At 45.0% G+C, this 555,000-nt stretch overlaps 9 protein-coding genes across 29 annotated transcripts in view; 5 read left to right on the forward strand and 4 right to left on the reverse strand.

Annotated features, from left to right (window-relative positions):
* Positions 1-6,485: 6,485 nt before the first annotated feature.
* On the reverse strand, positions 6,486-155,644 carry LOC137434479 (histone-lysine N-methyltransferase ASH1L). 5 transcript variants are annotated; one of them, XM_068127522.2, is made up of 28 exons: positions 155,585-155,644; positions 121,569-122,145; positions 97,571-100,589; positions 96,623-96,895; positions 96,216-96,501; positions 89,611-89,796; positions 85,779-85,873; positions 74,366-74,439; positions 62,962-63,007; positions 62,704-62,812; positions 61,012-61,218; positions 56,476-56,622; positions 54,679-54,787; positions 47,517-47,663; positions 47,265-47,359; positions 46,956-47,122; positions 39,553-39,705; positions 36,438-36,492; positions 34,838-34,970; positions 34,459-34,713; positions 33,340-33,426; positions 22,122-22,212; positions 20,320-20,464; positions 18,009-18,181; positions 14,849-15,015; positions 9,110-9,150; positions 8,492-8,796; positions 6,486-8,242 (listed from the first exon to the last, which is right to left on the reverse strand). In XM_068127522.2, exons 2-28 carry the CDS (start codon positions 121,923-121,925, stop codon positions 8,151-8,153), a joined length of 7,014 nt encoding a protein of 2,337 aa, XP_067983623.2. In that variant the 5' UTR covers positions 121,926-122,145; positions 155,585-155,644; the 3' UTR covers positions 6,486-8,150. The 5 variants fall into 5 exon arrangements, with proteins under 5 accessions (XP_067983623.2, XP_067983626.2, XP_067983624.2 ...); XM_068127525.2 differs by having other exon boundaries at positions 96,623-96,871; positions 155,400-155,644; XM_068127523.2 differs by having other exon boundaries at positions 47,265-47,356; positions 155,400-155,644.
* A 1,594-nt stretch (positions 155,645-157,238) lies between these two features.
* On the forward strand, positions 157,239-186,629 carry DAP3 (death associated protein 3). Of its 5 annotated transcripts, none has more exons than XR_010985865.2 (13): positions 157,239-157,484; positions 162,215-162,261; positions 165,753-165,866; positions 166,047-166,148; positions 166,389-166,497; positions 166,999-167,091; positions 167,396-167,526; positions 175,759-175,863; positions 176,259-176,417; positions 176,804-176,863; positions 183,041-183,125; positions 183,257-183,374; positions 186,379-186,629. XR_010985865.2 is itself a non-coding variant. In XM_068127527.2 (13 exons), the coding sequence occupies exons 1-13, from the start codon at positions 157,373-157,375 to the stop codon at positions 186,462-186,464; spliced, it is 1,326 nt and encodes a 441-aa protein (XP_067983628.2). In that variant the 5' UTR covers positions 157,239-157,372; the 3' UTR covers positions 186,465-186,629. The 5 variants fall into 5 exon arrangements, 3 of the variants coding, with proteins under 3 accessions (XP_067983628.2, XP_067983629.2, XP_067983630.2); XR_013624717.1 differs by having other exon boundaries at positions 175,759-175,839; XM_068127527.2 differs by having other exon boundaries at positions 183,041-183,130.
* A 6,742-nt stretch (positions 186,630-193,371) lies between these two features.
* LOC137434488 (metaxin-1) lies at positions 193,372-207,504 on the forward strand. The gene is made up of 8 exons (XM_068127542.2): positions 193,372-193,502; positions 194,662-194,731; positions 199,867-199,943; positions 200,427-200,519; positions 201,003-201,185; positions 201,299-201,375; positions 201,597-201,754; positions 206,272-207,504. Exons 1-8 carry the CDS (start codon positions 193,422-193,424, stop codon positions 206,520-206,522), a joined length of 990 nt encoding a protein of 329 aa, XP_067983643.2. The 5' UTR covers positions 193,372-193,421; the 3' UTR covers positions 206,523-207,504.
* A 1,757-nt stretch (positions 207,505-209,261) lies between these two features.
* On the reverse strand, positions 209,262-287,368 carry LOC137434487 (ceramide transfer protein). 2 transcript variants are annotated; one of them, XM_068127540.2, is made up of 13 exons: positions 287,008-287,367; positions 264,321-264,437; positions 263,976-264,077; positions 261,538-261,649; positions 255,617-255,762; positions 241,352-241,429; positions 238,587-238,679; positions 232,613-232,708; positions 232,327-232,459; positions 228,354-228,424; positions 213,836-213,955; positions 212,041-212,167; positions 209,262-211,544 (listed from the first exon to the last, which is right to left on the reverse strand). In XM_068127540.2, exons 1-13 carry the CDS (start codon positions 287,230-287,232, stop codon positions 211,417-211,419), a joined length of 1,548 nt encoding a protein of 515 aa, XP_067983641.1. In that variant the 5' UTR covers positions 287,233-287,367; the 3' UTR covers positions 209,262-211,416. The 2 variants fall into 2 exon arrangements, with proteins under 2 accessions (XP_067983641.1, XP_067983642.1); XM_068127541.2 differs by having other exon boundaries at positions 209,554-211,544; positions 213,836-213,934; positions 287,008-287,368.
* Positions 287,369-287,477: 109 nt separating this feature from the next.
* On the reverse strand, positions 287,478-360,955 carry LOC137434485 (uncharacterized). 3 transcript variants are annotated; one of them, XM_068127538.2, is made up of 19 exons: positions 360,728-360,955; positions 347,486-347,659; positions 347,154-347,316; positions 341,452-342,616; positions 334,413-334,525; positions 333,711-333,773; positions 331,319-331,438; positions 330,154-330,284; positions 318,346-318,440; positions 318,126-318,180; positions 317,748-317,894; positions 317,211-317,366; positions 315,142-315,250; positions 295,808-295,964; positions 293,502-293,702; positions 293,207-293,290; positions 292,231-292,267; positions 291,532-291,784; positions 287,478-289,575 (listed from the first exon to the last, which is right to left on the reverse strand). In XM_068127538.2, exons 2-19 carry the CDS (start codon positions 347,646-347,648, stop codon positions 288,582-288,584), a joined length of 4,206 nt encoding a protein of 1,401 aa, XP_067983639.2. In that variant the 5' UTR covers positions 347,649-347,659; positions 360,728-360,955; the 3' UTR covers positions 287,478-288,581. The 3 variants fall into 3 exon arrangements, with proteins under 3 accessions (XP_067983639.2, XP_067983637.2, XP_078641712.1); XM_068127536.2 differs by having other exon boundaries at positions 315,142-315,253; XM_078785586.1 differs by lacking the exons at positions 287,478-289,575; positions 291,532-291,784 and adding an exon at positions 291,809-291,866 and having other exon boundaries at positions 315,142-315,253.
* A 2,000-nt stretch (positions 360,956-362,955) lies between these two features.
* LOC137434481 (protein unc-45 homolog B) lies at positions 362,956-435,580 on the forward strand. Of its 5 annotated transcripts, none has more exons than XM_068127531.2 (20): positions 362,956-363,046; positions 381,849-382,016; positions 385,673-385,709; positions 394,823-394,998; positions 395,111-395,203; positions 395,450-395,617; positions 400,952-401,117; positions 401,251-401,421; positions 411,852-412,023; positions 412,168-412,471; positions 418,368-418,462; positions 418,776-418,917; positions 421,914-422,054; positions 422,754-422,881; positions 423,904-423,970; positions 430,411-430,524; positions 431,985-432,100; positions 432,414-432,531; positions 434,859-435,014; positions 435,197-435,580. In XM_068127531.2, the coding sequence occupies exons 2-20, from the start codon at positions 381,852-381,854 to the stop codon at positions 435,485-435,487; spliced, it is 2,820 nt and encodes a 939-aa protein (XP_067983632.2). In that variant the 5' UTR covers positions 362,956-363,046; positions 381,849-381,851; the 3' UTR covers positions 435,488-435,580. The 5 variants fall into 5 exon arrangements, with proteins under 5 accessions (XP_067983632.2, XP_067983631.2, XP_067983634.2 ...); XM_068127530.2 differs by lacking the exon at positions 362,956-363,046 and adding an exon at positions 363,166-363,219; XM_068127533.2 differs by lacking the exon at positions 362,956-363,046 and adding an exon at positions 363,238-363,332.
* A 2,421-nt stretch (positions 435,581-438,001) lies between these two features.
* H1-0 (H1.0 linker histone) lies at positions 438,002-441,130 on the reverse strand. The gene is made up of 3 exons (XM_068127535.2): positions 440,968-441,130; positions 438,942-439,064; positions 438,002-438,790 (listed from the first exon to the last, which is right to left on the reverse strand). Exons 1-3 carry the CDS (start codon positions 441,013-441,015, stop codon positions 438,335-438,337), a joined length of 627 nt encoding a protein of 208 aa, XP_067983636.2. The 5' UTR covers positions 441,016-441,130; the 3' UTR covers positions 438,002-438,334.
* Positions 441,131-441,144: 14 nt separating this feature from the next.
* On the forward strand, positions 441,145-464,106 carry HPDL (4-hydroxyphenylpyruvate dioxygenase like). 4 transcript variants are annotated; one of them, XM_068127534.2, is made up of 9 exons: positions 441,307-441,432; positions 444,233-444,284; positions 444,378-444,439; positions 445,987-446,091; positions 447,156-447,706; positions 453,294-453,409; positions 454,749-454,900; positions 461,007-461,092; positions 463,503-464,106. In XM_068127534.2, exons 3-9 carry the CDS (start codon positions 444,401-444,403, stop codon positions 463,645-463,647), a joined length of 1,194 nt encoding a protein of 397 aa, XP_067983635.2. In that variant the 5' UTR covers positions 441,307-441,432; positions 444,233-444,284; positions 444,378-444,400; the 3' UTR covers positions 463,648-464,106. The 4 variants fall into 4 exon arrangements, with proteins under 4 accessions (XP_078641713.1, XP_078641715.1, XP_078641716.1 ...); XM_078785587.1 differs by lacking the exon at positions 444,233-444,284 and having other exon boundaries at positions 441,145-441,432; XM_078785589.1 differs by lacking the exon at positions 444,233-444,284 and having other exon boundaries at positions 441,156-441,666.
* Positions 464,107-480,963: 16,857 nt separating this feature from the next.
* Positions 480,964-555,000, forward strand: part of TTF2 (transcription termination factor 2) — a 107,162-nt gene continuing 33,125 nt past the window's right edge. Inside the window, exons 1-16 of one of the 3 annotated variants that reach the window (XM_078785591.1) lie at positions 480,986-481,055; positions 498,392-498,457; positions 513,698-513,806; positions 523,985-524,071; positions 524,189-524,255; positions 524,569-525,042; positions 525,135-525,276; positions 525,373-525,534; positions 525,854-525,960; positions 526,297-526,378; positions 540,872-540,967; positions 548,601-548,748; positions 548,840-548,912; positions 549,207-549,397; positions 549,504-549,636; positions 549,961-550,052. In XM_078785591.1, the coding sequence (XP_078641717.1) occupies positions 481,001-481,055; positions 498,392-498,457; positions 513,698-513,806; positions 523,985-524,071; positions 524,189-524,255; positions 524,569-525,042; positions 525,135-525,276; positions 525,373-525,534; positions 525,854-525,960; positions 526,297-526,378; positions 540,872-540,967; positions 548,601-548,748; positions 548,840-548,912; positions 549,207-549,397; positions 549,504-549,636; positions 549,961-550,052 (2,084 nt within the window). In that variant the 5' untranslated portion in view covers positions 480,986-481,000. Of the gene's footprint in view, positions 481,056-498,391; positions 498,458-502,390; positions 502,461-513,697; positions 513,807-523,984; positions 524,072-524,188; positions 524,256-524,568; positions 525,043-525,134; positions 525,277-525,372; positions 525,535-525,853; positions 525,961-526,296; positions 526,379-540,871; positions 540,968-548,600; positions 548,749-548,839; positions 548,913-549,206; positions 549,398-549,503; positions 549,637-549,960; positions 550,053-555,000 lie in introns of those variants that run through there. The other 2 variants (XM_078785592.1, XM_068127539.2) reach the window with 2 other exon arrangements.

Below are 555,000 nucleotides of genomic sequence, written 5' to 3' on the forward strand. Positions count from 1 at the left end.
GAGAGAGAGGAGAGAGAGAGAGGAGAGAGAGAGAGGAGAGAGAAGTGAGAGAGAGGAGAGAGAGAGAGAGGAGAGAGAGAGAGGAGAGAGAGAGAGGAGAGAGAGAGAGGAGAGAGAGAGAGGAGAGAGAGAGAGGAGAGAGAGGAGAGAGAGGAGAGAGAGAGAGGGGAGAGAGAGAGAGGAGAGAGAGAGAGGAGAGAGAGAGAGGAGAGAGAGAGAGGAGAGAGAGAGAGAGAGAGGAGAGAGAGAGAGAGAGAGGAGAGAGAGAGAGAGGAGAGAGAGAGAGGAGAGAGAGAGAGGAGAGAGAGATCTTTACGAGATGGTTCAATTATATTACCTCGCTTAGTATATGTAACCTATTTGCGATAATATACTCTTGCTGTATTTGCATGTGTTTTATAGATCATGCTTGATTCAAGTTTAATAAAGCCTGATATTGACCAAAGGCTTCTCCCTCATCTATCTATAATTCCAGTAATCTCTGTGTGTTTGTTTGTACGTTTGTATGTTTGTTTGTCTGTGACCGCTGTTTCTCGACAACCACGGGTCCGATATACTTTTAACTTGCCAGGTATATTGCTGGGGACCCGAGGATGTGCCTTTTCAAGGTTTCATATTAATCGGACAATTACTTACCGAGCTATGTCCAAAAAACGATTCAACCAATCAGAGAGCAGCGAACTATCGCGTGTGCCGAACGTGGCGGACACACTCTGCCTCGGATGGCACATTTGAGAGCGTATTCATTTATTTCACGTTTGCAAACTATGTTGGCGCTATGTTGGCGTTAAACTATGTTTTAAAACTAATAAAAACCATTTCATGTAAATAGAGGGGGGGGGGGGGGATTGTCACTGTACTCGCACGAGCAGATGGCGGAAGTGCCTGACCGCCAAGTGAAGTCCGAGCAACTCGCGGTCGAAGGTACTGTAACGGCGTTCGGGCGGGCGAAGCTGCCGGCTAAAGAACGCCAGCGGTTGCCAAGCTCCGTTTTAAAACTAATTAAAACCCCGGGGGGATTGTCACTGTACTCGCAAGCCGTTCGCCGTTCGCTTTGGCGTTGCGAATGGACCAAAACATTTCATGGACGAAACCATTTCATGTAAAGCGTTCGCCGTTCGCTTTGGCGTTGCGAATGGACCAAAACATTTCATGAACCAAACCATTTCATGTAAATAGAGGGGGGGATATAATTTTAGATATAGATATAGTACGGGCATGCCCTAGTTCATTACAATTTATTAAACTTGGATTCTGATCACCATGGACAAGATGCTGAAACTGAAGGAGTTCGACGTGGACCCGAACACTGCTAATGGCGGCGAGGAGACGGCTCGCTGGATTCGCGTCTTCAGATGATATCTTTGGGCTTACGAGTCCGATGAGGTTACTGAGCCGGATAAGCTTGATGTGCTTATTAGTCATGTGTCTACTTCCATCTATCGATATTTCGCCCAATGCGCAACCTACACCGACGTTTGCGAGACTCTCGAGACTTTGTACGTGAAGCCTCGTAGAACGATCTATGCTCGACATCGACAAGCTACCCGCTGACAAGAACCAGAGGGTGAGACTCTGGAGCAATTCGTGCAAGCACTGAGGTATTTGAGTGGAGACTGCAACTTTCAAATTGGTACGTTGCAGGAGCTTCCAGATGATTTCATGTGCGATGCTTTTATAACTGGTCTGCAATCGCCTCATATACGACAACGTCTATTGAAAAATGATGGTGAATCTTCATGATGTTTATGAACAGGCTCGTACCTTGCAACTTGCTCAGATGCATTCGGACTCTGACGGGCGATCTTATCTACCCGTGAATGCTTCGACATCAGAGGGACGACGAGGGGAGATGCAGACACTCACTCAATCTCAGGACACTCCTATCAACGTCTCCGCAACACGACCCCCACTCCAGGAATCTGAAGGAATGGTCGATTGTGAGCCATCATCGACGGAGGAGTCAACTCCCAAGTTAATGACGACCACATCAGCTACTACCAAATGTTATTTCTGCGGATATCGAAGACATCCACGCATCCAATGTCCAGCTCGCAATGCCACATGTAACAAGCATTCTGAGTATTGCGCTGCAAAACATGTCCCCTACCGGCACTCTGTCGTCCGGAAAACTGTTGGGGAAATTACCAAGGGTTATTTACCCACAGGTTCTGAATCATTCTACCTCAGGACGGGCTCACCTGTGATTCGCACTCGGGACTTCGATTTATACACCTTGCAGACAGGTCAGCAGAAGCACGAGAAAATAAGTTGTTGATAAAGAACCTTTCGAGTCGCTAAATATCAGTAATTTATTTTATTTTCCGGTTCACGATCAATGATCGATGTGTATATATATATATATATATATGTTGCTCGGCATGGCTCCGCCCCTCCCGAAAGCGCGCGCTGTGTCGCGCTTTTGACGTTCGCGAGACGAGGCTGAGGGCGCGCGGTGCGGCTTGAGGAGAACTCTAGAATAAACAACGTGCCATAACTTTGTCAAAAATGATCGAAACGTTGTGAAGTTCGAACTTGATCTGTAACTTATGAGGAAACCATGTACCAAGTTTGAAATCATTAGCATTAAGAGTTTAGAAAAAAAAGTCCGGAAAACTGTTCTTTGCGTGACGGACTGACAGACTGACGGACTGACGGACGGAGGGACGGCGTGCAAACCTATACACCGGTAGGGGACTAATAACTGTGGGAAGAAAGGACATTATGCCAAGGTGTGCCGAGCTGTAAAAACTGTAGGACTCACTTCTGCTGATATGCAGTTGAAAGCTACTATGCTCTCCGCTATTTCGCCCTACAGTCTAGCTAAAGCTGTGGTCAAGATTACGGTGAATGGTGAGATCGCCGATGCTCTCTCTCTGATCGATATGGGGAGTTCGGACAGCTACGTGAGAGCTACTTTGGTGAAGTGCCATACCTGGCCGATCCTCCCCATGGGGAAAAGAGTGTTTATGGCATCATCATCCTTACATCAGGAAATAAGGCGATACTGTGTTGTGGAACTAGGAACTAATCAGACTAAGTACAAGAACGTGAAACTGATGGTACTGAGAGACTTATGCGCTGATCTACTCTTGGGTCATGATTTTTTGCGACGGCATGCTGATTTGAATATGCATTTTGGTGGTACTAACCCTACCTTCTCAGTCTGTAGTCTGGCAGAGGTAGTTGTCAATCTTCCGTCGTTGTTTGCCAATTTAACTGCAGATTGTAACCCGATCGCTCTAAAGCCGAGGCGATTTACTCGAGGATGTGAAGTTTGTTGCCATGGAAACCAGGAAACTTCTCAACAAAGGGATTATCGAGTCGAGCGAGTTGCCGTGGCCGGCTCAAATGTTGGTGACAACCAGTCCAAATCACCGAAAACGCATGGTCGTCGATTACTCTCAATCAATCGCTTTACCCAACTAGACGCCTACCCGCTACCTTGCATGGAGGACATGGTCAGAGCTGTATCTAACTACCGAGTTTTCAGTACGATGGACCTTTGTAGCACCTATCATCAAATTCCAATACGAGAAGCCGACCGCCCCTACACGGCCTTCGAGTCTGGCCAGCAGCTGTACCAATTTCGTATTATCCCATTCGGCGTTACGAACAGGGTTACATGCTTTCAACGGGCGATAGACGATATCCTCACAAAGGAGCAATTGAAAGATGTATTTGTCTACATGGATAATGTCACGGTGTGCGGTTGGAATCAGAAAGATCACGATGCGAATTTGCGCCGGTTCTTGGAAGTGGCCCATAAGTACCACCTGCTCGCCGTGATGATTTCAACGAAGCCAAATGTAGTTACTCCGTGAGATATATAGACCTCTTGGGCTACATGGTTTCCGGAGGGGAGATACGGCCGGATTGGCATGTCTGCAGCCCTTACTCGATCTAGCCCCTCCCGTCGACCGGGGAACATCAAAGAGAGCGATGGGATTATTCGTGCACTACACTCAGTGGGTCCCACGGTTCTCAGAGAAAATACGTCCTCTGGTTGAGTGAAAAACATTTCCGCTGACCTTGACAGCCCAGAAAGCCTTTCAACAACTGAAGGATGACATAGTTGGCGCCGTCGTGACCTCCATCAACGAGTCGGTCCCCTTTGTAGTGGAAACAGATGCGTCTGACTGCGCAATCGCAGCGACATTGAACCAGGGGGGGGGGGGGGGGGGGGCGACCGGTGGCGTTTTTCTCTCGCACATTATCAGACAGCGAGAGACGACACTCTTCAGTGAGAGGAGGAGGCTCCACAGAGAGAGACTCCTCAATTGAAAAAGAGGCCTAACACTATAGAGGAATCGGTCTGCAGGTGGCACCATTTCCTCTTAGGTAAACATTTTCACCTCATTACGAACCAACAATCTGTAGCCTTTATGTACAACGGAAAGCATTCTCAAAAGATTAAGAACGAAAAGATTGCACACTGGCGCATATAATTATCTGACTACAGCTTCGATATTGTGTACTGGCCCGGAAAGGATAACCAAGCGGCCAATGCTCTGCCTCGGCCTGTCTGCTCCAGCATGATGGTCGATGAGCTACGCACTATACATGAATGTCTTTGTCATCCGGGCATCGCTCGGAAGGCTCATTTTGTTCGGAGCCGGAACTTGACTTTTTCCAAAGATGAGATTCGCCATTTATACAAATCGTGCCCAGTTTGCGCTGAACTCAAGCCGAGTTTCTATAAGCCTCCCATGGGAACGTTCATTCATGCTGAATGGCCGTGGGAGCAGATGAATCTTGACTTCAAAGGGCCCCTTCCTGGTGGAGGCACGCATCACTACCTACTCGCGATCGTGGACGAGTATTCACGATTTCCTTTTGCATTTCCGTACGCTGACATGTCATCCACTACGGTAATTAGATGTCTCCAGCAGTTGTTCCTTATGTTTGGATATCCCACGTTCGCCCACAGTGACTGCGGGATGGCCTTCCTATCCCGGGAAAGCAAGCAATTTCTCCTGGAGCGGGGAATTGCTTCGAGCCACACTTCTGCTTATAATCCCCAAGGCAACGGATCGAACGTTACAACGGGATTATATGGGGGGCGGTTACCATGGCTTTACGGACACGTGGGATGACCTCAAATATGTGGGAGCGAGTATTGCCGGAAGCGCTGCATGCAATTTGATCCCTGTTATGTACTTCAACTAATGCCACTCCTCATGTAAGAATGTTCCGGTACCAGCGTCGTAGTTCTAGCGGGCAGCCGCTACCCTCATGGTTGGCCGAGTCGGGCCCTGCGTTACTGAAACGCGCTGTCCGACAGAGCAAATACGAGCCACTGGTTGACCGCGTGGACATTTTAGAAGTGAATCCCGAATATGCGCATATTCGGGTGCCCGATGGTAGAGAGACCACCGTGTCGGTCCGTCATCTCGTTCCCTGTGGAGAACAGGTCGATGACGCCACAATTTCCCCCACCAAGTTAGATTTGCGACCGGCCGAAGCTGCTATTAGCGATACTGCTTCGGATCCAGTGTGTTTGTCAGCTGTGCCGGGGAACCCTCAGAGTCCTCAGTGTAAGCCGTCCGATGAGGGGAGTTCGCCTTTGCTGGGCATGGGGGCTGGCGGAGTTTATCGCACTCGTGTTGGCCGACCTTGTCAGCAACCTACTCGCTTTGGCTGGTAGATTTTACGTTACTAATGTTCCAGCCTGATTGCAATTCTAAGGGAGGGAGAATGTAGTGAAACTGAAGAAGAAGAAGAATAAGAAGAAGAAGAAGAGGGGTATTCTGGGGTGTGGTGATCTTATGCGTGCTGGATATAGTCGAACACTCTATGTGTGAAGAAAGAATTACGCGTTCTGAACGCACCATGTTCTGGTTTGCACTGCATTCATCTTGGTAAGACCAGATCGGTGGCTTGATCTTTATACTATGCTTGAGTAAACTTTATACTTGTTCTTTATACAATTCAATAACTAATCCGTTAATTGCTTGTGTGCCTAGGACCTGTGTGAATCGATTTCAATAAAGCCTCACTTCTGTGAACGAGGTCTTGGATTAATTCCATTACATGGACTTCCTTAAAAAGCCATCTGGATCATTTAGTCAGGGGGTCAAATGCATATTTTGGCCTGACCTGGAAAGTGGGTCCAAAGTTTTTTTCTCAGTGTTTTCATGTTATATAGGTATTGTACTCTATGAAACTGCATGATGGCATTCTCCCATCATTGAGCATTTTCATATAACAGGCTTTATACAATTGCAGCTATCGGGATGCAAAACACTGGTTTTAGGGGGGTATGATATGATAAGCCAAGGATATGATAAGCCACCAATAACGGTCGCCAGTTGACGAAGTGGAGAAAGATTGTAAAACAGTGTCGGAGATTGGATTGTGCACATTTCACATGACAACCTGCAGAGTGGAAGTGGGACAATTCCTGAAACAACATTTGTTTTCACTCGTCTCATCAGAACCCGAATTACCTCACACACAATAAATAAATTGTCATTGTATGCAGCTGAGGTTGGTCACTCGTTTAATGAAAGACCACTTGGACGTGACAGAAGCATGATAACCGCAATACAGCCCATGCCACAAACAAGCAGCTGGAAACTACACTGGATGACAAGAGCCATGGCATGCAGTGAAGAACGTATCAAAATAAAAGCACATCAAGAAATGAAGATTGGACAAAATTATATGGGAAAACCATGGCCTGGACTTCGGATGCTAATAACTGCCATTTGGGTGGGTGGGTAGTGGGGGGGAGGGGAGAGGGCCTTCAAAGGTTCCCACACTTTGTCTTCCTCCTCAGCATATCTTACAGGACATCAGCACAACGTGTTTCATAAGATGTTCCTCGAAACAAATCCGCAGGCATAACTATACAATGGCACGTTATTATTTTAACTTCATCTTCAAAGATGAATTATGCTTCGTGATTACAAAGCTTATAAACTTTAAAATACATAATTTACAAAGATAAAAGACAAGTTTTATCCCTCTAATAGATATGCCTTAACTGTGATGGAAATATATTAGCAGCATTTTCTTAACGAACCTGATGAACACCAACGATGCTCATGCAAACGAAAATGAACAGCAGTGTTTGCAGAGATGCAGTGCCGTTTGGTTTAAAATACAATTTTACAATGTCGCCAGAATGGAAGTTAGGGGACAACGACTTGCAATGCACAGACCTTATGATTGTCCTTCTGGAAAAACAAAAAACAAAACACGTTTTCACAGCTTGCTCAAGATCACCAAAAATCAACATTTCCCAGCCAATTGTGGCACCTCACACTTTTGGGAACGCAGTATACAAGCGCGTCGATGCCTCAGATTTAAAGCAAGCTGCGTTCTCAACTCCATTATAAGCAGTTACTGAACTCGAGGATGGTTTGAATAGCTATGTAAAAAAAATACCTTTATCAGTTTCGTGAAGCATGACATCAACCGCAAAAAGGTATGCTTGGCTGCTTACAAGCAGGTTGGTCCAAGTTGACCTATAATTGTCATCAGAAACACGATTTATTTCGATATATACAATAACGTGTGTGTGTGTGTGTGTGTGTGTCTCTCCAAAGGATAAGTCACAAGCGCAAGCTTTATGTCAGTATGTAAAAAAAAATAACAAAATAAAAAGAAGAAAGAAAAACATGAGCAACCCCCCCCCCCCCCCCCCCCAAAAGCCAACAACAACAACAACAACAACAACAAAGGAAGCTGCAAAAAAAACATTTCTTGTAAAATTGCAATAATGACTAGTGTTGATGTTACGTGACAGTTTTGAATATTTTTTATACAGTATCTAAACAAAGGCATTAACGTAAAGCTTCAGGATACAGTATCATATTCTCTCTTTACATGGCAAGTTTGAAAAGTTCAGTTTGTAACTCGTCGTTTTACCAACTCATGACTAAGTGCTGAAGAGCTTCAAGTTGCTAACCCGGAGAGATGGAGTTCAAAATGCAGGTATACACACTCTTTCATAAACCCTCACTCGCCGGGGTCATGACGGTGCAAACGCTCGACATGAAGACTCGCCACAGCCATCCTTTGTCCAGAGAACGCCGCTGTGTGGTCGATGCTGGGGGTTCCAGATGCGACGCGCTCTGGTCCCGCACAGTTCGTCATGCCCGACGTCCTGCGCCGACGATGCTCCCAATGGACAGTCGAGCCAATTATTTCAGTGCAAATGCGTCGCACGTCGGGTGGCAGTGTTTGCGGAGCTTTCGCCCGGGGCCCTCGTCCAACATGTAGGTTACATCAATGGCTAAAGGGTGGAATGGTGTTGAGAGAAAAAGAAAATTTACCATGGGGTTGGAAAGAAAACGTCAGCTGTGAACAGTCATTTCACCGCTTAGTTTTATCCTTCATTTTACGATACAATCTGCATTTGTCCACCTTTACTTTCCTTCAGCATGAAATGTCTTTGGTCGATGCTACACATCAAGCAGGCACTATAATATGGCGTAACTCTCGACGCCGACTGAGCAAGCGCGGCACGGCACCCTTTCCTCACCGTTACGGCTGGGGCACTTTGCTAGAAGGGCGAGCATGATGTCGTTGAGGCGTTCTTTCTGTCGAGCTCGGCGATCCTCTGCAGAGATTGCAGTCACAACCTTCTGGCTTGGCTCTGGCTCTGGAGATTCCGTGCGAGTCGGAGTATTATCAATGGGCGAAGTCGGAACCAGCGCTCGTTCGTCGCTCTCACGTTCATGCAGGACCTCTCCAGATGTTGGTGCATCTTCATGCTGAATGTGTCCCCCTTCTTCCTCGGTTTCCTTCCCCTTCGGGAGTCGTGAACGGTTCCGTTTCCACTTAGATCTGCAATTGTAGAAAAAGTGAGTGCATGACTGGCACCCACGGCCATGTGCTGACATACAACATGTGGGACTTAAAAGCCTTTCCTCGATTCGTCTTTGAGACAATATGACATCTTTGGTTGTTTGTTTTTTCACTACATTCGATTATAACTTTGACTCATATATAACACTCACATTTTCAAATGTAAAATTAATAACCGATTGATAAATACTTCACAACAACCTCCCTCCAAGAACTGTAAAGAGTATTCTTGCTCCAAAGTGTCACGTATGATAAAAAGGGTGCCGATAACATGTCACATGACGTTTCTTACCTCCCGCTATTCCTTTTATAATTCTCAGGAACATGGTGAGGCTGAAAAGGCATGAGTGTTATAATCAGCACACAATTATTTTAATTAACATGCAAGAAACAAATAGGGTCAAGATGAATGTGCCAGGTGTGTTCAAAGGGCATGAAGCATTTCCAATGATCTAGCATCTGCTGAAATAACCACAAAGCTTCCAATGTCACTTGAGCATCTCGAGTTATTTAACCTTTCGTTTTAAACAGTGGAGCGAAAAAATATTGCTATTAATGGCATTTGTGTTTAATTTCCACGTCCATGATGCACTTGAGCGATGTCACCCTATCAAGGTTGTAACTGAGATGAACATTTGGTGTCATACAGTACCTGGCCCCTTTGCTCGGCAGACAGCAGCCACTTCCTCTACCCCTCTCTCTCTCCATCTCATGATCCAGAAATGATTAAACTGGTCTTTCTCACTATGGTTATAAAATGTCTTCTTTACATATATATATATATATATATATATATATATATATATATATATACATATATATATATATACATATATATATATATACATATATATATATATATATATATGTAAAGCTCGCTACGGCTCGCCTCACCAAGTGTCGTTACTGAGGAACGGGCTTATTTTAGCTGAGAATAATGACTGTACCTGAGTTGCTGTGTTGTCATGATTTACACCAATCATAATCCAAACAATTATTTTGCACAAATGTATTTGTTGTGCTTGTGCTTGTGATATTACATTTTTATAGGCAATTTAGGTTGAAGATTCAGGTTGAATGTTTTTTGTTTTTTTCAAGAAAGAACCCCTCAGCACATACAATGGGGAGGGGTAGGTGCAGACTGGAAGTTTGGGACGATTACACCTCACCACCAAGTAATTCAAAACACCTCACCACCAAGTAATTTAAAACACCTCACCACCAAGTAATTTAAAACAGCTCACCACCAAGTAATTTAAAACACCACACAGCCATGAAACACGTAATAAAAACACCTCACAGCCATAAAACACGTAATAAAAACACCTCACAGCCATAAAACACGTAATAAAAACACCTCACAGCCATTAAACACGAAATAAAAACACCTCACAGCCATAAAACATGAAATAAAAACACCTCACAGCCATAAAATACGTAATAAAAACACCTCACCACCACAAATTTAAAAACACCTCACAGCCATAAAACACGTAATAAAAACACCTCACAGCCATAAAACACGAAATAAAAACACCTCACAGCCATAAAACACGTAATAAAAACACCTCACAGCCATAAAACACGTAATAAAAACACCTCACAGCCACGAAAGTAAAAACACCTCACCACCACGTAATTCAAAACACCTCAGCACCACATAATTCAAAATACCTCACCACCACGTGATTCAAAACCACCACAACGTTATTAAAAACACTTCACAACCACGGAAACAAAGGTTTGAGGGAGTCGTTAAGTGACAACACAGACACTGCCCAGATGTGTAGATATACAGGGTGTTTCAAAAAGATGGACCCAATTTCAAAGCAGTATATTTCACGATGGCAACATGTTACAATTACACAAAAAGTTACAAACGGTTTAATGAGTTATCAAGTTTTACTAGCCATTTTATAAATGCTCTATGTGCACTCCACCTGCTCCAAGGACAACATCGAGACGATAGTTGAATTCGTCCCAAACGTCTCTCAGAGTGTCTTCTTTCACTGAAGTCACCGCTGCCGTGATTCTGTTTTTGAGGTCATCCAGATTAGTCGCTAATGGTGGCACAAAAACACGGTCTTTGACGTATCCCCAAAAGAAAAAGTCGCAGGGTGTAATGTCTGGGGATCTTGGGGGCCACGAGTGTAGCGTCAAGTCTTGGGGTCTTGGGGTCCCGTGCGACCTATCCAACGTTGAGGCAGTGTGTCATTTAGAAAACGTCGAACCTGCAGGTGCCAATGTGGCGGTGCTCCGTCTTGCTGAAAAATGAAGTCATCGGAATCTTCATTAAGTTGTGGAAAGAGCCAGTTCTGCAGCATTTCGAGATAGGTTTGCCCCGTAACTGTTTTTCCCTCGAAAAAGAAAGGGCCATAAACCTTTATTTGAGAAACGGCACAAAACATGTTCACTTTCGGGGAATCACGCTCATGCTCTGCAGTTTCGTGTGGATTCTCTAGTCCCCATATGCGCACATTGTGATGGTTAACTTTACCGCTTCGATGAAACGTTGCTTCATCACTAAAAATCAAACGTGGTAAGAAGCTGTCGTCTTCCATGTTCTGTAACATCGCATCACTAAATTCTACACGCTTTCCTTTGTCATCTGTACGAAGAGCCTGTACCAGTTGCAACCGGTATGGCCTCAGGATTAAACGTCGCCTTAACACACGCCAAACAGTCGTATGAGGGATCGCAAGTTCTCGGCTGGCACGAAGAGTGGACATGCGCGGGCTATGCAGAAAACTCTCTTGAATTCTTCTCACGTTTTCCTCTGAAGCACGTGGTCGCCCTGGGCTCTTCCCCTTAAATAAACAGCCTGTTTCCTCAAATTGTCAGTACCAACGACGAATGCTCTTTGGCATTGGCGGATCAATGCCAAAACACCGTTGAAACGCACGCTGCACCGCAATTACGAATTCAGTCTTGCTGAAATGCAGAACGCAAAACGTCTTGTGTTGCGGGGTCGCCATCTTGCGAACGACTGAGGCTAGAGGCCGTTGGTGCGCTGGGAAAGCCATCTAGCGGTGGTCATTTGAAACTCTATGCCCCGCCCTTTCAAGTGGTAAGAGGTTCATTTATGGGTGGTTCGTGGTTGCAGAGATATAGCGATTTCAAATCGGGTCCATCTTTTTGAAACACCCTGTATAGATAAATGACTGCACCTGAGTTGCTGTTTTGTCATGGTTTAAACCAATCATAATTCAAACAATAATTCAAAATATTCAATATTCAAATGTATTTGTAATATACATGATATCACATTTTATAAACAATTGAAGTTGAAAACTTAAGTTGAAAAAAAATTTTTCCCCCAAAAAATTCCACCCCCCCCAAAAAATATATATATTAGAATATTTTTCAAAAAAAATACCCTTAGGACATACCGACGGGAGAGATATGTGCATACCAGAAGTTTGGTACGATTTCACAAAAGTTTGAGAAAGTAGTGCAATGACAAGACAGGACAACACAACACAGACACTGCACAGATCGGCTTGAGAGAGCGGAGAGAGAACGATCGGGCAGTTTCGCGAACGTTCCAGGGTGTGGCGCTATAAAACCCGTCGCCCGGAGCCTCCCACGGCAGTCCACCGAGAGTTGAGTTGAGTTCAGTGGAGGAGGAGCTGTGAGAGTGAAGTTGAGTTCAGTGGAGGAGGAGCTGTGAGTTGAGTCCAAGGAGAGAGATGAGTTCACCAAAAGGGGTCCACCGCAGCTGAACAAACCGCAGCTTTGAGACCTCCGTAGTCCAGCCCCCCTGTGACACGCAGCTTCGACCCGCAGCTACGCGGGAACCCGATTGCTGTGGGATCGGTGGCATCGGTGGCCGTCGAGGTCGAGCCCGACGTCCCGTGCGGGAGCAAGCTCCAACTGAACCTTCCTCCCCTTCCAGCCATTCATTCCTATCATCATTCCCCGTGTAAGTCTGATTATCGTCCGTCCTTTATGTTGTCCTGGGGTTTAAGTTAAGCCTGTTTAGATAAGTTAGTATTGCACTGTGTCTTCTGGTCCTTCCATCCTTCTGTCTTTATTTTCGTATCTTTCCTTCTCCTTGGTTCCTTTGATTGTGTAAATATTAGTAATAAATTATATTTGTTCTTCCTACCTTGCCCTCTTTCCTTTACATCCGTTTCGTTCTAGTGATTTCCCCATTGGATACCTGTGGCACGATTTGGCCAACGTTTAAGAATCGGGTCTAGTTACTTGCTAATGGTTTGTGCCGTGGCTGCTAATCCGCTCGGCAATTAACATCTTGTCCGCGGTCGCGAACGGGGTTGCTCACCTGCCTCTCCGGAGGGAGCTGGGCAACTTCAGGACTCACGTCGGTCAGTCATAGACAAGGGGATTAATTCCCCCTTGGTAAGGAGAAAAGGGCCGATGTTGAGATCCGTAACAATATATATACATATATATATATATATATACATATATATTTTATATATATATATATATATATATACACACACACACACACACACACACACACACACACACACACACACACACACACACACACACACACACACACACACACACACACACACACACACACACACACACATACACACACACACACACACACACACACATACATACACACACACACACACACACTATATATATATATATATATATATATATAAAACAGACATTGCTGTCCATTCGTCCGTTTGCGGTTACGCTGATTGGCTGGTGTGAGGCTAGGTGCAATGTGATTGGCTCCTGGCTAGATTGAATAATGTGTCGTATAGGCTTATTAAAAGCTGATATTCGAAATTCATGATTCCATAATTCATGATCGGAACGCATGGCCTAAATAATTATGACGAAATCTAGAGTGAAATCGGACCAAAATTAGGAGAAAGCGATTTTTAAAATAAATAATAGTCTACAGGAGACATGAGGTAAATAGCTCCAAAGTTCATTTTTTTTCAATCTTTTAAAGGTAATTATTGTACGTCTGATTATATTTTACACCATCCAGGGTCATCGATTGCGATGTTTTTGGATTTGGATTCTACTTTTATTTTGTATTTTTAGCGTATAGTAATACATACCGGTACAACATGGATTCACAGTTTATTTATCAACAATGTGTTAAGATATCACCTCAGCAGACAGGATGACCTCCAAGGTACACACACTCGCCTCTAAGCTGCCTAGCCTGGGATTGAATCCCGACCCAGCTATAAACTATCATCCTGGTGGTTCACAAACTGGATGATTCATCAATGTGTGCCGTCCCTCCGATGAACGTTAAACCGGGCGTCCCGTCTTCCGACATTAGCTGGTGGACTTTAAAGATTCCCAATAAAATTACAAATTCCTGCCCGAACAACTGCTGGGAAAGCAATAGCAAAGCACGCAGTATAACCATTGCTCAGGAAGCTTTTTTGGCAGCACAGACCCCCAGTAACGAATATGCTACATCAAATATCAAATATAAGTAACAACTGAATAGGAAAAGCAAAAAAAAAAAAAAGGGGGAATTAAAACCGTTTAAAAAGGATAGAGCATGGACATGTAGAGAGGAGAGGAGAGTGGAGAATAGGGGAGTAGGTGAGAGGGGAGTGGTGGTGGGAGCGGGATATGAGGGGACGGAAAGACAGGGGAGTGGGGGAGGGAGAGAGGGGTGGAGGAGAGAGGGGTGGAGGAGACAGGGGAGTGGGGGAGACATGGGAGTGGGGGAGACATGGGAGTGGGGGAGACATGGGAGTGGGGGAGACAGGGGAACAGCGGAGAAAGGAGTGTGGCGAGATAAGAGAGTGGGGAGAGAGAGTAGGGGGATGCTTTTGCTACCTTTTCCTGTCCTGGCTACTCTTCCTAGTGTTTTATAAATAGTAAATGTCCTTCAATTCTGGAAAACCTCACAATCTCACCCGGGTCAGTCAGAAGGATTGTCAAACAAACGCACCTATTTCTATGGTCATTCACTGGAAGAGGTTCAGTCTTTTTAACTTGTCACCTTCAGCCATGACCTTTCCTGGGCATCATTACAAATATCAGAGAAAAATGGGAAAGTACTCACCAGGAAATTTCTCTTCGGTGCGAGGCGTTTCTCAAAGTGGTCAAATGCATACGGCTTGGTGCAGATTGGGTAATGGTTCTTGTGGATCTTGTAGAACAGATGAGCAGACCTATCCAAGCGATAGTCACAAATGTACACATCTTGCTCCTTGACTCCCTTCGGCCGACCTGTATACAGGGAAGCTAGTGATGACCCCGACACCATCAACGAGTTAGTGATGACAACCCCTCAACATGAGGCTTTTTGAGGGTTCATTGGCATAAAGGTAATAAAAGTTGTTCTAGAAAAAAAAAAAAACGTCATAAAATACAGAAGTAACTCGAGAGTTTATCGAACACCTTACCCTGTGAAATGTTCATGTATATAATTCAATTGAAATAGAATAATGACTATAACGGTCTATAGAAAAAAATTAATTATGGAAGTTTACCACCCTTGATGTAGTCTTATACACCACCTTATTTACCATGTTCAAGTACTGCAAAACTCAAGGTTTTGGAAGCGGTAAGAAGGCAATTTGTGCTCAATAAGAAGTGAATGGAATGAATGAATGAATGATCGTTTTAAGGCCATTTTCCCCCAATAGAGTGGGGGACAGCTTGCGGTCCCCATGACAATCATGGTTCCCTGTTTGAAGCAACGTTTTTATGGCCGGATGCCCTTCCTGACGCCAACCCTTAGTCACCTCTTACAATGCGCAGGGATACGTTGTACCTATTCTCTAAATCAGGGTACACACCAGGATCATTTGTCCCAGCAAGCTGGTACTCAATTTGCTGACCTCGGAAGGATGACAGGCTGAGTCAACCCCCTGGCGTTAATTCAGCGATCGACCGGGATTCCAACTCAGGATCCTAGGATCCCAAGCCTGCACCCTAACCGCGAAGCCAACACCAGGCTCGCTCAATAAGAAGTGTTCAATTATATAGTTAAATTGAAATTAAAAAGATTTTAAAGGTTGGGAAAAAGAGGTAATTTCAAAAGTTTACTGCCGTTGATGCAGCGTCTCTTGCACCACCTTATTTAACACGTTATATTAGTTATTCGTGCCTGTTATTTGTTTCCTTTATGGCATCCTTAAAACAGTAAAGTTCCTGTTTAGAATGTTTTTTCAATTTTGTTTGACTTCCAGACACACAGAGTAAAAACATTTATCTTACTCCTCTCTGCACATATGGGGTCGGGACGAATTCAGAGCCAATGTACTACTAAACTACAGGTTCGTTTTCCGATTCATGTTCAAAATATAACATTCATTTTAAATGACGTTGTTCCTCGATCATAAAATGATGTTGTCGATGGATGGACAGACAGAGTTAACCAATTGCTTAACCCTAATTCTCACTTTGCGTGAGCACGGTAAAAAAAAAACAGCCACCGCCTGACGGTGTAGTGCAGTCTTCTCTCCAGTTTGTGTCTTCTTCCCTTGTCTGAGTTCCTATGCTGTCTCTGAAAGCATATCTTGAGCAGTGACTCGTTTTCAAGGAGCGCGATCGTGCTCATGCCATTTTTTTTGTCAAGGAGCATTATTGATCGCACGTCTGGGAACGTATATGTGTGTTCCTGTGTTTAGAAAAACCTGTAAAAATTGTGCATCTTGGTCATGATTACCACTGAAAGCTAGCGAAAATTAGTGCAGAAAACCCCTCTTTACACTTTCTCGAAGCATGAGCAGTCAGTTATTTATATTGTGCGTACTTCTTTATATTTGCAAACGAATTTTCCTCTGGAGGTAGATAACACGCATGTTTATGCATGCTGAAGTACAATGGCAAAGCTGTGACATGGGCTAAGCAAGCACCATACAAAGTTTACGCATCGTGAAGTACAATGGCAAAGCTGTGACGTAGGATAAGTAAGCACCATAAACAGTTTACGCATACTGAAGTACAATGGCGAAGCTGTGACGTGGGCTAAGTAAGCACCATCCAAAGTTTATGCCTGGTGAAGTACAATGGTGAAGCTGTGACATGGGTTAAGTAAGCACCATACACACTTTACGCATAGTAAAGTACAATGGCGAGGCTGTGACGTGGGCGAAGTAAGCACCATACACAGTTTACGCATACTCAAATACAATGGCAAATATGTGACCTGGGTTAAGTAAGCACCATACGCAGTTAAAGCATACTGAAATACAATGGTGAAGCTGTGACGTGGGCTAAGTAAGCACCATACACACTTTACGCATAGTAAAGTACAATGGCGAAGCTGTGAGGTGGGCTAAGTAAACACCATACACAGTTCACGCATAGTGAAGTGCAATGGCGAAGCTGTGACATGGGCTAAGTAAGCACCATACACACTTTACGCATAGAAAAGTACAATGGCGAAGCTGTGAGGTGGGCTAAGTAAGCACCATACACAGTTTATGCATAGTGAAGTACAATAGCCAAGCCGTGACGTGGACTAGGTAAGCACCATACACTGAAGTTCAATCAGTAGCTAGAGAAAATGCAATCACTCTCGCAAAAAAATATTCAGGACAGTGATTTGCAGCTCTTGTAGAACTTACAAACACGAGTCTCCTCAAGAGCTGTAATTATTTGAAACTTGGGAAAGGAGGTAAAATTGAATTTCACGGCTAGCGATTGCACTTTGTAGAAGCTTTAGAAAGTTTATCAAAGCAGTGTACAACATTCAACTTAACACTTTCCCCCTACGTGAAGCACAACAGCAAAGCCAACCATTTTACAACTTGTGGTAACACCATGTTATACCCCAGAACATCAAAATTTCTCAAATTGGTCCAAAAAATAAATGCACACTCAGGGTGTACACTTGTGTTTACATGTACATGGGTGTACACAGATGAGTTTCAAGCAGCAAATCAGATGAACAAGACTGTAAACGACAAACACACATGACTATTTCATAAGCAGCACTTCACAAACACAGCCGTGCATGCCGGTGTGGTGCTACATCATACGTGGTGTATGACGTTCTAAATATCAAGAGGATTTGTTAGGCCATAAAGGCAGCCAGCATAAGTACGCCATATCCATAATGTGGTGGGTGCAGGAGCCTTTTTACTTCGTAGAAAACGATCACACAAGTGATGAAATAATTCTTAATGGGCACAATCAGGAAAGATCTTACAACCCTTAGGCCTCACGACTGACTTTCCATAATAACGCTCATGACGGACTGGCAGCCGCACCTTTGCAGAAAGTGTACAGGTCCATCACGCAGCATGTCCCCACGATGGCTTCCAGGGCAATTATCTCGTAGAGCGGCACGCGGAAGAGCTCATTGTGGTAGAATCGGCGTGAAGGAGCGTGGTGCGTCTCATGGGGTCGCAAATAATGGTGGCCAAAAGCGAACCGGTCACCTCTGCCAAGTTAAATCGAACACATTTTAAGGTTCACGACATGCATGAAACATACATTTATTGCTGCAAACCCATGTGGATGAACTTGAATAATAAAAAAAAGGGTAAAAGACACGAGTAAAGAATGAATAAATAATGTTCATAGAAGAGGAAATTAATTTCGTAAATCAATAAATTTTGGATGGCCAGGATTAGAGTAAAGGTAGGACAACGATTTATATTTTGAATATGCATGAAATATTTCTCAAACAAAGGCATGTCGGGAGCATTTCCAAACAATGTTTTCATTGAGCAAATATTTTAGTTGACAGTAGGCCTCAAAATGATTACTGCATTGAATGTGGACAGAATCGTAACCCATATTATCCATAAATCAATCATTAGAATAAGCATAAAGATAAACCGGGCGAGACAGGTACAGACATTACTGTGGCTTGGCTAGTAAAACCCGTCTATGAGAACACCTTCATCCAACCCAAACCCAAACCCTCCGCCCCATCATGGTGAAGATATCCCAAATAGCATATTGACATGCAAGTCTGACGTCCCTGCAAATTCGTGACTGTCTTTTTATAATATGAAGCGTAGAGCTTTCTGGAATTTTGTGCAACACTTCGTTAAAAATTTACCGACATCCCTTTAGGCAACTTCTGCCAATTTGAGAACACCATCAACTTGGCAGTGGTACCGTGGGGGTTTTGTTTTGCCAATGGTCCGGTTATGGTTTTCCCTGCACCATCAGAAAAAAGCTAAAACCAAATGCTGTTATTCTGGACGCGATTTGATGTTGACAAATGGTTCACATTTTATTGCCCCAATGTACCTGTGGAGTCGCAAGGGTTGTAGTAATTTCTCTCTCGCACCCTGGAGCACAGGAAGGTCTGATGAGCTGTTACCTTGGCTATGAGTACATAGAAGCTGGCTCGTGGTCTGCCTGGTTACAAGCTTGGCTTCCCATATCAAAATCCTCGCGTTTACTTACAGACCAAATGAACTTTGGCCAAGGAGCCAATAACATGTCGTCTTGTTGAAAAAAAACCCCCATCATTCTGTCCTCATTCGTGAAGATTTTAATGGTCCAAATATGCTAAGCTATCACGACTACTTGGTTAATAGCCGCAGTTGATCCCACCCCGTGGGGTTGGCTGGGGGAATGCTTTTTGGGCAAGTCTTTCACAAACCATAGTCAGATCTGACCTTCGAATGGAGGTGTCAGGAATTCGGAATTTGTTCAGGATGCCGGCAAAACTTCTCATACACCGTGTGCTATTTAACGTCCATCAACGATTAGTGTCGGTAGATGGGTCCTCCTGGTAAACGTTCTTCCGTTGGACGGCACACACATGACATTGATGCATCGATTTGAAAGCGAAACCTGAGGGTGACTGGTTAGAGCTGGGTCGAGATTCAAACCCAGGTTAGACAGCTCGAAGGTGAACACACGTACCTATCGTCGACAAACCTGCTAGCCCAATGTGGAGTTATCACTACTGTGGATATCATTTGAACTTCCCTTGTATTCTCTTATGTTATTCCTGCTACTCATTCCTATTTAAATGCTAATGGATTGTTTGCTTTTACTATTCCTCATTCTTGCGGATTGAGATGGCTGCGACTCGCTTTAGGCCTCCATTGATCGCTAAGGTTTAAACAGGCTGATCTGGTTGGCTTAGATGTGATGTCCGCCATTCACTCGCATGGATCCATATCATGGCGGCATGGGCAACTAACACGGAGCTTGCAAAACACTATTCCTCATTCTGATTTTGCTTATACAGTATATAATGGGGGTAATAATTCCAGGAGCTATTCAAATGCATGCCTTTTCATGACTCCACCGTATTTCGTCATAATTCTTGTCTTTTTATTCCAAAAGTATATATTCTTTCAAGAGCAACTTTCTTCTGTAAATAAAATGCACACATCACATCCAACTGTAGATTATCTGGGCTGCACTCTATGCAGTCCATCCCATAGATGAGGGAATGCTCTGAAGCAAACAAAACAAAACGATGTTGCAACTTGAAAGGTTTTTGAAAAACATACAATACAAAGGTAGGTGTATTTGGCCACAACTTGCACGAATAGCTAAAACTTAGCGAAGTGCATGTTGTGAGCATGATTATGTGAGCCGACATACTTATCATTCTTCCACAGCTTCTCAATTCGGAAGATGTCCAACTTGTCTGGGCTGACGTGGGACAAAAGGCGGTAAGACTGCCTCACAAGTTGTCCATCGGATGCACGGCGTTGCGAATCGTCTCTCACGAGATACGCACAGTCACCTGAAGGGCAGGCATGCACGGGAGCAAAGACATTGGATGAGCTATTCCAGAGTTGGGTGTTAAAAAGGGGGTGCAGTTGGGCGTGGGCCCTTCACGTTACTCATGTAGCATCATTACCGAATGCCTTTTCTTCCCCCAAATCCAGCTTGGAACATTATTCATCAGTGAAATAATTACCTAGATCTGTCGAAATATTCTCCAGGTAGAACAGTATTTACAGGTTAGAAACAGGCCAGCTCAATTTGGTCTCAATTTGGTCCAATTCGGACCAGCTCAATGAGCAGTGGTCAATTTGTAGAAGTGAATGCAAGACTCCACGGTCTTCAGAATTCAATGTTGATCGTGGTAGTTATTTCAAAGTTGTGAATACATAATGATGAGTTCAGGTAGGTGGGAAGGAGAGGACAATACATTTGTGATTCTGGCATACACTCTTGCAAGTGAAAGACACTTAAAGTGAAAAACTCACCTTTCATCAAGCAATCATTTTTAGATCTGTTCATTATTTTTCAATTTACATCGTTTGGCGAAAAAACCGGCTAAAAAGGCAAAATAAATAAATAAATAAAACTGACAGTGGAGTCACAGTTGGTCCCAACAAGCAAAATAATGAATGAATAGGACAAGTGCAGAGATAGGAGTGGAGGGAATGGTAACCTGCAGGTAAGAAGGTTGGGTTAGGAGGGTAATGGAGGTAGAAAAGATGAATGACGATATAACTTCAGTTTATTTCCAAACCAATTTCTGTGGAGACAGCCATGTCAGACATTTATCCAGCCAAGATATTCTATTTTTGTATTTTAGTTAATTTTCTGATATTTGTAGAATTTGTGGGTTACGATCTGCAGATAAAGGTGAAAAAGTCTGATTTAATGCAATTTCATTCCAGGCTATAAGGCAACAAATGGTGAAAATTTTGAAAGAGGGTGTAAACTTTCTACAGGCACTGTACATGTTCCAACTCCTGAAACCTGCAAATGGAGATAACAACCAAACACTCAAACAAAAAAAACAAACACTCAAACACAAACAAACAAACAAACACACACACACACACACACACACGCACGCACGCACACACACACACACACACACACACACACACACACACACACACACACACACACACACACACACACACACACACACACACACACACACACACACACACACAACCTCACTTGCGTGTTTAATGGTCAGCAATGATGTCAGCACATACGATCAATGTGAACAGGTACATTTCTCATCAAAAGGGGCTCCGATTTGCTTTTGGTCACCCGAGAATTAATGTTTTCACCTGTAAGAAAAGTAGTGAGCAATTCCTCTTTTAAATGCAGTGGTATGAAAATGAGGTTTGTTTTTTTTTGTATACAAGATCGAGGCTCCTGAAAGAGCTAACATTAATCACCAAAAAAAAAAAACGGACACATAAAACACATATAAAGCATTTGAAGCATTATTAAAGTGACCCGAGAGTTCACTCGAAACATAAGAGTGCTGCAGCAGACACCTAGAAAACTCGATGACAGCCAAATGTCCTCAGCAAGCAGTGTACTGTATGAAACCCATGAAATGGTAAAATCACTTTTGAGGGATGACTGGGAGCAACAGAGGACTCAACGTAAGCCGATGTAAGGTGCCAACCGTTGGGGCTCACCTTGCTTCAGCAGGAGATCGTCTCGTATGAGACACAAGTAGTATATGCAGTTTGGCTGTGCATATGTTGGCTGTGGCACCATGGGAACCTCCTGCACATAACAAAAACGTGAAGGATCATACTCCACCATACACCCTCCCCAAACCAGAATATGGCCAAGCACAGTTTAGACACACAAATGTCAAATTTCAGAAGGAATGCTTTGTTACAAAAGTGACACCAAACAAGTGTGAAACTTTTTTGTTTTTCCTATTAAAAGTAAACAAATAAACCAATAAAAATAAGACCGAAAGTCTAACAGCGGCGTATCCGGGCTTGTAAAATATTATAAACCACAAACACATATGATTAGCTTTTTAAACAGTCGCCAATGCTGTTTATACCATTAAACAAAGAAATTTGGAGGAATCAAGACATCCGTGAGGTAAGTTTTACTTACAGTACGAAAGGAAGATCTACTGTAACCTATATACCTCACAAGGGTTGGGTTAATAACATGCTATCAGAAAACCGAGGCGAATTTCTTACTTCCACGGTTGTTAGTACCATACATCGCTTATCACTGATTCATGAACCATACACCGCTTCAATCCATTAACTTTGTATTCACGACATTGGGATTAAACTTAAAGTGTTATGGTCATATTTACTATATTATTGTTATGAATTTTGGGGTAGTGATATATAGATCAGGAAGATCTGTGTAGGTATCATGCTCCGGTTGTCATGATAGGGAACCCACATGTAATAAGTCTGTTTAGGCGGTTTGTTTGAATTACGTGTATATTCGTCCCCGTCACAAGGGGGCGGGGCTTGTTAACTAGATTAGGGCATAAGGGTAAAATTCCCTTGTTCGTCGCTCCTTCTGTGATCATCCCTGTGTCCCGTATGGCAACGCACTGTGGACATTAGTTCGGAATCCATCCCCATTAGCGCACACACTAATTAAATCCCCCCCCCTCCCCCCCAACAATAAAACTAACCAGAACCCAGATGACGCACTTGGGCTGACAACCCCGACTTGGCAGACACACATTGCTCAGGCGAGCTGAGGCCACGCCCACCTCACGAAGGATTGGACCGAAGGGTTTGATGGGGAGATAACACCATTGGACAAGACAGCACCAATAGGGAGACGAGGCAGGATGAGGCTCATGATTGGTCAAGGTAGGGGCAAGAAGCTGGCCAGTGATTGGTGGAAGGAAGACACGAGGCAGGACGAAGGCCGCCGATTGGTAAAGTAAGGAAGGACTGGTGATTGGCCAGGGGCGGGGCAAGAAGCTTCCCTCGGATTGGACGACGTGAGGGGCGAGCAAGAAGTGATGCGCTGATTGGAGGAAAAGCGCCGGTGACGTCAGGAGCTGACGATAAAGGTTTGAGGAGACTGACATTTTCTCTCTTCTTCCTCTCTCTTTTGCCCTTCTTGCGTTGGAACCCTTCTTGCGTTGGAGCCCTTCTTGCGTTGGAGCCCTTCTTGCGTTGGAGCCCTTCTTGCGTTGGAGCCCTTCTTGCGTTGGAGCCCTTCTTGCGTTGGAGCCCTTCTTGCGTTGGAGCCCTTCTTGCGTTGGAGCCCTTCTTGCGTTGGAGCCCTTCTTGCGTTGGAGCCCTTCTTGCGTTGGAGCCCTTCTTGCGTTGGAGCCCTTCTTGCGTTGGAGCCCTTCTTGCGTTGGAGCCCTTCTTGCGTTGGATCGCTTCTTGCGTTGGAGCCCTTCTTGCGTTGGAGCCCTTCTTGCGTTGGAGCCCTTCTTGCTTTGGAGCCCTTCTTGCTTTGGAGCCCTTCTCGTTCTGGTTCCCTCTCGTTTTGGACTGCTCTCTTGCGCTTGGACCTTCAGCCTGCCCTGGACTTCCCTTACATTCCGCTAAATTGACTTGCCATCGGACTTTGGTGGAGAGACGGTTGAGCAAGCACGAAGAGTTGGGTTCTCAGTACGAGCGATGGGCGTACCAGCGCGGCTTGCCACTGCAGCGGGGAGAAGCAGGGGCGAGGCTTGCTGCTCTGCAGCGTATGATGGCCTAGCAGCGCACGAACAAGGGTGCGCCGAGGCCTTCTTCTCGCCAACCGGAGCCGTGTTCGGATGACGTGCTCGAGCCTGACGATCCCTGACACACCTCAGCCAGACAGAGATAAGCCCGCACAACACAAGCACGATGACCCCTTTATTTTATTATATCCTCCTTTGTTTGTTGCATGCGTCTGGTGTAGGAGCGCTCATTAGGGCGTTTTAGTTTTATCGTCGCGTTTCCTTGTCCCGGCATTCCGTTTAATAAATATTATTGTTGTACATTCTAATTCCGTTTTTGGTTTGAGTTATTTATTTCCTGCAGGTTTGAAGACTGCTCGGGACCGCCAGGTATAAGCTCCCGCTTCTTCTTCTCCTCTTTTTCCTCCCGCGCTTGTATAGTGAGTCTGTATTTGATCGTCGCCTCAAATTAACGCTAGAATTGCCATCCGTGATTTCCCGTCTTCACCGAGGGGAATCACACAACATTATTATTATTACTATTATGAAAACGATACTACTGAAATGATACACTACTGTATTAAGAAACCTGGGCTTAATTTGTCCGAAGCGGTCCGAAGGTGAGGCATGAAGCCTAAGGCCTATACGTACCGTATTGTTGGAAGAGACGTAACGCCGATGTTTTCGATATTTCATGGTCATTTTAACAATCGGTTTGTTTGTGTTTCACACTGAATGAAAAACGTAAAGGTAGAGCATGGCGATTGTGATATATGACAGGCTCGATGATATGTTCGGCATGAACAATTTGGACTCAAAATGGCGGTGTGTGCAGATTCAGCTGCCGTACCGCCGTAATGACATCAAACGGAATCACATCACCCTGTCATGTGACCAGATCCTTAGCTCTCATTGGTATACGTTTGAGGGGACATACATACATACATACATCCGGACAGACAAACTGTTCAAGACGACTTTGCCCTATGGGCTACGCCGTAAAAAGTGTCTATCCCAGTGCCACCTTTAACACAAAACAAAATGTCGGCACAATCTTTTCATTGTTAATGATAGAACGAACTTATGAGTGATTTCATCACATTATATATTGTTACATTTCCAAATCGATATATGTGGGAATTTATGCGCCCAGACCAGGAATGGAACCCAGGTCCTTATACAATTGTTACATTTCTTGGGAGAGGGCAGAGGGAGTTAGCTGCTCGATTAAGGCCTTAACTCCGTTTGGATGTTCATGCTGTTTTATTACATTTTGCTTGTTTTAAGGACACTGTGTTAGGGTAATTTATCCTGTCTGTGTGTCATTGGGAGGCTGTGTTGTAACCTTTAGGGGCTAGAGAAGTTAGGTTGTACGTAGTCATGTTCTCTGATGTCCAGAACCGGGCATGGCCAGGTGAGTGAGGATGGGTATGGATTGTGCTTTGTACATGGGAGGCTGGAAATGGCCATTGTGGAACTCAGGACTTCTTGGGGGAAGAAGGGTGAGGTCATTTGGGCTGGAAGAGGCAGGATTAGTCAACGATCCTACACTGACTGCCATGATAGGATTGGGTGGTGAAGTACTGTGAAGTTGGTGGAGGGCGAGGTAACTTTAGGAAACTGCGTCCACAAAGTGCCATCTGACCCTGATGTGTTCGGGTCAATGGAACTCACTCTGGCCGCTTTGCTCGCCCGCTGGCTCGTGCTGCTGAATGGGTTCATCCCGTCACCGGACGGTTACCCAGCCTGCTGTGATCTACAGTATCCCCATCTCACTTACCCACTTCTATGTAAGTGTGGACGGTGATTTGCCTGTGGTGCCCAAGAAAATAACAACTATAATTGCTTATCCTTTGTGTGATTGTCTTGCGTGCGAGGATTCATTCCAATTTTGTTCATTCCTTCCTGGTCTCTCACTTGCTTAATAAATGTATTTATCAAGGTAAGCAGACAACGTCGATGCATCATCTTTCTGGCCTGGTCACATTGCAATTGGATTGGTTTGAGCATTCCTGGAGAATTAAAGTGTTTTTTTTTTGTGTTTTTTTTGTTTTTGTATACAAGATCGAGGCTCGTGAAAGAGCTAACATTAATCACACAAAAAGACAAACCGACACACAAAACACAAAAAACAAGGGGAGCGGCAGACAAGATGGGGAGAGAGGGGGAAGGACACAAAAGAGAGGGGGAAGAGGGGGAAGGACACAAACACAACATTTGAGAGCAGGGACATCGGGAGGACTTGGGGGGAGGTGGGAGAGGAATAAAACATATGAACACTGCAAGGACTCTGGGGAGAATTACCGGGGGTAGAAAAGATCAAGGTTTTCGATGGGGGAAGATAAGAGATGGTGGTGAACAGCTGTTTTAAAGACCTGGAGGGAGGAGTGGGATTGAAGGGAGTGGGGGAGTTTGTTCCAGAGGCGGGAGAAAAGGGGAATGAAAGAGTGAAGGTGAGCAGAGAGCCTAGACTTTGGCAGTTTAACCATAAGAGGGTTGCAGGCAGATCTTGTGCGACCTGAAGGAATATTGGGGGGACAGGGCACAGAGAGAGCTGGGGGAGCAAGGCCGGAGAGGAGTCGGTAGAAGACAGAAAGACCACCAACCTGCCTGCGGTGAGTGAGTGAAAGGCCCTCGGTGTTGACTACATCGCAGGAGATTCCAATGATTCTGAAAGCTTTGGCCTCAACAGCGTGAAGCCGAGCAAGGTGGTCTCGCGCATGCGCATGCGCAAGATTGGAGGTCTCGTCTTTTCAAAGCTGTCCATGCACGTTCGCTTTCGAAGTTAAGTAACTTTTCACAATTGTGTTTTTGTCGAAACTGGTCTTGTATGTACCTATTGGGGTGTCTTTAATAGTATTCTTGGCGTTGGTTTTTTGTACCTGTGTACAGAATCGTCGGTCTTTCTCATCGTGTATTCTGAGGCCTAAGTGTAGTACTAGGCTACTGTGTCCAACCTTGGCTTTAGGCTTTGTTTTTGTCTCAGCAGTTCTCCGATCACGCTAAAAAAATTTTCCGGTCTCTGTTTTCACGGTCTTTTCATCCCATACTTCCTTGTTTTAAAATCTCAAAAAAAACAAAAAAAAAAACCCAAAAACATTTCCTTCCGTTTTTATTCGTTTATTCGTTCTTAGTTGTTCGTTCGTTCATTCTTCGACCACGCTGTTTGTGATCACGTTGTTAAAAAATGTCTCATCTGAACCCTGAAGACCTATATTCTGTCATATTCTATAACACCTTTTTCTTCTTCTTCTATAAAAGGATGCTTTCGACTTGCTCACCAAATCCATTCATTCCAAAAAAAAATTCCATCTCTTATAGTGCATCTTTCATTCATTCCCTAAACTCTCCAGCACTCCATCCTCCCTCCAGCGTCCTCAAACGTATTTTTGACTCGAATGTCTCAAGAAACTCATTTTGCAATAAATGTTCGTTTCCCATTAATCGTACATTTTTCAAAATCCCATCACCCCAAAATCCCATTTCCCATCACCCCTCCCCTCTAAATCTACCCCCTTGCCCCTCCCCTCCAAATCTTCCCAATCACCCATTCCTTTCAAATCTCCCCCCACACCCCTCCCCTCCGAGACTCTCCCTCACTCCTCCCCTCCTAGACTCCCCTCTCACCCCTCCCCCTCAAAGCGTCCTCCCCGCTTCTTCCCCCTTCCAGCTTTCACCTTCATCTCCCTCAACCTTCTGCCTCGCTCTTCCCCCTCGTCAAATAACACCTCACTGCGCCTCTCCCAATCACCATCAAACCTTTTGTCTGCCCCATCCTTCCCTTTCTCCGAGCTATTCTGTAATCTCTGACACACCTTCAACAGCTCTCCCTACCTCTTCCTCCTCTTCCACATCTTACCCTACCGCTCCCCCCCCCTGTTCTGTATCCGATGCTCCCCCTTCCTCTTCCTTAACAGTATGGACCTCAAACATCCGGGGCCTTCGCTCAAACATGTCTGATCTCTCCATACAGGTTGCTTCTGACAAACCAGACGTGATCTGCTTAACATAAACTTTCCTCCTTCACGATGTCTCTGATTCCTTGGTATCTCTCCCAGGTTACTCCCTACTCCGGTATGATAGACCTGAGCCTCGTCCTGGAGGTGGGGTTGCTATCTTTATAAAAAAACTCTCTTCCTCACTCGCCCTGCACTGCCCTCTCTCCACCTCACCCCCAGGAATACCTTTGGCTACGGCTTCCCCTTCGCTCCCACCTTTTGTTCATATGTGTGTTGTACTGTCCACCAAACAGTGATGACTCCATCTACATCTCGCTGTCTGAGAATATGGACCAACTTCTATCTACCCATCCCAACTCTCTCTTCCTCATATGTGGTGATTTCAACTGTCACCATGCCAGTTGGCTGGGTGTGGGTACCTCTCTCACCAGCCATGGCTCTTCAGCAAAGGACTTCTGTGACTCACTGGGACTGACACAAACTGTCAATTTCCCGACCCGGATTTCAGTCAACGGAGCATCTTCTCTTCTGGACTTGGTTATGACTAACTTCCCTGAAAATGTCTGCTGCTCTTCTTCTGCTCCAATCGGTTCTTCTGATCATGTGCTTGTTAAAGTGGACATCTCTCTGACCATTCTCAGAGAGCCTCCTCAGCGTCGACGAGTCTGGCATTTCACTCAGGCCAACTGGCACGGTCTTCAAGCAGCCATCAATCATCTGGACTGGTCTCCCATCTCTACTGCCTCTGACATAAATTCTTCCTGGGAATTCTTCCAAAGCAAACTGCTCTCTCTCATGCACAGATTTATCCCATCTCGTCTTCTGTTGTCATACCCTTCCTCCCGTCCATGGTACACGGAATCTTGTGGTGAGGCTATTGCCCAGAAACAACTTGCTTTCGTCTCCTGGAAAGCAAATCCAACGGAAGGAAATTTCATTTCCTTTCACAAAGCCCGAAACAAGTGTGTGTCCACGCTCAGGAGAGCCAGGAAACAATATCTCTCCGTTCTCAGGACCGAACTCTCTTATCTGTCTCCCTCTTCCAAATCCTGGTGGCGTCTGGTCAAATCTGTTTCTGGTGTTTGTTCCCCCTCCATCCCCTCCCTCACCTCAAATGGCCACACGGCTGACTCCGCACGCGAAAAAGCTGAATGCCTCAACTCTGTGTTTGCCTCTAAATCTTGTGTCCCAAACCCATCCCTCTCTGTACCCACCGTACCCAGTCGTACCCAGCTGCTCCTGGACTCTGTGTCCTTTCCTCCTGACAAGGTGGAAAAGTTTCTGTCAACCCTCGACTCGGATTCTGCAACTGGACCTGACGGCATCAGCCCACGGGTCCTAAAATCCTGTTCTTCCGCTCTTTCACTCCCTCTCTCTGTTCTCTTCACCCTCTCTTTTGCTCAAGGTCATCTTCCATCTGCTTGGAAATCTGCCAACATCACCGCTTTGCACAAAAAAGGTGCAAAAACAGATCCCAGCAACTACAGACCAATCAGCCTTCTCCCAATTATCAGCAAAGTCATGGAATCCATCATTGCTTCAGATATGAAATCTTTCCTCTTCTCCAATGGCTTGATCTCTGATCATCAATTTGGTTTCAGACCTGGACACTCTACTCTGGACATGCTGCTTCTGCTTTCTCAACAATGGATGGAGGTCCTCAATGCCAAACAGGAAATTAGAGCAGTCTCCCTTGACATATCACGTGCCTTCGATACGGTCTGGCACCCCGCTCTGCTCACCAAACTCTCCTCTTTTGGTATCCATGGAAATCTCCACGCATGGCTGGCGGACTTCCTCTCTAGTCGTAGTCAACGTGTGGCCCTGAATGGGTTTCTCTCATCTCCTCTTCCTGTTCAGGCTGGAGTTCCACAAGGCAGTGTTCTAGGCCCTGTCCTTTTTCTGGTCTTCATCAATGATCTCTCTGACTCTCTTGAAAATCCTCTGTATCTCTTTGCTGATGACTCTACTCTCTGTCGCTCCATTCTTCATCCCTCAGATCGGCAGTCTGCTGCCTCCTCACTCTCTGCAGACCTGGACAAAATCACAGACTGGGCAAACAAGTGGAACATGTCTTTCAATCCTGACAAATTTCACACTCTTACGATGTCTCTCCGAAAAGACCGACTGGACAACCCTCCCATCCACTTTCTGAATAATCCTCTCCAAGAAGTTCTGTCACTCAAGCTTTTGGGTCTCACTATCTGCCATGATCTTTCCTGGGAAAACCACATTTCAAATCTGGCCTCCAAAGCCAGTCGCCGACTGGGCATCCTCCGTCGTGCGAAGTCCTTCCTTGGCACACCTGAGCTCCTCACCACATACAAGGCTTTCATCCGCAGCTCAATGGAATACTGCTCTCCCCTCTGGGCTGGTGCTCCTGCCTCACACCTAGCTCGTCTTCACGCTGTTGAAACCAAAGCATTCAGAATCATTGGAATCTCCCGCGATGAAGCTAACTCCAAGGGCCTCTCACTCACTCACCGCAGGCAGGTTTGGTGGTCTTTCCATCTTCTACCGACTCCTCTCTGGCCTTGCCCCCCCAGCTCTCTCTGGGCTCTGTCCCGCAAATATTCCTACAGGTCGCACAAGATCTGCCTGCAACCCTCTTATGGTCAAACTGCCAAAATCAAGACTCTCTGCTCACCTTCACTCCTTCATTCCTCTTTTCTCCCGCCTCTGGAACAAACTCCCTCACTCTCTTCAATCCCACTCCACCCTCCAGGTCTTTAAAACAGCTGTTCACCACCATCTCTTATCTTCCCCCATCCAAAACCTTGATCTTTTCTACCCCCGCTAATTTCACCCCAATTCCACTTTTTTGAAATACCAACTTCTGTCCTGGAAGTCATTGGTGTCCTTGTGTTTTATACTTCTCCCTCCACCCCCCCCCCCCCCTTCCCATGCCTCCTCCCCCCAAGCCCTCTCCCTTCCACACATCTCCCTGCTCTCAAATGTTGTGTTTGTGTGCTTCACCTTCTCTCCCCATCTTGTTTTCCGCTCCCGCTTTTTATATATTTTGTTTGTCTGGTTGATTTGTTTGTGAAGTAAATGTTAGCTCTTTCACGAGCCTCGATTCAGTATACAAAAAAAAAAAAAAAAAAAAAAAAAAAAAAAGGTGTGAGGCAGGAGCACCAGCCCAGAGGGGGGAACAGTATTCCATTGAGCTGCGGATGAAAGCCTTGTATGTGGTGAGGAGCTCAGGTGTGCCAAGGAAGGACTTCGCACGACGGAGGATGCCCAGTCGGCGACTGGCTTTGGAGGCCAGCTTGGAAATGTGGTTTTCCCAAGAAAGATCATGGCAGATAGTGAGACCCAAAAGCTTGAGCGACAGAACTTCTTGGAGAGGATTGTTGAGAAAGTAGATGGGAGGGTTGTCCAGTCGGTCCTTTCGGAGAGACATTGTAAGAGTGTGAGATTTGTCAGGATTGAAAGACATGTTCCACTTGTTTGACCAGTCTGTGATTTTGTCCAGGTCTGCAGAGAGTGAGGAGGCTGCAGACTGCCGATCTGAGGGATGAGGAATGGAGCGACAGAGAGTAGAGTCGTCAGCAAAGAGATAGAGAGGATTTTCCAGAGAGTCGAAGAGATTATTGATGAAGACTAGAAAAAGCACAGGGCCCAGAACACTGCCTTGGGGAACTCCAGCCAGAACAGGAAGAGGAGATGAGAGAAATCCATTCAGGGCCACACGTTGACTACGACCAGAGAGGAAGTCCGCCAGCCATGCGTGGAGATTTCCATGGATACCAAAGGAGGAGAGTTTGGTGAGCAGAGCAGGGTGCCAGACCGTATCGAAGGCACGTGAAATGTCAAGGGAGACAGCTCTAATTTCCTGTTTGGCGTTGAGGACCTCCATCCATTGTTGAGAAAGCAGAAGCAGCATGTCCAGAGTAGAGTGACCAGGTCTGAAACCGAATTGATGATCAGAGATCAAGCCATTGGAGAAGAGGAAAGATTTAATATCTGAAGCAATGATGGATTCCATGACTTTGCTGATAATTGGGAGAAGGCTGATTGGTCTGTAGTTGCTGGGATCTGTTTTTGCACCTTTTTTGTGCAAAGCGGTGATGTTGGCTGATTTCCAAGCAGATGGCAGATGACCTTGAGCAAAAGAGAGGGTGAAGAGAACAGAAAGAGGGAGTGAAAGAGCAGAAGAACATGATTTTAGGACCCGTGGGCTGATGCCGTCAGGACCAGTTGCAGAATCAGAGTCGAGGGTTGACAGAAACTTTTCCACCTTGTCAGGAGGAAAGGACACAGAGTCCAGGAGCAGCTGGGTACGACTGGGTACAGAGAGGGATGGGTTTGGGATACAAGATTTAGAGGCAAACACAGAGTTGAGGCATTCAGCTTTTTCATGTGCGGAGTCAGCCGTTAAGCCGTTTGAGGTGAGGGAGGGGATGGAGGGGGAACAAACACCAGAAACAGATTTGACCAGACGCCACCAGGATTTGGAAGAGGGAGACAGATAAGAGAGTTCGGTCTTGAGAATGGTGAGATATTGTTTCCTGGCTCTCCTGAGGGTGGACACACACTTGTTTCGGGCTTTGTGAAAGGAAATGAGATTTCCTTCCGTTGGATTTGCTTTCCAGGAGACGAAAGCAAGTTGTTTCAGGGCAATAGCCTCACCACAAGATTCCGTGTACCATGGACGGGAGGAAGGGTATGACAACTGAAGACGAGATGGTATAAATCTGTGCATGAGAGAGTTTTGGCACTAGCGTGATATTAACATCACGACAAAGCGCAGACCGACGTTCTGCTTGCCTTTGGCTCGAGATTTATACCGCTTAGGTAGAGTGGAGTTTTTGCTCCAGTGTGTCGGCGACCTGCCTCAATTGTGGTTTTGTGGTTGCGGACATGACAATTTATTTTTCCTTTCCTAGATCAAGGCTCATGGGAAAGCAAGATTATTAAAATAGATGTCAAAATTAAAAACTATATCACTGATGCAAAAATGTTAAAAAAGGATGAAAAAAAATTATGGAAAATATTTGGGAAAAACAGGCACAAATGCACAGCTCTATAACAAAAATAGCAAAATCGAACCGTTTATGGACAATTCCGTGGACAGTGTGGGCATGGAAATTTATTAGGAGCAGCCACTGGAATGAAGCCCACACCAATGAGGGCGATTCAACGAGGTTTTAGACACTCCACCACTCCCAGAGACTTGCGATGCTTAGATGTTACATGCACAAAGTTGCAGTTTTTAACATGCCCTCCCCCCCCCCCCCCCCGACCCCCGTCCCCATCCACCGCCAATATTCCCTCTGTAGCCATCATTACACTCACCCTCTCCACTGGCCTGGGCTCGCATTCCTCACACAGGTAGTGTTCCACATCACATGTGAGGCCCATACAGTCACAGTGCTGCCACACCTGTCCACACACAATAATATGAACGTGTATTCAGGGTCTGTATATTTGGCCTTTACATCTCGCAAAAGAGATTTACTCTACTAAGTCTCATATTTGATTTGAGTAAAACCACCGTTTAGAGGCCATTTTTCCCCGCAAAGCGGGGGTTGGCCTTTTCGGGGACCGTGGTAGTTGTTGTTTTTTTGGTCCCCTTTTTGAAGCAATGTTTTACGGCCGGATGCCCTTCCTGACGACAACCCTTTTTGCCACCTTCAACGACAAGCAGGGAATTACCAGTGAACTGGTACTCAATTAGCCGACCTCGGAAGGATGACAGGCTGAGTCAACCCCCCTGGCATTAATCCGGCGATCGACCAAGATTCGAACCCAGGATCCTAGGATCCTAAGCCGGCGCCCTAGCCGCTAGCCCAACACCAGGGTTTGAGTTGAGAATGACCAGGGTTGAGAATGTTTGAGTTTGAGTGGAATGCCAGAAAAGCTGCACGTGTTAATCAGCAAAATATCATGCTTTCCAGAAATAATCTAACGGATTCTATCAAATCCATGCAGCCAGGTGTTGGCTTAGCGGTTAGGGCGCAGGCTTGGGATCCTAGGATCCTGAGTTCGAATCCCGGTCGATCACTGAAATAATGCCAGGGGGGTTGACTCAGCCTGTCATCCTTCCGAGGTCGGCAAATTGAGTACCAGCTTGCTGGGATGAATAATCCCAGTGTGTACACCGATTTAGAATAGGTACACGGTATCCCTGCACATCGTAAGAGGCGACTAAGGGTTGGTGTCAGGAAGGGCATCCGGCCATTAAAACATTGCCTCAAACAGGGAACCATGATTGTCATGGGGCCCGCAAGGCTAACACCCGCTCTAGCGGGGAAAATGGCCTTAAAACGATCATTCATTCATATATTCTATCAAATCCATCAGGCTCCGGGTTTCAAACCATAAATTACAGTGACGTCTTGGCAACAAGGAAGGTGTTCCTTAGTGATTGATAGAAACATGGCAAGGATGATACGACCCTATCAACATACATACCAAGCATTTTTCACACTGGATCATGAGCCCCTCATCCTTGTAAAGGCCACAGATGCATCGTATGATGTCGTCTCCAGAATCACCAGGATCGCTACGCTCTACGCCACCTGCGGATTCCTCGCTGCCATCGGCTTCACTCCCAGTCTCTCCAACAATCTCCTCGAGGTGTGCCTGTGCCTCGTGGCGTGCACCGTAGTACACCTTGCGCAGCCGGCACACAGCGCGGCCCACTGTAGACTTGCGCCCATGGAATTTCTGCAGAACCAGACAACACAACTTCATCCAAAAAACGATTTGTGTATCTCTGATTGTGCACAATTTATTTTTTGGGCTTCGCGATATCCAAATAAGAATCTCCATTTACTGGTTTTAAACTCACGTCAGCATTTCTGAAAACCTTCAGCACATCAGCATCAAATGACTCCACAGTGCGATAAAAGCCCATTAGCATCTGCTTCTCGACTGTGATGAGGTCAAGCGGGTCTGTGATTTTCTCGTAGTATTCAGGACACCTGGGTGAGTAAGAGCAGAAAGAAGCTGGAGTGGCACTCTTCGACATTGTGACGTTGAACAATATATGCCTCTGGCCATATTATTACATCATTATAAATACTTGCACTAAGTTTGATTTAAATCCCTTCAGCTGTTCTCAAGTATCACATTTTTGCCCTACATGACCTTTGACCTTTGATGCTGAAATCTAATCAGCTCATCTTTACATCATAATATATACTTGTACCAAGTTTGTTCAAAATCCCATCACTGGTTCACAAGTTAGTGCAGTGACAGAATTTTTATCGAATGGGACCTCTGACCTTTGACCTCGACCCTATATTCTAATCCGTTTATCTTTACATCATTATACATACTTGTACCAAGTTTGATTTAAATCCCTTCAGCCGTTCTAAAGTTATCGCGGTAACAAAAACCTATCACGGACGGACAACCTGAAAACATAATGCCTCCGGTGACGTCGTCAGCAGAGGTATAAAAAAGCTCGAATAAACCTCAATTAAAGGAGAAGTTAGGGATGCAGTTAACATCATCTGAATATGTATTTGACACACCTTTGTAACATTTATTGTGTACAATTTATTCATCAGGCCATTGTACATACACTGAGGGGATAAAATGAAAACCTTCCACGCGATGGCATTACCTTGTTTACGTGACTACATTTTATGTTCTCTTGATACGACAAGCAAAGAATGTCACGAGAATGCGAAATCACGAGCAGACTAGCAGCAGACGAGCACTAGCAGAATCACGAGCAGTGTGATATGGGAATATGGGAGCTAGAAACTAGAAAATTTCGTAGAAAAAGTTCTCCCAGCTTCACAGAAAACTGTCTTTCCCAAAACTAAAAACTTTTCGTTTCCACTTTTACAACTGCAAGTTCCAGGTGTTGCCACCAGAGTACTAAAGGCAATCTCACAAACCAACTAAAACGTAGAATCTGAATCACATGGCTTTATGGTCGATGGACTGCCATGTCACCTACCTTTTAGGCTCATCAGCTTGAAATGGCAACAGTGAGAGTGAGTGATGCAAGGTGAGAAAACTCGTTTGAATGAATGAATGAATCTTTAATCACCTATACACACACTGCTTTGATGTGTTCATTTTAAACATCGCAGAGGCACTTCAATCTGCATCACCGATTTGTCAATACGAAGGTTGAAATGGGTACCTATTGATGGCAAATCATGCGAACAACATTTTAGCTATAGGTGAACCACAATGGCTAATGGGAGATGTGAATGATGCGATAGTATGGTGGTAGCAGCAGTTGAGGTTTGTCCAATAGAAACTGGAGAAACTTTTACCTTTGAGAAAGGCATTTAAACGTCCATTAATTTTGCATTTAATCTCGATAATCACCGAGGTATCCACCAAACAAATAATTGTTCATATCGCCACTGTGTAGTGCAAAGCAAACTGCATGCGAAAAACGTTTCAATTTACATCAAAACACTTACTTTTTCCTTGAAGGCAAGTTCAGCAGTGGGGAGGAAAGCAGGTGACCCGTCCCGTCTGTAGGTTAACAAGATCAAGTACAAGTAATAATACAACTACAAATACTCACAAAATTAACCAGGATTAAAACAACAGATAAATAAGCTTTTCAAACAATAAAACACAATGGTCATTTCCAATTGCAAACTAGAACGGGCACTCGGTAGAGCGCATACCTTCGCCGCAGCTACTGTTCTGTACTTGGTAAAAATACGATTTTGACCTTTTCGTGACCTTGACCTTGACCTTTGACCCGATCGCTCCCAAAATCTAATCAAATGTGTCCCGTATAATAACCAATCATCCCACCAAATTTCATGCAATTCGGTTGAATACTTTTTGAGTTATGCGAATAACATACACACACACACACAGACATACAAATAAATACACAGCGATCAAAACATAACCTTCCGCTTTTGCGAAGGTAATGAGCCGTAAACTTGAGGAAACTCCAACGCCAGCCATCGACTGCACATCCTTTGTGGTGCAAATTATTTCCTTGACAAACCCGAACTTCTGAGAACAAACAAGGCCTTCATCTGCAGCTGGATGGTATGCTTCCCCTGAGAATGGCACCCCCATCTCAAAACTTTCAAATGTTTATGCTGTGGAGACCAAGGCCTCAAAATCATTGGAATCTCCCATGATGAAGCCAAAACTCTAGGCCTGATACTCCCACAACTCTGACAGGCAGGCCAGTGGTCTCAATATATTGTTATGTTTGTGAGGGTAGGGAGACCTTAGTTCAGGTAGAATGTATAGATTAGTGTGCTCCGATTGTCATGAAGAAGCAGAACCACCCCATGTAATAAGTAGGGACTTTGTATTAGACCGGACTGTCGGGTTAAGTTTGTATATTCGTCCCCATCAGAGGAGTGGGGCTTGTTAATTAGCTCAGGGGTTATGGGTAAATTAATTCCGTTTATAAATACCTCTGCAATCTATACCTTTGTTCTTAATGACACCGCACTAGACACTTGTCAAAATCGCCCAATAACTACACCACTAATTAATAAAACCACCGAAAACCATGCATGAAGCACAAGCGCTGATTATCCGGACGTGGTGAATCGCACAGGACGGGCAGGCCGAGAGCCGTACCCAGAGGGGCAGTGATTGGTCCGGGGTTTGATTGACAGAAAGGACGAGTAAGAAGGGACTCGCTGATTGGAGAGGCAGGCACGGATGCCGTCAGAGCGGCGTGGACAGAGTGGTTGGAGCAGCGGACAGTGCTCCTTCTCGGTTTGGGTCTGGCAGTGAATGGTTGTGTACCGGCATCTTCTCCTCGTTCCCCTCTTACTTCTGGCATCTGGGCATTGAGAGTGAACGTTCCCTTTTGCGCTTTCTCGTTCCAAAAGCGATAGTGGATGGTTGTGCTTTGCTCTCTGCATGGGGAAGCTTGATCGTGAGCAGCCGCATTGGGACATCTTGCTGGTGGTTGTGCTAAGGAAGAGCCACGGCCCAGGAACTGCGGTTTTCCGTGCAGAGGATGGGTGGACAAGCACGGCGTGGAAGAGCGGGCTGCATGCCTGCCGTTCGCTTCGCGCGTAAGGCCCGTTTCACGCCAACGAGCGCTGCCTAGTGCACGAGGGTGAGGAAGGCCTTTTTCCCACCAACACCAGAGCCGCGTCCGGATTGCGCGTTCCGAGGAGGGCCTGAACGATTCTTGACGAGATACCCGGGCCAAGTTGAGATAAATGCCCACTAAATAACCAAGCACATTTATTTTCCAGTTCTTTTTCCCTTCGTCTGTTTTTCGAGTCTGTCTGTGGGGACGTCCCATTTAGGAATTTAGTTTTATCGTGTTGTTTCCTTGTTACCTGCTTTTTATTTTTGTACATTTTAATTCTGTTTTGTTTTAGTTATTTATGACAGGTTGAAGACTGCCGTTGGGATCCGAAAAGGTAAGCTCTTCAGTTCTCTCCCATCCCCCCACCCCCCCACTTGCCCCCAAGCATATCTTCCGGTATAATTTTGACTGAACGCCTCGGAGTTAAAGCTGGTTCGGCAATCCGTTGTCTTAGACCAGGGGTGGCTAACCAGTCCAACATAAAGAGCCAAAAAAAACCCTCACACCATTGCAAAGAGCCGTACAACACCTGCATGCTCACACTACAACAGCAACTTATAGGCCTAATGACATAATTAATAATTATATGCATTATGGTTATGTCATAATTATCATAATACATAGCTTATCAGTTTTAATAGGTCGTTTATTACCGTCTCCGAGTGCTTTGTTCATTTCCGAAAAAACTGAGTCTGCTTCTCTGACTGACGTTTCAATGCATTTACCTTGTGCTTGCGGAGTTCACTGCCTTTGGGAAAATCCCGGGCCACGTTATCATAGAGTGAGGTGAAATGGCGCTCCAGGTTTGAAGCTTTAAAATGCGACAGTGCAGTCTGGCAAATCAGGCACAAGGGTTTCCCATTTCGCTCCGTAAAAAAATACAATTGCTCCCATTCAGGCAAAAATGCCCTGTGCTCCTCTTCATATTTGCGCTTAGCTTTACGTTTTCCTGACTCTGCCATGGCGATTCGGTCACTGCCGCTGGGCTAGTGCTAGCCGAGCTAACAAACTTCCGGGTCTGCGCGCGAAAGTGTTTCATGTTTGGGCTCATGCATGAGTGGGAGATTTCTGTCAAACACATTACCACAAAATTACCTTTTATTTTAAAAAATATTGGCAAATTTATTGGCAGTATAGTCAAATATTCAAATGCATTTTGATTTGGTAATAGAAATACATTTTAAAACGTAAAAACATGCACCGATAGAGCAGCCTCTCGCGAGCCGCACAAGAGCTGGCTAAGAGCCGCATGCGGCTCGCGAGCCGCGGGTTCGCCACCCCTGTCTTAGACTATTTTAATCGCGAGGAACACGGCAATATTCTACCACCTCCATTTCGGTCTTGCACTCTCTGTCCTTTTTGTTCTCTGTCACCCCACCCTCCCCGTGTTTGAGCTTGTATCCAGCTTGTTTACTTTGTGTCCCCCTCCCATTCGCACATTCTTCCTCCACATATCCCTCTGTTGTGTCCCTCCACCATTGTTTAATCAGCATCTATCAACACACCTTTCTGCGTTGTGATCATTTTGTAGATGTCCATGAACACCTGTGCAAGACGTGCAGTACGTGTCACCTCCGTGTTCCCTTCTGCAGCAGCCAAGCGCCTCGTGCGGACCGAGCGCGCAGTCTGCAAAGCTGCAAATTGTGTCATAAACACGTCTGCGGAAAAAAGCAGAGCACCTATTGGAGCCATATATGATTTAGTCACACATTGCTGCAAAATTGGTGAAAGCCAAATGCGGAAGCTGGTCGTCACAGGTATGAGACATTAAGATCATGTGATCTATTTCAGCTTTTCCATTTTTGGTTTTTCTGTGCATATATTTGAATAAAACATTATAGGCAATGAGGGAAAAAAACATTACACATTTCAGAATTATACCTGTCCATCATTTGAACATGTACAGATTTAATCATAAGACTTGATCTCCAACAACATTTTATCACAACTCCTGATGTGACCTTTGACCTTATCATAACTCCTGATAAACAGTCTGAACTCAAACCATGAGTATGGATTTTGTCCGGGTCATTGAACTATGGCCATGGTGCTTATTTCCCATCAACAATGGTTAGAGGCCCTCAATCTCAAAGAAGAAACCAGGACCATCTCCCCTCGACATATCTCAAGCATTCAACACAGTTTGGAATCCTGCTTTGCTTGCAAAACTCGCTGCCTGAAGCATACAAGACTACCTCCCTATCTGCCTTTCTGACTTCCACCACTGATGCAGTCAACGCGTTGCTGTCAATGAATGTCATCAATCAACCCACTTCTCTCCCAGTGGAGACTAGATTGCCATAAGGCACTGTCTGTAACCTAGTCTAGTTCATCATCTACAGCACCTTCACAAAGTATTCACACCACTTGACTTTTTTCACATTTTGTTGTTACAGCCTGAATTTAAAATTGAATAAATTGAGATTTCTTTTGTCACTGATTGACACATAATACCCCATAATGTCAAAGTGGAATTTTTGCTTTTGAAATTTTAACAAAATAATTAAAATTAAATGCCGAAATATATAATTTACATACGTATGCAACCACGAGTCATTTCTTCATAGAAGCGCCTTTGGCAGCAATTACAGATTTGAATCTTCTTGGGAATGTCTGGAGCAGCTTTCCACATCTGGATTTGGAATTTCTCCCATTCTTCCTTGCAGATTTGCTCAAGGTCTTTCAGGTTGGATGGGGAGTGTGGGTGAACAGCAATCTTCACGACTTTCCACAGATTCTCAATGGGATTCAAGCCTGGGCTTTTGCTGGACCACACAAGGACTTTCACGTTCTTGTTCTGAAGCCATTCAGTGTTGCTTTGCCTGTATGTTTGGGGTCATTGTCCTGTTGGAACATAAATGTTCACCGCAGTCTTAGGTCCTTTGTAGTCTGAAGAAGGTTCTCAAGGATTTACCTGCATTTGACTCCAATCATTGTTCCCTCTATCCTTACAAGTCTCCCAGTTTCTGCCACTGAAAATCATCCCCATAGCATAATGCTGCCACCACCATGCTTCACGGTAGGGATGGTGCGAGATGGGTGATGAGCTGTACTCGGTTTTCGCCAGACGTAGTGTTTTGCATTTAGGCCAAAGAGTTCAATTTTCATCTCATCAGACAGAATATTTTGCCTCATGCTCTCAGAATCTTGCACGTGCCTTTTTGCAAACTCTAGGTGTGCTGCCATGTGCCATTTTCGCAGGAGTGGCTTCCGTCTGTGCACTCTCCCATGAAGCCAATATTTGTGAAGTACTGGGGTCATTGTCCCTTCTGGCAGGTTCTCCCATCTCAGCCAATGACCTTTGGAGTCCTGTCAGAGTGATAATTGGGTTCTTGGTCATCACCCTGACCCAAGGTCCTTCTTGCCCGGTTGCTCAGTTTGATCGGATGGCCAGCTCTAGGAAGAGTCTGGGTAGTTCCATATTCCTTCCATTTCCTAATGAAGGAGCTCACTGTGTTATTGGAAATTGTCAACACTAGAAATTGTTTTATACCCTTCCCCAGATCTATGCCTCCTCACAATTCTATCTCGGAGTTCTACGAACAGTCCCCTGGACTTCATGGTTGTTTCTGCTCTGACATGCATTATCAACTGTGGAACCTTATATAGAAAGGTGTGTTTCTTTCCAATAATGTCCAATCAAATGAATTGGCCACAGGTGGACTCCAATCAAGTTGTAGACACTCGAGGATGATTAAAGGAAATGGGATGCACCTGAGCTCAATTTGGAGCAAAGGGGTTGAATACTTCTTGACTCGAGACATTTCAGATTTTCATTTGAAATTATTTTGTAAAAAAAAAAAAAATCAAAAAAAAATTCCACTTTGACAATATGTGGTATTATGTGTAGATCAGTGACAAAAAATCTCAATTTAACCCATTTAACCCAATCAGGCTGTAACGCAACAAAATGTGAAAAAAAGTTGAGGGGTGTGAATACATCCTGAAGGCACTGCACATAAACAACCACTCCGATTGCTCTGGAAAACCCTATCTTGCTTTTTGCAGGTTACTCCACTAGATCTCTCTGATGCATCGTAGTAGAATTGGGGAGGGTATGCGGGTTCAGATAAATTTCAGTAATCTCCCCTCCTGGTTAATGAAACCTCCAGGCTACTCTTTTGCTTCTTTTATATGAATTGCCTTGCAGAGGCAATTTTTAGAGGGATATATATATATATATATATATATATATATATATATATATATATATATATATATATATATATTGTTGTCGATATGAGGATTGTGTTTTTTTATTGTTGTGTAAATTGTTGTAAAAATATCACCCTCCTTCCTCCAGTTGTGTATAAAGGTCAAAAGGGCGTCCCGTAATTAGGTCATCAACAATCACGTTAGCCAATCATAGATTTCCTCCTTGTTGGTAGTTTATTTCCTTATTCTGTGTATTAGGCTAAGGCTGTCTTCCATTAATTAATACTCCATTGCACCGAATCAATTAAGAATAGCTCCCCTTCAATAATTCCATTTCCCAGCCAAACTCTCCATCTCTGGGTGAAGCAGTTCACAAGCGTGGGGTGCGCGCCCTCTCATTTCGCTGCTATAGTGAATATGTGCTCCGTGCTCTGTTTGAACAGGAGGGGCGGGGTTGCCAGGGAGAGGCAAGCCCAAGGCGCGCCACGAAGGGCGGGGCTGTTCAGCCCCATGCCCAAATAAGGAAACAAGCCTGTGGCTCGCCACGAGGGGCGTGCCGTCGGCGCCATGCCCAAATAAGGAGACAAGCCCGGGGGATTGCCATACAAGGTCACGAAACAGAGCACGGGGGGAGGGCGGTACCGAAACCGACGAGGGCGTGTCACACCCGTGCTGAAGGTATGAGAGAAGGGTGCGACGATCGCTAAAGGAAGATACATGAGAGATACGGCAGATGAGTCCAGGTGCGTCAGAGAGTTGGCAGTCCACCGGGAGAGAGTTGAGAGTTGCACCGGAGTTGCGTGAGAGATACGGAAAGCCTTTGGGTGGTTGTTGCGTGAGAGATACGGAAAGCCTTTGACAAAGAGCCGCTTCAACCAGCCCCGTCTCAACCAGCCGCGTGAAGCCCTGACAGGGCAGCGAGTGACCCTGCCGGTGTGCGGTGTAAAGCCGAATACAAGGAGCTGCCGGCTCCTCGCTTCCCGCCCGGAGTGGACCTGCTCGCTGTGCCCTGTGATCCCACCTGCTCATCCCTCCAAACGATTCCTGTCCTTCCATCCTTTTGTATACGTGAGTTTGTTTTGTGTGTTCTGTCCTGGGTAATAAGTTAAGCCTGTTTAGTTAAGCTAGAGTTTCACTGTGTCCTTCTGGTCCGTCCCTCTTTCTACATTATTTTATTATCCTTCCTTCTTCATTGGTTTCTTTCATTGTGTAAATAGTAATAATAAATAATAGTAGTATTTCCAACCTTTTGCCTTCGTCTTCGTCTTCTTCACATCCGTGTCGTCTTTGTCTTTTCCCCATTGAAAACCTGTGGCACGATTTGGTCAACGTTCAAGAATCGGGTCTAGTCTTTGTTAACGGTTCGGGCCGCGGCTGCCATCCGCTCGGCAATCCATTAACATCTTATCCGCGGTCGCGAACGAAGCTGCTCACCGGCCTTTCCGGAGGCCGCAGTGCAGCTTCAGGGACCACGTCGGTCAGAAATAATCGAGGGGACTAATCCCCCCTCAAAGGGGAACCATAGGCGGACGTTGGGTTCCGTAACAAATATATATATATATATATATATATATATATATATATATATATATATATATATATATACAGTGAAACCTTGACTTACGAGTTTAATTCGTTCTGTGACCGAGCTCGTAACTCAATTTGCTCGTTTCTCAAATTAAATTTCCCCATTAAAATGCATTGAAATGCTATTAATCCATTCCAGCCCGCCAAAAACCACACCAATTTTTTTTTTAAATATACAGTATATATAAAAATATCTCGCGCTTTATATTTCACCTGTATGCAGCATACAAGTTGGCAGGATGGCCTGGACTGGAGGTACGCACACTTGACTCTAAACTGTCCAGCCTGGGTTTGAATCCCGACCCAGCTATAACCTGTCATGGGTGAATCACAGGCAGGGTGATTCATCAATGTGTGTACCGCTAAACTGGGCGCCCCGTTTGCGTCCCATTAGTTGTTGGATGTTAAGGATCTCACCATGTTTTCCACAAAGAGAAGGCGAGCTATCGCCGGCACTCTGAACAAGTTGTGGCCTGGCATGCTCTTCTCCTCTGCCGTTATATACGTCCTCCTCGGCATCTTTTTCCAGAAGAGCCCTGTCTCGTCACAGTTGAAGATTTGCTGGGGGATGTATCGTTCGGCTTCTATCAGTTCGGCAAAAGTTATAATAAAATCTTCAGCTGCCTTCACATCCGCCTCACCAAGTCGACAACACGCACACCTCGCTCATGTTTTTCAACGATTGCGTGTTTTATATCCAAGCACATCATCCTCTTCTTCTTCTCAGTACTGCCCTTGGCACTCAATTTCTTAGGACCCATGGTTAAAACTAAGAAATTTTCCAAAATAACCAAAATGCGAAAACAAAGCAGCAGCGATATACAGCAGAGATGCTTGCACGGCAAGATAACCACGTGACCGGAACCCACCTGGTGGCGGGTGGCGTAAGCTCCAAAATAACCAAAATGCGAAAACAAAGCAGCAGCGATATACGGCAGAGATGCTTGCACGGCAAGATAACCACGTGACCGGAACCCACCTGGTGGCGGGTGGCGTAAGCTCCAAAATAACCAAAATGCGAAAACAAAGCAGCAGCGATATACGGCAGAGATGCTTGCACGGCAAGATAACCACGTGACCGGAACCCACTTGGTGGCGGGTGGCGTAAGCTTGTAACTCAGATCTCAGCTCGCAGCTCAAAGCAATAAACCGCCCGAGCGACGGCTCGTATCTCGGAAAACTCGTAAGTTGGTGCACTCGTAAGTCAGGGTTTCACTGTATATATATAATATATATATATATATATATACTATATATACAGTATATATATATAGTATATATACAGTATATATATATATATATATATATATATATATATATATATATATGTATATATATATATATATATATATATATATATATATATATATATATATATAATATATATATATATATATATATATATATATATATGTATATATATATGTATATATATATATATATATATATATGTATATATATATATATATATGTGTATATATATATATACATATATATATATATATATATATATATATATATATATATATATATATATATATAATATATATATATACATATATATATACATATATATATATATATATATATATATATATATATATATATATATATATATATATATATATATATATATATATATATATATATATATATATATATATATATATATATATATATATACATATATATATATATATATATATATATATATATATATATATATATATATATAAATTTAATAAGAATTGCCTTGCAGAGGCGATTCAATCACACTCTTCACTCCAGAACTTTAAGCAGGCAGTGTACCTCTGTATCATGTCATTCTCATATATACCTCCCATTTTTTCTACCCCCAAAAACTCTACCTAACTTAACGCTCCTACTTGTGGTGGTTGTTCATGTGCAGCCACCCGGCTGCTGGTTGAATCATTTTCAGTGGGTGCGTCTGCCGCTAATGCAATGCCGCTCTATAAACAGTTATCTGGTACTCATTTTGCTGACCTCGGAAGGATGACAGGCTGAGTCAACCCCACCTGGCATTAACTCAACAAGATTCGAACTCAGGACCTTAGGGATCCCAAGCCCGCTGCCCTAACCATGAGGCCAACAGCAGGTATCTCCTACTTGTAGGTTACTGTTATTGTGTTTCCTCCCCTCCTCTCTCTCTCACTTTCTCTCTCCTCTTTTCTTATTCATTCATTCCCTCATCTCTCCTCTTTTCTTATTCACTCATTCCCTTACTTGTTTTGTCCAACTCTGACCCCGATACCACCACTGTTAATACATTATCAAGTTGGCCTGCTACTCTGCTCTTCCATGAACTTTAACGGAAACACATCATCAAATTAAAAGCCAATTGTTGGTTCTAAAGTTATGATCACCATTTGAGTATAAATTTTCAAGACTTCAAAAGAGCTTTATATAACATAGACGCATAACATAGACGCTTTATATAACACGCAGAGAGAAACAGACAAGGAAAGAAAAATGCTCACAGACGTTTTCAGAAGTAGATGGGAGAAGAAAAAAAGGAAAGTGAAAATATAACAAAAACAAGATAAAAATGTATTCTGAATGAAATAAATATGCCATCTACCCCACCTCCTGATGAGGCAAGGGTGTGATGCAACTTTAAATTTGCACAGGAACACATGGAATAGTGAAATTGGTTTAACCACTGAGCACTGCTGGAGAGAGAGGGGGGGTGTTGGCACCATATTTCGCTCCCTGATGGAGCAGGTATTACCACACATATTGGCCCGAATACAAGACAGTCTCGATTATAAGATGACCTCACTTTATATTATAAGATTATAAGACGATTATAAGACGAGCTGGGTGCAAAAATAATTATTGTGTGGCTTCGCATAAAAGACAAGACATCTGCCCAAGGGTTTCCATGGCCGAGCAGCCACAGACAAACCTAAGATCACCATGCACAATGCCAAAAGACAAGCATCTACTACTATAAGCAATCAATCATCTATATAATTTGAGGGTTTTTTAATTATTACAATTTGTAGATGAAAAAACTAGGGTGAATAAAAATTTGCCAGTAGAAGTAGCCCCACCTTCCGAACATCTGTTCATACAAACATCATACCATTTTTAACAGTTATCCTGTCCACTTTGGTCACAAAAGTGCCATGGACGGCTTATGCACCTGATTTAATGTGTCCATCATCACGTGTGATGCCATTCCATCTGCTATAAGGAGACAAGGTGTGCCCCTGAACGCCATCTTTTCTTTGGCCAGCAACCTCTTCACGCCGCTGGTAGATGCATGCCCAGTTTCGGACAAGAAACACGTGATGTTTCAGGACGAAATTCCTTTGCAGGGAGGTGATGGGGGTAAAAGGAGAGCTTCATGGAAACATTAATCAAGGATTGTATACTTATTCTATAATGACATTACAAAATTGGAGGGCTCACTTCAAACACACTTTGAGAACACCCAGGTGATGGCATTTACCTCTCTCTATTGGACATGTGCTTCATCTGGATGGGCTGTGGAGGCTTATGTGGACTTCCGCCTTGTGAACCAGTCTCACTTACATTGTGACCCTTCTGAAAGAAAGGGTATCTTTCATAAGCCGTGCACAGGGTTATGAGCCATGATATTAAAATTAAGAAAAAATTTATAAACAAACAAACAAAGGATACTGGTATTATATTTTGACAAGAAAGTGCAATGTTGGCAAAGAGACCAACGATGCACCCATACCTGCTTCTGCAGCCGGTGTTTTGACTTGCGCTTATGTTTGGGACAACCTTGCTTCTTCAGACCCTGGTTGAGGGTTGCTACATTTAGACGTTGACTGCGGCCACCAATGATCCGCCGACAGTTTTCAGACCCGCAGAGACAAGTTTGCTGCCAGAAAAACAAATGGCAGTGAGAAAGACTATACATCGTCACAAAAGCCTTACATCAATTGAAGATACTTACTGGAGCACAAATACACTTCTTATTAAATGCCCATATAACTTTCTTTTGTATTCAACACATTGATCCAAGGAGAGGAGCTTATACAAACAGGGAAGTAGCCTCTTCCTTCTCCTCAGACCATGACAAAATCACAATCTGGTCAAACAGTTGGAATATGTCTTTCAATCCTGAGAAATCCCACAAACTCGCTCTTCCTCTCCAACAGGACCATACCACAAACCCTCCCATATACTTTCTCACCAACGCTCTCGAAGAGGTTCAGTCACTCAAACTCTTAGGTCTCACTCTTAGCCATGATCTCTCTTGGGCAAGCCACATTTCAAAGTTGGCCTCCAAAGCCAGATGCCTACTGGGCATCCTCCATCATACAAAGTCCTTCCTTGACACACGTTGTTTTTTTGTTTTTTGTTTTTTTGTATACAAGATCGAGGTTCGTGAAAGAGCCTCGTGAAAGACAAACCGACACATAAAACAAATAACATCGGGAGCGGTAGACAAGATGGGGAGAGAGGGGGAAGGACACAAACACAACATTTGAGAGCAGGAACCGAGAGACATGGAGACATCGAGAGATCTGTGGGAGGGAGAGGGCTTTGGGGGGGAGGCATGGGAAAGGGGGTGGGAGAGGCATAAAACATATGGACACTGCCAGGACTACCAGGAAAGAAGTTGGAATTACAAACAAGGTGGATCCGGGGTGAATTAGTGGGGGTAGAAAAGATCAAGGTTTTGGATGGGGGAAGATAAGAGATGGTGGTGAACAGCTGTTTTAAAGACCTGGAGGGAGGAGTGGGATTGAAGGGAGTGTGGGAGTTTGTTCCAGAGGCGGGAGAAAAGAGGAATGAAGGAGTGAAGGTGAGCAGAGAGCCGAGATTTCGGCAGTTTAACCATCAGAGGCTTGCTGGCAGATCTTGTGCGACCTGTAGGAATATTTGGGGGACAGAGCACAGAGAGAGCACAGAGAGAGCAAGGCCAGAGAGGAGTCGGTAGAAGACAGAAAGACCACCTACCTGCCTGCGGTGAGTGAGTGAAAGGCCCTCAGAGATAGCTTCATCGCGGGAGATTCCAATGATTCTGAAAGCTTTGGTTTCAACAGCGTGAAGCCGAGCTAGGTGTGAGGCAGGAGCACCAGCCCATAGGGGAGAACAGTATTCCATTGAGCTGCAGATGAAAGCCTTGTATGTGGTGAGGAGCTCAGGTATGCCTAGGAAGGACTTCGCACGACGGAGGATGCCCAGTCGGCGACTGGCTTTGCAGGCCAGCTTGGAAATGTGGTTTTCCCAAGAAAGATCATGGCAGATAGTGAGACCCAAAAGCTTGAGCGACAGAACTTCTTGGCGAGGATGGTTGAGAAAGTAGATGGGAGGGTTGTCCAGTCGATCTTTTCGGAGAGACACAGTAAGAGTGTGAGGATTGAAAGACATGTTCCACTTGTTTGACCAGTCTGTGATTTTGTCCAGGTCTTCAGAGAGTGAGGAGGCTGCAGACTGCCAATCTGAGGGAAGAGAAATGGAGCGGCAGAGAGTGGAGTCATCAGCAAAGAGATAGAGAGGATTTTCCAGAGAGTCGGAGAGATCATTGATAAAGACCAGAAAAAGCACAGGGCCCAGCACACTGCCTTGGGGAACTCCAGCCTGAACAGGAAGGGGAGATGAGAGAAATCCATTCAGGGCCACACGTTGACTACGACCAGAGAGGTAGTCCGCAAGCCATGCATGGAGATTTCCATGGATACCATAGGAGTAGAGTTTGGTGAGCAGAGCTGGGTGCCAGACCGTATCGAAGGCACGTGATATGTCAAGGGAGACAGCTCTGATTTCCTGTTTGGCATTGAGGACCTCCATCCATTGTTGAGACAGGAGAAGCAGCATGTCCAGAGTAGAGTGACCTGGTCTGAATCCAAATTGATGATCAGAGATCAAGCCATTGGAGAAGAGGAAAGATTTCATATCTGAAGCAATGATGGATTCCATGACTTTGCTGATAATTGGGAGCAGGCTGATTGGTCTATAGTTAAAAGGATCTGTTTTTGCACCTTTTTTGTATAAAGCGGTAATGTTTGCTGATTTCCAGGATGCTGGCAGATGACCTTGAGCAAAAGATAGGGTGAAAAGCACAGAGAGAGGGTGAGATAGAGCGGCAGAGCAGGATTTTAGGACCGGTGGGCTGATGCCGTCTGGTCCAGTTGCAGAATCAGAGTCGAGGTTAGACAAAAACTCCTCCACCTTGTCAGGAGAGAAGGACACAGAGTCCAGGAGCAGTTGGGTTCGACTGGGAAAGGTGGGAACAGAGAGAGATGGGTTTGGGACTAAGGATTTTGAGGCAAACACAGAGTTGAGGCATTCAGCTTTGTCACGTGCGATGTCAACTGTGTGGCCATTTGAGGTAAGGGAGGGGATGGAGGGGGAACAAACACCAGAAACGGATTTGACCAGACGCCACCAGGATTTGGAGGAAGGAGACAGGTTTGAGAGTTCGTTCTTGAGTGAGGAGAGATAGTGCTTCCTGGCACTCCTGAGGGTAGACACACACTTGTTCCGAGCTTGGTGGAAGGAACTGAGATTGCCTTCAGTTGGATTAGCCTTCCAAGAGGCAAAGGCAAGTTGTTTCAGGGCAACTGCCTCACCACAAGATTCGGTGTACCATGGACGGGAGGAAGGGTAAGACAACTGAAGACGAGATGGGATAAATCTGTGCATGAGAGAGATGAGTTTGCTTTGGAAGAATTCCCAGGAAGAATGATGTCAGAGGCAGTGGAGATGGGAGACCAATCCAGACGATTGATGGCTGCTTGAAGCCCGTCCCAGTCGGACTGAGTGAAATGCCAGACTCTTCGACGCTGAGGAGGCTCTCTGAGAATGGCCAGAGAGATGTCCACTTTGACAAGCACATGATCAGAAGAACCGATTGGAGCAGAAGAAGAGCAGCAGACATTAGCAGGGAAGTTTGTCCTAACCAAGTCTAGAAGAGAAGAAACTCCATTGGCTGAGATCCGGGTCGGGAAATTGACAGATTGTGTCAATCCCAGTGAGTCACAGAAGTCCTTTGCTGAGGTGCCATGACTGGTGAGAGAGGAACCCACACCCAACCAGGTGGCATGATGACAGTTGAAGTCACCACATATGAGGAAGAGAGAGTTGGGATGAGTGGATAGAAGTTGGTCCATGTTGTCAGAGAGTGAAATGTAAATTGAGTCATCACTGTTTGGGGGACGGTACAGAACACATATGAACAAAAGGTGGGAGCGGAGAGGAAGCCGTAGCCAGAGGTACTCCTGGGGGTGAGGAGGAGAGAGGGCAGTGCAAGGAGAGTGAGGAGGAGAGTTTTTGATAAAGATAGCCACCCCACCACCAGGACGAGGCTCAGGTCTATCATACCGGAAGAGGGAGTAACCAGGAAGAGATATTGAGGAATCAGAGACATCTTGAAGGAGGAAAGTCTCTGTTAAGCAGATCAAGTCTGGATTGTCAGAAGCAACCTGTATGGAGAGATCAGTCAGGTTTGAGCGAAGGCCCCGGATGTTTGAGGTCCATACCGTTAAAGAAGAGAGAGGGGGAGCATCGGGTACAGGACAGGGGAGGGGAGGAGTAGGGTAAGATGAAGGATGAGAGGGGGAGGTAGGGAGAGCAGTTGATAGTGTGTCAGAGATTACAGAAGAGTTCCAAGAAAGGGAAGGATGAGGAGGATGAAAGGTTTGGTGGTGAAGGGATGAGGCAGAGTGAGGAGTTGTTTGAGGGGGGGCATGGGACAGTAGAAGGTTGGGGGGGGTGGAGGCATGAGATAGAAGGGAGACGAGGTGGGGAGGAGGCAACTTTGAGGAGGGGGGAGGAGGGAGAATTTGAGAGGAATGGGATGGGGGGAGATTTGAATGGGAGGAGTTGGGGGGGAGTTTTGAAGGGGAGGAGTGAGGCGGGAGTTTAGGAGGGGAGGGGCAAGGGGGGAGTTTAGGAGGGGAGGGGCAAGGGGGGAGTTTAGGAGGGGAGGGGCAAGGGGGGAGTCTAGTAGTGGAGGGGCAAGGGGGAGGTTTAGGAGTGTAGGGGCAAGGGGGGGGATTTGGAGGGGAGGGGCAAGGGAGGAGTTTATGAGGGGAAGGGCAAGGGGGGAGTTCAGGAGTGGAGGGGCAAGGGGGGGGATTTGGAGGGGAGGGGCAAGGGGGGACTTTAGGAGGGGAAGGGCAGGGGGGGAGTTCAGGAGTGGAGGGGCAAGGGGGGAGTTTAAGAGTGGAGGGGAAAGGGGGGAGTTTAGGAGTGTAGGTGCAAGGGGGGGGATTTGGAGGGGAGGGGCAAGAGGGGAGTTTAGAAAGTGGATGATTAATGAAAGACGAACATTGATAACAAATTGGGTTTGTTGTGATTTTCAAGTTAGCAATCCGATTCAGAACGATGGAGGAGGGATGGAATGAATGTGAATTTAGACCATGTAGTGAGGGAGACGTATAAGATATTGAATTTCTTTTTTTTTGACGTGGAATGAGTTGGAGAGGAAATTGAGAAAAGCCTTTTAAATAGGAAGAAAAACAGCGTGTTGTAATATTCCACTGAATAAACCACTGAAGGGGAAAGGTTAAACATATTTAAAATAATATTTAAACAGAACCGTGAACAATCTTATATGCACAAAATACCAACGGGGGGAGGGCCGAGAGGGACCACCACGAGTCACGTGAACAGGGCAAAAGGTGGATGGCAAGGAGATAATGGGGGCGGGGCGAAAAGCACCGCGATACACCTGGACAGAAAGTACAGGATGAGACAACGGCACACGTGGAGAAAGGAAAAATAAATGTTATTATTATTTATTTATTTTGTTGTTGTTTTTTGGGGGGGGTGGGGTGGGGTGGGGATTTAAAACGTTAGACAGAGAGTATTACGTTCGGTGTCGAAGGGAAAAACTGAGAGCCAAGCAAAACACGATGTAGGGGACTTAAGTTAACAAACACCGACAGGGGTACAAGGCCGCACACGAGGCGCAGAACAGGATTAATTAATTACGAGTTACAGGAAATTCAAACCAAAACTAACTATAAACAAACAATAAAGCATGGACGATAAAGTAACGAGTTGAAATTTGACAAACACACGAATGAAAAAATAACCACTTTGGATGCCCGGAGAGAAACCAAGCCTCCAGGTCGGAAGCTTCAACAACTAGGCCGCGTGGCCACGCGCGGCACGAGATACTCGACTATTTTTTACAGGTATGAAAGATTAACCCCGATAAAACTTCCGAGGGACACTTAAACGGTACACACACGTAAGATAAACAGTTTAAACAAGAATACAAATGTGACAATGACTTAGCTTCGAGCGTGCGTGAAGATCGTGGAACAGCTTCGAAAATCCGTGACCGCCCCGATCCACTTGAGCTCCTACCCACCCACAAGGCTTTCATCCACAACTTGATGGAGTACTGCTCTCCCCTCTGGGTTGGCTCCCCTAGCTCACATCTTGATCAACCCGACGCCATGGAAACCAAGGCTTTCAAGATCATCGGAATCTCTTGCGATGAAGTCGAGTCAATGGGCCTATCACTTCACCATCGCAAACAGGTCAGTGGTCACTCTGTCTTCCTCCGCTTCATTTCTGGTTTTGCACCCTCTGCCCTCTCTTTTGTGCTCTGACCTTTCTCTTCGCCCCCCCCCCCCCCCCCCCCCCAGTAGAGTACAGTCGGACCCTGACATTCGCAGGGGACAAATCGCTGAAAAATGCTGTGAATGTCGAATCCACAAATGTTGAGGCATTGTTTCAATGGGAAAAGGGGGGGGGGGGGGGGGGGGGGGAAGATAGTTTCCAGGCGGTTCGTAATTCATAAGGGAAAATCAAAAATTCCACGAAAAACTGTGAAGCCACGAATGTCGAAGCAGGTCACATGTTATGAACCACAAACACACGGGGTACGCGAATAAGTGGTGTATGCGAATGTTGGAACCACGAATATTGGGGTCCGGCTGTATCTACAGGACGCACGCGGTCCATAATCAACACCTTCCTCGTGAAACTGCTTAAATTCAGAACCACCGCTCACCTCCACTCATTTATTCCTCTTTTTTTTCCTGCTTTTGGAACGGAACCACTTTCCACACTCTCTTCAATTTCATTCTTCCCTCCAGGTCTTCAAGACAACTGTTCACCATCACCCCAAGTTATCCTCCATCAAAACCTATGATATTTTCTACACCCATTAAACCACCCCACCCTCCCAAACTTTTGCTTATGCATCCATCTTGTCCACCCCTTGCTTTCTCCTCTACCCCTCATTGTTACCCGCATCCCTTGTTTGTCCGTCTCCGTCTACCTTATATCCCTACTCCATACTGTTGGTGTTTCCCCTTTGCTATGTTGTGTCATGATATTTTCTCTGTCATAGCTCTTCCACGAGCCTGGACCATGTATATCAAAAAAGACATGCGGGACAAAGACGTGAAGAGATATTATTCATTAATTACAACATTAGTAGACAATGGACAATATTACACAGAAGCTTGTGCTTTCTGTGTCTTTGCTAGGATAGGGAGCTCACCACAAGGCTTGGCTGTACCAGTAGAGCAAGTCGCAGCCATAAGTAATCAGCAGCAAATGACACAAAAGATTGTAATTTTTCTCATGTATTGGAAAGTTACTGAACCTCCAAGCAAAATTACTCCCTCCTGCATTTAAGCTAAACCATCAGGTCACAAAAATACCTCTACGTTTGCCAAATAAGGGTAAAACCCCTGATCTCTGACATGTTTGGCCTAACCTCGCTTCTTAAGTTCATAGCCAAGCGATTATACGACTTAAAGCATAAAAGAATATCAACATTATCCTGCAAATAACACAAGGTACAAATCTAATTATTAGAAATAATGGTTAATTTTCCGAGTTTCATCAGACAGCTTGTGGTACTTTTAGACCTCAGCAGGAATGTGTGAGAAATAATTAAAGGAAAATAGCACACGTACCTGTTGCTCTACATTGAAGGCATGGAAGTTATAGTCGTAAGTGAGCTCCACACCAGCCGGGATCTCCTTCAAGGCAAACAGCCCAATCCTGTACACGCCATTAACTGACCTGCCAACCGAGAGAGGCCTGATCACAAACACGTTTTTTGGGGGGGGATTGAAAATATAGGCTCACGGAAGAGTGATGTGACACAAAGTAAAAGGGCGTTGTAGTAACAGGGTAGACACACAGGGTAGACAGGTAGACACAACAAGCAGGAAAGGGAAAAGGATAAGAGGGGGAGAGAAATGAGAGGAGGAAACTTACCTGTAAGCAAGAGGAAGGAGTTAGGTCGAGGGTAATAGGGGTAGAAAAGATCAAGGGTAGGAACGGTAGTTAACATGATACAGTGGTGCACCATTTGTTTGAAGCCCTGCAGGAAAGCATGTGATTCAAAAGTCTCCGGGAGTTCCACAAACAGGAGAAAAGAGGAACAAGCATTCTGAGTATTGCGCTGCAATACATGTCCCCTACCGGCAGTCTGTCATCTGGAAAACTGTTGGGGAAATTACCAAAGATCAAAGTGCCATAACTTTGTCAAAAATGATCGAAACGTCGTGAAGTTCGAACTTGATCTGTAACTTATCATGAGGAAACCATGGACCAAGTTTGAAATCATTAGCATTAAGAGTTTAGAAAACAAAGTCCGGAAAACTGTTCTTTGCGTGACGGACTGACAGACTGACAGACGGAGGGACGGAGGGACGGAGTGCAAACCTATAGTCCCCTCCGGTGTACACCGGTAGGGGACTAATAAAAGAGTGGAGGTGGGTGATAAGACTTCATCTAGGGAGGATAACCAGTCGGGGGTTACTGGAAGAAATTTGCATCCTAGACGAGCTGGGAAGTGATGGAAGTCTGAGAAATCAAGGGAGAGGAAAATAAATAAATAAATAAATAAAACAGGCCACTGGTCTGTGGTGTGACTTTTCAAACAAACTTTTGATTAATAATGGGGAAATCAGGAGACCTTTAGATTCCACAAAATCCAGGAAAGACAATGTGATGCTGTTGTGCCAGCACAAAGGGGAGACAAGTACTCCAATGAGCTACGAGCAAAGGCCTTGTAGACTGAGAGTAGTTCTGATTTTTCAAGGAATTACTTGGATTGATGGAGGATTTGGAGGCCAGCTATGCCATATAGTCAGTCCAGGAGAGGTCATGGCCAATGGTGAAACCTAAGAGTTCAATAATCTAAACATCTTCCAGTGGCTGACCATGGAAATAAATTGGTAAGCTTGACGGTGTCCAGAGTGACTCTTCCATGAGCCTTGACTAGTTATAAAAAAAAATAAAGAAAGAGCAACAGGTGAGACAGTGAGACTTGCCAGGATTGAAAGACACATTTCATGTCAGATCAGCATCTGGATCAATTCCAACTTAGCAGAGTGATAGAGCTGCTGCATGCCTGTCATTGAGATTAGGTACTGAACGACACAATGTGGAGTCATCTGCACAAAGGAAGAGGGGTTTTTCCAAAGCAGAGAGGAACAAGATCCGGCTCAAGACACTTCATTGGGGAAGTCCAGCTTCCTGCTAAATCACAAGACCCTAAACACGGTGGCGTTCTCGCACCTGGTACAGAAATGGGTGCCTGCAATTTGACACATTGGGTTGAAGCAGTTTACTTATTGCTCATTTGTAAAATCAATCAAGGCTTTTTGATGAAAAATATATTTATTGAATAAAAATAAATATTTCCATTTCGTTGCAAACAAAATTCCATTCGAATGTACCTGGCTCGTTGAGAGACCCACCATTTTTGCATCTCGCAGTTCGGCTGGCAGCTGTGGTTCACAAACCGTGCCTCATTGCCCATGCGGTAGCTGTCAATGACCATGCCACTGTCCAAGTTTAGGCAGTAGTGGTCGTTGTGATTCTGATATTGCTCGATCATACGGTTCCTACATAGAAAAAACACACACTTCAGTTGCCATCTTACAACAAAATTACCAACACATTGCCTTTATATACCTAAACTACCCTTAAAATAATTAAAAGGATAACATTCAACCTGCATGCAATTTCCTCCACTGTCATCCAGGTTAAACCCATTCTGAATCAAGTTAGTTTAAAAAAAGTGAAAAACATGGTTCTTCAATCTCTCATCCTACTATTTAAAACAAGAGCAAGAATTGCTTTGCAATTCATGTCTCCTAATAATGCCAATGAATGCTTTTTTTTATTTTTGAACAAATTTTACGACTTGATAAAACGCCTTGAAAGTCGAACTTGTTCTGTAACTTATCATAATAAAGCCATGTACCAAGTTTCAGTTCAATATGTTAAAAAAGGGGAAAAAGTAAAGAAAACCACCCCAAGTTTAATATATGATACTTTCACATATTCCAAAAAGGGCATAAATCCATGGAAAATTGACAAAACGCCCCAAAACTCAAACTTATTCTATAAGTTATCATAATAAAGCCATGTACCAAGTTTCAGTTGAGTATGTTAAAGGGTATGGGAAGAAGGTCTGGAAAACCACAAGTGGAACGGACAGACGGTTGGCAGACGGAGAGCAAACCTATAGTCCCCTGCGGGTAGGGGACTAATCAGGCCATTATCTGTATGCATGCATGTGTGTACTTATGTATGTACTATGTATATACACTACATAGCCAAAAATATGTGGACAGTGGACACCCCTTCTAATTAGTGCATTTGGCTGTTTCAGACACACCCATTGCTGACAGGTATATATAAAATCAAGCACACAGCCAGGCAATCTCCACAGACAAACATTGACAGTAGAATGGGCCGTACTGAAGAGCTCAGTGACTTTCAACGTGGCACCGTCATAGGATGCCACCTTTCCAACAAGTCAGTTCGTCAAATTTCTGGCCTGCTAGAGCTTCCCCGGTCAACTGCAAGTGCTGTTATTGTGAAGTGGAAACGTCCAGGAGCAACAACAGCTCAGCCGCAAAGTGGTAGGCCGACACAAGCTCACAGAACGGGACCGCCGAGTGCTGGAGCGCGTAAAAATTATCTGTCCTCGGTTGCAACACTCACTACCGAGTTCCAAACTGCCTCTGGAAGAAACGTCAGCACAACAACTGTTCGTCGGACGCTTCCTGACATGGGTTTCCATGGCCGAGCAGCCACAGACAAACCTAAGATCATCATGCACAATGCCAAACGTCGGCTGGAGTGGTGTAAATCTCGCCGCCATTGGACTCTGAAGCAGTGGAAACGCGTTATCTGGAGTGATGAATCACGCTTCACCATCTGGCAGTCCGATGGACGAATCTGGGTTTGGCGGATGCCAGGAGAATGCTACCTGCCCGAATGCATAGTGCAACTGTAAAGTTTGGTGGAGGAGGAATAATGGTCTGAGGCTGTTTTTTATGGTTCGGGCTAGGCCCCTTAGTTCCAGTGAAGGGAAATCTTAACGCTACAGCATACAATGACATCCTAGACAATTGTGTGCTTCCAACTTTGTGGCAACAGTTTGGGGAAGGCCCTTTCCTATTTCAGCATGACAATGCCCCCGTGCACAAAGCAAAATCCATACAGAAATGGTTTGTAGAGATCGGTGTGGAAGAACTTGACTGGCCTGCACAGCCCTGACCCTAACCCTAACCCCATCAAGCACCTTTGGGATGAATTGGAATACCAACTGCGAGCCAGGCCTAATCTCCCATCAGTACCCGACCTCACTAATGCTCTTGTGGCCGAATGGAAGCAAATCCCCGCAGCAATGTTCCAACATCTAGTGGAACGCTTTCCCAGAAGAGTGGAGGCTGTTATAGCAGCAAAGGGGGGACCAACTCCATATTAATAATAATAATAATACATTTATTTTATATAGCGCTTTTCAAGAAGCCCAAAGACGCTTAATGCCCATGATTTTGGAATGAGATGTTTGACGAGCCCATACGGGTGTAATGTTCGGGTGTCCACGTACTTCTGGGCGTGTAGTGTATGTCTGTGTATGTATGTACAAAAACAAGGCTGGCCCAATTTCCACCAAATTTTGCCTATGTGTTGGTAGTACCCAGGGTGAACCCCCTTCTCCAACCCCTCTACAAGGGTCAGGGGGGTTGGGGAGGGACACGGCGACTTGTTAAATACTCCCCAAAGGTAGCAGGTATTTCTAGTACCCTTGAACCTAAAAGATCTCCAAAATGACAAGTAAAGTCAAAAGTTAGGCTTAAGATTTACATAGTTTAAGGTCATGGAAAATGACATTTTTGCTTTTTTGGGGTTATTTTTGGTCATACTTTTATTATATTTCTTAGTTCATTGAGCCCAATCGCTTTGAAGAAAATGAAAAAACAACTACAAAACAATTAAGATAAATTTGAGACTCTACTCACATTTTCCAGCTTCTCTGCCTGACTCCAATGTTTAATAACTGGTGGATATACCTGGTAAGGATGTGCGATGGTAAGGAATGGCATTTGATAGGCCTGGAGGGCCATAGAACAACAATCCAAATAACAAAAGGAATAAATGAAGAGAACTAGAACCGCACTTAATAGAGCACATACCTCCACAAGGCTGAACAGTTTACGTTTTGTATTCCACCGATAGGCCAGATCTGTATCCAGACCATAACCACAATGAAATTTTGTTCTTGTAAACTAACCAACTCATCCACCTAGTTTTGTCATAATCCGTCCACCACTTTTTGAGATATTCTGCTATAAAATCGACCTTGGCCTGATCTCAATGCTGAAGAACCACTTTAAAAAATTCTTGCATCCGGATCGGGATCTTCACCAAAATCGAATCATTTCTGCCTCGCCACACACCCAACCTATCCACCAAGTTTTGTCCGAATCTGTCCATGACTTTTTGAGATATCCTGCTCACAGACAAACAAACATGAGTGAAAACAACCTCCGTCCACCTCCAGTAAAAGGTTAAAACTAGAATGACACTTGGTGGATTGCATACCTCCGCCAGGCTGAACAGCTTATGTTTTGTATCCCACTGATATGCTGGATCAATCTGCATCCAGACCTGAACCAAAATCTAATCGGCTTGTTCTTGTTGCCTAACCAACTCACCCACCAAGTTTTGCCGTAACTAGTCCACAACATTTTGAAGTATCAAAACTAAAAAAATTCTCGTATCCAGAACCGGATTTTCACCAAAATAATAATAATAATAATAATAATACATTTATTTTATATAGCGCTTTTCAAGAAGCCCAAAGGCGCTTTGACAGAGTACAAAAAACAAGTGCAAAAATACAAAAATCAATAGGTAAATAATCAAAGTAATAATCAAAAATCTATACAAATTCTTCTTTGCCACACACCCACAACAGGTTCACAAAGTTTCATCCAAATCTGTTCATAACTATTTGAGATATCATGCTCCATATAGTTTTTGACCCCATATATCGTGAAGAATCACTTTAATGAAACAGAAAACCAAATACTGCATTGGAGTCATCAGAAGGAACCCCCCCCCCCCCCCCCCCAAAAAGGTAAAGAGCAAAGATGGAGTCATCAGGATGAACCTGGATAGGATTCGGGTTTCAGCTGCTACTCCTCTACCCTCAAACTCATCCAGCCGCAGCCAAGTGAGCCTTCCCGAAAAAAAAATTCTGCAACAATTCACTTCTCCCTGAAGACAGATAGATAGAGAAAGAGAGAATGATTCGTGATGAATGAAAGAGAGAAAAGAAGAAGCAAGAATTATAATGAATAAAGAGAAATATGAAAAAGTAGAAAGAAATGTGAAAGGAACAAAGAAAAAAAATTATCGGATCCGGATACCACCTTCGATGGCGGAGGTAACAATAATCCCGTGACAGCTGGGTTTGAATCACAGCCAGTCGGAATGCCGTGACATCACCCAGCATAGCGAACTTTGAACAGCCTACTTTTGACTGGGCCAATTTATATAAAGGGTGGAAGTAAATGTCGATGCAGTAAGCATGCAGAAATGTAAGCCATTACTACTTATGCCTATAAAGGTTCGTGACGATGACAAATATGGGATGGATTGGCTGATTGGCAGATATTGATTGGTTGGTCCGACATTGATTGGCTGATATATATATATATATATATATATATATATATACACGTACGTACATACATAAACACACACACACACACACACACACACACACACACACACACACACACACACACACACACACACACACACACACACACACACACACACACACACACACACACACACACACACACACACACGTTTTACTCTCCTTTGTTCACTCTACAATAGCCTTTGATGAAAAACTTAGTCATTTTGAGTTTGACATCCGTTTGCCTAAGACTGCACAAAAAAATTCCCAAACCGAGGCCCACCTGAACTCATTCTCACTGACCACCTCTCCCAGGTACTCGATGATGAACTGCCCCTCACGCAACGCCTCTTTGGTGCGGATTCCCCAGCCTTTGCCCAGTGTTCGGAATCTTTCAAGACACTGCACCCACTCATGCCGCTGGATGCGCTGATTGCTGCAGCAGTCGGCACACGGGCATGTACTTGCCAAGCACTCGGCAAAGATCATCCTGCACATGACACAACACTCTTCAACAATTCATCTCCAAAAAATAAACATGGAGTCTACATTCTGAAGTGAACAAATGAATTATTGTTATGGTAGAGAGGCCCACAGAGCATTACAATGCAGAATGACTGAAAATGGACAGAGTGCAATGGTCATGTCAGTTTGCAAACTTCATGTCAACAGCTGTCTTGAACATCAGTTTCACACAATGTCCTCATCAGCCACATGGAACCAGTAAACCAAAGCATACACCACAAAGTCCTTTTTCAACCTTTATAAATTGAAGGACACAATGAATGCAAGAAAGTGCAAATAGCAAAAAAATAAAAAATAAAACACTGACTTGCAGATGAAGAAATAAACAAAGGATGAAAGAAAAGCAGATAAAATAGATATATGCAGAAACATATAGCAACACACACTTTCGGTTATTAGGATTCTTACCTGCATTTTGGGCAAAAGTAGCTCTATGTTTGATTAATTTGTATCAAAAAGAAGATATACAATATTATATATATATATATATATATATATATATATGTATATATATATATATATATATATATATATATATATATATATATATATATATATATATATATATATATATATATATATATATATATATATATGCAGAAGTTGAAGGAATGGGAATGGGAAATTAAAGATCATCTAAAGACCAGTCCCTGGTGTTGAATCCCTGGTGTTGGGCTAGCGGCTAGGGTGCCAGCTTAGGATCCTGGGTTCGAATCCCGGTCGATCGCTGAATTAACGCCAGGGGGGTTGACTCAGCCTGTCATCCTTCCGAGGTCGGCTAATTGAGTACCAGTTCACTGGTAATTCCCTGGTTGTCGTAAAAGGTGACAAAAAGGGTTGGCGGCAGGAAGGGCATCCGGCCGTAAAACATTGCTTCAAAAAGGGGACCGAAAAACAACAACCATGGTCCCCGAAAAAGGCCAACCCCCGCCTGCGGGGAAAAAAAATGGCCTCTAAAGGTGGTTTTTAAAGACCAGGAACATGCAACAGCTCTCATTTTCAGTGTCTCTACTTGTATATAACTTATAATAAAACAGTCAAAGGTCAGTGTCCGCCTCAAGGTTTAAAGACAAGAGTGCCACCCTGCGGCAAATATGTGCACTGAGATGACACCACTAATGTGGGCTATTCTCCATTCTAATCTCCCAAAAGGTGTAATTGCTATTACATTTCAGAGTACTTCTATTAATTTGGGTAACCAAGCTCGTCATACAAATAGCATGAACACGGTTTTTAAGAGGCAAGAGTAAACGGCATTAAAAAAAATACCGGTTTATAATGCGTAATAAATTCATAACATCATCGTGGAAAAAGGTGGAGTCAGGCAAAGGAAACTAGTAATTTCAAAGGAAGGAATCAGAAAAATGGATAAAGACAAAGGAAAAAAATGGATCAGAAAAAAGAAAAACTGGTGGACATTTGCAAGATGTGAATGATGGTGTCAGCAGACCTGTTGAGGCACTCCTCAGAACAACCCTTTTCATCTGGTCCAATGGGAATCTTGCAGTTGCACATGGTCGGTTCACATCCGGACAGAGGCTTCACATCCACCAGTACACCTGCGCAGCGTGAGGAAAGATGGTGTGGGTGGTGGGTGGTGGGCAATAGTTTACCATGAGGATAATTACTATGAGATCACAACAACATAGCCTCCTCAGCCATTTCAAACATCGTTAGATTGGTGGAAAGGATTGCCATGGCAACTCACATGATCTTAACTTCTTGTACAGTGGGACATCAGGCTTTTTGTAGAGCTAGGGACGACATGCAGCGATGTTATTAAAATCTCGATTTGGGGAAGATTTTAAGGATGGCATAGCACATGCTTCATTCACACGGCACAACATTAAACAACAAGCAAACTGTTCATAATCACTGATGATTATTATCAGAGTAGTTCACAGGATTTTCTGGGTTGTGGGGAAGGTACATGGCAAGTGTGCACAGATTCAAACAACTTCCTGCCAAAATAGGAGAATGTAATCACTAATTCTTATAATCGCTAATTGTAATTATGATCTTTATATCATAATTATATAATAATAATAATTAATAATTTATAGCATTTATATAATACTTTAATACATTTTATATAATAATAATAATTAATAATTTATAGCATTTATATAATACTTTAATACATTTTATATAATAATAATAATTAATAATTTATAGCATTTATATAATACTTTAATACATTTTATATAATAATAATAATTTATATAATAATAATATAATTATGATAATTATGCTATTTGTAAAGATTGTAATCGCTAATTAATCTTGTGTCCAAAACCCATCTCTGTGCCCACCGTACCCAGTCGAACCCAGCTGCTCCTGGACTCTGTGTCCTTCTCTCCTGACAAGGTGGAGAAGTTTCTGTCAATCCTCGACTCCGATTCTGCACCTGGACCAGACGGCATCAGCCCACATGTCCTAAAATCCTGCTCTGCCACTCTATCTCACCCTCTCTCTGTTCTCTTCACCCTCTCTTTTGCTCAAGGTCATCTGCCATCAGCTTGGAAATCAGACATCACCGCTTTACACAAAAAATGTGCAAAAACAGATCCTCGCAACGACAGACCAATCAGCCTGCTCCCAATAATCAGCAAGGTCATGGAATCCATCATCGCCTCTGACATTAAATCCTTCCTCTCTCTCCAATGGCTTGAACTCAGATCATCAATTTGGATTCAGACCAGGCCATTCCACTCTGGACATGCTGCTTCTGCTGTCTCCACAATGGATGGAGGTCCTCAATGCCAAACAGGAAATCAGAGCCGTCTCCTTTGACATATCTCGTGCCTTCAATATGGTCTGGCACCCCGCTCTGATCACCAAACTCTCCTCGTATAGTAACCATGGAATCCTCCATGCATGGCTTGCAGACTTCCTTTCTGGTCACAGTCAACGTGTGGCCCTGAATAGAATTATCTCTTCTCCCCTTCCTGTTCAGGCTGGAGTTCTCCAAAGCAGTGTTCTGGGCCCTGTGCTTTTTCTGGTCTTCATTAATAATCTCTCTGACTCTCTGCAAAAACCTCTCTATCTCTTTGCTGATGACCACTCTCTGCCACTCCATACCCCATCCCTCAGATCGGCAGGCAGCAGCCTCTTCACTCTCTGCAGACCTGGACAATATCACAAACTGGTCAAACAAGTGGAACATGTGTTTTCAAACCTGACAAATCTCACACTCTCACTTTGTCTCTTCGAAAAGACCGTCTGGACAGCACGCCCATCTACTTTCTGAACAATCCTCTTGAAGAAGTTCTGTCAGTCAAGCTTTTGGGTCTCACTATCTGTCATGATCTTTCCTGGGAAAACCACATTTCCAAGCTGGCCTCCAAAGCCAGTCGCCGACTGGGCATCCTCCGTCATGCTAAGTCCTTTCTGGGCACTTCTGAGCTCCTCACCACATACAAAGCTTTCATCCGCAGCTCAATGGAATACTGCTCTCCCCTCTGGGCTGGTGCACCTGCCTCACACCTAGCACAGCTTCACGCGGTTGAAACCAAAGCATTCAGCATCATTGTAATCTTCTGCGATGAAGCTGATTCTGAGAGCCTTTCTCTCTCTCACCACAGGCAGGTAAGGTGGTCTTTCTGTCTGCTACCGGCTCCTCTCCAACCTTGCTCCCCCTGTTCTGTCTGTGCTCTGTCCCCCAAATATTCCTGCAGGACGCACAAGATCTGCCAGCAACCCTCTTCTGGTGAAACTGCCAAAATCAAGACTCTCTGCTCACCTTCAGTCATTCATTCCTCTTTTCTCTCGCCTCTGGAACAAACTCCCTCACTCTCTTCAATCCCACTCCTCCCTCCAAGTCTTTAAAACAGCTGTTCACCACCACCTCTTATCTTCCCCCATCCAAAACCTTGATCTTTTCTACCCCTGATAAAACATTCCAAATCCGCCTCTTTAAATCCCCATCTTCTTTCCTGAAATTCCTAGAAGTGTTCATTTTCTTTATACCATGTACCCCTCCCTCCTCCCCCAGATCTACCGACGTCCCTGTTCTCTACTGTTGTTGTGCTTGTGTGCTTCCCTCTCTCCCCCTCTTGTCTCCCGCTCCCTTCATTGCATGTTTTATGTGTCTGTGCATGTTTTCATGTTCAATGTGTTAGCCCTTAAACGAGCCTCGATTCTGTATCCAAAAAACGAGCACAAAATTAGTGATCTGTGTGGGCGGCAAAATAAGTCAAAACAAATAGGAAATAAAATACCTTAAATGGTGATTGATCCGCCATGGAGAAGAGAAGCTGATGTTCTGGGGCTTACCCTTCATCAGAGCAAGAGAGGTCTCTGATGAAGAGTAAGGATCTCTTACGCCGATAAAGGGTACGGCCCAGAACGTAAGCTTCTCTTTTCTCTATGGCGGATCAATCACCATTCAAGGTATTTTATTTCCGAACAAAATGATTGGCAAATTGCCTCAGCTTCGTCAAGTGCTTTTTCAAAGAGAAGGCCGTAGCAACTCACACTTTCAGTTGTTGGGATTATTAACAGAATTTTGGGCAAAAGTCGATATATGTTTGATTCATTTGTTTTGTGCTTCTATACCATTTGAAAAGCAGCTGTGTGGAACAATTGGAACATTTTTATTTGGCCTGCTTCCCCTTCATGGAGATAGAATGGCCATTAAACAAATTATTTTAAAATATTTGTGTACTTTTTCCTAATTGGCATCAAAGTCAAACACTGTTAGATAATTTCTGAGATGAAATGGTCCACAATCACAGACATGGGCAAAAGCAGCACGTGTTCAAACTCAATAGGTAGTGCCTGGACAGACTGACAGATACAAGCAAGTGCAAAGCCCCATCTGCTGTGTGGGCAGCCCGGTTAACGAGGGAGGGTGGGAGGAGAAATACAAGGTGAAAGGTCGGCAAAAATGTCTGCATGTCTGGAAAAGATAAGGCCATGGATGACAGGAGGAGATTGCATTACAATCTGTGCACATTTGAAAGCAGTGATGAAGTACATGTGTAACATTTTAAAATGCTATTCAAATTATCATTACGTACTGCAAATACAGGCAGGAATTATACAAAAGGAAAAATATAAAACTAGATAGAATGCAGCACATCGATTTGCATTGTGCATTTCAAACAATGCTACAAAAACAGGCAGGAATTATACAAAAGGAAAAATATAAAACTAGATAGAATGCAGCACATCGATTTGCATTGTGCATTTCAAACAATGCTACAAAAACAGGCAGGAATTATACAAAAGGAAAAATATAAAACAAGATAGAATGCAGCACATCGATTTGCATTGTGCATTTCAAACAATGCTACAAAAACAGGCAGGAATTATACAAAAGGAAAAATATAAAACTAGATAGAATGCAGCACATCGATTTGCATTGTGCATTTCAATCAATGCTACAAAAACAGGCAGGAATTATACAAAAGGAAAAATATAAAACTAAACAGAATGCAGCACATCGATTTGCCTTGTGCATTTCAAACAATGCCACAAAAACAGGCAGGAATTATACAAAAGGAAAAATATAAAACTAGATAGAATGCAGCACATCGATTTGCATTGTGCATTTCAATCAATGCTACAAAAACAGGCAGGAACTATACAAAAGGAAAAATATAAAACTAGATAGAATGCAACACATCGATTTGCATTGTGCATTTCAATCAATGCTACAAAAACAGGCAGGAATTATACAAAAGGAAAAATATAAAACTAGATAGAATGCAGCACATCGATTTGCATTGTGCATTTCAAACAATGCTACAAAACAGGCAGGAATTATACAAAAGGAAACTAGTTTTTTTTTTTTGTTTTTTTTTTTCAAAATGCGACAAAAACAGGCAGGAATTATACAAAAGGAAAAATATAAAACCAGATAGAATGCAGCACATCGATTTGCATTGTGCATTTCAATCAATGCTGCAAAAACAGGCAGGAATTATACAAAAGGAAAAATATAAAACTAGATAGAATGCAGCACATCGATTTGCATTGTGCATTTCAATCAATGCTGCAAAAACAGGCAGGAATTATACAAAAGGAAAAATATAAAACTAGATAGAATGCAGCACATCGATTTGCATTGTGCATTTCAATCAATGCTGCAAAAACAGGCAGGAATTATACAAAAGGAAAAATATAAAACTAGATAGAATGCAGCACATCGATTTGCATTGTGCATTTCAAACAATGCGACAAAAACAGGCAGGAATTATACAAAAGGAAAAATATAAAACTAGATAGAATGCAGCACATCGATTTGCATTGTGCATTTCAATCAATGCTGCAAAAACAGGCAGGAATTATACAAAAGGAAAAATATAAAACTAGATAGAATGCAGCACATCGATTTGCATTGTGCATTTCAAAGCATTTCAAATTGAGTACCAGTTCACTGGCAATTCCCTGTTTGTCGTTAAAGGCGGCAAAAAGTGTTGGCGTCAGGAAGGGCATCCGGCCGTAAAACATTGCTTCAAAAAGGGGACCGAAAAACAACAACAACCACGGTGCCCGAAAAAGGCCAACCCCCGCTTTGCGGGGAAAAATGGCCTCTAAAGGTGGTTATATATATATTTTATTTCAAACAATGCTACAAAAACAGGCAGGAATTATACAAAAGGAAAAATATAAAATTAGATAGAATGCAGCACATCGATTTGCATTGTGCATTTCAAACAATGCTACAAAAACAGGCAGGAATTATACAAAAGGAAAAATATAAAACTGGATAGAATGCAGCACATCGATTTGCATTGTGCATTTCAATCAATGCTACAAAACAGGCAGGAATTATACAAAAGGAAAAATATAAAATTAGATAGAATGCAGCACATCGATTTGCATTGTGCATTTCAAACAATGCTACAAAAACAGGCAGGAATTATACAAAAGGAAAAATATAAAACTAGATAGAATGCAGCACATCGATTTGCATTGTGCATTTCAAACAATGCTACAAAAACAGGCAGGAATTATACAAAAGGAAAAATATATAACTAGATAGAATGCAGCACATTGATTTGCATTGTGCATTTCAAACAATGCTACAAAAACAGGCAGGAATTATACAAAAGGAAAAATATAAAACTAGATAGAATGCAGCACATCGATTTGCATTGTGCATTTCAAACAATGCTACAAAAACAGGCAGGAATTATACAAAAGGAAAAATATAAAACTAGATAGAATGCAGCACATCGATTTGCATTGTGCATTTCAAACAATGCTACAAAAACAGGCAGGAATTATACAAAAGGAAAAATATAAAACGAAATAGCATGCAGCACATCGATTTGCATTGTGCATTTCAAACAATGCTGCAAAAACAGGCAGGAATTACACAAAAGGAAAAATATATAACTAGATAGAATGCAGCACATCGATTTGCATTGTGCATTTCAAACAATGCTACAAAAACAGGCAGGAATTATACAAAAGGAAAAATATAAAACTAGATAGAATGCAGCACATCGATTTGCATTGTGCATTTCAAACAATGCTGCAAAAACAGGCAGGAATTACACAAAAGGAAAAATATATAACTAGATAGAATGCAGCACATCGATTTGCATTGTGCATTTCAATCAATGCTGCAAAAACAGGCAGGAATTATACAAAAGGAAAAATATAAAACGAAATAGCATGCAGCACATCGATTTGCATTGTGCATTTCAAACAATGCTGCAAAAACAGGCAGGAATTACACAAAAGGAAAAATATATAACTAGATAGAATGCAGCACATCGATTTGCATTGTGCATTTCAATCAATGCTGCAAAAACAGGCAGGAATTATACAAAAGGAAAAATATAAAACGAAATAGCATGCAGCACATCGATTTGCATTGTGCATTTCAAACAATGCTGCAAAAACAGGCAGGAATTACACAAAAGGAAAAATATATAACTAGATAGAATGCAGCACATCGATTTGCATTGTGCATTTCAAACAATGCTACAAAAACAGGCAGGAATTATACAAAAGGAAAAATATAAAACTAGATAGAATGCAGCACATCGATTTGCATTGTGCATTTCAAACAATGCTGCAAAAACAGGCAGGAATTATACAAAAGGAAAAATATAAAACGAAAAGGAAAAATATAAAACTAGATAGAATGCAGCACATCGATTTGCATTGTGCATTTCAAACAATGCTACAAAAACAGGCAGGAATTATACAAAAGGAAAAATATAAAACGAAATAGCATGCAGCACATCGATTTGCATTGTGCATTTCAAACAATGCTGCAAAAACAGGCAGGAATTACACAAAAGGAAAAATATATAACTAGATAGAATGCAGCACATCGATTTGCATTGTGCATTTCAATCAATGCTGCAAAAACAGGCAGGAATTATACAAAAGGAAAAATATAAAACTAAACAGAATGCAGCACATCGATTTGCATTGTGCATTTCAAACAATGCCACAAAAACAGGCAGGAATTATGCAAAAGGAAAAATATAAAACTAGATAGAATGCAGCACATCGATTTGCATTGTGCATTTCAAACAATGCTACAAAAACAGGCAGGAATTATACAAAAGGAAAAATATAAAACGAAATAGCATGCAGCACATCGATTTGCATTGTGCATTTCAAACAATGCCACAAAAACAGGCAGGAATTATACAAAAGGAAAAATATATAACTAGATAGAATGCAGCACATCGATTTGCATTGTGCATTTCAATCAATGCTGCAAAAACAGGCAGGAATTATACAAAAGGAAAAATATAAAACTAAACAGAATGCAGCACATCGATTTGCATTGTGCATTTCAAACAATGCCACAAAAACAGGCAGGAATTATACAAAAGGAAAAATATAAAACCAGATAGAATGCAGCACATCGATTTGCATTGTGCATTTCAATCAATGCTGCAAAAACAGGCAGGAATTATACAAAAGGAAAAATATAAAACTAGATAGAATGCAGCACATCGATTTGCATTGTGCATTTCAATCAATGCTGCAAAAACAGGCAGGAATTATACAAAAGGAAAAATATAAAACTAGATAGAATGCAGCACATCGATTTGCATTGTGCATTTCAATCAATGCTGCAAAAACAGGCAGGAATTATACAAAAGGAAAAATATAAAACTAGATAGAATGCAGCACATCGATTTGCATTGTGCATTTCAAACAATGCGACAAAAACAGGCAGGAATTATACAAAAGGAAAAATATAAAACTAGATAGAATGCAGCACATCGATTTGCATTGTGCATTTCAATCAATGCTGCAAAAACAGGCAGGAATTATACAAAAGGAAAAATATAAAACTAGATAGAATGCAGCACATCGATTTGCATTGTGCATTTCAAAGCATTTCAAATTGAGTACCAGTTCACTGGCAATTCCCTGTTTGTCGTTAAAGGCGGCAAAAAGTGTTGGCGTCAGGAAGGGCATCCGGCCGTAAAACATTGCTTCAAAAAGGGGACCGAAAAACAACAACAACCACGGTGCCCGAAAAAGGCCAACCCCCGCTTTGCGGGGAAAAATGGCCTCTAAAGGTGGTTATATATATATTTTATTTCAAACAATGCTACAAAAACAGGCAGGAATTATACAAAAGGAAAAATATAAAATTAGATAGAATGCAGCACATCGATTTGCATTGTGCATTTCAAACAATGCTACAAAAACAGGCAGGAATTATACAAAAGGAAAAATATAAAACTGGATAGAATGCAGCACATCGATTTGCATTGTGCATTTCAATCAATGCTACAAAACAGGCAGGAATTATACAAAAGGAAAAATATAAAATTAGATAGAATGCAGCACATCGATTTGCATTGTGCATTTCAAACAATGCTACAAAAACAGGCAGGAATTATACAAAAGGAAAAATATAAAACTAGATAGAATGCAGCACATCGATTTGCATTGTGCATTTCAAACAATGCTACAAAAACAGGCAGGAATTATACAAAAGGAAAAATATATAACTAGATAGAATGCAGCACATTGATTTGCATTGTGCATTTCAAACAATGCTACAAAAACAGGCAGGAATTATACAAAAGGAAAAATATAAAACTAGATAGAATGCAGCACATCGATTTGCATTGTGCATTTCAAACAATGCTACAAAAACAGGCAGGAATTATACAAAAGGAAAAATATAAAACTAGATAGAATGCAGCACATCGATTTGCATTGTGCATTTCAAACAATGCTACAAAAACAGGCAGGAATTATACAAAAGGAAAAATATAAAACGAAATAGCATGCAGCACATCGATTTGCATTGTGCATTTCAAACAATGCTGCAAAAACAGGCAGGAATTACACAAAAGGAAAAATATATAACTAGATAGAATGCAGCACATCGATTTGCATTGTGCATTTCAAACAATGCTACAAAAACAGGCAGGAATTATACAAAAGGAAAAATATAAAACTAGATAGAATGCAGCACATCGATTTGCATTGTGCATTTCAAACAATGCTGCAAAAACAGGCAGGAATTACACAAAAGGAAAAATATATAACTAGATAGAATGCAGCACATCGATTTGCATTGTGCATTTCAATCAATGCTGCAAAAACAGGCAGGAATTATACAAAAGGAAAAATATAAAACGAAATAGCATGCAGCACATCGATTTGCATTGTGCATTTCAAACAATGCTGCAAAAACAGGCAGGAATTACACAAAAGGAAAAATATATAACTAGATAGAATGCAGCACATCGATTTGCATTGTGCATTTCAATCAATGCTGCAAAAACAGGCAGGAATTATACAAAAGGAAAAATATAAAACGAAATAGCATGCAGCACATCGATTTGCATTGTGCATTTCAAACAATGCTGCAAAAACAGGCAGGAATTACACAAAAGGAAAAATATATAACTAGATAGAATGCAGCACATCGATTTGCATTGTGCATTTCAAACAATGCTACAAAAACAGGCAGGAATTATACAAAAGGAAAAATATAAAACTAGATAGAATGCAGCACATCGATTTGCATTGTGCATTTCAAACAATGCTGCAAAAACAGGCAGGAATTATACAAAAGGAAAAATATAAAACGAAAAGGAAAAATATAAAACTAGATAGAATGCAGCACATCGATTTGCATTGTGCATTTCAAACAATGCTACAAAAACAGGCAGGAATTATACAAAAGGAAAAATATAAAACGAAATAGCATGCAGCACATCGATTTGCATTGTGCATTTCAAACAATGCTGCAAAAACAGGCAGGAATTACACAAAAGGAAAAATATATAACTAGATAGAATGCAGCACATCGATTTGCATTGTGCATTTCAATCAATGCTGCAAAAACAGGCAGGAATTATACAAAAGGAAAAATATAAAACTAAACAGAATGCAGCACATCGATTTGCATTGTGCATTTCAAACAATGCCACAAAAACAGGCAGGAATTATGCAAAAGGAAAAATATAAAACTAGATAGAATGCAGCACATCGATTTGCATTGTGCATTTCAAACAATGCTACAAAAACAGGCAGGAATTATACAAAAGGAAAAATATAAAACGAAATAGCATGCAGCACATCGATTTGCATTGTGCATTTCAAACAATGCCACAAAAACAGGCAGGAATTATACAAAAGGAAAAATATATAACTAGATAGAATGCAGCACATCGATTTGCATTGTGCATTTCAATCAATGCTGCAAAAACAGGCAGGAATTATACAAAAGGAAAAATATAAAACTAAACAGAATGCAGCACATCGATTTGCATTGTGCATTTCAAACAATGCCACAAAAACAGGCAGGAATTATGCAAAAGGAAAAATATAAAACTAGATAGAATGCAGCACATCGATTTGCATTGTGCATTTCAAACAATGCTACAAAAACAGGCAGGAATTATACAAAAGGAAAAATATAAAACTAGATAGAATGCAGCACATCGATTTGCATTGTGCATTTCAAACAATGCCACAAAAACAGGCAGGAATTATGCAAAAGGAAAAATATAAAACTAGATAGAATGCAGCACATCGATTTGCATTGTGCATTTCAAACAATGCTACAAAAACAGGCAGGAATTATACAAAAGGAAAAATATAAAACTAAACAGAATGCAGCACATCGATTTGCATTGTGCATTTCAAACAATGCCACAAAAACAGGCAGGAATTATGCAAAAGGAAAAATATAAAACTAGATAGAATGCAGCACATCGATTTGCATTGTGCATTTCAAACAATGCCACAAAAACAGGCAGGAATTATGCAAAAGGAAAAATATAAAACTAGATAGAATGCAGCACATCGATTTGCATTGTGCATTTCAAACAATGCTGCAAAAACAGGCAGGAATTACACAAAAGGAAAAATATAAAACTAGATAGAATGCAGCACATCGATTTGCATTGTGCATTTCAAACAATGTCAAACTTGTTCTCCTGGTGTCTAGAAAATGGAGTGTTACAAAATAGAGTGTCCCATATTTTTTGGGAGAGATGCCAAGATGGTTGTTCCATATGTTAACTCTCACTTGAAGGTGGGCAGGGTGATTCAATGTGTGCGCCGTCCCTCGGATGGGCATTAAATGGGCATCCTGTCTGCTGGCATTACTTGGTGGATGTTAAAGATTCCACGGACTCCTTCGTGAAGAGCATGTGAGCTATCACCAGCACCCTGGACAATACCAAATTCCTGCCATAACTTTAGTTGAACGTCAGGGTCTGGCCAGCCGGTTCGTGAAAGACTTGGACGGAATTTCCCCCCGCCAACCCCACAATAACATAAGAATAACTGTGGCCGTTAAAGAAGAAGAAGAACATATTTCCTTTATAATTTCAACTCCCTAGACCCAACCCCCTCGAGTCTAGAATATATTGCCCACACCCCAAAAATCAACTCCAACCAAAATGAACTCCCAGCTCAGGGGTAGAAATGTTAGTTCTTGTGGATAATACGCACCCCAAACTTTGTCGAGATATTTCTGAGGGAAAAAGTGAGGGTTCATACACAAGTGATTACGGTACTTAATTTGTTTTTACTGAACAGAAAGTACCAATATCAATGCTTTCGAGCGACTCTCCTTTCTACTTGGCTCTTAGCGATTTTAACAAAGTGTATCGGAATCCATCTTACAACTGTCCGACAGATTAACTTACCCGGTTGTGTTTCCATTGCCAAAGAATGTCGTATGGAAGCTGGAAGTCACTTCTTTTCTGACGAAGATACTTTCCTGTACAGGAGATTAAAGGGAATCGAAAACACATACAAACAAAAGCACTTTGGTGAGTTAGGTGCTGAATATGTGGCACAATATTCTTACAATGCCAAACATCCACCCTCTCCATTTACATTCCTTCTTATTACAAAACATCCTGTTTTTCTTTGCACATACTTGACTCGTCACAATACCAGGAAGTTAGCAAATAAAAAATAAAAAACCCACGCACATGCCCTGCAGTGAATGAGTACCATGCCCTCCAGGAACCATGCTGCGAGAGCCCCAAGATTGGCCGACATTGACCATTGTCCACACTTTCAAAAGAAGACTTGCACAATTAAAACGTCAGCATTTTCATTTATCTGTAATAACATTTGTTGACACCTTTGGTTTCTAAACTTACAGTGCAGGTGACGTGAATTCTGGTCTTTTTCTTCTAGTCTTTTTTGTATAGAGTCGAGGCTCATGGAAGAGCTAGTGCACTGAACGGGTCAGAATATAACAAGACAAAGGAACAGTGGAAGGAGAGGGGGAAGTACACTAACAGCAGGGTTGAAGGCCAAGATAGAGGAAGACTTGAACAAACAATCGGTGTGGGGAGGAATGGGGGGCAGGGGAGGACAAATGGGATGGACACATGGGATGGACACGATCGATACGCAGGAAACTCCCAGGAGTAAAAACTGGAAATTTTGGAAGGAGGGATTGGGATGGGGCTAACGAGGGTATGAAAGATCATGTCGAGATTGATATGGAAACTAAAAGCATAGAAAAGCATTTCTGTGGTCTACAAATGCTCCGTATTGTCGTGAACAAAGGACGGTGGGAGGGATTTTCGAAGCTCCACACGGTCTCCACGTTTTTCGAAGTTAAGTCTGTTCACAATTGTATTTTGTCGAGACTGTATTTATCTTTCGGTGTGTGAAGTTATTGTGTGCAACTTTGGTTGTTTCTCGGTGTTTATCTTTCATAAATTGATCGTCTGTTTGCCGTGTCGCGAATGATTTGAAATCGAAGTTAAGTGATTGTTCCCATTTGTATTTTCGTTAAAACTGTATTTATTTATGGTGTTGTACGTATATTGTGTCCCGACGAAGATTTTTCGGTGCAAATCTTTCATACCTGTATTGAAAATCGTGTTAATTCGTGTCGTGTCTTGAGGCCTTGTACAGTGTGCACTGTACAACCTTGAGGCTTTGTTTTTCTCTCAGCGGTCCGTCGTTTGTGATCCAATAACTTTCGTTCTCTGTATTCCCAGTCTTTTCACCCATAGCCTACTTCCTTGTGTAAATCTCAACTCAAAAAAAAAAAAAAAAAAAAAAAAAAAAAAACATTTCCTTCTCTGTTCTCATTCGTTTATTCATTCTTATTCGTTCGTTCGTTCTTTGACCACGTGTTTCTCCCCCATTTCCCCAGATAGTTTTCACTCATTAACCTTCAATGTTTACACTTTCCCCTCAAGTTATGTATTCCGTCATATTTTATAACACCTTTTTCTTCTTCTTCTTTAAAAGGCTGCTTTCGACTTGCTCACCAAATCAATTCATCCCAAAAAAAATATCCATCTCCTATAGTGCCTTTTTTCTACATTCCCTAAACTCTCCTGCACTCCATCCTCCATCCAGCGTCCTTAAACGTATTTTTAACTCGAAGGTCACAAGATACTCATTTTGCAATAAATGTTCGTTTCCCATAAATCGTACACTTTCAAAAATCCAATCTCACCCCTCCCCTCCAAATCTTCCCCATAACCCCTCCCCTCCAAATCTTCCCCATCACCCCTCCCCTCCAAATCTTCCCCATCACCCATCCCTTTCAAATCTCCCCCCTTGGCCCCCTCCCTCCTAAACTACCCCCTCACCCCTCCCCGCCAAGACGCCCCCTCGCCCCTCCCCTCCTAGACTCCTGCCTCACCCCTCCCCTCCAAATCTCCCCCATATCCCATCCCTTTCAAATCCCTCCCCTTGTCCCTTCCCTCCCAAACTCCCCCCTCACCCCTCCCCTTCAAATCTCCCCACCCTCATTGCTTCTCAATTTCCCCCCTCACTCCCCCTCCTCAAAGCGTCCTCCCCGCTTCTTCCCCCTTCAAACTCTCACCTCCATCTCCCCCAACCTTCTGTCTCGCTCTTCCCCCTCCTCAAATAACACCTCATTGTGGCTCACCCAATCACCATCAAACCTTTTCTCCGCCCCATCCTTCCCTTTCTCCGAGCTATTCTGAAATCTCTGACACACCTTCAACAGCTCTCCCTACCTCTTCCACCTCTTCCACATCTTACCCTACCCCTCCTCCCCCCTGTTCTGTATCCGATGCTCCCCCTTCCTCTTCATTAACGGTATGGACCTCAAACATCCGGGGCCTTCGTTCAAACTTAACTGATCTCTCCATACAGGTTGCTTCTGTCAAACCAGACGTGATCTGCTTAACAGAAACTTTCCTCCTTTATGATGTCTCTGATTCCATAGTATCTCTCCCGGGCTACTCACTCCTCCGGTATGATAGACCTGAGCCTCGTCCTGGAGGCGGGGTTGCTATCTTTATCAAAAACTCTCTTCCTCACTCGCCCTGCACTGCACTCTCTCCACCTCACCCCCAGGAATACCTCTGGCTACGGCTTCCCCTTCGCTCCCACCTCTTGTTCATATGTGTGTTGTACCGTCCACCAAACAGTGATGACTCCATCTACATCTCGCTGTCTGATGATATGGACCAACTTCTATCTACTCATCCCAACTCTCTCTTCCTCATATGTGGTGATTTCAACTGTCATCATGCCAGTTGGCTGGGTGTGGGTACCTCTCTCACCAGCCATGGCTCCTCAGCAAAGGACTTCTGCGACTCACTGGGACTGACACAATCTGTCAATTTCCCGACCCGGATCTCAGTCAACGGAACATCTTCTCTTCTGGACTTGGTTATGACTAACTTCCCTGAAAATGTCTGCTGCTCTTCTTCTGCTCCGATCGGATCATCTGATCATGTCCTTGTTAAAGTGGACATCTCTCTGACCATCCTCAGGGAGCCTGCTCAGCGTCGACGAGTCTGGCATTTCACTCAGGCCAACTGGCACGGTCTTCAAGCAGCCATCAATCATCTGGACTGGTCTCCCATCTCTACCACCTCTGACATCAACTCATCCTGGGAATTCTTCCAAAGTAAATTGCTCTCTCTCATGCACAGATTTATCCCATCTCGTCTTCAGTTGTCATACCCTTCCTCCCGTCCATGGTACACGGAATCTTGTGGTGAGGCTGTTGCCCAGAAACAACTTGCCTTCGTCTCCTGGAAAGCAAATCCAACGGAAGGAAATCTCATTTCCTTTCACAAAGCCCGAAACAAGTGTGTGTCCACCCTCAGGAGAGCCAGGAAACAATATCTCTCCGTTCTCAAGACCGAACTCTCTTATCTGTCTCCCTCTTCCAAATCCTGGTGGCGTCTGGTCAAATCCGTTTCTGGTGTTTGTTCCCCCTCCATCCCCTCCCTTACCTCAAACGGCTACACAGCTGACTCCGCACGTGAAAAAGCTGAATGCCTCAACTCTGTGTTTGCCTCTAAATCTTGTGTCCCAAACCCATCCCTCTCTGTACCCACCATACCCAGTCGTACCCTGCTGCTCCTGGACTCCGTGTCCTTTCCTCCTGACAAGGTGGAAAAGTTTCTGTCAACCCTCGACTCTGATTCTGCAACTGGACCCGACGGCATCAGCCCACGGGTCCTAAAATCCTGCTCTGCTGCTCTATCTCACCCTCTCTCTGTTCTCTTCACCCTCTCTTTTGCTCAAGGTCAACTGCCATCTGCTTGGAAATCAGCCAACATCACCACTTTGCACAAAAAAGGTGCAAAAACAGATCCTAGCAACTACAGACCAATCAGCCTTCTCCCAATTATCAGCAAAGTCATGGAATCCATCATTGCTTCGGATATGAAATCTTTCCTCTTCTCCAATGGCTTGATCTCTGATCATCAATTTGGTTTCAGACCAGGTCACTCTATTCTGGACATGCTGCTTCTGCTGTCTCAACAATCTTGTATACAAAAAAAAAAGAAAAAAAAAAAAAAAAGAGCAATTCCTCATTAAAGTGAATTTAAAAGTGAAGAATTATTTTTGCCCAATTCCACCAAAAGCGACAAATCGAAGGAAGGAGGGGGTGGAGGAGGGGCAGTGGGATATTCCCTCGTACCTATTTCAGGAAGCAATGCAAATGGGGAGTTATTTGAGGAGATTGTGAAACTATCAAGTGGAATTATAAATCATTAAACCAGGCCACAAGGATGTTTGGTACCATGGCACCAAATAAAATAAAAATTAAACTAACAGAGCAAATGTTGAATATTGTGTCCATATGGATTGTATACGACTATGACACAATAAATTAATTGTTTGACTGTGGAGCTCTTCTCTGCTGTTATGTACACCAAAGTAAGATGAAAATGAAACAAACATGAAAGGAGCACTTTACTAATAAACATAATCCAGAACAAGATGAGGCCAAATAAAACATTCCTTGTATCTATTTTAAAGGCCTTTTCTAATACAAGCAGCAGGATCAAAGCAGAGCCATCCAACAAAGCATTTAAGGAGATCTTTTATTTTGCTGCACAAATCTGGAGTGACACCAGGAAGCAAAATACTGAAAGCAATTTTTGTCAACAATACAACATAAGCACATCAATGATGGGTAAAACTGCCAACATTGAAAAGGTGATCCAGAAAAAGTGAGGTCACCTTTTTCAAGTTAATATAGCACACCCATGCTAGCTTGCTAGGGCATGGGATGCCCAACATCATGTGGGTGGACGCTAGGGCTGAGCGATATTGATATTTTTGCTAGTCGATTATCGTCTCTCCAAATATCGATGATATAGCGATATACCGACAGTGTAATCACTTATGCCAAAGTAGTGCAGCCACCCGGCAGCGATAGCTGGTGCTTGGGGGAACACACCATCGATGTTTATAAGAACCCAAATGATGACCCACTCATTGCTCAATAGCTTCAAGATATGGCTGTTTATCGACATGTAATCTGTCCTGAAATTGATGTAAACACTTCCGTGCACTCTCATTGAAAGCAGCGTTTGTGTCATTCTCAAACACGTCATCATTATAAATGGGTATTTTGAACATTAATTGCAGCTTTGCACAGTGGCAAAGAAGCTGCTGTGGCCCAACATCGGACATCATCTACAGTCATGGCCAAAAATATTGGCACACTTGCACTTTTTTCAAATAACTCACAATTTTCTTTAAAAATAAGTTGAAATTGACAAAAGTATTTGGTCTCCACAATTCTTTATTTCACTGTTAATATTACAGAACCTTTGTTTTTGATTCAGAACTTAATAAATCCTTTTAAATCAGAAAATAAAAAGAAATGGCATTGACAAAATTATTGATACCCGAGACTTAATAAAGTATTTGGTAGCACAGACTTTGGACAAAATAACTGCAGTCAAGCGCTTCCTGTAGCCATGAATGAGCTTCCTCCACCTCTCTACTGGCAGTTGGGCCCACTCTTCTTGTACAAACTGCTCCAGTTCTCCCAGATTTGAAGGGTGCCTTCTCCCAACTGCTGTTTTCAGATCTCCACACAGGTGTTCAATGGGATTTAGATCTGGACTCATTTCTGGCCACTTCAGAACAGTTCAGCGTTTTGTCTTGAACCATTCCTGGGTGCTTTTTAAAGTGTGTTTGGGGTCATTGTCCTGCTGCAAGACCCATGACCTTTGACGGAGACCCAGCTTTGTGACACTGGGTTGAACATTGCGCTCCAAAATGCCTTGGTAATCTCCTGATTTCATGATGCCATGCACACATTCAAGGTACCCAGTGCGAGAGGCAGCACAGGAACCCCAAAACATCACTGAACCTCCTCCATGTTTGACTGTAGGGAAGGTGTTCTTTTCTTTGAAGGCTTCATTTTGTTTTCTGCAAACATGGAGATGATGTGCTTCACCAAAAAAGCTCCAATTTGGTCTCATCTTTCCACAGGACATTCTCCCAGAATAATGTTGGCTTGTTCAGGTGTGTTTTGGAAAACTCCAGTCGGGCTTTCTTGTGTCTCTCTCTCAGCAGTGGGGTCCTCCTGGGTTTTCTACCTTAGAACCCCCTTTCATCGAGTTGGCGACGGATGGTGCGAGTTGAAACCGTCATACCTTGTGTCCGAAGGCCAGCTTGAATCTGTTTGGCAGTTGATCGAGGTGCTTTCTCCACTATTCAAACAATCCTTCGCTGCAATCTTCGATCAGGTTTTCTCTTGCGGCCACGTCCAGGGAGGTTGGCTACAGTGCCATGGGCGTTAAACTTCCTGATAACATTGCGTACGGTGGACACAGGAACATGAAGGTCTCTAGAGATGGACTTGTAGCCTTGAGATTGTCCATGCTTGGCTACAATCTTGTGTCTGACTTCCTCAGACAATTCTCTGGTTTTCTTTCTTTTCTCCATGCTCATTGCTGTTCACACAGTGACACAAAACAGCAGAATGACTCCTTTTTATGCCTCCGTCGACGAAGTCGCCGGAGGCATTATGTTTTCAGGTTGTCCGTCTGTCCGTCCGTGATAGGTTTTTGTTACCGCGACAACTTGAGAACGGCTGAAGGAATCTTAGTCAAACTTGGTGCAGGTATGTATAATGAGGTAAATATGAACTTATTAGATTTTGGGGTAACAAGGTCAAAGGCCAAAGGTCATGTTAGGTAAAAATCCTGTTACCGCGATAACTTGTGAACCAGCGATGGGATTCTGACCAAATTTTGTACAGTTATGTAGAATGATGTAAAGATTAACTGATTAGAATTTGTGGCCAAGAGGTCAAAGGTCAAAGTCTGTTATAGGTCTATAACTCGAGAACGCCTGAAGTTATCCAATTCAAACTTGGTACAGGTATGTATAATGACGTAATGATTAACTGATTAGACTTTGGGGTAAAAGATCAAAGGTCAAAGTCTGTAATAGGTCTATAACTTGAGAACGGCTGAAGTAATCTAATTCCAACTTGGTACAGATATGTATAATGACGTAAAGATTAACTGATAAGATTTTGGCGTCAAGAGGTCAAAGGCAAAGGCCAGAGATCATGTCAATTAAAAATGTGATAACTTGTGAACAACTGAAGGGAATTAAAATAAAACTTGGTACTGGTATGTATAATGATGTAAACATGAACGGATTACATTTTAGGGTCAAGAGGTCAAAGGTCATGTCAGGTAAAAAATGTGATAACTTGAGAACAGCTGAATGGATTTAAATCAAACTTGGTACAAGTATTATAATGATGTAATAATGTGGGCGGAGGCATATCAGTCGATGTCGTGACATTGAAGGGTGTCGTTCTAGTCTCTATTCAAACTAGTTGAATGAGTGATTTTTATATTGCAGGCACCTGCAACTCACCATGGGTGAGTTCAATTCCAAAGTAAAGGAGAATCACCTGCTTGAAATCTAATTATTTCTAACAAACTTCTAAAAGGTGCCAATAAAATTGTCTGGGCCATTTTAGGATTTCTGTGTGGAATAAGCTAAGATTAAAAAAAAAATTCAGCTTTTTTTGTTTTGTTCCACTGCAAACCAAAGAAATACATATGTGGATACCAAAAAATGTATTTAATTTCAACAATTTTCTGGAAGAAATGGTGCATTATTCGAAAAAAATGCAAGAGTACCAATATTTTTGGCCACGACAGTATGTCGCTCTGAGGGCAGCGTGTTTGTGAGTTTCCCTGAGGACAGCGCCTTTTGTGTGGATGCTTCGCCACTTGATAAAAGCTCTCCTGCATGGGGCCTGTGTTGGAGTTTAAATGTGGTGAGTGTACAGATGCCAGTCCCCTTCCTCCTCAGGCACAGGTTCATGACCCTCAATGGAAGACCCTGGTGATGAGGCAGGATAACTGACAACTGAGATGCGGTTTCTCACCATTCGCCTAAAAGTCGAGAGAGAATGGTGTTGCGTATATCTTGTTTTTTTTAATGGGACTATAATATTATGATACAACCATTCATTCCATGTGAATATTCTTACTAAATTAATGAAAATACGTCTCAAAATCTTCAGTTTACGATACCACACAGCACTTTTTCCATTATTGAATGTGCTGATATATCGCCAGTTTTAAAAATGTATTATCCCCTTGATGATTTTAAAAAAAATACCTTATAGAGACAATAATATTGAGATATCACCAAGCCTTCGTGGATGCCATCTCTGATTTTGACTTTGAAGGCCATTTGCAAGGTCAAACTGGTCAAATGAGGTAAAATTTTAAATTCTATTATAGAAAATCTTGCATTGAAAGAGACAACTTATTCAAATATACAGGTATATATTTTTTTAATACATGGTCTAGGCTCATGGAAGAGCTAGGACACAGAACAGATCAGGACACGACATAAAAAGGGAAAAAAGCAGGAGAAAGGGGAAACACCAATAGCAGGGCAGAGAGACAAGATGGAGACGGACAACAAGGGATGCAGGTAATGATGGGGGTTAAGGGAGAATGCAAGGGATGGACAAGATGGATACATTTGCAAAATTTTGGGAGGGGTGGGGATGGTTTAACAGGTGTAGAAAAGATAAAGCCTTTGGATGGGAGGTGGCCTGAGATGGTGGTGAACAGCTGTCTTGAAAACCTGGAAGGAAGAATGAGATTGAAGACAGTGTGGAAGGCAGTTCCACAGTTCCACAGGTGGGGAAAAAAAAAGAGGAATAAATGAGTGGAGGTGAGCAATGGTTCTAGATTTAGGCAATTTCATTCGGATGGGGTGGCTGGTGGACCTCGTGCATCCTGCAGATACTTGGGGCGAGAGGCGTGGGGGGGGGGGGGTAGAGGGGGAGAGTATGGGAGGGGTGGAGGAGAGCACGGAGAGGGCAGAGGGTGCAAGACCAGAAGTGAGCTCATAGAAGACAGAGACCACTGACCTGCAGGCGATGGCGAAGTGATAGGCCCATAGACTCAACCTCATCGCGTGATATATATTTTTTGCTATATCTGTGTATCAACCACAACCTTAACCTCTAACCGTTTTTGCCAATAAAAAGTGCGGTTAATACACCGAAAAATGCGGTACTTAAAATGTGCCCTTAGATCACACTATCACACGATCACACTATCCTCCTCACCCGACTTGAATCCACCTTTAACGTTACCGGCACTGCCCTCTCTTGGATTAAATCATACCTCTCTGACAGATGCCAGTTCATCTCCATCAATAACTGCAAATCCCCCACTGCTCCCCTCCCCCAAGGTGTCCCCCAAGGTTCAGTTCTTGGCCCCCTCCTCTTCATCCTTTACCTGTCCCCGCTCAGTCACTTAATCCGCCGTCATGGTCTCCAATTCCACTGCTTCGCCGATGACATCCAGCTTTTCATCTCCACCAAGTCCGTCTCCACCGACACCCACTCTATCCTGACAAACTGCATCACTGAAATAAAATCCTGGCTTCAAATCAACTTCCTCAAGCTTAACTGTGATAAATCTGAAATAATCATCATTGGCCCAAAAACGCTCACAAAATCCACCCATAACTTTGCCCTCAACATCGACGGTATCCCAGTATCCACCTCCCCTCACATCCGGAATCTTGGCGTCATCTTTGACCAAACCCTTTCCTTCGACAAATACACTAAACAGATCACAAAGTCAGCCTTCTTTCACCTGAAAAACATTGCCCGTCTCCGCTCATCCCTCTCCTCCACGGCTGCAGAAACCCTCATCCACGCCTTCATCACCTCCCGTCTGGACTACTGCAATAGCCTCCTCTATGGTTCACCCTAAAAAATCACCAATAAACTCCAATACATTCAGAACTCCGCTGCCCGTCTACTCACCCATTCCCGGACCCGTGACCACATCACCCCCGTCCTTTACAAGCTTCACTGGCTCCCCATCCCCCAGAGAATCCAGTACAAAATCCTCCTCTTGACATACAAAGCCCTCCATAACCTGGCCCCATCCTACCTGGCTGACCTCCTCTCCAGACACACTCCCACCCGCAACCTCCGCTCTGCTGGTACCAACCTCCTGACCCCCTCCATCCGGACCAAATTCAGATCCTGGGGGGACAGGGCCTTCTCCATCGCTGCTCCCACCCTCTGGAACTCACTACCTCACACCATCAGAGACTCCTCCTCACTCACCACATTCAAAACATCACTAAAGACCCACCTCAACACTGCATTCAACATTCAACCCACAGCATTTAACCCCTGACTATCTCTTCTCCTTCTCCCTCCTTTTGCTTTAAATATTTCCCTATTGATTCTTGTCTTTTTGCAATTGTTGTTTTCATGTATTGTTATGCATTATGTTTGCCACTCTGTCAAAGCGCCTTTGGGCTTCTGGAAAAGCGCTATACAAAATAAAAAACAAAGGAAAAAAACTAAGTTAGGCTCAATCATCTAATCTAAGTTTTTCAAGCTCTTTCCAATGGTGGACTTTCCAATCTTTCCATCACCCACTAATTTCCATACAATCAGCCACCAAAAATTTGGTTAATGGAAAAAGACTTGAGGCTTCACAGAGGGAAATCTTTGACCACCCCCCTCTCTTTTTTTTTAACCCAATGAAACAATTTGTAATTTTTCAGGTATGTTATTAGATTTTCGATATTTGGTTGTATGCAATGGCTTGGCAGGCCTTAAATAATCATATTCCATGCATTTTAAATTTTTATTTAAAATAGCACATACTATGGGTCTGTCATTGTGTAATTGATAAAATATCAAATGTGATCCCAATCACCCTGTTGACCTTGAAAATTACATTCACGTGAAATTCAGAGAAGGCATCCGCCCCATCATGAATCACATCACATGCCCTATTGATCCAGCATCCGCATGGTTATTTGGAATAAACAGAGAATCGATGTCCTTTGCCCAAAAAAAGTTATTGGCAGGCCTATTACAAGGCGAAAACAACGGTCAGTCAGCAAATATTAAATGTAATATAATAATTTCTGTAGAGGCTAATGTCGGTCTGCATCGTTAGATAAGATAAACAATAGTTATGTATCAGCAAAGTGTTGATAAGAATAAATTTACCACTGTGCCACAGCTCAAATAAATGTACAACATGTGTCTTCTCAACTTACTACCCACATCACGAGCCCGCACACCCACCCCACATTCCTCCTCCTCTCACAGCTTTTTGTAGAATCAGATTCCCATATTTTGGGTGGATCCAGGTGTGGTTGAAAGGCTCCAATTAACCCTTTCACTTTTATTGATGAGTATTGCAAAAGGGCACAAATATGATGTTTTGAAATATGAAAGGCAGCGAAAACGTAGAAGAAAACTTACGAATAGTTGCTATGTACCCTGTGTAGGAGGCACATGGGTACCTACACACTCACCGGCATGCATTGGAGGAGGAAGCAAGCCATGCTCGTACTCCCCAGGAATGTACTTCACCTTAACCTTCTTTGACAAACTCAGTCGACGCTTTGCACTGCAAGGTAAAATGAGCGTTTATGGTGCGATGAAAATATGACACTGGGGACAACTTGTATTAAAAATTCAATTGCTAATCAAAATTTGCTCAACAAACAAGTTGGAAATTCAACACACCGATAATCCAAATTGAACGTGATAATTTACACGTGTTAAACTGTACAGATTTGTTTTCTTTCTGATAAGAGTACAAATTGCACATGATAATTACAAAGAGTATTCATCTACTTCAAAAACACCATTTAGCCTCCTTAGTTGAGTTATATATTACTGTGACCTTTTGCTCTTTGACTTCATGTTTTAACAGTGATAAAACCTCACACAGAAAGTTGTACATGTAGGATAAGGACATCAGGAAACATCAATCGACTATGACAAGAATATTAGTAAATGATGGATAAATTAATAAAGGTGGGCGCGATTCGGAAAATTTTAAGTCCGCTTACCGCTTATCCGCTCCGCCAGCCCGTGTATTCCGATTCGCTTATCCGCTTCAGCGGCCGAAAATCTTAGTCCGCTTACCGCTTATCCGCTTATCCGCTTAGATTCGATTTTTTAAAAGCGCTTCGACGTTTTTAAAGCGATTTTTGACGTTTCTAAAGGGAATTTAATGCTTTTTAAGCCTAAATAGCCATTTCTAACTACTACAAAGACAAACAAAGCTTTTAAGATCAAAAATATACATTTTTATTTAAATAAAATTTATTCAAAATTTATTGAAATAAAGTTTTCCACTCGACTCTACTCTACTCTACAGTTAATTTAAATATAATTTTAATATATGCAAGTTACATTAAAGAAAAATCAATTTGCCCGTCCTTTCTTTGCCAAGAGAGTCTACTAGTCAACAGACTAGCAGTCTGTTGACTAGTCCTCGTCTTCCTCCTCCACCTCGTGGGCCTTCTTGAGGATTTGGAGGTTGCCCTTCATGAAGACGAGGGCTTCGAAGTTCGGTGCAGCCAGGGCCGACCTCTTAGGCCTGAGGATGTCCGACCCGTAGCTGAACACGCGCTCGACCGAGGCAGAGCTCGGGAGCGGCGTGTTATGCCTGAGAAATAGAGTTACCCAAGCATCACGGAACTCGAGCGGGAAGAGATTGGGCGAGAGCCGAGTTGTTAGGGTTTCACTTATTATTCACTTAAATAAATATTCACAATTCTAGAGTAACGGCTCAGGCTAACAGCTGATTTGGCGAATCGCGATGCGCTTTAATTTTTCGGTAGTCCGCTTACGCTTATCCGCTTCGGTTTCCGGGGGTTGTTCCGATTCGCTTATCCGCTTCGAAAACGTTAGTCCGCTGCAGCGGATAAGCGGATAAGCGGACTTTCGAAGCGGACCGCCCACCTTTGTAAATTAACAGAGTATATGGGATCTTGGACCTTGGATCTCAACAGAGTATATGGGATCTTGGACCTTGGATCTCAGCATCAATGTCCTGCAGATTCAGATGGAAACATAAAAAAGGCCACCCCATAATATTTGGCCGACAAACTAATTTTGGCAAAACTAATCTATCTATAATTCCAGTAATCTCTGTGTGTTTGTTTGTACGTTTGTTTGTCTGTGACCGCTGTTTCTCGACAACCACGGGTCCGATATACTTTAAACTTGCCAGGTATATTGCTGGGGACCCGAGGATGTGCCTTTTCAAGGTTTCATATTAATCGGACAATTACTTACCGAGCTATGTCCAAAAAACGATTCAACCAATCAGAGAGCAGCGAGCTATCGCGTGTGCCGAACGTGGCGGACACACTCTGCCTCGGATGGCACATTTGAGAGCGTATTCATTTATTTCCCGTCGGCAAACTATGTTGGCGCTATGTTGGCATTAAACTATGTTTTTAAACTAATTTGCGATTCATTCGCTTTCCTGCGCATTTGTGCACGCGATGGCGATTTCTTTACCAAACTCCACGTCCGCAAGCCGTTAGCTTTGGACCAAACCATTTCATGTAAATAGAGGGGGGGATTGTCACCGTACTCGCAAGCCGTTCGCTTTGGACCAAACCATTTCATGTAAATAGAGGGGGGGGGGGGGGGATTGTCACCGTACTCGCAAGCCGTTCGCTTTGGACCAAACCATTTCATGTAAATAGAGGGGGGGGGATTGTCACCGTACTCGCAAGCCGTTCGCTTTGGACCAAACCATTGCATGTAAATAGAGGGGGGGGGGGGGATATACTTTTAGATATATATATATAGTACGGGCATGCCCTAGTAACTTCAATTCCACTTCCATTTCTCTTTCTCTTTCTCTTTCTCTTTCTCTTTCTCTTTCTCTTTCTCTTTCTCTTTCTCTTTCTCTTTCTCTTTCTCTTTCTCTTTCTCTTTCTCTTTCTCTTTCTCTTTCTCTTTCTCTTTCTCTTTCTCTCTCTCTTTCTCTTCTCTCTCTCTCTCTCTCTCTCTCTCTCTCTCTCTCTCTCTTTCTCCCCCCTCTCTCTCTTTCTCCCCCCTCTCTCTCTTTCTCCCCCCTCTCTCTCTTTCTCCCCCCTCTCTCTCTTTCTCCCCCCTCTCTCTCTTTCTCCCCCCTCTCTCTCTTTCTCCCCCTTCTCTCTCTTTCTCCCCCTTCTCTCTCTTTCTCCCCCCTCTCTCTCTTTCTCCCTCCTCTCTCTCTTTCTCCCTCCTCTCTCTCTTTCTCCCTCCTCTCTCTCTTTCTCCCTCCTCTCTCTCTTTCTCCCTCCTCTCTCTCTTTCTCCCTCCTCTCTCTCTTTCTCCCTCCTCTCTCTCTCTTCCTCCTCCCTCTCTTTCTCCCTCCTCGCTCTCTCTTCCTCCTCCCTCTCTCTTCCTCCTCCCTCTCTCTTTCTCCCCCCCTTCTCAGTCATTTGATGCTGTATTCACCATACTCGTTTTGTGCCATATATTAACCTTTGCAAAGGCAACATGGTGTGCTCATGTTTTACAATGCATGTGGTATTGCAAGGAGGACACTGTTGCAGCAGATAGATACCTAGTCTTGTGTGGCAACCAGATGGAATGCTGGGAGTACTTACAGGATGGTGAACATGCGTGGCAGTGCATTTGTTTAGTGGAGTGTAATGTTATGGTGGACTTTAATCTCTTACCATAAATTGATAAACAAGAATCAGCAGATGTTAATATTTTCCACATTTTGGTTGTATGGTGTTTGCAGCACGTTCCGTGTTCATCACAGAATTCCACACCTCTATCTACTTTAGGAACATATTGGATAAGGTGTACAATGACCTGTGTTGTATGATTGTTTACCATAACCTGTACTTGATTGCAAGTGTGATTTATTGTGCCGTATAAAGTAGCAGTATGTTCTATTCTTAATACTAGGGGCCATCTATCTATAATGTATGCATCCGTAAAGGTTGGACAGGGTGGGGGTGGCCTGGGTGGCAACGGAGAAAAAGGAAATCTCAGCAAAACAGATTTTCGATACCACTAGTCAAGGTAATGTCTCTATGTTATACAAGAAGACCACTATAACGAGCTTTCTGAGAGAAGGATCTGGAAAAAGATACTCCAGGTACCATAACCAATGCAAGAGGCAGGCCAAAAGACAATAAAAGAGTAAGACAAGGGATGTGAGACAGATGCTCACTAATCGTAAGTGGAAAGGCTAGTGAATAGTAATAACAATGTAGTGAAAGGATGAAAATCATATTTAGGCATTGGTGATAGAGAACTTCCACATTACTAAAAATAATCAACAGGCACTTATAAAATGCAGGTACAAAAAATGATGGAAATATAAATTTGCCTTACGTGACGTCTTTGTAGGTGTCAGAGAAGAGACCAGCGGTGTAGTACTTCTTTTTTGGTGGACGATGTGCTTTTTTCTTTCCAACTGTGGCTGGCCCCAAGGCTTCGACGGCCATTTCCATGTCAACGGAGCCAGGTACACCGCCGCTGCCTTCCTCGTTGGTGCTGCCATCAAAACACTGCCCAGAGCTGCAATGGATCAAAGTGATATCACTGTCTGGAATAATGTAAAATTATAACCTCGCTTCATTGTGCTGACATTTACAAATTTTAAAACTTACAGATATAAATAAAAAAGGATGCCCATTGAAGAGCTTGCAATCTTACTATAATTTACCAAATGTCCGTCTGTCCGTTCGAAGGTACCGCAAAAACGGCTCAACCGATCGCAACCTATATTTTGGGTGGGTATTCCTGGGACCCCTGGGAGTAAAATAGGCTATATTGTTTTTCCAATTTTCCAGTTTTTCCAAACACGATGGATAATGTTTACCGATATGACCAGTGATGTGGCTTTTGTTGAAATTCTACAAATACTGTTTATTCTATGTACCAGGAGAGAGTAGATCGACTCCTGACGAACTCTTCCTATATAAATGTGCGGCTCCGAAGTAACACGGCAGCGTGTGCAAAGCGACTGAGAAAGACGTGTAGCGGCCACTTCCGTTTTGTAGAATTCAATCTTTTTTCAAAATGGGCGCCATGTACTGTTTAGATTTTTATGATTTGCATGTGATGTGATTCAACGGTTGTTTATATGAATTGTTTAAACAAAAAAAGTCTACTGATATTTTGCCTTTTCATTTGGGCTTCCCAATTGAAGCCCTGCCCGTAGGGCAGGTACCGTTGGTAGTAAGAATAAAAGAGAAATCATCTGGCCTTTAAAGTGGCAGAAAATGCAAAACATTCAGCTGATAAGAGGAAGGCAAGCCAGTAGAAATCAACAAAAAAAAGGTAGAAAGTAGACAGATTGGTGCTCAAACAGCCATGGCTGCTATCAGTGTCATCACGAGATAAAATTAAATGTAAATAAAAAGATGAAAGAAAAAATAGAGAAATAAAAAAAAGAAGGGGAAAAAACCGTGAAATGTAATAACAGCTCCACCAAAGAAATTGAAAGCATAACAACACAGAGTATCAACGCAGAGCCTTGCCGGATATGCAGATTATGTAGATTTGATAATTAGCTATCTATATTAAAGTACTGTACTGTATATGTCAATGTGGACTCACACACTGACTGACACAAAGACAGATTACAATAAACTCGCTAAACCAGAAAAAGTCTCGGATTTACGGTTGGTAAACCTTGCACAGGTGAAAAAACACCTACAGTTGAATAACAATTGTAAAGTCTGTATAATCGTGTACTATGTGAGAAAGTAAAAACGACACGCCCTGTTTGGTCATTTCTCTGTTAACGTGTGCACAAAATGAAGCAATATTTATACATTGACTTTGTGGGTACGTCCAAAACAATACAGTACAGTACGTCCAAAACAATACTGTACTGTAATAAGGCTTTTTACAAGGTTCTACAATTATAAGCAATAAATAAAACATAAGGAAGTAAGGGAATGAGTAGTCAATCCTTGAGCTGCAAAACATTCCATTAGCTAATCTGGTCGATTGTCAGTGATGCTCAAAGCCAGCACAGGCCACCGCTCAAATAGGGAAGTTTGGAATATTAGCAAAAAAAGGACAAAACAATAATCGAGCATCGTTCAAACAATCCATGTTATGCAGAGCGGACTCCGATGCCAAATAAGTACATGAATGCACGGTGGCCGTATGTACAACGAGGGTGCCACTCGTTTTTCTACCGTAGCCAAATGTGTCACTGTGTTCCAAGCGTGGTCACGAGTCTTTTGAAGATGACGCCACCCTGGTTCAGACAACCCTTAAATGCCAATCCTGAAAACAAATCCTCATTTTGAAGTCAACAAAAGTATATTAAATTATGGCACAAGTTGGTGCATCTCATGGTAGCACTTTGACTATCATCCATTATCATTTGAGTATGCCCAATGTCTGCAAGAAACTCTTAGGGCACAAGATTGTAGAAGTCCGCAACGAAGGGTCTCATAGAGTTGAACTTTCGACGATCTGTAATGCCGAATCAGCAATTATGAGCTTGGCTGACCTGTAATGAAACGTGCATTGACCACTGGGATCCATCCCTTCAGCAAAAAAAAAGATCAATAAATAGGAGGTAAACCCAAAGCATACCAGACCCTGATGAAGTTCAGCACTTAACTATTGGCTGGAAAAATGAAGGTGGAAGGTTTTTTGGGATGCCAGAGCGTACGCTGATCAATTCCAAGCTCAATGCACACCCACCAATCACTACTGACTAATAAAGCAATCTGATGTGGAAATTGTGAGGTCACCCAGAATAAAAGCCCTGGTGTTGGGCTAGCGGCTAGGGTGCCGGCTTAGGATCCTAATAGTCCGGCAGAAGTATGACTGAACCTGGAAATTTTATGCAAAGTTTTTTTTTTGATTGATTTTGGTAGCCTAGGATCTACTCTTTCAGAATCTGCCGGGTGCACTCCGTGCACCCTTGATGGTTTTGAGAAATTCAAGATGGCGTCCAAGAAAAGTCCGGCAGAAGTATGACTGAACCTGGAAATTTTATGCAAAGTTTTTTTTTTGATTGATTTTGGTAGCCTAGGATCTACTCTTTCAGAATCTGCCGGGTGCACTCCGTGCACCCTTGAGCGTTTTGAGAAATTCAAGATGGCGTCCAAGAAAAGTCCGGCAGAAGTATGACTGAACCTGGAAATTTTATGCAAAGTTTTTTTTTTGATTGATTTTGGTAGCCTAGGATCTACTCTTTCACTGAGAATCTGCCGGGTGCACTCCGTGCACCCTTGAGCGTTTTGAGAAATTCAAGATGGCGTCCAAGATGGCTGTCGTTTCAGATAACTCCCTATAACTCCGGTAGTATTTGACGTAGGATGATAATTTTGGTGTCTAACCGTATGTTTTGAGGGGCAAGGCTGTCAAGAACAACCCAACGGCACTGCAGATAGCACTAGGTTCAAAATTGGGCAGATCAAAAAATATCATCACAACCATGCAGTCATTCGGTGTGACATGTTCTTATGACGAGGTATTACGCTTTAAGCGTTCAGCTGCGAAAGCTGCAACAATGGAACGATCCTGTCTTGGCATATCTGCTGCATCAGAAGGTTTGGTACAAGTAGATGTCGATAATTTTGATGCTGAAATCTCGTCGCAAAATGGAAAACTTTCCACCCACTCGTTAGCTGTTCTGGTTACACAACCTGAATCAACATCTGATGCTGATCGATGCCATAGAGAAACAATCCCACGAATTTCAAAGGAGGAGATGTCGGAGCCAATAGAATATGATGTCACCATACAGAGATACAATGGTCCCAAGAAACCAAAAATGCCCGAGAGTGCTGCTGTTAGCACAGCTCTCCCACTCAAGTTACTTGCGCAACAGGCTACTGTAAAACAAAGAGCGGACGAAACTGACTTTGCCTTCTTTCAGGATGTTCAGAAACAGAATTGTCCCGAGTACAATGGCTACAACACAGCTCTTACACGCAATCAAGGCCAAACAGAACAACCTAAGACTAAGACGGCATACCTACCTTTGATTGATCTTGTGCCATTCCACCCAGATACAATAATGACAGCAATGGTGGAAGCTCAAAAGGTGACACATAATGCTGACCAAAAGTTTGTGTTATTTACCTGTGACTTACAACTGTATCAAGTTGCATTACATGTGAAGTGGGCTTACCCAGAAAAGTTTTCAGATGTCATCCCGCGCTTGGGTGGCATGCACTTTTTGATGAGTTTCATAGGCTGCATCGGGACTCTGATGGAAAACAGTGGACTGGAGGAAGTTCTGAGTGATGTGTTTGGAGGAGTCGCAAAAATGTTGACTGGAAAGAAATTTCCGCAGAACGTTCGAGCATTGAGAATGCTGGCTGAGGAAGTTCTTCGATGAGTACTTGATTGCAATACACTTGAGTCAAAGGAGGACTTCATGGAGGTCTTGGAGAACATAGCCAAAAGGAGTAAGACTGCCAAACTGTGGGTGGACATGTTAATCAAACCAGTGTTCCTTATGATGAGGTGATGCTGTCCAATATCATTGTCCAACAGGTGATACTGTCTGCTCGAAATAATGAAGAGAGTGATATAACTGTGATATCCGATGACACTGACGTTTTCATTCTCTTGCTTCATTATTATCACGCTGGAAGCATGAAAAATCGTATCACCATGGAATCACCAATTAAGGAACGAACAGTCATTGACATTGGAAAAACCGTAGAGAAGCATGTGTCTTTTGTGAATGAACTCCTGCCAGCCCATGCTCTTACTGGGTGTGATACGGTAGCATGCTGCTATGGGGTTGGCAAAGGTACTGCATTGAAGGTTCTGAAAGATGGTCACTCACTGTCACTTTTAGGGGTCATTGATTCTCCCATAGAATCAGTGATTGCGCAGGCAACCACATTCATGTCAGCCTGTTACGGTCAATATTCTATGAGTAAATCAATGTCCGAAACACGCTGGAAGATGTGGGCATCCAAAACGGGTCGGGCCTCCGCGGTACCACCAAAACTTTGTTCCCTTCCTCCTACAAGTGAGGCATTTAAAGAGAATGTAAGAAGGGCCCATCACCAAGCCATTGTGTGGCGTTCACTGGAAGACAGCAATCCGCCTGAACTTGATGCAGAAATGTACGGATGGGTAAAACACTCGAAACTGAAAACGCTACAACCGGTCCTCCTTCCCGCAAATGTTGAACTCGCCCCAGAAACTGTCATGCGTATGATCAGATGTGGATGCAAGAGTGACAACCCCTGCAGAACGCTTTCTTGCAGCTGCAAGAAGGATGGTTTGAAATGTACAATATTCTGTGCTTGTTATGCTGCAGGTTGCAGCCAGACTCTTACTTAGCATTTTAATTCAATTGAACAATGTCACAGATTCTTGTGATGTAATTCATATGCATCTGTTTTAATCACTTAAATGGATTCTTTGTCCACGAAACATATGGATAGACACCAAAATTATCATTCTAGACCAAGTGAATTTATTTGAATAAAAGTGAATACAAGTGAATTTGTTTGTTTTTGTTTGAAATTTGTAATATGGCAGCCATATTGGCGGCCATATTGCATTTCTATATGATGCAATCCCCAACCAGTCAAATAAATGGTTTCAATGGATTCCTTGCCCCTCAAAACATACGGTTAGACACCAATATTATCATCCTAGGTCAAATACTACCGGAGTTATAGGGAGTTATCTGAAACGACAGCCATCTTGGACGCCATCTTGAATTTCTCAAAACGCTCAAGGGTGCACGGAGTGCACCCGGCAGATTCTCAGTGAAAGAGTAGATCCTAGGCTACCAAAATCAATCAAAAAAAAAACTTTGCATAACATTTCCAGGTTCAGTCATACTTCTGCCGGACTTTTCTTGGACGCCATCTTGAATTTCTCAAAACGCTCAAGGGTGCACGGAGTGCACCCGGCAGATTCTGAAAGAGTAGATCCTAGGCTACCAAAATCAATCAAAAAAAAAACTTTGCATAAAATTTCCAGGTTCAGTCATACTTCTGCCGGACTTTTCTTGGACGCCATCTTGAATTTCTCAAAACCATCAAGGGTGCACGGAGTGCACCCGGCAGATTCTGAAAGAGTAGACCCTAGGCTACCAAAATCAATCAAAAAAAAAACTTTGCATAACATTTCCAGGTTCAGCCAAAAAATTGGATTTGGCAACCGGACTATAAGATCCTGGGTTCGAATCCCGGTCGATCGCTGAATTAACGCCAGGGGGGTTGACTCAGCCTGTCATCCTTCCGAGGTCGGCTAATTGAGTACCAGTTCACTGGTAATTCCCTGTTTGTCGTTAAAGGCGGCAAAAAGGGTTGGCGTCAGGAAGGGCATCCGGCCGTAAAACATTGCTTCAAAAAGGGGACCGAAAAACAACAACAACCACGGTCCCCGAAAAAGGCCAACCCCCGCTTTGCGGGGAAAATGGCCTCTAAAGGTGGTTTATATACCCAGAATAAAAAAGGAATGTTGATAAGGAAACAATGTCCGCATTATGTACTCGTATTTGAACTGCCTAGTGTCGGTCCTCAGTGGCTATAAACCACCAACCTAGTTTTTTTTTTTTTTTTTTTTTTAATGAAAACGTTCCATTTCAAAGAGTGCACCGTCCTTAGGAGTGCATGCGAAGCCGGCTGTCCCATCTACCAGCCTAATCCGTAGACATTAAAGATCCCATGATACATTTTGAAGGATAGGCCATTGTGTGCCAGTACTCAATATTTTAAAATCCGGCGTGTTTGAGGACTGCTGTAGCAGCACCTTATGATGGAGAGGCAACCTATCCGGGGATAAATTCCCAGCTCAGCTAAATAAACTTTCAGTTTGTAAAGGATACCCTGTTGATCCCCCCAGAGGGGTATGGGAATAACCACATTGTCTCCTAATAGCCTTGTCAAGCATGCGGTATATGTACAAGCTCCTCAATCAATCAATCTCACCTACTAAAAAACAAAACCCAAGAATCTTTACAAATAATGAAATAGAACACTCACCTGGTCTCTCTCTGCAAGATCTCCTGTTCACAAAGTGGTACAACATCCACTGTATTCTTCCCTTTGTCACCACTACTCGTGTCTACGGGACACAATCTTTTGAGCCTACGCCGGACAACGCCCTCTTCTTCTTTTCTCTCAGCTTCCCTCGTTGATCCCAACACCACAGACTCGATGGCAGCACACACTGGGTCTGAAATCGGCCGCTGGATTGGCTTGATTAGCGGATCGGTTCTGCTCTCCCGCTCAACAGACTTATGGTCGGGACCCATCTTTGCATCAAAGGCTGAGGACATCACATGCGATCGATCAATCTTATGATATATATTTTTAATAGATCATGAAGAGTGTATAACACGATTGTAACAGCTGAACAGAAATTGTTAAGAAAAACTCTACAAACATACCATTGCAACTGTCACCATCTTGCTGCTTATCACATGCTGGCAATGGAGCTCGCAGCGGCCTCGTATGCAACATCCGCAACCGCCGTTGCCGTCTCTTAGCTCGTAAGATCCGAGCAAGGCTGTCTGCCAGGCCACGCTTACCAAACGTCGACCTCTCTGTTAATAGTCGTTTGGGCTGCTGCTCTTTTGGGCGTTTGGGCTGCTCGCAATTACCAATCCCATTTTTATTTGCCGAGTTCCCTTCATTCCCTGTAACAAGGAAACACATAATTCCTGGCAAGCATTAGTGGATACAAAACATGGATGCAGGTTTAATGGTCTTTGTATACTTCGACAGGTGGTTTGACTCACTTGATCATTCAAAAGATATGATTGTAGGTAGAAAAGTAACTAAATAAATAAATAAAAACAGTAACGAGTTAATTAAATAAAGTTCCAAATGTATTTTGAACAAGAAAAATAATTCAGTTTATGTAAAACATACTAACGTTTAATAAAGCAAGGCTTAAAGTCAAAATATTTGGGATGGTGATAAGAGGGGCCCTATAGACTGCCTAGCAAGGTAAGCTTGGTCAAAGTGACTGCTTCGCTACTTATAAATCAAATCATAGTCTCGGCCAAAAAAACAACAGCAATATTAGAATAATTATGATGATGGGGCGGGGAAGGATGATCATGCAAAGTGCAAGTTATCAATGTCATTAGATTTTAAAATGAGAAAGAAGGGCATTAAAAATAATAATAATAAGAGGATGATGTAAAATGCACGAGAGGTGGGTTTACCAATTGTTTTTTTTTAAGGGGTTTTTGTTGACTCAAAATGAAACTATTTGCAATTGCAGGTTGTGCATACTTAATCACTCACAAAATTTCCAAACAATTATCTGGTAGTAGGTGGAATTAAACCCCAAATACTGCCCTTTTCACAATAATTGCCACTGAACCTACTGGTATCAGCTGTAGCCAGCTCCATCAGCCAGGAGGCTCGCGTTCCATGCTTGCCATCGCAGGCCCCGTTGTCGCTTTCCTTTTTTCCACCGTCACCGTGGTGTCGGTTCCAGGTGTGAGAGGGCACGCGTCCACCATTGTTGTCAGAGCCACGACTGGGAGAACCGATTCGAGCTCGCGCATGTAGGCTGGAAGAACAATCGTGTCGTTGTCGGTGCCGACGTTTGTGCTTGCGCTTGGCGTTATCATGCCCAGGCATTGGCGCTTTGCCATGGAAGGCGAGTGGGGGGTCAAGCATGAGCAGAGAGGTACCCATGGGGAAGCCAAAGGTGCCAAGGCGAGCTGAGAGTGCAGGATGAGCTGGTGGAGGAGGGTATATTGAAGGAGGATACTGACCATAGTAGCCAAGTCCCATGGCGCCCGCCGTGGTGAGGCCGGGTGAGATATATGGTACACCGTAAGAACTGTAGTAGCGTGGTGCATGTGGAACAAAACCGACGCCGGGTATGAAAGGCAATGCTGTACCTTTGGATGGTCGGTCGCGACGTTTGCCTGGGGAAGACTGGCTGCCTGACGTACACTGCGAAAAAAGAGATGGATCTAGCGTAGGTGCAAACGCAGCAGGAAGAGGAAAGAACGGTCCAAAGCCGAGGCGGAACATGGATGGCAGTGCATCCCGCATGGAAAAGGGCTGCCGTGAGCGGTGAGTTATGCGAAGGTCTGCTAGCGCGCTAGTTATGTCTTCAAGACGCGTGATAAACCCAGGATCAGACCGTGCTGCCCCTCCATGCCGTTGCAACAACTTCTTCAGTTTACGTTTGCGCCGTTGTTTTTTAAGTTTCTCATAAAGAAATGCATCTCCAAGACCATGGATTCTTCTCTTGCCACGGTGTACCTTCTCTGGAGTACAGGTACTGGATAGGAATGGTAAAGATGGTGGTGGTGAAGTTGTGTCGCTTGCAATATTCTCAAAGCACGTTCGACGGCGTCGAAAACCGTTGGGTGGCTTTTCACCACGATCTGACGTGCTGTTGTTGTCTGTCCCAATGCCACTATCACTCGGAATAGTCTCATCACTGTGTGCCTCACTTGCTGGCGAGGGAGTCGTCTCCTTTAGCAGTGGAGGTACATCTGAAACAGCCTGAGTTCCTGGCGAGATAGGTCTCACAGCTGACTTGCGAGCAGCTTTAGTGGGTACAAAACTGGATGTGCGTGATGCTGTAGGTGGTGGTGGGGGCTCAGCAAAGCTCGCTTCGCTGCTCAATGGACTTTGGTTGCCAGTAGGTAAGGAACGACCAGTACAGGGCTTACCATTCGTAGCTTCCGGTTCAAAGTCAGTAAAAGCATTACCCATTAAAAGTTGAGCTTCTGCCTTAGGTTTTCGGCCTCGCTTTTTGCCCACATAGATAGTGCCACGCTTACTGACGTTAATTTGTTGTCTTGCTTTCAATCCAAGCGCAACTGACAGCTTCGCAGCCGGGAGACCAAAACGAGCTTCACCACGTGTACTCCCTGACAGTAATATCTGTTTCAGTATTTTCTTTCGCTTTAACATTTTCATCTTATTCAGGCTCTTAATAAATTTCTTGTCTAAAAGCTTGGGGAAAACGCTGGGCCGGCCAACACCTAGTTCTGTGACAGCACCCTTTAAAAAGGAATCTGCTTGTTTGTTTCGCTTAACATTATCAGCATATGTAGCAGGCATCGGATCTCCTGGAGAACATTGTCCTTGATCATTTGCCTTGTCATGATCTCGATGAATGGTCCTCATATTAATATCTCTTTCACAAACCTTACGTGGTCTTCCCCTTTTCCGTTTAAAAGTGGGGAATGCATTCGACCTTGCTGCAGACCGTTTGACAGCCTTAGGAGCAGTTGCAGTGACTTGTCGTCGTTTCTGACTCATATCTTGATTTCTCATTTTGCCAGTCTCAGCTGTACGCCTGATGCAGGTAGTTGCTGCTGAGCCCACTGGTGAAGTTGGATGAAAAGTCAATGGCCGTGCGAGTCCCGTGTTGGGCAATGCCCGTTGACTGTTTTTAAATTTCAGTGATGCAGCACTTCCAGGTCCCTGTACAAACCCATGCATTGGGCGGCCAAACTTGTTAAGACGTTTTAAATGCCCAGCTCCTTTGTTTGCACGACTTTGATAGACCATCCAGGAATCAGCAATTAATGACATTTCTCCAAATGCTTTTTCCTTGCCGTGTTGCCCTGTGGGTTCAGCATGCAATGTCGGCATGCATGTAGGACGGCTACGTGATGTCGCATAGCTGCGTTTGGGGGCAAATTTTGATTTCATTACAGCAAACTTGTCTTTTTCTGATGTGCGTGATCTACCTTCACCATCATCACTGTCACTGCGTCCAGGTAGATCGGCGTCACTGTCAAATCCTTCTTTTAGAAGCCGTGGAGGGCCAGGGCTACTTTCACGAGAGTCCTGAGCGCAATTTGCCTCCAGTTTCGGATGCAATGGTGGTAGGTCTGAGCCGCCGTTCTCGAAGTGCTTTGGAGAAGCTGTGGTGGCAACCAGTGGCCTGTTTGCAATTTTATCCAGATTCGTCTCCCATCCACACCCTTCTTTCCGAATTGCACGCTCAGGAGATGCTAAACTTTGTCGACCAATATCCATAACTTGGAAAGGATGAATGTCCATTATTGATTCGCTCCCAAATGAATCTCCAAAACGGTCATCATGATCATATCTGCTGAGAGAAAATTTCCTTTTTCCAGTTTTCCCTCCATGCATTGTGACACCATTCTCAATTCTGCTTACATTACTCCTTGAGATAGGGGAGTGCCGTGCCACATCAGTGCATTGGAGCTTGCTTGATAACGAATGATTTGGACTGAGTCTGCCCAAACAAGAACTCCCATTTTGGTCACATCTCCTTTCAGGAGGTTTGTTCACACTTCTATGCTCTGCTGCCCTTGGCTCAGCTTCAGCACCATTCCTTGAGTCTTCTTGAGAGATTTCAGTTCGAACTGAGCTGACAGCCACAGGTGTCTTTTCACAGTTCTGTAATACATGCACCATGAGGATCACCAGTTGAAACCCGGTTTCCTTATCACAAAATGTAATAAACAGCACAATCTCAGCATAAAATAAATCCAATAAAAGCATTTGTTCTCATATGCTCAAGAGGTATTAGAAAGCAAAATTGGAACTAGTTTTGTGCAGAAGAGAAAAGGTCGACAACAATGCAAACATGCATTATCCATCCACTCCAGGTATTCTAACTCATTCCAGAGACAATACTGTGCCACGGTAAAAATATACATTTTGGGAAGCGTCAATTTACAACAGTTTTTGAAATGACATCTCAAACACAAACATTAGGTGTCAGATCCATGCGATGGGGGTCCAAGATTGAGAATTGGACATTAAAGGATGTCTCAAATCCAATGCTGCTTCAATCTCCAGTACAGACGTACCATCACGTATTAAATTTCGAATTGCCACATTTTCATATCCAGCTGCCTGAGTTGTTCCATATCATATGTGAAATGTTGCAAATATTGGACAATATTTCACTGCTTGGAATTATTTATTGATATTCTACAGTGTCTCATGGCCGCAGCATGTAGGTAGATCAAGGAGAATGAGATAACACCACAGATAAATCAACGCGAGACAAAATAGATGTAAAAACTAGAACGCCACTCAGTAGAGCGCATACTCCCGCCGTGGGTGGCTGCTGCTGAGCCCCATCTTCCAATGGTAAAAAAAAATCCTTCAAAAAATTCCTGGATCCAGAATAATATCCTGAGCTTCACCAAAAACTAATCAATTCTTCCTTATCCCAAGGGCAATCATCCCACCAACCTTCATCCAAATCCGTTCAGAACTCTTCCAGATATCTTGTTCACAAACACACGAACACGTGAACACACAAACGAACGAACGAACACACACACACACACACACACACACACACACACACACACACACACACACACACACACACACACACACACACACACACACACACACACACACACACACACACACACACACACACACACACACCTGCATTACTCCCAAACTTGGGTGTCTGCATCACAGATCAAGAGCTCAGATCACTACTCCAGCTAAGCCATCTAATCATCAACTAACTTCGTCAAATTCCCCATGGTACCGACAAGAAAGATAGCCCGGTTGGTAGTGCAATATCGTTTGATAGGCATAGTATGATTTAAATCCCTAATGGAATAGATCCAGAATACAAGATGTTGACCCGATGGCTCGCCAGCTGGGCATTGCCTCAAAAAGCTCGCTGTCATTTTGAAGGGGATGTGAAGCCATCTGTTAGCATTTGCTGGTAGATATTAAATATCCCATGCTACCATTCAAGGAGTAGGCCATTATGTGCAGGTATCAAATGCAAATTACAAACTACTACCCTGGCGGGGCACCACTTTCACAGCACCATGCGATGGAGTCATGACCTGTGCTGATCTTCTGAATTGTCAGCAACATTGTCAGCTTCTGAATTCCTTCTCTCCTGACAAGGTGGAGAAGCTTTTGTCAAACCTCGACTGATTCTGCAACTGGACCAGACGGCATCAGCCCACGGGTCCTAAAATCCTGCTCTGCCGCTCCATCACACCCTCTCTCTGTTCTTTTCACCCTCTCTTTTGTTCAAGGTCATCTGCCAGCATCTTGGAAATCAGCAAACATAACCGCTTTACACAAAAAATGTGCAAAAACAGATCCTTGCAACTACAGACCAATCAGCCTGCTTCCAATTATCAGCAAAGTCATGGAATCCATCATTGCTTCGGATATCAAATCCTTCCTCTTCTCCAATGGCTTGTCTCTGATCATCAATTTGGATTCAGACCAGGTCATTCTACTCTGGACATGTTGCTTCTGCTGTCTCAACAATGGATAGAGGTCCTCAATGCCAAACAGGAAATCAGAGCTGTCTCACTTGACATGTCACGTGCCTTCGATACGGTCTGGCACCCAACTCTGCTCACCAAACTCTCCTCCTATGGTATCCATGGAAATCTCCACTCATGGCTTGCGGACTTCCTCTCTGGTCGTAGGCAACGTGTGGCCCTGAATGGATTTCTCTCATCTCCCCTTCCTGTTCTGGCTGGAGTTCCCCAAGGTAGTGTTCTGGGCCCTGTGCTATTTCTGGTCTTCATCAATGATCTCTCCGACTCTCTGGAAAATCCTCTATCTCTTTGCTGATGACTCCACTATCTGCCGCTCCATTCCTCATCCCTCAGATCGGCAGTCTGCAGCCTCCTCACTCTCTGCAGACCTGGACAAAATCACAGACTGGTCAAACAAGTGGAAAATGTCTTTCAATCCTGACAAATCTCACACTCTCACGATGTCTCTCCGAAAAGACCGACTGGAAAACCCTCCAATCTACTTTCTCAACAATCCTCTCCAAGAAGATCTGTCGCTCAAGCTTTTGGGTCTCACTATCTGCCATGATCTTTCTTGGGAAACCACATTTCCAAGCTGGCCTCCAAAGCCAGTCGCCGACTGGGCATCCTCCGTCATGCGAAGTCCTTCCTTGGCACACCTGAGCTCCTCACCAGATACAAGGCTTTCATCCGCAGCTCAATGGAATACTGTTCCCCCCCTCTGGGCCGGTGCTCCTGCCTCACACCTAGCTCGGCTTCACGCTGTTGAAACCAAAGCTTTCAGAATCATTGGAATCTCCTGCGATGAAGCCAACTCCGAGGGCCTCTCACTCACTCACCGCAGGCAGGTTGGTGGTCTTTCTGTATTCTACCAACTCCTCTCCGGCCTTGCTCCCCCAGCTCTCTCTGTGCTCTGTCCCCCTAATATTCCTTCAGGTCGCACAAGATCTGCCTGCAACCCTCTTATGGTTAAACTGCCAAAATCTAGGCTCTCTGCTCACCTTCACTCTTTCATTCCCTTTTTCTCCCGCCTCTGGAACAAACTCCCCCACTCCCTTCAATCCCACTCCTCCCTCCAGGTCTTTAAAACAGCTGTTCACCACCATCTCTTATCTTCCCCCATCCAAAACCTTGATCTTTTCTACCCCCGCTAATTCACCTCAGATACACTTTTTTTGAAATTCCAACTTCTTTCCTGGAAGTCCTTGCAGTGTTCATCTTCCGATAATTCACCAAATGTCTGTCCGTCTGTTCGAAGGTACCGCAAAAACTGCTGAACCGATCGAAACAATATTTTGGGTGGATAATCCTGGGATCTCCAGGAGTAAAATAGGCTATTTAGTTTTCCCAATTTCAGCTTTGGTCTCCAGTATTCTCAGGTTTGGACTCCCGCATAACATTTGCGTTCGCATAACGTTCATTGTGACGATGTTCTCATTGTGACGATGTATGTGTTCACAGTAGTGTTTGACGTGACGGTGTGAACGTAATTTCGTAATGTTTTTCGTTCCCCTTTATGTTTTTCGTTCCCCTCATCCTTTAATGAACGTTTAATGTTTAATGAACGTTTAATGCCCTTCGATGTCCGGGGCCGCACACGCGCTACACTGGACGGGCCAGCATGCACCTTGCCCTTCGCCGTCAGGCTCGGGTAAACCGCTGAGCCCCATCCGTGATGGGGACTGGGGCTTGAGACAGTGTCCTTCATTAAAAGTATAATAAACGCTGTCTCCATCGATCTTGCCAAGGCCGTAACAGCCGTAACATTTAATCTCTACATGAGAATTCCACATAGCGATTTGGGCGGTGAATACGCTAACGGTGAATACGCTAACAGATCGCTGTCTCCATCGATCTTGCCAAGGCCGTAACAGCTATCGGCTCAAAATCCTTTTAACTGTTGATTTGGTACAGTTACATGTATCGGGAATTTGGTACACGTATCGGGAGTGCATACGACATAGCGATTGTGAACACGATTATCGATCACGATTCACAATCACGATCATCACGATCATAGTGTATCGATCACGATTTGAAACACGATGGAATAATATTTACCGATATGAACAGTGATGTGGCTTTTATTGAAATTCTAAAGATACTGTTTAGATTTTGATGATTTGCGTGTGATATGATTCAACGGATGTTTATATGAATCGTTTAAAATTATAAAAAACCTTCAGTTTCTGATATTTTGCCTTTTCATTTGGGCCTCCCAATTGGAGCGCCGCCCATGGGCGCGTACCGTTGCTGGTATGTTTTATACCTCTCCCACCTCCCCCCAAGACCTCTCCCTCCCACAGTTCTCTCGATTTCCCTGCTCTCAAATGTTGTGTTTGTGGCCTTCCCCCTCTCTCCCCATCTTGTCTACCGCCTCCCCTTATTTTTGTGTTTTATGTGTCGGTTTGACTTTTTGTGTGATTAATGTTAGCTCTTTCACGAGCCTCGATCTTGTATACAAAAAAAAAAAAAAAATTTTTTTTTTTGCTGGAAACAGAATACTTCCAATTTGCTGTGGACACTTAATTATTCACAATGGGTATAAAATAAAAGGAGGGTACTATATATTGAAAATGATTTCTGAACCAGTGTTCTACCTCCTGTCCATGGACCAATGTACCTTAAACATCAAAAGATTTGTCTCAGTGTTCAAAAAGTCATTTCTATTTATTCAAAAGCTCATGAAATTCACAATTCAGTGGCAATTATGATTCCTCACTTAATTAAAGAGCAGGATGGCGATGGCCAGCCACAGTGACATGAATAACGGAAAAGAAGTGCTGAGTGCAACACGACTTGTGCAATCAGCAAGCTCAACATTCCACATTTTAGATAGATTGCATGGCACCATGTTGTGAAAAAGGCAGCATTTCTGTCAGCAGTTTTAGGATCCCCACAGTACTATGTCACTGAGAATCCCAACAAGCCATGCAGAGGCAAGCCACCAGTGGCTATTAACCACAAAAAAAATTGCCATCCTGCTCAGCAAAAGCTTGCATCCAGCCCCTGACGAAATGTCAATGTGGTTTAGATGTCAACAAAATTATTCGGAAGTAGAGTTCATATATTTTGTTGCAAAGGACAGCACAAAGTACAAACCTGGGAATAAAATTCCACCATGTAGAGATCTGACAATGGGGAGCATAAAGCTGTCAAATATTGCTGACCTTTTTCCACCCTCCATTTAGCCTGTCATTTTGTTAACCTGCCACCCTCTATCAATTAGCCATTTCATGAAACTTGCCATCTGTAGAGAAACATAATTTAAGATAATTGATAGCTATGGTTCTGCACAAACACATACAGAGTTGCGAAACCCCGTGCTGCAAGACACCACCCCCCCCCCCCCCCCCATGTGAGATCCCCCGCTTTGTGGCTGAGCTGCAAATTCCCGCACTGCGAGACCCCGTGCTGTGATACCCCACGCTGCGAAACCCCGCACTGCGAGATCCCCCGCTTTGTGACTGCGCTGTGAATCCCCGTGCTATGAGACCCTGCGCTGTGATACCCCACGCTGCGGGATCCCCCGCTTTGTGACTGCGCTGCGAATCCCCGTGCTGTGAGACCCCGCGTTGTGATACCCAACGCTGCGAGATCCCCCGCTTTGTGACTGCGCTGCGCTGCGAATCCCCGTGCTGCGAGACCCCGCGCTGTGATACCCCATGCTGCGAGATCCCCCGCTTTGTGACTGCGCTGCGCTGCGAATCCCTGTGCTGTGAGACCCTGTGCTGTGAAACCCCACGCTGCGAGATCCCCCGCTTTGTGACTGCGCTGCGCTGCGAATCCCCGTGCTACGAGACCCCGCGCTGTGATACCCCACGCTGCGAGATCCCCCGCTTTGTGACTGCGCTATGCTGCGAATCGCCGTGCTGTGAGACCCCGCGCTGCAAGATCCCTCACTGTCCGACTGCGCTGCGAGACCCCGCGCTGCGAGACCCAGCGCTGCGAGACCCCGCGCTGCGAGACCCAGCGCTGCGAGACCCCGCGCTGCGAGACCCCGTGCTGCGAGACCCCACGCTGCGAGACCCCGCGCTGCAAGACCCCGCACTGCGAGACCCTGCTCTGCGAGACCCTGTGCTGTGAGATCCCCTGCTGTATGACTGCGCTGCGAATCCCCGTGCTGAGAGACCCCGCACTGTGATACCCCACGCTGTGAGATCCCCCGCTTTGTGACTGCGCTGCGCTGTGAATCCCCGTGCTGTGAGACCCCGCGCTGTGAGACCCTATGCTGCAAGATCCCCCACTGTGCGAATGCGCTGTGAGACCCCGCTCTGCAAGACCCTGTGCTGTGAGATCCCCTGCTGTATGACTGCGCTGCGAGACCCTGTGCTGCAAGACCCCGCGCTGCAAGAACCGGTCTGTCTGTCTCGGTCTGTGCGTCTCGGTCTGTGCGTCTCGGTCTGTGCGTCTCGGTCTGTGCGTCTCGGTCTGTGCGTCTCGGTCTGTGCGTCTCGGTCTGTGCGTCTCGGTCTGTGCGTCTCGGTCTGTGCGTCTCGGTCTGTGCGTCTCGGTCTGTGCGTCTCGGTCTGTGCGTCTCGGTCTGTGCGTCTCGGTCTGTGCCTCTCGGTCTGTGCCTCTCGGTCTGTGCCTCTCGGTCTGTGCCTCTCGGTCTGTGCCTCTCGGTTTGTGCGTCTCGGTCTGTGCGTCTCGGTCTGTGCGTCTCGGTCCGTGTGTGTGTGTCCGTGTGTCTGACCGTCTGTGTGTCACTCTATTACGAGCCTTAGCGATGTGTAAAAAATAAATAAATAAAATAAAAAGTCCTTCAAGAATAATGTAAGTGAAGGACAAAACTGAACCCCTTTTTATTTTTTATCAACCAAATTCTCCATTGTACAATTGCCATCGTTTGTAAAGATCGAGTACATGATATATGCTGTAGATTTCCGTGTCAATGATGTGTGCATCATAAATGAACAAGTAATGGACCATAACAAATTTTTTGAACTTGCTTTAAAAAAAAAAGAAGTATATATTTATTTATTAATACCGATATACACAGGTATGAGCCCAATATATCAATAACAGGAAAAATCGATACTGACAGACCCAATGACTAACTGTGGTCAGTGGTCAGAATCCGTTTCATTCTGATGTTTTGTAAAATCTGGTCCGTGATCACCGATCAGCTTTCACAATGTATATGCTGCCATGTTGAATAAATCTACGTTTCTCCAATGGCTGAGCTATCTATAGTTAGCTCATCAATACACTTCCAAAATGACATACTAATGCTAAATGAGGCGTTTTTGCGCTGTGTGTATGTGTTTACAATGGCTTGGTTCTGCCTCGATCACCCACACTCCTGGACAGTTTCCCCATCTCTACATAGACTACATACTTTATAATATATTTAGAATTCCCATTCAGTTATACACAACTATATAATAATGGCACAAGATGGTGCTATAGTTTTGCTAATTAGCATGACTAATTAATTAATGTGCAACTTTTTGCACTGATGAGTTATGAATTCTTTATGAGTAATTTTAAACTAAATACATATATATGCATAATTTCAGCTAGATACCAGAGGTGGGTCACAAAAGTCGAACAAGAAAGAGCAATCAGATTGCAAACCCTCGCCAGGATGTATTTTCAGTGGTTTTTAAGGCTTCTGTGTTAAAACAAATATGGCGACCGAACCACGTGACCGATGACGTCATCATTATTTTTTTCTAAACTAATTTATTCCTAGATAATGCACAAGAAATGTCATCTTGATAGGATGAAGTTTTGTACTTGTCGAATTATGACGTCATAATGGAGGCACCTATGACATCATCATTAACATATTTTATTCCCCATGGAGAGTTCTTTACAATGAGCCATCTCATTTTTTTCTATTCAGCGCTTTCCGAGATATAGAGGTGCAAAGTTTTTCGATTTTTCCAAGATGGCGGCCGAACCACGTGACTTATGACGTCATAATTATCATTAAAATTCTTCAGGTGGAGTTGCACCTATGGTGAAAATTTACTGTCAATCGGACCAACGGTTGCAGAGAAAATCATATTTATTCTGTGCAAACAAACAAACAGACAGACAGACAGACAAACGGATTCAAATGCAATACCCTCTCCTCAGGTGAGGGTAAAAATACACGTTTTGCCTGTTCGGCCCACAGTCTAACTAACACACACTAACACACACACCAACACACACTTCTCCTTTCACCAATATGTGCAACAATCTAGTACAATTTATCTTGTGGCCCCAGAACCAAACAAATAAATATATATACATTTAAAATGGCAATCACAGCCCACAGCCCACAGCCCACCGCCCACCGCCCTCCTCCCCCCCCCCCCCCCTCCTACCCCTGTCCCCCGCCCCACCCCACAGGAAGAATAGGAAGTTCTCCAACTATTTCGTTGTGCAGAGGAACAACCCTTTCCTGCAGGTACATTTGCAAGCATTGTGGGCTTCGTTAAAAAAAAAAAATTGTCGTTCTATTCTCCAGTTTTTATCTGGAAAACATGAAATATATCAAGACCACCCCGATTAACTTTGTTACCTGGGGTTTCTGCACATGTGCAATCTGGGGCGGATGACGTGATTTTGAAAATGCCGTATTATAAGGAGCATGTGTTATCTGCAGCCAGGTGTGCCTCTGCCATGTAATAATTTCCTACAACACCGAGTGGATACAATTTCCTCATCCATGGCAAAACAGACAAAAGTCTTTCGTGAGGCTCGGTCCAGCAAGTCAGATTATCAACTCAACTTCTCCAGCTTAACAATGTTTTTGGTAGGCATGCTAATCTCTAACTTTTCCTGTAGGCCATACCACCCCACGAGAGCCTTTTAGGTCGTTTGACACGAGAAGAGCAAATTACTCCTCATAAGCATTTCATTCAGAAAGGTAACTGGGACTTGGAATGGTTTGGCGATTGGCTGGCCTAGCTTTAGATCTGCCCATCCTCTCAAAGAACAATCAAGCTGTTACACACACGCTTGGCCACGTATCAAAAATTGCATACCACCCCTCTTAGTAGTCACGTTTCACAAACTCAGAACGTTTCACGTGAAGTCACAAAACGTGAAGTCACAAACGTTTCACGTGAAGTCACAAACTCAGCACGTTTCACAATCCCATGATTTGCCTACTGTCAAATAAAACCAGTATAATCCATGCCGGTAGTCTTTGTCCAGTATGAGTTCAAGATCCTCCATAATAATCAATGTGAAAGAAAACATTTACACAAATAAATTCCAAATTAAGTTTCAAATCGAATGCATATAGTTTTCATTCGAAGTGGGCAGCCAACTCTTAGTTGGAACGTGAATTTTTTTTTTTTTTTTACCATATTCCAACATTAGAGGGCATTGTAATATCACAGTTATTATAATATAATACGAGTTCCCTTACAAGGAACTTTAATGCCGAAGGAGGCCATTAGGCCCATGAAAGCCTGTGCTATGGTTGCCAACCTTGTCCACATAAGATTGTCTCTCCATTTCAGAATCACTTAGTCAGTCAGGAATTATTTTTTTTATTATAGAAAGCGATTAAAATAACCAAAAAGGTTTGAATTGGCACTCAGCCATGAGATGCAGTTAGCTGCAGTGACCTAGGCACGTTGCACCCAGTACACAATAGTGTAATACAAATAATGAGGGCTTATGGAACACAGCCAGCAAAAGCCACTTTAAAAATGGGTTTTGGAACACTGTCTGAATGCATATTGAAAACATGAAATAAAAATAAGTTACGGCAAAATAAAATAAACTCTGAGCAAGAAGGCATCTTCGTTACTTAAACCGACAGAGGTATGGCCTGCCAGGCACATGATTGTGTAAAGGCCAAATCGAGCAACGCGAGTCATTTACAAGCTTACGTTCTACACTGCAGTAAAAAAGGAACGCAGCAAAGCAATCAAACGTATTTCATTCGACAAAGACATTTCATATCAGCCTGAGAAGAAAACAAGGACCAATAAGTCATTTCAGAAATTGACCAAAGACACACCGACCAATGATGATACGGGTGGCACCAAGTACAGCACATATGTAGATTATATGTCAATCACACTTTCATAGCCAGAAGAGGACAAAGTAAAAGGTACATTAATAAAAATACAGCAGAGCAGCAAAGGAAATGCAACAAGCGTTACGTCTAGGTCCCCCGTCTAGGTCCCCCGTCGGTGAAGTGATGTGAGTTGACAAAGTGGGAGATGCAAGGCGGCCATCTTGAAGTTTGACGTGGCGACCTAATTTGCAATAGCGTTCTTCCTTATGCGTAGATACACCCACACACCAGATTATAAGTTAGTAGTTCGTTTATTTTTTCAAGATATTCCGCTCACAAGGTTCAGACATACATGGCGGCGGCCATCTTGGATTTTGACGCGGCGACCCAATTTTCAATAGCCTTCTTCCTTATGCCTAGATACACCCACACACCAGATTATAAGTTAGTAGTTCGTTTATTTTTTCAAGATATTCCGCTCACAAGGTTCAGACATACATGGCGGTGGCCATCTTGGATTTTGACGTGGCAACCCAATTTTCAATAGCGTTCTTCCTTATGCCCGCCCGCACGCACGGACGGGCGGACACACGAACGGAGGGGAAAACCATAGTCCCCCTTTCGCTCCGCGGTGCGACGGGGGACAACAAACCCAAGAAACAACTTCTTCCTCTTCTCCATGTACTTCTCCTGCAACTGCCTCACAATAAAAAGCGAGTCTGTCGTTCCTCTTCCTGGCATAAATCCAAACTGCATTTCGTCAAACTTCACTTTCTTCCTTATCCTCCTCTCCAACACCCTTTCCAATACCTTCATTCCATGCTCCAATAACTTCATCGCTCGATACGAGCCACAGTCCAGAGTGTCACCTTTCCCCTTGTATAGAGGGACGAGGGTACTCAGTTCCCAATCCACTGGAATGCGGCCTTCTTTCACCACCAGATTACAGATCTCTGTCATTCTCTTCACACCCCAATTTCCCGCTGCCTTCAACATATCTCCCACAACTCCCGTCGGTCCTCCCGCTTTTCTACTCTTCATTGCTTTTATCGCTTCCTCAACTTCCTTCTCGGTTATCTTCTCTGCCGGTCCTAAAACTGGGTTACTCTCTATATTGCCAACCCATTCATTCTCTGCATTCAACAGTATTTCCATATATCTCTTCGATCTTCGTTTAATTCATTCTGGGTCCACAACAATTTGTCGCACTTCATCCTTCAAGCAACTCACCCCCATCACATCACACCTCTCTTTCGCTATCTGCTTTGCAATCGTGAATACCGCTGTCTGACCCTCTTCCAAATCCAAGCGCTCTCCGAACATTTTCCTGCATGCCTCCTGCGCCTTTGCTACCTCTTTCTTTGCAGCCTTCTTGGCTGCCTTACAACTTTCATGCTCTGCCTTTTCTGCCCCCATACCCTTCGCCTTCTGCCACTCCTTGAACTTCTTCCCCTTCTCGTCAATCTTCTTTCCAACTTCATCATCCCACCACCATGTTTCCGAGTGCCTCGGTGGTCCTTTTGTCCATCCACATACCTCACCAACGGCTCCCAACAGACTATCTTTCATTGACATCCAACCACTTTCAAGCTCAACCACATCATCCTCGACCCTACTCAGCCTCGCTTTTAATGCCTCCCTCACTGTCACCTCTTTCAACCTCCACACCTTCATTCTCGGTTGGTACTTCAACCGCCGAGCTCTCCTCGCACCTTTCACCCTCATGTCGCAGACAACCAAGTGGTGCTGTGAAACAACCTCTTCCCCCGGGATCACCTTTGTGTCCCGGAGGTGCCCCCTATCTCGCCTACGCACCAGCAGGTAGTCAACGGTTGTCGTCGACCCACCTGACGTGTATGCAACAAGCTTATTATCCTCTTTCTGGAACTGAGTATTACAAATCAACAAATCAGCTCCATCAGCAAACTCCAAAATCCTTTCACCTTCTCCATTTCTCACACCATATCCGTAACCCCCATGAACTCCCTCAAAACCATCCATACTCCTTCCCACATGTCCATTTAGGTCTCCTCCTACCACAACAACTTCCTCATCTTTCACGTTTTCCATCAGCTTCTCTATCGCACACCAGAACTTGTCCTTCTCTTCATCGCTCTGACCAACCTGTGGAGCATATCCCGAGATGACGTTCACCAAGAGCTTTCCAATCATCATTTTCACCATCATCAACCTTTCACTCACTCTAGTCACACTCACCACACTGTCTACAAACTCCTCAGAAAACAGGACACAAACACCATTTATGCCTTCTGGGCACCCTTGCCATACAAAATTGGATTTCTGTACCTGCCTACCCTTCACCATTCTCACACCACTTCCCTTCCATCTCGTCTCCTGCACACAACATATGTCCACTCTTCTTCTGACCAATACTTCCACCACTTCTCCTGATCTCCCTGTCATTGTCCCTACATTCCATGTCGGGCATCAGACGTTTCGTCGCCATAAATGGAGTGATTTCCACCCTTGCTTCGATCGGGTTCCCCACCTTGAGTTTTGACGAGAGGGAGTGGGGTCCCCCACAGGGTACTTTGGGCTGTACCCTGCCCATATGTAGTTGTAATTGTCATGGTTCTCTTTTTGAGGCAATGTTTTTATGGCCGGATGCCCTTCCTGACACCAACCCTTTTAGTTGCCTCTTATGACACGCAGGGATACAGTGTACCTATTCTAAACCGGGGTACACACCGGGTAAGGTCCAGATGAGGATTAACGACGAGACGACGACGATTAACGACGAGATTAAGGACCAGATTTAATTAATTTTTGAAGAGATTCTTCACCATTGAGAGATGGGGTCAAAACAATATGCCACACACGATTCATAGCATGACATCTCAAAATGTTATGGACGAGTTATGACAAAACTTGGTAGATGAGGTGGTTCGGTGACAAACCACAAGTCGATTCGATTTTGGTTATGGTCCTTCTGGCCATCAGTGGGATTTTAAAAAAATTATAAACTGTTCAGCCTGGCAGAGGTATGCGCTCTACGGAGTGCCGTTCTAGTACGAGTTGTATCACACCATACAGTTTCATCCAGATAGCTACTCAATCAGGGATGGCCGAAACCTGCAATACAAAACCAACACTGACTGCTGAAGTAGCACAAATGTCACAAAGTCTGGATGGTATATACTCGATAGCATGTTCGCATTACGAGACATGTGCACATATGGCATGATGCCAGAGTCAAATTCAAACAGGAATGAACAAACATGGACAGCACATTCACTTTTTGACAAGACCTGTTCACAGACGTCACAACCACCATACACCTTTAGAATTACTCATCAATCACTAAGCTAACTATCTTTCCTGCCAATGTTCATGTACCCCTCCTTTCGCCCAATATTTCTCGTTATCAATCTAATTCCAGTCTAAATGTATCTACTGTTTCTGCTTGCAATACATTTCCAGGGATATCATTAACTACTCTTCCAGTGAAGACCCCGGCCTTACTACCATCTTAACTCCCCGGTTATGGACCCTGGTCCTGTCACTGCCGATTCACATGTGAAAAACAATACCAGTTCCAAATACTGAAACGCATTAGCAATAAGAAAAAGAGGTTTCCTGAAAGGAAAATCTCAATGGTTTCTAAATCAGAGTCAGCCAACTTTCTTCTTCTTCCTCTCTTTCCTTCATGAGGAGTGAGGTGAAATGGAACGATCTTCTGCACCGTCTTAACGACATTACTCCTCCACTTCCCTCTGTCTTCAGCCAACTCTCTCCACTATCCAACCCCCACCACCTAATTGATATCCTCCTCACACAATCTATCTTGCCAACTCTGCCAAAATGAAATGGGAGCTGCTGATAAATCAGAGTAAACATCTAAATTGTCCTTTTTATGACACCCATTTGGGTGTTTTGTATTCGGAAATCAAGAAGCTATTGACCAATGGTAAAAAAAAAATGGATGCAAAGTTGAGGCTTGAGGAAGAGCTAGAACATAGAACTGATCAGGATGCAACAGAGCAAAATGAGCAGTAGAATCAGGGAGAGGGGAGGGACAGCAGGGTTGAGGGATAAAATAGAGGGAGACTTGGAAAATGAGGAGTGGGTGAGGAATGAGGGCGTTGGATACAGAAGGAAAGTTTTAAGAAAGAAAAACTGGAAAATAAGAGGTGGGATGGTGGGGTTAACGAGGGTCGATAAGACCATGGGTTTGGATGAGGGGTGATCTGAGATGGTGGTGAAGAGTTGTGTTGAAGACCTGGAGGGAAGAACGAGATGGAAGAGAATGTGGAAGTTGGTGGAAAAAAAAGAAGAGGAACGATCCTTCTTAACCCAAACCATTATTATTATCATTCCGTATGCAACCTGTGGCTGCTGGTTGCATCATTGTGGGGTTGTGCCACTGATGCAGTGCCCCCGTTCGCAGTAAGCTGGTACTCGTTTTGCCGACCTCGAGGCAGGCACCTTAACCATGAAGAAACCACCAGGCTTTCACCAAACTGATGCAATGTGAAAACTGTCAGGTGGAGACGAAACTGTTCCTTTAAACCACATTATGTAAGGGTTACAATTTAATCCAAAGCAGCTTCACAGCAGGAGATGCTCAGTATTTGCATTCTAATTTGCATCACAACTTAATCGGAGGTACCAGCATCAGTGCCCCAATACCTGATGTAATGCTTTAAACCCTGACCTACCTCCCCTCCCCTCCCACCCCCCCCCCCCCCCCCCAACTGTTGGCAGTTTACACTTTTTTTAATAGAAAAAATAATTAAATGTGGCTCAGCAGTTACTCTGACCGATGCATGCCATAAGCACCAATCCCAACCAATCAATACAGGGAAATTGTCCTCATTTCATTCACTGTCGACTGTCAAATTGGTTCCATCCAAAGAGTAGGAAAGAAATAGCATTTGATGTTGACACTTTGAAAATCCCTTAACATGACAAAGAGCAGTGAGGAAAACCTCATGAAGGAAAGAGAGGAAGAAGAAGAATAAAGTTGTCTCTCTCTGATTTAGAAACCATTGAGATTTTCCTTTCAGGAAACCTCTTTTTCTTATTGCAAATGCGTTTCAGTATTTGGAACTGGTATTGTTTTTCACATGTGAATGGGCAGTGACAGTGACAGGGTCCATAACCGTGTAGGTAAGATGGTAGTAAGGCCGGGATCTTCACTGGAAGAGTAGGTAATGGTATCCCTGGAAATGTATTGCAAGCAGAAACAGTACAATCCTATTGGATTGAGCAGCAGCGAGGATTGAGCTGTCAAAGCATTAGGTCCAGGCAAAAGTTAATACCAAATGCAGCGAAGCAAACTGAAAGGTCAACAAAATAGCATTTCAAAGCCATCTACCCAGGAAAAATATTCAGGTGCAACCCAACTCCCCCCCAACACCCACAACCAACAAAGTTGGCCACCTGTAATCTCTGGCAAAACGACATTGCTCAATCAGGATGCAACATGAAAGAAAACATCATGGCGCCGGTTGTATCGCACAAGCACTGCTGTTTCCAGAATGGTAAATTAACTACAACAACAGCAACACACCTTAAACTTAAAGGAAGTGTCAATGAAACAGCAGCAACTCTCAGATGTCTCATCACAACCCATTCAGTCATTCCTCGGATATATTTCAATACCACAACCCATTCAGTCATTCCTCGGATAGATTTCAATACCACAACATATTCAGTCATTCCTCGGATAGATTTCAATACCACAACATATTCAGTCATTCCTCGGATAGATTTCGATACCACAACATATTCAGTCATTCCTCGGATAGATTTCAATACCACAACCCATTCAGTCATTCCTCGGATAGATTTCGATACCACAACATATTCAGTCATTCCTCGGATAGATTTCAATACGACAACCCATTCAGTCATTCCTCGGATAGATTTCAATACCACAACATATTCAGTCATTCCTCGGATAGATTTCAATACGACAACCCATTCAGTCATTCCTCGGATAGATTTCAATAGACAACCCATTCAGTCATTCCTCGGATAGATTTCAATACCACAACCAATTCAGTCATTCCTCGGATAGATTTCAATACGACAACCCATTCAGTCATTCCTCGGATAGATTTCAATACCACAACCCATTCAGTCATTCCTCGGATAGATTTTAATACTACAACCCATTAAGTCATTCCTTGGATAGATTTCAATACCACAACCTATTCAGTCATTCCTCAGATATATTTAAATACAACAACCTATTCACTCATTCCTCAGATAGATTTAAATACTACAACCTATTCACTCATTCCTCATATAGATTTAAATACTACAACCTATTCACTCATTCCTCAGATAGATTTTAATACTACAACCCATTAAGTCATTCCTTGGATAGATTTCAATACCACAACCCATTCAGTCATTCCTCGAATAGATTTTAATACTACAACCTATTCACTCATTCCTCAGATAGATTTCAATACGACAACCTATTCACTCATTCCTCAGATAGATTTAAATACGACAACCTATTCAGTCATTCCTCGAATAGATTTTAATACTACAACCTATTCACTCATTCCTCAGATAGATTTCAATACGACAACCTATTCACTCATTCCTCAGATAGATTTAAATACGACAACCTATTCAGTCATTCCTCAGATAGATTTCAATACTACAACCTATTCACTCATTCCTCAGATAGATTTCAATACGACAACCTATTCACTCATTCCTCAGATAGATTTAAATACTACAACCTATTCACTCATTCCTCAGATAGATTTTAATACGACAACCCATTAAGTCATTCCTCGGATAGATTTCAATACCACAACCCATTCAGTCATTCCTCGGATAGATTTTAATACGACAACCTATTCACTCATTCCTCAGATAGATTTCAATACCACAACCTATTCAGTCATTCCTCGGATAGATTTCAATACTACAACCTATTCACTCATTCCTCAGATATTTCAATACGACAACCTATTCACTCATTCCTCAGATAGATTTCAATACTACAACCTATTCAGTCATTCCTCAGATAGATTTTAATATGACAACCTATTCAGTCATTCCTCAAATAGATTTTAATACGACAATCTATTCAGTCATTCCTCGGATAGATTTTAATACTACAACCTATTCAGTCATTCCTCGGATCGTTTTTAATATGACAACCTATTCAGTCATTCCTCGGATAGATTTCAATACTACAACCCATTAAGTCATTCCTCAGATAGATTTCAATACTACAACCTATTCACTCATTCCTCAGATAGATTTTAATACAACAACCTATTCACTCATTCCAGAGATAGATTTTAATACTACAACCTATTCAGTCATTCCTCAAATAGATTTTAATACTACAATCTATTCAGTCATTCCTCGGATAGATTTTAATACTACAACCTATTCAGTCATTCCTCGGATAGTTTTTAATATGACAAACTATTCAGTCATTCCTCGGATAGATTTTAATATGACAACCTATTCAGTCATTCCTCGGATAGTTTTTAATATGACAACCTATTCACTCATTCCTCAGATAGTTTTTAATATGACAACCTATTCACTCATTCCTCAGATAGATTTTAATACTACAACCGATTCAGTCATTCCTCGGATAGTTTTGAATATGACAACCGATTCAGTCATTCCTCGGATAGTTTTTAATATGACAACCTCTTCACTCATTCCTCAGATAGATTTCAATACTACAACCTATTCAGTCATTCCTCAGATAGATTTTAATATGACAACCTATTCAGTCATTCCTCAGATAGATTTTAATATGACAACCTATTCACTCATTCCTCAGATAGATTTCAATACTACAACCTATTCACTCATTCCTCAGATAGATTTCAATACTACAACTTATTCACTCATTCCTCAGATAGATTTCAATACTACAACCTATTCACTCATTCCTCAGATAGATTTCAATACTACAACCTATTCAGTCATTCCTCAGATAGATTTTAATATGACAACCTATTCACTCATTCCTCAGATAGATTTCAATACTACAACCTATTCACTCATTCCTCAGATAGATTTTAATACTACAATCTATTCAGTCATTCCTCAGATAGATTTAAAAACTACAACCTATTCAGTCATTCCTCAGATAGATTTTAATATGACAACCTATTCACTCATTCCTCGGATAGATTTTAATACTACAACCTATTCAGTCATTCCTCGGAAAGTTTTTAATATGACAACCTATTCACTCATTCCTCAGATATATTTTAATACTACAATCTATTCAGTCATTCCTCAGATAGATTTTAATCCTACAACCCATTCAGTCATTCCTCAGATAGATTTTAATACTACAATCTATTCAGTCATTCCTCAAGATAGATTTTAATACTACAACCTATTCAGTCATTCCTCAGATAGATTTTAATACTACAATCTATGCACTCATTCCTCGGATAGATTTTAATACCATAACCAGCAATTCCTCAGATAGATTTTAGTACTACAACCCATTCAGTCATTCCTCGGATAGATTTTAATACTACGACCCATTCGGTCATTCTAAGGATAGATTTTAATACTACGACCCATTCAGTCATTCCACGGATAGATTTTAATCCTACGACCCATTCAGTCATTCCTTGGATAGATTTTAATACAACAACCCATTCAGTCATTCCTCGGATAGATTTTAATCCTACAACCCATTTAGTCATTCCTCGGATAGATTTTAATACAACGACCACTTCAGTTATTTCTCGGATAGATTTTAATACAACAACCCATTCGGTCATTCCTCGGATAGATTTTAATCCTACAACCCATTTAGTCATTCCTCAGATAGATTTTAATACTACGACCACCTCAGTTATTTATCGGATAGATTTTAATACAATGACCCATTCGGTCATTCCTAGATAGATTTTAATCCTACAACCCATTTAGTCATTCCTCAGATAGGTTTTAATACTACGACCCATTCAGTCATTCCTAGGATAGATTTTAATACTACGACCCATTCAGTCATTCATCGGATAGATTTTAATACAATGACCCATTCGGTCATTCATCAGATAGATTTTAATACAATGACCCATTCGGTCATTCCTTGGATAGATTTTAATCCGACAACCCATTTAGTCATTCCTTGGATAGATTTTAATACTCCGACCCATTCAGTCATTCCGAGGATAGATTTTAATACTACGACCCATTCAGTCATTCCGAGGACAGATTTTAATACAACAACCCATTCAGTCATTCCTCGGATAGATTTTAATACTACGACTCATTCAGTCACTCCGAGGATAGATTTTAATACAACCCATTCAGTCATTCCTCGGATAGATTTTAATACTACGACCCATTCAATCATTCCTAGGATAGATTTTAATCCTACAACCCATTTAGTCATTCCTCGGATAGATTTTAATACTACGATACATTCAGTCATTCCGAGGATAGATTTTAATACAACAACCCATTCAGTCATTCCTAGGATAGATTTTAATACTACGACCCATTCAGTCATTCCTCGGATAGATTTTAATACTACGACCCATTCGGTCACTCGGAGGATAGATTTTAATACTACGACCCATTCAGTCATTCCTAGGATAGATTTTAATACTACGACCCATTCGGTCACTCCGAGGATAGATTTTAATACTACGACCCATTCAGTCATTCCTAGGATAGATTTTAATACTACGACCCATTCAGTCATTCCTCGGATAGATTTTAATACTACGACCCATTCGGTCACTCCGAGGATAGATTTTAATACTACGACCCATTCAGTCATTCCTCGGATAGATTTTAATACTACGACCCATTCAGTCATTCCTCGGATAGATTTTAATACTACGACCCATTCAGTCATTCCTCGGATAGATTTTAATACTACGACCCATTCGGTCACTCCGAGGATAGATTTTAATACTACGACCCATTCAGTCATTCCTAGGATAGATTTTAATACTACGACCCATTCAGTCATTCCTCGGATAGATTTTAATACTACGACCCATTCGGTCACTCCGAGGATAGATTTTAATACTACAACCCATTCGGTCATTCCTAGGATAGATTTGAATACTACGACCCATTTAGTCATTCCTCGGATAGATTTTAATACAACAACCCATTTAGTCATTCCTAGGATAGATTTTAATACTACGACCCATTCAGTCATTCCGAGGATAGATTTTAACACAACAACCCATTTAGTCATTCCTTGGATAGATTTTAATACTACGACCCATTCAGTCACTTCGAGGATAGATTTTAATACTACGACCCATTCAGTCATTCCTCGGATAGATTTGAATACTACGACCCATTCAGTCATTCCTAGGATAGATTTTAATACTACGACCCATTCAGTCACTCCGAGGATAGATTTTAATACAACAACCCATTCAGTCATTCCTCGGATAGATTTTAATACTACGACCCATTCAGTCACTTCGAGGATAGATTTGAATACTACGACCCATTCAGTCATTCCTCGGATAGATTTTAATACTACGACCCATTTAGTCATTCCGAGGATAGATTTTAATACTACGACCCATTCAGTCACTCCGAGGATAGATTTTAATACAACAACCCATTCAGTCATTCCTCGGATAGATTTTAATACTACGACCCATTCAGTCACTTCGAGGATAGATTTGAATACTACGACCCATTCAGTCATTCCTCGGATAGATTTTAATACTACGACCCATTTAGTCATTCCGAGGATAGATTTTAATACTACGACCCATTCAGTCACTCCGAGGATAGATTTTAATACTACGACCCATTCGGTCATTCCTAGGATAGATTTGAATACTACGACCCATTTAGTCATTTCTGGGATAGATTTGAATACTACGACCCATTCAGTCATTCCTCAAATGAAATGCTAAATTTAATGTATTGGAAACAGATTGGTTCATTTACGTTTGCCTGAGCTAACAGTTAACGTTGTTGAAAATCAAGGCTTTTAATTCGGTCAGTAACAAAGTTGGCCAAATGGTTAATTTTGCTTTTACCTGCATGTAATTTCAAGACCAAATAACATCAAGTTGCTTGAAAAGAAACATTGAAACACATTAATAAGCAAGCATTTATTTGTCAATGTAAAATCCCACAAAACACACACCAACACACACACCACACACACACATCTACCTTTTTCTTTCTGGAGCTTCCTTCCTTGCAGGCCTCCTTCTCGCTGGTCCTGCCAGGTGGTTTGATGGTGAGCTTTATAGCTGGGCGACAGATAAAGTTCTCCAAGCTCTTCGGTGGTTTCTTAGTTCGTTTCTCTGCATGCAACTTGAGGCGCAAAGCTTCCAGGGCATCTGCAGAGTTTCCGCGTGCCGCGGTGGGAGGCATAACGTCAGGCCGATCGGTTAACCTGGCTCCCTCGGCGTGAGCTTCGGGCGCCCGACCGACTTCTGCTGCCCTCGGACTCTGAGGACAAGAGGTTCCGCGTACAATGCCCAACTGGGCCGCATCTTGTGGAGGAGAGCGCACCCCTCGCTCCATGACGAAGGCCTCAGGGAGAGAGGGGGAGTGGGGAGGGGATGGGGGTGGAAAAACGGTCTTCTGCTCTACTGCAACAGGTGTTAGCCTCCTATATTTCTTCCTCTACCTGGAAATGTCTTCTCCCCGCCACTGTCTTCTCTCTTTCAGCTATTTATTCGGCTTCATCACCCAGCACTTTAGGTTTGTTTCTGCACAAGTGCAGAGGTTGCTTGATGTTTGTCTGCAATATACAAAACAATAATAATAATAATGAATCGGGGAGAGCTGGGGAAAGACATTTACAAAGTAAACATGCGTCACATCAACTCCAATGAACGCATCCTTTGGGAAAGGGCTCAGGTTCAACGTTTCAACCAGGAGGGTGGTCATCATCTGTGGCCGAAGCCTTGCACCTGAGCCCGTGTCCACATGACTAATTCATCGAGTTCAAGGTTTCCTTTCATTCCCTTAATCCGTACAAAAAGTGATCAACATCTCTTGTGGATGGCTTCCTCCAATTACCAATGCTAAATCTCCCCTAAGGAGGAAGTCAAATGCATTGTTCATTCTACACAAGGTGATTCCTGCTTTTCAGGGGAACAAAACTAACAAAAAAAAAAAGACATCCACAATAGAAGACCCACACTGCCCACTCAAGCACATGTGACAGTCATACGATATAAATCAATAACAGAGTACACCAAACACCATCTGAACATAAATATACCTGAACAAACACTTTGCATTTGCACTTTCACCTTTCAAGCTGTTGGCAACACAACTAAGTCTAAAGTTAGAGTACAAAATACTCCAGAAAACACAACCAGTTATAAATCATTCAAAAGCAAATGTACTTTTACCACGATTAAAACTTCCGACCATGACAAGGAAAATTCCACCAAGGACAAGTATCCCCAGAATTCCCAGAATTCCCAGCATTGCGTCACTGCGTGCTGAATTGCTCCAATGGCATCCTTTTGTTCTGCTTTTAGGGCATCGATGTCAAATACTGTATAATGTTTTCTTATGGTAACTACAGTACAAGGGAGCTAGCTCACAAAAAGTACTCCCACACAAAATTATTACCGTAAAATGGGGTGAATAGGGACAGCAAGGTGAATATGGACAGCAAGGTGAATAGGGACAGCAAAGTGAATAGGGACAGCAAGGTGAATAGGGACAGCAAGGTGAATATGTACAGCAAGGTGAATAGGGACAGCAAGGTGAATAGGGGCAGCAAGGTGAATAGGGGCAGCAAGGTGAATAGGGACAGCAAGGTGAATAGGGACAGCAAGGTGAATAGGGACAGCAAAGTGAATAGGGACAGCAAGGTGAATAGGGACAGCAAGGTGAATATGTACAGCAAGGTGAATAGGGACAGCAAGGTGAATAGGGGCAGCAAGGTGAATAGGGACAGCAAGGTGAATAGGGACAGCAAGGTGAATAGGGACAGCAAGGTGAATAGGGACAGCAAGGTGAATAGGGACAGCAAGGTGAATATGGACAGCAAGGTGAATAGGGGCAGCAAGGTGAATAGGGGCAGCAAGGTGAATAGGGGCAGCAAGGTGAATAGGGGCAGCAAGGTGAATAGGGACAGCAAGGTGAATAGGGACAGCAAGGTGAATATGGACAGCAAGGTGAATAGGGACAGCAAGGTGAATAGGGACAGCAAGGTGAATAGGGACAGCAAGGTGAATAGGGGCAGCAAGGTGAATAGGGGCAGCAAGGTGAATAGGGACAGCAAGGTGAATAGGGACAGCAAGGTGAATAGGGACAGCAAGGTGAATAGGGACAGCAAGGTGAATAGGGACAGCAAGGTGAATAGGGACAGCAAGGTGAATAGGGACAGCAAGGTGAATAGGGACAGCAAGGTGAATATGGACAGCAAGGTGAATAGGGACAGCAAGGTGAATAGGGACAGCAAGGTGAATAGGGACAGCAAGGTGAATATGGACAGCAAGGTGAATAGGGACAGCAAGGTGAATAGGCACAGCAAGGTGAATATGGACAGCAAGGTGAATAGGGACACCAAGGTGAATAGGGACAGCAAGGTGAATATGGACAGCAAGGTGAATAGGCACAGCAAGGTGAATAGGGACAGCAAGGTGAATAGGGACAGCAAGGTGAATAGGGACAGCAAGGTGAATAGGGACAGCAAGGTGAATATGGACAGCAAGGTGAATATGGACAGCAAGGTGAATATGGACAGCAAGGTGAATATGGACAGCAAGGTGAATAGGGACAGCAAGGTGAATAGGGACAGCAAGGTGAATAGGGACAGCAAGGTGAATAGGGACAGCAAGGTGAATAGGGACAGCAAGGTGAATAGGGACAGCAAGGTGAATATGGACAGCAAGGTGAATATGGACAGCAAGGTGAATAGGGACAGCAAGGTGAATAGGGACAGCAAGGTGAATATGGACAGCAAGGTGAATAGGGACAGCAAGGTGAATATGGACAGCAAGGTGAATAGGGACAGCAAGGTGAATAGGGACAGCAAGGTGAATATGGACAGCAAGGTGAATAGGGACAGCAAGGTGAATAGGGACAGCAAGGTGAATATGGACAGCAAGGTGAATAGGGACAGCAAGGTGAATAGGGACAGCAAGGTGAATAGGGACAGCAAGGTGAATATGGACAGCAAGGTGAATAGGGACAGCAAGGTGAATAGGGACAGCAAGGTGAATAGGGACAGCAAGGTGAATATGGACAGCAAGGTGAATATGGACAGCAAGGTGAATAGGGACAGCAAGGTGAATATGGACAGCAAGGTGAATAGGGACAGCAAGGTGAATAGGGACAGCAAGGTGAATAGGGACAGCAAGGTGAATAGGGACAGCAAGGTGAATAGGGACAGCAAGGTGAATAGGGACAGCAAGGTGAATATGGACAGCAAGGTGAATATGGACAGCAAGGTGAATAGGGACAGCAAGGTGAATAGGGACAGCAAGGTGAATAGGGACAGCAAGGTGAATAGGGACAGCAAGGTGAATAGGGACAGCAAGGTGAATAGGGACAGCAAGGTGAATAGGGACAGCAAGGTGAATATGGACAGCAAGGTGAATATGGACAGCAAGGTGAATAGGGACAGCAAGGTGAATAGGGACAGCAAGGTGAATAGGGACAGCAAGGTGGAATAGGGACAGCAAGGTGGAATAGGGACAGCAAGGTGAATAGGGACAGCAAGGTGAATAGGGACAGCAAGGTGAATAGGGACAGCAAGGTGAATAGGGACAGCAAGGTGAATAGGGACAGCAAGGTGAATAGGGACAGCAAGGTGAATATGGACAGCAAGGTGAATATGGACAGCAAGGTGAATATGGACAGCAAGGTGAATAGGGACAGCAAGGTGAATAGGCACAGCAAGGTGAATATGGACAGCAAGGTGAATAGGGACAGCAAGGTGAATAGGGACAGCAAGGTGAATAGGGACAGCAAGGTGAATATGGACAGCAAGGTGAATATGGACAGCAAGGTGAATATGGACAGCAAGGTGAATATGGACAGCAAGGTGAATAGGGACAGCAAGGTGAATAGGGACAGCAAGGTGAATAGGGACAGCAAGGTGAATATGGACAGCAAGGTGAATATGGACAGCAAGGTGAATATGGACAGCAAGGTGAATAGGGACAGCAAGGTGAATAAGGGCAGCAAGGTGAATAAGGACAGCAAGGTGAATAAGGACAGCAAGGTGAATAGGGACAGCAAGGTGAATATGGACAGCAAGGTGAATATGGACAGCAAGGTGAATAGGGACAGCAAGGTGAATATGGACAGCAAGGTGAATATGGACAGCAAGGTGAATAGGGACAGCAAGGTGAATATGGACAGCAAGGTGAATAGGGACAGCAAGGTGAATATGGACAGCAAGGTGAATAGGGACAGCAAGGTGAATAGGGACAGCAAGGTGAATAGGGACAGCAAGGTGAATAGGGACAGCAAGGTGAATAGGGACAGCAAGGTGAATAGAGACAGCAAGGTGAATATGGACAGCAAGGTGAATATGGACAGCAAGGTGAATATGGACAGCAAGGTGAATAGGGACAGCAAGGTGAATAGGGACAGCAAGGTGAATAGGGACAGCAAGGTGAATAGGGACAGCAAGGTGAATAGGGACAGCAAGGTGAATAGGGACAGCAAGGTGAATAGGGACAGCAAGGTGAATAGGGACAGCAAGGTGAATAGGGACAGCAAGGTGAATAGGGACAGCAAGGTGAATAGGGACAGCAAGGTGAATAGGGACAGCAAGGTGAATAGGGACAGCAAGGTGAAAAAAAGTTCGGAAACTCTTTTCGCTGAAAATTGATAACCATACTGATTTGTTGATATTTGGGCTGAAAGTGTTCTCTTGTTTTTTTAAAAAGCAACTTATAGCCCTATTAACCCCATATATGGGTCAAATAGGAATAAATAGGATTTTTATGGCTGTCCCTATTCACCCCGTTTTACGGGTGAACAGGGACAGTCACTAATACAAAAAAATAATAATCAAGAAATAGGGACAGTTTGGAGAAACTTTTTATCCCATATTTTTTTCCATTGGCACCGTGGTTTATATTATGGGTGCATATTGTGTGCATCCATCTGAGCTATCAATTTTGCAATAAGTTGGAAACTCAGGATTGTTTCTTGATTATTATTTTTTTGTATTAGTGACTGTCCCTATTCACCCGTAAAACGGGGTGAATAGGGACAGCCATAAAAATCCTATTTATTCCTATTTGACCCATATATGGGGTTAATAGGGACTATAAGTTGCTTTTTAAAAAAACAAGAGAACACTTTCAACCCAAATATCAACAAATCAGTATGGTTATCAATTTTCAGCGAAAAGAGTTTCCGAACTTTTTTTCAGTTTGTGTCCCTATTCACCTTGCTGTCCCCATTCACCTTGCTGTCCCTATTCACCTTGCTGTCCCTATACACCCCATTTCCCTAATCTTTCTTAAATTCCTTCCAACTATTAATGTAAACTTCAAATGCAGAAAACAGGATTGGATCACAGAAAGGAAAGGGAAATCAGGGAGGAAGTAGTGGGGGTGTAAGAGGCGGGGTAGGAAGTAGTGGGGGTGTAAGAGATGGGGGAGGAGCTTGTGGGGGTGTAAGAGGCGGGGGAGGAGCTAGTGGGGGTGTAAGAGATGGGGGAGGAGCTAGTGGGGGTGTAAGAGGTGGGGGAGGAAGTAGTGGGGATGTAAGAGGCGGGGGAGGAAGTAGTGGGGGTGTAAGAGATGGGGGAGGAGCTAGTGGGGGTGTAAGAGGCGGGGGAGGAGCTAGTGGGGGTGTAAGAGATGGGGGAGGAGCTAGTGGGGGTGTAAGAGGTGGGGGACGAAGTAGTGGGGGTGTAAACGGTGGGGGAGGAAGTAGTGGGGGTGTAAGAGGCGGGGGAGGAAGTAGTGGGGGTGTAAGCAGTGGGGGAGGAACTAGTGGGGGTGTAAGAGGCGGGGGAGGAAGGAGGGAGGGTGCAACAGGGGGCGGAGGCAGGAGGGAGGGTGCAAGGTGTGGGTTATTCGAGTGTGGAAACAATAAATGTTATAAACTAGAAAGCATCTCAAAATGCATATCCTACCTGTGTCCGCTTTGCACTTCAACTAAACTTGACGAAAACAATTGCTAGGCCTGAAATTCTGAAAAATCTGGATTCAGACCTGAAACAAAATCTCATTGCCTTGTTCTTGACACCTGACCAACTCATCTTTTTTTTTTTTTTTTTTTTTTTTTTTTGGATTCCCACAATCCCACAATGGGGGAATGGGGTAATGGTTTGAATGGGGTAATGGTTTGAATGGGGCAATGGTTTGAATGGGGTAATGGTTTGAATGGGGTAATGGTTTGAATGGGGTAATGGTTTGAATGGGGTAATGGTTTGAATGGGGTAATGGTTTGAATGGGGTAATGGTTTGAATGGGGTAATGGTTTGAATGGGGTAATGGTTTGAATGGGGTAATGGGTTTGAATGGGGTAATGGTTTGAATGGGGTAATGGTTCGAATGGGGTAATGGGTTTGAATGGGATAATGGGTTTGAATGGGGTAATGGTTTGAATGGGGTAATGGTTTGAATGGGGCAATGGTTTGAATGGGGTAATGGTTTGAATGGGGTAATGGGTTTGAATGGGATAATGGTTTGAATGGGGTAATGGTTTGAATGGGGTAATGGTTTGAATGGGATAATGGGTTTGAATGGGGTAATGGTTTGAATGGGGCAATGGTTTGAATGGGGTAATGGTTTGAATGGGGCAATGGTTTGAATGGGGTAATGGTTTGAATGGGGTAATGGTTTGAATGGGGTAATGGTTTGAATGGGGTAATGGGTTTGAATGGGATAATGGGTTTGAATGGGGTAATGGGTTTGAATGGGATAATGGTTTGAATAGGGTAATGGTTTGAATGGGGTCATGGGTTTGAATGGGGTAATGGTTTGAATGGGGTAATGGTTTGAATGGGGTAATGGTTTGAATGGGGTAATGGTTTGAATGGGGTAATGGTTTGAATGGGGTAATGGGTTTGAATGGGATAATGGTTTGAATGGGGTAATGGTTTGAATGGGGTAATGGTTTGAATGGGGTAATGGTTTGAATGGGGTAATGGTTTGAATGGGGTAATGGTTTGAATGGGGCAATGGTTTGAATGGGGCAATGGTTTGAATGGGGTAATGGTTTGAATGGGGTAATGGTTTGAATGGGGTAATGGTTTGAATGGGGTAATGGTTTGAATGGGGTAATGGTTTGAATGGGGTAATGGTTTGAATGGGGTAATGGTTTGAATGGGGTAATGGGTTTGAATGGGATAATGGTTTGAATGGGGTAATGGTTTGAATGGGGTAATGGTTTGAATGGGGTAATGGTTTGAATGGGGTAATGGTTTGAATGGGATAATGGTTTGAATGGGGTAATGGTTTGAATGGGGTAATGGTTTGAATGGGGTAATGGTTTGAATGGGGTAATGGTTTGAATGGGGTAATGGTTTGAATGGGGTAATGGGTTCGAATGGGGTAATGGTTTGAATGGGGTAATGGTTTGAATGGGGTAATGGTTTGAATGGGGTAATGGTTTGAATGGGGTAATGGTTTGAATGGGGTAATGGTTTGAATGGGGTAATGGTTTGAATGGGGTAATGGTTTGAATGGGGCAATGGTTTGAATTGGGTAATGGTTTGAATGGGGTAATGGTTTGAATGGGGTAATGGTTTGAATGGGGTAATGGTTTGAATGGGGTAATGGTTTGAATGGGGTAATGGTTTGAATGGGGTAATGGTTTGAATGGGGTAATGGTTTGAATGGGGTAATGGTTTGAATGGGGTAATGGTTTGAATGGGGTAATGGTTTGAATGGGATAATGGTTTGAATGGGGTAATGGTTTGAATGGGGTAATTGGTTTGAATGGGATAATGGTTTGAATGGGGTAATGGGTTTGAATGGGGTAATGGTTTGAATGGGGTAATGGTTTGAATGGGGTAATGGTTTGAATGGGGTAATGGGTTTGAATGGGATAATGGTTTGAATAGGGTAATGGTTTGAATGGGGTAATGGTTTGAATGGGGTAATGGGTTTGAATGGGATAATGGTTTGAATAGGGTAATGGTTTGAATGGGGTAATGGTTTGAATGGGGTAATGGGTTTGAATGGGATAATGGTTTGAATAGGGTAATGGTTTGAATGGGGTAATGGGTTTGAATGGGATAATGGTTTGAATGGGGTAATGGTTTGAATGGGGTAATGGTTTGAATGGGGTAATGGTTTGAATGGGGTAATGGTTTGAATGGGGTAATGGTTTGAATGGGGTAATGGTTTGAATGGGGTAATGGTTTGAATGGGGTAATGGTTTGAATGGGGTAATGGTTTGAATGGGGTAATGGTTTGAATGGGGTAATGGTTTGAATGGGGTAATTGGTTTGAATGGGATAAGGGTTTGAATGGGGTAATGGTTTGAATGGGGTAATGGGTTTGAATGGGATAATGGTTTGAATGGGGTAATGGGTTTGAATGGGATAATTGTTTGAATAGGGTAATGGTTTGAATGGGGTAATGGGTTTGAATGGGATAATGGTTTGAATGGGGTAATGGGTTTGACTGGGATAATGGTTTGAATGGGGTAATGGGTTTGAATGGGATAATGGTTTGAATGGGGTCATGGGTTTGAATGGGATAATTGTTTGAATAGGGTAATGGTTTGAATGGGGTAATGGGTTTGAATGGGATAATGGGTTTGAATGTGATAATGGTTTGAATCGGGTAATGGTTTGAATGGGGTCATGGTTTGAATGGGGTAATGGTTTGAATGGGGTAATGGTTTGAATGGGGTAATGGTTTGAATGGGGTAATGGTTTGAATGGGATAATGGTGTGGATGGGGTAATGGTTTGAATGGGGTAATGGTTTGAATGGGGTAATGGGTTTGAATGGGATAATGGTTTGAATGGGGTAATGGGTTTGAATGGGATAATGGTTTGAATGGGGTAATGGGTTTGAATGGGGTAATGGTTTGAATGGGATAATGGTTTGAATGGGGTAATGGTTTGAATGGGGTCATGGTTTGAATGGGGTAATGGTTTGAATGGGGTAATGGTTTGAATGGGGTAATGGTTTGAATGGGGTAATGGTTTGAATGGGGTAATGGTTTGAATGGGGTAATGGTTTGAATGGGGTAATGGTTTGAATGGGGTAATGGTTTGAATGGGGTAATGGTTTGAATGGGGTAATGGTTTGAATGGGGTAATGATTGAATGGGGTAATGTTTGAATGGGGTAATGGGGTAAACCATCACTGGATTGAAACCATTACCTTATTCGCTTCTTACATTATGTTTCTGAGGCCTTTACCGGATTCGAACCATCACCATAGTCTTCAATTTACCCTATTTACGCATTACGCACCCCCGTTTTTGTATGTAATGGTACAATCCAAAACAATCCACAACAACACTCCCCCCCCCCCCCCCACACCCTCCTCTCCCCATTTATATAATGGTACAACCGTAACTTTGAATAGGTTAATGGGTAAAGGGTGCTAACTTCACGGACATAACTAGACCTGCCCTGGTAGAGCACATACGAGGTCAGCAGAGTCAGGTTGAACAGGTTACGTTTTGTATCCCAATGCTAGGCCAGATCTGCATCCAGACCTTAACCAGAATCCAATCTGCTTGTTCTTGTCACCGAACCAACTAATCCACCAAATGTAGTCCGAATCCGTCCACAACTTTTTGTTGGACTTAACTTAACTTTTCAACTTAACTTTTTGAGATATCGTGTTCACAGACAAACAGGTGTGAAAACATAACCTCTGTCCACCTTCAATGGCAAACATTAAAATTAATAAATAAATAAAAAGTAAATTTAATAATCAGTGTTCTCCATATTCTCAACAATTAAGGTTTGTTGAAAATTTGATGACAAAAGCTCAAATGGAAAAACTAGAAAGCATCTCAAAACGCAAGCACAGAAGAAAAAAAAATGCCAAGTGTTAACAAAACCTATTTGTACTTTCTGTGACTTTGAGCTTTGACATTTGACCCAATTATTACCCGGTGCAACAACAACAACAACAACAGGCATTTTAAGGCCATTTTCCCCGCCAGAGTGGGGGTTGCCTTGCGGGCCCCATGACAATCTTCTCCATTTTGCCCTATTTTTCGCATCTCCCCTTGTTAACCCCCTTGCCCGCATTTCTTCTTCCACCACCTTTAGCCAAGTCTTTCTCGGTCTTCCCCGTCCTCCACTTCCTTCTCTCTTCTCAACCAGTCACTTTCATCCTTCCTCAACACATGACCAAACCATCTCAACCTGTTTCTCTTCACAGCATCCATCACAGGCTCTGTTCCCATCACCTTTCGCAATTCATCATTTGTCTTCCTCTCTCTCAACAATACTCCGCACATCCACCGAACCATTCGCATTTCCACCCTTTCCAGCCTTCGTTGCTGCTCTACGTTCATTAATCATAACACTTCTCACACGTGCAGCACACACCTTTCCCTTCAGCTTCAATGACACTCCCCTCCTCATCAGCACGCCACACAGTTCCCAAAACTTCATCCATGCACATCTCACTCCAGCAACCGTTGCCGAGTCTGATCCACCTTCTCCATTCAGCATGTCTCCGAGGTAGCAAAATGTTTCCACACCTTCCAGCTTCACGCCGTTTCCAAGATCCAACTCAACATTTCCTCCATCTGCAGCTCCCTCTGTGCACACCTTACACTTGAATGTCGAGCTGCCACACTGGTTAATGACCATCTCAAACCACTACATCTTTGATGAACCCACTGAGCGCACATTGTACATTGAATGGAGTTCACTCCGCCACCCTTCCTGCACACAGCACACGGCCACTTCCCAGTTCTTTCCACCTCACCACATGCTTTACCACTTGCCATCACCTTCGTCTTTCTGATATTCACCTTCAGACCTTTTGTCTGCATACATTCCTTCCACTTGTTCATCTTCTGCTGAAGTCCATCCATACTTTCTGCAATCAACACCAGATCATCTGCATACAACAACTCCCACGGTAAACCCTCCTTTACATTCCGAGCCAGCACCTCTATCACACATACAAATAGTAGTGGACTTAGTACCGACCCCTGATGCACACCCACCTTCACCTCAAACTCACCACCGTTCCCGTCCTTCGTCCTTACAGCTCTTTCGTACATTGCCATCACTACTCTGATCAACCATTCCTCCACTCCTAACTTCCTCAATGCCCATGTCACTACTTCGTGTGGAACCCTATCAAATGCTTTCTCCAGATCAACAAACCCAAGAAACAACTTCTTCCTCTTCTCCATGTACTTCTCCTGCAACTGCAGTACAATAAAAAGCACGTCTGTCGTTCCTCTTCCTGGCATAAATCCAAACTGCATTTCGCCAATCTTCACTTTCTTCCTTATCCTCCTCTCCAATAACTTCATCGCTCGATACGAGCCACAGTCCAGAGGGTCACCTTTCCCCTTGTAAAGAGGGACGAGGGTACTCAGTTCCCAATCCACTGGAATGCGCCCTTCTTTCACCACCAGCTTACAGATCTGTCATTCTCTTCACACCCCAACTTCCTGCTGCCTTCAACATATCTCCCACAAATCCCGTCGGCCCTCCTGCTTTTCCACTCTTCATTGCTTTTATCACGTACCCTGGTGTGTACCCTGGTTTAGAATAGGGACACCATATCCGTGCTTGTCGTAAGAGGCGACTAAGAGGGTTGGCGACAGGAAGGGCATCCGGCCATAAAAACATCGTCTCAAAAAGAGAACCATGACAATTACAACTACATACGAGCAGGGTACAGCCCGAAGTGGAGATCGGTTTCTGAGGTTTGGGTCATGAAATGTAGGGACAATGACAGGGAGATCAGGAGAAGTGGGGGAAGTATTGATCAGAAGAAGAGTGGACATATGTTGTGTGGAAGAGACGAGATGGAAGGGAAGTGGTGTGAGAATGGTGAAGGGTAGGCAGGGACAGAAATACAAGTTTGTGTGGCAAGGGTGCCCGGAAGGTGTGAATGGTGTTGGTGTCCTGTTTTCTGAGGAGTTTGTAGACAGTGTGGTGAGTGTGACAGGAGTGAGTGATAGGTTGATGATGGTGAAAATGATGATTGGAAAGCTCTTGGTGAACCTCATCTCGGGATATGCTCCGCAGGTTGGTCGGAGCGATGAAGAGAAGGACAAGTTCTGGTGTGCGATAGAGAAGCTGATGGAAAACGTGAAAGATGAGGAAGTTGTTGTGGTAGGAGGAGACCGAAATGGACATGTGGGAAGGAGTATGGACGGTTTTGAGGAAGTTCATGGGGGTTACGGATATGGTGTGAGAAATGGAGAAGGTGAAAGGATTTTGGAGTTTGCTGATGGAGCTGATTTGTTCATTTGTAATACTCAGTTCTAAAAAGAGGATAATAAGCTTGTTACATACACGTCAGGTGGGTCGACGACAACCGTTGACTACCTGATGGTGCGTAGGCGAGATAGGGGGCACCTCCGGGACACAAAGGTGATCCCAGGGGAGGAGGCTGTTTCACAGCACCACTTGGTTGTCTGCGACATAAGGGTGAAAGGTGCGAGGAGAGCTCGGCGGGTGAAGTACCAACCGAGAATGAAGGTGTGGACGTTGAAAGAGGTGACAGTAAGGGAGGCATTAAAAGAGAGGCTGAGTAGGGTAGAGGATGATGTGGTTGAGCTTGAAAGTGGTTGGATGTCAATGAAAGATAGTCTGTTGGGAGCCGTTGGTGAGGTATGTGGATGGACAAAAGGACCACCGAGGCACTCGGAAACATGGTGGTGGGATGATGAAGTTGGAAAGAGGATTAACGAGAAGAGGAAGAAGTTTAAGGAGTGGCAGAAGGCGAACGGTACGGGAGCAGACAAAGCAGAGCATGAACGTTATAAGGCAGCCAAGAAGGCTGCAAAGAAAGAGGTAGCAAAGGCGCAGGAGGCATGTAGGAAAATGTTCAGAGAACGCTTGTATTCGGAAGAGGGCCAGAGAGGGGTATTCAGGATTGCAAAGCAGATAGCGAAAGAGAGGTATGTGATGGGGGTGAGTTGCTTGAAGGATGAAGTGGGATAAATCGTTGTGGACCCAGATGGAATTAAAGGAAGATGGAAAAGATATATGGAAATGCTGTTGAATACAGAGAATGAATGGGATGGCAACACAGAGAGTAACCCAGTTTTAGGACCGGCAGAGAAGATAACTGAGAAGGAAGTTGAGGAAGCGATAAAAGAAATGAACAGTAGAAAAGCGGGAGGGCCGACGGACGTTGTGGGAGATATGTTGAAGGCAGCAGGAAGTTGGGGTGTGAAGAGAATGACAGAGATCTGTAATCTGGTGGTGAAAGAAGGCCGCATTCCAGTGGATTGGGATCTGAGTACCCTCGTCACTCTCTACAAGGGTGAAGGTGGACCCTCTGGAGTGTGGCTCGTACCGAGCGATAAAGTTATTGGAGCATGGAATGAAGGTATTGGAAATGGTGTTGGAGAGGAGGATAAGGAAGAAGGTGAAGATCAACGAAATGAGGTTTGGATTTATGCCAGGAAGAGGAATGACAGACGTGCTCTTTATTGTGAGGAAGTTGCAGGAGAAGTACATGGAGAAGAGGAAGAAGTTGTTTCTTGGGTTTGTTGATCTGGAGAAAGCATTAGATAGGGTTCCACGCGAAGTATTGACATGGGCATGAGGAAGTTAGGAGTTGAGGAATGGTTGATCAGAGTAGTGATGGCAATGTACAAAAGAGCGCGCACAGCTGTAAGGACAAAGGACGGGAACAGTGGTGAGTTTGAGGTGAAGCTGGGAGTGCATCAGGGGTCGGTACTAAGTCCACTACTATTTGTAGCTGTGATGGAGGTGCTGGCTCAGAACGTAAAGGAGGGTTTACCGTGGGAGTTGTTGTATGCAGATGATCTGGTGTTGATTGCAGAAAGTATGGATGGACTGAAGGAAACGATGAACAAGTGGAAGGAATGTATGGAGACAAAAGGTCTGAAGGTGAAGATCGGAAAGACGAAGGTAATGGCGAGTGGTAAAGCACGTGGTGAGGTGGGAGGAACTGGGAAGTGGCCATGTGCTGTGTGCAGGAAGGGTGTCTGAGTGAACTCCATTCAATGTACAATGTGCGCTGAGTGGGTTCATCAAAAATGCACTGGTCTGAGAGGGTCATTAACCAGTGTGGCAGCTACATTCAAATGTAAGGTGTGCACAGAGGGAGCTGCAGATGGAGGAAATGTTGAGTTGGATCTTGGAGACGGCGTGAAGCTGGAAGGTGTGAAAACATTTTGCTACCTCGGAGACATGCTGAATGGAGAAGGTGGATCAGACTCGGCAACGGTTGCTGGAGTGAGATGTGCATGGAAGAAGTTTCGGGAACTGAGTGGCGTGCTGATGAGGAGGGGAGTGTCGTTGAAGCTGAAGGGAAAGGTGTATGCTGCATGTGTGAGAAGTGTTGTGATTTATGGGAGCGAGACATGGGTAATGAACGTCAAGCAGCAACGAAGGCTGGAAAGGGTGGAAATGCGAATGTTTCGGTGGATGTGCGGAGTATCGTTGAGAGAGAGTAAGACAAATGATGAATTGTGAAAGATGATGGGAATAGAGCCTGTGATTGATGCTGTGAAGAGGAACAGGTTGAGATGGCTTGGTCATGTGTTGAGGAAGGATGAAAGTGACTGGTTGAGAAGAGTGATGGAAATGAATGTAGAAGGAAGTAGAGGACGGGGAAGACCGAGAAAGACTTGGCTGAAGATGGTGAAAGAAGAAATGCGGGCGAGGGGGTTAACAAGGAGAGATGCAGAAAATAGGGCAAAATGGAGAAGATTGTCATGGGGACCGAAAGACGAACCCCCGCTCAAGCAGGGAAAATGGCCTTTAAATGCATGTTGTTGTTGTATTGCTTTTATCGCTTCCAAATTATCAACTCCAAATTATTACCCGGTGCGCAAAGCGAAAAGTGGGGTGAAGCAATTGGTACATTTTCTCTCTCTCCAAAGTCCAGACGTTAGTCGATGATCGAGGAACAACTTAATTTCAATTGTGTATCATATTTTGAACATGCATCGGAAAACAAACTTCTGTAAAAGTGGTAAACTTCCCTAAAAGTGGTAAACTTCCACAAAAGAGGTAAACTTCCACAAAAGCGGCAAACTTCCACAAAAGCGGCAAACTTCCACAAAAGCGGCAAACTTCCACAAAAGTGGCAAACTTCCACAAAAGCGGCAAACTTCCACAAAAGCGGCAAACTTCCACAAAAGCGGCAAACTTCCACAAAAGCGGCAAACTTCCATAAAAGCGGCAAACTTCCATAAAAGCGGCAAACTTCCATAAAAGTGGCAAACTTCAATAAATGCGCTAAACTTCTGTAAAAAAAAAGTTTTTTTCACAGCCTATAAAACGTTTATTTTATTTCAATTGAATTATATATAATATACGTAAACACTGTAGAACACAAATCCCCTTCTTGCCACTTCCAAAATCTCCCAGTTTAACATCGCATGGACAAAATATTACGCCATCTTGACCAATCAGATGTGCCACTCGCGCTCAGCGTTGGGAAATCTCAAGATTCAGACAAAATTGCAGCTTGCAGGAAATATAGATAATACTCGGAAACATAAAGCAAGAGTTTAAAAGACCCCGCCCATGTCCTTTTCCTCAAGACTGTGTGGGGTAAGGTGTCCTATGAACTCTTTCGTTAATTAGTGTTCTCAATATTCTCATCTACCATATAAAACACAATGTCTGTTCATGTGTCTGTTCAGATGTCTGTCCCCCTCATAAAGGACAATTTCAGTCGGGTTTTAAAGGCCAATATATTAACACGAATGTTTGTTCCCTACGGTCTATTATTGAGGATAAAACAAACATGAAAAACATTTTCCATAAGAGTAATTACACCTCTTATATTGGAATCGTAGACGGTGGCTTGCAAACTGATCTTCAAGGGCGGTGTACAGAAACGTTTTTATTAATAACAAGTGCAAAAAGTTTAAAATTAAAACAAAAGCCGCGTCGATGTTACACAATGCCTAGATGCAGCTGTGCCTATAACGTCGATGTTATAGGCACAGGACATTCCTATTGATTCGATTACTTGATGTTATTTTTGTGCAAAGTGAAAATATATCTCGGCAATTTCCCGTGTGTGGCGACGAATTTTTAATATATCTCGGCATTTTCCCATCTGTTATTTCAGGCGGTGTATGACTGACCATGCCGCGATTTAAAAAAAAAAAAATCTCGGCAATTTCCCATGTGTGGCGACACGTGAACGAAGCTATGGTCCTCTCTCCACATTATTGTGACGACGTATAAATTTAATATTTCATCGTGACGATTGTCATCAAATGGACGAATTTTTAATATATCTCGGCATTTTCCCATCTGTTATTTCAGGCGGTGTATGACTGACCATGCCGCGATTTTAAAAAAATATATCTCGGCAATTTCCCGTATATGGCGACACGTGAACGAAGCTATGCTACTCTCCACATTCTTGTGACGACGTATAAATTAAATATTTCATCGTGACGATTGTCATCAAATGGACGAATTTTTAATATATCTCGGCATTTTCCTGTCTGTTATTTCGGGCGGTGTATGACTGACCATGCCGTGATTTAAACAAAATATATATATCTTGGCATTTTCCCGTCTCTTATTTCGGGCGGTGTATGACTGACCATGCCGCGATTTTAAAAATATATATCTCGATGGACTTGAAGTTACAGGCCTTTGAGAATTCATTTCGTTCTATAAAGGGCAACTTTCATCGGATTTTCTTCCCGTTTTTTTTCAACCGAGTCTAAAACTATGTTAGCGACTGTGAAAAATGAAATGATATATCGAATTTGATTTGAAATAAAACTGTGTGAGAGAGGAAGACACCACGGGCCTACAAAACAGGCCTCAAAGCTATGCGAGTTAATAAAATGGTGGATATTTGTTTATATGAAGACTCTCCCAGAATGGGTGGAGCTATGGTTCCCAGAATGGGTGGAGCTTTGAGGTTTTGTCTTCTCTGCAAGAACAAGAAGAAGAAGAAGAACAACAACAACAGCAGAGGGCACTCTATGAGCAGCGTCTGCGACGTGGCTAAAAATAAATACAAGGCACGGGGATGTGAAATTCACTGCACGTGATGTGCAACGAGTACAGAGTAAAAGAGGTGTTCATTTACGTCCGTATGATGTCAAATTTAAAAAATAAAAAAAAATAAAAAAGACAAGCACACCTGACACTAGGCCAAGGCTTCAGGCTTTGGTATGCTCACGAGGCTGTACCGTCAAATAAACTGTTCCAACCCGTCATTTTTGACAGGCTTTTATATTCGTAATAAATAAGGGTTTGTTGAAAATTTGATGACAAAAAGCTGAAATGGTAAAAAAGTTATGACACAAACAATTTATACATTAAATTTGTCGGCAATCTTGACATATCAGACATGCAGGCACACAGTCTCCCGCTACACGGGTGGACGGGCTAAGGATTCCACAATGCATCGTGCAGCGTTTCTAATAATACAAAAATGTCAACTTTCACCATGGAAACACTTTGGAAGGCAATTCACCATTTGGAACAAGTTTGGCATGTACAGCATATGACTTATAATAAATAAATAAATAAATAAATAAATAAAAAATTGACAGCATATGACTGCTATCATTATAATTATGGGCAGAGGCAAAGAGCAACCATGACAATGGCAAGAGAAACTTTGAAGGGAGTGAGAGCAAGTACGATCGGTGGCAACTGCACATCCATTATAGGCCTTTGGTTAAAGAAGATCGTACTTTTTTTCGAAAAAACAAACAAAACATTATTGCCGGCTCTTCGCTTTTAAAGGACATCAAACAACACAAGGCAAGTCAAATATTCGGGAGTGCAACAACTTGACTTGGAATTTTGTTTACAAAAGGGTAATGTGTGTAGATTTTATTTTATTTTATTCAAAACAATTGTTGATAATGTTGGAAACCAATATTCACAATCATATCTCCTGCTTTGACACACGTCAAAAATCAAGATGGTGGACAATAGGATAACAAAGAGGGTAGAACAGAGAATGAGGATATGAAGCCTGTTGAAATTTATAGACGAATGGCACCACACACACTACGACGACGACTGCCTGTTCATGACATGTGACGAATGGCACACACACTACGATGACTGCCTGTTCATGACATGTGACGAATGGCACACACACTACGATGACCGCCTGTTCATGACATGACACGAATGGCGCACACACAGTACGACGATTACCTGTTAATGACATGTGATGAATGGCACACACATTACGACGACTACCTGTTAATAACATGTGACGAATGGCACACAAAGTATGACGATTGCCTGTTAATGACATGTGACGAATGGCACACACAGTACGACGATTGCCTGTTAATGACATGTGACGAATGGCACACACAGTACGACGACTGCCTGTTACCGACGACTGCTGACTGCCTGTTAATGCCATGTGACGAATGGCACACACAGTACGACGATTGCCTGTTAATGACATGTGACGAATGGCACACACAGTACGACGATTGCCTGTTAATGACATGTGATGAATGGCGCACACACACACACTACGACGACTGCCTGTTAATAACATGTGACGAATGGCGCACACACTTTACAACTGCCTGTTAATGACATGTGACGAATGGCACACACACTACGATGACTGCCTGTTAATAACATGTGACGAATGGCACACACAGTTTGACGATTGCCCGTTAATGACATGTGACGAATGGCACACACAATACGACGAATGCCTGTTCACGAGATGTGACGAATGGCACACACAGTACGACGACTGCCTGTTAATGACGTGATGAATGGCACACACAGTACAACGACTGCCTGTTAATGACATGTGACGAATGGCACACACATTACGACGACTGCCTGTTAATGACATGTGATGAACGGCACACAGTACGATGACTGCCTGTTAATGACATGTGACGAATGGCACACACAGTACGACGACTGCCTGTTAATGACATGTAATGAATGGCACACACAGTATGACGACTGCCTGTTAATGACATGTGAAGAATGGCACACACACTACGACGACTGCCTGTTAATGACATGTGACGAATGGCACACAGTACGACGACTGCATGTTAATGACATGTGACGAATGGCACACACAGTACGACGACTGCCTGTTAATGACATTTGTATTAAGAAGCAGATAAAAGGAGAGAAGTTTTTCACAAAAGACTTTAGGATCAAGAATTACATCCTGCACTGGCTATGAACACGTCCAAAAGAATTCTATACTGGAGGCAAATTAAAGCTTTCACTCCAAAGGAAACAAGTGTGGGTCAAAAGCTGGAAAATACCTCGAAAGATGGCGTAATATCTTTACTCTCAGATTTTTTAACTTGGTGCTGAGTATAAACACAAGTGGTTCAACCTCTAACCAGTTTTGTTAGATGCATTTTGGAAAGAAGTGGAGGAGCACCCCAAATATTGTGTTGTTCATTATTTTATGATGCACAAGCCACGACCCACCAAAATTTGGTTACAACTACAACGTTTGTGATATTTGATGAACAGGAACTAGATGCCCATGTGCCTATCAGTACAAGATTCCCAGGCAGTTCACAGTCTGGAGAATCCATTTCAGAATTAGGTTTTGCTTTCACAAGGCCCATCATGGAAAATATGCAACTTTCTAGGATTTGTTAGGCATGAGTAATAGGCTTATTACCAGTTTATCGAGCAGAATCGTTTTTACCACAGCAAGCCAACATGGCCTCAAGAGTCATATGGCTAGACGAGAAAGCATATACGTGACGAGGTTTGGGAAGTAGACACAATGACTCTCTTTCTATGGCAATGACACCAGATCACTCCTAATCTGGCAAAATTGAAACGGGCTGACCCAGAAAAAAACAAGTCATTTTATGAATGGAGACCAGCCCCGCCACGATAAGAATGGTGAAAACTTGCTAGTAGAGGTGCAGTACGAGGCACCACTTGAGATTAATGACGACTTTTCGAGAGCTAAAGCTCTTCATTGGTGGGACTGCAGGATAACTCTGGCAGAAAGCAGGATTCTTTGGAAGATGAGCAGCACTGTGGGTTTAACGAAGAGTCTAACTCTTTCTGAGTGCAGTTTTGGCGCCCCAGGGACGAACGCTCAGCAATACACGAAATAAGGTCCATTCGATTATTGGTTAATATTCTGCTGAGGAAACGGTGCAGTTGTGTTTGCAATTCCCTTTATAGCATGCACATCAGGGTGGCCCTTATTTTTGAAAGTTTGAAATGTTAAGCTCTCACCCTCTACAACTGGTCCATTTGCCATAAAAACAAACCTAGCCAAATGTCAGCTAAATTCATAAATATTTAGAGGTAGTCCAGCAGACCAGCACCCTTGAACATTTCCCCCTATAGGACATGTAATTGAGGTCACGTAACACTAAAAACACATATCACAGATACTACAGTATGTATCACAGAAATAAATAAAAACTGTTTGATGAAACATGCTTATGAATAATTATCACATCTATGGACGAGAGTAAGAGTGGTAAAACAATCAACGAGTTAAATTAAGTTTATCACAGATAATCAGTAAATTGTTGTTATAATGAGTCAAAATAAAATAGATTCTGACATTCCTATTTTTTCTCTTTCACAGATTGAGTCAGTATGGCAACGACTAGAAAGAAATGTGAAGTGTTCTTGTTAGGCAGTGCAACAACAGAATTTGTTGGTGCAAAGCTTCCATCAAACCGGCAAGTACTTGGACTCTTTAAATACACCGGCATCTCAATATGAAAAAGACTGTGCGAATCTCTTGCACAGAAACTGTTCGAGAGCTTTCCCCTATCTGGGTTGATCGGGCTCGGATCCCCATAAAGGCAGAGCAGCATTGTATCAAAACACTGGAAACCCTCTTTGGCAGATGGAAAGACCTCAAGAGGCTTAGGAAGCAGGCAACTGATGGCCAAAAGAAGAATCAAGATGAGTTTGTGAATTCTTTAGATGACCTATTTGACATCGCTCATGCGGATGCTGTTTCTTTGATCAAAATCCCAGACGCCAAATAATTTCTTCTCGCCCAACGTGAGAAAGGACACCAAGGCACAATGGGGTCAGTTGATAAGGCCCTAGCTGAGAAGGAAGAACGTCAGGCCTTGAAAAGGCAAGCAGATGTGTGCAGACAGCAAAAGGCCCTCACTGACCAAGAGGCTTCAACATCGCGGTCGGTGCTAGCATCTTCAAGTAGTAGTGGTGAAGAGACAACAGATGATGATGATCCTCAATGAGCTGTAGGTGTTACTCCTGCTAAGAAATTCAGGGGCAGTACAAACATTATCACTCCGACTCTTGCCGCTGCTCTTGATCGTACACAGATGTCTGATCGAAAGGCAACTTTTGTACTAACAGAAGTAGCCTTGAGCCTTGGTCACAATCCTGAGGAAATAAATATTAACCGATCATCCATTGGACGTCAACGGCAGAAGGAACGTACTCATTTCTCAGAGAACCTTAAGATTGAATTCAAGAATGAAAGTCCAGTTACAGTTCATTGGGATGGGAAACTGCTAATTGATCTGACTGGGAAAGTTCATGTAGATCGTCTCCCTGTACTTGTTTCCAGACAAGGAGTAAGCCAGCTACTTGGTGTCCCCAAGATACTATCAGGCACTGGTGAGGCCCAAGCAGGTGCTGTTTTCAAAGCACTGCAAGAGTGGGGTGTCACCAATCAGGTGGTAGCGCTGTTCTTTGACCCAACTGCTACGAACACAGGACACAGAAATGGGGCATGTGTTCTGTTGGAACAAAAAATTGGCCGTGACTTGCTGTACTTTGCATGTCGTCACCACATTATGGAGCTGCTGCTTGCTGCAGCATTTAAAGCAGTCATGGGGAGCACCTCTGGACTGGAAGTTCTTCTGTTTAAGAGATCCCAATCAAAGTGGGACTCTATTGACCAGACTGCATTCATATCTGATCTCTCTGATGAATCTGTCAAAGACCGCATTCTCCCTGTGACTGATAAAGTTATCGATTTTGCAAAGAAGCAGCTTGACCTCAATCAGCCACGGGATGATTATAAAGAACTTCTGGAACTGACCATTTTGTTTCTTGGAGGAGTTCCTGCTCGTGGCATTCATTTCCGTGCTCCTGGTGCGATTCACCATGCAAGATGGATGTCGAAGGCCATCTACAGTCTCAAAATCTGGCTTTTCCACCAACAGTTCAAGCTGACGGCACGAGAGAGGAATGGCCTACGAGAAATTTGTGTTTGTTTGTATTTGCAAGTGTATTTGCAAGCCTGGATGAAAGCTCCAAGTGCAGCTGAAGCTCCAATGAATGATCTGCTGCTGATGAAGACCTTGATCTCTTACAAGACTGCAAGTCGTGCAATCTCAACAGCCACCAGTGAGAAGTTGAGGAACCATCTGTGGTACTTGTCAGAAGAGCTGGTGGGTTTGGCCTTCTTCGACAAACAAGTGCCTATCGCTACTAAACAACTGATGGTGGAAGCACTGAAAGGTGAGCGTCCATTAGATGAAGAACCATCGAAGATGCCATGGCCTGACATGAAAGCCTTAAGCGAGAAGGGAATTGAAGAATTTGTCACCACACACAAAACCATTCTTCGAAAAGTTGAAAATCTCGTCAGACTTTTTAACTGTGGATCCAAGCACATGGGGTGACCATGAAGGCCACAGAGCTGCTGTGGAACAGATCAGGGAGTTGAAAGTCGTAAATGACCATGCTGAACGAGGTGTGGCCCTCATGAAAAGTTACAACCGGCTCCTTACCAAGGATGAGGAGCAACTCCAATTCTTACTTCAGGTCGTGTCTGAACACTGCCGTACTTATCCCGACTGTCGGAAAGCAACATTGGCTAAAATCAGGCAGCAATGATATGACTTATGTTGGTGAGAACCTTCCTTGACTAGAAACTAATATAATAACATCAGGAAATATAATAACATCAGGAATGTTAAATAGAATGAGAAAAGAAAAGAACTTTAAGAAGTGTATTTGTACAGTAGTATATTTTGTTGCTTCCCCCCCCCCCCCCCCCCCCCCCCCCCAGAATTTACATGTTTTAAACGTTTCCCAGTGTGTACCCTGGTCAGAATAGGTACACCGTATCCCTGCGTGTCGTAAGAGACGACTAAGAGGGTTGGCGTCAGGAAGGGCATCCGGCCATAAAAACATTGCCTCAAAAAGAGAACCATGACAATCACAAGTACATATGGGCAGGGTGCAGCCCGAAGTGGAGATCGGTTTCTGAGGTTTGGGACATGGAATGTGGGGACAATGACAGGGAGATCAGGAGAAGTGGTGGAAGTATTGGTCAGAAGAAGAGTGGACATATGTTGTGTGCAAGAGACGAGATGGAAGGGAAGTGGTGTGAGAATGGTGAAGGGTAGGCAGGGACAGAAATACAAGTTTGTGTGGCAAGGGTGCCCGGAGGGCGTGAATGGTGTTGGTGTCCTGTTTTCTGAGGACTTTGTAGACAGTGTGGTGAGTGTGACTAGAGTGAGTGACAGGTTGATGATGGTGAAAATGATGATTGGAAAGCTCTTGGTGAACGTCATCTCGGGATATGCTCCGCAGGTTGGTCGAAGCGATGAAGAGAAGGACAAGTTCTGGTGTGCGATAGAGAAGCTGATGGAAAACGTGAAAGATGAGGAAGTTGTTGTGGTGGGAGGAGACCTGAATGGACATGTGGGAAGGAGTATGGATGGTTTTGAGGGAGTTCATGGGGGTTACGGATATGGTGTGAGAAATGGAGAAGGTGAAAGGATTTTGGAGTTTGCTGATGGAGCTGATTTGTTGATTTGTAATACTCAGTTCCACAAAGAGGACAATAAGCTTGTTACATACACGTCAGGTGGGTCGACGACAACCGTTGACTACCTGATGGTGCGTCGGCGAGATAGGGGGCACCTCCGGGACACAAAGGTGATCCCGGGGGAGGAGGCTGTTTCACAGCACCACTTGGTTGTCTGCGACATAAGGGTGAAAGGTGCGAGGAGAGCTCGGGGGGTGAAGTACCAACCGAGAATGAAGGTGTGGAGGTTGAAAGAGGTGACAGTAAGGGAGGCATTAAAAGAGAGGCTGAGTAGGGTAGAGGATGATGTGGTTCAGCTTGAAAGTGGTTGGATGTCAATGAAAGCTAGTCTGTTGGGAGCCGTTGGTGAGGTATGTGGATGGACAAAAGGACCACCGAGGCACTCGGAAACATGGTGGTGGGATGTTGCGTTGGAAAGAGGATTGACGAGAAGAGGAAGAAGTTCAAAGAGTGGCAGAAGGCGAAGGGTACGGGAGCAGAAACAGCAGAGCATGAAAGTTATAAGGCCGCCAGGAAGGCTGCAAAGAAAGAGGTAGCAAAGGCGCAGGAGGCATGTAGGAAAATGTTCGGAGAACGCTTGGATTCGGAAGAGGGTCAGAAAGCAGTATTCAGGATTGCAAAGCAGATAGCGAAAGAGAGGTGTGATGTGATGGGGGTGAGTTGCTTGAAGGATGAAGTGGGACAAATCGTTGTCGACCCAGATGGAATTAAAGGAAGATGGAAAAGATATATGGAAATGCTGTTGAATACAGAGAATGAATGGGATGGCAACATAGAGAGTAACCCAGTTTTAGGACCGGCAGAGAAGATAACTGAGAAGGAAGTTGAGGAAGCGATAAAAGCAATGAAGAGTGGAAAAGCGGCAGGGCCGACGGGAGTTGTGGGAGATATGTTGAAGGCAGCAGGAAGTTGGGGTGTGAAGAGAATGACAGAGATCTGTAATCTGGTGGTGAAAGAAGGCCGCATTCCAGTGGCTTGGGAACTGAGTACCCTCGTCCCTCTATACAAGGGGAAAGGTGACCCTCTGGAGTGTGGCTCGTACCGAGCGATAAAGTTATTGGAGCATGGAATGAAGGTATTGGAAAGGGTGTTGGAGAGGAGGATAAGGAAGAAAGTGAAGATCGACGAAATGCAGTTTGGATTTATGCCAGGAAGAGGAACGACAGATGCGCTTTTCATTGTGAGGCAGTTGCAGGAGAAATACATGGATAAGAGGAAGAAGTTGTTTTTTGGGTTTGTTGATCTGGAGAAAGCATTCGATAGGGTTCCACGCAAAGTATTGACATGGGCATTGAGGAAGTTAGGAGTGGAGGAATGGTTGATCAGAGTAGTGATGGCAATGTACAAAAGAGCACGCACAGCTGTAAGGACGAAGGACGGGAACAGTGGTGAGTTTGAGGTGAAGGTGGGAGTGCATCAGGGGTCGGTACTAAGTCCACTACTATTTGTAGCTGTGATGGAGGTGCTGGCTCAGACCGTAAAGGAGGGTTTACCGTGGGAGTTGTTGTATGCAGATGATCTGGTGTTGATTGCGGAAAGTATGGATGGACTGAAGGAAAAGATGAACAAGTGGAAGGAATGTATGGAGACAAAAGGTCTGAAGGTGAATATCGGAAAGACAAAGGTGATGGCAAGTGGTAAAGCATGTGGTGAGGTGGAAAGAACTGGGAAGTGGCCGTGTGCTGTGTGCAGGAAGGGTGTCGGAGTGAACTCCATTCAATGTACAATGTGTGCTGAGTGGGTTCATCAAAAATGTAGTGGTTTGAGAGGGTCATTAACCAGTGTGGCAGCTACATTCAAATGTAAGGTGTGCACAGAGGGAGCTGCAGATGGAGGAAATGTTGAGTTGGATCTTGGAGACGGCGTGAAGCTGGAAGGTGTGAAAACATTTTGCTACCTCGGAGACATGCTGAATGGAGAAGGTGGATCAGACTCGGCAACGGTTGCTCGAGTGAGATGTGCATGGAAGAAGTTTCGGGAACTGAGTGGCGTGCTGATGAGGAGGAGAGTGTCGCTGAAGCTGAAGGGAAAGGTGTATGCTGCATGTGTGAGAAGTGTTATGATTTATGGGAGCGAGACATGGGTAATGAACGTAGAGCAGCAACGTAGGCTGGAAAGGGTGGAAATGCGAATGGTTCGATGGATGTGCGGAGTATCGTTGAGAGAGAGGAAGACAAATGATGAATTGCGAAAGATGATGGGAATATTGCCTGTGATTGATGCTGTGAAGAGGAACAGGTTGAGATGGTTTGGTCATGTATTGAGGAAGGATGAAAGTGACTGGTTGAGAAGAGTGATGGAAGTTAATGTAGAAGGAAGTAGAGGACGGGGAAGACCGAGAAAGACTTGGCTAAAGATGGTTGAAGAAGAAATGCGGGCAAGGGGGTTAACAAGGAGAGATGCAGAAAATAGGGCAAAATGGAGAAGATTGTCATGGGGACCGCAAGGCTAACCCCCGCTCTAGCAGGGAACATGGCCTTAAAATGCATGTTGTTGTTGTTGTTGTGTCTCTCTATATAAATCTTGATTCTTGAAGGTGCCTGGACTACCTCTAAATATAAACAGACTTGTATGAAATTTTGACTGCAGTGTTTCTATCCCAAATCGATCACATTGAGGCCATGAGAACATTCAAATGAACATTTTAAAATTTTCACCCCGTTTAAGGGCCACCCTAATGCACATTTACTCTTTATCCAGTCAACGTACCAACTCAAACATTCATCTGTCACTCACACACTCCAGATATTTTAACTAGCGTTTCTGGGTAACAATGAGTCGCTTCCTTATGGGAATATGAAGAGGGCGGGAGGGGAGGAGGGGGCTAGAGGGGGGAGGGAGAGGAGGGAGGGAGAGGGGGGAAGGAGAGGAGGGAGGGGAAGGGGTGGAAGAGAGGCTGGAGGTGGAGGGGGAGGAGAAGGGAAGGGGAGGGGGAGGAGAGAGCGGGAAGGGGGAGCGTGGAAGGGAGGGGGAGGGAGGGGAAGGTTAGTATATCGCACAGAAATGTTAGTCAATAAAAGATGGGTACGTAAAAAAATAAATATTAATACAGTATCATTTAATACAGTATTTTGTTGAAGTATCAATTTATGATTGGAATGACGTTTGGAATTGAGTGAATACAATTACGATTTTGAATTCGTAATTGTATTCACCCAACCGTACAGAACTACTTCACATCCGGATTTAAATATTTGTTTATGTGATGAATGTTGGTAAAAGTTTATGTTTTATATTAATGCGATTTAATTTGTGATTGGAGTTATGCTGTTTGGAATGAAAATAGAGATATTGAGTTCAAGTGAATGACGAAATGCCATGAAGGTTTCTACTTTTTCAGTGTGACATTCGCGGATCGCCATATGCAGATTCGCCATTGACTGGGTATAGAACCATTCAGACGGGGTTACGTTTTTCGTGGAAGTCCTTCACGAACCTGCTGTCTGTGCTTGATGTTCGACCACAGGTGGCACAGGAATGTGGAATTTATTGGTTCCGTGGTTTCCCTTTCGTCGTTTCCGCATCGTTTGTCTGCTTTCGGCTCCCCACCCGTGTGTAGCACGGGTACCTCGCTAGTACGAGGGTTGCCCAAAAGGTTTTGCAAGATAATTTTTTTATTGCTAGTAATTTATTCGAGAATTATTTGAACATACTCATAAGATAACTGGATGTATTTATTACACTCCTCATTTTTCTACATAATCTTCGACAACTTCAACAGCCTTGTGCTAGCGAGAAACAAGAGCATGTATCCCCTTCTTGTACCAGTCTGAATCCTACACACGCAGCCACTTCTTCAATAACCTTGTCATCACTCCCAAACCTTTTGCCACGGATGGCATCTTTGAGGGCTCCAAAGAGGTGGAAATCTGAGGGGGCAAAATCTGGGCTGTATGGTGGGTGGGGAAGAACAATCCATCCAAGTTTGGTGATTGCTTTTTGTGTTTTAAACTTGTGTGTGGTCGTGCGTTGTCGTGTTGAAGGAGGCTTTCAGCAACATTTTTGTGAGGTTGAACTCTCCTAAAACGCTTCTGCATCTTTTAAGAGTTTGAATTAACATATCTGAGTTAATGATTTGACCACGTGGCATAATGTCTACCAAAATCACCCGTTTTGCATCCGAAAACAGTGGCCATGACTTTCCCTGCTGAAGGGGTAACTTTAACTTCTTTCGAGGAGAAGTTGGATGATGCCATTCCATTGACTGTCTTTTGGTCTCCAGTTCAAAGTGATAGATCCATGTTTCATCCCCAGTGATGATCTGTGACAAAAAGCTTTCACCATCAGCCTCGTAACGGGAGAGCAAATCTGAACACGCCTGTCAGCAAAGTTTTGTGATCGTCGGTTAGGCTTCGTGGAACCCAACGTGTACACACTTTTGAATATGCTGAGGCATCAATAATGTTGTTCACACTTCCCTTGGATACTGAGAGCTCAGTTGCAAGCCTTCTGGTTATAATTCGTCAATCCTTTCGAATGAGTTAATCAGCACGTTGAAGCAACACCGGAGTGACTACTGTTGTTGGCTGGCCAGAGCAAGGCGCGTCACCGAGCTCCGCTTGGCTTTTCTCAGAACCTGCAATTTGTGAAGCCTAACGACTAACAATCGACTCCGTATACATTTTTAACCGCCTGTGAATGTTCGTTACCGATTCCTTCTCCGCCACAATTCAATAACAGGCCGTTTAAAACGCTCATCACCACACAGCGCCATTTTGACGACCCCCTGCACATGCACTAGAAAACATATTGTTCTGCGGCGTTGCCGTACATTAAAAAAAAAAAAAAAATTAAATTACATTTTTATTTATTTTATTTTATTTTATTTAAATTTAATTTAATTTAATAATTAAATAACATTAAAAAATGTATTGTTCCATAAGCGGGACATTCAAAATTAACCACAGAATAAGTTGTAGACATTTCCTGTTGATTTTGACTGAAGTATAGAAAGTGTTGCAAAACTTTTTGGGCAACCCTTGTGTGTGTATATATGTATGTATACACACACACCACACACACACACCACAGACACCACACACACACACACACACACACACACACACACACACACACACACACACACACACACACACTCACACACACACACACACACACTTTAATTCAAGAACACTAAATAATTCCCATACACTAAAAACTATTTATTAAAAACAGTTCGCATGACAAAAAACACTCAGGAACCTCATATTTTGCTGAAGTACTTCACCAGTTTCCATATCACTGATTTTGAAGGTTTCGTACGACCACCAAAGCGACATTTAAATGCCATTTGATATTGACTAAAGGATGCATTTTTGATGTAATATTCGACGAGAAACCGTTTTTGCACAGTGAGCACCATGGCGTGACTGATTGAAGAACGTTACAGTCACTGCCGGGTCACGTGAAAAATCACGTGATACATGATAACTCTCAGGATCTTGTTACGTCGTTCTGCAACATTCAGCTACATTTACACAAAATATTAGGTTCCTAACATAGTTTGTAGTGCATGGGAATTATTTAGGGTTCTTGAATATATATATTTTAAATCACCCTGTATGTGTATATACATCTGGACATACACTGTATAATGTATGTACATTTAAACTTCGCTCAGTACAAATATCAAACATAACCTGGATCTTCCATTTTGCCAAGTTTTCTTTCAAAAAACACCCAAAACATCCCAGGGTCAGCAGACTGATCTTCATCAACCTACTATGTAAATACATTTTCCCATCATGTCGCTGTTCCTCACACTGGCTCATCATCAATTATGCAACTACCCTTCACTTCAAATTCCTTGTTATCCGCACCTGCTGCTCAGATGCCTTATTTTACATTTCTCATTCCCTTTTTTGACTCCGTTCATAAAAATATGTCATGCCTCTTTAATTCCGTTCTTTCTGTAATACAATTGATCATCCTTCAGTCTATACGTGGGTTGGCAGGTTAGCCCCTTGGTACGCACACTCGCCTATGAGCCGTCTCGACTGGGTTAGAATCTCAACCCAGCTGTAAACCGTCATCCTGGTGTTTTGCACGCAGAACAACTCATCGATGTGTGTGCCATCCCTCAGATGGACGTTAAGCTAGTCAGTGGATGTTAAAGATCCCAAGGTGTACTTCACGAAGAATAGGTGAGCCATCGCCGGCACCATGACCAAATTCCAGATCTATCCTATGCGGGGAGGAGAAACTGTATCATGCTACCCACTGCCACATGCTCCATAAGAAAAAAGGTCCATCTACAAATTTTCTCCAAAATGCGAATATACATTTAAAAAGTGTATAAAAGATAGCAGAATTTTTGAGTCTGATTAGGCCCGTACATTCCTGTTGCATCTGTAACCTACAAACCTCCTTTCTCATTCTCCATTTCAAACTCACATTCAGCACATTGTCGCTACCCTTCCCCTCTCCCCATCCCTCCCCATCCCCTTTTTGGTTTTAATTCTTTCATCTACCTCAGAAAAACCTTTCTATTGCTCAGCTCCTAACTCACTCTTACTCCTGTTACTCTATCTCCTCCTATTCCATACCACCCGCCCCCTCCCTTCAGCCTCTCCATCACATCGAGAACATTCCATCACCTACTCTACCTACTCTATCTACTCTTACGACTCTCCCTCCGAGATGCCTTTACATGATCCAGTCACACCTAAAATTCTCCAAATTCACTTCTAAGTCCTCGTCCTCTACTTCCTCTCTCTCTCTCTACGCCATTTCATGATCGTTTGGCCTCCGAAGCTATCCACACACACACCTCCCCTTCCTCCTGTTACACCTTACCATCATCATCCAGCCTCTCACTCCTCCAACGTCTCTTCTCCATCATGTTCCTCAACTCGCTCGTTTCCTCCTCACTCCTCCCAATTGTACTCTTCTTCCTCTCCCCCCAAACCTTCCCATTCCTACTTATCCTCTGCTTCTTAAGGCTCTCCTACACCTCCTTCCATCCTGTGCCTCATCCTCAAACTTCCAACCTTCACCCATTCTCTGAAACCTTCAACCTCCTCCTCTTTCTCTGTATCGTCCAATCAGCTCCTCCTCCTCCTCCTCCATCTCCCACCTCCAACTAATGCTCTTCAACGCATCCTCTCCATACTCATAATATAACTCCTTCCCTCTTCCCCATTATCATTCCCTCCATCATCCTATCCCTCAAGATTTACACCAATCCTGCTCCTTCCCCTCCATATTCTTCTTCCTCTACCGATTCCATCCCCATTGCTCCAAACTTCTCTCATTGCTTTCCCTCTCCCACCTCGGCTTCTTTTGGCAACTCTACCTCCTCCTCTCTTGGTAACTTATTCTTTCTCTCAAGACTCTACATCCTGCTCCTGCTACTATCCCTTTCGCATCATTTACTCTGTCCCCTCAATCCTACTCTCCTCTCCTCTCCCCTCTCCCTTCAAGATCTCCCTTTTTTGCCTTTTCACCTCCCTTCTCTTTTTCCTCTGCATTCTATTCTCTTCTCTTTTTCCTCCTCTCCCTCCCTCCCCCATCTCCCTTCTTTTCCCTCCTATTTACCACCCAACATCCACCTCAACTCCTCATAACCCTAACCCTCCACATTCATACCTTACATTCTTCTCCACCTCATTCATGCCTTGCAACCTCTTCCTCCACACCTCATATACTCCGCCTCCACGCCTCGCATCGCATCCTCCGCCGCCCCTCGCATGCTCCGCCTCCGCCCCTCGCTTGCTCCGCCTCCACCCCTCGCATGCTCCGCCTCCACCCCTCGCATGCTCCGCCTCCACGACTCGCATCCTCCGTCTCCAGGCCTCGCATCCTCCGCCTCCACGCCTCGCATCCTCCGCCTCCACGCCTCGCATCCTCCGCCTCCACGCCTCGCATCCTCCGCCTCCACGCCTCGCATCCTCCGCCTCCACGCCTCGCATCCTCCGCCTCCACGCCTCGCATCCTCCGCCTCCACGCCTCGCATCCTCCGCCTCCACGCCTCGCATCCTCCGCCTCCACGCCTCGCATCCTCCGCCTCCACGCCTCGCATCCTCCGCCTCCACGCCTCGCATCCTCCGCCTCGCATCCTCCGCCTCCACGCCTCGCATCCTCCGCCTCCAGGCCACCATGCCTCGCATTCTCCGCCTCCAGGCCTCGCATCGCATCCTCCACCTCCACACCTCGCATCCTCCGCCTCCACACCTCGCATCCTCCGCCTCCACACCTCGCATCCTCCACACCTCGCATCCTCCACACCTCGCATCCTCCGCCTCCACACCTCGCATCCTCCACCCCTCAGTCACTCGTCCCACCCTCCACATCGACACCTCCCATCCTCCTCATTCACATCTCCCACCTTCCTTATTCACACCTCCCACCCTCCTTGTTCACACCTCCTTATTCACACCTTCCACCCTCCTTATTCACACCTCCCACCCTCCTTATTCACACCTCCCATCCTCATTCCACCCTACCCCTACTCATTCACGCCTTCCAACGTCCTCCTCCTCCTCCTCCTCCTCATTCATGCCTTCCAACGTCCTCCTCCTCATTCACGCCTTCCAACGTCCTCCTCCTCATTCACGCCTTCCAACGTCCTCCTCCTCATTCACGCCTTCCAACGTCCTCCTCCTCATTCACGCCTTCCAACGTCCTCCTCCTCATTCACGCCTTCCAACGTCCTCCTCCTCATTCACGCCTTCCAACGTCCTCCTCCTCATTCACGTCTTCCAACGTCCTCCTCCTCATTCACGCCTTCCAACCTCCTCCTCATTCACGCCTTAAAACCTCCTCCTCCTCATTCACGCCTTAAAACCTCCTCCTCCTCATTCACGCCTTAAAACCTCCTCCTCCTCATTCACGCCTTCCAACCTCCTCCTCCTCATTCACGCCTTCCAACCTCCTCCTCCTCATTCACGCCTTCCAACCTCCTCCTCCTCCTCATTCACGCCTTCCAACCTCCTCCTCATCATTCACGCCTTCCAACCTCCTCCTCATTCACGCCTTCCAACCTCCTCCTCATGCACGCCTTCCAACCTCCTCCTCATGCACGCCTTCCAACCTCCTCCTCATGCACGCCTTCCAACCTCCTCCTCATTCACGCCTTCCAACCTCCTCCTCATTCACGCCTTCCAACCTCCTCCTCATTCACGCCTTCCAACCCCCTCCTCATTCACGTTCTTCCAACCTCCTCCTCCTCCTCATTCACGCCTTCCAACCTCCTCCTCCTCCTCCTCATTCACGTTCTTCCAACCTCCTCCTCCTCATTCACGTTCTTCCAACCTCCTCCTCCTCCTCATTCACGCCTTCCAACCTCCTCCTCCTCATTCACGCCTTCCAACCCCCTCCTCATTCACGTTCTTCCAACCTCCTCCTCCTCCTCATTCACGCCTTCCATCCTCCTCCTCCTCCTCATTCACGCCTTCCAACCTCCTCCTCCTCCTCATTCACGCCTTCCAACCTCCTCCTCCTCATTCACGCCTTCCAACCTCCTCCTCATTCACGCCTTCCAACCTCCTCCTCCTCATTCACGCCTTCCAACCATCCTCCTCATTCACGCCTTCCAACCTCCTCCTCATTCACGCCTTCCAACCTCCTCCTCATGCACGCCTTCCAACCTCCTCCTCATGCACGCCTTCCAACCTCCTCCTCATGCACGCCTTCCAACCTCCTCCTCATGCACGCCTTCCAACCTCCTCCTCATGCACGCCTTCCAACCTCCTCCTCATGCACGCCTTCCAACCTCCTCCTCATGCACGCCTTCCAACCTCCTCCTCATGCACGCCTTCCAACCTCCTCCTCATGCACGCCTTCCAACCTCCTCCTCATGCACGCCTTCCAACCTCCTCCTCATGCACGCCTTCCAACCTCCTCCTCATTCACACCTTCCAACCTCCTCATTCACACCTTCCAACCTCCTCATTCACACCTTCCAACCTCCTCCTCATTCACACCTTCCAACCTCCTCATTCACACCTTCCAACCTCCTCATTCACACCTTCCAACCTCCTCCTCATTCACGCTTTCCAACCTCCTCCTCCTCCTCATTCACGCCTTCCAGCCTCATGTCTTCCACACTCTTTTTCTCCGACATCATCATCATTATTATGATTATCCCACATATTTCCTCAAAACCTGCTTTGTGCATACAATATACATGAATCATCTCTTCACCATTTTCACCTCCTCACCATTTTCCTCCTCTGCATCTTCCTGCGAACTTCCCTTACCCGCACTGACGAGGCACGGCGAGGACAGGACCTTTCATGCACCAACGCCCACGACGCACCGTCGTTTTGTTTGACAAACGGGAGCCACTCCGAGGTGACGCAAAGGGAAAGGAAGAACGAATGACGCCTCAAATGCAGAAACCTACCAGCCGAACCATCGCGCACAAAATGGCGCCAGCAGCGCCCAGCTCGCGCCGTTTGAGAAGGTGAAAAAAAAATCCTCAACACGTCTCCTCAAAGCGAAATCACCAAATTATGAGCAGCCTGATATTTTGGTGATTTTGTGGCGTCTGTTGGATTAATCAAATGTTTTAATGCGTCAAAATAATAAAGTGCCTGTCACGTGGTAACTGTGTTTATCGTGGCTGTGATGGCGTGTCCATGTGCATGTCCATGTTCATGTCCCTGTCGTTGTCGTTGTCCCCTCTAGGCTCTATTTCTCCTCACAAGTAACTATTAATTACAGTAAATTATAAAATATAAATATGTTAAACGTCGTTGGATCAATTGTGATAACGAAAGAACGCCTTGACATTTTGAAGCTAATGAAGTACCAAAGGAAAATAAAAAAATGACAAAAACACATGAAAAGAAACCTCGTTAAAGGATAACTGTTTTCACACTAACGGTGCACAAAGTGCAAAACGTTAAAGACACACAGCTCTGACTTAAAACCATTGTTATTGACACTTTAATGTATAAAAAATACCAAAATCAACAGGAAACGTTACGAAATGTATAAATCGATGGCAAATAGGGAAAGTTTAAACATAAATTGGATGCAATGAGAACAATTTTGTTTGTGAACTTTTATCGAGCCGTGCCTATTAGGTGTCCTTCTCATTGCTTCCGTTAGACAGGTTCACCCGGGAATCCGGGAATCCGGGATGGAGACTCGAGCGGTGTATAACGCAAGGTCAGCAGGAGCGCTGTCTAAATGTATCTTACCTGTGTATTTAATCATCCGACCCATTTTTCCCTAATACGAACTAAAATCGACATCAGGAGTGTGTTCAGTTACCAACAGCTAGCCAGCGCTTGCCAAGCCAGCCGTTCCTTATCAACAGTTTTGAATGGAGTGCTTGCTTGACTACTTAAGCCACTTGGCGAGCACCAATAAATTTGGTAAACACACCGACGATGTTCTTGAGGTCCGACCCTAGATCTACTGTCATCTATATACCCCAGAGAAGAATTCCTGTCGTTCCCGTCGGGTAGGGAATGGGTATACCAGTCAAAATAAATTGTGCAAAAACCAAAAATAAATGGACCAGGCGCGATCAATTTGTTCATTTAATATTTTAAATTTCCTCCACACATTATATACTGTATTAACTTGCAACAGCTTAGATCTACGATGCTTACACATTTCCCATTTATAACAATGCGAGAACCATTGGGGCAGTCATCCCGCCAATGTGACGTCATCTCGCCAATCTGACGTCATCCCGCCAACCTAACGTCATCTCGCCAACCTAACGTCATCACGGTTGCTGAGTGACGAGATTTGTACGCAAAATTTGCCAACACATTGATCATTGATAAAGCTTTAACGTCTGCTTTTTGCTGAACGTACCACGGAGGTTTTTACGGCTATTTATTTGCAAATGGGACAGCCGGCTTATGCCGTTTCCAAAGGATAGCCGTCCTGAACGCTGCTCTTCTCTCTTCTTAATACAGCTTCCACTTTTTCATGACGCACAGCAGTTCAGACTTCAGAGGCGATTAAGTCCACGGACGTATAAATAGAAACAACAACAACAACAACAACAACAATTACGGAAAACAACATCACCAGTTGTAAGAAGAAGAAGAAATCCTATTTCGAAGAAGAAGATCAATGAGGTTGTGCACTGAACCTGAAGACGTAATAATGCCATTTTATCGTATTGTACAGATGAACCTTGTCAATTCCTTATCCGAAACCTGTCTTCATGGGGTCGGAGGTCGTGATATTTTATCAGCATTATGAAGATGAAGAAGACTCTACGCTCAAATATCCCACAATTCTTAGCGATAACAAAATGGCAGCGTCCAAGGGAGCAGGTGATGATTATATAATTCGTTAGTTTAAAATGTTTCTTTTATAAAAGAGCCGCTAACCTTTTACGATAGCGGATTAGTAACTATTGATGAATTATAACTATTAAACCTAAAAATCTTCAGCACTAATGTAATGATCTGACATTGAAATGAAATTTTTCGCTGCAGATGATGATGAACAATGTTACAATGTCAGTATAAAAACATTTTCGATTGAAGTATTTTGTGTTCATATTCGCATCGGTTAACAAAATGGGGCCGGCAGGATGTGATTGAGGTACATACACTCACCTCGAAGCTGTCTAGCCTGGGTTCGAATCCCGACCAAGCTATAAACTGCCATTGTGTGTGTGTGTGTAGATATATGTGTTTGTGTGTGTTTTTTTTTGTGTGTGTGTTTTTTTGTGTGTTTGTGTGCGTAGATATATGTGTGTTTGTGTGTGTAGATATATGTGTTTGTGTGCGTAGATATATGTGTTTGTGTGCGTAGATATGTGTTTGTGTGCGTAGATATATGTGTTTGTGTGCGTAGATATGTGTGTGTTTGTGTGTGTAGATATATGTGTTTGTGTGCGTAGATATGTGTTTGTGTGCGTAGATATATGTGTTTGTGTGCGTAGATATATGTGTTTGTGTGCGTAGATATATGTGTTTGTGTGCGTAGATATGTGTTTGTGTGCGTAGATATATGTTTGTGTGCGTAGATATGTGTTTGTGTGCGTAGATATGTGTTTGTGTGCGTAGATATATGTGTTTGTGTGTGTGTGAGTGTGTGTGTGTGTGTGTGTTTTTGTGTGTTTGTGTGCGTAGATATATGTGTGTTTGTGTGTGTAGATATATGTGTTTGTGTGCGTAGATATGTGTTTGTGTGCGTAGATATATGTGTTTGTGTGCGTAGATATGTGTTTGTGTGCGTAGATATATGTGTTTGTGTGCGTAGATATATGTGTTTGTGTGCGTAGATATATGTGTTTGTGTGCGTAGATATATGTGTTTGTGTGCGTAGATATATGTGTTTGTGTGCGTAGATATGTGTGTGTGTGTGTGTTTTTTTTTGTGTGTTTGTGTGCGTAGATATATGTGTGTTTGTGTGTGTAGATATATGTGTTTGTGTGTGTAGATATATGTGTTTGTGTGCGTAGATATATGTGTTTGTGTGTGTAGATATATGTGTTTGTGTGCGTAGATTTATGTGTTTGTGTGCGTAGATATATGTGTTTGTGTGCGTAGATATATGTGTTTGTGTGCGTAGATATATGTGTTTGTGTGCGTAGATATATGTGTTTGTGTGCGTAGATATATGTGTTTGTGTGCGTAGATATATGTGTTTGTGTGCGTAGATATGTGTTTGTGTGCGTAGATATGTGTTTGTGTGCGTAGATATATGTGTTTGTGTGCGTAGATATATGTGTTTGTGTGCGTAGATATATGTTTGTGTGTGTTTTTTTTTTTGTGTGTTTGTGTGCGTAGATATATGTGTGTTTGTGTGTGTAGATATATGTGTTTGTGTGTGTAGATATATGTGTTTGTGTGCGTAGATATATGTGTTTGTGTGTGTAGATATATGTGTTTGTGTGCGTAGATTTATGTGTTTGTGTGCGTATATATATGTGTTTGTGTGCGTAGATATATGTGTTTGTGTGTGTAGATATATGTGTTTGTGTGCGTAGATATATGTGTTTGTGTGTGTAGATATATGTGTTTGTACACCCTGAACAAATTACAAATTGCTACCCCCAACTGCTGTGGCAATGGCAAACCACCCAGTATAACCCTTGCCAAGAAACTGCTTCGGCAGCAGCGACGCTCCATAAGAGTCGGGTACATCAGAATCAGAGAATTAAATATGAAACGAGGAACGATTCATACCAAAGTGGTCAAGAGCTGTTCCAGACTGGATGTAGTGAATAAGGGTTATTATTGATGCTGCCCTTGCTAGAGGAGAGGGTATTGCATTTGAGTCTGTTTGGCTGTTTGTTACTTACGCAAAAAAAAAAAAAAAAAAATTCAAGTATGTATGTTGATCACTCCGGCTTGTGTGTTTGTCTGTCTGCTCACTTATACTTGCCTACAGGTCACAATTTTAAAGCGATCTTCACGAAACTACACCAAATGTTAGAGTTCGTGGTCCGACAAAATCCTATATATTTTTGAGGTCAAAAGGTCAACAAAGGCCAAAGGTCAACCACTCTTTTTCGAATTTCTAAAATCCTCAATTTTCATCCCATTGACTTGAAATTTGAATAGGATTTACATATCAGCTTACTGAATTCAACCACCAACTATTTTTGAGATCAGCATAGGCCAAAAGGTCAATATAGGCCAATGGTCAACCACTTTTTTCGAATATCTAAAATCCTCAATTTTCATCCAATTGACTTGAAATTTGAATAGGATTTACATATCAGCTCACTGAATTCAACCACCAACTATTTTTCAGATCAGCATATACCAGAAGGTCAACATAGGCCAAAGGTCAACAACAATTTCAAATTTTTTTAATCCTCAATTTTCATCTGATTGACTTTAAATTTGAATAGGATTTTCATATCAGCAAACTGAATTCAACCACCAACTATTTTTGAGATCAACATCGGCCAAAAGGTCAACGTAAGTCACAAGGTCAACATAGGCCAAAAGTCAACCACCTTTTTCCAGATATCTAAAATCCTCAAATTTCATCCGATTGACTGGAAATTTGAATATGATTTACATATCAGCGAACTGAATTCAACCACCAACTATTTTGGAGATCAACATCGACTAAAAGGTCAACATAGGCCAAAAGGTCAACATAGGCCAAAAGGTCAACATAGGCCAAAAGGTCAACATAGGCCAAATTTCTAAAATTGACAATTTTCATCCAATTAACTTAAACTTTGAAGACGATTTGCATATCAGGTCACTGAATTCAAAAGGATGCTTTACTGAATGCCATTCTACTTTGTTCTGTTTTGCCAAGTGTCGCTCTATGAGTGATATTTCATACTGTCTGTTTGTCTGTTTGTCTGTCCGCACAGAATAAATATGATTTTTCTCTGCAACCGTTGGTCCGATTGACAGGTAATTTTCACCATAGGTGCAACTCCACCTGTATACTTTTTTAATGATAATTATGACGTCATCGGTCACGTGGTTCGGCCGCCATCTTGGAAAAACCGAAAAACTTTGCACCTCCTCTATATCTCCGAAAGCGCTGAATATAAAAAATTGAGACATGGCTCATTGTAAAGAACTCTGCATGGGGAATACATTATGTTAATGATGATGTCATTGGTGCCTCCATTATGACGTCATAATTCAACAAGTACAAAACGTCATCCGATCAAGATGAAATTTCTTGAGCATAATCTCGGAATAAATTAGTGGAGAAAAAAAATAATGCTGACATCATCGATCACGTAGTTCAGCCGCCATATTTGTTTTAACACAAAAGCCTTAAAAAACACTGAAAATACGTCCTGGCAAGGGTTTGCAATCTCTGATTGCTCTTTTTCTTGTTATTATTATATTACCCTGTGCGTGCAAAGCCAAAATGCGCTTAATAAACTCATTCACTTTGTCATTTGTCACGTTGTCATTTGTCACTTTGTCATCTGTCATATGTCACTTTGTCACTGTAGAAGTATATCTCAGGATCCAACACAAGACCCACAACATCACTTTGTCATCTGTCACTTTGCCATCTGTCATATGTCACATGTCACTTTGTCATCTGTCACTTTGTCATCTGTCATATGTCACTGTCATCTGTCACTTTGTCATCTGTCACTTTGTCATCTGCCATATGTCGCTTTGTCATATGTCACTTTGTCATCTGTCATATGTCACTTTGTCAGGTGACATTTCCTCGTTGTGGTTGTTCCCCCCGATGCAAGTCGGGGGCCAAATCTTCTCCATTATTCCCTGCTGCCCAGATTCGTCAGGGCAGCGTGGTCACAGAGTGCCGACTGGTCCCCCAAGGACCGGCCCTTTCCCTCTTGTCTCTCTCTGTCTCTGTCTCTCTCCCTCTCTCTCTCTCCCTCTCTCCCTCCCTGTCCCTTCACCCCCCACCCCCCTCTCACCGCCCTCTCTCTTTAACTTTGTCGTGGCCCTTACTTTGTGAATGCGGGGGTACACCATCCTTGATGTGGGGGATCTCTGGGTCGCTCCTGCAAGATCATTCAGCTGTCTTTGTGCCACGGGCTTGTTCAAGAGAACTGTCCGGGGCTATACAACAACAACAACAAGCAAGGGAATGTGCTAACAACAAAAGAGGAGAGGGGGAAGAGGAAGAAACAGTGATCTGTAAATGTTTTTGAGTGTTAGAAATTGAGCTTTATCTATTTATTGTATATAAAGTCAACACTCATGGAGGAGCTACAACATAGAAAGGATTAGGACGTAACAGAACAAAATGAATAGTAGAAGGATAGGGGGAAAACACACCAACAGCAGGGTTTGGGGACAAAACAAAGGCGAAACCTGAACAAATAGGGGATGTGGGGGAGAATGAGGGTTTGGGGAGGTCACTTGGGGTGGACAAGATGGATACAGAATGAAACTCTTCAGAAGGAGAAACTGGAAATTTTGAAAGAGATGGGCTTAGGGAGGGTTAATGAGGGTAGAAAGATCATAGTTTTGGTTGAAGGATGATCTGAGCATTATTTAATTGTAACAATATTAAAATATATCAATACAATGAGTGTTGTAATGCTACTTTCTTATTTGTGCAATGCTTTTGCCACTTTTAGGCATGCTCCGGAACTGCTTTGCCAAATTATGTAAAAGTCGACATTTGGTAAGTTCAAGCTCTGCGTTTGAGCTCTAAAGAACCTTTTATACAATTGCTTGTTTTATCTTGGTGCATAAAAAACACTTTTCAGATTTAATTTCCTGCTGAACAGAGAATAACTGTTAAAAAATTAGAATTTACACCTTTTTTTCCTTCAATCCCCATGAGCATGTCTGAAATAACCAATACAGCCACAGCCATCGTGTTTTTCGAGAGGCAATTGAACACAGTGTTTCAATAATCATAGATTTTAGAAGGAAAATGTGAGAACAAACAAGGTTGTAAATGTATTTGTTTAACCTCCTGTTAGTGATGGTCGTGCTATCACCTTGTGAGGGTATTTTGGCTGCCATGATAATATATCTATGGACCTCACTGGGCTATGTTACTGAGCAGCAATGACAATTTACTCCATTCCAGTGAGGGTAATGTAACGAGGCTTTCTCGATTCAACGGCCAAACCGCTCTTTTGTTCGTGGTACAAAGTAGGAAATGTATGGGTGGTGTGATATGTTTAACAATACCCAACTTTGGAAATGATATATTTATGCTAAACGAGGCCTTTCGCGCAAGCACGGTGTGTGTTTTCAGTGACTTGGTTCTGCTCGCCGGGCCCTTTTAACCTGCCGTTGTTAGCGCCAAACCTGTAATTCAAATCGTCTTTCAAACAAAATTTTCAGCATTTAGACGTAAGAATGGAAATTTCAAAATGGTTAAACCATAATTGTTCTGTTTCCAAATGCAAATCGGATTCACGGAAATATAGGCAACTAGCTGAAGTACCTTGCGTTGCCCGGAGAAATTGAATGGAATATGTATTTCAATTTTTCTTGAATGACAAATTGGGCGATGTTGGCTTTATGGTTTCGGATGAATTACCAATCTTGGGTGTTGCAAAATGCACTTGGATCAGCTTCCCTTTTTAAACTACTTTTGATGAATATTATTTCTTAAATACAACTAATCACTACAACCTCAACATACGATCTTCACAAAACTTGATCATTCAATTTACCTGTTACCTATTATCAAGTTATTATTATCAAGTTACCTATGATCAAGTTACCTGTTATCAAGTTAATTTATTTACCAAATCTTATTTTTACCTGTACTTAAGCTGTTTCATTAGCCCCTAGTTCTTTATCTTTTACTTCACAAAACTTCACAAAACTTGATCATTCCTGGTTAAAAACCCAGGTAGTGTATAAGTAACGTCCTCACTCGAGGCCTGAACATGGAAGTGTTATAATAAGCCTGTGTAAAGCAATATTTTTAATAACAGGTGCACGTGTAAACAAATTTTGTATAATTCAATCTGTGTTGTTGACAACCAATCACGATATACAACCTCAACATACGATCTTCAGGATACATATGACTGTTTGATGCATATGATCTGGTTTTATGTTGGGTCAATTTTTTATCCAAACATAGGCCACTCGACCTTCCTCTGGATGAAAGAGGAGGCCGTGCAAAGTTTGGTCGTCTTCTTTATATGTTAGATTGAGAAATATCTGTGGATGAGAGGTAGTCAGGTTCACTATGTTTTTTCGTTCCAAATTTTGGAGATTAGCAAAACTATACATTTTTGGAATATTCAGAGCATGAGGAATCCAAAAATTAATGTTTACATTTGCGTAGACACCTTTGCGAAAATGACACTCAGGACAGTGATGAAGATCTGTAAAAGCATATTCCTGAACGGTATAGACCTAGTAGATCCTGTGTGTAGGACTTATAGTTCAATCTGATACTACCTATAACTTCCTATAACAACCTATAACTTCAAAGGACTTGCAATATCATGTATTATGTAATACAGTTATATCACAAATATAAAGACAATGGTTTTCAATTACCTTTGTTTGTTGCTTTTCTATAATCCTGAGCACTATTTTGAGGCCTTTATTGGATTCCTTGACCCAGAAAACATAGGATTAGCATATTTAATTAAGTCTCTAGGTTGACTAGAAGCCGAGATCGCGCAAAATATGTATTTTATGGCGGCCATTTTCAAAATCCAAAATGGCGGCCATGCAGGTGTCTGTACAAATGCCAACATTGATTTTCAGATTCTCCATGCTCTGAAGATTCCAAAAATGTACAGGTTTGCTAATCCCAAAATTTTGAAAGAAATTATATTTGTTAACATAGTGAACCTGACTATCTTCATCACTGTCCTGAGTGTCATTTTCGCAAAGGTGTCCGCAAATGTAAACATTAATTTTTGGATTCCTCATGATCTGAATATTCCAAAAATGTATAGTTTTGCTAATCTACCAAAATTTTGAACGAAATTCTATTTGTTAACATAGTGAACCTGACTAAGGTTCGTAACATTTCCTGTTTGTATAAGCGAGCAGCGGCTGTAGATGTAGCACACACACACACACACACACACACACACACACACACAGTGTGTGTGTGTGTGTGTGTGTGTGTGTGTGTGTGTGTGTGTGTGTGTGTGTGTGTGTGTGTGTGTGTGTGTGTGTGTGTGTGTGTGTGTGTGTGTGTGCTATATCCACAGTATAACGGAGTATAACGGCCCTCACATCCCACACAACTCCCACCTCCTGCAGCCGCACTCCTCCCAAACATGATTAATAGTAAATATAATCATTTTAATCTTATCCTGTGCAATGACAAGCCCCAGATATGACCTTCCCATTGGTGTTAAGAATAAATCAATACCAGATACGGCATCTCCCTCTGTGAAGTCTGCCTGAATGTTCGGAATGATGGCATCGTCTTTCCGATTACAGAATGTTATTTAAATAAATCACCAAGTCTGCCATGTTCATGCGAGGTAATCCTGCAAGGTTAAAAGTACACTCACTGGCAGTGATGGTCGAAGGTTTGTGTAGAGCGCTCCCATCTATGAACCTTCGGGCTTTGCAACGGTCCACGCCCTTGGGAATTTGCAGTATGGGGAGCCGCAAGCTGTCAGCTTTTTGGGTGAATTCAGGAAGTTCTCCAACTCTTTCGTTGTGCAGAGGCACACCACTTTCTCGCAGGTAACTATCCAAGTATTTTCAGCTTCTTTTAGAAACTTTGGGGAGCCATTTTAGGTAATGATCCTGATCTGGCACACGGTATACGTTCAGCTGCCCTGCTGGCCACCGTTGCTAGAAGCTTCTGTGCATGAGCGTCGAGCATTCTGGGATGGATTACATCCTTTTGAAAGTCGTGTATAGGGTGTCAAATCAATTGTTCATGACCTTAGAAATCTGAAATATCTTAAGGTGTCAGCACACCCAGTGTACCTGAATGTCAGCACACCCAGTGGTCAGGGTGCATTTTGGATTTGCACTAATCGAGTGATAATTTTGCCATGTTGTGATATATGCATTCATTCATATATACTTAGAGTACTGTATTGTGCTTCCTCAATGTTGGTGTACCGCCAAATAGGTGTGCATTGATTTGATTATGATTTGGCATAAATTGGGCGTAAGTGCAATCCTGTGGCTATGTATTTAATCTGTGCCCTCTTCCAGGAGCTTTTCCAAGGGTCGTACACAGGCAAGCTCTCTCGCGATCTTAGCTCCATCGCACCTGAAGCAGAACCAGCACCTCCTCTTTCCATATTTCGCACCACCGAGTCTGACCCGGTTTGTGGCATTGGGGTTTACAGGTTATTTCACTTATGTAATTGTAACTTGGAGAGTCCCCGACATTAATTTCCTTTAAATATATATATATATTATTATTACATCTGATTCAAAGGAAAGAGCCATTTGAATCTTCAGAACGGAATACTTCACATCCCTCATTGTAACTCATGCCCGCAGGCCAAGCATAATCAGATGCACCTGGGGATGTATTACACAGTGCCGCCAGAAGAATTTGCTGTGGTGTTTCCCCAAATAAGGCCAAACCTGTATGCCCAACAGGTGGGTACAAAAAGGAACGATCAAGTTGTGAGAAGTGGGGGGATTTATAAATCCCTGGAGGGGGGGGGGGGGGGGGAGCAGGGGGGTGTAGAGTCAAGAAACTTTGTTTGATGTACATTTCCTTAATATATTATTTGTATTATGGACACCTCTATTCGTAAAATATTGAAGATGGTAGAATATATGTTCAGGTGTTCCTGAGTTTGGGCGTGTTTTTGTATACCATGCCATGCCTTGCAGGTTGAAACCTTCAACGAGGCTTGCATAATGATTCGTGAGCCTGGCTTGGAGATCATTGGCTACCTCTCTTCAGCCAATTACTCCCTCCCTGCCACCCGGTACCTCATCTGTATCCTTGAAGTCACAATTACCACCTTGTGTTTCCTGATCTGGAATCAGTGCTTCAAAATCATTTTTATTTCCTGATATTCCTGAATATCTCTTTCCTGTATATTTATCTAACGTCTACTTTTTTCGACAAGAATGTAAAACTGAAGAAGTTATCCAAAATATGTCTCAAATGCCAAATTTACAGTTGTGCTTTAATACCAGTTTAGTCCAATTTCATGCATTTACATTGGCACTTGAAAATATGTGACAAAGACGAAATGATTAGATTTTGGTGAAGATCCGGATCTGGATCTGAGAATTTTAAAGTGATTCTTCACCATTGAGAGATGGGGCTAAAAAAAAAACCGATATAGAGCGCGATATCTCAAAAATTTGCGATATCTCAAAAAGTTGCGGACCGATTCAGGGGAAACTTGGTGAAAAGATGATTTATGAGGCAACTTAAGATGGAACACCTGTACGATGCTGCGATGCTTAACCCTCATATGATGCCCATCAGATGGGAAGAAAGGCAGTGGGAAGAGCATTACGCTGAACCACGTGGTGCATTACTGTGCGACACAGGGTTGGCTAACGGTGCACGTACCTGACGGTATGGAAAACTTTACTTTGTGTCACTGGTGTCGTTCCTCTTTGCCTGATTGCAAAGCTAAGGTGCCTTGTATCTGATACCAAGTTGGAGTTAAACTGCACCATGCCACTTGAAGAAATTTGATACCTTTGTTAGTGGAAATGTTTAACACATTTCCTCAACAGGCACAATGTGTCCGTTTCAATCCCTTCACTTTCATGCTTGTCTTGGATATGTTTTCCTGTATGGCCAAAAGCTTTATTGCGTTTTCAGGAAGCATACAGCTTGTTCTCAGTCAACACGTGTTAATCATTTTTTTCTGCAGCTCACCTGTGGGTGAAAAATTGCAGAGACATGCTGCCGTCAACTTACCGCCAGGGCCGTTATGACCAGCCAACACAAGCAGTAAATTGGCTGAGGAAGTTCCGAATCAGTAACGAAAAATTCCTCAAAGAGGTAATGAGGACAGAGTTGGGGTTAGGGAGGGGAGAAGGGGAGAGCAAAGTTGTGGTTGGGAGAGAGGAAATGGAGGGCCGAGTTGGGGTTGGGAGGAGGGGAGGACATAGTTGGGGTTGGGAGGGAGGGAATGGAGGGCAGAGTGGTGGGAGGAGGGGAGGTCTTCTTTTTTTTTTGTATACAGAATCAAGGCTCGTGTAAGAGCTAATACATTGAACATGAAAATATGCACAGACACATAAAACATGCAATGAAGGGGCAGGAGACAAGAGGGGGAGAGAGAGGGGGAAGCACACAAGCACAACAACAGAAGAGAACAGGGACGTCGGTAGATCTGTGGAAGGGGGAGGGCTGGGGAGAAGGGAGGGGTACACGGTATAAAGCAAATGAACACTTCTAGGAATTTCAGGAAAGAAGTTAGGGGTTGAAAGAGGCGGATTTGGGGTGTTTTAACGGGGGTAGAAAAGATCAAGGTTTTGGATGGGGGAAGATAAGAGATGGTGATGAACAGCTGTTTTAAAGACCTGGAGGGAGGAGAGGGATTGAAGAGAGTGAGGGAGTTTGTTCCAGGGGCTGGAGAAAAGAGGAATGAAGGAGTGAAGGTGAACAGAGAGTCTTGATTTTAGCATAGTTGGGGTTGGGAGGGAGGGAATGGAGGGCATAGTTGGGGTTGGGAGGGAATGAAAGGCGGAGTTGGGGTTGGGAGGAGGGGTGGTAGGAGGGCAGGACATAATTGGGGTTGGGAAGGGGGGGAGGGCAGGACAGAGTTGGGGTTGGGGGGAGGAGAGGACATATTTGGGGGGTTGGGGAGGGGAGGACAGAGTTGGAGTTGAAGGAGGGGTGGTGGGAGGGGAGTACAGAGTTGGGGTTGGGAGTGGGGAAAGGCAGGACAGAGTTGAGGTTTGTGAGGAGGGTGGGGGAGAGAAAAGTGATGTCTGCTTCTTGGCCTGTGTTTTGACCTGTAATTTTTTTTGTAGCAAGAGATCGAATGTTGCAGTGATCTGGGTACTTTTGCAGATCGTACTCTGAATGGAAAACCATTCTCAATGATCTCTGCAGCTTTATGAATGAGGTCCAAAAGCTGAGAGATTGTTTGTTGTCATAATTTGCTTCTTAATCGACTTGAAGTGAGAACAGCTCCCAAATTTGTTCTACATTTTTATAAATTTTATGCGTTTTTGTTGGAAGCAAACCGAAGTGCTGACCAACATCGACAACACGATCACCACTCGTTATTCTGCGTATGACATCCAATTTCACCTCCAAATTTACAGTTTCATGCACTTTATGTAAAGTAAAAGGTCTGTAAAGGTCTAATGGATCTTAAAGGTCTCAAAAGGTACGTTTCAATCGTACGTATTTAACACTACACACGTGAATGGTTGGGTAACAACACTGAACTCTAGTAATCTATGGGTCTGGGTTGAGGCTTTGGGTGGGTAGAGGGGATGGGGTTTGAAAGCTTGTACTGCAGAGGGGATTGAAGCCTTATGTCTGTGAGGGGGAGGTTGAGGATTTGTGGCAGCGAGAGGTGGGGGATTGATAACTAGGGGCCTGTGAGGGGGTCTTGAAATCACATTTTACATTGCAGGGATGTTCCATAGGTCTCTGCTAATATATATATATACTAGTGGGGTCACCCGTGGGAATCGCACGGGCATGGACGTGGTTACTGGCAATTTATCAGATCCACAAATAATGTAATCTACACAATGTATTTACTTCTGATAACATATTGTTGCGGATCTCTCAAAGCCCGTCGACGTACAGAGGGGGGGGGGGGGGGGGGTTAAACCCCTTTTCCCCCTCAGGTCTTCGAGTCCACGAGGCCGAGTCACCACTCCCGTAGCGAGCGTGCGGAAGGGTATCGGGTCGATTCCACATGTACCTTCGGTACCCATGCTGCCACGAAAACGGGGACTGGACCTCGCACAAGCTACGCTAATCGGAAACGCCAAGCGGTTTGCGTATCACGTGACTCGTGCCGTTACTTTTATTGAACCCGATTCGAGTGGTTTTATTCATGCGATGCTAGGCCAATGGTGAAATGACGGGCACGATCAAATGGAAGAAAGAACAGGTTTATTTACAACTATACAAGGCGAAGAGACACAGAGCAAGCTTAATCAGTCTTAACTTATCCCTGTACAAGGGCCCACTCACTCAGGTGGGGAAAAGAAAGAGGGACAGTTCGCGCTCCAAACGCGCCTTGGCGCCGTTCACTCCCGGACAGCTCGCCGGGCGTGGCCCTCAGATGTTCACGGCACATGTGCTGGGAGCGCAGGCAGGGAGACCGTGCGTCTGTGGCCTGGAATGGATCGTCCTCACGAGCGCGTTATTCACAGGCAGCAGCTGAGCGCAGGGCACGGGGAGAGTTCGTATACAGAGAGGCTATAACAAACAAGTGACTTCACTCGTGCTGTGACAAAAGCTCTGACTGGGAGACTCACCGATTCTGACGTGGGGGGCTCAGGGCCGGGTCTTATATGGCCCCTCCCCAGCCTTACCCGAATGTTCCAAGCCCCTCCTCTCGCTGCCGTTCTGAGCCACTCCCCTTGAGCTCCGATTGGCTGCTCGCCGCCTACCGGCCTCTCCCCTGCAGCTCCTCCCTTCGGCCTTGCCAGACTTGTTCTAGGCCTAGCACGTGGCATTCCAGCCCAAAGAACACCTAACTCACTGGCCTGCTCAACGCAAACTAACACAGGAAAGGAGACTACGCTTACATTTACTAAGAAATAACTGAACTAAAGCGAGGCTACATGTTGTGGTGCATCTACCTACGAGGGGGGTTATCCTTTATTCGCAAAACCGCAACAATATGAATGCATGTGCGTGCACATGGGAAATACAGTTTGAAATGTGTAATTACATCTCATGTAAAATGTGACTTCAAGAGCTCAAATCCTCTCCCTCCCCTCCCCCATCCCTCCCACATCACACACACTGCAATGGGAGTGGATCACCCACAGGGGAGTGGGTCACACACGAGGGAGTGGGTCACACACGAGGGAGTGGGTCACACACGGGGGAGTTGGTCACACACACGGGAGAGTTGGTCACGCACACGGGAGAGTTGGTCACGCACACGAGGGAGTTGGTCACACACACGGGGGAGTTGGTCACACACACGAGGGAGTTGGTCACACACACGGGGGAGTTGGTCACACACGGGGGAGTGGGTCACACACGGGGGAGTGGGTCACACAGACGGGGGAGTGGGTCACACAGACGGGGGAGTGGGTCACACAGACGGGGGAGTGGGTCACACAGACGGGGGAGTGGGTCACACAGACGGGGGAGTGGGTCACACAGACGGGGGAGTGGGTCACACAGACGGGGGAGTGGGTCACACAGACGGGGGAGTGGGTCACACAGACGGGGGAGTGGGTCACACAGACGGGGGAGTGGGTCACAGACGGGGGAGTGGGTCACACAGACGGGGGAGTGGGTCACACAGACGGGGGAGTGGGTCACACAGACGGGGGAGTGGGTCACACAGACGGGGGAGTGGGTCACACAGACGGGGGAGTGGGTCACACAGACGGGGGAGTGGGTCACACAGACGGGGGAGTGGGTCACACAGACGGGGGAGTGGGTCACACAGACGGGGGAGTGGGTCACACACACGGGGGAGTGGGTCACACACACGGGGGAGTGGGACACACACACATGGGGGAGTGGGTCACACACACGGGGGAGTGGGTCACACACACGGGGGAGTGGGTCACACACACGGGGGAGTGGGTCACACACACGGGGGAGTGGGTCAAACACGGGGGAGTGGGTCACACACACGGGGGAGTGGGTCACACACACACGGGGGAGTGGGTCACACACACACACGGGGGAGTGGGTCACACACACACACGGGGGAGTGGGTCACACACACACACGGGGGAGTGGGTCACACACACACACGGGGGAGTGGGTCACACACACACACGGGGGAGTGGGTCACACACACACACGGGGGAGTGGGTCACACACACACACGGGGGAGTGGGTCGCACACACACACGGGGGAGTGGGTCGCACACACACGGGGGGGAGTGGGTCGCACACACACGGGGGGGAGTGGGTCGCACACACACGGGGGGGAGTGGGTCGCACACACACGGGGGGGAGTGGGTCGCACACACGGGGGGGGAGTGGGTCGCACACACGGGGGGGAGTGGGTCGCGCACACGGGGGGGAGTGGGTCGCGCACACACGGGGGAGTGGGTCGCGCACACACGGGGGAGTGGGTCGCGCACACACGGGGGAGTGGGTCGCACACACACGGGGGAGTGGGTCACACACACACGGGGGAGTGGGTCACACACACACGGGGGAGTGGGTCACACACACACGGGGGAGTGGGTCACACACACACGGGGGAGTGGGTCACACACACACGGGGGAGTGGGTCACACACACACGGGGGAGTGGGTCACACACACACGGGGGAGTGGGTCACACACACACGGGGGAGTGGGTCACACACACACGGGAGTGGGTCACACACACACGGGGGAGTGGGTCACACACACACGGGGGAGTGGGTCACACACACACACGGGGGAGTGGGTCACACACACACACGGGGGAGTGGGTCACACACACACACGGGGGAGTGGGTCACACACACACACGGGGGAGTGGGTCACCCACACACACGGGGGAGTGGGTCACACACACACACGGGGGAGTGGGTCACACACACACACGGGGGAGTGGGTCACACACACACGGGGGAGTGGGTCACACACACACACGGGGGAGTGGGTCACACACACACACACGGGGGAGTGGGTCACACACACACACGGGGGAGTGGGTCACACACACACACGGGGGAGTGGGTCACACACACACACGGGGGAGTGGGTCACACACACACACGGGGGAGTGGGTCACACACACACGGGGGAGTGGGTCACACACACACGGGGGGGAGTGGGTCACACACACGGGGGGGAGTGGGTCACACACACGGGGGGGAGTGGGTCACACACACGGGGGGGGAGTGGGTCACACACACACACACGGGGGAGTGGGTCACACACACGGGGGGGAGTGGGTCACACACACGGGGGGGAGTGGGTCACACACACGGGGGGGGAGTGGGTCACACACACGGGGGGGAGAGTGGGTCACACACACGGGGGGGGAGTGGGTCACACACACACGGGGGAGTGGGGGTGGGGGAGTGGGCCACACACACACACACACACACACACACACACACACGGAAGCTCCTGCGAAAACAAAATAATATTTTATTAAAGATATCACGATTTTATTTCCTGTAGCTATGAAACGCTTTGGGCGGTGTATAATTGCTCTGAACGAAACAGGCATTACCTGGTTTCCTTTGCTTGAGTTGTAATCAAAATGTACCTTTTTTCTTCAAAAAGTAATTTATGATCGAAGACCTGTTGATTCAGTCTTACAATGCACATCAGAGGCCGATCGTAGGCCTATGGAGCCCATGACTCTTCTTCATTTTTAAACTTGAATGTATCGAAAACTCTTCGCTTTACAAAGTGAGAATAAATTAAAACCAAACGTATTGTATTCCATAGTTGGTTTTCATTATTATGTACATTTTTGAAGTACTGTATTATTTAATTCCATGGTTGGAAAAGAGTTGACTCGCTTTAAACAAACTCTGTATATACACCCCAGGAATATGGAAAAATATAATTAGACATCGGGTCAATCCCGAACTTCAGTATTCAGTCGCTGTACTTTTACTAAGTAAAAATATAAATAACTACGTCCTGGGAACGTTCTCTCCTCCCCTTCCCCTCTCTCCTTCTCCTCTCTCATTCTACACTCTCATTCCTTCTCTCATTCCCCTCTCTCATGCCCCTCTCTCATTCCCCTCTCTCCTTCCCTGTGCCCACATCTCATCTAACCAGTCGACACATTCAAAACGGTTGTTGTAATACATGTTGCCGATTTTCTCAACTTCAGCTGAAACTGAGACTTGAACCATCCCAGCGACTGTGATGGTGAATTAGTCGAGATAAAGGCGTGAGAGAGTGTCAATGGCCTTTATATTACAGGCCTTTGAAAATGCATTTCGTTCTGTAAACGGTGACTTTCATCGAATTTTTTTCCCGTTTTTTTTTCAACCGAGTCTAAAACCATGTTAGCGACTGTTAAAATGAAATGAGTTATCAAATTAGAGTTGAAATAAAACAGAGAGAGCAAGACACCATGGGCCTAACAAAATAGGCCTCAAAGCTATGCGAGGAAAGAAAATGGTGGTGATTTGTTTTTGAAGCCCATCCCAGAATAGGTGGAGCTACTCCCTCAACGGGGAGGCCACACCCCCAGACAGACTCACAGACAGAATCACCCACGGAGAATATTTTATAGATACATACATAGTACATACATACATACATACATACATACATACATACACACACTACATGACCAAAAGTATGTGGACACCCGAACATCAAACATCTCATTCCATAATCATGGGCATTAATATGGAGTTGGTCCCCCCTTTGCTGTTATAACAGCCTCCACTCTTCTGGGAAGGCTTTCCACTAGATGTCGGACCATTGCTGTGGGGATTTACTTCCATTCAGCCACAAGAGCATTAGTGAGGTTGGGCACTGATGTTGGGCGATTAGCCCTTTCTCACTGTCGGCATTCCAATTCATCCCAAAGGTGTTCGATGGGGTTGAGGTCAGGGCTCTGTGCAGGCCAGTCAAGTTCTTCCACACCGATCTGGCCAAACCATTTCTGTATGGACCTCACTTTGAACACAGGGGCATTGTCATGCTGAAACAGGAAAGGGCCTTCCCCAAACTGTTGCCACAAAGTTGGAAGCACACAATCATCTAGAATGTCATTGTATGCTGTGGCATTAAGATTTCCCTTCACTGGAAGTAAGGGGCCTAGCCCGAACCATGACAAACAGCCCCAGACCATTATTCCTCCTCCACCAAACTTTACACTTGCACTATGCATTCGGGCAGGTAGCATTCTCCTGGCATCCGCCAAACCCAGATTCTTCCGTCGGACTGCCAGATGGTGAAGCGTGATTCATCACTCCAGATAACGCGTTTCCACTGTTCCAGAGTCCAATGTCGGTGAGCTTGACACCACTCCAGCCAACGCTTGGCATTGCGCATGGTGATCTTAGGCTTGTGTGCTGCTGCTCGGCCATGGAAACCCATTTCATGAAGGTCTCGACGAACATTTGTTGTGCTGACGTTGCTTGCAGAGGCGGTTTGGAACTCGTTAGTGAGTGTTGCAACCGAGGATAGAGGATTTTTACGCGCTTCAGCACTCGGCGGTCCCGTTCTGTGAGCTTGTGTCGGCCTACCATTTTGCGGCTGAGCTGTTGTTGCTCCTAGACGTTTCCACTTCACAATAGCAGCACTTATAGTTGACCGGGGCAGCTCTAGTAGTGTAGAAATTTGACGAACTGACTTGTTGGAAAGGTGGCATCCTATGACGGTGCCACATTGAAAGTCACTGAGCTCTTCAGTACGGCCCATTCTAATGCCAATGTTTGTCTATGGAGATTGCATGGCTGTGTGCTTGATTATATATACCTGTCAGCAATAGGTGTGGCTGAAACAGCCGAATCCACAAATTAGAAGGGATGTCCACATACCTTTGGTCATATATTTTATATATATATATATATATATATATATATATATATATACATACACACACACACACACACACATACACACACACACACACACACACACACACACACACACACACACACACACACAGTAAAACTTCGCTGTCTGCAGGGGTCACGTTCCTGTAAACCTTCAAGAATGGCGAATTCGCGTGCAGCGAACAGTGTACAACATGCAAGTCAACAAGATACGTTCTAGCCTCCCAAAATTTAAGTCCAAAAATCATTAACAATAAAAAAAAAAGACATTAATAGAAAAATAAGATCAAATAAGTAACACTTAATAAATTAACAAGTTATTATGTAAGTGTTAATAAGTTAACCTTCACCAATAAGAAGACTTTTCTGCTTAGAGTTTAAACGTGGATATTGAAAATCGCAAGCCAGGAACACTCGTGCACGTCGAGGTTTTACTCTATATGGATTTGGACCCAGTACCAGACAGCCCTGTACATATTGAACAAGTTTCCTGACCTTAACCCCAACAGCAAACACTTTATTTTGTTTGTTTGCTCACAGCATCGAAGGTGCAAAATAAGGTGAAGGATCTCTTGTTCTGTGTGTGCCAGATGAAGACACAGAAGGCGTACACTTGGACCAAGTCCGAATTTACGGAAGAAGGAACATTTTTGCTGGATGTCTTGGAAAAGGTTAGGCCTCGTTCTCTCCTTCAGGTATTATGTATGATACCATAGGGGTACGAGCAAAACACCATGATACTGCTCACATGTAAACTTATTTTGCATCTTGTAGAATTGTTGCCACTTCGGCTTGTCATGGAGCTGTGGTCTTGTTTCTTGGTTTATGGGTGATATTGTACTTCTCCAACAAAAACAATCTTTCTAAAGAAGCTATGTAGGATCATTTGAAAGCTTATTTTATAGGATTGCTTTGTGGATTCTGCCTCTTCCTGATTGCCCAACATAACTGACTGGTCAGCGCTTGTGTCTGCTGCTAACCACACCATCATGATGCAAACTCAGGTTTCTTGCTGTGGTTTTGTCATTGCTCTGGTGCTGTCTCATTGGTTGTTGTTAATGTATGGATGGATGCTTCCTTGTGTGGACAGGGCATCGCACGGCCCCGTGTGGCATCTGATATCGTTGGGATGCTCTTCAAAGAGCTGAAGCAGCACAGCTTGGCAAAAAACGTCCGCATGCTGGTGGCGGTCGATGGAGCCAATTCTCTTTGGGGCCGTTCGGTCCTCAAGAAGGAGGACAAAAGCCTGGTGAATGTTTGTTCAGCATTGAACAGGAAAAAGGAAAAGTAGGAAATTGAGCAGAAAAACGAAAGCTTGAGAAAAGCATATTTTTAACACATTTAAAAGGAAATGTCATTTCAGGAAATGGAAAGCACGTCTCACTAATGAATTTGTCACATGACCAAAAGCTCACAGATTTGACGTTTCAACCATGGTGATGTCTTAATCGTGACAATGAAGATCATTCTATGTAAAACGTGGGGCCCAAGCCCTTGGTTGTGTATTGTGTTGCTCCTACATGGAGATGCACTCGCACACCCCGTGTCTTCGTTGAGGGATTTTGGTGGGCCTTTTGGTTGTGTATGTGGAGGGATTGACCGTTTTTGCCTTTATTATTTATTTATTTCTTTTAGATCATGACAGAAGAACTAACTCTGATTTGGAATCTCAGGAAACTGATTCGGAGTGATTGGGTAAGTTTGGCGTGCAACTTACAGTTCACATACTGCTGTATGTTCACATACTGCAACATTACAGTTCACATATCGTAAGCCACGAGGCTTACAGTTCACATACTGCTGCCACACTCGTACGAGCAAACTTCCAATAATTGCTCAAAACGAACATATAGGTGCAAACAGAATCGTACTGAGGAAATGTAGCATTTGGATACCCGTTTGAGATTTCACGTGAGATTGGGCAGCCATTATTAATTTGTTGATGAAAGCTTTCCTTATGAGGAAGTGACCCAGGTTCAAATCTTGTGTTTATTTCCTTTGCTTGTTATCACCCTATTGGTTTCACCAGAGGGGACTATAGATTTGCCCTCAGTCTATCCATCCGTCTGTCCATCCGTCCATCCCACCATATGTGCTTTTCCATACCTTCCGCCCATACCCTTTAACAAATTCAGTTGAAACGTGGCACATGGCTTTATTATGATAAGTTACAGAACAAGTTTGAGTTTCAGGGCACTTCCTCAATTTTTCAGTGTTATGGCCTTTTTGGTCATTGGTAGGGGACAGACATGTATTGCAAAGCATTTCTCCCTCTTTTTTTTGTTGTTCACTCCTCTTGTTTGGTGCACTGTTCCATCTGTGGCGCTTCCACGTATTTCCTGCCACTCGGCCTTTGGTTTGTAAGCTTTTTCACTCCCTTTTCAAGAAGGAACTTGTGAAACCATGCAAGCGATCCAACTCATGAAATCATTAAATTGATATATGTGGGAAAACTACATGCCCAGACCAGAAATCGAACCTAGGTCCTCTGGAAAACCGTACCAGGGCTCTGTCATCTGGGCGGCCCTGACCGAGCATGCAATTTTCCCACACAAACCATTTCCACTCTCTTTCCGTAAATGTTTCCGGGGCACTTGCTGCCAACCATTGGAGGAAGACCCTCTCATGTTCAGGCCGTTGGTGCTCCTATGGTTGGCAGCGAGTGCCCTGGAAGCATTGACGGAAAGAGAGTGGAAATGGTTTGTGTGGGAAAATTGCATGCTCGGTCACGGCCGCCCAGATGGCAGAGCCCTGTTACGGTTTTCCAGAGGACCTAGGTTCGATTCCTGGGCTGGGCCTGTAATTTTCCCACATATATCAAAAAAAAAATTTTTTTTTTTTTTGTATGCAAGATCGAGGCTCGTTTAAGAGCTAACTGTTAATCACAAATAAAAAAAACCGGCACACAAAACATACAATAAAGGGAGTGGGAGACAAGATGGGTAGAGAGAGGGAAGCGCACTGGTACAACAGCAGAGAACAAGGACAACGGAAGATCTGTGGGAGGGAGAGGGCTTGGGGGGAGGAGGCATGGGAAGGGGTGTGGGGAGGTGGGAGAGGTATAAAACACAAGGACACTGCTGGAACTTCCAGGAAAGAAGTTCGTATTTCAAAATAGAGGATCTGGGGTGAATTAACGGGTGTAGAAAAGATCAAGGTTTTGGATGGGGGAAGATAAGAGATGGTGGTGAACAGCTGTTTGAAAGACCTGGAGTGAGGAGTGGGATTGAAGAGAGTGAGGGAGTTTGTTCCAGAGGCGGGAGTAAAGACGAATGAAAGAGTGAAGGTGAGCAGAGAGTCTTGATTTTGGCAATTTCACCAGAATAGGGTTGCTGGCAGATCTTGTGCAACCTGTCGGAATATTTGGGGGACAGATCACAGATAGAGCTAGGGGAGCTAGGATGGATAGGAGTCGGTTGAAGACAGAAAGACCACCAACCTGCCTGCGGTGAGTGAGTGAAAGGCCCTCGGAGTTAGCTTCATCGCAGGAGATTCCAATGATTCTGAAAGCTTTGGCTTCAACAGCATGAAGCCGAGCTAGGTGTGAGGCAGGAGCATCAGCCCAGAGGGGAGAACAGTATTCCATTGAGCTGCGGATGAAAGCCTTGTATGTGGTGAGGAGCTCAGGTGTGCCAAGGAAGGACTTCGCACGACAGATGATGCCCAGTTGGCGACTGGCTTTGGAAGCCATATTGGAAATGTGGTTTTCCCAGGAAAGATCATGGCAGATAGTGAGACCCAAAAGCTTGAGTGACAACTTCTTGGAGAGGATTATTCATAAAGTGGGTGGGAGGGTTGTCCAGTCGGTCTTTTCGGAGAGACATCGTAAGAGTGTGAGATTTGTCAGGATTGAAAGACGTGTTCCACTTGTTTGACCAGTCTTAGTACATGGTGTTATGTAATTTGGATGCAAAATTTGCTATACTAGTGGAACCAAGGTTTTTTGGCATCCTAATACCATAGGCAACAAGACTAAAGTTGGTTCCATTTTTTTCAACGGCGTCTTCGGCGGCCATTCCACGATATTTTGTACTTTTGTACATGTCTTTTTACATAAAACACTCTGATTGACCATTTTTCTGGTATTTCTATAATTCCTTGCACAGAAAATCCACTAGAACACTTTTATCCAGTCAACAAAAATTCTTTGTGAAATATCAGCCATCTTCAAATTCAAAATGGCCGCCATTTGAACTTATTTTCTATGTTTCAGTTGCACAAACATGCATTCCCACGATAAGTGAATCTAATAATGGAATTGTATTGTCATGCTATGCCAAAGTAGTGTTAATGTCACTATCAAGAAAAACTGCAACCCAAAGGAAGGGAATATCGGCCATCTTGAATTTCAAAATGGCTGCCAAATTTTGTAAGGTAACTACTACCATTAAAATATAAAATAACGTTGTGTAGTCTACCTGTGTCTACTAACCTCTTCAGACAATAATGCAATACATTTTGATAACGGTCAAGCAAAAGTCCATTTGTACCAAGTAAAAGTCCATTTGTAGACATTTCAATTTTGTTTGCAGCAATGTCACAATATCTGCATCTAGTTGTCATCATCAGGGTTTTCCTCAGCTTGATGCTCCCTAACACCAGTGTTAGCACATTCCTCGTCCGCTCCACATTCACACATCTCCGTGCATGTAAGATTGTTCTGCCTACAGGTACTGTATCTTCTTGAACATTTGCTTATTCCACAGCCGCACCTGACAAGCTCAACTACAGATTCAGGTGCTATAGGAACAGCTGACAGGAGAGGAAATGGGATGTTATCTGCAGCACATGACCAGCCCAGCTTGAAAGGGTCTGGAATATCTGGATCTTCCACAAGGTCTTGGTTCCAAATATATTCTTGCATGTGAGCCCTGAGAATATGCTGATACCAGGCACCAGCAGTTGGAGGGATTTTGTCTATCCCCCCAGATTGGTTCTTGAAACGTTTCCATCTGAGTTTTCCAGCTGTTTTGGACAAGTCCCTTTTGGTGCTCATCAGCTGATACAGGAACTGCTCACATCCCGAGATAACACCTGCAGATGGCATCTCTTCAGTACCAAGTTGAGCCAATGCAGTGAGTTCATCTGGTGTTGCTTCATTAAATGCCTTGATGGCAGATTTTTTGCCTTTACTTCTCATGTGCCCACATGTGTCGCACCCTGTCATACTATGAAACCCGGGAAGTGCTGCAGCTTTTGATGGACCAAGACGGTCATATATTGGTTTCAGCAACACTTTTCTTCTCTTGTCACCTGTTCCCATAAGCATGGTTGTCTGAGGACCAAGAATTGGGAGTCTCCGTGGAGCAAGTACCATAACATCTGTGTCCTGGCTCATAATATGCACATTCTTTCCAGCTGCAGAGACCTCAGCTGCATGTAAAATAATTAAGGTGTCTGCTTCTTCTTGTGTACTGACGCCTGTTGATGGCTGAACATCTTCAATGTTACTTCTTACATGCAGTTGCAGACGTGTCACCGTGGCCACTGGAATCTTCAGCTGCATGACTTTGTCTGCCAGGTAGACTGTGAGGGAATCTTTAGTTTCATTGTTAGCCAGAAATAGCTAACACATGTATCAGATCACTTTTACTGTCTGAAGTTATCAGCGAGCCGTCAGTTTTCATCAGAGTTGAATTGACGGCTGTGAACTCGTAATTGGAGATAACGTCTTGAAGGTCGATTTCGCGACTTGACTTTGCTATCATTAGCAATCTGGCAAAGAGTGTGTTTGTTGCTTTGAATTCGACTTCCCCCTTGGTACCTTTCAGTTTGAGGGTTTTGCACATGTCGTCCCAGTTGAGATACTTCACTTTTGTCATGCGGTCCTATATGTTTGTTGATCCACAGATGCGCTGTTCAACAAAATATCTGAGTGCTTGCTGCCCACGAACTTCCATGTTCAGTATGTCCTTTTCAATATTCTCAGGCACCACCTGTTTTGTCATTAAATTGTACAATGTAGGTGATTTGTCAGCAAATGGATTACAGTCCTTCAATGCTGCCAATAGCTGATTTACACTCTGCTCCCGTTGAGTAAATTTGGCTGACGTCAAGTGGTGGTGATGAGTATTGTCTTCTGTTGACATACCAGTCATCGTCTCTGACTCCATGGCCAGTCTGGCTAACTCTGGGGCACAAAGACAGTATTTCAGGAGAGCTGGAGGCTTATTTGTGATTCCTTTTATACCACCATCCCCTTTGAGAACTTTGTTCAGAAACTCCTGTCCTTGATCAATCCCGACACCTGTGAATGGAATGTCTCTTTTCTTCAGCGCGAAGTCCCCTGCCTGCAGTCTGTTCCAGGTGATTGGATCTGTGTCCTTGGTATTACTTACTCTGGCAATGTATTCTGTGATGTTTTGAGCATAATCCAGCCTGTTGTACCTGAAGAAGTATATGCACAAATTTTCCAAAGATGCCAAGTGCAGGAACAAATCTGGCTGCTTCAGTGAATGTGTGAAGTTAATTAGCGCCAACACTTGCCTCATGTACATTCGTGCCCATTGGTACATAGAGAATTTACGACGGGTCCTGTCAAAATCACTGAGCTGTTTTTCCAAGTTCATGTGTTCAATTTCCAAGAGAAGTTGTTGATGGGCTTCCTGAATGCCCTCCTCTTTCTTGTTTGCTTCTATCAAGTTATCCATACAGTTATCAAACTTATAGACCATTGATTTATCATGAAGTTTTTAGTTGTTTTAGTGGATTCCTCACAAGCGAGACATGGGTCATGAATGTAGAGCAGCAACGAAGGCTGGAAAGGGTGGAAATGTGAATGGTTCGGTGATGTGCGGAGTATCGTTGAGAGAGAGGAAAACAAATGATGAATTGCGAAAGATGATGGAAATAGAGCCTGTGATGGATGCTGTGAAGAGAAACAGTTTGAGATGGTTTGGTCATGTGTTGAGGAAGGAATAAAAGTGACGGGTTGAGAGAGAGTGAGGGAAATGAATGTAGAAGGAAGGAGAGGACGGGGAACACCGAGAAAGACTTAGCTAAAGATGGTGGAAGAGGAAATGTGGGCAAGGGGGTTAACAAGGAGAGATGCAGAAAATAGGGCAAAATGGAGAAGATTGTCATGGGGACCGCAAGGCTAACCCCCGCACTAGCAGGGAAAATGGCCTTAAAATGCCTGTTGTTGTTGTTGTTGTTGTTGTTGTAGTGGATTCCTCACAAACATAAGTGGTGAAAATCATAGAAAAAAGCATAACTTGTTGTGCTTTAGGTGCAAATACTTCTTGAAAAATTCAAAATATGGCGGCCATTTTTAAATTCAAAATGGCCGCCGAAGACGCCATCGAAAGAAATGGAACCAACTCCAGTTTTGTTCGTTAGGGTGTAGGGAAGGTAAAAACATTGGTTCCACTAGTATAGCAAATTTTGCACGCACATCTAATAATTCTACATAACACCATGTACAATCTGTGATTTTGTCCAGGTCTGCAGAGAGTGAGGAGGCTGCAGACTGCCGATCTGAGGGATGAGGAATGGAGCGGCAGAGAGTAGAGTCATCAGCAAAGAGATAGAGAGGATTTTCAAGAGAGTCAGAGAGATCATTGATGAAGACCAGAAAAAGCACAGGGCCCAGAACACTGCCTTGGGGAACTCCACCCTGAACAGGAAGAGGAGATGAGAGAAACCCATTCAGGGCCACACGTTGACTACGACCAGAGAGGAAGACCAATTTAAATATTTAATTCATGAAATCGTGTTCGTTCTAAAAACCCTTTGCATAACAATGATATTTCTGGGTCTGTAACTGGCTCGGCTTCACCTGTAATTGTCCCATTTTCGAAGTAAAATTTTGTCAAAAAGTATCGCTCTTTCCTTTGTGGATCCTGAATGTAAGATGTTCAACTTGCCTTCCAGTCGAATGGTGCCATTGTATTGGAATCGAGTCAAACTGGATCCGTGTTCAGACGTGCTCTGGAGTACTTGCCGACGCCATTGCTAGGTCAGGTAATGCAGGTTCAAGGTTAGTGGGTTCAAGAATACGGCACTTTGTCGTAACAGTGGGATGTTAGGGCAGCTGTAAGAGGTATGATGATGATCTCTTCGCCTTCTCCCTCTATGTGACCTATACAGGAAGGGTTTGATGCAGTCGATCCATTTGTTCCCATCAATGTTCGTAACTACAGCGAGAAGGAGTTTGAGAGCTGCTACATGTACTACCTGGAGCGAAAATGGTTACAGCATGAACACGGTGAGTCGAGATGGCTGACTTGCCTAGCAACCCACAAACATTGCTGGTTGTGCTTGGTTCCACAAATAGGGCTGGCAGGATGGCCTTGAGGTGTACACACTTGCTCTGAGCCGTCTAGACTGGGTTTCCATCCCGACCCAGCTATAAACTATCGTCCTGGCGTTTCACAGGTTGGGTGATTCATCAATGTGTGTGCCGTCCCTCGGATGGACGTTAAACGGAAATCACATCTGCCGGCATTACTCAGTGGTGTTGAAGATCCCCCATTGTCCTTCGCTAGGTGAGCTATCACCGGCACCGTGAACAAATTCCAAACTCCTGTCTTACCTTACAGGGGGCACTGCATCAGCGGCGCAACCGTGCACCAACTGCACCGTGTGTGTGTGTGTGTGTGTTTACGCATGTGTGTGTTTACGCGTGTGTGCGTGTACATTTGCGCGCGCGGTGCATGCATTTAGCAACTGCAGCCTTTTGGCTATTTCTTTTATTTTGCTGAACTATGATGACATATGTGAGACTATCACCAATGAAGTATATTTACTCCCGTTTCACCCCTGTTTGTTACTTGCCGGAAAAGATTCCAGCAAGTATGAATGATCGTTTTAAGGCAAATGATCGTTTAAGGCATCGTCCGGGGCGTTCCCCATGACAGTCTTCTCCATTTTGCCCTATTTTCTGCATCTCTCCTTGTTAACCCCCTTGCCCGCATTTCTTCTTCCACCGTCTTTAGCCAAGTCTTTCTCGGTCTTCCCCGTCCTCTACTTCCTTCTACATTCATTTCCATCACTCTTCTCAACCAGTCACTTTCATCCTCCCTCAACACATGACCAAACCATCTCAACCTGTTCCTCTTCACAGCATCAATCACAGGCTCTATTCCCATCATCTTTCGCATTTCATCATTTGTCTTCCTCTCTCTCAACGATACTCCGCACATCCGTCGAACCATTCGCATTTCCACCCTTTCCAGCCTTCGTTGCTGCTCGACGTTCATTACCCATGTCTCGCTCCCATAAATCATAACACTTCTCACACATGCAGCATACACCTTTCCCTTCAGCTTCAGCGACACTCTCCTCCTCATCAGCACGCCACTCAGTTCCCGAAACTTTTTCCATGCACATCTCACTCTAGCAACCGTTGCCGAGTCTGATCCACCTTCTCCATTCAGCATGTCTCCTACGTAGCAAAATGTTTTCACACCTTCCAGCTTCACGCCGTCTCCAAGATCCAACTTTATTTGTTGGATTTGATTTTATCAAATTAATTATTTAACATTTGTTGTTAAATTATTATTTAACAATTATTTTAATATTTTAAATAATAATATTTATTAATAATAATAATACAACAATTAAATAATAATACAACAATTATTATTGTTGGAAACAACTTGATTTGGATATAAGAATTATTTATTTTTTGAAGTGATTCTTCACCATTGGGAGATCCGGCCAAAAACGATACATTGCAGGATATCTCAAAAAGTTATGGACAGATTTGAATGGAACTTGGTGGACGAGTTGGTTTGGTGACGAGAACGAATCAATTCGATTTTGGTTTCATCGTTCTTCTTTGAAACTGGTTGATATTGAGAGTTTCATGAACAACCAGCGGTTGCATCTCATGTCAGGAGTTTATTTGTTCCAGTTTCATCATCTCAACAATGAGGTCCCTCCATGTTGCTTGAACTAAATGAGTTCCATGTTTGTTAAACCGTGTCACTTTCCATCAAAAAATATTTGTGTTCCAAATTTAATATTGTAGATTTTTTCTGATCGTCAAGACCTGTCGCGTTTGTCGGTGTGGCGTGGCCTAAATGTCCGGTTCCTTGACCTTCCCACCAATAAGAAAGGCCCTTGAGCCCACCGTCCAGCTTTCTTCGGAGTATCAGTGACACCATAGTTCAGAAAGATTATCCTTTTCCCAAATCTAATGGGGCCAATTGGAAAAACCAGGTCCTCGCTTGCAGCCATCGGGAGGCTTATGCCAGGATCTCGGGAGGAAATTAAGGCGAGACCTCACACGTTTCTCCACATTGTCCTCACGCCATCGACACATACCGGAGCCGATCTCTTGTTTCTCCACATTGTCCTCACGCCATCGACACATACCGGAGCCGATCTCTTGTTTCTCCACATTGTCCTCACGCCATCGGCACATGCTGGAACCGATCCCTTGTTTCTCCACGTGGTCCTCACGCTGTCGGAACAAACTGGAGCCAATTGTTCATTGTCTGCGGCGATCCACCCCCCTTTTCCTTGGCCGACCGCTCCTTGTCTGAGGCCACCCACCCCTTGTCCACAGCTGCTCATGCCTTGTCCACAGCCACAACGGAAAGAGCAATACTTTTTGAATGGGACAATTATGACTCAGTCATATTTAGATTTTGTCGTCATTATAATTTTTCATTCTGAAGTCAGAAGTCAGTTTTGATCCGAACTTCCTATTCCGTGATCTTCACCAACTCCACATAACTCGGTAGCGCCAGCTCGCTGTTGCTTCCTTCCTGGTACAACAGCTCTTTGAAATATCCTTCCCACACCTTCATTACTTCGCCCCTCTCTGTCACTGGCCTCTCACCTCCACCCTTAATCGCCTTGTGCTGGGGGGTAACATGCTCTCCTGCCACTGCTTTTGTGTTGTATTGTGTCAAAGCCAGTGACCAATTAATAGTAGCATACATGTATGAGATTGATAAATGTGAACATGGAACATTTATCAGTGAGGTATATATGCTTAATCATATCATGCAATCAAAACGTTAAATGAAACATTAAAAAGAATTCCCAACCAAGAGATCCTTTCATTGCCGTATTTAAACTGAGCTGTTTGGTCTCCAATGGAAAATCAGGGATTGCCTTTCTTATTTTTATTTAACATTCTTTCATTTTTTTTTTTCATCTTTACTTTTTCTTATATTTTGCTGAAGAGTTGTGAAGCAGGATAAACCAGGGGTGTAATGAATTTTACCATGAATTTTTGAATCGCTTTGTCATTTCAGTCAAGACCGAGGCTGGAAAGCAAGAGCTCAAGTTTCTTTGCAATAAAAACCCGGCCACGATGGAGAAACTGAGTGCTTTCCTGTGAAAGGTCCCTGGAGCGGCACCAACAATTTCCACACCAACATCTCCAGTAATCGGTGGTGATCGGCCCTGTACCCATGATCCTCCACATCTGTCTCGTGGTTGCCTCTTGATTTCATGCTGCGACAACAATTCCATAAAAATAAATGTTTGCAGATTTGTTTTTTAACTCGTCCTTTTGGTTTTGCAATTTTGGTATTTTTTAATTGATTTGTGGTTCGAGCGTCCACTTCGAGTCTGGTAGGTCAGCGCTTCGATTCAGACAATGGTGGAGTCGTACCAAATAACGTACTTTAGAAATGGCATTTGCCGCTTCATGTTTGATGCTCAGCATTTAGAGGGTAAAGCACAGACGAACCTCGTGGGTTGTAATCCCATTGGCAGGGAGGTGGGAGGCAGGAGATTTCTCCTTGATTGCCGTAATAATTATTGAGATATTTCCCAGACGAGAAAGAAAATGAATAAGTGATTAATAGTGAAAATATATAAATAATAAACATTAAATAATTAATTTCTCAATCAATTGCCTAATCGCTTACCAAACCAACCACGGTTTCATCCGAATCTGTGACTTTTTGAAAAGTAATTAATTTAATAATTAATCGAATCATTAAATAATTAATCAATGAATGAAAAAACAAAAAATACCATTTTTGTCAAAGCACTTGCTCACGATTGTGCCCAAATATCAACTTCCTCGCCCAAAGGATGGCTGAGATATCGTCCGGACAAACAAATAATCAAATGGAGGAAAACTGAATTCTCCCTTTCGGCGCGTCATCACCCCTCCCTCCTCCCCCTCGCACGCCTCCTCCCCACTCCCCCCCCCCCCCCCCCCTCCTGGTGCGCAGCGCCTGCCGATGACGTCATGCAGCGCCTGGAGATGGAATAAGAAAGGAGCTGTGTACAACAGCATCATGGTATATTAAACCAATTATAATGGTTGCGAGGAGACAGGGCAGCAGATACAATCATACCAACAGGATCATAAGACTTTAAACAAAAAATAAAACAACTAAACAACTAAACCGAGCCTAGTAAAGCATAGTAAACAACTGGTATGCACGCCTGGTACAGCATAGTAAACAACTGGTAGGCACTCCTAGTAAAGCATAGTAAACAACTGGTAGGCACGCCTGGTACAGCATAGTAAACAACTGGTAGGCACTCCTCGTAAAGCATAGTAAACAACTGGTAGGCACGCTGAGTAAAGCATAGTAAATAACTGGTAGGCACGCCGAGTAAAGCACAGTAAACAACTGGTATGCATACCGAGTAAAACATAGTAAACAACTGGTATGCACGCCTAGTAAAGCATAGTAAACAACTGGTAGGCACGCCAAGTAAAGCATAGTAAACAACTGGTAGGCACGCCGAGTAAAGCAGAGTAAACAACTGGTAGGCACGCCGAGTAAAGCATAGTAAACAACTGGTATGCATGCCTAGTAAAGCATAATAAACAACTGGTATGCACGCCTAGTAAAGCATAGTAAACAACTGGTAGGCACGCCGAGTAAAGCATAGTAAACAACTGGTATGCATGCCTAGTAAAGCATAATAAACAACTGGTATGCACGCCTAGTAAAGCATAGTAAACAACTGGTAGGCACGCCGAGTACAGCATAGTAAACAACTGGTATGAATGCCTAGTAAAGCATAGTAAACAACTGGTATGCATGCCTAGTACAGCATAGTAAACAACTGGTAGGCATGCCGAGTAAAGCATAGTAAACAACTGGTATGCATGCCTAGTAAAGCATAGTGAACAACTGGTATGCATGCCGAGCAAAGCATAGTAAACAACTGGTAGGCACACCTAGTACAGCATAGGAAACAACTGGTATGCATGCCTAGTAAAGCATAGTAAACAACTGGTATGCAGGCCTAGTAAAGCATAGTAAACAACTGGTATGCATGCCGAGTAAAGCACAGTAAACAACTGGTAGGCACACCTAGTAAAGCATAGTAAACAACTGGTAGGCACTCCGAGCAAAGCAGAGTAAACAACTGGTATGCACACCGAGTAAAGCATAGTAAACAACTGGTAGGCACGCCTAGTAAAGCATAGTAAACAACTGGTAGGCACACCTAGTAAAGCATAGTAAACAACTGGTAGGCACTCCGAGTAAAGCAGAGTAAACAACTGGTAGGCACGCCTAGTAAAGCATAGTAAACAACTGGTAGGCACTCCTAGTAAAGCATAATAAACAATTGGTAGGCACTCCTAGTACAGCATAGTAAACAACTGGTAGGCACTCCTAGTACAGCATAGTAAACAACTGGTAGGCACTCCTAGTAAAGCATAGTAAACAACAGGTAGGCACGCCTAGTACAGCATAGTAAACAACTGGTAGGCACGCCTAGTACAGCATCGTAAACAACTGGTAGGCACGCCGAGTAAAGCATAGTAAACAACTGGTATGCATGCCTAGTAAAGCATAGTAAACAACTGGTATGCACGCCTAGTAAAGCATAATAAACAACTGGTAGGCACGCCTAGTACAGCATAGTAAACAACTGGTAGGCACGCCGAGGAAAGCATAGTAAACAACTGGTATGCATGCCAAGTAAAGCATAGTAAACAGCTGGTATGCATGCCTCGTGAAGCATAGTAAACAACTGGTATGCATGCCGAGTTAAGCATAGTAAACACTGATACGCACCTAGTAAACAACTGGTAGACACACCGAGTAAAGCATAGTAAACAACTGGTAGGCACGCCTAGTACAGCATAGTAAACAACTGGTAGGCACTCCTAGTAAAGCATAGTAAACAACTGGTATGCACGCCTAGTACAGCATAGTAAACAACTGGTAGGCACGCCGAGTAAAGCATAGTAAACAACTGGTATGAATGCCTAGTAAAGCATAGTAAACAACTGGTGTGCACGCCTAGTAAAGCATAGTAAACAACTGGTAGGCACGCCTAGTACAGCATAGTAAACAACTGGTAGGCAAGCCGAGTAAAGCATAGTAAACAACTGATATGCATGCCTAGTAAAGCATAGTAAACAACTGGTATGCATGCCTAGTAAAGCATAGTAAACAACTGGTATGCATGCCGAGTAAAACATAGTAAACAACTGGTAGGCACACCTAGTAAAGCATAGTAAACAACTGGTAGGCACTCCTAGTAAAGCAGAGTAAACAACTGGTATGCACGCTGATTAAAGCATAGTAAACAACTGGTAGGCATGCCTCATAAAGCATAGTAAACAACTGGTAGGCACGCCTAATAAAGCATAGTAAACAACTGGTAGGCACTCCTTGTAACGCATAGTAAACAACTGGTGGGCACGCCTAGTAAAGCATAGTAAACAACTGGTAGGCACACCTAGTAAAGCATAGTAAACAACTGGTAGGCTCTCTTAGTAAAGCATAATAAACAACTGGTAGGCACTCCTAGTAAAGCATCGTAAACAACTGGTAGGCACGCCTTGTAAAGCATAGTAAACAACTGGTAGGCACACCTAGTAAAGCATAGTAAACAACTGGTAGGCACTCTTAGTAAAGCATAATAAACAACTGGTAGGCACTCCTAGTAAAGCATCGTAAACAACTGGTATGCATGCCTAGTAAAGCATAGTAAACAACTGGTATGCATGCCGAGTAAAGCATAGTAAACAACTGGTAGGCACACCTAGTAAAGCATAGTAAACAACTGGTAGGCACTCCTAGTAAAGCAGAGTAAACAACTGGTATGCACGCCGATTAAAGCATAGTAAACAACTGGTAGGCACGCCTCGTAAAGCATAGTAAACAACTGGTAGGCACGCCTAGTAAAGCATAGTAAACAACTGGTAGGCACTCCTAGTAAAGCATAGTAAACGACTGGTAGGCATGCCTAGTAAAGCATAGTAAACAACTGGTAGGCACTCCTAGTAAAGCATAGTAAACAAATGGTAGGCATGCCTAGAAAAGCAGAGTAAACAACTGTTATGCACGCCGAGTAAAGCATAGTAAACAACTGGTCGGCACTCCTTGTAAAGCATCGTAAACAACTGGTATGCACGCCTAGTAAAGCATAGTAAACAACTGGTAGGCACTCCTCGTAAAGCATATTAAACAACTGGTAGGCATGCCTAGTAAAGCATCGTAAACAACTGGTAGGCACTCCTAGTAAAGCATAGTAAACAACTGGTAGGCATGCCTAGAAAAGCATAGTAAACAACTGGTATACATCCCGAGTAAAGCATAGTAAACAACTAGTAGGCACTCCTAGTAAAGCATAGTAAACAACTAGTAGGCACTTCTAGTAAAGCATAGCAAACAACTGGTAGGCACGCCTAGTAAAGCATAGTAAACAACTGCTAGGCACTCCTGGTAAAGCATAGTAAACAACTGGTAGGCAGGCCTAGTAAAGCATAGTAAACAACTGGTAGGCACTCCTAGTAAAGCATAGTAAACAACTGGTCGGCATGCCTAGTAAAGCAAACCATTTCCCTCAAAACCATCTTGATTCTCTTCAGTTTGTGTCAGAATAATTTAATCCAACATGACAAACCCCATGACAGACCTTCCGTTTACCATTGGACTTCACCCTTTATGAAGGGCAGAGGAGGAGAAGAAGACCCAACATTGTAGTTTTCGACTTCATTTTTCATTATAATCGTCAAGGAGGTCATCATCCTTCAGATAGACAGGCCGCAGCCTCTTCAGATCCTTCAGATATACAGGCCGCAGCCTCTTCAGATCCTTCAGATAGACAGGCCGCAGCGTCCTCCTTCTCTTCAGACGTTGATAAAAATCACAATCTGGTCAAACACTGGGAATTCGTCTTTCAATCCTGACAAATCTCACACTCTGCGAAAGGACTGTTTGGCAAATACTCCCATCTACTTTCTTAACAATCCTTTGGAGGAAGTTCAATCATTCAAACTCCTGGGTCTCACTATCAGCCCTGATCTTTCTTGGGCAAACCACATTTCAAAGTAGGCCTCCAACGCCAGCCTCCGACTGGACATCCTCCGACTTGGCATCCTCCAACGCCAGCCTCCGACTTGGCATCCTCCAACGCCAGCCTCCGACTGGGCATCCTCCAACGCCAGCCTCCGACTGGGCATCCTCCAACGCCAGCCTCCGATTGGGCATCCTCCAACGCCAGCCTCCGACTGGGCATCCTTTGACTGGGCATCCTCCAACGCCAGCCTCCGACTGGGCATCCTTTGACTGGGCATCCTCCAACGCCAGCCTCCGACTGGGCATCCTCCAACGCCATCCTCCGACTGGGCACGGGCATCCTCCATCACACAAAGTCCTTCCTTGGCACACCTAAACTTATATCCACCAATGAGGCCTTCATCCGCAACTAGATAGAGTACTGCTCTCTCCTCTGGGCTGGATCTCCTGCCTCACATCTTGCTGAGCTTGACGCCATGGAAATCAAGGACTTCAAGATCAATAGAATCTTTCACGATGAAGCTGAGTCTATGGGCCTATCACTTCGCCATCACAGACAGGTCGGTGGTCTCTCTGTCTTCTTCCACCTCATTTCTGGTCTTGCACCCTAAGCCCTCTCCGTGCTTTGTCCCCCTCCCCACCCCACTCCAGGTTTCTGCAGGACACACCGTCCACCCTGAACCCCTTCTGGTGAAAATACCTATATCCAGGATCACTGCTCACCTCCAATCATTTGTTCCTCTATTTTCCTCATCTGTGGAACCAACTTCCACATTCTCGTTAATCTTATTCTTCCCTTCTGGTCTTTAGACAGCTGTTCACCACCATCACCATCTCAGATCATCCCCAATCCAAAACCATGACCTTATCTACCCTCGTTAACCCTCCTACTCCCATCCCAATCCATACACCTTCCAAATTTCCAGTTTTTCCTTCCTGAGAGTTTCCTTCTATGTCTATCTTGTCCACTCCATGCATCCTCCTATCCTTCATTCTTCCTCACACCCATTGCTTGTCTTACTTTTCCTCTATCTTATCCTTCAACTCAGTGTGAGGCAAATATGATTCCTCTGTGAGCACCCCACCTGCCAGGGTACCTTGTTCCCCTCCCCCACCCCCAACCACCCCCAGAACCCCAACCTTTGATCCATGTCCTCTGACATGGGGCTTAGCGGCTGAAACAAGAAGTTCTGACTTTCCTCAACTGCCTCCCCTGCTGTAGGCCAACGCCCATTGCATTGGGGAAATCATTCTCCCCATGGGCCATGAGGCGAGTTCCTTTAGGGAGTTCCAAGATGGCCGCCCGACGACTTCAATGTTTGGTTAACGTTAATGTATTATGTTCGTCCATTTTGGGAGTTCCAAGATGGCCGCCCGACGGCTTCACTGTTGTGCTAACGTTAATGTATGTGCACGTTCCTTTTGGGAGTTCCAAGATGGCCATCTGACGGCGGCACTTGCGTTAACGTTAATGAGCCAACCCTCTATCCAGTCACTATAAGTATGAGAGATAAGTGACGGTATCTGATAAATAAATAAATACTCCCTATTTGCAGGTAACGTACTCGAGATGAATTGAAAACTTTAGATTAGATTATGTAGAACGCCATTAAAATGAGCAATGGGTAAGTTTGTGTAAGCAGTATTTGATATCTAATATGACTGAATCTTCGACTACAAGCGGATTTACCGTATGGTGCACATAATGCAGTGCCCCCGGTAGGGTTTCATTAATTTGCCGATTAACATATACAATAGATCTTCTACATTTCGTCTCGTACCTGTAAGTTTAAGTAAAGGTAACTTCTACAAATATGTTACCATACCGCATGTGGATGTGGTCGAACGATGTAACTTAACCTGTATAACAATACTTTGAAAGCTCCGCTGTTGTTCGACCTTATAATCTTTCATTTCGACGATAAAATCGCAAATGGAATTTTATCCGAGTAACAATTTTATTGAGAAAATTATATTATTGATTACATGTCGGTTGTTACGAGGAGTTTGTGTGTAGCATTACATCCGGTAGCGAAGGTTGACTATTGAGTCGATGTTTGAAAATGGCGACTCCCATGGAGTTGTATTGCTGGCGAGGAGATTGGGGTTTGCCCTCTGTGGATGCTGAGTGTCTGGTGGTCGTGGTAACTACGGTCGGGTTAAACTCGCGTTCTGCACTCTTGTTGGACTTTTAAACTCGTGTTTTCGCGCCGAAATTACATGTAGTCCGTGTCAAGGCTGTGAATGAATCATGTTGAACAAGTGTTTCAACATTGAAAATGTTGTTTACTATGCTTTAGTAAACTGACCTGGGTTCAGGTCCCAGTACGACCCGTTTGTGTTGATCGCCAGAGCGGGGATCAATTTTGGCCTCGTGTCGTGACAATCGTCGCTCTGCACGAACTTTGGGGAATGTTACAGTTCACTCACATTGGAGTACTGTGGGTTATTTATTAAGGAACATATTGGTGGTACCATCATAGGAATTGTATGGTTTATGATGTGCAAGTGAGAGTTTCCTTGTACTTGCGTTAAGTGTTATTATTGTGTGAGTTTTGAATACAATAATTTGTTTTGTATCGATTGCCTGGTGTGGTTCTACCATTGGGACACACACACATAATAGTACATCTTTCTGCTGGGACTCCTTTCGAAGCTCGGAGGTACACCGTGGCCGGTAGTACAGCGAATAACAACAACAGTTGTGCATTTTATGAGAAAAGCATGAAATTTCTAACATAGTTAGTGCATACCATAAGGTTTATTTTCAGATGTGGAGGGAAGTCAGATTTGACCTCTGAGAACAGTGAGAGGTCAAACTCAAAATGGCCACCAGTCCACCGAGTCTAATGTTCAAACGCGCTTAATTTTGGAACCAAACAGTGTAGAAAAACATTATAGGTGTCGTTTCCAACTAAATTGGGGGTGCCCATTCATTTGGTGATACTTTTGAGATCGCCAGAACTCAAGGACATGCATTTAGGTCAAGGTCAAGGTCAAATTACATGAAATATCTTTATGATACTGCTATTGGAAAAAGTTCTTTTGGACTTTTAAAACTTTATTTTTTCAGGTACAGGGATAGGTACAGAACACCCAAAGACCAGAAATGATGAAAAAAAAAAGTATTTACATTGCATGGAATGATGCAATAACCTCTGAAAAATAACTGTAGTTAACCAAGTATGTCCACAAAAGCTTATATTAAATCAAATTCATGTTAGTACAGTAATTATAGCGATGTATGAAAGTTTCCTTTACATTGATTTCCTTTAACCCAAACATAAACTCTGCTGCCAACAGACATATGCAAAATTTGCTGGCGCTCCTGTGAAGGTGAGGTCCACATGCGTCCCGTGGCGGAGTCCCACAGGTGAGTATCGAGTGGGGGGAGTAGGGAGGTAGTGCAATTTGTAATTATTACCTCCACCACCAAAGGTGGATGGAGGTTATGTTTTCACCCCCATCTGTCTGTCTGTTTGTTTGTCTGTCTGTAAACAGAATATCTAAAAAGGTTGTGGACAGATTCGGACGACATTTGGTGGAGAGATCAGGTGTGTGACCAGGACGAAATGATTCGATTTTGGTGAAGGTCCGAATCCAGGTCCAGATACGAGAATTTTTAAATTTTCAAAGTGATTGTTCAGCATTGAGAGATACGGCCAAAAGCGGTTATATCATGATATTTCAAATATTTGTGGACGGATTATGACTAAACTTGGTGGATGAGTTGGTTCGGTGACAAGAACAAGCTGATCAGATTTTGGTTCAGGTCCGGATCCAGATCTGACCTATCAGTGGGATAAAAAAAAACATAGACTGTTCACCAGGGGGAGGTGTGCGCTCTACCGAGTGACGGGTTCTAGTTTGTTCATGCAAAGCAACTCTTAATGGCTTTAATGGCACTGTGTTAGGCTTTGCTAAGTTTATCTTTATAGGAAAGAGTTTTGTGAACGGTTTGGTACAGTTTGCCGCATGGTTGAAGCACATTTTTCATACCCCTCGCCAGAGTAGAGGTTATTGCATTTGGGTCTGTCTGTCTGTTAGTCTCTGTCTGTTTGTCTGCAACAAATGGTGTCTGGTGGTCGATCGCTGAATGAACACCAGTGGGGTTGACTCAGCCTGTCATCCTTCCGAGGTCGGCAAATTGAGTACCAGTTCACTGGTGATTCCCTGTGTGTCACAAGAGGCGACTAACAGGGTTGGCGGCAGCAAGGGCATCCGGCCATAAAACATTGCTTTAAAAAAGGGGACCATGGTGCCCGAAAAAGGGGACCATGGTGCCCGAAAAAGGGGACCATGGTGCCCGAAAAAGGGGACCATGGTGCCCGAAAAAGGGGACCATGGTGCCCGAAAAAGGGGACCACGGTGCCCAAAAAAGGGGAATCTATTATTCATTCATTCTATCATTAAATATATTATTTAAATTAGCAGATACGCTCAATACGGAATCATCCAATAACATCCCCCACAAACAATGTGCAGAGTACCTCCCACATCTACCCACAATGCTCGCAGTCCTACATATACAGACTGTGTCCTCGATCTCAATCATTGCTCTCGTCCCGTTGCTTCGACCTGTGGTTTTGACTCGTTCTGCTCATCGTTCAATTATGGCTCCCAAGCGCAAGACCAGTGCCGGAGATGCGTCGACTACCAAGAGGCAGAATAAAGTGATGTTCCCGAGCCAGAAAGTGGAACTGCTGGGCCGGCTTTTGAGTGGAGAGAGTGCGGCCTCTGTTGGCAGGCATTACGGCATCAATGAATCCAACCGTTCACTACATATGGAAGAAGGAGAAGGCGATTCGTGAGAGAGTTTCAGCGAGCGCTGTATCGAGTACGAAGGTGGTCACCCATGTCCGGAATGTCCACATGGAAAGGATGGAGAAGATTCAGAATAGGGATCGAGGACAACATGCAGTCGAGGGACTTCATGCTGAAAACCCTGATGCTGAACTATTCCCTAAACCCGCTCATCGAGGACCAGTTGGAGGCCATTCCAAAGGTTTCTGAGGAGGAGGAGGAGGAGTTGCCACAGTCCAACTTCACAGTCCAGTTCCTGGGTGAGGTGTTGCAGGACATGCGGGCGATTACCAACAGGGTGTAAGACGCTGACCCAGTCATGGAGAGGTACCTCAAGTTCAAGAGGGCCTTGGATGATGCGCTGCTCCCGTACAAAGAGCTCCAGCGAAATGTTGGGCAATGTGTCAGGCAGCTCCCCATTACCCATTTCTTTAGCCCTGCTCCCTCCACCACAAGACCACCAGCGCCCTCTCCTGCGTTCCTCCCAGCGCCCTCACCAGCGTCCTCACCTTCTCCTACCTCTCCTGGCCCTCCCTCAGTTCACGATTTTGCTGCACCATCATTTGGGTCGCCCTCAAAGTTCGAGGAATTCTTGAGATTTTAATTAATTCATCATCATCATCATTCGAAAGTTGCGTTTGTTTGTAAAATAAAAATGTAAACAGTACATGATGGTGTCGTGTTTTTTTTTTTTTTCACGGTACGGTTTGGTTAAGCTGGTTAAGCACTTTGAATAAACTGTAAGCGCATTCCTTCAATAAATTGGAAATGGTACCCGGTGTTGTCGTTTTTTAAAATTTGTAAGCATTTTTTATGAAACTGTAATCGTGTGCATTTGCCAGCGAAAACATTTTTAACTTAAAACATTTTCCTCTATGAATCAGGAACCACCGGGAACCTACAACGTATCCCCATTTTACCCATTGAAACAACTAGGACGTGCCCGTACGTGGGTGCCCGTACGTGCGTGCAAAAAAACATGCGTGCAAACAACAACAACAAAAAAAAACTTTGAAACCACGTGGCAGTAACGACCACAGAACCCCCCCCCCCTCTATTTACATGAAATGGTTTGGTCCATTCGCAACGACCACAGAACCCCCCCCCCCCCTCTATTTACATGAAATGGTTTGGTCCATTCGCAAAGCCAAAGCGAACGGCGAACGGCTAAATCGCCATAGCTCGGTAACTACTTGTCCGATTAATATGAAACCTTGAAAAGGCACATCCTCGGGTCCCCAGCAATATACCTGGCAAGTTTCAAGTATATCGGACCCGTGGTTGTCGAGAAACAGCGGTCACAGACACACATACACACAGAGATTACTGGAATTATAGATAGATGCCGCGGTATACATTCACGGGATTTTCATCGACCCTCGTGGATTATCGTCGACATTCACGGGTTTTGTCCCTCCATTCGCAGATTCTGCCTCGCCATTTGGTCCTCTCTATTCGCGGATTTTGCCTCACCATTCGCAGATTTTGCCTCGCCATTCACGGTTTGATCATCTCTATTCGCGAATTTTCGCAACTCGGGAACCTATCCCCCATTTTTCCATTGAAACAATGCCCCCCTATTCGTGGTTTCACAATTCGCGGATTTTCCAGGAACGTATCCCCCGTGAATAGCGGGGTCCCACTGTACGATTAAAAATACATCCACCTCTATAAAATACATACGATTGGAATGTGAATCTGTACAGTAAGGTCTGGTTGTCCGCTGTATGAACATAAACCTACATTCTCATCGTCAATGCATCATCTACACACCACACAAACACACCACACACCATGCACAAAGCACCATGCGTCATTGCGTCACGCACAACGCACCTTAGACACCACACAAAATACACCATACAAAACACCGAACACAAACACACCACATAAAAAGTCCTGGTGAGGATCTGCCATCTCTGATGACACTTTGTAGTTATTTAGTTATTCTGTGTGTGTCCCTTTATGGTTGGGTCGGATGTTGACGCTGCTCGTACAGTCATGGTCAAATATATTTGCACCCTTGCACTTTTTTCAAATAATGCACCATTTCTTCCATAAAATTGTGGAAATTAAATAATCTTTTGGTATCCACATTTGTATTTCTTTGGTTTGCAATGGAACAAAACAAAAAAAGCTGAAAAAATTAATAAATCTTAGCTTATTCCTCACAGAAATCCAAAAATGGCCTGGACAATATTATTGGCACCTTTTAGAAGTTGTCAGAAATAATTAGATTTCAAGCCTTTACTTTGGAATTGAACTCACCTGTGGTGAGTTGCAGGTGCCTGCAATATAAAAATCACTCATTCAACCAGTTTCAATAGAGAAAAGGAGTCATTCTGCTGTTTTGTGTCACTGTGTGTACCGCAATGAGCATGGAGAAAAGAAAGAAAACCAGAGAATTGTCTGAGGAGGTCAGACACAAGATTGTAGCCAAGCATAAACAATCTCAAGGCTACAAGTCCATCTCCAGAGACCTTGATGTTCCTGTGTCCACCATACGCAATGTTATCAGGAGGTTTCAGGCCCATGACAATGTAGCCAACCTCCCTGGACGTGGCCATAAGAGAAGACTTGATCAAATATTGCAGAGAAGGATTGTTCGAATGGTGGATAAAGCACCTCGATCAACTACAAAACAGATTCAAGGTGACCTTCGGACACAAGGTACAACAGTTTCAACTCGCACCATCCGTCGCCAACTCGATGAAAGGGGGTTCGATGGTGGGACCCCACTTGTGAGAGAGAGACATAAGAAAGCCCGACTGGAGTTTGCCAAAGCACACCTGAAAAAGCCAAAATCCTTCTGGCAGAATGTGCTGTGGACAGATGAGACCAAATTAGAGCTTTTTTGTAAAGCACATCATCTCTATGTTCACAGAAAACAAAATGAAGGCTTCAAAGAAAAGAACACCTTCCCTACAGTCAAAGATGGAGGAGGTTCTGTGATGTTTTGGGGTTGCTGTGTTGCCTCTGGCACTGGGTGCCTTGAATGTGTGCATGGCATCATGAAATCAGGAGATTACCAAGGCATTTTGGAGCGCAATGTTCAACCCAGTATCAGAAATCTGGGTCTCCGTCGAAGGTCATGGGTCTTGCAGCAGGAGAATGACCCCAAACACACTTCAAAAAGCACACACGAATGGATCAAGACAATGCTGGACTGTTCTGAAGTGGCCAGAAATGAGTCCAGATCTAAATCCCATTGAACACCTGTGGGGAGATCTGAAAACAGCAGTTGGGAGAAGGCACCCTTCAAATCTGGGAGAACTGGAGCAGTTTGTACAAGAAGAGTGGGCCCAACTGCCAGTAGAGAGGTGTAGGAAGCTCATTCATGGCTACAGGAAGTGCTTGACTGCAGTTATTTTGTCCAAAGTCTGTGCTACCAAATATTAAGTCTTGGGTGTCAATAATTTTGTCAATGCCATTTCTTTTTATTTTCTGATTTGAAAGGATATATTAAGTTCTGAATCAAAAACAAAGGTTCAGTAATATTAACAGTGAAATAAAGAATTGTGGAGACCAAATACTTTTGTCAATTTCAACGTATTTTTAGAGAAAATTGTGAGTTATTTGAAAAAAGTGCAAGGGTGCCAATATTTTTAGCCTCGACTGTACATGAACCCATTTGGTTCCATAATATGGTAAAGTTGTTGAAGCTTGTCATTGCCTGTTTCAATATACTCCTGATTATCTGTCCAGGGCGTCTCCCAGCCTTGCGAAGTGATGGTGAAGTGATTTCATCACCGTACGACATCCTCAACCACCTCCAGAAAAAGGTCTCGGACTTCTGGCATTAAACTTGATGTTCCTTGATGACCTCTTGGTTTTTGATCATTGTTTCTCCCGACAGCTTCTTGTGCGGTGATAACATTGTGCACAATATAAGGAATTGTTTTAAATTGAACAGTTCAGTATTCTACTGTGCAAACAATACTGACTGATCCCCAATTTGATCTGCTGCCTCTTTTTTTTCCCCGCAATTGCGATGTCGGCATGTGGAGGTTAAATAGAGTAACGTTTTATCTGTACACATGGATACTCCTTGAACTGACAATCAGCCATACTCAAAGATAAAATATTTTGCAGCACAGGTTTAATGTTATTAGTTTCACCCTGAAGGTGTTGACTATGGAGACGTGTTGATGGAGAGGTGTGTGGGTGTTGCATTCTGCTACGTATATAATCTGTCGATAGCTATTCAACCTGGAGCCTCGTTCTTTCCCTTGAATCCCGTGTGTACGTGGGATCGTGTGTCTTAGGGATTCCATTTGGATGTGGGCTTGACTCAGAAGGAAGAAGCTGACGCCAAGGCGTTTGTGTCTCTCATTCGGCAGAAGCTGCTTCCTGCGGTGGTACGGCCCAACTGTTCATCACGCCTTGCTTCATGCTCTGCTTAATCCTCTGTACAAAAATAACATTTCCACCTTCTACCCTCTTTTTCACACCAAATCGGGTTCTTTTTTCACATCGTAACTTGTTAACCGGCTCATAAATGTCCATCCTCCATTGTTTCAACTACGTATTTGTCTGTAGTAACTACGTACAGTCATACTGTACAATAAGTCTCGAAGTCTGCTCTGCATAAAAATCTGTGATGAGAAGGCAATAACAAGCAAGTTCTTGTCATATCTGTGTCATCCATAGCTGTCAGAGTATCATTTGAGTGCTTGGTGAATTGTCATAGCAACATTTCTTTCTGATGTGCGTATACTATACACCAATACACCATGTGATGTTGGAGGGGTGTTGGATGGGTTCAAATTTGACTTTTTTTTAAAACTTGAATTGGAACTTTGTATTCTGTCTTGATATGACTTGCTTTAACTCTTCCGAAGATGCACACATTCTGGGGCGATACCGTTAATTACTCGGAGTTCACACGGCCATGGCTGGCGGGCTCACTGCCATTCCCCATGGGCCTCATCCTGCCAGGCCAGGTACGTGGCTCTGCCACTGAGCGCTTCACACAGATGGTGACCAAAAGCAGCGATGCCACAGACGAGGAATACGAAGAACAGGTGTTTGAGTTCGCACCACCTTGAGTGTCGAGGGTGGGTTATCTGCAGAAGTACAAGATAGAATGTGTGCATGGGTTTTTCAACCGCTACTTTGTGCATTTGTTTGTGACCAGATGTACCTTGATGCCACAGAATGCTTAAGACTGCTCTCACAAAGCCTTGGTTCCCGAAAGTACTTCTTTCAGGATCAGTAAGTATTTCCATCATGATGTTGGCCTTGTATTGTATTGTTGATTAAATCTGATCGCTGAGTCCCCCCACCTCCTCCCCTCTTGTAATTTGAAACCCGTATTTTTCTCTGGCACTGATGCTTTTGATTTTGTGCACACCTGCACACACAGCCACATTTTGTGACAAATTCAGTGGTTGGCCTGTACCTCTCATAATGAGCCTAATGTGCCCCCTAATCAGGCCGAGTTCATTGGATGCTGTCGTTTTTGCTCATGTGGCTCCACTGATCAAAGCCAGGCTTCCCAACTCGCGTCTGCATCATCATGTCAAGAACCTTGACAACCTTTGTCTCTTGTGCCATCACGTTCTGCATCAGTATTTCCCACACGTGGATGACGGCAAGTTATTTAATTTTTTTTTTTTTTTGGGCGGGGGGGGGGGGGGGGGGGGAGGGGAAGAGAGGGGACTGTTTTGAGAAATGAGAGGATTGTGTCCGGTATTTTGTATATGGTGAGCATATTCACTGATAAAGTGGAGAAGCTCTTGAACTCGAAGCCAAACTCGGTGGCGTAATGGATAGGTTATAGCGTCGGCTACGTGTGAGAAACTACTGGTGAGAAAAGCAGCATCATTGTTGTGACGTCGTTCGTACCTGGAGTGCCCCAGGAAGTGAGTCCCCCAAGTTCAGTGCCTTTGTCTCGTTGAAGGTGTTTGTGTGCACGCTCCACTGAGAACCTTAAAATTTTAGATACTGTGAAGAAACAAGAATGACCGCCATGTGGTCACAACCTGCGACAAAATCGGGTAACGGCCCGATTGGGAAACGCACATTGAAAGCACTTTTAAAAGATTAACAGTGTGATTGGGAAACACACATTTAATGCACTATTAAAAGATTAACTTGACACCTCTTATCCATATCACCTTCCTACGGTTATATTAGAACGAGCTGATTTGGCACACGGGCACGAATTGTGTAACCACAATATGTGGCCGTTCAAAAATTACGTGACCCAATTTTTTTTGGTAATTTGCGCAACGTAATGCTTGATTACCATGCTTTACCATGCGTTCTAACAGGCTTAAACCTTACTACTAGTACCCTACTGCAAAGCCGCAATGAGCCGGCGAAGCCAAACCCTCTTGCCACTATTTTACCCATCACTATGGCATCAGTAGGTTAGGTAGTTGGTAGTAGGTAGGTGTAGTAGGTACCGTACCTAGTTCAAAATAACACCATTTGCATTCTGGATGAGATTAAAATTTATAAAATTTCCTTCTTGATTAATTCGGTGAATTCCGTCTCAACTTCGGATATTTCCGGCCGTGAAAAACTATCCCCTACGGCCGCGAGATTTCTAAAACATAATTCTTCATCAATTTTAGAATATTTGACGCCGCTTTCAGCCTCAAACGCGGTAAAAAGCTTTTTTGAAATATTTTTTCAAATGCTCGAATCTCATTGGTTCCGGTGTTTGGTGACGATTTTCGTTGAATATAACCAGGGCCCGTGCGGGCCCGGGGAACGAGATTGGACTTAAAGTATTTTAATTACAAATTAGAGGTGCATAAGATTGTGAATCAAAAAAAGACGGGTGAAACAAACTCCTATTGAACTTTTTCGCAATTTTTTATACATACTTCCGCATCTGCAAGATGGTGGCCTCCATGGAGCGATTTGGTGCGTCAAAGCTTCGAAATTCTCAAAGGATTCAGCAAAATCTGGCTTTTCAACATAATACGTACGCGTTCATTCACAACACCGGCTTCGTCGGCTATTATTCGACATATGGTTATATTTTTTGGTGTCCCTCATCATGAATAACACTTGACCCAAACAAAGCCAATGGAAATCTGATGCAACAAAGCCGGGCAGTGCATAATCAGCCTACAGGCATAATGTGTTAGGCCCATCAGAAAACCTAGATGGCGTCCATATCATTTCCTCTTGCGCTATGGTGGGTGGAGTCAAACGACAGATATGGGTGTGGTCGGGCAGATGTCAGTCCAATAGGTGCACATTTCAAAACCCCAACAAGAGCAACAGAAATGCGACATGTCACAGGTTAAAAAGAAGCCTTTCCACATATCCGTTTGTGTTTTTTCAATTTGGTACCAAGTTGAGTATGTACACCTTTATCCCTGTGATGTAATTGTCCATGCAGGGCCACTTCTGGATTTGCACCTGTGATGTTCCATTTCTCTCCTCCTATTCCCTTTATAACAGATGAGGTCTAATGGCACCAAGCTCCTGCCCTGCCTTGACCACAATACTCTTCCACAAATAAATTCAAAGTACACCGCCCCAATGCCAAATAAATAAATATCCTCCAGAGCGGCATTGCCGGGGCGCCCCTGGCACCCGGCAATACCGCTGTGCAGCTCATAGAGACTGTATTGGGAGGGAGAGGTGTACAATAATTGATTGATTAATTGCATAATTAAAATCAATAAACAGTGATCGTAAAATATTTTCTTAATCAATTGGCTAATAGCATACCTAAACCACCAGTGCTTCATCCGAAGCTGTAGTTTTTTGAAAATTAAGTAATTAATACAAAAAATTAAATAATTAATCGATTAATTGATGAATCGATAAATCAAAAATATCCTTTATAGCCACATCACTTGGTCACTGTCGTGTCCAAATATCAGCTTCCTAGCTCAAAAGGTGCCTGAAATATTGCCCAGATGAGAAAGGAAATAAATAAGTACTCAATTAATCGATAATAATTAAGTAACGAATCAATTAATTGATTAATCAAAAAACAAAAACATACCGTTTTTGCCAAAGCACTTGCTCACTATTGTGCCGAAATTTCAGCCTCCGACCTCAAAGGATAGCTGAGATATCACTCGGACAAACAAACAAGAAACCGGAGTGAAAACTGAGTACTCCCTTTTAGTGTGCGTCATTGCCAGGCCCCCTTCGGTGACGTCATGAGGCCTCTGGAGATGGCATAGGAAAGGAGCGATGTACAAAAATAGTAAAATTTAAAAAAACAAAAACATAATCTTGCCGCATGAGGACCTGCATTTTGGTGATTTGTTCCATTCTCTATTTTCAAACACACCTGTTTGTTCGGACGCCTTAAAGTGTTTTTAAATTGTAAATAAACATTGCACCTTTTATGGCAAGTGGTGACCCATTTTCATTGCCAATAAAAGCACAAGGTGAAGGTGTTTGAACTTATAAATATGTTAGGCCGCCATAATCCTGGGATTTTGTTCTGCTGTGTTTAAAACAAAATGCTCCAACACATCGTTCCATATTCTCCATTCCATTTGTCATGGCGATTGTTGAACGAACGACGCAATGCAAGTCCTTGTCGATCCAAACTGAGTGGAAATCACGTACCTGCAGGCGGCCGTAGTGATCTTTAACAAAGAAGAGTAAAGTGTTTCTCGCTACTAAGAATGTCATCACTAGTACAGTTGGACATATCGTGTGTGTGTGTGTACACAATATTACGCACACAATGAGAAGCAAACGACAGATGGACACTTCCGTGGTGTACACTGTAAAACGATAGACAACGTACCATGAAAAAACAGCCAATCACCATCGTTTAGATCTTCTTCTTTTTTACACCCTCTGTCCATTTTCACTTTGGTCTGCTTTTACATCCCTCTACTTTACAGTGTTAGTATATTTTCCAGGTTTTCACCTTTATCTTGCGGTCACAACACTAATTATATACCCTGTGCACGCAAAGGGAAAAGCAGGGTTAAACGATTGGATCGCTTCTGTCCGTGTGTCTTAAAACGTCAGTTTATGATCGAGAAACAACTTGATTTCAATTGAACGTCAGATTTCGAACATGATCAGAAAGAAAACCTGTAGTTTGCAGTACTTTGGCTCTGAACTGTCATTACTCTGTCTGAAAGTGAAACAAAACTGAAAATCATTCCAAACAGGAAACTTCGTTTTTAATGACGTCATAAAGGACACAAACAACAGGCATGAATAACTGAATTTATAAAATCCTCAGTTTTCATCCGATTAACTTCAAACATGAAGACGATTTGCTCATCAGGTCACAGAATTCAACCACCAATTATTTGTGAGGTCAAAAGGATGCTCGACTGAGTGCCATTCTACTTTGTGTTCTTTTGCCAAGTGTCGCTCAACGAGTGATTTTTAATTTCTTTATTTTTTAGTAATCCAATTTTAGCGGATTTGGTGATGCTTCGATCGTTGCAAGATTGTCATCATACTCGTGGATATCTCGTGGATATTTGCCAAACCGTCTTTTTTATATTTCTGAGCCTCCACCATCTCCGTAGTAACTGAAATGGTCATATTATCTCAACGTATTCTCCACTTGCTGTAAGAATTGGATTTTCCTCAAATTAGTTCATGATCATTACCTTTTGTCTTTGTGATATTCATAAATAGACCAATATTTTGCTTGCAATTTGTACTCTGATTCTCTGGTACTATCAGCTTGCTCGCATGAGTTTGTTACACAAGACTGTGAGACATAAAACATCAAGATGATCTGAGATGTCTTCCTGTTTGGAAACTAGTGAAACGCAACCTTTTGTGGGTTATCAGGTTTCTGGACATCTTTTGAACAGTCTTATTTGTAAGGGTTAAAAGTGTGATTGCATCTTTATAGCGTCGCAGTGATGATTGCATGCTTGCACCCACTGAGGCCACCTCACAAAGCATTGAAATGACGTCATTGTTGGTGTTCCGGTCGGTGTCCCATTTTGCCCGGGAGTACCCTGATGTACATGAGGTGGAACGTTTTTGTTGCGCTTGCACAACTGAAATGCAAAACAAAAGGGTCACTCTAGGGGCCGAGGCACAAAGCATTTCTGGGTTTTAATTAATGATGCAGCGACAATTTGCATACCGTGCTTTACAGTGAGTTTGCATGTTGATTTATTTTAAATATATTTCCCACAGACAACTACAACTCATCACAGTCCAAGCCTCCACCTGCAAACGGCCCAGCACGCTCCCCCGACGCCGACGGAGAGGTCTTCACATGGCGGGAGCAGATTCTTTCTGTTCTCTTCGTTTCCGCTGCTATGATTGGTTACGCCTTCCTGAGTGGTCTTGTCACTGTAGAATGGCAAGCTCCAGGCCATGTATATCAGGTTATTGAGGATCCTAAGATGGAAATGTATGGTGAGAACGAGACCGACGATGAGTGAATGCAGTCTGGATCGTATCTTCACAAAATGTTTTGGTTTGTCTTCAACTGATAGTTGACATAGTTTGAGGCTACCAAAGTACCAGGAGAGTTGTAGGATGCACAGCCATCCAGAACAAGCTCTTGTAACAAGGCAAGAGAATGAGTTGATTACAATGATTTGAGTCTGAAGTCTAGACTGTCCTAAATGCTTGCACAAGTAACTTTATGAATACAAATGTCATCCCACATCCCGGAAGTGGTTGAAAGGCAGTTGTATGGTCAAAGATTACGAATAATTTAACGTCTATAAATCAAGGGACCTGAATGAGTTTCTTTCACTCAATGGTTGAGAAAGGAAGGGAGGTGCGTTGGCACATTAATGATATGAACTGATTTGACGTCACGTTCTGATCCTGTGGTCATTTGGTGATTGTTCCTGAGGAAATAGCCAAGCTGGTTCGTTTTGGCAATGCAAATATTTATCGATCGATGTTTTTTCAACAAATTATGCTCCTGCTTTACTTATCTTATTTGGAAGTGCAATGGTCTGTGAGTAGCGTCTTCTTCTGGTTCGTCTGACTTCTGCAATCCTGAATATTCTTGCAGAACGTGAAGATGTGAATTAAGGCATCAACCAGACGATCATAGCGTTCGCGTATATGATATATTAATTTTATCGATTGATCATGTGCTGATGATAGTTTTAAACTATTTTACCAGCCCCGCTGCCTCAAGCAGCCATTAAATTTTGCACACTGTGTACAAATTGGTCACCAACAAAAGAAATCTGCTGGAATGCGAGGCAATGGTACAGTACAGTTGGACCCCGACATTCACGGTCCGAACATTCGTGGGTTCCACATATTTGCAGTTCATAAAATGCGACCTGCTTCTACATTCGTGGGTTCCACGTATTCGCGGTTCATAAAATGCGACCTGCTTCTCCAATTGTGGCTCCATGTCCCGCGTATTTACGGATGATAAAATGCGACCTGCTGCTACATTCGTGGCCCTGTGTCCTGTGTATTCGCGGATGATAAAATGCGACCCGCTGCTACATTCGCAGCCCTGTGTCCCGCGTATTCGCGGATGATAAAATGCGACATGCTGCTACATTCGCGGCCCTGTGTCCCGCGTATTCGCGGATGATAAAATGAGACCTGATGCTACATTCGCGGCCCTGTGTCCCACGTATTCGCGGATGATAAAATGCGACCTGCTGCTACATTCGCGGCCTTGTGTCCCGCGTATTCGCGGATGATAAAATGCAACCTGCTGCTACATTCGCGGCCCTGTGTCCTGCGGATGATAAAATGTGACCTGCTGCTACATTCGCTGATGATAAAATGTGACCTGCTGCCATATCCACAGCCCTGTGTTATCCTGCGTATTCGCAGATGACAAAATGCGACCTGCTTCTATATCCGCAGCCCTGTGTCCCACGGATGATAAAATGCGACCTGCTGCTACATTCACGGATGATAAAATGCGATCTGCTTCTATATCCGCAGCCCTGTATTATCCTGCGTATTCGCGGATGATAAAATGCGACCTGCTTCTACATTCACGGATGATAAGATGCGACCTGCTTCTATATCTGCAGCCCTTTGTCCCGCGGATGATAAAATGCGACCTGCTTCTATATCCGCAGCCCTGTATTATCCTGCGTATTCGCAGATGACAAAATGCGACCTGCTTCTATATCCGCAGCACTGTGTCCCGCGTATGATAAAATGTGACCTGCTGCTATATCCACAGCCCTGTATTATCCTGCGTATTCGCGGATGATAAAATGCGACCTGCTTCTATATCCGCAGCCCTGTGTCCTGCGGATGATAAGATGCGATCTGCTTCTATATCCGCAGCCCTGTGTCCCGCAGATGATAAAATGCGACCTGCTGCTACATTCGCGGATGATAAAATGTGACCTGCTGCTATATCCACAGCCCTGTATTATCCTGCGTATTCACGGATGATAAAATGCGACCTGCTTCTATATCCGCAGCCCTGTGTCCCGTGGATGATAAAATGCGACCTGCTTCTATATCCGCAGCCCTTTGTCCCGCGGATGATAAAATGCGACCTGCTTCTATATCCACAGCCCTGTATTATCCTGCGTATTCGCGGATGATAAAATGCGACCTGCTTCTATATCCGCAGCCCTGTGTCCCGCGGATGATAAAATGCGACCTGCTTCTATATCTGCAACCCTGTATTATCCTGCGTATTCGTGGATGATAAAATGCGACCTGCTTCTATATCCGCAGCCCTGTATCCCGCGGATGATAAAATGCGACCTGCTGCTACATTCGGGGCCCTGTGTCCCGCGTTTTCACAGTTTTTCTCGGGCACAAAAAAGAAATTCCCGCCCACCCACGGACTTATTTGGTACTTGATTGATTATCCCTTTTCACCTATGGGTAGCAATCTCAGATTAATATTGTTAGTATTTTCTGTTTAAGGAAAAAGCCGAGTTCGGAGACGATCACCAACTCTCCGCATGGGGTGGAGAGGAAGGGAGGAAGAAGATTGTAGATGGGATATGACGTGCAGAGTGGGGTTGCTTGGTTTCTTAAATAATTATTTTATCATTTATTTTTTCATCGGGAACCCAGAGTGATTATTTAAATATGTATACATCGTTTCGTTTTAAGTCTCATGATTCCTTTAGTCTGCACACAATGAATGTGTAACTCTCTCCCCTGTAATATGGTGTAAATCTTGCACAGATCAGTGAGGCTGGTTCATGGAACAGAAGTAAAAATGAATTTTTATCTTGGATCTAAAATAAAATGAGATTCTAACACAAGGATTGTGATGCCAGGACGTTTAAAATTATGTAATTGTACTAAATGTCCATCTCCGTAAGTTAATACAGAATACCGACAGCTTCATCGTTCAACCTTAAACTCTGAGCAGGTAAAATGGCAACTGTTTCCGGGATCAAGACGCGCTATGGCCACCACACACATTACAAACGGTACAAACGGTTCGTTTTCGATAAAGTAACATGACAATCGCAGCAAAAGTGTGAGCTAACCATTTGGATGTATATTTGTAAGCATTTAATGAAAACTGTAATAATTTGCATTCATGTTCAGAAAATGTTAACATTTTTCCCCTTATGAAAAAACATTTCCCACCAGCCGCACACATCCCTTCAAAAAGCATCTTCCACACGTCACATAAAAGAGCTGTACGTGTGCATAAACCATCCCCCAACATGCCATTCGCGGTTTTTTTGGAGGGCGTATTCGCAGTTTGCTTCGACATTCGCGGCCCTGTGCTCCGTGCATTCATGGTTTTTGCGGGCGTTTTTGATTTTTCCCTTGAATCGCGAACTGCAGGGAGCCTATTCTCCCCCTTTTTTCATTGAAACAATGCCCTCATATTCGCGACATTTTCCAGGAATGTATCCCCTACGAATGTCGGTGTCAGATTGTATTTCAAAATTCTGGTCGACAATTCTATATCATTAAACGGGTAAACGACAGTGGTTTCTCATACATGATGATGGCAGCTGTAGCCAATACATCTAACCTATTTACTGCAGTTGTAAATGCAAATAGAAAAGTTCCCTTCTGATTTAAGGCAGGCTTAAGGCCTAGCATTTTCGACTCCAGAGCTGCATTATCAAGAGGCAGTTTTAGCAGCTAGAAGAGATTATACAAGGCCGCCGCACAAAGTTTTCCACCTGGTGTCCTGAGTCAACTGGGTACACTCCTACCGAGACATCTTCAGGACCAGTGTGGGCCTGAGGGCCTTGCAAGACCAAAGTCTTGTACCATTGCCCTGTAGAATTAAAAATGGACGCAATAGCCCTTCCACCAATACTCACAGCTGTAGCCTAGTGACTGCGGCTATTTTGCAACTGGGACTAAAATAAAATCGGCAATGGATGAAAGGTTCTAAATCTCAAGAAGTGAAGACTATCTCTGGACATTCTCTGGTGTATTCAGGACCCTGGTCAGCTTGTAAAGCTATCTTTGTTTTCCTGCACAGCTATCTGATTACATCTACTCATATAGTGGATCTCCCCTCCCAGTGAAGGCTCAAGTACCCCAAAGCAGTTGTGTTCCTTATGTACATTTATGATCCCTCCTATGTTCTAAAAACAACTGTTTGCAGATGACTCCACATGGTACCGCATCCCATCCACAGTGCAGCAGCAGCAGCGTCCCTCTCTGCTGGTGTAAGGATAATCAAACACACGCACCCATCTATTTCCACATTTAACTGGTGGTGACTCTGTTTCACACCTCTCTCCCTCTTTCCACAAATTTATCAAATATCAATTTATCAACAATCTCTCACCAAGAGGCAGAAGCACAGGCCCTGCTGCTCACTTATCACAGAAAAATTGGTGGCCTTTGTGTCTCCCCATCCCTCTCGTCTTGCTCCCTCTGCTCTTTCATCCCTCAGCTGATCTAGATCGCACGCCTTCTTCCAGTAATCCACTCCTGATAGAATTCTCAAAAGTTCAGGCTTTCTATCCACCTCCATTCTTTTTCCTCCAGGGCTTCAAGTTGGCACCGCAGGTCATCCTCCATTAAACCTCTCCTTCTACTTCCAAGTTGCTACATTTTCTTCCCTCTCTTCCTGGTCATTCGTCCCTTTGCTTGTCACCTGCACATGTTAGCACACTGCCCCATTGTTGGTGTGTTCCCTTATACCCACTGCCGCCTCGTTCTTTCCAAGAACATAGATTGTAGACAAAATAAAGTTCCCCTTCCCATTCAAAGCATGTCTAGGGACCAGCCTTTTGTTTTTCACTGTTAAAACTGCCTCTGCTACTACCTGTGAGGCTCTAAAGTGGCATGGGAGCTTTCATGTGACCTTAAAAGGGAATTCATTTTCTTTTTCCTCTCTATTAAAAATGAAAACTTTGGAATCGATGGTGCGTGGCAGAGACGTCACAATAAGACGGGTTGTCTTGATGTGCGCTCCCGTACGTAACCCAGGAAGCGGTGCAGAAAGGTAGGGTACTCCCTCCTGGCTACCGCCCGTAGTAAAGAAGCAGGAACCCACCCTCCAGGATTTACTGCAAATGGAGGAAAGGGAAGGGATTGCAGTGGCACAAAGTATTTGTCCTCATGGGCAAGAATATAATCAGTTAAATTTGAAAGAAACGCAGGACCTTGAAATCCCTCCTTTGTCCATTTTCATAAAACCATGGCAACCACAAATAATCATAAAACCATGGCAACCACAAATAATCATAAAACCATGGCAACCACAAATAATCATAAAACCATGGCAACCACAAATAATCATAAAACCATGGCAACCACAAATAATCGTAAAACCATGGCAACCACAAATAATCATAAAACCATGGCAAGCACAAATAATCATAAAACCATGGCAACCACAAATAATCATAAAACCATGGCAACCACAAATAATCATAAAACCATGGCAACCACAAATAATCATAAAACCATGGCAACCACAAATAATTACATCCAAACATCCTGTAGTTTCTTACTCTATGTCGCCATCAACAGCTTTCAATGAAAAACAAGTTGTTCACTTACTACTCGCCACATATGTGAGGTTGCAAAGGATGCCATCACGTGACTGTACAGCTGATCCTGTGCTTTGAGGGAACGTTGTCTGACATATCATGGCAACATCCATTTGTGCACGAATGCACCCGTTTGCCTGTTCACACCGCATGGCATGGAACAAAATGCAACAACAACAACTATTTGTGAAGGCTATAACATAGTTTGGTGATAAAGCTTCAAGTAACAGATTTCTTTTACACATTGAAAAATGTAACGCACTGGTCACCAATCAATACAACCACCCAGGAGGCAAAGCTAAGGTCATCCTTCCTTATTGGGGAGCCCTTCCAAGATTGTTTTACATGATTTAAGGCACGTGATAGAGCTGATGTGCGCACACACACACACACACACACACACACACACACACACACACACACACACACACACACACACACTAGGACAAGACTAACACAACCACTAAGCTTGAGGGAAGTGCCGCCACTTCCTGGGGAATTCTGGGTACCAGCGATGTCACAACTCTGACACCACCTTTCTCACCACACTCAGTGGGTGCTTCCTAAAGAGAAATTTCCTCCTCCTCGTGGAGATTGATTGTCTGTGCTCTTAACCTTTTGAATGCTGAACATCAGGCAAGGAAGCAGCACGTATCATTTTTCAAGTTTTTGGTATGGCTCGGCCAAGGTTTGAAACACCAACTTCTTGGAGCAGGTGTTCTAACCATTACAAGTACAAGAAAGAGACTTTGTTGCAGTCACTTGAGCCTCAAAGAAGAGTTTCACAAACACCTGCATTACATGAAGGTTAGGAAATGTTGATGTACATATACAGGGTGACCACAAAAAATGCCATCTCACCTTGACAATATAATAAATCTTTATTTTTTTTAATTAAAAATGTCATCGTCTTTGGTAAACATTTCCTTCACCAGATGTATGATCACGATGGAAACTCTCAGATGGATATGTTTAATGTCTGATTTGATCGAGGTCCGAGCACGTACTCCAGGTGCCTCCCTCTACGCTGCAGGTACACTTGGATTCGACTGGGAAAATGTTTATTATTCTGACACATTCACCTGCGGTGATTGAACGGATTTCGTTGGTTATTGCTGTTTTGAGATCATCTATGGATTGTGGCCTCCCTCGGTAGATGTTCTCCTGAAGCATCGAACCCTGAACTCGGTTTGAATATTCTCGAAGTATTTAGTTCTCAGGTAGATTTCGACTGAATTTTTTTTCTTTAGTTGTCCACGGCCTGTTGGAAATGTGGGTCTATCCTGACTAAATCTAAATCTGTGGACTATGCGTGAACTCCACTTTGCACACCTGCAAAAAGTCAGAGGATATCATCAGTAAGGAGGGACTTATTCTCCGGGTATGATGTCAGAACCGTTTTTTGTGGACATGGCAGGTACATGAATTGCATGGACAATGGGAGACATTGGACAAAGCAACACGATGTATGGGATTTGAACCCGAGATCAAATAATCAGGTGCTACGTACACAAAGGTGGGAACACCAAAACAGGTCAATTTGGTAAACCTCCTCGATGTTTAAGAGGACGTTTTGTTAAATAATTGCAACAAAAAAAGTTGGACAAACCCAAGCAAAATATCAATTTAATTTATAGATCTGGATTATTGCAAAAATCAAACAGGTATGATATTGATTCCTGGGAAAGGCTCTCCTTGACAAAAATAGATTCAAATAATTTTGATTGTTTGCATTTCCTGTGATGATTTTATTACCCAAAACATTTGAAAACCATAAAATGTAGGTTTCTCATAGCTATACTTACAGGAGCATCAGGGTGATCCACTGATACGTTGCATACGAGCCATGTGTTCACAGCAGTTGTCGGAACCTTGTAGATGCAGGACAGGAACACAATATCTCGCTGGGAAGAAGGCCAAATGCGCTGTAGATAAAGATCCAAGTATAAAGTGTGTGTGTACGTGCATGCATGTGTATGTGTGTCTACATATATACAGACTTGGCATTTAATATGGAATATTTTTTTGTGGGGGTGAACTTACTTTTCAAGATGTCTTAGAACCAAAAGTTCATTGGAATTATGTTGAAATTATTCTAGATTTTGTTAATGTGACCTTTAAAAGAAACAAAAACCACATTTGACATTTCGAAACAAATAAATTGATCCTTGAAAGTGATGTAAACTGATATCGAACTCAATTCATGGACAGTACTGTGTTAAGCTTCTGTACGTTTTCCAGAAGTATCTCTTTATTTTGCACATTAGCGAATTTTTTTTAACAAAAACAAAAGTTAAATTACGACTGGGATTACGGACAGTAAAATTACAGTTCAGTACTTCGTGTAACCTCCACGAGCATTCAGGAGAGCACGTACACAATGAGGCATGCTGTTCACGAGATTTGCCAAGGTTTGGACAGGAATCGCTTGCCATGCAGTGACAATAGCCTGCTGCAATTCACGCACAGAGGTCGGCTGCTGGTCCAAGTGGTCGATTTGATGCGTTAATTCTGCCCACAAGTTCTCTATCGGATTCATATCCGGGGACATGGCAGGCCACTCCATATGCTCTACACCACGGTCAGCAAAAAAGTGTTGGATCATGCGAGCACGATGAGGCCGTGCATTGTCATCTTGAAAAACAAAGTTTCCTCGAAAGGCTGCACGAGCAAATGGAAGCAATGTTTCTTCCAGAATGGCCCTGTACTTGAACTGGTTCAGGTTTCCATTCAGAACAACCAGGTCAGTTTTGCCCCCTGCATGAAAAGCAGCCCAAACGGTCACCCCACCACCTCCAGCCTGGACTCTTGGCACTATACAATCTTTGTTGTAGGCTTCATGCACTTGTCTGCGCACTCGGACACGGCCATCTTGACGATAGACCAGAAATCTAGACTCGTCACTGAAGATCGCGTGATTCCAGTGTCCTGGCTGCCATTGACGGTGCTCTCTGGCCCACTGCAATCGGCGCTGGCAGTGTTGTCTGGTCAGGCGTGGCTTTCTCAGGGGACGCCTGGCACGATAGCCTGCTTGAACCAGTCGTTGGTTGGCTAGCCTTCTGGATACAGGCACATTTGTCAGTTGCTGCCACTCAGCCCTAAGCCGATTAGCTGACTTTGTACGGCCATTGTGGACTAACCGGTGCAGCTGGCGATCATCCCTCCTTGTGGTTCTGCGGGGACGTCCTGGCCTCGGTATTGAAGTAAGGACACCCCTCTGAGCATTTCGTGTCAGGATCTTTGACACCTGACCTTGGGTGATGCCATACTGCCGAGCAATAGCACGCTGTTTCATGCCGTAATTTCGTAAAGCCACCACTCCATGACAAACAGCATTGTCGAGTTGACGGACCATCTCCAGAGGAAGCGGCAATAACTTTTGGAGACGTGCAGCAGTTGTTTTCCACCAATACAGAACGCAACAACCCTTGTATACCCGACTGTGAAGCCAATCATCAAATGCAACTGTCCGTACATTTTGCCACGCCACCTGTGATATAATCCTGTTGTTGACTTCTTGCTGCGACAGACAATCAGTGACATGGTTCTTTTAACAAATAAATCACCAAAGTGTAAAATAAACTCACCAGATTGATATACTGAGTTAAGAAAGTAAACCCAAGTCAAGAAAAAAAAATTATTCCATATTAAATGCCAAGTCTGTATATATATACAGACTTTTTTTTTTATTTTCTTTTTTTGTATACATGATCGAGGCTCGTGAAAGAGCGAACATTAATCAAACAGAAAGACAAACAGACACATAAAACAAATAACATCGGGAGCGGTAGACAAGATGTGGAGAGAGGGGGAAGGACACAAACACAACATTTGAGAGCAGGGACCGAGAGACATGGAGACATCGAGAGAACTGTGGGAGGGAGAAGGCTTTGGGGGGGAGGCATGGGAAGGGGGGGGGGGTGGGAGAGGTATAAAACATATGGGACACTGCCAGGACTTCCAGGAAAGAAGTTGGAATTTCAAACAAGGTGGATCTGGGGTGAATTAGTGGGGGTAGAAAAGATCAGGGTTTTGGATGGGGGAAGATAAGAGATGGTGGTGAACAGCTGTTTTAAAGACCTGGAGGGAGGAGTGTGATTGAAGTGAGTGTGGGAGTTTGTTCCAGAGGCGGGAGAAAAGAGGAATGAAAGAGTGAAGGTGAGCAGAGAGCCGAGATTTCGGCAGTTTAACCATCAGTGGGTGGCTGGCAGATCTTGTGCGACCTGTAGGAATATTTGGGGGACAGAGCACAGAGAGAGCTGGGGGAGCAAGGCCGGAGAGGAGTCGGTAGAAGACAGAAAGACCACCTACCTGCCTGCGGTGAGTGAGTGAAAGGCCCTCAGAGATAGCTTCATCGCGGGAGATTCCAATGATTCTGAAAGCTTTGGATTCAACAGCGTGAAGCCGAGCCAGGTGTGAGGCAGGAGCACCACCCCATAGGGGAGAACAGTATTCCATTGAGCTGCGGATGAAAGCCTTGTATGTGGTGAGGAGCTCAGGTGTGCCTAGGAAGGACTTCGCACGACGGAGGATGCCCAGTCGGCGACTGGCTTTGGAGGCCAGCTTGGAAATGTGGTTTTCCCAAGAAAGATCATGGCAGATAGTGAGACCCAAAAGCTTGAGCGACAGAACTTCTTGGAGAGGATTGTTGAGAAAGTAGATGGGAGGGTTGTCCAGTCGATCTTTTCGGAGAGACATAGTAAGAGTGTGAGATTTGTCAGGACTTGGCATTTAATATGGAATTTTTTTTTTCTTGACTTGGGTTTACTTTCTGAACTCAGTATATCAATCTGGTGAGTTTCTTTTACCCTTCGGTGATGTCTTTGTTGAAAGAACCATGTCACTGATTGTCTTTCGCAGCAAAAAGTCAATAACAGGATTATATCACAGGTGGCGTGGCAAAATGTAAGGACAGGTACATTTGACGATTGGCTTCACAATCGGGTATATAAGGGTTGTTGCGTTCTGCATTAGTGGAAAACAACTGCTGCACATCTACAAAAGTTATTGCCGCTTCTTCTGGAGATGGTCTGTCAACTCAACAATGCTGTTTGTCATGGAGTGGCGGCTTTACGAAATTCTGGCATGAAACAGCGTGCTATTGCTCGGCAGTATGGCATCACGCAAGGTCAGGTGTCAAAGAACCTGAAACGAAATGCTCAGAGGGGTGTCCCTACTCCAATACCGAGGCCAGGACGTCCACGCAGAACCACAAGGAGAGATGATCGCCAGCTGCACCGGTTAGTCTGCAATGGCCGTACCAAGTCAGCTAATCGGCTTAGGGCTGAGTGGCAGCAACTGACAAATATGCCTGTATCCAGAAGGCTCGTCAACCAACGACTGGTTCAAGCAGGCTATCGTGCCAGGCGTCCCCTGAGAAAGCCACGCCTGACCAGACAACACAGCCAGCGCCGATTGCAGTGGGCCAGAGAGCACCGTCAATGGCAGCCAGGACACTGGAATCACGTGACCTTCAGTGACGAGTCTAGATTTCTGGTCTATCGTCAAGATGGCCGCGTCTGAGTGCGCAGACAAGTGCATGAAGCCCACAACGAAGATTGTATAGTGCCAAGAGTCCAAGCTGGAGGTGGTGGGGTGACCGTTTGGGCTGCTTTTCATGCAGGGGGAAAAACTGACCTGGTTGTTCTGAATGGAAACCTGAACCAGTTCAAGTACAGGGTCATTCTGGAAGAAACATTGCTTCCATTTGCTCGTGCAGCCTTTCGAAGAAACTTTGTCTTCCAAGATGACAATGCACGGCCTCATCGTGCTCGCATGATCCAACACTTTCTTGGTGACCGTGGTGTAGAGCATATGGAGTGGCCTGCCATGTCCCCAGATATGAATCCGATAGAGAACTTGTGGGCAGAATTAACGCGTCAAATCAACAACTTGGACCAGCAGCCTACCTCTGTGCGTGAATTGCAGCAGACTATTGTCACTGCATGGCAAGCGATTCCTGTCCAAACCTTGGCAAATCTCGTGAACAGCATGCCTCGACGTGTACGTGCTCTCCTGAATGCTCGTGGAGGTTACACGAAGTACTGAACTGTAATTTTACTGTCCGTAATCCCAGTCATAATTTAGCTTTTGTTTTTATTGAAATTTTTTTTGGCTAATGTGCAAAATAGAGAGATTTTTTGGAAAACGTACAGAAGTTTAACACAGTACTGTCCGTGAATTGAGTTCGATATCAGTTTACATCACTTTCAAGGATCAATTTATTTGCTTCGAAATGTCAAATGTGGTTTTTGTTTCTTTTAAAGGTCACATTAACAAAATCGAGAATAATTTCAACATAATTCCAATGAACTTTTGGTTCTCAGTCATCTTGAAAAGTAAGTTCACCCCCACAAAAAATATATTCCATATTAAATGCCAAGTCTGTGTGTGTATATATATATATATATATATATATATATATATATATATATATATATATATATATATATATATATATATATATATATATATATATATATATATATATACACACATGTATATATCAACGACATAACAGCGTGACGAGCACTGTCCCGATCTCCTGTGGACCGAAGTCCTACACCAAAGCGTCACCTCCGTCCCGGAAGCCTCAGCCCGGCCACTCTGTCAACAGACAGATGTCAACAGGGTTATGCGGTATTTACCGTGTGAGACATAATCCGTGGCTGATGCTCACCATTAAAGCTAGGAGGTGCCTTGATCAACTTAATAGACGAGTTTGGTCCTCATTGGTTCGATTTTTTGCAGTATGCCGTCCTGACGATGGCGCAAATCGTACCTGACAGGAGTAATGCCCTGTCAGTGGATTAAGGGGTCTTACTCCTATTGAGAGGAGTGGTCCCAATTGAATGACCATGCATTGTGGCCCCTCGGGGGCATGATGCATGCGTTTGAATGACCATGTGCTTCCCCCTTGGGGTTGAGGCGCATGTGTATTGTTATTGGGACAGCCTTGTTGACGTTGTGCCTTGACCATGGGGTCAAGGTGCACGTCCGAGGCTGTTCAAATGTTTGACTTTTTACCTTTTTTCACAAGCAAAAAAGGCAGGCCTTAGCTGTGGCCCCAAAACAGCTGGTAGACCTGCATGCAAATCGGACCTGGCAGGAGTAATGCCCTGTCGGTGGATTAAGGGGTCTTACTCCTATTAAGAGGAGTGGTCCCAATTGTATGACCATGCATTGTGGCCCTTCGGGGGCATGATGCATGAGTTTGAATGACCATGTGCTTCCCCCTTGTGGTTGAGGCGCATGTGTATTGTTATGGGGACAGCCTTGTTGACGTTGTGCGTTGGCCATGGGGTCAAGGTGCACGTCCGAGGCTGTTCAAATGTTTGACTTTTTACCTTTTTTCACAAGCAAAAAAGGCAGGCCTTGCGCAGGCCCTAAAAGCGCTGGTAGACCTGCATGCAAATCGGACCTGGCAGGAGTAATGCCCTGTCGGTGGATCAAGGGGTCTTACTCCTATTAAGAGGAGTGGTCCCAATTGTATGACCATGCATTGTGGCCCCTCGGGGGCATGATGCATGCGTTTGAATGACAATGTGCTTCCCCCTTGGGGTTGAGGCGCATGTGTATTGTTATGGGGACAGCCTTGTTGACGTTGTGCCTTGGCCATGGGGTCAAGGTGCACGTCCGAGGCTGTTCAAATGTTTGACCTATTACCTTTTTTCACAAGCAAAAAAGGCAGGCCTTGCGCAGGCCCTAAAAGTGCTGGTCGACCTGCATGCAAATCGGACCTGGCAGGAGTAATGCCCTGTCGGTGGATTAAGGGGGTCTTACTCCTATTAAGAGGAGTGGTCCCAATTGTATGACCATGCATTGTGGCCCTTCGGGGGCATGATGCATGAGTTTGAATGACCATGTGCTTCCCCCCCCCTGGGGTTGAGGCGCATGTGTATTGTTATGGGGACAGCCTTGTTGACGTTGTGCCTTGGCCATGGGGTCAAGGTGCACGTCCGACGCTGTTCAAATGTTTGACCTTTTACCTTTTTTCACAAGCAAAAAAGGCAGGCCTTGCGCAGGCCCTAAAAGCGCTGGTAGACCTGCATGCAAATCGGACCTGGCAGGAGTAATGCCCTGTCGGTGGATTAAGGGGTCTTACTCCTATTAAGAGGAGTGGTCCCAATTGTATGACCATGCATTGTGGCCCTCCGGGGGCATGATGCATGCGTTTGAATGACCATGTGCTTCCCCCTTGGGGTTGAGGCGCATGTGTAATGTTATTGGGACAGCCTTGTTGACGTTGTGCCTTGGCCATGGGGTCAAGGTGCACGTCCAAGGCTGTTCAAATGTTTGGCTTTTTACCTTTTTTCACAAGCAAAAAAGGCAGGCCTTTCCTGTGGCCCCAAAACAGGCTGGTAGACCTGCATGCAAATCGGACCTGGCAGGAGTAATGCCCTGTCAGTGGATTAAGGGGTCTTACTCCTATTAAGAGGAGTGGTCCCAATTGTATGACCATGCATTGTGGCCCTCCGGGGGCATGATGCATGCGTTTGAATGACCATGTGCTTCCCCCTTGGGGTTGAGGCGCATGTGTAATGTTATTGGGACAGCCTTGTTGACGTTGTGCCTTGGCCATGGGGTCAAGGTGCACATCCAAGGCTGTTCAAATGTTTGGCTTTTTACCTTTTTTCACAAGCAAAAAAGGCAGGCCTTTCCTGTGGCCCCAAAACAGGCTGGTAGACCTGCATGCAAATCGGACCTGGCAGGAGTAATGCCCTGTCAGTGGATTAAGGGGTCTTACTCCTATTAAGAGGAGTGGTCCCAATTGTATGACCATGCATTGTGGCCCTCCGGGGGCATGATGCATGCGTTTGAATGACCATGTGCTTCCCCCTTGGGGTTGAGGCGCATGTGTAATGTTATTGGGACAGCCTTGTTGACGTTGTGCCTTGGCCATGGGGTCAAGGTGCATGTCCAAGGCTGTTCAAATGTTTGACTTTTTACCTTTTTTCACAAGCAAAAAAGGCAGGCCTTTCCTGTGGCCCCAAAACAGGCTGGTAGACCTGCATGCAAATCGGACCTGGCAGGAGTAATGCCCTGTCGGTGGATTAAGGGGTCTTACTCCTATTAAGAGGAGTGGTCCCAATTGTATGACCATGCATTGTGGCCCTTCGGGGGCATGATGCATGAGTTTGAATGACCATGTGCTTCCCCCTTGGGATTGAGGCGCATGTGTATTGTTATGGGGACAGCCTTGTTGACGTTGTGCGTTGGCCATGGGGTCAAGGTGCACGTCCGAGGCTGTTCAAATGTTTGACTTTTTACCTTTTTTCACAAGCAAAAAAGGCAGGCCTTTCCTGTGGCCCCAAAACAGGCTGGTAGACCTGCATGCAAATCGGACCTGGCAGGAGTAATGCCCTGTCGGTGGATTAAGGGGTCTTACTCCTATTAAGAGGAGTGGTCCCAATTGTATGACCATGCATTGTGGCCCTCCGGGGGCATGATGCATGCGTTTGAATGACCATGTGCTTCCCCCTTGGGGTTGAGACGCATGTGTAATGTTATTGGGACAGCCTTGTTGACGTTGTGCCTTGGCCATGGGGTCAAGGTGCACGTCCAAGGCTGTTCAAATGTTTGACTTTTTACCTTTTTCCATAGCAAAAAAGGCGGGCCTTCCCTGTGGCCCCAAAACAGGTAAACAAGCCTGCAAAATCGTACCTGGCAGGAGTAATGCCCTGTCGGTGGACTAAGGGGTCTTACTCCTATTAAGAGGAGTGGTCCCAATTGTATGACCATGCATTGTGGCCCCTCGGGGGCATGATGCATGCGTTTGAATGACCATGTGCTTCCCCCTTGGGGTTGAGGCGCATGTGTATTGTTATGGGGACAGGCTTGTTGACGTTGTGCCTGTGCCATGGGGTCAAGGTGCACGTCCGAGGCTGTTCAAATGTTTGACTTTTTACCTTTTTCACAAGCAAAAAAGGCAGGCCTTGCGCAGGCCCTAAAAGCGCTGGTAGTCCTGCATGCAAATCGGACCTGGCAGGAGTAATGCCCTGTCGGTGGATTAAAGGGTCTTACTCCTATTAAGAGGAGTGGTCCCAATTGTATGACCATGCATTGTGGCCCCTCGGGGGCATGATGCATGCGTTTGAATGACCATGTGCTTCCCCCTTGGGGTTGAGGCGCATGTGTAATGTTATTGGGACAGCCTTGTCGACGTTTTGCCTTTGCCATGGGGTCAAGGTGCACGTCCAAGGCTGTTCAAATGTTTGACTTTTTACCTTTTTTCATAGCAAAAAAGGCAGGCCTTCCCTGTAGCCCCAAAACAGGTAAACAAGCCTGCAAAATCGTACCTGGCAGGAGTAATGCCCTGTCGGTGGATTAAGGGGTCTTACTCCTATTAAGAGGAGTGGTCCCAATTGTATGACCATGCATTGTGGCCCCTCGGGGGCATGATGCATGCGTTTGAATGACCATGTGCTCCCCCTTTGGGGTTGAGGCGCCTGTGTAATGTTATTGGGACAGCCTTGTTGACGTTGTGCCTTGGCCATGGGGTCAAGGTGCACGTCCAAGGCTGTTCAAATGTTTGACTTTTTACCTTTTTTCATAGCAAAAAAGGCAGGCCTTCCCTGTGGCCCCAAAACAGGGTTAATAGGCCCGAAATCTGGATTGGCGGCTCTGCTTGATGTTTAGCCAATGGGGACCAAAGAATAAATCTCTGTCTGTTGACAGAGTGACCGGGCTGAGGCCTCCGGGACGGAGGTGACGCTTTGGTCTAGGACTTCGGTCCACAGGAGATCGGGACAGCGCTCGTCACGCTGTTATGTTGTTGATTATTATCCCCACCGATCGCACCGCACCCCCTGGTTTTGGTTTGCACTGGTGGGAACGATGGTCTGTGTGGCAGACAGGCTGTTGGTTCCTTGCGGGTTATGCGGTATTTACCATGAGACATAATCCATGGCTGGTGCTCACCATTAAAGCTAGGAGGTGCCTTGATCAATGTGTGTGTGTGTGTGTGTGTGTGTGTGTGTGTGTGTGTGTGTGTGTGTGTGTGTGTGTGTGTGTGTGTGTGTGTGTGTGTGTGTGTGTGTGTGTGTGCGCGCGTGTCGTCATCATCTCTGTTTGCAGGTTTCAGGAGGTGGAACGGAGTCCTCCCAGGACCCAAAGTATCCACTCCCTCTTTGGTGAGGGATCACGGTCCATGGACCAAACTGTTCAACCTTTTCAGAGTTTTGTTCCAAGGGCTCTTTCCAGGATCGTCGCCGAACCCCGGATTGCCTCCAGTTGGAGTTCATTTATGGTAATATTCCCGATGATGGTTTTTTAAATCTCAGTGAGGTTCTTCTTTATCATTCACGTTTCTCCAATTTATCACTGGTATAATTTTGATACTCTTCTGCTTCCAAGATCTCTTGGCCTCATTTTTGATGTCCTGGTATTTGGTTATTTTCTTGATTTCTGCATTGTTTAGGCCAAAATCCCTGGGTACTGATATCCCAATCATCAATGCTGTCTGTTCCTTTCTTTTCCTGAGTAAAATGTCCGGACGCAATGCTTTGTTTTCTATGTTCACACTCAATGGAATCATCAGGTTGTATGTGAACATGACGTCCTCATTTTCAGTGATTGCCCTTGGTTTGCGTTTCCATGAGTTTTCTGGTTCTGGGATGTTTATAATTTTTTGCAGATTTGCCAATGAATCACTCTGCATACTTTGTTGTGCCGTTGTGTGTAAAGTTGTTCTGATAATAGTGTTTTGCATCCCGAGAGCAGGTGACTAGTACTTTCTATTTGTTTTGCAGAATCTACACTTGTCCGTCTGGCTCAGTTCCGCCATTTTTAAAAATCTATTGGTGTAGTGTCCTTGATCTTGGCCGTTTATTTATGAATCGTTCTCTGTCCCAGTTGAGCTGACCTCTTCTTCACCATTCCAATGATCCTTCTTTAACCATCCCCGCTCTGTCCAATTATTTTTTGTATTTTCCTGCGCTTTTGTCATTCTCCCAGTTGTTGGTTTATATTTCTTGATATTTCTTTTTATATATTTATTTTGTCTTTTTTGCAATTGTTGGGCTGTATTTGTTGCTGTTTCATTTACCTGTGTGGCACCTTATATTCTCCACCTGTTTTTGGAAATTCTTTGCAAGGTGAGTTGGGGATACTTTTTCACGTTTGTTGTGTTCATGTTTGTTGATAAATTGCATCTGATAGTCTGTTGAGCATTTCACATACTCAGCTAGTCCTACACTCGTCGCTCTGTGCACCTGGTTGAGTTCCATCAGGCCGCTCCTCCCTCTCATCTTGGCAGGTACATTCTCGGGATGCACTGTTTTTTGTAAAACATCTTGTGGATGGGAAGGAGTTTTCTTGTTTTGATGTCTAACTTGTTGACTTCTGATTGGGCCCAATTTATTTTTACGCAGCTACAGTCACGTGAAAAAGTAAGTACACCCCGTGTAAAGTTTTGACTTTTTCAACATATTTCAACATACAGCTATTTGATCTTCATTTCAATAACATTGACAGATAAAGGTGATATAATATAACAAATATCATGAAACATTTACATTTTGTAGTACATTGTATAATTTAAATAAACATAAATGCAAATTTCGCATGTGGAAAAAGTAAGTACACCCTTGACTCTAATAGGTGGTATTGCCCCCTTTGGCAGAAACAACCTCAAGTAGGCGTTTCTTATAACTGTCTACCAGTCTCTGACATCGACTGGGAGAAATTTTTGCCCACTCCTCCATGCAGAATTCTTTCAGCTGTGCGATGTTTGAGGGGTTTCTTACATGCACAGCTCGTTTCTAATCCCCCCACAACATCTCGATGGGATTTAGATCCGGGCTTTGACTTGGCCATTCCAGAACCCTCCATTTCTTCCTTTTCAGCCATTTCACATTTTCACACAGACCACATTTCAAATCTGGCCTCCAAAGCCAGTCGCCGACTGGGCATCCTCTGTCGTGCGAAGTCCTTCCTTGGCACACCTCAGCTCCTCACCACATACAAGGCTTTCATCCGCAGCTCAATGGAATACTGCTCTCCCATCTGGGCCGGTGCTCCTGCCTCACACCTAGCTCGCCTTCACGCTGTTGAAACCAAAGCATTCAGAATCATTGGAATCTCCCGCGATGAACCTAACTCCAAGGGCCTCTCACTCACTCACCGCAGGCAGGTTGGTGGTCTTTCCGTCTTCTACCGACTCCTCTCTGGCCTTGCCTCCCCCCCCCCCCCCCCCAGCTCTCTCTGGGCTCTGTCCCCCAAATATTCCTACAGGTCGCACAAGATCTGCCTGCAACCCTCTTATGGTTAAACTGCCAAAATCAAGACTCTCTGCTCACCTTCACTCCTTCATTCCTCTTTTCTCCCGCCTCTGGAACAAACTCCCTCACTCTCTTCAATCCCACTCCACCCTCCAAGTCTTTAAAACAGCTGTTCACCACCATCTCTTATCTTCCCCCATCCAAAACCTTGATCTTTTCTACCCCCGCTAATTTCACCCCAATTCCACTTTTTTGAAATACCAACTTCTGTCCAGGAAGTCCTTGGTGTCCTTGTGTTTTATACTTCTCCCTCCCCCTTCCCATGCCTCCTCCCCCCGGGCCCTCTCCCTTCCACACATCTCCCTGCTCTCGGATGTTGTGTTTGTGTGCTTCCCCTTCTCTCCCCATCTTGTCTTCCGCTCCCTCTTTTTGGGTATTTTGTTTGTCTGGTTGATTTGTTTGTGAAGTAAATGTTAGCTCTTTCACGAGCCTCGATTCAGTATACAAAAAAAAAAAAAATTCCTTAGTGGATTTACTGGTATGTTTAGGGTCATTGTCATGTTGGAACGTTCACCTTCGGTTGAGCTTCAACTTTCCGACAGATGGCCTCACATTATCCTCAAGCACCCTCTGGTACAATGAAGAATTCATCGTGGATTCTATGATGGTGAGCTGCCCAGGCCCTGATGCAGCAAAGCTGCCCCAAACCATAATATTTCCACCACCATGCTTTACAGTTGGTAACAGGTTCTTGTGGTCAAATGCTGTCTTTGGTTTTCGCCAAACATGTCTTCTGGTACTGTGGCCAAATAGCTCTACCTTTGACTCATTTGTCCAGAGCACATTGTTCCAGAAGTGCTGGTCTTTGCCTAGGTGTTCATTGGTAAACTTTAGTCTTGCCCTGATGTTCTTTCTGGACAGCAAAGGTTTCCTCCTGGCACACCTCCCATGTAGATCAAATTTGTGCAGCCGCTTTCTAATGGTATACTCGTGCACTTTGACATCAACAGTGGCAAGAGCTACCTGTAGGTCCCGTGATGACATTCTGGGGTCCTTAGATACTTCTTTCAGCATCTTGCGGTCTGCTCTCGGGCTGAACTTGCTGGGGTGGCCTGGCCTGAACAAGTTGGCAGTTGTTTGGAATCTTCTCCACTTGTAGATGATCTTCCGGACAGTCGAATGATTGATTTCAAATTGTTTGGAGATCTTTTTAAATCCCTTCCCAGACTCGTGGGCATCTATAACCTTCTTTCTGAAGGCCTCAGAGAGCTCTTTTGATCTAGGCATGGTGACGCCGCACACTTCAACAACAAAGAGCAAACCAAACTAAATGTCTGAGGTTTAAATAAGACAGGTTACTCCAAGATCCTCTCTAACAATTCTAATCATTTGCACCTGAGTTGGTGCACCTGATTACAATTTTAGGTATTTAAAGTAGTGATAAATGTAGGATTGTAGGGGTGTACTTACTTTTTCCACATGTGAAATTTGCATTTATGTTTATTTAAATTATACAATGGACCACAAAATGTAAATGTTTCATGATATTTGTTATATTATATCACCTTTATCTATCAATATTGTTGAAATGAAGATCAAATAGCTGTATGTTGAAATATGTTGAAAAAGTCAAAACTTTACATGGGGTGTACTTACTTTTTCACGTGACTGTATATTGGAACACTGGTACTGCGAGCTGGTTTATGGCTTTGATTTTGTTTCTCAGGGAGAGGTATGTTTTCAGGATCAGCTTCGTTCACATAGGTATTCTTGGGGAGAGGTATGTTTTCAGGATCAGCTTCGTTTCACGTAGGTATTCTTGGGGAGAGGTATGTTTTCAGGATCAGCTTCGTTCACATAGGTATTCTTGGGGAGAGGTATGTTTTCAGGATCAGCTTCGTTTCACGTAGGTATTCTTGGGGAGAGGTATGTTTTCAGGATCAGCTTCGTTCACATAGGTATTCTTGGGGAGAGGTATGTTTTCAGGATCAGCTTCGTTTCACGTAGGTATTCTTGGGGAGAGGTATGTTTTCAGGATCAGCTTCGTTCACATCGGTATTCTTGGGGAGAGGTATGTTTTCAGGATCAGCTTTGTTCTCCGTAGGTATTCTTTGGCGATTGTTTTGCGCATTTGTTTGTGACATATTTGATGTTCCTCTTCGACTCCGAGGTATTTGTATGATGCTTCATTTTCTAGCTGCTGTATTGTTGTTTAAAGGTCGATTTTTATGTTGTCTGTTTTTGTTGGTTTACCTTGTACAAATGTGCACTTGGCATACTTGTCTAGTCCAAATTCCTTTTGAATGTCCTTGGAAAACCATTTACTAGTTTTAGTTGTTCTGTTAATTTTTTGTCATTCGGTGCGAAGAGTTTTAAATCATCCATGTATAGTAGATGTGTCACCTTTCCTATTTCTTTGGATGTTTGTCTTTTGGTTGTTCGGGTGTATCCATATCCTTGTTCATTGATGAGGTTACTTAGTTAGTCCAGAGCCAGACGACCATTTAGTTCTTCTCATTTTCGAATTTTCAAGTGTGGCCTTGTTCATTAGTAAATGGTCAATTGTTCCAATGCAACCTCTCTTACATCCCTTATGTTTTGCCTCTAAACCTTTTGGTTTTTTTTGTTGTGTGTGTTTGTTTGTGTTCTTGCTCCTGAGCACTAACCTATAGTCATTCAGAATGACCTATAACATAGAAAGGGGGTAAGCGTAAACCAGTGTGTGGACTAGGCTAATCACATTTACACCATACCAGGTGGAGTATGCAGAGCATCTCACTCTGAAGGTCGATAATGAGCCAACTGGGTTTTTCCAGCAGTCCAGTAGTGACATGACAGTTATCCCCAAACTTCCTCGAACATATAATCCAAATTCTTTATGCTGTGTTCAGCCTGATTTGACCACTTTGATACCCCCGCTTCCTCCGTAAGCTTGATAAAGTCCGGCATCCTGTTAGTACTACCCACAACACTAGTCTCGTTTCTACGTCGATTTGAAATGGATTTAATTTGCTTCAAACATGTCAAATCTACTCAGAGAACATTCCCTTTTGTTTGCTTTTTGAATAAGTGAATGAACTGATAAAGATCGCGAGAAGCTCACCTTGAGCGTTTGGTGAACAATGATTGTATTTTCTGATAAAACCTCGAGAACCTTGAAATCCTCCATGGCCACTGCAACAAAGCAGAACTCGGTTTAATTTTGCACATTTCTTGGAAAACCACAGGTTGAAAAGTGAAAGTGGCATGATGTTATTATAAAATTAACAACAATCAAATATTTATTTTCATATGAAAGCCTCACATGCGTGTTCTGAAGTCCAGTACTGTTAAAGGGTGATGTGTAACCGATCCTGGTTTGGGGTACATTGATGACTTCTCTTCATCTACCACATCTTCATTTTGCAGATTCCTTCAATTTGTACAACACTATTCCTCACCCCTCTACCAGGCTTTGGAAGCATCACACTTTGCCAGTTTAGATAAAACGATACCTGGTACACCTGTCTTTTCTTTCTTTTTCTTCTTCTTGTCTTTTAATGCAGGAAAGTCTCACACTCGTTCTTTGCACAAGGACTGGCTGGAAAATTCCCCAATTTATTCATGCATGCAGCCTCTGGAAGAGGTACAGTCTCGAGAGTCTATGGGTCTCAGCCATCACCTACCACCTGCTCTGAGCAGATTATCTCCAAACTCACCACTAAAGGCCGCTGCCACCTCAGAATTCTCCTACAGGGCAAAATCCTTCCTCTACCATCCGTGAATTATAAGGACTAGGGCATGCCCGTACTATATATATATATCTAAAATTATATCCCCCCCCTCTATTTACATGAAATGGTTTGGTCCATTCGCAAAGCCAAAGCGGACGGCTTGCGAGTACGGTGACAATCCCCCCCCTCTATTTACATGAAATGGTTTGGTCCAAAGCGAACGGCTTGCGAGTACGGTGACAATCCCCCCCCCCTCTATTTACATGAAATGGTTTGGTCCAAAGCGAACGGCTTGCGAGTACGGTGACAATCCCCCCCCTCTATTTACATGCAATGGTTTGGTCCAAAGCGAACGGCTTGCGGAGTTTGGTAAAGAAATCGCCATAGCTCGGTAACTACTTGTCCGATTAATTTAAAACCTTGAAAAGGCACATCCTCGGGTCCCCAGCAATATACCTGGCAAGTTTCAAGTATATCGGACCGGTAGTTGTCGAGAAACAGCGGTCGCATACACACACACAGACACACACACACACAGAGATTACTGGAATTATAGATAGATGTACAAGAACATAAACAGACCATAGAAGGGAGTACATGGCTTTCTGCTATGGTCTGGTGCTTGTGCTTGCCATACTGCTCTCCCTTTTGGGGAGTCCAAGGCTGACTACGTCATTGGTTTCTCACAACAAGTTGTTTCTCCGTCACTGCAGGCGGGTTGAAGGGTTTGCAATCTCTGGTTCTTTTTGGTTTTGCTCTTCCGCTCTCCGTTCACTCTCCCACTCCCCCTGGCCCTCCTCCAAGCCACAAGCATTCTACCAGAAAATATTTGTCTTGCTACCTTCCTCAAATCGGACACCACTAACTTGTCTGCAATGTGAGAGCAAAGGGCCTTGTGCTTCAGCCTTATCGCAGGAGATGCCACTAATTTTGAGAGCTTTAGACGCTACAGAATCCAGGAGAGACATGTGATGTCGGGGCACCATCTCATAGGAGAAAGCAGTTACTCCATTGAGCTATGGACAAAGACCCTGTCGGTTGAGCAGTTCAGATTTTTCAAAGAACGATTGTATTTTCATATACCTTTGAGTTTTCGGTCCAATCTGACAGTTGTAGTTGTAATTTGCTGACGTTTCTACAATATCTAAGTTGTGGCAGATGTGTGCCACTTTGGAAGGTGGATTTACTGTTGTTGCTAACAGAACACAATATTACAGAATCAAATCGAATATCACATTTCTATTACACAAATCGCAGCAGCGTCCATAGCTATAGCATTATGCATCTAATACTTTCGACAAATCAGTCATCGCTTTCGACGAATCTCTCACACATTGAGCAATGTTCCTTTCTGAATGGTTTATAAAGATATTCCGATGTGCCAATGTGTTGGCTAAGTTTCCTGCCTAGAGTTGAAATTAAGTTATTGTTACGTGTGTGGGGGTAGGTAATGAAATACCTTAGTCGAGATAGAATTGTATAGATTAGCGAGCGTGCCCCCAATGTCGCGAAGAAGAAGAATCTTCATGTATCTAAGTTAGGCCGACTGTCCGGTAAGATCGTATGTGTCCATACGAGGGGTGGAGCTATGCTAATTAGTTAGGACTTAAAAATAATCCGCAGTTTGTAATTGCCCTTGTGATTTTTCCCTTTGTTCTTATAAAATTCACTCGGCCAGCCATGCGATCGGCACATTGCCACAACCACACCGACAAGCCCGACAGAAACCTGAACATTGGCCAATCAGCCAGTGAGCACCGCCCCCGAACATTTTCGATGGGCGGTCAAGAATAGCCGTGAGGTCACACCCCGAATGAGGATTGGTTGAGAAACGATGGGGTGATTAAATCGCGCTTGGTGATTGGAGCGAGCGTGACGTCAGAGGGAACCATCTACAACGGAGGAAGGAAAGTGAAGGGATCCCCATTGTTCTGCTTCTGTTTTTCTGTCTGTCTCTCTCTCTCTCTCTCTCTCTCTCTCTCTCTCTCTCTCTCTCTCTCTCTCTCTCTCTCTCTCTCTCTCTCTGTCTCTGTCGAGGGCGGACGCTGTTGTCTCTGGCTCTCAGCTGCGGCTGGCTCATGTGCGCTTTTTGTGAAAATAATATATCGGAGCTTTGGGGAGCCTTTGCCACGTTGAAGGAGGGGAGGTTGTTCGACTTGGTGGTTTTCAGGGGAGCTGGGGACCGTATTGTGCTAGCTGGTCCGGGATTGAGCGCTGAGACGTTTGGCTGCCTGCTGCACGGCTCGGTGTGCTCGCGTGATTGACCGGCGCCATTGTTTGAGCGCTTCGACATGCGGTCCTCTCGTCGACCGACCCCACCAGAGTGCTCGTCGAGACCAGAGCTGAGTGCCGGCAAAAAGGGGGGGATTTTATTTCTTTTCTTTTATGATTTCCTTGTCTGTAATTGTGTCTGGGTGGAGGGCCTCTCATTTAGGAATTTTAGTTTACCTTACCTTTAGTTTTTCCCTTGTATTATTTTAATAAACCCATTATCTCTTGCATGTTACCTTGTGTTCTGTCTCGTTTATTTGTGGTGGGTTCAAGGAAGCCCAGTGAACTCCGTACAGGTAAGCCTTTGCTACCGTCCAACCTGCGTGTATCACGACCGCCAAGTTGGGTATACGCCTCGGAGTAAAGCTCGTTTTGGTCATCCGTTGCCCTGAGGTCTTCACTACAGAGTCGACACGACATTATAATAAGTTGAAATCATTAATTATTAAGATTATTAGTTGAAATTAGAGGGTTATTAAGGAATGTAAGAGATTCGTCAAAAGCGACGACTCACACCATCGTGGGATGTGGATGTTAGGTTCAATCAAGGTAATGTAAAGAATGGAGTAAGTACAGAGATGAGAAATGAATTTATTTAATGAATCGAGTATGGATAAAACACAGGTACGATGAACTCCACCTGTCTAAGTTTCTTTGTACAGTATCTTTGTATCTGACCTTTTCCAAAACCTCAAAACTCCTCCTTGTGAATCGGACAATTCCGCTTGATGGTCGCTGGATGCAGAACACAAACCGTTTCCTTTTCACTGCTGCCATTGCTTACGAAAGGGGAGAAAGCTAATGTTTCCACTTCATTAATTAATGTACACCCTTATTGGTGGGTTTCTTCTTCCTAATTAAATCTTAACGAGTTTAAACCCCGATTTAAGCGTTTTAGGTGTAATTTCCAGCACGACTATATCTTTCCTGGCTTCCGATTGTACCAGGTCATATCATATGCCATGTCAACTGCACTTTTAAAACAACTTTTTGTCTCTTCCTGACAAAAATACAGATTGCTACATTTGACGCTAATGATCAAAATATTAAGTTGGTCACGAATCTATGAGGCTGCAGAATGTTCAAGCACACCTTCCCATTCTGGCCGGAAGTTGACATCCCAGAAATGGAGGCAGATCTCATGACCCGTCACACCACGTGCTACGTGCGTAGCTTTGTGAGGATCTATTGCCACACCGTCTTTCACCTCTTCCCGATGGTAAACCTGGATGTACAACAGTCATAATCATCTCGGTTGATCGCCACAGGTATAGGTGTTTCTGAAGGTGTAAAATTATATTACGGTGGCTTTCGCCAAACAGCTGAATTTGTGCCTCGTAAATCGACTGTGAATTGATTAATAAAATTACAACCTCACCTTCATCTCTCCTTCCTCAACAAGAATCTCCCAATGGGCATCTCCACCTATATCCTGGAGAGAGAGCTCCAAGTGTTTCTGGATGACGGCTTCAAGCTGCAATGGTAATTTGTACAAACCATAGCAATGTACAGCTTCATACATGACAATAGTTAAAAAATACTTTGGCCTGACAAGTCCATGTTGTATGTTATTGTCCATAACCATTGTATCGTCCAAACGTCATGTCCATAACCGTTGTTACCTCTGTTACCAAGGGTGGATGGAAGTCATGTTTTCACCCCTCTTAGTTTGTCTGTGCGCACAATATCTCAAAGTTTTTTGGCTTTTTTTTGTACACAAAGTCGAGGCTCATGTAAGAGCTAACACATACAACACATAGAAACGTAAACAGAAACGCACATAAAGCATATAATAAAGTGAGAGAGAAGAGGTGGAGAGAGAGGGAAGCACAATAACAGTAGAAAACAAGGACATTGGGAGATCTGTGGAAGGGAGAAGGCTGGGCGGGGTACACGGGATAAAACAATATGGACACGACCAGGAATTTCAGGAATGAAGTCGGAGTTTGAAAAAGGTGGATTTAGGCTGTATTAACTGGGGGTAGAAAAGATCAAGGTTTTGGATGGGGAAGGATAAGAGATGGTGGTGAACAGCTGTTTTAAAGACCTGGAGGGAGGAGTGGGATTGAAGAGAGTGGGGGAGTTTTGAAAAGACGGATTAGTATAATATGTGTATATAATATTATATATATGTGGATTAGTATACACACAGTGCATTCAGAAAGTATTCAGACCCGTTCACTTTTTTCACATTTTGTTATGCTGCAGCTTTATGCTGAAGTCGTTTAATTTCATTTTTTCCCTCATCAATCTACACTCAATACCCCATAATGACAAAGAGAAAACAGGATTTTAGAAAGTTTTGCAAATTTATTAAAAAGAAAAAACTGAAATATCACATTGACAAAAGTATTCAGACCCTTTGCTATGACACTTGAAATTTAGCTCAGGTGCCTCCCATTTCTCTTGATCATCTCTGAGATGTTCCGACACCTCGATTGGAGTCCACCTGTGGTAAATTCAATTGATTGGACATGATTTGGAAAGGCACACACCTGTCTATGTAAGGTCTCACAGCTGACAATGCATATCAGAGCAAAAACCAAGCCATGAGGTCGAAGGAACTGCCTGCAGAGCTCAGAGACAGGATTGTGTCGAGGCACAGATCTGGGGAAGCCGACAAAAAAAATCTCTGCTGCATTGAAGGTTCCCAGGAGCACAGTGGCCTTCATAATTCTTAAATGGAAGAAGCTTGGAACAACCAGGACTCTTCCTAGAGCTGGCCGCCCGGCCAAACTGAGCAATCGGGGGAGAAGGGCCTTGGTAAGAGAGGTGACCAGGAACCCGATGGTCACTCTGGCTGAGCTCCAGAGATCCTGTGTGGAGATGGGAGAAACTTCCAGAAGGACAACCATCACTGCAACACTCCACCGATTTGGGCTTCATGGCAGAGTGGCCAGACAGAAACCTCTCCTCAGTGAAAGACACATGAAAGCCCGCTTGGAGTTTGCAAAAAAGCACCTAAAGGATTCTCAGACTGTGAGAAACAAGATTCTGTCGTGTGATGAAACCAAAATTGAACTGTTTGGCTTCCGTCTGGCCACTCTGCCATGAAGCCCAGATCGGTGGAGTGTTGCAGTGATGGTTGTCCTTCTGGAAGTTTCTCCCATCTCCACACAGGATCTCTGGAGCTCAGCCAGAGTGACCATTCTTCGACACCTCTCTTACCAAGGCCCTTCTCCCCCGATTGCTCAGTCTGGCCAGGCGGCCAGCTCCAGGAAGAGTCCTGGTTGTTCCAAGCTTCTTCCATTTAAGAATTATGGAGGCCACTGTGCTCTTGGGAACCTTCAATGCAGCAGAAATTTTTTTGTCGGCTAACCCAGATCTGTGCCTCGACACAATCCTGTCTCTGAGCTCTGCGGGCAGTTCCTTCGACCTCATGGCTTGGTTTTTGCTCTGATATGCATTGTCAGCTGTGAGACCTGATATAGACAGGTGTGTGCCTTTCCAAATCATGTCCAATCAATTGAATTTACCACAGGTGGACTCAAATCAAGGTGTAGAAACATCTCAAAGATGATCAAGAGAAATGGGAGGCACCTGAGCTAAATTTCAAGTGCCATAGCAAAGGGTCTGAATACTTATGTCACTGTGATATTTCAGTTTTTTATTTTTAATAAATTTGCAAAACTTTCTAAAATCCTGTTTTCTCTTTGTCATTATGCGGTATTGAGTGTAGATTGATGAGGGAAAAAATGAATTTAAACGATTTCAGCAAAAGGCTGCAACATAACAAAATGTGAAAAAGGTGAAGGGGTCTGAATACTTTCTGAATGCACTGTATATATGTGGGATGAGAGTGGACGGATTAGTATAAATCCAGGTGGACAGGTTGGGTGTGTGCCCAGGACTAATTGATTAGATTTTGGTGATGATCTGGATCCAGCCTATCAGTGAGCTACAGAATGTAAATAGTTCAGTTTGGCGGAGGTATGCGCTCTACCGGGTGCAGTTCTAGTTTCCCGAATGTAATCTAATGAACATCCTATCCAATGTCTTTGCAATGTTTTGTGCAACTTAACCTTATAAATTTTATCTCTTCTCAAACTTTTATCATTAACGAATTTGTTTTCTGTCCAAGCAACTTTATCATAGACATGCTCCTCCTAACTCAGTAATGGTTGGATGCCCTGGCACTCAAACAATGATGAGGTCAGAGATGTGTGTCTGGACATGTCCTCAAATGACTGTCTGGCACATCCTGACTCAGCCATTCACCAATCATATCGAGGGGAATCTTCTTTGATCACCGAGGAAATTGTTTCTAAGCAAGCAGCACATCGTCCTGCATGACTTTCTTTCTGCTGCTCCTCACCTGGAGGTCTCTCACGGATGATGCACCGCAAAGTGGAATTCTGGGTCCTCTGATATTTTAAAATAAACATCACTGACCAATTCACGAAATCCTCAATATCACTTTTCAGATGATTACACCAAATGTCAGATAGTTCCTCACTCCATTGATATTGCTGTTTCCCCAATTGTTGATCCGCAGAAGACAAGGTTTTGCTTGACCACCTGGAATATGAAATTGACTGCTGGAAAGTCCCACAAATCGAGACTTGGTCTCCAAACAAAGATTCTTCTGTCTTCCACCTTTCATGGAGGTCCATTGTTTGGTCTTACAATGCAACAGGATTGTCTTTGGCTGAGCAAAGCTCTGGGCTGGCCTTGTGGGATGGGCATCCTTGGAATTATTTGAAGAACTAAATCCTTCCTCAGATATCACCAGCTCTGAACAGTATGCGCGGTCTTCATTTGCAGCATCATGCCGATACCCATGAGAGGCATTCAGTCATCAGAACGAAACAGTCCGATAAACGCCGTTATTCTTCAAGATGCAGTTAGAAAACCTTTCTGACTAATTACACGTAATAGTAAATTAAAGTTGAGGGGTCTTGAACTGTTATAAAAGGTAGAGTTTATAAAGCCTCCATCAAACCAGTATCGATGTATGAAAGGGAGATGTGGGCATTACTGTCGATCAACGACGTAAAAAGAAATGGGGAAAAAACAAGATGTCAACAATACAATGGATTGTCTGAAAGAAAGAATGCTCTGAAAGAATTGTCTGAAAGTGAGAATGCCGATTTCAGAAATGAGGAAGAATTTAAAAACCAAAACTAGTGAAGAACTCCTTCCTTGGTACACCTGAACTCCCATCCACATACAAAGCTTTCATCCACAGCTTGATGGAGTACTGCTCTCCCCTCTGGGCTGGCACCCCTGCATCAAACCAAGGCCTTCAATATTACTAGAATCTCCCGCGCTGAAACTGAGTCTATGAGCCCATCTTTGTAGACTCGTTGGTCTGTCTTGTACCGCTTCCTTTCTGGTCTTGCACCCTCTGCTCTTTCCGTGCCCACGTTTCTGCAGGGCGCACACGGTCCACCATCAACCCCTCTTCTGGTGAACCACCTGAATCCAGGATCACTGCTCGCCTCCACTCATTTGTTCCTCATTTATCCTGCCCATGGTACCAACTTCCACATTCTCCTCAATCTCATTTTTCCCTCCGGGTCTTCAAGACAGCTATCTGTTCACCACCATCTCAGATCGTCCCCAATGCTAAACCCTGATCAAAACCATGATTTACCTCATCCCCCTACCCTCCACCCACACCTCCACCCCAATCCCTCCTCTTTCTAACTTTCCAGTTTTTTCCTCCTTTGAGTTTCCTTCTGTATCCATCTTGTCTTCTCCTGCCCCACATTCCTCCCCACACCCATTGTTTGTCCAAGTCTGTTTCTATCTTGTCCTTCAACTCTGCTGTTGGTGTTTCCCCCCTCTCTCTACTGTTCATTTTGTCTCGTTACATCTGATCCGTCTAGTATAATTAGCTCTTACCCAAGCCTCAACTGTGTATACAAAAATAGGAAGATGTATTTAGGAAGAGAACACTTGGTTAGTATGGTTATGTGCAACGAAGGGCAGAAGATAAAGCTGAAAAGAAAACAAAAACAGCGAGTGGTAGAATGGTAGATGGAAGAGAGCCGAGAGGACGTCCTACAAAAACACGGATTGAAACTGTCAAAGATATGGAATGATTTGGTTTGTACGAAACTGACGCAAACTCGCTCGCTCTCCATGGCCGCCTTAGAACAGAAGTCAGAGAGCCTGTTCTCCCACAGGATTTCCACACTCACAGTTTACGTCTGCAGAACAGAGTTTTGCATCTTCTCACTTCGCTTTCTCTCACACCTCATACCTTTCTCAATTCTGCATACATTTCCACACGTATGTTTCCTCAGACCACAGCGTTTCTTCTTCCTCAGCGTCACACAGTTTGTTCGCTCTGGCACCCTGTAAAACAACATGGTCCGTCGCGCCGTCTTCAGCACCAAGGCCAGTTCCACACTGCCTTCCAAACGGCAACACCTCTTACATCAGATGAACCAATCCTCTGAAGCCACGCAGAGCATCGCGTTGGTCGGACGGGGATGCTGACAGTGTTTCAGAACATCAGAACGCTACCAATGAGGGGAAGGAGGAAGCGCATGGTGCGGATTCTGGCGCCGGGCTGTGGCAACGGTCGTTTCTGCTGGACCTGCCGAAGGTTCACTAGGGCGTGTTCTGAGAATCGGCCAGTTGGTTCGCTTGGCCAGTGAATTAACCACTGTGTAGTAGTTTCTGGCATGGTTCCCCATCTGCGTCGTTCATCATCAGTACGGTAAACTGACTTTGGGCGCAAAGATCCGGCTCGAGTCGAGTGTTGCAGATGGGGTCTGTGGTGTCTTGAAAAGAAGCCGCCCTCTTGGAGTTGTCCAGAGGTGACGTCCAGCATTGGAGAAAAGGTTTTTATCTTATAAAATACTATTTTGATGCTCTTTCTCATTTCAAGCAAATTAACACTATTTGATACTTTCAATTGCTATGCATTTAAATTTCATGTGACACAGCAATATAGAAAATTTCCATGAGCCTTGAATGATCCTAGCTCCAAAGACCTCCAGCCACTGTCAGTGAAGGAAGAGCACATGGTTTGCAAAAATCACAAAGCGTACAAAGAGTTATTGCACAGCGAGCATTAATGGACTGCAAAGGTGCCATAACATGGAGATGGTGCTCAACAACAGAAACTGAAGGACAAAGCCTCACACAGATAGACAGACAATGATATAACGGGATTACAGGGGCAAGGATAAACGAGGAGCTTTGACAAGAGTAGATTTTCTTGTGCGTCGATCTGATACAGGATTGACACCAGAAGAGATGAGAAGCAAAAGTGCGGTAAATTAAGTTCAAACGCACTTGTATTTTGGAAGAAGCTTTACAGTTTTCCTTTTAAAATAAGAAAAAAATGGCTTCAATAGTGGCAATGCACTGCCATTTGGCAGGACAATACAACTCACCTGCTCAGTAAATCGATGCTTCGCCGTGTTGGACAAGGTGTCGGAGGGAACCAGTGCAGCTGCACGTGTCGAAGAGGTGTGCCCCGATTTATACTGCGATGAAAGAAATACAAAAATACCATTTAAAAAATGCAAACTCATTTCTGGTTCATTTTTTATTGCCGAGTAAATGGAATTGTTTGTTTGTTTGTTTGTTTGGCAATGTTTACATGACACATCAGCAAGATCAGTTTCATCCCACATGCTCTCCACAATTAATAAAACCCTGGTTATCACGGTGAAGACAACTTGTTGAGTCCATTTCCTCTGCTCAGTTTATTTTATGATACAATAAATAATTAAACAAGATAAGCCTTCACCAGGTAAAGCCGACTGACTGGACGCCTGGGTTTACCTGGAAGTGGATTGAGCCCCCTTGTGGCACCTTGTCGTTAAATGGATTTGCGTTGAGTAGGGTATCTAGTCATACCGGTTAAAATGCGCAGCTCTGTGAGATCTCTCAATCTCCGGGGGTTTCAGATGACTTTTTTCCACCAAGAAAAAGAGAAACCGATTTGAAGATTTTGCAAATCTCGTCATCAAAACGTTGGGCTCCACGTATGAATAGGTGAGGGGGATGGGGGAGAGGACCTCCTTAGAATGGCCGCCAGAGATGCATCGAAATCCTTTGAATCTCAGGTTTTCTTTGTTGAAAAATATTTAAAAGACGGAGAGAGAGAAGGGGGTCAAAGATCTCCCGTCTCGAGAATGCGGTGATTATGGACGATGATAATTGCACCATCGGAAAGTCCATAAAGAATGAGTCGATTAAGCCTAACTTGGGTTTTCCTTTTCTTTTTGAAATTTCGACTTCTGAGGGCTTACTTTTAGTTAATGGCCACCTGAGGGCTTACTTTTAGTTAATGTCCACCTGAGGGCTTACTTTTAGTTAACGTCCACCTGAGGGCTTACTTTTAGTTAATGTCCACCTGAGGGCTTACTTTTAGTTAATGGCCACCTGAGGGCTTACTTTTAGTTAACGTCCACCTGAGGGCTTACTTTTAGTTAACGTCCACCTGAGGGCTTACTTTTAGTTAATGGCCACCTGAGGGCTTACTTTTAGTTAATGTCCACCTGAGGGCTTACTTTTAGTTAACGTCCACCTGAGGGCTTACTTTTAGTTAATGTCCACCTGAGGGCTTACTTTTAGTTAATGTCCACCAGAGGGCTTACTTTTAGTTAATGTCCACCTGAGGCCTTACTTTTAGTTAACGTCCACCTGAGGGCTTACTTTTAGTTAATGTCCACCAGAGGGCTTACTTTTAGTTAATGTCCACCTGAGGGCTTACTTTTAGTTAACGTCCACCTGAGGGCTTACTTTTACTTAACGTCCACCTGAGGGCTTACTTTTAGTTAATGTCCACCTGAGGGCTTACTTTTAGTTAATGGCCACCTGAGGGCTTACTTTTAGTTAATGGCCACCTGAGGGCTTACTTTTAGTTAATGTCCACCTGAGGGCTTACTTTTAGTTAATGGCCACCTGAGGGCTTACTTTTAGTTAATGTCCACCTGAGGGCTTACTTTTAGTTAACGTCCACCTGAGGGCTTACTTTTAGTTAATGTCCACCTGAGGAGTTACTTTTAGTTAATGTCCACCAGAGGGCTTACTTTTAGTTAATGTCCACCTGAGGGCTTACTTTTAGTTAATGTCCACCTGAGGGCTTACTTTTAGTTAACGTCCACCTGAGGGCTTACTTGTAGTTAATGTCCACCTGAGGGCTTACTTTTAGTTAATGTCCACCTGATGGCTTACTTTTAGTTAACGTCCACCAGAGGGCTTACTTTTAGTTAATGTCCACCTGAGGGCTTCCTTTTAGTTAATGTCCACCTGAGGGCTTACTTTTAGTTAATGTCCACCTGAGGGCTTACTTTTAGTTAACGTCCACCTGAGGGCTTAGTTTTAGTTAACGTCCACCCGAGGGTTTACTTTTAGTTAATGTCCACCTGAGGGCTTACTTTTAGTTAACGTCCACCTGAGGGCTTAGTTTTAGTTAACGTCCACCCGAGGGTTTACTTTTAGTTAATGTCCACCTGAGGGCTTAGTTTTAGTTAACGTCCACCTGAGGGTTTACTTTTAGTTAACGTCCACCTGAGGGCTTAGTTTTAGTTAACGTCCACCTGAGGGTTTACTTTTAGTTAACGTCCACCTGAGGGACGCAGCGATGAATCTCCATGTCTGCGAAACACCAGGATGACAGTTTATAGTTGAACAGACATTCAAACGCAGGTTGGACAGCTCAGGTGAATGTGCATATCTCTAGCCTCGGCTATCCTACCAACCCTGTTCCATTCCAGTGGGACATGTCCAAAGCTGGAGAATACCTTCAAAAGCAAGGCAGGTATGGCTTTGTAATAATGATTCAAGCTACAAGTGTAAACAAAAGTTTCGGTCAAATATGAAGCCCTCTCCGACGTGGAGGAAAGATTGGTAGGACAAAGTTCAAAAGCTTTGTACATGGCATTTTCAAACCAATGTCATGGAAATTCTCATGACAATACCAATCAGGTCAGGTAGACACCATTTTCTCATCGATTTCACAAATTTGCCTCAATTCATGTACAAAAATATAAGCAACGAAAGGCTGACGAAGAACGAACATGAAGTCTCTGAGCGAACACATCCAGTGAGGCTCAGGATTTATACAAAACATTCAGTAACTTTTCATTTCGGATGTAAAGGGGTTTCCTTGGAACCTTTGCTTTGTGCAACTTTCGAAGCTTCTTACCTGCTGGTCCTGTTTATCCAAAGCAGCATCCACAGCATCAAAAAACTCATCCTCTTTGATGACGCCATTGGAACCTTCCTATGTGAAGAAAAACAACGAACAACAACAGTGGAATCAGTTCACCATTTGAAGTGCCAAAGAACAGCTTTCTTCAGCAGGTTATTTTTTTTTTTGTATAGAAGATCGAGGCTCGTGTAACAAGCTCGTGTAACAAGATCGCTCGTGTAAGAGCTAACATTAATCACACAAAAAAAACGGACACACATAAAACATATAATAAAGGGAGCGGGAGACAAGATGGGGGGAGAGAGGGAAGCACACAAGTACAACAGCAGAGAACAGGGACATCGGGAGATCTGTGGGAGGGAGAGGGCTTGGGGGAGGAGGCATGGGAATGGGGGGGGGGGAGGTATAAAACACATGGACACTGCTAGGACTTCCAGGAGAGAAGTCGGTATTTCAAATGAAGTGGATCTAGGGTGAATTAACGGGGGTAGAAAAGATCAAGGGGATGGGGGAAGATAAGAGATGGTGGTGGAACAGCTGTTTTAAAGACCGGAAGGGAGAAGTGGGATTGAAGAGAGTGAGGGAGTTTGTTCCACAGGCGGGAGAAAAGAGGAATGAAGGAGTGAAGGTGAGCAGAAAGTCTTGATTTTGGCAGTTTAACCATAAGAGGGTTGCTGGCAGATCTTGTGCGACCTGCAGGAATATTTGGGGGACAGAGCCCAGAGAGAGCTGGGGGAGCAAGGCCGGAGAGGAGTCGGTAGAAGACAGGAAGACCACCTACCTGTCTGCGGTGAGTGAGTGAAAGGCCCTCGGAGATAACTTCATCGCGGGAGATTCTAATTATTCTGAAAGCTTTGGTTTCAACAGCGTGAAGACGAGCTAGGTGTGAGGCAGGAGCACCAGCCCACAGGGGAGAGCAGTACTCCATTGAGCTGCGGATGAAAGCCTTGTATGAGGTGAGGAGCTCAGGTGTGCCAAGGAAGGACTTCGCACGACTGGCTTTGGAGGCCAGCTTGGAAATGTGGTCTTCTCAGGAATGATCTTGGCAGATAGTGAGACCTAAAAGCTTGAGCGACAGAACTTCTTGGAGAGGATTGTTGAGAAAGTAGATGGGAGGGTTGTCCAGTCGGTCTTTTCGGAGAGACAAAGTGAGAGTGTGAGATTTGTCAGGATTGAAAGACATGTTCCATTTGTTTGCCCAGTCTGTGATTTTGTCCAGGTCTGCAGAGAGTGAGGAGGCTGCAGACTGCCGATCTGATGGATGAGGAATGGAGCGGCAGAGAGTGGAGTCATCAGCAAAGAGATAGAGAGGATTTTCCAGAGAGTCGAAGAGATTATTGATGAAGACTAGAAAAAGCACGGGGCCCAGAACACTGCCTTGGGGAACTCCAGCCTGAACAGGAAGAGGAGATGAGAGAAATCCATTCAGGGCCACACGTTGACTACGACCAGAGAGGAAGTCCACCAGCCATGCGTGGAGATTTCCATGGATACCATAGGAGGAGAGTTTGGTGAGCAGAGCGGGGTGCCAGACCGTATCGAAGGCACGTGATATGTCGAGGGAGACAGCTCTAATTTCCTGTTTGGCATTGAGGACCTCCATCCATTGTTGAGACAGCAGAAGCAGCATGTCCAGAGTAGAGTGACCAGGTCTGAATCCAAATTGATGATCAGAGATCAAGCCATTGGAGAAGAGGAAGGATTTGATATCCGAAGCAATGATAGATTCCATGACTTTGCTGGTAATTGGGAGAAGGCTGATTGGTCTGTAGTTGCTAGGATCTGTTTTTGCACCTTTTCTATGTTGGCTGATTTCCAAGCTTATGGCAGATGACCTTGAGCAAAAGAGAGGGCGAAGAGAACAGTCACATACAGTCACACACACATACACTTTGTTTATGTATATATTTATTAACATACCCATGGTAGATTTTCTGGTTGCAATTTCCAGGATTCATCGCTCAGCAGACTTTGCAACTGAATGATCGAGAGATTGTTTAGATCATCAGGACTGTGGCACAATTCCTTCGGGATAGTGAATTGTTGCATCTCTGGAGCGAAGACCCCTCACTGGTCTCCTGAACCAAGATGGCACTTAAATTTGCATGACGAACTAGACACCTAAGTCGAATGTTTTACACTTCTGCCACCTTGTTTATTTGTCGCCAAATGTTCCAGCTGCTCTTTACACCCATGTGTTTGTGTGTAAACTTTGCACCTTCAATCTTTTATATCTTTCATTCGCCTCACAATCATGAGAGAAACTTTGTATCGTCGTGTACTCGGGGGGGTCACGATACCCCCCTGGGTGTAATCAGGCTACCGCACCCGAGTGTGAGTGAGTGTGAGTGATGAGGCTACCACACCGGAGTGTGAGTGAGTGTGAGTGATGAGGCTACCACACCCGAGTGTGTGAGTGTGAGTGATCAGGCTACCACACCCGAGTGTGAGTGAGTGTGAGTGATCAGGCTACCGCACCCGAGTGTGAGTGAGTGTGAGTGATCAGGCTACCGCACCCGAGTGTGAGTGAGTGTGAGTGATCAGGCTACCACACCGGAGTGTGAGTGAGTGTGAGTGATCAGGCTACCGCACCCGAGTGTGAGTGAGTGTGAGTGATGAGGCTACCACACCCGAGTGTGAGTGAGTGTGAGTGATGAGGCTACCACACCCGAGTGTGAGTGAGTGTGAGTGATGAGGCTACCACACCCGAGTGTGAGTGAGTGTGAGTGATGAGGCTACCACACCGGAGTGTGAGTGAGTGTGAGTGATGAGGCTACCACACCCGAGTGTGTGAGTGTGAGTGATCAGGCTACCACACCGGAGTGTGAGTGAGTGTGAGTGATCAGACTACCACACCCGAGTGTGAGTGAGTGTGAGTGATCAGGCTACCACACCCGAGTGTGAGTGAGTGTGAGTGATGAGGCTACCACACCCGAGTGTGAGTGAGTGTGAGTGATTAGGCTACCACACCCGAGTGTGAGTGAGTGTGAGTGATGAGGCTACCACACCCGAGTGTGAGTGAGTGTGAGTGATGAGGCTACCACACCCGAGTGTGAGTGAGTGTGAGTGATGAGGCTACCACACCGGAGTGTGAGTGAGTGTGAGTGATAAGGCTACCACACCCGAGTGTGTGAGTGTGAGTGATCAGGCTACCACACCGGAGTGTGAGTGAGTGTGAGTGATCAGACTACCACACCCGAGTGTGAGTGAGTGTGAGTGATCAGGCTACCACACCCGAGTGTGAGTGAGTGTGAGTGATGAGGCTACCACACCCGAGTGTGAGTGAGTGTGAGTGATGAGGCTACCACACCGGAGTCACAGAGCAGGTTGCGGCCCAGATTCTGAGTGTTGGGGGTAAACAGGCCACTTAACCAGATACTGGTCAAACCGGGCTCACACCTCTTGGTGATAGAAAACCAACCATTTACTTACAATTTACACATTTTACCCAAATGACACCTTAATCCTATCCTTACCAAGAAAGTAACCCAAGGTAACATTCCACCAAAATGCGTCACCACAATCTCTGAAATAAAATCAGGGCAGCAGTCACATTCAGCAAGCACATCGGGGCAGCAGTCACATTCAGCAAGCACATCGGGGCAGCCGTCACATTCAGCAAGCACATCGGGGCAGCAGTCACATTCAGCAAGCACATCGGGGCAGCAGTCACATTCAGCAAGCACATCGGGGCAGCAGTCACATTCAGCAAGCACATCGGGGCAGCAGTCACATTCAGCAAGCACATCGGGGCAGCAGTCACATTCAGCAAGCACATCAGGGCAGCAGTCACATTCAACAAGCACATCGGGGCAGCAGTCACAGTCAGCAAGCACATCGGGGCAGCCGTCACATTCAACAAGCACATCGGGGCAGCAGTCACAGTCAGCAAGCACATCGGGGCAGCAGTCACATTCAGCAAGCACATCGGGGCAGTCGTCACATTCAACAAGCACATCGGGGCAGCAGTCACAGTCAGCAAGCACATCGGGGCAGCAGTCACATTCAGCAAGCACATCGGGGCAGCAGTCACATTCAGCAAGCACATCGGGGCAGCAGTCACATTCAGCAAGCACATCGGGGCAGCAGTCACATTCAGCAAGCACATCTGGGCAGCAGTCACATTCAGCAAGCACATCGGGGCAGCCGTCACAGTCAGCAAGCACATCGGGGCAGCAGTCACAGTCAGCAAGCACATCGGGGCAGCAGTCACAGTCAGCAAGCACATCGGGGCAGCAGTCACAGTCAGCAAGCACATCGGGGCAGCAGTCACAGTCAGCAAGCACATCGGGGCAGCCGTCACATTCAACAAGCACATCGGGGCAGCAGTCACAGTCAGCAAGCACATCGGGGCAGCAGTCACAGTCAGCAAGCACATCGGGGCAGCAGTCACAGTCAGCAAGCACATCGGGGCAGCAGTCACAGTCAGCAAGCACATCGGGGCAGCAGTCACAGTCAGCAAGCACATCGGGGCAGCCGTCACATTCAACAAGCACATCGGGGCAGCAGTCACAGTCAGCAAGCACATCGGGGCAGCAGTCACATTCAGCAAGCACATCGGGGCAGCAGTCACATTCAGCAAGCACATCGGGGCAGCAGTCACATTCAGCAAGCACATCGGGGCAGCAATCACATTCAGCAAGCATATCGGGGCAGCAGTCACATTCAGCAAGCACATCAGGGCAGCAGTCACATTCAACAAGCACATCGGGGCAGCAGTCACAGTCAGCAAGCACATCGGGGCAGCCGTCACATTCAACAAGCACATCGGGGCAGCAGTCACATTCAGCAAGCACATCTGGGCAGCAGTCACATTCAGCAAGCACATCGGGGCAGCAGTCACATTCAGCAAGCACATCGGGGCAGCAGTCACATTCAGCAAGCACATCTGGGCAGCAGTCACATTCAGCAAGCACATCGGGGCAGCAGTCACATTCAGCAAGCACATCGGGGCAGCAGTCACATTCAGCAAGCACATCGGGGCAGCAGTCACAGTCAGCAAGCACATCGGGGCAGCAGTCACAGTCAGCAAGCACATCGGGGCAGCAGTCACAGTCAGCAAGCACATCGGGGCAGCAGTCACATTCAGCAAGCACATCTGGGCAGCAGTCACATTCAGCAAGCACATCGGGGCAGCAGTCACAGTCAGCAAGCACATCGGGGCAGCAGTCACAGTCAGCAAGCACATCGGGGCAGCAGTCACAGTCAGCAAGCACATCGGGGCAGCAGTCACATTCAGCAAGCACATCGGGGCAGCAGTCACATTCAGCAAGCACATCTGGGCAGCAGTCACATTCAGCAAGCACATCGGGGCAGCAGTCACAGTCAGCAAGCACATCGGGGCAGCAGTCACAGTCAGCAAGCACATCGGGGTAGAAGTCACAGTCAGCAAGCACATCGGGGCAGCAGTCACAGTCAGCAAGCACATCGGGGCAGCAGTCACATTCAGCAAGCACATCGGGGCAGCAGTCACAGTCAGCAAGCACATCGGGGCAGCAGTCACAGTCAGCAAGCACATCGGGGCAGCAGTCACAGTCAGCAAGCACATCGGGGCAGCAGTCACAGTCAGCAAGCACATCGGGGCAGCAGTCACAGTCAGCAAGCACATCGGGGCAGCAGTCACAGTCAGCAAGCACATCGGGGCAGCAGTCACAGTCAGCAAGCACATCGGGGCAGCAGTCACAGTCAGCAAGCACATCGGGGCAGCAGTCACAGTCAGCAAGCACATCGGGGCAGTCGTCACATTCAACAAGCACATCGGGGCAGCAGTCACAGTCAGCAAGCACATCGGGGCAGCAGTCACAGTCAGCAAGCACATCGAGAGTTCCAATCAAGCACAGGATGATCGATGCGACGGTGCGATTAGCAGTGCAGACACTTGTAACTAATTTACAATAAAGCAGTGCAACATGAACTTGATGGTATAGTGAGCATCGGCAACAACAATCAATTTACCAAAGGCAATTGTGAAGCTGAGGTAAATGGTGCAGGTTTTGCATAAGTCGGTGCTGGTAAGAAACGGTGCTTTATTTAGTCGGGTGGTTTGCCTTGGAGAGGCAAAGCAAACCGATTTGGATTTACGACGCCGGACTTGCCATGGGGAACACCTCCAATTTGATGCTGGGAACCACCAGCGCAAAAACAGCACAACAGGTCATGATCCTGGCGGAAACAGCTCTGGAAAGACGGATGCTCCAAATAGGTCAATTGGTCCCTGTGAGGACGAGGCTCTGATAAACCTGCGAGAACGTCCTTGTTTTGAAGGGCAATTGACAACGACACAATGTGATGGTAAATAGTGAAGTGATTTGATGAGCATCACTCCCCTGGGTGGTCAGGAGAGGGGGGGTTGAGCAGGGGAGGGGGGGGGGGGGGGGGTTGAGCAGGGGAGGGGGGGGGGGAAGCGGGTCCAGTGCTGGCGGGAGTGAGGGGAGGGGAGATCCAATGACGATACAAGTATTTAATATATTGATGATGTGTTCTATTTAATGCTTGTATCATTCATTACATATCTCACTGTAAGCTGATGATGGAAGAAAAAGTGACTTTCCTTGTACACAAAGTCGAGGCTCGTGTAAGAACTAACACATAGAAACGGAAACAGAAACACACATAAAACATGTAATAAAGAAAGTGAGAGACAAGAGGTGGAGAGAGAGAGGGAAGCACAACAACAGTAGAGAACAAAGACATCGGGAGATCTGTGGAAGGGAGAAGGCTGGGCGGGCAGGGTACACGGGATAAAACAAGATGGACACGAGAAAGAATTTCAGGAAAAATTCGGAGTTTGAAAAAGGTGGATTTAGGCTGAATTAACCGGGGGTAGAAAAGATCAAGGTTTTGGATGGGAGAAGATCAGAGATGGTGGTGAACAGCTGTTTTAAAGACCTGGAGGGATGAGTGGGATTGAAGGGAGTGAGGGAGTTTGTTCCACAGGCGGGAGAAAAGAGGAATGTAAGAGTGAAGGTGAATAGAGAGTCTTGATTTTGGCAGTTTCACCATAAGAGGGTTGCAGGCAGATCTTGTGCGACCTGTAGGAATATTTGGGCACAGACAGAGCTGGGGGAGCAAGGCCGGAGAGGAGTCGGTAGAAGACAGAAAGACCACCAACCTGCCTGCGGCGAGTGAGTGAAAGACCCTCGGAGTTAGCTTCATCGCAGGAGATTCCAATGATTCTGAAAGCTTTGGTTTCAACAGCGTGAAGCCGAGCTAGGTGTGAGGCAGGAGCACCAGCCCAGAGGGGAGAGCAGTATTCCATTGAGCTGCGGATGAAAGCCTTGTATGTGGTGAGGAGCTCAGGTGTGCCAAGGAAGGACTTCGCACGACGGAGGATGCCCAGTCGGCGACTGGCTTTGCAGGCCAGCTTGGAAATGTGGTTTTCCCAGGAAAGATCATGGCAGATAGTGAGACCCAAAAGCTTGAGCGACAGAACTTCTTGGAGAGGATTATTGAGAAAGAAGTTGGTTCCACAGGAATCAAGAAGAACGAATGAGTGGAGGTGAGCTGTGATCCTGGATTTAAGTAGCCTCACCAGAAGGGGGTTCATGGTGAACCGTGTGCGTGCAGCAGAAACCTGGGTGAGGAGGGGTGGTGGCGGAGTAGGAGGGGGGGGGGGGGGGCACAGAAAGAGCAGCGGATGCAAGACCAGAGAGGAGGAGGTAGAAGCCAGAGACCACAGACCTGTAAGTGATGGGAAAGTGATGGGCGCATGGACTCGGGCAGATGTCAGCCAGGTGTTAGATTTAAACAAAAATAAGCGTTACATGATTTTTGAACGGTCCCTGGTGTGCTCCTTTCCTCATCCTACTGCGTTAGTTACTAAACCTGGTGTGCTCCTTTCCTCATCCTACTGCGTTAGTTACTAAACATGGTGTGCTCCTTTCCTCATCCTACTGCGTTAGTTACTAAACCTGGTGTGCTCCTTTCCTCATCCTACTGCGTTAGTTACTAAACCTGGTGTGCTCCTTTCCTCATCCTACTGCGTTAGTTACTAAACCTGGTGTGCTCCCTTCCTCATCCTACTGCGTTAGTTACTAAACCTGGTGTGCTCCTTTCCTCATCCTACTGCGTTAGTTACTAAACCTGGTGTGCTCCTTTCCTCATCCTACTGCGTTAGTTACTAAACCTGGTGTGCTCCTTTCCTCATCCTACTGCGTTAGTTACTAAACCTGATGTGCTCCTTTCCTCATCCTACTGCGTTAGTTACTAAACCTGGTGTGCTCCTTTCCTCATCCGACTGCGTTAGTTACTAAACCTGGTGTGCTCCTTTCCTCATCCTACTACGTTAGTTACTAAACCTGGTGTGCTCCTTTCCTCATCCTACTGCGTTAGTTACTAAACCTGGTGTGCTCCTTTCCTCATCCTACTGCGTTAGTTACTAAACCTGGTGTGCTCCTTTCCTCATCCTACTGCGTTAGTTACTAAACCTGGTGTGCTCCTTTCCTCATCCTACTGCGTTAGTTACTAAACCTGGTGTGCTCCTTTCCTCATCTCACTGCGTTAGTTACTAAACCTGGTGTGCTCCTTTCCTCATCCTACTGCATTAGTTACTAAACCTGGTGTGCTCCTTTCCTCATCCTACTGCGTTAGTTACTAAACCTGGTGTGCTCCTTCCCTCATCTCACTGCGTTAGTTACTAAACCTGGTGTGCTCCTTTCCTCATCCTACTGCGTTAGTTACTAAACCTGGTGTGCTCCTTTCCTCATCCTACTGCGTTAGTAACTAAACCTGGTGTGCTCCTTTCCTCATCTCACTGCGTTAGTTACTAAACCTGGTGTGCTCCTTTCCTCATCTCACTGCGTTAGTTACTAAACCTGGTGTGCTCCTTTCCTCATCTCACTGCGTTAGTTACGAAACCTGGTGTGCTCCTTTCCTCATCCTACTGTGTTAGTTACTAAACCTGGTGTTCTCCTTTCCTCATCTCACTGCGTTAGTTACTAAACCTGGTGTGTTCCTTTCCTCATCCTACTGCGTTAGTTACTAAACCTGGTGTGTTCCTTTCCTCATCTCACTGCGTTAGTTACTAAACCTGATGTGCTCCTTTCCTCATCTCACTGCGTTAGTTACTAAACCTGGTGTGCTCCTTTCCTCATCTCACTGCGTTAGTTACTAAACCTGGTGTGTTCCTTTCCTCATCTCACTGCGTTAGTTACTAAACCTGATGTGCTCCTTCCCTCATCTCACTGCGTTAGTTACTAAACCTGGTGTGCTCCTTCCATCATCCTACTGCGTTAGTTACTAAACCTGGTGTGCTCCTTTCCTCATCTCACTGCGTTAGTTACTAAACCTGGTGTGCTCCTTTCCTCATCTCACTGCGTTAGTTACTAAACCTGGTGTGCTCCTTTCCTCATCTCACTGCGTTAGTTACTAAACCTGGTGTGCTCCTTTCCTCATCTCACTGCGTTAGTTACTAAACCTGATGTGCTCCTTCCCTCATCTCACTGCGTTAGTTACTAAACCTGGTGTGCTCCTTCCCTCATCCTACTGCGTTAGTTACTAAACCTGATGTGCTCCTTTCCTCATCTCACTGCGTTAGTTACTAAACCTGGTGTGCTCCTTTCCTCATCTCACTGCGTTAGTTACTAAACCTGGTGTGTTCCTTTCCTCATCTCACTGCGTTAGTTACTAAACCTGGTGTTCTCCTTTCCTCATTTCACTGCGTTAGTTACTAAACCTGGTGTGCTCCTTTCCTCATCTCACTGCGTTAGTTAATAAACCTGATGTGCTCCTTCCCTCATCTCACTGCGTTAGTTACTAAACCTGGTGTTCTCCTTTCCTCATCTCACTGCGTTTGTTACTAAACCTGGTGTGCTCCTTTCCTCATCCAACTACGTTAGTTACTAAACCTGGTGTTCTCCTTTCCTCATTTCACTGCGTTAGTTACTAAACCTGGTGTGCTCCTTTCTTCATCTCACTGCGTTAGTTACTAAACCTGATGTGCTCCTTCCCTCATCTCACTGCGTTAGTTACTAAACCTGGTGTGCTCCTTCCCTCATCCTACTGCGTTAGTTACTAAACCTGGTGTACTCCTTCCCTCATCCTACTGCGTTAGTTACTAAACCTGGTGTGCTCCTTCCCTCATCCTACTGCGTTAGTTACTAAACCTGATGTGCTCCTTCCCTCATCTCACTGCATTAGTTACTAAACCTCCCTCGACTCTGATTCTGCAACTGGACCCGACGGCATCAGCCCACGGGTCCTAAAATCCTGCTCTGCTGCTCTATCTCACCCTCTCTCTGTTTTCTTCACCCTCTCTTTTGCTCAAGGTCAACTGCCATCTGCTTGGAAATCAGCCAACATCACCGCTTTGCACAAAAAAGGTGCAAAAACAGATCCTAGCAACTACAGACCAATCAGCCTTCTCCCAATTATCAGCAAAGTCATGGAATCCATCATTGCTTCGGATATGAAATCTTTCCTCTTCTCCAATGGCTTGATCTCTGATCATCAATTTGGTTTCAGACCAGGTCACTCTACTCTGGACATGCTGCTTCTGCTGTCTCAACAATGGATGGAGGTCCTCAATGCCAAACAGGAAATTAGAGCTGTCTCCCTCGACATATCACGTGCCTTCGACACGGTCTGGCACCCCGCTCTGCTCACCAAACTCTCCTCCTTTGGTATCCATGGAAATCTCCACGCATGGCTGGCGGACTTCCTCTCTAGTCGTCGTCAACGTGTGGCCCTGAATGGGTTTCTCTCATCTCCTCTTCCTGTTCAGGCTGGAGTTCCCCAAGGCAGTGTTCTGGGCCCCGTGCTTTTTCTGGTCTTCATCAATGATCTCTCTGACTCTCTCGAAAATCCTCTCTATCTCTTTGCTGATGACTCCACTCTCTGCCGCTCCATTCCTCTTCCCTCAGATCGGCAGTCTGCTGCCTCCTCACTCTCTGAAGACCTGGACAAAATCACAGACTGGTCAAACAAGTGGAACATGTCTTTCAATCCTGACAAATCTCACACTCTTACTATGTCTCTCCGAAAAGATCGACTGGACAACCCTCCCATCTACTTTCTCAACAATCCTCTCCAAGAAGTTCTGTCGCTCAAGATTTTGGGTCTCACTATCTGCCATGATCTTTCTTGGGAAAACCACATTTCCAAGCTGGCCTCCAAAGCCAGTCGCCGACTGGGCATCCTCCGTCGTGCGAAGTCCTTCCTCGGCACACCTGAGCTCCTCACCACATACAAGGCTTTCATCCGCAGCTCAATGGAATACTGTTCTCCCCTATGGGCCGGTGCTCCTGCCTCACACCTAGCTCGGCTTCACGCTGTTGAAACCAAAGCTTTCAGAATTATTGGAATCTCCCGCGATGAAGCTATCTCTGAGGGCCTTTCACTCACTCACCGCAGGCAGGTAGGTGGTCTTTCTGTCTTCTACCGACTCCTCTCCGGCCTTGCACCCCCAGCTCTCTCTGTGCTCTGTCCCCCAAATATTCCTACAGGTCGCACAAGATCTGCCAGCAACCCTCTGATGGTTAAACTGCCGAAATCTCGGCTCTCTGCTCACCTTCACTCTTTCATTCCTCTTTTCTCCGGCCTCTGGAACAAACTCCCTCACTCCCTTCAATCCCACTCCTCCCTCCAGGTCTTTAAAACAGCTGTTCACCACCATCTCTTATCTTCCCCCATCCAAAACCTTGATCTTTTCTACCCCCGCTAATTCACCCCAGATCCACCTTGTTTGAAATTCCAACTTCTTTCCTGGAAGTCCTGGCAGTGTCCATATGTTTTATACCTCTCCCACCGCCCCCTTCCCACGCCCCCCCCCCCCAAAGCCCTCGCCCTCTCTCAGATCTCTCGATGTCTCCATGTCTCTCGGTCCCTGCTCTCAAATGTTGTGTTTGTGTCCTTCCCCCTCTCTCCCCATCTTGTCTACCGCTCCCTATGTTATATGTTTTTTGTGTCGGTTTGTCTTTCTGTGTGATTAATGTTCGCTCTTTCACGAGCCTCGACCTTGTATACAAAAAAAAAAAAAAAAAAAAAAAACCTGGTGTGCTCCTTTCCTCATCTCACTGCGTTAGTTACTAAACCTGGTGTACTCCTTCCCTCATCCTACTGCGTTAGTTACTAAACCTGGTGTGCTCCTTCCCTCATCCTACTGCGTTAGTTACTAAACCTGGTGTGCTCCTTCCCTCATCTCACTGCGTTAGTTACTAAACCTGGTGTGCTCCTTCCCTCATCCTACTGCGTTAGTTACTAAACCTGGTGTGCTCCTTCCCTCATCCTACTGCGTTAGTTACTAAACCTGGTGTGCTCCTTCCCTCATCTCACTGCGTTAGTTACTAAACCTGGTGTGCTCCTTCCCTCATCCTACTGCGTTAGTTACTAAACCTGGTGTGCTCCTTCCCTCATCCTACTGCGTTAGTTACTAAACCTGGTGTGCTCCTTCCCTCATCCTACTGCGTTAATTACAAAAAAAAACCCTTAACATTTGTAAACTATAATGTCGATCTTTCCTTTCTTCGTCTGTGTGTCTGGTGTTTTCCTACTCTCTCTCTCTCCCCATCTCCCATGCACATCCATGGTTGTGTCCCAGGCACACCTTTCGCCTATCAAGAGCCACTCACATGGCTGCCAATGGCTCCAAGACCATAACTTGTTCCGGCATGATTCCACTTGCATGGGAACTTCACTACCTTGCCAACTCTCTGCTCACCTTCACTCCTTCATTCCTCTTTTCTCCCGCCTTTGGAACAAACTCCCTCACTCTCTTCAATCCCACTCCACCCTCCAAGTCTTTAAAACAGCTGTTCACCACCATCTCTTATCTTCCCCCATCCAAAACCTTGATCTTTTCTACCCCCGCTAATTTCACCCCAAATTCCACTTTTTTGAAATACCAACTTCTGTCCAGGAAGTCCATGGTGTCCTTGTGTTTTATACTTCTCCCTCCCCCCCCCCCCCCCCTTCCCATGCCTCCTCCCCCCGGGCCGTGTCCCTTCCACACATCTCCCTGCTCTCGGATGTTGTGTTTGTGTGCTTCCCCTTCTCTCCCCATCTTGTCTTCCGCTCCCTCTTTTTGTATATTTTGTTTGTCTGGTTGATTTGTTTGTGAAATAAATGTTAGCTCTTTCACGAGCCTCGATTCAGTATACAAAAAAAACCCCAAAAAAAAACAAAAAAAAACACCTGTGCCATTGATCATTGCCTTGCCAACTCACCTGTGCCATTGATCACAGCCTTGCCAACTCACCTGTGCCATTGATCACTACCTTGCCAACTCACCTGTGCCATTGATCACTGCCTTGCCATCTCACCTGTGCCATTGATCACTACCTTGCCAACTCACCTGTGCCATTGATCACTACCTTGCCAACTCTCCTGTGCCATTGATCACTACCTTGCCAACTCACCTGTGCCATTGATCACTACCTTGCCAACTCACCTGTGGCATTGATCATTGCCTTGCCAACTCACCTGTGCCATTGATCACTGCCTTGCCATCTCACCTGTGCCATTGATCACTACCTTGCCAACTCACCTGTGCCATTGATCACTACCTTGCCAACTCTCCTGTGCCATTGATCACTACCTTGCCAACTCACCTGTGCCATTGATCACTACCTTGCCAACTCACCTGTGCCATTGATCACTACCTTGCCAACTCACCTGTGCCATTGATCACTGCCTTGCCAACTCACCTGTGCCATTGATCACTGCCTTGCCAACTCACCTGTGCCATTGATCACTGCCTTGCCATCTCACCTGTGCCATTGATCACTACCTTGCCAACTCACCTGTGCCATTGATCACTACCTTGCCAACTCACCTGTGCCATTGATCACTACCTTGCCAACTCACCTGTGCCATTGATCACTGCCTTGCCAACTCACCTGTGCCATTGATCACTGCCTTGCCAACTCACCTGTGCCATTGATCACTGCCTTGCCATCTCACCTGTGCCATTTATCACTACCTGGCCAACTCTCCTGTGCCATTGATCACTGCCTTGCCAACTCACCTGTGCCATTGTCCAACAGCGATGGCAGCTTCTGACCCATGGTGAGTTGATAGTTACGTGCCTTCTCACTAAAATTAATACACCTAGTTCACATTTCTCTACTCTTAACCGAAATAACATTACAAATGCTAATTGATTATATGACAAAACAATAATCATTGTGCATTTACACAATTCTACATCCCATAACAATATTTACATCATCAACCAGTTCAATCAAAGAAAAGATCACAATAAAACAGATATTATTGTTTTCCGAACAATGTGTTCAGATATGTTTGGTTTCTTTTCTTACTCACCCTCTCTAACCTACGTTGCCAATCCTCTTGAGGTTTTCCCATGAGTTCGATGCAATATGAGAGCGTTTCCAAGATCTCTGTGATTGTTTCTTTGAATGCAATGGCTTCTCCTCGAAAATCTGTCCGTTGAGGACTTTTTGTAAAATCTGAAAAATACAATGATTGTATTTGTATACTTTTGAAGTTAAAAAGTAAAAACCACAGGTATCAACTCATGTAAGAGCACAATAACAGGGGGAGAAGGATCAACAAACGTAAAATTTGCCTTTGAGCTCTCTCGTCTGGGTGAAATCCCCAAACGAAACGATAAACTCCTCTTTTTGCTCAAAATTCAGGTTTAACGCACAAAACGGCAGCTTCTCCTTGCTTCCCATGGCGGTTATCTTACCTCAATCAACGTTCTGCTATTATTTATTTATATGCAGCCCATGGCTGCATCATTTTCTGGGGGCGAGGCTGTACCGCTCATGTAATGCCCCCCATACCAGCTGGTGCTCATTTTGCCGACCTGGGAAGGACGACAGGCTGAGTCGACACACCTGGTGTTAATTCAACGGCACGACAGGGGCTCAAACTCAAGACCCGAGGGATCTTAAGCACGTCGCCTTAACCGTTAACCCAACACCAGGCATCATGTTCGGTTGATTTAATCCACTTGTAAACTATCGCCCTGATGTTCTGAAAGAAGTCGGTTGCATTAACGAGTGTCCCATCACTTGTTTCGACTTTAACCTGGGGAGAAATGAGTTAGTACGAGCTGTGGAGGTGAAAATCCCACCATGGTTTCTCCGAGTTACCACTGACACTCTGAGCAAATTCCTGGCCCGATTACCCACACGGTCAAGCAACACAATCTTCATGATGGGCTCGGAATGTGACCACAAACGCAAAGACGCTGTGCTCCTCAGATAAATGGCTGCCCGAGGTGGTGAACCCAGTGATCGGCCCAGAAAAGAGAGATTCAGAGAAGCGAAAACAGTTGGACAAGAACACACGGATGCATCACAGCACAAGTAGAGGAGGAAATGCAGATGGTGAAGGGTGAGAAACATTACGTAGGCACACACAATGGAAGGGAACACCAGCTGACTCAATCCTTGGCTCATCATCATTCTATCATCTTGGCAATGACCCAATTAGAGTATAACTTTTCTTTAATAGAATAAACATTCAAATTCCATAGAAAAAAATAATCATTCAATTCATTAAAGAAAATATTCCTTTTCATTTTCTTTAAGAAGTGGAACAAACTATTTTTGACGAGAGCCAATGACAGTCACACCTCTGTCTTATAACCATGTCGGAAACTATCTGTCTGCCCGACAACCATTGCATACATTGCAGAACAAAAAAAATTGGTGATTTTATGCAACCTTGACCTTTTGATCGAAAAAAACAAAAAACAATCGGTTTGTAGCTTTTGATTGGTGAACCAATTCAGTGACCCAAGATGCAAATTATTTAAATTTCAGGTCAGTCGGATGAAAATTGACGATTTTATGTGATGCTGACCTTTGACCTTTTGACAAAATTATTAATTTGCCTTCTCCATATTATAATAATAAAGCTTTGGTGAAAATTTGATGACAGTAGCTCAAATGTTAAAAAGTTACAGCCGGGACAGACACACACACAGACACACACAAGTGATTGCAAAACCCCATCTCCTGCTGCGCACGGGACGGCCATAAGGATGAAGAAGTCCCACTTGGTGCAACAACGAACGCAGGATCTACCAAGCATGAACTATTCTTAAGTGCAGTATTAGATACGCAGGATCTACCTAGCATGAACTATTCTTAAGTACAGTATTAGATACGCAGGATCTACCTAGTGTTGCAGAGTCGTCACTTCCGTTGTTGTGGTTCTCATCCACTGTAAACATTTTTAGTTCCATGTACTATTATTGTTATCGTTTAAGTGAATTGGAGATAACTGTTTTCAAAAGGTAAAAAAAATTAATGTTTAAAAAAGAAACCGGAAACCGGATCGGGAACCGGACGAAGAAGAAGAGGAAGGAGAAGAGGAAAAGGAGGCGGAGCGAGTAAGGTGGAGAAGAAGCCGAGCTGCTTCGAGGTCTTGAGCAAACGCTAGCGAGCGGGGGTCACTAGCGAACTTTGGGGTTTCCTGGGAAAGGGATTCCTACGACAGAGTTGTTATCGCTGTGACAGATAAACCTGCGTGTCAGGTTTTGCGGTCGATTCCGAAGAGAATCGTTGGAGTGCCGTTACGTCTCGAGTATGGGCCGGTTGGCCATTTTGTCTCGCGCCTGATTTCGGATCGCTCTTGGCTCTTCACCTCGCTTCAACCATTTCACCGCATCCAGACGTTAACCTGGCGTGTGTGTGTAACGTGGATTTTGAGTGGGAATTTGCGGTTCGCCGATTGGGAGCCGTTGAACGTCCATACCCGAAGGTGTGATTTCCCAGTCGCCTCTTGAGGATACCTTTGCCCATCTTTGGCAGTGTGACTGTCAACCGAACGGGATTCTGGTCTCGATACAACATCGTTCTGACGATCACTGGAGCGTGGATCGACTTTGGTTTGAAGCCGGGACAGAGACATTGGGAATGTTCTTTTCGCTCACTTGGAGCACAGTGAGTTATATTGTACGAAACTGATGGTACCATCATAGGAATGATATATTGGTTGTACAATTGATTAATATTGTTATTGCTGTTATTCTTGTGTGACCTTAATACAATACTTGTTTGTTGGTAACAATTGGTGTGGTTTCACCATTGATCTTTGACACACAGAATAACACATCTTTCTGTCGTGACTACTCTCGGGGCTCGGAGGTACACCGTGACCGGGGTTTGGGGAGGAGCACGTAACAGTCCCCAGAGCTAAAATGTCAAGTGTACCCAGAGGTAAAATGTCAAGTGTACCTAGAGGTAAAATGTCAAGTGCACCCAGAGGTAAAATGTCAAGTGTACACAGAGGTAAAATGTCAAGTGTACCCAGAGGTAAAATGTCAAGTGTACCCAGAGGTAAAATGTCAAGTGTACCCAGAGGTAAAATGTCAAGTGTACCCAGAGATAAAATGTCAAGTGTACCGAGAGGTAAAATGTCAAGTGTACCCAGAGGTAAAATGAAAAGGTGTACCAAGAGGTAAAATGTCAAGTGTACCCAGAGGTAAAATGTCAAGTGTACCCAGAGGTAAAATGTCAAGTGTACCCAAAGGTAAAATGTCAAGTGTACCCAGAGGTAAAATGTCAAGTGTACCCAGAGGTAAAAAGTCAATTGTACCCAGAGGTAAAATGTCAAGTGTACCCAGAGGTAAAATGTCAAGTGTACCCAGAGGTAAAATGTCAAGTGTACCCAGAGGTAAAATGTCAAGTGTACCCAGAGGTAAAATGTCAAGTGTACCCACAGGTAAAATGTCACGTGTACCCCAAAGTGATGTGAACGGAGTCGGCAAGCACAACATGTTCCTGGGTGTCATGAGTTATCCACCGATTGCGTTTCACGTCACAACCAGTAAGGTCGAAAGAAAACGAAACGTATCCAGAGGTGTGGGAAAATAACGTTAGGCTGGAGACCAAAGTTGAAATAGGAAAAACAATATAGCCTATTTTACTCCAGGGGGTCCCAGGATCACCCACCCAAAATTTCGTTGCGATCGGTTGAGCCGTTTTTGCGGTACCTGGGAACAGACGGACAGACAGACGGACGGACAGACATTTGGTGAATTATAGTAAGATGTGTGAGAGGGTTTGAGCTGCAGTTTTGCTTTTAGATAATTGTAAAAGGATGACACTATGACTACCTATATGTGGTAGTATTGTACTTTATTTTTTTGGATACATGATCGAGGCTCATGGAAGAGCTGGAGTAGAATGGAAGGGAACAAAATGGAAAGGAGGAAACACCAACAGGATAGCAGAGGTGAGAGGGAGATCAAGGAGGGGGTGGAGTGGCGGGCAGGACACATTGGGGTGCAGAAGAAGCGACACACAAGCTGAATGAAACACAGCAAGAAGAGGAAGGGAAAAGTTGGGATGAAACAGAAAAGGAACAAACCAACGGACAACTACCAAATTAAAAGGGGCGAGGTAGAGTGGGGGGGCAGAAATGACAATAACCTGTAAAAAAGGAGTGTTTGGGAATGGGGTCATTTGGGGGTATAAGAGATCACGAGCATGGAAACCCTCAATGTATGGAGAATGCCTCACTGCCCTCCATTTAATGTACGACTACTTTCATGGCCGCAATTAATCCCATATTGTGGGGTCAGCCACAACATTGTCGCAAGTGTTTCTCAAACCAGCTGAGCTGACGGAAGATGGGAGGAATTTGTAATCCGTTCAGGGTGCTGACAATAACCCGTCTACTCTTGGTGAATGGAATATTATCTGCTGGAACTTAAAGATCCAACAGACGGGACACAACTTGCAAACAAACAACAGCAAACCATACTGTTACATAGGACACGGGACAGTGTCATATAATGAGGTTTTTGGTGAACGAAAATGGCAAACCAGCTGAAATTTACAAGATAGTGTTGTGGTTTTGGAATAAAGGTTAATTCCCCCTCGTAGGTAGACGCACCACAACATGAAGCCTCGCGATAGTTCAGTTATTTCTTCGTAAATGTAAGCGTAGTCCTTTCCTGTGTTTAGTTTTGCGTTGAGTAGGCCAGTGAGCTTAGGTGTTCTTTTGGCGCTTTGCTTCGATGCTTTTGGTTTGGCGCTGAAATGCCACGCGGCAGGCCTGAACAAATCTACCAAGGCCGAAGGAAGGCGCGACAGGAGGAGTGGTCGGTAAGCACGAGCCGCCAATCAGGGCTCGAGGGGAGTGGCTAACCACGACGACCAGAGGCGGGGTTTGGAACATTCGAGTGGGACTCTGGGACGGGGCCATATAACCCTGCTCCGAGCCCCCCCCCCCCCCACCTCAGTTGAGAACGGGTGAGAGCAAGAATGAGTTGAGTTCTGAGGTCAGATGGCAATTGAGAAGGAGTTGAGTTGGCAGTTGAGTTGAGTAAGAGAAGTTCTCGGTCAGAGTCGTGTGCAAGTTACAGTTCCCTGTGAGAGTGAGTTGGGTTGAGCTTGAGAATGCGAGTGGAGCTGCAGGACGAACGAATCGAATTGCCAATTGTACACGAACTTTCCCCGTGCCCTGCGCTCTGCGCTGTATTAATCGCGCGCTCGAGAGGAGGACCCGCGCCGGGCCACAGACGCGCGACTTCCTCCTGCCTGCCTTCTCCTGATACGTGCCGTGACCGCCAGAGGGCTACACCACGAGCGAGCTGTCCGGGAGCAACCGGCAGCCAGGCGCGTTTGGCGCGTGAACCTGCTCTTCTTCCATTTCCCCGTGTGAGTGATTGAGCCCATTTGTCTGGGAAATAAGTTAAGATTGATTAAGCTTCTGCTCTGTGTCCCCCTTTCCTTCATCATTATCGTGTAAATAATAATAAATCGTGTTCTTCCTCTGATTTGACCGTATTCGTCCCTTCCATCATTGGCTTTGCATGGTACGAATAGAACCACTCGAATCTGGTTCCATAGAAAGGTAACAGCACAAGTCACGTGATACGCATACCGCTCTGGCGTAGTCGATTAAGCGTGGCTTGTGCGAGGCTCGGTCCCCGCTTTCGGGGCAGAGTGGGTCAAAGGTACGTGCGACGTTGACCCAATACCCTTTTTCACGCTTGCTCCGGAAGTGGCGATTCGGTCTCGTGGACCCGAAGACCCAGGGGGAAAAGGGGTTTAATACCCCCCCTTGTAACGGGAACGGGCTTCGGGAGATCCGCAACAATATGTATCATGGATACAGTTCATTAATACAGACCACCCATGCAGAAATGCATTTGAGTGGGGTCAAAAGGTTAAAGGACAGGTGAGTCCGTGCAGGCTAACCTGAGGCAATGTTATATTTGCAAATGGTAAGTAACAAAAAGTGGAGGTAAACCTTACCATCATTGCTTCCTATTTGATCAAAGCGTTCCTGCAGAACATCAAATTGCCGACAGAAAATGTCACGAAAGGTCTCCAAATCAGCCAATTTTTCTCTCAAGGCACGGAACTTCTGTGAATCATGGGAATAGACACGTGACACAAAGAACAGTCAAAAACAATATCTCTCGACACCCTCAGGACAACCAGGAAACAATAGCTCTCTGCTCTCAAACAAACAAAACAACAACAACTCACTCAAGCGGAAAAATGGCCATAAAACGATCATTCATTCATTCATTCTCAAAAGTGAACTCTCAAACCTGTCTCCCTCCTCCAAATCCTGATGGCGTCTTGTCAAATCCGTTTCTGGTGTTTGTTCCCCCTCCATCCCCTCCCTCACCTCAAATGGTTACACAGTTGACACTGCACGTGACAAAGCTGAATGCCACAACAATGTGTTTGCCTCTAAATCCTGTGTCCCAAACCCATCTCTCTCTGTTCCCACCTTACCCAGTCGAACCCAACTGCTCCTGTGTCCTTCTCTCTTGACAAAGTGGAAAATTTTCTGTCAATCCTCGACTCTGATTCTGCAACTGGACCAGACGGCATCAGCCCACGGGTCCTAAAATCCTGCTCTGCCGCTCTTTCTCACCCTCTCTCAGTTCTTTTCACCCTCTCTTTTGTTCAAGGTCATCTGCCAGCATCTTGGAAATCAGCAAACATTCCCGCATTACACAAAAAGGTGCAAAAACAGATCCTTGCAACTTCAGACCAATCAGCCTGCTCCCAATTATCAGCAAAGTCATGGAATCCATCATTGCTTCGGATATCAAATCTTTCCTCTTCTTCAATGGCTTGATCTCTGATCATCAATTTGGATTCAGACCAGGTCATTCTAATCTGGACATGCTGCTACTGCTGTCTCAACAATGGATGGAGGTACTCAATGCCAAACAGGAAATCAGTGCTGTCTCCCTTGACATATCACGTGCCTTCGATACGGTCTGGCACCCAGCTCTGCTCACCAAATTCTCCTCCTTTGGTATTCAGGGAAATCTCCACTCATGGCTTGTGGACTTCCTCTCTAGTCGTAGTCAACGCGTGGCCCTGAATGGGTTTCTCTCATCTCCCCTTCCTGTTCAGACTGGAGTTCCCCAAGGCAGTGTTCTGGGCCCAGTGCTTTTTCTGGTCTTCATCAATGATCTCTCCGACTCTCTGGAAAATCCTCTATCTCTTTGCTGATGACTCCACTATCTGCCGCTCCATTCCTCATCCCTCAGATCGGCAGTCTACAGCCTCCTCTCTCTCTGCAGACCTGGATAAAATCACCGACTGGTCAAACAAGTGGAACATGCCTTTCAATCCTGACAAATCTCACACTCTCACTTTGTCTCTCCGAAAAGACCGACTGGACAACCCTCCCATCTACTTTCTCAACAATTCTCTAAAATAAGTTCTGTCAGTCAAGCTTTTGGGTCTCACTATCTGCCATGATCTTTCCTGGGAAAACCACATTTCCAAGCTGGCCTCCAAAGCCAGTCGCCGACTGGGCATCCTCCGTCGTGCGAGGTCCTTCCTTGGCACACCTGAGCTCCTCACCACATACAAGGCTTTCATCCGCAGCTCAATGGAATACTGTTCCCCCCTCTGGGCTGGTGCTCCTGCCTCACACCTAGCTCGGCTTCACGCTGTTGAAACCAAAGCTTTCAGAATCATTGGAATCTCCTACGATGAAGCTAACTCCGAGGGCCTTTCACTCACTCACCACAGGCAGGTTGGTGGTCTTTCTGTCTTCTACCGCAGGTTGGTGGTCTTTCTGTCTTCTACCGCAGGTTGGTGGTCTTTCTGTCTGACCCCTCTCCGGCCTTGCTCCCCCAGCTCTCTCTGTGCTCTGTCCCCCAAATATTCCTACAAGTTGCCAGCAACCCTCTCCTGGTGAAACTGCCAAAATCAAGACTCTCTGCTCACCTTCATTCTTTCATTCCTCTTTTTTCCTGCCTCTGGAACAAACTCCCTCACTCTCTTCAATCCCTCTCCTCCCTCCCGGTCTTTAAAACAGCTGTTCACCACCTTCTCTTATCTTCTCCCATCCAAAACCTTGATCTTTTCTACCCCCGTTAATTCACCCCAGATCCACTTTTTTGAAATACCGACTTCTTTCCTGGAAGTCCTTGCAGTATCCATTTGTTTTATACCTCTTCCACCCTCCCACCACCACCCCCGGTCTCATGCCTCCTCCCCACAAGCCCTGTCCGTCCCACAGATCTCCCGATGTCCCTGCTCTCCATCTTGTTCTCCCGCTCCCTTTATCATATGTTTTATGTGTCAGTTTGTCTTTTTGTGATCAACGTTAGCTCTGACATGAGCCTCGATCTTGTATACAAAAACAAACAAAAAAAAATACACGAGGAAGCGCGCATACATCGCTCAAAAACGTTTTCAAACAATTGCAGTACCTTGTTGGAAGATGTTGCAGAAAGCAAACTACCACTTGAGAGTAGAGACAAAGTTGAGCCATGGCGGGGCAGCACATGTTGAGTCTCAGGGTCTCCTTGTACCTGATACACACCTTAACACATCAGGTCTTGCTACGATAGAAGGCAATCGAGTTCTCAAAAGTCAAAAAAAGTCAAAAGGTGGAAAAGTCAAAACAAAGAATGACTTAGTCTGCTCAAAAACATTGTACATTGGCGTATTACGCTTGCGCTGCTATTTTATAGATGAAAGTTCAAACTCTCGACTTTCCAGCTCGTTTCCGTTTTGTTGTGACCTTTACCCTCTGGTGAACATACTGCACGCACCTTGCTTTGCTCCAGCGCAGTGAGCCAGGCTTGACGGCTCTCGGCATCCTGAGTACGCAAGTACCAAACGCAGTCACTGAAATTGACATCAAACCTGCATTTGTCAAAGTCACACACCTGCGAGGCACAGGCAGGCCGGTCTGTGTGACAAATTCGTCATATTTGCAAAATGCAAGCATTATTCATGTCAAGATAAAAGATACCCATGAACAACATGCATGTAGCTCTGGGTATTGTGGTCTCATGGGGAGGCCATTGGCTTAAATATGGCTGAAGGAACAAGTATCAAGGAGTCGGATTATATAATTTTTTAATTTAAGAACAATTACTTTCACTGTTAGATTGTTCGGCTGGCAGGACAGCACTGAGCAGTGGTACCCAAACGTTTTGGCATGATGCCCCCCTTTTGGTTTTCATCAATCCCTCGTGCCGACAGACATTGGTGGCTCTTTACTGGACAGAAAACGCGCCCCCCCTTCCCCTTCCCCTTCCCATGTTTTTATTGAAATAAATTTTACTCTTTGTACTCGTATATATATTATTGTTCATGATCAATTAACTCACAATTATTACCCTTCGCTCGTGAAGCGAAAAGCGGGGTTAAGCATTCATGTACGTACGTACGTACGTGTGCCGTGCATGTCTGCATTTAAAAAAGTCATTTTCTCAGCAACCGTTGGTCTGATGGACACGAATTTCACCATAGGAGCGCCTCCTCCTGTAGAATATTTGAATGATAATCATGACGTCATAGGTCATGTGTTACAGGTGCCATCTTTGAAAAACCGAAAAACCTTGCACCTCTATATCTCAAAAACCGCTCTATGGAAAAAATTGAAACATGGCTCATTGTAAATAACTCCAGATGGAGAATAGGTGTTGTTAACAATGACGTCATTGGTGCCATAATTATGACGTCATAATTCGACAGGGACAACGCTTAGTCTGATCAGTTTGAAATGTATTGAGCGTGATCTATGCAACAATTATTTAGAGTATAAATCTATGATGTCATCGGTCACGTGATCTGGCAGCCATATTGGATCAAAAAAAAAAGAAGAAACTGTGGCGGACACGGAAGCTCACTGGCGTGGTGACATCATTCCGCGCACCAAGTGGGCGGCGGCCACGCCGAGGGGTAGGCGTGGCCTCAGGATATACACCGGGCGCGCAGCCCGGAGCACGCCAGTGTTACAGTGAGCTCTTGAATAAAGACTCTTACAAATTACCGCGTTGTTAGATTCCTCCTTGTTTACAAGCAGCCCGCGTAACGCCGCGCTTTACTGGTGACCCTCGACGTTGGATCTGCCATAGCGATCCTTCCAAACACGACGCCACACGACGTGGACCACCCACCGCCGGTGGCTCAGCCCCCGCGTCGGGGCCGCCCCCCTGCGGGCGGACCCCGGCACCGCCCAGCACCGCAGGCACGCCGCCCCCCATCCCGGGTACAGCCGGGGGCATCCCACCTGGCATCCCTGCACCCCGGACGCCGCCGGTCGCCAGAGGGCGCTTCGGCCGGGTCATCCGTTTGCCCCACAAACTGGCCCTCCAGGTGCGCGGGAATTCTGGGGGGGGGGGGGGGGGCGCGTGTGGCGGACACGGAAGCTCACTGGCGTGGTGACATCATTCCGCGCACCAAGTGGGCGGCGGCCACGCCTACCCCTCGGCGTGGCCGCCGCCCACTTGGTGCGCGGAATGATGTCACCACGCCAGTGAGCTTCCGTGTCCGCCACAAAACGTTCAGAAACAGAATGGTTGGCTCACACAATTTTGACTGCGCAGGGTAAGTATTCTATGAATACCATCTAGTTTATGTATGTTATTCAGGTGCATATTGGGAAGATTGAAACAACGCATAAAAACGTTATTATTTTATTTCATTAAAAATTTCCTAATGTACAAAAAATGAAGTCTATATACAGCGGCGGATCCAGGGGGGGGGGGGGGGGTCAGGGGCACTTGTCGTATGATTGACGACAAGAAGGACGCGATCACTCAACTATGGTCAAATGCTGAAACTGAATTCTCTCTGTGGTTCGATCACACCAAGGCCATGATATAATCTGTAGGAGGTGATGTCACAATGCCGAGAGTTGTAAAAAGAGAAATCCATCGTCCAAACACCGCCACCAATACTCCCTTGCTCTTCTACCTCAGAAACATGTCCGTTCCATTTCTCGACCACCTCAGCCAGGAAATGGACACCCGATTCTGTGCTGAAAATCGGGAAGGTTGTGATCTGATTCTGCTGATGCCATCTGCAATAATCGCCGAAACCTGCGACATTCCAGCCCTACATCAGAAGCTGTTGCGTTGGAAAAACGACATGGAACATCCCGCAGGACTGATGAATGAGCTTAGAGACTGGCAGGTGTTTTGGAGGAGGAAGCCCAACAACACGCTTTCAAGCACATTCATGGATTGTTTCTGCGCAGTAGATGGAGACGAATTTCCATCCATCAGTGCTACTCCATATTGGATGCACCCTCCCTGGAGGCTCCTGTGAGGCCGAATGCTCATTTTCTTGCCTGCATCGTCTGAAGACCTCCCTAAGAAATTCCATGGGAGAAAGTCGGATGGCATCTCTGGCCCTCATGAACATGCACCATTAGGGCGGGCCATACTTTTTTTTTTTTGGAAATCAATCGAGAGGGGTATTCATATTACGTATTTTGGTGTGTAGAACACAAATCTGAGGTTTTTTAAAAATTCTGATAACCCTAACCTACATCAATTTGCAGTTGATTATTATTAAATTTTTGATTATTTTGCTATTCTTCTGGAAAAAAAGAGAAGTTTTCTATTTTGAAGTTCGGGCTTTTATTTTGGTAACTTCCTGTTGGGACGGCAGTTGTAGCCATCTTGTTGCTGAAAGCTCGATGTTGAGGAGGTTGGCAATCCTTATCCATCCGTCTTCTCTTCTCTTCTTATGGCATTGCCAGTAAGTACGTTTTTGATTAGGAACCTGAGGAACAAATAGATAATAATTTTAGATGTAAATTACCTTGTTTTATATTATATTTGTTAATTGATTTGTGTACTTACCTATTGCCAGCCTGAGTTACATGTGAAGGAAAATAGTGACCTGTGAAGTGAATATTTTGACAGTTTTCTGTAATACCTGTGTAATACCTTAATATCTGTCTGTAGTGGATACTTACCTGTGTATTATTGTTTTTATTTCAGTGTGAACTACTAAAAATGGCTCAAGTCAGAACAAGGATGAAATCAAGTTCTCATTTAAGTAATCTTGTTGGCACTGGGCAGGAGCTGTCGGTGTCTGAACTGCCAACTGTGAGGGATATCCTGAGGTATGGCATCTACTTGAGGGAGCAAAGTGAAGATGACAGGAGGAACTACCCAGTGGACCAGCTCGTGTCTGACATCTACCCTGGTCTGATTTGTCAGTGGAGCAAAGCTAATGCTCTTTTCAAGCCTCCTGTTATCAATGAAAAGGTGACCATCATGTCCAAGCTCAAGGAGGTCTGGAATCAGGCAGTGAAGTTTTCTCTTGGGAAGGGCAAACTTGATGCCAAAGAGAGGTTCATTGTCAAGTTAGACAAGTTATTTGATATTTTGACTTGCAAGTGTCAGATTACCAGTTGTGAGGGGGGAGGCTGTGAGGCCGGTGAGGGCTGTGTGATCCAAGCCCACATTAACTGTTCCTGCAGCAGAGAGAAAATGATTCCTGTGAAAGATCTTGCCTACATTAAGGGACAGAAAGAGAAGGTTGGAAGTAAAGGACCCCACCAAATGGGGAGCCCTGATCTGCCAGAGCACAAGAGACAGGTGAGGACATTGGAAAGGCAGGAAAATAAAAAGAATGCAGAGAAAAGGAGAAGGAGCAAGGAGGAAAATGCTGCAGCAGCAGAGAAGGCAGCCAGGAAGGATGTTGAGAGATTTTTGTCAGATGGTGATGAGGATCTGGAATTGGAGAGAAGTGGTGCTGAAGATGAGTTTGTCACTCAAGTTGAGCTCTTCCCTGAAACTGACACTGAGCCTGCAGCTTCAGCAAAGGTCCAGAAAAACTATGATGAGATTCCAAACATTGCCCTTGCTAGTGTAAGGTATGGCATAGGGCTGAGGCCAACTGCAGCGATAGCAACTGCAGCTCTGATTGATGCAGGAATCATCACAGAAGACAATACAAGTAAAGTGATTGATAAGAACAAGGTCAATAGAGCACAGGAGAAGTTGATGACAGAGCTGGGGGAAGAGTTTGATGAGAAGTGCAGGGAGTAGGGGGGGATCTCCTGCATCCTCTTTGATGGGTGGATTGACCTGACCAATGTGATGATGGAAGCTGAGGGCAGTGACCAATCTTTTCCTGCAAAGATCAAGGAAGAACACTATAGTGTTGTTTGTGAGCCTGGTAGCTACTATCTGTTCCACTTTACCCCAGAGAAAGCAACTAAAGAGGAGTCACATGCGGAGCAGATTGCTAAGGTCCTGTTTGCCTGGCTGACAGAGAGGGGTTTTGATCAGACCTTGTGGGTCATTGGAGGAGACTCAACAAATGTCAACACTGGTGTGAAAGCTGGAGTAATGCGGAAGCTGGAGCTGCACCTGGGGAGAAAGCTGGTCTGGTTCGTGTGCAACTTACACACTGGTGAACTTCCCCTGCGCCATCTCATTGTTCACCTTGATTGGCCCTACTCTGTCAGACAACACATTTTCCGGGCCAATAGGAAAGCTCCTTGCTTCTGCTACAGACTTGGATATCAATCCAAACTTCACCCGGATCTTTGTTGGCCCTCCACTGATCAAGCTGTCTGACAAGGCCATTGAAGATCTCTCAACTGATCAACACTATGGCTATAAAATTGTCTGTGCAATCAGGGATGGAGTGCTTCCTGCAAGGCTGGCTCTAGTGGAGATTGGACCAGTAAACCACAGCCGCTGGCTCACCACAGCGAACAGACTTCTCAGGCTCTGGGTGTCAAAGCATGGACTGACAGGAAAGAACCAGAAGAATCTGCAATTCATTGTGGAATTCATCATTGGAGTGTATTATCCATGTTGGTTCAACGTGAAAGTCAAGCACTCCTGGATCGAAGGGCCTAGGCACATCTTGTTTCAGCTGGACTGCCTCAAGTCCCAGAGGAAGGAGGTGCTGGACCTTGTGATGCCGACTGTGAGAAGATCTGCTTGGTATGCCCACAGTGAAGCCATCCTCCAAACACTGCTGTGCTCTGAGGATCAGAAGGAGAGGACTGAGGGGGTGGAGAGAATCCTGGCCGTCAGGGGAGAGGGGGACCCAGACACTCAGCTGGGGGACTCCTCTGTCAGGACGAGAAAGACACCTGACATCAACTGTGATGCTTCAGCATTGGTAACTTGATCAGCTGGTCGGAAGGTGTGTCAGAGCCACCTCTCACCTGCTCCCTAAGCACCTCGGAGGTGAAGAACTTCATCAACACCCCCATGGAGGTGCTCAACTGGCTTTGCCACACACAAAGCATTGAGAGGGTTGTTAAAATGGTGACTGAGGCTTCTGCTAAGTACTTCTCACAGGAAAAGAGGGATGGAGGCATCAGGGCTCAGGAGACCAGCAGGAGGCTGATGTCCAAGAATGAGTCAAAGCAGGACTTGTGCAACCTGGTAAAGTTCAAGAAGTAAGGAGATTGATCTTTGTAATTGTAACCAGTGATATACATGCAGTTCACCTGTTAATAAATATGTACATTTGATTTGGCTGTGTCAATATGAATGATTTCCCTTATATCTTTTAATATCTTATAAAGGGGTTCGAAAGGGTAAAATTGGCAATTTAGAAAATCAAATTGATGTAGGTTAGAGTTATCCTATCCAAAAAATAAACTCGTATTTGAATTCCCCATAAAAAAACACATAATATAGACACCCCTCGTGTTAGGATTTCCTTCAGATTGATTTTGGCACCTGAGTATGACCCGCCCTAATGCACCATGACGTCACCATATCCGCACATGATGTGTGTGACATTTTCATTCAGAAACACAAGCGCCGTCTATTCCAAAATAGCAAAATTTACCATTAATAAAATAATTCACATTCCGCTGTCCTATCTTATTTGTGGGGAGAATCCCCTGCCTTGAGCTTCACAACCTCGGCGCATGGCGATGCCGGGCTTTGACCACCACACAGTCTGTCATCGCCATCATTTCACACTATGGGAGTGCACAGGTCTTTTATAACTACTGGTGAGCCCGTTGGTCCAAATGGACCAAATTTTCATCGGCGTTCATGGCCTTGCAGCTTACCTGCCTGATATAGTGCTTGAGTTGGAATAAATGCTTTGTAAAATATTGTTGCAGTTTTGTGGTTTTATAATAAAGGTTAATTTCCCCTCATAGTTTAGTTACACTACAACACGTAGCTTCGTTTAAAGCTCAGTTATTTCTTAGTAAATGTAAGCGTAGACCTTTCCTGTGTTCGTTTTGCGTTGAGTAGGATAATGAGAATTAGGTCCCCTTACGATGCTTCAATGCTTTTGGTTTTGGCGCGAAATGCCACGAGGCAGGCCTGAACAAGTCGACCAAGGCCGAAGGAAGGCGGAGGAGGAGCCAACGGTAAGCGCGATCTGCTAATCAGGGCTCGAGGGGAGTGACTTACCACTGCGGCAAAAGGCGGGGTTTGGAACATTCGATTCGGGCTAGGGCGGGGCCATATAACCCTGTGCCCAGAGCCCTCACCTCAGTTGGTGAGTTATGAGAGCAGTTGCGTTCTCAGTGATGAACTGAAGTTACGAGAGGAGACGCGCGTATACGAACTGGCCCTGCTCCCCGCGCTCTGCGCAGTATTAATCGCGCTGCAAAAACGACCCGTGCCGGGCCACAGACGCGCGTATTTCCTTCTGCCTGCCTTTGCCAATATACGCACCGTGAGGATTTGCCTGCCTGCTTTCGCCGGGATACGTGCTGTGACCGCCAGAGGGCCACGCCGGGTGACCTGTTCCTGGAGTGACCGAAGCAGGCGCATTCGGCGCGCGAACATTCTCCTTCCATTTCCCCGTGTGAGTGATCGGGCCCGTGTCTGGGGAATAAGTTAAGACTGCTTAAGTTCTGCCCTGTGTCTCTTCTTCTACCAAATCATTGTAACTAGTGTAAATAAATCTGTTCTTCCTTTGATTTGACCGTCTTGTGTTTTCCATCATTGGCCTCACATGGTACGAATTAGATCGCTCTGTTCAGGTTCCATAAGAAAGCTAACAGCATGGGTCACGTGGTACGCCATCCGCTCGGGCGTACGCAATCACGCGTGGTTCGTGCGAGACTCGATCCCCGCTTCCGCTGCGGCGTGGGTACTCAAGGTACGTGTGAAATTGTCCCGAGACCCTTTTCCACGTCTACCCGAAAGTGGTGACTCAGTCTCGCAGTATCAAAGACCCAGAGAGCAAAAGGGGCTTAATCTCTCCTTTGTAAGGGAACGGGCTTCGGAAAACCGCAACAATTTGGTACTCAGGAGTGGGATTTGGAACCCTGAAAAAATTTTGGACACCAAATTGTACATATTGGCAGCAACAATTTGGTGTCAGTGGAGTGGGATTTGAACCCTAAAAAAAAAAATCAATTTTTGGACGAATTGGCTCCAAATTACGAGCGAACGAAATTTAGTTCTTTTAAAATCCAAATTGTATTCGTACCATGGCTGGCCAAGGCGGTCGAATGCCGGTGGGGGTAGATGAAGAGGAAGAAGTGATGACCCAGGACCTGCAGAGACAGTTGGTAGTGGAGGAAGCCGAAGAGGGTGCGGTAGCTGGCGAAGAAAATGGCGGCGCCTCGCATGTGGCGGTGGCAGCCAGGGCCGCTGTGCAAGTCAGGTTTGACATTAAACTATTTCTAATCCAGATGAATGCAAAAATGGATGCATTGGGGGAGGAAATGAAGGAAATGTGGGACAAACGAAGAAGGGAAATGGAAAAATGGAGGTGTGACATGAAAAAGATAAGGGAGGAATCCAGGTGCAACATGGACACAATGGGGGAGGAAATGGGGCGCAAGCCAAGCGGGGAGGCAGCAGTGGTACGCGACGGGGTGAAGCAGTGTGAGGAACGCGTGGGGAGCGAGCTTGAGCAAAGGACAGCCAAGTTGACCAGGGATATGGAAATCGCGACGCGGGGTATAGAAGAGCCGCCGATCGCCGAATTGGCCAAATAAATTTCGGGGGCACCAGCAAAGGTCGAGTTGGAGGAGGAAATTTCAGGATTGCCGACGATTGTCGGGCTAGAAAAAGAAATAATTGGGGCCGAAGAGACGGTAGAATCGGGGAGCAAATCGCGGGAGAAAGAGATGGAATGCGCACAAAGTCTGTATTTGCACCGTGATGCCGGGCTTGCTAATTCAATAAAAAGTTTGCAGGTGCTGCCAGGGAAGGAGGACCCCGAGGTGAGTGGAAAAAATGGCGCGAATGTGTTTGGCGCGAACGGGTTTTTGGCGTGCTTGGGACAGAGTCGAGACCCGGGCGTTCGCGGAAGGTCCATTGTGCGGTGTATGAGGGCGACTAGTACGCGGTATGAGAGAGAGTGTGTGCCGAAGCGTGAGCGAGAAAAGTGTGCACCAGAGTGTGCGATGATTGAGTGTGCGAAGGAGGAGTGCGCACCTGGGGGTGTGGAAAAAGTGTGCGATGGCCGAGGAGTGTGAGCGAGAATGCACAACGAAGTGTGTGGGGGGCGAGTGTGCGCCTGGTTGTGCGGTAAAGGAGTGTGTGGAGGAAAAGTGCACACCTGAGTGTGTAAGGAAAGTGTGTGTACTGAAGTGTGTGAAAGGCGTGAGTGCGCCTAGATGTGCAGGGACAAGTACGGTGTGTGAGGGAGAATGCACACCAGAGAATGTGGAAGGAGATTGTGTAGTAACAGAGTGTGTGGAAGGCACGGGGGTGCCTGGGTGTGCGAGTGCGGAGTGGGTCGCGAGTAGTGAGGATGCGGCTCAAGCATCGACACCGACCGGGGTAGCGTTTAGCGGGACAGATAGCAAACGCGAGCTCCCGGTGAGTGGTGTGCAGCAGGGACCGGCGGGGATCGGTGCCGCGTCGGTCTCACAAGGACCGGCGTGCACGATTCATGCCGGCCCCCGCACTGTATGGTTGGTGCCGTGCCGTGGCGGCAAAGGCAATCGGCGAGGTTCAAGGGGAGGTAGGAGATTTCGGAGCCGCGCACCCTTTCGGGTGCGGTGCTCCGACCGTGGCCGGTTGGGTCACCGTGCGTGGGACGGCGAGGCCCTGCGCAGTGATGGAGCCCTGCACCTCGGCCCATCCATACCTCCTCCCTTGGATCGAAAATGCCGGACGGACACCCCATTCAGGCGACCAACCACCCGAATGGATCGCTCGGCCCTTCAAGGTCGAGCGGTGACAATGTACATCCACATGGAGAGGCTTGAGTGTAGCGGACTGATGAGAGTAGTGTACCCCACATGGGGGAATGGTAGTGTAACCATTCCTCACCCCAGGGCCCATGAGCATTAGTTTAGGGGGATGGCAGTGATAGGCACATGGGGGTGCCAGCAATGGTTACCTCCATGGGGCACCGAAGCTAGCCGAGGGAGGGCTAGGATAATGATAGGGAATTAGCAGACTGCAGGCACAATATTTAAGTAGTGACTGTACTGTAGAGGGGACGTAGGTAGCTTAGATGGTTGATAAAGAACAGGGTGTGCATAGTTTAAAGGGACGACGGGGAAGCACGAGTTTTAGGGGAAGTAGTTAGATAGATGATGCTGTGTGTGTGACAAATTGTGTTGACAATAAATGGAATTGTGTTGGAGGTGTGTGAGCACAAAAGGTGTGCGAATTTGGTGTGCGAGACAAAAGGTGTGTGAGATAAATGGTGTGCGAATAAGTAGTGTGGAATGCTTGGTGTGGAATAAAAGGTGTGGAATGCATGGTGCGAAGGAGTGAATGGGGGGAGGTGGAACCCATTCACGGACGCCCGGGGTGGGTAGTGTAAAGCCAGGTAGAGGGCATAGGCAAAATTTGTATGGATATTGACACCTGTGTTGCGGGTGGTGGAAACTAAGTGTTTTGTTGGGTGCATGAGTATGTGGAATGGCTGGGCGTGTGGCTTAATTGGTGCGTATGGTTATTGGGGCACTCTGCCACTGGTAGTTTGTCGGCCAGGTGAGGCCGCAGGTAGGCTCTGGGAGCCGGTTAGGTTAGTTGTGAGTGGGGCCCGAGGATCCAAGGGAAGGACCCGGGTTGCCCAATGCCAAGGTGGGCATCAGGGGGCAAAGTGCCAGGAGGGGTCTTCCCCAGTTAGGTAGTCGCAGGAGCAGGTAAGCTCGGGTGGCGACTTCAGTGGCGGAGGTGCGCAGGTAGGTAGACCTGCTGGTAGGGCCACACGACCCAGCGCCGAAATTGTGCAAGGGCACAGAGAGAAAATTTGTGGGAGTGAGACTCAAATTTCAAGGGCACTGCAGTGTGGGCAATGGGAATTCGGGTTTTTAGAACCACATAGTTTAAAGAGGCCGATTGGCAGGGTACGACCCCGGGTAGTTTAACAGAGTAAATGTCAGTAGTGTAGTTAGGATGAGAAATCCCTTCGCACCGTCCACAGCCAGTCACCAAGGAGGACGAACTCCACACCAGGGCTTTGTGGACTTATTGATGGTATAGACGCATCATGACGTAAGAGTGACATTGTGATTGTTCCATCCCTTCCTTCCTGGGAGGGATTGGGAGACGAATTTGGCATAGAGGGGGATATGGGAGACAAGACGTAGAGACCGATTGTAAATACAAGGAGGGCTAGGGTAGTGTAAGCCGACGGTGGGGGGGGGGGGGGGGGGGGGTGCGGACGATTAGGGATGAGCCTGCTCTGCTCGCTTTTCCGCACCCTTCACACTGCATTACCTTGTTTTCTGTGTGCCATTGCGTCTTTTCCGCTTTGCTTGTTGTGCCTTGTCTTTCCCCCCCACCCCAGGACCATTTTGGAGGTGGAACTGTGCAGCACCATCAACCTGTGCAGCATCCCTTCTGCACCTTGCTACATCTGTGCAGCTGTACTGCGCAGCACTTGCTGCCATATCCTTTTGCTGCACCCTTGTTGCACCTGTGCAGCACTTTGCTGCCACAAACCCTTTGCTGCAACTTATCACACTTATGGACCACAAGCCTTGTGGCCTTGCACCTCTGCTGTGCAGCATTTTTTTGCAAAACCATCTTGCACCTTCGGACCACTTGTTTGAGTGGCATTAATGCCAAGCAGTCGGTCCACATGGGAGTGGCCCTGCCTGGCAAAGGAAAAAAAGAAAGAAATGAAATAAAAACATTTTTGTGCATTTTATTATGGTGTGCTAGGCATGAGAAGATGTGTAAGTTTAGATAGCCCTGAAGATTAAAAATGGCCTGTATGCCGGTCCAAGGGCTAGCCGGTTTGATATATGCACACAGAAGAAGCAAGATGCAAGATGCAAGAAGCAAGCACCAAGTGGCATGATTGATGTGTGTTTTTGCTGTGCTTTCTCTCCCCTCCAATCTTCTCTTCCAAAAGGAACAGGTCCTGTGTCATAGAATTGTAAATAAAATTAAGTTTTGTGCTTGTAAATATAAAAATGCTGCCCACCGGCTATGTGTTTAGTTTGAAATTCCGGAAATACTCAGTTAGTTGTGGGCGTGAATCTGATATGAAGCTGCTCAACGCAATAGGAGGGACACATCTAGTGTTTTAAAACTGTCGCACACACGGGTTAGAGTAAATGTTAGGGGGAACCACACCTATGTGTCACATGTAAGAGTAAAGTTAATTTTGCATGTCATTCTCTAACCGGTCGTTCCATTGGTGGTTTCGACTCGGGGACGAGTCTGACAAGGGAGGGGTGTAGTGTTGCGGTTTTGTGTTTTTATAAGAAAGGTTAATTTCCCCTCCTCGTTAGTTACACTACAACATGTAGCCTCGTTTAAAGCTCAGTTATTTATTAGTAAATGTAAGCGTAGACATTTCCTGTGTTAGTTTTGCGTTGAGTAGGATAATGAGAACAAGCGTTATGCCTAGGTCCCCCGTCGGTGAAGTGATGTGAGTTGACAAAGTGGAAGACGCAGAAAACATGCTATGATATGATATTTCGCTCACAAGGTTCAGACATACATGGCGGCGGCCATCTTGGAGTTTGACGTGGCGACTCAATTTTCAATGGCGTTCTTCCTTATGCCTAGATACACCCACACACCAGATTAGAAGTTGGTACTTCGCTTATTTTTCAAGATATTCCGCTCACAAGGTTCAGACATACATTGCGGTGGCCATCTTGGATTTTGACGTGGCGGCCCAATTTTCAATAGCCTTCTTCCTTGTGCCTAGATACACCCAAACACCAGATTAGAAGTTGGTACTTTGCTTATTTTTCAAGATATTTCACTCACAAATTTCAGACATATATATGGTGGTGGCCATCTTGGATTTTGAAGTGGCGACCCAATTTACAATAGCCTTCTTCCTTGTGCCTAGATACATCCACACACCAGAATAGAAGTTGGTACTTTGCTTATTTTTCAAGATATTTCGCTCATAAGGTTCAGACATACATGGCGGTGGCCATCTTGGATTTTGACGTCGCGACCCAATTTTCAACAGCGTTCTTCCTTGTTCCGAGATACAGCCACACACCAAATTAGAAGTTGGTACTTCGCTTATTTTTCGAGATATTTCGCTCACAATGTTCAGACATATATATGGTGGCGGCCATCTTGGATTTTGACATGGCGACCCAATTTTCAATAGCGTTCTTCCTTATGCCGAGATACACCCACACACCAAATTAGAAGTTGGTACTTCGCTTATTTTTCAAGATATTCATCTCACAAGGTTCAGACATACATGGCATCAGACATACATGGCGGCGGCCATCTTGGATTTTGACGTGGGTTGCACCCATACACCATATTCGATTGCGGTCCTTCGCGTACGCATGCACGCCCGCACGCAAACACATACGACGCCCGCACGCACACACGCACGGACGGACGGACGGACACACGGATGGAGGGGAAAACCATAGTCCCCCTTTCGCTCCGCTGTGCGACGGGGGACAATTAGGTCCCCTTACGATGCTTCGATGCTTTTGGTTTTGGCGCGAAATGCCACGAGGCAGGCCTGAACAAGTCGACCAAGGCCGAAGGAAGGCGGAGGAGGAGCCAACGATAAGCGCGAGCCGCCAATCAGGGCCCGAGGGGAGTGACTTACCACTGCGGCAAAAGGCGGGGTTTGGAACATTCGATTCGGGCTAGGGCGGGGCCATATAACCCTGTGCCCAGAGCCCCCACCTCAGTTGGTGAGTTATGAGAGCAGTTGAGTTCTCAGTGATGAGCTGAAGTTAAGAGAGGAGACGCGCGTATACGAACTGGCCCTGCTCCCCGCGCTCTGCGCAGTATTAATCGCGCTGTAAAAACGACCCATGCCGGGCCACAGACACGCGTATTTCCTTCTGCCTGCCTTTGCCGATATACACGCCGTGAGGATTTGCCTGCCTGCCTTCGCCGGGATACGTGCTGTGACCGCCAGAGGGCCACGCCGGGTGAGCTGTTCCTGGAGCGACCGAAACAGGCGCATTCGGCGCGCGAACATTCTCCCTCCATTTCCCCGTGTGAGTGATCGGGCCCGTGTCTGGGGAATAGGTTAAGACTGCTTAAGTTCTGCCCTGTGTCTCTTCTTCTACGAAATCATTGTAACTAGTGTAAATAAATCTGTTCTTCCTTTTGATTCGACCGTCTTGTGATTTCCATCATTGACCTCGCATGGTACGAATTAGATCGCTCTGATCGGGTTCCATAAGAAAGGTAACAGCACGGGTCACGTGGTACGCCATCCATTCGGGCGTACGCAATCACGCGTGGTTCGTGTGAGACTCGATCCCCGCTTCCGCTGCGTCATGGGTACTCAAGGTACGTGTGAAATTGTCCCGAGACCCTTTTGCATGTCTGCCCGGAAGTGGCGACTCAGTCTCGCGGTTTCGAAGACCCAGAGAGCAAAAGGGGCTTAATCTCCCCTTTGTAAGGGAACGGGCTTCGGAAAACAGCAACAATATTATCATTGTTTTTGTTATTTATTTAGTAATGAGAATGGCATGGCATGCAAGGACCTATTAAGCTGCTCTATACACCTTAACATGGCGTGCGTTTAGAAACATGGGAATTATTCTGGATTGTTTGTAGTTAATTAGTCTAATTAACTCAGGAGATCATAACAATCATTTCGCGAGAAGTACACAAATCAGAAATTCCATATCAGAAACCTCCAGTAGAACTACACAAAAAACATGCCGCACGCATGCACACCACAGACACACACACACACACACACCCCTACAGACACACACACACACACACACAATTCATCAAGTTATAGCAGAAGGAACAGCTGAGCAAGTCGTTTCCCCAGTTCCTCTGTCTGACCATGTCATCGCGAATCTGAACTGTTGGACCAGAGAAGAACGCAAGGAACCGCTAGAAACTTCCAAGAACGCACGAAATGCCCGTTCTGACGATCTTTTTTTAAAAAAATTTCCTGGGGGAAGAGCCCCAGATCCCCCTTCATCCCCTCCCCCCCCCCAACCCTAGAGTTTCATGCACCCTCCCCCCCTCGGCTTGAAATTTCTGAATCCACCCCTGATATATATATTTCAATCAACACTTGTATACCTGGTAGTTCACAGAATGACGTTTTGCTTGTCATTTTCTTTTGAACACAGAACAGAAATTTAAGCAAACGAGCAACGGCACCCGCCCTAGGGGCGGGGCTTCAATTGGGAGGCCCAAATGAAAAGTAAAATACCAGAAATTGAAGGCTTTTTTATTTTAAACGATTTATATAAACATCCGTTAAATCATATCACACGCAAATCATCAAAATCGAAACAGTATTTGTAGAATTTCAATAAAAGCCACATCACTGTTCATATCAGTAAATATTATTCCATCGTGTTTCAAATTTGGGCAATGGGCTCCAATATTCGATGTGTTCACGGTTTGAATTACGTAACGTAACGTTACAGACACGACTTTGATGTTAAGGTGGGCCGAGCGGAATGTCCGTCGTGTCCGCACAAATTACCCGATTATACTCGACGTTGACGGAGCCGCGCTACGCTGGATCAATAAGGAAAAAGAAGACACACGGCTGGATTATAATGACAGACACCAATGTTTCGATTCTCAATTATATTCGTACGGAAAAGGTTAGATTACAGGGGCTAGAGGTAAAGCACAGAAAAGATGGGCACTTAGACACAGGCTTATCTTAACCCCGGACAGACGACAGGTAAACGGGACAACGGCTGACTCACACGGGGGTTGATGGCAGGAAAGGCAGGCAGTCGATGGCTCAAGGTGCACTCTTGGCTCAAAGCAGGGTACAGTCCGGTCCAAAGATGCGGGGAGGTCACAGCGCTCGGAGGGGACGTTCTTTCTCAGGCGGGTCTTTCTCTCTCAGCGATCGCAGGCAACGTTCTTTCTCAGGCGGGGCGCATCTGACTCAGCGCTCGCAGGTACCTCTTTCTCCAGCTGGGGGCGCATCTCTTCTCACTTCCGGTCAGTCGCCACGTATATCCGGCGGGGAGTGACACGCCCTCGGCTCGCTAGCGCCGCCCCAGATGGAATCGGTCCGCCCTTCTGATTGGGTGCGGGGGGTTACCAGGCTCCGCCCTTGAGGAGGAGCTGACAGCCAGCCCCTCCGTGGTAACCCCGTGGAGCGCGTGGTCAATGGCGCTAATCGAGCCGGTGTGAGGACGCATCCTCCCCCGCGCCGCCGCCATCTCCTCTGTTGTTGTTGTAATTGTTGGGGAAGAAGATGGAAGGAGGTATGGGAAAGGTCCTAAACTCACTACTGATGCCATATAATCACATTCTGGTGCAACGAAGAGTCAGAATTAATGGAAACGAGTCCTTAACTGACATAGATTAAGAATAACTAGCAAGATGTCCGAAAGTTGTCTACGTGTGGTGCGGTGGACCTGGGCACGACATTTAATGGGGGAATAAGGGGAAGGTCGGCTCTACTGAGTGTTATTTACAGACAATGGGACTAGGGAATGGGGGATTGGGGATAGTTGGGGAGTATTGGAGAAATAGGGGAATATTTACAAGCGGATATGGAGGCCAAATTCCATATTCGCAACAATATTATTCCATCGTGTTTCAAATTTGGGCAATGGGCTCCAATATTCGATGTGTTCACGGTTTGAATTACGTAACGTAACGTTTGTGACGATGTTTTCATTGTGACGATGTTGTGACGATGTTTGTGTTCACGGTAGTGTTTGATGCGACGGTGTGAACATAATTTCGTGATGTTTTTCGTTTTTATTTTCGTGATCGTTTAATGAACGTTTAATGAGTGTAAGAAAGAGCGTCGTGATCATTAAATGAATGAATGAATGTAATGAATAATTCGATGCGAAGCGAAAGATGCCTCAGAGCTGTCACATTCACAATCGCTATGTCGTATGTACTCCCCATACGTGTTTCTTTCATTGTAAAAACTACAAAGCCAACAGTTAAAAGGATTTTGAGCCGATATGTGTTACGGCCTTGGCAAGATCGATGGAGACAGCGATCTGTTAGCTTATACACCGCCCAAATAGCTTTGTGGAATTTTTATGTGTTTTTATGTGGAATTCTCTCATGTAGTGATTAAACCCACGTCGTTTGAACTTTAGCCGAGGTAATTAATTTACTTTTAATGATGTTTATATACGAATCAAAAAGAAGATAATTGGTTTTGGGTCATCCTTTCTGCATATCTCGTGGGATTGTGAGTTGGAGAGACGACTGTGATGGCGGGGAGGGGGTTGGCATTCTCTCAAGCAGGGATTCAACCCATGTCCTTATCAAATATAAAAGGTCTTTGTCCGAGGTCACCGAGTCCGACCAGTGCAGCGTGCAGCGATCTGTGCAGCCGTTGTGCGGTACCCGGGAAAATAACTATGCGGGAGTCCAAACCTGAAAATGCTGGAGGCCAAAGCTGAAATTGGAAAAACAATATACCCTAATTTACTCCAGGAGATCCCAGGATTACCCACCTAAAATAATCAGCCGTTTGTGGTTCAGCCGTTTTTGCGGTACCTTCGAACGGACAGACAGACAGACGGACGGACATTTGGTGAATTATAGTAAAATGAAATCTGTTGCAAAATAACAAAAAATAGTTTCCAATCAAAATAGTACTTAATTTCTTTAATCTTCACTCATAAAACAAAAGCCAATTTATTCATACCATCCCGAAGCAAGAATATCGAGCTTAATTTATCACTTTGTGAATACTTAAGGCGAATTCGACATAAAAAATGAATTATTTTCACATGGCGTCACGCCCAGCCCCCCTCTCTCCCCTGTACCCACCTTGCGCCCCACAAGGGCCCGCACCCCCCTGTTTGTGAACCATTGGCATAGAGGGATGTGCACTCGCAACGAGCTGTCTGGTCTGAGTTCAAAACCTAGCCCAGCTATAAACTGCCATCCTGGTATTTCACATGCAGGGCGAGACATCAGTGTGTCGTCCATCGGATAGACTGGGTGTCCAGCTTGCTGACATTAGTTTGTGGATGCTAAAGATCCCACAACATCTTTTGAGAAGAGTAGGTGAGCTATCGCCGACTCCGACTGATTTTATGGAATTGATTAGACGATGGTCTGATAAATGGAACCCGTCCTTCAGTCTTGAAAAATCTCACTGTCTAACCCTATCACTCCGGAAGGACTTTCAAACTAACCCACCTATCTATTTTCAAGATCAGCCACTGACGAAGTTCAGCCTCTTGAACTGCGAGGCCTCAACATCAGCCAGGACCTTTTAGCGTATAAGGAAAAGACGTCAAAGGCTTTCAGAATCTGTGCCAATCCCTTTATTAACCAAAGTGACCCACCAAACCCCTCTCGTCACTTCCAGTTGCACCTGGTACCGAAAACCCGAGATCACCCATATTAATATATAACCACATGAAAGGCAAAATGATGCCACGACAACCTCACCTGGGCCAACCATAGAGCAAAGCCGGCTTCAAAAGACAGCTGCAGACTGCGCATCCTTCGTTGATCCGTTTTTCTTTGGCAAATCAGAACTCAGTCTACATGGCCTTTGTTCATAGCTCAATGGGGTATTGCTCTTCTCTATGGGCTGGCACTCCAGCATCACATCTATCTCTGCTGGATTTTGTACAATATAAAGCTCTTGACATTATTGGAATCTTCCGTGACGAGGCGGAAGAAGGACAAGGTCTGTTGCTTTCACATCGCAGGACGGTCGATAGTCCCTCTGTATTTCTTTGTTTTGTTTTTTAAAATCGCCTCTTCTCAAATATTGCTCCCTCTGTTCTCCCAGATCACCAACCCCCACCCCTCATCAACTCCAGCATACAGGTGTGTTTCCAGTTACCCTTCCTGGCTAAAAGTCTAAAATCCAGGTTGACTGTACACCTCAACTCCTCAGTTCTTCCTTTCCTCCCTCTGCCCGCCCACCTCCCATCTATGTAAGCAACTTCCAGAGGCTGTCCTTTCCCACTCTTCCCTCCAGACAGTCAAGCACGCAGTGTACCACCTCTCGTCATCACACATTATTTTAGCCCCTTCTCTTCTTATACAGATGACTTGTTGGACGGATCCAATTGTGGCAAGAAGCCCCACCTGAGTGAACAAGGCACAAACATTTTGAACAATAAAGTAAACATTCATCGATGAAATACAAACCTATCAGCACGATCCTATTTCAGCCAAAAAATGAAATAGCGAGTGACAGTTTGGAGATGCTCAAGTTACACACTGGGATAAATAAAAGAAACAAGAAAAGGACAGACAAAGTGACGCATGATAGGCCGAGAGAAGATAAACCAGTTTTGGCCTGGCTCTTTTCACTGAGCTTAGTGATGCAAATTTGATGAGAGACTCACGAGATACCATGAGAAATCCTAACATGAGAAAGCATTCCAAGGGAGGATGCAAAGAAACCGGTCCAATAGTTCCAAAATAAGTCCCAATTCCAAAAAAAACCGTCTGTACAGATGAAACTCTCCGCCATTACTGCCGAGTTGGCACGATTCCCTCACAACGGCACAATTCTGTCGGCATGGTAATAAGCTTCATCAGCAATATTAAATTATTTGCAAAAATATGTAATCTCATATTTAAAACGTTATTTAATCTCATATTTAAAACGTTATTTAATCTCATATTTAAAACGTTATGTAATCTCATATTTAAAACGTTATTTAATCTCATTTAAAACGTCATTTAATCTCATATTTAAAACGTTATGTAATCTCATATTTAAAACGTTATTTCATCTCATTTAAAACGTCATTTAATCTCATATTTAAAACGTTATGTAATCTCATATTTAAAACGTTATTTAATATCATATTTAAAACGTTATTTAATATCATATTTAAAACGTTATTTAATCTCATATTTAAAACGTTATTTCATCTCATATTTAAAACGTTATGTAATCTCATATTTAAAACGTTATTTCATCTCATTTAAAACGTCATTTAATCTCATATTTAAAACGTTCTTTAATCTCATATTTAAAACGTTATTTAATCTCATATTTAAAACGTTATTTAATCTCATATTTAAAACGTTATTTAATATCATATTTAAAACGTTATTTAATATCATATTTAAAACGTTATTTAATCTCATATTTAAAACGTTATTTAATCTCATATGTAAAACGTTATTTAATGTCATATTTAAAACGTTATTTAATCTCATGTTTAAAACGTTATTTAATCTCATGTTCAAAACGTTATTTAATGTCATATTTAAAACGTGATTTAATCTCATATTTAAAACGTTATTTAATCACATGATTAAAACGTTATTTAATCTCATGTTTAAAACGTTATTTAATCTCATGTTTAAAACGTTATTTAATCTCATGTTTAAAACGTTATTTAATCTCATATTTAAAACGTTATTTAATCTCATATTTAAAACGTTCTTTAATCTCATATTTAAAACGTTCTTTAATCTCATATTTAAAACGTTATTTAATCTCATATTTAAAACGTTATTTAATCTCATATTTAAAACGTTATTTAATCTCATATTAAAAACGTTATTTAATCTCATATTTAAAACGTTATTTAATCTCATATTTAAAACGTTATTTAATCTCATGTTTAAAACGTTATTTAATCTCATGTTTAAAACGTTATTTCATCTCATGTTTAAAACGTTATTTAATCTCATGTTTAAAACGTTATTTCATCTCATGTTTAAAACGTTATTTAATCTCATGTTTAAAACGTTATTTAATCTCATGTTTAAAACGTTATTTAATCTCATGTTTAAAACGTCATTTAATCTCATATTTAAAACGTTATTTAATCTCTTTTTTAAAACGTCATTTAATCTCATTTTAAACGTTATTTAATCTCATATTTAAAACGTTATTTAATCTCATATTTAAAACGTTATTTAATCTCATGTTTAAAACGTTATTTAATCTCATATTTAAAACGTTATTTAATCTCATATTTAAAACGTTATTTAATCTCATATTTAAAACGTTATTTAATCTCATATTTAAAACGTTATTTAATCTCTTTTTTAAAACGTCATTTAATCTCATATTTAAAACGTCACTTAATCTCATTTTAAACGTTATTTAATCTCATATTTAAAACGTTATTTAATCTCATATTTAAAACGTTATTTAATCTCATATTTAAAACGTTATTTAATCTCATATTTAAAACGTTATTTAATCTCATATTTAAAACGTTATTTAATCTCATATTTAAAACGTTCTTTAATCTCATATTTAAAACGTTATTTAATCTCATATTTAAAACGTTATTTAATCTCATATTTAAAACGTTATTTAATCTCATATTTTAAACGTTATTTAATCTCATATTTAAAACGTTATTTAATCTCATGTTTAAAACGTTATTTAATCTCATATTTAAAACGTTATTTAATCTCATATTTAAAACGTTATTTAATCTCATATTTAAAACGTTATTTAATCTCATGTTTAAAACGTTATTTAATCTCATATTTAAAACGTTATTTAATCTCATATTTAAAACGTTATTTAATCTCATATTTAAAACGTTGTCCCTTGATGACTAAATAGACGGAAGTCCAAAGATGTCAAGTTTGAGCAGCTGTATGGTGCGAGAGAAAAGGTGCACAAGACCTTTGTGATGGTATTCCATTCCTCAGGCTCGTGTGAGATCTACCTTTGTCTTGGTAAAGGAGCAATTCTGCCATGGTGTTTGTACCATGGTCTCTTGACTCTTTCTGCAATATAACGATCTAACTTCATGATCCTGAGCGGAAAGTCCGTCATGATAAGATGTTAAAAACATGAAAAGGCCATTTCCCTTCAGTCTGCTTGGTTGGAGATCCTTTACAACACCAAACTGATTTATGTTCCATTTCAGAGGAGAAGTGAACCCATCGGTTGCCCTGTTAGTGTTTCAATCTGAATACCTATCTCATGTGGTAGGGAACCCAGGTTGAAATTCCATATGCCATGCACAGTACAGTATATGCATGTGTCCATCGTTTACGAACGTCTTTGTGACTCATGTAAAAGCACACTCATATCTCCTCATGTCTTTGTCCTGCGTGCGATTGGTGTACAAAGTCCTCCATGAGCCTCAGATCACTGTTGAATAAATTTCAAGGTCTTAAAAAAAAAATCTTTGTGTGTAAAGTGGGAACAGCAGATGTGTCAGGATTGCCATTCTGGACATTTGTTGTTTTTGTTCCCATCAGATGGAATTTAGTAAAAGATAAAGAGAAGTGTCCGAAGGTTATAATGTTTGCACGAACTATAGTTCAGCGACTGACTGCAACACTTAATAGAAAAAAGAAAGAACAATAATGTTAGAAGTCACAAGTGCTGCATTGACAACAACATTGTATTGGACCCAATCAAACAATGACAGGTAACTGAACTCTGATCAGTAATCAGAGGTAAACATTAACCAGAGGAAAACACAAAGTCAATTATTGTCTCGACTGGATATTTCTTTATCATTGAGAAAAATAAGGCCAAAGGTGTAACACGGGACAATTCTTGTGAGCTTAAGGTTCAACTCCGCCATGGCATTTTGTACATAACAATGGTTGGCCTGTTCGTGCTCCTGTCTGAACACCTGACACATCAGGATGTGAGGAGCCCAGGTTCAAATCGCACATTCCATGCACGTGTTTGTCCATCGTCTTCTATCGTCCTTATAATTCATGTAAAAGGTACGCTCGTGTCTGCTAATGCCATTGTCCTGCATGCGATTGAAGTCCAAACTCATCCATGAGCCATAGATCAATGAAAAATAAATATTTCATTAAAAAAAAAGTTTTAAAAGTTTTGCTTTGAAAAGATTTCCAACGACTGAAATGAAAAGCAACCTCGTGATTAATCAAATAGGTAGGCATGTAGCCCAAGTACTGTATACACCACTCCATGGTGCTTCATAGGACATGTCAAACACACTGACGTTACTACATATTGGCTTTTACCACAAAATGTTCACTTTAACGCTCTTTACCATTACGTCAACCTCAACACAAGGTTGGTCTAGTCCAACATAATGTCCAAAGTTTGGCTCTGAATTTAACTTTGACATGAAAATAAAGAATCTTCCAACAATCGATTTCCCTTAAATGGATTAAAGGGGCACTAACCCCACTCCTCATTTACTTCGCTTCCCCCACACCTAGTAATCATTCACCCCCCCCCCCCGCCCCCTCCATCATGTACCGTGATGAACGCTTGCTGGAGGACGATACAACCACGACAGCCGATGTGAATCTCTCCTTCGGACTTGTAGTAACTGAGCACTTGTCCTCGCAGAAGCACAAAGCGATCCTGCCATCCGTGTAGATAGTTGGTCCATTTGCTTAGTGTCCCGGCATAAAACGCATCTCTTGCATCTCCGCACTCTTCGTCATCCTCTTCGAGGGTAAAGCTTAGCAGACCCGACATGCCACGGCCGTGGCCTCGAGTCTGTCCCTCCCCTAGTGTGTGACATTCGAGAGATTGTTAACCGGAGCTTCCCTTTTCCCCACCACTGTCGCTCGATCTCCATAGACGTCACTCCAAGATGCGATAACCAGCAAAGTCCGATTTACTTTACCCCTTAACAGATATTGTAAACTAACCTCAGCTCCTCATCAAAACAACATTCACGTTCAGGGAAGAGGCAAAAAAAAACATTGCAAATGAACAAATTATGTAATTCACTGCAAAGGCTTTTTGCAAAGTTTGGCGAGTGCGTTTAATCAATTTCTACAGAAACTAAAGGAAAAGCAACAAATTTTCTTCCAAAAGAAAAACTGAATTTGCTTCCACAGCAAATCATATATTTACTTCATATTACAGCAGATCATGGTAAAACTATGCAAAAAAATCTCAGCAATACAAGTGCTGGAAGTGACACTGCGTGTACAAAAAAGCAACATATATTACAATGCTGCAAATACTGTTAATATATTATACAACGTCAATATCTGGGGCCATCTACATATTACATACGCATGAGGAGGAATTCTAACCTATCCTGCCCTCCTTTACCCTTCCTGTTATGTTCCATAATCACACCTTCATTTTCATCCAATATCCTTACATTTAGCCCATCTTTCCCAATTTATTAACACCCAACCCCAACACCACCCGATGACCAAAACATCCGAAAGATAAAAATGGTGTGTTAAAGGGCACTAAGCATAATCACATCATAGGCAGATCTTTAAAACCCAGACTAGAGCAATTAAGATTACTTTCAATGAAAGATAAAATAAAAACAAAAGAGATAACAAACCAAGCTGCTAAATCTTGCATAAGGCAGGAGGCAGGAGGTAAAACAGGCAGTAAGCGTCGATGAGGATTTCAAAATGACCTGGATGGCCGGGGATGTTCTTTTACGGTGTCCATCAGGATGTCTGGAATCCAAGACGGAATCGCAGAAGAAGTGAAACCACTCGGGAGGAAGAGCAACACAAATCTGTGTTAATCGTTTTGTGATGAATGTTTAAAAAATTACAAACAGGGTAAGCAGTTCCAATTGGATCAATAAAGGTGGAATAATAACAATGTGCAAATTGATTGTCCTGCAGGTAATCTGCTTTTGGGGGGGCGCTTGAGGTTAGCCCATCAAATGTAACAGTTCCTAAACCAGAGCTTCACAATAAACTGCAAAATGACCAAATACCAACACATCTGTGTATTTGCAATCATCTGCTGATCCTTCATTTCCATACGAGACGAGTTCAACAAATTCCACCAAAAAGGGTAGACCAGCAGTAGAGCTGCAGATGGAGCATCGCAATTGGATTTCAGGAAGGACCCGAGCAGCTCACATTGCCATGGGAACCGACAAGTCGAGCGCCAGCTCCTGCTAGGTTTGGCTTCGGTTTCCGGAATCGAGAACGCTTTGGACGCTCCTCGGAAGGTACTTTTGCGAATCTGACCGCCTCCGTGTCCTGCACCTTGGACAATGAAGAAGCATCGATCGCACCAACGTCCGACGTTTCACGCAAACTTGCAGCCCCGTCATGAGTGTCCAGCATTTCCTTGGGCCATCCAACGTTGTCCTTCACTTTTTCAGCAAAGAACCCCTCGACACAACTTGGGGAAGCTTCACCAAGAGAGCTTTTCCCCAGATGCAAAACGCTGTCAAACACCTCAACGTTGTCCACTGGCCTTTCAACAGTTATTTGCTGAATGGCATTTTGAATTGTTTCTGAATTACTATGCAGATTGCAAATGCTGATGGAGTGAATGACAATGGATGCATTATTAGATGTGCTTTCTTCATCTTGAGATGAAGAACTTCCTGTACACAAAAAGTTAGAATTATGTTCACCCTGTTGTCCTATTACTTGTTCCGAATTGGAGATTTCTTTTTTATCTGGTTCGTGAGTTCTTGCAAAGTTTGTAGTATGCTCCAATGTGATTGTCTTGCGCTGTAGGTGATTGCCACAAACCATCAAGCTGAAGGTACCACGATCCATGGGCTCCTCAGTGATGGAACTGGGTAAAGCGTTATCCACAACCACATCTGGTTCTTCTTCATCGAGGTAATCCCCACGTTCAAGCAAGCTCGAGTTATGTTGTGGTGATGCATATTTTGTACTCGACTCCAGCGACTTGTCTTCTCTCCTATACTTATTCTCCCCATCAGAGGAATCTGTGGATCTCGTTCGTTTCCTCAACCAATCTCCCCCTCCAAAAGCATGACACCGTACAGGATCCCCTGCCTCGGGTCTCTCACTTGACATCTCACCAATGCAAACTTCCAAGGTGGGATCTCCATTTGTGTCCAAAAGGCTGCCGGATGAGAGAGCAAGGTTATTTCACATGCCAGATCTCTGCACAATTAACGGACTTACACAGCAATGATTCAACGATCTCGATGGAGGGACATGGGGGTTCCAAATTCAGGATAAAGCACAATCGATGCAAACAGTACTTTAACAAAGCAGGAGTGAGACGTTTCAGCAGTCATCCTATTTAGGTCATCAGGGAGAAGGGGTAAATGAGTTTCCACTTCAGAAGGAGAAGGAATGGGTGAACAGTTCCCTGCTGAAATACTTGTTGGAAATAAAGAAATCTATATTTGTTTCTTTCCAACAAGTATTTCAGCAGGGAACAAGAGGAGTGAAGAGTGGAGAAGACTGAGGGGAGAGAGGAGAGCGAGGCTTTGTATGTAATACATTTTATTTGTGGTTGTATTGCACTAACTATGCAATACAATATTTATTAAATGATAATGTTTGATTTGAAGCTATTTTGAATTTGTAAAGATAAGTGTAAAGACAAGGTAAAGATAAGTGTAAGATAAAATGTATTCAATGCTTTCAAGTTTCAAGAAATGAACAACAGAAGTAAATCAGTCAAGGCAGGTTATTCCCCTCACCCCTCTCTGAAGTCAAGTCGATCAAGTCAGTAAGCTCTACATGCAGCATTCAACTCAAGATGTCCAAATGTCATACACGTCTATGCCCGTGGGTTTCCCACAGATGTCCCACTAGTATGTATGTGTGTGTGTGTGCGTGTGTGTGTGTGTGTAAACACACACATACACACACACCTAATTAATGCCTTAATGCCATCTGTCTGTCTCTGTCCCACACTGAAACACGGAAACGCTCCTCGGAGCAACAAATTATTAAGTAAAAGCTGCAATTAACAAACAAATTAATCCAAGCCTATTGGAAAATCTATATTATAAAAGGAGCCGTGTCTGTCTGTCTGTCTGTTTGTTTGTCGTGTTATAACTTGAAAACGGATTAACGGATTTCAATAAATCCAACTATGGTGGATTCAGGTAACCACCGGGAGTGTTTGTGATCCAAAAATATGTATATATAATTTTTATGGGTACATGGACAAGCGTGTCAAAACTGCAAATGCCAACACGTGATGTTGGTTATCCCTGCACGGAAAGCAGGATCTCCCAGGAATCCTTTTTTTTTCTCTCCCCCCATAGATTAGCCATCACAGCAAATATTGGTATTTCCGTCAGCGAAGCGACGGGTCTTATATTCTAGTAATACAGTATTCAAAACAATTGTGCACAAGAGATTGGATCTTTAAGCATATAAAGTGCGGATATTGCAACATTTAGAACCAAGATTTACCCAATCAAATGTCTTGAATAAATCATTAAGTTGTTAAAATAATTTTACTCTTTTCTTTTTGAGTGAGGTGCACACAATTACAAAATCTCCAAGACATTTCTTACATAATCCCACATTGCCAAGCTCTTTCAACCAGCAGAAGAATAAAAGGCTTCCTTTTTATTTTTCTATCTTTGTATCTTTATCACGAGCTTCTGCTAGTTTGATTATATAGTTGTACAGACAGCCATTGCTTTAAAAGGTGCAGACTTCCCCATCATGGAATTTTTTTCCCACGTGGTAAACAGCAGCTTGAGTGAGCCCGAGGACATATACAAAGCAGACAACAATGGATATACATGTATAATGTACGTTTTCCCAGAGAGTCACTCTGCAAATGTGTTCCCGTTTGGCGGTTATGGTTGGTATATGCTTTGACATGGCAGGCCGCTCCGATTGACTATTTAAAACTCTTTCATTGCCCCTTCTCCGACTAACCCCTCTACACCCTGCCAAAAGCCCTGTTTAACAATATCCATGTATGACACTAAAGTAACACAACAAAGGATGTCAGAAAAAGATGCTAAGTACTGTAAGAAGAATAAAATATGAAATAAAACACTAACAATATCAAAGCAATATTAAAACAAAAACAAACTTTCACCTTTCCCTGGTTTCCTCAAAAACAGGAAATTCCGTCTCGTTCACAGGATGCTCGAGAGAAAGCATCACGACGCTGTCCGAGGAAAGCTCATTTGGAGATTGGACAACTGCCTCACTGATGCCCTGCTCAGTGTCAGCGAGCCTTTGTTCTTCTTTCCAATCGTCATCTCTCACCATAATGCACAGTACAGTGGGAGGAGATGCGGAAGTTGCATTGTCGCCATTTTCAGCCACGACTCCATAAACAGCAGAGTCTGATCAAACAAAGTTAAATTGAGCAGCAGACTGAATGAATGAATGAATGAATTCATTCATTCACTCCATAAACAGCAGAGTCTGATCAAACAAAGTTAAATTGAGCAGCAGACTCAAAGTTATATTTGTAATGAAATCCCCCCCTCTATCCCATGCCCAGGGCGAGGTCGTTGTGACTTCAGCTGTAGAGAAAGCCATCCGTCAGATTGCCGTGAAACGGGCGTCTCATCTGCCAGCATTATTTCATGGACGTGAAAGATCCCATTGTGTCCTTTGCAAAGAGTGGGCGAGTAATCGCAGGAACCCTGAGCAAATTACACATTGCTTTGCTGCTCTAATCTACAAAAGGCACTACCATCAGTGGCACACCTGTACCCTCTAGCCAATGATGCTACCTTGCAGCCTTGTGCTGCAAGCAAAAGAAAAAGCAGGATAAATGACATACCATGCTGAAAGTAGTGACAGTCTTCTGCAATTTCTTCCTGAAACGAAGAACCTTGTATCATTCAACATCAATGAAATGACATGCTGGTCATTCATTTATCATGTTTCTCATTTAAGGCTCACCTTGAGAGTCTTGTACATTGATTAGCCTGCGGTTTAAGCCGAAGACAAACTAAGATACGGCATGTCAGCTATAGAATGACAGGCAATTTTGTCGGGGTGCCTGTGAGCAACGTTGACAAAAATCTCTACCCTGTGTAAAGGTAGGCATACTTTGTCTAACTTTTACCCAATTTGGTGTATGAAACAGGCATTTGTGCGTTATGTGGGAAAAGAAGTTGGCTGGTTTATGCCATCTCACAAAGTCAATTACAGTACCATACACTGCTTCATGAAAAAAACCTATAAAAAAAAAAAACCTTGAAAACTAAAATACATATCTAAAAATGAGCATGTCCCATTTCACAAAAACGGTCTCTGTCTTTGGCCATTCAGTAAACCCCACTGGCTAATGGGGAAAGGTACAGGAAGTGGAGTTCAGTTGCAAGAAGGTTTAGTTTAGAGGGTGGAGAAGTCTTTGCATAGTATGTCAATATCTGCAGACAAACGTTGTATACAACCTAAAGAAAACATTACTCTAGAAATATTGTTCAGTGTATGCCCAGCCTAAGAGAGAAGCAAAAAGATGAGACCCCAAATTCAAAGTTCTCTCCAAACAGTATTTTTTCCGAGATGCTGCACCCCCATGAGTAATAGCAGAACAGAAGCAGAGCTCAAACTATACACTCAAGCAGACATGATTTTTATCAGATATCCTGCAGCCCCTGATACATACCGAGGTAGGCAACAGAAACATTCGCTGCCATTGACATGACCTCAACTGGATGTGATGTGTTTTTTGGCCATCCCATGTAGCGGTCTGACTAGGTTAAAGATATACGCACACTTGAAGGAGGAGTGTGGTTTATGTCAAGTACCTCAGCGCACTCCACGTCTATCTCGACTGTTTGTATCGTTTCACCCAGAAGCAGCTCCTCATCGAAGACTTCTATCTGGGGGCACTGGGAATAAATGCAGCAGCACAATAAGTAGTCTTACTAAATCCTGGAGTCAAAAAACCTTTAGCGCTCACATTATATACATAATCTGTCAAAAACCAATGATAAGAAATACCAACAACAAATGGTCAAAAAAAACCATAACCACCTTAGGACTGAAATTTGTGTCTTCAATATTATGATTCACCACAACAGTAGTCTGATGACCAATTACCTCTTCAATGAGCTCTACAGACTGTGAGCAAGCCGTTGTCATGGTTATGGGGCTTGGTGAGCGCAAACAGGCGGGAACAAAGGCAGGAGCTTGATCCAGCCTTTCTGACAGCCCTGGATGAGGAATCATTTCTTTGCTTACAGTCAGAGCAGGTGTTTCAGTGGTAAAATTCTGTATTGCAGCCTTGCTTTGACCCTGGTCCTAAAACATAGGCGAAATTAAACAGGCAGTGTCAGGATAGAGTAATCACAACAATTGTTTGTAACAATCTCGATTAAACATTGTCATCGATGAAAATGAGAAAGGGGTGGGTTGTTATGGTTGGGCAAGTTATTAGGGTTGGGGGGTGGTGGGGAGGAGGGGGAAGGGAGAAATAACAAGATCTGCGACATCAAAACCAAAGTCGGACACATCAGGAGAGTGTTGGGTAGAGGGGCGGGAGCAGGAGAGTTAGGGGGAGATGTAAAGAAGACTCCAACGTACTCCAAGCCCTTAAATATTGTGGGGGTTACATTCATGAATAGTGCCACGATATTTAAGGGTTTACTGTATTATGCATTATGCCTGGTGTTGGCTTAGCGGTTAGGGTGCCGGTTTGGGATCCTTGGATCCTGGGTTCGAATCCCGGTCGATCGCTGAATTAACGCCAGGGGGGTTGACTTAGCCTGTCATCCTTCCGAGGTCGGCAAATTGAGTACCAGCTTGCTGGGATGAATGATCCCAGTGTGTACCCCGGTTTAGAATAGGTACACCGTATCCCTGCGCATCGAAAGAGCGTGACCAAGGGTTGGCGTCAGGAAGGGCATCCGGCCATAAAAACATTACCTCAAACAGGGAACCATGATTGTCATTGGGCCCGCAAGGCTAACCCTCGCTCTAGCGGGGAAAATGGCCTTAAAACGATCATTCATTCATTCATTTTCACTGTATTATGCAAGACTAGAACAATGAGATTGTGTCGCCAATATGCCTCTGCAATGCAACCGTGTCACCAATAGTCCCACAACGGGTATATGCCCTCGTTCATTGTCCTAAAAATAAACAAGTTTGATTTAAATCCCTTCAGCTGTTTTCAATATCACATTTTCACCAGCCATGACAGGTTTCACATCGATCGGTGAAGCGGTTTCGGAGAAGGGATTTTTTTTTAATTATCAGCTTTCAAGCTAATATGACGGCCACACCATGTGACATATGACCTTAGAAATGTACACTCTGCATATGTATGAGTAGGGATCACGTTTGTGAAGTTTCGTGTTGATCGGATATGGTTCGTTTTTCTATCCAAGATGGCTGCCAAACCACGTGACCTACGACATCATCATTTTCAAACTATATGCACAATGGTGCTAGATGATATTTGTAAATTTTTGCATCGATAGGGTAAGTGGTTTCAGAGATATAAATATTTCATATTTTCCTTCAATCCAATATGGCTGCCATACCATGTGACCAATTATGTTTTTGTGATAATTGTTTAATCGCCATGCCTAGTCAATGACACACGTAGTAAAGTTTCGAGTCAATCGATTTGGTGATTTGGGAGAAGATGCTTTTTTAAGGTTTTAGGTTAGATCCAATATGGCTGCCAAACCATGTGACCTATGATGTCATAAATTTAACATTTCAATACAAATGGGTCATAGATCATGTGCATCCAATTTCAGATTTTTAGGATAAGGAATTAGAGGAAAACATTTTTGGCTGGTATACCACTTCACCTATGATGTCATAATTATCATGCTTTTATTCCCCATTGAGAGTACTTGACAATGCGCCAAGTTTCAAATGTTTCCATTCAGTGGTTTCCGAGAAATAAAAAAAATTAAATTGCGTTTAATCCAAGATGGCTGCCATACCACGTGACCTATGACGTCACAATTATCTTAACATTCTGCATAGGTGTCACTCCTACCCTGAAAGTTTCGTCTCAATTGGACATGCGGTTGCTGAGAAAAGCGAGGTTTAGCCCGTATGGACGGACGGACAACCCGAAAACATAATGCTTCCGGCCACCTTTGCGGGCGGAGGCATATAAAATAAAAACCAAAAATGTAGACAAATAAAAAGGGGTCTGGGAAGTCCTCAGGGAAAAAAACAACAAACTCCAGAGCATTTTGTCGAAGAATACAAATTATGGGGTTGGGGATGGGGGTTCCGCACATCTAGTGTCCTTTGCAGTAAAGCAATAAATGAAAATGCCTATTGTGGTCCTTAAGGTTTCTTTTTGTGAGCAAAAGTGTGAAATGCATAAGACATTTGTGCCATGGATGGAAATATTCCTGCAATGCCAAAGGTAAACATACCTGCTTTGTGCTGGCCTTTCCTCTCTTTGCCTGGGACACATTTGCCCCTGGTTTCTGAGCATTCTTCCTGGCAACGTGGGTCGTGCAGGGCCTTATCCGGGTAGTTTCGGGTACAGGAGTCAAAACAGTCTCGACGGCCTTTGAACACTGCACCGATCTAAACGAGAGGAAAAGCAAAAGCGATGCACATATTCAACAAAGCCACAACAAAGTGAGAGAAAGGAAGACTAAAGGGTCGCTTTAAGAAAAACATTAACGCTGGGAAAATAGGGGATTTATTAGTCGAGTGCACTGCCTCGATTGGCAGTTTCTTGTGACAACCTGATGATACTTTTACACCATGGAGGTGTCGATCTGCCATTTTACATCCCCTTACCAAAGTGCATTGTGTACACACATTGGGTATGTCAAACTGAAGAAGCGGCAGCATTCTGAGCGCCAAGACGCACCGACATCTATTTCGTTATGTTAAATGGGCTTATACATTTTTATCCTGGTGTTGGGCTCGCGGCTAGGGTGCCGGCTTAGGATCCCAGGATCCTGGGTTCGAATCCCGGTCGATCGCTGAATTAACGCCAGGGGGGTTGACTCAGCCTGTCATCCTTCCGAGGTCGGCTAATTGAGTACCAGTTCACTGGTAATTCCCTGTTTGTCGCTAAAGGCGGCAAAAAAGGGTTGGCGTCAGGAAGGGCATCCGGCCGTAAAACATTGCTTCGAAAAGGGGACCAAAAAAACAACAACAACCACGGTTCCCGAAAAAGGCCAACCCCCGCTTGCGGGGAAAAATGGCCTCTAAAGGTGGTTTTTATACATTTTTATCATCTCCTTTTAAAGCAATTGCAATATTTTCATTGCCAAGCGCTTCACATGCATATACGCGCTCGCATTTCCAGGAAATGTTGAAAGTATTCCTGTTGTTCTTTGATGAGTGTTCCTGGATACGTTTGTGTGACATGCATCAATGTCAATGAGTTTGTGTGAGACTAAAACCAACTGGTTGCTGCTGCTGTTTTTTTTTTTAAATCCGAATAACAACCATTTCTTTGCTGATATAAAACGATTAATTATTCATGTAAATGTGCTTTAATAATTCTGTATTCGTAAAACTAGAAACACCCAATCCCTCTGGGAGCCTTGACAAGCCGTCTCCCTCTCTCCTCCGCAAGGCGGGTGGGGGGATTTTTTTTCCTTGTACCCACGACCTGACCCTGGGTACTACCAACAGTCCAACACGTATGCAAATTTTGGTGGAGATCGGGCCAGCATTAAGGACGTTAAGCTGGGTGTTCCATCTGCCGGCATAGATCCCATGGTATCCTTCACGAAGAGTAGGTGAGCTATTGCCAGCACTCTGAACAAATTACAAATTCCTGCCCCGACTTCCTGAGCTGGTATGGTGATCCCACCAGGATTGGAGCCTCGTCACAGCTTCGACAGCACCAATGCTCTGCATAGGACAATGGTGCATCATGACGATGATGATGAGTTGGAAGGAGGTTAGTGTGGCGAGAGGTTATTTTAACTGTGCATTGTGTGATACATGACCCATGGATATAAATTATGGAAATGAGGATCAATGGTTTGGGGTAGCAAGATAAAACTGTAATGAACAGTTTTTCACTTTATATTTTCATTCAATTTATTTATTTCCTTCCTCAGATTCAACACGGTACAATGCATAAAAACAGTGACAGAAGGGCGGCACAGGTCCCAGAAATCAGATTTCTTACATTGGGCACACCGTATCAAAGACACAAAATTATACACAATGATACAAGGACTGATTCCATAAACTGATAAAATATAACTGATAAAAATAAAATATTCCTTATAAATTTCTAAATTTAGAAATTTATTTAAAAGATTGAATTAAAATTAAATTAAAATTAAATTAAAATTAAATGAAATTAAATTAAAATTAATTAAAAAAATTAAATTAAAATTAAAATAAAGAATATATTAAAATTAAAATTAAATTAAAATTAGATATTTAAAATATTCAAAATTTATTTCCTTTTTCAGATTTAACACAGTACAATGCATGAAAACAGTGACAGAAGGGCGGCACAGGTCCCAGAAATCAGATTTCTTACATTGGGCACACCGTATCAAAGACACAAAATTATGATACAAAATTATGATACAATGATACAAGGACTGATTACATAAACTGATAAAATATAACTGATAAAAATAAAATATTCCTTCCAAATTTCTAAATTTAGAAATTTATTTAAAATATTGAATTAAAATTAAATTAAAATTAAATTAAAATTAAATTAAATTAAATTAAAATTAAAATTAAAATTAAAATTAAATTAAAATTAGATATTTAAAATATTCTAAATTTATTTCCTTTTCAGATTCAACACAGTACAATGCATGAAAACAGTGACAGAAGGGCAGCACAAATCCCAGAAATCGGATTGCTTACATTGGGCACACCGTATCAAACACACAAAATTATACACAATGATACAAGGACTGATTACATAATATAGACAATAAACCATGGTACAAAATCAGGTAGTTATACAAAATCAATTTGGAATTCGAGCCAACACAGGAAGAATGCTTTCCAATCGGAGCAGCTGTACATTAGGTTGTGAATTGTAACATGAGATCAGTCAGATATTTGTTTAACATACGTGTGAAAATTTTCAGCGAGGTCGAATATTTTAAGCTGTCTGTCAAATCATTCCAAATGTTATAGTCAGGTTTGTTATGTAATTTCGTTCTTTTTTTGTGGAGATTAGCAAAACTATACATTTTTGGAAAGCTGATAGCACCAGGAATCCGAAAAACCATGTTTCCATTTGCGCAAATTTTTCTTTGGCGGCCATATTGGATTTTCAAAATGGCCACCATCGGAAACCTATTTTTCGCGATATCTCAACATCCGAACCACCTAGAGTGCTGATTCCAACACCTATACCCACATTTTTGGGGATGAGGAATCACATGAAGCCATCTAAAATAATCTACACCTACCCTGGGATACCAGGTGGCAGCCTACAGCGGATTTTCAAGATGGCCACTTTCAGGAAACATGTTTTTTTCTGAATATGTATACCACATTGAGTGATGTTTCGCTACATTGTGGCACACGGATCATAATTATGAAACCACATCCCTCATATATCCTAAACAGGTGATTTATGTATTCAAGAGGTAAGTATATATAGGGGGGGGCCTGGGGCATCAGTCACTTCAAGTTTTTGAAAAAGTTTGATTTTTGGTACCATTTTGAAGCTTAGGGTCTAAGTAAGAATTTTGGTCCGAGTGGACAAAGATCACATGGAGTCTTCATACATTCCCGCCATTTTCCAAGATGGCCGCCATCAAAATCTAATACTGACAATATCTCGGAAACTAATCAACCTAGAAACATGAATTTGGTGTCTATACCTAGGTTTTCATGGTCAAGGAATCCAATAAAACCATTTCTGACTACATCAGAGTATTTATTTGTCCCGAAATGGTAAATTACACAACAAACGTTATAGCAGAATTTAACAGAATTATGCATGTTAACAATTAAGCACATACGAACGTAAATTCTATAAAATACCATGAATATAAACCGAACATTCTATTTTCATTGTTCTTAGTGATATTTGATTGATTAGGTAAGTGCAACTAAAAAATCATTACTCATTCTCACAACCATCATGGTCATTTAGTTGGGACATGTGCACTTGCATAAACGTGAGCACTTCAAGTCAGCTTTTTTGCACTTGCATGACGAGCAAGGCTTTGTGCACGCGCATTTTACGTCTAGATCAAACACATCCCTGGCAAGGGGCAACGTGGTCCAGATGGGAACCAGTTGGCCATCTTTTTCCATCCATCCATGATTGCTTGGGCTTGGGACTAGTGCCAGTGGCTCGTGCGCTGTAGTCCAGATGCTCGCCTGGAAGACACTCCTTTTGAGATGTTGGTCCAGCGCATCACTTGTAGGGGGTATTCTTTCCACATCCCTAGTCCTGTGACAGAAAACCCTCATTCGAACAAGGTCAACGTTGGTGTCATCAGTGATAGGTGTGTTGGAGTACATTTTGCAAACAAAGTGACTCACCACTTCCCTCAACTCTGGCGATGTAAGAAACGGGGTGCTAGCAATTGTCGCAAACTCACTCAAGAGGGGTGGAACCTCATCTTTCCGCTTGAAGCAGTATCGCTTGCCCTTGAATTTGAAAGCTGACGTGCTGTCTGATCCAGTGAATGCATGAAAGAGAGCCAAGGCTTTGCACGTTGTCACACCCAAACTTGAGGCAATGTTGTTGAGGGAGATCATTTTGACTGTCTTTCCTGCTTTGAAAGAAATCCAGATATCTGACTCCGGATTCACCGCCTTGATGTGGTGGAAGTTACACAGAAGTATTACGACAACGTCTGTGTCGCCAGTATAGACCATTCCCAGTGATGAATATTGGAGGGCATGAAGAAGATGTACCAGGACACGAGTGTCTGCCTCCTCATGATTACATCGTCCCATGGGCGGTCCATTCCCTGCATTGAGGACTTGGTCACCAGAAGTGATATAAACCTGTTTGCCATCTTGGAATGGTGTTTGCACAATGCTTGTTGACAGGAATGAGAAGAGCTCTTTTTTATTTTCGGCATTAGCCAAAAAGTTTTGCCAGTTTCCAGGCACTTTGGCAGAACCAGATACTCGCTGTCGTGTGCCTGTTCCTCGCTTTTCTCTTGTGGTCGCTTTGATTGACATTGTGCGATACTGATCCCATACAATATCCACTCTCGCTGCTCTTTTCAACTCATGCTGGATTCTTGGGCAGAATACTTTGGTGAAATATTCATCAAATGTTTTGCCTTGGACAGTTGTGCCAGGAAGAGAGTGGATCAGTGCACCACCATCAATAACGATGACCCCATAATCATCTGGTGCGACGAGCTCCTCATCCGCGGATAGTCCGGTACTTGCACTTGCTTCCATAATGCACGCCAATAAATCTGACTTGGTGCAAGAGTTGATGGACCCATCAGAAGCCAGTGCATCTGGTGATGAGGAGGATTCGTGACGGAAAAATTCCTCCAAATTTCCACCCCGGCTATCAACCATAATGAATGCTTGTCCATACAGCTCTGTATGTTGTTTGAAGTGCTGCACCTTCTTCTGAAGTGCTGTCTTTTTTCGAGTTTTCTCCTCATGGAACAGCAGCAAGTTGTTTTTCTTGATCGGAGCTGCCAGAGGTACATCATTTGAGTCCAGCACATTCTTCCGAAAGTGGTCATACTGCTCTTGTCCTCTAGATTCTAAGACACGGACCGATGTGGCGGCAGACTTGTCAACACACACTTTATTGTCTAATGTAACTAGTTCTGCACTACTCTCTTCAAAGGGATTCCCTCTGCTTTGCAGCACATCCATGAGATTTGTGACATGACGCCTAAATCGGTGCTGGGATGTACTTCCTTCCTCGTGATGAGGGAGCTCTTGATCTTCGTCGTCATCTACATCAGTGAATTGCTCTAGAACACGGCTAATTTCTGGACCAGTTGCAATCCAGCGTTCTAGCATCTCAGGGTTCTCTGTGATCCCGATCACTCCCCCAACCCCTTTCACCCGTTTGTTGGCCTGCTCGTGTGCTTGATCAATCGGAATGGAAGAGTAACGATGATTGCTTCGACTTATTGCCCAGTGACCTGCTTCAAACTCCTCTTGGATGCTAGATGGAAGACTTTCAAGGTCTCTGATGAATACGGGAACCCACCTTGCATAATTCTGGTGATCAAGTGCAAAGAACAGAAGCACAAGGTTTTGCAGAGTAGCCACCATAAGTTTGAACTTTCGCTCTCTGTGTGATCTAATAAACATGAAGATGAGCTGTTCATACTTGTGAATGAGTAACCAGAACTGCACTGTTGGTTTCTCTTTGCAAGCTACAGAGACCCAGTCGTCGAAGGTCATTTCACTTCCGCCGTCCTCATAGGCTCGTTTCAGTAGACTATCGAGCACCACAACAGTAATCTGGTGAGCATACCGTGTTCTCATTGGATCATTTGCTCTCAAGTAAGATGTCGCTGCAGCTACTGTCAAGGCAATGCCAGCCTCTGCAAAGGCTTCAGGCCATCCAGACCCTCGTAGGAAATCTCCCATAGTCGCCCACAAAGCCATTTCGATGTGGAGCCCTCCCAACATCACCAGAAACGTATCTTCTCCAAAGAGTTCAGGAAAGGTCCATTGCATTTTCTTGGCAATATCAAAGAGTGGCTGGTCCACTGCCATGATTGGGATTTGCTGTGGGTTGAGGAACTCGGTTGTTTTCTTGACCAGGTCCATTCCATGTCGAATCATTTTTGGTGTAGCTGCTTTATCACGGAATAGTGGTAGCATGGCTTCAATACATTTCTCTGTTGATCCCACAGCATCCGATCGAGAAGCATGATATGCCGACCACATAATTGGAGGAACAGTTTCACTTTCAAATTCCATTTGCATATTTTCCTGCACCATTTTCATCCAGGCCTTTTCATGGTGTTCCTCCTTGTCAAATGACGCCATGGACTGTGGCTGCACGTCTTTCACAGGAGGTTGGGTGACAAGATTCCGGCTCATAGGTGGAACAAACGTGTACAGAGGAGGCAGCATTGGTCCCTTGGTGCTTGATGCTCGTCGATGGAAGTCGATTTCTATAGGTTCTTGGTCCAGCCCTGGGTTTTCTACTGAAGGAAACTGAAACATGGAGATACCTGTTCCATGAAATGAGGATGTGGCTGTTCTGGACGTAGGATTGTGATCTAGATTGTCAAGGGCTGCAACCGTAAAAATCTGCTGACGAAGGTTGCTAGGACAGACTATATCAGCGTTGGCATGTGCTCTTTCAGCAGTAGCTTGTGCATATCCAACTTCAATGGTAAGCACTCTCTTATATGACACGCTAAGGCAATACTGATGTAGCAGTTGTACCAGTTTCTTGCTCCTTGTTTGGGAATGCAGTTTTAAGGCCAAAAACACTGCAAGAGGAGGCTCACATCTCCAGTTTGCAGGAAGAGAAGTGATGTTCAACATGGTTAGTTGACTCATGGAGAGAACTGTCCTGGAATTGTCTTGCATAGGAGATGATTTAGGACCAGTAAGCAGTTGACGAAAGAAATATTTCAGCTTTGTTGGAACAGCAGATTCCTCACAACCTTCAGGAAATGACCCCTTGAAATTGAAAGCAGTATCATGATCCAAAACTGCTTTACGTAGAATTGATGCTGCCAACAGTAAGGTACGTGATTCTTCCTCTGGTGTCTGGCTTGCGCTGGAGATGATTTTTCGAGCTGTCTCTGAGCAAACAAGGAATACTCGATTTCGGATCCCTTTTTCTTCTGTCAGATGTGGGAAGTGTTCAAGTACTCTCTCTTTCAGGCGTGTGCAGTTCACTGTCTTACCAATCTCATGCTGTCCCAACCTTTCCGTCATCATATCTGTCAAATCTTGGAGAGCAAAGATTCTACGTCCTCCAGCAATTTCTTCACTGACGAATTGTAGTAGCTCATTTTCTACTGTGATTTCAGTGTCTTGGGTGACTTGACCTTGTTTTGTACTGATTAGCATTTCATAATGCCGACGGTTGAATTTAGTGTAGCAATATCGATGATAGTTAGCTTCAATAGCTACCAGATCTCCTTCTGCAAGCCGTGCTACAATGCGATCCTCTCCCAATGAAACTGCTTTGTCATGGATGTTCTCGGTGAGGGAAACTTTTTGGAATGAATGGTCATCTTTACTCGTTTCTTCATTACAGAAGACATAAATTTCGATTAGTTTCTGTGCTAGATCTTCTTGGTCGTTTTCGTAGAGGTGGCAAGCCTTTGGAAGAACGTGTTTTTGCCCGGTCAAGTGCTGATGCCTTGTACAACTGACGACATGTTTTGTGCCAGGATGCTCGATTTGCTTGCATAGATCCTTCATCTGGAAGTTCCAAGTTTGGGTGAGGTGCAGCATCAACATCTCGGAATTGATTTACAAGGCTGATAATATCTTTGTATGCCTCCGCCCTACGTACACCAACTGGGTTGTCAAGAGGACAGACAAGTTCTTCGTTTGTTTTTTCTTGGCAGAGGACACACAACTCACAGTTCGTTGTCTCAGCCATCACACTAGCCTGGAACGAAAAGAAAATACATGTAAGTATATAATAACCAAGCATAATCAAGTATACATGGACATAACATAACACAAAAATCTGACAAGTAGGGATTCAGCAGAAGCAGTTGCACATACATATGAATTATCCAAACCGATTTCCAAATATACAAAATGTATTCATGTGTGCTGACTTATATAACACAATGGCTATTGTATTTAGATATTTGGATACATACTGATATATCAACAGATATATAATGCGACTAGAAAATGTGCTAATGAGTTCGTGTACTGCACAGATATTCCAGCAAACAACCTAAGCTGATTCCATGATCACAAAGGATAAATGTGAGATCCTAATTGCCATGGTTATTTTTCTACTTTTGGGGAACAGAGATACACCTACTGATTTAGAGACATAACTGTTTGCTTCCCTGGCCATAAAATTCTAGGCATGGACACCAACAGCATGACTGAAGGTTTAGTGGTTTTGGAAGTATAGCCGATATAGGATTTTGGTGGCGGCCATCTTGAATTTTACCATTTCGGGACAAATAAATACTCTGATGTAGTCAGAAATGGTTTTATTTGATTCCTTGACCATGAAAACCTGGGTATAGACACCAAATTCATGTTTCTAGGTTGATTAGTTTCCGAGATATTGTCAGTATTAGATTTTGATGGCGGCCATCTTGGAAAATGGCGGGAATGTATGAAGACTCCATGTGATCTTTGTCCACTCGGACCAAAATTGTTACTTAGACCCTAAGCTTCGACCTGGTACCAAAAACTAAACTTTTTCAAAAACTTGAAGTGAAAATGAAAATTTGTTCATGGTGGGAACCCCACTAATAGAGATGAGGCTATACAATCCATAATTATACATGTAATAATTACTTTTATTTGAACATAGAATATTTCCCATAGATGAAATTTTATCTTTGTCAACATTCATCAACATTTTGTCCTCATAGGTTTTCAAATGTCCTCATCACTGTCGTCAGAGCAGAGAACAGGTTGACAGTCATCGTCGTTTTCACATTCGGAGCTGCACAAACACAAGTCTGTGCATGCCAAGTCATTGGCACGGCACGAACACCGTCTCGATGAGCAGTCTCCTTTGCACTGACATCTGACCATCTCAAGTATTGCTTTCGGTGCTGGTGGTACATCTGTCATTAGTGGTTTCAATTCCCCATCGTTGTCCTTGAAGTAGCCATGTTGCTGTGGATCCAGGAACACTTGATGTGCGATAGTAGCCTGAGCCCATACCCTTGCCTGAAGATGTACACGATCAACATGCTGATTTAGAGCCCCTAGCGTTGGAGGTAACTTGTGACTTTCAGTCATGTGTTTACAGAAGAGGTACCAGCGCAACTCCGGAATGCTGTTGATACATATTCCCTTTGGTACGTACACTGCACATACAAATCTTGCCAAGTTGGACATCTGATCTGCGGTCACATCTGCAGCATCACCGAGCATTCTCATGGCCTGTATCACGTCACTATCGGCTCTGACGAAAGCTTCAAACCATGTTGTTTTGCCTATTCGCGAAAACCGTCCAGTATTGTCTGCTCCTGTGAATGTGTGGAATGCTGGCAATGCCTTGGCCTTTTCGACGCCAAGATTGTTCCAGATTGGTTGTACTTGCACAAGGCCCGACACAAGGGAGACAGCAGTGTTTTTGAGCAGAACATCATAGTTAGCTATGACCAAGACCAGGACATCCGTATCAGGAGAGAAGAAGGTAAGCTGTTCTGCGTTGGGATTGCGGCGAGTTGCCAGCACTGCTTGGTGAATCATCAGAGTGTCTGCCTCCTCATGATTATTGTCTTCAAAATGCACGCCTTTGTTACTCTTGGCCTTTCCTGCTGCACATATAATTATCAGCTTGGAGGCATCTCTGTTGTACTCCAACGTTTTCTCAGCCAGATATTCTGCCAAATCTGACTTTGTCTGATCGTGTGACAAGAACCGCTTCATGGTGATGTGTTGGATCTTGGTATTGTCCTTCACTTGGTACTGGACTGGATTGTGCCCCCCTCGTCTTTTTTGTCTTGTGCTTTGCTTCAACGAATCGGCCTTGTAAGTATCAAACACGAGGATAACTTCGTCAAAATGTCTTGTCAGTGACATCAATCTGGTATTAAAGCTGACACTGAGATCTTCAACGGTTACTGTTGCAGCTGGTTTTGTCGACAATTTCTGTACAAGAACCATGGCGTCGACTACTGCTATTTTCATAGCTGCAGAGTTATGGACTTGAGCTTGAGGACTTGAGGTCGGAGCTAAGTCACCCGGAGCTAAGTCTCCATGTTTCACAAGGAGATGGATTAACTTTGACTTGTCAAGGCAAGGAAGCAGGTCACCGTTTGGTGCGAACAAGGCGCGAGGTGTAAGGGTGAATTCGTAGTTGCCTATTGCGTCTTTCTGGTCAACATCACGGCTTGATTTTGTCAATATCATCAGCCTTCCATACAAGTCTTTTGTTTCCTTCAAGTCGACTGACTTGTCCCTGAGCATGATCTTGGTCTTCTTCACACCAGACAAGTACATCGTGTTGTTTTCTTTTTTCACGGGTGCAAATAAGCTGACTGTTCCGTTGATTCTTTCGTCAACATACTCTTCGTACAAGTGTTGACCAATGTTGTCGATATTCAGGATTTGTGACGTGTGCTCCTCTGGGACATAGGCATGTGTGATCAAGTTGTATATGCTATTTCCTTCTGTGGTAAATGGATTGCCATGACTCATGATAGCAGCCTTGATCTTTTCAACCGCTGTATTGTTCAGATTCACTGCCCTCGGACTAAGTTCGTGGTGTTCTGTCACTTTGTCTGTTTTGGTGTCGAACTGATCTTTGAATTCTCTGGTCAGCCGTGACAATTCTGGAGAGGCCATAAAGAATCTCTGCCTTGCATTGGCATTATTGGAGATGCCTGGAAGTCCAGAATGAACCTTCATTGCTCTGTTTTCCTGTTCACAAGCGTGGTCTGCACCGATTGATACAAAGGGGATGCTAGATTTCGTTACTGAGATATTTCCATTCTCGAGTTCCCTGTATGTGGCCGGATGCGTCTTCCTCAGGTCATACATATCTGCTATGTATCGCGGCCAAAGACGTTTGTATTTGATACGATCCATGGAGAAAAATAGCTTGCTGAGTGCCTCACCAGATTCGAGGTGGAGTTTGAGATCTGCGTCCCGAGAAGCTTCCACAAAGAACAGAATTGTCTCCACTCGATGCAGGTAATTCATCAAGGACTTGAACATGGCTTTTTTGGATTGTTCTGTTTCCCAAGTCTTGAATATGTTCACAACATCAGCTGTAGTGATGACATTCAACAGTTTTGTGTTGGCTTCTTTCACACTTGTGGCTTTGGTGAACTTGTCCTTTTCTGAACATGCCTCGTCTATTTCTTCTGACATATCTGAGCAAACGGCTTTCAACTGTGGATAATCTTTGAAGAACAGGTCCAGCGCCATTTCATAAAGTGCTATATATGAATAAATATGAGCACGGAGAGTGCGTTTGTAATGCGAACATCTCAGGATCTGCCTTGTTGTTGAAGGTCCGTAGAGGTCGGCCTCTATCCACGCGTCATCAATACCTGAGTTCTCAATGGAAGTACCCAGGGCTCTCAAAGCAGCCATGACCACATGTAGCTCGCCAAGCCGAGGTACAACGGTACCTTTCAGGTCTGGCCTTGCATCCAGCAGCCTTATCACCTTTTCATAGAGGGCCATATCCCAGGAAATGACTGTAGGGTGACTTGTACCAACAACTAAGTTCTTTAGCTGAGTTGTCTGAGAGATGACGGTCAGAAGAGTCGACCACTCGTGTGCTACTTCAGGTAGAAGGGGTAAGACTCCGACTTGTGTCAAACTGTGACTACCCGACAGCAATGAGTGGTATCCTGCCCAACCAGGTATATATGTGCTGTTTGATTTCTGCATTCTGGTGATCATAGAAGCAACCAACCATCCTAGATGTGTAAGGTGATACGCTGGTGATATACCATCCTTGCTGATGTGGAATGTGTCTGTTCTCTTTATGGTTTTCGGCACCGGCTTGTCACAATGAAGCATAGGAACCTGGTACGGGGTCACTGACAAACTGGTAGTGTCAGCTATGCTCAGTTGTGGCGCCAATGTTTCTCCTTGAGTGTCACGTTTTTGATAAACAGCAATGATTGTTCCATGGGTTGTCCCTTTGCCATCCACGCTGTCTTCAGCAAAGTCTGTGTTATCAGCTGCAAAAAACACAAAAGTTCCCTTCTTCAAAAATGGAGGAACATAAAGTCCTTGGAACTTCAGGGTGTTTTCCACAATGGCATTTGCTAGGGCTGTTTCGAGGTGCATAACACGACTGTACGAGACACAGTAACCTTGAGAGCAGAGACTTTCCAGGAGTTTCTTGTTTCTTGTGTCATGGTGAACTGCCAAGGCTAATCCTAGAGACTGTGGAGTTTCTTGTGATTTGGTTGATCGGAAGGTCGCAGAATCAGTTTTGGGCCTATAGTTCACTTGCTTGTCAGATTTGAATCCACCCAATAGCATCTGACTAACAGTGAGTACTTCTCTGTTAACGTGAGTGGTTCGTTTTTCAGTTTCTAGTGTTTCTGTTGGCCCCACCATAACCCATCTGATCATTGCGTGGAGTGCTGCTGGAACATCATCTGTGCTGCTAGTGACCTGTATAGCATCGGATGAGTTTTCCTGTTGGTGGAAGTTCTTGATAATTCTGCGCAATGCCTTTGCTGCTTTATAGATAATATTCAGATCGTCTACTTCACTTTCTATCATGGCAGACTGAACCATATCGGATTCGCATGCATCTGGGGAGTAAAGAACAGAAGGTTTTCTCCTGTCCTTTTGCCTAACAGACGTTACGTGTGGTAGTTCTAGAAGAATTCTCTCCTTGAGCCAGTGTCTACTATATGCAGGGAAGTGGTGCGCCAATGCATCTGTGCCACCAAGCAAGTTGATGTATGTTGTTTCAATATGTGCCATGGATAAGTATTGTTTATTCTGAGTTTGACAGTCGACAAGGCTAATCAACTCAATCAAACATGATGTTTGAAACGGATGACCTCTCTCTGTTGTTCCCTTGTTATCCTTGGTACGTAACACATGGAATACATTTGTTGTCCAACATGACTTGTGGTATTGAACATCGATTGCATGTGCATCAGTGGGTGAGATGGATGTGTTTAACCTAGTTTGCAGGGTGAGATTTCCAGACAGCTCCACAGCATCGTGTAATGCTTTCCCACCGTTTTCTGTTCTCAATGTGTACAATTTTTGCTCGTTATCTTCCTGGCAGAAAAAGCAATGTTCCTTAATGAATGGAGCTGTTGCAGAACGTGTAAACGGACTGGTGGTGGAAGTTGATGGTTCGTCCAGTTCTGTGCTTTTTCGCTTTTGTCCACGTTTTTTCTCTGTGTAGGAGCTGGCTGAAATGTGATATTGATGGCGGTCTTTGGCACGTTGTACCTTCTCTTTGTTGGTTGCATTTGAATAACAGATACGATGCCAAACTGCATTATTGAATTGCAGACTTTCACTTGTTTCATCCTTTAAGCGACTGTGAATTTTAACATATTTTCCATCATGGTAGGCTGCTCTATCATTAAGGGTTTGTAGCAAGTGTTCAAACGAGTCCAGTTTGGGCTGCTGGACAAGCGTTCCATATTTTGCTGAAGCGGTTTGACAAATTATGCAGTGCTGCCACTGTGTGGGCTGAGTCGTAACTTCACTCATCTTCTCTCAAGACCTGCAAATATATAAAACGACAACAGGTAAGTAATTGTGAGCTTCATGAGGTTTATTTTAAATGAACTATTAGGTCTGATATAATGACTTTCCATGTACATGAACTGAACATGTTGAAATGATCCCATTTATGACTATGACTGTACTGAGGCGAAACATCACTCAATGTGGTATACATATTCAGAAAAAAACATGTTTCCTGAAAGTGGCCATCTTGAAAATCCGCTGTAGGCTGCCACCTGGTATCCCAGGGTAGGTGTAGATTATTTTAGATGGCTTCATGTGATTCCTCATCCCCAAAAATGTGGGTATAGGTGTTGGAATCAGCACTCTAGGTGGTTCGGATGTTGAGATATCGCGAAAAATAGGTTTCCGATGGTGGCCATTTTGAAAATCCAATATGGCCGCCAAAGAAAAATTTGCGCAAATGTAAACATGGTTTTTCGGATTCCTGGTGCTATAAGCTTTCCAAAAATGTATAGGTTTGCTAATCTCCACAAAAAAGAACGAAATTATAAATCTGAACATAATGAACCTGACTATTAGGACAAGATAATTCATTGTTATGCTGGCAAGATTTAATTCCATGCTCAGGGAGATGAAAATGAGATATTGATGTGGTAGTATACCGGTGAATGTGATAATTCAAATCGAACAAATTGCACAATTGAGATGGGTGGTGTCTGTTCACACATTTATACATAAAAAACCTCATTGATAAAGTGTGAGATCATGTCATTTCAGTAAGTTTCAGTGATGAATAATGCATCGTTTTGAGATACAGCTGGCACCCCACATATCAACTCTACCGCCAAGGGTGGACGGTGGTTATGTTTACACCCGTTTGTTTGTTTGTCTGCGAGCAGGATATCTCAATATATTTTGAACAGATTCAGACGAATGCGTTCTACCGAGTGCCGTTCTTGTTCCAATAAGTTTTATTCTGAAAAAGGAATAAATGATTAAGAGAGACTGAAATGTGTTACTTAACACAAGAGTACCTTTTGATAAATACAATGGAGCGGCATAACAATCAGAGTACATTTGGTGTGAGAAAACATTTCCGTCTTGAAATTATGCCAATATGTTTAGCAACTTTTAACTCCACGAATATGAAATTTCCATGATAATCAACCACAAGTAAAAACAACAAGAAATTTTCATTATTCACCTGGATCTCGACGGTATTTGAAGCTGAACAATTTATTTTGTATTGACAATTATACGAGTAAAATAGCACATTTTTGAATTAGTCTATTTGCTCTAAACCATTCACACATTTGCAAAATATTTTCATTAATAGTACATAATGAGTATAGGTTATCACTATACAAAACATTTGTGTCGTGCACATATAAAAGTAGAGAGTTAATAGAACATGTTGCACCACACAGTGCTTAAGTATATACTTCAAATGAAATAAAATAATGATTTTAAGGATCGTTAAAAACAACTCAATAACTTTAGCGCTACTGAAGCAGTCTTATAACCACCTGATTTAACATATCCAAGTCCTGCTAAACGGAAGGGTTCTGGAAATGGTAGGAAGGTGATTTGTGTTCTACCGTGTTCAAGTATATAATTCAATTCAAATATAACAAAGATGTGAAGGACTGTAGAAAAAAAACATTCCGGAAGTTTTCTGCCGTTGACAAATATCCTGTCTTTTACAGGATCTTAATTAACACGTTATATTATTTCTTGGTGCTGGTTGTTTGTGTCCTTTATGAGGTCCTTAAAACAGTACGTTTCCTGTTTGGAATGATATTCAATTTTGTTTCACTGCAAGACAGGCAGACAAATTTTTTTTTAAATCTTACTCCTCTCTGTGCATGTTCGCTCGGAACGAATTCAGAGCAAAAATTCTGCTAATCTACAGGTTCGTTTTCTGATTCATGTTCCAAATATAATATCAAGTTGAAATTAAGTTGTTCCTCGATCATAAATTGACGTTTTTAACCAGACAGATGGATGGACATGAACCAATTGCTTAACCCTGCTTTTCGCTTTGCATGCACAGGGTAACAAAAGAGAGCAAATTTGCAGATGTGGGAACGTCATCGATATATAATACTAGCTGAAAGCACCCGGCGTTGCCCGGGTTATTTTTGAATGAATTTTCTACTATAATTCAGCTTTTACTCACGGCCATAGAAGATTGACTACTATAATTCAGCTCAGCTTTTAATTGCGAAATGGGCCCAGCCCAGCCGATAAAGGCCTCGACCGGCCTCGCCACCTAGCCTATAACCTTCCCGGGGCCCGTCCCGACATTTTTGGTTCTTTTTGAATGAATTTACTACTATAATTCAGCTTTTACTCGCGGCCGTAGAAGAATGACTACTATAATTCAGCTCAGCTTTTAATTGTGAAATGGTCCCAGCTTGGCCGACGCGGCTTCGACCGGCCTCGCCACCTAGCCTATAACCTTCCCGGGGCCTGTCCCGACATTTTTGGTTCTTTTTGAATGAATTTACTACTATAATTCAGCTTTTACTCGCGGCCGTAGAAGAATGACTACTATAATTCAGCTCAGCTTTTAATTGTGAAATGGTCCCAGCTTGGCCGACGCGGCTTCGACCGGCCTCGCCACCAAGCCTAAAACCTTCCCGGGGCCCGTCCCGACATGTTTTGTATTAGAGGTTTCCTCCTATCTTTCACCGTTCAGAAGATTAGCTTGCGCAGACAAACAAACAAAAACTTTCTTTTATAATATAGAGAGATAAACAATAATGGGTCCAGAAGATAACCATGAGGAATTCCACCAGGGTAATCTTAAATTTAGATAAAAGACCGAAAGTCTAACAGCGGCGTAGCCGGGCTTGTTTGATACTTTAGTTGAAGATAGTATGACCTGGGTGGGGGGATACCAGTTAGCAAATAATGTAAGTATTAATTATTTTTTTTGCATTGAGGCACTGGTTTATTCTATGTTTTGAGTCAACAATGAACCAACCATACACCGCTTCAATCTAGAAACTTTGCAATAATGACAAAAGGATTGCAGTGTTACGATTATATTTACAATGTTATTAGTATTAACACTATTATTATTATTATTACAAAAACAATACTACTGTATTAAGAAACCTGGGTTAATTTGTCTGTAGCGGCTTGAAGGTGAGGCATGAAGGCATGAAGCCTGAGGCCTATAAGTACTGTGTCGTTGGAAGACCCTTAATGCCGATGCTTTCATATTAGATGGTCATTTTAACTTTTGGTTTGTTTGTGTTTCACACGAAATGAAAAACGTAAAGGTAGAACATGGCGATTGTGATATATGACAGGTTTGACGATATGTTCGGCCTGAAAGAAATTGAAATCAAAATGGCGGTATGTGGAGTCAGCCGCCATACCGCCGTAATGACATCACATCACCCATCATGTGACCAGATCCTCAGCTCTGATTGGTGTACGTTTGAGGGGACATACATACGGATGGACAACACTGCTCTAGATGGCTTTGCCCTATGGGCTACACCGTAAAAATTAATACTTTGTGCACTGGATGCGACCATCTAAATAACTTGTAAACCAATCATGAGCTACCACTCTCCTCCTCCCTCCCGAATCCCATAATACAATTTTGACAACATAATTTTGTGATTAATCAAGCATATCAAAGGCATTGGATAAATCAATGAAAACCCCAATAGCATAACAATTATTTTCAAAAGCATCAGTAATTTTGTTGGTGTAGATGTCGAGTGGCCTTTTTGGAATTCGTATCAATTCTTAAAGAGAATTGAATGCAGTATTTATCTAAAAATGTAAGCATTATTGGATATATAATTCATTCTAACAATTTTGAAAATACAGAAAGTATCGAAATTGGATTATAATTTGTAACTTCCCTTTTAATTTAACACAGGCATGACTTTTGCTATCTTCAATTTATCTGGGAATATCAAAGACAAATTACAAATACAAATTCACAAGATTTTCCATGAGCCTTTGATCACAAACAAGAATGACCGCACTGTGGTCACAACCTGCGACAAAATCTGGTAACGGGCCAATTGGGAAACACCCATTTAATGCGCTATTAAAAAATTTACTCGACACCTCTCACCCATGTCAGCCTCCACCACGGTTATTTCAGAACAAGCTGATTCGTCACACGGTCACGGATTGTTTAACCTCAATGGGGCTGTTCAAAATTACGCAACGATTTTTTTGATAAAATCTGACACCCCCACTCCAAGTGGTGGCACAGTTTTAATCACGAGTGAAGCCCATTTTACTCAGTTGTGGGAGAGGTAACAAATTATGCATGCGGATCACATTGTGAGTAACAGCCGATGGAAATGAGATGATGTTTAACACAAAATTCCCACACGAATGCTTTAGGGAGGAGGATAGTGTGTGTGCTGATGGCTTGATTAAACCTTACTAATAATTTTTATTTGACATATGATTAGATTTTCTGGGGTTCATCATCGTGAGTAACACTTGACCCAAACAAAGCCAATGGAAACATGATGCAAGAAACTCAGGCAGCGTATAATGAGCAGAGGCCCACAGGCCTGATCTGATGTCTTAGTCCCACCAGAAATTTTGTCTGGGTGCCATGGTGGATGTAGTCAAGTGACAAATATGGGTGGGGTGCAACAGCTGTTCAACCAAAGTGTGAAAATTTCCAAAATCGACCCCAACCAAGAACCACAACAACAACAACGACCACATGGAACTCTTGTAGACATGCGACATGTCACAGGTAAAACACAAACAATAAAATAAGGCTCAGCACATTTTGTACACTGTGTGAGCATTCTGTCCACGATGTGAAATTATGTCGATACATTTAGCAATTTTCTTTTCAAGTTCTCACACTTTGTTGACCGTTTAAGTTTATATGGTAGACAAAATGTTCCCAGCCTCATTTCATTGTTTGTGATCAAAGGCACATGGAAGAGCCTGTGCATGTATCAAACGTGAGGCAAAGACGTCAGCAAACATTTGGAGGCAATTAAATGAATTACAAGAATATTAGGAGACAATGGACAAAAACGTAAACTTCCGAAATGGGATTTGAACCTGTGTTCCTAGAATCACAAGCCATTAGTTCAAGTTCAAAAAGCACCAAGTGATCATCCTCCGTGCAATCACCAGGCCTTTGGCTTTGTCCGTGCCAATCTGAGGATTAATCCTAAATTCTCATATGCAAGCAGGTCATAGTGAAAGCTTTATGCGATTTATAACATGTGAGCCTCAGCAAAAAAAAAAAATGCATTTCCTGATTTATATCCCTCATTTACAATGTCACAGCGTAAAGGTAACACTGTATCAGAAAACGCGGAGAACGATATATGTATTGCGGCATAAAAATCATAGAAATATGTTCCAGCAATAAATCTACATAATTAATACCCAACCAAAAGAGTTTATTGCTATTTTGGCAAACGTAATCTTAACAAGTGCACAATACCGTAGATTTAAACACAAGCAAACTTACTGTGTTGGACAGATAGGAATGCGTTTTTCCACTTTATCTGGAGATGTCTCCAGGTTGTCAGGACACTCCAATTCATCTTGATCTTCACCATGTGCTGGCACTTTAGCCCCTGCTAGTGAAAGATAATTGTGGGCAAATGCTCATTTTATCAGCAGCACACTTTCACGTACTTCCTTTATCAAGAGAGGACCTCACTGGTTGATGTATTTGCTTAGAGATGCACTAACGATTGATAGGAATTGATTACGTCTTTTAGACATAGATGAAACAAAATCAGAAAAAGGCAAATTAAGTTTTCAGAGTTTGTAACAATCCACACCCTGTGGGTATGATGTTCATGAATGTATCATCTTCGATTTTTTCAAATGATGTCATCTGAGATGCTTTACATCAAGAATCCCCCGACTGTCCCCCTGCCCCGTTCAAGTCTCTCTCACATGCCCACCCATTTCAAAATTTCCAGTTTTTCTTTCCTGAGAGTTTACTTCTGTATCGAACCATACCCTTCATTCTTCTCCACACCAATTTTCATCCATCTCCCTCGATTTCGTCCCTCAACACTGCTGCTGGTGCTTTCCCCCTCCTTCTGCTATTCCTTTTGTTCTGTTGCATCCTGATCCATTCTGTATTCTAGCTCTTTCACGAGCCTTCAATTTGTATACAAAAAAGGCAATACTAGCAATGGACACAACTTAAAGGTCACACTGCTTTCAAAAGAACTGAGATAATGTCCTCGAATGCCTGGTGGAATTTTTTCATGTTTGTAAACAATGCAAAGCTCTCGATGGTGTCATATCTCCTTATTTTTTTGTATACAAGATCGAGGCTCGTGTAAGAGCTAGCACATTAAGCACATAAAATACAAAAAACATAAACGGACACATAAAACAATAAATGGAGGGCGAGACAAGGTGGGGAGAGAGATGGAAGCACACAAGCACAACAGTAGAGATTAGGTACATCGGGAGATCTGTGGAAGGGAGAAAGGAAGGGGGTACACGGTACAAATCAAATTGACACTACTACTCTATCCATGAAAGAGAGAGTGGTGTCCCTCAAAGCAGTGTCTTGGGACATATCCTGTTCCTGGTTTATACAAATGACCTATCGTTCTTTGGAAAACCCCTTATATTACTTTGCACATGACTCCACTCTGTGCTGGAAAGTCCTTCACATCAATGACAGACAAGCTGCAGCTGCATCATTTGTCTGCCTTTGTTGTTGGTCTCCTCCTCTTCCCTTTACAGTGTCTTCAGAAAGTATTCACACCACTTGACTTTTCCACGTCTTTTTCAAGAAATGTAAATCTTCAATGCAGTCTGAGGTATTTTGCACTTGAAAGCAGGTTCTCCTCAAGGATTTGCCTGTATTTAGCTCCATTCATTGTTCCCTCTAGCCTTACAAGTCTTCCAGTCCCTGCCGCTGAAAAGCATCCCCATAGCATGATTCTGCCACCACCATGCTTCACGATAGGAATGGTATTAAATGGGTGATGACCTGTGCTGAGTTTCCATCAAACGTAGCACTTTGCATTCAGGCCAAAGAGTTCAATTTTCATCTCATCAGATTTTTCGGGGTACCTTTATCGTGAGTAATACTCGACACAAACAAAGCCAATGGAAATCTGACGCAACAAACCTGGGAAGTGTATTAATCAGCAGAGGCCTACAGGCCTGATGTTTTCAGCCCAACAGAAAACCAAGATGGTGGCCATATTATTTTGTCTGGGTGCCATGGCCATGGTGGGTGAAGTCAAGCAACAAATGTGGGTTGAGTCCGACGGCTGTCCGACCAATGGGTGCACATTTCAAAAATCGATCTCCAACAAGAACCACAAGCACAACAATAACCACACAGAGCTCTTGACGACCTGCAAATAAAAATTGGTAATGCTGGAATCTCTAGATTAAGCTCCTAGTCCTGCTAAAAGGCATTTCTGTGATTAAACGGACATAATGTTTTACAAAAGATATGTCAAGCCTCTCACCCTTCTGGGGTGATCCCTCTGTCAATAAAACTAAAAGGTCTTCAATCATCAAAAGCTTAACTGTTAACAAATAATGAATCACCTTGTTTTTGTGACGAGTCACACTCCGTTCCAAGTCGGAGCAAGAGACGGGCTGCCTCCAGGCCACTTGGCCGTTGCATCCGTACAGTTGTGCTTGCCTTCCTGCTCTGTGGTGGGCTGCTGTCAGATGGAGTCCAGTCACTCTCCTTAGACTGTCCTGGAATATAATGGCACCAATCGCTGGAATTTAATCAGCGCTATGAGGAGCTCTGTAGTATATAATCATTATCAAAATCGCTGCCCTCAAGGCTGCTGCATTCCAGTCTTCAGATCTCCAAATGACCAACCAATCTGCATTCATATGGCTCAGTCATAGAGAATATAGAGAAGCCAAAAGAGCAAATGCACACCGAGCAGGACATCAGTTACTGCTATTGCAACACTAATGAAAATGTCATGCAGTCCAGATTAATGACAATGCATCAATGAGGGGCAAATGTAACAAATCTATAAAGTCATGAAAGAAAGACACACTCCTTTTATTGATCAAAAAAATAAGATCAGAAGCTGAACTTCCCCATCATTCTGCCATACACACCTGCACGGGGACACTTTGGGGGCCTACCCCGACGCACATTCTTCTGACTGGGTAAGCCTGAATGCAATTGCTCATACGTTTTCTCTTCGACTCCAATTGTTTTCAAGAGTTTCTTAAACCTCAGTAGATCTAAAGGCAATCTGTTTTCTGCACGGGCAACATGACAATGAAATGTTAAGAAAGAATCTGCAGTTAAAAAAACCTATTCCAATAATTAGCAGATCACAAAAAGGATTTTATGCAATTTAGCAGCAGAATACAACAGTAAGAATAACATTGTTTTGCAAATTCTCCTTAACTGCGTGAAACAAAATCTGTGATTATTGCAAGTCTGCGTAGTATTGGTTTGAAAACGTAACGTACGAATAAATCACTCACGGAAAGCCTTGTCAATTCTCCAACCATTCTGTCGTTCCTCTTTCTTGAACTTGTTCTGTGCAAAAGATTCCGATGCAATTACATCGAAATCTTTCACTCTTTTAACTTAATTCAACAATAAATGATTCACTCTGGTTACACCCTTGGGATAGCAATGTATCTTGGGGAAATATAAAGGTATCTTAAAGGTTAATGAGACAAAAGGCATGTTTGTCCTCACCTTAATGTCCAAACGGCTTCGATTTGGGAAGAGCTGCCCAATAGTAGAGAAATCAGTGCCTACAGTACTGATCGCCAAGAAGAAAACCTCCGTCTCTGATCAGTAGGAAAAGGATCCGGAAACAAAGGAATAAAGAAAAGGATGACAATGCAAGTACGTTTTTACTATGCAGATATTCTTAGCTTAATTATTGAAACAATGAATGAAAGAATGAATCCTACTATTAAATTGTAATTGGTCACGGGCTTTGAAACCAACATTAATTTTTTATTACGGACCCTATTCCCTTATGAACAAACACTTTCAAATGGAACACCTCACCGCCATTAAAGCAGTTAAATTGCATCAGATATGGCAATAAAGGTGAATTGATGCTCCCAGCATCCTTCAGACTCATCATTGGCTTCCATAGCATTAACAAATTGATTTCTAAACACTGTTGATAGATTTTAAAACTAAAAACAAACTCATTCTTGCCTAAATTTCTGATTTAATCTCCCCAATACCTCCCAAAGAGGTTCAGTAATGCAAACTCTTGGGTCCCACTCTCAACCATAATCACTCTTGGGAAAACCACATTTCAAAGTTGGCCCCCAAAGCCAGATCCTCCATCGGGCAAAGTTCTTCCATGGTACACCTGTGCTCCTATCTACCTACAAGGCTTTCATCCACAGCCTCATCGAGTATTGCTCACCCATCTGGGCTGGCTCCCCTGCCTCACATCTAGCTCAGCTTGATGCCGTGTAATCCACAGATTTCAAGATCATTGAAATCTCTCATGATGAAGCTGAGTCTATAGGCCTATCACTTCACCATCGCCGACAGGTCGGTGGTCTCTCTGTCTTCTTCCACCTCATTTCTGGTCTTGCCCTCTCCGTGCTTTGTCCCCCTCCCCACCCCACTCCAGGTATCTACAGGATACCTACGGTTAATCAGCAACCCCCTTCTCGTGAAACTGCCTAAATCTAGAACCACTGCTCACCTCCAATCATTTATTCCTCTTTTTTTCCCTGCCTGTGGAACAACCTTCCACACACTCTCCAATCTCATTCTTCCCTTCAGGTCTTCAAGACAGCTGTTCACCACCATCTCAAGTCATCCCCCATCTAAAACCATGATCTTTTCTACAACTGTTTGCTTGGTCTTTCGAAGCTGTCCCGATCTTCACGCATGCTCGAAGTTAAGTAATTGTTCACAATTGTATTTTTGTAGAAACTGTATTTATCTTACGTGTGTGTACCTATAGTGCGTCCCTTGGAAGATTAATCGGTGTTAATCTTTCATACCTGTATATAATAGTCGAGTATTTCGTGCCGCGTTATTTTGCGGCCTAGTTCTTGAAGCTTCCTACCTTGAGGCTTGTTTTATCCCAGTGGTCGATTGTGGTCCTTCTCTCGTTCTCTCAGTTTTTTCCCAGTCTTTTCACCCCACACTTCCGTGTTTAAAATCTTAACTAAAAAAAACCCCCAAAAAACCCAAAAACATTTCCTTCTTTGTACTTTTTGTTTGTTCGTTCTTCGACCACGTGTTTCACCCCCATTTCACCCCCATTTTCACGCCATTCCCCAGATCTGTTTTGCCCTGTTATTTTTGCTGACATCTTTTGCCCTGTTCACGTGACTCGTGGTTGTCCCTCGAGGCCCTCTCCCCGTTGGTATTTTTGTGAATATTAGATTGTTCTTCACGGTTCTGTTTAAATATGTTTAAACTTTCCCCTGCAGTGTTTTATTCAGTGGTATATTACAACACCCTGTTTTTCTTCCTAGTTAAAAGGCTCTTTTCAATTTCCTCTCCAACTCATTCCACTTCAAAAACTAGAGGTTCCAGGGAACCTGAACTCAACTGGTCTATATCAATATGGTTAGAATATGCATAATAGAACCACAAACTATATAGTTTATATGTGCGTTTATATATTTATATGTGCGTTTATATGTGTTTTCAAATATCTTTAAGTGGCAAAAGGCACAAGTTTCATCAAATTTGATCAGTATTTGTGACTTTTAGAGCTTGGACATCGTCCAAACTGATGTTTATGGGTCAAGTCATGTCATAGATCATGACGAGGTCATTTTTCGGACATCGTCAAAACCCGTAATATAAGTGTTGAGGTTTGTTACATACTGTCTACACACCAAGTTTCAGCCTTCTAGCTACATTAGAAAGTACCAGATTGACAAAAATTGATTTTTCAATATGGGCGCCCTGCCGCGCCGATTTTTGGGCGTGCAATGCCCAAATGCAATCCCAAACGAGTTTATGTCTTAAAGATGCTGCATAACAAGTTTCATCAAATTTAATCAATATTTGTGACTTTTAGAGCGTAGACGTCGAATACGACAGACGACAGACAGACAGACAGACGGACGGACAACGGACGACGGACACTGGGTGTCTGTTACGTGCTCCTCCCCGACCACCAGGTCACGGTGTACCTCCAAGCCCCGAGAGGAGTCACGGCACAAAAATGTGTTATTCTGTATGTCAAAGATCAAGGGAGAAGCCACCCCAATTGTTACTCACAAACAAATATTGTATTAAGATCATACAAGAATAACAGTACAACAATAATAGTATTCAAAAGTACAATCAATATGTCCTATGATGGTACCATCAGTTTTGTAATATTTAACTCACTGTGCTCCAAGTGAGTGAAACACAAACATTCCCCAATGTCTCTTATTCCCGGCTTTGAGACGAAATTGATTTGCTCCAGCGATCGCCAGAACGAGGTCCAATCGAGACCAGAATCCCGTGCGGATGGCAAATACAGTCACACAGCCAAAGTTGCACAAAGGCGCCCTCAAGGCGACTGGGAAATCCAAAGGCGCCCTACAGGCGACTGAGAGATCACACCCTCGGGTATGGACGAAGTAACCTTCAAAAAGCCACGTCACACACACGCCCCAGATCGATGTCTGAATGCGGTGACAATAGTGGAAAAGAGACGAAACCGCGAGCGAAGCACAAGTCCTGCGCGAGTCAAAATGGCCGATGGCCCGGTCTCGTGGCACAATGGTACGACAATGATTCTCTCCTGAATCGATCGCAAAACCTGACACGTAGGTTAATCTGTCACAGCGCCAACCACTCTGTCGTATGAATCCCTTTCCCGGAAACCCGAAAGTTCACTAGTGACTCTGGCTCGCCAACGTTCGCTCCAGACCAAGCAGCCGCTATGCTTCTTGTCCGACCTCTCTCGCTCCGCCCTCTTTTCTTCGTCCTCCGGTTCCCGATCCGGTTTCCTGTTTCTTTTAACATTAACTTTTTTACCTTTTGAAAACAGCTCCTGGACAATAAACCTTTTGAAAGCAATAATAGTATATGGAATCAGAAATATTTACAGTGGATGCAAACCACCACAACGGAAGGGACGAATCTGTAACAGTGTCGCCAAAAACTCAGCTGGACATAGTCCAGTTGAGGTAATAAACCCAATTTGTTATAAATGTTCGTCTTTCATTAATCTTCTACTTTCTAAATGCCCCCCTTGCCCCTCCCCTCCAAATCTCCCCCCTTGCCCTCCCCCCTAACCCTCCCCCCTAACCCCTCCCCTTCAAAACTCCCCCCAACCCCTCCCCTTCAAATCTCCCCCCCCCCAACCATCCCTCTCCAATTCTCCCCCCTCCCACATCCTTCTCAAAGCTGCCTCCTCCCCACTTCATCTCCCTTCTATCTCAAACCTCCACCTCCCCCAACCTTCTACTTTCCTCCCCCCAACCCCCCCTCAAAGAACCCCTCACTGTGCATCATCCTATCACCATCAAACCTTTCGCCCTCCTCATCCTTCCCTTTCTTGTAACTCTTCTGTAATCTCCGACACAGTATCAACTGCTCTCCCGACCTCCCCCTCTCATCCTTCATCTGGCCCTACCCCTCCCCTCTCCTGCACCCGATGCTCCCCCTCTCTCCTCATTAACAATATGGACCTCAAACATCCGGGTCCTTTGCTCAAACCTGATTGATCTCTCCATTCAGGTTGCTTCTGACAATTCAGACTTGATCTGCTTAACAGAAACTTTCCTCCTTCAAGATGTATCTGATTCCTCAATATCTCTTCTTGGTTACTCCCTCCTCCAGTATGATAGACCTGAACCTCGTCCTGGTGGTGGGGTTGCTATCTTTATTAAAAACTCTCTTTCTCACTCTCCTTGCACTGCCTTCTCTCCACCCCACCCCCAGGAGTATCTCTGGCTACGGCTTCCTCTCCGCTCCCACCTTTTGTTCATACTAGTAGAAGTACCCGGCATTGCCGGGCTGGGGGGGGGGGGGAGGGGGAAGGGGGGGGAAGGGAACGGGGGGGAGAGGAGGAGAGGGAGGGAGGGGGTGAGGGGGAGGGGGGAGGGGGAAGGGGAGGGGGGAAGGGGAGGAGGGAGGGTGGAGGGGGAAGGGGAGGGGGGAAAGGGAGGGAGAGGGGGAGGGGAGGGGAGGGGGAGGAGGGAAGGGGAGGGGGTAGGGTGGAGGGGGAAGGGAGGGGGGAAGGGAGGGGGAAGGGGAAGGGGGAGGGGAAGAGGGGGAAGGGGAGGACTGAGGGGGGAGGGGGAGGGGTAGGGGAGGGAAGGGGAGGGAGAGGGGGGAGGGGGAAGGGGAAGGGAGGAAGTGGAGGGCCAGTCAACAATGACGTTGCAGTTCTCATGGGAGGAGAGCAGCACAACAATCGCGACATCGTCCTGCATCTTCGCAACAACAGCACGAAGCGGATTTTGGAGACTCACCGATCCTGTGACGCCCTCCAGTACCGGCGTTGCCGGGCCGGGGAAGGGAGACCCATACATTCCCAACCCGTACATTCGCCCTCTCGACTCAAGCTCACTCGGACAAAAGCCTCGCACAAATTACACCGTGAAGGCCCAATGGCCATGTCCATGCCACAAATCAAGTACGTGAGCGAGTCTGGCGCACTGAATTGAAAATATATAGAACGCTCATACTCCGTGAAAAGTGTAGCCGCCGTGTCGCCATCTTGGTTAGCACGACTCGACCAACTCGCTTCGCAGATCCCGTTTGTTTTGAACATGTCCCAGATTTTAAAAGTGAGACAACTGTTAAAATGCCATTTTGTGTGGCAATAAACTGCTTCAATCGGTTAAGGAAGGGTTGTGGAAAGACGTATAATTCACATCACACAAAATCGACAAAAATCGACACAAAACACGATCGCACAAAAGGTGAAAAAACGCAATCGCTTTTCGCTCTGAATTACGTGCAAACGCGTGACGGAAATCACCATCGCCCAGCATCGAGTGCCAACGAAGATGGCGCCCAGTAGCTGCATCTCCACCTATGTGGTGTGAATGGCAATGGTCATTCTATATATTTTCCGTTCAGTGGTCTGGCAGCGAGGATGGAACATCACGTGATCGCTCTGAGGGAATCAGCGAGCTGCTCTGGCACCGGCTGAGATTCCGTGTATGATGTTCCTCGCTGAAATGCGCTGAGGTAAATATGAATAAAAAATATGGATCTCGTAAAATAATTCTAGGTAGGCCATGTCCTTCCCAGGCTCAAAGGCCATGTCTATGCCAAATATCAAGCACGTGAGCCTCTCCGTTTAGGAGTCTATCGGTAACATACACACACACACAAACTGTGTTTTATTTATATAGATGTGTTCTGTACCATCCTCCAAACAGTGATGACTCCATTTACATGTCGCTGTCTGACAACATGGACCAACTTCTATCAACTCATCCCAACTCTCTCTTCCTGATATGTGGCGACTTCAACTGTCATCATGCCAGCTGGCTGGGTGTGGGTTCCTCTCTCACCAGCCATGGCACCTCAGCAAAGGACTTCTCCGACTCATTGGGACTGACACAATCTGTCAATTTCCCGACCCGGATCTCAGTCAATGGAGTATCTTCTCTTCGAGACTTGGTTATGTCAAACTTCCCTGCAAATGTCTGCCGCTCTTCTTCTGCTCCAATCGGTTCTTCTGATCATGTGCTTGTTAAAGTGGCCATCTCTCTGGCCATTCTCAGAGAGCCTCCTCAGCGTCGTCGAGTCTGGCATTTCACTCAGGCCGACTGGCACGGACTGAAAGCAGCCATCAATCATCTGGACTGGTCTCCCATCTCTACTGCCTCTGACATAAGTTCTTCCTGGGAATTCTTCCAAAGCAAACTGCTCTCTCTCATGCACAGATTTATCCCATCTCGTCTTCAGTTGTCTTACCCTTCCTCCCGTCCATGGTACACTGAATCTTGTGGTGAGGCAGTTGCCCTGAAACAACTTGCCTTTGCCTCTTGGAAGGCAAATCCAACTGAAGGCAATCTCAGTTCCTTCCACCAAGCTCGGAACGAGTGTGTGTCTACCCTCAGGAGTGCCAGGAAGCACTATCTCTCCACACTCAAGAATGAACTCTCAAACCTGTCTCCTTCCTCCAAATCCTGTTGGCATCTGGTCAAATCCGTTTCTGGTGTATGTTCCCCCTCCATCCCCTCCCTCACCTCAAACGGCCACACGGCTGACTCCGCACGTGAAAAAGCTGAATGCCTCAACTGTGTTTGCCTCAAAATCTTGTGTCCCAAACCCATCTCTCTCTGTTCCCACCTTACCCAGTCGAACCCAACTGCTCCTGTGTCCTTCTCTCCTGACAAGGTGGAGAAGTTTTTGTCAAACCTCGACTCTGATTCTGCAACCGGACCAGACGGCATCAGCCCACGGGTCCTAAAATCCTGCTCTGCCGCTCGATCTCACCCTCTCCCTGTTCTTTTCACGCTCTCTTTTGCTTAAGGTCATCTGCCAGCATCTTGGAAATCAGCAAACATTACCGCTTTACACAAAAAATGTGCAAAAACAGATCCTTGCAACTACAGACCAATCAGCCTGCTTCCAATTATCAGCAAAGTCATGGAATCCATCATTGCTTCGGATATCAAATCCTTCCTCTTCTCCAATGGCTTGATCTCCGATCATCAATTTGGATTCAGAACAGGTCATTCTACTCTGGACATGTTGCTTCTGCTGTCTCAACAATGGATGGAGGTCCTCAATGCCAAACAGGAAATCAGAGCTGTCTCCCTTGACATATCACGTGCCTTCGATACGGTCTGGCACCCAGCTCTGCTCACCAAACTCTCCTCCTATGGTATCCATGGAAATCTCCATGCTTGACTTGCGGACTTCCTCTCTGGTCATAGTCAACGTGTGGCCCTGAATGGATTTCTCTCATCGCCCCTTCCTGTTCTGGCTGGAGTTCCCCAAGGTAGTGTTCTGGCCCCTGTGCTTTTTCTGGTCTTCATCAATGATCTCTCTGACTCTCTGGAAAATCCTCTCTATCTCTTTGCTGAGGACTCCACTCTCTGCCGCTCCATTCTTCATCCCTCAGGTCGGCAGTCTGCAGCCTCCTCGCTCTCTACAGACCTGGACAAAATCACAGACTGGTCAAACAAGTGGAACATGTCTTTCAATCCTGACAAATCTCACACTCTTACTATGCCTCTCCGAAAAGACCGACTGGAAAACCCTCCCATCTACTTTCTCAACAATCCTCTCCAAGAAGTTCTGTCGCTCAAGCTTTTGGGTCTCACTATCTGCCATGATCTTTCTTGGGAAAACCACATTTCCAAGCTGGCCTACAAAGCCAGTCACCGAATGGGCATCCTCCATCGTGCGAAGTCCTTCCTTGGCACACCTGAGCTCCTCACCACATGCAAGGCTTTTATCCGCAGCTCAATGGAATACTGTTACCCCCTCTGGGCCGGTGCTCCTGCCTCACACCTAGCTCGGCTTCACGCTGTTGAAACCAAAGCTTTCAGAATCATTGGAATCTCCTGCGATGAAGCTAACTCCGAGGGCCTTTCACTCACTCACCGCAGGCAGGTTGGTGGTCTTTCTGTCTTCTACCGACTCCTCTCCGGCCTTGCTCCCCCAACTCTCTCTGTGCTCTGTCCCCCAAATATTCCTACAGGTCGCACAAGATCTGCCAGCAACCCACTTATGGTTAAACTGCCAAAATCTAGGCTCTCTGCTCACCTTCACTCTTTCATTCACCTTTTCTCCCACCTCTGGAACAAACTCCCCCACTCCCTTTAATCCCACTCCTCCCTCTAGGTCTTTAAAACAGCTGTTCACCACCATCTCTTATCTTCCCCCATCCAAAACCTTGATCTTTTCTACCCCCGCTAATTCATCCCAGATACACTTTTTTGAAATTCCAACTTCTTTCCTGGAAGTCCTTGCAGTGTCCATATGTTTTATACCTCTCCCACCTCCCCCCAAGCCCTCTCCCTCCCACAGTTCTCTCGATGTCCCTGCTCTCAAATGTTGCGTTTGTGTCCTTCCCCCTCTCTCCCCATCTTGTCTACCGCTCCCCTTATTTTGTGTTTTATGTGTCGGTTTGACTTTTTGTGTGATTAATGTTAGCTCTTTCACGAGCCTCAATGTTGTATACAAAAAAACCCCAAAAAACAAACAAAAAAAACTGTTAAACCACCTCTCACCCCTCCATGTGAAACACCAGGCTAGCAGTTTATAGCTAGGCTGAGATTCTAACACAGACTGGACAGTGCATAACTCACCGAGTTCTGTTAAACCACTCCTACCCCTCCCAAAATGTTGCTCATGTATGCATCTTGTCCACCCCTTGTATTCTCCCATACCCTTCATCATTTCCTGCATCCCTTGTTTATCCGTCTCTGTCTACCTTCTCCCTCCACTCTGACGTTGTTGTTTCCCCTTTCTCCTACTGTTCCTTTGTTCTGTTGTGCATCTTGGGATCTGTTCTGTGCCCTCACTCTTCCATGAGCCTTAACCATGTATACATATTTTTTAATCACACCTTGCGTAACCGGCAGTACGCCAGTTTTTTCTTGGTAATCCTGGTAATCACTCACACAAGGATAAATACTTTTGGTGATTCCCCAGGGTTTTTATTTCTCCACAAGAGCAAGGCTCATGAATTGACAGAGGGGTAGCAGGGCAACACTTGGGCATAACCAGCAAAGAAACAACAAACAGGAAAGGAAGACCAAATGATAGAAGTGGGAGTAAACATTTAAATCAGCAAGTAAGAGAGTGGAGTTAGGAAGGGTTCATGGGGGTAATAAAGATCATGGGTCAAGATTGGGGATGACATGAAGTGGCAGAGCACCGACTGCTTAAATCTCTAGAGGGAAGAGTGAGAAAATGCCCTCTGGAAGGCGGTTCCATAGACGGGAGAAGCAAGAAACAAAGGAGTTTAGGTGTGCAGTTAGCCTGGATTTTTGAAGTTTGACCAGGAGAGTGTTACTGGAAGAACATGTGTATCCTAAAGTTGTTGGGGAAGGTCAGAGGACTGAGAGAACAATATTGGAGAATATGCGGTTTAAAAAAAAGAAGAGACCACTGGCCTTCCTACACTGTGAAAGCAACAGACCTTGCGCTTCATCTTCATCACAATAGATTCAAATAATGTTGTTGCGAGCTTTAGATTCCACAGAATCCGAAAGAGAAGGATGTGATGCTGGAGTGCCAGCCCATGTTTGAGACCAGTACAGGGTGTCCCCACTTAAAGTGGTTTCGTTATAACGTCTACACTAATTAGATGTCAAGGCTTCACAGAACATCGCGATTATTTATCTATAACTCGCTATTACATCATCATGACATATAAATATCATGGAAAGTCTTTGGTGAATGAATGAATGAATGATCGTTTTAAGGCCATTTTCCCCGCTGGAGCGGGGGTTAGCATTGCGGGCCCCATGACAATCATGGTTCCCTGTTTGAGGCAATGTTTTTATGGGCGGATGCCCTTCCTGACGCCAACCCTTGGTCACGCTCTTAGGATGCGCAGGGATACGATGTACCTATTCTAAATCGGGGTACACACCGTGATCATTCATCCCAGCAAGCTGGTACTCAATTTGCCGACCTCGGAAGGATGACAGGCTGAGTCAAGCCCCCTGGCGTTAATTCAGCGATCAACCGGGATTCGAACCCAGGATCCTAGGATCCCAAGCCGGCACCCTAACTGCTAAGCCAACACCAGACAACACCTCGTATGAAATTTATAAAGGAAAGAAGAGGCAGGGCAGCAAGCAGACAAGCATTGATGCTTTTTCAGGAGGGAGGAAAACAGTCATGTCATCAACCAGTGGAAGCCTTCATGTCACAGCAAGGGAGGGGAGGACACCTCCGGATCCAACGATTCGCCACCCTCCCACTCTCCAACATCCACCAGTGGATTGTTTTATTGTACTAAAGAGTGATTTTTTTGTAGCTTATTTACATGTATTTGCAGTACTGTATTACAATGTACAATACAGAATATATAAGCAATGAAAAATGTGTGAATTTACTTAAATGTGATGCATTGAATGTAGACGAAGGAACCTTACTTACTTACTTACTTACTGCGTCGAGCTAGCTCGGCATTCCATGACACGTTTCTTCCATTCATCTCTGTCACTCATGGCATTAGGTAGTTCGCTAACCAGACACCCAGTATCATTTGTAAGCTTATCGATACATGTTTTCGCAGGTCTCCCTGGTGCCTGTTTGCCGTGAGTTGGTAACCAAAGTAAAACATCGCTTGCGACCTCGTCTTTGTTTCTCCAGCAGTGCCCAGCGAATCTTAATCTACGTTGACGTATGGTTACACTGATTGGTGGGATTTCTGCATACAATTCATATTTTGTGGGGTGCTCCTTCCATGAGATGTTAAGGGCTGCTCTGAGCATGCGAGTGCATGCACCATCCAGGGCCTTTTCTAGTGACGATGTCAAGGTCCATGTAATTGCCCCATTTACAAGAACTGATTCAACAGCTGCTCTAAAGAAGTTTCGTTTCAGCTCCATTGGAAGCGCAGATTTCCAAATCTTGCCCCGACTGTTTAAAGCTCCCCAAGCCTTTCGAAGGAACCTAACCTCACGTATTTACATTCATTCTTGTGAGATAAACTGATCCATTTAACGTCATTTTACTTAAAGTCGTGTTTTCAAGAACGTAACCATGACGTTAACCGAGGACCAATTGTACTCCAACGAGCTATAGACAAATGCCTTGTTCACCGAGTAGCTCCAATATGGCATTCTGTCGATATGCGCATATATTTTGGAATGTTCCCATTTAATATCTGCATAGACCTCTCAATTAAAGTTAAAAAAAACGTTTTTAAAAACACCAAAACGCTGCTTTTCGTGAATTTTTTTCCCAAAAATCGATCTTTTCACAGTATTTTTGTGACTTCTTTCCATTAAGTTTCCTTGCACTGTAAAGCACTTCAAGATTTTAATCCAAAAGGAAAAGTGCTACATAAGAAACCTATTTTAATGATCCATTGATTTTCACCCCCTGTCAACTCACTCTTCCACTAACCAAGATTTTATCTACAAACAAAATGTCACATGGCAGTTTGTCAAATATGTATAAAGCACCCCCCCCCCCCCCTTCTCACAAACCTCCACCACTACCCCTCCCTTATTTCCACTTGGTTCAGACATCTTCTTGAACACTTCAAGGAACACAATATGGTTCCTCTCCACCAATTTGGTTCCAAATTTGGTTTGGTTCAACACAAGTATCTCATGAATGGTGAAAGTTTGTGTACCTGTTTGAACAACGATACTTTTAATACTAGGAATGGGTGCAATCAATAAAGAGTCGAGAAAAGGGGAATTATGACAAGAATAATTACGAGATAGGTATGAAAACGAGCCAAACCACGAAACCGAAACCGAAGGGGACCGAAAAACAACAACAACCACGGTTCCCGAAAAAGGCCAACCCCCGCTTGCGGGGGAAAATGGCCTCTAAAGGTGGTTTTTTTTTTTTTTGTTAATGAAAACGAGCGTTCAAAGAAGCATTTTGAGAAACTCGCCTCACCCAAATCACTCCACTGACGACTCTGGTGACTCTTACGGAAGCTCGAGTATTTGGTATCGGAGCCATACTCGTACACAGGGTCATTGCTGATGGGAGTAGCACCGTCCAAGCGTGAAACCTCGACAGTCACACTGGAGGAGCAATAATATAACCATGGTAACTAAGAACTCCATGGTAACAGCCTCATCATCTAAGAACATTTAGAAACAATTTACTGTATTTGAAAGTGACTTGTGAATCTAAAAGTGTGTTAGCATTGAAGGAAAAATAAAAGAAACATGGTAGACTCGATAAAAGTATGTGAAAAACAAGAAAAATTGTAAAAAGCAACAACCTGGTGAGCACTTCTCCTAAAGGTAATCCGATGCGTGTTTCCTACAACTCGCATGTCGCTCACACCACATGTACCTGTGCTCCCACCTCCACCCCCAAAACCCCTAGCCTTAAAATTAACACTGTGTACGATCACTTAAAATGCTTCACACAATACATGGTCATCGCAGAAGTTACATGAAGTCAATGCATTTTTTTCTTTTTTTTGTATACTGAATCGAGGCTCGTGAAAGAGCTGACATATACTTCACAAACAAATCAACCAGACAAACAAAATATATAAAAAGAGTTGTTATTTTCTTGAATTCGTCACTTGAAATGCTTTTTATTTTGGATTGATGTGTTTAAACCCTCATAACATTCTTAATGTATAGATGATGTAATATATAGCTCTTTTTAAATCAAAATGTATAATTTTGGCTTGTAATTGCAATAAAAGAAAGTCTTGCAATATTTACGTTGTTTGGGGGCCAGACATGCGGCCCCCTGATTAGTTTAGTTTGCCCAACACTGTTTATAAAGCCACAAACTATATTGTGGTTCTCAAACCATCATGCAATCTCATGATCCACTTACACCAGCCATGACGAATAACCTTTTGTACAAACCATATTTTAGCATTCTCTTCTGAAACGCTCATAATAATGCTTCGAACCCACGTTCAAATCCCTCGACCACACGTTTGTCCATATTGCCTTCCAATAGCCGTGTAATTGATGTCTGCTCATGTCTTTTTCCTGCATGTGACTTGTGTACAAGGTCCAATATGAGCATTGGATCAATGCAAAAAAAAAAAAAAGTGCGTTATCTCTTCATTATTCTGAGAACAGACCTCTCCTCATTTAAAACAATGGATCCGTCTTCAGCCACGCGGACCTGGGGTGCAACCATGGCTTCTTCCCCGCCGGCATCATCATTCGTCTCATCTTCGCTGCTGTTTCGGTGGAGAGGCCTGGGGAGTGGGGGGAGGGGGGGGGGGTTCCGTATTCAGTACAAAGTACAATATAGGTTAACAGTACCTTGACAAAGGCTTGTGTTTCTGCACTCAGCTTCCCAGTATAACCTGCAAAACAGATCGATCGAGTTAAAGCACTTTTTACTGTCAATGAAAGGGGAGGGGGGGGGGGGGCTGCTTTATGCTTTACTGCTTGCTTTTGTGTGGCCTTGGATGGCTAATAAGAGTGCTGACATTGCAGGTGCTATTTGTCTCCACTGTTGTTCAGGCGAGTCGCTGTTGTGATTTGGCGTGTGTGTGTTACTGTGCACGTGTGTGTGTGTGTGTGTGTTACTGTGTGTGCGTGTGTGTGTGTTACTGTGTGTGTGTGTGTGTGTGTGTTACTGTGTGTGTGTGTGTGTGTGTGTGTTACTGTGTGTGTGTGTGTGTGTGTGTTACTGTGTGTGTGTGTGTGTGTGTGTGTGTGTTACTGTGTGTGTGTGTGTGTGTGTGTTACTGTGTGTGTGTGTGTGTGTTACTGTGTGTGTGTGTGTGTGTGTGTGTTACTGTGTGTGTGTGTGTGTGTGTGTTACTGTGCACGTGTGTGTGTGTGTGTGTGTTACTGTGTGTGCGTGTGTGTGCGTTACTGTGTGTGGGTGTGTTACTGTGTGTGTGTGTGTGTGTGTGTGTGTGTGTGTGTGTGTGTGTGTGTGTGTATTACTGTGTGTGCGTGTGTGTGTGTTTTACTGTGTGTGTGTTACTGTGCACGTGTGTGTTACTGTGTGTGTGCTACTGTGTGTGTTACTGTGTGTGTGCTACTGTGTGTGTTACTGTGTGTGTGTGTGTGTTAGTGTGTGTTACTGTGTGTGTGTGTGTGTGTGTGTGTTACTGTGTGTGTGTTACTGTGTGTGTGTTACTGTGTGTGTGTTACTGTGTGTGTGTGTGTGTGTGTGTGTGTTACTGTGTGTGTGTGTTACTGTGTGTGTGTGTTACTGTGTGTGTGTGTTACTGTGTGTGTGTTACTGTGTGTGTGCTACTGTGTGTGTGTGTGTGTTACTGTGTGTGTGTGTTACTGTGTGTGTGTTACTGTGTGTGTTACTGTGTGTGTGTGTGTTACTGTGTGTGTGTGTGTTACTGTGTGTGTGTGTTACTGTGTGTGTGTGTTACTGTGTGTGTGTTACTGTGTGTGTGTGTGTTACTGTGTGTGTGTTACTGTGTGTGTGTGTGTTACTGTGTGTGTGTTACTGTGTGTGTGTGTTACTGTGTGTGTGTTACTGTGTGTGTGTTACTGTGTGTGTGTGTGTTACTGTGTGTGTGTGTGTTACTGTGTGTGTGTTACTGTGTGTGTGTGTGTTACTGTGTGTGTGTGTTACTGTGTGTGTGTTACTGTGTGTGTGTTACTGTGTGTGTGTGTTACTGTGTGTGTGTTACTGTGTGTGTGTTACTGTGTGTGTGTGTTACTGTGTGTGTGTTACTGTGTGTGTGTTACTGTGTGTGTGTGTGTTACTGTGTGTGTGTGTTACTGTGTGTGTGTGTTACTGTGTGTGTTCCTGAAAACGGAATGAAGAACTAAAGGGAAAGACAAATGTTTCACTCTCATGGTTTATTAAATTGCAGAAACATGGCCTGGTACTTCCTAAGCAGTTTGTTGCTGTAACTCGATGTTCTTGCTCACAAGTGTAGGCCTACTGACTGAATATTCTTTTTTTTAATTTTTTTTATAGTTCTTTAGCCTCAATATTTTTTCTTTAGCCTCAAGGCATCAATGTGTGTACCATCCTTCAGGTGGACGTTAAAACTAGGCGTCCCATCTGACAGCAATACTAATAGTTGGTGGACGTTAAATATCCCACAGGCCCTTCACGGAGAGTTGGCAACCTATCGCCGGCATCCTGAACAAATGGCAAATTCCTGCTCTAACCTACAGTGGGCATTGCATCGGTGGCAGAGCTGCACCTCCAGCAAATGATTCCACCAGCAACCATTTGTTGCACCTGAAAGAAGAAGTAAATAAACCTGTGTTAAAGAGCCAAATACTCGTTTCAGAACTCCGATTGCCATGGCAACATAGGAGCTCTCACAATCAAACCCAAACAAGCCTCCTCCCATGTCGAAGTTCCTTCTAAGAGAACTCATATTATTAACCGACACCCTAATGGTGGCATCACTGTCTTCATCAGAAACAATCCAAGTGATGATCTGGATTACATCTGCGTATCTATGCAGGACCACTTTGTGTACAAATCATAGTAAGTCAAGAAACGATGTATTAGCGAAGCAAGATACTCACTCAGTGTGGCTCGTTCTAGATGGAACACTTGGTGGGCAAATCACATCCTGAGGTTCTCGCAACCTGAGGAACAGCATAGTTGGCTCATGCGGCTTTTATTGCACTGACGTTTACAATTTCTACATTGTATCTGCAATCAACGTGCGTGGTTACAGTTTTGAAATTCCATACAAAATTATGGTTTATTTGTTTGTTGTTCCATCACTTAACTTTTCACTATAATTTTCCAGGTCAATGCTCTGCTGCCAAAACAGGTTTTTAGGCGATGTATAATTAGGCTCTGCATAACTGGATGTCGGAAAAATTGCTGCAGCCCTAAAAATGGTTGACGAACGACATTACAAGCTGTGAATTAGCAATCCAATAAAATGTGCTGAAAATGGTGAATGGAGCTTTTGAACAGACTGGCCCATTTCAGCACAAAGTTTGTCATGCTGGTATCCAAGGTCACTGTGACGATGACTCTTAATATCTTTTTCATTCATTAGAAAGTACAATGCAAGTAATACATAAACTCTTCCCTGAGCCTGACACACCATTGGAAGGGGAATTGGAAGGGGGGGAGTGGAGGTGAAGGTTGTGGGAGAGGATCGGAGCATAGGAATCCGAGTTATGTCCATATTTCTTCAACAAAAGTTTTAAACTGAAGTTCTTATTGTTTATTCAACATAAATGTTTCAAAACTTGACTCGTCGTGCTCACGCCATGGGATTTTTATGAGGCATCCAATAGATAAGGTCCTTCATGGTCATACGGCTGCGGTCAGGAGATGAAGAATGCTGCTTCCACAACTGTTTATCATGCTTTCGGGAGTTCTGTGCACACAACACAATACTATTGTTTGTTGTTACAATAACATTCATGTTATCATTCATGATTATACACAACACAAAATATATATAGAACGTACAATAGACATCTTCCCTGGTGTTGGGCTAGCGGCTAGGGTGCCGACTTAGGATCCTGGGTTCGAATCCCGGTCGATCGCTGAATTAACGCCAGGGGGGTTGACTCAGCCTGTCATCCTTCCGAGGTCGGCTAATTGAGTACCAGTTCACTGGTAATTCCCTGCTTGTCGTTAAAGGCGGCAAAAAGGGTTGGCGTCAGGAAGGGCATCCGGCCGTAAAACATTGCTTCAAAAAGGGGACCGAAAAACAACAACAACCACGGTTCCCGAAAAAGGCCAACCCCCGCTTGCGGGGAAAAATGGCCTCTATAGGTGTTTTTTTTTTTTTGGTACAATAGACATCTTGTAAGGAAACTCAGTTTATAAAACAAACTAGCAAATGCACTTGTATGTCATGCAGGCGATAGGGATCAAGTATGGATAAGGTGGGAGAGGGGGGGGGGGGGGGGGAGGGGGTGAGGGATACATCTCCAATATATAAATGGTGTAGATATTTTCAAAAAAAGGTTCACCAAACAGGGAATGACACATTTTTATTGTTTCAAAACATTCCTTTTTCTATGGCTTTTCTGTAATTTCTTGGCTTTCTTTCATCTTTCAATTCGATTGCCACCTTTGGCCCGTTAGACATTATGGGCTGCAAGAGTCTACAAGACCACCTTCGGTCGACAAGAACCTGGTTTTGCTGTTATTGTTGTTTGGATTATTTTGGGGTTCAATTTTTGAGATGTGCACCTATTAGTTGGACAGCTGCCGGACCATGCCCATATCTGTCGCTTGACTCCACCCACCATAGCACACAGACAAATGATATGGCCACCATTTGGTTTTCTGGTCGGCATAACACAGTAGGCCTGTAGGCCTCTGCCGACTGCACACCGCCCGGGTTTGTCGCCTTAGATTTCCATTGGCTTTGTTTGGGTCGAATGTTATTCACGACGAGAGACCCTGAAAAATGTAATCATATAGTGCGGTGCCGTATGTCTCCAAAATGGCTCCCGTGGGCCGTTCATGTTTATTTCCTAATTTCTACTGGAATCTAATCTACGATGACCACTGAATCAAAAAAACATTGGCGCCAATTTTTTCGAACACTTTTTCCCGCCTTTTTGTGCACATGAACTACGACGCCATAGAATACACATAAAAAATGCAAAAATTAGCATTTTGGCTGTCATCTACAATGCTATTTTAAATTTTCCTGCTCTCATACATACATTATGGTGTCAATACCTCTAGTTTAATATTTATCACTTATAAACTAGGAAAAAAGCATGTCTCAATCATCGTTTTGCTTTCTATTCAAGTATGATATGTCATACCTTTTAAAAGCCTATGGAAAATGTTCATGCTTCCGTGTACATAAAGGTATTTCCTTTGCTTTTGTTACTAAAGTCTTGTGCTGGGGTTTTCAATATATCTTCATTATATTCAAGGGGACCTATCAAACCATCATATGCAAATTAGTTATGATGTCATAGTAATATAGTGTTCACCATGCATTTGATGTATGCAATAGTGCCATTATACATGAAATGGTTTTAAAACAAGGAAACCAAAAATAAGTACATGGACATATCTGGAGCTGACCGCATGAGCTACGTTTCAAGAACATCATCATCATCGTCACTGTCCCTAGGCGCAAATTGCGTGTTCTTTCCTTCAGGGAGTTAGGAATGTCATATCGGTCAAAAACGACATGAACTTCATGAAATCCTTGAGATTTGCAATCGAGGACATGCAAAAAGTGATTGGCGAGATCGTAGCAAGTTTTCACCCATGTAGGTTTCCCCATTGACTGGACCACGGCCATTCCATCAATGATTGTGACTCTGCCATGCTGTGTTTGCTCTCCTTGTGCAACAACAAGCTGCTGTTGGTCAGGCAAACGTTCCAAGATAGTCATCAGCTTACTTTTGGCAACACAAGACCGCAAGATACCATCAAAAGTGAAGAGTGAATGAGGATATTCTGCAAACTCAAACTCACTGATGCTCTCCTTCAGGTCAATATCTGGCCGTGACAGTATCGCAACAAGGAGGCGGGCGAACAGTGCTCTTTCATTCTTAATTGCTGTAACAGCGACAGCTTTCTTGCTCTTCTTAACCATTCTTGCTGTCTTCCAAGTCTTGAGATTTGCCTTCTTCATAGGACTCCAGATATTCAGCTCTAGGTTTACAAGACGCTCTTGAACAAATTTCTCAAACATCTCTTCTCCAACACTATCTCGCTGTATTACTGCCTGTTTTACTACCTCTGGCATGATCGCTTGTGTGACGATGTTGATGAGCTCATCATCTTCAATAATGAATGGATCATTCACTTTCAGCACCTCTCTCAATTTGCCTACATTATCCTCATACCGTTCCAACTTAGCATCTGACAAATCATGATGCCTTACTGATCTCTGGGAGACTTTACCCACCAAATGTTCAGCTTCATTGACCAAGCGACTTAGCTCAGGTGCAATCAGAAACCATCTGGCCATAGCTGCCGGTTGCTGTGTTAGCCCTTTCAAACCACCAAGGATCTTCATGACTTTGTTCTCCTGTTCAATGCCATGATCTGGGCCTATTGCGCAGAAAGGGACTTCATTTTTGTAGACGCAGAAGTTGCCAGCCATGAATTCTGTATTGATATCGGGATCATTTGTTTCCAATTTCTCCAGCTGTGCCAAATACAGTGGAACCATGCGGGCATAGTTTTGTCTATCATGTGCGAAGAAGTACTTACACAATGCTCGAAGCGATTCTAGATGCAATTTCCAATTGCCTTCCCGTGTTGCACGAATGAACATCCATATCCAAGCCACAAATTTCATGTAATCTCTGGCAAATTTGAAAGTCGGATGACTTGTTTCCATCTTTGCATCAAATTCATTCAGCTTGTCCATTAAAGAGACATCTACCACAGCTAGTAATTGCTTGTGTCGGTTGTCTAATTCGTCATACTTGCGCTCTTGACATGCTGAATTGACCATTGATGCAGCCACTTGAAGGTTATCATGAACCAAGGTTATCGTATCGGCCGTTAATCGGATGCTTGTGGGCCCCAACGTCGGCTAATTCAGATTTTTCGAGTATGTCTGTACGTGATAAACAAAGAGCGTGGTTCGTAGATCGTAAATCCATTAGTGCCGTGGGCATCGGGTCACTGGGTGCGGCGTAAAAGGGATAACAAAGTCGAGTCCTTACGCTATTATTATATAGATAAGATACTGAATACAGACAATGTCTGCTAAAATCTATGCATAGGGTCCACAAAATTAAATTTGTATCATAGAAAATTTACATCGTTTAATTTTTATTTACGAATTATGATGTCATACCTAATTTGCATAAAAAATATGCAAACATACTCGAAAAAATTGGCGCCAAATTTTTTTCCCTTACTCACATCATAATTAATGATTTCCCGCAAAGAATACAAAATAAACATCAAAATCCCACGGGATTACATACGCTCCCGAACTAATATGTCGAACAAGCGTTACGCCTAGGTCCCCCGTCGGTGAAGTGATGCGAGTTGACAAAGTGGAAGACGCAGAAAACATGCTATGATATGATATTTCGCTCACAAGGTTCAGACATACATGGAGGCGGCCATCTTGGATTTTGACGTAGCGACCCAATTTTCAATAGCGTTCTTCCTTATGCCTAGATACACCCACACACCAGATTAGAAGTTGGTACTTCGATTATTTTTCGAGATATTTCGCTCACAAGTTTCAGACATATATATGGTGGCGGCCATCTTGGATTTTGACGTGGCGCCCCAATTGTCAAGAGCGTTCTTCCTTATGCCGAGATACACCCACACACCAAATTAGAAGTTGGTACTTCGCTTATTTTTCAAGATATTCATCTCACAAGGTTCACATACATGGCGGCGGCCATCTTGGATTTTGACGTGGCGACCCAATTTTAAACAGCGTTCTTCCTTGTGCCTAGGTACACCCACACACCAGATTAGAAGTTGGTACTTCGCTTATTTTTCGAGATATTTCGCTCACAAGTTTCAGACATATATATGGTGGCGGCCATCTTTGATTTTGACGTGGCGCCCCAATTGTCAAGAGCGTTCTTCCTTATGCCGAAATACACCCACACACCAAATTAGAAGTTGGCACTTCGCTTATTTTTCAAGATATTCATCTCACAAGGTTCAGACATACATGGCGGCGGCCATCTTGGATTTTGACGTGGCGACCCAATTTTCAATAGCGTTCTTCCTTGTGCCGAGATACACCCACACACCAAATTAGAAGTTGGTACTTCGCTTATTTTTCAAGATATTCATCTCACAAGGTTCAGACATACATGGCATCAGACATACATGACGGCGGCCATCTTGGATTTTGACGTGGGTTGCACCCACACACCAAATTCGAATGCGGTCCTTCGCTTATGCACGCACGCACGCACGCAAACACGCACGCCTGCACGCACGGACGGACGGACACACGGACGGAGGGGAAAACCATAGTCCCCCTTTCGCTCCGCTGTGCGACGGGGGACAATAATTGTAAGGTTTAATCAAGCTCGTCAGGACGCATGGGAATCTAGTGTTACATTAGGCTGCTGGGCCATAGAAGTTCACGGTTCACGTTTCACGTTTCACGGTTCACGTTCACGTGAACAATCGGACCCTGGGCCATAGGATTTCACGCTTGGCTGTTCACGTGTTGCGCGCCAGTTCTGCTTTGGCCGAGTAACCGTCAACATGGACTCTTCGGATGAAGAAGATTGCCTCATTCTGCTTCTACTAAGACGGAGGAAGAGAAAAAGGCACAGAATTTGGAGCCGAGAGCACTTCCTTCTGAGAGAAACCCGTGGTGAATTCCACCGAACATTCCGTTATCTGCTTGACAATCCCGATGAAGAACTGTTTTTCAATTATACCAGGATGTCATACAGGACTTACGATGCCTTGAAGACCCTCGTCCTGGAACATCTACAGCCAGGTCAAACAAACTGGAGAAAATCGATCGAAGCAGAACAAAAGCTCATCATTACTCTCAGGTTGGTACCTATTAATTTGGATAATGTGGTGTTGGTCGTGATGATCTAGGCTAGGGTAATTTGTCTAGTAGTCTAGCGAGTCTACTTTTGAAAACGTTCAGACTGGGTGGTGAGACCTCTCTTCTCTTGCGCTTACAAAGTTATATTTGTTTTCATTAAATTCAATCTATAGATTTGTGTTGTCATAAACTCAGTCTTAATTTTTTTCCAAAAGACCGACATAAAAATAATCAGGTCGACCGAGATCTCCGTTTTCACGCATAGAAAAAGTGTGCATGTTCATTCCGCCTTTCACGCGTGAAACGTGACACGTGAAACGTGAAACATGAAAGGCGTTCTATGGCCCAGAGCAAGTCATACTACGTTTGTCCAATTTTCTTTACACGCGTGAACCGTGAAACGTGAAACGTGAACCGTGAACTTCTATGGCCCAGCAGCCTTATGCAATTTACTCCAAAAATAGCATAACATAATTTTTGAACGGCCCCATATTGGGGTTAAAAAAAATCCGTGACTGTGGTAACTGTGACAAATCCGCTGTTCTGATATAACCGTGGGGAGGGGTGACATGGATAAGACGTGTCAGGTTAATTTTTTAATAGCACATTAAATGTGTTTCCCAATCACACTCTTCATCTTTTAAGAGTGCTTTGAATGCGCGCTTCCCAATCTTCCCATTTCCGGATTTTGTCGGAGGTTGTGACCACAGCGCGGCTCATGGAAGACCAAAATTAAATTGACAGTGTGGCAGCAGGGCAAATCCAGCAAGTGGACAAACAGGAAAGAGGGAAAAGAGAGGGGGGGGGGGGGAGAGAGAGAGAGACAGACAGACAGACGGAGGCAGAGAAAGAGAGGGAGCGAGGGAGATAGAAAACACTGAACTCAGCAATACGAGTGTTAGGTTATGAATAGTCAATGGAGGTAATAAAGATCATGATCAACAAGGTGGCAGTCAGTGCATCTGCCTGAAACGAAGAGTGAGACACAACAGCTTCTGGATTACGGTTCCATAAACAAACAAACAAAAAAAAAACACCTCTAGAGGCCATTTTTCCCCGCAAAGCGGGGATTGGCCTTTTTCGGGGACCGTGGTTGTTGTTGTTTTTTGGGCCCCCTTTTTTTAAGCAATGTTTTACGGCCGGATGCCCTTCCTGCCGCCAACCCTGTTTGTCGCCTTTTACGACAAACAGGGAATTACCAGTGAACTGGTACTCAATTAGCCGACCTCGGAAGGATGACAGGCTGAGTCAACCCCCTTGGCGTTAATTCAGCGATCGACCGGGATTTGAACCCAGGATCCTAGGATCCTAAGCCGGTACCCTGACCGCTAAGCCAACACCAGGTTCCATAAACAAGAAAGGCGATAAATATAAGAGTTGAGGGGTGCTATCAGCCTGGATTTTGGAAATTTAACCAGGCCGGAGTTACCGAAAGAATGTGTGCCGTGCACACAGGAGATGCTGTGGAAGGTCAGAGGATTACAAAATCTGATGGTTATGGCAAAACAACCGCTGCGTCATGATACATGGATCCGAGTATGACATGTTTGTTTTTTCCTTATTGGGTCTGGGGTTACGAATTGTCTGGACAGCTTCTTACTATACAGAGATAGCAAGCAGTCCTTCAGAAGAGCAATTGTATGCTTATCCATGTCAGAATTTGGTTATTTAACTGTTTTGGAAATCTGTGGTACAACCCAATGTACTTTAATTTCGATGCAAGTTTGCCATTTTTGGGACACCATTTATAATTTTAACCTTGTGAGAACAATTTGCAATTATACAAATGCATTCTTTAGAAAAACTCTTCATACCTTTTTCTTTGTGCTCCTTTCTTGCTCAGCTCTCGCAGCCTTATCAACAGCCTGCAAGTTTGGCTGGGGAGTCTGAAGCCGAGATAGTGAGGGCCGCCGGCATCTGCCCTTTACCAGTGCCTCAGCGAAAGAGCCACGAGAAGCACGAATCGCAAGGGAAGGTCGTGTTTGCGACAAGGAAACCGATGGGGTACTGTCAGGCCCAATGGTTTGCCCAAGAGCATCTAACGAGGATGTGCCATCTGCTGGCGGTACTACCTGTGGAGCTGTAAGTGGTGTTATGAAAGTGCTGTTCTGAATGCCCTCTCCAAGCAAATGTTCAGGCTCATCATTGTAAACCGTAACAGTTAGTATTTGAGATTTGAACTGAATGGAAGCTGCCTCACTCTGCAAGCTTTCATCTGTAACTTTGTGCAGCGCTGTGGGAGGCGGCAGGGCCGTGGGAGGTGCCAGGGCCGTGGGAGGCGGCAGGGCCGTGGGAGGCGGCAGGGCCGTGGGAGGCGGCAGGGCCGTGGGAGGTGGCAGGGCCGTGGGAGGCGGCTGGGCCGTGGGAGGCGGCAGGGACGTGGGAGGCGGCAGGGACGTGGGAGGCGGCAGGGACGTGGGAGGCGGCAGGGACGTGGGAGGCGGCAGGGACGTGGGAGGCGGCAGGGCCGTGGGAGGCGGCAGGGCCGTGGGAGGCGGCAGGGCCGTGGGAGGCGGCAGGGCCGTGGGAGGCGGCAGGGACGTCGGAGGCACCTGGGTCTTGGGAGGCGGGTGGGCTATGAGAGGCAGCTGGGACGCGGGAGGCAGCAGGGACGTGGGAGGCGGCAGGGACGTGGGAGGCGGCAGGGACGCGGGAAGCGGCAGGGACGCGGGAAGCGGCAGGGACGTGGGATGCGGCAGGGACGCAGGAGGCGGCAGGGACGCGAGAGGCGGCAGGGACGCGGGAGGCGGCAGGGACGCGGGAGGCGGCAGGGACGTCGGAGGCGCCTGGGCCATGGGAGGCGGCTGGGACATCACATGCTGACGACCTCCTTGAAGGACCTTTTCAACTTGCTGAACTCCAGTAGGTGGCTGGGTGATCTTGGGTGTCGGTGTCAGCCTTTTTCGTCGTGCAGCGAGGGAGGGAGATGGCTTCAGTGCTCGTCTCTGTGATGAATCTTTTGTAGCAGAAAATGCACCACTGTGAAACAAACAAGAATTCATGCACCAACATCACATCACAGAAAATTATTTTTCGGAGTTAATGAGTAACCAAAAAGGCCTCTTTAACTCTTTGAATAAAATGTCGACAATCATAAAGGCAAGAAAACTTACTTAAAACTAGAACAGCACTCAATTGAGTGCATACCTCCACCACACTGAACATTTTACGTTTAGTCGTCCACTGATAGGCTGGATCTGCATCTGGACCCAAACCAAATTATAACCGGCTTGTTCTTGTTACCTACCCAACTCAACCACCACGTTTTGTCATAATCCGTTTACAATTTTTTGAAATATCATGCTATATATAGTTTTTGGCAATTTCTTAATTGTGAAGAATCACGTTTAAAATTCTCAGATCCGGATATTCAACAAAATCTAATCAATTTGTCCTTTGCACACATTCAACCAGTCCACCAAGTTTCGTCCACAACGTTTTGAGATATCCTGCTGAGAGACAAACAAAGAGACAAACAACAACACAACAACAGGCATTTTAAGGCCATTTTCCCTGCTAGAGCGGGGGTTAGCCTTGCGGTCCCCATGACAATCTTCTCCATTTTGCCCTATTTTCTGCATCTCCCCTTGTTAACCCCCTTGCCCGCATTTCTTCTTCGACCATCTTTAGCCAAGTCTTTCTCGGTCTTCCCCGTCCTCTACTTCCTTCTACATTCATTTCCAACACTCTTCTCAACCAGTCACTTTCATCCTTCAAGACATGACCAAACCATCTCAAACTGTTTCTCTTCACAGCATCCACCACAGGCTCTATTCCCATCATCTTTTGCAATTCATCATTTCTCTTCCTCTCTCTCAACGATACTCCACACATCCACCGAACCATTCGCATTTCCACCCTTTCCAGCCTTCGTTGCTGCTCTACGTTCATTACCCATGTCTCGCTCCCATAAATCATAAGACTTCTCACACATGTAGCATACACCTTTCCCTTCAGCTTCAACGACACTCCCCTCCTCGTCAGCACGCCACTCAGTTCCCGAAACTTCTTCCATTCACATCTCACTCGAGCAACCATTGGAGTCTGATCCACCTTCTCCATTCAGCATGTCTCCTAGGTAACAAAATGTTTTCAAACCTTCCAGCTTCACGCCGTCTCCAAGATCCAACTCAACATTTCCTCCATCTGCAGCTCCCTCTGTGCACACCTTACACTTGAATGTAGGTGCCACACTGGTTAATGACCCTCTCATACCACAACATTTTTGATGAACCCACTCAGCACACATTGTACATTGAATGGAATTCACTGCGACACCCTTCCTGCACACAGCACACGGCCACTTCCCAGTTCTTTCCACCTCACCACATGCTTTACCACTTGCCATCACCTTCGTTTTTCCGATATTCACCTTCAGACCTTTTGTCTCCATGCATTCCTTCCACTTGTTCATCTTTTCCTTCAGTCCATCCATACTTTCTGCAATCAACACCAGATCATCTGCATACAACAACTCCCACGGTAAACCCTCCTTTCCGTTCCGAGCCAGCACCTCCATCACAGCTACAAATAGTAGTGGACTAAGTACCGACCCTGATGCACTCCCACCTTCACCTCAAACTCACCACTGTTCCCGTCCTTCGACCTTACAGCTGTGCACACTCTTTTGTACATTGCCATCACTACTCTGATCAACCATTCCTCCACTCCTAACTTCCTCAATCCCCATGTCACTACTTCACGTGGAACACTATCGAATGCTTTCTCCAGATCAACAAACCCAAGAAACAACTTCTTCCTCTTCTCCATGTACTTCTCCTGCAACTGCCTCACAATAAAAAGCGCGTCTGTCGTTCCTCTTCCTGGCATAAATCCAAACTGCATTTCGTCAATCTTCACTTTCTTCCGCATCCTCCTCTCCATCACCCTTTCCAATACCTTCATTCCATGCTCCAATAACTTTATCGCTCGATACGAGCCACAGTCCAGAGGGTCACCTTTCCCCTTGTATAGGGGGACGAGGGTACTCAGTTCCCAATCCACTGCAATACGGCCTTCTTGCACCACCAGATTGCAGATCTCTGTCATTCTCTTCACACCCCAATTTCCCGCTGCCTTCAACATATCTCTCACAACTCCCGTCGGCCCTCCCGCTTTTCTACTCTTCATTGCTTTTATCGCTTCCTCAACTTCCTTCTCGGTTATCTTCTCTGCCGGTCCTAAAACTGGGTTACTCTCTATGTTGCCATCCCATTCATTCTCTGTATTCAACAGCATTTCCATATATCTTTTCCATCTTCCTTTAATTCCATCTGGGTCCACAACGATTTGTCCCACTTCATCCTTCAAGCAACTCACCCCCATCACATCACACCTCTCTTTCGCTATCTACTTTGCAATCCTGAATACCACTCTCTGACCCTCTTCCAAATCCAAGCGTTGTCCGAACATTTTCCTACATGCCTCCTGCGCCTTTGCTCCCTCTTTCTTTGCAGCCTTATAACTTTGCAGCTCTGCCTTTTCTGCCCCCATGCCCTTTGCCTTCTGCCACTCCTTGACCTTCTTCCTCTTCTCGTCAATCTTCTTTCCAACTTCATCATCCCACTACCATGTTTCCGAGTGCCTTGGTGGTCCTTTTGTCCATCCACATACCTGACCAACGGCTCCCAACAGACAATCTTTCATTGACATCCAACCACTTTCAAGCTCAATCACATCATCATCTACCATACTCAGCCTCTCTTTGAATGCCTCCCTCACTGTCACCTCTTTCAACCTCCACACCTTCATTCTCGGTTGGTACTTTACCCGCCGAGCTCTCCTCACACCTTTCACCCTTATGTTGCAGACAACCAAGTGGTGCTGTGAAACAGCCTCCTCCCCCGGGATCACCTTTGTGTCCCGGAGGAGCCCCCTATCTCGCCTATGCACCATCAGGTAGTCAACGGTGTCGTCGACCCACCTGACGTGTATTTAACAAGCTTATTATCCTCTTTCTGGAACTAAGTATTACAAATCAACAAATCAGCTCCATCAGCAAACTCCAAAATCCTTTCACCTTCTCCATTTCTCACACCATATCCGTAACCCCCATGAACACCCTCAAAACCATCCATACTCCTTCCCACATGTCCATTTAGGTCTCCTCCTACCACAACAACTTCCTCATCTTCTCTATCGCACACCAGAACTTGTCATTCTCTTCATCGCTCCGACCAACCTGCGGGGCATATCCCGAGATGACGTTCACCAAGAGCTTTCTAATCATCATTTTCACCATCATCAACCTATCACTCACTCTAGTCACACTCAACACACTGTCTACAAACTCCTCAGAAAACAGGACACCAACACCATTCACGCCTTCTGGGCACCCTTGCCACACAAACTTGTATTTCTGTCCCTGCCTACCCTTCACCATTCTCATACCACTTCCCTTCCATCTCGTCTCCTGCACATAACATATGTCCATTGTCCACTCTTCTTCTGACCAATACTTCCACCACTTCTACTGATCTCCCTGTCATTGTCCCTACATTCCATGTCCGAAACCTCAGAAACCGATCTCCACGTCGGGCATCAGACGTTTCGTCATCATAAATGGAGTGATTTCCACCCTTGCTTCGATCGGGTTCCCCACCTTGAGTTTTGATGAGAGGGAGTGGGGTCTCCCACGGGGCACTTCGGGCTGTACCCTGCCCATTTGTAGTTGTAATTGTCATGGTTCTCTTTTTGAGGCAATGTTTTTATGGCCGGATGCCCTTCCTGACGCCAACCCTTTTTATAGTCGCCTCTTACGACACGCTGTGCGGAGTATCGTTGAGAGAGAGGAAGACAAATGATGAATTGCGAAAGATGATGGGAATAGAGCCTGTGATTGATGTTGTGAAGAGAAACAGGTTGAGATGGTTTGGTCATGTGTTGAGGAAGGATGAAAGTGACTGGTTGAGAAGAGTGATGGAAATGACTGTAGAAGGAAGTTGAGGACGGGGAAGACCGAGAAAGACTTGGCTAAAGATGGTGGAAGAAGAAATGCGGGCAAGGGGGGGTTAACAAGGAGAGATGCAGAAAATAGGGCAAAATGGAGAAGATTGTCATGGGGACCGCTAGGCTAACCCCCGTTCTAGTAGGGAAAATGGACTTTAAAATGCATGTTGTTGTTGTGTTACGACACGCAGGGATATGGTGTACCTATTCTAAACCGGGGCACACACCGGTAAAACAAAGAGACAAACACACAAACAAAAAAATTAAAAAAGGATCTTGTATCCGGATCTTCACCAAAATCGAATAAACTCGTCATTGTCACACACCGAACCTGTCCACCAAGTTTCGTCCGAATCCGTCCATAACTTTTTGAGATAACCTGCTCACAGACAGACAAACAATCAAACAGACAGGGGTCATAACATAACCTCCATCCACCTTAGGTGGTGGAGGTAATAAAGATCCCAACAATAACCAAGATAATGCATGCATTCAAAGACAAGCGTAAACTTCTCATACAAACGCAAGCTCTCACGGGGCTTTATCATAGACAAGTGTGTGTCCAAACCTGGCATGCACACTCGTGCTCTTTGGCTTTTCCTCCAGGATGGATGATCTGCAGCCAGTTATGTGCTGTGGATATGCAGTCTGACTCTTCATTTGTTCACCATCGTTCCCATTTTTGGAAACTATAGTGTTCTGTTCACCATGAAGTACCAGATACTCACCAACTGCAAAATTGCCGAAGAAAAAGAAAACAAGGAGTATGGGGATGGGAATGGGGAAAGTGGAGGAGAGGTTATGGGAACTCACATCCACAGCCTGAACTTTGTTTCCCCCACACCTGAAAAACGACCTTCAATTTGCTTTGTTGACACAAGTTCAAAATAGCAGCCTTACCTTCAACAACTGTTTCTTCAACAACATCTGCCGCTCCAACGTTAGTCGTCAATGAGTCTGTGATCATAGAAGCCCCCAAGGTGTTTGACTTCAAGTTGTCATTGATCAATCTTCCAGTTCCCCTCACATTGGGTTTGATGCTTATTCTTGGGCGTCGCATCATGATGATTCAATCTGACGTCACAATATCCATATCAACACAAAGCATTCTGTAGCTGCAATTACATTAACCTGCGATGTTGAATATTACAGTGGTCATTTTTAAACAATTAGACAAATCACTAATTTCGAAATTTAATTAATTGCTCGACCACATTGTCACAATGCCACACAACATTACTCAACCAGCTTTTGAAGAGCTGCGCTTCAGAACTACCAATGGATATTTGTTCAGGTTAAATAAGTAAGCAAATATCCATTACATTGTAACATAACCTGACATAACTATTCTGTTGAATGGGGTTGCAATACCATGTACACGTTACCGATGGGGATCAAAAAAAATAAATCTTAAGGCTCACTAAGAAAGAAGCCGGGAAGAGGCCAACAAAATGCCATTTCTCAAGTTGAGCATTAGAATGAATGTTTGGCCATTTTCCCAAGAGGATTAATAGCATGTTTTACTCATGATGGAAAAACGATGTGCACATACATTTTGTTCACATACAAACAAGGAAAATGTCCCCATTTCTCACTGCTCCCCCCATCCTTCATAGAATAAGACTTCAAAAAAAAAGAAAAAAAAAGGGAACAATTTGTTGTCCAAACAAGGGATGACTAGAAGTGTCTGAATCAATTACACAGGGTATTAAATCTCTGTTATAATCACTTTTGCCCTGCATGTTCTGAGAACGGGCAAGATTACAAAACTTTCACAGCTTTTGAATTGAGGTACAAAGAGTTCTGGAGTCTGGTGCTATTCCTTCTATTAAAAAATGCAATCACCAGACAAAGCCATCTTGTCGGCAGCAGAGCAATTAAGTAGAAATCTGTCCCAATCCCACCACGTCCCCCTCTCTCCTTCCTATGGGATGCCAACCCCTTGGGGTCTGTCCGTGATCTATCCTCTAAATGCTAAGCATCAATTAAGGAAACACAACATACCAAAATTTTGGTATGACTCAGCCAGAGTTAGAATCGAACTGCCGACCTCCCAGACTCAGAGCGGATGTTGAAATCCAAATGCCACAGAGTCTGGTGGCCATGCTTGTCTGTCAAAATCAATTCCAGTAGGCATGTGTGTGCATGATATATTTAACAGCGCCTCCACGAGCCCTAGACACTTATTATTATGATCCTCACTCATTTCCTTTTACATGGGGTGAGGCCTAATGATACCAAGCTGCCGCCTAATGATACCAAGCTGCCGCCTAATGATACCAAGCTGCCGCCTAATGATACCAAGCTGCCGCCTAATGACAACAAGCTGCCGCCTAATGACACCAAGCTGCCGCCTAATGACACCAAGCTGCCGCCTAATGACACCAAGCTGCCGCCTAATGACACCAAGCTGCCGCCTAATGACACCAAGCTGCCGCCTAATGACACCAAGCTGCCGCCTAATGACACCAAGCTGCCGCCTAATGACACCAAGCTGCCGCCTAATGACACCAAGCTGCCGCCTAATGACACCAAGCTGCCGCCTAATGACACCAAGCTGCCGCCTAATGACACCAAGCTGCCGCCTAATGACACCAAGCTGCCGCCTAATGACACCAAGCTGCCGCCTAATGACACCAAGCTGCCGCCTAATGACACCAAGCTGCCGCCTAATGACACCAAGCTGCCGCCTAATGACACCAAGCTGCCGCCTAATGACACCAAGCTGCCGCCTAATGACACCAAGCTGCCGCCTAATGACACCAAGCTGCCGCCTAATGACACCAAGCTGCCGCCTAATGACACCAAGCTGCCGCCTAATGACACCAAGCTGCCGCCTAATGATACCAAGCTGCCGCCTAATGACACCAAGCTGCCGCATAATGATACCAAGCTGCCCCCTAATGACACCAAGCTGCCGCCTAATGACACCAAGCTGCCGCCTAATGACACCAAGCTGCCGCCTAATGACACCAAGCTGCCGCCTAATGATACCAAGCTTCTGCCTAATGATACCAAGCTGCCGCCTAATGATACCAAGCTGCCGCTTAATGATACCAAGATGCCGCGTAATGATACCAAGCTGCCGCCCAATGATACCAAGCTGCCGCCTAATGATACCAAGATGCCGCCTAATGACACCAAGCTGCCGCCTAATGACACCAAGCTGCCGCCTAATGACACCAAGCTGCCGCCTAATGACACCAAGCTGCCGCCTAATGATACCAAGCTGCCGCCTAATGACACCAAGCTGCCGCCTAATGATACCAAGCTGCCGCATAATGACACCAAGCTGCCGCCTAATGACACCAAGCTGCCGCCTAATGATACCAAGCTGCCGCCTAATGATACCAAGCTGCCGCCTAATGATACCAAGCTTCTGCCTAATGATACCAAGCTGCCGCCTAATGATACCAAGCTGCCGCTTAATGATACCAAGATGCCGCGTAATGATACCAAGCTGCCGCCCAATGATACCAAGCTGCCGCCTAATGATACCAAGATGCCGCCTAATGATACCAAGATGCCGCCTAATGATACCAAGCTGCCACCTAATGATACCAAGCTGCCGCCTAATGATACCAAGCTGCCGCCTAATGATACCAAGCTGCCGCCTAATGATACCAAGCTGCCGCCTAATGATACCAAGCTGCCGCCTAATGATACCAAGCTGCCGCCCAATGCTACCAAGCTGCCGCCCAATGATACCAAGCTGCCGCCTAATGATACCAAGCTGCCGCCGAATGATACCAAGCTGCCGCCTAATGATACCAAGCTGCCGCCTAATGATACCAAGCTGCCGCCTAATGATACCAAGCTGCCGCCTAATGATACCAAGCTGCCGCCGAATGATACCAAGATGCCGCCTAATGATACCAAGCTGCCGCGCAATGCTACCAAGCTGCCGCCCAATGCTACCAAGCTGCGGCCTAATGATACCACCATCTCTTATATTCCCCCATCCAAAACCTTGATCTTTTGATCTTTTCTACCCCCACTAATTCACCCCAGATCAAATTTTTTGAAATACCGACTTCTTTCCTGGAAGTCATTGCAGTGTCCATGTGTTTTATACTTCTCCCCCCTTCCCACACCTCCTCCCCCAAGCCCTCTCCCTCCCACAGATCTCCCGATGTCCCTGCTCTCAAATGTTGTGCTTGTCCCTCTCTCCCGATCTTGTTTACCGCTCCCCTTATTATGTTTTATGTGTCTGTTTTTTTTTGTGATTAATGTTAGCTCTTTCACGAGCTTCGATCTTGTATACAAAAAAAAGAAAAAGAAAAAAAGAAAACAAACTTCTCTCCACCCAAACCACCCACATCTTACTTGCATCCCTTGTCACACAATCTTCCCATCCCAGCAGAGGTAAACCTCTTTTCCTACTACCTTGCTCCCTCAGCCCATCTGCTTTCTTTGCCAAATTAAACCAAATGTAAACTTGCCAAATTGAACCCTTTAAAAAAAAACAAAAGAAGACCTCGCAATAAATGACTACCCACTCCTGAAGAAAGTACATGAAACCTCTGCCAAAAAGAGAAAAAGGCAGCAAACTAATGCATGATTGTTCTCGCTTTTTATTTTTTATTTTTTGGATACAGGATCGAGGCTCGTGAAAGAGCCAACATTTATCACTCAAAAAATCAAACAGACACAAAATATATAATTAGGGGAGCGGTAGACAAGATGGGGGAGAGAAGGGGAAGCACACAAACACAACATTTGAGAGCAGGGACATCGGGAGATCTGTGGGAGGGAGAGGGCTTGGGGAGGAGGAGGCGTGGGAAGGGGGAGGGGGGTGGGAGAAGTATAAAACACAAGGACACTGCAAGGACTTCCAGGAAAGAAGTTGGTATTTCAAAAAAGTGGATTTGGGGTGAAATTAGTGGGGGTAGAAAAGATCAAGGTTTTGGATGGGGGAAAACAAGAGATGGCGGTGACCAGCTGTTTTAAAGACCTGGAGGGATGAGTGGGATTGAAGAGAGTGAGGGAGTTTGTTCCAGAGGTGGGAGAAAAGAGTAATGAAGGAATGAAGGTGAGCAGAGAGCCTAGATTTTGGCAGTTTAACCATAAGAGGGTTGCAGGCAGATCTTGTGCGACCTGTAGGAATATTTGGGGGACAGAGCCCAGAGAGAGCTGGGGGAGCAAGGCCGGAGAGGAGTCGGTAGAAGACAGAAATACCACCAACCTGCCTGTGGTGAGTAAGTGAAAGGACCTCGGAGTTAGCTTCATCGCGGGAGATTCCAATGATTCTGAAAGCTTTGGTTTCAACAGCGTGAAGCCGAGCTAGGTGTGAGGCAGGAGCACCAGCCCAAAGGGGAGAACAGTATTCCATTGAGCTGCAGATGAAAACCTTGTATGTGGTGAGGAGCTCAGGCGTGCCAAGGAAGGACTTCGCACGATGGAGGATGCCCAGTCGTCGACTGGCTTTGGAGGCCAGATTTGAAATGTGGTTTTCTCAGGAAAGATCATGGCAAACAGTGAGACCCAAAAGCTTGAGTGACAGAACTTCCTGGAGAGGATGGTTCAGAAAGTGGATGGGAGGGTTGTCCAGTCAGTCTTTTCGGAGAGACATAGTAAGAGTGTGAGATTTGTCAGGATTGAAAGACATGTTCCACTTGTTTGAACAGTCTGTGATTTTGTCCAGGTCTGCAGAGAGTGAGGAGGCTGCAGACTGCCAATCTGAGGGATGGGGTATTGAGTGGCAGAGAGTGGAGTCATCAGCAAAGAGATAGAGAGGATTTTCCAGGGAGTCGGAGAGATCATTGATGAAGACCAGAAAAAGCACAGGGCCGAGAACACTGCCTTGGGGAACTCCAAACTGAACAGGAAGGGGAGATGAGAGAAACCCATTCAGGGCCACACGTTGACTACGACTAGAGAGGAAGTCCGCAAGCCATGCGTGGAGATTTCCATGGATACCATAGGAGGAGAGTTTGGTGATTAGAGCGGGGTGCCAGACCGTATCGAAGGCACGTGATATGTCAAGGGAGACATCTCTAATTTCCTGCTTGGCATTGAGGACCTCCATCCATTGTTGAGACAGCAGAATCAGCATGTCCAGAGTAGAGTGACTTGGTCTGAAACGAAATTGATGATCAGAGATCAAGCCATTGGAGAAGAGGAAAGATTTGATATCCGAAGCAATGATGGATTCCATGACTTTGCTGATAATCGAGAGAAGGCTGATTGGTCTGTAGTTTCAAGGATCTGTTTTTGCACCTTTTTTGTGTAAACCGGTGATGTTGGCTGATTTCCAAGCTGATGGCAGATGACTTTGAGCAAAATAGAGGGTGAAGAGAACAGAGAGAGGGAGTGAAAGTGCGGCAGAGCAGGATTTTAGGACCCGTGAGCTGATGCCGTCAGGTCCAGTTGCAGAATCGGAGTCGAGGGTTGACAGAAACTTCTCCACCTTGTCAGGAGGAAAGGACACAGAGTCCAGCAGCAGCTGGGTACGACTGGATACAGTGGGTACAGGGAGGGATGGGTTTGGGACACAAGATGTAGAGGCAAACACAGAGTTGAGGCATTCAGCTCTTTCACATGCAGAGTCAGCTGTGTAACCGTTTGAGGTAAGGGAGGGGATGGAGGGGGAACAAACACCAGAAACAGATTTGACCAGACGCCAACAGGATTTGGATGAGGGAGACAGGTTTGAGAGTTCGGTCTTGAGAGTGGAGAGATATTGTTTCCTGGCTCTCCTGAGGGTAGACACACACTTGTTTCGGGCTTTGTGAAAGGAAATGACATTTCCTTCTGTTGGATTTGCTTTCCAGGAGGTGTAGGCAAGTTGTTTCTGGGCAACAGCCTCACCAGAAGATTCCGTGTACCATGGACGGAGTATGACAACTGAAGACGAGATGGGATAAATCTGTGCATGAGAGAGAGCAATTTACTTTGGTAGAATTCCCAGGATGAGTTGATGTCAGAGGCGGTAGAGATGGGAGACCAGTCCAGATGATTGATGGCTGCTTGAAGACCGTGCCAGTTGGCCTGAGTGAAATGCCAGACTCGTCGACACCGAGGAGGCTCTCTGAGAATGGTCAGAGAGATGTCCACTTTAACAAGCACATTGAGAGACGTACCCACACCCAGCCAACTGGCATGGTGACAATTGAAATTACCACATATGAGGAAGAGAGAGTTGGGCATGAATGGATAGAAGTTGGTCCATGTTGTCAGACAGGGAGATGTAGATGGAGTCATCGCTGATTGGTGGACGGTACAACACACATATGAACAAAAGGTGGGAGCGAAGGGGAAGCCGTAGCCAAAGGTATTCCTGGGGGTGAGGTGGAGAGAGGGCAGTGCAGGGCAAGTGAGGAAGAGAGTTTTTGATAAAGACAGCAACCCCACCTCCAGGACGAGGCTGAGGTCCATCATACCGGAGGAGGGAGTAACCCGGGAGAGATATTAAGGAATCAGACGATCACTTTGATTGCTAATGATGAAAATGGAGGATCACTGATATATTTTGGATTGAAAATGATAAACTTATAACTTACCCCTACCTGCAGGTTACAAGCTGAGCTGAATAGAGGAGCTCTTGAAATATTCTGCCTTGGTATTAGAGATGGAGTGCATCAAGCCAAGTAAACTAGAACGGCACTTGGTAGAGAGCACATACCCTCCCCTCCGCCAGGCTGAACACTTCACGTTTTTGTCACCCGTTGCACCGCGGAGCGAAAGGGGGACGATGGTTTTCCCCTCCGTCCGTGTGTGCGTGCGTCCGTGCGTGTGTGTGTGCGTGCGTGTGTGCGTGCGTAAGCGAAGGACCGAATTCTAATTTGGTGTGTGGGTGCAACCCACGTCAAAATCCAAGATGGTCACCGCCATGTATGTCTGACGCCATGTATGTCTGAACCTTGTGAGTGGAATATCTTGAAAAATAAGCGAAGTAACAACTTCTAATCTGGTGTGTGGGTGTATCTAGGCACAAGGAAGAAAGCTATTGAAAATTGGGTCGCCACGTCAAAATCCAAGATGGCTGCCACCATATATATGTCTGAACCTTGTGAGCGAAATATCTTGAAAAATAAGCGAAGTAAGAACTTCTAATCTGGTGTGTGGGTGTATCTACGCATAAGGAAGTACGCGATTGAAAATTGGGTCGCCACATCAAAATCCAAGATGGCCACCGTCATGTATGTCTGAACCTTGTGAGCGGAATATCTTGAAAAATAAGCGAAGTACCAACTTCTAATCAGGTGTGTGGGTGTATCTAGGCATAAGGAAGAACGCTATTGAAAATTGGGTCGCCACGTCAAAATCCAAGATGGCCGCCACCATATACATGTCTGAACCTTGTGAGCGAAATATCTTGAAAAATAAACGAACTACTAACTTCTAATCTGGTGTGTGGGTGTATCTACGCATAAGGGAGAACGCTATTGAAAATTGGGTCGCCATGTCAAAATTCAAGATGGCCGCCTTGCATCTTCCACTTTGTCAACTCGCATCACTTCAACCACTGGGGACCTAGGCGTAACGCTTGTATATCTCACTGATAGGCCGGATAGATCCGGATCATCGCCAAAATCGAATCAGCTTGCTCTCGTCACACAACCAACTTACCCACCAAATTTCGCCCTAATCCATTCATAACTTTTCAAATCATATTGTTCACAGACATGAAAATATAAACACCATCCACCTTTGGTGGTGGAAGTAATGAATAAAAACAAGACAAGGGTACGAGTGCATTTCAAAATTTGTCGTCTAATTCACAACAAGGGCTTACCAGGATCACTCTGTGGTAGTGCATATTCACGGTACGGGCTTACCAGGTTCACTCTGTCATAGTGTATATTCACGGTACGGGCTTATCGTGCTCACTCTGTGGTGAAGTGTATATTCACGGTACGGGCTTACCAGGTTCACTCTGTGGTAAAGTGTATATTCACGGTACGGGCTTACCAGGCTCACTCTGTGGTAAAGTGTATATTTACGGTACGGGCTTACCAGGCTCACTCTGTGGTAAAGTGTATATTCATGGTACGGGCTTATCGTGCTCACTCTGTGGTGAAGTGTATATTCACGGTACGGGCTTACCAGGTTCACTCTGTGGTAAAGTGTATATTCACGACACAGGCTTACCAGGCTCACTCTGTGGTGAAGTATATAATATATTCACGGTGCGGGCTTATCGTGCTCACTCTGTGGTAAAGTGTATATTCACGGTACGGGCTTACCAGGCTCACTCTGTGGTAAAGTGTATATTCACGGTACGGGCTTACCAAGCTCACTCTGTGGTAAAGTGTATATTCACGGTACGGGCTTACCAATACCAGGCTCACTCTGTGGTGAAGTATATATTCACGGTACGGGCTTATCGTGCTCACTCTGTGGTAAACTGTAAAGTGTATATTCACGGTGCGGGCTTATCGTGCTCACTCTGTGGGAAAGTGTATATTCACGGTACGGGCTTACCAAGCTCACTCTGTGGTAAAGTGTATATTCACGGTACGGGCTTACCAATACCAGGCTCACTCTGTGGTGAAGTATATATTCACGGTACGGGCTTATCGTGCTCACTCTGTGGTAAACTGTAAAGTGTATATTCACGGTACGGGCTTATCGTGCTCACTCTGTGGTAAAGTGTATATTCACGGTACGGGCTTATCGTGCTCACTCTGTGGTAAAGTGTACATTCACGGAACGGGCTTATCGTGCTCACTCTGTGGTAAAGTGTGCTCACTCTGTGGTAAAGGCTCACTCTGCAGTAAAGTGTACATTCACGGTATGGACTTGCCGTGCTCACTCTGCAGTAAAGTGTACATTCACGGAACGGGCTTATCGTGCTCACTCTGTGGTAAAGTGTGCTCACTCTGTGGTAAAGGCTCACTCTGTGGTAAAGTGTGCATTCACGGAACGGGCTTATCGTGCTCACTCTGCAGTAAAGTGTACATTCACGGTAAGGACTTGCCGTGCTCACTCTGTGGTAAAGTGTACATTCACGGAACGGGCTTATCGTGCTCACTCTGTGGTAAAGTGTGCATTCTTGGAACGGGCTTATCGTGCTCACTCTGTGGTAAAGTGTACATTCACGGAACGGGCTTATCGTGCTCACTCTGTGGTAAAGTGTGCATTCACGGAACGGGGTTATCGTGCTCACTCTGTGGTAAAGTGTGCATTCACGGAACGGGCTTATCGTGCTCACTCTGTGGTAAAGTGTGCATTCATGGAACGGGCTTATCATGCTCACTCTGTGGTAAAGTGTGCATTCACGGAACGGGCTTATCGTGCTCACTCTGTGGTAAAGTGTGTATTCACGGAACGGGCTTATCGTGCTCACTCTGTGGTAAAGTGTGCATTCACGGAACGGGCTTATCGTGCTCACTCTGTGGTAAAGTGTGCATTCACGGTACGGGCTTATCGTGCTCACTCTGTGGTGAAGTGTATATTCACGGTACGGGCTTATCGTGCTCACTCTGTGGTGAAGTGTATATTCACGGTACGGGCTTACCAGGTTCACTCTGTGGTAAAGTGTATATTCACGGTACAGGCTTACCAGGCTCACTCTGTGGTAAAGTGTATATTTACGGTACGGGCTTACCAGGCTCACTCTGTGGTAAAGTGTATATTCATGGTACGGGCTTATCGTGCTCACTCCGTGGTAAAGTGTATATTCACGGTACGGGCTTATCGTGCTCACTCTGTGGTGAAGTGTATATTCACGGTACGGGCTTACCAGGTTCACTCTGTGGTAAAGTGTATATTCACGACACAGGCTTACCAGGCTCACTCTGTGGTGAAGTATATAATATATTCACGGTGCGGGCTTATCGTGCTCACTCTGTGGTAAAGTGTATATTCACGGTACGGGCTTACCAGGCTCACTCTGTGGTAAAGTGTATATTCACGGTACGGGCTTACCAAGCTCACTCTGTGGTAAAGTGTATATTCACGGTACGGGCTTACCAATACCAGGCTCACTCTGTGGTGAAGTATATATTCACGGTACGGGCTTATCGTGCTCACTCTGTGGTAAACTGTAAAGTGTATATTCACGGTGCGGGCTTATCGTGCTCACTCTGTGGGAAAGTGTATATTCACGGTACGGGCTTACCAAGCTCACTCTGTGGTAAAGTGTATATTCACGGTACGGGCTTACCAATACCAGGCTCACTCTGTGGTGAAGTATATATTCACGGTACGGGGTTATCGTGCTCACTCTGTGGTAAACTGTAAAGTGTATATTCACGGTACGGGCTTATCGTGCTCACTCTGTGGTAAAGTGTATATTCACGGTACGGGCTTATCGTGCTCACTCTGTGGTAAAGTGTACATTCACGGAACGGGCTTATCGTGCTCACTCTGTGGTAAAGTGTGCTCACTCTGTGGTAAAGGCTCACTCTGCAGTAAAGTGTACATTCACGGTATGGACTTGCCGTGCTCACTCTGCAGTAAAGTGTACATTCACGGAACGGGCTTATCGTGCTCACTCTGTGGTAAAGGCTCACTCTGTGGTAAAGTGTGCATTCACGGAACGGGCTTATCGTGCTCACTCTGCAGTAAAGTGTATATTCACGGTACGGGCTTATCGTGCTCACTCTGTGGTGAAGTGTATATTCACGGTACGGGCTTACCAGGTTCACTCTGTGGTAAAGTGTATATTCACGGTACAGGCTTACCAGGCTCACTCTGTGGTAAAGTGTATATTTACGGTACGGGCTTACCAGGCTCACTCTGTGGTAAAGTGTATATTCATGGTACGGGCTTATCGTGCTCACTCCGTGGTAAAGTGTATATTCACGGTACGGGCTTATCGTGCTCACTCTGTGGTGAAGTGTATATTCACGGTACGGGCTTACCAGGTTCACTCTGTGGTAAAGTGTATATTCACGACACAGGCTTACCAGGCTCACTCTGTGGTGAAGTATATAATATATTCACGGTGCGGGCTTATCGTGCTCACTCTGTGGTAAAGTGTATATTCACGGTACGGGCTTACCAGGCTCACTCTGTGGTAAAGTGTATATTCACGGTACGGGCTTACCAAGCTCACTCTGTGGTAAAGTGTATATTCACGGTACGGGCTTACCAATACCAGGCTCACTCTGTGGTGAAGTATATATTCACGGTACGGGCTTATCGTGCTCACTCTGTGGTAAACTGTAAAGTGTATATTCACGGTGCGGGCTTATCGTGCTCACTCTGTGGGAAAGTGTATATTCACGGTACGGGCTTACCAAGCTCACTCTGTGGTAAAGTGTATATTCACGGTACGGGCTTACCAATACCAGGCTCACTCTGTGGTGAAGTATATATTCACGGTACGGGGTTATCGTGCTCACTCTGTGGTAAACTGTAAAGTGTATATTCACGGTACGGGCTTATCGTGCTCACTCTGTGGTAAAGTGTATATTCACGGTACGGGCTTATCGTGCTCACTCTGTGGTAAAGTGTACATTCACGGAACGGGCTTATCGTGCTCACTCTGTGGTAAAGTGTGCTCACTCTGTGGTAAAGGCTCACTCTGCAGTAAAGTGTACATTCACGGTATGGACTTGCCGTGCTCACTCTGCAGTAAAGTGTACATTCACGGAACGGGCTTATCGTGCTCACTCTGTGGTAAAGTGTGCTCACTCTGTGGTAAAGGCTCACTCTGTGGTAAAGTGTGCATTCACGGAACGGGCTTATCGTGCTCACTCTGCAGTAAAGTGTACATTCACGGTAAGGACTTGCCGTGCTCACTCTGTGGTAAAGTGTACATTCACGGAACGGGCTTATCGTGCTCACTCTGTGGTAAAGTGTGCATTCTTGGAACGGGCTTATCGTGCTCACTCTGTGGTAAAGTGTACATTCACGGAACGGGCTTATCGTGCTCACTCTGTGGTAAAGTGTGCATTCACGGAACGGGGTTATCGTGCTCACTCTGTGGTAAAGTGTGCATTCACGGAACGGGCTTATCGTGCTCACTCTGTGGTAAAGTGTGCATTCACGGAACGGGCTTATCGTGCTCACTCTGTGGTAAAGTGTGCATTCACGGAACGGGCTTATCGTGCTCACTCTGTGGTAAAGTGTGCATTCACGGAACGGGCTTATCGTGCTCACTCTGTGGTAAAGTGTGCATTCACGGAACGGGCTTATCGTGCTCACTCTGTGGTAAAGTGTGCATTCACGGAACGGGCTTATCGTGCTCACTCTGTGGTAAAGTGTGCATTCACGGAACGGGCTTATCGTGCTCACTCTGTGGTAAAGTGTACATTCACGGAACGGGCTTATCGTGCTCACTCTGTGGTAAAGTGTGCATTCACGGAACGGGGTTATCGTGCTCACTCTGTGGTAAAGTGTGCATTCACGGAACGGGCTTATCGTGCTCACTCTGTGGTAAAGTGTGCATTCACGGAACGGGCTTATCGTGCTCACTCTGTGGTAAAGTGTGCATTCACGGAACGGGGTTATCGTGCTCACTCTGTGGTAAAGTGTGCATTCACGGAACGGGCTTATCGTGCTCACTCTGTGGTAAAGTGTGCATTCACGGAACGGGCTTATCGTGCTCACTCTGTGGTAAAGTGTGCATTCACGGAACAGGCTTATCGTGCTCACTCTGTGGTAAAGTGTGCTCACTCTGTGGTAAACGTAAAGGCTCACTCTGCAGTAAAGTGTACATTCACGGAACGGGCTTATCGTGCTCACTCTGCAGTAAAGTGTACATTCACGGAACGGGCTTATCGTGCTCACTCTCTGGTAAAGTGTGCATTCACGGAACGGGCTTATCCTGCTCACTCTGTGGTAAAGTGTGCATTCACGGAACGGGCTTATCGTGCTCACTCTGTGGTAAAGTGTGCATTCACGGAACGGGCTTATCGTGCTCACTCTGTGGTAAAGTGTGCATTCACGGAACGGGCTTATCGTGCTCACTCTGTGGTAAAGTGTGCATTCACGGAACGGGCTTATCGTGCTCACTCTGTGGTAAAGTGTGCTCACTCTGTGGTAAAGTGTGCTCACTCTGTGGTAAACGTAAAGGCTCACTCTGCAGTAAAGTGTACATTCACGGTATGGACTTGCCGTGCTCACTCTGTGGTAAAGTGTACATTCACGGAACGGGCTTATCGTGCTCACTCTGTGGTAAAGTGTGCTCACTCTGTGGTAAAGTGTGCTCACTCTGTGGTAACGTGTACATTCACGGTACGGACTTACCGGGCCTTTAAGTTTAACGCTCAATATGAAAAGCGCGCCGTCCAACACGCATCGTGCGCCGAGGTTGTGGGAAATGAGGCACCAGCCACCAGCCGATGTTTATTGTTTATTATTGATTACGAATGGTCTATGGAAGCAATGAGCCGCTCACGAGGAGCCAAGAGACTTATTATTTGATTCCCGTTGCCACACAAACACCCATACTCGCGAGATTGATTTGCTGCTCTCTCCGTTTACTTGGTCCTCACATTACCCAGCATGAAATTGGTGTTTGCTGCACAATCTTTCAAATGAATTTGGGATTTATTTATTTATTCCCAAACCGTTATTTTCAATCTGCGATGCACAGAAAAGCAAAACCTCAGCAGCAAATGGCATTTGCTTATACACCGCCCGTCACGCAGGTTATTGCGTTGTTTTAAAATTTAAATAAACGCTTTTTAATTCCCTTAACAAGGAACTTCAATGCAGGAGAAGGCAATGAAGCCTGCGCACTGATTGCCAACCTATGGTTGTTTGTTCATGGTTTAGCTGCTTGGTAACTTGGCAAGCGCTAGCTAGCTGCTTGGTAACTTGGCAAGCGCTAGCTAGCTGCTTGGTAACTTGGCAAGCGCTAGCTAGCTGCTTGGTAACTTGGCAAGCGCTAGCTAGCTGCTTGGTAACTTGGCAAGCGCTAGCTAGCTGCTTGGTAACTTGGCAAGCGCTAGCTAGCTGCTTGGTAACTTGGCAAGCGCTAGCTAGCTGCTTGGTAACTTGGCAAGCGCTAGCTAGCTGCTTGGTAACTTGGCAAGCGCTAGCTAGCTGCTTGGTAACTTGGCAAGCGCTAGCTAGCTGCTTGGTAACTTTGCAAGTGCTAGCTAGCTCCTTGGTAACTTGGCAAGCGCTAGCTAGCTGCTTGGTAACTTGGCAAGCGCTAGCTAGCTGCTTGGTAACTTGGCAAGCACTAGCTAGCTGCTTGGTAACTTGGCAAGCGCTAGCTAGCTGCTTGGTAACTTGGCAAGCGCTAGCTAGCTGCTTGGTAACTTGGCAAGCGCTAGCTAGCTGCTTGGTAACTTGGCAAGCGCTAGCTAGCTGCTTGGTAACTTGGCAAGCGCTAGCTAGCTGCTTGGTAACTTGGCAAGCACTAGCTAGCTGCTTGGTAACTTGGTAAGCGCTAGTTAGCTGCTTGGTAACTTGGCAAGCGCTAGCTAGCTGCTTGGTAACTTGGCAAGCGCTAGCTAGCTGCTTGGTAACTTGGCAAGCGCTAGCTAGCTGCTTGGTAACTTGGCAAGCGCTAGCTAGCTGCTTGGTAACTTGGCAAGCGCTAGCTAGCTGCTTGGTAACTTGGCAAGCACTAGCTAGCTGCTTGGTAACTTGGCAAGCGCTAGCTAGCTGCTTGGTAACTTGGCAAGCGCTAGCTAGCTGCTTGGTAACTTGGCAAGCGCTAGCTAGCTGCTTGGTAACTTGGCAAGCGCTAGCTAGCTGCTTGGTAACTTGGCAAGCGCTAGCTAGCTGCTTGGTAACTTGGCAAGCGCTAGCTAGCTGCTTGGTAACTTGGCAAGCGCTAGCTAGCTGCTTGGTAACTTGGCAAGCGCTAGCTAGCTGCTTGGTAACTTGGCAAGCGCTAGCTAGCTGCTTGGTAACTTGGCAAGCGCTAGCTAGCTGCTTGGTAACTTGGCAAGCGCTAGCTAGCTGCTTGGTAACTTGGCAAGCGCTAGCTAGCTGCTTGGTAACTTGGCAAGCGCTAGCTAGCTAGCTGCTTGGTAACTTGGCAAGCGCTAGCTAGCTAGCTGCTTGGTAACTTGGCAAGCGCTAGCTAGCTGCTTGGTAACTGAACACACCCTTTTATTTGCTGATTCTCAGCATTCGGAGGCATTTGGCGAAATACTGGGCTGGGCTAAAACACCCTACTTTTTCCCAATAGGTGAGGGCGTGACTACCGGAAGTGGGGCTACATCCGGGCACTGTGGACTGGTTTGTTTTCAACGTATTTAATCACGTGACTGTTGTCGCGAGGGTGCACTAACCGGAAGTTACGTAGTTCCGCGGGCGGCTATCACCTTGAAATTTACCAAAGTTTATTTTTCATCAAGGGTACATTTATATAGATACGAAAATAATTATTTGAATTATAATAGCAAATTATGCTTTCGTAAAGTTTTCGTTTCTATAATTATCAATTTCCCCAAGAGAAAAATATGCACATATGATAATATGCTTAATATGTTTTATGATAACAAGCTTTTATTTGAGAACAAAAATAAAAACAAATGAAGTTGGGAAGCGATTGGGCGGTGTATTAAGTGACTGGACGGTGAACAGGTTGGCTATTCACGTGTGGTATGTGGAGTAATATCGCTCGTAATACGATGTACCTTCAGTAACGTTTAACAAAAATAAACAACAGGTGAAGTTGGGAATCGAAAGGGCGGTGTACTAAGCGACTGGGCGATGTACGAAACGGGCGGTGTACTAAGCGACTGGGCGGTGTATATGTTGGCGAATCACGTGTGGTATGTGGAGTAATATCGCTCGTCGTATGATGCATCTTCAATAACTTTTAACAAAAATATTGTGCATAATATACATATACGTTCTCGGGTATGGTTGTGAAGCTAAGATTTGTGTAAGATTCTCTCAGTTTTGTTCTTGAAATTGACATGAACTGAGTCTGAAAGCTGAATCTTTCATTTAAATATGAATCTCATCGTCGACCTCATCTCATTCTCACATTTGATTGTCCCGTTTTCTCGTCTTTAAACGTCGTATTCTCGTTTGTGTGTTTTTTTAGGGTTTGGGCCTGTCACTCTATTACTGTAATAATTACACACTGTTGATGCAAACTTATCGGACTACGGTAAATAAATAAAATAGATATATTACATGTAATTATACATTAGTCATTATCAATGTTCAACTCAGTCATACTCTTAATCTTATTCGCTTCGTGCACAAATTACTGTAAACTCCAATACAATACACTTGATGTACAAATCCAACATACTGTCTAGTGTCCACTCTTCCACTCACGATGGATCTATCATTCTGTTCTTCGCTAAATGCTCAGATCCCTCACTGTACACACTGTCCTTTGCTCACTGTGTAGATCTGTCACACTGCCTGTCCTTTGCTCGTTGTAACACATCTGTCACACTGTCCTTTGCTCGCTGTAACACATCTGTAACACTGTCCTTTGCTCACTGTATACATCTGTCAAACTGTCTGTCCTTTCCTCGCTCTACAGATCTGTAACACTGTCTGTCCTTTGCTCACTGTATACATCTGTCAAACTGTCTGTCCTTTCCTCGCTCTACAGATCTGTAACACTGTCTGTCCTTTGCTCACTGTATACATCTGTCAAACTGTCTGTCCTTTGCTCACTGTACACATCTGTAACACTGTCTGTCCTTTTCTCACTGCACACATCTGTCAAACTGTCTGTCCTTTGCTCACTGTATACATCTGTCAAACTGTATGCCCTTTGCTCACTGTACACAGCTGTCACACTGTATATCCTTTGCTCACTGTATAGATCTGTCACACTGTCTGTCCTTTGCTCACTGTATACATCTGTCAAACTGTCTGTCCTTTCCTCGCTCTACAGATCTGTAACACTGTCTGTCCTTTGCTCACTGTATACATCTGTCAAACTGTCTGTCCTTTGCTCACTGTACACATCTGTAACACTGTCTGTCCTTTTCTCACTGCACACATCTGTCAAACTGTCTGTCCTTTGCTCACTGTATACATCTGTCAAACTGTATGCCCTTTGCTCACTGTACACAGCTGTCACACTGTATATCCTTTGCTCACTGTACACATCTGTCAAACTGTCTGTCCTTTGCTCACTGTATAGATCTGTCACACTGTCTGTCCTTTGCTCACTGTATAGATCTGTCACACTGTCTGTCCGTTGCTCACTGTACACATCTGTCAAACTGTCTGTCCTTTGCTCACTGTACACATCTGTCACACGGTCTGTCCTTTGCTCACTGTACACATCTGTCAAACTGTATGTCCTTTGCTCACTGTACACTTCTGTCACACTGTCTGTCCTTTGCTCACTGTACAGATCTGTCAAGCTGTCAGTCCTTTGCTGACTGTACAAATCTGTCACACTGTCTGTCCTTTGCTCACTGTGCAGATCTGCCACACTGTCTGTCCTTTGCTCACTGTACAGATCTGTCACACTGTCTGTCCTTTGCTCACTGTACACATCTCTCAAACTGTCTGTCCTTTGCTCACTGTACACATCTGTCAAACTGTCTGTCCTTTGCTCACATTACATATCTGTCACACTGGCCTTTGCTCACATTACAGATCTGTCACACTGTCTGTCCTTTGCTCGCTGTAACACATCTGTCACACTGTCCTTTGCTCGCTGTAACATATCTGTCACACTGTCCTTTGCGCACTGTACAAATCTGTCACACTGTCTCTCCTTTGCTCACTGTACAGATCTGCCACACTTTCTTTCATTTGCTCACTGTACAAATCTGTCACACTGTCTGTCCTTTGTTCACTGTACACATCTGTCAAACTGTCTGTCCTTTGCTCACTGTACTGTTACGTGCTCCTCCCCGACCCCCTGGCCACGGTGTACCTCCATGCCCCGAGAGGAGTCACGGCAGAAAAATGTGTTATTCTGTATGTCAAAGATCAATGGAGAAGCCACCCCAATTGTTACTCACAAACAAATATTGTATTAAGATCACACAAGAATAACAGTACAACAATAATAGTAATCAAAAGTACAATCAATATGTCCTATGTTGGTACCATCAGTTTTGTAATATATAACTCACTGTGCTCCAAGTGAGTGAAACCAGAACATCCCCAATGTCTCTTATTCCCGGCTTCAAGCCAAAAGTTGATTCGCTCCAGCGATCGCCAGAATGATGTCCAATCGAGACCAGAATCCCGTGCGGATGGCAAGTACAGTCACACCGCCCAAAGCTGCACAAAGGCGCCCTCAAGGCGACTGGGAAATCACACCCTCAGGTATGGACTTTCACGGCTCACCGTCGGCGAACCGCAAAGTAATCTTCAAAAGCCACGGTGCACACACACACCCCAGATACGTCTGAAAGCGGTGAAAACGGCTGACGAAGCAAAGAAACCTTGCTCGAAGCGCGCGAGTCAAAATGGCCGACGACCTGTTCTAGAGACGTAACGGCCCGGCGATAATTCTCCTCGGAATCCACCGCCAAAATCCTGACACGCAGGTTGATCGGTCACAGCGATGACAACTCTTTCGCAGGAATCCCTTTCCCGGGAATCCCGAAAGTTCGCTAGCGACTCCCGTTCGACAACGTTCGGTTCCGAACTCGGAGCAACTTGGCTTTCTTGTCCGACTCACTCGCTCCGCCCTCTTTCTTTTTCTTCTTCCTCTTCGTCGTCCGGTCCCGATCCGGTTTCCTGTTTCTTTTAACATTAACTTTTTTACCTTTTGAAAACAGTTCATGGACAATAAACCTTTTGAAAACAATAATAGTACATGGAATCAGAAATATTTACAGTGGATGCAAACCACCACAACGGAAGTGACGAATCCGTAACAGTACACATCTGTCACACTGTCTGTCCTTTTCTCACTGTACACATCTGTCACACTGTCTGTCCTTTGCTCACTGTACACTTCTGTCACACTGTCTGTCCTTTGCTTACTGTACACATCTGTCAAGCTGTCAGTCCTTTGCTCACTGTACAGATCTGTCACATTGTCTGTCCTTTGCTGACTGTACACAGCTGTCAAACTGTCTGTCCTTTGCTCGCTGTAACACATCTGTCACACTGTCCTTTGCTTGCTGTAACACATCTGTCACACTGTCCTTTGCTCACTGTACAAATCTGTCACACTGTCTCTCCTTTGCTCACTGTACAGATCTGTCACACTGTCTGTCCTTTGCTCACTGTGCACATCTGTCAAACTGTCTGTCCTTTGCTCACTGTACACTTCTGTCACACTGTCTGTCCTTTGCTCACTGTATACAGTCTCGTGAAAAAGTAAGTACACCCCATGTAAAGTTTTGACTTTTTGTCCCCCGTCGCACAGCGGAGCGAAAGGGGGACTATGGTTTTCCCCTCCGTCCGTGTGTCCGTCCGTCTGTCCGTCCGTGTGTGCGTGCGTGTTTGCGTGCATGCGTGCGGGCGTCCGTGCGTAAGCGAAGGACCGCATTCCAATTTGATGTGTGGGTGCAACCCATGTCACAATCCAAGATGGCCGCCGCCATGTATGTCTGATGCCATGTATGTCTGAACCTTGTTCAACATGTTTCAACATACAGCTATTTGATCTTCATTTCAACAATATTGATAGATAAAGGTGATATAATACAACAAATATCATGAAACATTTCCATTTTGTAGTCCATTGTATAATTTAAATAAACATAAATGCAAATTTCACATGTGGAAAAAGTAAGTACACCCCTACATTTATCACTACTTCAAATACCTAAAATTAGAAGCAGGTGCACCAGCTCAGGTGCAAATGATTAGAACATCGTTAGAGAGGATCTTGGAGGAACCTGTCTTATTTAAACCTCAGACATTTAGTTTGGTTTGCTCTTTGTTGTTGAAGTGTGCGGCGTCGCCATGCCTAGATCAAAAGAGCTCTCTGAGGCCTTCAGAAAGAAGGTTATAGATGCCTACGAGTCTGGGAAGGGATTTTAAAATTTCCAAACAATTTGAAGTCAATCATTCGACTGTCCGGAAGGTCATCTACAAGTGGAGAAGATTCCAAACAACTGCCAACTTGTTCAGGCCAGGCCGCCCCAGCAAGTTCAGCCCGAGAGCAGACCGCAAGATGCTGAAAGAAGTCTCTAAGAACCCCAGAATGTCATCACGGGACCAACAGGTAGCTCTTGCCACTGTTGATGTCAAAGTGCACGAGTCTACCATTAGAAAGAGGCTGCACAAATTTGATCTACATGGGAGGTGTGCCAGGAGGAAACCTCTGCTGTCCAGAAAGAACATCAGGGCAAGACTAAAGTTTGCCAATGAACACCTAGGCAAAGACCAGCATTTTTGGAACAATGTGCTCTGGACAGATGAGTCAAAGGTAGAGCTATTTTGCCACAGTACCAGAAGACATGTTTGGCGAAAACCAAAGACAGCATTTGACCACAAGAACCTGTTACCAACTGTAAAGCATGGTGGTGGAAATATGATGGTTTGGGGCAGCTTTGCTGCATCAGGGCTTGGGCAGCTCACCATCATAGAATCCACTGTGAATTCTTCATTGTACGAGAGGGTGCTTGAGGATAATGTGAGGCCATCTGTCGGAAAGTTGAAGCTCAATCGAAGGTGGACCTTGCAACATGACAATGACCCTAAACATACCAGTAAATCCACCAAGGAATGGCTGAAAAGAAAGAAATGGAGGGTTCTGGAATGGCCAAGTCAAAGCCCGGATCTTAATCCCATCGAGATGTTGTGGGGGGATTTGAAACGAGCTGTGCATGCAAGAAACCCCTCAAACATCGCACAGCTGAAATAATTCTGCATGGAGGAGTGGGCAAAAATTTCTCCCAGTCGATGTCAGAGACTGGTCGACAGTTATAAGAAACGCCTTCTTGAGGTTGTTTCTGCCGAAGGGGGCAATACCACCTATTAGAGCCAAGGGTGTACTTACTTTTTCTACATGCGAAATTTGCATTTATGTTTATTTAAATTATACAATGTACTACAAAATGTCAATATTTCATGATATTTGTTATATTATATCACCTTTATCTATCAATATTGTTGAAATGAAGATCAATTAGCTGTATGTTGAAACATGTTGAAAAAGTCAAAACTTTACATGGGGTGTACTTACTTTTTCACATGACTGTACATCTGTCAAACTGTCTGTCCTTTGCTCACTGTATACATCTGTCAAACTGTCTGTCCTTTGCTCACTGTATACATCTGTCAAACTGTTTGTCCTTGGCTCACTGTACACATCTGCCACACTGTCTGTCCTTTGCTCACTGTACACATCTGTAACACTGTCTGTCCTTTGCTCACTGTACACATCTGTCAAACTGTCTGTCCTTTGCTCACTGTGCACATTTGTCAAACTGTCTGTCCTTTGCTCACTGTACAGATCTGTCACACTGTCATTTGCTCACTGTGCAGATCTGTCACACTGTCTGTCCTTTGCTCACTGTACAGACCTGTCACACTGTTTGTCCTTTGTTCACTGTACAGATCTGCCACACTGTCTGTCCTTTGCTCGCTGTAACACATCTGTCACACTGTCCTTTGCTCACTGTACAGATCTGTCACACTGTCATTTGCTCACTGTACAGAGCTGACACACTGTCATTGGCTCACTGTACAGAGCTGTCACACTGTCTGTCCTTTGCTGACTGTACACATCTGTCAAACTGTCTGTCCTTTGCGCACTGTACAGATCTGCCACACTGTCTGTCCTTTGCTCACTGTACAGATCTGCCACACTGTCTGTCCTTTGTTCACTGTAACACATCTGCCACACTGTCTGTCCTTTGCTCGTTGTAACACATCTGTCACACTGTCCTTTGCTCATTGTACAGATCTGTCACACTGTCCTTTGCTCGCTGAAACACATCTGTCACACTGTCCGTTGCTCACTGGGTCCTTTGCTCACTGTACACCTGTCAAACTGTCTGTCCTTTGCTCACTGTACAGATCTGTCACACTGTCTGTCCTTTGCTCACTGTGCACTTCTGTCGAACGGTCTGTCCTTTGCTCACTGTACACTTCTGTCAAACTGTCTGTCCTTTGCTCACTGTACACATCTGTCAAACTGTCTGTCCTTTGCTCACTGTATGCATCTGTCAAACTGTCTGTCCTTTGCTCACTGCATACATCTGTCAAACTGTATGTCCTTTGCTCACTGTATACATCTCTCAAACTGTCTGTCCTTTGCTCACTGTATACATCTGTCAAACTGTATGTCCTTTGCTCACTGTATACATCTGTCAAACTGTCTGTCCTTTGCTCACTGCATACATCTGTCAAACTGTATGTCCTTTGCTCACTGTATACATCTGTCAAACTGTCTGTCCTTTGCTCACTGTATACATCTGTCAAACTGTCTGTCCTTTGCTCACTGTACACATCTGTCACACTGTCTGTCCTTTGCTCACTGTACACATTCATTCATTCATTCATTCACACAGCTGTCAAACTGTCTGCCCTTTGCTCACTGTACACTTCTGTCACATTGTCTGTCCTTTGCTCACTGTATACATCTGTCAAACGGTCTGTCCTTTTCTCACTGTATACATCTGTCAAACTGTTTGTCCTTTGCTCACTGTTCACATCTGTAACACTGTCTGTCCTTTCCTCGCTCTACAGATCTGTCATACTGTCTGTCTTTTGCTCACTGTACACATCTGTCACACTTTCTGTCCTTTGCTCGCTGCACACATCTGTCACACTGTCTCTCCTTTGCTCACTGTACATATTTGTCACACTGTCTGTCCTTTTCTCGCTGTACAAATCTGTCACACTGTCCTTTGCTCACTGTACAGATCTGCCACACTGTCTGCCATTTGATCACTGTACAGATCTGTCACACTGTCTGTCCTTTGCTGACTGTACACATCTGTCAAACTGTCAGGCATTTGCTCACTGTACAGATCTGTCACACTGTCTGTCCTTTGCTGACTATACAGATCTGTCACACTGTCTGTCCTTTGCTGACTGTGCAGATCTGTCACACTGTCTGTCATTTGCTCACTGTACAGATCTGTCACACTCTGTCCTTTGCTGACTGTACACATCTGTCAAACTGTCTGTCCTTTGCTCACTGTACAGATCTGTCACACTGTAATTTGCTCACTGTACAGAGCTGGCACACTGTCATTGGCTTACTGTGCAGAGCTGTCACACTGTCTGTCCTTTGCTGACTGTACACATCTGTCAAACTGTCTGTCCTTTGCTCACTGTACAGATCTGCCACACTGTCTGTCATTTGCTCACTGTACAGATCTGTCACACTGTCTGTCCTTTGGTGAATTAAAATCTGTCCATAATTGATTAAAGTAGATTTAATACAGATCTTCATGGAGAAACACAATTTAAAATAGATATATTTGACCCTCTTTTTAGACAAATTGAACCTCCACTGCATGATGTTGCACCACCATTTATCAGTGGGCAGTGTAAGTAGTTCTGAGCTTTGCCTCTGAGTGAAACGAAGAGTGCAACAAAATTAACCTTTGTAAAGTCCGTGTAATAATTTAAATTGATAGATTAACTTGAAATTTTCCAGTCACTGGGGACGGATACTTTTGCTGGTATTTTATCTACTATAAGTAGATGAGTTATTTGTGTGTGCGTGTGTGTGAGGCATGTTTTTTGTGAAGTTCTATTGGAGCCTTTTGATTTGGAATGTGATACCGAAATGATCGCTATGATCTCCCGAGTTGATTTAGCTAATTAAATACAAAGAACCTAGAAGAATTCCCATGTTTCTAAATGCGTGCCATGTTAAGGTGTATAGAGCAGTTTAATACGTCCTTCCATGGCATGGCATTCCAATTTCAAAATAAACTAGAAAGAGCAATCGGAGATTGCAGACCCTCACCAGGACATGTTGTGTGGTGTTTATGAGCTGTTGTATTTATGTGGTTTATTGATGACGTAGATTTATGTTCATACGGCACACAAACAGACCTTTTTGGTATTACTGTATTGATTCACATTCCAATCATATGTACAGGGTCCGTCAGGGAGGTGTGACGATTTTCAGAAAACTCGTACACAGTTATTTTTAGTCGAATTTCAATTTTTATTTTTTTTAAAGACTACATATATAATGCCATGTAATACACTGTAACAAAGACATTTTAAAAATGTAATTCATGTTTGAAAAATGACATCATCTAAATGGCGGCCGTTCTTGTCCAAGCATTCTTGCAGACGCACGGAAAAGTTCCAGCATTTCTCAGCACAGCAGCATCCCTCAGCAGTTCCAGCATTCTTTCTGTGAACGTCAACCGCCGTACGAAATCATTCTGCTGCAGTTCTTGAACCACCATGATTTTGTACGCGTGATAATGAAGGTCCAAGTGCAAAATTCGACGAACTGATCTGTGACATCCGTAGAGCGCGAGCGTGCCGTACCGCTGACCGACGAGGGCTGGCCTCCACAGCTTGTCGAACCCTTTCGATGTTTTCCGGGGTCCTAACGGTTCGATCACCTCCCCGAGCTGCTCCCGGCCTCACAGATCCAGTTGTCCTGAAGTTTTTTACCCACTTCAATATTATGTTTCGAGACGGAATGGCGCCACGTCGACCAACATTGAAGTGAGTACGAAATCTGCGCTGTGTAAGCACCACCGAACTACCCGTTTGAATAAACGTCTCAACAACAAAGACGCGATGTTCAATCGTCCACAGCTCAATGGCTACTGAAATGGCGCCTAACAACGAGTAACCAACAGCCATCACACATGCGCTAGACCCCCCACTTGCATTGTTATACCCAATTCAAACATGAATTGCATTTTTAAAATGTCTTTGTTACATTGTATTACATGGCATTATATATGTAGTCTTCAAAAAATATAAAAATTGAAATTCGACTAAAAATAACTGTGTACGAGTTTTCTGAAAATCGTCACACCTCCCAGCCAGACCCTGTATTTTATAGAAGTACTCACATTCCAATCATACGTACTGTATAAACCTACACGCATTCGAAGAATACATACAATACAGATAAAAAACATGTTTCTAATATAATGTACTTTATTGACATACTCACATTATTCCTTGATTTTGATGTACCATACACTTTTCAAGAGTTGAATGCCTCCAAAGCAGTTTCTTGGCAAGGTTTATTCTCAGTGGTTTGCCATTGCCTTTCCAGCATTGTTCATTCTGTATATCCTTTTAAATGCTGAACGTGAAGAAAGGAAGCAGCTCGTACCATTTTAAATATATATATATACAGACTTGGCATTTAATATGGAATATTTTTTTTGTGGGGGTGAACTTACTTTTCAAGATGTCTTAGAACCAAAAGTTCATTGGAATTATGTTGAAATTATTCTAGATTTTGTTAATGTGACCTTTAAAAGAAACAAAAACCACATTTGACATTTCGAAACAAATAAATTGATCCTTGAAAGTGATGTAAACTGATATCGAACTCAATTCATGGACAGTACTGTGTTAAACTTCTGTACGTTTTCCAGAAGTATCTCTTTATTTTGCACATTAGCCCAATTTTTTTTTAACAAAAACAAAAGTTAAATGACAACTGGGATTACGGACAGTAAAATTACAGTTCAGTACTTCGTGTAACCCCCACGAGCATTCAGGAGAGCACGTACACGTTGAGGCATGCTGTCCACGAGATTTGCCAAGGTTTGGACAGGAATCGCTTGCCATGCAGTGACAATAGTCTGCTGCAATTCACGCACAGAGGTCGGCTGCTGGTCCAAGTGGTCGATTTGACGCGTTAATTCTGCCCACAAGTTCTCTATCGGATTCATATCCGGGGACATGGCAGGCCACTCCATATGCTCTACACCATGGTCAGCAAGAAAGTGTTGGATCATGCAAGCACGATGAGGCCGTGCATTGTTATCTTGGAAGACAAAGTTTCCTCGAAAGGCTGCACGAGAAAATGGAAGCAATGTTTCTTCCAGAATGGACCTGTACTTGAACTGGTTCAGGTTTCCATTCAGAACAACCAGGTCAGTTTTGCCCCCTGCATGAAAAGCAGCCCAAACGGTCACCCCACCACCTCCAGCTTGGACTCTTGGCACTATACAATCTTTGTTGTAGGCTTCATGCACTTGTCTGCATATTCGGACGAGGCCATCTTGACGATAGACCAGAAATCTAGACTCGTCACTGAAGATCACGTGATTCCAGAGTCCTGGCTGCCATTGACGGTGCTCTCTGGCCCACTGCAATCGGCGCTGGCGGTGTTGTCTGGTCAGGCGTGGCTTTCTCAGGGGACGCCTGGCATGCTGGCCTGCTTGAACCAGTCGTTGGTTCACTAGCCTTCTGGATACAGGCACATTTGTCAGTTGCTGCCACTCAGCCCTAAGCCGATTAGCTGACTTGGTACGGCCATTGTGGACTAACCAGTGCAGCTGGCGATCATCCCTCCTTGTGGTTCTGCGGGGACATCCTGGCCTCGGTATTGGAGTAGGGACACCCCTCTGAGCATTTCGTTTCAGGATCTTTGACACCTGACCTTGAGTGATGCCATACTGCCGAGCAATAGCACGCTGTTTCATGCCGTAATTTCGTAAAGCCACCACTCCATGACAAACGGCATTGTCGAGTTGACGGACCATCTCCAGAGGAAGCTGCAATAACTTTTGGAGATGTGCAGCAGTTGTTTTCCACTAATACAGAACGCAACAACCCTTGTATACCCGACTGTGAAGCCAATCATCAAATGCACCTGTCCGTACATTTTGCCATGCCACCTGTGATATAACCCTGTTGTTGACTTCTTACTGTGACAGACAATCAGTGACATGGTTCTTTTAACAAATAAATCACCAAAGTGTAAAAGAAACTCACCAGATTGATATACTGAGTTAAGAAAGTAAACCCAAGTCAAGAAAAAAAAAAATTCCATATTAAATGCCAAGTCTGTATATATATATATATATATATATATATATATATATATATATATATATATATATATATATATATATATATATATATATATACTGTATATATATATATATATATATATATATATATATATATATATATATCTATCTATAATTCCATTAATCTCTGTGTGTATGTGTGTATGTGTGTATGTTTGTCTGTGACCGCTGTTTCTCGACAACTACCGGTCCGATATACTTGAAACTTGCCAGGTATATTGCTGGGGACCCGAGGATGTGCCTTTTCAAGGTTTGAAATTAATCGGACAAGTAGTTACCGAGCTATGGCGATTTAGCCGTTCGCCGTTCGCTTTGGCGTTGCGAATGGACCAAACCATTTCATGTAAATAGAGGGGGGGGGGGGGGGTTCTGTGGTCGTTGCGAATGGACCAAACCATTTCATGTAAATAGAGGGGGGGGATTGTCACTGTACTCGCAAGCCGTTCGCCGTTCGCTTTGGCGTTGCGAATGGACCAAAACATTTCATGGACCAAACCATTTCATGTAAATAGAGGGGGGGGGGGGGATTGTCACCGTACTCGCACCCACGTACCCACGTACCCACGTACGGGCATTGCACCCACGTACGGGCATGCCCTAGTATATATAATAACAATTAAAAACAAGACCGAAAGTCTAACAGCGGTGTACCCGAGCTCGTAAAATATTATAAACCACAAACACATATGATTAGCTTTTTAGAGTCGCTAATGCCATTTATAACATTAAACAAAGAAATTTGGAGGAATCCTGACATCACTGAGGTAAGTTTTACTTTCAGAACTGAGCGAAGATCTCCTGTAATCTATATACCCCACAAGGGTTGGGTAAATAACATGACCCTTCCTGCCGGCCTATAAGTACTGTGTCGTTTGAAGATTCGTAACGTCTATGCCTTCGATATTTGATGGTCATTTTAACAATCGGTTTGTTTGTGTTTCACAATGAATGAAAAACGTAAAGGTAGAGCATGGCGATTGTGATATATGACAGGTTTGACGATATGTTTGGCCTAAACGAAATTATGATGTCATAATGGAGGCACCTATGACATCATCATTAACATATGCTATTCCACATGGAGAGCTCGATACAATGAGCCATGTCTCAATTCTTTCTATGCAGCGTTTTCAGAGAGATAGAGGTGCAATTTTTTTCGGTTTTTCCAAGATGGCTGCCTAACCACGTGACCGATGACGTCATTAAAAAAAAATTCTGCACCAATTTGTCCATAGATGACGCTCAATAAATTTCATCTTGATCGGATGAAGTTTTGTACTTGTCTAATTAGGACGTCATAATGGAGGCACCTATGACATCATCATTGACATATTTTATTCCCCATGGAGAGTTCTTTACAAAGAGCCATGTCTCAATTTTTTCTGTGGAGCGCTTTCAGAGATAGAGGTGCAAAACTTTTCGGTTTTTCCAAGATGGCGACCAATCCGACCATAGGTGCAACTCCACCTGAACATTCTACAGGTGAAGTTGCACCTATGGTGAAAATTTCCTGTCAATCGGACCAACGGTTGCAGAGAAAATCATATTTATTCTGTGTGGACAAACAAACAGACAAACAAACAGACTCAAATGCAATACCCTCTCCTCTGGTGAGGGTAATGATAACATGTAACAAGGTGTATATTAATTACAACAACAACAACAAAGGTGTATATTAATTAACACTCATAATATTAACAACAATAATAATATTAGTATAATTTGGCATAAATAATAACAAACGTCTAATGATTAGACTCTAATCGCTCCACAGTCGTCTAGGTGTCTAAGCCTTCCATGTTTGGATGTCCAGTGTCTGATTTGGAGTTCCATATTTGCTGTGCTATTGAAATGTATCTATTGCACATTGTTGGGAGAAATAGCTGATATTTATATCTTGTTTTTACACAACGTGCGTGGTCTTTGTGGTTAAGCTATCAAATTGATCTTTTTGTTTTATGTTATAATTGCCCTTTGCAGTAGAAGATGGCCTTTCATATATGACGTGGGACGAAGTCCGATGTCGGATGTCTGATTGAGACACTAAAGACACCGTACTGAAGATACAAGCCGTTTAATATGGGATTCACACATATGCGGGAAAAGGGAAGGCTCCAGAAAACGCTGAGGCCCTTCTCAATAGGTTTTACTGCGTGCTCCGTTTATATGCAAAAAGGCAGTTTCAGCAGAGCAAAGATAACCATCTCCACAGGAAGCTTTCCACAAGAACATGACTCATGCTCAATGCATCTCACACGTAACCTTGAGGGTCACTCCACATGATGTAGGAGTTTTGTACAAAGGGGGAGATCTCGCGAGATCACGGCGAGGTCACGTCTTTTCGAAGCTGCTCCATGCGCTCACGCTTTCGAAGCTAAGTGATATTTCTCAATTGTGTTTTTGTCGAGACTGTATCTATCTTTCGGTGTATGTACCTATAGCGTATCTTTTGGAAAATTTTCGGTGCTAATTTTTCGTACATGTATACACAATCGTCGGTTAATGGTATCGAGTATTCTGCGGCCTAGACTTCGTAGGCTTAGACTACCGTACCGTCTCCGACCTTGTGGTTTGTTTTTCTCTCAGCGATTCGTCGAATGCGCTGAAATTATTTTCGTTCTCTGTTTCGTAGCAGTCGTTCACCCCGTACCTCCTTGTTTAATATCTGTACTCACAAAAAAAAAAAAAAAACCCCCCAAAAAAAATATTTCCTTCCCAGGTCTTATTCATTTATTTGTTGTTCTTTTTGTTCATTCGTTCTTCGTTCGCGATCACGCGGTTAGAAATGTATAATCTCTCCCCTGAACAACTATTTTCTCTCATATATTATAACACCCTTTTCTTCTTTTCCTACAAAAGGATGCTTTCGTCTTGCTCACCAAATCTATTCATTCCAAAAAAAATATATAATACCATCTCTTACAGGTCCTCCTTTCTACATTCCATAAACTATCCAGAACTCCATCCCTCCTCCAGTGTCCTCAAACGTATTTTTGACTCGAAGGTCTCAAACTCATTTTGCAAAAAATGTTCGTTTCCCATGAATCGTACACTTTTCAAAATCCAATCTCACCCCTCCCCTCCAAATCCTCCCCATCACCCATCCCTTTCAAATCTCCCCCCTTGCCCCTTCCCTCCCCTCCCTCCTAAACTCCTCCCACACCCCTCCCCTCCGAGACTCTCCCTCGCTCCTCCCCTCCTAGACTCCCCTCTCACCCCTCCTCCTCAAAGCAGCCTCCCTGCTTCTTCCTTCTTCCAACTTTCACCTTCATCTCCCCAAACCTTCTGCCTTGCTCTTCCCCCTCCTCAAATAACACCTCACTGTGCCTCACCCAATCTCCATCAAACCTTTTGTCCGCCCCATTCTTCCCTTTCTCCAAGCTATTCTGAAATCTCTGACACACCTTCAACAGCTCTCCCTACCTCTTCCTCCTCTTCCGCATCTTACCCTACCCCTCCCCCCCCTGTTCTGGACCCGATGCTCCCCCTTCCTCTTCATTAACGGTATGGACCTCAAACATCCGGGGCCTTCGCTCAAACTTGACTGAACTCTCCATACAGGTTGCTTCTGACAAACCAGATGTGATCTGCTTAACAGAAACTTTCCTCCTTCATGATGTCTCTGATGCCTTGGTATCTCTCCCAGGTTACTCCCTCCTCCGGTATGATAGACCTGAGCCTCGTCCTGGAGGTGGGGTTGCTATCTTTATAAAAAACTCTCTTCCTCACTCGCCCTCCACTGCCCTCTCTCCACCTCACCCCCAGGAATACCTTTGGCTACGGCTTCCCCTTCGCTCCCACCTTTTGTTCATATGTGTGTTGTACCGTCCACCAATCAGCGATGACTCCATCTACATCTCACTGTCTGATAATATGGACCAACTTCTATCTACCCATCCCAACTCTCTCTTCCTCATATGTGGTGATTTCAATTGTCACCATGCCAGTTGGCTGGGTGTGGGTACCTCTCTCACCAGCCATGGCTCTTCAGCAAAGGACTTCTGCGACTCACTGCGACTGACACAATCTGTCAATTTCCCGACCCGGATCTCAGTCAACGGAGCATCTTCTCTTCTGGATTTGGTTATGACAAACTTCCCTGAAAATGTCTGCTGCTCTTCTTCTGCTCCAATCGGCTCATCTGATCATGTCCTTGTCAAAGTGGACATCTCTCTGACCATTCTTAGAGAGCCTCCTCAGCGTCGACGAGTCTGGCATTTCACTCAGGCCAACTGGCACGGTCTTCAAGCAGCCATCAATCATCTGGACTGGTCTCCCATCTCTACCGCCTCTGACATCAACTCATCCTGGGAATTCTTTCAAAGTAAATTGCTCTCTCTCATGCACAGATTTACACCATCTCGTCTTCAGTTGTCATACCCTTCCTCCCGTCCATGGTACACGGAATCTTGTGGTGAGGCTGTTGCCCGGAAACAACTTGCTTTCGTCTCCTGGAAAGCAAATCCAACGGAAGGAAATCTCATTTCCTTTCACAAAGCCCGAAACAAGTGTGTGTCCACCCTCAGGAGAGCCAGGAAACAATATCTCACCATTCTCAAGACCGAACTCTCTTATCTGTCTCCCTCTTCCAAATCCTGGTGGCGTCTGGTCAAATCTGTTTCTGGTGTTTGTTCCCCCTCCATCCCCTCCCTCACCTCAAACGGCTTAACGGCTGACTCCGCACATGAAAAAGCTGAATGCCTCAACTCTGTGTTTGCCTCTAAATCTTGTGTCCCAAACCCATCCCTCTCTGTACCCACCGTACCCAGTCGTACCCAGCTGCTCCTGGACTCTGTGTCCTTTCCTCCTGACAAGGTGGAAAAGTTTCTGTCAACCCTCGACTCTGATTCTGCAACTGGTCCTGATGGCATCAGCCCACGGGTCCTAAAATCATGTTCTTCTGCTCTTTCACTCCCTCTTTCTGTTCTCTTCACCCTCTCTTTTGCTCAAGGTCATCTGCCATCTGCTTGGAAATCAGCCAACATCACCGCTTTGCACAAAAAAGGTGCAAAAACAGATCCCAGCAACTACAGACCAATCAGCCTTCTCCCAATTATCAGCAAAGTCATGGAATCCATCATTGCTTCAGATATTAAATCTTTCCTCTTCTCCAATGGCTTGATCTCTGATCATCAATTTGGTTTCAGACCTGGTCACTCTACTCTGGACATGCTGCTTCTGCTTTCTCAACAATGGATGGAGGTCCTCAACGCCAAACAGGAAATTAGAGCTGTCTCCCTTGACATTTCACGTGCCTTCGATACGGTCTGGCACCCTGCTCTGCTCTCCAAACTCTCCTCCTTTGGTATCCATGGAAATCTCCACGCATGGCTGGCGGACTTCCTCTCTGGTCGTAGTCAACGTGTGGCCCTGAATGGGTTTCTCTCATCTCCTCTTCCTGTTCAGGCTGGAGTTCCCCAAGGTAGTGTTCTGGGCCCTGTGCTTTTTCTGGTCTTCATCAATGATCTCTCTGACTCTCTTGAAAATCCTCTCTATCTCTTTGCTGACGACTCTACTCTCTGTCGCTCCATTCCTCATCCCTCAGATCGGCAGTCTGCAGCCTCCTCACTCTCTGCAGACCTGGACAAAATCACAGACTGGTCAAACAAGTGGAACATGTCTTTCAATCCTGACAAATCTCACACTCTTACAATGTCTCTCCGAAAGGACCGACTGGACAACCCTCCCATCTACTTTCTCAACAATCCTCTCCAAGAAGTTCTGTCGCTCAAGCTTTTGGGTCTCACTATCTGCCATGATCTTTCTTGGGAAAACCACATTTCCAAGCTGGCCTCCAAAGCCAGTCGCCGACTGGGCATCCTCCGTCGTGAGAAGTCCTTCCTTGGCACACCTGAGCTCCTCACCACATACAAGGCTTTCATCCGCAGCTCAATGGAATACTGTTCCCCCCTCTGGGCTGGTGCTCCTGCCTCACACCTTGCTCGGCTTCACGCTGTTGAGGCCAAAGCTTTCAGAATCATTGGAATCTCCTGCAATGTAGTCAACGCCGAGGGCCTTTCACTCACTCACCGCAGGCAGGTTGGTGGTCTTTCTGTCTTCTACCGACTCCTCTCCGGCCTTGCTCCCCCAGCTCTCTCTGTGCTCTGTCCCCCCAATATTCCTTCAGGTCGCACAAGATCTGCCTGCAACCCTCTTATGGTTAAACTGCCAAAGTCTAGGCTCTCTGCTCACCTTCACTCTTTCATTCCCCTTTTCTCCCGCCTCTGGAACAAACTCCCCCACTCCCTTCAATCCCACTCCTCCCTCCAGGTCTTTAAAACAGCTGTTCACCACCATCTCTTATCCTCCCCCATCGAAAACCTTGATCTTTTCTACCCCCGGTAATTCACCCCAGAGTCCTTGCAGTGTTCATATGTTTTAATCCTCTCCCACCTCCCCCTAAGTCCTCCCGATGTCCCTGCTCTCAAATGTTGTGTTTGTGTCCTTCCCCCTCTTCCCCTCTCTTTTGTGTCCTTCCTCCTCTCTCCCCATCTTGTCTGCCGCTCCCCTTGTTTTTTGTGTTTTGTGTGTCGGTTTGTCTTTTTGTGTGATTAATGTTAGCTCTTTCACGAGCCTCGATCTTGTATACAAAAAAAAAAAAAAAAAAAGGGGAGTAAACCACAGAGTTCCTTTCATTGTTAGATAAGCGGGAAGAGAAACATGGACCAGCTTGTGGTCAGAAAAGCAAATGCAATAGAAAATCACAGAGCATGAGATACACATTCTCAGCCTGTCAGCAGTCTAATAAGAAATGTTTAATAAAGCAATCATCAGTTCCCACACGTGCGAACACCTGGGCAGGTGAATTTTTTTTAAAATAGTGCAGAAACTGCTGCCCAAACACAACTACACCCTGAGACAGCAAGCGTAACCTGGTATCAAGAATTATCCATGTAGACCAGACAAACAAATTGGAAATTCCTGTACTAAGCTGCTACCTCCAGTTTGGTGCAGGAATTTGTAATTTGTTTGGGATGCCGATGATAACTCGATTACTCTGAGAAAGATAGTGGTATATTTAAGATCCACCAACTAACGCTAGTCAGACGGGACACCCAGCTTAATGTTCATCCAAGAGACGGCGCACATTGTGATGCGATCTCATGTTATCCCACTACCTGTGAAACGCCAATCTGATCGTTTAAAGTCGGGTTGGGAATGGAACCCAGACTAAAGGGTCGAAAGTCTGTTCACTACCTTTGCACCTACCTATCAGATTCTTTTGTTTTATATTTTGAGATAAAGTTCTCATTACAGCCTGATTCTTTAACCCTGGGTACAAATTACTTGCACTGTACTGTTGATTTCTCCTTTGCCTCTTAATGCCCAGTTTTGTACAATGTCAACTGCTGTAAAAGCACATTAATTACATACCCTCCTTGGTCTGCATATGCTTTATGTTCCCTTACTCCATTAAGAGCTCAAGGTCAGGATAAAGGAAAAAAAAAAGTTTTACGACGCACTGTAATATAATGCTTATTCGGTGATTGATATTTCAATTTTGCTCTATGCCACAGAACATGGAGTGTGAAGTTTTACATCTGAAAGAGGAAGGAAATACCCAATTTAAATGTGGAGAATATGAGAAGGCCAAAGTATGCTACAGCAAGGCCATCAAGCAAAGCACGGAGCAGAAGGAACTGGCTGTACTGCACAGGAACCGTGCTGCCTGCTATCTCAAACTGGTTTGTGAAGGTTTCACCTTTTAACGGTGTTTAGACATCACGAGTCTCATGTTCTTCGAGAACTACCTTTTCTTCTTCTTCGCCGAATTATCCTTTTTCTTGTTTCGCTCACTTTGCTTAGAATTTGTTCCTGTGAAAATAGTCTTTGCCAAACCTGATGTTTTGGTTCCTATGAGGGTTACAGTTATTTCCTAAGATGAGGTTAAGAGGTTGGGTGAGGTTACCTGCTCATGTTATGACGTCAGAAACCAGACATTTCTCTCTGGCATTGTCACAGATGTGGTCTTATTTATGGTGGGTTTTCAAAGATTCTATCGATGAAATGCTCAGAACACGCTCAGACGGGAGGGGACGAGGTCGAGTAGGGGCTGAAGCTGCGCCGAATTGGGCCGTATCTCCCCACCGAGCACCGTGTAGCCCAAAATATCTATAGTTCTCACAGAGTAACCACTTGGCTTCGTTGAAGGTCAACTGGTATTTACGAGCCACTTCCAAGAAGCGCCGCAGATTAGAGGTAAGGCCACATCATTGAGAAATAAGGCCAAAAACGATACACTGCACAGTATCTCAAAAGGTTGTGGACGATTCAGACAAAACTTAGTGGACAGGTCAGGTGTGTGACGAGTACAAAAATATTAGATTTTGGTGAAGATCCAGGTATTGATCCGGATCCAAGAATTTTTTTCAATTTTTAAGTGATTCTTCACCATTGCGAGATATGACCATATATCTTCTATCTTCTATCTATCTATCTTCCCCAAAGCCCCTGCTCTGTGGGGAAAAATGGCCTCGAAAGGTGTTGTTGTATCTATCTATCTTCTATCTTCTATCGATATATATAAAAGAAAGTTGTTGTTTGTTTGTCTGCATGCGCTAATCTCCTGAACGGTGAAAGATAGGAGGAAACCTCTGCAACAAAAAATGTCGGGACGGGTCCTGGGAAGGTTATAGGCGAGGTGGCGAGGCCGCCTCGGCTGGGCTGGGCCCATTTCGCAATAAATCTTCTTCTTCTTTCAAAATTCTCTTGAAGTACAATTTATTCACTTAATAGGAATATCTGACTGATTGAATCACGTGCTTTCAAAATTCTCTCTCACGGGGCCGACAGAAGAAAGAACAAGGAATCGTTGAGCACTAACTGATACTGGGCTCGCGTCAGACCTATGTACAGAAGATTAAATTAATTCAAAAAGAACCCGGGCAATGCCAGGTGCATTCAGCTAGTATATACAGTCACGTGAAAAAGTAAGTACACCCCATGTAAAGTTTTGACTTTTTCAACATATTTCAACATACAGCTATTTGATCTTCATTTCAACAATATTGAGAGATAAAGCTGATATAATATAACAAATATCATGAAAGATTTACATTTTGTAGTCCATTGTATAATTTAAATAAACATAAATGCAAATTTCACATGTGGAAAAAGTAAGTACACCCTTGGCTCTAATAGGTGGTATTGCCCCCTTTGGCAGAAACAACCTCAAGTAGGAGTTTCTTATAACTGTCTACCAGTCTCTGACATCGACTGGGAGAAATTTTTGCCCACTCCTCCATGCAGAATTCTTTCAGCTGTGCGATGTTTGAGGGGTTTCTTGCATGCACAGCTCGTTTCAAATCCCCCCACAACATCTCAATGGGATTTAGATCTGGGCTTTGACTTGGCCATTCCAGAACCCTCCATTTCTTTCTTTTCGGCCATTCCTTGGTGGATTTACTGGTATGTTTAGGGTCATTGTCATGTTGCAAGGTCCACCTTCGGTTGAGCTTCAACTCTCCGACAGATGGCCTCACATTATCCTCAAGCACCCTCTGGTACAATGAAGAATTCATAGTGGATTCTATGATGGTGAGCTGCCCAGGCCCTGACGCAGCAAAGCTGCCCCAAACCATAATATTTCCACCACCATGCTTTACAGTTGGTATCAGGTTCTTGTGGTCAAATGCTGTCTTTGGTTTTCGCCAAACATGTCTTCTGGTACTGTGGCCAAATAGCTCTACCTTTGACTCATCTGTCCAGAGCTCATTGTTCCAGAAGTGCTGGTCTTTGCATCGGTGTTCATTGGCAAACTTTAGTCTTGCCCTGATGTTCTTTCTGGACAGCAAAGGTTTCCTCCTGGCACACCTCCCATGTAGATCAAATTTGTGCAGCCTCTTTCTAATGGCAGACTCGTGCACTTTGACATCAACAGTGGCAAGAGCTACCTGTAGGTCCCGTGATGACATTCTGGGGTTCTTATAGACTTCTTTCAGCATCTTGCGGTCTGCTCTCGGGCTGAACTTGCTGGGGCGGCCTGGCCTGAACAAGTTGGCAGTTGCTTGGAATCTTCTCCACTTATAGATGATCTTCCGGACAGTCGAATGATTGATTTCAAATTTTTAGGAGATCTTTTTAAATCCCTTCCCACACTCTTAGGCATCTATAACCTTCTTTCTGAAGGCCTCAGAGAGCTCTTTTGATCTGGGAATGGTGACGCCGCACACTTCAACAACAAAGAGCAAACCAAACTAAATGTCTGAGGTTTAAATAAGACAGGTTCCTCCAAGATCCTCTCTAACGATGTTCTAATCATTTGCACCTGAGTTGGTGCGCCTGATTCTAATTTTAGGTATTTGAAGTCGTGATAAAAGTAGGGGTGTACTTACTTTTTCCACATGCGAAATTTGCATTTATGTTTGTCCTCTCTCTATCAGGAACTTCCTGATAACATTACTTACAGTGGACACAGGAACATCAAGATCTCTGGAGATGGACTTGTAGCCTTGAGATTGTCCATGCTTGGCTACAATCTTGTGTCTGACCTCCTCAGACAATTCTCTGGTTTTCTTTCTTTTCTCCATGCTCATTGTGGTACACACAGTGACACAAAACAGCAGAATGACTCCTTTTCTGTATTCAAACTGGTTTAATGAGTGATTTTTATATCACAGGCACCTGCAACTCACCACAGGTGTTAAATTCCAAAGTAAAGGAGAATCACCTGCTTGAAATCAAATTATTTCTCACAACTTCTAAAAGGTGCCAATAATATTGTTGGGGCCATTTTAGGATTTCTGTGTGGAATAAGCTAAGATTTTGTAATTTTTTCAGCTTTTTTTGTTTTGTTCCACTGCAAACTAAAGAAATACATTTGTGGATATCAAATGATTTTTTATTTCAACAATTTTCCGGAAGAAATGGTGCATTATTTGAAAAAAGTGCAATTGTGCCAATATTTTTGGCCATGACCACAAAACATATAATAAAGGGAGCGGTGGACAAGAGGGGGAGAGAGAGGGAAATGCAACAACAGTGGAGAGCAGGGAAATCTGTGGAAGAGAGAGGGCTGGTACATGGGATAAACAAGATGAACACTACTATACAGGGAATTTCAGACTGTGGCATTCTGAACTTGGAACCGAGACGTAACTGGGGCTCATCATTCGACATGTTGTAATTTGACTTCATCAGTGGTTAGGTGTATTGTCAATAGCAGAGAAAGATTAAAAAATAATATGTGCATTGGAATGAGGAGCAAGAAAAGATGTGGATTATAATCATTGAATAAACGGAGGATTTTGCTTGTTGTGGGTTGGATGTTTAAAAAAAAAAAAAGATCTGGAGTAATGTTTGTTGTTTGTTTTTGTTTTGTTTTTTTCTATTTACTCTATAGGAAAAATATGAGCAAGCGGTAGCTGATGCCACAAAAGGTATGTAACATTCACTCTATATTACATGACAGTAGATCATGATGAGGAGAATGATGATATTGTTCTACCACAATTCGTTACAAAGCATTGGTGCTGCCGAATCAGCTTCTTGGTATGGGTTATGCTGGGTGGTTTTCCTTTGCCTTAGCAGCACTCTGTCAGGCCTGGAATTTGGTATTTGGCCCAGGTGCCAGCAATAGTTCAGCTACTCTTCAGGACGGATATTGTGGGATCTTTAACATCCAATAACTAATGCTGGCATATGAGACGAGATGCCCATCTTAACATCCATTTGAGGGACAGCACACACATTGATTCCTCACCCTCCCTGCGGAACACCAGAATGACAGTCCATAGCTGGGACGAGATTCGTACCCAGGCTTTACAACTTTAAGGCGAATGTGCATAACTCTAGGCTATCCTGCCGGCCTCTGTCGTTGCTAGGTATGTTTGTGTGTATGTATATATTTGTGTCTGTATATATATATATACGTATATATATATTGTTACGGTTTTGCGCGACCCCGTTCCCTTACCAAGGGGAGATTAAGCCCCTTGTTCTCCTTGGGTCGTCGCAACCGCGAGACTTGAGTCGCCACTTCCGGTCAGACGCAGCACAGGGTTTCGGGACAGTGTTCGCACGCACCTAAGGACCCACGCCGCCGCGGAAGCGGGGATCAAGTCTCGCACGAACCACGCGTAATTTGAGTGCACCCGAGCGGATGGCGCACCACGTGGTCCATGCTATTACCTTGTTATTGGAACCCGATTAGAGCGATATAATTCGTACCATGCTCAGTCAATAATGGAAAGGGACGAAACTGTCGAATCGAAGAAATAACACGTTTAATTATTATTTTCAATGATCGGTAGAAGAACAGAGACACAGGGCAGAGCTTAGTCAGTCTTAACTTATCTGCCCAGACAATGGGCCCATTCACACTCACAGGGGATGAAGGAAGGATTGTTCATGCGCTGAACGCGCCAGCTTTGGTCGTTCAGGAACAGCTCACCCGGCGTGGCCCTCTGCCGGTCACAGCACGTCCCCCGACGAAGGCAGACAGGCAGGCGGGAGGAATCCTCGCAGCGCGTATCTCGAACAAAGGCATGCAGGAAAATATGCGCGTCTCTCGCCCGGCACGGCGGTCCTTCACAGCGCGATTTCTACAACTGCGCGCTTTCACTCTCGTAACTCGACGGAGGATCTGGCTCAAGCTCAACCGCGAACTCAACTTGTAACTCAATGCAACAGAGGACCCCGGCTCATAACTTGATTCAACACCGCGCACTCTCAGAACTCTTAACTGAGGTGGGGGCTTCGAGCACAGGGTTATATTGCCACGCCCTGGCCTGCCTTGAATGTTCCAAACCACGCCTTTTGCCGCAGTGCTAAGCCACTCCCCTCGAGCCCTGATTGGCGGCTCATGCTTACCGGTCACTCCCCACTCCTTCTGTCCCACCTTCCTTCGGCCTGGATCGACTTGTCAGGCCGGCCTCGTGGTAATTTGCGCCAAAAACCAAAGCATCGAGGCGGCATAAGCATTGGAAGGAGACCTAACTCTCATTATTTTACTCAACCCAAACTAAACATAGGAAAGGTCTACGCTTACACTTACTAAGAAATAACTGAGCTTAAACGAGGCTACATGTTGTAGTGTGACTAACTATGAGGGGAAAATTAACCTTTATTTGTAAAAACACAGAACCGCAACAATATATATGTATATATACATATATATACTAGCAGAGTACCTGTCCCAATTGACGGTAAATATTCCCCTTCCCACCCCCTAATCCCTCCCGTCTCTCCCATCTCTCCCCCACTCCCATCTCTCCCACACTCCTGTCTCTCCCCAATCCCGTCTCTCCCCAATACCGTCTCTCCCCACTCGCGTCTCTCCCCCAATCCCGTCTCTCCCCACTCGCGTCTCTCCCCACTCGCGTCTCTCCCCACTCGCGTCTCTCCCCACTCGCGTCTCTCCCCACTCGCGTCTCTCCCCACTCGCGTCTCTCCCCACTCGCGTCTCTCCCCACTCGCGTCTCTCCCCACTCGCGTCTCTCCCCACTCGCGTCTCTCCCCACTCGCGTCTCTCCCCACTCGCGTCTCTCCCCACTCGCGTCTCTCCCCACTCGCGTCTCTCCCCACTCGCGTCTCTCCCCACTCGCGTCTCTCCCCACTCGCGTCTCTCCCCACTCGCGTCTCTCCCCACTCCTCCCGTCTCTCCCCACTCCCGTCTCTCCCCACTCCCGTCTCTCCCCACTCCCGTCTCTCCCCCAATCCCCTCTCCCTCCCCTGTCTCCCCTCTCCCTCACCTGTCTCCCCTCTCCCTCCCCTGTTTCCCCTCTCCCTCCCCTTTCTCCCCTCTCCCTCCCCTGTCTCCCCTCTCCCTCCCCTGTCTCCCCTCTCCCTCCCCTGTCTCCCCTCCCCTCCCCTGTCTCCCCACACCCTTCCCTGTCTCCCCACACCCGTTCCTGTTTCCCCTCTACCTCCCCTGTCTCCCCTCTCCCTCCCCTGTCTCCCCTCCCCCTCCCCTGTCTCCCCCCTCCCTCCCCTGTCTCCCCTCTCCCTCCCCTGTCTCCCCTCTCCCTCCCCTGTCTCCCCTCTCCCTCCCCTGTTGCCCCTCTCCCTCCCCTGTCTCCCCTCTCCCTCCCCTGTCTCCCCTCTCCCTCCCCTGTCTCCCCTCTCCCTCCCCTGTCTCCCCTCTTCCTCCCCTGTCTCCCCTCTACCTCCCCTGTCTCCCCTCTCCCTCCCCTGTCTCCCCGCTCCCTCCCCTGTCTCCCCTCTCCCTCCTCTGTCTCCCCTCTTGCTCCCCTGTCTCCCTTCTCCCTCCCCTGTCTCCCCTCTCTTCCTCACTCATCTTCACGTGTGTTCAAACGGAATGTGTAACCATGGCAATGGTCTTTTCAACCAAGTAAATCGATGATTACCTTTCCAACGTTAGATAATTATCAGGTGAAGGTACAGGGCAAAGGTTGGAGTTCAAAACCGCAAACAAGCGTTTTTGATTATCGTGTTATGATGAACATTACAAAAAAAAAACCCAGGAGACGACTATGGTTCACAAGCGAGTGATATTCAATGACAAAGGACGGACTATAACCAAAACAGGCCCGGACAGGCCAGGCCCGGAAATGTCAAAACGAAGGTTACTGACCTTGAAATGAGATAGAAAATAATGTATAATCAGTTATGAGGTTAGTTAGCTACACAATACCGAAAATTCGGTTAGATTCCGACCACTTTTAAACTTTGAACTTTGTGACCTTCAAAGGTAAAAGGTCGATGATTCTAAAATTTGTTGGAAAACTTGTATTTCATGATGTATGTGATAATATAAGATCATGTACGACATTTCACCCTATCAGGAAGCGAACAATGTAATAAAACCATCAAAAATCGACTTTTCTAAATTTCGTGACCTTGTGACCTTGAACTTGGGGCGAAAATGAAAAATCGAGCTCCGTGAGGCTAGACACATGACATTGGCCTAACCAAATATCGAAACCCTTGTCAGATTCCACCAACTCCCTCGGAGAAGATGTAGCTTGAACTTGGGGCGAAAATGAAAAATCGAGCTCCGTGAGGCTAGACACATGACATTGGCCTAACCAAATATCGAAACCCTTGTCAGATTCCACCAACTCCCTCGGAGAAGATGTAGCTTGAACTTGATTACCCCCTAAAAAGACATCTTTTTCGGGCGTGGCTCCACCCACAATGGGCGCAATACGCCCACTCTAGGCAGGACACAACTAGATCATGATATCAACCTCCCACCCAAGTTTCATCAAGATCGGATGATATTATCGGGTAGTTATGCTGCGGACAGACACACACACAGACACACACACAGACAGACGCACACACATGACGATTATAGTGGTCACTTGATAACTCGTGAACCCAAAATAAACAATTCGGGTTATTTAACGAAGCCAAAACATTGCTATCACTTATGTGTGTAATACAACACATAGTGTGTATGTAGCTTAGATTTATTGCAATTCCACTGGGCCATAAAGGAATTATCCTGTAGACCGGAAAGCTTGAAGCCTGAAGCCTACACAAACTGTGTGCATCAGAACGCCTGTGACTTCTAATTTCACTCGAGATTTCGAATTATTTATTTAGGCCATGAGTTCCGATCGTAAAAATATTGAATCAGATTTCGAACATCAACTTTTAATAAATCTATACGATAATCTTGCCAGGAGCCAATCCCAGTGCACCTAGCTTCACACAGCCAATCAGCATAACAGGGAAGGATGAACGGGAGCCAATCACAATCCTTGTCAGTTACAGTTTGAGTTTGGATGGGCGTCCTGATTAACAGGAGCCAATCACAGTGCACCTAGCTTCCCACAGCCAATCAGCATAACAGGGAAGGATGAACGGGCCATCCTTGCCATATATATATATATATATACGGACATGCATGGCGATGACGTCATGTTGTCCGCTCATTAGGTTGGAGAACCAGATTACAGATACCATTATTAGTAACTCCCAACCGCAACCAGGTCGACTCCATATGATGAGTGGATACCAGAGATAACGTTACCGTGTGGCAGGCGGTGCTTATCGCTCCCAGCAAGGTGCAGCAGCAGCTGTATGGGACACCTTGCTTGCGGTTCTCCACTGATGATATGAAGGTCGCATAGTGACTGATATAATGTCACTATGCGACGGAGATACAGTATATATATATATATATATATATATATATATATATATATATATATATATATATATATATATATATATGAAACAGGAAGTAAATTCTTGCATGGGGCTAGTGTGAAAAAATTCTGACTCAACCCGGGACTCCAACCCAGGAACCTCATCACTTACGCAGTGACAGCCCACTGAGCTATTGAGTCTCCGGGATATCCTGAGAGATTTCTCACACAAACACTGCAAGCTTTAATATATAATATAATATACAATGTTGTACACGTTTCCAGGAGGCAAATTTCACTTTAAGTATAATGGTTCATTAAACAGCATAAAATTGTCCATGCTCATGAATATTTAATTTTATGTGATAATTAACAATATAGTCCAGCGGATAGGTGAATAATCGTGCATTTTATGATTAAAGCATGAAACTTGGTACACTAATACTAGACATTATGGGGAACATTTTAAAGATTGGAGGCATTCTGGATCTGTCCTGTGTCACCCGTGGCGGCCATTTTAAAAATGGCCGCTAGTCAGAATCATTATTTAGCTAGAATAAATTTATATTACATCAGAAAATATCAAATTGTTATTTTAATATCATCTGCACACTAAAGTATCACCAAGGATTATATATGATAACATAAATATTCATTTTTGATTGTTTTGGGGACCTCTATGTGTCACTTTAAGGGCATTTGGAGGGGAAAAATGCAAAATTCCAGGAATAAAGTAACACAAACTGGTTTCGATAAACTAGTTTATTTGTACAAAGTGTTATTTTCCTTTCATTTAGGAAAACACTTCAGAAAATTACACTGTAGTAGTACAAAAGTTTTTTGGTGTGCATGAGATAGAACAATAACGTCCAAGAACACTCATGTTTCAATGTCAACCGTTCTCTTGTCACCCTTCTCGCTCACAACCACCGCACTTGCAGAGTAATGCACAGGGTAGATTTTCTTCCGCACATTTACATCTTCCTCTGCAGCCTTTAATACAGCCGCACTTAATAACAGCACGGCATGCTGCACCAGCAGGGGGCAGGTTCCTCCACATCACTTCCCATTCGGCCAAATTGTTCTTTCGCATCCATCCAAACTCTGCTGGGCTGGGCAGGTGAGGTGCTTTTAACAGGGCCTGACCCCATACATGGCCAGCCTGATAACCAACTCGAAGTAGATGCTGATAGAGAACATCTTGAGTCGGAGGTATGTTTTCAATGCTCCTGCCTTTCTGTGTGAACAGAGTCTTCCTGGCCATGTTCACATTATCATCAGAGCTTCCACGGTCGTACATAAGCACAATGTACCTCTCGATGTTTGGGAGAAGCTGGGTTATGCTAGCTGTTGTTGGAGTCTGTGCAAGTCTGCACAAGTCTGGCGTGACATCAACAAACGCATTCCATGATGACCAGGCTGTTCTTTTTCCTATGCCGGTGAAACTGGATGTGGTGTCACACCCTGTCAGTGCATGAAAAGCAAGTATTGCATTGCACTTATCATTTCCCAGCGTCTGTGCCATGTGAGTTGCGTCTTGGTAACGGAACGATTTTCCCATTCCAAATGCTACAGTTAGCTGTGCACTGTCAAGCTTGTGAGCAAGACTGATGGCTAGTACAACTACATCTGTGTCAACAGTTCTAAGCAAGATGTTCTTGCAACCTTGCCTGGCCCCATCTGCTGCATGCAGCAGCATTCTTGTGTCTCCTTCCTCCTGTGTAGAAGGGGACAACCAGTCTGAGTCAATTGTCTCTGAACAACGCAGCTCTTCTCTGTGAGTCATGACCACTATACCAGGAAATGTTTCATTTGTCACTCGTTGACTCAGGAGATTAAAAAGTTCTGTCTTGTTACCATCTTCCCATAGGAATTGTGACCAGTTTCCAGGCAGCTTCTTGTTTCCTTCCACTCTTATCCGTATGCCCTTCCCTCTCTTCTTTCTTGTGGCGGCCTTCAGACTATCTTCTCTGTATACATCAAATACCACATCAACATGGCAAACAGAGCCTGTGAATTGCCTCCGTACATAGTTCATGACCTTCTTGCCAGATTTTGTGAAAGGTATGCGCATTTGCTCAGTCCCACAATTTTCAGTGTCAGGGTGCTGAAACAAGGAGATGCCCGTTCCATGGAAAGATCCATGCGCACTTGTTGCTGTCGGGTCATGGTCAATGTTGTCGACTGCTGATGTTGTGAATACTCCAATTTGGAGTGCAGGTGGGCACACTGTTCCAATACTTTCAAAGTGGCTAATGGCAGAGTTTCCTAGATCTGCAGACATGCCTAGCACACGGTCGTATGAAACTGACAATCCAAGCCTATAAAGTGTATCAACTAGATCGCGAGATCTTGTCCTTGAGTGGATCAATGATCCGAGAAATAGTGGAAGTGGTGTCTCACACTGTTCAGTATGTCTTGTTTCCAATGATGGTTGTTGTCGTCGACGCACACAGCTGTTATATGTCATCAATTGTGATACAGACAAAGCTGGCTGTGACAAGTAGTTTTCTTGGTTTTGGATATCTGTCCCATACATGATCATTGTGACCAGCATCAGCAGTGAGTGAGGCACAGAATTTTCTTGACAATCCTCTTTGAATGAACCACTGAATGGTAAGCATTTCATTCTTAACATGTCTCTACGAACAATGTTTGCAGCACGAGAGATGAACACTGCTTCACTGTCACCGTCGAGCTGGCACGAACTTCTTAGCGATTTACCAATATTTGCATTGGCGACAAGAAGCACATCGCGACCTTCATTGTGCGCTTCTAACTCAGGAAAGTAGCTTAGAACTTTATTTTTGAATCGTGTAGAGTGAACGACAGAGGAGCCCTCTCCCAGCTGGTTAACTCTATCAGTATATAGTTTTTTCAATACAGATAGTTTGAAAACAGGGGCAATGTTGTCATCCTCAAGAGCAGTTTGCATGTCTGAAATAAGTTCAGCAAATGCAGTGTTATGAGCAATATTTGTGTTGCATTCGTCATGTGATGTTGTTGGTCGATCTCGATCTCTGTTATACAATGACACTAAGCATTGGCTATGGTACTCAGCCTCTGTAGCGATTAAGTCTCCTTCACTGAGCTTTGCCAACAGACGCTCATCTTGTAGATTAATTGCACACTGTCGCACTCGAGTGTCAAGGCCAAACGGTGAGGCTCTATGGAGAGGTAGGGCATCAGATGCGGGTTTCTCACAGATGAAACAATGGCTAACAGCATCACCAGTCCTGGAGACCTTTTGACGTTTGAATTTTTCCTTTTCACCAGAAGAGGAACTCTTGTCCGTTACACATATCTTCCGCTTAGCTGCACGTTTGAGTTCATTTTGGTTGAATTTAAGTCTGCATGTTTTATGAAATTTTGCTTTCCTATTTGAAAAAGTTTTCTCCAGTCCATTACCATCGTCCATTCGAGTCAACTTAAGCTTTGGTGGCAAGCAACCGAGTTCGTTGAATGCTGATAAAGTTTGAACAATAGACGTATACCCAGCTCCTTGGAACCTTTCTGCAAAGTCTGCTGGGCACGTGAGTTTCTCACTGGTGCTTTCCTGGCAGATGAGACACTTATTCCAGTCCATCGGTGTATCGTCCTCATTCACAGACATGGTGATATCACTGCTAGCTTGAACTTGAAAGTTTGAAGACTTTCTTCATGATGATGAGCAGTAGATTAGATTAACACTCACAACAATCTGAAACAGACAGAAGCAATGATTATTAGAAACACAACCACACCAATTCAATAAATTATAGAAAATTATATTTCTTAAATATTGCAAGAATTCTGGATCTGATCTGCAAAAAAAACACCTTAATTAATCTACTTAATTATTTAAAACATGGTTTACTTATAACATATAATGATTAATAACAAATATAACAACTTATATCTAATAATGACTACTAACAATTTCTACTTCTAAACTTATAACTAATAATATAATATGATCCTTATCTTTAAAAAAAAAAAAAGTGATATTAAGGAATTTGTTCATTTTCTTTAATATTTTGACCATCAAAATACCTATATTGGTCCATATATCCATTAAATATATATTCTTAGGGCATATTTATAATTATTGTCTTTGAGTAAGTTACTATATATATAGCATGAACATATATATTTTATGTTAATAGAGGTATTTTTGTCATTCACTTATCGGCAAAATCTCCTCGATGGCAGCCATTTTGGAAAATGGCCGCTACGGTGGACACAGGACAGATACAGAATGCCTCCAATCTTTAAAATGATCCCCATAATGTCTAGTATTAGTGTACCAAGTTTCATGCTTTAATCATAAAGTGCACAATTTGTTCATTTTTTAGCACCTATCCGCTGGACTAATACAACAATATATATTAAACAAAAAAACTTTCCCCATTCAGACATTTTGTATTATAATGGGTAATGGATTGTGTGTGCAGCCCTGGAGCAGGATGAGGCAGACGTAAAGGCACTGTTCCGTCGATGTCAAGGCCTGGAGAGGCTTGGTCAACTTGACCAGGCATTTTGTGATGCACAACGCTGCACGACTATCGAGCCCAAAAACCGTGCCGCCCTGGAAACACTGCATAAACTCAGCACCCAGATCCAAGAGAAGGTTCAAAGTTACTGCTGATTTTTTATTACTTCTACAAAATTCTGTATAAATGATCTGCAAGCTGTAGTTTCATATTATATTTGGTCTTCTTCTTATTCATCTCATTCAACAGATGCGTCTCCAAGGCACCACTGATGCCAAAGTTCAACAGATGTTTGACATCCTACTTGACAATTCCTTAAGAGATAAAGAAAAGAAGGAAAAGGTAAACTGGGTCATTGATGGTGAGAGGGATGACTTGAGAAAATTTCATTTCTGATGTGTCTCTGTCCTTTGATTAAGACTTGAACACGTGTTTCAATTCGCCGTTACTTTGCTTGCTGCAGCGGCATGATTTTGCTGGACACGATTCTGATTGCTTATTCCGAACTGTTATTCAGAAATAAGGTGGAGGAAGCGACGAGCCATGTCAGATAGGTGGTGTTAAGTCTGCACATTTTGTTTGCCGCAGGCTGCACAAAACTTGCTGGTGTTGTCTCGAGATGAGGCAGGTGCCGAAAGGATCTTCCAATGCGATGGTGTTCAGCTCCTGATGCATCTCGCCGTCTCTGATGATCCTCAGCTTGTGCTGGCTGCACTCCGCACGCTTTCGTTGCTCTGCACTGCCCACCGTGCACGGGTAGATCCACAAGTCCCCCTCACCCGTCGGCCTCCCTCTCCCCTCCCCACAATTTTTTACACTTCTCTTCTCCAGAGCTGCTACGATGCCATGTAGCATATGATGTGCACTCTTGGTTATTAGGCCCGTTGGACTTGGTCCAAAACGGGGGCTTATGGATTGTGTCTCGTCTGTCCGCCCATCCGCAACCATATCTCGGAGATGAATGGACCGATTTTGATCATACTTGGCACAAAGACAACACATGATGGTATACATATGCACATCATTTTGTTTCATGATATGATCAGAGATGGCCAACTGGCGACCATTTTAGTTGTAATAACCTGATGGTGAACACGTCCTCAACAATTTATTGGATGTGCATTTACCGATCTTGTTCAAACTTTGCACACAAATTTTTTTTTTTTTTTTTTTTTTGTATACAGAGTCGAGGCTCGTGAAAGAGCTAACATTTATCAAACAAACAAATCAAACAAACAAGCAAACAAAGTATATAAAAAGGGGAGCGGTCGACAAGATGGGGAGAGAAGGGGAGGAAGCACACAAACACAACATTTGAGAGCAGGGACATCGGGAGATGTTTTTGGAGGGAGAGGGCCTGGGAGGAGGCAGGATAGGTACAAAACGCAAGGACACCAAGGACTTCCAGGAAAGAAGTCAAAAGTCACCTCAAAAAAGTGGATTTGGGGTGAAATTAGCGGGGGTAGAAAAGATCAAGGTTTTGGATTGGGGAAGATAAGAGATGGTGGTGAACAGCCGTTTTAAAGACCTGGAGGGAGGAGTGGGATTGAAGAGAGTGAGGGAGTTTGTTCCAGAGGCGGGAGAAAAGAGGAATGAAGGAGTGAAGGTGAGCAGAGAGTCTTGATTTTGGCAGTTTAACCATAAGAGGGTTGCAGGCAGATCTTGTGCGACCTGCAGGAATATTTGGGGGACAGAGCCCAGAGAGAGCTGGGGGAGCAAGGCCGGAGAGGAGTCGGTAGAAGACGGAAAGACTACCAACCTGCCTGCGGTGATTAAGTGAAAGGCCCTCGGAGATAGCATCATCGCGGGAGATTCCAATGATTCTGAACGCTTTGGTTTCAACAGCGTGAAGACGAGCTAGGTGTGAGGCAGGAGCACCAGCCCAGAGGGGAGAGCAGTACTCCATTGAGCTGCGGATGAAAGCCTTGTATGTGGTGAGGAGCTCAGGTGTGCCAAGGAAGGACTTCGCACGACGGAGGATGCCCAGTCGGCGACTGGCTTTGGAGGCCAGCTTGGAAATGTGGTTTTCCCAGGAAAGATCATGGCAGATAGTGAGACCCAAAAGCTTGAGTGACAGAACTTCTTGGAGAGAATTATTCAGAAAGTAGATGGGAGGGTTGTCCAGTCGGTCTTTTCGGAGAGACATCGTAAGAGTGTGAGATTTGTCAGGATTGAAAGACATTTTCCACTTGTTTGCCCAGTCTGTGATTTTGTCCAGGTCTGCAGAGAGTGAGGAGGCTTCAGACTGCCGATCTGAGGGATGAGGAATGGAGCGGCAGAGAGTGGAGTCATCAGCAAAGAGATAGAGAGGATTTTCAAGAGAGTCAGAGAGATCATTGATGAAGACCAGAAAAAGCACAGGGCCCAGAACACTGCCTTGGGGAACTCCAGCCTGAACAGGAAGAGGAGATGAGAGAAACCCATTCAGGGCCACACGTTGACTACGACTAGAGAGGAAGTCCGCCAGCCATGCGTGGAGATTTCCATGGATACCAAAGGAGGAGAGTTTGGTGAGCAGAGCAGGGTGCCAGACCGCATCGAAGGCACGTGATACGTCGAGGGAGACAGCTCTAATTTCCTGTTTGGCATTGAGGACCTCCATTCATTGTTGAGACAGCAGAAGCAGCATGTCCAGAGTAGAGTGAGCTGGTCTGAAACCAAATTGATGATCAGAGATCAAGCCATTGGAGAAGAGGAAAGATTTCATATCCGAAGCAATGATGCATTCCATGACTTTGCTGATAATTGGGAGAAGGCTGATTGGTCTGTAGTTGCTAGGATCTGTTTTTGCACCTTTTTTGTGCAAAGCGGTGATGTTGGCTGATTTCCAAGCAGATGGCAGTTGACCTTGAGCAAAAGAGAGGGTGAAGAGAACAGAGAGGGAGTGAAAGAGCGGAATAACAGGATTTTAGGACCCGTGGGCTGATGCCGTCGGGTCCAGTTGCAGAATCAGAGTCGAGGGTTGACAGAAACCTTTCCACCTTGTCAGGAGGAAAGGACACGGAGTCCAGGAGCAGCTGGGTACGACTGGGTATGGTGGGTACAGAGAGAGATGGGTTTGGGACACAAGATTTAGAGGCAAACGCAGAGATGAGGCATTCAGCTTTTTCACGTGCGGAGTCAGCTGTGTAGTCGTTTGAGGTAAGGGAGGGGATGGAGGGGGAACAAACACCAGAAACAGATTTGACCAGACGCCACCAGGATTTGGAAGAGGAAGACAGATAAGAGAGTTCGGTCTTGAGAACGGAGAGATATTGTTTCCTGGCTATCCTGAGGGTGGACACACACTTGTTTCGGGCTTTGTGAAAGGAAATGAGATTTCCTTCCGTTGGATTTGCTTTCCAGGAGACGAAGGCAAGTTGTTTCTGGGCAACAGCCTCACCACAAGATTCCGTGTACCATGGACGGGAGGAAGGGTATGACAACTGAAGACGAGATGGGATAAATCTGTGCATGAGAGAGAGCAATTTACTTTGGAAGAATTCCCAGGATGAGTTGATGTCAGAGGTGGTAGAGATGGGAGACCAGTCCAGATGATTGATGGCTGCTTGAAGACCGTGCCAGTTGGCCTGAGTGAAATGCCAGACTCGTCGACGCTGAGCAGGCTCCCTGAGAATGAATGGTCAGAGAGATGTCCACTTTAACAAGCACATGATCAGATGATCCGATTGGAGCAGAAGAAGAGCAGCAGACATTTTCAGGGAAGTTAGTCATAACCAAGTCCAGAAGAGAAGATGCTCCTTTGACTGAGATCCGGGTCGGGAAATTGACAGATTGTGTCAGTCCCAGTGAGTTGCAGAAGTCCTTTGCTGAGGAGCCATGGCTGGTGAGAGAGGTACCCACACCCAGCCAACTGGCATGGTGACAATTGAAATCACCACATATGAGGAAGAGAGAGTTGGGATGAGTAGATAGAAGTTGGTCCATATTATCAGACAGCGAGATGTAGATGGAGTCATCACTGTTTGGTGGACTGTACAACACACATATGAACAAGAGGTGGGAGCGAAGGGGAAGCCGTAGCCAGAGGTATTCCTGGGGGTGAGGTGGAGAGAGTGCAGTGCAGGGCGAGTGAGGAAGAGAGTTTTTGATAAAGATAGCAACCCCACCTCCAGGACGAGGCTCAGGTCTATCATACCGGAGGAGGGAGTAACCCGGGAGAGATACTAAGGAATCAGAGACATCATGAAGGAGGAAAGTTTTTGTTAAGCAGATCACGTCTGGTTTGACAGAAGCAACCTGTATGGAGAGATCAGTTAAGTTTGAATGAAGGCCCCGGATGTTTGAGGTCCATACCGTTAATGAAGAGGAAGGGGGAGCATCCGATACAGAACAGGGGGGAGGAGGGGTAGGGTAAGATGTGGAAGAGGTAGGGAGAGCTGTAGAAGGTGTGTCGGAGATTTCAGAATAGCTCGGAGAAAGGGAAGGATGGGGCGGACAAAAGGTTTGATGTTGATTGGGTGAGGCACAATGAGGTGTTATTTGAGGAGGGGGAAGAGCGAGGCAGAAGGTTGGGGGAGATGGAGGTGAGAGTTGGAAGGGGGAAGAAGCGGGGAGGACGCTTTGAGGAGGGGGAGTGAGAGGGGGGAAATTGAGAAGAAATGAGGGTGGGGAGATTTGAAGGGGAGGGGTGAGGGGGGAGCTTTGGAGGGAAGGGACAAGGGGAGGGATTTGAAAGGGATGGGATATGGGGGAGATTTGGAGGGAAGGGGTGAGGGAGGAGTCTAGGAGGGGAGGGGTGAGGGGGAGTCTTGGAGGGGAAGGGTGAGGGGGTAGTTTAGGAGGGAGGGGGCAAGGGGGGAGATTTGAAAGCGATGGGTGATGGGGAGGATTTGGAGGGGAGGGGAAAGGGGTAAGATTTGAAAGGGATGGGTGATGGGGAAGATTTGGAGGGGAGGGGTGAGATTGGATTTTAGAAAGTGTACGATTAATGGGAAACGAACATTTATTGCAAAATGAGTTTCTTGTGACCTTCGAGTCAAAAATACATTTAAGGACGCTGGATGGAGGATGGAGTGCAGGAGAGTTTAGGGAATGTAGAAAAAAGGCACTATAAGAGATGGAATTTTTTTTTGGGATGAATAGATTTGGTGAGCAAGTCGAAAGCAGCCTTTTAAAGAAGAAGAAGAAAAAGGTGTTATAATATACGACGGAATACAGAACTTGAGGGGAAAGTGTAAACATTGTAAGGTTAATAACAGTGAAAACTATCTGGGGAAATGGGGGAGAAACACGTGGTCGAAGAACGAACGAACGAATAAGAACGAATAAACGAATGAGAACAAAGAATAAGAACAGAGAAGGAAATGTTTTTTTTTTTTTTTTTTTTTTTTTTTTTGAGTTGAGATTTACACAAGGAAGTAGGCTATGGGGTGAAAAGACTGGGAAAAGCAGAGAACGAAAGTTATTGGAGCACAAACGACGGACCGCTGAGAGAAAAACAAAGCCTCAAGGTTGTCCACTGTACAAGGCCTCAAGACATGCCACTAATTAACACGATTTTGTACACAGGTACGAAAGATTTGCACCGAAAATCTTCCTCGGGACACAATATACGAACACACACCATAAAATAAATACAGTTATAACGAGAATAAAAAAATAAAAAAAATAACCACATTTAGAGGCCATTTTTCCCTGCAAAGCGGGGGTTGGCCTTTTTCGGGGACCGTGGTTGTTGTTTTTTGGTCCCCTTTTTGAAGCAATGTTTTACGGCCGGATGCCCTTCCTGCCGCCAACCCTTTTTGTCGCCTTTTACGACAACAACGAGAATATCAACGAGAATATCAACAGATAATGAATGATGGCTTACATATGCACATCATTTATTTTCGAGATCAGATCCAAGAAGGCCGACTGGTGGCCATTTTGTTACTTAAGCATGTTCTCAACCATTTCTTGAACATGCATGGACCGATTTTGTTTTGTAATCTGACCAAAGATGGTCGACTGATGGCCTTTAACTGCGTACAGCAAAATTACTAAAATCACGGGGGCGATGGCATTTTATTTGTTTTTCTTCTTGTTCCTATTGGAATGAGTTGGTGTTTGGCCTTGCCATGACTCTGCCTTACTGTGTGATGGTTACAGGCGTCTGCAGTGCTGCACATGGTAGGTTTGGACACACTCTGCCAGATGCTCAGCAAGGCAGATGAGCAGCTGGCACTGGCTGGCAGCAACATCCTGCAAGTTGCCTGGGATTCCCTAACTGGTCAACAGCCTGAAAACAAAGACAGTGGAGCTGCCCTCGTACCAGGTACACACGTGTGGCTTCTTTTCGTTTGGTACTCGGCATAATGCATATATACATGAGGTATGTACAAGCATGAATATTGGAGCAGTACCTTTTGGTTTCTAAAGGTTTGCTTTCTGTTTTCTTTTTTTGGCAGATAGCTCTCAGGTTCTACAGGAGCTGGTAGATAGTCTTTTGAATATGCTTGTGAATGGTGAGGTGTCTGGACCAGCACGAGATGGTGCTCTCCACCTGCTGACCCGGAACGTTCCACGCAAATCTTTTGCGAATCCCAATAACTCGGCCACACTGAAGCTTATTGATCTTGGTGAGACCTTGGGTTCAATCTGCAGCTCATTTACCACGTGTGCAACCCTCTTATTTATTTGTTGCGCATCCGTACCGTACGCATCCGTTGCGCGTACATATCCACCTGTATAGTTGTTCAGGTTATACCTGTGTTCTTGCAAGCAACAGGTAAGGTAAACGTGGTGAATATGTGATGAATAAGAGTCAAAGTTTTATACTTTTCTTCAACTCCATTGGACTCTGAGAAGCTTGTGTTACGGATCCCGGATTTAGGTGAATTACTATTCATGTCATTGCTTATTAATGTTTAATCTATTAAAGGTTGTTGTGGTTAAATGGTTAGAGAGGCTCCGGATAACAGGAGACCGGAAACGGGATAGTGAACCGGAAGAAGAAAAACAAGACACGAGGTCCTGGAGAAGCGGCGATCTTCTTCTTCCTCGCCCAGCTCCGACGCGAGCGGTGTCGATATTGAGCAGCGTGGGGAACGCTGCGTTTGAAAGCCCGTCTGGCGAGAGGAGTTACCTGCGCGGGGTAATTACCGGTTACGCGTCAAGTTGCCGTGGGTTCGTGCACGGAACCAAGCATCCGGCACCGTTCGCCTCAACCTCTAAAAGGACGCGTACGGGTCGCACCTTGGGCCTCGCGCGCTTTGCGAGCCGCGCTTTGCTTTGCCCGCTTTGCTTTGCAAGGAGGTGTGCGCTGCAGCAGCTGTTCCCGGTACGCGACGTGCACGTTTGGAGCACGTCAGCCAGGGGTTTGTTCAACCGCCCGTGTGCGGAGAAGTCGACCTTCACCTTGGTCTGGAGGGGCCCAGAGACATTGTGAGGGACAGTGACCATTGAGGGGTCGTGAGTGGGGAAAGGGGGGACATATATGAGATGGCCATCTTAGTAATATTGTGATTGATTGTTGATTGTTGTTGATTGATTGAGAATATATTATTAATTAATCCGGATCCTTGGTGTGGGGTGGCTTATTGACCTGAATTGTTTGTGTCTTTCATATTGATTGCATTACAAAAGCGTATAGATCATATATCTTTCTGGCGGGGTCCTCCCACGGTCCGGGGGTCACCAAGACCAGGTAGTTACCGGGAGGACCACGTAACAGAATTGGGGGCTCGTCCAATTGAATTCCGGGATCTAAAATTGTATAACATAATAAAATAATAATTTTTATTAATTAAAATTAATTAATTAATTATTAATTGGTAAATTTTGGAGAAATTGTGGTAAAGTCTTGGGTGAAGGTTAACAGGTGTTAACGATAGTCACCATGGCGTTTGTTGCACAGAACTTTGCGGTAACACCTAGTGAGGCACAGTTCCGAGCGTTACTAAAAGCGGACCTCTTGAAATTGGCCAAACATTTTAACTTGGAGGTTCAAACTAATTTGAGGAAGGCAGAGTTGCAGACCACGGTGATACAATGTATGGTGGGATTAGGAACATGGGACGAGTTAGCCTGGCAGTGGCTACCCGAAGAACCAGAAGACGTTGAGCTCCGGAAACTGGAGTTGCAATTACGGAGCCAGGAACGGATCAAAGAAGAGGAAAGGAAAGCAGAAGAGAGGAGAGAAGAGAAACAAGCAGAGGAAAGGAGAGTGGAACGAGAACTCCAGGAAAGGTTAAAAGAAGAAGAAAGGAAAGCAGAAAAGGAAAGAGCAGAAGAGGAAAGGAAAGCAGAAGAGAGGAGAGAAGAGAAACAAGCAGAGGAAAGGAGAGTGGAACGAGAACTCCAGGAACGGATCAAAGAAGAAGAAAGGAAAGCAGAAAAGGAAAGAGCAGAAGAGGAAAGGAAAGCAGAAGAGAGGAGAGAAGAGAAACAAGCAGAGGAAAGGAGAGTGGAACGAGAACTCCAGGAAAGGTTAGAAAGGATGAAAACAGAGGAAAGGAAAGCAGAAAAGGAAAGAGCAGAAGCGGAAAGGAAAGCAGAAGAGAGGAGAGAAGAGAAACAAGCAGAGGAAAGGAGAGTGGAACGAGAACTCCAGGAAAGGTTAGCAGAAGAAGAAAGGAAAGCAGAAAAGGAAAGAGTAGGAGAAGAAAGGAAAGCAGAAGAGAGGAGAGAAGAGAAACAAGCAGAGGAAAGGAGAGTGGAACGAGAACTCCAGGAAAGATTCGAAGGGAGAAAAGCAGAGGAGAGGAGAGCTGCCAGGGAACTCGAAGCAGAGGAGAGAAAAGCCGAAAGGGAGTTGAAGGAACGTGATCTGGCGCTTCAGCAAGAAATTAAATTCAAGGAGCTGGAGTTAATGAGAGAACGGGGAGAGGTACCACCCTTGCTGACTGGGCCGACACCTAGCCAGAACACCTGGAATGTGGGCAGACATGTGAGGCTGGTTCCACCTTTCAGTGAAAAGGACGTCACTCAATTTTTTCCACACTTTGAGAAAGTGGCTCGACAGTTAAACTGGCCGGAGGAGGCCTGGACCATACTTGTGCAAAGTGTGCTGGTGGGTAAAGCTCAAGAGATTTATTCGGCGCTACCAATGGACCAATGTGCAGATTATGAGGTATTGAAGAAGCACATCCTCAAAGCCTATGAGTTGGTTCCTGAAGCTTACCGGCAAAAATTCAGGAATGTCAGGAAGAGGGAGAGTGAGACCCATGTGGAGTTTGCCAGAGTGAAAGAGAACATGTTTGATCGGTGGTGTGAGTCAAAAGGAGTCGGGAACGACTTCGAAGCATTGCGTGACTTGATCCTGGTGGAGGAATTTCAACAGTGTGTCCACGAGGACATCAAAGTGTACCTGCAGGAAAAGAAAGTACCGAAGTTGTGGGACGCAGCCACCATGGCAGATGATTATGCCTTAACACACCGGATAGGGGTCCACGAACCTAACTCCTCGCCTAGATTTCCGCAGGGGAGTTGTGGAACAGCAGGTGCGGAGAACGACAATACATGGCGGCGGCCTCGAGATGATTATGGGGACAACGCTGATACCCGAACTGTTCGAAATCAGAGGGCGACGGGCCCAGGACAAACTTATTTTTCGGGGGGCCCGAGGCAGACCACGAGTTTCTCCTCCGGACCTACTTGCGCTTTTTGCAAGAAACCTGGACACTTGATGTCCAGTTGTTACCTCATGAAAAGGGAAAACCCAGAGCGGAGTCCGACTATTACAACTCAGAATGCGATGGCAAGCGTAAGAAATTGCCCACAGAAGAGTTACCAACCATTTATTTATGAGGGGTTGGTCTCCCTCGAGGGAGACTTGACTAACCCAAGACCTGTTAGGGTATTGAGGGACACAGGAGCCCATCAATCCTTAATGCTTGAAGGCATTTTGCCATTGTCAAAGAGTACCGCAACTGGTGATAGGGTTCGGTTACAAGGGATCGGTGGCTGTGTTAGTGCCCCACTTCATGTTATCCATTTGGAATCCGATTTGGTGTCAGGACCGGTCACCGTCGGTTTACAAGCCACGCTTCCTGTAGAGGGAGTATCTGTGATTATCGGGAATGATTTGGCCGGGGGGCAAATTTATGGTAACCCGAGGGTGGGTAAAGAGCACCGCAGGGGAAATAACACCACCCCAGCTCGGGATGGTGACAAAAGTGCCAAGTTATTTGTAGGGGGACTGAACTTCAACACAGAGGAAGAAGTTCTGACCTCTGTCTTCAACAGATATGGGCCGCTGGTGGAAGTGCGGGTGGTAAAAGACAGGGAAACGCAACGGTCAAGAGGGTTCGGCTTTGTCACGTTTGCAAGCACAAAAGACGCCAGGGAGGCAGAGAAGAATTGGAATGGTAAGGATTTGGAGGGTCGGACCATAACAGTAGGGAAGGCATTTCGTAGGCGTCGAGAGGTCTACAGAAGAGGACCACTTGGCGGTAGTTTTGGTGTGGGCAGCAGCCGATATTACTATGGAGGCTCCCAGAGTTACGGCATCTCCCGAAAGAATGATTGGCAGAGGACTGGCCGAGAAGGAGACCGCCAGTCAGGTGACTGCTGGGACAAGGGGTCCCACCGTAACTGTTAGGAGTCCGGAGAAGTTGAAGCACTCTATATACGGCGGAGCCGCCGAGCCTGGGCTCCTACACGGGCTAACCGTGAACGCCACGTTCTTAAAAGGCGTCCCGGTAGGGAACGTTCCTGCACGGACTAACCGTGAACTCCACGTTCTTAAAGGCGTCCATGTAATGAACTTTCCTCCCCGGACTAACCGTGAACCCCACATCCCTTAAGGCGTCCATGTAGTGAGTACTCAGCTGGGCCTCCATCCAAGAGCAACTAGAAGTTGTTGACGCTTGGTCTAGAGGGAATTACCTTGGAATCTCTGGGGGGTTTTGGTGAAAGTTTGTTGCTTTATTTTTGACATGCGATAATTGTGCCCGGGGGGAACTGATGATTTGGGGTATCGGGTTTGTTTATCAAAGTTGGCCGGCCCAGAAAGTTTTCGCGGGGTTCAAACTTTCTTTCTTGAAGGGGGGGAGTGTTACGGATCCCGGATTTAGGTGAATTACTATTCATGTCATTGCTTATTAATGTTTATTCTATTAAAGGTTGTTGTGGTTAAATGGTTAGAGAGGCTCCGGATAACAGGAGACCGGAAACGGGATAGTGAACCGGAAGAAGAAAAACAAGACACGAGGTCCTGGAGAAGCGGCGATCTTCTTCTTCCTCGCCCAGCTCCAACGCGAGCGGTGTCGATATTGAGCAGCGTGGGGAACGCTGCGTTTGAAAGCCCGTCTGGCGAGAGGAGTTACCTGCGTGGGGTAATTACCGGTTACGCGTCAAGTTGCCGTGGGTTCGTGCACGGAACCAAGCATCCGGCACCGTTCGCCTCAACCTCTACAAGGACGCGTACGGGTCGCACCTTGGGCCTCGCGCGCTTTGCGAGCCGCGCTTTGCTTTGCCCGCTTTGCTTTGCAAGGAGGTGTGCGCTGCAGCAGCTGTTCCCGGTACGCGACGTGCACGTTTGGAGCACGTCAGCCAAGGGTTCGTTCAACCGCCCGTGTGCGGAGAAGTCGACCTTCACCTTGGTCTGGAGGGGCCCAGAGACATTGTGAGGGACAGTGACCATTGAGGGGTCGTGAGTGGGGAAAGGGGGGACATATATGAGATGGCCATCTTAGTAATATTGTGATTGATTGTTGATTGTTGTTGATTGATTGAGAATATATTATTAATTAATCCGGATCCTTGGTGTGGGGTGGCTTATTGACCTGAATTGTTTGTGTCTTTCATATTGATTGCATTACGAAAGCGTATAGATCATATATCTTTCTGGCGTGGTCCTCCCACGGTCCGGGGGTCACCAAGACCAGGTAGTTACCGGGAGGACCCCGTAACACTTGCATGGACTGTGCTATTGTTTTTACCTTCTTTTTTTTAAACGATACAAGTCAAGGCTCATTTCAGAGCGAAACGACATGGGGTTAGGGGTTTTGACCAACGTGGGGCAGAAGGGAATACGCAGACAGTTGATGGGCATATAAGCTTGAGCTGTAAGAAAAAGTGGGGTGTGGCAGGAGATTCGAGGGGTTAAAATGAAAAATGATGCGCTCTAACTCGTGTCGTTCTGGTATATTACATTTGCAATTGTGGAGAGTGTTGGGAAAAAGGATAGAGGAAAGGTGGGAAAGAAAAGGATGACGAAGTTTGGAGTTTATGGCAGGAATGTATGTATGCGTGCTTTCGTGACATGTAATGCTGATGAAATGTAGAAACAATTGGTAATATTTTCCAAATCCACCATAAATGTTGAAAGAAGGTTTCTGCTTGTATTGCCAGGTAACAAGATGTGCTATTTTCAAGTACAGTAATTGCCTTTTAATAATTGTAACATCACTAATCATCCTTCAGAATGTTTACATTAATCTAGAGGTAAAAGCGATACGACAACCACCTGCAGATTGGGAGCGGAAGAGACGATATTTATACATTTGCCTCCTGACGACTCTTTCTCATACAATGTTTACAGCAGAGCAGATTCAGAACAATGGAACGTGCGGTTCAACATTTGGACTTTTATCCAATATCGATATTTTAATCAATCATTGAGGTGCTTGTATTTATGTCTCTTGAATCTGAATTGTCCTGATATCTGACATTTGGGGTTCAACTATATATGAAATATCCAAGCATTGCGGCATTCTTTAACCCCTTCACCCCACCTGCTCCCCACCACATGCTCCATGTCGGCTTCCTTCCACCTTTTACTCTTTTGTTTTGTACACAATGTCGAAGCTCATGGAGGAGCTGGAATATGGAATGATTCAGGACGTAACGGTACAAAAGGAACAGTAGAAAGCGGGGGAAACACCAACAGCAGGGCTGAGGGACAAAACAGAGGGAGACTTGGAGAAATAAAGGACGTGCAAAAGAATGAGGAGTATGGGAGGACACACGCGGAGTGGGCAACATGGACAGGGAAACAAACTCTCAGGAAGGAAAGACTGGAAATTTGGAAAGAGGTGAGTTTGCGGAGGGTTAATGGGGTAGAAATGGCCATGATTTTTGATGGGGATGATCTGAGATGGTGGTGAACAGCTGTTTCGAAAACCTGGGGGGATGAATGAGATTGAAGAGAATGTGGAAGTTGGTTCCACAGTTGGGGGGGAAAAGAGGAACGAATGAGTATAGGTGAGCAGTGATCCGGGATTTAGGTAGTTTCACCAGAAGAGGGTTCCTGGCAGATTACATGCTCCCTTGTAGAAACATTGGGGGATGGGGGTGCAGAGAGAACAGAGGGTGCAAGACCAGAAAGGTGCTGGTAGAAGAGAGAGAGACCACCCACCTGGCTGCGGTGTGAAATCAGTGGTAGGCCCAGAGACTCAGCTTCATCGCAGGAGATTCCAATGATTCAATGCCTTGGTTTCCTTGCGATCAAGCTGAGCAAGGTGTAAGACAGGGGCACAAGCCCAGATGAGGTAGCAGTACTTCATCAAGTTGCAGACAAAGCCCTTGTAGGTGTATGGCACCTTGTTAAGTCTGTCAAGGTGTGCCAAGAAGAAAGATACTTTGCACAACGGAGGATGTCCAGTTGGCTACTAGCTTTGGACGCCAATTTAGAAGTGTCGTTTGTTTAAGAAAGATAATCAATAATAGTGAGGTTCAAATGTTTGATGGACAGAACATCTTCAAGAGGGTTGTTAAGGAAGTAGATGGGAAGATTCGCCAGACAGACTTTTCGGAGAGAGGAAGTGAGAGTGCGGGGTGTGTCAAGATTGAAAGACATATTCCAAGTGTTTGACCAGCTCATGATTCTATCAACCTCTTCTGACAGAGAAGGGTGAGGCATGCTTACCTGAAGGATGAGGGATGTTACGCAGAGGGTAGAAACATCAACAAATAGATTAAGAGGATTTTCCAAGAGCATCATCCCACGGCATCAGCCCACGGGTCCTAAAATCCTGTTCTTCCGCTCTTTCACTCCCTCTCTCTGTTCTCTTCACCCTCTCTTTTGCTCAAGGTCATCTGCCATCTGCTTGGAAATCAGCCAACATCACCGCTTTGCACGAAAAGGTGCAAAAACAGATCCTAGCAACTACAGACCAATCAGCCTTCTCCCAATTATCAGCAAAGTCATGGAATCCATCATTGCTTCAGATATGAAATCTTTCCTCTTCTCCAATGGCTTGATCTCTGATCATCAATTTGGTTTCATACCTGGTCACTCTTCTCTGGACATGCTGGTTCTGCTTTCTCAACAATGGATGGAGGTCCTCAATGCCAAACAGGAAATTAGAGATGTCTCCCTTGACATATCACGTGCCTTCGATACGGTCTGGCACCCCGCTCTGCTCACCAAACTCGCCTCCTTTGGTGTCCATGGAAATCTCCACGCATGGCTGGCGGACGTCCTCTCTAGTCGGAGTCAACGTGTGGCCCTGAACGGGTTTCTCTCATCTCCTCTTCCTGTTCAGGCTGGAGTTCCCCAAGGCAGTGTTCTGGGCCCTGTGCTTTTTCTGGTCTTCATCAATGATCTCTCTGTCTCTCTTGAAAATCCTCTCTCTCTCTTTGCTGATGACTCTACTCTCTGTCGCTCCATTCCTCATCCCTCAGATCGGCAGTCTGCAGCCTCCTCACTCTCTGCAGACCTGGACAAAATCACAGACTGGGCAAACAAGTGGAAAATGTCTTTCAATCCTGACAATCTCACACTCTTACGATGTCTCTCCGAAAAGACCGACTGGACAACCCTCCCATCTACTTTCTGAATAATCCTCTCCAAGAAGTTCTGTCACTCAAGCTTTTGGGTCTCACTATCTGCCATGATCTTTCCTGGGAAAACCACATTTCAAATCTGGCCTCCAAAGCCTGTCGTCGACTGGGCATCCTCCGTTGTGCGAAGTCCTTCCTTGGCACACCTGAGCTCCTCACCACATACAAGGCTTTCATCTGCAGCTCAATGGAATACTGCTCTCACCTCTGGGCTGGTGCTCCAGCCTCACACCTAGCTCGTCTTCATGCTGTTGAAACCAAAGCGTTCAGAATCATTGGAATCTCCCGCGATGAAGCTAGCTCCAAGGGCCTTTCACTCACTCACCGCAGGCAGGTTGGTGGTCTTTCCGGCTTTTACCGACTCCTCTCTGGCCTTGCCCCCCCCCCCCCCAGCTCTCTCTGGGCTCTGTCCCCCAAATATTCCTACAGGTCGCACAAGATCTGCCTGCAACCCTCTTATGGTTAAACTGCCAAAATCAAGACTCTCTGCTCACCTTCACTCCTTCATTCCTCTTTTCTCCTGCCTCTGGAACAAACTCCCTCACTCTCTTCAATCCCACTCCACCTTCCAGGTCTTTAAAACAGCTGTTCACCACCATCTCTTATCTTCCCCCATCCAAAACCTTGATCTTTTCTACCCCCGCTAATTTCACCCCAAATCCACTTTTTTGAAATGCCAACTTCTGTCCTGGAAGTCCTTGGTGTCCTTGTGTTTTATGCTTCTCCCACCCCCCCCCCCCCCCTTCCCACACCTCCTCCCCCCAAGCCCTCTCCCTCCCACACATCTCCCTTCTCTCAAATGTTACGTTTGTGTGCCTCCCCTTCTCTCCCGATCTTGTCTTCCGCTCCCTCTTTTGATGTATTTTGTTTGTCTGGTTGATTTGTTTGTGAAATAAATGTTAGCTCCTTCACGAGCCTCGATTCAGTATACAAAAAAAAAAGAAAAAAAAAAAGAGAGTCAGAAAGATCACTTATTAGGATCAGGGATAGGATTGGGCCCAGGGTGAGGGGAAAGTTGGGATGGTGGGGTGAGGGGGAAGATGGGAGGAGGTGAGAGAAGAACAATATGGGAGGGGGTGGGGTGAGGAAGCATTTTATGGTGGGGTGAAGGAATGCAGAAATGGCGGGGGACGTGAAGTGGAGGGATGCTGATGAGGGGGACACAGTGAAGGGGTTGCGGTTGGGAGGACGTGGGCATGTAGGAGATGATGTGGAGGGTCAGGGTACTGGCATGGAAGTGTTTTGACACCGTTGATGGGCGTGAAGAGGAATTGATGGTCTTGTGTCGACAACCTCTGCAAACTGGACTGGACTCTGTACACGGATACAGACATCATTTGAGGGGTGAAATGAATTGTTATTGAAAGCAGGGTGGAAAGTAGTGCTGCAGGTAGGGGGGATGATCGATGAAAAACTATCAGTCGGTAACATTTTCTGCCCATTTAGTATTGGTAATAAATTGGGCTTCTTATCCTTCTTTCAACTTGACACATTCGTTTTTGGCAAATTTAATCACCAGGACCAAACTCTGGTGTAATGGTTAGAGGGTCCACTCCGAGCCTGCGAGGTCAGCGATTCAACACCCAGCCTAGTCATTATGAAGATACGTGCCGTGCTAGAAATGGTACGTGCTGCTTCCTTGCCTGATGTTCAGCATTTAAAACGAGAGAGCATGGACAATCCCCATGGGTTGGCATCCACCAGGAGGAGGAAATTCCTCCCATGGAAACGTCCCGTTGAGTGCGGTGAGAAAAGCGGCGCCATTGCTGTGGCATTGCCAGTACCCAGAGCATCCTGGGAATTGTTGACAGCAAGTCCCCCGCAAGGGAGGGGTGTGTGTGTGTGCGTGTGCGTGCGTGTGTGTGTGCGCATGTGTGCGTGCGTGCGCAAGATGCACTACGAGGCTTAGTGTTAAAAAGGGCAACCTGCAGTAAGCTCCTTTACTGCAGTAAGCAGTAAAAAGGGCAACCTGCAGTAACTTTATGACATCCTTAAAAACAGTAAGGTTCCTGTTTGGAATGATTTTATATTTTGTTGACTTGTACTTTGTCAAAACTATAGGATTTTTCAGACTGTGGCGCATGAGGTGACAAGTTTGAATATCTATCACGATTTTAGACCTGTGCTCCTTGACGGAAACTCAAAGCATTCATCAACAGAAATGCATGTACGTGCGCTTAGCACAATGTCATCCATGTGTGCGTATGATGCCAACCATCCCTCTCGGTCACCTTGTTCAATACTTATTTTACCCTTTTTCATCGCTGATACTGCTTCACAGGACTAAAGAACATTCTTCAGGTGTTGGGAACAGTTCCAGAGCTATGCGACGCGCTGCCTCTGACAGACAACACTCGTATGACAGCTTCTGTTCTAGCGAGCAAACTTTATGACGATCTCCGCTGTGACTCTGAACGCGAGAACTTCAGCACGATTTGTGAAGAATACATCGCGTGTGTTTCCACCCATTTTTCTACTTTAATTGTTTTTGGTGAAGTCGTCGTTTATTTCATTGTCGATATTGATGTTTCCACCATAGTGAAATGTGTTGTCTACTATTTGGCGACTCGTCTTGTCCCATTGATGTGTGCGAGCAGGAACCTGCAGAATCTCCCCGCAAACACCAGTGGGAATCTCCGTGCCATCCAAGCCATCTCCGGCCTGCTCCAGGGACCCTTCGATGTAGGAAACCGTCTGCTGACCCTCAACGGTGTGATGCAGAACATGATTACGTTGTCTGCCTCGGAGAAGGAACTTGAGCAGATCGTAGCTGTGGAAGCTCTAATTTTGGCTGCAGCAAAGGCCAGTCATGCCAATTTCATCACGACGAATGGTGTCTCTTTGCTCAAAGATATATACAAGGGAGCACGGAGTGAGGCCGTCATGATCCGAGCCCTCGTGGTATGGAGAACGCATACCAGCATGACAAACACATACCATGGCTAAAGATAACATCAGTCTTACCATTTGATGAAAATGCTTACATTGTTGGTATGCAGGGTTGACTTTAGCATTTTCCAATTAATTATGTCGGTAGTCTGATTTGCTGGCCTTGTGAGTACAAATGGTGAACTTGGAAAGGGAATCGATGTCGCTTCAGAAATTTCCATTCACTTTGGGAGTACTATGACATCACAGCCACAGCCATTCCCAAACATCCAGGACTTTTAAGGAAAGTTTGTGGCCGACAAAGATTTATCATTACGTGAAGCATGCTACGCCTGTAGTCTCACGTAGCACAGAGATAAAGATAACTCGGGAAAATGAAAATGGCCACAGAAGCAAATTGTCGGACTTGTCATGGACATGGCAGTGCAACTTGACTGTTTAGCTGATGCGCAATTTGATACGCAACTCGACTGTTTAGCTGTCATTTGATGCGCAACTCGACTGTTTAGCTGTCACTTGATGTGCAATTCGACTGTTTAGCTGATGTGCAACTCGACTGTTTAGCTGTCATTTGATGTGCAATTCGACTGTATAGCTGATGCGCAACTCGACTGTTTAGCTGTCATTTGATGTGCAATTCGACTGTATAGCTGTCATTTGATGCACAACTCAACTGTTTAGCTGTCATTTGATGTGCAATTCGACTGTATAGCTATCATTTGATGCACAACTCAACTGTTTAACTGTCATTTGATGCGCAACTTGACTGTTTAGCTGTCATGTGATGCGCAACTTGACTGTTTAGCTGTCATTTGATGTGCAACTCAACTGTTTAGCTGTCACTTGATGCACAACTCAACTGTTTCGCTGTCATTTGATGCGCAACTTGACTGGTTAGCTGTCATTTGATGCACAACTCAACTGTTTAACTGTCATTTGATGCGCAACTTGACTGTTTAGCTGTCATGTGATGCGCAACTTGACTGTTTAGCTGTCATTTGATGCGCAACTGAACTGTTTAGCTGTCACTTGATGCACAACTCAACTGTTTCGCTGTCATTTGATGCGCAACTTGACTGGTTAGCTGTCATTTGATGCGCAACTTGACGGTTTAGCTGTCATTTGATGTGCAACTCAACTGTTTAGCTGTCAGTTGATGCGCAACTCGACTGTTTAGCTGTCATTTGATGCGCAACTTAACTGTTTAGCTGTCATTTGATGCACAACTCAACTGTTTAACTGTCATTTGATGCGCAGCTTGACTGTTTAGCTGTCATTTGATGCACAACTTGACTGTTTAGCTGTCATTTGATGCACAACTCAACTGTTTAGCTGTCATTTGATGCGCCACTCGACTGTTTAGCTGTCATTTGATGCGCAATTCGACTGTTTATCTGTCACTTGATGCACAACTCAACTGTTTAGCTGTCATTTGATGCACAACTCAACTGTTTAGCTGTCATTTGATGCGCAACTCGACTGTTTAGCTGTCATTTGATGCGCAACTCGACTGTTTAGCTGTCATTTGATGCGCAACTCGACTGTTTAGCTGTCATTTGATGCGCAACTCAACTGTTTAGCTGTTAATTCATGCGCAACTCAACTGTTTAGCTGTCATTTGATGCACAACTCAACTGTTTAGCTGTCATTTGATGCACAACTCAACTGTTTAGCTGTCATTTGATGCACAACTCAGCTGTTTAGCGGTCTTTTGATGCGCAACTCAACTGTTTAGCTGTCATTTGATGCACAACTCAATTGTTTAGCTGTCATTTGATGCACAACTCAACTGTTTAGCTGTCATTTGATGCGCAACTCAACTGTTTAGCACTCATTTGATGCGCAACTCAACTGTTTAGCGGTCATTTGATGCACAACTCAACTGTTTAGCGGTCATTTGATGCGCAACTTGAATGTTTAGCTGTCATTTGATGCGCAACTCAACTGTTTAGCTGTCAGTTGATGCGCAACCCAACTTTAGCTGTCATTTGATGCGCAACTCAACTGTTTAGCTGTCATTTGATGCGCAACTCGACTGTTTAGCTGTCAATTGATGTGCAACTCGACTGTTTAGCTGTCATTTGATGTGCAACTCGACTGTTTAGCTGTCATTTCATGCGCAACTCGACTGTTTAGCTGTTATTTCATGCGCAACTCGACTGTTTAGCTGTCATTTGATGCGCAACTCGACTGTTTAGCTGTCATTTGATGCGCAACTTGACTGTTTAGCTGTCATTTGATGCGCAATTCGACTGTTTCGCTGTCATTTGATGTGCAATTCGACTGTTTCGCTGATGCGCAATTTGATGCGCAACTCGACTGTTTAGCTGTCATTTCATGCGCAACTCGACTGTTTAGCTGTCATTTGATGCGCAACTTGACTGTTTAGCTGTCATTTGATGTGCAATTCGACTGTTTAGCTGATGCGCAATTTGATGCGCAACTCGACTGTTTAGCTGTCATTTGATGTGCAATTCGACTGTTTCGCTGATGTGCAATTTGATGCGCAACTTGACTGTTTAGCTGTCATTTGATACGCAATTCGACTGTTTAGCTGTCACTTGATGCGCAACTCGACTGTTTAGCTGTCACTTGATGCGCAACTCGACTGTTTAGCTGTCATTTCATGCGCAACTCAACTGTTTAGCTGTCATTTGATGCGCAACTTGACTGTTTAGCTGTCATTTGATGTGCAATTCGACTGTTTAGCTGATGCGCAATTTGATGCGCAACTCGACTGTTTAGCTGTCATTTGATGTGCAATTCGACTGTTTCGCTGATGTGCAATTTGATGCGCAACTTGACTGTTTAGCTGTCACTTGATGCGCAACTCGACTGTTTAGCTGTCATTTGATGCGCAACTTGACTGTTTAGCTGTCATTTGATGTGCAATTCGACTGTTTAGCTGATGCGCAATTTGATGCGCAACTCGACTGTTTAGCTGTCATTTGATGTGCAATTCGACTGTTTCGCTGATGTGCAATTTGATGCGCAACTCGACTGTTTAGCTGTCATTTCATGCGCAACGCGACTGTTTAGCTGTCATTTGATGTGCAATTCGACTGTTTAGCTGATGCGCAATTTGATGCGCAACTCGACTGTTTAGCTGTCATTTGATGTGCAATTCGACTGTTTCGCTGATGTGCAATTTGATGCGCAACTTGACTGTTTAGCTGTCACTTGATGCGCAACTCGACTGTTTAGCTGTCATTTGATGCATAACTTGACTGTTTAGCTGTCATTTGATGCAACATTAAATTATATTTCAACATATATCTTGCAGTGCAGTGATAATTTATGCATCAATCTTTATTGTCTTTTGAAACCATGGGATGACATGCACTAACCTTTTCATAAAGTTGTCTAATGCTCACATGTTTTAGCTTGTAAACATGTCACATACACAAGGACAATAGGAGGCTTCAGTGTAATTTTTCAACGATTACAGGGACATTAGGAGATACCTGGGTAATTTTGCATGGATTATAAGGACAGTCATAGATGTGAGGGTACCCTCCACTTGTAGAATTTTTTTATGATAATTATGACGTCATAGATCATGTGGTATGAGCGTCATCTTGGAAAAACCGAAAAACCGAAAAACTTTGCACCTCGATATCTCCGAAAGCGGTGCATAGACAAAATTGAGACATGGCTCATTGTAAAGAACTCTCCATGGGGAATTACATATGATGATGGTGATGATGTCATCGGTGCTTCCATTATGACGTCAAAATACGACAAGTACAAACCTTCATCCAATCAAGATGAAATTTTTTGAGCATCATCAAGGGATAAACTGGTGGAGGAAAAAATAATAATGAAGACGTCATCAGTCACGTGGTTTGGCCACCATCTTAGAAAAACCGAAAAACTTTACACCTCTGTATCTCCGAAAGCACTGCATAGAAAAAGTGGAGACATGGCTCGTTGTAAAGAACTCTCCATGGGCAATAACATATGTTAATGATGACGTCATAGTTGCGTCCGTTATGACGTCATAATTTGATAAGTACAAAACTTCACCCGGTCAAGATGAAATTTCTTTCTATTGCTCTATTGCATGAGCTATTGCTCAGATAAGAATGCCAACCAGGCCAAACATTGTAAAATAAATTAATATTGCAATGGGCTTGAACAGAAAACAGTTTTCTTCAGGATAATATACAGCCCACACATATGTAAGTTATTTATATAAACAGTACAGTGGAGTACAAAACTCCAGGTCCAGTAGCAAATTGGATATGATAACAAAATAAATTGTGATAATATGGAACCGAAATCACTTTTTGGTGATTTTAATGAACTCTTAAAGATACAGTAACACGATATAATAGGAAAAATCAAATCTGTTTATTACATACATTCACTAATCAGTGTCCCCAATTTGCCTTGAGAACTGTCTCGACTCCATTGGGGATTGATTTAATTAGTTTCTGGATTATGTTTGAGTCAAAATAGTTTTCCAACAGTTTTGTAAATCCAGAGCATAGTCAGACCGCGCACATACATTTTATCTTTCTGTCAAATGTACCTACCCCTAATTTATTGTGTTTAAACAAAAGTTTCAGTCAATGATGATAACTACAGGAGATGAAAGAATATGAATAAATATCTTCAATATTGTGAAAAATTGCTTTTTTGAAATCGTGATATGAGAGCGTGTGGCATTGATTTAAGTGCGTGCGTGTGCGTGTGTATGTGTGTGTGCGTGTCTGTGTGCGCACGCGCGTGTGTGTGTGTATGTGTGTGTGTGTGTGTGCGTGTCTGTGTGTGCATGCGTGTGTGCGTGTGTATGTGTGTGTGCGCGTCTGTGTGTGCACGCGCGTGTGTATGTGTGTGTGTGTGTGTGTGTGTCTGTGTGTGCGTGTCTGTGTGTGCACGCGTGTGTGTGTCTGTGTGCGTGTCTGTGTGCGTACGCACGTGTGTGTGTGTGTGTGTGTGTGTGTGTGTGTGTGTGTGTGTGTGCGCGTGTCTGTGTGCGCATGCGCGTGTGTATGTGCGTGTGTGTGTGCGTGTGTGAGTGTGTGTGTGTGTGTGCGCGCCTGTCTGTGTGTGTGTGTGTGTGTGTGTGTGTGTGTGCGCGCGCACGCGCGTGTGCGTGTCTGTGTGCGCACGCGCGTGTGCGTGTGTGTGCGTGTGTCTGTGTGCGCGCACGCGCGTGTGTGTGTGTGTGTGTGTGTGTGTGTGTGTGTGTGTGTGTGTGTGTGTGCGCGCGCGCGTGTCTGTGTGCGCGCGTGTCTGTGTGCGCACGCGCGTGCGTGTGTGTGTATGTGTGTGTGCGTGTCTGTGTGTGCACGCGTGTGTGCGTGTGTGTGTGTGTCTGTGTGTGCGTGTCTGTGTGTGCGTGTCTGTGTGTGCACGCGTGTGTGTGTCTGTGTGCGTGTCTGTGTGCGTACGCACGTGTGTGTGTGTGTGTGTGCGTGTCTGTGTGTGCACGCGTGTGTGTGTCTGTGTGCGTGTCTGTGTGCGTACGCATGTGTGTGTGTGTGTGTGTGTGTGTGTGTGTGTGTGTGTGTGTGTGTGTGTGTGTGTGTGCGCGTGTCTGTGTGCGCATGCGCGTGTGTATGTGTGTGTGCGTGTGTGTGTGTGTGTGTGTGTGTGTGTGTGTGTGTGTGTGCGTGCGCGCACGCGCGTGTGCGTGTGTGTGTGCGTGTGCGTGCGCGCACGCGCGTGTGCGTGTGTGTGCGCGTGTCTGTGTGCGCACGCGCGCGTGTGTGTGTGTGTGTGTGTGTGTGTGTGTGTGCGCGCGTGTCTGTGTGCGCACGCGCGTGCGTGTGTGTGTATATGTGTATAAATATATAAGACTTTGGATTGGTTGTGCAACAACCAAAGCAGATTACGATTCTATTCTGGAAGCATCACGTTTCCCATCACAAACGCTCCGTTGATGGATTGTTTGTGACAGGGTCTCTGCAAGCTGGGCTCAGCCGGTGGCACCGATTACAGCATGAGGCAGTTTGCTGAGGGCTCCACCGGAAAGCTTGCTAAGCAGTGTCGGAAGTAGGTGAAAGGAGTTGTTCTTGCCATCTCCCCTCTTTGCATTAATCTGTAGCCGAAGGCATCGGGGAGGGTCAATGGGGTAGAAAGGATCATGGTCGTGGATGGGGGACGTCGGTGAACGGCTGCGTTGAAGTTCTCGAGGGAAGAATGAGATCGAAAAGATTGGGGAAGTTAATTCCATAGGTGGGAATGTTTGCTCATGAATGTCGCCCGAAATGTTTCCTTTGTTCTCTTCTTGCATTGCTCGTCAATTCACTGCCATTCCCCACATTGTGCACGAAGAGTGCGGTTGTAGTTTGAATTATTTTTGCAGATGGTTGTGCAACACTGCTCTCGATTCGAGGACCCGTCGCTGGGCCGTGGAAGGATTGGCCTATCTTACCCTCGATGCTGATGTTAAAGAAGACTTGGTACAAGATGGACCAGTACTGCACGCCATGTTGGACCTTTCACAGGTGGCTTATTGCAAGAAAACTGTACATCGAGCTGTCTTCGTGTGTGTGTGTGTGTGTGTGTGTGTGTGTGTGTGTGTGTGTGTGTGTGTGTGTGTGTGTGTGTGTGTGTGTGTGTGTGTGTGTGTGTGTGTGTGTGTGTGTGTGTTTTGTTGGTTGTTATCTCCATATGTGGGTTTCAGAAGGTGGAACGCAGTCCTCCCAGGTATCGAAGTATCCACCTCCATTTCAGGAAGGGATCATGGTTCATGGATCAGTTGATCAGTTTTCGTGTTCTCAAAGTTTTTTTCCGACTGTTCTTTTCAGGATCCTCACCGAGCCTCAGACAGCTTACAATTGCACTTTGTTTGTCGTAGTATTCTCTGGGATGGTTTTTAAAATCTCTATGAGGTTATTTTTATTATTCCCGTTGCTCCAATAATTACTGGTACAACTTCGGCCCTCTTCAGCTTCCAGGATCTTTTAACTACCTTTTTGAGGTCCTGGTATTTGAATCGTTTTCTTGATTTCTGTGTTGTTTCGGCAAAATGTCTGGGGACTGACACCTCAATTAGCAATGCCTTCTTTTATTTTTTGTCCCTCAGTGTTATATCCGGTCACAATGCTTTATTTTCTATGTTCACGCTTGATGAGATAATCAGGTCATACCGTGAGCATTACTTCCTTGTTTTTGGTTCACGAGTTAACAAACAGAGTGACCACTATATTCGTCGTGGGTGTGTGTCTGTCTGTGTGTCTGTCTGTCCGCAGCATCACTACCCGATGATATCATCCGATCTTGATGAAACTTGCGTGGGAGGTCGATATCATGATCTAGTTGTGTCCTGCCTAGAGTGGGCGTATTGCGCCCATTGTGGGCGGAGCCACGCCCGAAAAAGATGTCTTTTTAGGGGGTGATGGAGTTCAAGCTACATCTTCTCCGAGGGAGTTGGTGGAATCTGACAAGGGTTTCGATATTTGGTTAGGCCAATGTCATGTGTCTAGCCTCACGGAGCTCGATTTTTCATTTTCGCCCCAAGGTCAAGGTCACAAGGTCACGAAATTTAGAAAAGTCGATTTTTGATGGTTTTATTACATTGTTCGCTTCCTGATAGGGGGAAATGTCGTACATGATCTTATATTATCACATACATCATGAAATACAAGTTTTCCAACAAATTTCAGAATCTTCGACCTTTGACCTTTGAAGGTCAAAAAGGTCAAAATTTCAAAGTTGTCGGAATCGAACCGAATTTTCGGTATTGTGTAGCTAACTAACCTCATAACTGATTATACATTATTTTCTATCTCATTTCAAGGTCAGTAACCTTCGTTTTGACATTTCCGGGCCTGTTTTGGTTATAGTCCGTCCTTTGTCATTGAATACCGCTCACTCGTGAACCATCGTCGTCTCCTGACTTGTCAGTGATTGCTTTTGGTTCATGATTCCACGAGTTTTCTGGAACTGGGATATTGAAACCTTTTCAGATGTGCCAGTGGATTACTCGACATACTTTGTTGTGCCTTTGTGTGTACACCTGTTCTGGCATGAGGTTTTTACATCCTGATAGGTGGTGGCTCGTGCTTTTTGTTTCTTCTCTGCATAACCTACACTTGTCTGATTGACTCAGTCCCACCATTTTCTTAAAGCCATTGGTATAGTGTCCTTGGTCTTGGCCATTTATTATGATTCGTTCTCCATTCCCAGATGAGCTAACCTCTTCTTCGCCATTCCAAAGAGCCGTCTTTGTCTACTCCCAATCTGTCCAACTCTTTTTTATATATATATATATATATTTATACCTTCCTCTTCTTTTATCATTTTCAATGTATATCTGTCGTTATTTCGTTTTATATTTTTCTTTCTTCCTTTTTGCAATTGTTGGGGCTGTTCTCATTTTTTTCGGTTTCTTGTTTGACATCTTCCATTCGCATCTGTCTTTGGAAAGTTTTTGTTGGGTGGGTTAGGGGTACTTTCTCTGGTTTGTTGTCCTTGTGTTTGCTGACAAATTGTATTCAGTGTTTTTTTGTTTTTTTTTGGATACCAAGTCAAGGCTCGTGTAAGAGCTAACACATATAACATATAATAAAGGGACCGGGAGACAAGAAGGGGAGAGAGAGGGAAGCACAACAACAGTAAAGAACAGGGACATCGGGAGATCTGTGGAAAGGAGAGGGGTGGGGTACATGGGATAAACAAGATGGACACTACAAGGGATTTCAGGAAAGAAAACAGAATTTGAAAAAGGTGGATTTGGAGTAGATTAAAGGGGGTAGAAAATATATCAATGTTTTGGATGGGGGAGGATAAGAGATGGTGGTGAACAGCTGTTTTAAAGACCTGGAGGGAGTAGTGGGATTGAAGGGAGTGGGGGAGTTTATTCCAGAGGCGGGAGAAAAGGGGAATGAAGGAGTGGAGGTGAGCAGAGAGTCTTGATTTTGGCAGTTTAACCATAAGAGGGTTAACCATCCTCTTCTCGACCCCTTAACTGGCTTCCTCCTTCCATTCCCCTTTTTCCAGCATCTATCTCCTATCCCATTTTTTTTTCCTTCTTCCGGCTCACACCCCCACCTTTTCATGGCCTCCACCTCCCACCCCCTTTTTCCACCTTCTCCCCCACCTCTCCCCCCTCCACCCCCTCCCCCCCCCCACCCATTGATATCAGCTCTTCCATGAGCCTCAATCTCTGTGTGTTTATAAAAATAAAAAAGGCCAATAGTCTAACAATGGTGTAGCCAGGCTTGGATCTGCTGAGTGGAGGATCTGCTGTCCCCCTGTCATGTAACCAGATCCTCAGCTCTGATTGTTGCACATACATACATACATACATACATACATACATACATACACCGTATGGACAGACAAACATTGATCCAGATGGCATTGCCCTACGGGCTACGCCGTTAAATATATATATATATATATTTATATATATATAAATGTATATATGGAGAGTGATGGTCATGTTTGAATATGCTGCCTCAACCACATGCAGTGTTGTTGTTAATCGCCTTTGCAGACAAGTGACAAAACAGTTCTGTATGCTGTGGTGTCCACCCTGGTGAATTGCACGAACAGCTATGAGCAGAAGGAGCATCTACCAGAGATGGTGGAGCTGGCAAAGTGTACGAAGCAGCACATTCCTGAAGAACACCCCAAGGTAGCTGGTGCTGTCTTGCTCCATGCTGTGTAACACCTCACTGCACACGCACCCCTTCGCTTACAACACCTCACTGCACACGCACCTCCTCGCTTACAACACCTCACTGCACACGCACCTCCTCACTTGTAACACCTCAATGCACACGCATTTCCTCACTTGCAACACCTCACTGCACACGCACCTCCTCACTTGCAACACCTCACTGCACACACACCTGCTCACTTGCAACACCTCACTGCAGACGCACCTCTTCGCTTGCAACACCTCACTGCACACGCATCTCCTCGCTTGCAACACCTCACTGCACACGCACCTCCTCACTTGCAACACCTCACTGCACACGCACCTCCTCGCTTGCAACACCTCACTGCACACGCATCTCCTCGCTTGCAACACCTCACTGCACACGCACCTCCTCACTTGCAACACCTCACTGCACACGCACCTCCTCGCTTGCAACACCTCACTGCACACACACCTCCTCACTTGCAACACCTCACTGCAAACGCCCCTCCTCGCTTGCAACACCTCACTGCACACACACTTCCTCACTTGTAACACTTCACTGCACATGCACCTCCTCACTTGTAACACCTACCATGACAAATGTAACCTCAGCATCAGCAGTCCAATTATTTTTTTGCTTCTTTGCTTTGACACACTTGAGAGTGTTGTTGTCTGTGACATGTGACGCAGGACAAGAAGGAGTTTGTGGTCAGTCGTGTAAAGAAACTTCTGCAGGCTGGTGTGGTCTCGGCCTTGGTCTGCATGGTTAAGTCCGACAGTGCTGTTCTCACCGACGCGTGCAAGGAACTCATGTCTCGGTGAGCTCGGAGGAATCCTTTGTAAATGAATGAATGAATGATCGTTTTGAAGCCATTTTTCCCCGCTAAAGCGGGGGTTAGCCTTGCGGGCCCCATGACCTCATGGTTCCCTTTTTGAGGCAGTTTTTTTTTTATGGCCGGATGCCCTTCCTGACGCCAACCCTTAGTCACCTCTTACGATGAGTAGGGATACGGTGTACCTATTCTAAACCGGGATACACACCGGGATCATTCATCCCAGCAAGCTGGTACTCAATTTGCCGACCTCGGAAGGATGACAGGCTGAGTCAACCCCCCTGGCGTTAATTCAGCGATCGACCGGGATTCAAACCCAGGATCCTAGGATCCCAAGCCGGCACCTTAACCGCTAAGCCAACACCAGGCTTACACTTTGTAAGAGTGTATATGAAGCATCAAGCCTCCGCCTTTGTGACGTTGAATCAAAATACGCATGTTAATCAAAATACGCATGTTAATCAAAATACGCATGTTAATCAAAATACGCATGTTAATCAAAATACGCATGTTAATCAAAATACGCATGTTAATCAAAATACGCATGTCAATCAAAATACGCATGTTAATCAAAATACGCATGTTAATCAAAATACGCATGTTAATCAAAATACGCATGTCAATCAAAATACGCATGTCAATCAAAATACACATGTTAATCAAAATACGCATGTTAATCAAAATACGCATGTTAATCAAAATACGCATGTTAATCAAAATACACATGTTAATCAAAATACTCATGTTAATCAAAATATGCATGTTAATCAAAATACGCATGTTAATCAAAATACGCATGTTAATCAAAATACGCATGTTAATCAAAATACGCATGTTAATCAAAATACGCATGTTAATCAAAATACGCATGTTAATGGCCTACTTTCTGTATATTATTTCTCAACACGCGTATTACAAATGACGTCGTAGATCACATTGATTGAATTGGTGTCAAACCGATCTCCCCTCGCCTCCCCATGTGGTCTTGTTTCTTGCTGTTTGTGCAGGATTTTCTTGGCTCTGGTTGAAGATGTTTGCAATCGAGGTGCTGTCGTGGCAGAAGGAGGAGGGAAGGTAAGCGTCCCATTTGCACATCCAAATTCCAAAATGGCGTGTTTTGGGCTCCTGTGGAGAATTCTGATCTTTCACATTTCCCATTGTCTTAGTTATTAATAAGAATGTATCACAAAATTGATGGAATTATTGAGGAGGTTAGGTGCCATCTACATATTAGGTATGAGAGATTGGTTTAATTTATCCTGCCCCTCCTCAGCATGCACCAGCCCCGTTTATTCCTCGGGCGGAGGGCGCTGGGGGTGAATTTGAGGGTAGGCGACTTATTACTGGCCAAATTACTAATTCCTGCCACCTTTTATCCATCGTCAGACCTGGCTAGCCAGTTTGTGATAGACTTGGGCCAAAACCTTCCCCATCTGATCCCACAAGAAGGTGGTAATCATATGGACCTTTAAAGAAGCAGCAGCAGTGCTGGAAACAAAATTCATCCTCTGTTGTTATGTTGGTGACGCAAATTAAAAAATATATAAAATGTATCCGCATTTATCCGCTCTGTCCGCATTATATGTGAACGCACTTGTTATGTTTCATCTCAATTAAAGGTCGTATGAGAGAGAATGCGAGAGAGATGAGAGTGAAAACAGATGCTCCAAACTCGAGTTATTGTCTGCAAACTGTTTTTTGAAAGACGCATGACCTATGACCTTTGATCTGCTGAACCAAACATTGAATCGGTTCTTCTTCATATTACAGTCCATATTTGTGCCGTGTTTGGTTAAATCGCTTCAGTGGTTCACAAGTCATTGCAGTAACAAAATGATTTTCAATTAAAGGGCACATGCCCTTTGACCTCGTTGAACCCCAAAGGTAACCTGTCCATCTTTATATTACATTATACAAATGTGCCAAGTTTCGTTGAAATCTCTTCCGCAGTTCACAAGTTATCACAGTAACAAATATTTTCAACAAAGGGGCGCCTGACCTTCGAATGTTGACATTTTAAACCGAAAAATCCAATTGTGTGCTTAGTTTAGCCTCGTATATGAGCAAACACATCAAACATATAATAAAGGGAGTGGGAGAAAAGAGGGAGAGAGGGAGAGGGAAGCACAACATTAGGGAACAGGGACATCGGGAGATCAGTGGAAGAGAGACAGGCCTGGGGCGGATACATGGGATAAACAGGATAGACAGTACAGGGGATTTCAGGGAAGAAAACGGAATTTGAAGGAGGTGGATTTGGGGTGTATTAACGGGGGTAGAAAAGATCAAGGTGTTGGGTAGGGGAAGATAAGCGATGGTGGTGAACAGCTGTTTTAAAGAACTCGAGGGAGAAGTGGGATTGAAGAGTGTGAGGGAGTTTGTTCCAGAGGTGGGAGAAAAGAGGAATGAAAGAGTGAAGGTGAATAGAGAGTCTTGATTTTGGCAGTTTCACCAGTAGAGGGTTGCTGGCAGATCTTGTGTGTCCTGTAGGAATATTTGGGGGCGACAGAGCACAGACAGAGCAGGGGGAGCAAGGCCGGAGAGGAGCCGGGAGAAGACAGAAAGACCACCTACCTGCCTTCGGTGAGTGAGTAAAAGGCCCTCGGAGTTAGCTTCATCGCAGGAGATTCCAATGATTCTGAAAGCTTTAGTTTCAACGGCGTGAAGCCGAGCTAGGTGAGGCAGGATCACCAGCTCAGAGGGGAGAGCAGTATTCCATTGAGCTGCGGATGAAAGCCTTGTATGTGGTGAGGAGCTCAGGTGTGCCATGGAAGGATTTTGCATGACGTAGGATGCCCAGTCGGTGACTGGCTTTGGAGGCCAGCTTGGAAATGTGCTTTTCCCAGGAAAGATCATGGCAGACAGTGAGACCTAAAAGCTTGAGCGACAGAACTTCTTGGAGAGGATTGTTCAGAAAGTGGGCCCTGTGCTTTTTCTGGTTTTTATCAATGATCTCTCCGACTCTCTGGAAAATCCTCTCTATCTCTTTGCTGATGACTCCACTCTCTGCCGCTCCATTCCTCTTCCCTCAGATCGGCAGTCTGCAGCCTCCTCACTCTCTGAAGACCTGGACAAAATCACAGACTGGTCAAACAAGTGGACATGTCTTTCAATCCTGACAAATCTCACTCTCTTACTATGTCTCTCCGAAAAGATCGACTGGACAACCCTCCCATCTACTTTCTCAACAATCCTCTCCAAGAAGTTCTGTCGCTCAAGCTTTTGGGTCTCACTATCTGCCATGATCTTTCTTGGGAAAACCACATTTCCAAGCTGGCCTCCAAAGTCAGTCGCCGACTGGGCATCCTCCGTCGTGCGAAGTCCTTCCTCGGCACACCTGAGCTCCTCACCACATACAAGGCTTTCATCCGCAGCTCAATGGAATACTGTTCTCCCCTATGGGCTGGTGCTCCTGCCTCACACCTGGCTCGGCTTCACGCTGTTGAATCCAAAGCTTTCAAAATCATTGGAATCCCCCGCGATGAAGCTATCTCTGAGGGCCTTTCACTCACTCACCGCAGGCAGGTAGGTGGTCTTTCTGTCTTCTACCGACTCCTCTCCGGCCTTGCTCCCCCAGCTCTCTCTGTGCTCTGTCCCCCAAATATTCCTATAGGTCGCACAAGATCTGCCAGCAACCCTCTGATGGTTAAACTGCCGAAATCTCGGCTCTCTGCTCACCTTCACTCTTTCATTCCTCTTTTCTCCCGCCTCTGGAACAAACTCCCACACTCCCTTCAATCCCACTCCCCCCTCCAGGTCTTTAAAACAGCTGTTCACCACCATCTCTTATCTTCCCCCATCCAAAACCTTGATCTTTTCTACCCCCACTAATTCACCCCAGATCCACCTTGTTTGAAATTCCAACTTCTTTCCTGGAAGTCCTGGCAGTGTCCATATGTTTATACCTCTCCCACCCCCCCCCCCCCCCTTCACATGCCTCCCCCCCAAAGCCCTCTCCCTCCCACAGATCTCTCGATGTCTCCATGTCTCTCGGTCCCTGCTCTCAAATGTTGTGTTTGTGTCCTTCCCCCTCTCTCCCCATCTTGTCTACCGCTCCCGATGTTATTTGTTTTATGTGTCTGTTTGTCTTTCTGTGTGATTAATGTTCGCTCTTTCACGAGCCTCGATCTTGTATACAAAAAAAAGAAAAAAAAAAAAAAAAAAAAAAAAAAAGTGGATGGGAGGGTTGTCCAGTCGGTCTTTTCGGAGAGACATAGTAAGAGTGTGAGATTTGTCAGGATTGAAAGACATGATCCACTTTTTTGACCAGTTTGTGATTTTGTCCAGGTCTGCAGAGAGTGAGGAGGCTGCAGACTGCCGATCTGAGGGATGAGGAATGGAGCGGCAGAGAGTGGAGTCATCAGCAAAGAGATAGAGAGGATTTTCAAGAGAGTCAGAGAGATCATTGATGAAGACCAGAAAAAGCACAGGGCCAATAATACTGCCTTGGGGAACTCCAGCCTGAACAGGAAGGGGAGATGAGGGAATTACATTTAGAGCCACACATTGACTCTTTGGGAAGTTCAGTCTTTCAAACTCCTGGGTCTCACTATCAGCCATGATCTTTCTTGGACAAACCACATTTCAAAGTTGGCCTCCAAAGCCAGCTTCCAACTCAGCATCCTCTGCCGTACAAAGTCCTTAATTTGCACCATTGAGCTCCTATCTACCTATAAGGCCGTCATGCGCAGCTTGATGGAGTTCTGTTTTACCTCTGAGCTGGTTCCCTTCCTCACATGTTGTTCACCTTGACGATGTGGATACCAAGGCCTTCAAGACCATTGGAATCTCCCACGCTGAAACTGAGTCTATGGGTGTATCACTTCGCCACCCTGGACAGCTCTGTGGTCTTTATCTTCTACGACCTCATTTCTGGTTTGCACCCACTGCTTTGCCCCCCCACCCGGCCTCCAGGTTTCTGCAGGGCGCACACGGTGTCCGTCCAACAACTCCCTGTTTGTGTCCTCCTCCCCTTCCCCCCACCCCTCCCTCTACTGATCCCTTTTGTCATGTTGCGTCCTGATTCGTCTAGTGTACTACTAGTACTGGCTACCTGTTTCCATGAGCCTCGACTATAAATACAAAAAATTAAAATAAACACTTTGGTGCCAAATCCGATGGGTTTGACTGTTCGGCAGCAAAGTGAACGACAATTACGACTCATTGATTGGGCAAACTCACAAGAACATTAAACACAAACCCTCCAGTGTCTCACATCTGCAATTCCCTTTCCCGAGTCGCAAAAGAAGGTTGAATTGCTGCATTAATTCTACCTTGATGCACACAGCTGCACACAGCTGCACACAACCTTTCAGGATGTTCCACGATGGCGGGAGGAATTGTGCACATTCTTGGCCTCAGCCGGCTGAACAAACGCACAGGGAAAAGAAAGTCCGCTGAGTAAAGTAGTTTGTTGTTTTTTTTGAAATCACACCTGGGAAGACTGAGGATGTTCCTTCGCTCGCACCTTCTCCCAGCATGCATATCTGCCTGGAATGCTGTGCATCTAGATGACTTTAAAGCACATTCATCCCACTGCCACTGTCGCTTCCTTGTGTTGTCAATCCAAACAGATGTTTTGTGATTCCAATGCAAATGACAGGAATTAATTATTGTCTCTCCAAGGTTGTCTTTGAAGAGAATTCACAACTTTCCTCAAAGTGACTTTTCTGCGTAGAAAGCTGGCCTTGAGCATGGCACATAATTATCTTTCTTGTGAGTCTGGAAGGGGCTCGACATTCCTTTGAGTTTTGGGATTTTTCAACAGGATGTAAAGCTCGTAGTGGAGCGTAGTGCTGCCACACAGACATCTCACACACATGGACATACAGACAAATAGAAGAGACAACACAGGACTGTTATGTGAGGCAAAAATTGCCACTGAGCTTGGGGGAAGTCCCATCTCTTCCCGGAGCACTCTGGGTACCAACGATACCACAACAATGGCACCGCCTTTCTCACCGCACTCTGCGGGACGTCTCCTAAGGAGGAAATTCCTCCTCCCCATGGATTCCAACCTATGGGGATTGTGCGTGCTTTTATCCTTTTGGAATGCCGAACCACGGAAGTAGCACGGACGTAGCACGAACCAAGGAAGTTTTTAAGTATTTGGTGTCACTTGATTGGGGTTTGAACCGACGACCTCCCAGACTCTGAGCTGACACTCTAACCATTACACCGCCAAGTCTGGTTATGAAAGAGCAAGTTGTTCTAGAAGAGCAAGTTTGCATTAACTTCATCCTCTTGAATTAATCTGTGATCAGTCTGTGGGATAATGTGTAATAATGTCGTTCTGTCTGGTGTTGGCTTAGCGGTTCGGATGCAGGTTTGGGATCCTCGGATCCTGAGTTTGAATCCCGGTGTTGGCTTAGCGGTTCGGATGCAGGTTTGGGATCCTCGGATCCTGAGTTTGAATCCTGGTGTTGGCTTAGCGGTTCGGATGCAGGCTTGGGATCCGAGGATCCTGAGTTTGAATCCTGGTGTTGGCTTAGCGGTTCGGGTGCCGGCTTGGGATCCTAGGATCCTGGGTTCGAATCCCGGTCATTCACTGAATTAACGCCAGGGGGATTGACTCAGCCCGTCATCCTTCCGAGGTCGGCAAATTGAGTACCAGCTTGCTGGGATGAATGATCCCGCTTTGAACCCCGATTTAGAATAGGTACACCGTATCCCTGCGCATCGTAAGAGGCGACTAAGGGTTGGCATCAGGAAGGGCATCCGGCCATAAAACATTGCCTCAAACAGCGAACCATGATTGTCATGGGGCCCGTAAGGCTAAGCCCTGCTCTGGCGGGGGAAAATGGCCTTAAAAACGATCATTCATTCATTCATTCTGTCAATTTGCTTTTGTTCCATCTCTTCTGACTTCAGACGGTTTGATACGGACAAATTCGGGGCTCCTTGAAAAAGGAACTCATTCCACAAATACGTTGCTGTGAGCCAAGTCACCTTCTTCATGATAAATATAAAGCTTATGTCAAATAATATGCCAAACAAAACCTTAAGGCTGAAAGATGCCACAAACACAAGGGTGCTGAAACCATAGAAACCTTTTCTGGAGCGGACAGAGGCAAAAATAGAAAGCGGAAGGTGGAATACAAGCTGAAAATGTGAAAGGCCAGCAAAGATAAAATGGATTTGCAGCCATTGCACAACATTAACATCTCGAGTAGAATAGAAGTGTAGGCCCAAGTGAGCGCTGAAGGTTTGCCCTTTTTGCGTCGCCGTTCACCTGCGTAGATTCCGATTTGGGCAAATTTACCCTTGTTTAGTCTAGCAGCTCTCGTTCTCAAATTGAAGGTTTACCTCTGAAGGTGACGTTGGTGCCGACGTTGGTGCCGATAACTGGTTGTGAAAACCACGTGATAGGTTGACAACATGTGACTTTATTTTCTAGTACCCGAGACTAATGTAATCCATGGCCCTTTTAAGGTATCATGTTGATGTTAACCTACTCGTTAACCTTTGCTGTTAAGAACGTGTTTCTCAAGTGAGATGGATTGGGATGTTTGCAGGCGCTCATCCCTTTGGCTCTCGGAGGCACAGATACTGGCAGGACCAAGGCCGCGCAAGCTCTCGCCAAGATTTCCATCACTGCGGATCCCAGAATCGCCTTTCCAGGAGAGCGGGTATGCCTGCAGTTGTGATTGCTCTTTGATTTTTGTTTCCACTTGAGGCCTGTTTGTGGTGATTATCATTGGCATATCATACCTGGCTGCCAAAATGATACGATTGACGGTGCTTTGCTTGCGTGGGGTTTTGTTTGCAAAAATGTATGAAGAAAGAATATAATTTTTTAAAATAATCTTTATCTCTGCCACCGAAGGTGGATGGAGGTTATGTTTTCATCCCTGTCTGTCTGTTTGTTTATCTGTCTGTAAGCAGGATGTCTCAAAAAGTTATGGGCCTGAGTCCTTGAGTTGAGAGATTGAGTGTGGTACAAGGACTAAATTGATTCGATTTTGGTGAAGATCTGGATTGGAAATTCTTTTAACTTTCTACGTGATTCTTCGCAATTATGAGATCGGGCCAAAAACGACAACGATATCGTTATCACAAAAGGATGTGGGCGGTTATGACAAAACTTGGTGGATTAGTTGGTTCGGTGACAAGAACAAGCCGATTAGATTTTGGTTCAGGTCCGGATCCAGATCTGACCCCTCAGTGGGATACAAACTGTAAACCGTTCAGCCTGGATACTCTACCGACAGCCGTTCTAGTTCTATACTAGCAGATAACACCCGTCGCCTCGCTGATGGGAATACGTCGCCTTGCTGAAGGGGGAGGGAGAGAGAGGAGAGGGAAAAGAGAGGAGGGAGGGAGGAGGGGCAGAGGAGGGGAGGGGAGGCGGTAGAGGAGTGGTAGGGGTGAAGAAGGGTCAAGGGAGAGAAGAGAGAACGGAGAACAGATAAGGTAGAATGGAGTTAATTCAATGGCAGATCGGGATTTGAACTCGGGACCCTAGGATCTTCACTTAACTGTTAAGCCAACGGCAGGCATGGAGTTCGTTTCACCTGCATGCAAAATTTGGGGCCGCCAGGTTTCGTTTTTTGGAGTTATGGAGGAGACACACACACAAACTGACTAGCGATACACATTGTCATTTATTTTAGATATTACTAGCAAAGTTACCTGGCGTTACCGGGCAACGCAGAGTCGTTTCTTGGCAAAGAGAGGGGTGTGGGAGAGACAGGGAGGAGTGGGGGAAAGAGAGAGAGGGGGTGAAGGGGGGAGGGGGTGAAGGGGGGGAAGGGGAGGAGGGAGGGAGAGAAAAAGAGAGAGGTGGAAGAGAGAGACAGAGATGGAATGATATGTTTTAATATGTTATATCAAATGACCACACACACACACACACACACACACACACACACACACACACACACACACACACACCTGTATGAGTACTTGTGAGTGGGATCATTGCGACATTACAACAGATGGTTTGTCTTGGAGTTTCCATTGTGGATTGATACCATCATTGTGAATTATTCTTTAAAATTGAGAATCGCTGTAATTCCATGGAGTCGAATAGTTGTTGATCTTGCTGAGCTGATGTCAAGTTTTGCGTGGTGTGTTTTCCATTTTCCAGGTGTACGAGGTTGTCCGCCCTTTGGTTGCCTTGCTGGACCCTGAAAAGTCTGCTTTACAGAACTTTGAAACCCTGATGGCGTTCACCAATCTCGCCAGCATCAGTGACGGGCTGCGGTCAGAGACTCGAACTTTCACATCTTGCATTTGTGCACCATGGTTTCATTTTATAATTGTTACCATGACGTGCTAAAAAAGGCTCATATTACATTCTGAGCTGATAATGGCAACAATAACTAGCAAGGCCTGTACGTCTGCCCAGATCATGGTCTCATAAAGATATCAGGTGTATACGAGTATCCTTGCGCATTTCTGTGAATTGGATAATCACAGGACCGGAGTATTAGAAAATGTGCTTTATTTATTCATATTTTCTTGTGGATCCACTTGGTGCTTGGAAGAAAGTTGTTTCTTGTTCACTTTGTTGCAGGAAAAAGATAGTGAAGGAAAAAGCTGTTCCTGCTATTGAGAATTACATGTTTGAGGAACATCAACAGATACGTCAAGCAGCCACAGAATGCATGTGTAACCTTGTACTTAACAGTCAGGTGAGCTCGATAAACACTTCAATTACACAAGATTGGTTTTTACCTGTGGATCATGCCATGTGGATTCTCTCAATGTTGTGTAAAAATGGCATCCGTATGAATGAATGAATGATCGTTTTAAGGCCATTTTTCCCCGCTAGAACGGGGGTTAGCCTTGCAGGCCCCATGACAATCATGGTTCCCTGTTTGAGGCAATGTTTTTATGGCCGGATGCCCTTCCTGACGCCAACCCTTAGTCGCCTTTTGCGGGGTACACACTGGGATCATTCATCCCAGCAAGCTGGTACTCAATTTGCCGATCTCGGAAGGATGACAGGCTGAGTCATTGAGTCAACCCCCCTGGCGTTAATTCAGCGATCGACCGGGATTCGAACCCAGGATCCTAGGATCCCAAGCCGGCACCCTAACCGCTAAGCCAACACCATCCGTATATGGTTCTTCAATTCCGTCTCCGATGATGGGCTCCAGTGAGAGCTTGAACCGTTAGACTTTTAAAAACTTTCGTCCCAGTGATCGATTTTATTCTATCCTCCTATAGATACAGAATCTATGTATATAAAACAGAGACAGCTGTCCGTTCGTCCATTTCCGGTTACGTTGATTGGCTGTTGTGAGGCTAGGTGCAATGTGATTGGCTCCTGGCAAGATTGAATAATGTGTCGCATCGGCTTATTCAAAGCTGAATTTCAAAATCTGATTCCATATTTCACGATCAGAACTCGTGGCCTAAATAATTTTGTTGAAATCTCGAGTGAAATCGGAAACAAAATTAGCAAAAATAGTTTTTTTAAAATTAAATAATAGACTCCGTGAGAGGTGAGGTAAAATGGATCCAAAAGTCTTTTTTTTTCACTCTTAAAGGTAATTATTGTACGTCTGATTTTTAAATTAAATAATAGACTCTGCGAGACGTGAGGTAAAATTGATCCAAAATTCGTTTTTTTTTCACTTTTAAAGGTAATTATTGTACGTCTGATTTTTGAATTAAATAATAGACTCTGCGAGACGTGAGGTAAAATGGATCCAAAAGTCTTTTTTTTTTCACTCTTAAAGGTAATTATTGTACGTCTGATTTTTGAATTAAATAATAGACTCCGCGAGACGTGAGGTAAAATGGATCCAAAATTCTTTTTTTTTCACTTTTAAAGGTAATTATTGTACGTCTGATTTTTGAATCAGACGTGAGGTAAAATGGATCCAAAATTCGTTTTTTTTTCACTCTTAAAGGTAATTATTGTACGTCTGATTTTAATTTACACCATCCATGGACACCAGTCACAATCTTTTTGGATTTGGATTATAATTTTATTGTACATTTTAACGTGTAGTAATACATACAACATGGAATCGCACTTTGATTATTGACATGGCGTTAAGGTACGACCTCGGTAGATAGAATGACGTTGAGGTACCCACACCCTCCTCTCGGCTGTTTGGCCTGTGTTTGAATCTGGCCCTAGCAATAAAACTATCATCCAGTCTTTCAGACACTATGTAAATCGTCAGTGTGTGCCATCCCTCCGATGGACATTAAGCCGGGTATGCCGTCTTCGGGGTCGTTCAAAAAGTACGTAACACCTGGGGGTGTGTGGTGGGGGGAGGTGTAGGTCCAAGCGTTACGGAGCGTTACAGGGGGTGGAGGGTTTTCTCCAATGGTGTTACGTAATGCCATTAAATTAACCAACAAGTATTTTGTTTCATTAACCAACAAAACAAATATTTTACGACAAATAAGTCAGACGATGAGCGATTTAAAAGTGAATTTGTTTCAACCAGACATGAACTACGTGAAGTCCAAGCATTCGCCAATTGTTGTGAACAAGAATTCCGATTGACTAATCAAGTTGGTCTTTGGAGGAAAGGGGGGGGGTGGGAGGGGGGTCTTGAAGTGTTACGCAATATCTCAGGGGATGTTTGGTCTGGCGTAACAGGGCGTTACAGAGGGGTGTCAGATTTGAGCAAAAATAGTGTTACGTAATTTTTGAATGGCCCCTTCTGACATTCATTTATGGACGTTAAAGATCCCCACAATGTCCTTCACAAAAAATGGGCGAGCTATCATCGTAGAACAAATTGCATAATCTGTTCTACTACGAATAAAATATGTGTGTGCCTTACATTGGTGCTCAGAAAAGAAGGAAGACCAATATTAAATGGATTGAAATGGTGTTCCATGGCAGGAAATGTTAGGTGTGTGCGGGGGCATGACCAGAAAGAGGCAGTTCAAAACCTGTAGCTCTGCAGCTCAATAATTGAGGCAAGAGTGACAACGATGTTGTCGAGAGCCTAACATTCCATCGAATCAAGAAGCACTCTTGGTTGTACAGGTGCAAGAACTCTATGTGGCTGATGGGAACGATCGACTGAAACTTCTGGTGCTGTACAGCGGGGAAGAAGACGAAGCGCTTGCACGTGCGGCCTCCGGGGCACTTGCCATGCTTACGGCGAGCCGCGTTGAACTCTGCACCAAAATGACCACTGTGGTACTTCACATCCATACATCTCATTACGTTTGACCCCTCCCCAAAGTTTTCCATCCAATTGGAGTACCGCATCCCATGTGTGATACACTTTAATTTGCTCGTATTTATAAGTAGAATGCCCTTTTCCCCCCACTTGTTAATTGGCTTGGTTAAACCTTGTACCCTTTATTTATTTTTTGCAGACTACGCAGTGGTTGGACATAGTGCAACGCCTGGCGCTGCACCCTAATACCGATGTGCAGGTGCGTGGCTTGGCCATTGTGCTCAACCTGATGAATGCCAGTAAGGAACTGGCTGAATGTCTCGTAGCCAGCAATCTCGTTGAAATCCTGAGCCATTTAGCTCACCTGGATGGCTGCGATGTGGAGCGCAAGAGAGTGACAGATGCTGCTCAAGCCTGTCTATCCAAGGCGATGGACTACGGATTTATCAAACCATACTCGTACAAGGATGGGTCGACTTCCCAAGACTAATGTGCCCATTCTCGCGGATGGATATTGAGACTTTCCGTTAGGCCCTTATTACCGCCACTGGTCTCTGAACTAGTAAAAGCAGGCCTTCATTTAGCCTTTGCAGTTTTATTGTTCCTAATTGAAAACATTCCTTTTATTTAATTTCCTTTATATTTTAAGCTTTTATTTGTACTTTCATGTATCATTTTAGATCAAATTTAAGTACAGTCAGTACATAGTACCCTACATTCGTGGGGAATACGTTCCTGGAAAATGCCGTGAATGTCGAATCCACGAATGTGGGGCATTGTTGGAATGGTGGGGGGGGGGGTGGGGGGGGGGGGGGGGGGGGGGAGGGGCGGAGGGTTGGGGGGGTATATATATATATATATATATATATAATTTTTTTTGTTTCCTTCACGGTCGAGGCTTGTGGAAGAGCTATGACACAGAACAAATCAGTACATACATAACATAAGGAACAGCAGGAGAAAGGGGAAAGCAAACAGCAGGGTGGAGCGGAGCAAGATAATAGATGGAGACAGACAAACGGGATGCAGGTAACGATGAGGGGTAAGGGAGAATGCAGAGGGTGGACAATATGGATACAGAGGCAAATGCTTTTGGGAGGGGTGAGGGTGGTTTCACAGGTGTATAAAAGATCATGATTTTGGATGGGGGATGACTTGAGATATGGTGGTACAACCGTCTTGAAACACCGGGAGGAAGAATAAGATTGAAGAGAGTGTGGTAGGGTGGTTTCCACAGGTGGGGAAAAGAGGAATGAATGAGTGGAGGTGAGCAGTGCTTCTGGAATTAGGCAATTTCACAAGGAGGGGGTTGCTGGTGGGTCACGTGTGTTCTGCAGATACCCGAGGGTGACGAAGCACGGAGATGGCAGAAGGTGCAAGTCTTGCCAAGGCGTCACCCTTGATTGACAAGGTGCCACCAGGTTTTAGAGGAGGGAGACAAGTTTGAATGCTCATCCTTAAGATTGTACAGATGTTGTTTTCCGGCTTTCCAGAGAGTAGTCACACCTGTTGTGAGCTTTGTGCAATGATCTGAGGTTGTCTTCAGTTGAATTTGCCTTCCAGGAGGAGAATCCGAGTTGTTTTAAAGCAACTACTTCACCACAGGATTCGGAGTACTAAGAGCAGGAGGATGGGGTAAGATAGTTGAGGATATGGAATGAATCTGTGTATAAGAGAGCAGGTTTATGTGGAAGAATTATTCCCAGGCTGAACTGGATATGGACCAGACCCAATGTGTAATTTATTTATTTTTAAACCGCAAATGCACGCATGTTGAAGCAGGTCACATGTTATGAACCACGAATGTTGAGGTCCGACTGTACTGTACAGTTCTTGCTGAAGAAATTCAAGGTTAGATCGAAAATCTTCTATATTTTCAAGATTTGTGATTAAATCTAAAAACAAACAATTACTCAGCGTTTTGTCGATCTTTATCAATCTTCAATGCAGGCCGTGCACTTAGTTGATCAGGCTACATTCTGGTTTACCTGCAACAGATAAACTTTGAAAGATAGCACTCACCTTTGAGCTATCCAGCCTGGGATCAAAGGTCAACCCAGATTTAGACACATCCTGGTGTTTCCCATGCAGGGTAAGGTATTCCTGTGTGCACCGTCCATCGGATGGACGTTTAGCAAGACCTGTTGACCATTACTGGTCGTTCCTGGACGTTAAAGTCCCAACGGGGCCTTTCATGAAGAGGTGACGGGTTATCGCCCGCACCCTCGACATAATAACAAATATTAAATTCCTGCCCTGACTGACTATTGCGAAGAGGCCTGGTGTTGGCTAAGTGGTTAGGGTGCCGGCTTGGGATCCTGGGTTCAAATCCTAGTGGTTAGGGTGCCGGCTTGGGATCCTGGGTTCAAATCTTAGCGGTTAGGGTGCCGGCTTGGGATCCTGGGTTCAAATCTTAGCGGTTAGGGTGCCGGCTTGGGATCCTGGGTTCAAATCTTAGCGGTTAGGGTGCCGGCTTGGGATCCTGGGTTCAAATCTTAGCGGTTAGGGTGCCGGCTTGGGATCCTGGGTTCAAATCTTAGCGGTTAGGGTGCCGGCTTGGGATCCTGGGTTCAAATCTTAGCGTTTAGGGTGCCGGCTTGGGATCCCAGGATCCTGGGTTTGAATCCCGGTCGATCGCTGAATTAACACCAGGGGGGTTGACTCGGCCTGTCATCCTTCTGAGGTCGGAAAATCAAGTACCAGTTCACTGGTGATTCCCTGTGTGTCGCAAGAGGCGACTAACAGGGTTGGCGGCAGGAAGGGCATCCGGCCATAAAACATTGCTTTAAAAAGGGGACCAAGGTGCCCGGAAAAGGCCAACCCCTGCTCTGCGGAGAAAAATGGCCTCTAAAGGTGGGTCTTCTTTTCTGCTGACTATTTTCTACTGACCATGACACACCACCAAGACCTTTGTAGTCAATGGATTGTTTGTTCCTTTTGCCAGATCGATGACATTTGACAATCGAGCGAAACTCGTGGAGAAAGAAATGACACGACAATTCCATTCTCAATTCCCTTTTATTCAACTTTGTAATGCAACAGACTTCTATGAATATAACACAAACACATGCTCTTTTCTTCCGCCTATTGTAATTAATCTTACATAAATTCACCGTCATGACCAAATACAAAAGAATACATGAGCATCGATTTGAAAGCAGGTTTAGGAAGCAAAAGGCTAAATACAGCATTCCTATATTTTTATTTATTTATTAATCTGAGCTTTGTTGAATGTTTCAGTTTACGTGTGACGTGTGCCCTCAAATATTGAGTATATGCATTTTGAACACAAGTTTTGTTTTTAGTGATATATTCCGTCGAGTGAAAAAACCCTAACTCACTTCTTCTTGGCCTTTGCCTTCCGGACATTTACCTTGGGTTTTGCTGCTTTTTTGGTTGCAATTCTCTTTTTAGGAGATTGTGAACGTTTGTTCATTTTCAGCTTCTTTGTCACCTGTTTCTTGGCAGGTGATTTAGCCACTTTAACTCTTTTCATGGCCTTTTTTGGTGTTGCAGCCTTATCCTTTTTGGGTTTCGCCACACGCTTCATCTTTTTGGGCGCAGGTTGCTTGACCTTGGTTTTTGCCTTGCTGGTAACTTTTTGGCGGGACACGCGTGCTTTCGGCTTTGACACGGTGGTTTTCTTCGCCACCTTCTTCTTTAAGCTGATACGAGTAACGCCGCCCAGACGGAAGGAGCCGGAGACGCCAGTTCCGGTGGCGAGGACGATCGTGCCGTGATCTGCGAGGCGCTTAAGCGCCAATTTCACTTGGCCGTCGGCTTTGTCTCCTACCTGGACATGGAGGGTGTGGATAAGTTCATTGTTAGGGAATGCCGAATATCCCTTTCAACACAGGAGAGTATCACTATTCCGCGTAATCTGCGTGCATAAACTGCCACACGTATCCTGAAGGTACTCTCACACCGTTACTATAGCGACACACCTTGTAATGCTCCTTAATGTATTTCTGGATAGCCTGTCGTGAGGCTCCATTCCGGTCTCCAACTGCACCTATGGCAGTTTTAATCATCTCTGAATAGCTCGGGTGGGCAGGAACACGTTGACTCTGCGGAAGGATAGGGAAGGGGAGGGGGTATATAATCAGCTTCATGAAAAAGAACCCCAGGTTCTCAAGTAATAAACACCATTTTTATCCCAAGAGCATCAATGTGATAAAACATCAAAAATGTAAGCTCGAATGGCTTATTACCCCAGTAAGCTGCTACTCATTTTGCCGACCTCGGAAGAATGAAAGGCCGAGTCGACCCACCTAAAATGGTGATCAACGGCATGACAGGGGCTCAAACTCAAGACCCTAAGATCTTAAGCGAGCCACCTTAATAACCGTAAAGCCAACACCATCTCAATTTGATAACCATCTAATTTAATTTTCATACCTGTTTGTCACAGATTTACAGAAGTACTGGCATGCTTGATTTGTCTTATACCTCTCGCACCCACCCCCCCCCCTTCCCATACGTCCTCCCCTCCAAGCCCCCCTCCCCCTCCCACAGATCTTCCGTTGTCCCTGTTCTCTGCTGTTGTATTTGTGTGCTTCCCCCTCTCTCCCCATCTTGTCTCCCGCTCCCTTTATTGTATGTTTTATGTCCGTTTATGTTTTTTTGTGATTAATGTTAGCTCTTCCATGAGCCTCGATCTTGTATACACACAAAAAAAAAGAAGCTTACAGACTGCAAGCAGAACCTGGGGTGCATCCTCGGTGCAGACGTGATAAATGGAAGCTTTATAAACTTGATGAAGTGGATTGTGGTTGAATTGTGCAAGCAGCTAAATAACTCGAGTAAATGAGGAATTGGTGATCACCATGAGCTCTTTATTTCGTAGTTTACAGTTATCGTAGTTTTTCATGTAAATATGTCAAAGGTTATAAAAGAAAACTATTGTTTACATTCTAATTGGTTGCTAGGCAACGCCAAGAAGCGGATTTTAAAATTATAGTTAAGTGGTGGAAATGGAACTTGTAAACCGAAGTGGAAAACAATGTTATCACATTCTTGTAACTTGTCCTACGTTGCCCCCCAACGTCAACAACAAAGCGGATCCGAGTTATCAGCATGGTAAGTTAGCATCTTCCCTTTTTTATAAACAACAAACAACAGGCATTTTAAGGCCATTTTCCCTGCTTTTTTATACGTCGATTGAATTTAGATTTCCAACAATATGCTGCAAAATAGATAATGATTGTATACCTGATCTGGGTTCAGTTACCAGTACCACCAACCTGATGATATAATCGCTGTGCAGTACATTATAACAGTCATTGTGCACGCTTGTAATAGATGATCAAGGTGAGCCTACTGGGTGCACAAAACGCGACTGCGAAGCATAAATTCCGTTTCCAAAAACAACTGGAATTCGGTCTCTCCAAATCCCTTCCCCAGACTGTTCCAGAGGGGCGGGTCCAAGCAAGCATCGCCCCGCCCCGCCGAGTGTCTCCGCCCCCTTTCTTCAGCAGGTCCTTGGGCGGCCACAGCATGCAAAAGTACAAAAATGAATAAAACTATTTTCTTTGGATGTTTTGGACAATTTTTTTTTTTTCGTAATCTCATCTGTATTTCGATGATTTTCTTCTGTTAAAAAAAATTCAAGGCCATCCATTTATTACGTATGCAAATATTGAGGAATTTCTTTTTGCACCTGCCATCGCATCTGCTCCATGCAAGTCTTCCCTGCACATTCCCACATACGCTCCGCCAACTCGTCTCGTTTTCTTTGTCAATCTTTCCTCGATTTATCCCACCGGCCGCATGCGTACGTACAAAAGTAGACTTCAACCCCAAGACGCACGTTACATTAAAAATAAAACATTTTTACATCGTTGTAAGTATAATTCAAATAATGTCACAAAATGAATATTACGACGCATGCATTTTTACAAAGAATAATTATTAATCTAAGTATTTTAAAAGCTTGCGAGCTAAGTAATCGAGCGGCCGAGTCATTTAAACCTGTCTTTTCCGCGTCTTTCCTCCAGCTGCAGTTCCACTCTCCGCCATGTCCACAGTCAGTAGAAACGCGATTGGCTCCTTAGAATCGAGGCCACGCCCACCGACGAGCGCTCGAGTGACGTGACGAAGGAAGAGACGCGTGCGCGCTGCTGCTGGGGGCGCGAGCGCGGGGGGCGGGGGCTCACTATGAGTTCTAAACGCGGACGTCGTTGGGGACACGGTGCTTGGTCTACGGGCCGTGTGTTTCTTGCGGATCAAAACCCGCGGTCGTTTCTGTCCTTCCGGACTTCGCTTCGCGGCGGAGCGGCGACCCGCGGCTCCCGGAGGCTTCGAGCGACGTGCTGCTCAAGGCCCGGCCGGAGACGTCGCTTCCCGAGACCTCACGACGCCTTTTTTCGCCGCTGCACGTGCGTTCCGCGCAGGGAAAAGTGCGGTTTCCCCCGAAATTCGGCGCACACCTGAGGGGTACGCACATTTTGGCCTCGCAGGACGCGAGAACCAACATTCCCCTCCCGAACACCCTTGACGTGGTCCTTCTCGGTGCTTCCGTTCGCTCGCTACAGGCCCAAAAGCGCGGACAACTAGCACAGTCCGGGTCGCCAATGCAAGCGGACGAAGGGTGATGCAAACCCTTGCGATCGTCGCCCTGGTCGCATTTTCAAGGCGCCCTTGGTCCTGCGACCCGGGTGCAACCCTTCGGTGCGTGACCCCGTCTCTGTACCCCAGCGTCGCTTCAAAATGGCTTTAAACCGGCGAAAGGGTTCCGAGGCCTCGGCATTGCCATAAGTTTCATGTCCGCCGTGCCCGCTCGGTATCCTGATTATTGGGATTAATGACCCGGGTCGTCCTGTTCGGGTCTTCGTCCCGGGGTCTTGGATCTCGTTAACTACACACCCGCCGATGTCCGTGCCCCGTGTCCTTCACACCTTCGTGTCACAACTAAAGTGTAATGCTAATAAAAATGGCTCCAAACAAACTTTCTCTTCAGTCTTTATCATGGATTCGGGTCTCGAGTTCCTCTGATGTGGTTTTCCTGTCGGGAGTGAACGATCCTTGTTAATTTCGGACTTGTTTCTCCATTTCGATACTTGGGGTCGCGTCACGGTAAAAGGCGCCATGTGGATGCTCGTGTGTGTTTTACCTCAAGACGAGCACACATCGCCATTTTGAATAATCGTTTCCCGCGTTGCGAATCTCGACGCCGTCTTGTGCTCTTTGAATTATTTACTTTTGGTGTTTATTTTAAAGGTGTCGCTACACACCTGCTTCAGCTTGGGGGTTGTTGTGTTTTTAGCACTCGTGGACCCCATGGATGGATCTCGTCCACAATCTGACATCCTCTTGCTTTTGGGTTCGGGGTTCATTCTTGACCGGATTGATTTAAGGATTTTCCTTCCCATTTGTCACAAACTCGAATCAACAATGGAATGGACACTCGAATCGTCATCATTATGAACCTTACAACAATAAGCGGACCGGGGCCGGGGGTGACCACACTCCGCACCACAAACGTGGCTGTTGCTGGATATTGAAGTGAGAATGTGTCGGTGTGATTGCGGGTTGAGGTGATTGTGAGGGTGAGGTGATTGTGGGTTGAGGATGATTATGGGTTGAGGTGATGGTGATTGTGGGTTGAGGTGATGGTGATTGTGGGTTGAGGTGAGGTGATTGTGGGTTGAGGTGAGGTGATGGTGATTGTGGGTTGAGGATGATTATGGGTTGAGGTGATGGTGATGGTGATTATGGGTTGAGGTGAGGTGATGGTGATTGTGGGTTGAGGATGATTATGGGTTGAGGTGAGGTGATGGTGATTGTGGGTTGAGGTGATGGTGATTGTGGGTTGAGGTGATGGTGAAGGTGATTGTGGGTTGAAGTGAGGGTGATGGGTGAGGATGATTGTGGGTTGAGGTGAGCGTGATGGGTGATTGTGGATTGAGGTGAGTGTGATGGGTGAAGATAGTTGAGGTGAGGGTGATGGATGATTGTGGGTTGAGGTGAGAATGATTGTGGGTTGAAGTGAGGGTGATTGTGGGTTGAGGTGAGGGTGATTTGGTGATTGTGGGTTGAGGTGAGGGTGATTGTGGGTTGGGGTGATGGTGATTGTGGGTTGAGGTGAGGGTGATTGTGGATTGGGGTGATGGTGATGGTGATTGTGGGTTGAGGTGAGGGTGATTGTGGGTTGGGGTGATGGTGATTGTGGGTTGAGGTGAGGGTGATTGTGGATTGGGGTGATGGTGATGGTGATTGTGGGTTTGGGTGATGGTGATTGTGGGTTGAGGTGAGGGTGATTGTGGGTTGAGGTGATGGTGATTGTGGGTTGGGGTGATGGTGATGGTGATTGTGGGTTTGGGTGATGGTGATTGTGGGTTGAGGTGAGGGTGATTGTGGGTTGAGGTGAGGGTGATTGTGGGTTGGGGTGATGGTGATGGTGATTGTGGGTTTGGGTGATGGTGATTGTGGGTTGAGGTGATGGTGATTGTGGGTTGAGGTGAGGGTGATTGTGGGTTGGGGTGATGGTGATGGTGATTGTGGGTTTGGGTGATGGTGATTGTGGGTTGAGGTGAGGGTGATTGTGGGTTGAGGTGAGGGTGATTGTGGGTTGGGGTGATGGTGATGGTGATTGTGGGTTTGGGTGATGGTGATTGTGGGTTGAGGTGATGGTGATTGTGGGTTGAGGTGATGGTGATTGTGGGTTGGGGTGATGGTGATGGTGATTGTGGGTTTGGGTGATGGTGATTGTGGGTTGAGGTGATGGTGATTGTGGGTTGAGGTGATGGTGATTGTGGGTTGGGGTGATGGTGATGGTGATTGTGGGTTTGGGTGATGGTGATTGTGGGTTGAGGTGATGGTGATTGTGGGTTGGGGTGATGGTGATGGTGATTGTGGGTTTGGGTGATGGGTGATTGTGGGTTGAGGTGAGGGTGATTGTGGGTTGGGGTGATGGTGATGGTGATGGTGATTGTGGGTTTGGGTGATGGTGATTGTGGGTTGAGGTGAGGGTGATGGGTGATGGTGATTGTGGGTTGAGGTGAGGGTGATGGTGAGGGTGATTGTGGGTTGAGGTGAGGGTGATTGTGGGTTGACGTGATGTTGACAGGTGAACTCTTCGATTGAGTCTCGTTGACCCCAATAGCTTTTCAAAGATCAATCTCATGTTAAAAGATTATCTAAGCCGATTTTTAATACTGCATTTTATAAATCTCACCTTTACTCCCACCTCGCCCCCACCACCCCACCACCCCCCTCCCGGTTCACCCCCACCCAGCCCCAAATCGTGAACTCCCTTCTCTGCTGTCACTTATTCACCGATAAACCAGGTATCGTTGAAATGTAAACTTTGAGGCATTTAAAACCATGTCAATGCTCACATTATATTCTTGATTTGTTTCTCTCCTCCCTTGTGCGTGCAGAGGTTCTTCTTCACCAAACCGCAATGTCATTGATAAAGAAAATTGCCTTTGTGGGATTACAGGTGAGTGTGTTCGACACATTGTAAAACATTGTTATTCTTTTCTCTGAATAGCATCATTGGCTGAGGACGTGGCTCAGCCACTACAGTGCCCCCTATAGTTTACTACAGTGCCCCCTATAGTTTACTACAGTGCCCCCTATAGTTTACTACAGTGCCCCCTATAGTTTACTGCAATGCCCCCTATAGTTTACTACAGTGCCCCCTATAGTTTACTACAGTGCCCCCTATAGTTTACTACAGTGCCCCCTATAGTTTACTACAGTGCCCCCTATAGTTTACTACAGTGCCGCCTATAGTTTAATACAGTGCCCCCTATAGTTTAATACAGTGCCCCCTATAGTTTACTACAGTGCCCCCTATAGTTTACTACAGTGCCTCCTATAGTTTACTACAATGCCCCCCCTATAGTTTACTACAGTTCCCCCTATAGTTTACTACAATGTCCCCCCTATAGTTTACTACAGTGCCCCCTATAGTTTACTACAGTGCCCCCTATAGTTTACTGCAGTGCCCCCTATAGTTTACTACAGTGCCCCCTATCGTTTAATACAGTGCCCCCCTATAGTTTAGTACAGTGCCCCCTATAGTTTACTGCAGTGCCCGCTATAGTTTACAGCAGGAATTTTGAATTTGGTCAGAGTGCCGGCAATAGCTCACCCACTCTTCCCGAAGGACACCGTGGGATCTTTAACGTCCACTAGTGGACGGGTCTCCCAGGTTGACGTCCATCCGAGGGACAGCGCACACACAGAATCGCTCTGCCTGTGAAACACCGGGATGACAGGTAATAGCCGGGCCGAGATTAAAACCCAGGCTGGACAGCTTAGGTGTGTGTGTGTGTGTGTGTGTGTGTGTGTGTGTGTGTGTGTGTGTGTGTGTGTGTGTGTGTGTGTGTGTGTGTGTGTGTGTGTGTGTGTGTGTGTGTGTGTGTGTGTGTGTGTGTGTGTGCGTGTGTGAGTGTGTGCGTGCGTGCGCGCGCCTCCAGGTGTGTAGACCATCCTGCCAGCCCGTAATATTTTGTGGAATTGAAGTTGGTTGTTCTATATATGTATTTGCTGTGATGTTGCACCCAATGTTGTACTGGATAATATATATGGTAACTGATAAGTTAATGTAGTTAACTAGAACGGGCACTCGGTAGAGCGCATACCTTCGCCGCAGCTACTGTTCTGTACTTGGCATGGGAGTGTAGGGAACAGAACAACAAAAATACGATTTTGACCTTTTCGTGACTTTGACCTTGACCTTTGACCCGATTGCTCCCAAAATCTAATCAAATGTGTCCCGTATAATAACCAATCATCCCACCAAATTTCATGCAATTCGGTTGAATACTTTTTGAGTTATGCGAATAACATACACACACACACACAGACATACAAATAAATACACAGCGATCAAAACATAACCTTCCGCTTTTGCGAAGGTAATAATGTTAATATTAATAAATTAATGCAGCACTTCAAGATCCCTACCCCCAGCCCCATTCCTGACTCGTTTCCATAATGAATTGATGTTTGCCACGTTTTCAATGTCCGTCTTACCAGGTACGATGCGGAAAGACGATCGTGCAGCATCTTACCAATCGATTCCAGTTCACACAACTCTCTTTCAGAGTTACTCAACAGTCGTGCCAATGGATACTCCGCCAGGTGCGCACAAAATACATGTCTCGCGCTCCATTTCACCACCCAGAACTTGCTCTGTTTTCAGTGTCGTGTACATGACCATGGTTCTCTTCTTTTTTTTTTTTCTTTTTTTTTAAACTTTCTTTTTTTTATTCATACTTGCACATGGTACCTGTCCCATCAACGCTTATTTTTCCTCGTACCTTTTGCATTGTTATACCTATTTTTCAGTGGACACGAGGCACATAATCTGGCTCGCATGCAAAATAATTTTTTTAAATACAAGACCAAGGCTCGTGGAAGAGCTAACATTAATCCCCCAAAAAACACACCGACACATAAAACATATAATACGGGTAGCGGTAGACAATATGGGGAGAGAGGGGAAGCACACAAACAACATTTGAGAGCAGGGACATCGAGAGATGTGTGGGAGGGAGGAGGCTTGGGGGGAGGAGACGTGGGAAGGGGGAGGGGGTGGGGGGGGGTGGGAGAGGTAAACAAAACACATGGACACTGCAAGGACTTCCAGGAGACAAGTCGGAATTTCAAAAAAGCGGATCTGGGGTGAATTAGCGGGGGTAGAAAAGATCAAGGTTTTGGATGGGGGAAGATAAGAGATGGTGGTATGGTGAACAGCTGTTTTAAAGACCTGGAGGGAGGAGCGGGATTGAAGGGAGTGAGGGAGTTTGTTCCAGAGGTGGGAGTGAAGGTGAGCAGAGAGTCTTGATTTTGGCAATTTCTGAGATCTACAATTGTCTGAGAGACATTACGTCACATATTTCAGCCAATCACAGATGAGATGTGGCTTCCTCGACAGAAATTATTGGGAAATTTGCTCAAGTTGCATTTGCTTCATGACGGCCTATTTTCTCACGTAAGGATGTAAAGTCAAACAGTTGTATCATGACCGCGTGTCGAAATGCGCAGCTTTTGAAGTTCGAGTTCAGTTTTGCTTTTAAAGAAACCTCAAATTCATTTTTTTCAGCAATTTTGAAAATTCTTTTAAATCTGTACTAGAAATGTTCGTGTCGTGTTGTAATTTCTTGTCATCGCCAATCATTGCTCATCCCGTCATGTCCTCCAAGGGTGGCGCAGTGTTGCTTGTCAGCGAAATGCCAAAGTCTTCCAGCCAGAGGAGCGAGTATTGCTCTGTCGGCAGTGGACAGCTCCGCACCGAACATCATCACAAGTACAATCGTGTCCACGAGTTTGTCGACGCAAACACGTACCGTGGGTTTCTGTACGACCACCCCGAAACATATCCTGTGGACTCCGCATGCAATGTTGCATTCGAGGTCTCGAGTGTGGACAAGATGGTGGCGCGTCTGCGTGCGGCCGGCTGTGAAATCTTGGCGCCTCCGCACACCATCGGAGACTCGACCGGCGAGGTGTTCGTGGCTATCGTAGCTTCGCCTGTTGGCAATGTGCGGCATACCCTCGTTGAGCGCATCGACGGTGATCCCGCAGTGTTCTTGCCTGGGTTCGTGCGTGAGCATCAAAGCAGTTTTTGCGTCCAGGATTCTTCCCACGTAGACTCGGTGGACCATGTGACTTATGCGCTTCCGCCTGGGCAATGGGAGCACGTCTTGGCATGGTACAGCAGGAACTTCGACTTTAAGAGACATTTTGTAAACCGGTGAGTAATATTTATTTATTTATTTTTAAATAAATTATTGTTCTGGCACGAGCAATGACTTCTGTAGTCTTCTGTAGACTTCTGAAGTCTTCAAGAGAAGAGAAGAAGAGAAGAAGGAGAAGGAGAAGAAGAGAAGAAGAGAAATATCTTCAAGAGAAGAAGAAGAGACTTCTGTAGTCAAAGCATATTGGGATTATAATTGTAACCGACAGGAAAAAGAAAATCCCTGTGAAGGATTATTTTATCTTTTGATAATTTTCATACGTATGGTTTCTCTTTGCCTACATTGTGTCTGGCAGGGTGGTCCTGCAGTCGCGCACTTAGCCTTGAGCTGTCTCGCTTGGGTTTGGTTCTCGACCCGACTGAAAACTCCTCGATTGGTGCTTTGCAGGAAAGGCATTGCGCAGTGCGCCGTCCATCACACAGACGTCGAAGGGACGCAATAATGAAATGTTTCGAAGAGATATGTTTTAGAGGATGACATCTCTGACCCATTAGTAAAATATATATATTGTTACGGACACGACTTATTAAGATGTTATGCTGGGCCGAGCGGAATGGCCGCCGTGTTCGCACAAGTTACCCGATTATACTCGAACGTTGGCCGAATCGCGCTACGCTAGATCAATGAAGGAAAGGACACAACGGCTGGGTTAAATGACACGACACCAGGGGTACAGTTCTCAAGACCTCCGGAGGAGGATATAATATGGGATATGCAGAACGTTTTAGATTACACGGCACAAGAGGTACAGCACAGAAAGGTGGGCACTTATACACGGTCTTATCTTAATCCCGACAGACCACAGACAAACGGGACAAGACTGACTCACACAGGGATTGATGGCAAGGAAGGGCAGAATCGATGGCTCAAGGTGCACCTTGGCTCAGGGACAGGATCCACACGGTCCGGTCCAGATATGCGGGGAGGTATCGTCGCGCTGGAGGTGGCGTCTGTTTCTCCTTCGTAGCTGAGGCGCATCTGACGTCACCTCCGGTAAGTGGCTGCGTATATCCAGCGGGGAGTGACACGCCCTCGGCTCGTTAGCTCCGCCCCAGATGGAATCGGTCCGCCGCTTTTTATTGGGTGCGGGGGGGTTACCGGGCTCCGCCCTTGACGAGGAGCTGACAGTCAGCCCCTGTGTGGTAACCCCGTCGGAGCACATGGGCAATGGCGGCTAACCAAGCCGGAAGTGAGGACGCACACTCCCCGCGCCGCCGCCGCGCCGCCCCCGCTGTTGTTGTAGTTGTTGTTGTTGTTGTTGTAGTTTCATGAGGAAGATGGGAGGATGCGGAGATGAGATTGTGGGGAGGTATTGGGAGGTCCTAAACTTACTACTGGTGCCATACAATCACATTCTGGTGCAACGAAGAGTCAGAATTAATGGAAACGAGTCCTTAACTGACATAGACTAAGAATAACTAGCAAGATGTCCTATAGTTGTCTACGTGAGATGCGGTGAACCTGGGTACGACATTTAATGGGGGAAAAAGGGGAAGGTCGGTTCTACAGAGTGTTGTTTACAGACAATGGGACTAGGGAATGGGGGATTGGGGATAGTTGGGGAGTATTGGGGAAATAGGGGAATATTTACAAGCGGATCTGGATGGAGGCCAAATCCCATATCCGCAACAATATTTTGTGGGGCAGAATAATAAGCCGGATAATCAAGTTTTAAAATCGGACTACTTTCACTTGTTATGCAAATTTTCACTTGCTACTTCCGTCTATTCACGTGACGTTACGGGCGCACAACTCTATTGACGGACGTGTACGTCTGCGTTTCATCACAAGTTATTCTAGCGTTCAAGATGCCGATGTGCCAAGCCGTTCGAATCCTCGAGAAATTTTCCCACGGAACTTGGAAGTCGTTTTTTTTGCATCCCTGACTCATGGAAAGATCATCAACGATCATGTGCTTTATGGTTGAAAAACCTAGGAACAACCAAATTAAACATCAAAACGTGTTCATTCAAAATATCACGTTGTTTGCGAAGACGACTTTGAGCCATCAGCATTCGTATTTGATCAACAGGCGATGACTACCTGGGAAACTAGCCTCAGATCTAGAACTAACTGAAATACGGTGCCGTAACGACACTTTTCAGCCACAAATCCCACAAAGCGGCCCCATCACGACCCTCTACGGTTCAGAGACATAATACAAAGACAGGTAAGATATTTTATCTTGATTCTTTTTTCCGTAATATTATGCTTTGCAACTTCGTCGATGTCGCTCGCAGCAAAGATAGTCCACTAGCTATGTACAGTACATACTACCCCTACGTTGTATTCAGCGGGTATAGTAGAGAAGTGCTGCTCACCACCCCACAACCGCCCGTGGTTGGTTAACTCAACACGTTTCTTCCATGATGTCTGCAATAAACCATTCATTTCCATAAATATTGTTACGGATCCGGGGGACGGCACTCCCGTTAGCGAGGGGGGGTTAATCCCCTTGTCTTGTTAAGCTGGCCGTCCGACCGGTCCTGGGGGTATGACGTCACGCCCGGTCAGCGCTGAATAGGGTAGTAGGCCAATTATTCCGAACACTTGATGGTGCTTTGGTGCTTGCATGCTCGGGGATGCATTGCAATAGTGTCTTGTAAATAATGCTCCCCACCGTAAATGTTTAGTTTGCGAATAATTCCGCAATTCGGTTATTCTGTGGGTGTGAATCTGTTAGGTAGGGTGCAACGTAGCAGGCGGGACATTTAACTCTTTTTAAAATGTCGCACTCAGGGGAGAAGTTAATAGTAGAGGGCTACCCCACCTGAGTGTACCATTGAAGGTTCTAAAAACCGTAACAATATATATATATATATATATATATATATATATATATATATATATATATATAATAATATATATATATATATATATATATATATATATATGTATGTACGTACGTACGTACATACATACATACATACATACATACATACATACATACATACATACATACATACATACATACTTACTTATTTACGGTCCACGGATTAGATGTTACTTTTACCGAGCGGAGGTAACCGCGGCCGAACAGTTGTTCCCCGATTCACCCAGACGTTGGCCGTATCGCGCCACCGCTATTCAATCGGGAAAAGACTAAGACGACGAATGCAAAGAGGAAGAAGAAGACGTACAGAAGAGTAACGGGGTTTATTATTATTTACACAAATAAGCAAAAAGAGCAGTCACGATTATTTACAGGGGACATGAGACGCAGGTGACACAGTGCAAATGACTAGCTTACCTAACAGGCTTAATTAATACCCAGGACAGAACAAACGAAGACACAGACTCACGCGGGGAATTGCAGAGTGTATTGGCTGGAAGGAGGAATGTTCAGCTCGGACCACAAGCTGGAAGGCTTGGCAGGGCGCACAGCAAGCCGGGCCTCGTCAGGCTGGGAGCGAGCAGGGCGACGGCGGCACGCGTATCTCGCTGCACGCGGCCGGGGCTGGTTGTCGCTCCACGTCTCGGGCTCTTTTGGGTCCTCCCCTTCTTTCTCCCAAATCGTCTGACGCGTCCTTCTCTCCTTGCGCACTTGTCTCTCTGAAGGTCGTCTCTTTTCAGACTCAGAACTCATCTGCTTGGGGAACGTCCCGCAGCGGGTTATATATGCCCCGCCCCTCAACCTTTGCGAACCTCCTTGATCTTTCTTGCCACACCCTCTCGAAGTCCAACCCCTTGTTTGTGGTTGGTTGAGTGGGGCTTACTCACTCCTCCCCTCTCTGACGAGGTGGGGACCCGCCTTTCTTCCCCAACCCTGCCTCGTGGCCAATGGCGGCTTTGGAGGGGATGTAATTGCCAATCGAGGCTTGGCAATGACGAAAGGGGGAAATGGAGGTTTTTGGGAATGGGAATGAAGGGAATCTATCTCTTTCACTTGGTGCAATGGAGTGTCATTCTAATGGAAGACAAGGCCTTACTCTAAAACGCATAATAAGATATAAGCTACTGAACAAGGGTTTTATCGTGTCCTGCAATGTGGTGTTTATGGAATTAACTACCGAGACGCCCTTTTTATCTTTACACAACTCTGGAGGCAGGAGGGGCCATATCCAACAATGTTACACAACAATTTCCAATACAATACAATTTAAAAAATGCCATCCTCATATCCGCAACAATATACATGATCAAAAGGGTTCATCTCGTTTCTCTACCAGTAAATAAAAACAAAAGTAATCATTGATTGATTGGGATATTATTGCTTTCAGCTTCTTGGTCTTCAGCTTGCAGAGTTGTCTGCCCGGTCTGCTAGCTAGTAGTGTGCTGCTTCCAGCGAAGTGCTCGACACGGGCAAGACATGCATGTTGATTTGAAGCCAGGCCCATGTGAGCCAAGGTCAGAGCTGGTCGTCAAGTAGTTATCGTCGTCCCGATCCGGAAGTAAACGCACGATCACGAACATTCGCTGGTTTGATATCTCGATACAATCGTGATTTTGAGTTTCCACCCAAGCGACGCCACTTTTATCCATCCTGAGGTAGGCGGGAAGTTTCATAAACTTCTAAATACAATTACGATTTGCATTTTCTATTTGTAAGTGTTTCATGTCTGCCTTTTCGCACCAGCAGATTTGTCTTATTGGTTATCATATCAGATCGGTCAATATGTGTCTATCACGAGTATTTTTAACATTGTATTTTGTTATATTAATGCTATAGTATTAATTTGTGATTGGAATGATGCTATTTGGAATGAGAATATATATACATTTAGTTTAAAGCAGAGTGAAGAAATGACGTGAGGGTTTGAACCCGTGACATTCGCGGATTTGGCATTTGTAGTTTCGTCATTCGGCATATTTTATAAACAATACTGAAATTATTTTTTTGTTTTGTAATGCAAAATTTACAAGAAATGTGTATGTGCTAATTTGGCTAGTAAATTGACACTAAGTGAACACTTTTTAATTGTGCGCCCATAATTTCACATGAATAGATGGAAGTAGCTCATTCGCATAACGGAAGTGAAAATAGTCCGATTAAAAAAAAACATTATCCGACTGCTTATTCTCCCCAAAAAATTATTTTTGTACTAATGGGTCAGGGATAGCATCCTCTAAAACATATCTCTTCAAAAATATTCAAGATTGGGTCCGACAGGAAAGAAAAAGAAAAAGAAAAGAAAAGAAAAGAAAAAGCTAACCCCCGCTCTTGCAGGGAAAATGGCCTTAAAATGCCTGTTGTTGTTGTTGTATTGGGTCCCTTTAAGCTCTGTGACACATCTGTCAGCATTAGCTGGTCGACATAAGATATCCCACAGTGCCTTTCGCAAAGGGTAGGTGAGTTATCGCCAACAATTTGGAATAAATTGCAAATCCTGCCCAAATCGGCTCCAGTCGAACGTCAGGCCTGGCCTGCCGTTCGTAAAAGAGTTGGGCCAAAAACTTAACCCAACCAACCCCACCAGAATGTGGGAATATTTTGGGCAGCAGTAGTAGGAGTAGGAGTACTATCAGTAGTAGCCATCAATCATAGTATTAGTCTTGCATACATTACTGTTCAACAAGTTGTTAAAATGTAAACAAATAGTAAAAATTTGCTTTTGGGTTAATCTTTGGTACCCGTGTGTTCAGCCTGGACAATGAGAAGGAAGGCTGTGTCCTGCAAGGAGTCGGCGTCGGGATGCGTCTCGCAGCCATGAATGTAGCCGACTGCATGCTGGTACTCGCCGAGTCAATTCCAGGTCCAGGTGAGCTTGGAAGGTTTGTAGCAGTATGTTTTTTTCCATTTGTAAATATTGCAGGTAATTAAAAATATTTTTTCGGTCATTATCATTTTTGGGATTTGCATACCATTTGAGATGTTATCGCTTTTGAAATTCTCAACAGCCCCAATGGTTATTTCCACGAGCCTCGTATATATTGAAAAACATAAATATAAAACAAGAAAGACATCATGCAGAGCACTATACTTGAAAAATCCACCCCCCAATTCACCCCCAAAAGGTTGCCTTGGAGACATCAAGTTTGTCCATTTAATAAAGATTAAAATTGACAATCTTAATCATAGTTCGGGTCAATCAGATGAAAATAGATTCTATTTTCTATAGAAAAATTCTATAGAAAATAGATTCTATAGAAAAATAGAAAATACATTGATGATTTTCAAGTTTGACCATGAGTTCACCTTTGACCTGTTGACCTCAAATAGTTGACTTCTCAACTCAGTGACTCAATTTGCAAATACTGTTCAACTTTCATGGCAACGAAATGACAAATGCCAATTTTAGAAATTGGACCTCCAGTTGACCTTTGACCTCAAAATCGATAGGCTTCTCAGTTGTGACTACCTCTACAACCTGGTAAAGTTTCATGATGATGGGTTTAGAATTGTGACCTGTTGGCGATTGCCATTCAAACAGACAAACAAGATACTTGTAAAATCCCCAAAATATGTTGTTGACCCTTGGCTGTTGTTGACCTTTTGGCCTATGTTGACCTCGAAAATAATTGGTGGTTGAATGCAGTGATCTGATATGCAAATCCTCTTCAAATTTCAATTGAATCAGATATAAATTGAGAATTTTAGAAATATAGTAAAAATTGTTCACCTTTGACCTATCTTGACCTTTTGAGCTCAAAATCAATAGGCTTTTTCCTATGGCCGTCTATCATTTGGTGAAGTTTCATGAAGATCGGTCTAAAATTGTGACCTGTAGGCGATTGACATACACACAGACAAACTGACAAACAGACTGAATTACGCACAAGACCAAGAAAATCTTCGATTTTGCAAGTAATAATAACGTGGTAATGAACACACCAATGAAAATGCTGGGGTGTGTTCATTACCAATCAGCTAGTCACAGTCTTAGTAGATGTACCTCATCCCTAGTGTATCCTTTATTAACTTAGAGTAACATTGAATGGAGTCCATGTATTTATACATTTTCATGTATTTGTGATTTGTGTCTAAATATTTTTGTGCCCAAGGCCCCAAAAAATGTTAATCCGCCTCTGCTGTCGAAATTGTCATAAATTTGCATTATATCGTCATTCTTTTGATCTGTCACTTTTGCTTGAACTCAGGTCTTAATCAAGTGGCTATGTTCCTGTCCAAGCACCAGGGACCTGGCATCCAGCACCTGGCACTGCACAGCAGGGACATTGTAGAACATGTCACCTGCTTACAAAACTCAGGTGTTGACTTCTTCAGGCCTCCAGTAGCATACTACAAGCAGGTGACTTTGTTTGCTTTAAAGTAACAAGGAAATATGTACAATTCATTTTAATGCGATACCTCCAATCAAACAAGACAAAGGGGCAAATGATAGCTTGGAACTTGAACTGGCAAGCAGCAGGTTTTTATTCACAAGGTTGTGCAGGTTAGCCGGGGTACAGGTACTTCTTTGTATGCTTGTGGTTGATTTTTTTTTTTAATGTTACATGTAGGTATTGCTTTTTCATTCAATGTAAATGAATTTTCTCATTTTAATGTAAACATGACCGTTTTAGTCTGAGTTTTTAGTCTATTTTAGTCTAAAATGACCCTGGTGTTGGGCTAGCGGCTAGGGTGCCGGCTTAGGATCCTAGGATCCTGGGTTCGAATCCCGGTCGATCGCTGAATTAACGCCAGGGGGGTTGACTCAGCCTGTCATCCTTCCGAGGTCGGCTAATTGAGTACCAGTTCGCTGGTAATTCCCTGTTTGTCGTTAAAGGCGGCAAAAAGGGTTGGCGTCAGGAAGGGCATCCGGCCGTAAAACATTGCTTCAAAAAGGGGACCAAAAAACAACAACAACCACGGTTCCCGAAAAAGGCCAACCCCCGCTTTGCGGGGAAAAATGGCCTCTAAAGGTGGTTATTTTTTTAAATTTATAGTCTAAAATGACCATGAAATATCGAAAGCATAGACGTTAGGTCTCTTCCAACAATACGGTACGGTACGTATAGGCCTAAGGCGTTAAGGTTCACCTTCGGTCCGCTTTGGACAAATTAAGCCCAGGTTTCTTAATACAGTGGTGTATCGTTTTCGTACTAATAATAATATGGTAAATATAACAATAACACTTTAATCCAAATGTTGTGAATGAAAGGGTAATGGATTGAAGCGGTGTATGGTTCATGATCGGTGATGAGCGTTGTTCGGCACTGATATTAATAACCGACGAAGTAAGGAATTCACCTCGGTTTTTTGATAGTAATTTCATTTTCGAAATAATGATAATGTAACGTTAATATTATAGTAAATCTCATCGTAACACTATCCCTTCATAGTGACTGCAAACGAACTGAAAGTTAAAATATATCATGTTTTACATATTAAATTAGCGGCAGTTTTGTGTCCGTTACGTCATTATGTTTATGATGTCATTACGAAGGCTGACTCCACCGACCGACATTTTAATTTACTCGTAGGCCAACACCGCTCACTACGGGAGCTGCAGAAAGGGCCAATTCCTCTTTGGGATATATAGATTACAGTAGATCTATGGTCTGGTCTCAATAAGATTGCGTGTGTTCATTTACCAAGGTTCTTATGGAGAGATCACCGAGTGGTTTAAGCATTTGAGCAAGCACTCCATTCCAACCCGTTAAGGAACGGCTCGCTTGGCAAGTGCTTGGCAAACAATTTACCTGCTTGGTAAATTAGCACACCTCCAACCTTTGTGGGGTACATAGATTACAGTAGATCTTCTCTCAGTTCTGAAAGTAAAACTTACCTCATGGATGTCGAGATTCCTCCACATTTCTTTGTTTAATGTTATGAACAGCATTAACGACTGTTTGAAAAGTTAATCATGTGTGTTTGTGGATTATAATATTTTACAAGTCCGGCTGCACCATCATCAAATCTCGGTCTTGTTTTTTTACCATCTCAGCTTTTGTCATCAAATTTTCAACAAAGCTGTGTTATGAGAACTAGTGTGGCAGCTACAGAGGCACGGGTTTGTTTTAACTGAGGACAATGACTACGTGAGTTTCTGTGTTGTTGGGATTTCCACCAATAATAATACAAACATTTCTTTTGTTCAAATTTATTTGTAATATTGGTGATATTATTTATTTGTAATTTATTTGTAATATTGGTGATCTTATTTATTTGTAATCTGTTTGTAATATTGGTGATATTATTTATTTGTAATTTATTTGTAATATTGGTGATCTTATTTATTTGTAATCTGTTTGTAATATTGGTGATATTAGTTATTTGTAATTTATTTGTAATCAAAAAAGGTCCAAGTGATCTAAAACTCGAAATTGTCAAGAGTCCAAGCTGGTCTAATGGGTTTAAAGGGTCTTTGGGGTCTAAGGGTCTTCCTGGTCTTTTGGGTTGCCGGAGTAATGGTCTTTGGGTCTTCGGGGTATTTTGGGTCTTCGTTTGCCATATACATTTGCTCCATTAAAATAAGATATGGAGAAGACATTCATAATTTTGTCGAAGGTCAATGTCACCTAAAATCAATTTTCATCCGATTTAACTGAAATCGTAAGAATTTGCATTTTGAGTCACTGAATTGGTTCACCAATCAGAAGCTAGAATCCGATTGGTTTTTTATTTATTTATTTTTAAGATCAAAAGGTCAAATGTCAAGGTTGCATAAAATCGTCAATTTTAATCCAATTGACTAGAAATTTGAGCAGGGTTTGCATATTGGGTCACTAAAGCCTATTGCTGGTGAGCCTCCGCTTCCAGTTCTGCCGGCGATGTGGTGTTCTTCCAAGCTCTCCACGTCATCAAAGTTAAGTATTTTCCCATTTGCGTTTTTGTCAAAACTGTACTGTTTATTTTTACTGTGTATGTATCTACTGTGTGTTTCTAGTAAGATCTCGGTTGTAAATCGTGCATACCTGTGTGTAATTAATAGTCGTTTTGTTCGTGCCTTGTTTGGGGCCTGGTCCCTCAAGGCTTCCCTGTTTCCTTGGCGGTCGTTTGTTGTCTATTTACTTTCATTCCCTCACTGTATTGGTTTTTTCTATGTCTTTATTTTCACCCCATACTTCGCCTGAACATCTTACCCTTTGTTTAAATTCAAAAAAACTCCAAAAAATAATAATCTTAATAATAATTTCCTTCTCTCCTCGTAGCTCCCCACCCTCCTCGCCCTTCCCTCTCCCCCTCCCCCGACTGCGACAACGTATTTTGTCCCCGTTTTCTCTCCTTCCTTCATATCACAACCCTCTCCAGCCGATACCTTCCAATTCTAGTTTACACCATACTCCTTCAACCTTTTTCCTTCTTCCTCAGATCCACTTTCACCTAACCTTCAAAATATATATATATATATTAACGAAGACTCCCTCACTCTCTTCAATCCCACTCCTCCCTCCAGGTCTTTAAAACAGCTGTTCACCACCATCTCTTATCTTCCCCCATCTAAAACCTTGATCTTTTCTACCCCCGCTAATTCACCCAAGATCCATTTTTTTGAAATTCCGACTTCTTTCCATCTTATGTTTTATGTGTCGGTTTGTCTTTTTGTGATTAATGTTAACTCTTACACGAGCCTCGATCTTGTATACAAAAAAAAACAATTTTAAAAACCCATAAAAACATTCATAAATCTCATTTTCCAGAACTGCTTACTAGATTGATGCGGAACTTCACACACATGATCTACTAGTCTTGGGGAATAAAGTTTCCAATCAATTGTCATAGGTCACACGGTCTGGTAGCCATATTGGATTTTATGCAAAAACTGCATGAATGTAATTATTGTTCTTCCCTGAAAGCACTGAACAAATCGATGCAAAATTTTAACTATATGTTTGACTACCCATGGGGATATAATGTTGAAAAAAAACAAAAAACCTCGTTGGTCACATTGTTTGGCAGCCATATTGGATTTAAGGAAAATATTCTAAAAATGTCTCTCTGAAAGCGCTTGCCCTGTCGATGCGAAGTTTTACAAATATCATCCCACACCTTTGCTGCATATGGTGTTGGGCTAGCGGCTAGGGTGCCAGCTTAGGATCCCAGGATCCTGGGTTCAAATCCCAGTCGATCGCTGAATTAACGCCAGGGGGGTTGACTCAGCCTGTCATCCTTCTGAGGTCGGCTAATTGAGTACCAGTTCACTGGTAATTCCCTGCTTGTCGTAAAAGGCGACAAAAAGGGTTGGCGGCAGGAAGGGCATCCGGCCGTAAAACATTGCTTCAAAAAGGGGACCAAAAAACAACAACAACCACGGTCCCCGAAAAAGGCCAACCCCCGCTTTGCGGGGAAAAATGGCCTCTAAATGTGGTTATATATATTATTTATATCCCACACCTTTGCTGCATATAGTGTGAAAATGGTGTCATGTGTCACGTGGTTTGACAGCCATCTTGGATAGAAAAACGAACCTTATCAGAAACGACACAAAACAAACACCACACAAAAATGTCCTGGCACAGGTCTGCAATATCCGATTGCTCTTTCTTGTTACCCTCGCCTGAGGAGATGGTATTGCATTTGTGTCTGTTTGTTTGTTTGTTTGTCTGTTTGTTTGTCCGCACAGAATAAATATGATTTTCTCTGCAACCGTTGGTCCGATTGACAGGAAATTTTCACCATAGGTGCAACTCCACCTGTAGAATGTTTTAATGAGAATTATTCCGTCATAGGTCACGTGGTTTGGCCGCCATCTTGGAAAAACCGAAAAACATTTGCACCTCTATATCTCTGAAAGTGCTGCATGGAAAAAATTGAGACATGGCTCATTGTAAAGAACTCTCAATGTGGAATAACATCTGTTAATGATGATGTCTTAGGTGCCTCCATTATGACGTCATAATTTGACAAGTACAAAACTTCATCCGATGAAGATGAAATTTCTGGAGCGTCATGTCGGCATAAATTGGTGGAGAAAAAAAAATGATGTGGTCATCAGTCATGTGGTTCGGCCGCCAGCTTGGAAAAACCGAAAACATTTGCACCTCTATATCTCCGAAAGTGCTGCATGGAAAAAATTGAGACATGGCTCATTGTAAAGAACTCTCCATGTGGAATAACATCTGTTAATGATGATGTCATAGGTGCCTCCATTATGACGTCATAACTCGACAAGTACAAAACTTCATCCGATTAAGATGAAATTTCTTGAGCATAATCTAGGGATAAATTGGTGGAGCAAAAAAAAAATGATGACATCATCGGTCACGTGGTTCGGCCGCCATATTTGTTTTAACACAAAAGCCTTAAAAACCACTGAAAACATATCCTGGCGAGGGTTTGCAATCTCTGATTGCTCTTTCTTGTTTGGTTTTGTTTTTCTTCACTTTTTTGAGATCGTGAATATCTTTTCCAATATGATGCTGCAAGAAACTGTAGCCCAAACTGGTCACTGCAATGCCTTTAAGGAATATATTTAGCTCACCTGGAATGTAGTTCCGGGGAGCTTATGCAATGGCACACCATTCGTCCGTCAGTCTGTAAACACTTGCAACTTCTCTGAAACTGCTGATGGGATTGTGGACAAACTTGGCTAAGATGATATTTGGTATGTTGAAACTCAAGTTTGTTCACGGCATGAAAAAAAACGAGGTCGAAGGGGTGTACCGGGGGCTGAAAAGGGGATCCAGGTTTGGCCCCCCCAAAAAAGGTATTTGCTTTCTTCTCAGAAAATACACACAATTTTGATGAAATTTGACCACCACCTTCATCACTCATGATGTACCAAAGTTTGTTAATGGAATTTAAAAAAAAATCAGGGTTTAAAAGGATGTGCCGGGGGGCGGAGGCGTTTGACCCCCTAAAATAGGTATTTGCTCTCTCCTCCAAAACTACATGCACAATTTTGATGAAACCTGACCACAACTTTCATCACCTATGATGTACCAAAGTTTGTTCACGGCATTCGAAAAATTGGAGTATAGGGGGGGGGGGGGGGGGTGGAGGTCCACAAGGAGGGGAAGGGGTTTCCCCCCGAAAATAGGTATTTTATTTGTTTGTTTAAAGTCTTATGATTATGTTCGTATGATTCTACATGCTGCCATGTCTTCTAGCAACCATTGAAATCGCTTTAAAATACCTGTAGTCAGTGTAGTATACTGTTTATTCTCCCAAGTGAATGCCCAGAAGTATTTTTATTTATTTATGGGATATTGCCCGCCACAAAGCCTACAGTGCCACTCGAGGTGGGGGCTACACAAAGAGAACAAAAGCAGAACAACCCGCCCCTTCGATTGAAACAAGACAAATATAGAAAGTTGTCTCTTCACAGAGCAAAAAGGGCTCGGATGGGTGAACTGGTCTGCTTTGAGACAACAGTGCCTCTACCCCATATTGCCCCTATTTGTAGTTCCTGTTGAGTAGATTTCTGCATTTATTGTCTTGCTTGTTTTTTTGTTTGTTTGTTTTCTAACCAGGTGCTGGAAAGGAACAGTGTATCGAAGAAGTATTGTCTTGAAATTCTAGAGCGCCTTGGAATTCTGCTTGATATGGATGAAGAAGGGTGAGTATGTTCTTTACGTGCAAGTTCCTTTACGTGCAAGTGCAAGCATTCAAGATTGTTTCTAAAGTTTTGCCCTTTATTGAGGCAACAATAACTTATCATACTGAGATTGTGTTGGAAGATTTGTACGGAATAGATCAAGCAAAATGAATTGTGAAAATGCTAATTTTCATGTATTTCAAAATGCAAAAGGTCAATTGAAATTTTTTTTTAAAATGAGAACAATGTCATCTGGGGGAGACTTGGCACATTTGTAACTGATGTACAAGTCCTTCACACCAATGACAGGCAAGCTGCAGCCGCATCATTGTCTGCCTTTGTTGTTGGTCTCCTCCTCTTCCCATTTCAGTGCCTTCAGAAAGTATTCACATTCCCCTTGACTTTTTCACATTTTGTTGCATTGCAGCCTGAATTGAAAATGGATTTAAAAAAATAATTGTCACTGGTCTACACACAATACCCCTTAATGTCAAAGTGGATTTTTCTTTTTTCGAATTTTTTACAAAATAATTAAAAATGAAATACAGAAATATCTAATTTAGATAAGGATTCGCCACCCTGATTCAATACTTCATAGAGCACCTTTGGCAGTGATTACAGGTTTGTGTCGTCTTGGGTATGTCTGTATCAGCTTTGCACATCTGGATTCAGGGAATTTCTCCCATTCTTCCTTGCAGATTTGCTCAAGTTCTGTCAAGTTGGATGGTGAGCGTCAGTGAACAGCAATCTTCAAGTCTTTCCACAGATTCTCAATGAGATTTAAGTCTGGACTTTGGCTGGGCCACTCAAGGACTTTCACATTCTTGTTCTGAAGCCATTCCAGTGTTGCTTTGGCTGTATGTTTGGGGTCATTGTCCTGTTGGAACATAAATCTTCGCCGCAGTCCAAAGTCTTTTGCACTATGAAACAGGTTCTCCTCAATAATTTGCCTGTATTTGGCTTCATTCATTGTTCCCCCAATCTTTACAAGTCTCCCAGTCCCTGCTGCTGAAAGGCATCCCCATAGCATGATGCTGCCACCACCATGCTTCATGGTAGGGATGGTGTTAGATGTTTGATGAGCTGTGCTCGGTTGCCACTAGACGTAATGCTTTGCATTCAGGCCAAAGAGTTCAATTTTTGTCTCGTCGGACCACAGAATCTTTTTCCTCGTGCTCTCATAGTCTTTCACGTGACTTTTAGCAAACTCCAGGCGTGCTGTCATGTGCCTTTTGCTCAGGAGTGGCTTCCGTCTGGCTACTCTCCAATAAAGCCTAGATTTGTGAAGTGCTGCAGAGACTGGTGTCCTTCCGGCAGGTTCTTGGTCGTCTCCCTGACCAAGGTACTTCTTGCCCCGTTGCTCAGTTTGGTCAGATGGCCAGCTCTTGGAAGATTCTGGGTGGTTCCATATTCTTTCCATTTCCTAATGATGGAGCTCACTTTGCACTTGGGAACTTTCAACATTCTAGAAATTGTTTTCTACCCTTCCCCAGATCTATGACTCCTCATAATTCTATATCGGAGTTCTACAGACAGTTCCTTGGACTTCATGGTAGAGTTTCTGCTTAGACATGCACTGTCAACTGTGGGATCTTATATAGAAAGGTGTGTTTCTTTCTAAATTATGTCCAATCGATTGAATTTTTTGGTGTACTTAGTCGAGGCTCCTATAAGAGCTAACACATATAACATATGATAAAGGGAGCATGAGACAAGAGGAGGAAAGAGAGCGAGGGAAGCACAACAGTAGGGAACAGGGACATGAGGACATCTTTGGAAGAGAGAGGGCTGGGGTGGGGTACATGGGATAAACAAGATGGACACTACAGGAGATTTCACGATAGAGACCGATTTCAGGAAATTATGGCACAGAGTGAATTGGCCACAGGTGGACTCCAAAATCAAGTTGTAGAGATTCAAAATCTCAAGGATGATCAAGGACAAAATCAAATCAATCAAAATCTCAAGGACAAAATCAAAAAAAAAAAATCAAGTTGTAGAGACATCTCAAGGATGATCAAATGAAATTGGATGCACCTGAGCTCAATTTGGAGTGCCATAGCAAAGGGGTCGAATACTTATTTACTCAAGACATTTAAACTTTTCATTTTTAATAATTTTGTAAAAAATATATAAATTAATAAAAATCCACTTTGACATTACGGGGTATTTTTTGTAGATCTGTAACAAAAAAATCTCAATTTAGTCAATGTTAAATTCAGGCTGTAACAACAAAATGTGAATACGGTTAAGGGGTGTGAATACTTTCTGAAGGCACTGTACCTTTCGGTCACTCTTGACTTCCATTTGGGCCTTGCATCCACCAGAGGAAGCCTTTTTTTTTTTTCATTTTTCTTAGAGTTCATGCTTGCCTAGCATCATCATTGCGTAGTTATAGCATGATGTATTCACAATTTTGTTTTTCTACCAGGAGCTTGCTCCAAGCCTTCACGTTGCCCATCTTCAAGGAAGATACCTTCTTCCTCGAGATAATCCAGCGTTGTCATTCTCGGGGATTTGGAGCTGGCAACATCCGAGCATTGTGGCACACTGTGCAGGCCTATATGGATGGCTGAGAGCAGCCCCTTCTCCCAACTTTATAAGACTTTATTTTGTTTTTCACACGTATGAAATATACTTGTATCAACACAAGACATTTCTGAAAATGCTCCTTGACATTCTTATGGACACTTGATGTCAACATCTTTATAGGATTTTTTTATACCTTTTTACAGGATCTTAGGCTTTTGGATGCTGCTGGGATGAATGATCACGGTGTGTACCCCGATTTAGAATAGGTACACCGTAGCCCTGCGCATCGTAAAAGGCGACTAAGGGTTGGCGTCAGGAAGGGCATCCGGCCATAAAAACATTGCCTCAAACAGGGAACCATGATTGTCATGGGGCCCGCAAGGCTAACCCCCGCTCTCGCGGGGAAAATGGCCTTAAAACGATCATTCATTCATTCATTTTTTTAGGCTTTTGGAGAAATTGCAAATAAACCATGCCCAATGCACATGCATGAGATAATACTGTACTTGACAAGATAAATTGCTGCTGAGTCTTGTGACGGAAGTGACATAACTTCCGGGGAGGGGGGATTTATAGAATGTAATTTTTTATACAGAGTCGAGACTCGTGGAAGAGGTAGAACACTGAATGGATGAGGACGCAACATAAAATAAGAGGGGGGAGAGACACTAACAGCAGGGTTGAGAGAGGGGGTAAGTGCCAAAAGCAAGGTTGAGAGAGGGGGGGGGGGGAATCACCAACAGCAGAGTTGAGAGGGGGAAAAACACCAACAACAGAGTTGAAGGACAAAATAGAGGAAGACTTGGACAAATAATGGTGTGGGAGGAAAGAGTGGAAGGACGCATGGGTTGGATGAGATGGATATGGAGGCAAACTCTCAGGAAAGAAAAACTGGAGATTTGGAGGGAGGTGAATTTGGGGTGGTGTGGTGGGGAATGGGGGTGGTGTATGGGGGGAAGGGGGAAGTAACTGGTAGAGAAGTCTTTTTCTTTTTCTTTTTTTGCTGTCCGTCTGTGATAGGTTTTCGCTACCGCAACAACTTAAGAACAGCTGAAGGGAGCTAAGTCAAACTTGGTACAAGTATTATAATTATGGAAAGAAAACGGATTAGATCATGGGGTCAAAAGGTTAGAGGTTCCATAAGGAAAAAATTCTGTTACTATGCTAAGTTGTGAACCTGTGATGGGATTTTGACCAAACCTGGTACATGTATATATTATGATGCATCGATGAACTGATTTATGAGGAATGGTTGATCAGAGTAGTGATGGCAATGTACAAAAGAGCGCGCACAACTGTAAGGACGAAGGACGGGAACAGTGGTGAGTTTGAGGTGAAGGTGGGAGTGCATCAGGGGTCGGTACTAAGTCCACTACTATTTGTAGCTGTGATGGAGGTGCTGGCTCGGAACGTAAAGGAGGGTTTACCGTGGGAGTTGTTGTATGCAGATGATCTGGTGTTGATTGCGGAAAGTATGGATGGACTGAAGGAAAAGATGAACAAGTGGAAGGAATGTTTGGAGGCCAAAGGTCTGAAGGTGAATATCGGAAAGCCGAAGGTGATGGCAAGTGGTAAAGCATGTGGTGAGGTGGAAAGAACTGGGAAGTGGCCGTGTGCTGTGTGCAGGAAGGGTGTCGGAGTGAACTACATTCAATGTACAATGTGCGCTGAGTGGGTTCATCAAAAATGTAGTGGTCTGAGAGGGTCATTAACCAGTGTGGCAGCGACATTCAAGTGTAAGGTGTGCACAGAGGGAGCTGCAGATGGAGGAAATGTTGAGTTGGATCTTGGAGACGGCGTGAAGCTGGAAGGTGTGAAAACATTTTGTTACCTCGGAGACATGCTGAATGGAGAAGGTGGATCAGACTCGGCAACGGTTGCTCGAGTGAGATGTGCATGGAAGAAGTTTCGGGAACTGAGTGGCGTGCTGACGAGGAGGGGAGTGTTGTTGAAGCTGAAGGGAAAGGTGTATGGTGCATGTGTGAGAAGTGTTATGATTTATGGGAGCGAGACATGGGTAATGAACGTAGAGCAGCAACGAAGGCTGGAAAGGGTGGAAATGCGAATGGTTCGACGGATGTGCGGAGTTTCGTTGAGAGAGAGGAAGACAAATGATGAATTGTGAAAGATGATGGGAATAGAGCCTGTGATTGATGATGTGAAGAGGAACAGGTTGAGATGGTTTGGTCATGTGTTGAGGAAGGATGAAAGTGACTGGTTGAGAAGAGTGATGGAAATGAATGTAGAAGGAAGTGGAGGACTGGGAAGACCGAGAAAGACTTGGCTGAAGATGGTGGAAGAAGAAATGCGGGCAAGGGGGTTAACAAGGGGAGATGCAGAAAATAGGGCAAAATGGAGAAGATTGTCATGGGGACCGCAAGGCTAACCCCCGCTCTAGCAGGGAAAAGGCCTTAAAATGCCTGTTGTTGTTGTTGTTGTTGATGAACTGATTTGATTTTGGTGTCAAAGGTCAGAGGTCATGTCAGGTAAAAATGTGATACTTGAGAACAGCTCAAGGGATTTACATCAAACTTAGTACTGTAGCGGCTACCGCTGGGTATACACAATCGCCTTGCACCTACCGAGGACGTGGAGCGATCACCATGCCGGGCTCGCCCAGGACGCCCGGGCACGCCCGGTCTCGCCTTTCCAGGGCTCGCCCAGGACGCCCGGGCATGCCCGCTCTCGACTTGCCAGGCCTCGTCCACGACGCCCGGGCACGTCCAGACTCGCCTTTCCAGGGTTCGCCCAGGACGCCCGGGCACCCCCGGTCTCGCCTTTCCCGGGCAAACGCCCCGGGATAATGTGTATATATATTGCTGCCCGATAAACGGGCTTTTGGAGAGTACCCGAGTTGATTTGACACAATAAAGAAACTCGGCCGAATTCCAACTTTTTGTCGCGTCCATTCTTCCGATTTGCGTTGGAGCACAGCTCCTACAGTACACGTATTATAACGATGTAATAATGTGGTTGGAGGCATGTCGGTCGACATTGAAGAGTGCCGTTCTAGTTTATTTTGTTAACGGCAGAGGTAGAGGGGTAGAAAAGATGATTGTATAATGACACACTCGCCCACTAACTATCGTGACCAACTTTGTTTTGTCAAGAGTGATGAGGTCCAATATTCCAGGCAAAAGGTGGCCGTCATCTCGGGCTCATGCCAGCTGTTGTTTTGGCCTGTATAAACTTGTAGCAATTGCAGCTACAGTACCTCTTTTGAGTGGTAGCCCATAGCACCACCCTATGGACACCTGTCTGATCCTTGGAGGACTATTGAATGTCGAAATGCACATGATTGTTTGAAGAAGCGGTTTCATTGTACTGTATGACGATGCATTCCCTGCTGACATGGCATGATAATGATAGTTGTGACATTTGAAAATGAGTGCATTCATGACATTGAATTAAACATTACTATTTTTTTGAGCCTCTGATTTGTTTGAATCATTCGCTGTGCGTGTGGTTTAAAACTTTCCTATACCAGCTCATTATATGAATGAGTATCATTTGAGGGATCAATCACTGATGTTACAAGTATTCAATAACTGACGCAATTATCCCAAAGGGGATGAGAGAGTGTGTGAGTGTGAGACTGTGCGTGTGTGTCATTGGTTGTTTGTTATCTTCAAATGTAGGTTTCAGGAGGTGGAACGGAGCCCTGATGTATCCACCATCGTCCATGGTTGACAACATGTCACAGATAATGTGTGTACATAATATTCTACTGTACAACATGTCACACATAATGTGTACAATATACTACTGTACAACATGTCACGCACAATGTGTGTACATCATATTCTACTGTACATCATGTGCATAATGTGTGTCCATAATATTCTACTGTACATCATGTCACGCATAAGCGTGAGCACACTTTGTTGCGGATCTCGAGCCCGTCGACGTACTAAGGGGGTGGGGGGAAGGGTTAACGGTCACGACCCGAGTACCTTCAACACACCGTGAGAACGGGGACTGAACCTCGCACGAGTCACGCTGCTATTGAACGCCCGAGCGGTTTGTGCGTCGCGTAACTCGTGCCGTTAACACTATGGAACCCGATCGAGCGGTTTGTGCGTCGCGTAACTCGTGCCGTTAACACTATGGAACCCGATCGAGCGGTTTTAATTCGTGCAATGCTAGGCCAATGGTGAAAAGACGATGACGGCCAGGTTGGAAACGAACCACAGTATTTATTCACAAATGTACAGTATTCATAGAAAAGGGACACAGCGAAGAATCTTAACGGCCTTACTTACCGTCCCAGACAAGGGCCCTCAGACTCGTTCCGGGAAGGGGAGGATGAGTGGAATGCGCCCTAAGCGCGGCCGCTCGTGCAGTTTGCCTGGACAGGCTCGTTCGGCAGATACCCCAAGGATCGCTCCAACCCCAGGACACTACAGCCAGGGATGTTCGCGGCAGGGGCGTTGACCATGGTCGTGCACGTCGCAGGAATCCAAGGAGCGTATCTCAAGGTCAGCGAGGCAAAAGCGCGCGTATATTCATGGAGTCCAGGCAGAGAGATCGTCAGGGCAGAGAGAGCGTTCAGAGTCCCGTGCCAGAGAGAGCGAACGGGGGTCCGGGCCAGGTTTTATAGCCCCCCCGGAGCCCCCCTCGAATGTTCCATGGGCCTCCGGCCACTCCCTTCAGCCTCCATTGGCTGTAACTTATTGGCCACTCCCTCTAGCTCCCATTGGCTGTTCGCTGCTTGCATGCCACGCCCTCCAGCTCCTTCCTCGGGCCTGCTAGACTTGTCCCAAGCCCATGACAGGGCATCTCAGGCTGCAATGAGGCCTACCATTACTCTACCTGCCTCAACGCATACTAACACTGGGAAGGAGACTATACTTCACATTTAATAAGAAATAACTAACTAAGCGAGGCTACATGTTGTGGTGTAACTAACTATGGAGGGGGGGGGGGGGGTTGCCTTTATTTACAAAACAACAACAACAACAACATGCATTTTAAGGCCATTTTCCCTGCGAGAGCGGGGGTTAGCCTTGCGGTCCCCATGACAATCTTCTCCATTTTGCCCTATTTTCTTTTATTTACAAAACCGCAACAATATTACTGTGCAGCATGTCACGCATAATATGTGTATACAATATATTACTGTACAACCTGTCATGCATAATGTGTGTACAATATACGACTGTACAACATGTCATGCATAATGTGTGTACATAATATTCTATTGTACAACATGTCACACGTGTATACAATATACTACTGTACAACATGTCATGCATAACGTGTATACAATAAACTGCTGTACATCATGTCATGCATAATGTGTGTGTGTGTGGGAGATTTCATCAAGTCCCTATCCTAATGGGGGCAGCAGTCTTCCAGGCTGAGAACACTGTGGCCTACTTCCCTGGCGGCTAGTTGTCTGACTTTGAGAAATTGTTGACACAATATCCCATGTTTGACCTTGGCAAAACATTATTTCCCTATGAGGCTTATCCTGCCCTGTCAACTTTGTACAAGGCTCTCTTCGGGGCGGCAGTCTGTGTCTTTGGGAAGGGATGATCATAAGATGTTGTTTTGAGTTCCCTGATCCTAGAGGAAAGTATTATGTCGGTTGGGTAGGGCATATATAGATCCAGGTAGATCTGCATCGGTAGGTGCTTCGACTGTCGTGATAGTGAACCTCACCTGTAATTTCTGTGTAGGCGGTTTGTTCGGATTAAGGTGTATCTTCATCCCCATTACGAGGAATGGGGCATGTTAAATAGTTCTAGGGATTATGCTAATTCCCACGTTTGTGAAACCTCTGCGATCATTCCGGTGTCCCTTATGGCAATACATCACATACATTAGTTAGGCCCAACAGCGCACCACATTAATTAAATCCCCCTCGCCACAAGAAGATAACACTGACCAGAAGAACAAATGGCAAGCGACCACGCACTTGGGCTGACAACACCGGCAGGGCAGCAAGCATCGACCAACCAGGGAATAGCCACGCCCAGAAGGACTCTTTATTGACAGGGGGGAGGGGCGAGCAAAGAGCAGGCCACCAATTGGCAGGGTAGGGAAGGACGTGTGATTGGTCGGGGAAGAGACAGAAAGCTTCCCGTGATTGGAGGTAAGGAAGGTGAAGGACGAGCCACACTGATTGGCTACCGACCGATGACACCACGGCCAATCAGTGCGGAAGGCGCGAAACCACTACCAAGAAGCTACGCACTGGTTGGAGGAGAAGCGCCGGTGACGTGAGAAGGCGCTTAACACCACGAGTAAACGACGCACTGGTTGGGGGAGATAGAGAGCTGACGTCAGACGAGGTCTGATAAAAGTGAGCGGAGACGGACATTTTCTCTCTTCCTCTTCACCCTTCGCCTCTGCCTCTTCACCTTTGCCTGCCTCTTCCTGCCTTCCCATGTTGGAGACCGTTCCTTTCTTCTCCTGTTGCCCTTTATGCGTTCCTGTGCCGGTGGACCTCTCATCTTGGTTCCGGACGAGGGGGCGACTGCGGTGGACGAGTCCGGGCACGGCCGGAGAAGGGAGCTGCACGCCACCCGTTCGAGTCGCACGGAGTGCCGGTGGAAAGCCAGCAGACGGACAGCGGTTCGCGCCAACACCAAAGCCGTGTCTGATGGAGCGTGACTGACCGGACCATCCAGACAGATAAGCACAAACGCGCACACGTTTTATTTTCTTCATCCTTCCATTGTCTTGTATTTGAAGTGAAGTGTGGGAGCGCTCCATTCGATGGATTTAGTTCTTCTGTCGCATCCATTATTCTCGGGTTCCGAATAATAAATCATTTCTTTTTGTACCATAAATACCGTTTTCGTTCATGAGTTACTTTCCACAGGGTGAAGACTGCGCGCGGGGCAGTGAAGGTAAGCGGCATTCTCCCCCAAACCCCTCCTGCTCACGTATCACCCCGCCATTGAATTGGATAATGCCTCATTAAGCTCGATTGCTATCCGTGGACGCTCTGTCTTAATAGTCGTCCACAGGACAGTATATTAAGCCGATAACGGGTTGTGGCTCGCTGAGATGTTGGCAGCCGGCTGTGGAGGACCATAATCTCACTGTGATGTTACATGTGGTGTTACTAGCCTATATGCCATGCCAACATCTTCCATGCATGTATTCTTATCGATAATAAATCTATTGTACACTGTCCGAGTCCTGACGGGGTGCTAATTCCGGGGAATAGGGATTGAAACCCACGACGTGTGCACAATATTCTATTCGACATGTCACGCTACTGTACATGTACATGTCAACAAGCCTTTTCCGTCACCATTACTTTTCCTTCACCAAGCCTTTTCCTTTACCAAGCCTTTTCCTTTACCAAGCCTTTTCCTTTACCAAGCCTTTTCCTTTACCAAGCCTATTCCTTTACCATGCCTTTTCCTTTACCATGCCTTTTTCTTTACCAAGCCTTTTCCTTCACCAAGCCTTTTTGTTTACCATTTTCCTTTAACAAGCCTTTTCCTTTACCATGCCTTTTCCCTCACCATGCCTTTTCCCTCGCCATGCCTTTTCCCTCGCCATCCCTTTTCCATCGCCGTGCCTTTTCCTTCGCCGTGCCTTTTCCGTCGCCATGCCTTTTCCTTCGCCATGCCTTTTCCGTCGCCATGCCTTTTCCGTCGCCATGCCTTTTCCGTCGCCATGCCTTTTCCGTCGCCATGCCTTTTCCGTCGCCATGCCTTTTCCGTCGCCATGCCTTTTCCGTCGCCATGCCTTTTCCGTCGCCATGCCTTTTCCCTCGCCATGCCTTTTCCCTCGCCATGCCTTTTCCGTCGCCATGCCTTTTCCGTCGCCATGCCTTTTCCGTCGCCATGCCTTTTCCGTCGCCATGCCTTTTCCGTCGCCATGCCTTTTCCGTCGCCATGCCTTTTCCGTCGCCATGCCTTTTCCGTCGCCATGCCTTTTCCGTCGCCATGCCTTTTCCGTCGCCATGCCTTTTCCGTCGCCATGCCTTTTCCGTCGCCATGCCTTTTCCGTCGCCATGCCTTTTCCGTCGCCTTGCCTTTTCCGTCGCCATGCCTTTTCCGTCGCCATGCCTTTTCCGTCGCCTTGCCTTTTCCGTCGCCATGCCTTTTCCTTCGCCATGCCTTTTCCGTCGCCATGCCTTTTCCGTCGCCATGCCTTTTCCGTCGCCATGCCTTTTCCGTCGCCATGCCTTTTCCGTCGCCATGCCTTTTCCGTCGCCATGCCTTTTCCGTCGCCTTGCCTTTTCCGTCGCCATGCCTTTTCCGTCGCCATGCCTTTTCCGTCGCCTTGCCTTTTCCGTCGCCATGCCTTTTCCGTCGCCATGCCTTTTCCGTCGCCATGCCGTTTCCGTCGCCATGCCTTTTCCGTCGCCATGCCTTTTCCTTCGCCATGCCTTTTCCTTCGCCATGCCTTTTCCTTCGCCATGCCTTTTCCGTCGCCATGCCTTTTCCCTCGCCATGCCTTTTCCCTCGCCATGCCTTTTCCCTCGCCATGCCTTTTCCATCGCCATGCCTTTTCCTTCGCCATGCCTTTTCCGTCGCCATGCCTTTTCCGTCGCCATGCCTTTTCCGTCGCCATGCCTTTTCCGTCGCCATGCCTTTTCCGTCGCCATGCCTTTTCCGTCGCCATGCCTTTTCCGTCGCCATGCCTTTGCCGTCGCCATGCCTTTTCCGTCGCCATGCCTTTTCCGTCGCCATGCCTTTTCCGTCGCCATGCCTTTTCCGTCGCCATGCCTTTTCCGTCGCCATGCCTTTTCCGTCGCCATGCCTTTTCCGTCGCCATGCCTTTTCCGTCGCCATGCCTTTTCCGTCGCCATGCCTTTTCCGTCGCCATGCCTTTTCCCTCGCCATGCCTTTTCCGTCGCCATGCCTTTTCCGTCGCCATGCCTTTTCCGTCGCCATGCCTTTTCCGTCGCCATGCCTTTTCCGTCGCCATGCCTTTTCCGTCGCCATGCCTTTTCCGTCGCCATGCCTTTTCCGTCGCCATGCCTTTTCCCTCGCCATGCCTTTTCCGTCGCCATGCCTTTTCCGTCGCCATTCCTTTTCCTTCGCCATTCCTTTTCCTTCGCCATGCCTTTTCCGTCGCCATGCCTTTTCCGTCGCCATGCCTTTTCCGTCGCCATGCCTTTTCCGTCGCCATGCCTTTTCCGTCGCCATGCCTTTTCCGTCGCCATGCCTTTTCCGTCGCCATGCCTTTTCCGTCGCCATGCCTTTTCCGTCGCCATGCCTTTTCCGTCGCCATGCCTTTTCCGTCGCCATGCCTTTTCCGTCGCCATGCCTTTTCCGTCGCCATGCCTTTTCCGTCGCCATGCCTTTTCCGTCGCCTTGCCTTTTCCGTCGCCATGCCTTTTCCGTCGCCATGCCTTTTCCGTCGCCTTGCCTTTTCCGTCGCCATGCCTTTTCCTTCGCCATGCCTTTTCCGTCGCCATGCCTTTTCCGTCGCCATGCCTTTTCCGTCGCCATGCCTTTTCCGTCGCCATGCCTTTTCCGTCGCCATGCCTTTTCCGTCGCCTTGCCTTTTCCGTCGCCATGCCTTTTCCGTCGCCATGCCTTTTCCGTCGCCTTGCCTTTTCCGTCGCCATGCCTTTTCCGTCGCCATGCCTTTTCCGTCGGCATGCCGTTTCCGTCGCCATGCCTTTTCCGTCGCCATGCCTTTTCCTTCGCCATGCCTTTTCCTTCGCCATGCCTTTTCCTTCGCCATGCCTTTTCCGTCGCCATGCCTTTTCCGTCGCCATGCCTTTTCCCTCGCCATGCCTTTTCCCTCGCCATGCCTTTTCCATCGCCATGCCTTTTCCTTCGCCATGCCTTTTCCGTCGCCATGCCTTTTCCTTCGCCATGCCTTTTCCTTCGCCATGCCTTTTCCGTCGCCATGCCTTTTCCGTCGCCATGCCTTTTCCGTCGCCATGCCTTTTCCGTCGCCATGCCTTTTCCGTCGCCATGCCTTTTCCGTCGCCATGCCTTTTCCGTCGCCATGCCTTTTCCGTCGCCATGCCTTTTCCGTCGCCATGCCTTTTCCGTCGCCATGCCTTTTCCGTCGCCATGCCTTTTCCGTCGCCATGCCTTTTCCGTCGCCATGCCTTTTCCGTCGCCATGCCTTTTCCGTCGCCATGCCTTTTCCGTCGCCATGCCTTTTCCGTCGCCATGCCTTTTCCGTCGCCATGCCTTTTCCCTCGCCATGCCTTTTCCCTCGCCATGCCTTTTCCGTCGCCATGCCTTTTCCGTCGCCATGCCTTTTCCGTCGCCATGCCTTTTCCGTCGCCATGCCTTTTCCGTCGCCATAGCCTTTTCCGTCGCCATAGCCTTTTCCGTCGCCTTCCCTTTTCCGTCGCCATGCCTTTTCCGTCGCCTTGCCTTTTCCGTCGCCATGCCTTTTCCGTCGCCATGCCTTTTCCGTCGCCATGACTTTTCCGTCGCCATGCCTTTTCCTTCGCCATGCCTTTTCCCTCGCCATGCCTTTTCCCTCGCCCATGCCTTTTCCCTCGCCCATGCCTTTTCCCTCGCCCATGCCTTTTCCCTCGCCAAGCCTTTTCCCTCGCCATGCCTTTTCCCTCGCCATGCCTTTTCCCTCGCCCATGCCTTTTCCCTCTCCCATGCCTTTTCCCTCGCCCATGCCTTTTCCCTCGCCATGCCTTTTCCCTCGCCATGCCTTTTCCCTCGCCATGCCTTTTCCCTCGCCATGCCTTTTCCCTCGCCATGCCTTTTCCCTCGCCATGCCTTTTCCCTCGCCATGCCTTTTCCGTCGCCATGCCTTTTCCCTCGCCAAGCCTTTTCCCTCGCCATGCCTTTTCCCTCGCCCATGCCTTTTCCCTCGCCCGTGCCTTTTCCCTCGCCCATGCCTTTTCCCTCGCCATGCCTTTTCCCTCGCCATGCCTTTTCCCTCGCCATGCCTTTTCCCTCGCCATGCCTTTTCCCTCGCCATGCCTTTTCCCTCGCCATGCCTTTTCCCTCGCCATGCCTTTTCCCTCGCCATGCCTTTTCCCTCGCCATGCCTTTTCCCTCGCCAAGCCTTTTCCCTCGCCATGCCTTTTCCCTCGCCCATGCCTTTTCCCTCGCCCATGCCTTTTCCCTCGCCCATGCCTTTTCCCTCGCCCATGCCTTTTCCCTCGCCATGCCTTTTCCCTCGCCATGCCTTTTCCCTCGCCATGCCTTTTCCCTCGCCATGCCTTTTCCCTCGCCATGCCTTTTCCCTCGCCATGCCTTTTCTCTCGCCATGCCTTTTCCCTCGCCATGCCTTTTCCCTCGCCATGCCTTTTCCCTCGCCATGCCTTTTCCCTCGCCATGCCTTTTCCCTCGCCATGCCTTTTCCCTCGCCATGCCTTTTCCCTCGCCATGCCTTTTCCCTCGCCATGCCTTTTCCCTCGCCATGCCTTTTCCCTCGCCATGCCTTTTCCCTCGCCATGCCTTTTCCCTCGCCATGCCTTTTCCCTCGCCATGCCTTTTCCTTTACCATGCCTTTTCCGTCGCCATGCCTTTTCCTTTACCAAGCCTTTTCCGTCGCCATGCCTTTTCCTTCGCCATGCCTTTTCCTTCGCCATGCCTTTTCCGTCGCCATGCCTTTTCCGTCGCCATGCCTTTTCCGTCGCCATGCCTTTTCCGTCGCCATGCCTTTTCCGTCGCCATGCCTTTTCCGTCGCCATGCCTTTTCCGTCGCCATGACTTTTCCGTCGCCATGCCTTTTCCGTCGCCATGCCTTTTCCGTCGCCATGCCTTTTCCGTCGCCATGCCTTTTCCGTCGCCATGCCTTTTCCGTCGCCATGCCTTTTCCGTCGCCATGCCTTTTCCGTCGCCATGCCTTTTCCGTCGCCATGCCTTTTCCGTCGCCATGCCTTTTCCCTCGCCATGCCTTTTCCCTCGCCATGCCTTTTCCCTCGCCATGCCTTTTCCCTCGCCATGCCTTTTCCCTCGCCAAGCCTTTTCCCTCGCCATGCCTTTTCCCTCGCCCATGCCTTTTCCCTCGCCCATGCCTTTTCCCTCGCCCATGCCTTTTCCCTCGCCATGCCTTTTCCCTCGCCATGCCTTTTCCCTCGCCATGCCTTTTCCCTCGCCATGCCTTTTCCCTCGCCATGCCTTTTCCCTCGCCATGCCTTTTCCCTCGCCATGCCTTTTCCCTCGCCAAGCCTTTTCCCTCGCCATGCCTTTTCCCTCGCCCATGCCTTTTCCCTCGCCCATGCCTTTTCCCTCGCCCATGCCTTTTCCCTCGCCCATGCCTTTTCCCTCGCCCATGCCTTTTCCCTCGCCATGCCTTTTCCCTCGCCATGCCTTTTCCCTCGCCATGCCTTTTCCCTCGCCATGCCTTTTCCCTCGCCATGCCTTTTCCCTCGCCATGCCTTTTCCCTCGCCATGCCTTTTCCCTCGCCATGCCTTTTCCCTCGCCATGCCTTTTCCCTCGCCATGCCTTTTCCCTCGCCATGCCTTTTCCCTCGCCATGCCTTTTCCCTCGCCATGCCTTTTCCCTCGCCATGCCTTTTCCCTCGCCATGCCTATTCCCTCGCCATGCCTTTTCCGTCGCATGCCTTTTCCGCCGCCATGCCTTTTCCGTCGCCATGCCTTTTCCTTCGCCATGCCTTTTCCTTCGCCATGCCTTTTCCTTCGCCATGCCTTTTCCTTCGCCATGCCTTTTCCTTCGCCATGCCTTTTCCGTCGCCATGCCTTTTCCGTCGCCATGCCTTTTCCGTCGCCATGCCTTTTCCGTCGCCATGCCTTTTCCGTCGCCATGCCTTTTCCGTCGCCATGCCTTTTCCGTCGCCATGCCTTTTCCGTCGCCATGCCTTTTCCGTCGCCATGCCTTTTCCGTCGCCATGCCTTTTCCGTCGCCATGCCTTTTCCGTCGCCATGCCTTTTCCGTCGCCATGCCTTTTCCGTCGCCATGCCTTTTCCGTCGCCATGCCTTTTCCGTCGCCATGCCTTTTCCGTCGCCATGCCTTTTCCGTCGCCATGCCTTTTCCGTCGCCATGCCTTTTCCGTCGCCATGCCTTTTCCGTCGCCATGCCTTTTCCGTCGCCATGCCTTTTCCGTCGCCATGCCTTTTCCGTCGCCATGCCTTTTCCGTCGCCATGCCTTTTCCGTCGCCATGCCTTTTCCGTCGCCATGCCTTTTCCGTCGCCATGCCTTTTCCGTCGCCATGCCTTTTCCGTCGCCATGCCTTTTCCGTCGCCATGCCTTTTCCGTCGCCATGCCTTTTCCTTCGCCATGCCTTTTCCTTCGCCATGCCTTTTCCTTCGCCATGCCTTTTCATTCGCCATGCCTTTTCCTTCGCCATGCCTTTTCCTTCGCCATGCCTTTTCCTTCGCCATGCCTTTTCCTTCGCCATGCCTTTTCCTTCGCCATGCCTTTTCCTTCGCCATGCCTTTTCCGTCGCCATGCCTTTTCCGTCGCCATGCCTTTTCCTTCGCCATGCCTTTTCCTTCGCCATGCCTTTTCCTTCGCCATGTCTTTTCCTTCGCCATGCCTTTTCCTTCGCCATGCCTTTTCCTTCGCCATGCCTTTTCCTTCGCCATGCCTTTTCCGTCGCCATGCCTTTTCCTTCCCCATGCCTTTTCCTTCCCCATGCCTTTTCCTTCGCCATGCCTTTTCCTTCGCCATGCCTTTTCCTTCGCCATGCCTTTTCCGTCGCCATGCCTTTTCCTTTATCATGCCTTTTCCTTTACCATGCCTTTTCCTTCACCATGCCTTTTCCTTCACCATGCCTTTTCCTTTACCAAGCCTTTTCCATTATCATGTAGCGGTTACCGCTGGATGCACACAATCGCCTTGCACCGGCCAGAACACGGCCAGACGCGCCTCTCCCGGGCACGCCCGAACCTCCCGGGCACGCCCGGTCTCGTCTTTCCCGGGCATGCCCGCTCTCGCCTTTCCAGGGCTCGCCCAGAGCGTCTGGGCATGCCCGCTATCGCCTTTCCAGGGCTCGCCCAGAGCGTCCGGGCATGCCCGCTATCGCCTTTCCAGGGCTCGCCCAGAGCGTCCGGGCATGCCCGCTATCGCCTTTCCAGGGCTCGCCCAGAGCGTCCGGGCATGCCCGCTATCGCCTTTCCAGTGCTCGTCCAGAGCGCCCGGGCACGCCCAGCCTCGACTTGCCAGGCCGCAGCCAAACACGCCCGGGCAGGTCCAGACTCGCCTTTCCAAGGCTCGCTCTTGATACCCGGGCATGCCCGGTATAGCTTTTGCCAGGCAAACTTCCCGACATAAATGTGTATATATATTGCTGCCCGATAAACGGGCTTTTCAGAGTACCCGAGTGTGATACATTTATTAAACCTACTCGGACGAATTTCCATCTTTGGTCGCGTCAATTCTTTCAACTCGCGTTGGAGCCCAGCTCCTTCAATCATGCCTTTTCCTTTACCATGCCTTTTCCTTTACCATGCCTTTTCCGTCGCCATGCCTTTTCCGTCGCCATGCCTTTTCCTTTACCAAGCCTTTTCCGTCGCCGTGCCTTTTCCGTCGCCATGCCTTTTCCGTCGCCATGCCTTTTCCGTCGCCATGCCTTTTCCTTTACCATGCCTTTTCCGTCGCCATGCCTTTTCCTTTACCAAGCCTTTTCCGTCGCCGTGCCTTTTCCGTCGCCATGCCTTTTCCGTCGCCATGCCTTTTCCGTCGCCATGCCTTTTCCTTTCCCATGCCTTTTCCGTCGCCATGCCTTTTCTGTCGCCATGCCTTTTCCGTTGCCATGCCTTTTCCTTCGCGTTTTGTTTTGAACTATTCCTGGGTGATTTTTGAAGTGTTGTTTTGGGCCATTGTCCTGCTGCAAGACCCATGACCTTCGACGGAGACCAAGTTTTCTGACACTAGGTTGAACATTGCGCTCCAAAATGCCTTGGTAATCTCCTGATTTCATGATGCCGTGCGCACATTCAAGGTATCCTGTGCCAGAGGCAGCACAGCAACCCCAAAACATCACTGAACCTGCTCCATCTTTGACTGTAGGGAAGGTGTTCTTTTCTTTGAAGGCTTCATTTTGTTTTTTGAAAACATAGAGATGATGTGCAGTACCAAAAAAGCTCTAATTTGGTCTCATCTGTCCACAGGACATTCTTCCATAAGGATTTTGGCTTGTTCAGGTGTATTTTCGCAAACTCCAGTCAGGCTTTCTTCTGTCTCTCTCAGCAGTGGGATCTTTCTGGGTCTCCTACCATAGAACCCCCTTTCATTGAGTTGGCGACGGATGGTGCGAGTTGAAACTGTCGTACCTTGTGTCTGAAGGTCAGCTTGAATCTGTTTAGCAGTTGATCGAGGTGCTTTCTCCACCATTCAAACAATCCTTCGCTGCAAACTTTGATGAAGTTTTCTCTTGCGGCCACGTCCAGGGAGGTTGGCTACAATGCTATGGCCCTTAAACTTTCTGATAACATTTCGTATGGTGGACACAAGAACATCAAGGTCTCTGGAAATGGACTTGAGATTGTCCATGCTTGGCTACAATCTTGTCTGACCTCAGACAATTCTCTGGTTTTCTTTCTTTTCTCCATGCTCAATGCGGTACACACACTCACACAAAACAGCAGAATGACTCCTTTTCTCCATTCAAACTGGTTGAATGAGTGACTTTTATATTGCCGGAAACTGCAACTCACCACCGGCGAGTTCATTTCCAAAGTAAAGGAGAATCACCTGCTTGAAATGTAATTATTTCTCACAACTTCTAAAAGGTGCCAATAGTATTGTCCAGGCCATTTTAGGATTTCTGTGTGGAATAAGTGATTTTTTCAGATTTTTTTGTTTTGTTCCACTGCAAACCAAAGAAATAAATATGTGGATACCATAACATTTTTTAATTTCAACAATTTTAAGGAAGAAATGGGTGCGAAATGGTGCATTATTTGAAAAAAGTGCAAGGGTGCCAATATTTTTGGCCACGACTGTATTTGAGGCACGAGCATTGGGGCGTGTCTACACAGTGAGTCCCAAGGTAGGTGAGTGCTACTACATGCAGCTGCTATTGCATGAAGTGGCCGGTCCTATCTGCTATGAAAATCTCCAGACTGTTGAAGGGGAGGTGTGTCAATCATTCCAACAAGCCTGTCAAACGTGAGGACTTTTCCAAAATGACAATTATCTACATCAGATCCTCTTGGAAGCAGCTGCAACCCAGATTCCTTACAAGCTCAGACAACTGTTTGCTCTCATTCTGGCATTCTGTGAATCAAGTGATGCCAAGGATCTTTTTTCTTTTTTTTTTGTATACAAGATCGAGGCTCGTGAAAGAGCTAACATTAATCACACAAAAAGTCAACCGACACATAAAACACAAAATAAGGGGAGCGGTAGACAATATGGGGAGAGAGGGCGAAGGACACAAACACATTTGAGAGTAGGGACATCGAGAGAACTGTGGGAGGGAGAGGGCTTGGGGGGAGGTGGGAGAGGTATAAAACATATGGACACTGCAAGGACTTCCAAGAAAGAAGTTGGAATTTCAAAAGTGGGTCTGGGGTGGATTAACGGGGGTAGAAAAGATCAAGGTTTTGGATGGGGGAAGATAAGAGATGGTGGTGAACAGCTGTTTTAAAGACCTGGAGGGAGGAGTGGGATTGAAGGGAGTGGGGGAGTTTGTTCCAGAGGCGGGAAAAAAGGGGAATGAAAGAGTGAGCAGAAAGCTCTGTGTGAAGACCTGCTATATCATGTCCAAGTGGAGTTATACATGCCGGAGTTGGAGCTGACAGCTGACATGGTGAATGAGTGCCTCTATGATTCAGGACTTGGTGCAGCAGATGGGTGGTAAGGAATGGAGTGAATACAACCTCCTTGAGACCAACAAGATGCAGGTGACAGACAAACAAGGGAGTACATGAGGGAGCTAAACTATGACGTGAAACTGGAGGCAGAATGTCAGCCAGTGGACAACATCAGCTCACAGAGGACCAAAGAAGCGTGTTTCACAAATTCATGTCAGTAGTGGATGACCAAAAGGGGGGCATCATGTTTCTGGATGCTCCTGGAGGAACAGGAAAAACATATCTCATTAACTTGATCCTCTCCCCAATGGATCTTATGCATCGACGTCACGAAGCACCTAACAACCAATCGCGACGCCATCTTAGAGGGCAAACAAAGGCCTTGACGACGCGTTCATGTGTGAGTCAACTGCGATCGCTCAGCTATGACTGCCTGGCCTGCGCCGCTGCCCCGAACGCGACCTCCGCATTCTAGAAGTAGAAACATGTCCAATTGTGTGTTACCATCACTGTCAGCTTATGCTGAATTGCTTACGTGTGCATCGAAAGCGAGATACATTGAAAAGTTAACAGTTTGTCAGCTGAAGAAAGATCCCTATCGTATCGAGGAGAAATGTCGACGCTGAACCCACAGTCATACCGGATGTGACATGGAATGACGTGTACATGTACATGATCTCAACTCCAAGCCAACTGTTACGTGCTCCTCCCCAAACCCCGGTCACGGTGTACCTCCGAGCCCCGAGAGGAGTCACGGCAGAAAGATGTGTTATTCTGTGTCAAAGATCGTGGTGGTCCCTCTCGGCTCTCCCCCCGTTGGTATTTTTGTGCACATAAGATTGTTCACGGTTCTGTTTAAATATTATTTAAATATGTATAACCTTTCCCCTTCAGTGTTTTACTCAGTGGTATTTTACAACACGCTGTTTTTCTTCCTATTTAAAAGGCTTTTCTCAATTTCCTCTCCAACTCATTCCACCTCAAAAAAAAGAAATTCAATATCTTATACGTCTCCCTCACTACATGGTCTAAATTCACATTCATTCCATCCCTCCTCCATCATTCTGAACCGGATTGCTAACTTGAAAATCACAACAAACCCAATTTGTTTTCAATGTTCGTCTTTCATTAATCATCCACTTTCTAAACTCCCCTCTTGCCCCTCCCATCCATATCCCTCCCCTTGCACCTACACTCCTAAACTCCCCCCTTGCCCCGCCACTCTTAAACTCCCCCCCTGCCCCTCCACTCCTGAACTCCCCCCTTTCCCTTCCACTCCTGAACTCCCCCCTTGCCCTTCCCCTCCTAAACTCCCCCCTCACTCCTCCCCTTCAAAACTCCCCCCCAACCCCTCCCATTCAAATCTCCCCCCATACCATTCCTCTTCAATTCTCCCTCCTCCCCCCTCCTCCTCAAAGCTGCCTCCTCCCCACTTCGTCTCCCTTCTATCTCATACCTCCACCCCCCCCCCAACCTTCTTCTTTCCTCTGCCCCCCCTCAAACAACCCCTCACTGTGCCTCATCCCTTCACCTTCAAACCTTTCATCCTCCTCATCCTTCCCTTTCTTGGAACTCTTCTGCAATCGCTGACACACTAACAACTGCTCTCCCTACCTCCCCCACTCATCCTTCATCTTACCCTACTCCTCCCCTCCCCTGTCCTGTACCCGATGCTCCCCCTCTCTCTTCATTAACGGTATGGACCTCAAACATCCGGGGCCTTCGCTCAAACCTGACTGATCTCTCCATACAGGTTGCTTCTGACAATCCAGACTTGATCTGCTTAACAGAGACTTTCCTCCTTCAAGATGTCTCTGTTTCCTTAATATCTCTTCCTGGTTACTCCCTCCTCCGGTATGATAGACCTGAGCCTCGGCCTGGTGGTGGGGTGGCTATCTTTATCAAAAACTCTCTTCCTCACTCTCCTTGCACTGCCCTCTCTCCTCTTCACCCCCAGGAGTACCTCTGGCTACGGCTTCCTCTCCGCTCCCACCTTTTGTTCATATGTGTTCTGTACCGTCCCCCAAACAGTGATGACTCCATCTACATTTCACTGTCCGACAACATGGACCAACTTCTATCCACTCATCCCAACTCTCTCTTCCTCATATGTGGTGACTTCAATTGTCATCATGCCACCTGGTTGGGTGTGGGTTCCTCTCTCACCAGTCATGGCACCTCAGCAAAGGACTTCTGTGACTCACTGGGATTGACACAATCTGTCAATTTCCCGACCCGGATCTCAGCCAATGGAGTATCTTCTCTTCTAGACTTGGTTATGACTAACTTCCCTGCTAATGTCTGCTGCTCTTCTTCTGCTCCAATCGGTTCTTCTGATCATGTGCTTGTCAAAGTGGACATCTCTCTGGCCATTCTCAGAGAGCCTCCTCAGCGTCGACGAGTCTGGCATTTCACTCAGGCCGACTGGGACGGTCTTCAAGCAGCCATCATTCGTCTGGATTGGTCTCCCATCTCCACTGCCTCTGACATCAATTCTTCCTGGGAATTCTTCCAAAGCAAACTGATCTCTCTCATGCACAGATTTATCCCATCTCGCCTTCAGTTGTCTTACCCTTCCTCCCGTCCATGGTACACTGAATCTTGTGGTGAGGCAGTTGCCCTGAAACAACTTGCCTTTGCCTCTTGGAAGGCTAATCCAACTGAAGGAAATCTCAGTTCCTTCCACCAAGCTCGGAACAAGTGTGTGTCTACCCTCAGGAGTGCCAGGAAGCACTATCTCTCCTCACTCAAGAATGAACTCTCAAACCTGTCTCCTTCCTCCAAATCCTGGTGGCGTCTGGTCAAATCCGTTTCTGGTGTTTGTTCCCCCCCCATCCCCTCCCTTACCTCAAATGGCCACACAGTTGACATCGCACGTGACAAAGCCGAATGCCTCAACTCTGTGTTTGCCTCAAAATCCTTAGTCCCAAACCCATCTCTCTCTGTTCCCACCTTTCCCAGTCGAACCCAACTGCTCCTGGACTCTGTGACCTTCTCTCCTGACAAGGTGGAGGAGTTTTTGTCAAACCTCGACTCTGATTCTGCAACTGGACCAGATGGCATCAGCCCACGGGTCCTAAAATCCTGCTCTGCCGCTCTATCTCACCCTCTCTCTGTTCTTTTCACCCTATCTTTTGCTCAAGGTCATCTGCCAGCATCCTGGAAATCAGCAAACATTACCGCTTTACACAAAAAAGTTGCAAAAACAGATCCTTGCAACTACAGACCAATCAGCCTGCTCCCAATTATCAGCAAAGTCATGGAATCCATCATTGCTTCGGATATGAAATCTTTCCTCTTCTCCAATGGCTTGATCTCTGATCATCAATTTGGTTTCAGACCAGGTCACTCTACTCTGGACATGCTGCTTCTGCTGTCTCAACAATGGATGGAGGTCCTCAATGCCAAACAGGAAATCAGAGCTGTCTCCCTTGACATATCACGTGCCTTCGATACGGTCTGGCACCCAGCTCTGCTCACCAAACTCTCCTCCTATGGTATCCATGGAAATCTCCATGCATGGCTTGCGGACTTCCTCTCTGGTCGTAGTCAACGTGTGGCCCTGAATGGATTTCTCTCATCTCCCCTTCCCGTTCAGGCTGGAGTTCCCCAAGGCAGTGTGCTGGGCCCTGTGCTTTTTCTGGTCTTTATCAATGATCTCTCCGACTCTCTGGAAAATCCTCTGTATCTCTTTGCTGATGACTCCACTCTCTGCCGCTCCATTCCTCTTCCCTCAGATCGGCAGTCTGCAGCCTCCTCACTCTCTGAAGACCTGGACAAAATCACAGACTGGTCAAACATGTGGAACATGTCTTTCAATCCTGACAAATCTCACACTCTTACTATGTCTCTCCGAAAAGATCGACTGGACAACCCTCCCATCTACTTTCTCAACAATCCTCTCCAAGAAGTTCTGTCGCTCAAGCTTTTGGGTCTCACCATCTGCCATGATCTTTCTTGGGAAAACCACATTTCCAAGCTGGCCTCCAAAGCCAGTCGCCGACTGGGCATCCTCCGTCGTGCGAAGTCCTTCCTAGGCACACCTGAGCTCCTCACCACATACAAGGCTTTCATCCGCAGCTCAATGGAATACTGTTCTCCCCTATGGGCTGGTGCTCCTGCCTCGCACCTGGCTCGGCTTCACACTGTTGAATCCAAAGCTTTCAGAATCATTGGAATCTCCCGCGATGAAGCTATCTCTGAGGGCCTTTCACTCACTCACCGCAGGCAGGTAGGTGGTCTTTCTGTCTTCTACCGACTCCTCTCCGGCCTTGCTCCCCCAGCTCTCTCTGTGCTCTGTCCCCCAAATATTCCTACAGGTCGCACAAGATCTGCCAGCCACCCTCTGATGGTTAAACTGCCGAAATCTCGGCTCTCTGCTCACCTTCACTCTTTCATTCCTCTTTTCTCCCGCCTCTGGAACAAACTCCCACACTCACTTCAATCACACTCCTCCCTCCAGGTCTTCAAAACAGCTGTTCACCACCATCTCTTATCTTCCCCCATCCAAAACCTTGATCTTTTCTACCCCCACTAATTCACCCCAGATCCACCTTGTTTGAAATTCCAACTTCTTTCCTGGAAGTCTTGGCAGTGTCCATATGTTTTATACCTCTCCCACCCCCGCCCCCCTTCCCATGCCTCCCCCCCAAAGCCCTCTCCCTCCCACAGTTCTCTCGATGTCTCCATGTCTCTCGGTCCCTGCTCTCAAATGTTGTGTTTGTGTCCTTCCCCCTCTCTCCCCATCTTGTCTACCGCTCCCGATGTTATTTGTTTTGTGTGTCTGTTTTTCTTTCCGTGTGATTAATGTTCGCTCTTTCACGAGCCTCGATCTTGTATACAAAAAAAAAAAAAAAAAAAAAAAAGCGCAAGTTGGCCCGGAGGAAAAACTCGTGGTCTGCCTCGGGCCCCCCGGAAGATAGGTTTGTCTTGGAACTGCAGTCTTCTAATCCCTAAAAGTCGCGGTCTCAGATTTGTCCCCATATTCCTCTCGGCCGCCTCCATGAAAATCAGTCTGTTCTCCGAACCTGATTTACCATAACTCGCCTGGTTAACTCTAGGCGGGAAGTTAGGTTTGTGGAACCCCATCCTTTGTGTCAAGGCATAGTCATCTGCTACGGTTGCTGCCTCATACAACTCTGGTACATTCTTTTCATCCAGATGTACTTTAATATCCACGTGGACACACTGTTTGAATTCCTCCACCAAGATCAATTGTCGTAACAGGTTGATGTCTTTCCCAATCTCCTTCGAGTCACACCACCTATCAAACATGGTTTCCTTCATTCTGGCAAACTCCACATGGGTCTCACTCTCCCTCTTCCTGGCATTCCTGAATTTTTGCCGGTAAGCTTCAGGGACCAATTCATAGGCTTTGAGAATGGCTTTCTTCACTATCTCATAATCTGCACATTGGTCAATCGGTGAAGCCGAAAATATATCTTGAGCTTTACCCACTAGAACACTTTGCACTAACATAGTCCAAGACCCTACAGGCCATTTTAGCATTTGAGCCACTTTCTCAAAATGTGAAAAGAACTTGGCTACGTCCTTTTCATTGAAGGGTGGAACCAGCCTCACAGGCCTCCCAACATCCCAAGAGTTCTCACTAGTTGTCGAACTAGCCGGCATGGATCCTACTTCTCTCTGTTCTCCCAGTAATTCCAGCTCCTTGAGTTTAAGTTCCTTCTGATACTCCATGTCACGTTCCTTTAACTCCCTTTGGGCTCTCCTTTCCTCGGCTCTTTCCTCTACTCTTCTTTCTTCTTCAGCTCTCCTTTCCTCTGCTCTTCTCTCCTCGAGTTCCTTTTCAGCTCTCCTTTCCTCTGCTCTTTCCTCTGCTCTTCTTTCCTCGAGTTCTCATTCCTGTTCTGCTCTTTCCTTTGCTCTTCTTTCCTCGGCTTTCCATTCCAACTCTTTTAACCTTTCCCAGCTCTGCAGTTGCATCTCCATTTTCCGGAGCTCCACATTTCCTTTTTCCTCAGGTAACCAATCCAAGGCTACCTCTTCCCATGTTCCTTGTCCCACTAGAGACTCCACCACCAATGTCTGCATCTCTGCTTTCTTCATATTAACTCGGACCTCCAAGATAAAATATTTGGCCAATATCATGAGTTCCGATCTTTTTAACGCCTGGAACTGTGCCTCATTAGGGGACGCCGCAAACTTTTCTGCGTCAAACACCATGGTGACTATCAGTTAGCACCTGTTAACCTTCACACACACAAAAAAAAAATCCAACTTTTTGAAAAATTTGGGAATGTTAGAAAAATCCAAATTTGGGAATTTTGGGAATGTTAGGGAATTCTATCCTGGACGAGGCCCCCAATTTCTGTTACGTGCTCCTCCCCAAACCCCGGTCACGGTGTACCTCCGAGCCCCGAGAGGAGTCACGGCAGAAAGATGTGTTATTCTGTGTGTCAAAGATCAATGGTGAAACCACACCAATTGTTACCAACAAACAAGTATTGTATTAAGGTCACACAAGAATAACAGTACAATAACAATATTAATCAATTGTACAACCAATATATCATTCCTATGATGGTACCACCAGTTTCGTACAATATAACTCACTGTGCTCCAAGTGAGCGAAAAGAACATTCCCAATGTCTCTGTCCCGGCTTCAAGCCAAAGTCGATCCACGCTCCAGTGATCGTCAGAACGATGTTTTATCAAAACCAGAATCCCGCTCGGTTGACAGACACTCTGCCAAAGATGTGCAAAGGTACCCTCAAGAGGCGACTGAGAAATCACACCTTTGGGTATGGATGTTCAACGGCTCCCTACACGGCGAACCGCAAATTCCCACTCGAAATCCACATTACACATGCAAACCAAGCTAACGGCTGGATGCGTTGAAATGGTTGGAGCGAGGTGAAAAACCTGGAGCGATGCGAAATCAGGCGCGGGGCAAAATGGCCAACGGTCCGTTCTCGAGACGTAACGGCACTCCAATGATTCTCTTCGGAATCAACCGCAAAACCTGTCATGCAGGTTTATCTGTCACAGCGATAACAACTCTGTCGCAGGAATCCCTTTCCCAGGAAACCCCAAAGTTCGCTAGTGACCCCCATTCGCCAGCGTTTGCTCAAAACCTCAACGCAGCTCGGCTCGTTCTCTGACCTCACTTGCTCCGCCTCCTTTTCCTCTTCTTCTTCCTCTTCTTCCTTTTCGACCGTTTCCCGATCCGGTTTCCGGTTTCTTTTAACACACTAACTTTTTTTGGCCTTTTGAAAACAGCTATCTATTTCACTTAAACGATAACAATAATAGTACATGCAACCAAAAATGTTTACAGTGGATGAGAACCACAACAACGGAAGTGACGAATCCGTAACACTTCCCCCCCCCCCCCCCCCTCAAGAAAGAAAGTTGGAACATAGTGAAAACTTTCTTTGCATACAAAAACTCTTTTAACAAACAAAAGCAAAACTCACACCCAAATTATCAATTCACGTGAGCAACAATAATTAATATTCCCCAAAATAAAGCAACAAAACTTCCAAACAACCTACAGGAATTTCCAAAGTTAGTTCACTCTGGATAAAGCATCAGAACGACATTGTCCCTGCCCTTTACATGTTCAATTTCCAAGTTGAACTCCTGCAAAGCCAAACTCCATCTCATCAACCTCTGATTTTTATTTTTCATTTTTTGAATGAAGGTTAAGGGGTTGTGATCAGTGAAGACTTTTATAGGAAAGGTAGTAGTTCCTAGATACACCTCATAATGCTGAAGCGCTAGCAGGAGAGCAAGGGTCTCTTTTTCCACAGTGGCATAATTTGCCTGGTGTTTGTTAAAAATTTTGGAATAGTAGCACACCGGGTGATCCACGCGATCACCATCTTCCTGTAATAGAACTGCCCAAGCCCCCACATCACTTGCATCAATGGCCAACTTGAAAGGTGCTTGAAAATCCGGGGCTGCTAGGACAGGAGAGCTCATTAATATTGCTTTGACGTGGGCAAAGGCAGCCTGACATTTGTCATCCCAAACAAACTTGGTCTCTTTCCTCAGCAAATTCGTTAAAGGGGCGACCACATCAGAAAAATTCCTGCAGAACCGCCGGTACCAACCAGCCATACCCAAGAATCTCATAAGCTCCTTCTTCCCTTTTCGAACTTGGAAGCGATCAATGACTTCTATCTTGGCTGTCACCGGTTGCACCTGACCCTGACCTACTACATGGCCTAGGAACACCACCTGTGCTTTTACAAACTCACTCTGAGATAAGTTGATGGTCAACCCTGCCTCGGTCAGTTTCTTGAAAAATGCATGAATTTGCTTAATATGATCTTCCATGGTCATGGTGTGGATGATGACATCATCCAGATAAGCCTCCACCCCCTCAAGGTCTGCAATGAGCTTATTAATCAGCCGTTGCAGGCCCGTTTTTCAATCCAAAGGGAAGAACCTTGTACTGATACAAACCATTTGGTGTGACTAAAGCCGAGATTTCCTTGGCTCTATCAGTAAGAGGATTCTGCCAATACCCTTTCAGCAAGTCAAACTTAGTTACAAATTTAGCTGGGCCTATTCTATCAATACAGTCATCAATCCTCGGGATGGGATATGAGTCGGTCTTGGTCACTGCATTAACCCGTTTTAAATCCGGAAAACAGCGAAAACTGCCATCGGGTTTTGGAGCCAACACACATGGTGAGCTCCATTCACTGCTGCTTGGTTCGATGATGTCATTCTCCAACATATACTGAACCTCCTTCCGAAGATACTCCATCTTCACAGGGTTCATCCGATAGGGGGTGTTGCTTCACAGGAGTGGCTTCCCCCACCCTCAATATCATGATATACCAAGTCAGTACGACCAGGTACATCTGTGAACAAATGTGCAAACTCAAAAATTAGGCTGGATAGTTGTCCTTGTTGTTCCCTCGTCAAATGACCTAATTTCTCATCGAAATGACTCAACACTTCCGTGTTCGTCAATCTGGGACAAGCCTGGTCATCAAAGTTATCAAACTCCACACCGGCCTCAACCTCTGGATTCTCTTGCACCCTGACTACAGGTGAGACAGGAACCATTTTTCCCACAGGCTTCCTCTCATAATATTTATTCAGTCGGTTGACATGATACAGCTGCCGCTTTTTCCGTCGATCGGGAGTTGTCACCACGTAAGCCGTTTCATTAACCCTCCTTTCGATTGCATAGGGACCAAAATATCTAGCCTGTAGTGGCTGACCTGGAACAGGAAGCAACACTAACACTCGGTCCTCAGGACTGAAATTTCGTATCTGAGATTTCTTTTCATGTCTCACTTTCATTTTATCCTGTGTCACTTTCAAGTTTCTTCTCGCAACTTCACAAGCCTTTGCCAATCTGTGCCTAACCGTTGACACATACTCCACCACTGTTGACTGCGACTCCTCCTGTAGCCACTGTTCTTTCACCAATTTCAATGGTCCTCAAACTGCGTGTCCAACACAAGTTCAAAAGGACTGAACCCCAATGACTCCTGAACAGATTCCCTCGTAGCAAACAACAATAAGGGTATTCCCTCATCCCAATCCTTGTCACATTCCAAACAGTACGTTCTGATCGTATTCTTCAATGTCTGGTGAAACCTTTTCAAGGCCCCTTGGCTCTCGGGATGGTAAGTACTTGACCTTACTTGCTCCACTCCCAACAGGTATACCACTTGCTGAAAAAGCGTTGACATGAAATTGGAACCCTGATCAGACTGGATGACCTGATGTAGGCCAGCCAAAGTGAAAAATTTAATCAAGGCCTTCGCAATAACTGCTGCAGTAATTTTTCTAAGAGGCACTGCCTCTGGGAACCTTGTGGAAGCGCACATGATGGTCAGCAAATATTTATGTCCAGCCTTAGTTTTAAGTAAAGGCCCGACACAGTCAATAATGACACGGCTGAATGGCTCTTCAAAAGCTGGAATGGGTTTTAAAGGTGCGGATGGGACTTTCGGATTAGGTTTTCCCACCAGCTGGTAAGAATGGCAAGATTTACAGAACTCCGCCACATCACGTCGCAATCCTGGCTAGAAAAAATGTACCAATATTCTGTCACAAGTCTTGTTCACTCCAAGGTGCCCGGCCAAAGGTGTCTCATGCGCCAAACTCAATATCTCCTTCCGGTACAGCGGTGGCACCACAATTTGGTAATGACCTTTCCGCTCATCGTTTGCTGGCACCTCCGGTGGTCTCCATTTTCTCATTCGTATTTCCCCTTCCATGAAGTAACCAACAGGTGTCTTCATAGCCTCTTCCTCTGTAAAGGCTTTACCAATTAAACTTCGGATCTCCGAATCTCCGTGTTGTTCTTCAACAAGTCTCTTTCGGACCAGCACCGTTTGCTCAACCTCGTTCCCAGATGTCTCCGACGGACACTCCATTTCCTCTTTTGGTCCAGATGTCACCTTTTCCTTAAGTTCCTTGATGTCACTCCCTTTCCTATTACCTCTTTCAGAATTTTCCTCCAATACCTCTAAGGAACCCAAATCCACATCGCCTTCATTCTCCTTCTCTTCAGAGCGCTTCCTACCCATAGTACGAGTCACTGCACAGGATGGAAAGATACCCGGAATCTCCTGCTCTAACTGTGCGGTGTTATTTTCCATACTGGGCTTTTCAACCAACATCGGATTACCACAAACTCGACCACCGGCCAAATCATTCCCGATAATAAAAGATATTCCCTCTACAGGAAGAGTGGCTTGTAAACCTACGGTGACCGGTCCTGACACCAAATCAGACTTCAAATGGATGACATGAAGTGGAGCTTTAACATAGCCACCAACCCCCTGTAAAAGAACACTAACACCAGTTGCCGTCTTCTCTGACAATGGCAAAATGCCCTCGAGCATCAAAGATTGATGTGCTCCTGTGTCCCTCAATACCCTAACAGGTCTCTGGTTCATGAAGTCCCCATCCAGTCAAACAAACCCCTCTGAAATAAAAGGTTTGTAACCCTCTTGAACAAGGTCGTTCTGTGATGCCGTAACTTTGGCATGGGAACCTTCACAAGGCACTGTCCTCCAAGGACGATTTCTCGCATTTGCCAATGCAGTCGGAGTTGCACTAGTTTGACTCCGCTCCTGATTTTTCCTTTTCAGGGTGTAACATTGGGACATCAAATGTCCAGGTTTCTTGCAAAAAGCGCAAGTAGGCCCGGAGGAAAAACTCGTGGTCTGCCTTGGGCCCCCCGGAAGATAGGTTTGTCTTGGAACTGCAGTCTTCTAATCCCTAAAAGTCGCGGTCTCAGATTTGTCCCCATATTCCTCTCGGCCGCCTCCATGAAAATCTGTTCCCCGAACCTGATTTACCATAACTCGCCTGGCTAACTCTAGGCGGGAAGTTAGGTTTGTGGAACCCCATCCTGTGTGTCAAGGCATAGTCATCTGCTACGGTTGCTGCCTCATACAACTCTGGTACTTTCTTTTCATACAGATGTACTTTAATATCCACGTGGACACACTGTTTGAATTCCTCCACCAAGATCAATTGTCTTAACAGGTTGAAGTCTTTCCCAATCTCCTTCGAGTCACACCACCTATCAAACATGGTTTCCTTCATTCTGGCAAACTCCACATGGGTCTCACTCTCCCTCTTCCTGGCATTCCTGAATTTTTGCCGGTAAGCTTCAGGGACCAATTCATAGGCTTTGAGAATGGCTTTCTTCACTATCTCATAATCTGCACATTGGTCAATCGGTGAAGCCGAAAATATATCTTGAGCTTTACCCACTAGAACACTTTGCACTAACATAGTCCAAGACCCTACAGGCCATTTTAGCATTTGAGCCACTTTCTCAAAATGTGAAAAGAACTTGGCTACGTCCTTTTCATTGAAGGGTGGAACCAGCCTCACATGCCTCCCAACATCCCAAGAGTTCTCACTAGTTGTCGAACTAGCCGGCATGGATACTACTTCTCTCTGTTCTCCCAGTAATTCCAGCTCCTTGAGTTTAAGTTCCTTCTGATACTCCATGTCACGTTCCTTTAACTCCCTTTGGGCTCTCCTTTCCTCGGCTCTTTCCTCTACTCTTCTTTCTTCTTCAGCTCTCCTTTCCTCTGCTCTTCTCTCCTCGAGTTCCTTTTCAGCTCTCCTTTCCTCTGCTCTTTCCTCTGCTCTTCTTTCCTCGAGTTCTCATTCCTGTTCTGCTCTTTCCTTTGCTCTTCTTTCCTCGGCTTTCCATTCCAACTCCGCCTAGAGTTTGAGATCTCGCGAGATCTTGGAGACGGCGGCAGGGATTTTCGAAGCTCCACACGGTCTCCACGTTTTTCGAAGTTAAGTCTGTTCACAATTGTATTTTGTCGAAACTGTATTTATCTTTCGGTGTGTGAAGTTATTGTGTGCAACTTTGGTTGTTTCTCGGTGCTTACTTTTCATAAATTGATCGTCTGTTTGCCGTGTCGTGTCTTGAGGCCTTGTACAGTGTGCACTGTACAACCTTGAGGCTTTGTTTTTCTCTCAGCGGTCCGTCTTTTGTGATCCAATAACTTTCGTTCTCTGTATTCCCAGTCTTTTCACCCATAGCCTACTTCCTTGTGTAAATCTCAACTCAAAAAAAAAACAAAAAAAAAAAAAACAAAAAAAACAAAAAAAAACAACATTTTCCTTCTCTGTTCTCATTCGTTTATTCATTCTTATTCGTTCGTTCGTTCTTCGACCACGTGTTTCTCCCCCATTTCCCCAGATAGTTTTCACTCATTAACCTTCAATGTTTACACTTTCCCCTCAAGTTATGTATTCCGTCATATTTTATAACACCTTTTTCTTCTTCTTCTTTAAAAGGCTGCTTTCGACTTGCTCACCAAATCCAATTCATCCCCAAAAAAATATCCATCTCCTATAGTGCCTTTTTTCTACATTCCCTAAACTCTCCTGCACTCCATCCTCCATCCAGCGTCCTTAAACGTATTTTTAACTCGAAGGTCACAAGAAACTCATTTTGCAATAAATGTTCGTTTCCCATAAATCGTACACTTTCAAAAATCCAATCTCACCCCTCCCCTCCAAATCTTCCCCATAACCCCTCCCCTCCAAATCTTCCCCATCACCCCTCCCCTCCAAATCTTCCCCATCACCCATCCCTTTCAAATCTCCCCCCTTGCCCCCTCCCTCCTAAACTACCCCCTCACCCCTCCCCGCCAAGACGCCCCCTCACCCCTCCCCTCCTAGACTCCTGCCTCACCCCTCCCCTCCAAATCTCCCCCATATCCCATCCCTTTCAAATCCCTCCCCTTGCCCCTTCCCTCCCAAACTCCCCCCTCACCCCTCCCCTTCAAATCTCCCCACCCTCATTGCTTCTCAATTTCCCCCCTCTCACGCCCCCTCCTCAAAGCGTCCTCCCCGCTTCTTCCCCCTTCAAACTCTCACCTCCATCTCCCCCAACCTTCTGCCTCGCTCTTCCCCCTCCTCAAATAACACCTCATTGTGGCTCACCCAATCACCATCAAACCTTTTGTCCGCCCCATCCTTCCCTTTCTCCGAGCTATTCTGAAATCTCTGACACACCTTCAACAGCTCTCCCTACCTCTTCCACCTCTTCCACATCTTACCCTACCCCTCCTCCCCCCTGTTCTGTATCTGATGCTCCCCCTTCCTCTTCATTAACGGTATGGACCTCAAACATCCGGGGCCTTCGTTCAAACTTAACTGATCTCTCCATACAGGTTGCTTCTGTCAAACCAGACGTGATCTGCTTAACAGAAACTTTCCTCCTTTATGATGTCTCTGATTCCATAGTATCTCTCCCGGGCTACTCCCTCCTCCGGTATGATAGACCTGAGCCTCGTCCTGGAGGCGGGGTTGCTATCTTTATCAAAAACTCTCTTCCTCACTCGCCCTGCACTGCACTCTCTCCACCTCACCCCCAGGAATACCTCTGGCTACGGCTTCCCCTTCGCTCCCACCTCTTGTTCATATGTGTGTTGTACCATCCACCAAACAGTGATGACTCAATCTACATCTCGCTGTCTGATGATATGGACCAACTTCTATCGACTCATCCCAACTCTCTCTTCCTCATATGTGGTGATTTCAACTGTCATCATGCCAGTTGGCTGGGTGTGGGTACCTCTCTCACCAGCCATGGCTCCTCAGCAAAGGACTTCTGCGACTCACTGGGACTGACACAATCTGTCAATTTCCCGACCCGGATCTCAGTCAACGGAACATCTTCTCTTCTGGACTTGGTTATGACTAACTTCCCTGAAAATGTCTGCTGCTCTTCTTCTGCTCCGATCGGATCATCTGATCATGTCCTTGTTAAAGTGGACATCTCTCTGACCATCCTCAGGGAGCCTGCTCAGCGTCGACGAGTCTGGCATTTCACTCAGGCCAACTGGCACGGTCTTCAAGCAGCCATCAATCATCTGGACTGGTCTCCCATCTCTACCACCTCTGACATCAACTCATCCTGGGAATTCTTCCAAAGTAAATTGCTCTCTGTCATGCACAGATTTATCCCATCTCGTCTTCAGTTGTCATACCCTTCCTCCCGTCCATGGTACACGGAATCTTGTGGTGAGGCTGTTGCCCAGAAACAACTTGCCTTCGTCTCCTGGAAAGCAAATCCAACGGAAGGAAATCTCATTTCCTTTCACAAAGCCCGAAACAAGTGTGTGTCCACCCTCAGGAGAGCCAGGAAACAATATCTCTCCGTTCTCAAGACCGAACTCTCTTATCTGTCTCCCTCTTCCAAATCCTGGTGGCGTCTGGTCAAATCCGTTTCTGGTGTTTGTTCCCCCTCCATCCCCTCCCTTACCTCAAACGGCTACACAGCTGACTCCGCACGTGAAAAAGCTGAATGCCTCAACTCTGTGTTTGCCTCTAAATCTTGTGTCCCAAACCCATCCCTCTCTGTACCCACCATACCCAGTCGTACCCTGCTGCTCCTGGACTCCGTGTCCTTTCCTCCTGACAAGGTGGAAAAGTTTCTGTCAACCCTCGACTCTGATTCTGCAACTGGACCCGACGGCATCAGCCCACGGGTCCTAAAATCCTGCTCTGCTGCTCTGTCTCACCCTCTCTCTGTTCTCTTCACCCTCTCTTTTGCTCAAGGTCAACTGCCATCTGCTTGGAAATCAGCCAACATCACCGCTTTGCACAAAAAAGGTGCAAAAACAGATCCTAGCAACTACAGACCAATCAGCCTTCTCCCAATTATCAGCAAAGTCATGGAATCCATCATTGCTTCGGATATGAAATCTTTCCTCTTCTCCAATGGCTTGATCTCTGATCATCAATTTGGTTTCAGACCAGGTCACTCTACTCTGGACATGCTGCTTCTGCTGTCTCAACAATGGATGGAGGTCCTCAATGCCAAACAGGAAATTAGAGCTGTCTCCCTCGACATATCACGTGCCTTCGACACGGTCTGGCACCCCGCTCTGCTCACCAAACTCTCCTCCTTTGGTATCCATGGAAATCTCCACGCATGGCTGGCGGACTTCCTCTCTAGTCGTCGTCAACGTGTGGCCCTGAATGGGTTTCTCTCATCTCCTCTTCCTGTTCAGGCTGGAGTTCCCCAAGGCAGTGTTCTGGGCCCCGTGCTTTTTCTGGTCTTCATCAATGATCTCTCTGACTCTCTCGAAAATCCTCTCTATCTCTTTGCTGATGACTCCACTCTCTGCCGCTCCATTCCTCTTCCCTCAGATCGGCAGTCTGCTGCCTCCTCACTCTCTGAAGACCTGGACAAAATCACAGACTGGTCAAACAAGTGGAACATGTCTTTCAATCCTGACAAATCTCACACCCTTACTATGTCTCTCCGAAAAGATCGACTGGACAACCCTCCCATCTACTTTCTCAACAATCCTCTCCAAGAAGTTCTGTCGCTCAAGATTTTGGGTCTCACTATCTGCCATGATCTTTCTTGGGAAAACCACATTTCCAAGCTGGCCTCCAAAGCCAGTCGCCGACTGGGCATCCTCCGTCGTGCGAAGTCCTTCCTCGGCACACCTGAGCTCCTCACCACATACAAGGCTTTCATCCGCAGCTCAATGGAATACTGTTCTCCCCTATGGGCCGGTGCTCCTGCCTCACACCTAGCTCGGCTTCACGCTGTTGAAACCAAAGCTTTCAGAATTATTGGAATCTCCCGCGATGAAGCTATCTCTGAGGGCCTTTCACTCACTCACCGCAGGCAGGTAGGTGGTCTTTCTGTCTTCTACCGACTCCTCTCCGGCCTTGCACCCCCAGCTCTCTCTGTGCTCTGTCCCCCAAATATTCCTACAGGTCGCACAAGATCTGCCAGCAACCCTCTGATGGTTAAACTGCCGAAATCTCGGCTCTCTGCTCACCTTCACTCTTTCATTCCTCTTTTCTCCCGCCTCTGGAACAAACTCCCTCACTCCCTTCAATCCCACTCCTCCCTCCAGGTCTTTAAAACAGCTGTTCACCACCATCTCTTATCTTCCCCCATCCAAAACCTTGATCTTTTCTACCCCCGCTAATTCACCCCAGATCCACCTTGTTTGAAATTCCAACTTCTTTCCTGGAAGTCCTGGCAGTGTCCATATGTTTTATACCTCTCCCACCGCCCCCTTCCCACGCCCCCCCCCCCAAGCCCTCGCCCTCTCTCAGATCTCTCGATGTCTCCATGTCTCTCGGTCACTGCTCTCAAATGTTGTGTTTGTGTCCTTCCCCCTCTCTCCCCATCTTGTCTACCGCTCCCTATGTTATGTTTTATGTGTCGGTTTGTCTTTCTGTGTGATTAATGTTCGCTCTTTCACGAGCCTCGACCTTGTATACAAAAAAAAAAACCAAAAAAAATAAAATAAAATAATTTTTTTTAACCTTTCCCAGCTCTGCAGTTGCATCTCCATTTTCCGGAGCTCCACATTTCCTTTTTCCTCAGGTAACCAATCCAAGGCTACCTCTTCCCATGTTCCTTGTCCCACTAGAGACTCCACCACCAATGTCTGCATCTCTGCTTTCTTCATATTAACTCGGACCTCCAAGATAAAATATTTGGCCAATATCATGAGTTCCGATCTTTTTAACGCCTGGAACTGTGCCTCATTAGGGGACGCCGCAAACTTTTCTGCGTCAAACACCATGGTGACTATCAGTTAGCACCTGTTAACCTTCACACACAAAAAAAAATCCAACTTTTTGAAAAATTTGGGAATGTTAGAAAAATCCAAATTTGGGAATTTTGGGAATGTTAGGGAATTCTATCCTGGACGAGGCCCCCAATTTCTGTTACGTGCTCCTCCCCAAACCCCGGTCACGGTGTACCTCCGAGCCCCGAGACGAGTCACGGCAGAAAGATGTGTTATTCTGTGTGTCAAAGATCAATGGTGAAACCACACCAATTGTTACCAACAAACAAGTATTGTATTAAGGTCACACAAGAATAACAGTACAATAACAATATTAATCAATTGTACAACCAATATATCATTCCTATGATGGTACCATCAGTTTCGTACAATATAACTGACTGTGCTCCAAGTGAGCGAAAAGAACATTCCCAATGTCTCTGTCCCGGCTTCAAGCCAAAGTCGATCCACGCTCCAGTGATCATCAGAACGATGTTGTATCGAGACTAGAATCCCGTTTGGTTGACAGTCACACTGCCAAAGATGTGCAAAGGTACCCTCAAGAGGCTACTGGGAAATCACACCTTTGGGTATGGATGTTCAACGGCTCCCCACACGACGAACCGCAAATTGCCACTTGAAATCCACGTTACACATGCAAACCAAGCTAACGGCTGGATGCGTTGAAATGGTTGGAGCGAGGTGAAAAACCTGGAGTGATGCGAAATCAGGCGCGAGGCAAAATGGCCAACGGTCCGTTCTCGAGACGTAACGGCACTCCAATGATTCTCTTCGGAATCAACCGCAAAACCTGTCATGCAGGTTTATCTGTCACAGCGATAACAACTCTGTCGCATAAATCCCTTTCCCAGGAAACCCCAAAGTTCACTAGTGACCCCTGTTTGCCAGCGTTTGATCAAAACCTCAACGCAGCTCGGCTCCTTCTCCGACCTCACTTGCTCCGCCTCCTTTTGCTCTTCCTCTTCCTCTTCTTCCTTTTAGTCCGGTTCCCGATCCGGTTTCCGGTTTCGTTTAAAACACTAACTTTTTTTTACCTTTTGAAAACAGCTATCTCTATTTCACTTAAACGATAACAATAATAGTACATGCAACCAAAAATGTTTACAGTGGATGAGAACCACAACAACGGAAGTGACGAATCCATAACACCAACACTCGAGAGAAGAAATTCGAGTAAGTCCTTTTAAAAGATTACTGTAATAATTGTGAATTGATTTGAATGGTGCTTGTAGTTGTTTCACACTTGTGCCCTTGTACTTAGGCAGTTAAGACCGAAAAATAGGGCGTATCGTTCATTTTTTCAGGAAAGCACCAAATTTGGCACAGATTTAGTATGGACCTATACAATTGTTTTCCTGAGGGGCGCCCAAAAATTCAGAACCCCTGGTGGCCGCCATATTGAATTTCAACATGACCGCCCTCTGTGACCTATTTCCCTCAATAACTTCTATACTATGAGCGATAACACCACAGTTCCAGTGTCTTACCCCATGTTTTCATGGTCTCTGAATCCAATGGGATCAATTGCATAAAGATTGGCATCCATCATCATTAATTTCAAGATGGCCGCCATGGTGTTTCCATTTTCCTTGAATCTCATAGTATTTTAGGTAAAATTTCAATTCCAAGTGATACACATTGTTTTATTGGTCTCTGATAACAATGGAATGGTATTAATTAATCAAAGTTGCACACAGTTGCAGTTTTAACTTAAAATATTGTGGGCACTTGAAAGGTGGAGGCTCTCGCACAGACGCGTAGTACTACAAGCACTGTCCATCGCAGTCACACAGTGATGTGCAGGGCAGATTTGCCCTGGAGCATTTACAGTTGCCTTTACAGGCCGACTTACAATGGCAGCTTATAAGCTCTGAACATGCCTCCTGTTTCAGTGGTATTGTGGTCCAAATTGGTGTCCAATAAGTCCCTGTTTTCATCCAGCCCCAATCAGCTGGTGATGGAAGTTCTGGGTAGGGCACAAGTGCCTGACTCCATACGTGTCCAGCCTGAAAACATGCACGTTTTAGGTGTTGTTCGAAGGCGTCTGCTGTTGGGGGAATGTGATCAATTGTTCTTGCCTTCTTCGTGAACAAGTGTCGGCACATGTCATTCACTGTCTTTATCTCGGTAGTCCGGTCATAGAGGATGGCAACATATCTTTCTGGACTCGGACTTCCTGCGGCCAAGGCCAGTGGCAATTTTATGGATGGCAAGGTAGCGGTAGCTTTTACCAGTGCCAATGGCAATCCAGAGTTCCTCCACACCGTATGACTGGTAGGTAAAGTAGTGTGCTATTGCCAAGACCACAATATCAGAATCTACAGTTCGAATCAATACCCGTTTTCTCCCCTTTTTCACGGCATCCAGGACATTTTTTTGGATTTTTTGAATTTTCTGAATTTTTGGGCGCCCCTCAGGAAAACAATTGTATAGGTCCATACTACATCTGTGCCAAATTTGGTGCTTTCCTGAAAAAATGAACGATGCTTCCTCTTAACTGCCTAACTATTGCCAGTAAATCGGACGGCTGCTCTATAAACACTTCAGTGCAGTCAATAATAACTGCACATTTCCTGAAAATTTCCTGAAAATTTCCTGAACGATGACGGCATACTGAGACGTAGAGCGTCAGGACTGGGCCAGTGCATCAGAGACTGAGTCTTTACAAACATTACATCAAGAACGCGGTGGAAGTTTCGTGAAACAGTTGACTGGCTGACTCCGAATCTGTAAGCTCGGTCCTCGTCAAAAATGTTCAATCGCAACTTCATGAGGAACATTAGCACTTGACCAAACTGAGTTTTTTACACGTTGGGAGAGCACGTGATGTAAACGTGAAGAGTGGCAAAAAAATTGCCCAACAAGGAAGTCCCGTGTAAACTCGGAGTTTTGCATCGTTGTTCTGAAAGTGTTCTTCCTGCATAGTACATGGTGTTGTGTCATTGTAGTGCAAAATTTGCTACACTAGTGGAACCAATGTTTTTTGGAATCCTTATACCCTAGGCAACAAGACCTGAGTTGGTTCCATTTTTTTCAATGGCGTCTTTGGCGGCCATTTTGAAAGTCAAAATGGCCGTCATTTTTTGCAATTTTGTATGTATCTTTTCACATAAAACACTTTGATTAACCATTTTTTCTGGCATTTATGTCATTCCTTGTATAGTACTTGTACAGCTACAGTCTCGTATTCTGATACATCTGGGGGAACTCGTTGATAGACAGCAAGAGCAGTCCCATGGAATGTGTTCCGTCCATCAGCTGTGTCTACCTTGGCATCTATGTTATCAGCTGAGCATCTGATTGGTAGATTTTTCAACAGTCCTGGAGGCACGTAAACGCCATTGAATTCATTCATATTCTCTTGGACTGTGGTGGCAATCTTTGAAGTGATCTCCTTTACACGTTGATATGAAACACCAACGCCACTCTGGTACAACATGTCTATGTCTCTGCGACTGCGGCCCCTAATGCCGCAGTCGCTCCGCAGTCGCAGAGCATATGTCTCTAGCATGATGGCTATGGAGTGAAAGTCCCACCCCTAATGGCGTTTCAGTTGTGAACCTGAAGGTTGAAGTTGAGGACTTTGGCTGATATTGCACCTGCCGATCAGATTTGAACTCCTGGATGACGTGCTGTCCAATAAGTGCACATGTTCCATTTATCTTTTCATTGCGTGATTGTGTTTTGGTGGTGGCTGCTCCCTGGAAATTTGAAATTGCACATTTGAAATTGGCATGAGCAACGTCAACCAAAGGTTCAGGAGTTCTCTCTTGGCAGAATACACAAAGTTCGTAACTTGTGCATTGCTTCTTAGAAGGCGGCTCTTCAAACGATGACATGATGCGGCGGTGAAGCTGAAGTCCAACTTGTCTATGAATTCCTGTAAGATAAAAAAGAATAAAGCAAATGTTCATATTTCTTTCATTATTGTAATTATAGTTATCTATGTGTAGTTTAAGACTGTAGAAATTAGAATACATACAAAATTGCAAAAAACGGCGGCCATTTTAAAATTCAAAATGGCCGCCAAAGACGCCATTGAAAAAAATGGGACCAACTCAGGTCTTGTTGCCAAGGGTATGTAGATGCAAAAAAACATTGGTTCCACTAGCGTAGCAAATTTTTGCACTTACATATAATAATTCTACATAACACCATGTACTAGCAGACCTGTTGCTCTTATCTTTTCTTCCAGGTCGCACACTTGAGTTCTGAGGGTAATATTGTCCTTCTGTAGTTCCTCCAGGTTTTTTTCCAGTGCACGAATGTCTCTGAAAGACAGTTCTGTTTGGGTTTCAGTCCCTCCAACAGGTGGAATCTGCTCATTAATGCTCAGGATTTGCATTGTGTAGTTCCAGCAGTATTGCTGCAGTAGCAGTAGTGCTTGCCCTCTGAGAGGGGGCGAACTTCATATGCATAAGGTCCATAAGGGGAAGGGGACACTTTGCCCTGGAAACTGCTTCCAACGGCATTGCTGCTGCCCTCCTAGCAGGTGGCAGAACCAGGTGCACGCGACATTTAAAATCCCCCCAAGAAGTTTTCATTTGCAAAAACAGTTCCCTGGGCGTCTCCAGGCGGTGTTTTGTATGACCGGTTAAACTTCTCCAAACATCCAAGTACCAACTAACACCAAATTCAGTACACGACAGTAAATCAAACCCGACGAGCACTTCCGAGTCTCTTGAGTGAAATTCACACCAAGCCGAAAATTTGTCTTTTGTATTTTAAAATTTCCTTTTTTTTGTTAAAATTCAAAATGCAATATTGTCCTCTAGTGGTGTAGCTGGCGGCAAGAAGGCATACCTTCATGTGGTGTAGCTGGCGGCAAGAAGGCATACCTTGGTGTGGTGTAGCTGGCGGCAAGAAGGCATACTTTGATGTGGTGTAGCTGGCGGCAAGAAGGCATACTTTGATGTGGTGTAGCTGGCGGCAAGAAGGCATACCTTGATGTGGTGTACATTTTAGAGTGTGACGTATTTGATTTTGCACCTTATTGAGGTAAAATCCTATTTAACTCAGAGAAAGTAAAAATGTAATATGAGTTGGAGGTTTTGCAGGTTATTTTTTAAAGGGAAATGAGGGGGATGAGTTGTGGGATTTAATTCATTTAAATTTAAAGCGTCATCCGATACGAAGCGGGCGGGAAATATGGAACGTGTTGAATGTAAAGGGCATGGTAAGTGGTTTCTATTTATCATCATAATCATTGGTGTTATTTATTGTATTGACCATTTTTGTTTAATCGTTTTTATTATCGCGGTTAATTTATGAAGTAAACGCGATGTCTGCTTTGTTTTGTTCGTTAAAAATTGCACGACGAGCGATGACAGATGGTTGGAGGAGGTTGAAAGTGAATTGATAGAGTTTTGAAGGAAAAGGAGTGAAAAGTTTGAGGAGCGTTAGTGTTAAGACATTTCACCATACATGACACATAGTACATACATGACACATACATGACATATACATGCCACATACATGATACATACATGACACATATATAATACATTAAAGCGCGGCGTTACGCGCGCTGCTTGTGAGCAAGGAGGAAGCGGACAAGCGGTAACATATAAACGTCTTTATTGTAAGACTACACTGTAACCCTGAACTCCTCCGGACTGGTCGCCCGGTGTATATCATAAGGCCACGCCTACCCCTCGGGCGTGGCCACCGCCCACTTGGTGCGTGGAATGATGTCACCACGCCAGTGGGCTTTTGTGTCCGCCACACGCGCCCCCCCAGAATTCCCGCGCACCTGGAGGGCCAGTTTGCGGGGCAGACGAATGACCCGGCCGAAGCGCCCCCTGGCGATCGGCGGCGTCCGGGGTGCAGGGATACCAGGTGGGGTGCCCCTGGCTGCCCCTGGGATGGGTGCAGGACCGGGGGGCGCCGTGGCGGCGGGGCTGGGCGGTGCCGGGGGTCCGCCCGCAGGAGGGCGGCCCCGACGTGGGGGTCGGGCCACTGGCGGTGGATGGGCCACATCGAGGTGGGCCGGCTTGAGGCGGTCTACCGAAACGCGGTCAGGAGTACCGCCGATGTCCAGGGTGAAGTGCTTCGCCCCGGTCTCCAGCACGCGGAAAGGCCCGTCGTACGGGGGCCGCAGTGGTGTCCGATGGGCATCGTGGCGGACGAAGACGTACTCCGCCGTGCGAAGCTCCGGGGCGACGTGCGTCGGTGGGTGCCCGTGGCATGCCGTTGGCACCGGGGCGAACCTCTGGGCGGTCTCTTGCAGAGCGGAGCGCTGCTGTGCCGCGGACCATGGTGCCGTGGAATCGGGGAGGAACTCACCCGGCACCCGCAGCGGTTGCCCGAAGACCAACTCCGCCGCGGATGCGCGCAGGTCCTCCTTGGGCGCCGTCCGGAGGCCCAGCAGGACCCAGGGGAGCCTGTCGACCCAGCCGCCGTCGCGGAGGGTGGCCCGGAGCGCGGCCTTCAATGAGCGGTGAAATCGCTCACACAGGCCGTTAGCCTGGGGGTGGTAGGCCGTGGTTCGGTGCAGCCGGACCCCGAGCCCCTGCGCAACCGCCCCCCAGAGCTCCGAGGTGAACTGGGGGCCGCGGTCGGATGAGATGTCTGAGGGGGCGCCGAACCGGGCGACCCAGGTGGCGATGAAAGCCTGCGCGACATCGGCCGCCGTTGTCGACGCCAAGGGCACGGCCTCCGGCCACCGGGTGGTGCGGTCCACCATGGTGAGGACGTAGGTGAAACCCCGCGAGGGGGGCAGAGGTCCCACCAGGTCCACGTGGACGTGGTCAAACCGGCGTTCCGGCACCGTGAACGGGGCCAACGGGGCCTGGGTGTGCCGGTGCACCTTGGCGCGCTGGCACGCGAGGCACGTCCTGGCCCAGCCACGGACGGCCTTCCGGAGGCCATGCCAGACGAACTTGTCGGCGATCAGCCTTTGGGAGGCCCTCGCGCCCGGGTGGGACAGGCCGTGGATGGCGTCAAACACCTGGCGCTGCCAGCCCACGGGCACAATGGGGCGAGGACGCCCGAGGGAGACGTCGCACAAGAGGGCCGCGCCCGCGCCGTCGAACGGCACCTCGGTGACGCGGAGGCCCGTGACGGCGGTCCGCAAGGCCTGGACGTCGGGGTCAGCGGCCTGGTCCGCTGCCATCCGGGCATAGTCGATGCCGAGGTGGACTGCGTGGGCGACGGCCCGGGAAAGGCAATCCGCCACCGGGTTGTCCTTCCCCGCGACGTGCTGGATGTCCGTCGTGTACTCGGACACGGCCGAGAGGTGACGCTGCTGCCGGGCCGACCACGGCTCGGTGACCTTGCCCATCGCGAAGATCAGCGGCTTGTGGTCGACGAAGGCAGTGAACGCCCGGCCCTCGAGCAGATGGCGGAAGTGCCTGACCGCCAAGTGAAGTCCGAGCAACTCGCGGTCGAAGGTACTGTAACGGCGTTCGGGCGGGCGAAGCTGCCGGCTAAAGAACGCCAGCGGTTGCCAAGCTCCACGCACCCATTGCTCGTGCACCGCGCCCACCGCGTAGTCCGAGGCATCGGTGGTGAGGGCGATCGGTGCATCGGGCGCCGGGTGCGCGAGCATGGTGGCGTTAGCCAAGGCGAGCTTCGCGCCCGTGAACGCCGTGTCCATCTGCTCGGTCCAGGTAACGTCGCCTTTGCCCGGCTTACCTCGGAGAGCTTCGTGCAGGGGGCGCAGGAGCTGGGCGATACGGGGCAGGAACCGATGGTAAAAGTTCACCATGCCCAGGAACTCCTGCAGCCCTCTGATCGTGCGGGGGCGCGGAAACCCCTTCACCGCCTCCACCTTGGCCGGCAGGGGGACGGCGCCGTGCCTCGTGACATGGTGCCCCAGAAAATCGATTGTGGCGGCGCCGAACCGGCACTTTGCTGGGTTCACAATCAGGCCATGCTGGCCCAGGCGTTCGAAGAGCGTGCGGAGGTGGCGTAGGTGCTCTTCGCGGGACGCGCTGGCGACGAGGATATCGTCCAGGTAGACGTAGACAAAATCCAAGTCGCGCAGGACGCTGTCCATCAGTCGCTGGAACGCCTGAGCCGCATTCTTCAGACCGAAGGGCATGCGCAGGAACTCGAAGAGTCCGAATGGCGTGATGACCGCCGTCTTCGGGACGTCCTCCGGCCTGACGGGGACCTGATGGTAGCCGCGTATGAGGTCCACCTTCGAGAAGAAGGACCTGCCCGCCAAACGGGCGGAAAAGTCCTGAATGTGGGGGACGGGGTAGCGGTCGGGAGTCGTGGCGTCATTGAGACGGCGATAGTCCCCGCACGGTCGCCATCCCCCGCAGGGCTTCGACACGATGTGCAGCGGCGACGCCCAAGCGCTCTCGGAGCGCCGAACGATGCCGAGTCGCTCCAGGGTAGCGAACCCCGCTTTTGCCACCGCCAGCTTCGTCGGCTCGAGGCGGCGTGCCCGGGCGTAGACCGGTGGCCCGACGGTGGGGATGTGATGGGCCACCCCGTGCTTGACGGCCCCCGCCGAGAAGGTGGGCCGCGTGAGGGCCGGGAAGCCGGCGAGGAGGCGGGTGAATGCGTCCGCTGCCGGAAGCGTACAGACCAACGTGGCCGGAACCGAATCGTTCGGCAAGCCGCTTGGCAAGCCGCTCGTTGAGCTGGGCAACGCACAAGCGAGCGAGCTGAACGTCTCGGCCTGGACAAGCCGTCTGCGCTTGACGTCGACCAGGAGCCCATTAGCGCACAGGAAGTCCGCGCCAAGCAGTGCCATGGGCACGTCGGCGGTGACGAACGTCCATCGGAAAACCTGCCCTCCAAACCGCAGAGAGAGGCAGCGTTTTCCTTACGTACGGATGGGCGTCCCGTTCGCGGCAAGCAGCGCGGGGCCCCCACCCGCGGCGTGCTTGTCTGACGTGCCGGCGGGAATGACACTCACCTGCGCTCCCGTGTCGCACAGGTAACGGCGCCCGGAGAAGGTGTCCGTTATGAACAGCAGGCTGCTCGAACGGCCGGCGCTCATCGCCACAATTGAGCGCCGGCCCGGGCATTTCCCGACCCGTTGAAGGAGCACGGCGGATGACACCGCCGAGCTTCGTGGCCGAACTTGGCGTGGAACCAGCACCAGGTGGTGGAGCTGGAGGAGCGCGGCTGGCTCCGCCAGGCCGGTGGAGTCGACGGGTTTCCCCGCGGTGGCGGTTTTCGCCGCGGCGGTGGGCGGGGCGTGGCGGCGTTCACGAGGTGCGTATCAGCATGCTGCTGAACTTCAGCGTGCTGTAGAAGATGATGCTGTGGAACATCAGCGTCGAAGGCCGTGACGGCCACGCCAACGCTCGCCCGCGTGTCCGAAGCGGCGAAGTACTTGTCCGCCTCGGCCGCCAATGCTCGGGGTTCCGTTAGCCCGGTCCCGGCCAACGCGAGGCGAACCTGCGCTGGAAGTTGGCGACGGAAAAGCGCCCGGAATAGCGAACCGGGGGCTTCGTCGCCCAACAGTGACAGCATATGGTCCATTCGGACCGACGGTTGCGTCTCACCGAGCTCGGGGAGATCCAGGAGGCGGTCGGCCCGTGCGTCGTCCGTGAGGCTGAACGTGGCTTGGAGTAGCCGCTTGAGTGCCTCGTACTTGTGGCCGTCCGGTGGGTGGCGAAGGACGGACACAACTCGAGCGGCCGTGCCGGGCCCGAGGGAGGCGACGACGTGGCAGTAGCGCGTGTCATCGCCGGTGAGGTGCCGAAGCTGAAATTGGGCTTCGGCCTGGACGAACCAGACTTCGGCCTGAGCCTCCCAAAATTCCGGAAGTTTGACGAAGGCGGCCATGGCGATGGCGTCGCGTGTGGAAGGATCGCTCCGGCAGATCCAACTTCGAGGGTCACCAGTAAAGCGCGGCGTTACGTGCGCTGCTTGTGAGCAAGGAGGAAGCGGACAAGCGGTAACATATAAACGTCTTTATTGTAAGACTACACTGTAACCCTGAACTCCTCCGGGCTGGTCGCCCGGTGTATATCATGAGGCCACGCCTACCCCTCGGGCGTGGCCACCGCCCACTTGGTGCGTGGAATGATGTCACCACGCCAGTGGGCTTTTGTGTCCGCCACAACATACTGTATATACAGTGCGTCCGTAATGAATAAACAGCCCGTTCAGGCGACGTGTTGTTTATACGAATCCCATATAACCAGTGTATGTACTGCATGAATCCCATATAACCAGTGTATGTACTACCTGAATCCCATATAACTAGTGTATGTACTGCATGAATCCCCATATAACCAGTGTATGTACTGCATGAATCCCATATAACCAGTGTATGTACTACCTGAATCCATATAACTAGTGTATGTACTGCAGAATCCCATATAACCAGTGTATGTACTGCATGAATCCCATATAACCAGTGTATGTACTACATGAATCCCATATAACTGGTGTATGTACTACATGAATCCCATATAACCAGTGTATGTACTGCATGAATCTCATATAACCAGTGTATTTACAACATGAATCCCATATAACCGGTGTATGTACTACATTAATCCCATATAACCAGTGTATTGTTGCGGATATGGGATTTGGCCTCCATCCATATCCGCTTGTAAATATTCCCCTATTTCCCCAATACTCCCCAACTATCCCCAATCCCCCATTCCCTAGTCCCATTGTCTGTAAACAACACTCTGTAGAACCGACCTTCCCCTTTTCCCCCCATTAAATGTCGTACCCAGGTTCACCGCATCTCACGTAGACAACTATAGGACATCTTGCTAGTTATTCTTAGTCTATGTCAGTTAAGGACTCGTTTCCATTAATTCTGACTCTTCGTTGCACCAGAATGTGATTGTATGGCACCAGTAGTAAGTTTAGGACCTCCCAATACCTCCCCACAATCTCATCTCCGCATCCTCCCATGAAACTACAACAACAACAACAACTACAACAACAGCGGGGAGTGTGCGTCCTCACTCCGGCTTGGTTAGCCGCCATTGCCCATGTGCTCCGACGGGGTTACCACGAAGGGGCTGACTGTCAGCTCCTCGTCAAGGGCGGAGCCCGGTAACCCCCCGCACCCAATAAGAAGCGGCGGGCCGATTCCATCTGGGGCGGAGCTAACGAGCCGAGGGCGTGTCACTCCCCGCTGGATATACGCAGCCACTTACCGGAGGTGACGTCAGATGCGCCTCAGCCACGAAGGAGAAACAGACGCCACCTCCAGCGCGACGATACCTACCCGCATCTTTGGACCGGACCGGGTCGATTCTGCCCCTGAGCCAAGGTGCACCTTGAGCCATCGATCTGCCCTTCCTTGCCATCAATCCCTGTGTGAGTCAGTCTTGTCCCGTTTGTCTGTGGTCTGTCGGGAATAAGATAAGACCGTGTATAAGTGCCCACCTTTCTGTGCTGTACCTCTGTGCCGTGTAATCTAATCGTTCTGCATAACCCATATTATATCCTCCTCCGGAGGTCTTGAGAACTGTACCCCTGGTGTCGTGTCATTTAATCCCAGCCGCTGTGTCCTTTCCTTCATTGATTTAGCATAGCGCGATTCGGCCAACGTTCGAGTGTAATCGGGTAACTTGTGCGAACACGGCGGCCATTCTGCTCGGCCCAGCATAACATCTTAATAAGTCGTGTCCGTAACAGTATGTACTGCATGAATCCCATATAACCAGTGTATGTACTGCATGAATCCCATATAACCAGTGTATAAAAAACAGTGTATGTAGTACGTGTATGTACTACGTACTACAGTGTATGTAGTACGTTAATCCCATATAACCAGTGTATGTACTACAAGATTCCCATATAACCAGTGTATGTAGTACGTTCATCCCATATAACCAGTGTATGTACTACAAGATTCCCATATAACCAGTGTATGTAGTACGTTAATCCCATATAACCAGTGTATGTACTACAAGATTCCCATATAACCAGTGTATGTACTACATGATGATGTACATGGTTATGTGTAAATGGTTATGTCACCTGATGATGTTCATTGAATCGGTTGTTTGTTCGTTGTTGTTTCGTATGTCGACTGTGGCTGCTGGTTGCATCATTGCTGGAAATGCGGCTGTGCTGCTGATGAAGATTCCTATGAGTTAAATCGCCCCTGTTAGTGTTACCTGTAAGCAGGTACTCATTTTGCCGACCTGGTGTTATTTAACGGCACGACAGGGGCTTCAACTCGAGGCCCTAATATCTCAAGGCAGCCACCTTAACCGTTAAGCCAACACCAGACTTGGTGTGTTCGTTATGAGCTGTGGGTTGTTTGCTCACCTGGACTTCAGTCAGGTGAGGTTATATGTGATTGGGTGAATGAGTTTGTAAACACTTCAGTAATTATCGCTTGAACCAAACACACGATTTGGATGAAATTTGGCAACAAGCTTCATATCTGATGCATAACGAAGGTTTATTGACCACATCAAAATCTGCACTCATTGAGGGGGTCTATGGTGAGGGGGGGGTGGGGGGGGTGTGGAGCGTTATGATATGTGTATATAGTTATAATTATACACCGCACCTTTCCTATGCCATCTCCAGGCATTGCAAATCGTCATTGCTGGGCACCGAAGGGGGCTCGGCAGTGACGCACGCTGAAAGGGAGTACTCAGTTTTCACTCTGTTTTCTTGTTTGTTTGTTTTCTTTCTTGTTTGTTTGTTTGTCCGGGCGATATCTCAGCCATCCTTTGAGCTAGGAAGCTGAAATTTCGGCACAATAGTGAGCAAGTCCTTTGTCAAAAACGGTATTTTTGTACACCGCTCCTTTCCTATGCCATCTCCAGGCATTGCAAATCGTCACTGCTGGGCACCGAAGGGGGCTAGGCATTGATGCACGCTGAAAGGGAGTATTCAGTTTTCACTCTGGTTGTTGTCCACCGCACCTTTCCTATGCCATCTCCAGGCATTGCAAATCGTAATTGCTGGGCACCAAAGGGGGCTCGGCAGTGACGCACGCTGAAAGAGAGTACTCAGTTTTCACTCTGGTTGTTGTACACCGCTCCTTTCCTATGCCATCTCCAGGCATTGCAAATCGTCATTGCTGGGCACCGAAGGGGGCTCGGCAGTGACGCACGCTGAAAGGGAGTACTCAGTTTTCACTCTGGTTGTTTGTTTGTTTGTTTGTTTGTTTGTTTGTTTTCTTGTTGTACACCGCTCCTTTCCTATGCCATCTGCAGGCATTGCAAATCGTCATTGCCGGGCACCAAAGGGGGCTCGGCAGTGACGCACGCTGAAAGAGAGTACTCAGTTTTCACTCTGGTTTCTTTCTTGTTTGTTTGTTTTCTTGCTTGTTTGTTTTCTTTCTTGTTTGTTTTCTTTCTTGTTTGTTTGTCCGGACGATATCTCAGCCATCCTTTGAGCTAGGAAGCTGAAATTTCGGCACAATAGTGAGCAAGTCCTTTGTCAAAAACGGTATTTTTTTTTTTGATTAATCAATAAATTGAGGAGTTATTTAATTATTAGCGATTAATTAAGTACTTATTTAATTAATCAAATTTCCTTTCTCTTCTGACCATTAACTCAGGCACCTTTTGAGTTAGGAAGCTGATATTTGGACATGCCAATGACCAGGTGATTTGGCTGCAAAGGATATTTTTGATTTATTAATTAATCAATTAATCGATTAATTATTTAATTATTTGATTAATGACAAAAAATTAAAAAAAATTTAAGTTACAGATTCTGATGAAATAGTGGTAGTTTATGTGTTCTCTGACCGAATTGATTAATAATTTAATTTTTTTATGATTATTATTTATTTATTTTCATTATTAATCATTTATTTATTTTCTTTCTCATTTGGCCAATATCTCAGGCACCTTTTGAGCTGGGAAGCTAATATTTGGACATGAGTGACCAAGTGATGTGGCTATCAAGGATATTTTTGATTTATTGATTAATCATTTCATCTATTAATTATTTATTGATTAATCGATTAATTATTTATTGAATAATCAATTAATTATTTAATTTTTTATAAATGACTTATTTAATTAAATTTCTAAAAGATACATCTTCGGATGAAGCACTAGTGGTTTAGTTATGCGATTAGCCAATTGATTATGAAAATATTTTGTGATAATCTTTTATTGATTTTAATTATACAATTAATCAATCAATTAGCGTACACCTCTCCCTCCCAATGCAGCCTCAATGAGCTGCACTGCGGTATTGCCGGGCGCCGGAGGCGCCCCGGTAATGCCGCGCTGCAGCATATTTAATTATTTGGCATGGGGCGGTGTACTTTGAATGTATGTGTACTTGTTTTTTTTCTTGTTTTCTTGCTTTCTTGTTTGTTTGTCCGGGCGATATCTCAGCCATCCTTTGAGCTTGGAAGCTTAAATTTCGGCACAATAGTGAGCAAGTCCTTTGTCAAAGACGGTATTTTTTGTTTTTTGATAAATCAATTAATTGAGGAGTTATTTAATTATTAGCGATTAATTAAGTACATGTTTAATCAAATTTCCTTTCTCTTCTGACCATTACCTCAGGCACCTTTTGAGTTAGGAAGCTGATATTTGGACATGCCAATGACCAGATGATTTGGCTGCAAAGGCTATTTTTGATTTATTAATTAATCAATTAATCGATTAATTGATTAATTATTTGATTAATGACCAAAAAATTTTTTTTTTTAAAGTTACAGATTCTGATGAAATGGTGGTGGTTTATGTGTTCTCTGACCGAATTGATTATTAATTTAATTTTTTAATGATTATTATTTATTTATTTTAATTATTAATCATTTATTTATTTTCTTTCTCATTTGGCCATTATCTCAGGCACCTTTTGAGCTGGGAAGCTAATATTTGGACATGACTGACCAAGTGATGTGGCTATCAAGGATATTTTTGATTTATTGATTAATCATTTAATCGATTAATTATTTATTGATTAATCGATTAATTATTTATTGATTAATCAATTAATTATTTAATTTTTTCTTCATGAGTTATTTAATTAAATTTCTAAAAGATACATCTTCGGATGAAGCACTAGTGGTTTAGTTATGCTATTAGCCAATTGATTAAGAAAATATTTTGTGATAATCTTTTATTGATTTTAATTATACAATTAATCAATCAATTACTGTACACCTCTCCCTTCCAATGCAGCCTCTATGAGCTGCACTGCGGTATTGCCGGGCGCCAGAGGCACCCCGGCAATGCCGCGCTGTAGGATATTTAATTATTTGGCATGGGGGCGGTGTACTTTGAATGTATCTGTACTTGTTTCTTGTTTGTTTTCTTTCTTGTTTGTTTGTTTGTCTGGGCGATATCTAAGTCATCCTTTGAGCTAGGAAGCTGAAATTTCGGCACAATAGTGAGCAAGTCCTTTGTCAAAAACCGTATTTTTTGTTTTTTGATTAATCAATTAATTGAGGAGTTATTTGCCGCGCGCGCTGTAGGATATTTAATTATTTGGCATGGGGGCGGTGTACTTTGTATGTATCTGTACTTGTATGTGTATATGGTTATGTGTATATGGTTATGATATGTGTATATGGTTATAATATGTGTATATGGTTATGTGTATATGGTTATGATATGTGTATATGGTTATGATATGTGTATATGGTTATGATATGTGTATATGGTTATAATATGTGTATATGGTTATGATATGTGTATATGGTTGTGTTTATGGTTATGATATGTGTACATGGTTATGATATGTGTATATGGTTATGATATGTGTATATGGTTATGATATGTGTATATGGTTACGATATGTGTATATGGTTATGATATGTGTATATGGTTATGATATGTGTATATGGTTATGATATGTGTATATGGTTATGATATGTGTATATGGTTATGATATGTGTATATGGTTATGATATGTGTATATGGTTATAATTTGTGTATATGGTTATGATATGTGTATATGGTTATGATATGTGTATATGGTTATGAATATATGGTTATGATATGTGGATATGGTTATGATATCTGTATATGGTTATGAATATGTGTATATGGTTATGAATATATGGTTATAATATGTGTATATGGTTATGATATGTGTATATGGTTATGACTATATGGTTATGATGTGTATATGGTTATGAATATATGGTTACGATATGTGTATATGGTTATGATATGTGTATATGGTTATGATATGTGTATATGGTTATTATATGTGTATATGGTTATGATATGTGTCTATGGTTATGATGTGTATATGGTTATGAATATATGGTTATGACATGTGTATATGGTTATGAATATATGGTTATGATATGTGGATATGGTTATGATAAGATTACTCACACTGATTAAGTTTCCCATGAAATTTGTATTTTATTTGCATGAAATGTATTTGCTCCAGAAACATTAAGACATATTATTTTGTTAATTTCCTTTATGTTGACACTGTGAAAATAATTATTTGCTCAATTCAGGCTTTCCCTAATAATATTTTGTTGATTCCGAGAATCACTTTACATGTTGTCGATGTCGTCCTCAGGTTTGCCATGTTTGCTCAAGACTGGAACACGTGAAGGTCCAACATGCGGCCAGAGCTTTTTTATTTGCAGCCAAAAGCAACAGCCGTGCGACTTTGTGCGGCCAGCCCAGTAAGGATACCATTTATTACAAATGCACACGCTGACAAGATAACCAAATGATAACCAAATGACATGATGACCAAATGACAAGATAACCAAATGATTTACGATCCCAATCTTCACCTTGTGTCTTTTTTGCTGCCTTTGATAAGCTAAGCATGTTTCATCTATCTATAATTCCAGTAATCTCTGTGTGTGTGTGTGTGTGTGTGTGTGTGTGTGTGTGTGTGTGTGTGTGTGTGTGTGTGTGTGTGTGTGTGTGTGTGTATGTGTGTATGTCTGTGTGTTTGTCTGTGACCGCTGTTTCTCGACAACCACGGGTCCGATATACTTGAAACTTGCCAGGTATATTGCTGGGGACCCGAGGATGTGCCTTTTCAAGGTTTCATATTAATCGGACAAGTAGTTACCGAGCTATGTCCAAAAAACGATTCAACCAATCAGAGAGCAGCGAGTTATCACGTGTGCCGAACGTGGCGAACAGACTCTGCCTCGGACGGCACATTTGAGAGCGTATTCATTTATTTCACGTTGGCAAACTATGTTGCCGCTATGTTGGCGTTAAACTATGTTTTAAAACTAATTAAAACTAATTTGCGATTCTTTCGCTTTCCTGCGCGTTTGTGCACGCGATGGCGATTTCTTTACCAAACTCCGCAAGCCGTTCGCTTTGGACCAAACCATTTCATGTAAATAGAGGGGGGGGATTGTCACCGTACTCGCAAGCCGTTCGCTTTGGACCAAACCATTTCATGTAAATAGAGGGGGGGGATTGTCACCATACTCGCAAGCCGTTCGCTTTGGACCAAACCATTTCATGTAAATAGAGGGGGGGGGGGATTGTCACCGTACTCGCAAGCCGTTCGCTTTGGCTTTGCGAATGGACCAAACCATTTCATGTAAATAGAGGGGGGGGATATAATTTTAGATATATATATAGTACGGGCATGCCCTAGTACTTGATAAATACAGGGTTTTTTTGGGGGGGGTTTTGTATACTTGGTCTAGACTCATATGAGAACCAATACATAGAACATATAATAGAGAGAGAGAGAGAGAGAGAGAGAGAGAGAGAGAGAGAGAGACACACAGAGACACACAGAGACACACAGAGACACACAGAGACACACAGAGACAGAGACAGAGAGAGAGAGACAGACAGAGACAGAGATAGACAGAGATAGACAGAGATAGACAGAGATAGACAGAGATAGACAGAGACAGACATAGACAGAGACAGACATAGACAGACATAGACAGACAGAGACAGACATAGACAGAGACAGACATAGACAGAGACAGACGTACAACAACAATAGGGAGCAGGAACATTTGTGTAAGAGAAAGGGCTGGGGCAGGGTACATGGGATAAACAAGTTGGACACTGCAGGAGCTTTCAGGTGGAAAAAAAATAAATAATAATAATAATAAAAAACGGATTTTTAAGGTGTTAGGTATGGGGTGGATTAACAGGGGTAGAAAAAAATCAAGGTTTTGGATGGGGGAAGATAAGAGATGGTGGTAAACAGCTGTTTCAAAGACCTGGAGGGAGGAGTGGAATTGAAGAGAGTGAGGGAGTTTCTTCCAGAGGTGGGAGAAAGCACGAATGAACGGGTGAAGGTGAGCAGAGAGTCTTGATTTTGGCAGTTTCCCCAGAAGAGGGTTGTTGGCGGATCTTGTGCGTCCTGCAGGAATATTTTGGGGTTAGAGCACAGACAGAGCAGGGGGAGCTGGGCCGGGGAGGAGCTGGTAGAAGACAGAAAGACAACCAACCTGCCTGCAGTGAGTGAGTGAAAAGCCCTCAGAATCAGCTTCATCGCGGGAGATTCCAATGATGCTGAAAGCTTTGGTTTCAACAGCGTGAAGACGAGCTAGGTGTGAGGCAGGAGCACCAGCCCAGAGGGGAGAACTGTATTTCATTGAGCTGCGGATGAAAGCCTTGTATCTTGTGAGGAGCTCAGGTGTGCCAAGAAAGGACTTAGCACGATGGAGGATGCCCAGTCGGCAACTGGCTTTGGCCCAGCTTGGAAATGTGGTTTTCCCAGGAAAGATCATGGCAGATAGTGAGACCCAAGAGCTTGAGTGACAGAACTTCTTGGAGAGGATTGTTGAGAAAGAAGATGGGAGGGTTGTCGAGACTATCCTTTCGGAGAGACAAAGTGAGAGTGTGAGATTTGTCAGGATTGAAAGACATGTTCCACTTGTTTGACCAGTTTGTGATTTTGTCCAGGTCTGCAGATAGAGGCTTCAGACTGCCGATCTGAGGGATGAGGTATGGAGCGGCAGAGAGTGAAGTTCAGCAAAGAGATAGAGAGGATTTTCCAGAGAGTCGGAGAGATCATTGATGAAGACTAGAAAAAAAAAACAGGGCCCAGAACACTGCCTTGGGGAACTTCCGCCAGAACAGGAAGGGGAGATGAGAGAATTCCATTCAGGGCTACACGTTGACTGTGACCGGTGAGGAAGTCTGCAAGCCATGCGTGGAGATTTCCATGGATACCATAATAGGAGAGTTTGGTGAGCAGAGCTGGGTGCCAGACCGTATCGAAGGCACGAGACATGTCAAGGGAGACAGCTCTGATTTCCTGTTTGGCATTGAGGACCTCCATCTGTTGTTGAGACAGCATAAGCAGCATGTCCAGAGTAGAATGACCTGGTCTGAATCCAAATTGATGATTAGAGATCAAGCCATTGGAGAAGTGGAAGGATTTAATATTGGAAGTGATTATGGATTCCATGACCTTGCTGATTATTGGGCACAGGCGGATTGGTCTGTAGTTGCAAGGATCTGATTTTGCACCTTTTTGTGTAAAACGGTGATGTTTGCTGATTTCCAAGCAGATGGCAGATGACCTTGAGCAAAAAAAAGTGTGAAGAGAACAGTCAATCAGATTAATCAGAAAGCTTGGGTCAATCAGACGAAAAGTTTTATTAGAAGTTTGACCTCGAGTTGACCTTTTGACCTTAAAATAGTTGGTTTCCTAATTCAGTGATGCACTATGTATTTGCTGTTTAGTTTTAAAGTTAATAGGATGAAAATGGACAATTTTCCAGATGCAAAGTGATTATTTCAGAAGTTTCACCCCGAGTTGACCTTTTGACCTGAAAAATAGATAGTTTCCCAATTCAGTGAGGCACTGTGCAATTGTTAAATAATTTTCAAGTCATTTGGATGAAAATTGATGGTTTTTCAGATGAATCTTGAGTTGACATTTGACCTTTTGACCTCAAGTATTTTTTTTTTTTTTTTTTTTTTTGTATACAAGATCGAGGCTCGTGAAAGAGCGAACATTAATCACACAGAAAGACAAACAGACACACAAAACAAATAACATCGGGAGCGGTAGACAAGATGGGGAGAGAGGGGGAAGGACACAAACACAACATTTGAGAGCAGGGACCGAGAGACATGGAGACATCGAGAGAACTGTGGGAGGGAGAGGGCTTTGGGGGGAGACATGGGAAGGGGGGGGGGGTGGGAGAGGTATAAAACATATGGACACTGCCAAGACTTCCAGGAAAGAAGTTGGAATTTCAAACAAGGTGGATCTGGGGTGAATTAGTGGGGGTAGAAAAGATCAAGGTTTTGGATGGGGGAAGATAAGAGATGGTGGTGAACAGCTGTTTTGAAGACCTGGAGGGAGGAGTGTGATTGCAGTGAGTGTGGGAGTTTGTTCCAGAGGTGGGAGAAAAGAGGAATGAAAGAGTGAAGGTGAGCAGAGAGCCGAGATTTCGGCAGTTTAACCATCAGAGGGTGGCTGGCAGATCTTGTGCGACCTGTAGGAATATTTGGGGGACAGAGCACAGAGAGAGCTGGGGGAGCAAGGCCGGAGAGGAGTCGGTAGAAGACAGAAAGACCACCTACCTGCCTGCGGTGAGTGAGTAGTGAAAGGCCCTCAGAGATAGCTTCATCGCAGGAGATTCCAATGATTCTGAAAGCTTTGGATTCAACAGCGTGAAGCCGAGCCAGGTGTGAGGCAGGAGCACCAGCCCATAGGGGAGAACAGTATTCCATTGAGCTGCGGATGAAAGCCTTGTATGTGGTGAGGAGCTCAGGTGTGCCTAGGAAGGACTTCGCACGACGGAGGATGCCCAGTCGGCGACTGGCTTTGGAGGCCAGCTTGGAAATGTGGTTTTCCCAAGAAAGATCATGGCAGATGGTGAACCAAAAGCTTGAGCGACAGAACTTCTTGGAGAGGATTGTTGAGAAAGTAGATGGGAGGGTTGTCCAGTCGATCTTTTCGTAGAGACATAGTAAGAGTGTGAGATTTGTCAGGATTGAAAGACATGTTCCACATGTTTGACCAGTCTGTGATTTTGTCCAGGTCTTCAGAGAGTGAGGAGGCTGCAGACTGCTGATCTGAGGGAAGAGGAATGGAGCGGCAGAGAGTGGAGTCATCAGCAAAGAGATACAGAGGATTTTCCAGAGAGTCGGAGAGATCATTGATAAAGACCAGAAAAAGCACAGGGCCCAGCACACTGCCTTGGGGAACTCCAGCCTGAACGGGAAGGGGAGATGAGAGAAATCCATTCAGGGCCACACATTGACTACGACCAGAGAGGAAGTCCGCAAGCCATGCATGGAGATTTCCATGGATACCATAGGAGGAGAGTTTGGTGAGCAGAGCTGGGTGCCAGACCGTATCGAAGGCACGTGATATGTCAAGGGAGACAGCTCTGATTTCCTGTTTGGCATTGAGGACCTCCATCCATTGTTGACAGCAGAAGCAGCATGTCCAGAGTAGAGTGACCTGGTCTGAAACCAAATTGATGATCAGAGATCAAGCCATTGGAGAAGAGGAAAGATTTCATATCCGAAGCAATGATGGATTCCATGACTTTGCTGATAATTGGGAGCAGACTGATTGGTCTGTAGTTGCAAGGATCTGTTTTTGCACCTTTTTTGTGTAAAGCGGTAATGTTTGCTGATTTCCAGGATGCTGGCAGATGACCTTGAGCAAAAGATAGGGTGAAAAGAACAGAGAGAGGGTGAGGTAGAGCGGCAGAGCAGGATTTTAGGACCCGTGGGCTGATGCCATCTGGTCCAGTTGCAGAATCAGAGTCGAGGTTGACAAAAACTCCTCCACCTTGTCAGGAGAGAAGGTCACAGAGTCCAGGAGCAGTTTGGTTCGACTGGGAAAGGTGGGAACAGAGAGAGATGGGTTTGGGACTAAGGATTTTGAGGCAAACACAGAGTTGAGGCATTCGGCTTTGTCACGTGCGATGTCAACTGTGTGGCCATTTGAGGTAAGGAGGGGATGGAGGGGGAACAAACACCAGAACGGATTTGACCAGACGCCACCAGGATTTGGAGGAAGGAGACAGGTTTGAGAGTTCATTCTTGAGTGAGGAGAGATAGTGCTTCCTGGCACTCCTGAGGGTAGACACACACTTGTTCCGAGCTTGGTGGAAGGAACTGAGATTTCCTTCAGTTGGATTAGCCTTCCAAGAGGCAAAGGCAAGTTGTTTCAGGGCAACTGCCTCACCACAAGATTCAGTGTACCATGGACGGGAGGAAGGGTAAGACAACTGAAGGCGAGATGGGATAAATCTGTGCATGAGAGAGATCAGTTTGCTTTGGAAGAATTCCCAGGAAGAATTGATGTCAGAGGCAGTGGAGATGGGAGACCAATCCAGACGATTGATGGCTGCTTGAAGACCGTCCCAGTCGGCCTGAGTGAAATGCCAGACTCGTCGACGCTGAGGAGGCTCTCTGAGAATGGCCAGAGAGATGTCCACTTTGACAAGCACATGATCAGAAGAACCGATTGGAGCAGAAGAAGAGCAGCAGACATTAGCAGGGAAGTTAGTCATAACAAGTCTAGAAGAGAAGATACTCCATTGGCTGAGATCCGGGTCGGGAAATTGACAGATTGTGTCAATCCCAGTGAGTCACAGAAGTCCTTTGCTGAGGTGCCATGACTGGTGAGAGAGGAACCCACACCCAACCAGGTGGCATGATGACAATTGAAGTCACCACATATGAGGAAGAGAGAGTTGGGATGAGTGGATAGAAGTTGGTCCATGTTGTCAGACAGTGAAATGTAGATGGAGTCATCACTGTTTGGGGGACGGTACAGAACACATATGAACAAAAGGTGGGAGCGGAGAGGAAGCCGTAGCCAGAGGTACTCCTGGGGGTGAGGAGGAGAGAGGGCAGTGCAAGGAGAGTGAGGAAGAGAGTTTTTGATAAAGATAGCCACCCCACCACCAGGCCGAGGCTCAGGTCTATCATACCGGAGGAGGGAGTAACCAGGAAGAGATATTAAGGAATCAGAGACATCTTGAAGGAGGAAAGTCTCTGTTAAGCAGATCAAGTCTGGATTGTCAGAAGCAACCTGTATGGAGAGATCAGTCAGGTTTGAGCGAAGGCCCCGGATGTTTGAGGTCCATACCGTTAATGAAGAGAGGGGGAGCATCGGGTACAGGACAGAGGAGGGGAGGAGTAGGGTAAGATGAAGGATGAGAGGGGGAGGTAGGGAGAGCAGTTGTTAGTGTGTCAGCGATTGCAGAAGAGTTCCAAGAAAGGGAAGGATGAGGAGGATGAAAGGTTTGAAGGTGAAGGGATGAGGCACAGTGAGGGGTTGTTTGAGGGGGGGGCAGAGGAAAGAAGAAGGTTGGGGGGGGTGGAGGTATGAGATAGAAGGGAGACGAAGTGGGGAGGAGGCAGCTTTGAGGAGGAGGGGGGAGGAGGGAGAATTGGAGAGGAATGGTATGGGGGGAGATTTGAATGGGAGGGGTTGGGGGAGAGTTTTGAAGGGGAGGAGTGAGGGGGGAGTTTGGGAGGGGAAGGGCAAGGGGGGAGTTCAGGAGTGGAAGGGCAAGGGGGGAGTTCAGGAGTGGAGGGGCAGGGGGGGAGTTTAAGAGTGGCGGGGCAAGGGGGGAGTTTAGGAGTGTAGGTGCAAGGGGAGGGATTTGGATGGGAGGGGCAAGAGGGGAGTTTAGAAAGTGGATGATTAATGAAAGACGAACATTGAAAACAAATTGGGTTTGTTGTGATTTTCAAGTTAGCAATCCGGTTCAGAATGATGGAGGAGGGATGGAATGAATGTGAATTTAGACCATGTCGTGAGGGAGACGTATAAGATATTGAATTTCTTTTTTTTGAGGTGGAATGAGTTGGAGAGGAAATTGAGAAAAGCCTTTTAAATAGGAAGAAAAACAGCGTGTTGTAAAATACCACTGAGTAAAACACTGAAGGGGAAAGGTTATACATATTTAAATAATATTTAAACAGAACCGTGAACAATCTTATGTGCACAAAAATACCAACGGGGGGAGAGCCGAGAGGGACCACCACGAGTCACGTGAAGGGCAAACGGTGGATGGCAAGGAGTTAATGGGGGCGGGGCGAACAGCACACCTGGACAGAAAATACAGGATGAGTCAACAGTACACGTGGAGAAAGGAAAATAAATGTTTTTGGTTTTTTTTTTGTTTGTTTGGTTTTTGGGGGTGGGGGGGGGGGGGGGAGGTGGGGATTTAGAACGTTAGACAGAGTATTATGTTCGGGGTAGAAGGGAAAAAAACTAAGAGCCAAGCAAAACACGATTAAGATAACAAACACCGACGGGGGTACAACTACAAGGCCGCACACGAGGAGCAGAACACGATTAAATAATTACAAGTTACAGGAAATTCAAACCAAAAGTAACTATAATCAAAACAACAACGCATGGACGATAAAATAACGAGTTGAAATTTGACAATCTATCTGGGGAAATGCCCGGAAATGCCCGGTGAAAAAACGGTGCCCGGTGATATTTTCCCAATATAGTGCCTCGATATGCTAATGCTGTTCAACTTTCAAGTCAATTGGATGAAAAATGACAATTTTAGAAATCGGACCTCAAGATGACCTTTGACTCTTGACCTCAAAATCAATAGGCTTCTTCCTTATGACCAACTCTTATATTTGGTGAAGTTTCGTGAAAATCGGTTTAAAATTGTGACCTGTAGGCGATTGACAGACAAACGGAATAACACACAAGACCAACCAATATACTGTACTTGAAAAAATCTTGATTTTTCAAGTAACAAACCAACGGAGTAAAAACTGAGTACTCCCTTTCCCCGCATGCCATCGCTTGACCTCCTTTAGCGCCCGGTGATGACATAATCATGGCATCATCATCGTGCATGATATTTATGTAGATGGACTAGGAAAGGAGTGGTGTACACCAATTAACAAAAAAATACACCACTTCAAGACAATTCTAGAACAGTTATTTTCAGCTTTAGAAGATTGCCTCGTGGAACATAGAATATAATTTCTGGCTTTAAAGGAACCTGGAACCATGTGAAATATCATGTTCAACAACATACGAAATATCATGTTCAACGACATGTGACATGAAATAATACTTGTAAACCTGGAGCATCCCAACATGATACTCATGCTGATGCATCCCGGCTGATTTGACATTTATGATGGCCAAAACTTCATTTGAAGTTCTCACACCAGCCCTTGCTCACGTGGAACTTGTGGGTAGTCGTGGTTGAATTAGCATCTTTGGTCCCGGGATGCCTCATGTAATCGTTAGTAAATGCGCAATGATTTCTCCCATATCACCTGTCTCAAAGGTACTTTTTTTCTGTTTGGTGCTCAAACCAAACATTAGAGGCTTTTTCCATCCTTTCAAAATGAGGATCACCAGACTGGAATTGCGCTTTTCTGGCGGCAACACTTACATGGGTATTCGACTCACTAACGGATATAGCACACAGTCGATTCATTTATCCTGCAATGGCAGCCCACAGATGCGGCACATTCACATCCAGCCAACCTAACAATTCCATTTTTTTTTCACCCAATGTTATAACTGTTCTCTACCTTTTGGCACAACTAATTTTGTCAATTGTTTTATGTTGGGGCGCCATTAAAAACGGTGCATGAGAAACAATGAAAGGCGGGTAATGGGTGGTTATCGTACATGCGTGTGCAAAAGATGACTCCTCAGCTCAAACACCGTGATTCAAACACCGCGATTGGCCTGTGATAATTAAATCGAGAACAATAGGTTACTCGCGATTGGCCAAAACCCGTGATATTCAAACCCATGATATTCGAGGATTTGCTGTATACAAAAAAAATTTGGTACACGGATTATCCAATTGTCATCCAATTGTGCACCTCACCTCGCCAAGGTCCTAATCTAAGATGAAACCTGAGCAGACTTTCTTCGCCGGCGAGGAGGTGAATTTAATAATGAGTGTTCAACTCTCAAATACGGAAATATCCTTTCCTTTCAAAGGGTTTATGGTGAGTCTGCTGTTCTAAGCAAGCAACCACCACCATCTGAATACTCAAAAAGAGATCCAGTGAATTTAAACGGGGGAGCGGAGAGAGGCCTAGAGAGTGTGTACGACAGTGAAGAGTGGGACGAGACGAAGGACTACCAGCCTCGACCGATGTATGAGTTGTGTAGTACGACGGCTGGCACTTGGCTCACTGACCTGGACTCCACCAACCGAGCCACACAGATCTGCGGGAGGAGGCATAGTGTAAAGGGGACGTCAGAGCAGAGAGTGCGATCCACTCCATACCATAGCAATGAACCGATTCTCTAGGACTGCCTCTCCCACACCACTATGCCATCGGGAACCAGCGGAACGCTCTCCCTCTCAAAACCAACCGCTTCTCTATGGGTGTTTTTGTATTGTGCTGCCCAGCGCCCCACCTAGTGAAGTCCGCAAGACTTGCTCGCTCTGCGCACATTTGGTAGTGTTCCCATACCCATGCCTACGGCTCTGCCAGAATGTTCTCTATGTTGTAGGATTGTGCCTCGACTTATGCCTGGTATGTGACATAAAGGCCACCATTCCCTTAAACGTACTTAAAAGACAGATTCTTCTGATTCTGATGTACCATACTCTGTTACAGAGTGTTGGTGTTGCTGAAGCAGTTTTTGGCAGTGATTATACTGGATGGGTTATGCCTTCTGGACTATACTGGACTATTCTGGATTATACTGGACAATGCCTTCCCAGCAGTAGTAATGACAAGATAAAAGAGAAACAGATGAAGAATCCACCTACTTTAATATATAAATTAACACTGCATCAATTTGTCTGGCACACAAGTTGGTTGGTTATCCACAATGCACTTCAGTTTAAACGTCCATGCATTTTGGGCAGGAAGCAATAGTTTTTTGTTTTTTTTCCATTTATGTGGTGCTTCCTTGCAGGGTTGAGCTATCCCATTGCCTCCACCATGAAGGTACCATGGTTGAACTGCAAGCAATCTACGATGATGCTGCACATAAGTGCACAAGGTGACGTAAACCAGTGAGCACAATTGTTCTGATGTCGTGAGCTGTTTTAACATTCTGCTGTAATGCACAAATGCTTATTCCCTTTTCTTTTTTTCCTTCTTGGTTGACTTCAACCAGGCTGTTCTTTCGATGCTGCCAGGGAAAGCTTAATGGCTCGACTTGGTGTGGAAGTGTTCCTTGGAAGGTATATCTTTTCAGTTAGTTTTTAGCCTTCACTTTGCACGCACATTTTTACCAAAAAATTTAATGCTTCGCTAGACTTTAGTGTATGGTATTAAATCCTGAGGTCACAGGATCATAAGGCAAGTACTCGGAGCAGAACAACAAACGGGCAGAAGAAATCCTCACCATTTTGTACCTCATTTGGACTTCCAAGTTGAAATTTTTCTTGCTTTTGTGTTATGGTGGAAATATGTTTTCCTGCCAAATGGTCACCATTGTATACCAGCAGACTTGGTTTACCGTTTTGACTTTTGTTTATTTATATTTGTGTGCAGGATGCAAAAAAGGAGAGAAGTATGCCTTTGCAACCTGTAGATGGTCACACTTTGGATCCTACTCACCACAATCCTCTTAATGTTATTAGTGGCAATGTCTGCACATCAAATGGAAATCCACAAAGATGCGGTGGTAAAAAGGTTCAGGATGAAAATGTGGTGCTGCTGAGTAAACAGAATAACTTGGCCAAACATGTTGAAGATAAGGGCTTCCAATCAGATTGTCGCCAGGAGCAAATATTGTGTCACATGGATGGTGGTAAAACTGATGGTTTAAAACAAGGATCAGCAGTAGCACTATTTAAAGGCCAAGCACCCAACACCAGAAAGCCAGAATTAGGCTCTGGGAGTGATATCCAGAAACGTGGTGAAGCAGACAAAATGTGCCTGATACAGAAAAAGGTTACTTCTTGCCCTGGGTTCAGTATTGTGGAAGAGCGTAACTGCATCGTTTCTCAGCTGCAGCGCAAAATGGTGAGAAATGTTTCCATCGAACAGACAAAATGTTTGTTGGTATCAGTTCCTTGAAGGGTATGTGTGCATTCACAGTTCTTTCATTTCACCAGGCAACTTTGGCTGCAACAAATGTGCAATACCTGCCAGACAACGGAGACAGGCTGAGGACACAGATTGATGAGCTAAACCAGCAGCTCCAAACTTTGGATCTCCAACGCAAAGTGCTGAGAAATGCCAATGCTGCTTCTCAAGGTGATGTTATTGTGAACGTTACCACATTTTTGGCCTGAAATAATGTAGCAATTGACGTTCCAGGTTTTATATAAATAAATAAAAATTCTTTTATAGATGTCAAGGCCCCACATCAAACAAAGATGCAACCTTCAGGTGCATCCATTCAAATGGCTAGCGGAAGGCCTAACGGAGCGATGTTGATCCCAGCACTGCCAAGCACTATACACGATGGACATGGCAAATGCTCTGCCATCAAACATGCGTTGGGCACCAAAGGTAGAAATGCAAGGTCAAGATTGAAAAATCTATGCCATTGCTTTCGAGGACGAGGTATTTTTCACATAGTATGTAAAAAGACAAGGAGAAAAGACATAAAATGTCATAGTCCCCGTGATTTTAGTAATTTTGCTGTGCGGAGTTAAAGGCCGCCAGTCGCCTTCTTTGGGCGGATTAAAAAAAACAAAATCTTCTGCATATGTGTACTCTTATGTGTTGTCCTTCTGCAAATTTTGAACAAAATCGGTCCATGCATGTCTGGTAAATGGTTGGGGACACGGTTAAGTAACAATGTTCACTATGGATGTTCTTGCTGCAGATTTTCAAGAAAAGGACTTCTCTCGTGATGTTATTGAGAGGCTGCATCACTGCCTGGAGACGCAGCCTCCTTCCAGTCAGCAAGCCACTGATCCACCTGGCCTCCGGGTGAGTATCTCATCGAGGCATTTGTGGTTGGCTGAGGAAACCTTGGCCCTTTGTGGATAGACAAGTGCTGAGTGCAAATTATTTATTGTATTTCATTTTTACCAAAATATTCCTAAGTATCTTATCAATGTACAATTGCTTTTATATAACGAAGCAAATTAAATATTTGGCAAATAGCAATTGGCTGAATAAATTTCAAGTTGGCCAATAAATAAATAGCGTATAGCAATTGCAAACATTCTCCTTTTCATTGTGCAAATGGTTCCTGTCTTGTAATTTTAATTAATAAGGTTGTTTCAATTGTCTCCATCCCTTTCATCCTATTTCATGGAGCAGGTGTCATTGCTACCACACCAGAGGGAGGCCTTGGCGTGGATGCTGTGGCGTGAGCAGCAGTTACCATGTGGTGGAATTCTTGGTGGGTGCAGATCTTTTTATTTATTTATTTATTTTCACCTCTTCGAGCTTCCATTGCAAGATTATGAAACGTTATCGTGCTTGATTTCCAAAGTAGTTAGTTTGTTCTTTCAATGCAGATTACCTTGCATCTCGCTGTCCTGATAGCCCTACTGCTCTGTCACTCTAACTATCTTGTTGAATTGATGTTTGTTTTAGGCCCATCATTTTTTTGGGAAGTAGAGAGATGCATGTAGTTTTCATAGTTGAAAATTGTATGCTGGAAAGGTTCAACATTGTACACCAAAACTACACCAAAATGTGCTGTTGAAGCAGTCCTCAATCGGTGTAAGAATATGGATTTGTCAAAGGTATTGAAACACAATAGCTTATTTGAAATGTACCGCGTGGTTTGTAATGACTACAGGGAAATATTACGGACTAGCAGGGACTGACGGAACATCTGCACAATGTAAAATGTGACCAATTATTCAGCATGTGACCTCAAGTGTATATTCCCTTCCCCCTACCCCTCCCAAACCCCAGATCATCAACCTTCGTCTCTGAACACTAAGTCTCATTCCTCTCCCCCCTCCCCCTAAAAGCCTCAACCTCCCTTCCCAACTCTGTCCCATATTTGCTCTCCACTCCCCCAAACCTTGAGTCCCCCACCCTCCCAACCCTCAGGCATCAATCCCCACCCTAGGGTTTACACAGGCCTTTAAATTTCTGGAAAAATGAAAAGCATTTTCCAGTACTGGAAAGTCCTAAGAAACTTATCAAAGTTCTTGAAACTCTTGGAAAAAAAAATCGATGAAAGTGCGTAGATATAAATAATCTGCCAGGCCTCTGGTCCCTGAATTCAACCCCCACCTATTTTTGAGGTCAACATGGGCCAACAACTTATTTTAGGGATTTCGCAAGTATTGTGCCATGCACGACATATTTCTTGTTTGTTTGTTTGTGAACAAGATATCTCACAAAGTTGTGGACGGATTCGGACGAAATTTGGCAGAGATGTAGCGTATGTGACCAGGACGAAATTATCAGATTTTGATGAAGATCCGCATTCGGATCCGGCTGCTAGAATTTTAAAACTGATTCTTCACCATTGGGAGATGGGGCCAAAAACGATACATAGCAGGATATCTCAAAGTTGTGGACGGATTTGGACGAAAATTGGTGGACAGGTTGTGTGTATGACTAGTGTTACGGACTCCTCCCCAAACCCCCTGGTCACGGTGGACCTCCGAGCCCCGAGAGGAGTCACGGCAGAAAAATGTGTTATTCTGTATGTCAAAGATCAATGGTGAAGCCACACCAATTGTTACCAACAAACAAATATTGTATTAAGATCACACAAGAATAACAGTACAACAACAATAGTAATCACTTGTACAACCAATATATATTTCCTATGATGCTACCATCAGGTTCGTACAATATAACTCACTGTGCTCCAAGTGAGCGAAAAGAAGAACATTCCCCAATGTCTCTCTTCCCGGCTTCAAGCCAAAGTTGATTCCGGCTTCAAGCCAAAGTTGATCCGCTCCAGTGATCGTCAGAACGATGTCTAATCGAGATCAGAATCCTGTTCGGATGACAGTCAGTCACGCGGCCAAAGCTGCGCAAAGGCGCCCTCAAGGCGACCGGGAAATCACACCCACGGGTATGGACGTTCCACGGCTCAGTCGGCGAACCGCAAATTAACCTTCAAAAGCCACGTTGCACACACACACACACCAGATTAACGTCTGAATGCGGTGTAAAATGGTTGAAGCGAGATGAAAAACCTCGAGCGAAGCGCAAGTCCTGCTCGAGTCAAAATGGCCGACAGCCCGCTCTCGTGGCGTAACGGCACTCTGATGATTCTCTCCGGAATCAACCACAAAACCTGTCACGCAGGTTGATCTGTCACAGCGATAACAACTCTGTCGCAGGAATCCCCTTCCTGGGAAACCCAAAGTTCACTCGTGACTCTCGCTCGCCAATCGTTCGCTCCAGACCTCGAAGCAACTCTGCTTTCTTCTCTGACTCATTCGCTCCGCCTTCTCCTCCTCCTCTTCCTCTTCTTCGTCGTCCGGTTCCGGTTTCATTTAAAACATTGACTTTTTTAACCTTTTGAAAATAGTAACCTCTCTCCCTTAAACGACAACAATAATAGTACATGGAATCAAAAATATTTACAGTGGATGAAAACCACAACAACGGAAGTGACGAATCCGTAACATTAGGATGAATTGATTAAATTTTGGTTGACTATCTGAATATGGATTCAGATATGAAAATTATTTAATTTTTAAAGTGATTCTTCACCATTGAGTGATAGGGCTAAAACCAACATATAGCAGGATATCTCAAAAAGTTATGGACGGATTTGTACAAAACTTGGTGGACAGGTTATGTGTGGCACGGAAGAATCGATTCAATTTTGGTGAAGATCTGGATCCGGATCCTGCTCGTAGAATTTTTAAAGTGATAATTGGGAGATGGGGCCAAAGTTCACCATTGGGAGATGGGGCCAAAAACGATATATAGCAGGATATCTCAAAAAGTTATGGATGGATGATTTTGATTAAATGTGATTCTGTATTGTGATTTTCTGGTCTACTCTGGGATACAAAACGTAAACTGTTCACTTGGCGGAGGTATGCTTTCTCCTGAGTTCCGTTCTAGTTTCAGTTTGTTTTTGGTTATTATAATATTGCCCATTGGGTCGATGCGAGAGTGCACAGCGTCATTTGACAGACACGAAAAAAGCACCCCATTTTCAAAGCCTTTTGAAACTGAAAGTAGACAGCAAATATATGCTCCTATTTGACGAGTCACTGAACATAAAGATTCAAAAGAAGCAACTGGACTTTCACATACATACCACTGTGGGAAAATGACGAAGTTAAGTCCAGGTAACTTAAATCCAAGTTTGTTGGACACTGCACAGCTGAAGACTTGCACGCTGAATTTCATTCTGCGTTCTACACATTATTCTGTCTCACCCAATTGAATATGGCATAGCAGAAAACAATCAAGGTTTCAGTCTTACTTTTGTGGTTTATTCCAATGCCATTTGTTATATAAACCATTTGCATTAAAAGTCCTGGAAAACTCATGGAAATTTGGTTTTGCATTGCTTTGCGAACCCTGCTCCTTACTTCGCGAACCCTGCTCCTTACTTCGCAAACCCTGCTCCCTACTTCACGAACCCTGCTCCCTACTTCACGAACCCTGCTCCCTACTTCACGAACCCTGCTCCCTACTTCACGAACCCTGCTCCTTACTTCACGAACCCTGCTCCCTACTTCACGGACCCTTCTCCCTACTTCACGGACCCTTCTCCCTACTTCACGAACCCTGCTCCCTACTTCACGAACCCTGCTCCCTACTTCACGAACCCTGCTCCCTACTTCACGAACCCTGCTCCCTACTTCACGAACCCTGCTCCCTACTTCACGAACCCTGCTCCCTACTTCACGAACCCTGCTCCTTGCTTCACAAACCCTGCTCCCTACATCAAGCTTTCAAACCCTGTCCCCACTCAACCCCATCACAACTCCTCAACCACCCCCCAACGAAGGTCGAACAGGACCGAAACAGCAACATCATGCCATGGCCCATCACGGTCACCCGTCCAACTCACAATCCCACGAGATGTGCGGTAACCCCGTAGCATTGCAACTCTCAAGTAACCATGAGCAGGCTATTTGCACCAATAAACGACTCAAAACCAATTAACCTCTTCCAGATTCATATACACACATCGTTAAAAGTTAATAATGATGAATGTTTTCTTTCACATTGTTGCGATATTCCTGGAAGTTGGCGGACAAAGGCATGGGTTTTATGGTCCCCAATCGAGTCGTTTAAGACAAAATAGTTGGATATAATAGCAAGGACCTGCGTAACCTCAGTGGTAAAAGGCCTGCTTGAGAGGATACCACATAGTTATTTGGGCAGTGTATAGACAACAGACCGCTACCTCAATGTAACCATTGACACCTATCTTCACAAGGCCCGTGACGCCTTCTCAAATTATTGGGAAAATCTTCTCGAAAGTAGGGAGCAGGGTTCTCAAATTTGAGAATAATCAAATCAAATTATCAGCTCAAATTATTTTCACTGTCACATTGGTCGTTTTACAGTTAAGGGAAAACGTTTCGGGTGCGTATGACAATTAAGAATATGAAGAATCTTTGGCATCGCATAGCAGCGACCATATTATTTTTCAGGGTGAAATTGTGGGTGAAATTTGGTGAATTGTCCAACAACGGGTGGGATGGAATGTTAGACGGACAAACAATCGTATTATTGTATCGATGGGACAGCCAATTTGATGTGCACCACCAAGGACATCTTGTATTTTATTGCAATGCAATTCCTGTAAAGCATCAGGATGACAAATTATAATCTGGCTGGGAATCCATCACAGATTAGATGGCTCGAAGGTGAGTGTGCTACCTGAGCCAGCATCGGCGATTAGACATGTATCATCTGATGTACGGAGTGTCGCAGAATTCACTACGGAACATTAAAATTAAGATTGCAATTAATGTTATCAAAAACAAAAAGTTAATATGATTGGTTAAATAATTGATGTCATAACTCGACAGTCATGCGATTGGTCAACTCCACCACCGAAGGAAGATGTAGGTTGTTTTCACCCCTGCCTTTGTCTGTTTGTCTGTGAGTAGGATATCTCAAAAGGTTGTGGATAGATTTGGATGACATTTGGTGGACATGTTGGGAATGTTACAAAGACGAATTGATTAGATTTTGGTGAAGATCTGAATTCGGTTCCAGATACAATAATTTTTTTTGGACATATACAATAATAATTGGCAAAACATATTCATCCTGGAACGGCACTCGGTAGAACGCATACCTCCACCAGGCTGAACAGTTTACGTTTTGTATCCCACTGATAGGTCGGATCTGGATCCAGACCCAAACCAAAATCCAACTGGCTTGTTCTGGTCACCTACCTAACTCATCCACTAAGTTTCTCACCAATCTGTCGACCACTTTGAGATATCTTTTTTTTTTTTTTTTTTTTTTTTTGGCCCTCTCCCAATGGTGAAGAATCACTTTAAAAATTTTTTTATTTGTATTACTATACATATATACATACTATACATATATTATACACATACTATACATAAAAAATACTATACATACATACATACATACTTACATACATACTTACATACATACATATATATATATATATATATATATATATATATATATATATATATATGTATGTATATTGTTGTGAATATGAGAATGTGTTTTTTTTTTATTTTGTGGTGGTGGTAAAATGTTGTAAAAGGTTGTTGTAAAAGGTTGTTGTAAAAGGTTGTTGTAAAATATCACCCCTCCTCCCTCCGTTGTGGTTGTATAAAGGTCAAAGGGCGTTCCCGTAGTTAGTCCATAGAAAAACATACATGTAGGTCACGATATATCTTTTCTTTTGATAGTTATCTCTTATTCTGTGTTTTAGGATAAGGCTGTGTCTTCCATTAATTGAAAGTACTCCATTGCACCAGTGAAAGAGAATAGACCCCCTTTCCTTCCCATCCCCAAAAGCCTCGATTGCCCATATTACCTCCCCTCCGATCCAATTGCCGCCATTGGCCACGAGGCAGGGTTGGGGAAGAAAGGCGTGTCTCCACCTCGTCATAGAGGGGGAGGAGTGAACCAGCCCCGCTCGACCAACCATGAGCCAGGGGTTTGGCTACAGAGGGCGGAGGAAGAGCGGTGGGGGAGGTTCGCAAAGGTTGAGGGGCGGGGGCCTATATAACCCAAGGCAGGGGTGTGGCAACGAGAGATGAGTTGGTCTGAGTCGGTTGCCAGAGGAGGGTCAGTGGTTGCGGTGGTGAGGAGTGAGAGAAAAGAAGAAAGAGTGAGGGTTTGGACCAGACAGGCAGACGGGAGATGAGCCTTTACCGAGAGACGAGAGGGAGTCCAAGGAGTTGAGTCCAACCAAGAAGTCCAGAGTTGAACTGCAGCTCGAGCCACCGCAACTGCATTTGCTGCAGCTGGAGCCACCGAAACAGCAGCCACAGCAGCGTGAGGCCTGGACGGCAGTTTGGAGCACGGCCGCGGAGGAGCGGCGGCTGCCCAACGAGTCAATCGTGCTGAAGGACCAGTGGACCTCCCTATCCCGCCAGCCATCCATCTCCCGCCAGTCCTATCATCAATTCCCCGCGTGAGTCAGTGTTCTGTTTGTGCTGTCCTGGGTTAGTTAAGTCTGTAGATAAGCTAAATTTGCACTGTGTCATCTGCGTCTTGTACTTGTAAATAAACTGAATTGCTTTTTGTTGCTTGTGTGTAAATAGTAAATAAATTCAGTAGTAATATTTCAAACCTTTTGTCTTTCGTCTTGGCCTTCTTTTTCCTCTTTGCATTCGTCGCCTTTGTCTTTTCCCCATTGGGCAGCTACGGTGCGATACGGCCAAAGTCTGGGTGAATCGGGTGAGTTTGTTAGGTCGCGGTCTTACACCACCGCTCGGTCTATAACATCTAACCGCGATCTATAACAATTGGTAGTCAGGAGATGGGATTCGAACCTGGGACTAAATTTATTTAGCCCAAATTTTGGACACCAATTGTGTTAGTACTATAACAATTGGTGTCGAGGAGTGAGACCGGACCCGGAGCGCGTTTACGCGCTCGAAATTATAAAGCCGAAATTTGTTTGTTGTATAAAAATCCGAATTTTGAAATCGCGCTATGGCTGTTCAAGGCGACGGGATGCCGGTGGGAGAGATAGACGGGGTAGAATCGACCCAGGACCTCGGGGAAATGTATGTGGAGGAAAGGGTGGAGGAGAGTAAAGAAGGTGTGGTTGAGGGTGTATCAGGTGCACAAGATGGCGTCCTCGCGCACATGGTTGTTGCGGCACCAAATTTAGCCACGCCCATGGTCGCGGTAGCCGAACCCGAGATGCCAATGAATTGGAACCTGTTTATGAAACAGATGATGGCCTTTATGGTAAAAACAGACGATAATTTCAAAGGGATGGAAAACAGGATGGGAAACCAAATGGGGGTAATGGGGAACCGGATGGATGCTCAGGGTGAGCGATTGGAGGACCAAATGGGGGTAATGGGGAACCGGATGGATGCTCAGGGTGAGCGATTGGAGGGCCAAATGAGGGGTACCGGTGAGGGATTAGAAAAGAAATTTGAGGGGTTAGACAACGGGATAAAATAATAATAATAATAATAATAATAATGCATTTATTTTATATAGCGCTTTTCAGGAAGCCCAAAGACGCTTTGACAGAGTGCAAAACATAACGCATAGCAAAACATAAAGACAATTGCAAAAAAAGAAGAATCAATAGGGAAATATTCAAAGCACAAAGGAGGGAGAAGGAGAGGAGATAGTCAGGGGTTAGATGCTGTGGGTTAAATGTTGAATGCAGTGTTGAACAGGTGGGTCTTGAGTGATGTTTTGAATGTGGTGAGTGAGGAGGAGTCTCTGATGGTGTGAGGTAGCGAGTTCCAGAGGGTGGGAGCAGCGATGGAGAAGGCCCTGTCCCCCCAGGATCTAAATTTGGTCCGGATGGGGGGGGTCAGGAGGTTGGTACCAGCAGAGCGGAGGTTGCGGGTGGGAGTGTGTCTGGAGAGGAGGTCAGCCAGGTAGGATGGGGCCAGGTTATGGAGGGCTTTGTAGGTCAAGAGGAGGATTTTGTACTGGATTCTCTGGGAGATGGGGAGCCAGTGAAGCTTGTAAAGGACGGGGGTGATGTGGTCACGGGTCCGGGAATGGGTGAGTAGACGGGCAGCGGAGTTCTGAATGTATTGGAGTTTATTGGTGATTGTTGAGGGTGAACCATAAAGGAGGCTATTGCAGTAGTCCAGACGGGAAGTGATGAAGGCGTGGATGAGGGTTTCTGCAGCCACAGAGGAGAGGGATGGACGGAGACGGGCGATGTTTTTCAGGTGGAAGAAGGCTGTCTTTGTGATCTGTTTAGTGTATTTGTCGAAGGAGAGGGTTTGGTCAAAGATGATGCCAAGATTCCGGATGTGAGGGGAGGTGGACACTGGGAAACCGTCGATGTTGAGGGCAAAGTTATGGGTGGACTTGGTGAGCGTTTTTGGGCCAATGATGATTATTTCAGATTTATCACAGTTAAGTTTGAGGAAGTTGATTTGAAGCTGGGTTAACCCAGCTGGGTTAACGTCGCTAAATAAAAGAAGTAAAGAATGGGTTAACGGGGGTAGAAAACAGAATGGCCGCTCAAGAGAATCAAATAGAGGGAGTGAAAAATGGGTTAGAGGGGTTAGAAAATAGGATGGAGGACAAATTGCGGGAAATAGGGGAACAATCCGCCCGGGAAATCGAACAGATGGGGAACCAGATGGAGGAAATACGACGAGGGGTGAGTGAGGAGGTCTCGGGGCTGCGCGAGGAGGTAAAGCGAGGCGAAAAGCGTATAGAGAAAGAGGTGAGAAATAATACGGCAAAGTTACAGGGGGGAATAGAAGATCTGACGGAGGAGGTGGAGCAGCTGACAGAGGGACAAACTAAGTTAGTGGAGCAGGTTCAAAAGAACACTGCGGTACTAGGAGGGTTAAAGGCGACACAAAAAGAAATTAAAAACGAATTAATAGCGACGCAGAGGCAATGTCAGATGGTACGGGAGGAACTGACAATGAGGGTGGAAGAGGTGACAGAAGCAATGGAGACGAAGGACCGGGAGGTAAGGACGCACGTAGAAACGGTCACGGTAGCCTTAGAGGACGAACTTGAGGAGACGCACCGGGAAATAAAAGAGGTTAAACAAAAATTAGAGGAAGTGGGAGAAGAGGTGAGTGAAATTAAGAAGGGACGGACAGAAACTAAGAGAGAAATCCGGGAGGAGGTGATGGAATGTGTACAAGGTCTGTGTTCAAATCATGATGCGGTGCTCACTAACCAAATAAAAAGTTTGCAGGTGGCAGAGAAGGTGCGACGAGGTACGGAGGTGAGTGGCAATGTACATGATGTGAGGGGAGATTCAGTCGGCTTGGGGATTGGTTTGGATCCGGGTGTTCGTGAAAGGCCGTTGGTGAGGTGTGTGACAGGACAGGTGTGCGAAAAAAGGGGTGTGCGAGAATGTCCGACCATGGGGTGTGTGAGGAAAAAGTGCACGCCGAGGAGTGAGTGTGCCGTCAAGAGTGAATTGGTCGAAGCGCGTGTGCGAGGGAGCACAGGGAAGCGCGGTGTGGTGGGTGTTACGGAGGAAGTAACGAAAAAGTGTGCGCGGGAGGACGCGCGAGAAAGGTGTGTAACGGACGGGTGCATGGGGAAAGCGCATGCTGTCAAGAGTAAGGGTGAGTGCGCGACTGAGAGTGGAGGTGAGAGTAGTGAGAGTGAAACGGAGCGTGAGCTGGTTGTGACAGGTGGGCGAGGATGTACACCTGGGATGGAAGGATGCACACCTGGAATGGTAGAGCGTGTGTGGGAAGGCACATTTGAGTTGGTAGTGAGGCACGTGGTTGGGTGTGCGGGTGAGAGCACACCTGTGATCGTCACAAAGGAGGTGACCGAGAAAGGGGCGCGAAGCGGTGTATTGGTGAGGTGTGCGAGCAACGAATGTGTGCCAAAGTGTTCGGTGGTCAGGTGTGTGACCAAGTCGGTGAGCGGAGTGAGTGTACCGAGGTGTGAAAGAAAAGGTACGAGGAGAATGGGAACGGCTGCATGTATGAGCAAGAAAGAGGTAGCGTATGCATGTAAGCCTGCAGGTGAAGCGTCGACGGTAACCGGGTTAAAGGTTAGGTCGACTTTTAGCCGGATCGGGCCCTCGGTGCGTGCCGGGCTTCGCGTGCCGCGAGAACCAGCGGAGATCCGAGCCACGGCGGGTTCGAAAGGACCGCCGTGCGCGATCCACGCTGGGCCTCGCGTGGAGCGGCCGCGTCCGGGCTCCACAAGGCGGAGCGGGCAGCTCGATAGGAAGGGTCGTCATGGCGACCACTTTCTATTGAGACGTGCCGGCAGGTCGAGATCGGGACATTGGATGGCTCCACGCCGAAGTGGTGCATGGGATCTCGGCCCGGGTAAGCCTCCGTCCCTGCCCCGAATGCGGGACGTATCCAGCCGCTGGCACAAAACGACCCGCGTTCATTGCTCGGCTGTACGAAGCCGGGCTGTAGATGTGAATTGGCGCACCGAGAGGATGTAATAAGTAGACGGGTGATGGTGATAGTGATAGTGATTTAAAACGAAATTTAGAAAAGTGAATGGAATTGGCAGTAAATGGAAAATTTTTGAATTGTTGGATTTGGACGAACAAAATTGATAGTGAGAGATGCCCCGCTGTGGTGGGATGGCAACTCTGTCATCCCTCACAAGGTGGGGGCAAAGGAGCACTAGCTTAGGGGGTGTATGGCAGTGGAAAACTAGCCCGGGTGGGTTAGGATATGGTGTGTAGGGATCTAGCGAAGATTGACATTAGGTGACGTTAAGTTTAGTTAGTGACTGATACCTGTAGTGGGGACGCAGGTAGATTAGTATGGATGATAATGACGTGGGAGCGCAATAGTTTAAAGGGACGACTGGGAAGCGCAAGTTTCAGAGGGGAGAAGTTAGCTGAGATGATGCCGTGTGTGTGAGGATTGAACAGGTGAGAATGGAACAGGTGTGATTGCACAGGTGTGCAACTGAACAGGTGTGTGGAGCAGTGTATGAGTGAGTGATGGTGATGTGTGTTGCGTTGACCAACTGGTCCAGAAAGAGGAGGAGGGTGCAGGTGGCACCAGGTGAGATTGCACAGGTGTGCAACGACAGGTGAATGAAAGACAGGTGCATGGAATAAATGGTATGGAGTATTGGAATGGATGGTCGTGGAGTGAGTATGGTGGAAATTGTGGAGTGGAGTGGATGGTGCGAAGGTGTGAATGGGGGAAGAGTGGACCCCCATCACGGATACCCGGGGCGGGTAGTGTAAGTGTTAGGTAGAGGGTACAGGTAAATTGTGGTTTGGATATTGGCATCTGTGGGGCGGGTGAAAGAATGGTCTGTGGATGGGTGCATTAGTGTTGTGGAAATGGCTGGGCGTGTAGCCTGTTAGTGTGTGTAGTTGTTTGAGCACTCCACCACTGTGAGGATGTCGGCCAGGTGAGGCCGCAGGTGGGCTCTGGGAGCCGGTAGTAGTTGTTGTGGATGGGGCCCGAGGATCCGGAGGACGGACCCGGGTAGCCCAGTGCCAGAGGGCACCATGGGGTGACAGAGCCAGGAGAGGGGCTGCCCCCAGTTAGATAGGTTAGGGTGAGGAGCTAGGTAAGCTCGGGTGGCAACTACAGTGGTGGAGGTGTGCAGGTGGGTAGACCTGTTGGGAGAGCTACACGTCGCGGCCCAGAAATTGTGCGAGGGCACCGGGAGATGAATCGGGGGAGTGAGACCCCAAATTGAAAAGCACCACAGTTTGGCCAATGGGAATTGGTTTTCAGAACCCATAGTGTAAGTTGGCCAATGGATTGGCAGGGAAAGACCCCGGGTAGTGTAAAGTGTGTTAAAGTCATTTAGAGGATAGTTAGGATGAAGGATCTCCTCGCACCATCTGCATCCACTCACCTGAGGTGACAGGTACTCCACACCATGCCATGTTTTGATTATTTTTTATGATGCAAATGTTTGGATTGTGCGACGCATCATGACGTGGGTGTGACATTGTGCGTAATTCCATCTCTCCCTCCTTATGAGGATTGATGATGAATTGGTGATGGCAAATTTTGAAGTAGGGGGATTGTGGAGATGAATTTGGTATAGGGGAAATATGGGGAAGACGTGACAGTAGTGACGAATTGGTAATGCGTAGATTTTGTACATATGGGGTAAGGGCAAGGGTAGGCTAGGTAACAGGGGGGTGACGTACGGTAGGGACGAGCTTTCTCACTTCGCCCTCCGTACGCATTTCGCCTTGCATTGCCTTTTTGATGTGTACCCTTGAGACCTTACCCCTCGCTCATCTGTCTTGTCCCCCCTTTTTGTCTCCCACATGAGGACCTGAGCGCCGTTGGGCGCCGAGGGGAGCGTGTGTGGGTCGGCCATTGTGCGCCCGAAATTCCCAGAACCAGCTGTCTGCATCGATGCACCACATTATGGACCACATGTCAGTGGCCGAGCACCACTTATGGACCCCATGGGTTGGGGCAAGGCCCCTCTGCTGGAACCGGCCATGAGGGCCCGAAATCTTGCTGGCGGACCTTGGCCACAGGGCACCGATGCCCCACAGGTGAACCACACTAGTCGGCCCTGTGGGCCATAAATAAACGAAAATAAAAAGGACACCTTGGGCACACTTTATTACAAATAGGCCGCCAGTAAGCAAAGCAAAATGGAAATGACAACAACTGGAAGAAATAATAATAACCAGCAGAGGGAGCCGAAGAGCAAGAGACACCTGCAGGGTTGGGTTTGTTGGTTTTATTTTATTCATTGAACAATGGTGACTGCACCGATTGGTGCTTGGGTGTGTATTGGTGCGTTTTTGGGTGCTTTAATGGTGCATTGATGCAGAGCAGACTGTCCTCCCCCCAGAAAGAACAATTACAGGTCCTGGGTTAGTTTTGTAAATAAAAATAGCGTCAATTGTAAATAATGCTTCCCACCGTCAGTGTGTAGTTTGAAGACCATTCCGCAATTCGGTTAACTGTGGGCGTAAGTCTGTTAGGCAGGGTGCAATGGAGCAGCGGGACACATTTATTTATGTTTTAAAACTGTCGCACTCAGGGTCAGGCTAAAAGTAGAGGGAACTACACCTACATGCCACACTAAGGTAAAAGTAATAGGCCCGGGACGTGCCTAAGGGGAGGAGGGTGCAGTGTTGTGAATATGAGAATGTGTTTTTTTTTTTTTTTTGTGGTGGTGGTAAAATGTTGTAAAAGGTTGTTGTAAAAGGTTGTTGTAAAATATCACCCCTCCTCCCTCCGTTGTGGTTGTATAAAGGTCAAAGGGCGTTCCCGTAGTTAGTCCATAGAAAAACATACATGTAGGTCACGATATATCTTTTCTTTTGATAGTTATCTCTTATTCTGTGTTTTAGGATAAGGCTGTGTCTTCCATTAATTGAAAGTACTCCATTGCACCAGTGAAAGAGAATAGACCCCCTTTCCTTCCCATCCCCAAAAGCCTCGATTGCCCATATTACCTCCCCTCCGATCCAATTGCCGCCATTGGCCACGAGGCAGGGTTGGGGAAGAAAGGCGTGTCTCCACCTCGTCATAGAGGGGGAGGAGTGAACCAGCCCCGCTCGACCAACCATGAGCCAGGGGTTTGGCTACAGAGGGCGGAGGAAGAGCGGTGGGGGAGGTTCGCAAAGGTTGAGGGGCGGGGGCCTATATAACCCAAGGCAGGGGTGTGGCAACGAGAGATGAGTTGGTCTGAGTCGGTTGCCAGAGGAGGGTCAGTGGTTGCGGTGGTGAGGAGTGAGAGAAAAGAAGAAAGAGTGAGGGTTTGGACCAGACAGGCAGACGGGAGATGAGCCTTTACCGAGAGACGAGAGGGAGTCCAAGGAGTTGAGTCCAACCAAGAAGTCCAGAGTTGAACTGCAGCTCGAGCCACCGCAACTGCATTTGCTGCAGCTGGAGCCACCGAAACAGCAGCCACAGCAGCGTGAGGCCTGGACGGCAGTTTGGAGCACGGCCGCGGAGGAGCGGCGGCTGCCCAACGAGTCAATCGTGCTGAAGGACCAGTGGACCTCCCTATCCCGCCAGCCATCCATCTCCCGCCAGTCCTATCATCAATTCCCCGCGTGAGTCAGTGTTCTGTTTGTGCTGTCCTGGGTTAGTTAAGTCTGTAGATAAGCTAAATTTGCACTGTGTCATCTGCGTCTTGTACTTGTAAATAAACTGAATTGCTTTTTGTTGCTTGTGTGTAAATAGTAAATAAATTCAGTAGTAATATTTCAAACCTTTTGTCTTTCGTCTTGGCCTTCTTTTTCCTCTTTGCATTCGTCGCCTTTGTCTTTTCCCCATTGGGCAGCTACGGTGCGATACGGCCAAAGTCTGGGTGAATCGGGTGAGTTTGTTAGGTCGCGGTCTTACACCACCGCTCGGTCTATAACATCTAACCGCGATCTATAACAATATATATATATATATATATATATATATATATATAATATACAAAAAAAAAATATATATATATATATATATACAAAAATTATACACAATTTTTTAAAAGTGATTCTTCACCATTGAGAGAGAGGGCCAAAAACGATATATAGCACGATATCTCAAAGTGGTGGACAGATTGGTGAGAAACTTAGTGGATGAGTTAGGTAGGTGACCAGAACAAGCCAATTGGATTTTGGTTTGGGTCTGGATCCAGATCCGACCTATTAGTGGGATACAAAACGTAAACTGTTCAGCCTGGTGGAGGTATGCGCTCTACCGAGTGCCGTTCCAGGATGAATATGTTTTGCCATGATTGATTATTCTGAAGAATTATTACATATCCGCCCACTTCTCCCTTCCCCAAAATATCTTTAACTCGTATGGTAAAATATCCTTCCTCCCTTGTGCCCCAGCTGATGATATGGGCTTGGGAAAGACTCTAACTATGATTGCCTTGCTCTTAAGCAAGAGAGCATGCGCCCGACAAGAAGAGCCGTCCGCTAAACACGGTAAGAGTTTGAAAACTCGTCTGTTTTAAAACCTTTTGTGTTTGATTTTATCTCATTTTTTCCTTTTTTATTATGATTAATACTCTGGTTCAGTAATTTAACCTTCTAAGTTTTGCTGCTTTAAATTCTTCATTGCTTTTGGTAATAGATGATGGTTGATAATACTTTTTTTTAATGGATCTAACTATGGTTGAGCTTTGTGGGCAATGTTTTTATTTCATGGTTTGGGATGCTTAAAGTGCCAACAACAACACCTTTGTGGCCAAAGTCAAGGCTCGTTCGAGTTAGAACAGAAAGAACAGTGGAAACATACGAGCAGCAGGGCAGAGGGGCACAACAGGACTCTGGGAAGAAGAATGAAGTGAGGGGAAGAATGAGAGAAAAGGTGATGGGGAGGACAATACAGGAGATTAACAAGTTCTGACACAGCCAGAAGTATGCTGAAAGGGGGGGAACGGAAAACAGCAGATGAAACGTCAATGGAACAAAAAACGGAGATATGGGTGGAAGGAGAGGTGGGTGAAGAAAAACAATAACCTGGAAGGGAATGAGTAGGCCTGGGCAAGGACAACGAGGGTAGAAAATATCAATATATATGTGGTGGGATGGGGGTTGGCTGGGGTGAGCTGATGAGGAGGTGAACAATCATCTCGAAGATCTGGAGGATAGAATGCAACCGAGGGGCAGGCTGGAAAGGGCAAGAGGGTGCAATACCAAAAAGGAGGCAGTACACGATAGAGGCCACGGACTTGTCTGTGATGCTGGAGTAGCAATCCCAGAAATTCAGCTTGATTGGGGGGATTCCCGTTATTTGAGTGTCTTGGTTTCCATGGTATCAAAATATGAAAGATGAGGCAGCGTTGCCAGGCCAAAGGGAGAGTAGTACTCAATCAAACTGTGGATTGAAGTATTTAACATTGTTATTCGTTTGGATTTACCAAGGAAAGAATTTGCACAATCGAGAATCCCCAGTCTGGCTTTGCAGGAAACCTGCTGATATGTGGTCTGCATTAGAGGCTGATAGTGAGGCCCAAAATTTGACGAACTCAACTTTTTCAAGATGGTTGTTAAGTACGACATGGTTGTGGAATCTCGTATATTGGACTGTTTGCTAGTTGTTCCTTTCAGAGACGACGTGAGTTCCAGGGTTGAAAATTGTCGTTTAAGTGTTGGACCAGCTCCTCATTCTGTCCAGGTCCGCAGAGAGGGAAGAGGCTGCTGTCTGCATATCTGAAGGATGAGAAATCAAACGGAAGAGCCTGCTGTCTGCCTATCTGAAGGATGATAAATTAAACGGAAGAGTCTGCTGTCTGCCTTTCTGAAGGATGAGAAATTAAACTGAAGAGCCTGCTGTCTGCCTATCTGAAGGATGATAAATTATACGGAAGAGCCTGCTGTCTGCCTTTCTGAAGGATGAGAAATTAAACTGAAGAGCCTGCTGTCTGCCTATCTGAAGGATGATAAATTATACGGAAGAGGCTGCTGTCTGCCTATCTGAAGGATGATAAATTATACGGAAGAGTCTGCTGTCTGCCTATCTGAAGGATGATAAATTAAACGGGACAGGCTGCTGTCTGCCTATCTGAAGGATGATAAATTATACGGAAGAGGCTGCTGTCTGCCTATCTGAAGGATGATAAATTAAACGGAAGAGTCTGCTGTCTGCCTATCTGAAGGATGATAAATTATACGGAAGAGGCTGCTGTCTGCCTATCTGAAGGATGATAAATTAAACGGAAGAGTCTGCTGTCTGCCTATCTGAAGGATGATAAATTAAACGGGACAGGCTGCTGTCTGCCTATCTGAAGGATGATAAATTAAACGGAAGAGGCTGCTGTCTGCCTATCTGAAGGATGATAAATTATACGGAACAGGCTGCTGTCTGCCTATCTGAAGGATGAGAAATTATACGGAACAGCCTGCTGTCTGCCTATCTGAAGGATGAGAAATTATACGGAAGAGGCTGCTGTCTGCCTATCTGAAGGATGATAAATTATACGGAAGAGGCTGCTGTCTGCCTATCTGAAGGATGATAAATTAAACGGAAGAGGCTGCTGTCTGCCTATCTGAAGGATGATAAATTAAACGGAAGAGGCTGCTGTCTGCCTATCTGAAGGATGATAAATTAAACGGAAGAGGCTGCTGTCTGCCTATCTGAAGGATGATAAATTATACGGAAGAGCCTGCTGTCTGCCTATCTGAAGGATGATAAATTAAACGGAAGAGGCTGCTGTCTGCCTATCTGAAGGATGATAAATTATACGGAAGAGGCTGCTGTCTGCCTATCTGAAGGATGATAAATTAAACGGAAGAGGCTGCTGTCTGCCTATCTGAAGGATGATAAATTAAACGGAAGAGGCTGCTGTCTGCCTATCTGAAGGATGATAAATTATACGGAACAGGCTGCTGTCTGCCTATCTGAAGGATGATAAATTAAACGGAAGAGGCTGCTGTCTGCCTATCTGAAGGATGATAAATTATACGGAAGAGCCTGCTGTCTGCCTATCTGAAGGATGATAAATTAAACGGAAGAGGCTGCTGTCTGCCTATCTGAAGGATGATAAATTAAACGGAAGAGGCTGCTGTCTGCCTATCTGAAGGATGATAAATTATACGGAACAGGCTGCTGTCTGCCTATCTGAAGGATGAGAAATTATACGGAACAGCCTGCTGTCTGCCTATCTGAAGGATGAGAAATTAAACGGAAGAGCCTGCTGTCTGCCTATCTGAAGGATGATAAATTAAACGGAAGAGCCTGCTGTCTGCCTATCTGAAGGATGATAAATTATACGGAAGAGGCTGCTGTCTGCCTATCTGAAGGATGATAAATTATACGGAAGAGGCTGCTGTCTGCCTATCTGAAGGATGATAAATTAAACGGAAGAGGCTGCTGTCTGCCTATCTGAAGGATGATAAATTAAACGGAAGAGCCTGCTGTCTGCCTATCTGAAGGATGATAAATTAAACGGAAGAGCCTGCTGTCTGCCTATCTGAAGGATGATAAATTAAACGGAAGAGGCTGCTGTCTGCCTATCTGAAGGATGAGAAATTAAACGGAAGAGCCTGCTGTCTGCCTATCTGAAGGATGATAAATTAAACGGAAGAGCCTGCTGTCTGCCTATCTGAAGGATGAGAAATTATACGGAAGAGGCTGCTGTCTGCCTATCTGAAGGATGATAAATTATACGGAAGAGGCTGCTGTCTGCCTATCTGAAGGATGAGAAATCAAACGGAAGAGCCTGCTGTCTGCCTATCTGAAGGATGAGAAATTATATGGAAGAGGCTGCTGTCTGCCTATCTGAAGGATGATAAATCAAATGGAAGAGCCTGCTGTCTGCCTATCTGAAGGATGATAAATTAAACGGAAGAGCCTGCTGTCTGCCTATCTGAAGGATGAGAAATTATATGGAAGAGGCTGCTGTCTGCCTATCTGAAGGATGAGAAATTATACGGAAGAGCCTGCTGTCTGCCTATCTGAAGGATGATAAATTATACGGAAGAGCCTGCTGTCTGCCTATCTGAAGGATGATAAATTATACGGAAGAGCCTGCTGTCTGCCTATCTGAAGGATGATAAATTATACGGAAGAGCCTGCTGTCTGCCTATCTGAAGGATGATAAATTATACGGAAGAGCCTGCTGTCTGCCTATCTGAAGGATGATAAATTATACGGAAGAGGCTGCTGTCTGCCTTTCTGAAGGATGAGAAATTATACGGAAGAGGCTGCTGTCTGCCTATCTGAAGGATGATAAATTAAACGGAAGAGCCTGCTGTCTGCCTATCTGAAGGATGAGAAATTAAACGGAAGAGCCTGCTGTCTGCCTATCTGAAGGATGAGAAATTATACGGAAGAGGCTGCTGTCTGCCTATCTGAAGGATGAGAAATTATACGGAAGAGGCTGCTGTCTGCCTATCTGAAGGATGAGAAATTAAACAGAAGAGGCTGCTGTCTGCCTATCTGAAGGATGAGAAATTGTACGGAAGAGTCTGCTGTCTGCCTATCTGAAGGATGAGAAATTAAACGGAAGAGTCTGCTGTCTGCCTATCTGAAGGATGAGAAATTTTACGGAAGAGGTCAGCTCTGCGAAACGTTTTTGGTTTTTTTTCCTTTATTGCATACTAACAGGGGTACCTGGTGTTGCCCAGTGCTGTTCTAATCCTATGGGCATTTTGAAGAAATCAAATTTTGGGGTTTTGTTCTATGTTTTTTTTGGGGGGGGAGGGGGGGGGGAGAGGGTTGGCCGCTAAAACACTTCCCTGCACCCACTACAAGGATTGGGATCGGGGATCATTGAATATTGATAAAAGAGTAGATCATTTAATATTATCACATACCTACAAAGACTTGGCAGGATGGAGCGATTTAAATTTTTGCCTTTAACACTCCCCAGCACTCACTCACAAGTTTGAAGATCCGTTAATCCACCTGTGGAAAATGGCCAGACACACAGACACACATATGCGGCTCTCTTCCAGGACAGATTGTTTCGATACATTTTTCAGGACATATCTGACCAGGCTTTTTTTTCTTTTTTCTTTTTTTTTTTAAACCTTTCTCACTTTGACTAGTTTTCCCACAAGAAGTTCATGATCTGTCCCACAGTTTACACCTGGCAGAGTGTTGGCAGATTGCACAGAACATCTCCATGTTCTATTGATTAGAATGTAGTCAATGTGATTTATATGTCGCCCATTAGGTGAAGTCCATGTGTACAGTCTATGCTTGGGTTGTACGAACCACGTGTTTGTAATTACGAGCTTATTCTCCAGACCGAACTTCAGCATTCGCTCCCCTAGCTCATTTTGGATACCAAATCCGTGCTTTCCTGAAATACCTGGTGCTCCTGCTTCTCCAACATTTGCATTCCAGGCTCCCATAATAATTAAAACATCTCCTTTTGGCACGTATTCGACCAGTTCCTGCAACTTCCCATACAACTTCTTCCACATTTTAAAAATCTGCTGCAGAAGTGTGAGCGATACCTGAATCAGGTGTTCACTTGATGTCCTTTCAACCTCACTGATGTTAATCTATCATTAACTGCGTTGTATCCCTGTATTTACTCTGCCATCTTATTTAAAATCACTGGTACTCCATTAATTTATAGGTTTCGTGATAAAAAGAGGACTTTAGAATTGCCAGATTGAAACTGCCACAAAACCAGTCCATATACACTACATGACCAAAAGTATGTGGACACCTGAACATCGAACATCTCGTTCCAAAATCATGGGCATTAATATGGAGTTGGTCCCCCCCTTTGCTGCAATAACAGCCTCCACTCTTCTGGGAAGGCTTTCCACTGGATGTTGGAACATTGCTGCGGGGACTTGCTTCTATTCAGCCACAAGAGCATTAGTGAGGTCGGGCACTGATGTTGGGCGATTAGGCCTGGCTCGCAGTCGGCATTCCAATTCATCCCAAAGGTGTCCGATGGGGTTGAGGTCAGGGCTCTGTGCAGGCCAATAAAGTTCTTCCACACAGATCTCGACAAACCATTTCTGTATGGACCTTGCTTTGTGCATGGGGGCATTGTCATGCTGAAACAGGAAAGGGCCTTCCCCAAACTGTTGCCACAAAGTTGGAAGCACACAATTGTCTAGAATGTCATTGTATGCTGTAGCGTTAAGATTTCCCTTTAAGATTAAGTTATTAGCGTTAATATTAAGAAACACTGGAACTAAGGGGCCTAGCCTGAACCATGAAAAACAGCCCCAGACCATTATTCCTCCTGCACCAAACTTTATAGTTGGCACTATGCATTCGGGCAGGTAGCATTCTCCTGGCATCTGCCAAACCCAGATTCGTCCGTCGGACTGCCAGATGGTGAAGTGTGATTCCATCACTCCAGAGAACACGTTTCCACTGCTCCAGAGTCCAATGGCGGCGAGCTCTACACCACTACAGCCGACGCTTGGCATTGCACATGGTGATCTTAGGCTTGTGTGCGGCTGCTCGGCCATGGAAACCAATTTTATGAAGCTCCCGATGAGCAGTTGTGCTGACGTTGCTTCCATAGGCAGATTGGAACCTGGTAGTGAGTGTTGCAACCGAGGACAGACGATTTTTCCACGCTACGCATTTCAGCACTCGGCGGTCCTGTTCTGTGAGCTTGTGTGGCCTATACTACTACTTCGCAGCTGAGCTGTTGTTGCTCCTAGCCGTTTCCACTTCACAATAACAGCACTTAGTTGACCGGGGCAGCTCTAGCAGGGCAGAAATTTGATGAACTGACTCGTTGGAAAGGTGGCATCCTATGACAGTGCCACGTTGAAAGTCACTGAGCTCTTCAGTACGGCCCTACTGCCAATGTTTGTCTGTGGAGATTGCATGGCTGTGTGCTTGATCATATGCACCTGTCAGCAATGGGTGTCACTGAAACGGCCGAATCCACTAATTAGAAGGGGTGTCCACATACTTTTGGTCATGTAGTATATGTTCACTTATCCACAAAATTTCAGTTCTTGCCCTCCATCTCTCTTTACTACATCAAACTTTCCCTGGTTCATTGCCTTTACATTCCATGTTCCAATTTTGGGAATGTTTGAGGAGTTCGACTTTCAATTCTGGCAGCCTCAGAGGCTGCATTTCCTTGCGGGTTTGATCCATTCTAATTATATTGGCCAGTCCTACTCATCAAAGCACTTTGTCATCCCCAGTAGTCATTTGGGTGCTTTGAAACTTATGGGGGGAGGGAGCTCTTCATCCAGCACCATAGCTTTATCTCTTTCATTTCTGATCATGAATGCGTTATTGGCATGTATGGAAGTGGTTTGCCATTGCCTTCTTCCTGGCAGTGTCTATACTAGATGGTTAATCCTATCCATTGTTCTCTACAAGAGAATCCTCTGCCTAGCGTGAAGGCCATGCAACCATTACTGGCAATATGTGCCAGCTGCCTGCATGGCCATTCACCACCTGCTCCCATTGCTTCACGTAACCCTGATCGTGAGGCTACAATGGGTTAGTTAACTTTGCCCAAGTATGGATGGCCAATGGGTTAATTAATGCAAAGACCAGCTCCTAAGGATTGCTGCCTTTACCCCATTTAATCCTTAGTCTTTGGTTTCAGAACCTGAACCGCAAGGCAGTATCAGATTTTGCTTCAGTTTCCTTCTCGATGAGTTGCCTACCAAGGCTAATGAGCCCCACTTGCCTGAACAACTGGTGTAATGCACCAGTGATTTGCCTTTCACAAGTACACCCGTTCGTGAGAACAAGGCCGGAGCGAGGCTAGACTGTCAGCGGCAGCTTCAATACATCATTTTGTACACATTTGATGTGGCGGCCATTTCTTTCCACATCATATCTCCATATGGAATACTACTGTTCTCCATGATGTATACCGTATTCCCTTCCACAGATGTTAGATCATATTTTTCCCGGTTGTAAGTACAACCAATATAAAGATTTTTCCTCCACCTTTCGGTGATTTTGGTAGCTTGGGCACAGAGTAGCATTTCTAATGATTGAAGAAACTGCATGTCCATGTTTTCATGGTAACCACAGGCTCTGGCAGACATCCTGCAATCTAGATAACCTGTTAAAACACAACCACTTTGTTTCTCAAACTCTTATCTCGCAATCGCATGATTTTCTTTGAGCCATTTGATTCTATTTTTAATCTTGCAGAATCTTCTGAATTGGTGGGAGGGACCTTGGTGGTTTGTCCAGCTTCACTGCTCCATCATTGGCATAAGGAGATAGAAAGACGCACGAGGCCCCATCTAATGACCGTTGTCCTCTATCACGGCCCACAGCGCACTAAGGACGCCAAGCGGTGCAGTTCAGCCGGGCTTTCATACTTTACTGTACGCTTAATGATGAAGCAAATAGTTTGATGATCATTTTGAATCTGCCTCCACTCCCAGGTTGACAAAGTCTGATGTTGTTCTCACGACGTACAAGATTGTGGCATTAGAAGCTCACGGGGAAGATTGTGAGGTAAATCCATCACGATTCAACCACCGTTTACAAATTCCTCAGTATCGCAGCTTTAATTTGATTACCAAAGAGTTTATTTACTAAAACTTATCAATTCACGATCAAATCATGACTTATGTTTATCCATCTATGTTATTGCAGTCTTTGTGTATGAAATTATTAATATTTGTTTTATAAAATCTGAATTGAGCTGCAGCCTTTTCTACGTTGATGATCATGTCCTCATCATTTTTGATGCCTTATAATAAGGTTACCAAGGAACAATGTAATTTTTTTTCCCTTGGCCATTTCAAGAACACAGAAAAGACTCCTAGTTCCTTGGTGTGTGTCCGTTGGACACGTTTGGTTTTGGACGAGGCTCATTGCATCAAGAACCCAAAGGCACAGGCAACCATGGCAATCTGCAGGCTACGTGCTGATGCTCGTTGGGCGGTCACTGGCACACCGGTTCAAAACAACCTGATGGATCTCTACTCTATCTTCAGGTGAGATGATCTCTGACTGTTCTGCTTATCCTTCTTCTTCTGTGGGGCAACGTACATCATTGAAACTTGTTTTCTGGGGTTGATGTCCCGGTTCCTCCAAGTCCAGGTTTCTCCGCTGTGCCCCATTTGATGACCTTCAAGTTTGGAAAAGCAAAGTGGATAGTGGGACTCCAAAGGCTCGAGAGCGACTCGGAATATTGGTTCGCAGCCTCTTGCTACACAGGACAAAGGATCATTTGGTTTGTCTCTGCCTGGATGTACACTTTCTCACTGATGCTATGACCATTTGTCACTCCCCATTGAATGTTGCGTCCCCAAATGTAGCATAAGAGCCGGAGCAAAGGTTAACCAGTTTTCAATTTTGAGTTTTTTATGCCTCCGCCCCCAAAGGTGGCCGGAGGCATTATGTTTTCGGGTTGTCCTTGCGTCCGTCTGTCCGTACGGGCTAAACCTCGTTTTTCTCAACAACCACATGCTAAATTGAGACGAAACTTTCAGGGTAGGAGTGACACCAATGCAGAATGTTTTTATGATGATGTGGTGTTTCTTCATTTGCTTTGCAGGTTAACCTTCCTGGCCGCCATGTGCACACACATGCTCTTTGCCTCTCTGTGGAAGAACACGATGTTTACAGCACGCTTTTCATGCAATTAAAGTAAGGTGGACAGGGATTGTTTTCTCGTATGTCTGTTTGTCTGTGAGCAGGACGTCTCAAAATGTTATGAACAGATTCGAGCGACACTTGGTGGACATGTCGGTGCGTGACAAGGAATAAATGGTTTGATTTTGGAGAAGATCCTGATCCGGATACTAGTATTTTTTTCAGTGATTCTTCAACATTGAGGGATAGGGCCAAAAATTATATGTAGCACAATATCTCAGTTGTGGATGGATTTGGACGAACTTGGTGGATGAGTTGGGTTGGGTAGGTGACAATAACAAGCGGAGTAGATCTTGAGTTATTGTTGTTAGCTCGTTTACGGCAGAGTCGAGAAGAGCTGTTGATAAAGCCATAACGATGTTATTCAGTCAGTACATCCTTCCTTCCATCTATTAGTCAGTTGGTCCATTTACATTTTTTTCGTTTTTTCCCCGACTCCAACGAGGTGACTTTGAAATTCAGCATGATGATGCATGACACGGATATGGAAAAAACTGATGGAGCCCTTTGTGTCAATATTTCAATACAGGTGGTGAGATATAGATAATTAACTCAAAATCGAATCCATGTTTGCATGTCCATCACATATCGTGAGATTCCGTCATCTTGCGAGATGTTTTGTTGTTTAATTTGAACCTCTTCATATTAACCTCTTTGTTTAACCTTTGAATTACCCTTGCCAGAGGAGAGGTTATTGCAACCTGTAGACGCTAATCACCTAATCCAGCCGACTACAACTGTCCTCCATCCGGAGACGAGTGTCTGCCCCACTTGAGACTTTTCATTATTATTATTATTATTATTATTATTATTTGTGTGTGTATATGGAGCAAATACATTTTCAAAATCGAAATTATACTTCCTGCTATTGATATGCCTTCCAATTTTATTTGTTTATTTTATCCTTTATCATTTTTGTTCGACAATATCTTGACATAGAAAAGCAGGAAACAGAGCGAAAAAATCTGACGTTAAGGCAACAGGTGAATGGAATAGTTGAGGAAATGAACAAAGAGGAAAAAAAAATTTTTTTTTTTTTTTGTTTTTTTTGTATACTGAATCGAGTCTCGTGAAAGAGCTGACATTTACTTCACAAACAAATCAACCAGACAAACAAAATATATAAAAAGAGGGAGCGGAGGACAAGATGGGGAGAGAAGGGGAAGCACACAAACACAACATTTGAGAGTAGGGAGATGTGTGGAAGGGAGAGGGCTTGGGGGGAGGAGGCGTGGGAAGGGGGGGGGTGGCGGGGGGAAGGGAGAAGTATAAAACACAAGGACACCAAGGACTTCCAGGACAGAAGTTGGTATTTCAAAAAAGTGGAATTGGGGTGAAATTAGCGGGGGTAGAAAAGATCAACGTTTTGGATGGGGGAAGATAAGAGATGGTGGTGAACAGCTGTTTTAAAGACCTGGAGGGTGGAGTGGGATTGAAGAGAGTGAGGGAGTTCGTTCCAGAGGCGGGAGAAAAGAGGAATGAAGGAGTGAAGGTGAGCAGAGAGTCTTGATCTTGGCAGTTTAACCATAAGAGGGTTGCAGGCAGATCTTGTGCGACCTGTAGGAATATTTGCGGGACAGAGCCCAGAGAGAGCTGGGGGGGGGGGGGGGGCAAGGCCAGAGAGGAGTCGGTAGAAGATGGAAAGACCACCAACCTGCCTGTGAGTGAGAGGCCCTTGGAGTTAGCTTCATCGCGGGAGATTCCAATGATTCTGAATGCTTTGGTTTCAACAGCGTGAAGACGAGCTAGGTGTGAGGCAGGAGCACCAGCCCTGAGGGGAGAGCATTGAGCTGCGGATGAAAGCCTTGTATGTGGTGAGGAGCTCAGGTGTGCCAAGGAAGGACTTCGCACGACGGAGGATGCCCAGTCGGCGACTGGCTTTGGAGGCCAGATTTGAAATGTGGTTTTCCCAGAAAAGATCATGGCAGATAGTGAGACCCAAAAGCTTGAGTGACAGAACTTTTTGGAGAGGATTATTCAGAAAGTGGATGGGAGGGTTGTCCAGTCGGTCTTTTCGGAGAGACATCGTAAGAGTGTGAGATTTGTCAGGATTGAAAGACATGTTCCACTTGTTTGCCCAGTCTGTGATTTTGTCCAGGTCTGCAGAGAGTGAGGAGGCTGCAGACTGCCGATCTGAGGGATGAAGAATGGAGCGACAGAGAGTAGTCATCAGCAAAGAGATAGAGAGGATTTTCAAGAGAGTCAGAGAGATCATTGATGAAGACCAGAAAAAGCACAGGGTCCAGAACACTGCCTTGGGGAACTCCAGCCTGAACAGGAAGAGGAGATGAGAGAAACCCATTCAGGGCCACATGTTGACTACGACTAGAGAGGAAGTCCGCCAGCCATGCGTGGAGATTTCCATGGATACCAAAAGAGGAGAGTTTGGTGAGCAGAGCGGGGTGCCAGACCGTATCGAAGGCACGTGATATGTCAAGGGAGACTGCTCTAATTTCCTGTTTGGCATTGAGGACCTCCATCCATTGTTGAGAAAGCAGAAGCAGCATGTCCAGAGTAGAGTGACCAGGTCTGAAACCAAATTGATGATCAGAGATCAAGCCATTGGAGAAGAGGAAAGATTTCATATCTGAAGCAATGATGGATTCCATGACTTTGCTGATAATTGGGAGAAGGCTGATTAGTCTGTAGTTGCTGGGATCTTTTTTGCACCTTTTTTGTGCAAAGCGGTGATGTTGGCAGATTTCCAAGCAGATGGAAGATGACCTTGAGCAAAAGAGAGGGTGAAGAGAACAGAGAGAGGGAGTGAAAGAGCGGAAGAATAGGATTTTAGGACCCGTGGGCTGATGCCGTCAGGTCCAGTTGCAGAATCAGTCGAGGGTTGACAGAAACTTTTCCACCTTGTCAGGAGGAAAGGACACATAGTCCAGGAGCAGCTGGGTACGACTGGGTACGGTGGGTACAGAGAGGGATGGGTTTGGGACACAAGATTTAGAGGCAAACACAGAGTTGAGGCATTCAGCTTTTTCACGTGCGGAGTCAGCTGTGTGGCCATTTGAGGTGAGGGAGGGGATGGAGGGGGAACAAACACCAGAAACAGATTTGACCAGATGCCACCAGGATTTGGAAGAGGGAGACAGATAAGAGTTCGGTCCTGAGAACGGAGAGATATTGTTTCCTGGCTCTCCTGAGGGTGGACACACACTTGTTTCGGGCTTTGTGAAAGGAAATGAGATTTCCTTGCGTTAGATTTGCTTTCCAGGAGACGAAAGCAAGTTGTTTCTGGGCAATAGCCTCACCACAAGATTCCGTGTACCATGGACGGGAGGAAGGGTATGACAACTGAAGACGAGATGGGATAAATCTGTGCATGAGAGAGAGCAATTTACTTTGACATTAACTCATCCTGGGAATTCTTCCAGAGGCGGTAGAGATGGGAGACCAGTCCAGATGATTGATGGCTGCTTGAAAACCGTGCCAGTTGGCCTGAGTGAAATGCCAGACGCGTCGACACTGAGGAGGCTCTCTGAGAATGGTCAGAGAGATGTCCACTTTAACAAGCACATGATCAGAAGAGCCGTTTGGAGCAGAAGAAGCGCAGCAGACATTTGCAGGGAAGTTAGTCATAACTCATAACCAAGGCCAGAAGAGAAGATGCTCTGTCGAGTTGAGAGTTGAGGAGAGTTGAGGAGAGTTGAGAGTTGGAACGAAGGAAATACAGTAACCTGCGCAGCAGAGGGTTGGGTTAGGTAGGGTTAATGCAGTAGAGAAGAATGCAGTATGGGATGTGGGGTTGTATTAAATGTTGGTCTACTGCCAACTTGAAGCCAATGGGAGGGTAAGGTAGGATTGAAATGTCTCTGGAAGGTGGTTCCACAAATGGGAGAAAAGAGGAACAAAGTAGTGCAGGTGTGTGGTAACCCTGGATTTGGGAGTTAAACTAGGAGAGGATAAGTGGAAGAAAGTGTCGATCTTGGAAGGACTGGGGAAGGTGAGGGGAGTGAATAAGCAGAGAGAGCCGGTCCAGAGGATACTCCCACCCGGTCCAGAGGAGAGGTGTTAAAATGCAGAGGCCACAAACATGTCTGCATTGTGAGAACACCTGACCTTGTTCTGTGTCATTGCAGGAGAATCAAATGATATTGAGCTATAATCCAGGAATGGCAAATATGATGTGGAAGTGTCGTCCCATATGGCAGAGACGTACCCCATTGTAGTACAGACCAACGTCTTTTGTTGTTTGTGATTATGTTTTTATCAAGGAGCGACTTCGAACGGTGGAAGTTGCCCAGTCTGTGGCTAGCTTTGGAGGTCGACTTTGCTTTATCTTTCAGCTGCTCCTCATAGATTAGTCAAGCTAGGCCCATAATCAATTTGCTTTATGCATTTCCTTCTGTCTGGCAGGTATATCCCTCCTAAGATGTGATGACCAAAACTGAACATGATATTGTAGATGAGGCCCTCACTAAATTCCCATACAGTGTTTAAACTACCTCTTTTGATTTATAATTTATCCCCTTGCTGTGAATACAACCTAAAACCTTGTTAGCTTTACCTGTTAGCTACCTGACACTGTGCTGTCTGCTTACCCCCGCATCTATTACCACCCCAGGCCCCTCTCCTTTGTCACAAGCTCCAAGATTGCCCCTCACGTCATGCAATCTCTATTTTCATTGTCATTACCCATCCCAGAATCACTCCAGTCAAACTAGCAGGTGTATAATTCCCCTATTCTTCTCCGGATATTGTAAATATCGGCAGTTACATTCAATATCGGCGATACTTTTATCCACCGGTACCCCTAAGATATTTTTGCGATTACGTAACTGAAAGGCCTGGTTACCTAAAACTGATGTGAAAACATTCTCAATGCAGAATAAACTAGTGTTCAAAGAACACTCTACCCCGTGCAGCGTCCAGGTTTATACCTGTACTTCATTTTAAATAAAATAATGATTTCAAAGATCGTTTCAATTTTTTTTTT

Source organism: Myxine glutinosa, chromosome 10 (genome assembly GCF_964187855.1).
Source record: "Myxine glutinosa chromosome 10, kmMyxGlut1.1, whole genome shotgun sequence".
In the NCBI taxonomy this organism is placed as follows: domain Eukaryota; kingdom Metazoa; phylum Chordata; class Myxini; order Myxiniformes; family Myxinidae; genus Myxine; species Myxine glutinosa.

Excerpts from the sequence above, each read along its gene's own strand:
- LOC137434479 (XM_068127522.2), bottom strand. The coding sequence starts at position 121,925 with ATGGAGCGAGGGGTGCGCTCTCCTCCACAAGATGCGGCCCAGTTGGGC. Across the intron at positions 47,360-47,516 it reads AACACCGGCTGCAGAAGCAG|AAGGGTCACAATGTAAGTGA; the intron begins GTATGGGTGCAT and ends CCTTTCTTTCAG. Across the intron at positions 33,427-34,458 it reads TCCAGTGTGAAAAATGCTTG|GTGTGGCAGCACTGTGACTG; the intron begins GTATGTATGTTG and ends GTGTGTGGACAG.
- DAP3 (XM_068127527.2), top strand. The coding sequence starts at position 157,373 with ATGGGGTCGGAGGTCGTGATATTTTATCAGCATTATGAAGATGAAGAA. Across the intron at positions 157,485-162,214 it reads GGCAGCGTCCAAGGGAGCAG|GCATGCTCCGGAACTGCTTT; the intron begins GTGATGATTATA and ends TGCCACTTTTAG. Across the intron at positions 176,864-183,040 it reads AACTGATTCGGAGTGATTGG|TCGAATGGTGCCATTGTATT; the intron begins GTAAGTTTGGCG and ends CTTGCCTTCCAG.
- LOC137434488 (XM_068127542.2), top strand. The coding sequence starts at position 193,422 with ATGGCGACTCCCATGGAGTTGTATTGCTGGCGAGGAGATTGGGGTTTG. Across the intron at positions 199,944-200,426 it reads TCAACCACCTCCAGAAAAAG|GGATTCCATTTGGATGTGGG; the intron begins GTCTCGGACTTC and ends CGTGTGTCTTAG. Across the intron at positions 200,520-201,002 it reads AGAAGCTGCTTCCTGCGGTG|ATGCACACATTCTGGGGCGA; the intron begins GTACGGCCCAAC and ends ACTCTTCCGAAG.
- LOC137434487 (XM_068127540.2), bottom strand. The coding sequence starts at position 287,232 with ATGTCGGGTCTGCTAAGCTTTACCCTCGAAGAGGATGACGAAGAGTGC. Across the intron at positions 264,078-264,320 it reads CTGCGCTGGAGCAAAGCAAG|GTACAAGGAGACCCTGAGAC; the intron begins GTGCGTGCAGTA and ends GGTGTGTATCAG. Across the intron at positions 261,650-263,975 it reads CTGCAACATCTTCCAACAAG|AAGTTCCGTGCCTTGAGAGA; the intron begins GTACTGCAATTG and ends CATGATTCACAG.
- LOC137434485 (XM_068127536.2), bottom strand. The coding sequence starts at position 347,648 with ATGATGCGACGCCCAAGAATAAGCATCAAACCCAATGTGAGGGGAACT. Across the intron at positions 318,181-318,345 it reads GAAGCCGTTTGGACATTAAG|AACAAGTTCAAGAAAGAGGA; the intron begins GTGAGGACAAAC and ends TCTTTTGCACAG. Across the intron at positions 289,576-291,531 it reads TTTGAGGAAACCAGGGAAAG|CCTTTTGGACACAAATGGAG; the intron begins GTGAAAGTTTGT and ends CTCATCCGGCAG.
- LOC137434481 (XM_068127531.2), top strand. The coding sequence starts at position 381,852 with ATGGAGTGTGAAGTTTTACATCTGAAAGAGGAAGGAAATACCCAATTT. Across the intron at positions 418,463-418,775 it reads CTTGCTAAGCAGTGTCGGAA|ATGGTTGTGCAACACTGCTC; the intron begins GTAGGTGAAAGG and ends TTATTTTTGCAG. Across the intron at positions 423,971-430,410 it reads TGGCAGAAGGAGGAGGGAAG|GCGCTCATCCCTTTGGCTCT; the intron begins GTAAGCGTCCCA and ends GGATGTTTGCAG.
- H1-0 (XM_068127535.2), bottom strand. The coding sequence starts at position 441,015 with ATGGCGGAGAGTGGAACTGCAGCTGGAGGAAAGACGCGGAAAAGACAG. Across the intron at positions 439,065-440,967 it reads GAAAGACGCGGAAAAGACAG|AGTCAACGTGTTCCTGCCCA; the intron begins GTTTAAATGACT and ends ATCCTTCCGCAG. Across the intron at positions 438,791-438,941 it reads ACATTAAGGAGCATTACAAG|GTAGGAGACAAAGCCGACGG; the intron begins GTGTGTCGCTAT and ends CTCCATGTCCAG.
- HPDL (XM_078785587.1), top strand. The coding sequence starts at position 444,401 with ATGTCATTGATAAAGAAAATTGCCTTTGTGGGATTACAG. Across the intron at positions 444,440-445,986 it reads TTGCCTTTGTGGGATTACAG|GTACGATGCGGAAAGACGAT; the intron begins GTGAGTGTGTTC and ends CCGTCTTACCAG. Across the intron at positions 461,093-463,502 it reads CTTGATATGGATGAAGAAGG|GAGCTTGCTCCAAGCCTTCA; the intron begins GTGAGTATGTTC and ends TTTTTCTACCAG.